This window comes from Diabrotica virgifera, chromosome 8 (assembly GCF_917563875.1).
Source record: "Diabrotica virgifera virgifera chromosome 8, PGI_DIABVI_V3a".
Taxonomy (NCBI): Eukaryota; Metazoa; Arthropoda; class Insecta; order Coleoptera; family Chrysomelidae; genus Diabrotica; species Diabrotica virgifera.
The window spans coordinates 227345458-227922173 of record NC_065450.1 but is presented as its reverse complement, the minus strand read 5'-3'; the positions used below and the strand labels follow the sequence as shown (position 1 = coordinate 227922173).

General features: G+C 33.1%; 10 protein-coding genes across 15 annotated transcripts in view; 5 read left to right on the top strand and 5 right to left on the bottom strand.

The window, feature by feature from the left end:
• LOC114331814 (espin) overlaps positions 1-122260 on the top strand; it is a 142324-nt gene extending 20064 nt beyond the window's left edge. Inside the window, exons 2-7 of the mRNA XM_050659735.1 lie at positions 40945-41314; positions 101801-102030; positions 103365-103693; positions 105569-105712; positions 109937-110225; positions 121534-122260. Coding sequence (XP_050515692.1) covers positions 40967-41314; positions 101801-102030; positions 103365-103693; positions 105569-105712; positions 109937-110225; positions 121534-122209 — 2016 coding nt within the window. The 5' untranslated portion in view covers positions 40945-40966 and the 3' untranslated portion in view covers positions 122210-122260. The remainder of the gene's footprint in view (positions 1-40944; positions 41315-101800; positions 102031-103364; positions 103694-105568; positions 105713-109936; positions 110226-121533) is intronic.
• Positions 122261-126501: 4241 nt separating this feature from the next.
• Positions 126502-179503, bottom strand: LOC114331808 (guanine nucleotide-binding protein subunit gamma-e). Of its 4 annotated transcripts, none has more exons than XM_050659752.1 (3): positions 179363-179503; positions 165818-166093; positions 126502-128990 (listed from the first exon to the last, which is right to left on the bottom strand). In XM_050659752.1, exons 2-3 carry the CDS (start codon positions 165928-165930, stop codon positions 128885-128887), a joined length of 219 nt encoding a protein of 72 aa, XP_050515709.1. In that variant the 5' UTR covers positions 165931-166093; positions 179363-179503; the 3' UTR covers positions 126502-128884. The 4 variants fall into 4 exon arrangements, with proteins under 4 accessions (XP_050515709.1, XP_050515710.1, XP_050515707.1 ...); XM_050659753.1 differs by having other exon boundaries at positions 165818-166085; positions 179363-179378; XM_050659750.1 differs by lacking the exon at positions 179363-179503 and adding an exon at positions 174499-174679.
• Positions 179504-196383: 16880 nt separating this feature from the next.
• LOC114331807 (serine-rich adhesin for platelets-like) lies at positions 196384-218755 on the top strand. The gene is made up of 10 exons (XM_028281471.2): positions 196384-196602; positions 199585-199820; positions 201928-202051; positions 203240-204502; positions 207156-207441; positions 211308-211644; positions 212446-212598; positions 213411-213705; positions 213805-214126; positions 218426-218755. Exons 1-10 carry the CDS (start codon positions 196503-196505, stop codon positions 218688-218690), a joined length of 3381 nt encoding a protein of 1126 aa, XP_028137272.2. The 5' UTR covers positions 196384-196502; the 3' UTR covers positions 218691-218755.
• A 1958-nt stretch (positions 218756-220713) lies between these two features.
• On the top strand, positions 220714-228134 carry LOC114331804 (endonuclease III-like protein 1). The gene is made up of 4 exons (XM_028281467.2): positions 220714-221290; positions 223429-223599; positions 224891-225050; positions 227783-228134. The coding sequence occupies exons 1-4, from the start codon at positions 220820-220822 to the stop codon at positions 228046-228048; spliced, it is 1068 nt and encodes a 355-aa protein (XP_028137268.2). The 5' UTR covers positions 220714-220819; the 3' UTR covers positions 228049-228134.
• A 750-nt stretch (positions 228135-228884) lies between these two features.
• LOC114331809 (nucleolar protein 12) lies at positions 228885-237888 on the bottom strand. Its single transcript, XM_028281476.2, has 2 exons — positions 237737-237888; positions 228885-229566 (listed from the first exon to the last, which is right to left on the bottom strand). The coding sequence occupies exons 1-2, from the start codon at positions 237823-237825 to the stop codon at positions 228957-228959; spliced, it is 699 nt and encodes a 232-aa protein (XP_028137277.1). The 5' UTR covers positions 237826-237888; the 3' UTR covers positions 228885-228956.
• A 265-nt stretch (positions 237889-238153) lies between these two features.
• On the top strand, positions 238154-344872 carry LOC114331805 (TATA-binding protein-associated factor 172). 2 transcript variants are annotated; one of them, XM_050659725.1, is made up of 26 exons: positions 238154-238289; positions 242098-242149; positions 276863-277104; positions 277806-277949; positions 278218-278369; positions 279563-279755; positions 279810-279985; positions 282083-282327; positions 286857-287245; positions 288752-289096; positions 290526-290698; positions 291713-292136; positions 294544-294754; positions 299153-299319; positions 300527-300801; positions 306333-306559; positions 308410-308615; positions 310601-310757; positions 311650-311819; positions 312310-312528; positions 316687-317087; positions 321857-322062; positions 323714-323932; positions 325056-325277; positions 327903-328163; positions 340234-344872. In XM_050659725.1, exons 2-25 carry the CDS (start codon positions 242136-242138, stop codon positions 328156-328158), a joined length of 5433 nt encoding a protein of 1810 aa, XP_050515682.1. In that variant the 5' UTR covers positions 238154-238289; positions 242098-242135; the 3' UTR covers positions 328159-328163; positions 340234-344872. The 2 variants fall into 2 exon arrangements, with proteins under 2 accessions (XP_050515682.1, XP_050515683.1); XM_050659726.1 differs by lacking the exons at positions 238154-238289; positions 242098-242149 and adding an exon at positions 268357-268673.
• Positions 344873-346992: 2120 nt separating this feature from the next.
• Positions 346993-431312, bottom strand: LOC114331810 (DNA fragmentation factor subunit beta). 2 transcript variants are annotated; one of them, XM_028281478.2, is made up of 5 exons: positions 431147-431312; positions 391939-392130; positions 390341-390587; positions 380018-380285; positions 346993-362736 (listed from the first exon to the last, which is right to left on the bottom strand). In XM_028281478.2, exons 2-5 carry the CDS (start codon positions 392122-392124, stop codon positions 362373-362375), a joined length of 1065 nt encoding a protein of 354 aa, XP_028137279.1. In that variant the 5' UTR covers positions 392125-392130; positions 431147-431312; the 3' UTR covers positions 346993-362372. The 2 variants fall into 2 exon arrangements, with proteins under 2 accessions (XP_028137279.1, XP_028137278.1); XM_028281477.2 differs by lacking the exon at positions 431147-431312 and adding an exon at positions 409131-409289.
• A 3594-nt stretch (positions 431313-434906) lies between these two features.
• Positions 434907-439434, top strand: LOC114331812 (thymidylate kinase). Its single transcript, XM_028281479.2, has 2 exons — positions 434907-435395; positions 438966-439434. Exons 1-2 carry the CDS (start codon positions 435062-435064, stop codon positions 439280-439282), a joined length of 651 nt encoding a protein of 216 aa, XP_028137280.1. The 5' UTR covers positions 434907-435061; the 3' UTR covers positions 439283-439434.
• Positions 439435-441445: 2011 nt separating this feature from the next.
• LOC114331813 (probable tRNA (guanine(26)-N(2))-dimethyltransferase) lies at positions 441446-460506 on the bottom strand. Its single transcript, XM_050659729.1, has 8 exons — positions 460204-460506; positions 456519-456830; positions 452668-453042; positions 449471-449627; positions 446908-447119; positions 444911-444992; positions 443599-443822; positions 441446-441595 (listed from the first exon to the last, which is right to left on the bottom strand). The coding sequence occupies exons 1-8, from the start codon at positions 460422-460424 to the stop codon at positions 441493-441495; spliced, it is 1686 nt and encodes a 561-aa protein (XP_050515686.1). The 5' UTR covers positions 460425-460506; the 3' UTR covers positions 441446-441492.
• A 34071-nt stretch (positions 460507-494577) lies between these two features.
• The window catches only part of LOC114331806 (roundabout homolog 1-like), a 776276-nt gene continuing 694137 nt past the window's right edge, over positions 494578-576716 (bottom strand). Inside the window, exons 4-13 of the mRNA XM_050659727.1 lie at positions 517276-517554; positions 514025-514232; positions 513687-513966; positions 510824-511289; positions 510147-510770; positions 505422-505746; positions 504793-505125; positions 503665-503953; positions 500392-500578; positions 494578-498916 (exon numbers count right to left, since the gene is read on the bottom strand). Coding sequence (XP_050515684.1) covers positions 498783-498916; positions 500392-500578; positions 503665-503953; positions 504793-505125; positions 505422-505746; positions 510147-510770; positions 510824-511289; positions 513687-513966; positions 514025-514232; positions 517276-517554 — 3125 coding nt within the window. The 3' untranslated portion in view covers positions 494578-498782. The remainder of the gene's footprint in view (positions 498917-500391; positions 500579-503664; positions 503954-504792; positions 505126-505421; positions 505747-510146; positions 510771-510823; positions 511290-513686; positions 513967-514024; positions 514233-517275; positions 517555-576716) is intronic.

Here is a 576716-nt window from a genome sequence, read left to right as displayed (position 1 = left end):
AATTAAAAACGGTTTTTATGTACCAGTAGTTTTCGCTTTTTTGTCTAATAAAAATACTGACACTTATTTCAATTCTTTTCGCATAATCGAGGAAAAATGTAGGTCGTTAAATTTAAAATGAATACAAAAAATATCATAATAGATTTTGAAAAGGGATTCACAATGCTGTGAAAGCATTGTGGCCTGAATAAAAAATAACTGGTTGTCGATTGTAATGTGTCAAGCTTGGTATCGCAAAATCGAAAGCTTAGGTTCAGTTTCTGAATATAATGACAAAAATTCCGATACTGGGAAATTTTTAAAATTATTTTTTGGATTAATTTTTTACAATCAACGAAAGTTGGAAGTTGAATTATTTGTGAAAATCCCGGATGAAAAACGTGTAAAGAATTTTACTGATTTCATAGTTGAAAACTATTTGGAAGAATCTAGGTTTTCCCCAGAAAGGGCCAGTAGTACAAATAGTATGTGCCGCACTTGAAATGCATGCGCATCGTTTCAGTGTGTTTTAAATTCTAGTTTTTACTACCCACATCCGAATATTTTCAACTTTTTAAATGTCATAATGGGTATTCAATCCAAAAATATGAGAAAATAAAAAGTGCGAATAACTCGTGTTACGAGAGCAATGTAGTTTAAATAAAATTAAAGAACTGCAAGATAACAAATTACAGAATTAAGCGTTTATAACTCCCCATTATGTTTATTTATTATGTTATAGTATTAAGTCTATAAATAGGTATGGTAAATATGTACGTATTTACTAAAAAGTATGTTTTAGTTAGTTTATAAAAAAAGTTAATTATATTAAATAATGATTAAATAGAGTACAAAATATTTGATTTTTGTGTTCTCTTAAAAAAATTTAATTTATGTTCTTAAATTTGACCCTCGTTGGATAAATACTACAGTGTTCGAGTGAAAGGAGCAGATCATTATCTGTTAACAACTATAAACCGTTTATCCCTTTTCGTAAAATCCGTGAATTGAAGGTTCCCGACCATTTGTGGCACCTTTAAGAAGCTCTTTTTCTTTAACATTTTATTAAAATACAGGGGCAATAAACAATAATCCAGACTCAAGACGTGGTCTGAAGGCAGGCGGCAGGTATCGACAGCATGCAAAACACAACGTGACACAACCGAAGGCCGGCAATTGCAACAAGGGTTGTAAATGCAGGTTTTTCCTACTGATAAACATTACCATTATAAAAATATACTCTAATCTCTTTATATAGAGAGAAATAATTAGGTCATTAGGTGAATGTATAATGTTAAAATTGGTATCCATTTGAAACTACATTCTACATTCTGTTAAAATTTTAAAGCAACAAATATAGTTTCATTCTTCACATCTTTATTTATTTCAATGTACATTTTATTCAAAATTGTTTGGTTAAAATTATTACTACCAAAAAAGCAAGACCAGCAAGACTCTTGCAGCAAGACCAAGACCAAGAACAAGACCGGCTAGTGCAAGACCAAGACCAAGACCAAGACTGCCTTTTAGCTGCAAGACCAAGACCAAGACCAAGCTTGCAAGAACAAGACCAAGACCAAGACTAGCCTGGTCTTGGTCTTGTTCTTGTTTTGCTCATCACTAATTCATTTTAATCCAGTCGAACTTTTTGAACATAGAAATACCACTAAAATAAAAGTATTGTAGAAGGAAAACGATGTATGTACTTAAAATAAGGAGCGTTATTTGAAATTTTGTTTGGGGGGCAAGCACTATATATACATTATACATATACAATACATTATATATGATGTTATGATGAATATTGATGTATTTTCTGTAAATTTCAGTCATTTTCAGTGACAGGGGGGGCGCATTTGCAAATGCCCCCCTGGCATAGGCGTAACCAGGGGGGGTTTTGGGGGTTGTAACCCCCCCCATTGGGATGTACTTTCAGCTCTATACGCTTAACATCATATCCCTCAGATATTTCCAGTAGTTGTAACCCCCCCCCCTTTCAGGTAGATGTAACCCCCCCTTAGGATCATCCTGGTTACGCCTATGCCCCCTGGACGCCCAGATGACGAACCTGACTTAAATTCTGATGGATGAGGGGTTATACTTCTCATTTCTTCTTAAAATACATTAGTGTTAGGCTGCCCAAGCAACCTTTGTTCCGAAATGAATGAAACTGCTGACTAGTGGACTGTATTACATATTTTTATTACTAACATAGGTGTAACCAGGGGGGTTTTGGGGGTTATAACCCCCCCCCCCCATTGGGATGTACTTTGAGCTCTATACGCTTAACACCATACCCTTCAGAGACATTCCAGTAGTTGTAACCCCCCTTTCAGGTAGTTGTAACCCCCCCTTAGGATCATCCTGGTTACGCCTATGATTACTAAGACATGTGAACTCTTTGAAGACAACAAACGGACTAACAAAAAAATGAACCTGTCGCTAATAAGCCATAGTTGCACGCAGGTAGGGCCGTCTCATTAAATATTCCAGCGAACAATTAGTCATCAACTTTTTTTCAGAATATCCCGCTTAGTTTGAATGTAATCGACATTTAGTATTGGTCATTTTAAAGGTATTTTCAAGCATTACAAAAGTTATAATTATCATTATACACCTAAAATCGACAGTTTCTGTTATTTCAAGTTGAATACATAGATTTCAGCATGCAGCAAAAAAACAAACTCTTCTTATCTACCTTATCCCTCTTTGTATTTTAACTAGAAGATTTATGAACGAACCAATGTCTTTGTTTTTTTATAACCTACAGAAATATTTAATATATAGCTTTTTTATTAGATGCATAGTTTTTAAAGTATTCGCAAAAATCCGTCCAAAAAGGTGTCATTTTTCAATGAAAATGGCCTATTTTCAATCACGAATAACTCAAAAAGTATTGAGTTTTCAAAAAATAATTATAGAACAGTTTTTGCTTAAAATTAGGTTCTCTAGCCTTCTCCGTGGTTATTTTAACCAAAACATTGTTCACTCCCGACAAGGGGTGGGAACCACCCCCAAGATAAAAGCGCACATCGGTATAGGGTAGACTTTGTTTGTTGATCTATTACATACCTACTTACTGTCAAAATATTAAGTAAGTCGATGTAGTAGGATGGAATTCGGATCCAAACACCCTCATCGACTGTCCTATACGTTTATCAAAACGCTACGTCTGATCGACTCTTATCTACATATGCACTTGAGACGTGGACCCTTAAAACATCAACCGTAAATAAATTGGAGGCCTTTGAAATGTGGATTTACCGGAGAATCCTCAGAATTTGTGCTGCATAGAAAAGGCAAGGAAAGAGAACTTTTCAACACGGTGAAAGAAAAACATCATACCTAATGGTAGGGGAGCAAAGTATGCTAAATGTGCAGTCACTCGAGCGCTTTGGAGACCTATTGGGTTGTGAAGAATAGGTCCTAAAACCAAAAAAAGTTGAGTAAAATTTTCCATTTTAGTGGGCGCTTGCCATTTTTTAATTTAATTTTCAATTTCCAACAATCGTTTTTTCCGATTATAACGCCATCTATCCATAATTCGAAAAAATGTTTCGAATAAAAGTTACTTATTTTTACGTAAGGAATCCAAATCTGCAATAAAAATGGGGGCTCCTTTTTAAGATTTTAAAGTAACCCCCCACCCCACCTCCATGGGGGGTCGTGTTTGGTGCCGTTCGATAGATTTTTCAAAAATATTAAGTAAGTGTATTTTACAGTTTTTCGATCTGATGTTTATTTCGCGAAATATCGCGGGATTCGTATTTAAAATATTAAATTTACCCCCCACCCCTCTCCGTGGAAAGTCGTGTTTGGTATCATTCGATGGATTTTTAAAAAATATTGAGCACATATTTTTTAGTTTTTCGATCTGTCATTCATTTCGCGAAATATTCGCACTTTTCTTGTGAAACTTTGGGACTCATCCATTTCCTTACGCCCGGCTCAAATCGTCAGATTTTCGAAATATACACTCTTTTGCATGTACTTAACTTACCTTATCTTAATCTGACAATTTCGAGTTGCTTTAAGGACAGATTTTTTTTTCGGGCCCCCTTCACGAACTCCCCTGTCTTAAGAGCCAATATATGGTAGAGGTACATCTGCAGGGTACCAAGTTTCTCCCCATATGCTAATCTGACGCGCTCGAGTAACTGCAAAAATCCCCGCTTGGGCTCCCCTACCATAAGCCACATAATGAAAAATAATAAGTATACCAATACGCTCAACTAATAGTGAAGGGAAAGAGCGGACTAGAAAAGAAAAGACTATCGTGGCTAAGCAATATTCGACAATGGACAGGACTAAATTTTGAACAGCTAATAAGAACAGCTGAAGACAGAGAAAAATTTACAATTGTAGTAGGCAAATTCCATTGAGGAGAGGGTATTTTAAGAAGAACAAGATTAAATACCTCTTGTGACTATATGCTATAGTGCTTATCATCATCATCAATTGCCTTACATGTTTGTCGGTCCTGTGCCACTATTTCCCATTGTCTCACTCCCATTTTTTTTCTATTAGATGTGCTATAATACTTATAGCACATTTTAATTGACAACTTGTATTCTCTTTCAAAAATCTCTCTAGTTTTATGTTTACTTTAACGATGAAATGTGTAAAATTGTGTTGTTTTCTAATCGTTTGTTTTCGCCGACTTAGATACAAGTTTCTACTTCCATTAAAGGCTTATTATTAATGCCAATCATTTTGTATTTGCCATTAAGTAAACGATCGTGACCGAAGAGTTTTTTTCTGAAGGTCGTACAGAAAATTCCACTTTTTGTTGAATATACCTCAGTCACAGTATAAAGAGTCACATCTTTATACTGTGGAACCTCTTTATACTGTGCCGCAGTCATGGTCAAATCTCTAAGTATTTCATATGAATAAAATCGGTTTCAAATAAATGTCGAAAGAAATATAAATCAAAGCAGATTTTATATATTCTAATGTTGGCAAGGTCTACAAAGAACATAGATAATCAAAAATTTTTCTGGAATACATATTATCAAAAAATATTTAATAACCGTAATCGTATTAAGAAAAAAGGAAATGAGTTAATTAAAACTTTTACGCCTTACGCGATGCCAACTGACTGATCCAGCAATATTAAAATCAGAAGTGAGAAATATTATGGTCTTGAGTGTTAAAAATAGTAAGGTTACCAGATTCTTCTTCTTATTCTTTTTGTGATCAACTATTTAGATGGGAAATAAGCCACAATTAAATTGAAAAAATAATTTTATTAACGTTTCGACGCCCAAATCGGGTGTCGTTGTCAAAATACAAAATACTACTAAATTAAACAAAAATGTTGTTGCTAAGTAAAAAAAATTCTTCTAATAATTTATTTAATCTGACTCATTTATATTGGCCATTCAGACGTATATTTTTACTCGAATTTTTCCTTAATTTTTGAAGTTATACTTCTTTCCGCGCGATATGAGGGTGAATTTTTATATGTTAAAACGTATGATCCGGGCGCATGCGCATTATAACTTTGTTCTGATTGGATGTTCAAATGACATGTCAAAAATTATCCAATATGGCAGCTGTAGCACAGCTGTGGTGTGGACGGTTGACGGTTTGGTTATGTAATGGTTGTTGCGTGTTAAAATTTGTGGGAAGAGAAACAACAAAGGTTAGTTAATAGTTATACTGCCTTTTTGAAGTTATACTTCTTTAGGCGCGATTTCATTGAGGGTGAAATTTTAGTAATCTGCGCACACAGGCAGTATGGAGTTCGTTACTAAATGTTTTAATTTATGTATTTATCAGTGCAGAAAAGGTGTGGAAAGAATATATTACTGTTTTTAAATATATTTTTCTATAAACGTGTTAAAAATGCAATTTATAGCACTCCATAGGAGCGTTAAAAATGCTACTTTAAAGCACCGGTGCTTTAAAAATTTTAAGGCACTGCAGTTAAAAGTGAATTGTCAAATTGTGAAACGTCAAAATATTTATATTTCATTTAGTAACATTAATAGATACTAATAACACCTATTTACGAATGTTTCTTCTAAAATTTAGGAATATATTAATTTTATAATACATTTAAGTACGTAGTAATTTTCTTTACAATTTTACTTACCAATTTGTTTTGTTTATACCTAATATCGCCGTTGTCTAACAAGTGTCTGCGTAGATTAGCGGTATGTGTATTTAGCTACGGACCCGTTAGTATTTGGTTCGATTCCCACATAAGGAAATTTTTTTTGTTTATTATTAATGGTTATTGACATCTTAGACCATTATTATATGGACTTATAAATGATTAAAAATAATTAAAAATAATTAAAATAATTAATCGGGATATTGCCCAACTATTTACCGGGTTGCAAATTTATAATAATTGCCTATTTCAAAATGCACTTTTGAAATGAATTTTTCTTATGCGCAAATGCAATTTCAGATTTCTTATTCATTACAATAGTTCACAAAATTTCCTGACATTCTCACGAATCCAACGCACCAAACTGCATTAAAATCCGTCTTACTGCGCCAAAAATCGAGAGTAAGGCCTTCTTTTGTGCTTCAATGCCTCGGCTAATTCGGCCAGAGATCGAGAGGTCGTGAGTTCGAATCCAGTGCAATCCTATACTTTTTTTATTTTTTTGAAAGCGGTAAGCACAAAATAATTTGGTGTTTAAAAACAATTAAAACAAACTGTTTAAAGTATATTTATTTTTAAGAAATCATATAATAGAAGTATAACTTCTTACGTGCGTACAAAGTACACACACATTCTTTTTTGACATTTTGATTATAAACAATGTTCCGGACCATTTTGAGTGGGAGAATAACTCAAATATTATTATATGAGTTATTTTCAAGCAATTTCTGCAAAAACATATGTCACCTGTCAACATCCAAATGTACTAATTAATATTTTTACAGATGCGCCCTGGTCTATATGGCTTGCAAATTTTAGAAGCCTCGGAGGTGTAACCAGAGAAGGTTCCCATTGTTTTTAATCTGGTGGGATGTAGAGTAATATTTTTAATATTGTTTTATGTGCTATTAGATTGAAAACTTAGTCTTTTGCTAGCAGTTGCCGCTAAGGCATCTATGCCGTTCGTTGCAATCCGTGACTGCACGCCGGGGTTTGTCCTAGTTGGGTCAGAGAGAGCAGCATATGTGCCTCCTGATGCGAGACTAATAAGTTTCGAAACCGGTAGAGGTGCTTGCTGTACTCTCTGATTGAACTAGAATATAATGCGTCTGTAGTTTCGTGTTACAACGAAATAGTGAAAGCGGTTATTCATTTTTGATTTACATGTTCACTCTGATTGGAGTACGAAGGGAACCATTCTAGTTGGAACTTTACCGCGCTGAGCAGATGGGACGTGAATTATAAATTGTAAAATTCCCTCATCTTCTTTAGTCTCAGCATCCGTTATGGCTTGCAAGTTTTAGAAGTTGCAGGTGTAACCAGAGAAGGTTCCCATTGTTTTCAATGTAGAGTAATATTTTCAATATTGTCTTATGTGCTATTAGATTGAAAACTTAGTCTTTTAAATATATATTATGTTTTTTGTAGAAACCTTCAACTGGTAGCAATTTATTGTGATGTAAATGTTTTTCGAAAGCATTGCACAACGTGCTGAAACGTTTCACGGTTCAGCCGAAAAGATAAATCGGTTTCTAATATTCGTACACATGTAGGTTAAATTTTTAATTGTCGATTTCTGCCTCTGTCTCAACAGTTGTTAGTCATGTCCTGGAAATACCGGGACTTCGTCCTATTTTTAGCCACAAAACGCGCCACTAAAAAATGATTTAGCATGACATTGTTGTGCATTAACTTTTAGGAAATATATTGGTGTTGCTCTGGATGTTCTTGCTCCGACATTTTTATTGGTATGCTTCATCGGCTTGTAGAAGGTTCGTGTCGGTAATTTGGATTTAATAGCGCCACACCATAACAACATAACATTTAAGTAAATATGCAATTTCAGTTTACCGTAAACATTGCTAAGTAGTTCACTTTACATTTTTCTTATTTATTTATTATACGAGATGTTCCACATACAGATACACTCATCGTCACAAAATTCCGCCACCAAAAATTTTTGATTAAGTTTGACAATTTATAACTTTATTATTTGTACTCCGATTTTCAAGATTCTTCTTCAGTTTGTTAGTGGCGTAACAAACTCCGTCGGGGCCCCCCGCAGAATTTGAAATGGGGCCCCTTTTAACCCGGGAGCAGTCGCGCCGTTAGAAAAAATCCAACTTTTTATCATTTTCCGTGATAACTTAATGAAAAATTTTGCAACATAACTTTCCACTTGTAAGTGCCTCGAAGAAGATTGTAGTAATGAGTAGGATTTTTTTTAAATTTTAATTTCATTTTTATTTTTTTTTTGTGGAATTTATGGCTTTGGTGGGAACCAATTATTTCTAAATTGTTAGAAATAGATGATATTTTTAACATAACAAGCAAACAAAAATATTATAAAATTGAACTTTGTTTTAAATTCGTATTGTTAGATTTTGTTCTACGCGCAACTGCTTACGTGACAGAAGTGAGCGCGACTGCTCCCGCGTTAAACAATTACTAAATACGACTTATTTAACAAAAACTTTTTTGTGTTAGCGTTATCATTCACTGTTCATAACAACTTATATTTCTCATCTTTATTGGTATACAGACCCATTCCAAATAAACAACTTCTTTTGTTGTTTTCTGTACAACTTACCTACAATACATTTAATAACCAGCTTTAAAAATAGTAAATGTTAAAACAATTCTTTCTTGATTTCTTATACAGTGTGTTTGCGTAGCTTGGAACCTATGGGAAACTTTTTTATTACATATCTATATTACGAAAAAAGTTATTCTTCATAAAATGCTCTGCATGGTATAAAACTTAAGTTGCAATAATCAGATATTAAATTTTATTGATTTTATACAAGATATATCAAAAAATATTAATTTCGCTCAATAGTTCCTATACCACCTTTATATTTTACAATATTGAAACATTTTATTATAAAAAGTTGTTCGCAATTAAAAACTATGTTTAAATATGCAATTATATCATTCCAGTTGAAATATTGTGAACTATAAAGGTACTTAACTCTTAGAGAGAAATTCATATTTTTCGACATACCTCGTATAAAGTTGGTAAAATGTGATATATTACGATTGAATCTTCGTTTAAGATAATGCAGAGCTTTTTATAAAGAATCTGATAAGAATTTTATAAAAAAAATTTTCGTAAAATTAAAAAATTAATAATAAAATAGTTATTATAATTGTAATAAAATGATGTTGGTTATCGGTAATTTGAGAAATATTTGGAAAAATTAATTTTTTATTTACAAGGATGTAATTACATATTAAAATTAAAATCGTATATTGTTAAATATAAAAGTACTTTATCCTTGAGTTAAATTCCTATTTTTTGACTTACCTCGTATAAAATTGATAAGCTTTGATATCTGATGGTTTATCTGGCTTATTTTGTATCTCAGATTTAAGACCATTCAGAGCATTTCATGAAGAATATATTTTTTCGTAAAATTGATAATAAAAATGTTTCCCATATGGTTCGAAGCCACGCAGACAAACTGTACAAGTGCTCAAAAAAATTTATTTTGAATTTTCAAATTGTAATGTCTGACAGGGCCGTAACTACCATTGGGGCAACCGGGGCAGTGCCTCGGGCCCCCCGGCGAAGGGGGCCCCGCGATTGTAATCGCGTTATACTGCCTATAGGCAATATAACGCGATTAAAAACCTACATTATAGCCGAAGAATGTAGGTAACATTATATGTAGTATATTTTTTATTAAAACAGAAAAGATGTTATATTGGTGGTAAATATTTAGCTTAAAATAATGTGATTTCAAATTTTTTTTGTGTTGGTCAACTAAAATAGCAATATTTAGGTAGGTAAAGGAAACTTCAGTCATGGAGTACATTAAAATGCGTTTTCAAGTGGTTAAATATCAATTTTCCCGGACTCCTTCTGCTGGGTGATTAAACCCAGACCCCCCGGTAGGGGGCCCCCAGATCACGTTTGCCCCGGGGCCCCCAACATCGTACTTATGGCCCTGATTTAATGACATATTCGAATTCAGCATAATCAAAAAGCAAATAGAAACATTTTTGAACAAAGTAAAATGATGAATTCACGGATATCTTTTAAAAATTATTTAATATAAAACAGTTTTATTGTTTAAATAATTAATAAACAATTAGAGGTATCTGTGAGTAGAACATTTTACTTTAAGATAAGATATATAAACTAACAAAAAATGTTTTAGAAAAATATAAGCTTGTTTGATTTTTCCCGAAACCGAAACAATGCAAGTTTTTCTACATTGACTTCCATAAAGCGTAAGTGTTCTAATTTCCTTATCTTACCGTTTATCTGTTGAGAGATTGTCCAATGATTACACAAGAAAAGTAGTCAATAATTGTTAAATAAATGCGTACCAAATTGATGCAACTATAACCGTAAAACAACACAAACATAAATAACATTCAATGCAAACAACCAATATGAAATTACTGGCGATAATATTGTATCGAAATACTGAAAGTAGGTAAAGAACAGAGAGAAAGAAAACCCATTTTTAGATTTAAAAATATTGTTCTTAAATTCGGCAAATTGCAATTCTAATATCTTTCAATAGTCACGTACAAAGCATTATATAGTTTATTGTCGCTGCCATAAAATTTCGGTAGGCCGGAAGGGATAAGTTTCTAGATATTATGAGATGATTTGGCAAATACGTCTAGTTAGAAATTTTTACGTTTTTAAATTTAAACAGACAACGTAAAAATAATATAACAATAACAGATTTTTACATAATATCAGATGACAAGATGGGACCCTTAAGCGATTGGGGCCCCCCGCAAGCTTCATGCTGCGGGGCCCTCTGTTACGCCCCTGAGTTTGTAGGTACATGTATTGATGTCGTTTGTTATTATTCCGGTAAAAAAAAATTGCTTGAGTGGCATTATACGGGGGTGAATGGAAGCGTTGTATTTTCTCCTAACTTTAAAAAATTCTGTGGAAAAATTGGAGGGCTGATTTTGTATCACGGTTAAAAATTTGGTAGTAATTTGTTGAGTTTTGGTTATTTAGTCTATTGGTCTTACTGAAGAGAGCAAGCAGTACACGGCGTTTACTGTGCCAGGGCGTAGACTTTTCTAATAGTATTGTCGTATGCCTTTCGGATTGCACAACGCTCCAGCTACGTTTCAATGGTTAGTAGATAATCTATTAGGTCCTGAACTCTCTGAGTATCTTTTTGTGTACATACTTAGATGATATATTATGTCTTGCTATACGTCAACTTACAATAAACATGTCGAAGTTTTGACAGGAATTTTTGACAGGTTCAAAAAAGCCAATTTGACCCTTAAGAGGAAACAGTAGCGATCAACAGGTAGCGAAAACGCGTTCCAAGATTGCGGCTGTAATTTTGAATATTTTGTCGTCGAGATATTTGGCACACGTATTCGTAATATAATAAAGAATGGCGGTACAAAGCCCAATTTGAAAAATACATTAATATGTGGAAATTACTCTGTAATTTAATACAATATTAAAAAAACGAGCCTGTACCGCCATTAAGAAGAACAAAAAAATACACTTTCTTCAAATAAACTTTTTTATCCGATGCCTAGATTTTGTGTCATTTTGGAACTACTAAATTTTTTTATTTTATTAGTAGTTTCAAAATGACACAAAATTTAGGCATCGGATAAAAAAGTTTATTTGAAGAAAGTGTATTTTTTTGTTCTTCTTAATGGCGGCACAGGCTCGTTTTATTAATATTGTATTTAATTACAGAGTAATTTCCACATATTAATATATTTTTCAAATTGGGCCATTCTTTATTATATTACGAATACGTGTGCCAAATATCTCAAAAAAATATTCAAAATTACAGCCGCAATCTTGGAACGCGTTTTTGCTACCTGTTGATCGCTACTGTTTCCTCTTAATAAAGAAAAATGTTCGTTCTGTGTTTCAGAACTTAAATACTTGGGTTATGTTGTTAACTCTAGTGGTTCATCTGTAGATCCGGCAAAAGTAGAGGTCATTGCGAATCTTCCACGACCTACCAATGTCACTGAAGTCAGAAGAGTTCTTGGAGTTATAGGATGGTATCGTAAGTTTGTAAATAGTTATTCAGATCTTATTTCACCTTTGTGTAGATTGTTACAAAAGAATAAAAAGTTCGTTTGGGACAAAGCTTATGAAGAAGTTTTTCAGAGTATTAAAGACGCTTTTGTCTCAGCACCTATTTGTCTAGTCCTAATTTTGACAAACCTTTTTACGTACAAACTGATGCGTCAGCGTATGGTCTTGGAGCTGTCCTTACTCAAAAGTATGATGAAACTGAACATGTAATTTGTTATATGTCTAAGAACTCTAAATCAAACCAACTAATTAAAAAAAATTCTAATTGAGAAATAGCTGTGGTATTTGTTACATACTCCTTTTATATTATCCTGTAGATTTCCCTAAGATTTTGATTTTGAATTATCCAAGTATCTCTTTTCTTGTAAGAGCTGTACAATTTTTTGTAAATAAAAACACTGATTGACTCATAAACATAAATATTTTAGAGGATGGATTGATAAGATTAGAATGGCCCGCATGAAGCCCAGATCTCAATCCTATCGAGCATTTATGGGATTAATTGAAAATAGCTATTTGCTGTCATCATAGGTATCCAGAAAATTTGGTACAGTTATGGCCCTGGTAGAGGAATATCGGGCTCTTCTCCAGGCAAGGATAACACCTTATTTATTCGATGCCAAACAGATTGCGAGTAGACGTAGCTGTGAGAGGTGGACATATCCGCTATTGAATTGTTATGTTTTGTTGGTAATTTTGTTCTGTGTTATTAATTTTAGTGCGTTTGATATTTTTTATTAAATAAACCTTCAAAGCAGTGTTTTTATTTACAGCTTTTACAAATAAAGAGATATTCGGATAATTCAAAAAACAAAATTTTAGGGATAACTCAAGGATAATACAAAAGGAGCATGTATCAAAATCAGCCCTCCAATTTTTCCACAGAAATTTTTAACGTTAGGAGACAAAACAACGCTTCCATTCACCCCGTATAATGCCATCTAAGCAAAAAATTTTTGTTATCGGAATAATAAACGACATCAATACATGTACCTACAAACTGGTGCAAGAATCTTGAAAATCGGAGTACAAATAATAAAGTTGTAAATTTTCAAACTTAATTAAAAATTTTGGGTGGCGGAATTTTGTGCCGGTGAGTGTCTTCCATCTTCCAATCTTTGGCACATGGAAAATCTTCCATGTCTTTTGGCACATATATTTAAGGATATTACTATATTTAATAGGAATTAACCATAATTTTAATTGAAATTTTGAAACATTGAAATACAAATTTTGAGAACCCTTTCAGAAATGGTAGTCACATGTCAAAATAAACGTATCTATTTTAAATTAAAACTGGTTAATTTCCATTTGTAAATTTATGTAAATTGCATATTTTATCGAAATCGTCGAACGATGGAAGGAATATTTCCGAAATTTACTAAATATTGAAAGTGAGATGGATGAAGCAGATACTACATTCCATTCTGTAGATGTGAAAATACCAGCATCAACACTTCAAGAAGTAAAGAGTGCGACAGTATTTCACAAAGCACCAGGATCACAAAGCACACCAGATCAATAAGCACCAAGAAATGATGGTATAAATGGAGAATTGCTAAAAAGAGGAGGAAACGTTTTATAAGAAAAATTGCACATGGTACATAATGGCACAAAAATACATATGCACAGTTAAAGATAGGAAACAGGACATCGATGCCATTTAGTATAACATCAGAAATTAGACAAGGAGACCTCTTACCAACTTTATTATACTTTCTTTGTTCCACTTACATACATTCTTCTTTTGTATCAATTAATTTAATTAAAAAAAAATTTTGGACACCGTATAAATAATTATGTTAATAAAAAGACTCAGTTTTCAATTGAAAATGGTTATTCATTTTTGAATTATGTTAATGTTTATATTACTGAATAGAGAACTAAATATTCTTTCACATGAGTTATCAAACGACTCCTATTCTCATTTGAAAAAAATCATGGACTACGTCATCACGCTCAGTTGGATGTATATATATATATATATATATATATATATATATATATATATATATATATATATATATGCAAAAAAATCGTAATTTAAAAATAAAAATCGAGCTGTTTCGGGATTTTTGTCCAAAATTGTCCATTCTCGAGAAAATGAATTTATTCCAACCTAAACGTCCTCACTGTAAAATAAAAAATACCTAATTTAAATAACAGTTTTATCATTCTCGTTTGATTGTTACTATATTAAAAGCCTACTTGTGATGTCTAGTGAAAGTAGCACTCATTTTCCGCTACATAGCGGAATAGTTTTATTATTATTGTTTTTTTTTGTTTATGAATGTTTATTACAAGGTCATAACGGCATTCATTGTTTAACAGGTTTGAAAAATTTCTTTTGCTATGGTTACCTATATTTAAAAGAACATGAAGAGGTTCACTGTTCTAGTTTCAGTCAAGTCAGTCAATAGGGCTTTTCATCGATTGTCATTTGTTTCGAGCTTGTCATGTGTCACATAATATTAATATATCTACGCCATACGTCTTTGGTTTGTATCATTGGTATATACCAATAACGTATGACGTAGATATATTAATATTATGTGACACATGACAGAAGCTCGAAACAAATGACTGTGAATAAAAAGCCCTATACGTTAAGGAGGATACAAAAGAAAGAATCGCTAGAATAAGGGAAGGAGTATAAATTGTAAACTTCGAAACCGGTCGCAAAGACATACCGTCAATTGGTACTTACCTAATAAACTTAAAGATTATCTATGAATAGGAAACTTTTCTTTCCACATCATTCAGATGAATTCACACCAGCAACCATTTTATCACTTGAAGAATGTCTATTTTGAAGTCAACGTCAGAATTATTTAAATATTTTTCTAGGTACTTTTTAAGGCGCAGAGTAGTGGGGTGGAAGACCAAGAATATATCAAGAACAAAATGTTACACTGTCAAATGTTGGGAAATTGCACAATTATATCAGCGTTGTTATTTCATTATTTGGATAAATTTCTTTTCTACCTTTCTACTTTCATAAAACCTACCGATTAACTGTCCCGAGTAAATTCCCCAGAAATCCCGGGTAGGTATATTGCATTCAAAAGATGTTTTTAACTATTGAAAACTTATACCTATAAAATCCCTGGTAGCAAATATTCAAAAGTTGTGGCTTAACCTACTTATAGAAATTTCGAAGTTGTTTCCCGCTTTTCCCTTGGACTTAGCTACTAGGCATTATAATTTTAAGTAGTCAATATCCACTTGCAAGCCGTCATAGCTGGACGCCTCTTGTTTTAGTCCAGGGTAATAAGGTTTTTTCCATGACACTTGAACAGCCAGGGCACTGAAGCGTTTTTTCGGCAGGTAATACCCTAAGAGCAAATTGTAACTATTTCCTGCGTAGGATCTGGCGGCCATTTTTATTTATAAACAATTAAGTGTCAAAAAATGGCATTTTTCACTTTTTTTTCAAATCACTGGAAAACAGGGAAACTTATGGTCTTTTTAGTACAAATATCTTCGAGATTATGGAAAAAGCTTTAAAATGACGTATTACAAAGTTTGATATACTCATTTATTGTTAATATAATTGCGAAAAAAGTCGGAACTGCAAAAAAAAATATTTTCGCAATAACTGTTGTAAAAATTAGCGTACAGCTTTAAAATTTTTGTCAAATAAGGGTTCTTTGGTGCTTAATATGTGATAAAAATTTCAAAGCGATTCATTCAATTGTTTATATATAATTCAAATTGTTTATCCCAGAGAGCATTTTTTTTGCAATAACATAAGTCAGAAGAAAATGACGTTAGAACCATTCCACAGGTGTCAAATGAAAGAGCATGAGATATATTTTCAATTTGGTTTAAAAAAAGTGAATAAAAAATGCATTTATTAGTAATAAATAATTATGCAAAAGTATCGTAAATCTTTCCTTATAAACTTTTTATTTTGTTGTATAAGAAATTATACATATTTATTACAATTTTTTATCAATTATGATATAGATAACATTACTTGGTAGTTGTGCACTTAAAACAGGGTAAAAAAGTTAATTTTTTTGGAAAAAGTTATTCAAAAAGTTTATAAAGAAAAATTGACGATACTTTTGCATAATTATTTATTAATAATAAATGCATTTTTTATTCACTTTCTTAAACCATGTTGAAAATGTAGCTCATGCTCTTTCATTTGACACCTGTGGAATGGTTCTAAGGTCATTTTTTCTGACTTATGTTATTGCAAAAAAAATGCTCTCTGGGATAAACAATTTGAATAAAATTTAAACAATTGAATGAATCGCTTTGAAATTTTTATCACATATTAAGCACCAAAGAACAGACAAATATTTCAAAGCTGTACACTAATTTTTACAATTCCGACCTTTTTTTCGCAATTATATTAACAATAAATGAGTATATCAAACTTTGTAATACGTCATTTTAAAGCATTTTCCATAATCTCGAAGATATTTGTACTAAAAAAATCATAAATTTCATTGTTTTCCGTTGATTTGAAAAAAAGGGGGAAATGTCATTTTTTGACAGTTAATTGTTTATAAATAAAAATGGCCGCCGGATCCTACGCAGGAAATAGTTATAATTTGTTCCTATATGTATTACTTGTCGAAAAAACGCTTCAGTACCCTGGCCGCTGAAGTGTCACGAACAGGGTATATTTTTGTCTTATTACCCTGGCCTATTTAGAGTTACTCGCGTATTTGTAGTGAAAAAGAATCTTTCAACTCTCGTGTATTTTGTATAGTTATTGTGTGTCTAGTTTATAGTTCAAAAGCTAGAAAAGTTTATTAATAGCAACCTGAAAATTTGTTATTAGATTAAAGCTATCTAGTCCGACAAACTTTAATGTATGGGAACAGACCGGTTGGGAACAGTGGAACAGGGGAAGTTTTAATTGTGGAACATAATTTTAATTATTGTGCAACTTGTCATCCTGACAAGTTTATGATCGTGAAAACTAGCAGGTTGTTTTTAAGTTTATTCAATAGCAAACTTTATATAATATATGAAAAAATGTTTGTCCGACAAATATGTTGAATATGTCCAACAAATATGTAGAACATGTCAAATGACAGGAATTATGTTGGTGGTAAGTAGCAGTCTGATTTTTGCATGACAGTTTAATGAAAGGATAACAAATCAATTAGAGGTTCTGTCCCACAAAATACATGGGACGTTTTTGTAGTCTGACGTTCGAAACCTGTAACCTGTTCCACAATTAAAACTTCCCCTGTTTTAGTGTTCCCGTACATCAAAGTTTGTCCGACTAGACACCGTTAAGGGGTTACATAGGTCTTGCAGGTAAAAAAAGTGACTTTTAAAAGAAATTATATCTCGAAAACTAAAAATTATTTTTATTTATAATTGGAACATGTAAAAGTATAGTACTTAAGGTACTCTCAAAAAAATGTTCAGCCAAATATATTCATTTTTGTAGAGTTGACTGCAATTTTTCGACAACAGCCCTTTTTTTACGGTGGGCAGCATATCTAAGTCCAGTCTCATCTGAAATCTAAAAAATCAAAAATTTCTTGTAGTTTATACCTCTGGCTAGTGAATGAACGAAGGAATTTTTATTAGGTGAAGTTGTTTTTGTTTTATAAAAAAAACTACTTTAAAAAATGAGAAAAATTGGGGTCGAAAATGTGTTTAAACTAAAATCTTCAAATTTGTGAATTACAAAATACCTCCAGAGTGACTATTTGGGCAATTACAATAATTGATTAAATAATCGCTTTACGAGATAAATAAATTGAATTACTTATAAACAGTTTGGTCGATCTGTTTGAAATATAGCACACTTTATAAACTCATTAACTGCCACAATTTTGGGTTATTATGTTACATATCATGCAAATAACAAAGTTATTAAAATTGATAAATTACTGCAAAAATGAGGGTTTTTTTGCAATTATCTCGGTCAATTGTTTATATATTTTAATTTTGCAGCTCTCAGCATTACATAATTTTTTATGATCTACAATCTACAACTTTTATTTGAACCATTTTTCTCTAGAACCTATAAGAAGCGTTTTATAGGCAAAAAATATGTTTTTCTTGGTAAGGTTGTTAAAAAAAGCAATATCGGCTGTGCGTCTTCACGGATTTTTCATCAGCTACCCCTTTTATACGCTTTAGATCTTTTTACTTACGTTTTAGATTTTTACGTAAAATCAATAATTTTTGTCCAGATAGACTGGTGTAGTAGTCACCACCCCACCCTGTTATCTATGGTAGTAGTCTATTTTCTATATATCTTCGAGCCTTAATCTATCGCATTTTTGGACATGGGCCTCCCCTTCTCTTTTTCACTGGTTTCTATCCACTGGTGGTCATCCATCTGGATCCTGGATGCTTTTTGAGGTCGTCGCTCCATGTCATATGAGGCCTTTCTCTTCCTCTCTTATGTTCCCATGGTCGCCAGTAGATTATTTGCTTGTTCCATTTTTCATCTGCTTGTCGGATGGTGTGAACTGCAAATTTCCATTTCAGTTTTGCCACCTATTCCTTAACGTCTTTCACTTTGGTTACTCCTCTGATCGAGATGTTTCTTTTGCGATCTTTAAGTTTTATATGCAGCATCTGTCTTTCCATCGATCTTTGCACTTTTGTCACTTTATCGATATTCTCCTTTGTAAGTGTCCAAACTACTCCAAACTTGGGAGCCATATGTGAAAACTGGAAGTATACACTGGTTAAAAATGCGTTTTCTAAGATATTGCAGGTATTTTTTGTTTTTCAAAATGTATCTTAATTTAATGAATGCTACCCAGGCTAGTCTGATTCGTCTTTTTATTTCTACCGTTTGGGTTTGCTTGTTGAGCGTTAAGATTTGTCCTAAATATATATTCCTTAACTTGTCCTATTAGATTTTGACCTCTAATCTTTGTTTTATTGTAATTCATCCTCAGTCCTATTTTTTTAGCTTCATTGTTTAATTCTTGTAGCATGGTTTTTGAGGCTACTTTTGTATCACCGATTAAGATTATATCGTCCGCATATCGTAGGTGGTTAAGACATTGTCCATGGATTTTACTACCTCGTTTCTCCCAGTAAACTTTTTTGAAGACATTTGCCAGCGCTTGATTAAATAGTTTTGGAGAGATTGTATCTCCCTGTCGAACTCCTCGTTTTAGTTGAACTGGTTATGTTCTTTCATATACTTTTATTCCATATGTTCTCTATCAGGTCTGTATATATGTAATCAATTCGGCTGTTTTGTCAGGTTTAAGGTTTTTGGAGTTTATTATGGCCCAATGTTCTACACAATCAAACGCTTTTACACAATCAATAATGGCATGCGATGTTCGTTGGCTTTCTCTAAGGTTTCCATCGTTAGTATCTGGTATCCATCAAACTTGGTTGTGAGTCTGGTTGTCAGTATTTTAGTGAATAATTTGTACAAGACATTTAGAAGTGTTCATCATCATCATCATCATCATCATCATTCAACCTCTTCTGTCCACTGCTGGACATAGGTCTCTCCCATTTTTCGTCACTTTCCACGGTTCTGTGCGTCTTGTTGACATTTCTTGGATATTCGTTTAATGTCGTCCATCCAGCGTGTTGGTGATGGTCCTCTGCTGCGTTTGTCTTCTCTTGGGCACTTGGGCACCAGTCAATTAGTTTTCTGGTCCATCTTGAGTCTTTTAGTCTCGCTAAGTGACCTGCCCAATTCCATTTCAGCTTGGCTATACGTTCGACGGCATCAGTGATACCTATTCTTTTACTTAGGTCCTGGTTCTTTATTTTATCTTTTTTTTTTATCAAATCAAAGAGAGATTAGAAGTGATTGGACGATAATTTTTCATGTCTGATCTATTGCCTTTTTTATGTAGGATAATTGTTATAATTCATTCCAGTTGTACGGGATTTTCTTTTCCTGCATTATTAATTTGATTCATAAGAGTATGAAGGATATTGATGATGATCTTTCCTCCGTTCTTCAGAATTTCTGCGGTCATGTCGTCCTGTCCAAGTGCCTTATTCTTTTTTCATTTCCTTCAACGCTCTTCTTATTTCTGGTTTACTAATCTCTGGCTGGATCTCTGAGTGTAGTAGTGCTTCAATACAAAAGTGAATTGCTTCGGTATACAATAAACACGTACAGTAGTAACTTCAGATTGCTTCTAACATCATATTTGTTTATGATAATAGAAGTGAAAGTAAAAAAATATTTGGAATGTGTGATCGTATTCATATTTCTTAGAGTGAAAACTGTCGTATTACCTACTTACATATTTAAACCAATCGGAAAAATATTGCCATATTATCTCCAATGAGTGTCTACGGTTGCTACATTTTTAATGGTTTGCAATAAAATTGATCCGGCAGATGTCGGCCTGTTATAAAGGCAAAACTAATAGCGTGAAAGTTTTTTATTAGTTTGTAGAAACATAAAAAAATCTTATTGTACATATATATCAACGGTGTCTAGATTTCGCCGACACTAATAGTGCGAAAGAAAGTAGCGGAAAAGCACACGAACAGGTGTAATTAAAAATGGGCGTGAATTAATATTGTTATTCAATGACAAACAAATTTAAAGAGCTGCAATAAAAAATGTTTCATTAGGGACCAGATCACATATTATATGCTTTCTCAAGATCAATGAATACCATACCATATGAGCGATTGTTGTTTATTCCTTAATTTTACATTAGCTGCCTTATAAAGCTAGAATATGATATGGATCATACCCAATTTGGGTTCCACAAAGGACTTGGAACAAGAGAGGCATTGTTTACGTTTAATGTCCTCTTTTAAAGATGCTTAGATATGAACCTGGATATTTATTCCTATTTCATCGACTTCGAAAAAGCGTTCGACAGGGTCCGACGTGAAAAACTAATAGAATTATTGAAAAACAGATATAGACAGACGAGATTTACGAATTGTTATCAATCTGTATTGGTATCAAAAGGCCAATATAAAGATAGAACAACAAGAATCTGAGAATATTGATATAAAGAGAGGAGAAAGACAGGGTTGTGTTCTGTCGCCGCTACTGTTTAACCTGTACAGTGAAGCCATATTTCAGGAAGCGATAGCGGAGCTATGTGATGGAATCTCTATAAACGGAAGAATAGTAAATAACATAAGATTCGCTTATGACACCGTTATAATGGCAGACACCCTGGAATCGCTACAAGAATTGCTAAATAGAATTAACGATTATTGCATTCGATACAGACTAAAAATAAACAAGAAAAAAAACTAGATTTATGATTGTCTGAAAAACAGAACATGGAAATGAAAGGTTAATGATAGAGCAAACCAAAATAGAAAAAAATAGGATATACAAATATCTGGGAACCTGGGTTAATGACAAAAATGACCAAAGCAAAGAAATTAAAGTCCGAATTGAAACTGCAAGGCAAGTATTTATAAAAATGAAGACACGGCTTACAAACAAAGACCTTCAGTTGCCTCTCAGATTGAGGGCTCTAAGATGCTACATATTTTCTATATTGCTAGACGAAATTAAAGCTTGGACATTGAAGAGACAATACATAAGAAGAATAGAAGCATTCGAAATTTGGTGTTACAGAAGAATACTGAAAATTCAGTGGGTCCAAAGAATTACCAATGTTGAAGTGCTACGACGTTTAATAAGGAGTTAGAAATTATGAAGAGTATAAAAACTACAAAATTGGAATATATGGGTCACATTACCAGAAGAGAAAAATATGAGTTGCTGAGAATTATTATGCAAGGAAGGATCCAAGGAAGAAGAAGCATAGGAAGAAGAAGCATCTTCTGCCTGAGGAACCTTAGAGAATGGTTTAACTGTAGTTCATTACAAAAAGAAATCATTAAAATGCAACAAACCGACATATTTATGTCTCGTGGACCTTAAGAAAGCATTTGACAGGGTCACATTAAAGGACGTTATCCACTTGTTATACTCGCGAGAGTTACCTCTGGGAATAATTAAAACGATAGAAAACATCTACCAGAACAACACAATAAAAGTAAAAGTGGAAGATGAACTAAATGACTCAATTGAAGCCGGCAATGGGATAAGACAGGGGGATTCCTTGAGTCCTTTATTGTTCAACCTGATCATGGACGAAATAATAAAAAAAGTAAGAACTAAAAAAGGATACCAAATGGGAGAAAAACAACTTAAAACAATCTGCTATGCGGACGATGCAATACTAATCTCTCAAAGTGAAGATGATTTACAACGTATGCTGCACCAATTCAATATAATCGCCAGAAAATTTAACATGTTAATTTCCTCAAAAAAGACAAAATGCATGGTTATAACAGCAGATCCAATACGATGTAAATTGGAGCTGGAAGGTCAGATAATAGAACAAGTGATGGAGTTTAAATATCTAGGCATCACACTATCTAGCTACGGAAGGCTCGAAACAGAAGTGGAAGATCAAGTGAATAGAGCAAACAGAGCCGCAGGTTGCCTGAATGACACAATATGGAAAAATAAAAATATCGGAAAAGAAATGAAAGACAGAATTTACAAAACAGTCATCAGACCAATAATGACATACGCGGCAGAAACACGACCCGACACAGAGAGGACAAAAAGATTGCTAGAAACAGCGGAGATGAAAACCCTTCGAAAAATCGATGGTAAGACTCTATGGAACAGAGCTAGAAGTACAGATATACGACGGAGATGCAAGGTGGATAACATTAATAACTGGGTAAGAAACAGAAGAATAGAATGGAATGACCACATAAGCTGAATCACAACAAATATGGTAGTCAGGACAGCGAGAGACGGTTCCCCAATAGGAAGACGATCAGTGGGAAGACCACGAAAACGATGGAACGACAACTTACTAGAGGCACATTGAAAAAACAGACAGAGTCATGTCTATACAAAAAGAAGAAGAAGAGAAGAAGATGAATAAAATATTCTACTTTTATTTATTATGTACTTTTAATGAGTGCCGTAAGTATTCTCTATCTATGTGAGTACGCTTACGATATTTTCATCAATCTCCGATAGCTCCATACTTCAAAATGTGTTGATTTCTAGGTATACAAGAGAACAAAGAACAGAGAATTGCATGTGTTGATAAACCTGGTTTTTATGAAATCAATTTGCTCGTACTTATAATCAAGCATCTATTAACCGAAGCTGTTATTCATCCACGTCTACACCACTGGCATTCTTTGGCAAATCGTACAAATGTACTCAACTGCGGAAGGATAAGTCAAAACACTTTACAGTTCTACGAAATTTTTGTTTATTTTCAAGAAATAAACACGATCTTTTTGTATATTTGAAGTTACTTTTCAATATCCGAACAATTATTCATTTGAGTGCGAGAGTGTGAAAGAATTCCACAACAACTAGAAATAACTAGATGTCTGAAAATAAACGGGAAATGTCACTATTGAATTACTCGTGCTGTGTTAATAGTGTTTTGGTTTTAAGTTAATAAAGACTTAGATACATGTTAATTCCAAATGTGTGTCTTAATGCTTACTATCAACTTGCCTAGTAACAATAAACTACTGTATGACAACGGCGGATCCAGCAACCTTGCAAGGAGGGGGCAATGAAATAAAAATTTTCTCGTCACTCGCGTAAACAGGATTCTTTTTCGGTATGGGCTGTTACTTTATTTTTTTTCATGGACCATGTCCGTTCAGAACGTTGGTTACTATCATAGCTATCTTAATTTTATTCACTGCCACCCTAAATCAACCACGAAGTGCTTTTTCGTCCTGGACTGCGTTTGCCTTCTATTTTCACTTGCATAATATTTTGTAGCAACCTATATTTGAAACTTCTCATTACATGTCCAAAATACTCCACTTTTCTCTTCTTGATGCCTTCTATAATCTCAGTAGTCTTGCTGAGACGTTCTAGTATTGTGGAGTTTCGAATCTTCTTCACCTAAGATACTTTTCAAATTCTTCTATAGAACCACCTTTCGAAAGCCTCAAGGCGATTTAGGTAAGTAGATCGATTTTATTCACAGTCCAAGACTCGACACCATACAGTAAGACCGAGAATACGTAATTTGGAGAAGGAATCCTGTTTTATGTTTCTTTCCGGTATTCAGTTGTCAACAGGACACAAAACTCACTATGTATTTATTTTCAATCGCAATTATCTCTTTCTTAAAAAAAGGCGACACCAGGCGAAGTCTCAAGGAGGGGCCAATTGACCCCATTGACCCCCCCTTGGATCCGCGCCTGCTGTATGAACAGAGGTTCCTTATCACTATAATCGGAGAATACAGTAAGCAAATGGGATTAGAGATTAATACGAAAAAGAGCAAATTCGTGATCATCTCCAGGAACTAGGATTCACTTGAAAACTCCACCATAGCACTAAATACAAGGGCGGATACAGGGCCGATTTTCGGGAGGGGCCATGAATTTTTTTTGGAGGAGGGTACCGGGGATCTTGGGACAATTTTTAAACATTAGGGTCACAACGGTGAGTTTTAAGGCCCTTTTCACACACTATTGGGTGCCATAAATACATTCAAAGCTAATCGTTATTAAAGTATCTATGTATTATTATAAACTATGTCTATTAAGCTAGAAAGACCATTTCATAAGGGAGCCATGAAACACACCCCATATTTTTTTGCTATTTTATTGCTAATTTATTACGCAAATTAAAAATTTATTGCTTCATCCCCTTCAGAGAAACAGGTGGCCATTCCAGCTTAATATTAAGCTAGAAAGGCCAACATTCATATATCCGGAACGAAAGTAGATAGAGAGTTGCTTCCGGTGGCCTATTTTTTTGCTAATTAATTGCTAATTTATTACGCAAAACAAAAATTTATTGCTTCATCCCCTTCAGAGAAACAGGTGGCCATTCCAGCTTAATATTAAGCTAGAAAGGCCAACATACATATATCCGGAACGAAAGTAGATAGAGAGTTGCTTCCAGTGGCCTATTTTATTGCTAATTAATTGCTGAAAGATTGAGTTTACAAGAATTTACAAACTCACCCCCTTCAACCCCTACCGATATCATCATTCCCCGGAATCCACAAAAAGTGAAAATAACCAGTTTAAAGAGCTAAAACCAAGTACGTATTTTTTGCTTATTAATTGCTACAGGTCTAAGCCAAAAATGAATTTTTTGCTTCCTCCCCTAACGAGCCACAATGGCTACTGCGGTTTAATACTTAAGGCTACAATACTCAACACTCCTATTTCAGGAAAGAAAGCAGATAGAGGGTCGTTTCTGGCGGCATATTTAATTTTTAATTAATTGCTGAAAGATGGGGTATACCAGAATTTACAAACTCACCCCCTCCAACCCCTACCGTTATCATCGTTCCACGGATTTCACAAAGAGTGAAAATAATCAGTTTAAAAACTTAAAACCAAGTGGGTATTTTTTTCTAATTAACAGCTGCAGGTCTACGCCAAAAACCAATTTTTTGCTTCATCCCCTAACGAGAAACAATGGCTACTGCGGTTTGATCCTTATGCTACAATACCCAACACTCCTATTTCAGGAACGAAAACAGATAGAGGGTCGTTTCCAGCGGCATATTTTATTGCTAATTAATTGCTGAAAGATATGGTATACCACAATTTGCAAACACACCCCCTCCAACCCCCACCGTTGTTCTCATTCCCCGGATTTCACAGAAAGTCAAAATTACTAGTTTAAAAACCTATGACCAAGTGGGTATTTTTTTCCTAAGCAACTGCTGCAGGTCTACACCAAAAACGATTTTATTGCATCATCCCCTAACGAGCAACAATGGCTAATGCGGTTGAATACTACAACACTCAATTCTCCCGTTTCAGTAACGAAAACAGATAGAGCGTCGCTTCTGGCGGCCTATTTTATTATTAATTAATTGCTTATTTATTACGCAAATTACAAATTTATAGCTTCAACCCCTTCAGAGAAACAGGTGGCAATTCTAGCTTAATATTAAGTTAGAAGAGCTAACATTCATATTTCTGGAAAGAAAGTAGATCGAGAGTAGCTTCCGGCGGTATATTTTATTGCTAATTAATTGCTGAAAGATTGGATATACCAGAATTTACAAACTCATCCCGTCCAACCCCTACCATTATCATCGCTCAACGGATTTCACAGAAAGTGAAAATTACCAGTTTAAAAATCTAAGACCAAGTGGGTATTTTTTTCCTAAGCAACTGCTGCAGGTCTACGCCAAATTTGATTTTATCGCTTCATCCCCTAACCAGTAAAAATGGCTACTGCGGTTGAATACTTAAGCTACAACACTCAATTCTCCTATTTCAGTAACGAAAGCAGATAGAGGGTAGCTCTATCTGCTTTCGTTCTTGAAATAGGAGTGTTGGGTATTGTAGCTTAAGAATTAAACCGCAGTAGCCATTGTTTCTCGTTAGGGGATGAAGCAAAAAATTGGTTTTTGGCGTAGACCTGCAGCCGTTAATTAGAAAAAAATACCCACTTGGTTTTAAGTTTTTAAACTGATTATTTTCACGCTTTGTGAAATCCGTGGAACGATGATAACGGCAGGGGTTAGAGGGGGTGAGTTTGTAAATACTGGTATAACCCATCTTTCAGCAATTAATTAAAAATTAAATATGCCGCCAGAAGCGACCCTCTATCTGCTTTCTTTCCTGAAATAGGAGTGTTGAGTATTGCAGCCTTAAGTATTAAACCGCTGCAGCCATTGTGGCTCGTTAGGGGAGGAAGCAAAACATGCATTTTTGGCTTAGACATGTAGTAATTAATGAGCAAAAAATACGTACTTGGTTTTAGCTCTTTAAACTGGTTATTTTCACTTTTTGCGGATTCCGGGGAATGATGATAACGGTAGGGGTTGAAGGGGGTGAGTTTGTAAATTCTTGTAAACTCAATCTTTCAGCAATTAATTAGCAATAAAATATGCCGCCGGAAGCTACCCTATATCTACTTTCGTTCCGGAAATATGAATGTTGGCTATTCTAGCTTAATATTAAGCTGAAATGGCCACCTGTTTCTCTGAAGGGGATGAAGCAATAAATTTTTGTTTTGCGTAATAAATTAGCAATTAATTAGCAATGAAATAGGCCACCCGAAGCAACACTCTATCTACTTTCGTTCCGGATATATGAATGTTGGCCTTTCTAGCTTAATATTAAGCTGGAATGGCCACCGCTGAAGGGGATGAAGCAATAAATTTTTGATTTGCGTAATAAATTAGCAATTAATTAGCAATAAAGTAGGCCGCCGGAAGCAACTCTCTATCTACTTTCGTTCCGGATATATGAATGTTGGCCTTTCTAGCTTAATATTAAGCTGGAATGGCCACCAGTTTCTCTGAAGGGGATGAAGCAATAAATTTTTGTTTTGCGTAATAAATTAGCAATTAATTAGCAATAAAATAGACCACCGGAAGCAACTCTCTATCTACTTTCGTTTCGGATATATGAATGTTGGCCTTTCTAGCTTAATATTAAGCTGGAATGGCCACCTGTTTCTCTGAAGGGGATGAAGCAATAAATTTTTAATTTGCGTAATAAATTAGCAATAAAATAGCAAAAAAATATGGGGTGTGTCTCATGGCTCCCTTATGAAATGGTCTTTCTAGCTTAATAGACATTATTAAACTCAGTACCGATTCCTACACATTTGTCGGATCCAAGTGCAGTTCTTTCAACAAGTTTAATACTATTTTTCCCAATGCTCCTCCTGTCAGAACTTGTTCCTCCCCTCTCTCTTAATTTTCACTAATTATTTTTATGTTCTCATAAGCGCCAATGAATTTGACAAAATCTTTACGAATGTTGTTATTCTGTATCCATGTACCTCAAATTTAGGTAAAGCTGTTCCACCTGGGGTACGTCGGGCATTTCGTCAAATATGATACAGTAATAGTAATAATTTACACTCTGAACCTCATTTATTATATGTTCAATTATTTCTTCACCACTACATGGTATCAATTGATTTTAACTGGTGCTACTAATGTATGTTGTTCGGGAAGATGCTGTGGATAGGTGTTGTTTAAGAGTCTCATCTCCTGATGCGATTTTAAACCTTAACACTTCCCCTCATTGCTAGGTCCAGCATCTTCGTCCAGAAGAAGAAGTCCATCATCATGGTGGCCTCTCAGAGGAATATTTTGTCGACCTAAGAACACTAGACTCTACTATACGTCGTAGTCTTTCTCTATTTTCTTGTATATGTTTAGACCTTTGAGAGTCTATCTGGTTAATGACTGACTTTTGTGGGTTGCGATAACTTTGTAGAAAATTCAGCCCAACTTGAACGCACTCCTTGTGGTATTATGTTTTTTCATGGGTTTGTATGGCTCCGTCTTTGCCCATCAGTTTGGCGAAAGATGTTAAAGGTTTCAGGACAAAGCTTTGGGCTGTCATCCCTTTATTTTGATCATATTTTTCATTAGAAAAATAAAACGCAATACTTGTAAAACAATCCCTTTTGACGGTGTGAAAGTACCCACCAAATCCTTTGTTCTAAATGCTAGTGATCCAAGTAACGCTTTATTTCTTTTTTATTCTTTGTGTGTACAGAATATGGAAATTGATACAATTTTGATGGCTGCCAAGGTTGTTCTAACAATTAGCACTTTGTAAAATTATCAACATTTTGATTTATAAAATATCCTATGTCAATCTTGAAGCTTCCGTTACTGCTTTTGTTGATTTCTAGTCCAGAAAACATATTTTTCCCCTGTTTTGTACATATATATGTGTTTAATACTAAAAACATTTAAACGGCAAATATTTAAATTTATATTTTTTTAAATTCTCGGGAGGGGCCATGGCCCCCATAGCCCCCTCCCTGGATCCGCCCTTGACTAAATACCAAGTCCCTCGAAAGAGTGAGCAAAAATGCCTGGGCACGTGGCTTTTTGAAGACTGGGCTGGGCATCGAACAGAGAAGTAAAATGTCGCATTGAGCAAGCTCGACAAGCTTTCGTAAAACTCAGGAAGGTATTGAAGATCAAAAAACGGAAAACTTTCGCTTTTTTCGTCTATTACTAAAAAGTTAAGCATTCTAAACAAATTTGAGAATAAGAAACTCATAAATCATATAAAAAAATTCAATATGGCTTTCGCTCAATATGTCTATCATTATTTGTTGCTTAGAAAATTGCAAAATAAGTAATAAATTTTGAGATTTTATAAATGTTCATAACTTATGTAAAAATTAAGTTAGAACCTTCTTATTACACGGAATGCTGACACTTCTTGTGCTTAAATTATATTTTAAATTTTGAAGCAATTGGTCAAATAGTTTAAAAAATATTTAATTAGTTTATCCCAAATTCATTTTTTTTGCAACACTATAAGTCAGAAAATTATGAGGTTACAGTAACACTTCGGACAGTTTGTGAAAGAAGAACATTTTAACTATTAACTTAATTAAAAAAAATAACAAGTAATTTTAAACAGTCTAAAATTATTTTGCAAAGACATGTCGATTTTTTGTTTACTTATAAACAATAAGAATAACTTCTTAACCGTTACCCGTAGAAAAATTATTTTTTCATATTTAGAAAGACTGAATTTTTATACACATTTAGAAAGAAAAACAGTTGTCCTAGGACAATTAGGGACGAATTTAGCCCCCTCTTTTTTAATTCACATGTTCTTGCAAAATAATTTTGCAATATGTAGAATTATTTATTGTCATTCTTTTTAATTAAATTAATAGTGTAAATCTTCTTCTTTCATAAACTATCCAAAGTATTACTGTAACATCATTTTCTGACTTATAGTGTTGCAAAAAAATTAATTTGGGATAAACAAATTAAATAACTTTTAAACTATTTGGCCGATTGCTGTGAAATTTAGTGTATGATTTAAGCACCAGAAGTCTCAGCATTCTGTTTAATAACAATGTTCTAAATTAATTTTTAAAAACTCAAAATTTGTAATTTATTTTGCAATTTTCTAAGCAACCAATAAGGATAGACATATTCAGTAAACGCCATATTGAAGTTTTTTATACTATTTATAAGTTTCTTACTCTTAAATTTGTTTAAAATGCTCAACTTTTTGGTAATAGACTAAAAAAGCGAAAATTTACCGTTTTTTGATCTTTATTTTTTTTATAACTATGTATATCATCAACATCGGCTGCAGGAAACATATTACAGTGGAACCTCGATTATCCGTCTCTCCATTAACCGTCACCTCTGTTAACCGTCAGAGAACATACAGAAGTTGTATTAACTACATAAGCAAAAATTTTAATGTAAAAAAATAAATAAAAAGTTAATTTGATTTGTGATGAGGATACAAACGGCTATCTATTGCTGACAGATAAAGAAATCGTTGAAATGGCAACAAAGGCGGACCAAACAGATTCAGAAGCTGACACAGACTTGGAATTTGACTGTAGCTATGTTGATGAACCTATTGTAACTGACAAAGATGTGCGTAAATAATCTAGAGAAGCTGCATCGCATATGCAATGATTCATCGAGTGGAATTCTCAACAAGAAGAAGCCAATAAAGTAGATTGCATGATCTTATGCCGATTAAGAAATTCAGCCGTCGCAAAATGTGAAGCAACAGTAAAACAAACAAAGATTTCAGAATATTTTAAATTGATTCAAATGTACGAACACAAATCCCTCTTATATTGTCAAACAAACCATACAAATAAAATTTGAGCGTTGTACTATGAATTTTTAATTTTTTTAAATGTTCTGTTAACCGTCTTTTAGATTATCCGTCATACCCTTGGTCCGGTGCCCTGACGGATAATCGAGGTTCTACTGTATATAGGTTATTATTATAGATGTCCATACTACTTAAAAAATTTGATTTCGGCCTGGAGGGGGTTGTGTCACCAACAGGATATTTTTTTCCTCATTAACCTGAACTATAAGGTCATTTCGATAATCCGAATAATTTTATAATCCGGATGGGGTCCGGTCCCAATTAATCCGGATTATTAACGTTCTATTTTTTCTACTGACGGTTTGTATTTATCCTTATTATTATTATCCCTACCGCTACATATTGTCTATATTTACAATTTAGTTTCAGTTGAATTACCTAAAAGTACAGGCTGAAGGATGAGGAAACTATGTACACGATTATCGAGCATTGAACCTATTGTATTGGGATTATTTTTATGACCCACCGTATAAAACTTGCATTGACCAGTTTCCGAATTTCTGCAACTTTGTAGTTTACCTACAACTTATTAAACTTATTACTTATTCATTGATCGTGCTAATATAAAAAATACAAGTGTTTAAGTTAGCACGTGTAGGCAGGCACCGGCGCGCGGCGGTTAGTCTTTAAACAAGTGTTGAAACAAGGTCTTCGGTAATCAGGTAAAACGAATAAGGAACCTAACAAAAGTGTTCCCTGTGTTTATTAATAAATTTTGTTTTCTTTTTTTATGAATATTTATTCTTCGTTTTTATTTATAAGTACCTACAAAGAATTAAAATTTATTAAGCAGTTACATTTCCTAGTGTGTTCTTGTGTAGTTCAAAATGTCTCCATCAAATTAGAAATAAAAGAACCAAAAAGTGCGCTAGAACGGGCCCTGCGGGGCTCGGGCCCTGGTTCCACGGAAGCCGCGGAACCATGCTCAGTACGCCACTGGTTTAATAACGATCCGTCTTACTTTAAAAAATTTAAAGGATCAGGCGATTTCAGTGTTTTATTTCGTTGCCTATTAGTGAAAACAAAAAAAAAACATTTCAGTGTAAGATGTAGTTATTATATTATAGTAGAGTTCATTGAGTTGAAAAAATGTCTGAGCATGTCAGAAACGAAAGGAATGTTAACAGGAAAAAAATTAATTAAAACCATAACAGAGAACTGCAACATATTCTAAAAATTCTTCAGAATCTTGTCCAACCAGAAAATTAAATTTTACAACTAAAAAAAAAGAGGAATATAAACACTTACTTCACTACGGCTTCCTATAAAAATATTCGCTAGATCAAAGATCTCTGTTCTAGTGACAACACTATCAATCAATCATTTTAGACATTTTTATAGACCGGTAAATTTTTGAAAATTCTTTGACTATGCATGTTTCGATTGCGTAATTTGTAGTTTTAGGCCTGGATCCTGCGTACCAAAAAAAGTTGATTAATAACAAGCTGAAAATTTGTTAGTAGCTTAACGGTGTCTAGTCGGACAAACTTTGATGTACGGGAACACTGGAACAGGGGAAGTTTTAATTGTAGAACAGGTTACAGGTTTCGAACAGCAGACTAGGAAAACTTGCTATTAATAAACATTTTTTTGGTACGCGGGATCCAGGGGTATTCGTAAAGGAGAACCCACTTTCCTTTTACCAATCTTTGATTTTTTTCATCGGCTATCAAACAAAAATATCGTCAGGGACCAGAATCATAATCAAAATAAAAAAGTGTGTGTGTGTACTTTCGAACTATTAAGGAATATAATGCAGGGCAAAATCAAAGGCAGAAGAAGCGTAGGAAGACGTAAAATCTCGTGGCTACGCAATCTCCGTGAATGGTTTGGATGCAGTTCAATTGAACTGTTCCGGCGCGTAACCGACAAAATTATAATTGCCAGAATGATTTCCAATCTCCGATAGGAGCGGAACTTTAAGAAGAAGAAGAAGTGTGTACTTTGTACGCACATAAGAAGTTATACTTCCATTATTGTAATTTCAACGAAATAAATATATTTTAAACAAAAAGAAAAAAAAAAGATGGTTCAGACTTGATTACAGTACAGAGCCTCTACTATGTGCTAATACGTAGATATGTATTTCGGAATAACCGTTCCCTCATCGGAGCACCAGGGTATTTCCTGACTTATTGACTTTTGATTCATAGATTGTGCTAGTAGCATCTTTGGTAATTATTTTGATTATTTCATTGATAGAAGATTCTGACCAATAGAAAGCTACAGAAATAAAAATCAAACTGATTATTTTTTAATGATTTTAACTTCCAATCGCATAGTAAGATATTTGATCACGTGTTTAATTCTGTCCAATCAGATTAAAATTATATTGAGAATTATCTACTGTAGAATATTACCGATAGAATTTTTTTAAGTAGATTGTTTGTGTTTAATGGCAACCAGTTTCCTAGTTTTGACAACTGTCACATTTAAAATATCCATAATATACGTATTAAAAAATAATCTTACGAATATCACAGAATAAATAAGAAAATAATGCTTCATTTTTACTCAAATTTGTTGTCGTTGGGCAATAGCCACTCGAGCACTGCGGGCTCTCGTGTCTATTGCCAGACAACAAATTTTCGAAAAACTGTCGCATTATTTTCAATTTATTCTCACTCTCTTGTGATATTATACCGGATAATTTTTGATAATTTCCCGTCGTCAAGTATATTACGTCAGATGCCCTTCGTTGCTATGAAAAAATACATTCAGTGACATTAATGACAATTAATGTTTTAAAAATTATAAAAGTGATGACTTTCAACCGTCAAATATTTATAACAACTGTGTGTTTAATTGTACTAATTTGTACTTACATAAATAAATTACAATAAAATTTTGGTTTTAAACAGTTTTATTCATGAAATAATCGCAACAAATTGCACTCGATCTCTAAAATTAATACAGAATTTTAGAGCTCTTGTGCAATTACTACTGATTATTTCATTCATAGGAGATTCTGACCAATAGAAAGCTACAGAAATAAAAATTAAACTGATTATTTTTTAATGATTTTAACTTCCAATCGTATAGTAAGATATTTGATCACGTGTTTAATTCTGTCCAATCAGATTAAAATTATACTGAGAATTATCATCATTCTCTTTGCCTTATCCCTATGCGGGGTCGGCTTCCCTAATTGTATTTCTCCACACAATTCTATCTTGGGTCATATCAATGTTAATCCCCTTTACCAACATGTCCTGCCTTATCGTCTCCCCCCAGGTCTTCTTTGGTCTTCCTCTCCTACTCCTTCCAGGAATCTGCACTTCAGCTATTCTTCGTATTGGGTGATTAACGTCTCGACGCTGAACATGACCAAACCATCTTAACCTATGCTCTCTCATTTTGGCATCAATTGGTGCCACACCTAGACTTCCCCTAATATACTCATTTCTAATTTTATCCTTCTTTGTCACTCTACTCATCCATCTAAGTATTTTCAATTCCGCCACATGCATTCGTTGTTCCTCTTTCTTTTTCACTGCCCAACATTCAGTTCCGTACATCATAGCCGGTCTTATGGCTGTTTTATAGAATTTTCCCTTCAGCTTCATTGGAATTTTTCTGTCACACAACACACCACTCGCTTCTTTCCACTTCATCCATCCAGCCCTAATTCTACTGCATGCATCTCCATCTATTTCTCCATTACTCTGTAATACCGATCCTAGATACTTAAAACTATTGCTTTTCACAATCATTTCACCATCCAAAGATACCATTTTATTTGTAGTAACTCTATCTTTAAATGAGAATTATACTGAGAATTATCTACTGTAGAAAATTACCGATAGAATTTTTTTAAGTAGATTGTTTCTGTTTAATGGCAACCAGTTTCCTAGTTTTGACAACTGTCACATTTAAGAAAATATCCATAATATACGTATTAAAAAATAATCTTACGAATATCACACGACAGTAAGAATAAATAAGAAAATAAGAAAATAATGCTTCATTTTTACTCAAATTTGTTGTCATTGGGCAATAGCCACTCGAGCCCTGCGGGCTCTCGTGTCTATTGGCAGACAACAAATTTTCGAAAAACTTTCCCATTATTTTCAATTTATTCTCACTCTCTTTTGATATATTATACCCGATAATTTTTGATAATTTCCCGTCGTCATGTATATTACGTCAGATGCCCTTCGTTGCTATGAAAAAATACATTCAGTGACATTAATGACAATTAATGTTTTAAAAATTATAAAAGTGATGACTTTCAACCGTCAAATATTTATAACAACTGTGTGTTTAATTGTACTAATTTGTACTTACATAAATAAATTACTATAAAATTTTGGTTTTGAACAGTTTTATTCATGAAATAATCGCAACAAATTGCACTCGATCTCTAAAATTAATATAGAATTTTAGAGCTCTTGTGTAATTACTACTAATAATTACCCGGAAAGGATGAAAGGATTTGATTTCAGTTCAGTGTCTCTACCCAGGTGGTCCGATGAGGAAACGGTTATTCCGAAATACGTAAAGGCACATAGTAGAGGCTCTGTACTGTAATCAAGTCTGAACCATTTTTTCTTTTCTTTTAGTTTATACTTTATTCACCTTTGGTGGATATTAAAGGAAATAGTTCGCTAAAATTATTATCACGGTGAATGACAGGACGTGAAATGCAATTTAGATTTCCCTTGTCGAGTATTTCACCACTCTGTTATGCTTTATTTTTCCAACTTAAAAAGCTCAGAGAATAAATAATTTCGAATTTTATTTCCTGACTTATTAGACTTTTGATATTTTAAACAGTTTAATTGTATTTTTATTTAAATATTACACTAATGTTATTACTTAAAATAATACCAAAAACTAAAAAAATGTAAGACTTAAGGTTTTCCCAAGCGGTCGGTCACCCCTTTTTAAAATTATCATGATCCCCAAAAACGTACATATTATGCATCGGTACATGTAGAGAAACCTACAACAAAAATTGGCAACCTCGCACCACTCGCACAGCCACTGTCATGTCGATCCAAATTTCGTAAAAATGTTGTTTTTGTTTAATTTAATAGTGTTTTGTATTTTGACAACGACACCCGATTTGGGCGTCGAAACGTTAATAAAATATTTTTTTTCAATTTAATTGTGGCTTATTTCCCATCTAAATAGCTAATTATAAAAATGCCACAAGGAAATAGCTTCCGAACAACATTAAAAAACCGGTGTGGGCCTATCGTGTGTCAAAATTTTAGGAGATTGGAAACCTTGTACGAGAAACTGGCACACTGTCAAAATTCAATCAAATTTTTAAGACGATGTTGGAATAACAACTTAATACCAAAGGGCTTGAGGTTGCGGCCAGCATACTCAAGCAGAAGACTCCAAAATATACTACATATAGCCAGTTTGTCAATGATACGGGAAAGGTTACAATTTCACAGGTTAAATTTATTTTTTATCGAACAAGACATCGTAAGTATTGAAGATTTACTAAACTACATTTTTGTTTAATTTAGTAGTATTTTGTATCTTGACAACGACACCCGATTTGGGCGTCGAAACGTTGATTAAATTATTTTTTTCGATTTAATTGTGGCTCATTTCCCATCAAAATAGCTGATTATTCATGTTGTTGACTCCTGCACTACTTTTCTGTAAGTACTTGTTTTAGGCAACCACTTGGCTAGACTCTGATCAGTTAGTCGATCAGTCGGTGTTTCTTTTTGTACATCCTTCTATATGCCATTTCTTGCGAGGATGTCCCTGGTCTTAAGGAGTCCTCTTGTGGCTTAGTGGAAGAAGTACTTTGTCTTGTTCTTAGCCAACTCCCTTAGTGGTATGTACTGGAACCTTTCTCTGATGGTTGTATTTGATACTCTGTTATTCCATGTCGACCCATCGTTTGGCCTGTAACATAACGTCCCTGTTCTTTCTAAATTCTTCAAGTTGATTCATTTCTTGTCATTTTGACTGTGTCAGATATTAATTTCTGAAAAATCGTATTTCTATCGTTTCAGAAATGGTTCTTGTGTTCAAGAGCTCGTGTTCAAGAGGCATTTTATGAGTTGTTTTACGAGGCTTTCATAAAATTTCCCAGTACAATCTAATAGACATATAGGATTGTATGAACTAACCTTGTCCAGTGGTGTCCCAGGTTTTAAATATACTAAATTTGCAATCTTCAGTTGACCTGGGAATTCTTTGTTGTTGTGGGAGCTTTTAATACCTTTCTGGTAACGTCAGACTTTTCATGAATCTGTATGGCTTCTGGTAGTACACTATCTGATGGCACCTTATGGTGGCACAACCTTAAAAGCGGCGACTTGACAGAAATAATAGAAATAGGGGCAAATCTTGGCAGGAAACGAAACGAATGGTAGAGAACAGAAAAGAATGGAGAAAATTTATCAAAAATTATATCCATACTCCTCTAACTTTCGATTCCTAATGTTATAAGAAGAATGATTATGTACATATATAGGTTTGTTTATCGTCTTCGTAAAATTTGACTTTAATATGTTCCATGTATAAATTCTTAGAACTTTGACAAGTTGACTGTCCCATTGTTTGTACACGACATTGATGTTGACTCATTAAAACGCATAATACGGGATTTCCTACATCCTGTCTGACGATTCAACATCTTAAAAAATAATGTATGAGATCAATTAAATCTAGAAATGAAACATTTGCTTCCTGATCTATCACCGGGCTATTATTTGGTGTATATTAAATTAGTGTGAAACGACGAAAAATCTCTCAACAACTGCTCTGAAACAATGGTTTCAATGGCAAACGTAATAAACTGTTAATACATCTAGAATCTAGACGATTGGAACCTCAACCAAATATTCTATTTCTGTCACTTTTGGTTTTAAATTATATAAATAAATATAAATCATGCGAAAAAATAGATCGTTAGTTGTTCAAATACACTTACTGTACGTGCTAAATATTAGAAATATTTTCATTTTATATTAGGATTCGGAATTCCCTATTGTTATGCCAAATATTTTTGTGCTGTAATTAATATACACAGTCATTATTTAAAAAAAGGTAAATATATGGAAAAATCTTAAAAAAACATTTAATCCAAAATGGTATGAAACACCGGCGCCCATACAAAAATTTTCAGGGGGGACCAGACGTGAAAATGTTGCACATTATATTTTGTATACTTTGGATAACCATATATAGTTTAAAGCACCCCAAAAGCTAGAGGGGGCACCCCCCCTACCCATGGGTATGGGCGCCCATGGTATGAAAGGGTATTTATCTTAGCAGTTGATATAGCCTACTAGTATTTTAACTATATATTTCTAAACAGAAATAATTAGGCTTGGACGTAGAGGCGTTCATAATGATAAAGTCTCTTTTCATAAGCCACGATTTACCTCTTGCTACCAAAATCTCTATCATCTGATGCTATGTATTTTCTACGTTATTATACGGAGTAGAGGCCTGGACACTTTCCGAGGTTTCTTTGAGAAAACTCGAGGCATTCGAGATGTGGTGTTCAGTGGCGGCTCGTATAACTTTAGGAAGGTAGTGCCAGAATCCGGGCAGCTGCCTAAATTTTTTGTGGCGGTTTTACGATATGGTCAAAAAGGATATAAAATATAAATAAAAAAAAATATCGATTCTTATCTACCTGTTCATTATGTTTAATTAGAGTATCACGATAAGCTGAATTTAATTGGGTTTTTATATTTAACTTACCAAGCATTGAAAAGCTAAAAACGTTATTCATGTGCACTTTAGATTTTTCATGGGATTTCAATTTCTCCCATATATGTACAAGATCATCGGTGCCTTTGTTTGACCAAGTCTCGTCACCTCCAAAAAAACGCATACAAAACAGAAGAGTTTATTAGTTTGTTCGCAACCACACAACCAGCTATTTTTATCATAAATAATTTTATTAAACTTACGACAGCGAAGTTTTTGTCCATTTCCACTTTGTTTTTCAATTTTTAAATCGGGTAAAGGCCGACCGAGTTCTTTAATTTGTAGTTTTTTTTCTAACGAAAAACCACCAAAAGAGTTTTTTAATATACTAATTTGATTCATTGTCAATAAATAAATTAAACGTAGAAAATAATCAAAATATTATTTTTATACCTACGACACCACGATCACAACGCACTAACTAATAATTACAAATTAAAAAATATAGTAGAGTATAAACACAAATATACAATACAGTAGTAGACAATAAACACAATAGCGTCAAGCGAACGCGTAAAGAAACTAGAAATATGTAGATCTAAAACATTGTATCTTAAGATCCACTAACTTCCTTTTCGAGATTTCGAGCCTGGCACGGAGACTCCAATTTAAACGTATGTATGTTAAAAGTGCAATACCGCTCTCTCTCTCTGTCACTTACACAGGATGCTCATACAATCTTTCTCTTTTCTCACGAGCCACTATGCCGTTCGGCACTGGGATTTTTATGATTTTCATCCTTTATCCGGTCAGCTGTGGGTGGCCAGAGTCGGTAGATTTGCATTGCGCTACACAGTTGCCAGATTTGATATAATTTATAAAAATAAAGAGCAATATTCACAAAAAAATAAACAGGCATTAAAATGTTTTTAAGATAAAAAAATATGTTTCTGCATAGTTAGCAAGGTAGTGCCATGGCTCTATGGCACTACCTCACGGGCCGCCACTGGTGGTGTTACAGGCACATTTTGAGAATTTCGTGGGTGGATCGTGTGAGTAATGTTGAGGTTCTACGTAGAATAGGCAAGGAATGCGAGATTATTAACACAATCAAAAAGCGCAAACTAGAATATCTTGGCCATGTTATGAGGAATGAACAGAGATATGGCTTGTTGCAACTCATTCTTCAAGGCAAGGTATTTGGAAAGAGAGGACCTGGAGAAGAAGAATATCTTGGCTTCAGAACCTGAGAAAGTGGTTTAATACATCGACAACCGGACTATTCAGAATAGCAGCAAGCAAAGTTAGAATAGCCATGCTGATCGCCAACATCCGGAACGGATAGGCACCTTAAGAAGAAGAAAGATTCAATGCTCTGGGTAGCAATGGAAAAACAAGGAATAAGCAAAAAAATATATACAAGCAGTACAACAGCTTTACAAAAATATGACGGTAAACATTAAAACCTGAAACAAATTAACGAGAAATTCCTATTAGTAAGGGTCTAAAGCAAAGCTGCTGCATAGCACCTACACTCTTTAAAATATATTTAAATGAGGCACTCTCACTGTGGAGAAGAAAGTGCTACAATATGGGCATCCCAATCGATGACGATAGATTGTACACAATACACTTCGCTGACGACCAAGCCATTCTAGCTGAAGACGAGAGTGATATAGACTATATGCTGAGAAGACTGGAAGAGGAGTACACTAAGTGTAGGTAAGAGGAGTACTTAGTTGTAGGAGAAACACCAGAAAGCCTAGAAATTGCTAGACAGCTACACGGACTATTGTGGAATAATAAAATAACAAAAGAAAATAAAAGAAGAATGTATAAAACAATAATAGAAAGTATTGGGTTGTACGGCGCCGAACTCTGGAAAATAAACCAAAGAAACCAATCAAAAATTAAGGCCATGGAAATGAACTAGGGATGAGGAACGAATATATTAAGAGAGAAATGGTAATTGATCTAGATATGATGTCTCATGACACAATCGAAGCCAAAAGACTCAACTGGTATGGACACCTTCAGAGAATGGCCGAAAAAAATTGAAAAATGGACTCCACTCACTAGAAGAAAACGAGGTAGACCAGACGATCCTGGAGAGAAGATGTCGCAGATGGAGTGACCGAAAGAGACCTAAAAACTGGAGACTGCTTCGACAGAAAATGCTGGAAATTAGGATGCGAGAAGCGGTGACAGCTTTAGAAGACTCGCTTGTTATATATTATATATAGAAATAATTATACTAAGATTTCTGCACTTAGAGCAAATTCGAGCAGGAGCGCAAGAGAAAGATAGGTCTTGTCCCCAAACCAGCCACACCAGAAGTGTCTGTCGTTCCTTCAGAAAATTGGACATATGGACAGTTTCTCAAATTCTATTGATTAATAAAAGGGTACTAAAATTTATTCGAGGAGGCAAGATGTGTCTAATTGCAGACGCTTTCGAATCTAACTCCCACAGGAGGAGTGCATAAAAGGGGCAGACCCAATTTTTTAGGTCATATAGAAATCCATATGATGTTCTTGAAGACGTGTATATTTATTTAATTTCCTTTTTGTTCCAGGTGATATGTCGGATGGCCCTGAATGATCCACAGCGGTGCCGTAGGCGGCGCAACTCCACCAACTTTGGGGGCGGAGCTCCGGGCAGCGGCCGCTCGCGGTGATGTGGCAGCATGCAGAAGACATTTGGGGGCGGCACGGTTGGTGCGGTTCTCGCGTGATGAACACGGTCGTACCGCGCTGCACTTGGCGGCGGCAAATGGCCACCGAGAAGTGGTACGGCTGCTACTATCGGTGGCCGCCCCCCGCGAAGTCGACGGACCGGACGGAGCTGGTTGTTCGGCGTTGCAGAGGGCGGCCGCCAGCGGGCACGAGGAGGTGATAACACTGGTACTGGCGAGAGGGGCGGAGGTTAACGGACAAGATAGTGTAGTGAGTATACAATTATTTTACACCTAATGTTTTGAATTTGTCTATTTAACTACTATTTTAAAACGTTTTTATACTTGGCGCTGATTTAAAATGCGTTTATTTCGAAAACGGTTGAGTTTAGCGAGATGAATGTATGTAGTATATCTTTTTTAAGTAAAAATATTAAGAGAATAAAAATTTGGATTCAAAAAGTATGTAGAGTGGGGGATAAAAAAAATTGAACGTATTAAATGAGCGCTGAAAGACGTATGTGGCGCCCTCGGGGTAATTCATAATTTTTGGTGGCGATTTTAGATTTCTTGTCCCAAAAAACCCGCGCTTACCAATTTTCAGCTCATGCCTGTCAGGAAATATTCAAGAATAAATAAAATAGAAGTTTAACTTTGACACTCTGTATTTCAGTTATTATCAACTTTCTTAATTAGGTAAAGTTAGCTTAAATCGACCTATCTTAACCTCAGGAATCTAAGGTTAAGCCATTGTATAACTAGACCATGTATCTGTGTAGATAAACAATGGTTAAGCTATGGCTCATTCTTTACCAAACACCCTGTATATCATTGATACAATATGACCATGTTTAACCACTGAATTCAAGTGAGAATCCTCTAATTATGTCCAATTCAGGTAGATTTTTTAGATGGTACATATTTTGAAAATTATCTTAGTTCATGTTTGATAACTTTACTTTTTTGTAAGTTGGATATATCGTGCGATATCAACATGACTGATGGTGTAAAAGTGTTGATATAAATAAGTCGTTATAAATCGTTTATTTTCCCAATAGATTATTCGACTCTACCAATTCCTACAAGCGGATTTTTATTACCTACATCTAGTAATGTATCATTGAACGGTAACGGTTTCTCTCCTCTCCTGTGGGATACCTCATTCATGTTCATGTTGTAGGTAGATCCGTAAATAAGTACATGCTTCGATGTTACTGGAACAACGAACTTTTGTGTGCTATTGCTATGATCAGCCACCACTACCACTACCACTACCACCGTGCGGAGTTATGAAAATAGACCTTATCCGACCCAAATCTGCCTTTGTTTTTGTTTCATACATTAGCGTTAAGTGCCACATACACGAGTATGGGTTGGAGTAGACCAGGGCGCATCTGTAAAAATATTAGTACATTTGGATGTTGAGAGGTGACTCCTATTTTTTTGCAGAAATTGCTTGAAAATAACGCATATAATTATTATTTGAGTTATCTCCCCACTCAAAAATGTCCGGAACATTGTTTAAATAATCAAAATGCCAAAAAATTAAAAAAAATTCGATGTTTTTCTTCGTTTTTTGATTATACCTTTAAAACTATTCATTTCCGAGAAAATTTGCACTAACATAAAAGTTGCGTAGGCAATTAAATTCCCAACAAGATAGCATTGGTTAAAAATGTTAAAAATTGTCACCCTTGTTGCAAAATAGCAATAATTGCGAAAAAAAAAACCTTAAAAAACAAGTATTCGCATCTTATTTTTTTCAACCATTTATGCTACACTTAGGACCTTCATATTTCACCCAGAAAAACTTTATGATATAATAAAACAATACTGTAAATTTCATTAAGATCGGTTCAATAGATTTTGCAATCCAACTTTTGCAAAAAAATACATTTTTTTGAAAATGTTGCAGTACTGAAAATAAAACAAATAGCAAGTTTAAAGTTTTTTTACACATAGAAGAACAATGTACCTTTCATTGGCAATTTGAAAAATTAAAATCGGTTAAATAGCACGACGTCAGGATTTTTTTAAATAAACATGAATTTTTCTGCTTATAAACAAATAAAATGCCTTTTAAACAAAGTTGAGTGCCATTTACAACAAAAGTATAAACAATATGTGAATTTTTCTTGCGCTAAAATGTTTGTCATTTGAAGATTTTTCTATGTACAAACTTTCATAATGTTTGAAAATCACAAACATCTTAAAAAAATTAATAAACATATTCCAGACCAGTAAAAATACTAATTATTGAGCTGAGAAAAAAAATGAAATCTTACTCTCAAAATGGAAACATAAAAAAAATGTATTATCTTGGGTTCTAGCGAAGCGATTTTTATCATTTTTTTTTAACTGATGTAAGTCGAAGCGAAAATCACAAATAACGTATTGATAAATTTTAGTTTTTAGTACATTTCGATACAAATAAATTTGTTTATTGCAAAATAAAAACACATCCTCTGTCCTTTGAAATAATACTTTTTTAAGCAAAAACTTTCTTTGTTCATATATTTTAACTTTTACCTATTGCTTTTAAAAACTATTTAAGATGATTACAGCTGGAGAACAAATTACTTTGGAGGCAGTTAAAATACTGATGAACAATTGCCTTTTGGGCGGTGCTCTTCCAACCTCTTGGCAAAATGTGCAGGTACTTTTACTACACAAGAAAGCAGACAAACACAAACTCGAAAATTACAGACCAATAAGCCTGTTACCACATCCATACAAACTGCTTACCAAGATAGTTATCAACAGACTATCAAATAAATTCGATATTTACCAACCTGTTGAACAAGCGGGATTCCGCAAAGCTCATAGTACCATAGGAATATAGAACACCTACAGACAATAAGGACACTTATCGAAAAGTGTAACGAATACAATGAACCTGTTTATTTGGCATTTGTGGATTACAATAGGCATTCGATTCCACAGAACTCTGGGCCGTATTAGAGGGAATGAATAACGCAAGGATTTATTCCAGATATAGAATACTCCTAAAATACATATACGACAATGCAACTATGCAAATAAATGTAGCAGACGGCCTAACAACAAGCAAAATAAGAACGGAAAGAGGTGTTAGACAGGGAGACACCATATCTCCAAAGTTATTTACTCTTACATTAGAAGATGTGTTCGAGAAGTTAAATTGGGAACAACGTGGAATTAAAATCGATGGCAGATTTTTCAGTTACCTGAGATTTGCCTATCACATAGTACTCATAAGCAACAATACAGAGGCACTGATCTTCATGCTGAAATAACTTAAACGAGAATCTGAGAAAATCGGTTTAAAGATGAATTTAAATAAAACAAAAGTGATGACAAATCAAAATATCACAATCGACATAGATGGAAGTGAAATCGAAAGTGTCGAAGAGTATATATACCTAGGTCACACGATTAAACTAGGCAAACAGAATCAAACGGCAGAGATAACTACGAGAATACGAACGACTTGGGCAGCAGTAGGAAGCCTCAGTGATGTGTTAAAAAACAAAAAGATAGTTACCAATAAATCTAAAGAAAAGGGATAATCCGCAATATTCAACAGTTGTATTCTACCAGTTACGACTTATGGAATGGAGACCGTGACACTTTAGAGTTGTCAGTCAATAGATTAAGAACAACACAGAGGGCAATCGAACGAACTTTGTTGTAGTCTGGGCAGATTATCGGAGAATAGGCCATTTTTGGGAAAAGTTATTTACCAGCAATTTTATTGCTGGAATCGAATCTTATGATTGTATATATTAAAAATATAGGTATGCAAAGTCGGCAGATAGTGTGCTACTTTTTTTATAAACAAAATGGCGCCCGAAAATCGTATTTTTTCCAATTTTTGCTCTATATCTCCAAAGATTTTAAATTTACACCAAAAACACCAAAATAAAAATTCACCGTAATTAAATTCTGCATACAGACGTGTTTTTTTCGATTTACTTCGACGAAAATTTTCCCCGGAAAACGCGGGTTTTTCCAACAAAATCTTTAATTTTGAACTAGAATTTTAGATAAGTAATTGTTTATCAATAAATAAATAACTTGGTAATATAAAAGCTCTTTTCGTTTAAATTATAATTCCAGAAGCCGATGAAAATTAAATGAATAGTTTAGCAACAATTGAATTATCAATTAAAAATTCAAGGTCGCTATAATAACCACAATAATTATGATAAATAAGAATAACTGTGATTTTTATATAAAAAGACACTGTACCTATCTAATGTACTTTACATTTAAGCGTCCTCAAGAATATTTTAAAATTATAAACAATTTCTTGGCTTATAAATAAATACCGGGTGTCCACTTACATTTTAGTAAAAGTTTTGTCTGAATAGATGGAATTTTTTAAATCGCTTTCAAATACGAAATAAAAAATGGCGGATTTTTGAAAAGAACTTTGTTGACTTTTTTTTAGTGGAACACCCAGTATATTCTTTTGTAAATTGAAAGAAAGGTCATTCACCTATCTAGCGATATAAAGTTTTTCAAAATCGGTTGTCAAATCACTGAGTAATTAATTTTTAAAATGAGAGGTGCAACGTGGATATCACATACCTAAATAACATAACTAAGCAAGTTATGTGATTTCCACATTGCATCTCTCATTTTAAAAATTAACTGCTCAGTCATTTGACAACCGATTTTAAAAAAATTTATATCGCTGGATAGATAAATGACCGTTTTTTCAAGTTTTTAGGTAAATGACCATTTTTTATATCGCTTTTAAATAAAAAATGGCAGATTTTTGAAAAAAAAACGTTGTTGACTTTTTTTATTAAAACACTCAGTATATTTGTTTGTGTCTTGAAAAAACGGTCATTTATCTATCCAGGGATATAAATTTTTTTAAAATCGGTTGCCAAATGACTGAGCAATTAATTTTTAAAATGAGAGATGCAATGTGGAAATCACATAACATAATTATATTAAATATCATTTTGCTCATTTATGTTATTTAGGTATGTAATATCCACGTTGCACCCCCCATTTTAAAAATTAATTATCCAGTGATTTGACTACCGATTTTTTAAAACTTTATATCGCTGGATAGGTGAATGACCTTTCTTTGAATTTACAAAAAAATATACTGGGTGTTCCATTAAAAAAAAGTCAACAAAGTTTTTTTTTAAAATCCGCCATTTTTTATTTCGTATTTGAAAGCGATATAAAAAATTCAATCCATTCAGACAAAACTTTTGCTAAAATAAAACATTTCAGCGAAAACCGCATATTTCTATCTTGAACCGAAAATATAAGTGGACACCCGGTATAATATCTCGGGAAATATTAAATTAAATTAAACCATGAAAACGGTATTAGAAGAAAAGCGGCAGAACGCTTCTTTTAAGTTTAATTATGATGAGTGGTTCCTGAGATACAACCGGTCAAAGTTGACCGGCATTTACGGCAAAGATATAAACAATAGGATCATAATTTTCGAACCATCACCTTTTTATTTTTGTCCTCTTTCTCCACAAGAATTTTAATATATTTAAAATACTCATAACATATATTATTATAATAAAAACTATCGACATTACCAGTGAAAATTGCCAAAAAAAGCAAAATTACAATCAAATATTAGGTTGGTGAAAATGTAATCTCAAAGCTCAAAATCGGTGTACCGTAAAAAATGCATTTTCTTGGCTTTCCATGGAGCAATGGCTTCATTCTTCTTTTGTTCCCAAGTAACTCGAGTAGAGCCATCTAACTAACGCATTATTAAATGTCAAACTTGCTTTTGTTTTGTTATAATAAATTAATTTATTCATTATATCAAAAAATTTTAATTTGTTTAAATAAAGATTTTTTAAATAATTATACAGCTTTCAAATGAGAATATTTGTGTTTTTAACGTTAAAAGGTACACTTAGTGTTTATCTAAAAAAAGTCTAAAACTGGAAAAAATATGTAGTTTTCTTTTCATATAAATACATTAATCTATTATAACAAAACAAAAGCAAGTTTGACAATTAATAATGCATTAGTTAGATGGCTCTACTCGAGTTACTTGGGAACAAAAAAAGAATGAAGCCATTGCTCCATGGAAAGCCAAGAAAATGCATTTTTTTAACGTACACCGATTTTGAGCTTTGAGATTACATTTTCACCAACCTAATATTTGATTGTAATTTTGCTTTTTTTGGCAATTTTTACTGGTAATGTCGATAGTTTTTATTATAATAATATATTATGTTATGAGTTTTTTAAATATATTAAAATTGGTGTGGAGAAAGAGGACCGAAATTAAAAGGTGATGGTTTGAAAATTATGATCCTATTGTTTATATCTTTGCCGTAAATGCCGGTCAACTTTGACCGGTTGTATCTCAGGAACCACTGATCACAATTAAACGTCTTTTTCTTTTAAAAGAAGCTTCCTGCCGCTTTTTTTTCCAATACCGTTTTCATGATTTAATTTAATTTAATATTTCCCGAGATATTCTATTTGTTTATAAGCCAAAAAATTGTTTCTAATTTTAAAATATTTCTGAGGCCGCTTAAATAGTCCAATTTCAATTCTGTAAAGTACATTAGATAGATTCAGTGTCTTTTTATACAAAATCATAGTTATTATTATTTATCTTAATTATTGGGGTTATTATAGCGACCGTAAATTTTTAATTAATAATTCAATTGTTACTAAACTGTTCATTAAATTTCCATCGGTTTCTGGAATTATAATCTATACGAAAAGAGCTTTTATATTACCAAGTTATTTAATTATTGATAAACAATTACTTATCTAAAATATTAGTTGAAAATTAAAGATTTTGTTGAAAAAACCCGCGTTTTCCGGGGAAAATTTTCGTCGAAGTAAATCGGGTAAACACGTTTTTATGAAGAATTTAATTGCAGTGAATTTTTATTTAGGTGTTTTTGGTGTAAAGTTAAAATCTTTGGAGTTATAGAGCAAAAGTTGAAAAAACACGATTTTCGGGCGCCATTTTGTTTATAAGAAAAGTAGCACACTATCTGCGGACTTTGCATACCTATATTATTAATATATACAATCATAAGATTCGATTCCAGCAATAAAATTGCTGGTAAATAACTTTTTCTTGTATTTTGCTAATTAGCCCAGAGTATTGGGAGTATCTCTGAGAGAACATTATACGAAACGAGGACGTGCGAAGCAGGACGAAGGTGGAAGATGTAATTGGAAGAATTGCGCAAATGAAATGAAACTGGGTAGGACACGAGCCACGGCAAAACAACGACAGGTGGACGAGAAACGTTGTACATTGGAGACCTCGCAAACACAGTCGTAGTAGAGAAAGACCACAAAAACGATGGCTAGACGACATCAAAGCTACAGTGGGGAGAAACTGGCACTAAATAGCACAAAATAGAGAAGAGTGGAGAGCTCATGGGGAGGCCTTTGTCTAGGAGTGGATGCAAACGGGCTGAAGAAGAAGAATAATCTTATAATTTTTGTATTAGAATCTCATGTCGTGTAGACCGGCCTTTAGGACGCAGTGACCGCCACTCGCACAAAAAATTAATGTGAACGTGTAAACGGTACTCGAAATACACAACACACACGAGTTGAAAATAACCAGAGATTAGATGTATAGCTTAGAGGAACCTTGAATTCGGTAATAAGTTATTCTTACAAATTGTTTCTGAACCAACGAACGGGATCGGGAATCGGGATAGTCGGGAACTGTTAATTCCGAAATCGTTGCGCAAACTTGCTGAAGAATAATAGGTCGGGATTCGGGTCTGGGTTAATGTTAATAGAACTTTTAATGTAGAACATCAGCATCAGCCCACTACATTTTTATATATTGTTTATTTCTTTTGCTTTTTCTCTGTGTTATTTGATTAATTCATTATCAAAGGTTCATTGCTAGTCATAAAATGCTTTTATTTATTCAACAAACATCTTCTAGAAGAGATTTGACCCAGAAAATTGCATATATATTCTGCATTTTAATGAATTTAATGATTTAGTGATTTATGATTTAATTTAATAATGGTATAGGGGAGCAAAGTATGCTAAATTTGCAGTCACTCGACCGTTATGGGGACCTATTTGGTTGTGAAGAGTAGGTCCTAAAACCAAAAAAGGTTAAGTAAAATTTTATTGGGGACTTGTCCATTTTTAATTTAATTTTCCATTTCCAACAATCGTTTTTTCCGATTATAGCGCCATCTATCCATAATTCGAAAAAATGCCTCGAATAAAAATTGCTTATTTTTACGTAAAGAATCCAAATCTGCAATAAAAATTTGAGGGACTCATTTAAGATTTTAAAGTAACCTCCCACCACACCTCCGTGGGGTGTCGTGTTTGGTACCATTCGATAGATTTTTCAAAAACATTTTGAAAGTGTATTTTACAGTTTTTCGATGTGATGTTCGTTTTGCGAAATATCGCGGGGTTTGTATTTAAAATTTTAAATTTACCCCCACCCTCTCCGTCGGGGGTCATGTTTAGTACCATTCGATAGACTTTTGAAAAATATTGAGTATCTATTTTTTAGTTTTTCGATCTGTTATTCATTTCGCGAAATATTCGCTTTTTTCTTGTGAAACTTTGGGACTCACCCATTTCGTTACGCCCCGCTCAAATCGTCAGATTTTTGAAATATACAGTCTTCTGCATGTGTTTAACTTACCTTATCTTAATCTGACAATTTCGAGTATTTTTAAGGATAGATTTTTTTCTGGCCCCCTTAACGAACTTCCCTGTGTTAAGAGCCAATATATGGTAGAGGTACATCTGTAGGGCACCAAGTTTTTCCCCATATAATAATCCGACGCGCTCGAGTAACAGCAAAAATCCCCGCTTGTGCTCCCCTACCACAATCTAATGATTTAATGAATTTGTTGATATGAGTCAATTTGGACAGTTCTCAATCTGCCTAAAGATATTTTTTTATTAAGAGTAAACAGTAGCGATCAGATCAACAGGTAATAGCAACAAAATATAACTTCGGGAGATAGTATCATAAACTTTGGCAACAGTGGTAATCTTTGACATTATCTAAGATTAATATTTTGACAATATCATAGTCGCGCTAAATGGAAGTGATAGAAAAAGATTTTATTATTAATTAATAAATAGATATTTATAAAAATAAACCAAAATGGGTGAAAATTTTATGTTAAGATAGGTATTTAGAAAGGTATTTGCATGAAATATCTAATAATAAAACAATACTAAATATTCATTTTTTGTTGTGAAGCGAAACAAATTTCGATTTTCGCATAATTTTGGCACGATTTTTAATGGGTTTCACTTTATTTTTCGTTTGATTTACTTTTTCAATTTTGTTAAACTATTGATAATATTTTTAGAATAAAAAATCCTTCTAAAGCTTTATATACTCGCATTAAAATTCGAAATATTTTTACGTAAAATATACTTACCTACCTACATAAGTATAACTAAAACTCACAATTAACAACAATCTATTCATTCAAAGAGGCCAACAACTTATACAACAACAACAAATATATAATAAATTAACTATCAATAAACACTACTTTCCTATGAAACAACAAAAACGAATTCTTAAATTAACACACTACTGCACTGAACAGATATCGATAAAGATGACAGAACAGTTTAGAGAAAATCTGACGCAGGTTTGTCAAAATGATAGTGATAATTTCTCTATGTTGCCTAATTAGTTATAATATGTCCGATTTTTTGTTAGAAATAAAAAAATTTATTAGTTCCAAGATTACACAAAATCTAGGCATGGGATAAAAAAGTTTATTTGAAGTAAGTTTATTTTTTTCTTCTTAATGGCGGTACAGGCTCCTTTTTTCAATATTTTATTTAGTTATAGAGTAATTTCCACGTACTAACATATTTCTGAAATTGGGCTCTGTACCGCCATTCTTTATTACCTACGAATATGTGTGTCAAATATCTCGACAAAATATTCAAAATTAGAGCCGCAATCTTGGAACGCGTTTGTTGCTACCTGTTGATCGCTACTGTAGCCTCTTAATAACAATGTAAATTAATGTAATATTGTTCAATTCGTATTCGTATTCGATTCGATTCAATAGCTAAAAATCCCCTAAAGCACCCACCCGTATGTATTGATTGAAGAATTTAACAGACATGTAATCTCTTTGCATAAATATGTTAAACAGCACATCTATTAAATTGAAATGGGATAGATGTTGAATGATGAATTGTTTTCAAAAAAAGTTTTGTAAAAATGATTCATTAGATTATTTGTACGAAAGTCGCAATTTATGAATATAAATTTCAGGCAAGAGTTTGGTATATTTTCGCTGAGAAATTTTTGGCTTTTGGAGGATTTTATTTAAATCAAATTTTTGTAATATGTTACGCTACTGCTTGAATATAGGTAATAAACTATGGAAAATATGAAATAAAATTTATTCTGACAAAAATTTAAAAATTTACTAAGAAAAAACATAAATTCAACATTTTATTGAATGTTTAGAAATGCATGACGAATCTATACGAAAATATATTTTTGATAGAATTTTAAGTTATTCGAAATTTCCGACAAGTCGGTACGAAGGAAATGGGTGGGCGAAGACAAAATGTAATTTGGGTAATATTTTTTGGTTATATTTGCGAGTATTAAATCTGTCGCTATTTGTGTCCAGCGGATACACATTTCTTGACTCAGTGTGTTTGACTCATTCAGCTAAATAATGACCCAATTAAACGAATGCTGTTAAAACCATGAGTTTTATGAATAAACAGGTGCAATTGTCTCTGCCAAATTATATAGACACTAATTGCCATTATATAGGCTAGAAGAAAGACTAATGAGACATGAGACTAATTTTTGGTAGTTAAAACACTACAACAAATGATAGATATTATGTTTCTGTTTTTAATTCAATAATTTGCATCATCTGAGCAATACCTTTGTAGAAAACTCCTAGTACAGTGCCACGCAAACGCATTGTAACAAAAAACGACTAAAATCCTTTAAAAAAGGTATATTTGTTAAAATCCCCAAAAAGGCCTACTTCACAGAACTAGTTTTCGATTGGATGACCGATCATCATCAGTGCTAACCTAAAATGCGTATAACCTGATAAGATAATGCAAAGTTTTTAAATTTTGACTACGGTTTTAAAAACTTTGCATTATCTTATCAGGTTTTACGCATTTTAGGTAAGCACTGATGATGATCGGTCATCCGAACGAAAACTAGTTCTGTGATGTAGCCTTTTTTAGGGATTTTAACAAATATACCTTTTATAAAGGATTTTAGTCGTTTTTTGTAATATAAGGTATACAGCCAACTACAGGAAATCTTTTTCCTCGTGAATATTGTAATGGAAAACGTGGAAACACGTCAAAAGTCTGATATTTTACACCTTATCCAAAACTTATTTTATTAAATTTTAGAACACCCCGTATATGATTTTAACTTCTTTCTCATGAAATAATTTAGACCAAAATACTTGATAACAAAAATAAAAAACCTCCAATAAAACTTTTTTAAAAAGTTACCGATGTTTGAACCTTGTTGTTCCCTTGTGTGGTTGTTTACCTAAACGCTTTTTTGACTAATGTTGTCGATAGTTGATTTGTTTGCAAATATAGAAGATAATCCCTCAAGAGGAAGCATCGAAAGATTGTCCTGTTAGATGGAGTCTACGTTAGACCACACAACAAGTCAACGGTATTTGGTATTTGGGTATTTTCCTATAAATAGGTGTATTCTTGCTCTTCTATGAATTTTCCCGTTAGAAAGAAAATGAGTTGTGCAGATACGTCCCCCTCGCTGACTTGCGTAACAAGCCAATTTCTTCTAAAATTAAGACCCGTACTCCTCGCTACTCCAACTTTCATCATAAGAAAGTTGACTACACAGCAGGTCAGTGGTCAGTAGATTCGATCTACAGCTCAGTCTGACGTAATGTGAGTAAATACGTACATATCCCTTTTTAACCAGGGGATTTAAGTGAAGTTTTTTCTTAAGAAACTTACAAATAGAACAAGAGACTACACGTAATCGAAGTTAATACTCAAAATCTCATATAGAAATGGTACATATTTCTCTCAATCTCTCTCAACAGTCCTCTCTCATAATCTCTCATATTGAAACAAATAGCAGGCCCAAGATGAATTAGTATAATAGTAAACATAGAAGAATGGACGAATGAGGCTGAAATAGTGATATGGAGAAATAGCATCTTGATATAATGATTTTAATATTTTTGAGACTGACACCGAGCGTAGTCAAAAATTGGAGAGTGATAAGAAAGAATGCAATAACGAACATTGATGCTTTTGTTTTGTACGTCTGAAAGAATATGTTTTAAAGTGTTAATCTAATATTAAGTATCCAGCAATCCTACAAATGCACAAGTGGCACAAGAAAATCAAGATCTAAAATTAAGTACTCTGAATATTGAATATTTTGGAATAAACATCAAATATGTCAAGATTAAATAGCTTTATTATTGATTTTTAAATTTAGATTTATAGCTTTTTAATGTAAGACGTCACCTCTTTTTAATTAAAAGTCTTTCAAGAAAACGAATAAATGGTTTCCTTTGTTTCTAAATTTAAAAAGTTAATATTGGGAAAATCCATTAAACATTTTATCTTGTTGACCACCGTGATGGCTCCATTTTTCTTTTCATAATATATAGGTACATAAATTAATTAATAGTTAAGATAACAACAGGAGAGTTAAGCGAGGCCCTCAAAAGATCGAAAAACGGTAAAGCAGCAGGACCTCTAGACATCCCAATTGAGTTGGTAAAGTACGGACCAAAAATATTACATGAGATGTTGATTCAACTATTTAATAAATGCTCAAAAGGACAAAATATTCCTGATTCTTGGAATGTTGGATACATCAGCTCAATATACAAGAAAGGGGATAAACGCATATGCTCTAATTATAGGGGAATAACTGCTACCAGCTCAGGAGAGAGGTTGTACGGTCGAATAATAAAAGAAAGAATACAATCCGAATACGAAGACATGGAAGAACAAAGTGGATTTCGTGCAGGAAGATCGTGCACTGATAATATATTCGTTCTGCAACAGATAATAGAAAAACGGAAGGAATCTATCTACCCACCTATTGTTTGTAGATATAGAGAAGACATACGATACGGTATGTTTGAAATTGTTTAAATTATCGCACCATCTTTTTCTTGGTCTGCCAATACTTCTTCGTCCATTTGGTGACTTATCTCGTGCTATTCGTACTATCATATCCTCTGCCATTCTACTACTCTTCGTTCCACTCCTGTTTCCGTTTTGTCATCCATCCATTTATGTCTTCTAGATTGCATGCTCTTCTTAAGTTTTCGCTTCTCGCCCTATCCAACAGACTTTTCCCTGATATTCGACGAAGTATTTTCATCTCTGTTGTTTCTAGTAGTCGTCTCGTTTTAGATTTGTCAGGTCTTGTCTCCGCCGTGTATGTCAATATATGTAGGTCTAATTGCTGCTTTTTAGATTCTTGCTTTTGTGTCTTGTCTTAGGTGTTTTTTCTTCCAGATTGTGTCATTAAGAAGTCCCTCCGCTTTACTTGCTTTTAAGCTTTGTTGTCGTACTTCCTCTTCAACATCTCCGTAACTAGTTATATCTATTCCCAGATACCTAAACCTAAACCTTGCTTCCTGCTTTATTATTTTCCCATCAATTTCGATTTTACATCGTAGTGGGTATTTAGATGTTTTCGTACAGTTTGTTTTTTCTGCTGATATTATCATATTAGGGGAGTGCATATAGATTTTCACTTCGGAAAAAATCAAACAAGATAGAAGTTTTTGTAATTTCATTAAGAAATGTTTAATAAACAATATATCAAAAAGTTCACTCGAGTATTCGAGTATTCGAGAAATGGGTGCTTCATTTTTTATTAAACAAATTAACTACGAAATTAGATGTTTTTTTAAATAACTCCGAAAATATAAATTTTAGAAAAAAACTGACTTGACCATTGAAAAATTCAGAAAATTTTACAAAAAAAAACCTTTTATAAAGAATTTTCTAAAATTAAATCTGTATCTTCTATAATTTTTTATTTATAACGCTAAAGTCACCCTTCTCATAAACATTGACGCACTGTAAACTAACGTACGGCGAAGTACACGGTTGAGTTATTTTAATGTAATTCTTTAACTAATTGATCAAATAAAATTTTACAAATTGAACATGAAAGAAGAATAATTAAGCTATCTCATGGTTATAATAGAAAGAAATAAAATTTATGGGCATAAGTACAGTGTGGGCGGAAAGTGAGCCTTACATGAATTTTGTTTAAAAATGATTTAAAAATGTGTAACTAATACAATTTTTCTTATAAAACTCTCAATTTTGCACAAATTACCTTTCAAGCATCTTACTAAATGATGTTTCATTCAAAAAAATCTCAAAAATTTAATTCAAATGATCTAACGTCTCAAAAATTGTAATTTTTGTAATCTTCGTAGTTTTATAGAATTACCACCACTTTATGACGGTATTACTCAAGTTTGAACAGATTTATTACAGTTTTATAGGTGCTTTTTTAAAGATTAGGATGTAATCTTTAAAATGCACTGAATTATTTTACTTTAGAAATGAAATAAACAATTTATTTTTAAGAAAATTAAGAAAGATAACAAAAATGTAATAAAAAACCGAAAATTACCAGCTAAAAAAATGTTTATACAAAGTGATCAAAACTTTTTTCTATAAAACTTACCTAAAATACATTTAATAATAAGCTTCAACAATAATAAATGTTCAGCAAAAAAAATTTTTAGCTTTTATACAGTATGTCTGCGTAACTTGGAACCTATTGATAACTTTTTTATTATCAGTTTTACGAAAAAAAGTTATTCTTTATAAAATACTCTGCATTGTATATAATAACCCGGTCTATGTAGACATTTCAAATAACAAAAATTGCCGGAGAGCCAAATTTTGGTGGAGAGCTAGGGTATACCATAACAAATAAAGTTTAAAAAGTCCCCATCGATCCCATGTGTGCGTCAAAAGTTATTCGGGGTCAAAGGTCAAAATTTGAGATTTTTTGGATTTTTTTCGAAAACGGTAAGTTTTATCAAAAAAAACCTTAAACCAAAGTTGTAGATCTTAAAATTCTCTACAAAAATAGTCCTTACCATTTTTTTCCTAAGCGTTGCCATTCCTGAGATATCGCGATTCAAAGAGTCACATTATACATGATATGCATATGCACACGTTTCCACACCACGCCTGTGAGGTAGTGTACTCGGCGCGTTTTTTTTACCGTGGTTTCCCCTGTAGGCCTGCTCCACTAACTGTTTTGACAATTTTAGGATAATTTAAGGAAACAATACCTGTCAAGTTCTAGATATTACCTTATTATTGACATTGATTATTGATATTGCTGTTGATTATTAGGTTAACTATTGTTTTGATTTCTTTAGATATTTTAATCAGATTCATATTCTTGAAACTCTACTTCAACAATCAAGTCTTCTTCGATTTCATCTTCTTCCTCTTCCTCTTGCTGGATGTTCAAAAATTGTTCAAATGTAACTTAGTCATTGGTCTCTTCATTAAAATCACAGGAGTCTTCCTCTGTTGTACTAAACTGGACATTTGAGCAAGACTGACCTTGGCAGTTGGTACACACTAGAGAACACAGCAACCCGACTTTTTTACATCCACATTTGACACTACAACCTTTTTTGCAATTGCAAAAAATAGTGTTAAGGAGTTTTTCTGGAGCAGGTGGGAGTAAGGTTTTAATCGGTTCCAGAGTATTATCTATTAATTTCCAACCCCAGTCTTGTGGATTCAGTTCATTGCCTAGCCATGTTTGAACTTGATAATATACTCGATATAAATGTTGAAAAGCAGATGCTGATGTTGGAGGAAGACATGATAGTTGTACTTGTTTCTTGTTTCGCGTATTTTTTACAAAAGTTAAGTATCGGTATTTATCAAGACAAATAATTTTTTTTGGAGCTCCATAAACCGCAAGAAGAAAGCTGAAAGAAAGCTGAAATGTTAACTGACAAATTAACAGCTGCGAATATTGAAGTGAAACAAGCTAAAAATGACGCAGATGTCCTTATAATAATTGAGACAGCAGTTGAAAAATTTAAGGCAACAAACACAAAAATTGTAGTTGGTGAAGGTGTTGATTTGTTGGTACTGATTACTGCAAGGACTCCAGTAGATAAAGTTATTTATTTTCTGAAACCTGCAAGGGCTCAACAGCGAACAGAGATATATTCTTCGAATAGTTTATCGGCTTATCCCAAATGCCAAAAGTACATTTTATTTTTACATGCGATAACCGGCTGCGACACTACGTCCGCAATGTACAGAAGGGGCAAAACGTCAGTACTTAAATTATTCGAAAAAAAAAAAAGATTTGACTGACTGCTATAAAGTTTTTACAAAACTTGATTCTACACCGCAAACAATAATTACGGAAGGAATTCGCTTTCTTCTTGCGGTTTATGGAGCTCCAAAAAACATTATTTGTCTTGATAAATACCGATACTTAACTTTTGTAAAAAATACGCAAAACAAGAAACAAGTACAACTATCATGTCTTCCTCAAACATCAGCATCTGCTTTTCAACATTTGTATCGAGTATATTATCAAGTTCAAACATGGCTAGGCAATGAACTGAATCCAGAAGACTGGGGTTGGAAATTAACTGAATCCAGAAGACTGGGGTTGGAAATTAATATATTATACTCTGGAACCGATTAAAACCTTACTCCCACCTGCTCCAGAAAAACTCAACACTATTTTTTGCAATTGCAAAAAAGGTTGTAGTGCCAAATGTGGATGTAAAAAAGTCGGGTTGTTGTGTTCTCCAGTGTGTACCAACTGCCAAGGTCAGTCTTGCTCAAATGTCCAGTTTAGTACAACAGAGGAAGACTCCTGTGATTTTAATGAAGAGACCAATGACTCAGTCACATTTGAACAATTTTTGAACATCCAGCAAGAGGAAGAGGAAGAAGATGAAATCGAAGAAGACTTGACTGTTGAAGTAGACTTTCAAGAATATGAATCTGATTAAAATATCTAAAGAAATCAAAACAATAGTTAACCTAATAATCAATAGCAATATCAATAATCAATATCAATAATAAGGTAATATCTAGAACTTGACCGGTATTGTTTCCTTAAATTATCCTAAAATTGTCAAAACCGTTAGTGGAGCAGGCCTACAGGGGAAACCACGGTAAAAAAAAAACGCGCCGAGTACACTACCTCACAGGCGTGGTGTGGAAACGTGTGCATATGCATATCATGTATAATGTGACTCTTTGAATCGCGATATCTCAGGAATGGCAACTCTTAGGAAAAAAATAGTAAGGACTATTTTTGTAGAGAATTTTAAGATCTACAACTTTGGTTTAAGATTTTTTTTGATAAAACTTACCGTTTTCGAAAAAAATCCAAAAAATCTCAAATTTTGACCTTTGACCCCGAATAACTTTTGACGCACACATGGGATCGATGGGGACTTTTTAAACTTTATTTGTTATGGTATACCCTAGCTCTCCACCAAAATTTGGCTCTACGGCAATTTTTGTTATTTGCCAAGCATTTTGATGTCTAAGTTGACCGGATTATAATCTAAGATGCAATCATCAAATATCAAATTTAATTAATGTTATACGAGGTATGTCAAAAATATGAATTTCACTCAAGAGTAAAGTAATACCTTTACATTTCACAATATCGAAAATTGTTATTAAGAAAAGTTGTTTGGAATTAAAAAATTTGTTTTAGTGTTCAATTACATCCTTCTAATTAAAATATTGTGAATAATAAAGGTACTTAACTCTTAGAAAAATTCATATTTTTTACATACCTCGTATAAAATTAAAAAAGTTTGATATTTGATGATTGTATCTTAGATTTTAGACCAGCGAGAGCATTTTATAAAGAATAACTTTTTTTCGTAAAAGTGATAATAAAATAGTTATCATAATTGTAATAAAATGATTATGAATAATTATCCGTAATTTGAGAAAAAATTGAAATTTTTTTTTCGATTAGAATGATGTAATTGTATATTTAGACATAGTTTTTAATTTCAAACAACTTTTCATAATAGCATTTTTTGATATTCTGGAATATAAAGGTACTTTACTCTTTAACGAAATTCATATTTTTGACACAACTCGTATAAAACTGATAAAATTTGATATCTGTTGGTTGAGTTTTAGATTTATGACTATCCAGAGCATTTTATGAAGAATAACTTTTTTTCGTAAAATTGATAATAAAAATGTTTTCCATGTAGTTCCTAGCTACGCAGACACACTGTATAAGAGCTTCTGTATAAGAATTTTCAAATTGCAATGCATATTCGGATTCAGCATAATCAAAAACAAAATAGAAACATATTTGATCAAAGTAAGATAATGAATTTAACGATATATTTAAAATTATTTATACAAAACAATTGTTATTGTTTAAACAATTAAGAAACAGTTAGCGGCCAAATCTGCGAGTAGATCTTTTTAAACTAACAAAAAAGTTTTAGAAAAATATAAGCTTGTTTGAAGTTTTCCGAAACAATGCATGTTTTCGTTCTAATTGCACTCCCCTATATTGTATATCTTGGCTGTTGTATCTGTATATTTAGTCTACCCTCAAAATTTTCTGCCAATCTTTCCATTATCTCGTCCTGATCACCAATGATTTCTCCTGTTTTGTTTCTAAAACAAACAGGATTAACACCTATATCATAAAAAATAGAGGACCAAACATTACAATGTTAGAAAAACATGGTTTCTAAAGATAAAACTTCCCATCTAAAATCTAAATAAAAATTTCTTGACACATATGTATCATTTCCCGACATGTGACAAACCCTTCACTATTTAGATAAATACGCCCAAGTGATAATTTAAAGCCAGAGATGCCCGCCCCACAGTGTACCTTGTAAAATTAATTGGAACATAATTTTTCTCTTTCAACGCCTTGTTGATGAATTATTATTTATTTATTAGATAAATTCTGACACAGCCGAAGTTTTTCTCAACCTCGTGTAAGATTTAAATCAAGTTGTTCCCCAAATTTCGTAAAGGTCACGTCGAAAATAATTATATTAATTGGATACAGATAGCACAGGTACAGGAATAATGGAAACTGACAAAAATAGCAGCGTAGGTGTAAGAATAGATTTTGTTATTGTCACAGCAAGCCAGTGGTGTAGTCCATTCTTTCCTTGGTTTTTGCTCAGATTTTTAAAGAACCTCTTCGATTGACATGAAATTTTAAACACGCATTGGAAACATAAATCATTGGAATCAGTGTGAACGGTCAACAAATAGAAATAGTAAAGACATACACCTACCTTGAACGTCACAAACGTCAATGAAAATTGGGACCATTCCATAGAAATCAAATGTAGGATAAAGAAAGCAAGATCTGCATTTCAAAAAATGGCAAAGTTATTCAAATGTCATGACTTGTCGATACCCATAAAAATCAGGCTACTACTCAGTTGAGTCGTGAACTCTCACAGACGCTACTGCAAGAAAATTAAGGCGTTTGAAATGTGGCTTTATCGTTGAATTCTGAAGATATCTTTAACCGACCACATTACTAATCAGGGTGTTTTGCTGAGAATGCAAAAAGAAAAAGAGCTGTTAATCACAATAAAAACAGCCAAAATCGAATACCTCGGTCACATCATGAGGAACAGTGAAATATATGGACTGCTGCAACTAATCTTCGTCGAATGAATGAATTGAAATTCGTCGAGGTGTGCGTCAGAGTTGTGTGCTTTCTCCACTACTATTCAATATATATATATATATATATATATATATATATATATATATATATATATATATATATATATATATATATATATATAGCGAAAAAATATGCCAGGAAGCGCTCCTAGAGCAAAACATTGGTGTGAACATTGACGGAGAGCTAATTAACAATATACGATACGCTGATGACACGCTAATAGTAACAGATAACCTAGCAAATTAACAGTATTTGATGGAAAACATAAATACCAATAAGTATGATCTAAAACAGAACATCAAAAAGATTAAATTCATGATTGTAACGAAGAAGCTATACACTAATGTGAATTTAACCATAAATAATCAGTCAGTTGACAGAGTTACTTCCTACAAATATTTAGGGGTTTGCTTCACTGATACTAATGACCCGACAAGAGAAATCAAGAGGCGAATAGAGATAGCGAGACAATTGTTTGTCAAAATGAAAAAGTTCCTATGCAGCCGGGACATAAATATAAACTTAAGAACAAGAAGGTTAAGTTGCTATGTTTTCTCCGTTCTGCTGTACGGCATGGAAGCTTAAACACTGAAAAAGATAAACATCAAAAACATTGAGGCATTCGAGATGTGGTGTTACAGGAGAATGTGGAAAATACCATGGACAGAAAGAGTAACAAATCAAGATGTTTTGTTGAAGATGGGGAAGGAATGCGAAGTCATAAAAACCATACAAACGAAAAAACTGGAATATCTAGGCCACATAATGAGAGGAGAAAAGTACTCTCTGCTAAGACTCATAATCCAAGGAAAAATCTCGGGAAAGAGAAATGTGGGACGTAGGAGGATTTCCTGGTTGCGAAATTTAAGGGAGTGGTATGGGTGCAGTTCAATACAGTTGTTCAGAGCTGTAGCCAACAAAGTTAAGATTGCTGTGATGGTAGCCAACCTCCGATAAGAGACGGTACTGCAAGAAGAAGAGCAACTAATCTTGCAAGGAAAAGTGGAAGGAAAGCGAGGACCAGGAAGGCGAAGGATTTCCTTGCTGAAAAATCTACGTACGTGGAGAACACAACAACCACAAATCTTTTTAGAGCAGGAGTGTGCAAAGTACAAATTGCCATGATGGTCGCCAACATCCGAAACGGATAGGCACTGCAAGAAGAAGAAGAAGAAGGAAACATAAAGAAAAAAGCTATGTAGTGTTTCCCAGAAGGTGGATTGGATGGCGTGGATTTATCGAATGACCCCCGCGATCACCCGACATGAATCCTCTAGACTATTTCCTCTGGGCCACTTAAAAACACTGTATATGTAATACTCTTTATAAAACAAAACCTGCCAAATTCACGAAATAAAAGATATGATTACCACAGAAAAAAAAAAGAATTGAGCAATCAGGGATGTTGTAGAATGTATTGCAAAGTTTGAAAAATCGCATGGTTTTTGAGAAAATTTTGAGAATCTGTTGTAATCGCCTTTACTGGTTTTCTAAAATGACTAATTGTTCTATGTGTAGTATGCCTTGTCTATCATTATTATGTCTATGATTGCAGCTCGTCTTGCTCTAAGCAATGCTGCAACACTAAAAAACCTAAAAAAACTGAAGTTTCATTGTTTTAATCATTAAATTTGTCATGACAATAGTATATTGTGCAGAAAGGTACTAATTTCTCACAAGTTTGAAAAGTGAGAAATTACCTTTCTGTACGTGTTACACACTATACTTTTTCTACAACCACAGTTTTTACTAAAAATAAAAATCACAATTTCCAAACGAAGATTTATTATAATAATAAATTATAAATTTTAAACTGTATTTAATTACACTAATTAATTTAAATTCCTTATACCTAAACAAATTACACAGAAATCAGTTAAAAAATTAATGCACTGCCTTAATTTGTTTGAATTTAAACTATTTTAAATAAATTATTACAAAATAATGTCATATTTGACGTTATATTTATGCAGTCATGAATTTCCACCAGACCTACCTACTTCATTCGACGTATCTTGCTGAGGTTGCTAAAATCTTATTGGTTAAAATTGATACTTATAAAGTGTTTATTAAGAATAAAATTGTAAAATAAAACAGTTGTAACATGCATAATTTCATTTCTATTCGATAATTAAGTATAATAATTGTCTTACAGGTTGTATATTTGTTTACGTTTTAACCACAGATGGAAACAGAATATATACTTAACGTTACTCAGAATGAGGTAGTCATTTGTAAAATACTAACTGTAAAGTTCAAAAATAATGTGTTAAAGTAGCAAATTTTGCAGATTTCTCGGACATGAGCACTATCAAATCTAATATCTTAAATAAAACCATTTCATCTAAACATGTTACATATAATTATTATATTTATGATTTTATTGTGGAATGTAATGGTACTGTGCAGAAAAGAACTTTCCGGCACAGACACGTCACTTTCCGGCACAGAAACGTCACTTTTCTGCGCACTAATGTCATAAATCTTATACTGTGAGAAAATATCAACTTTGTTAACATAAAACTGTGCAGAAAAGTGCACTTTGAATAGTGGTTGTAGAAAAAAAAAATGTTTTTTGACGGCGACATTAAAGTACCAACATTATTTTCTAAACTTTCCAGACATTTTTTTGAAACGTCAATTAAAATAATTTATTTTTATACCAATGGCCGTAGTCATCGAGGCATTTCAGCTAAATAAAAAAATATTTATTTTATATATTTTTACTTACATAAACACATAAAATAATTAGCATTTTGCAACCGTGTAACACAAATAGTCAATTATAGTAAATATACAAATAAATGACTACAGATCTTCAATAACTATCATTTTAATGAATATTCAAGAAACGGCAGAGCAGTCTGAGGGAGAGTATGCAGTGAACAGCATGTGATAATCTTCTTGTCTTCTCATGAAATGTTTTAGTTAATGGTCAATGTCAATAGTAGCAAGCACCGTTTAGATACAGAGATAAGATTCCTGTAATTGTGTTATATTACTGGTTCTACTTTACATTTTAAAACTGACGAATCATTTCTATGCTTAAAATGTGGACTTACTGGATGGAAATCAAATTTATATGCAACATTTGAACACGTCTTCGACTTAACACATGTTACAACCTTGTAACATATCGATAATATATTTCTAGTTATATGATATTAATATAATTTATCGCATCTTCTAATATTTTATATACGTATTCGGACATCTGCCCTTTGCAGGTTCCAATTAACTCGAATATGATAAAAGTAATTAAATCACTAATCCATTGGTTTTCTCCGTATTTCCGTTGACTGTTGCAAACCAGACCGCCTAAAGGGTTTATTTACTCTAAAATTTAAATTAGACCCGTACAAAAGTTAATTATTGATTTCCCTCTTGTTGTAAAAGTCTAAAGAAGCCCATTTCTTATGCTGCTTCCTGTAAAGGAAACCCAAGTTGTATTTACTATTATCAAAAACGTAATAACAATATTATTAAAATACAAGAAGCGATCACGCTGTACGGAATCAATATATAAACACAGACTCGTAGCCCCCATTGTACATATTCTCACAATCAAAATATCGACACACAGCTACCCATACAACAACTCCGGATCGGAGATGGCAGTAACCACTCACTGCGGTTACATAGTTACCGGCGAAGCATCTCTTCAATACAGAGTTTCTTCGCTCCAACAGAGTTCTTTCGCCTCGTGCCACACTCTATCAAATGATTGCTATATATCTAGGAATGCTGATATACAAAATTGTTTCTCTTCTAGGCTCTCTTTTATTTTGTTGACAAATATATGGCACTGTTGTATGGTTGAGTGATATGAGCGAAAATCTAACTAGTGATCTGTGATCAGGAACTATTAAAATAAGCATATTTTTTGGTGGTGCAAAACTTTTAAGGTTTTTTTTTTGGTTTTTGGCACTTAAGTTTAGTTCAAAAAATTCTTGTTTTGTATAAACTCACAACATCTTTGTGTAGTTTTATGTCCGCGCGTGATTTAAAGTGAGTTTTATGTGTGATCACACAGGCATAGAGTATTATTTATGTAGTTAGTATAACTAATAAAAATGCAATAATTTAGTAGTTTGAGAAAATATATTATACTATTTATTTCTGTTTTATTTGGTTGTCACCATTTATATGAAATAACAATAAATAGACTTGTAACATTGTTGCCCGGAGATATTAATTCCAGTTTACAAGGCACGGGTGTATCCTGTTTATTCTTAATACCTAATTTATTTTTAGACATTGTAAATTATTGTTTTTAGTGCTATTTACTGTCATTTTAATTATTTCACTACATTTTGGGTAAACTAAGCCCAAATTCAAGAGCTTAGAAATTCCCATTGACTTTCCAATCATTTATCCATCATTTATGCCTAGTTGCACCAACAGATTTTAAGCTTAAGACGTGGCTTAAGCTCAGCTTACGAAACATGCGCATTGCACCATTGAGTCTTAGATCAATTTTCAGCTTGTCACAATGGATTGCCACGTGGATTGCATAGATAAGAATCGAAAATTATGGTGCAACGTTAAAGCTGAGCTGGGATAAGCTGGAGTTTAAGATTTGTTGGTCAACCAGACATTAGTATTCATAATGTGAATAAAGTGCATTACTTATGACATTGAACATTTCCTACAATCTTGTCGTCAGTTTGCAATTAGAAATAAATATTTGAAGTATGTTTTTGCGCACGCACGCACGTAACGAGTCCTATACATCGCATTAGGGGTCGACAAGACAAGAAATCTTGTCTTGATAACCACTTCTTATTTTGTCTTGAGAAAAATTCAAGAAATTTTAAAAAATTTTACCTTGACGCTTTCTTAACATCTTATAGTTGGTCTGTGCCCATTGAATTGGCAAGTACCTAGTATCTTCGAGCAGGGAACCATGGCACCCTTTTAGCATGTGTTCCACTTTATCCATTAACATCGACTTGTAGTCATAACATTTTAACATATTACATTATGTAAACCATATATGATGATGTTAACACTATTTACGGTGTGCTAGTTTCAAAATACTCGGCAGGATGCACTGAAGATGTTCTGTTTAGAACGAAAACGTTCTGCAATCGATGACATTTTATAGTTTTTAAATAAACGATTTTATACCAGAATACATCTCGAAGTTTTTACTTCTGTATTGGTTTTTTAAACTATGGTATACAGCCAACTATTGGGATTTTCCCATTGATTTCTTATATTTTGTCTTGACTCAAGAAATTTCAAGATCTTGAAATGTCTTGAATACCCGGTCCGGTGATTCTTTGGCGACCTTTTTATTGTGTTGCACGCTAACATGGCTTTCACTGCCACTGGCTTCCGACCCCGGGAGTCCCTGATCTGCATTTGTTTCCTGACTACCGCAAAATTGGTGTGCAGTTGCATGTTGCATGCTTTATCTCGTTTAGCTAAGTAAGGTTAATATTACGAAGTGGTAGTATGTATCGGTTTCGTTATATTTTTAATGCGAGCTTGTGAATATTGGTGATAAATAGTACATTATATTAAAATTATCTCTTATTTTACCGTGAGTGACATCGACTCTTCAATAAACTGTATGTCTGCTGAGTCATTCGGCTCTGATTCTGGCTCAGAATATTTACCAAAAAGCGATAGAAAGAAACGTAAAGGCTACGGTTTCAGTCAATATGAAATAATCAATAAGACTAACGCGACTCCTAGTGCTAGTATGAATACTGAGAATGACAAAACTGAAACCAGTGACCAGTGAGACTGTAGCACACTGTAGTGTCTGCGATAGTGGGGGCAAAAGGAAAAAGCAGTAGCATTTACTAATGCAGGATAAAAATAGTAGTAGAGTAGGACTAGAGGAAAAAAATCTTTTTTCTGCCTGTTTTTCAAGTTTTCAATTAGTCAAGATATTTCAAGATTTCTTGTTTTCTTGACAAAAAATCTTGATATTGACTGTAATTTCTTGTAATTTCTTGTCTTGTCTTGAAATCTGAAATTACTTCTACTCTTGAAATCAAGACAAGATCTTGAAATTTTCAAGAACTTGGCGACCCCTACATCGCATAATGGCTCAAAAAGTACTTCACGCACAGTTTCATACAATATTTTATCTCCGATAAACAAATAAAAAAACTGCAACGCCTCGTCACTGGAATTCATTTCTATTCTACAATTTTTAGAACTTTTGACATTTAATAATTCAAACTTCTTTCAAACCACAAAACTGTCAAAACTGTTGTAATTTATTGCTCACATATGTCATCACCATGACAACGCGAAAGTTAAGAATATTTGATTATATGAAAGTGTGCTAAAAACAGTGCGAAAAAGTAAATCCCATTTAAAATACATTGTTACTTCACGCACGCTTTAAACCCTTCACATATTGCTATCTATAATAACAGTTTTCACAAACTAAAAACTTAATATATCTCATAAAAGTATTTATCTACTCTATGTCATATTATGTATAGGTTTTTAGTTTGTGTAACTAAATCATTATAGATAGCAGTGCGTGAAGGGTTTAAAGTGTGCGTGAAGTAACAATGTATTTTAAGTGGGATTTACTTTTTCGCACTGTTTTTGGCACACTTTCATATAATCAAATATCCTTAACTTTCGCGTTGTCATGGTGATGACATATGAGCAATAAATGACTAACAAAAGTTTTGGCAGTTTTGTGGTTTGAAAGAAGTTAGAATTTTTAAATGTCAAAGTTCTAAAAATTGTAAAATAGAACGAATTCCAGTGACGAAGAGTTACAGTTTTTTTATTTGTTTATCGTAGATAAAATATTGTATGAAACTGTGCGTAAAGTACTTTTTGCGAACTTACGCGATATATAGCACTCGCCCCGCTGTCGCTCGTACTCTAAACATCGCGTGCGTTCGCAAAAAGCATACTTCACGAACTGTTTCATAAATAACTATTTTGTACCTACAGAGGGTTACAAACTTTGGGCATCTTGGATATTAGTGCACCCTATGTAACGCACAGCTGAATCTTATGTTTGTGCGTCACAGTGTTGCCATGCCATTTCTTTCATAATTTCAATCAATGTTAAATGTATTGTACCCTCGGAGATCCGTGGAAAAAATTTACACCCAAAATAACAAAATTCAGCTTGGCAACACTGTGCGAATGTTGATAGTAACATATCCTTTTTAAGATAAGCACAACTGTAATTTAGTCCAAACAAATTAATATATTTTTTTGCCAACAAAAATGAGATTTTTCAACCAAATAATGTTTCAAATATGATGTGCAAAATAATTTTTAATTGGGTTCTGCTAATGGGCTTGCTTTTTTTGTCATTAAAGTAAAAAAAACTAAATTTTACTCATTAAATCAATGTTATCCGGTTATCGTCTTAATTATTTTAACTGTACTAATATCCGTTGAGTAATTCTGAATGATGAATAGGTCGTTAAAACATTTTATCTGTAGCGGCTTCTGGAATATCTTAAAAATATCGAATTTCATTGATAAAATGCGCATATTCCACCGATCTTCGCTTCGACAATACCTACAAGAATAATAGAATAAGAACGTTTACTTCTCCGTCATTATACTAGGTAGAATGACAAATGAGGTGTCAAATGAAAGCTTATAATGCAAGGATAGTTACTAAAGGTGAGAAATTAGACCTATGTAGATTGTCTGTCCCTCAAAAAATAAGCGGTACATTGGGGATTTCTAATGTCGACATTAAAAGTTGCACTATATTTTTTCTATAAAACATTTTGATCTAAAACTTACCAGAAAACTTCTTTGTACTCTCTACTTTCAAATAAACGTGATTAAGAAGCTAAATTTTAAACTTCGTCACACAACTTTTGCGATTAAACTTTGCAATGCACAAATCCGCACCTTTTTCTTTGAAAAATTCATAACCTTTATGATGATAACAATAAAAACTTGGAGCAGGTACCTTTGTCTTCAGAAATGTTAGAGCTATATACTGTAAAAATTTCAAAAAAAAAATATTAAAATGGAACAGAGTTGTAGCGAGGTAAACACAAAAAACGTGATTTCATTTTTTTTATTTTTAGGTTAAAATTGCGATTTTGACAATGTTCCCCCACATAAAATTCAAAATAAACCTCATTTTCGTTTTCAGCACCCTCGAAAATATAAAGTATGAATAAAATTAGCCATTCATCCCTCCGTGGTCAGTATCTCGAAAACTAAGCGCTTTTTTGAGGGTGTCCCGCTCAAGTATAATATCACAAATAATTGTAACGTGATAGTATGAAAAATTAGAGGATACGGCAACGGTGTTACAAGTGATGGTCGGATCTACAGACATATTAGGGTGCACTAATAGCCAAGATGTCCCAAACTTTTTACATCATACTATGCATACTAACGATACTATTCAATAACTGATCGTACTATTTTTTAACTTCGATGTAGTTTCTCACCGTACATCGCATAAGAGCCCGTTCACATGACAGGCGGTTAACGCGCGTTTTAATAACGCGCGATTACAACTACATACCTTTTACTTGAGACTTGAGACCGTTCACATGCCAACGTTTTAATGACAAAATGCACGTTAGCATGTGAACGTTCTTTAGTAAAATGTATGTAGTTGAAATCCCGCGTTAAGCGCCTGCTGTGAACGGGCTCTAACGCAGTTTTTTGTTTCATACGTTCAAACGAGTTAACTAACGAAACCCATGGATCTATTTGATGACTTTCGGAAATGCTAATTATTGTACCAAACCGTTCACGGTGCATCTATTTTTAATAAAGCGACATTATTGTCATACCTTTTGACCCAAACGAGTTTTCATCACATTCGGTGAAAAATGTGACGGTAACACGTGTTTGAGAAAAACTCATTTGACGGAGATCTATCAGAGCTATGGAATTTCCGCCCATTTTCACATTTTTAACGACGCATTAAGTGTTCGGAGATTAATATGCAGTTAAAAGAATTATTATTGCAGGCGTCAGATATGGATATGGGGTGATTAATAAGACTGTTATTGTTATTAATGTGTTCAGTATGTGGGTATGGGTAAAATCATAGACTGTCTGTATTCCGCACTACAGTGGAACCTCGATTATCCGTCTCTCTATTAACCGTCACCTCTGTTAACCGTCAGGGTCCATACATAAGTTATATCATTGTTTAACTAGACAATGTCTAGGTCTAGATATACTTACAATGGTTATATTTTGTTCTTATTTGGGGCTCTGGATTAAATTTGAGTTTAAATAGGTAATGATAAAAAATGATACCGTGCTTTTAGAGTTATATTTTTAGAATCGCAAGCCGAAAATAAAAACGCACAGCACAATAATTATTAGTCAATATCTGTGTGTCACCATAATAGTATGAATTTTTATTTTTTTTAATGTTCTGTTAACCGTATTTTCGATTATCCGTCATACCTTTGGTCCGGTGCCCTGACGGATAATCGAGGTTCCACTGTATTTGCAAAACTTTTTATTGATTTAGAACAGGGATGGGCAAAATTTTTCTAGAAAGGGCCACAAAATGTTTTTCGTCTATTACCGAGGGCCGCAATATTTGTTACCTTAATATGTTCGAATTTTGAACTTTTTACTAATTTTGTTTAAGTGGGGTATGGCTTGAAATCAATATTTCATGTATCATTTTTTAAATTTTGTTTTTAAATTAAATAAACTTTTATTAAGTACAATTCAAAGAATAATAAAAAAAATTCAAGACTAAATATTGAAAAATAACCCAACGGCAAATTTTTACAGACAACTCAAAAGAAAAAGATTTTGCAGTAAACATCAGGACTTGTAATGCGATCATATGAAACAAAAAATTCAAAAATATTTTATTAGCATGAGTTTTTTCTTGAGGTAACGCTCCCGAGTTCTTTAGTTTTAACGATTTTTGAGTTATTTATATTACCCAGAAGTCAAAATAACGAATTTTTTTGTAAAAGGGGTGAAAATCAACGTATTTATCATCGTTAAACAAAAAATAAGCCTAAAACAAAAAATATCTAGCGGAGTTACCTTACGAAATGTCTAAAGAAAATCTATGGAAAATTTCAGGTGGATCTGTCAAGTAGCTTTTGAGTTACAATGTCCACCGCCTTTGAAAAAAGCAGTTTTGAGAAAAACGCGTTTAAAGTTTTGACAACTTTTATTTTCAATTTCTTTTTTGTGTGTCAAATCGTAAATTGATGCAAATCGGAATATGTTTTTGAATCGCGGAGTAATTTACAAAAGAGAAGGGAAATCTGTTGAACCTTTCTCACTAAGCTCAAGCTGCTGCAAAACGAGTCGAAGGTTTTACTTCGGTAACTAAAATTTTCAGAGACTGTTCCTGAACTTATGTACCTTCATTTAAAATAATAAAAAAAATCGAAATTTTCAAAATTTTCAAACCATATCTCTCCCCCTATAAATAACATTCGCCCTTATTTAAGCATGCTATTTTCCTCAAAATATGATAGGTATGTATACAATTTTTATTTATTTTTAGTTTATCTAGGAACCTATTTCTTTTTTCGCTAATATGGTTCTCAAGCTATTTCCTTGGGATATTTTATGCAATTTACTATTTTATTTGGGAATATGCCACAATTTAAGCCAAGTGTGAAATTAAATTTATTTGACGTTTCGATTTCCCTTCGATTGATCTTGATTATCTTCATTGTTTTTAGTTTCTGTGAAAGAATTAAATACTTAATAAAAAAAATTATGAAACACATTATTTCTTATTTACAAATTTAAATAAATAATATTTATTAAGATATGAAAAACCAACCTTAATGGCTTTTATAAAATTTTAGTTTAGTTTTATGTCCTCGTTCATGATTCTCTCTATTTCGGGTGTAACTTTGTGTTACCAATTCCGGTATTCAATGAATTTTTATTTATGTTCATTATTCAAAATGTTTTTTTTTGGCAAAAAATGTCGAACTATAAATTTAGCTACAGTCGGAAAAATGAAAGAATACCCATGAACGATCACATCAATCACTTATTTTGTATTTGCTATCTTTTTCTATAACACACGTTTGTTATTTATAGAAAAAGACAGCAAATACAAAATAAGTGATTGATGTGATCGTTCATGGGTATTCTTTCATTTTGCTGACTGTATGTACATATAGTCTAAGAGCTAGTGAACCCTCCGACTAACGATCGTCCTTTAAGGCTAGAAATTTGTCTAGTGATAATTCATAGCACACCAAGGCTAAAAACCATGACCTGGCAGGCATCAGCGGTGCACGTGTATCTACCAGGTGAATCGAAAAGTGCAAATTTAGGGGGTAAAATAAACTTTCTCCTGTAAGGTTTAAATTTAAGTATGTGTTTGAGTAAGTCATTTAGAAGAAATGTGTACAATGACAGGCGATTCTGAAGAGCATAAGACCTTGATTTTTTATAGGTTTTTTGAATCATTCCAAACAAAAAAGTTCTTTAGTGATTTTCCTCTTAAGTTAATAGTTTTTGTTATATAAGCGATTGAAAATTTTAAAAATTGCGAAATCGGCCATTTTTAACCCTAAATCGGACATTTATCTAAAAATTTCAATGTTGCCAAGATACGTAGATATTCTTTAAACATTGATTGATGAAATTCCAAAGAGTTTTTGCAATAAAATATCGAAAACCCCTTTGTTTCTTTAATTGCTAATCAAGCGGGCGCGACACTATAGTATAAGTGAGGACGTTTGAGTTTGCATAAATTCATTATCTCGAGGATGGGCAAATTTCAAGAGAAATCCTCAGACAGATCGATTTTTATTTTTGAATTAGGACTTTTTGGCATATATATAATACTAGTGACTTCATCCATCTGGGCGTGATGACGTAATCGATTATTTTTTTTAAATAAGAGTAGGGGTTGTGTGATAGCTCATTTGAAAGGTTATTTAATTCTCTATTCAGTAATATAAACATTAACATAATTATTTATACAGGGTGTACAAAAAAATGTTTTCTTCTATTTGTCAAATTTAATCAAAGTTAATTTAATAAAAAAAGTTTTTTGTACACCCTGTATAAATAATTTAAGTTAATGTTTATATTAATGAATAGAGAACTAAATAACCTTTCAAATAAGCTATTACACAATCCCTACTCTCATTTAAAAAAGTCATCGATTACGTCATCACGCTCAGATGGATGACGTCACTAGTATTATATATATGCCAAAAAGTCCTAATTTAAAAATAAAAATCGACCTTTCTGAGGATTTCTCTTGAAATTTGCCCATTCTCGAGATAATGAATTTATTCCAACTAAAACGTCCTCACTTATACTACAGTGTCGCGCCCGCTTGATTACCAATTAAAAAACAAAGCGGTTTCCGATATCGTATTGCAAAAAACTCTTTGGGATTTCATCAATCAATGTTTAAAGAATATCTACCTACCTTAGCAACTTTGAAATTTTTAGATAAATATCCGATTTAGGTTTAAAAATGGCCGATTTCGCAATTTTCAAAATTTTCAATCGCTTATATAACAAAAACTATTAACTAAGAGAAAAATCACTAAATACTTTTTTTGTTTGGAATGATTAAAAAAACTTAAAAAAAATTGTTCGATGCAAATAAAATAATTTTAGGAAAAAGCCCTAATCTTTCCACTCGCCTGGCAAGGTCTTATGCTCTTCAGAATCGCCTGTCATTGTACACATTTCTTCTAAATGACTTACTTAAACACATACTTAAATTTAAACTTTACAGAAGAAAGTTTATTTTACCCCCGAAATTTGCACTTTTCGATTCACCTGGTAGATACACGTGCACCGCTGATGCCTGCCCCTGCCAGGTCATGGTTTTTAGCCTTGGTGTGCTATGAATTATCACTAGAAAAATTTCTAGCCTTACATGACGACCGTTAGTCGGAGGGTTCACTAGCTCTTAGACTAATAGGTATGTACTTTCGGTCATTGACAAAGATTTGTAAAATGCAAAAATATTGCAAAATATGCAAATTTACCTATAATTTCCAGTTGAATATAAACTGGTACGCAATCAATTTGAACTGAAAATTATTTATTAGAAGTGATAAGGAAAATTATACGATTTTCAAATTCCGTCAACAAATTACAACTTTTTTCTTCATAACCTCCTTTTAAGGACCTTTTCTAAACTTAACCAACGAAGATGATTGTGGTATAAATAAGACATCAGGATGTTCTGTTTCTAACTCTACCAAGAATGCTATGAATGCACGATAATCATCCTCTTAAACGAATAAAATTAACAATATTAGTTATAATTGAAATGACGTTGTCTACTTTAAATTTTTTGTAACATTACAATATCTGCCCCTCTTAAATTTGGTGCTCCGTCAGTTGTTACACTTGCTAGGTGGTTACGGGATAATTTAAAATTTTCCAAACAGTTCCTGATTACTTCTAGGTCTGGATCCCGCGTATGAAAAAAAAGTTGATTAATAGCAAGCTGAAAATTGGTTAATAGCTTAAGGGTGTCTAGTCGGATAAACTTTGATATATGGGAACACTGGAACAGGGACAGTTTTAATTGTGGAACAGGTTAAAAATTTGGAACGGTCACACCACGAAAACGGCACATGTATTTTGTCCGACAGAACAGACTTAAACTCTCCGAACAGAGATTAAACTCTCATGCAAAAATCAGACTGCTATTTATCACCAGATGGGCGTTTTAATGAGTGGAACATGTAGAATATGTCAAATGACAGGAATTATGACAGGTGATAAATAGCAGTCTGATTTTTGCATGAGAGTTTAATCTCTGTTCGGAGAGTTTAAGTCTGTTCTGTCGGACAAAATAAATGTGCCGTTTTCGTGGTGTGACCGTTCCAAATTTTTAACCTGTTCCACAATTAAAACTGCCACTGTTTCAGTGTTCCCATATATCAAAGTTTATCCGACTAGACACCCTTAAGCTATTAACAAATTTTCAGCTTGCTATTAATCAACTTTTTTTCATACGCGGGATCCAGACCTATTCAAAAATTGCGTTTCCATTTGTTGAAATTTCATGGATCTGATTGAGGGAGCCGACAAAATACTGTGCCGGAAACCCAAATAATTGCCTGCGTTATATTGAAAATTTGCCGAAAAATTACCCTCTGCGAAATTGTTAATTAATAGCTGCATTATCTATATTGGTTTATTAATATTAGCAATAATTTTAAAAAATCTTTAAATGAAAATAATTTACTTTTTTCCGCGGGCCACAAAATAATGTATAAAGGGCCGCATGCGGCCCGTGGGCCGCGCTTTGCCCACCCCTGGTTTATAATGTAGAATAAAACAATCGTAGATAAAACGAATTTCTAAAATTGAAACAATTTCTAACTCACCGAGATTTTGATCTGAGTTTATGAATGATATCGTCTTCTTCTATCGATTGTTCAACCAACATTCACTTTTATTTTGTGCGTTTCTTCTCCAGTTCCTCTCCTTCACGTGTTTAAGGGTTTTTTCCACTTTATTGATTCACCTCTTTCTGGACCTCAACTTTCTCAATTCTGATGTTTCAGTATCCTCTTGCTTTCTGCTGTGTCACATCTTGTTTCTATCGCGTACGTCATGATCGGTCTTACACATGATTTGTATATGTGTACTTTTCCTTCCAACTTCGTATCTTTATTTCTCCAGATGACATCCCTTAGACATCCTGACACGTAATTGGCTATATTTGCTTGCTTTCGGACGCCCTCTTTAACATCTCCATAACTACATAGTTCGACTCCCAGATATTAAAATCTCGAGACTTGTTCAATAAGTTCGTTGTTAAGTACTATTTTGCATCTTATGGGTTTCCTTGACACTACCAGGGATTTGGTCTTAGCTGTTGATATTTTCATGCTGTAGTTCTTCGCCACTGTATTGAAAGTTTGTGCCATTCGCTGTAAGTTATCCTCGTTATCGGAGATTAAGTATTAGTATAATATAATATTTATGAATTACCGTCGTAGGCCGATATGATCAACCAAAAACGAAGATGTATTTTGAGATTTTTCTAGTGATTTTCTTGGGTGTGAATCTGTCTTTTTAGTTTACTCCTCTTCGTTTAAAAACAAACCTTAGTAAGGCAATACCTCTATAGTTGTTGTCACACTTCAGTTTGTCTTATTTTTTATGCAGCAGATATATGAGGGTCTCATACCAGTCCTTTGGCATTATTTCATTTTCCCAATGAAAAAACCTTAATCCAAATGATTAATATTTATATTTATTTTCAAAGTATAAATATTAATTATAATAAATCGCATAACTCGTAGTGTTACAAACGAAAAATGATTGAGAGGAAATAAATATTTTCATCGGTATATTTTGCAAAAATAAGTTATTGCAGGTAGATCCTCTTTATTTCTAATATTTGTGTAATTAATTAAACGTATACTATAATTTTCATCTACGCCATGACTAATAATTTACGTATGTTTGACAAGCTTATATAAATTTTTTGTTTTATTTTTTGCACTTACTTTAAATATTATATTAACGACTACAAACAGAAATGCAAGGTTGGGAATCTTGTTTATGTTATGAAAATGCTCTCTGTACGATTTGTCGAAAATAAACTGGTGGGAATTATTGGAGTTTTTATTATAATGGAAACTGAATTACCTAAGATGATATATCAAGATTTATGACTAGATTTTTTTGATAAGCAATATTTAAAAAATCTAAGATTTTGTAACGTTATAAACGTCGCATGTTTAATAATTTATATATTTAAATAATTATTTTATTAAAATTTCTATTAATTTTATGCATTTCTTAATTTTCTGTTTTTTTTTATTATTTTTCTTTCAAAAATAGTTGGTGCTTTCTCTCTATCCTTATCTTCTTAATTTAGTCCAGAGTAATAAGGATTTTCTCGGGACACTCAAAGATCCAGGTAGCTGAGTACCTTTTTAGTTATTGTAGACCTATAGGAAGAAAATCTACCTGTTTCCTGTCTAGAGTTCGCGTCCGTTTTTTAATTATTAACAATTTAGTGCAAAAATCGCGATTTTTTCGATTTTTTGCACCCCACCTCCCCTTTTTTCAAAAGCTAAATAATTAACATAGAATTACAAAATTTAATTTTTTAGAATATTAAAAAACCTTCAAAATGCCGATTTTTGAAAGTTAAAAAGTTAATTTGTTGCTACGCAAACTGCAAAATAAGTGAAAATCGTTATTTGTTAATAACTTTTACTAAAACTACCTTAGAACTTTAGTGTTTCACCCAAAGTTGGGTATTGGGGTACTTAACAAACCTTCAATATTTTGAGACCGATCCATTAATTAGTTTAAGAGTTATTCTATTTGTTTATCCCAGAGACTTTTATTTTGCAATAAGATAAGACAGAAAATAATGAAGATAGGGCAGTTCTGAGTATGCCAAATGAAAGTAGAAGAGTGATAGTATCAAAATGTATTAAAAAAGATAAAAAAATAATTAATATAGTCAAAAATCCTAATGCCAAATTTTTGAAATTTTGTAGTTTATAAACATTTAGAATAACTTTAAAAATGCTGTCCGTAGAAACAATCTTTTTATATATTCAAAAAGATAGTATTTTATCAGAATAAAAATTTTTAGCCTGGGTTCATTTGGGACAAAGTTAGCCATATGTTTTTTTAATTCACAGCTAATTTGTTTATAATAATTAAGGAATTTCATTAATGCCATTTTCAAGAATGGGATTTGTATTTTTTCTTAAAAAAATTGCACAAACATTGTACCTTCACAGCACCCTCTACGATTTTTCAAAAATGTAGTTCAAACGATTACTAGGGGGAACCTACAAATCCACCGAGTTAAAATACCGAAAAAGCAATTTCAAACGAATATAATTTTCTGTATCTCCGGAGCAACTCAATAGATTTTGATCTTTCTTTTTTTAATTTATATGTAATTTCTACTTACATTACAAATATGCAATTTGTTTATAAATTTATTAATTAATAAACAGTCTAATTTGTTTAAACAATTCTTGAAAAAATATTTTTTTTTACAAAAATCTATTTTTTTAATCATAGTATCATTAATGATCATAGAAAAAGTTAAAGTACACTTAAATAAATAAATGATTTTTATTAGATAATTATTTATTGAAGATAATTTATTTATTAAAGTATACGTTAACTTTTTCTATTATTAATATCGATAGTATGATTAAAATAATGGATTTTTGGGAAAAATTATTTTTTCAAAAATTGTTTAAACAAATTAGACTGTTTATTAATTCATAAATGTCTAGACAAATTGCATATTTGTAATGTACAGAAAAATTACATACAAATTAAAAAAGAACGATCAAAATATATTCATTAGATTCCGAGATATAGAAAATGATAGTAGTTTTAAGTTGCCTTTTTTAGTTTTTGAACTCGTGCATTTGTCGGCTCCCAACCCCCCCTTTACTTACCACAACTAGTCACCAATTGAACTACATTTTTAAAAATTCGTGTAAAATACCAGTTTTTCTAATATGTAAAATGATTTTTTCTATGGACAATATTTTTAAAGTTATTCTATATGTTTATAAACTACAAAATTTCACAAAATTGCCATTAGGATTTTTGACTATTCGCGATGTGCAAGTACTTGAAAGGGATACGTTAAACGATCGTGCGCGAATAGCGGAGAAATGTTGCAACTTTCTTAAATAATTCATATTGTCAATTGAAATTGTCAAATTGACGTACATTTCATATCTACTGTCATTGAAGGAGAAAAATTATATGTTGCTCCACAATATTGATATGATATGCAATTATTATATAAAGGTAAATTTAATTAATTGTATTTTGCTTGCAGTACTGCATTTTAATAACTAATTTTATTTACTACATACAATTGTTTACGTTTTAATAACATAACCTGAATCTTATTTTTTCTTCTTATTATTTTTTTGGGCTATGGCCTTGACAATTATCCAGTAACCAGGACTAATATAATTGGCCAATATAATTAAAAGTGCGAATAAAGTTGCAGAGCGTACAAATAGGTGTCGCTTTGCCGAACTTGCCCGGTCCTAATATTAGATATTTTTTTATCTTTTTTTAGTACATTTTTTTTGGCATCAGTTTTCTACTTTCATTTGGCATACGATATTGTCCTATCTTCATTATTTTCTGTCTTATGTTATTGCAAAATAAAGGTCTCTGGGATAAACAATCAGAATAACTCTTAAACTAATTAATGGTTCGGTCTCAAAATTTTGAAAGTTTGTTAAGTACGCCAATACCCAACTTTGGGTGAAACACTAAAGTTCTAAGGTAGCTTTAGTAAAAGTTATTAACAAATAACGATTTTCACTTATTTTGCAGTTTCCGTAGTAGACCAGGGCGCATCTGTAAAAATATTAGTACATTTGGACGTTGAGAGGTGACTCAAATTTTTTTGCAGAAATTGCTTGAAAATAATTCAAATATTAATATTTGAGTTATCCTCCCTCTCAAAAAGCTCCGGAACATTTTTTAAATAATCAAAATGTCAAAAAATCAAGGAGAAATTCGATTTTTTTCTTGGTTTGTTGATTATAACTTTAAAAGTATTCATTTCCAAGAAAAGTTGTATTGACATAAAAGTTGCGTAAATAAATTTCCTACAATATAGAATTGGTGAAATATTTAAAAAATAGTCACCCTTGTTGCAAAATAGCAATAATTGCCAAAAAACTATACAAAAACAAGTATTCGAATTTTACGTTTTTCAACCATTTATGCTACACTTAGGACCGTCATATTTCACCCAGAAAAACTATATAATACAGTAAAACAATACTGTAAATTTCATTAAGATCGGTTTAATAGATTTTGCAAAATAAATTTTGCAATCCAGCTTTCGCAAAAAAGATTCATTTTTTCAAAATGGTACAGGACTGAAAATAAAGCAGATAGCAAGTTGAAATTTTTTTTGCGTATAGAACTGTACTGTAACTTTCATTTGCAATTTGTAAAATTAAAATCAATTAACTACCACGGCGTCAGGATTTTTTTTAAATTAACATTAATTATTGGTGCTGTGCGCAGGACAGCGGATAGTTTGCTCTGATTGGGCATTCCAGTGACCTTTGATAATGATTGATACATTTTAATTTTTATTACATTTCGATATAAATAAATAAATTTGTTTATTGCAAAATAATAGTACATTGTTTACCGGGTAGGAAAAGCTTAACATTCCTGGACGACTGTGAAGATTGCTAAGTCGAGGCGCAAGCCGAGACTTAGCAACACAGAGTCCAGGAATGTGGCTTTTCCTACGAGGTAAACATACTATTTTTCCGCAAATCGTTTAAAATTCGACAGATATTGATTGATTAAAAAAAAACGCGATAATTTTATTCCCAAATAAATGGTGCTTTGAAATTCCTAATAAAATTACTTGGGTTACTATGGAAACGTATTGAGGTTGAATTGTCAAACTAACAACTGTACGGAAATATCATTTCCTTACAGTAAGGAAATGACATTTCCTTACAGTAAGGAAGTCCTGACTTTTTCTTCAAGAAATTTTGACAGGAATGTCAAAATTTCCTGGCGATTTGCGGAAAAAACACATACTCTATCCTTTGAAATAACACTTTTTTTAGCAAAAACTTTCTTTTCCGCAAATCGCCAGGAAATTTTGACATTCCTGTCAAAATTTCTTGAAGAAAAAGTCAGAACTTCCTTACTGTAAGGAAATGTCATTTCCTTACTGTAAGGAAATGATATTTCCGTACAGTTGTTAGTGTTCTACATAAATGATAGAAAATGACAATTCAACCTCAATACGTTTCCATAGTAACCCAAGTAATTTTATTAGGAATTTCAAAGCACCATTTATTTGGGAATAAAATTATCGCGTTTTTTTTAAATCAATCAATATCTGTCGAATTTTAAACGATTTGCGGAAAAATAGTATGTTTACCTCGTAGGAAAAGCCACATTCCTGGACTCTGTGTTGCTAAGTCTCGGCTTGCGCCTCGACTTAGCAATCTTCACAGTCGTCCAGGAATGTTAAGCTTTTCCTACCCGGTAAACAATGTACTATTGTTCATATATTTTAACTTAGAGAATAAAAGTTTATTATTTTTATACATATGCAATTGTTTAAACAATATTTCACAAACAATAATAAAATTAGTTTGATTTTTGTGGAATTAAAATATTAAAATACAACAAAATATAGAGTAAGAAAATAATATATTAGATAAAGATTGAAATAAATTTTGGTGGAAATCAACTTGTGTGAATCCAACACCGCTGTCCTGCGCGTAGCACCAATAATTAATGTTTATTTAAAAAAATTCCTGACGCCGTTGTAGTTAATCAATTTTAATTTTACAAATTGCAAATGAAAGGTACAGTACACTTCTATAAGCAAAAAAAAATTCAACTTGCTATCTACTTTATTTTCAGTCCTGTAACATTTTGAAAAATTGAATTTTTTTGCGAAAGCTGGATTTCAAAATTTATTTTGCAAAATCTATTGAACCGATCTTAATAAAATTTACAGTATTACTTTACTGTATCATAAAGTTTTTCTGGGTGAAATATGAATTTCCTAAGTGTAGCATAAATGGTTGAAAAACGTAAAATGCGAATACTTGTTTTTGTATGGTTTTTTCGCAATTATTGCTATTTTGCAACAAGGGTGACTATTTTTTAAATTTTTAACTAATTCTATATTATAGCAAATTTAGTTACGCAACTTTTATGTTAGTACATATTTTCTCGGAAATGAATACTTTTAAAGTTATAATCAAAAAACGAAGAAAAAAATCGAATTTTTTCTTCATTTTTTGACATTTTATTTATTTAAACAATGTTCCGGACCTTTTTGAGAGGGAGGATAACTCAAATATTATTATTTGAGTTATTTTTAAGCAATTTCTGCAAAAAAAATTGAGTCACCTCTCAACGTCCATCTCAAAACAGATGGGCCCTTGACTATAGCAACAAATTAACTTTTTAACTTTCAAAAATCGGCATTTTGAAGTTTTAATGTTCTACAGTCTACAGAATTAAGTTTTGTAATTTTATGTAAACTATTTAGCTTTTGAATGGGGTGCAAAAACTAAATTGTTAATAATTAAAAAACGGACGCGAACCCTAGGCAGGAAACAGGTAGGTTTTCTTCCTATAGGTCTACAATAACTAAAAAAGTAGTCAGCTACCTGGATCTTTGAGTGTCCCGAACATGGTCTATTTACAGCTTATTACCCTGGAGTAATTATCTTTTATCGTCATATTTTCTCCGCATTGAAACGCAATGCCTAATTTAATCACAGACATAAAATTTCGATTGTTCTGTGCCACACATCACACATTTGTTAGTTGTCAACTCACCTTCCCTTTTGTTAAGTCAGTCTTTTCTTAAGATGGAACTGGTAGATGTTTTTATAATAATATCTTGTCTCTACTTAAGACAGCGTTTCTCTGCAAAATTGAGAGCTCTGCAAAAGAGCTATTGAGGTACTTATGATAAATGTCAGCTTAAGAGTTCACATGAGAAACGAAGAGATAAGAAGAACCAACGTAAAAAATGTAATCGAAGCTATCGCAAAATCTAAATGGAAATAAGTAGAATATCTGGCAAGAGAAAGCGAAGAGAAGTGGGCAAAGATATACAATGGAGACCAAGAGCATATAAACGAGGCATAGGAAGACCGTAAAAAGATGAATCGACGACACCAAAGAAAAGGTAGGAAGAAACTGACACCAGATAGCTCAAGACAGGCGAATATTGAAACACAAGGGGAGGCCTATGTCCAGGCCTGGACCAGAAGAGGCTACTAAAGAAAACTACTGTGATCACAATTTTATTCTTCTTCTTCTTCTTCTTCTTTTTCTTTTATATAGGCTAGTGGTGTAAGAAGAGAATATTCTCAACAAAATATTCTCGAGAATGAGAATATTCTCGAGAATATTCTAGGCCATAAAATTCTCGGCGAAAATGTTCTATATTTACAAAATTCGAAATAAAAATAAAAACTAGATATGGGTCAAATTATTAAAATTTAAAAAATATGTATATTGTTTTTGCCAATTCACGTAGTATATTTTTGCATCCCAAACATTATTATTCTTGAAGCCCAAACTGAAATGCTTTTTTCCCCGATTTTCGGGGAAAAATCCCCGAAAATCGAAGTAGCCGGGCCTGGGGAATCCCATGAACCGCTAGCTAGGGTGTTTACAGTGTCAGTATGTCGGTCTTGGATGTTTCCCCAACACGACTCTACCTTATCGGCACGGTCTACGAGAAGTGTACGGTAAATTGAAGCTGTAATTACAAAAAAAAAAAAGAAATATGCATGTCTTTGTACTCACTTTATAACGCTCAAAAAATTACGGGATCTGGATTTCAATGCATATTTTTTTTTTATAATTCTCGTATCAAATATACGAGTGAAGTTAGTCGTATTCAGTGGCGTAGCTAGCATGGGTGACACCCGGGGCGGTAATCGATGGTGTCACCCCAAATCCTAAAAATAAAAATTGTTAAAATCAACGAAAATCCGATAAACGTATGTTTTGAATAATGAAAAAATTAAGAATTAAAATATCTTTTTTCTAGCTTTACTAGCGGAAAACTCGGAAATCACATTTTCTATATTTATGTTTTGTGTTGCTTCATGTTCAATAGCTAATAAACCGAGGTTATTTTAGCCTTGTTTGCGTCGTTGTTGCTCGCAAGTAATTCTTGATTAATGTTATCTTACTAAAACTTCTCTCGCATGAAGCAACCTATACACAAATGGTCATAAACAATTTTAATACGACCATTATATTTGGGAGGGATTCCATGAAATCCCATTCCACATTGAGTTTTAAAAAGTCTACAGCTAAATACTTAGAGGCTGTAATATTCACGCTTTAGGGGCTTGTAAATGTCTTCTGACCCTTGGTATTTCTAGCAGGAGATCTGCTTCTGATACCTCTTCATGGTAAAAGTCACAAAATGTTGAAACAGCTAATTTAAACTGTTCACTGTTCGCGAAAAGCAAGGTGTGTGTCTGCACAACCTCGAACAATGAAGCCACATCATGAATGAACTTTGATCTGGTTTCAAGTTAAACATTGAATAGGTCAAAACATTTCAACGTATCCTTTTGAAGTTCGTCTCGAAGAGTGAGTCCTATATCTGTAGCTGACTCAACATCCACTAGTTTTTGACGTCGAATTAGTTTTTTGGGTGGGAATGTCGTCATCCTCATGTATTTTCGTGGCCATATCTATTGCTTTATCTACATATAATATGACCACCGTTTTTCTTCAATATAAAGACGAAGTGCCCCTATTTCTCTTAGTACACCATTCCAAAATAAACAATAACAAAGAAAAAATATAAAATTACAGACAGCGGGAATAAGGCTATGATGTACAAATTGGTTATGGTGTCTAAATTTTCTTGTTGATGATATAATTCCTCAATTAAAGCAACAACACTATCTATGTTTTGCCAATACTTTAACTGCAGCTTAGTGAGAACTCCAACGCGTTGTGAAAATTCGTTTAATAGATGCTTTGCTGTGTTTAATAAGCACTTCCCAGCAGCTAGTGGAAGCAGAAAAAAAAATAAAAATTGCACTCGACAGTTCTGAAAAATGTTACATAAGCGGTATTTTGAGCAAAAGAGTGCTGGCCACATAAATGAATTAAATGATCAATACATCTAACGAAAATAGCCTTTTTGTTTTTTGATTTTAATCAAAATGATTTGATTTAATAATTGCTTGTATTACTCCATGTAAGCCGCTCATACCAGCTGCATTATCGTATCCCTGTGAACGGCACTTCATAATATCTAAACCATCAATTTCAAGCTTCTTGAGAATTTCGTTACGTAGATCCCAATACAAACTGCTTTTTTCATTTTAACGGAAAAATCCAAGAGATGCCTTTTTGACCTCGACTTTTCTCAGTTTCGTGTGTTCACAAAATAATATCGAATTGTATTTTGATTATAAAATAAGTAAAGTTACTAATTATCAATTCATTCTTTTGTGATGGAGTCTCCCGGGTGTCACCCCCGAAAGGGTGACACCCGGGGCGGACCGCCCCCTCCGCCCCACCCTAGCTACGCCGCTGGTCGTATTGATGACAGTTGGGGAAAGATCCGCGACCCTCAGTATGTATTGTTTTAGTGCTATTTTAACGTGCAAATATTTAAACGGGCTCCACACTCTCGGCGAAGTTACTTCGCCAAAGTTCACCGAAGTCCGAAGTGCCTCTCTACACACTCGTTCTACTTCGCGAGGAACACATTCAAGCGGTGCGATACAGACAAAGATCCCTTTGACTCGGACGCGCCAGACCGACAGATTTAGGAAGTAGAACGAAGTTAGGCAAAGTTACACAAGGTGGCCGTCAGGTAGGGATAAATGTTACAACCCATTCCGCGATGTTGCCAAATTTTTAATCAGGATCGGAATCCTAAACGCGGCAGATTTAAAAATATGTCATTACACGTTCTAAAAATATTTTGTCTATAATGTCCATATTTATTGAATAATCCACTGAATTACTACATCCTAACACTTTTTTAATATCTTCTTCCTAAAAGTGGATCAAATGTATTTTTTCTAACTCGATAATTAATTACATTAGAAATAGAGGTATAAAATAATATAAGTTCACATACAGAGAGGATCTAAATTATGGAATAAATTCATTTTCTCTAAAATGGACGACTTTAGAGAAAAATCCCGAAATAGGTCGATTTTTATTTTCAAATTACAATTTTTTGCCATCTATTTCATACTAGTGACGTCATCCATCTGAGCGTGGTGACGTAATCGATGATTTTTTTAAATGGGAATAGGTGTCGTGTGGCACCTCATTTGAAAGGGTGTTCAATTCTCTATACAGTAATATAAACATGAATATCATTATTTATACAGGGTGGCCAAAATAATAATTTTTGAATTAAATTAATTGACAAAAAAGAAGAATGTATGCAATTTATTTAACTCAAAATACATTCTATCGCCGTCAGAAAATAGAAAAAAATGTTTATTTGGCAAATAAACATTGCTTTTCGCTTAAATTAAATGTTCAAACTGCCAAGAGGTATGTGGGAGGCTGTTTGTGATTTAATTTAAGCAAAAAGAAATGTTTATTTGTGAAATAAACATTTTTTTCTATTTACTGACAGCCGTACAATGTATTTTGGCTTAAATAAATTACATACATTCACATTGTTCTTTTTGCGTCAATTAATTTAATTCAAAAATTATTTTTTTCTAGTATAGTACTAGCAAAAAGGTAGTACCTGGTAAGTGTATACATACCAGGAATAAGCTAAATTATTGAATTTACTGAAATTAAGATGTTTGATAACTTATAAATTTTTTTGTGTTAAGCTTGTCATGCACGGGGAGCTATACTATAATATATCTCATATCACTCACTAGAGCAATGAGTGAGGCTGCATACACGGAACTATAATGTATTATATGGTTCCGTTTATGCAGGCTCACTCATTACTAGAGTGAGCGATATGAGATATAATATATATCTATTATAGTATACCTTCTGGTCAGTAACAAGCTTTATGAGGAAATAGAAAGATCATTAATATACATGTATCATTTTTTAATTAATTGTCCTTTGTATAATTTAATTTTTAAATTTAATAAATCAATGAATTTTGTGTCTCTCTTCTGCCCTTTCATTTTCTCTGGCACGCTTGGGTTGTACCCTTTCTCCTCTTTTTCTATCTGAAGCAGTTGAGCTATGTTGAGTATTAGCGTTGTTCTTTCTTGTAATACATTCTCTAGTTTATTATTGGTAGCTTACTTCTGGAACTAGCTTTTTTTCTTTTAAGAACGCTAGATTCCATCTTCTAGCTAGATGTTTGTCATATCTGTAACTAATTTTTTTATTTAGAAAAGTGAAAGGTATCTATTAACAAATCAATGCCTCAGAAGCCAATCAGTATAAGTCAATAAGTGCTTAAAATGAGATACTAAGATGTTTCTGACAATAGTTGCTGACAAATACAGTCGGAAAAATGAAAGAATACCCATGAACGGTCACATCAATCAGTCAATCACATATTTTGTATTTGCTGTTTTTTTTTTCATAAATAACAAACGAGAGAGATAGATTATTAGTAATCTGAATAATATGTGATTGATGTGATCGTTCATGGGTCTTCTTTAATTTCTCCGACTGTAAACTGTCTTTATTTATAGGATAACATATTCATAAATACAAACAAGGAAATAATAATATTTCTATATATAATAATAAGTGTTATATCCCATAAGTCATTTTTAGGGAGAATGTGACTTACACCGTTTGACTTCTGAGGCATCCAAATATTAAAATTAGGTTTTATTCCTGTTATTGGGATTCTTCAATTTACCATGTAAATTATCCAATCTTTAAAAATATTGTGCTTTGATATACATAGTTGGTTTTTAGCCATAGTTTACTATTCAGTATACCAGTTGGATGGATTATAAATCTGGAGAGTTTTGACAATGATTGATATGTCCATCTAGCCTAATTTTTCAGGAGAGAATTTGGAAAGTTTGAATCATGTTTTGCCAACTCAAAAACGAAAAATAATCAACATAAGAAATCAAGTAATATATCAAGTTCTGCACTACCTAATACAGTAGAGCCCCGATTATCTGTCCTCCTCGGGACCGAAGGTGTATTGAAAAGCAGGGATAATCCGAACATGTATATCTTATGTATAATACATATGTACATATACACATACATATGTACCTACCATAAAAATATAACAGAAAAAAATAAATCTTTCATTATGAGTCTCTCTTTCGTCATATAGAGTTTCCGTCAAGTGATTTACGATGACGCTATTTTGATAAAACCTCAAAAATGCAACTTAGGTATGTAATAGTAATAATGTTCTACTGTAAGTTAAAAGGGGACATATCTTTTATACAAAAGATATGTGGGACAAAGGGGGTTTTACCTTCATCATACACATACCAAACTCTACCAACTTGAAGAAATGTTACTAAATAGCATATCAAGCAAATAATCTCATTCTGGCTAAAATCAGACACAACATCAAGTTTTGCCATACCACTAAAGAAATATAGTATTGAATTTAAATAAAAGTTTTCCCCACATTAACAAATTTTTACATCATTTAACAGTTAATATTAATAATCATATAATATGTACATATAATTATGTAAACAAAATTACCACTGCATCTGTTTCATTAGCTAACTTGTCTTTGTCTTCTATTTTACATACAAATCAACAGTTTTCCACTAACTTAAAATGGATTTACCTCTTGTTCAACCTCTCCAGTAAATTTTTCAGCATAATCAATGTTTTCTTTTTAAAACAATATTGTTGTCTGATTAAAATATGGAAATGTATTTCTAAACCTTATGACTTCGTATACTTATTTTTTTAAGTTGTAATTCTTTGATTTACTTACATTTCCTTCATTCCTTCTTCCAAAATGGAAATAAAAACGATAAAATCATCTTTGAATCTGATTATGTTAGGTTAGGTTAAAGCTGAAATTATAAAAATAAACACAAAAATCAGGTGTGTTCCTAATCCAAACTTTTAAAGCTTATCTACCGGATAACAAACGAAATATATATTTTTTACGTACCATCTAGGTATTTTTTATACAAGCAATTATCAAATTAGAAAAAATAGACTTGATTCACTTTTAGAACGTGTAAAGTAAAACAAGAACAACATATTTTGACATGTTTTTAAATCTGCCGCGTTTCGATACTGATTACAAATTTGGCAACACAGCGGAATGGGTTGTAACATCTATCCCATAGAGTGGCCGTCTACACTCTCGTACTCGTTGAACCTCGATCGACTTCGTGTGGACGGCGCTTAAGAATGGTGTGCATTTAAGTAGAGAAGAACAAGTTGAGGGAACTGAGTTTATAGATAATTTAGCAACTTTAAAATATGGTGATGACACGGATGAAAGAATGGCAGATTTGGCACTTTATCGGTCTAAGAAGGGATTTTTTGGAAAACCACACGTTGTAAAATCAATTGAAAACTAGACCCAATCATATTTCGGAACAAAATTAACTCAAATAGCAGTTCATATAAATTAAGCATGCCTTCATCGAGTGCAGCGACTTAAAGAAGTTTCAGTCTTACTGCTGAACGGGCTGGTAAAGTAACTTTTATTGCTCACAATTTAAAATTGTTTGACATAGACCAGTCCTTGACTGAAAAACAAAATCCCACAACTCAGTACATTGAAATGCAGAATGTAGAAGACCAGGATGAGCTAATGATAGAAATATATTTTGAATCTGAAACCTGATAAAAAATGAACATTTCATTTTTTATGAAAAAATTTTTGTGTTTTCTGCTATTTTTGTATTTTTTATATTTAAAGAACACTGTTGTTTCGTCTCATAATTTTGTATATAATTTCATGATTCTTAATACCCTACTTCATCTTTAACAATCTCCCTAAGCGCATCCTAGGTTTCATTCTCAGAAAATTCACCATATCGAGAATATTTTCGAGAATATTCTCCGATTTTTCATTCTCGAGAATTTTCCAACACTAATATAGGCAATAATGCCTGTTTTTCTTCAAAGGTGCCTTTCATTCTGTCCCTAAATTGTCATTCCATCTTTTCCTTGGGCGTCCTATACTTCTTCTGCCTAACGGTGACTTGTCCCTGGCTATTCTTACTATCCTTGATTATGTTCCTGGCTATTCTTACTATCCTATTATCCTGCTTATGTGTTGATTCCACTTTTCTTTTCTGTTCTTTACCCAGTTATTTATATTGTCTACCCCACATATACGTCTGATTTTCTCACTTCTTACCCTGTCTTGTAGTCCTTTTCCAGCAATCCTTCTTAAGATCATCATTTCGTTGGTCTTCAGATGTCTTTGTGTTTTGCTTGTATCTGGTCTGGTTTCGGCTGTTTAAGTCATAGCTGGCCTAATAACTATCTTATATATTCGGGCCTTTGTTTCCACACAAGGTGTTTGGTTTTTCCAAATTGTGTTGTTTGTCTTCTATCTCTTCTTCGATATTGTTGTCGACTGATAAATTAATTTCCAGGTATTTGAAAGTCATGACTTGTATAATTTGATTGTCTAACTCCAATTTGCATCTTATTAGTTCTTTGGCTATTACTAACCTTTTTGTTTTTTTGGGCTGATATTTTCATATTCATTTTGCGTTAATGTTGAATTCGTGCAGTAATCTTTGTAGGTCGTCTTCGCACTCTGCTACTAACACGGGCGGAGTCATCAGCGTAACAGCATTTTTATCTCTCTATCGCCCATTTTGCACCCTCTTTTTTTCTTCACTTGTTTTATTATTGTTTACAATTTATTTGATATCGCAGAGTGTGATATCGTAAAATTTAGTACAATGAGTGGTATAATATAATATGTAGGTGCCTAATTAGTCCCCTTGTTGACGTACGTCTCTGGTCTCAATTAGACAAGTGGGATTTCAAAAAGAAAACATATAATTTTCATTGTCATCGCGACATCTCCGCTTTTTTGCTGCTTGATGTTGATTCTGTTTGAAACGTGTGCCAAAAATTAATATTCTTTGAAACGGCTGCCATCAAAACTAATGCAAATACATCAGCTTTATGACTTTATTATAACTCCGATATGTTTTATTTTTATTGTTATGATTTTAACGCTAATTTTTGGAAACCTAAATATTTACTCAAAAGTTAGGTTGATATGAGTTTTGACATGAATTGGCCTTCAGCAACGACAATTTTGAAAATTTACATGTGCTATAAAAAGTAATGCCAAAAGTTTAATTCTAATTTTGTTTTCACGTTCTTCTTTTTTACAAAAATGATCTAATACCTGTTATAATCAATAATATTGTAAGTCCGTATCAAATATTTCTTAGTATAATATGAGAAGATTGGGAAGAACTCTTCATTGTCATCATAATTCAGTTTCTCTCTATGTGCTTCCCTGAAAGCGTTGTCTTCCAGTCCTACTAAGCGTTTCCGACTAATTCTTGTTTAGTTTTCTTCTCCTACTATGTACTTGCAGGAACTTTCAATTCTTCGTATTATGTGATTTACATCTCGGCGTTAACCATGCCCTAACAATCTTAACCTATGCTCTCTTCTTTTGACATCAATTGGTCCTCTAGGCCACTTCTTCTTCTTAAGCTGCTGAGACCGCTTGTCGATCGTTATCTCATGTTGCCCAGCATATTAACAACCATTGACCCGTGTTGAGCTGGCCCCCCCCCACTTGCAAAAATTAAAAAACAAATAGCCCTGATTTATGAGCTATTTATGAGCTCTCATATTCCGCAAACTAAAAATTTTGAGCTCGTTCCACTGAGCAGGAATTTAATACCCTAGTGGGAACTTAAAAATAGGAATATTGAATCGGTTTTTGCGGCAGAATTACGAGCTATTTATGAGCTCTTAAAATTATATAGTTTCGATTTTTGAGCTCATCCCCTTCACCCCCAAACAACCCTTTAATTGATTTAACTTAAGAGAAAGATGCTGAGAAAACTTAAAATATATCGTATTGCGAATATAATTCCTATAGCTTATATACTCTAAGAATAAACTATTAAATCAAGAGCATTTCGATTATTGAGCTACAACCCCTTCGCCAGAAAACCACCCTATCTTCCCGGCTTAAGAGAAAGTTGTATTAAAAATGCGTTAAACTAATTATTTGGTGACTACATATCATTTAATAATTTATAAGCTTCCAAATTACGCGCATTTAGATCAGTAAATTGCAATTTATTTTGTATAGTGCAGTCACTGAAGGTAAAAATCAACGATTACCTTCAATTTCGGTGAACCTTCATCGATTTTCACGAAAATTGGTCAGTAGTTAGAGGATACGTCAAGAAACAAAGGTGACATGGTACCACCTTGCGCCTTTACCCTGAGGGTGGATACCGCCCCTTCTCGGGGGTGAAAATTATTTTATAAAAAATAAATGCACAAATCAATAAAAGAACAAATTAAAAGCAAAATTTATTATATAAAGTTAATAAAATAAGTCAATACTTTTTAAGTTATTAAAGATCAAAGATTTTAATTATTTGTGAAAAAATGCATGTTTTGAAAAGGTTTTTTGTAAATCACTGAAAAACTTTAAATTTTTACAAAAAAGTTAATAGTAGTTTAATTCGTATAGCTTATATTATAAGAATAAACTCTTAAATCACGCGTCTTTCGATTATAGAGCTACAACCCCTTCGCAAGAAAACGACCCCATATTCCCGGCTTAAGAGAGAGTTGTTCTTAAAATAATTTAAATTAATTATTTGGCGACTACATATCGTTTAATAATTTATGAGCTTGCAAAATATACGCATCTCAATTATTGAATTGCCATTTTCTTTCTATAGTGCAGTCACTGAAGGTAAAAATCAACTAGTACTTTCGATTTCGGTAAATCTCCATTCATTTTCACGAAAATTGGTGAGCGGATTTTGATACTATCAACTTTTTCTGCATCTTATTTTTCATAGTTATTTCTAAGTACTTTGACAAGTATTTAGAACCTAAGTGTTATAAAATGCATCTCTTTCCCGTTATTTAAGCTTGAACCCTTAGATTTTAACAGTCGCGGAAAAAATATACATTTAATTACCAATAACTTATTTTAAATTAACATTAAAGGGTTTTTCAAGTAAGCAAGTTATTATATTTTTTATTAGCTTCAATTTTAGTGATGAAAACTTTTTAGTCATTTATGAAAAATCGCTCTAAAGCATGCATTTTCTTTCCAAAAATTAAAATATTTGATCTTTAATAACTCAAAAAGTATTGATTTATTTTAATCACATTATATAACAAATTTTGCTTACAATTTGTCCCTCTCTCGATTTGTGGGGTTATTTTTAATAAAGTAATTTTCACTCCCGAGAAGGGGTGACATATACCCCAGGCTAAAACCCCAAGTTGTTATTGTCAATTCGTGAAAATAAATGGAGATTTACCGAAATCGAAGGTACTAGTTGATTTTTACCTTCAGTGACTGCACTATAGAAAGAAAATGGCAATTCAATAATTGAGATGCGTATATTTTGCAAGCTCATAAATTATTAAACGATATGTAGTCGCCAAATAATTAATTTAAATTATTTTAAGAACAACTCTCTCTTAAGCCGGGAATATGGGGTCGTTTTCTTGCGAAGGGGTTGTAGCTCTATAATCGAAAGACGCGTGATTTAAGAGTTTATTCTTAGAATATAAGCTATACGAATTAAACTACTATTAACTTTTTTGTAAAAATTTAAAATTTTTCAGTGATTTACAAAAAACCTTTTCAAAACATGCATTTTTTCACAAATAATTAAAATCTTTGATCTTTAATCACTTAAAAAGTATTGACTTATTTTATTAACTTTATATAATAAATTTTGCTTTTAATTTGTTCTTTTATTGATTTGTGCATTTATTTTTTATAAAATAATTTTCACCCCCGAGAAGGGGCGGTATCCACCCTCAGGGTAAAGGCGCAAGGTGGTACCATGTCACCTTTGTTTCTTGACGTATCCTCTAACTACTGACCAATTTTCGTGAAAATCGATGAAGGTTCACCGAAATTGAAGGTAATCGTTGATTTTTACCTTCAGTGACTGCACTATACAAAATAAATTGCAATTTACTGATCTAAATGCGCGTAATTTGGAACCTTATAAATTATTAAATGATATGTAGTCGCCAAATAATTAGTTTAACGCATTTTAAGTACAACTTTCTCTTAAGCCGGGAAGATAGGGTGGTTTTCTTGCGAAGGGGTTGTAGCTCAATAATCGAAATGCTCTTGATTTAATAGTTTATTCTTAGAGTATATAAGCTATATGAATTATATCCGCAATACGATATATTTTAAGTTTTCCCAGCATCTTTCTCTTAAGTTAAATCAATTAAAGGGTTGTTTGGGGGTGAAGGGGATGAGCTCAAAAATCGAAACTATATAATTTCAAGAGCTCATAAATAGCTCGTAATTCTGCCGCAAAAACCGATTCAATATTCCTATTTTTAAGTAGTGGGGGGGGCTGACTCAGCCCCCCCACTAGGGTATTAAATTCCTGCTCAGTGGAACGAGCTCAAAATTTTTAGTTTGCGGAATATGAGAGCTCATAAATAGCTCATAAATCAGGGCTATTTGTTTTTTAATTTTTGCAAGTGGGGGGGGGGGGCCAGCTCAACACGGGTCAACCATTGTCTTGTTTACAGCCGTACGAAATAGTTCAGTTCTAGTTTTACCAAACCATTGGCGCAGGTTTTTAAGCCAAGAAGTTGTACGGATACCCACACTTCTTTTTTCCATTATTTTGTCTTGCATGAAAAGGTGCAGTATGTCAAATTTACGGCTTTTAATCGTGTTCACTACTTTTATTCAAACGTTGCAAAACCTTTTCGTTTGGGACTCTTTCTACCCAACTGATCTTCAGAATACGGCGGTAGACCCACATCTCAAATGCTTCTAGGTTCTTCAAAAGCGATTCTGTCAGGGTCCATGCTTCAACCCCATAAAGTATTATTGGAAATATATAACATTAAACCATTCTTATGCGAAGTTCCAAATTGAGATCGTTACTTGTTCTTGCTTTGGCAATTCTACTTTTTATTTCTGTACCTACTAGGGTTCCAGTTTTCATTAATATGAGTACCCATATATACAAGATAACTTACGCGTTCAATTGTCATTACCAATTGTTACGTTATAGTTATTATTAAATATGTATATACGGTTGCTTGTTTTCTAATAACTATAAACTTTGTTTTTCTTGCGTTGAGTTTGAGTCCATATATCGCACAGATCGACACCATTCGGTTCAATAACGCTTGAAGATGTTCAATTGATCCTGTCACTAACAAGGTGTCATCTGCGTATCTGCTATTGTTCATAAGCACGCCATTAATGATTTACCCTCTTTTGCGTTTTCCAACCCTTCATTTAAGATTGTTTCAGTGTAAAAATTAAACAACAGTGGTGAAAATGAAGCCTTGTCGAACTCCACGCTTGATTTTTACTTCTACAGAGCACTGATTCTCAACCCTAACACATGCAGCCTGGCTCCAGTACTTTCCTAGGTCCCTAGACTTCCCCTAATATATCCATTCATAATTTTATCTTTTTAGTCACTCCGCTCATTTATCTATTCTTACTTCGGCCACATGCATTCATTGTTCCTCTTTCTATTTGACTTCCTAACATTCAAGTCGGTACTTTTCTCTCTTTCCCACATTTTTTATATTCCTCGATTAATTTCCTTGTCATATATTCAACACCTTCATACTCTTGAGCTATTACTGTTGTAGTTAATCATCTGCAAATAATAAGGCTATATAGCATTGTTGTTTAATAGCAATGCTCTTAAGCTGGCCACTAACGATCAGGGCCGGATTTAAGGGGGCAGGCTGGGCAGCTGCCCGGGGCCCCCACATTCCGGAGGCCCCCACAAAGCGCTAAACTTAAAAAAATCAGCACATCATTCACATAGAATAATTTTTGTCAATCAATAATAAACTGTGATATTTCGTTAAACATGGAAGGTTTCTCTCCTGTTGAAAATGTATTTTTGCCAAATCATTGTCATAAAGCAGAAGATATAGGTATGTATTTAATTCTCTAATCACATGCTTACAAGAAGATGATCTCGATTTGAAAAACTGCAGACTGCAACGAACAGTCCTGCATGCGATAACACCTAAGTTATGTATGAGTGAAAAGTACAATGGTGTTCACTGTGTTCAGGCTAAAATTAAATATATAGTATAATATCTTGGCGTTGTGGATTCAGTGTACCGCCCACTCTCTAAATTTAGTTAAAAAAGCTGCAACTGAGTGTTGTCCTGCTGCTATAGCGTTCTTTGATTTATTATGTATTTTTCACTTCCTCTACATATAGGTACAAATTGTTAATTTTGTGTTAAAAGGTCTCATTTTCTCCATTGTTCATATAGTTTTATATTCAATATCTCTTTTATTACTACCTCAAAGCCAAACTTCAGTGTAGTAAAGCTAGCAGGAATCCTCACTTGAGATTTTGTCTCTCTGGACGTTTAAATTTGTTCCTCTGAGCTAAGCCACTCTTCAATAACTTCTCTCCCAGCTTTTCTTTAATTTGTAAGTTCTTACTCTTTCTAAATCACAATACCCAGAGTATTGTGTTACAAATTGGCAAAAAGCAAAAAAGCAAGAGCGTCTTTAAGCGAGAGCAACGCTGACCGTGGCAGAAATATGATTGTTCCTAAAAGAGAAAATGCTACTAGATGGTCATCTAGAAGTGACGCCTCAAAAGAACTTGTTACAGATTATAATCAGATTCATCATCCAGCCTCAAAAGTCCACTGCTGAACATAGGCCTCCTCCCCTCGTTTCCAACCCCATCTATCCTGCGCCGCCCTCATCCAGTTTTTATTTACCTTTCTTAAGTCGTCAGTCCATCTTGTAGGCGGTCGACCGACGCTTCTCTTGTCTTCTCTTGGCCTCCATTCCAATAACCTCTTCGTCCATCGCCCATCTGTCATTATGGCTACGTGTCCTGCCCATCTCCACTTCAACCTGGCTATCCTCTCGATGACGTCAGTCACCTTTGTTCTTCTCCTGATTTCTTCGTTTCTGATTTTGTCTCGCAGAGTTATTCCTAACATTGACCGCTCCATTCTTCTCTGCGTGCCTCTTAGTTTGGTAGCCGAGGCTTTAGTTAAGGTAAGTGTTTCTGATCCGTACGCCAAGACTGGGAGGACGCACTGATCGAATACCTTTCTCTTTAGACATGTGGGTAACTCACTTTTAAAAGTTTCTCTCAGTTTTCCAAATGCTGCCCACCCAAGACCGATTCTTCTCTTCAGCTCATGAGTCTGGTTATCCCTGCCAATCGTAATTTCATGTCCCAGGTATTTATATCTATCTACGAGTTCTATTTCCTTCCCACCAATACTGATGTTCTGGTTGGGTACCAAATTTGTCATTATTTTTGTTTTTGAGATGTTTATATTTAAACCAACATTTTCTGTAGCTACAACGAGTTCTTGTACCATCTCTCTTGCCATACCTAGATCCTCAGCTACTATGACTATATCATCGGCGAAACGTAAGTTGTTTAGGTATTCTCCATCTATTTTTATTCCCTTTGTCATCCAATCCAAACTCTTGAAAGCATGTTCTAAGACCGTATTAAAAAGTTTAGGTGACATTGGGTCTCCTTGTCTAACCCCCCGTTCTATTTTTATGCGATTACTGTTAGTATGTAATTTGACAGTGGTTGTTGCCTGTAAGTATATTTTGTGTAATAATTTTGTATACCTATAATCTAGCCTGCATTCTTTAAGCGCCTGTAATATTTTGCTAAGTTCAACTGTATCAAAGGCTTTATGAAAATCGATAAAAACTAGAACTAGGGGTTTATTGTATTCCACTACTTTCTCTATCAGGGTTTTTATACTTTGTAGATGGTCATTTGTTCCGTAATTTTTTCGGAATCCTGCCTGTTCTCTTGGTTGATAAGTCTCTAACTTTCTTTCCATTCTCTTAATATAATCAGATTAAAGGAGCATTATCCAAAATTTCAGAAGACGATGAGCAACAACTACATAGACATAAAACAACTACATAGACATGTCCGACATAATTAAGGAATTTTCAATTAAAAAATCTCGAAAAGTAGGTACCTGAACTTTATCCATACATTTCACTATGTTTATTTTGAATATTTCGCTGTAACAAGATGCAGCTCTTGTATTTTTTATTATTTAAAAAAGGTATATTTATATAAAAGTAGATCAACGTTTTTTTAATTTCTAAAAGTTAAAAGCCTGTAGTTGGCTGTATACCATAGTTATAACAACAATTTTCTTAATGGTAGGGGGTAGGGCCCCAAACCAATTCTGCCCAGGGGCCCCCCATTGTCTTAAATCCGGCTCTGCTCACGATACTGCGTTGTCGTTCGACAGACCAGTCTCTCTGTAGTTATATTGTAACGATTTTGTTGGATGCACGGTCACACACGATCAAAATTTTTGTCAATTAGTTGAATTCGACAAAATTGAGCGACGCCGCAGTATATCGTGAGTGGCCGGCTTTTTAGTTTAATCCGTGTACAATAAATGAATGTATGTGCACTAGTTTCTTCTGTCAATTAGTGGTACATTAGGTATATGAAAAATCCAATACATTTATTAATCACGATTTCTTGAATTTTTAAATGAGACACTGTTTAAAATAGAAGAAAAACAAACTATAATGTTGATTCTTGGTTTTCTAGTCGTAAATTGATTCACCATCCAATTAATTACCAGGTAAATAAAATTAAAGTAACTCTGAACAAAAAAAACTACATTATAAAAAGTTGTTACACCAACATAGAATGTAAGCTTATATCTCCTCAAGTGGATCTGTTCCGGATACCTAAGATAAAGATATCGACAGTCTTCATTGGATGTTACAGATTCCAAATTATGAAACTAATTATCACATTTATTAACACTTTTTGTTGTAAAGTAGGCCGGAGATGTGCTTATTCTCCTTCTTTAAAATTAATTCTGTTGACCGTCTTCTCCTTCTTCACGTGCCACTCCTATCGGAGATTGGAAATCATCATGGCCACTGTAACTTTGTTAGCAGCGCGCCTAAAATGTTTAATCGAACTACACCCGAACCATTCACGTATATTCCGAATCCACAATATTTTTTTTCTTCCCACACTTCTTTTTCCCTTAATTTCGTTCTGCATGATATTTCTGAAAAGTTCGTACTTTTCACCCGTCATATCCCAGGCAACCAAACGGCGTTTTTATAACGTAGATAACACGTCATAAAAATGACCAATTGACGTGTTTCTATGACGTAGTATCGACGTTGAAAATCACGTGAATTTGTCTCATTGATTTGACGTCATAATTGTGACTATTTTAAAACGTCTAAAAGGTGACGTCTTTTATACGTCGGTAATATTCACGTCTTTAATACTTTCAAAAAGTGACCTCTTTCAGATGTTTCAAAATAGGTAGTATAAAAAATAGGTAACATGAAACCTATAGGTCTACGTCTCATGTGTCGATGAAGATATACTACTGTTTGTTTAAGATCGCTTGTGCATTAGAAGTAATCTAACATTGATTCTGCATGATTGTACCAGCCCTCGCATTATAGAATTTTCACTATTTATATAAGTATACCTACTTACTCTGTCAAAACTGAAAAAACATACAAACTAATAAATAATTTATTAACAAATTACTCGATAAAAGTCGATAACACATAATTAGTTCATTAACAGAAAATAAACATAACCTCAAACAGTTGTCAAGAAGAATACTGCATTAAACTAACTCACTGAGCAAAAACGAATACAAATCTCTTAATTAACACGTTTCTTCAACTAAATATCTAAACGAAAAGTCTTATTTTATCACACAAGACACAAACCACGTAAACAATAAATGAGAAATTTCTTATGAAAATTATTTAACGAAATCGTTTGGAGTAATACAAACAAGCTCCTCCCAATTTTGTGACGTCAGACTTAAACTGTCTGAAAAGAAAACGTTTTTTAAACGTTACTTTAACGTCAATAATCTTACGTATTTAAAGTCACCTACAAAAGACGTCTATATGACGTAATTTTCAAATACGTGTATATATTCAACCAAAACTGACGTTTCCTCGACGTTATATGACGTCAGTTGGTTGCCTGGGATATAATGTGTCCCAAGCATTCCATCTTTCTAGTTTTTATCTACTTTATAATTTCGCATCTTTTGTCTAAAGTTTGGAGTACTTGCGTGTTAGTGACGCGGTATATCTATGGTATTTTGAGAATGCGCTTATAGCACCACATCTCGAATGCTTCGATGTTTTTTATGGTCGACTATTTTAGTGTCCAAGCCTCAATTCCATATAACAGGGTGGAAAAGATATAACACCGCATCATTCGTATTCGTAACTTTATGTTGATATCACGATTGCAAAAGAATTTGCACATTATATCAAAGACTGATCTAGCAATTTCTATTCTGCATTTAATCTCTTTTGTTTGATCGGTATCGTCTGTGATCCAAGCACCTAGATATTTATAACAGAACACACGCTCAATCGCTGTATTGTCTATTACAAGATTAGCTCTGATGTTCTTTGATTTCGCGATTACCATAAATTTAGTTTTTTTCAAATTAATTTTCAAGCCGTAACTGTTACAGTATATATTGAGACTTTGAACGAGATGTTGTAGTTCTACTAGCGTTCCCGATAGGAGAACCGTATCGTCAGCACACCTTATATTGTTGATCGTCTCACCATTTATTCTCAGACCAACATCTTCTTCCGCGAGTGCTTGTTGACAGATGGCTTCACTATTCGCAAAATTAAATTCCAACAGAGGGCGCTCAAAATTTCAAAGATGGACGACAACGTTAGGAAAACAATTCATTTCGTCATTTGAATTCACAGTTCTAAAACGTTAAATTAAAATCATTTATACGAGTGTTTTGCCAAAGTAACCACTAAGTTTTGCAACTAAGACATCTTATAAGTTAAAGACGACTCAAAATTATGTTTAATCTGTATGCATTCATTAAAATTTGATGCTAACTACTGATTTGTTTTTACCTTTTTTTCATAAAAAAATCTGGCCCCCGATAATCACACAGCGTTCTAAAAATTATTAATCTATCTTAGGATTTCTAATTTTGTTTTTAATTTAATTAATAGGTGCACTACAGTTTATTTTACACCGACAGATAACAATTTTTAATTAAATAAAAACTGGAAACTTGGAAACTAAGTAGGTGAATTTATTTTATAATAATTGTGTTCTGAAAATTACGAAGTGGTCGGGATATTTTTCATAACAATGTACATTCAATGTACAGAATATATATACTACATTTTATTCATTTATTTAATTTTGCAGTCGCTTAAACATTAAAAAATACTACGTTTAATACAAACGTTAAATTAACAAAATGTGTGATTTGGCATTGGTTAATTTAGGTCATTACGTAGAGTATAATAGGAATGAATACTGAGGAACACTGCAATAGTTTTTTAAGTCGAAATTATTGTTAATTACAACATAAACTGACCGCAAATATGTACACAAGTTAATGGCAAAGTCAATGTTTTCCTTGAGTTGATGCTTTTCAATTTCGCCACCAGGCGTCGCCCACTTTGCGGTTCCTCGCCAATACAGATTAAATAAAAGTGGCGATAAGATACATCCCTATCGGACTTCTCGACGGATTTGAATTTCTTATGTTAGCCTACCCTCAACCTTCACATTTTGGGTTGCTTGTTCTGACGTTATATTAGGTACTCATTTTTCGTAAGAACGCACCTCCTCATTGAAAACTCAAGCAGACATAGTGCGCATATCAAATTCTCGAACAAAAATGTCCAAAATAAATATTCTCTTTTAACAACATTTTGTCTACTGTTTTTTTCTGCAAAAACACCCTTCAACTTGAAATGTTATGGGTTTTTAGACATCTAAAGAAGACTATATACGAGTATTATAAGATTCTGCTAAAAACTAAAAGGTATTTTTAAACTTTTTTCTGTTTCAAAAATTATGCGATTCTTTTAGCGATTAGTCTATCGTCGGCCTAATCTGTAAATTGCGTAACTCCGTTTATCCAAATTTTACAGGAGACACAAAACCCATCTCTCTAAATATGACTAATACGAATACTACGTATCTCCCATTTTAAAAGATAGGATGGTAAAACGAAATATTTTATAGATACACATATCACAACATTTGAATATTTTTTAATAAGTATTTAATATTACTTACCACCAACTTTTTCTTGAAAATATCACTTTCTAAACAGTGATAGGTCAGTCGTGTGGTATGACAAACTAGGGAGTTACGTATTTGTCGTACTAAATTTTACGGCAAGGGAGATACGGTGTATACGAAGAGGTCTCTATTTACTCATCTGGTAAAAATATGCACGTACGTCCTTTTTTAAACGATAAGTAGGGACTTTTTCAAAGAGATGGTAGTAATAACTCATTTTAGGAGAATTGTGGAGTTACGCAGTTTACAGAATAGGACGACGCTATGTTAATTATGGCAGGTTATGTTCAAGTCATATTAAAAACGTTGCAATATTTATCTAAAATTTCTTTTCCAGCACGGCAACACAGCACTTCACGAAGCTTCCTGGAAAGGACATAGCAAAAGCGTTCGGCTACTGGCATCTGCTGGCGCTGATCTCAATCGTTGCAACGGTGGGGGATTCACAGCCCTTCACCTCAGCTGTCAAAACGGTCACAACCAATCGTGTAGGGAGTTACTGCTAGCTGGGTGCAATCCAGACATCCAGAATAATTATGGTGATACTGCTTTACATACTGCTGCAAGGTAAGTGCAATTTTGCTGTAACATTTCCTGTAGTTGATCTATTTGGTCTTAATTCATATTGATCGTCATCATCCTCACACAGCTAAATTTGTCCACTGTCAGACATAGGCCTCTTCATGATGTCTCCACCTTTCTCAACTCTTCTTCTTCTACTTCTTCTTCTTCTTCTTCTTCCCCTTATTCCTCTTTTTCTTCTTCTTCTTCTTCTTCTTTTCTTCTTCTTTTTCGTCTTCTTACTTTTTATTCCTTTTTGTATAGAGGCTTTAATGCCTGTTTCTTCTTCAATATTAGCCGTCTAAATTGTTTACTTGTTCTTCTGTTGTTTACTTGGGTGTTTGTTCTTCCAGATGGTGTTATTAAGAAATCCCGCCGCTTTACTTGCTTTTAAGCTTTGTTCTCGTACTTCCTCTTCAACATCTCCATAACTGGTTATATCTAATCCCAGATATCTAAACCTTGCTTCCTGCTTTATTATTTTCCCATCAATTTCGATTTTACATCGTAGTATTTAAATGTTGTCATACATTTGGTTTTTTTCTGCTGATATTATCATATTGTATTTCTTCGCTGTTGTATTGAAGATGTGTGTTATCTTTGGAGATCGTCTTCTGTCTCAGCGAATAATGCGGCGTCGTCGTCTGCATAACATAATATTTGGATTTCTTTGTTCCCCATTCTGTAACCATGACCTTTACGTACTGTTTTTATTATTTCGTCCATTATTATATTAAAGAGCAGTGGGCTTAACGAGTCACCTTGTCTGACTCCGCTTTGTACTGGTATAAACTGTGCCTGTATTCGATTATGGAAGTAGATGTTTTCGATCGTTTGTATAATATTGATTAGTATGTTTCATCTATACAGTAAGTGTAAGACGTCTTCGACTTGGATACGATCGAAAGCCTTTGTCAGGTCAATAAAACACAGATATGCTGGTTTATTGTGATTTGTCTAAGTACAAATGCGGCGTCTATGCAGGAATGAACTCAGATAATATAATAGTTAAAAGACTACATCGAACAGAAGAGATTAAACTGGTATGGACATGTCAGAAGAGCAGACAAAATCGTTAGAAAAATAGAATAAGAGAGTGGAGCGTGAAAGGAAGAAGGGAGAGAGGCAGACCCCGAAGATCTTTCAGAGATGAAGTGGATGAAGCAATGGAACGAAGGAATCTGCAAGAAGGAGTCTGACAAATCAGAAAAAACTGGAGAGAACAATTGAGTGAAGGAATACAGTGAAAACTGTGGAAATCCTTAGATACGGGGGATAGTACACATTCTTGTCGTACTCCTTGACTAATCTTTAATTTTTTTAATTACTCTTTGTTTTAGGTATGGTCACGCTGGCGTCACACGCATTCTGATCTCAGCTCAATGCCGCGTTTCCGAACAAAACAAAAACGGAGACACGGCTTTGCACATATCTTCTGCCATGGGACGCAGGAAACTGACGAGGATTCTTCTGGAAGCTGGCTGTGAGAAGAGCGTGCGCAACAAACAAGGAGAGACTGCTCGAGACATTGCCATGAGGAAAGATCTGTTCGAGATTCTGGATATATTGGATGAAGGTGGAGTCGGTAGGGAGGGAAGAAAGGGGATACGAGGTACCAAGAAGAGATCGAAGAGCAAAGTTAAGTTTGAAGACGCCGTTGATAGTAAAGGTCAGTTAAACATTTTTTTAAAATACTTAATTTACTTTTTTCGGTTCATTGTCTGATTTGATGTATTTAAGTATAGTTAGAAACCAGCCACTAGTTTGCTATATTTCTCCGTATTTTAAAGCAAAACCTTTAAATTGACTGTAAAACCTAAATCCTCAATTAATCTGGGCCTGCTCTAAAATATTGGTTCATTCCAATCACTTTGTTGGCTATATTTACAATCCTCAGGTCTTGTTGTTTTCACCAATTTTGAAAAAATGTGAAAATGTTAAATTATCTACGTCCGTCTGTCCGCCCGTCTGTCTGTCTGTAAACACAACTCCTCCGTCATTATACTAGGTAGAATGACAAATGAGGTGTCAAATGAAAGCTTATAATCCAAGGATGGTACTAAAGGTGAGATGGATACACGTCCCATCTGCTCAGGTAGGGTTCCAAGTTGGATGATGATGATAACATTTTTAATGTTATTTTATGTGCTATTAGATTGAAAACTTAGTCTTTTGCTAGCAGTTGCCGCTAGGGCATCCCTGCCATTTCGTTCGTGGCAATCCGTAACTGCACGCCGAGGTTTATCCTGGTTGGGTCAGCGAGAGCAGCATATGTGCCCTCTGATGAGAGACTAATAAGTTTCGAAACCGGTAGAGGTACTTGCTGCACTCTCTGATCAATTGAACTAGAACATAATGCGGCTGTAGTTTGCTTTTGCAACGAAATTGAAAATAATAATTCATTTTTGAGAGCTTTCTACATTCAAATGATCACTTATTCTTCTTTGGATATATGCGCGATATAAAGTAGATATGTGTCTGCTTTTGAAAATAAGATGTTACATTAGTAACTTACTTTTCTATAATTGCTTAAATAATAAAATATATCCTCTTCCTCCTAAATATCGCGATAATGTCAATCTTCCTACTGCACTGCGAGGATAATGTTTATGTACCTTTGTGAGAAGTTTTGTTATTTTCACTTAATATTTTTGTATTTTTTTTCAGATATAGCCATACGGCTCACACTCCCTCTAAGGGGAAAATTGAGTCATACCAGATACCTACGGTATTAACAGGATTGAGCTCTGGTGCGACTCTTTCCGTGTTATCGAGTCCTAGGTGACTTGGTAGGCTGGACTGGAGTATCCCCCAAAAATTTTCGTGCACATCTGGCCATCACGAGTAGTACAGCCTTCACAGGTCTTATAACGATGTTCATTTAGACCCAGCCTTTTTATGCTTTCGAGGAGGTTCTTCGGAATGACTCCAGTAGTAGACACAATAATAGGTATCGTCTGGGTATTTTGCATTCTTCATTGTCTTCGTATTTGAATTTCCAGATCTCTGTACTTGGCGATCTTTTCAGTAAATTTAGTACGTAGATTATTTTTGTTAGGTATCGCCACATCAATTAGTGTTGTTTGTCTTGTTAATTTATTAACTGGTACGAGATCTGGTCTGTTATGTACCACTGTTTGATCTGTGAGTACAGTGCGGTCCCATTATAGCTTGTAGTTGCCATCCTCAAGCATATTCTCAGGGACGTATTGATAATATGGGAGATGGTCCGTTTGGAGAAGTCCCAGTTTTATAGCTATCTCTTGATGAAGGATCTTTCCTACTGAGTCATGCCGGTTATTATCGGTTATTATATTCAGTTGCAGCATATGCCTGGCAGCCCCGGTAATATGTTGGATGGTTTCTTGGACTTGACATCCATATCGGCATCTGTCGTTTTGGACCCGAGGGTCTCTGACGATTTATTTCACGTAATTTTTGGTTGTTATAACCTGATCCTGAATGGCCAGCAATGAGCCTTCTATTTCAGGTTTTTTTTTATTATTACTTAGTATTTTCTCTATTTTGTTTTGTTATGTTTTAGAGGTGCCACATGAACAACCCAAACCCTGGTCTCCATATGGATGCCATTATTTTCCAGATCCGAAAAATTTTCCATCTCCTAGGTTGGATTCTCTTCCACAAGAACCTTTGAAAAAGGGCGAACAGTATTATTTAGATCTAGCAGGTAAGTTATTTCCATTATAAAGTAAGGCAAGTTATTATAAAGTAGCTAATAATAGTCTTCCTCATAATAGTCATAATGTGACCAAAATATTTTAGCTTGTGGACTATTATTTTATTGACCAGGTGTGTTGTATTGTTCACTCGTCGAAGAACTTTTCCATTTCTATGTCTGTCGACTCAATTTATCTTTAGTAGTCGTTTTATACCCATATCTCAAAGATTTCCAAGTGTTAAACATGGCTTCGCTTAGATTGCACGATCTACTTCCATGACTCCAAACTTCACTATAGTCTAGTCCAGCGATCCTCAACCTTTTTATTTCCTTGGCCACATAGTAGCTATTGCCACAGCTTGCGAGCCGTAATCAAGATGAAGTAGTATACAGGGTGTTTCATTGGGAAACGGAAATACTTGAATGGTGAATAGAGGTAAATGAGGCGGTGCTAGACATACTAAATTTATTGCTCCACCGACTTTATATCCGAGTTACATGGTGTTTTATCGATTTTGCCCATTTCTTTCTGGACCCATAACTTTAGAACCACCTTGTATATTTTTTTGATATTTGGTACACATATGTCACATTCAGAACCCAAACCACCCAACTACGAATCACAAGAAAAATCCAGGTTCGGATTAAACAAAATTATAAATCCATTGTGACCTTGAAACAACATCCTGTATATTGAAATTTTCAAAACCCGTTTGCACATTTGAAAAGAGCTTTAATGGAGCTTTCATTTTTTGCGCAGACAATTCAATGACTTTAATTTTGCAATTTTATCGAAATTTTTAAGAACTCGAACTTTCAAAACAAAAATTTCGATATAATATCAAAATTAATGTCATTAAATTGTCTGCGCAAAAAATTTAAGCGAGCAATTAAACTTAGTTCTTGTGCTCTTTTCAAACGTGCAGACGAATTTTGAAAATTTTAATATACAGGGTGTTGTTTCAAGGTCACAATTATTTTAAATTTTGTTTTGTTAATCCGGCCCTGAATTTTTCTTGTGATTACTAAATGGGTTGTTGCAATGTAGTAAATAAGTATCTATTGATTATTTTTAAAATGAGTATTTGTTCATTAACTTTAATAATTTATTATTCAAAGTTAATAATACCTTGCTTTTTAATCAGAGTTCTTAAAAATTTCAATATAATTTAAAATTAATGTCATTAAATTGTCTGCCTCACTACCAAACACATCGGCACACTATCAAATAATTTGAAAAAACACATGAAATTTGACAAATAATTTGATCACAGTGCCCTTTAGTTAGCCTTCGGGCCGCATACAAAACGCTAGAGAGCCGCACGCGGCCCGTGGGCCGCAAGTTGAGTATCACTGTTCTAATTCATATAGTCATCATCCTTGGCTGTACAACCCATGGAGGGTCCAGGCCTGTTCTAGAATCAGCTTCCCTTTCTTGCTGTTACAAGGGTGTTAGTAAATAAGTATGACAAACTTTAAGGAGTAATTTTGCATGAAAAAATAATGAGAGTTTGCTCTATAAACGTATGTCCGCAAATGCTTCGTTTCCGAGATACGGGGTGTTGAAATTTTTATTTCAAACTGCAAATTTATTTATTGCTCTAAAACCGGTTGAGATATGCAAAAGGAATTTGGTGGATTTTAAGAGGTAGTTATTGTGCATTTTTTGACATACAATTAAGAATTTTGTATTCATCATTGGCGCGCCTACGGGCAATGGTCTGAATTTTTTTAAAGAAAAAAATAGTACGCTACTGAGATATTTCGAATTAAAACTTATTTTTAAATTCCACATCTAGTTTATGATAAAAGACCATTCTTGCCTTTTTTCATATGGTGCACCGTTTTTATGCAGAAAAATAAAACATCTTGACGCGTATTTTTTATTTTTTAATACATTATCAATAGTAATACCACTAGTGATTCAATTTTCGCGATAAGTCTGTCGATTTACTTCTAAACGAAACTGAGTTGCTTGAAAACACCACGAGTCCGTAGGACGAGTGGTGTTTTCTTTAAGCAACTCAGTTGAGTTTAGAAATAAAAGACAGACTTATAAGATAAATTAAATTACGAGTGGTATTTTATTAGACTATTTCACGAACAAAGTGATAGGTCAAAAATTCAGTAGAATGAGAGGAAGGAATTTAATAATAATACATTTGATCTAGGTAACCCAAAATTTTGCCGTAGTGTTCCATATGGTTTTAATAACACTCTCCTTGTAATCACTACCATCAATTTTTCGCATGTTGAAGGCCCAGTCTTTTAGAATGAATGCTAGTCTTTCGTTGTTATTTTCTGCATCTAATTTGTAGTTGCGATCCACACAGAACATCATAAATTGTCTCCATATATAAGATTTAGATTTTCTTGTGTTACTCGGTATATTTTCTTCAATGTTTTGGTTTATAACTTCGTTTGAAGTACCACCGAAACGACTCATTTTGACGTATACAGCTACAATAATTTTTTTGGCAAACGTCAAACTTTGCTTTGCGATCGGTATCCATGGTTATGTCGTTGAAAACACGAAGCTGATAGACCAATCAGAATTGAAAGATAGTTGGTGTTTTCGCGATAACACAAGCTGTCTTTGGTTTGTGATTGATCAGATTATGTGAAAATTTTAAGATGAGTGAAATAGTCAAGAAATATCCAATATAATAATACTAAACTGGAACAATAACAGAAAATATTACTAATAAGATTTTAACTAGATGCAGAGCTACAACAAATGTTAAAAATTACCTCCTTTAGAGGTTACAGAAGAATTTTATATTCATCATTGGCGCGGGTACGGGTAATGGTCTGAATTTTTTTTAAGAGAAAAATAGTACGCAGTTTTTATGCAAAAAAATAAAACATCTTAACGTTTACAAAGTATTTGAACTAAGTTTCTATGCACATGAAAACTATCTCAAATACTTTGTAAGCGTTAAGATGTTTTTTTTTTGTATAGAAACGGCGGCTCGTATGAAAAAAGGCAAGAAATATTTTTTGTCGTAAATTGAGCGAGGAATTCAAAAATGATTTTTAGTTTGACATATCTCAGAGGCGTACTATTTTTTCTTAAAAAAATTCAGACCATTACCCGTAGCCGCGCCAATGATGAATACAAAATTCTTAATTGTATGTCAAAAAATGCGCAATAACTACCTCCTAAAACTCACCAATTTCATTTTCATAGCTTAACCGAGCAATAAATAAATTGGCAGTTTGAAATAAAAATTTCAACACCCCGTATCTCGGAAACGAAGGATTTGCGGATATATCAGCGGATATATAAGATAAGATGCGGATATATAAGAGCAAACCGGCATTATTTTTTCATGTAGAATTAGCTCTTAAAGTTTTTCATACTTACTAACACCCTGTATATTCTCTTCTTTGTATTTCTGGTAATCTATCTATCCCACAGTACCCCGTTCATTTGTTTAATACATGTTCTTGTTTGTGCTAATCTGCTGGTTATCTCTTGCTCGGTGGTTCAATTATTAGAGAGTATGAATCCTAAGTACAGTCGAACCCGCTTATTAGGATAAGGGTTATAGGAATATCCCAGTTTAAGGAATAGAAATTTGAGGTCTCGAAACTTTTCTACCAGGTATAAATGATCGGTTATTAAAATATCCTGTGTGCCGTTAATTTCCCAATCATCGTCCATTTACAAGTTTATCACTGGTTCTTGTTCTGATGTTAAGTATTCGGTCTTTTCTAGATTTATTTCCAGTCCATTTTTTATGTATTCCTCGTCTAATTTTAGGAGCATATAGGACAGATCTTCTTCATCTTGGGCCGTTACCACTTGGTCATCTGCAAAACTCAATGTGTACAAGAAGTTGACCCGGATTGCTATTCCTATCGCTTCACCTATCCTTTCCCATGGTTTTAATATTTGTTCTGGAAATATCTTTAACAGTGTCGGAGATGTAGAGCATTCCTGCAATAAGCCTTTTGTGGTTTTAAATTCGTTTATTTAAATTTATTTAAATTCGAGTATTTATTGTCGGTTATAACTCTTACCCTGTTTTTGTTCTAAAGGTTTTTTACGGCTTCCATTAACCTCTGAGTCATTCCGATTTCCTTAATCGTGTTCCTTAGTTGTTTTCTGGGAACCGTGTCATATGCCTTTTTTAAATCGACGAATGCCATGTGTACTGGTCTATTTTTTGCCATTTTTTCTCAATTAATTGTTGGAGTTAAAACTAAAATATTAAATATATTTTGTAGGTAACATTTGCAAAGGTCCCATAGGTGTAGGCTACACTTGTTATTGCGCACCGTTATTCAAGCACCTTGAAGCACGCATCGAGAGGGACAAGAAGGAACTGCAGAGGGCGCACTTCAGGCTTCGACAGAGGGTCATCGGCTTGGAGCAGAAACTCAAGCGAGGACAGCAAGGCAGAAGATCCGAGAGGGTGCTGGCGTCTAGTAGTAGAGAAAAAGAGGTTTCCTTGCCTAGATCTAAGAGTTTGGAGATGTTGTACGAGGCTGAAAAGCCTCAGTTGCAAGCTACGAGGTATGTTTTTGATTATTGTTCGAGCCATTTTAAATATCATATTAATTGTTGCTTGTTTTGTGTGCACCCTGTATGCAAAACCTTTAGTTTATTGAGAAGCATTAAAAGCGCTGGGTAGTGAACATTTTTTTAATATGGGCACAGCAACCTTCTTCCACTTATTTGTTTGTTTTGATAATAATTACGTCAGATACATATCAGTTCATTGTTTCGTTGAATCGGCGGAAACCTTCGAATCGCTGGGAAGAATTTAACCTTGGTGCAGGAAAAGATAATTTCGGCCAGATAGCGAAATAGTTTTGTATTCAGAATATTACTGAATATACTGAGTGAGATATCGGTTGGATGTGTCTGGTTCTCGCGTCGCCGGTAAAAAGGAACCTTTGAAGATACCGTGTAATGGTAATATTTTCACAAGAGATACTGTAATGCACGTTTGACCATTCCGGTTTACAGTAAAACATTATATTTATAAAGATTTTAATTATACGCGGTTTGTTATAATTATCCATTTTAAAGAAACACTGTTTATTTTTCGCCATTTAATAATTTTGCAAGGTGTTAACTCTTTAATTGAAGCTGGTTATATAAAATAGAAGTACAAAGTCTTTTATTTAATTTCGAATCTCGGGGGTTTGTTAAGATCGGGTAGATTTTTAGAGGCCCCCACAATTATCTTAGATTAGGAATAATATAGCAATAGACAACTATACTATTGAACGTGTGAATGCCCTCATATCTGGGCACAGAAATCAATCAGAAGAATTCCGTAAGTAGCGAAATGTATGCATGTATTTCCAGTGGAAATCGTACATACTATGCTAATAAAAGATTGATGACATCGAAATTATTAGACAAAAGAACCAAAATCTACAGAACCTTGGTTAGATCCGTAGTAACCTATGGTTGTGAAACCTGGGTAACGTCGAAAAAAGATGAAGCCTGTAATATATTGAGACTTACCTGTGTAAAATAGTTTATTCTATAAACGTTTTCCTTACATGATTGTACAATGAGGTTAAGTTAACCCTTAATTAGGCAATCCAAACCACGTGATTTTTAATGACAGGATGTATGGCAGGCAATTAAGCGTTGTCAGAGTTGTTACAATTGTACCAGTTTGATACAATTAACAACCAAACTTTTGATACTAAAGTCTCCTAAAGTAAAAACCTAAAATTTTGTGACATAAGAAATTTGCTTCAAATAATATTAAACGACGTTTTTTTAAGTTTTTGTACAAAATGTGTTGGTTTAGTACTTTGTGTCACTATTCCAGTCATTCCGGTGCATTTACAAAAATTTCTCTGGCAACACTGCACACAAGCGATTTTATTAGATACTTTATTTAAATTAAAATTTCAAATTTAAGATACAATGTGGTATTACTAGGTACCTAAAATAATAAAAAAAATTAAAGGCACTCGTGGGAGTGCCGACAGAAGTGAAAACTTCTTATAGTATATAAATTACGAGCTCAATGCTTTTACCCCATCCTAAAAGAAGTGCTATGCCTATATCATATACGATATACGCGATGCGTACGCCCTATGCTATTTATGTATACATACACAAAATTTATATATGTACAAAATTTATTTCAGCGAAGTGATGACGGTCGCAAATTCAATACTTGTTCCACATCCAAGAAGTGCACAACGTCCCTAAAGAAATTTTCAATTCAAAAATGTATTTCGTCGAAGCGATAACGGTCGCTAATTTACTACTTTTTTCCCATCCAAAAAGTGCACAACGTCCCTCAAGAAGTTTTCACTTCAAATATTTATTTCGTCGAAGCGATGATGGTCGCTAATTTAATACTTTTTTACATCTAAAAAGTGCACAACGTCTCTAAATAAGTTTCACTTAAAATATTTATTTCGTCGAAGCGATTACGGCTCTAATTCAATACTTTTCCTCCATACAAAAAGTGCACAACGTCCCTATAAAAGTTTTCACTTAAAAAATTGATTTCATCGAAGCGATGACGGTCGCTAATTTAATACTTTTTTACATCGAAAAAGTGCACAACGTCCATAAATAAGTTTCACTTCAAATATTTATTTCGTCGAAGCGATGACGGTCCCTAATTCAATACTTTTCCCCCATCCAAAAAGTGCACAACGTTCCTAAAGAAGTTTTCACTTCAAAAATGTATTTCGTCGAAGCGATGACGGTCGCTAATTTATATTTTTCCCCATCCAAAAAGTGCACAACGTCCCTCAAGAAGTTTCAACTTCAAAAATTGATTTCATCGAAGCGATGACGGTCGCTAATTTAATGCTTTTTCTATCGAAAAAGTGTACAATGTCCCTAAAGAAGTTTCACTTCAAATATTTATTTCGTCGAAGCGATGACGGTCCATAATTCAATACTATTCCCCCATCCAAAAGTGCACAACGTCCCTCAAGAAGTTTTCACTTCACGAATTTATTTCATCGAAGCGATGACGCTCGATAATTTAATACTTTTTTCCATCCAAAAAAAGCACAACGTCCCAAAGAAGTTTTTACTTCAAATGTTTTTTTCGTCGAAGCGATGACGGTCGCTTATTTATTACTTTCTCCCCATCCAAATTTAATAATTTTTCCCCATCCAAAAAGTGCACAACATCCCTAAAGAAGTTTTCACTTCAAAAATGTATTTCGCCGAGGCGATGACGGTCGCTAATTCAATACTTCTTCCCCATCTAAAAAGTGCACAACGTCCCCAAAAGAAGTTTTCAGTTTAAAAATTTATTTTGCCGAAGCGATGACGTTCGCTAATTAAATATTTTTCCCTATCTAAAAAGTGCACAACGTCCCTAAGAAATTTTCACTTCAAAAATTTATTTCGTCGAAACGATGAAGGTCGCTAATTTAATACTTTTTCCCCAACCAAAAAGTGCACAACGACCCTCAAGAAGGTTTCACTTCAAAAATTTATTTCTTCGAAGCGATGACGGTCGCCAATTTAATACTTTTTCCCATTCAAAAAGTGCACAACGTCCCTAAAGAAGTTTTCACTTCAATACATATACGTACAAAATTTATTTAGCCGAAGACATGACGGTCGCGATGACGGTCGCGAAATAAATCCTTTTTCCCTATCGAAAAATAGGTTTTACATTTATTTTAAATTTAAATACTTCTATACAATTTATGTATAGATACACATAATGTAGATACGTACAAAATTTATTTGGTCGAAGAGATGACGGTCGCGAAATAAATATTTTTTCCCATCCTAAAATAGGTTTTACATTTATTTTAAATTTAAATACTTCTATACAATTTATATATACATACAAATAATATATAGCATAAGCGATGACGGTCGCGATGACGGTCGCAATGACGGTCGCGAATTCAATGATTTTTCCCCTACCCAAAAATCGCACAGCGTCCCTAAAGAAGTTTTCATTTCAAAAATCTATTTTAGGGATGCTCAATATTATTTTTTATTGAACTTATAAAACATAAAATTTGTTAACCTAGCTTTCTTCAATCTTCCAAATTACTTATTTAAAACTTTTTAACTACTTATTAAAGTTTATTGACGTAAGCAATATTTTTTACTATGTCACAGAAGTATTTAGCAATACTTACACGGACATAAAATACGAAAATTACTTTAAAATACTAAAATAACACTATACTATCATATGCCTTCAATGCCAGCATGCCAGCCGCCAGACATATTGGAATAGTTTGACAGATCGTTGGATTCCCTAATTCTATATGACAGGGCTGACAGGTGACATAGAATATATTGTCTGCCCAACGACTGCCTTAACCTACAAGGGTTACCAGCCCACTAGTTACCACTATATTACAAAGCCCAACTCTGGACATTCGAGGGAAAGATACTGAGAGTCAGGAGAAACGACGAAGTTAATGAACTGAATGAAGGGTATGATGTTGTAAGATTTGTGAAAAGTCAAAGACTGTCATGGCTGGGACATGTTCAGCAACAAGAAGATACAAAACGACAAAGAGGATATTACAGTGGAAGCCGCTAGGAAGCCGAAAAAAGGAAGGCCCAGGACGAGATGGTTGGATGACGTGGAAGACGACATGAAAACCATGAACATAAGACAATGGAGAAAAAGTACACAAGAGAAATCCGAATGGAAGGACATAGCCAGACAGGCAAAGCCCCATCCACGGTTATGATGCCAAAACAAGAAGAATAAGATTATGACTTTAATTTAACAGTACTCTTCTAAACATGCTTTATTGATTTCAAAAAATCATTTTACAATGTACATCATCACAAACTGATTAAAATAATCAAAAATGAATAGCCATTTTCAATTTCGTTGCAACACGAACCTTCTTCTTCTTCTACGACACTACAGCCCAAATTGAGCCTTGGCCTCCTTTATTTTTTGCCTCCACCCTTGCCTGTCTGTGGCTGCTCTTCTCCATACTCGGACTCCTAAAAAGGATTGTGCGTCGCTGTTTACTGTGTCTTCCCAGCGCTTTCGTGGCTTCCCAACCGGTCTCTTTCCTTGCATTCTCGCATTCAGTGCTCGTTTTGGTAGCCTATCCTCTCCCATTCTTATCACATGTCCGGCCCATTGCAATCTTTGTACAGGACAACACGAAACTACAGCCGCATAATTATTCCAGTTAAATCAGAGAGTGCAGCAAGCACCTATACCGGTTTCGAAACTTATTAGTCTCTCATCAGGAGGCACATATGCTGCTCTCTCTGACAAACCCCGGCGTGCAGTCACGGATTGCAACGAACGAAATGGCAGGGATGCCCTAGCGGCAACTGCTAACAAAAAAAACTAAGTTTTCAATCTAATAGCACATAAAACAACATACAAAAATGTTACTCTATATCCTACCAGACTGAAAACAATGGGAACCTTCCCTGGTAACACCTCCGAGGTTTCTACAATTTGCAAGCCATAACGGATGCTGAGACTAAGGATGATGAGGGAATTTTACAATTTATAATTCACGTCCCATCTGCTCAGCGCGGTAGTTTTTTCAGTTTTTTTTTTATTAAAATAAGTATTTAAGGAATCTGGTATCGACGACAGATTTAGCCCTAATCAGAAACTTATCGTAATTCATTCTTGAAACATGTCCAACCCATCTCAATTTTTTCCTTGTAATACGTTCGATAATATCTTCCAGACCGATCCGTCTATGAAATTCATTGTTTCTTAGTCTATTTCTTAAGAGTGTTACAAGCATTGCATAAGCTTCTTCGCGGTTTTACTGGCCTCTTTTTTATCGCCGAAAGTATGGCCTCTAATAGAAAGGGCCTCTATGTTTCATAATTTCAAAGCATCAAGCATCAAAAATAAATAATTCCAGACTGAGATGATAAGTTCCGAAAAGACTGGAAACAAGGCACACGTCTTAACAGCGGGAAATTGTTATAACTCGTGTAAATTCTTTGTGTAACTAATATACGGAAAGGAATATTACCACCTATAGGACAGTCAATGAGGTTATTTGGCTCCGAATTCCATCCTACTACATCAATTAAATTGATATTTTCATGGTAAGTAGGGAATAGCTCAAGAAACAAAGTCTATCCTATGCCGATGTGCCGGGTGTAGCTAGAGAACCCAATTCTAAGCAAAAACTGTTCTATAATTTTTTTTCGAAAACTCAATACTTTTTGAGTTATTCGTGGTTGAAAATTGGCCGTTTTCATTGAAAAATGACACTTTTTCGGACGGTTTTTTACGAATACCTTAAAAACTATGCATCTAACGAAAAAAACTGTATAAAATATTTTTTAGCTTATTAAAAAATAAAGAGATTCGTTCCTTCATAAATCTTCTAGTTATAACACAAAAAAGAGATATGGTAGGTGAGAAGAGTTTGTTTTTTGGTGCATGCTCAAATCGGTGTATTCAACTTGAAATAAAAGAGAAACGGTCGATTTTAGGTGTATACTGCTACCAATACCTTTTGTAGTACTTGAAAAGGCCTTTAAAATGAGCAATATTAAATGTCAATTACATTTAAACTAAGCGAGATATGCTGCAAAAACTATTGATGACTATTGTATTTTAAGAAGAAATGAGAAATATATTTAACCCCTCATCCATCAGAATTTAAATGCATCGTTTTCCTTCTACAATACTTTTTATTATGGTGTTATTTCTATGTTCAAAAAGTTGGACGGGTTTAAAATGAATGATTTTTGAAAAACATAAGATCAAATTAAAGAGCGCATTTTTAAATTTTCTTAAGAATATTCCTTGTTCTCCATGTAACTCAAAAATGATAAGAGATACGAAAAAAATATATATAAAAATGTAGGGTTTTGTTAGATAAACATTTTGTTTTTGTTTTTCATTATTGTATCTCCTATCATTTTCAAGTTTCATGTAAAAAAGGGAAGAGTTTTAAGAAAATTTAAAAATGCGCTCTATAAATATTGGTAATTGTAGAAGTAAAATGATGCATTAAAACTCATTAATGAAATATCCTTCCCATTTTTTCTTAAAATACATTAGTCATAAATTTTTTTTGCAGCATAATAGGTATCTCGCTTAGTCTGAATGTAATCGACCTTATTCCTCATCTTAAAGGTATTTTCAAGCACTACAAAAGGTATTGGTAGCATTATACACCTAAAATCGACCGTTTGTTTGTTATTTCAAGTTGAATACACCGATTTGAGCATGCACCAAAAAAACAAACTTTTTTTACCTACCATATCTCTTTTTGTATTATAACTAGAAGATTTATGAAGGAACTAATCTCTTTGTTTTTTTATAACCTACAAAAATGTTTTAAATAGTTTGTTTAGTTAGATGCATATTTTTAAGCACGAACAACTCAAAAAGTATTGAGTTTTCAAAAAAAATATATAGAACACATTTTGCTCAGAATTAGGTGCTCCAGCCACATCCGTGGTTATTTTAACCAAGAAATTTTCCACCCCCGAGAAGGGGTGGGAACCAATACCAAGATAAAAGCGCACACCGGCATAGGATAGACTTTGAATAAGGAGATAAGTAGAGGCTAGGCCCAAAATTTCATTAAAATCCATGCAGTAGGATAGAATTCGGAGGTAGTATCCTATTCTTGCTCCCATTGACTGGCGCACTCTTCTAACCCGCTATTCTGTGGCAAGTGTTTCGCTGTTTTTAGCTCTTCAGACAGAACTTGCTTGAATGAGAATGTTTTCTTTTCGTATATCGTTGGTTAAAAGGGCTTTTAATTCACAGTAATTTATTTCGAGCTTCTGTCATGTGTCACATAATATTAATATATCTACGTCATACGTTATTAGTGGAGTCAATGAAGGTTTTCACCTCCGATTTCGTTGAACCTCTATCGATTTTCATGAAAATTGGTAAGTATGTAGAGGATACCTCAAGAAACAAAGGTGACATGGTGCCAACTTGCGCTTTTACCCTGGGGGGGGGGATGCCACCCCTTCTCGGGGGTGGCAATTATTTTATTAAAAATAATACCACTAATCGATAGAGGGACAAATTATAAGTAAAATTTGTTATATAAAGTTATTTCAATAAATCAATAGTTTTTGAGTTATTAAAGATCAAAAGTTTTGATTTTTCCTGAAAAAAATCCATGTTCTAAAGCAGTTTTTCATAAATAACTCAAAAACCATAAGTTTCTTCAAAAAAGTTGTTATTACCAAAATCGAAGATAATATAAAAATAAATAAGCTCCTTATTCGAAAAATCCTTTATTACATATACAAAGTGAGTTATATGCAATTGAATGTATATTTTTTTTCCGCGAGTACTCAAATCTTAGTATTCAAGCTTAAATAACAGGAAAACGATGCACTTTGTTAAATATAGATATTAAACATTTTAATAAACTACTTAAAGGTAACTATCAAAAAGCTATATAAGTAGTCGATAGCATCAAAATTAAGCAAGTTATGATCGAAATAAGAGGACCCTTTCAGATTTTTTAGGGAAGAATAAAAAATGAAACATACGTCATTTCCACAAAAATTAAAATTTATAGTAACCCATTTAAAACTTTATTTATTTTAACATGAGTAATAACTTCAACAATTTTGACCGGGTTAGAACGCATATTTTTTAAAAAAAAATACGATTAAAAAAAATTAGAATTTTTCAAATTTTCGTGAATTTCAGTTTTTTTTGATAATAACTCCAAAAATTCTCGATATACTTAAAAAATGGTAGAGAATAAAATTTTAGTTTTAACTTTATTTAAGCTTTTTCTTTTTTTAATATTTTTTTACAACAAAAAATAACCGAGATAAAAACATTTAAAACCTAAATTTTACTGCGAGAACCATGTAACCGGGGCCCTTTCACCTTGTATTTAAAAAAAAATAAAGGATTTAGAAAATTATGTTTAATACAGTGTTATAGAACTTTTACTTAGCTTTGTAATGGTTTTTGGATAAATCTCATATTTCAAAATTTAACGGAGTTATTTAAAAAAAACCAATAACATTTTCTTTGAAAAAATTTTATAGCGGAGATTTTGTATGTATACAGGTTGTGGGAAGTCCAATTAGTCGTTTGTTGTAGGAGATACGAAAAAAGTTTATTTAGGTGAGATTGGGGCATAGATAATATCAGAATTTAAATACATTTCCAAATATACAGGGCCACCCATATTGACAGGGTGAAACAAAATTATCTTTTGTTTAATGGAACACCCTGTATATTTTTACATTTTTGGATTCTCCTCTATGTTTTATTTCTTAAAATATCAGGTTTTGTGATGTTATACGAAGTAGTTTAAAAGATAATTACGTTTTTATTTTCAAATTTCATAGCAATATTCACCCCCTGTATAATTGTAGTGATTTGACATCAGAAAATCAATTTATGTTCAAGTGATTTTTAATATAATCTATTATTGTTAAAAATTATTAATCTAGCAAAACGTTTAATTTTAGCTAATACAGGGTTGGTCGAAACTGAATGAGTGTTTTCTCAAAGTTTGAGAGTATGAGTTTTCTCAAACGGAGCAGCCTGTAATGCCTATAATGAGCATTGTAATGAAATGCTATTGTATGGCACTTTATTATTTCCCACCCTGCCAGTGAGAACTGAATTTATTTTTGAAATCCCTAACTTTATTTAATTATTAATTATTTTAAATATTGTAAACGATTAAAAAACAATCAAATTAAATTGAAATGAATAACCAGTGTATATCTTCCACATTTACTTCATATTTAACGTAGCCTGTACCATAACATTGCACAGATTATTATCCCTGTATAGCAACGATATACCATGAATGTGAATTCATACTTGAGAAATGTCCTACATCCAGTCTCACAAAAAAAGGGATTCCTCAAACATAATATATATGCAGACAAAATCAGCCAAAGTGATTTGCGATATCTAATTAAAGGCCCTACCAAGTTGGTTTTGTTGGATATAGCATGGAAGCACGACGATACTTTAGTGATAAGCGTATTTTTCGTAGTAGCTATAGTATGTTGTTTTATATTATGTATTACCTATATTAAATTAGTTTTAGTATGTTTCGTTTATCTAAAAAAATGTAAAACAAACAAAAATTCTGTTTTTCTTGTAGTTGTTTTTTCGTATAGATATTGTTTTATATTGTAGTAAATTGAATTTAGTTTTAGTATGTTCCGTTTGTTTGTAGAATTATATTTAATTAGATTTGCTTTAATTACTAAAATAAATAAATTTTCAATTATATTTTATGTATTTGTGGAAAAGGAAACCTAGCATTAGCGGCCACATTTCTATAACGGCCAATTGTTTTCTATTTTTAGTGGCCGTTATTGTCAGGTTTTACTGTACCAATAATATTTTATTAAATTATGAAATATTATTTAAATAAAAAATTTATAAACTTGATAAAAGAAAGTTTGCTTAGAATGTACTCCTCTATCTAATTATGGGATTATTTTTAATAAAATAGTATTCACCAATGAGAAGGGGTAACATCCACCCCCAGGATAAAAGCGCAAGTTGGTACCACATAATTTTTGTTTGTTGAGGTATCCTCTAACTACTTACCAATTTTCATGAAAATTGATGGAGGTTCAACGAAATCAGGGGTGAAAACCTTCAGTGACTGCCTTTTTGGAAATATAAAAGATTAATTTTTTTCGTGATTGTCGATTTGTTAATTTTCTGATTTTTGGTTGCTATAAGGTTTAAAAAATTAATAAAAATTATAAATCATGCACATAAATGTAAAAAAATATTTATTTTACTTAATTAAACAAGATTGCTTGAGCCAGAATGCTGAAATCTGCATTTTTATCATTAAAAAAAAAGGTGGATTTCACCCCTAAAATGCAGAAAGCGCAACTTGGTGCCATATCACTTTTGTTTTTTGAAGTATCCTCTAACTCAGCGGTTCTCAATCTCTGGTACATGTACCACTGGTGGTACATTTCATTATTTGAGGTGGTACGCAAAACTCAAAACAGCCAAAATCAGCACCACCATTGGCACAATTATAGTTAATTAGATCACCTAGCTAGACAGGTATTTTAGTTAGGTGGTACCAAAAATAATAAAAAGTATTTGGTGGTACCTGACTCAAAAAGATTAAGAACCTCTGTTCTAACTAATCAACAAATTTCATGATAATCGATGAAGGTTCAAAGAAATCGTGGGTGAAAACATTCAGTGACTACACTTTCAGAAATATAGAAGAATAAGGTTTTCGTGATTTTCGACTTGTTAATTTTCGGATTTTTGGTTGCTGTAAGGTTTGAAAAATTAAAAAAAATGTAATTCATGCACATATATATAAAAAAATATTTATTTTTCTTAATTAAACGAGATTACTTGCGCCATAATGCGGAAATCTGCATTTTTTACAATTTAAAAAGTAGGGGTGTATTACATCCCTAAAATGCAAAAGCGCAAGTTGGCACTATGTCACCTTTGTTCCTTGAGGTATCCTTTAATCACTCACCAATTTTTATAAAAATCGATGGAGGTTCAACGAAATCTGAGGTAATAACTCATATCCACCTTCATTGACTCCACTATATTGGCATATACCAATGATACAAACCAAAGACGTATGACGTAGATATATTAATATTATGTGACACATGTCAGAAGCTCGAAACAAATGACAATCGATGAAAAGCCGTATACACAACCATGCAGTTATGTTTATTATTATTTATTATGTTTATTATTATTATTTACATTATTCACAGACTAGTGAATCTAAATTTTATAGGAGCAACCTACTAGCTTGACATTCATCTGCCCATTTTCTTTGAGGGCACTTTAGACGACACCTGATATTTATTATAAAATATCTAATTCTCTTTGTACTAATGTAAACATTAATATTTTATTTTGTAATATTTGCAGGAGTATGGATGAATTAGATCCCCCCGACGAAGATAATCCAGACAACGCCCGACCTTCAGTCAAAGAACTAGTAGCCAGAATCCAACAACTGAACTGTCAAACAAACAACGGCAACGACAGCGAAAGCAGCGACGAAGAAGAGCTTCCAGTACGCAAAAAACCACCAGCCGAACCCTCCGTTGTAGGTCCGTCCTCTCTGGACTTCCCCGGTGATGCCCCTCCGCGAAGCAGGACAGGCGTGTACAGTCCCACGATAGTGAATAGTGTCATGGTGAACCAGAACCCGCGCTATATCGAACCCATAGTTGAAATTCGAGAAGGTACAAAACAATATAGTGATAGTTACGGGGTTTACCCCCCACAGCTTCCTGTGAAAAGACCCCAAATGTACCAGACCGACCTAGGATTCGTCGAGCCATACAAGATTCAGTATTACGACAATGCTGTAGCAGAAAGACGCGTTTTGAACAGTGCTAAAGTGTACGAAAATGACCCCGCGAAGCCCCCCAGGTTAGAAATGAACTATGCCGGTACGAATGTCCCTGATAATGTCGACAGGGACACAAATAATGATTCAGGTTATTCCACTAAAGTATATGGAAGCTCCAAGGGGAATTCCCCCAGTTTGTGTGGGAAGATAGACGGGGATGGCCTTGGAGCTTCTAGTTTAGTTTAATATATTTTTTTGTTTCTCACTAAAGGAACTTTAAATAAACGTTGATATATTTGTTTGAGTTTCATTACTTCTGTGGATCGTAGAGACTCCTATACTAATATCCTCACTAATACCCTCACCGAAAAACTAATATTAACACCGAAGAGAAAACCAATGAAGACGCTATCCAGACCCCCATATCAAAATACATCCAAGTACCACCGAAATGCATCAAAATTCTGTCTTTCCTTGGACGCCTTGTGGAGGATTTCGACAGACTAAGTCGAAGGGACCTCTTATTATATCCATATATTTACAAATGAAATGAATTTCAACTCGATTCAAGTTCTCTGTGTAACCCAGGTATGACAATACCAAAAGGCACCGTTAGGAAAATATTCCAATTTACAGTTCAGAGAACCTGTATGAAACGAGTCTGTGTATAATACAGAGTATGGCATTAGTAAAATAAGAAAATCTACGGTTTCGTTTTGATTCAAATCTGTCTCCCTCCATCCTCCGATGGAGCTGTCTTCCTCAGAGCCTCCTTGACAACAGGTAGACCTAGAAATAGTACTATCAGAGGATGGAGGGAGACAGATTTAAATCAAAACGAAACCGTAGATTTTCTTATTTTACTAATGCCATACTCTGTATTAGAGTGCACAGACTCGTTTCATACAGGTTCTCTGAACTGTAAATTGGAATATTTTCCTAACGGTGCCTTTTGGTATTGTCATACCTGGGTTAAACAGAGAACTTGAATCGAGTCGAAATTCATTTCACTTATTCCTCGTTAGAGGGCGTTCTAACCATACTGTGATATAAATAGTTTTAATTTATATCGAGAACTCTCTTTACGTAAAATTTAAGTCTATTGTGAACGCTGCATAAAATTATGTACAAATTACGGTTTACGAAATGATAACGGTTTACGTTCATCTTATGGTTACGTCCATTGTGAACAAGCGCTTAGATATGTACCTACCCACATAACAGTGATGTTTGCATCATGTTCTTTGCATATACTACCAACATTCGACAGAGTATATTCTTTTTAGTACATGCGTAGTACAAGCGTAGCATGTACCATAAAAACATTCTAAATTTCATGTTCTTTGCATATACTTTAAAGAATATTCGTAAAAGTAAATTCTTGAAATATACCTTCATCGAATATACTTTAAAAGTATGTGCTTAACACATACTTGTACGTATGTACTTTTAAAATATCTTAAAAAAATATGTATGTATAGGAAGAATAATGTTAGCCTTATAGATTATCAACTTATTATTTTTATAATAATTAATAAAATTTATGTATGTACGTAGGTATCCCAGACGAATTCATTTCTCAACATTGGTTTAATTGTAGGTATGGTAAAAAAGTTTAAAAATTAATTTGTATTAAAGAAAAAAAAATCGTTTTCGTTTTGATTTTACCATGAGTATTTTTACATAGTTGGAATTTTAAGTTTGGAAAGAATACACCATCACCAGATCGTAAAAGATCGGAATAATGCAAACGGAAATGACCCTTCTAATTCTACCTGCGTAGGAATTAACAAAGGTTTTATGAAAATGAAAACACAAACATTAAACAGGCACAGGGCAGAGTGCATAGGCATTATTTGTATTTGTATGTAATCTATGCTTGATGCTGTTGGGGGGAAGACTAACGACAAAGTATACTAGGAACTAGGACTAGGAACATACATAATATCTTTATTTTGTTTGTGGTGCTTGAAAATATTAAATTCATTTTGGTAACTCAATATTACTTAAATAGGAGGTATACCCTATTCCACGAACATACGCCTGTTTTGGATTACTTCGACAACGAATATTTTACTGTAAAAAATAAGAAGAACGAAAGTAAATTGCAAATTACATTGTTGTTTATTGGAATAATTATTAGCGCCAATTACTTTCGTACTTCTTATGTTGCACAGTAAAATATTCGTTGTCGAAGTAATCCAAAACAGGCGTATGTTCGTGGAATGGCCCATAAGTACAAAATAGATAAATTTTAATTATAGTTTAGTTTCACTAAATATTATATAATATTTATATTTAGGTATTATATTTATAAATTCAGCAGGTTTATTTTGATATGCACATACTACCTAAATATAATTTAAGTAAGTATATATTATATACTTACCTATATAATAATATTTATACAAATAACTAAAATTTATATGTACCTATGCTTTTTCTCATGAGGATCTTTCAGTGCGTCACAGTTTTTCGATTTCTTTCTAACGCATTAAATTGCATGTGACAGAAAAAACGCACGTCGGTGATTACATTTCGTCGGTGACATTTATAACATTTATTCTAGTTGTCAATAGATGGCGCTATAATCGAAAAAAAATTATTTCCGAATTACACCGGGTGTCCACTTATATTTTCCCCCATTTTAACTGCTTATAACTTCTAAACGGCTCAAGATAGAAATATGCGGTTTTCGCTGAAATGTTTTATTTTAGTAAAAGTTGTGTCTGAATGGATTGAATTTTTTATATCGCATTCAAATACGAAAATAAAAATTGCGGATTTTTGAAAAAAACGTTGTTGACTTTTTTTTAATGGAACACCCAGTATATTTTTTTGTAAGCTGAAAGAAATGTCATTCACCTATCCAGTGATATAAAGTTTTTTAAAATCGGTTGTCAAATCACTGAGTAATTAATTTTTAAATTGAGAGGTGCAACGTGGATATCACATACCTAAATACCATAACGAAGCAAATTGATAATATGTTCCACATTGCATCTCTCATTTTAAAAATTAATTGCTCAGTTTGACAACCGATTTTAAAATTTTTTATATCGAAATGATCGTTTTTTTCAAGTTACAAAAAAGTATACTGGGTGTTTTAATAAAAAAAGTTAACAACGTTTGTTTTTTTTAATCCGCCATTTTTTATTTAAAGGCGATATAAAAAATGGTCATTTGCCTAAAAACGTGAAAAAACGATCATTTACCTATCCAGCGATATAAAAATTTTTAAAATCGGTTGTCAAATGACTGAGCAATCAATTTTTAAAATGAGAGATGCAATGTGGAAATCACATCAATTCGCTTAGTTATGTTATTTAGGTATGTGATATCCACGTTGCACCTCTCATTTTAAAAATTAATTACTCAGTGATTTGACAACCGATTTTGAAAAAGTTTATATCGCTAGATAGGTGAATGACCTTTTTTTCAATTTACAAAAAATCATACTGGGTGTTCCATTAAAAAAAAGTCAACAGCGTTTTTTTCAAAAATCGGCCATTTTTATTTTCGTATTTAAAAGCGATATAAAAAATTCAATCCATTCAGACAAAACTTTTACTAAAATAAAACATTTCAGCAAAAACCGCATATTTCTTGAGCCGTTTAGAAGTTATAGGCAGTTAAAATGGGGGAAAATATAATTGGACACCCGGTATAATATATGTACGAATATAATCTGTACCATTTATAAGACTATACAAATCAAAGAAAATACCATTTTATAAATGCAATAAACACAATTTATTTTTTATTTTTTTTTTATTTAGCTAATGCTTCGACAACTAATGGCCATTGGCATGGTAGGTACGGTAATTTTGAACAGTTAGTTACCTAGTGTCTTGTGTAGTGTGTGTGTTAAGTAAGTGTTATGCCAAATTGAAAATAAAATGTAACAACCGTCAGATTTAATTAACTAAAATGTCACGTCACTAAAATGTATATTATCACGGACTTACCTTTTTTTCTATCATTTGTGACGCACTGAAAAATGCTCATGAAAAGAAGCATACTTACTTTTTAAGTAATATTGTAAAATGTACTAATTACATTCTCGTATGCAATTTGAATATGTAAATATGATAGTTGGTAGAACCTAGGATGCGATTAGGTGATGCTGAAAACATACTTCTGAGCAATATAGCACTTGCTTTGAATAATCTTAAAAGTATATTCTTCCCACATACTAAAAATATGTGCAGTAGTATATTCTAAGTATATAAATAGAAGGTTTATAGCACTCCCTTGGAATATTCTAAAAAGTATATTCTTGGTATATACTGAAAAGAAGTGCGGTAGTACATTCTAAGTATATAAATAGAACGTTTAAGTACTGTACTGTAGTATATACTCAGCATCTGCTCTGCACATTCGTAATGGTAATTAATTACGCATATTCTCAGCATATACTTTTTCTGAAAAGTATGTTCTATGAATCTACTAAGAACATGAAATTGTTATGTGGGTAAGTGCTGTTAGGTTTAGTACGAGAAAATAGATGAAAAAACACAGGTAAGAAAAAGACTATGTATGATCAAGAAGGTATAATATAATTTTATTATCAACTGGTACATTTTTCAGCTTATAGGTATAGTATATTTTAATTGAATACTCATATTGTTTACAGCTAGTAATAAATATCTGGTCACCCTTCAAAAGCCGTGGAAAATATCCTCAAAATAAAAAGAAAATTGTCTTTATCGGTAAGGTATAATCGATTATATCGATTATAATCGATATGATCGGTATAATCGTTATATATCGATTGCCGTTGAATTGTTTGTCGTCATAGTCTGGTGCTTGGTACATACATGTTATGTTCAACTTACTTCTAGTCTAAAGAACACTTAACCTACTGCAAAAACTTGAATTATAATAAGTTATTGTTAAAATCAAAGCATGCATTGACTAACGCTACTATAACTTTACAATGCCTTAAAAACTAGTAAAAAGCTTTAGGCTGTCAAGCCCAATCAAATATCAATGTCTCAGCGTTTGCTGTCAAGATGACAAGTGGACGACACCTTATTCCTTAAGATAGCGCCCACCAACCAGTGGACAGCCGGTCGAGGTAGTCTTCCTCTGGAGTTACGCTGTTTTCGGCGGAAGTGTCAATTGGTACATACGATTTTTTGAAAGTAATTTGCACAGCTTTTGAAATTTGACTTGTGACTAGGCTAAAGCTTAATGTCTGTTTAGAATTCTACCATGTATATAAAAACCTGTAATGGCCTCGATTGGGAGGCAAATGTACCGTCATTTAAAAAAGGTACTAAAGTATTTGGTAGGGCTTAAATATTACCCTGCTTCAGGCGCTACTGTAAAGTACAGGATGCTTTCCGAACCAACAAGCGGACGATGGTGGAGAATACTGTTCAAAAGGCATCCTCGTTCGAATTTTATAAAAATTAAAGCTTTTTCAGAAGCAGGGTACGACATTAAACGAGAAATCAATGAATCTTACCAAGTTTTGTAACATTCACTGATCGAAAAAAACAAATTTTATCATATATAAAAACATTCCGATAATGAATGAGTAGTTTAATATTATAATGCAACACATACAGAAATGTAGAGAAATAACAAATACACGTTTAAATTATCTCACTTATACTGATAAAAATAAAAATTTCGCAGTTTCTTAAAAGGTACTCATGATGGTAAAATTTAGATGCAGTTTGTTTGGAGTATCTTTTAAAAAAATAAGAAATTTTTGTTTCCGGTCCCTTTAACAATACTTTTCCCACTCACTACTAGATGGCGCTAGTTAAAATAAAGTTACAACAATGTCTTCTTATTTTACCAACCAAAATCATATATAACTATAATCTTATTATTAATTATTTTATTTTGACTAGATTCACTCATAGTGATATAACATAGAAATTAATGTTTGACATTTGTTAAGACAGTAGGACTATTCATCGCTGGATGACGTATGACAATGACGTATGACGTATATATTATTGTACGTCATATGTCGAGTGTACCTGAAAAATACCTGCGATGAATAGCTCTATTGAGCGCCATCTATCAATGAGCTGAAAAACTAAGAAATAGCTGGTAGTATTAACAGTTTAGGAGTATAAGCAATAACAGTGTTAATGTAAATTGTCATTTTGTCATAATGAACTAACTATTCGTCTTGTATTTCAAAAGGGATAAATAAGATACTTTTGCAATATCATACAATAAATATTTCTACAGCTATGATAGTAATAAAAGTACACAAACAAGCATTATTTAAAATATGTTATATTTTAGAGCGGAATCTTTACTTGTTTAGGTATAAAACGACCAAAAGAAAGGATTTTTGCTTGTTTCGTTGGGGGAGGAACAAAATCTTGAATAACTACCCTACAAATACACACATAGCATATATATAAGTGAGTATCTTAAAAGTAATAAAATTTTTAATAATTGCTGGGTTACAGCTGGGTCACCTTAGATTACACTTGCCAACAAAGCTAATATCAAGCTAGATACACTCAGTATATAATATATTTAATTTGTTGTTTGTTCCTCCCCAGCAAAGCTCCTGGGCGTATTGGATAGAAGATGAGGTGAGTAATCTATCCTCCACGAGGTTTTTGACCGGCTTATACGACTGGAAATAAAAATTCCACTCCTTAGACTACGTGTAATAAAAAATAGTTAAAAATTTCAAACTGGTTATAGTTAAACTACATAACAATGGCATTCTTGGAAAATCTTTTAGGGTTTTTGTTTTGGATGCACTGTCAGAATGGACTGCTACGCCGCTGGAGCATATTCTTCTAGGATTCGGATTCGGATCCGGATTCGAAACTAATAAAGGACTATCGGATTAAGCAACAAACTGTTAATGTTGGGCAAAATCATTATCAGAAAGGGGAAAATAATAACTAGGAAGCCGAAGATCAGCTGTTGATTCTACATGATGACGCACTTTCCTTTCTCCGCCCAAGGGTTATTCTTTTTGTCGGGGGCGTGGATGAGAGGGTCGTTCTTTTCGTTTTCTTCGACATACTCCCGCATTCTACAACAAAAAAAAACTATTAGTACTTTGCTATTATTTTATATACATGCTTAAAAATACTACAAATTATCTAAGAACTATTGTATCCAAAGAGTTAATTTGGAACGACCTCAAATAACTGTTCCAACTCGGCATAGTATAGAAAGTTCCGCCAACGAACAGCCGAAGTACGAGAAGTAGCCAGACCATGCGACGACCAGAGATGAGCGGATCATTCCCGATTTTTCTAGAAATAACCTATTTATGTACGTATACCGTATGGAGTATGGTGCAAATGAAAGGAATATATTCGTTACTTCGTTTTCCGGCGACTTTAAGGAAAAATTCCAAAACAGTTCGATTTTTATTCTTAAATTTTGATTTTTGGCATACATAGAAATCATATTAATGACATCATCCATCTGAGCGTGATGACGTAATCGATTATTTTTTAAATGAGAATAGGGGTCGTGTGCTAGCTCATTTAAAAGTTAATTCAGTAATATAAACATTAACATAATTGGTCAAAGTTTTCAACTTAATAAAATATAAAATAATATTAAATTAAAACTTTATTGGGACCATTTTCTGTTACTTAAAAGAATTATAAGCGACCCAGAATTTCAAAATTGGATCCCAGAACACCAATTTGGATTCCGACAAGCTCATTCTACAGTGCAATAATGCCATCGCATATCAAATGTAATTAATAGAGCCTTGGACAATAAATAATATAGCACAGCAGCCTTTCTGGACATCAGCCAGGCATTTGATAAGGTATGGCACCCAGGATTACTTTATAAAATCAAAAAATCTCTACCCAACAAATATTTTGACTTATTAAAATCATATCTAAATCAAAGAGAATTTGAAATTAAAGTGGACGATAAACTATCAAACCGTAACCAAATTCAGACAGGAGTCCCACAATAAGGTAGTATACTGGGTCCACTTCTTTATGTAGGTACTGTACACATCTGATTTACCAACCTCTCTATAAACCACCATTGGAACTTTTGCTGATGACACAGCAATATTTGCAACTGAAGAGGATCTAACAGCTGCAGTATTAAAACTTCAGGAACACCTAGATCAAATCGGACAGTGTTTAAAGAAATGGAAGATAAAAGCTAATGAAACTAAGTCAACACATATAACTTTCACACTGAGGAAAGTCCAATGCCCAAATATTAGCCTTAATCAAATCAACATAGCCCAACAGAATATCATCAAATACCTGGGGCTTCATCTGGATTTAAATTAAACTGGAAACAACACATTTGGCTTATAGGTCGAAAATCTCGACTCTCAATTGAGATCAAACTGCTCATTTATAAAGCAGTCATCAGACCTATATGGACGTACGGAATCGAACTATGGAGTTGTGCCAGCAAATCAAATACAAAAATAATCCAAAGAACCAATCAAAAATTCTGCGCACCATCGCAAATTCCCCGTGGTACATTTCCAACCAAACACTTCATAGAGACTAGTGATGTTGAAAAAGTAACTATTCGTTACAAAGTACTCGTTACTTACGAATACCGAAAGTAACGATTACTATACAGGGAGGTAAATCGTTACTTTGATCACTTTGATTTCTATGATTACTTCTTTACTTCTTTACTTCGTACCAATCGTATATCGGTATTCCACGAGTGTTCGGTATCAGGTACAGTTAACTAAAATTTTATCTATGAAGGGCGAAGGCTATGAAGAGTTTTACAGGATTACAGGGCGCTGAGAAGTAGCTGAAACAGAGGGAGGTATATCATTAAACAAAGCATGCATCCAGAAACAGATGTCTATACGATTTGTCGAGGTAGATAATTCACAGAATTTTACAGATGTTAGTTCTTTTGAAAATAAAAATGCAAAACATTATATTTTAATAATAAATACACACTATTCTTATCAGGCCTAGAAAAAAATTGCTTAGATTGACTGGAAAATATGTAGAAATGATAATATTTCTAGACTATGATCATCAACGTTAATTTTACATGTAGATATGGCATTGTTTTTATTAGACCAGAGGGCATTTAACACTAAAAACACATAAATAAATCTATTTCTAAATATAGTAGGTACATAGAGACTTGCAACTTTTTGCATTGAATTTAGGACTAGGATGACGTCTGGAAAAAAATCTACAATAAAAAAATAGGTGGAAATGCATTATTACTTTTTAAAGTGTATAAAACGCATTGGAAAATGCATAAACATGTTAAAATCAGTATATTAAGGCCAGATTTTCTTATTTCGGGGTATTTGGGGTTACTGAACACGAATTTGCAATCAGAACCGACCTCCGAAGCACCTGGGTGCCCAGGGTTACTGATAAGGTACGTCATCTATAATTTCGAGGGTTTGTTTTTGGCACTTAATTTATGCAAACAGATTACTCGAGATTACTGATATTGTGGAGCAGCAATGACAGAACAATTACATATAATTTAATTTCTATCCATTAAATAGATCGGCGAAGGTCGTTATATCGGATCTTATACTTATACGAAATACTGAGAAATGCGATTCTCGATATGATTACCGGTACTCAAATACAAGAGTAATCATAGTAATTAAAAAATTAACGAGAGATATATAAATCAATTATATTACAATTTACGACAAACACAAGTTCATTTTCCAATTAGTATAGAATATCTACTAAGCTGTCATAAAATGGAAATATTTCAATTACTCATAAACTACTTGAAAGAAACAAATATAATCATTTAAGTGAAATACGTATAAATATAACAAAACTAATAAATTGAGGTAAAAATAAAATAAAAATCTGTGGCTAACGGACTCGCATCCAAGCCATTTTTTCACACACACACACACATAGTAATTAAAGTATCCTACTAATACTAATACAAAATATGTACTGAGAAATGCTATTCTCGATATGATTACCGGTACTCAAATACAAAAGTAACAAAAGTAATCAAAGTAACGAATACTTTAAATGATTACTTTATACAGAGGTAACGATTTGTAATGAACTCTCGAAAGTAACTATAATCAACATCACTAATAGAGACCTAAACATCCCGTTAGTCAGCACAGTGATTCAAGATGGAGCCAACAGACACCATGAGAAATTGAAAGGCCAATCCAACCAATTAATATTACCACTACTGCAGCCACTAAACAACAGAAGATTGCGAAGATTATGGCCCATAGATCTTCGCTGAAACTGAGGTGAAACTGCTGGGTGATGTACCTCATAACGCCATATTAGGCTACAATATTATAGTATATAATATTGTACCTGTAAAGTTATTGTGCTTGTTATCAAAGTAACTTTAGTTCAGAGAAATATGGAAAAAAATATCCTGTTGGTGACACAAACCCCTCCAGGCCGAAACCAAATTTCTTGAGTAGTATGGACATCTATATTAATAACCTATATGTTTCCTGCATCCGATTTTGATGATATACATAGTTATAAACAAATGAGGATCAAAAAACGGTAAATTTTCGCTTTTTCGTCTATTACCAAAATGTTAAGCATTTTAAACAAATTTGAGAGTAAGAAACTCATAAATTGTATAAAAAACTTCAATATGGCGTTCGCTGAATATGTCTATCCTTATTGGTTGCTTAGAAAATTGCAAAATAAGTCATAAATTTTGAGTTTTTATAAATTTTCATAACTTATGTAAAAATTAACTTAGAACCTGCTTATTACACGGAATTCTGAGACTTCTGGTGCTTAAATCATACCCTAAATTTTAAATCAATTGGTAAAAGAGTTTAAAAGTTATTTAATTTGTTTATCCCAAATTCATTTTTTTTGCAACACTGTAAGTCAGAAAATGATGAAGTTACAGTAATACTTTGGATAGTTTATGAAAGAAGAAGATTTACACTATTAATTTAATAAAAAAAATGACAAACAATAATTCTAAATATTGCAAAATTATTTTGTAAGAACATGTGAATTAAATAAAAAAATATGAAAAAAATTTTTTAAGAAACGCTTTTCTTTATTTACGAGTGACTAAAATTAAAAATATTATAAAAAATCAACTAAAAAGCAAAAAATAAAAAAAATGAAAAAATCTAACACATTCGTTAAAGAAAAGTGTGGGGAGCGTCTTCATCGAATAAACGGTTTTCGCCCAACGCTTTTCTTTAACGAATGTGTTAGATTTTTTCAATTTTTTTTATTTTTTGCTTTTTAGTTGATTTTTTATAATATTTTTAATTTTGGTCACTCGTAACTAAAGAAAAGCGTTTCTTAAAAAAATTTTTTTCATATTTTTTTAATTTTTACTTTTTAGTCTTACACCTTTCAAATATTAAATGTTTATTAAAATATGTATCTATATAAATAAAAATGAATGTTTGTATGTATGTATGTATGTTCCGTATAGACTCGCAAACTATGCATTTGATCGTATGATGACCTTAATCAAATTGTTGTGCATAAACCCGGGATGGTTTCTGAAGTGGTACGGTCTACCTAAGTGAAAAGGGGGCTTGCCCCCCCGAAATTTTTTAAAATTTTTTTGGCCAAATTTTTTTTTCTTAATTTTATACGATGTAGAACCAAAATATACATACAATCCTAAATTTTCACTTTTTTATCTTCAACCGTTATTTTTTAATAGCCATTTAAATATTTAACATCTATATATATAAAATTCTCTTTCTCAGTGTTTGTTGCCATACTCCTCCGAAACTACTTGACCGATTTTTATGAAATTTGGCAGTTGGACTCCCTTCGCTATCCAACGGTATATAAATCGTCTCTCTAGCTCAATTAGTTTCCGAGATAACAAAACGAACCCGTAGGACAACACGAGAGACGACATTAAGCACACGAGAAGAACGAGCGAAAATTGTACTAACATCCGTGAAATTATGAAGTTTTTAATTTTTTTTTACTATTTTTAATGTACAAAAAATATTTCAAAATTTTGCCGAAGGACCATGTCTCTGGTATAATAATCAAAATTTTGACAGATGCTTTTGATGGAGGCGCATCTCTGGACAATAATCAAAATTTTGGCGAAGGTGTGTATCTCTGCTACAATAATAATTTTTTCCCCAAAAAACTAGCGCAAGAACACTTCGCTCTTTGTCTCAACAGGTCCGTCCGTCAGTTTACTCTTTTTAATGCTTTTAAAATTTTACCAAAATACAGAAGCATAAAATCAAAGGATATTGTTGATCAAAAAATTTTTCTATAAAATATTTTGTAGAACACCTACATTTTTTAGAGTTTATACAATTATTACAGAGAAAAGCAACTGCCAAAAGGCCACATTTACTCAAAGTCAATTGCTCGAATAACAAAGAAAATTGTATATCTAAAATATTTATTCACAATAGTACAAAATATAGACATAGGAAAGATAGTATAATAGAACAAATTATATGATATTCCACGTATATAATCGTATATTAATTTATGCTGAAAACATCTTTATTATAAATCTTAAATATGTTTGAGCTTTGGAAATATAAGAAAAATAACGGCAGAAATTTATTTCCGCTCTAGAACAAGAACAAAGTTTAAATGAACTAAAAATTGAACAGTGTGGTCCTTCTCAGAGGCATTTTTCAGTATGTCACAAGTGACCGCAAAAAAGGTAAGTCCGTGGTAATACACATTTATAACATTTATTATAATCTGACATTTAAGTTAATTGTGACAGTTGTCAGAATCGTAATCAGCCAAATATGAAAAGGGTATTGCAGTTTAACCCTTTAATTTGCAATTTGGTATAAAAACAAATCAATTGTGTTTATTGCATTTATAAAATGGTATTTTCTTTGATTTGTATAGTCTTATAAATTGTACAGATTATAGTCGTATATATAATTCGTAAATCATTTTTTGTTCGATTATAGCGCCATCTATCAACAATTAGAATAAATGTTATAATAAACTGTGATCACGGACGTACCATTTTTTCTGTCACTTCCAACTTAATGCGTTAGAAAGAAATCGAAAAGCTGTGATGCACTGAAAGATGCCTCTAAGAACGAGTATCCATAAGTGGCAAACAACCTCAAAATGGTCATAGAAGATATAGAGATAGTGTTGATAGGTTATTGCGTTTAATAAACAATTACATATTATGAACCACAAATTAATATCTGTGATTATATACGTGGAATATCACATAATTTGTCCTATTAAATGTACATCTCTTATATACCTACAAATTTTGCATTATTGTGGATAAATATTTGGACATATAATTTTCTTTTTTATTCGAGCAATTTGTATTTCGATCAATTTTTATATCGAGCAGTTGATTTTGAGTTATTGATCTCTAGCAATTGCGTTCGACCAATTGATCTAGAATTAAAATTATGACACATTATCTAATTATGACACATTATCTAAGGTGCAACGAAGTTCACCTGGTCAGCTAGTAAAACATAAATATGATGTACAAACATGAAAAGTAGTCGGAATCGGCAAAAAATTTGAAACTTTATTGTTTATCTATGAAGCATAACGTAAAAAATTAACGTAGAAAGTGAAATTATGTATAGTTCATATAATTAGCTACAATCTGTAAAAGTTTCAAGTTTCTTCATTGTACAAAAACATTTTCCGTTTCCGGAATTTAAGCATTTTCCGTTAAAATCGTTTTTTATTTTAACAATTAATAAACATAAATGTTTTTATTGACTATTCGTATATTGTTCCCGCGAATGCATATGTCTGCAAATGTTTATTTACTTGCATTGAAGAAAAGTTAACCGTCCAAAACGTATAAAGTTGCAGTTAAATTAACGTCCAAAGATTTGACCCAAATGATTAAACTAAAGAAAAGCATTTAATTAATACGCCAAAACGAGTTTTAATGTTAATTGTAGCACAAAACGTCTCTATCGGTTGTTTTTCTAAGACTACGATAAAAATACGAATTTTTTGAATTAGAATTTTGGTTGAAGTTTTGTTTCGTATCGTATTGAAATTTGACACGAATAAACGCCGATTTATGTATAAACAAATATACATATGAGCGTTCAAAATTTTAAATCTTATTGTTTATTTATGAAATATAACGTAAACAATTAACGTAAAAAGTGAAATTATGTATAGATCATATCATTAGCTACAATCAGTAAAAGTTTCAAGTTTCTACATTGTAAAAAACAAGAGAATTTAAGCATTTTCGATTAAAATCGTTTTTTTTTATATGTAAACAATAAATAAATATAAAAAAATATTTTTTATTGGCTATTCGTGTATTGTTCCCGCGAATACATATGTCTGCACATTTTCATTCATTTGCATTGAAGAAAAGGCAGTCAAATTAACGTCTAGAGATTTGATGCAAACTATTGAACTAAAGAAAAGCGTTTAAAAAAGGGGGCTAACTTCGTCCCTAATTGTCCTAGGGCAATTGTTTTTCTTTCTAAATGTGTATAAAAATTCAGTCTTTTTAAATATTATGAAAAAATAATTTTTTCTACGGGTAACGGTTAAAAAGTTATTCTAATTGTTTATAAGTAAGCAAAAAATCGACATGCTTTTGTAAAATAATTTTACACCGTTTAAAATTACTTTTTGTTATTTTTTTTATTAAGTTAATAGTATAAATGTTCTTCTTTCATAAACTGTCCCAAGTACTACTGTAACCTCATAATTTTCTGACTTACAGTGTTGCAAAAAAAATTATAAACAAATTAAATAACTTTTAAACTATTTTACCAATTGCTTTGAAATTTAGGGTATGATTTAAGCACCAGAAGTTTCAGCATTCCGTGTAATAAGAAGGTTCTAAGTTAATTTTTACATAAGTTATGAATATTTATACAAACTCAAAATGTATTACTTATTTTGCAATTTTCTAAGCAACAAATAAGGATAGATATATCCAGCGAACGCTATATTGGAGTTTTTTTATAGGATGTATGAGTTTCTTACTCTAAAATTTGTTTAAAATGCTTAACATTTTGGTAATAGACGAAAAAGCTAAAATTTACCGTTTTTTGATCCTCATTTGTTTAGAACTATGTATATCATCAAAATCGGATGCAGGAAACATATAGATTATTAATATAGATGTCCATACTAATACTACTCAAAAAATTTGGTTTCAGCCTGGAGGGGGATGTGTCACGAGAAAAATCTTATTTCTCTGGACTACTTATAGAATGTGTAATTCTGATTGTTAATAAATGTTTATATAAAAAAAACTTCATAAACTATAATATTTAATTAAAAACCTCGAGGTTACACCTCGGTGGCTTCTAAAAATGCAAGCCAAGCGGATGCTTGGTCCTAGCTCCACGGATAGGCGCATTAAGAAGAAGAAGAATTAGATGGTTTACGTCCCATATATATTGAAAAGAATCTCAAAACATTCAGACAAAATATTTTGCACACATATAACTCGGTATACACAACCCTATCTATAAAACTAATGGCCTATATTGTGTCTTTAATGTTATTTTCCCCACGGAAAACATGTTCATGTCGTCCTAGTTACGTACAATTTCCACCAACCCCGATTTTCAACGTCTCGCCCCGCTTTTCCCTGCAATTTTAATCTCCCTAATGCAGTATAATGTTTCTTTGACGTCTCGGCTGGGATGTGGTTCGAGTTTCAATAGCCATAGCCAGAACATATCCCTCCTATGGCTATGGCTATATATCAAATAGACAGGACTGGACTTCGCTGATTCGATTCAATCGGAGTGTTGTGATTGACGAAGTCGAACTTTAAAGGCAGAGGATGAAAAATGTGGAAAACTTGAAGTGAATGAAACTCTTCTTTGCTGATAGTTTAAGCTTTTGGATTTATATCAATCAAAGTTCGTTATAAATATTAGAAAAAGACATTATTTTCTTAGAAATGGTGTGTGGAAAATTAAAACAACTTTACTTAACATTAACATGTACTTAACATAAAAAATAATTTTTCTAGATATTGGTTAGAAGCGTCATTTATGTAGGTATCTAGGCCTGGGTACTGAAGCGTTTTTCAACAGATAATACATATATTATCAGGGGCGGATCCAGAAAATCGATTAGGGGGGGGGGCACATAGGGTACAAACTCAAGGAGTCTGGAATGAACCCCGATAAAATCTATTCTATCTAGTGTATTTTTGATCCGTCTGGGGGGGGGGGGCACGTGCCCCACCCCTGGATCCGCTACTGTATATTATAAGAACAAATTGTAACTATTTCCTGCGTAGCATCTAGCGGCCGTTTTTATTTATAAAGAATTTAGTTTAGTGTCAAAAAACCGCCTTTTTTCCTGTTTTTTTTTTCAAATCAATGGAAAACAGTGAAACTTATGGTTTTTTAGTACAAAAATCTTTGAGAGCATGGAAAAATATTTAAAATGGCATATTATAAAGGTTGGTATACTCATTTATTGTTAATATAATTGCTAGGTCTGGATCCCGCGTATGAAAAAGAAGTTGATTAATAGCAAGCTGAAAATTTGTTAATACCTTAAGGGTGTCTAGTCGAATAAACTTTGATATATGGGAACACTGGAACAGGGGCAGTTTTATTTGTGGAACAGGTTAAAAATTTGGAACGGTCAGACCACGAAAACGACACATTTATTTTGTCCGACATAATAGACTTAAACTCTCCGAACAGAGATTAAACTCTCATGCAAAAATCAGACTGCTATTTATCACCTGTCATAATTCCTGTCATTTGACATATTCTACATGTTCCACTCATTAGAACTCCCATTTGGTAATAAATACCAGTCTGATTTTTGAAAGACAGTTTAGTCTCTGTTCGGAGAATTTAAGTCTGTTCTGTCGAACAAAATACATGTGCTGTTTTCGTGGTCTGACCGTTCCAAATTTTTAACCTCTTCCAGAATTAAAACTTCCCCTGTTCCAGTGTTCCCATATATCAAATCTAAATTGCAAAAAAATTAATTTCGCAATAACTATTGTACAAATTAGTGTACAGCTTTGAAATTATTGCCAAATGAGGGTTCTTTGGTGCTTAATATGTGACAAAAATTTTAAAGTGATTCATTCAATTGCTTAAATTTCATTAAAATTGTTTATACCAGAGAGCTTTTTCTGCAGTAGGTAACATGTCAGAAAAAAAAAGATGTTATAACCATTCTACAGGTGTCAAATAAAAGAGCATGAGCTAAACTTTCTCAAATTGGTTTAAAAAAGTGAATAAAAATGCATTTATTAGTAATAAATAATTATGCAAAATTATCGTCAATTTTTCCTTATAAACTTTTTGAATAACTTTCTTGATATTATTCGTATAAAAATTTTTTTACATATTTTTACACGAATTAAAAAAATGTTTTGTTAAACAATTAATTACAAGATTCAAATTACTGCCACTCCAAGCAAATTTATAGAGTAAAAGTCGCAGTTTTATTGAAATTTTTCTTTTTTTTTTTATAAACAAATTATATATATTTATTACAATTTTTTATTAATTAATATATGAATAACATTACTTGGTATTTGTGCACCTAAAACACGGTAAAAAAATAGATTTTTTTGACTTTTTTTTTTGTTTAAACAAATTAAATTGTTTATTAAATAATTTATGAATCAACTAACTCCATACTTGTAAAGTACGCTAAAAGTACATACAAATTAAAAAAACATTAAAATCTATTGGTTGGTTCCCAAGATACAAAAAACTGTAGGGTTTTGAAGTTGATATTTCAATTTGGGGTCGCACGGATTTTATGCTTCTTCGTCGGTTGCAAGCGGGCCGCGTTTGTACTTCATTTTTGAAGCTTTAATGACGACTCCCTTGAAACAGGGCCGGATTTAAGGGGGGGCAGGCTGGGCAGCTGCCCGGGGCCCCCACATTCCGGGGGCCCCCACAAAGCCCCAAACTTAATAAAATCAGCACATTATTCATATAGAATAGTTTTTGTCAATAAATTAACTTTGATATTTCGTTACATGGAAGGTTTCACTCATGTTGAAAAGTTTGTCATATTTTGCCAAATCACGGTCATAAAGTAGAAGATAATACCTATTTATTTCTCTAATGACATTCTTGCAAGAAGATGGTGTGATTTGAAAAACTGCAGGAGATAGTCCTAGGACAGCGTGTCAGTTATGAGTGAAAAATAAAATGGTGTTCAGGCTAAAATTAGATAACATAATAATTTGGTCTTCTGGTTGTGGATTCCATGTGCTGCCCACTCTCTAAATTTAGTTGCAAAAGCTGAAGCTGAATGTTCTTTGATTTCTTGGAAGGACTATATGAACGATATGTATTTTTCACTTCCTCTACATAGAGATACAACTTGTTAATCTAATGTTTAAAAGCTGCGTTTTTAAGCGAGAGCAACGCCGACCGTAGCAGAAATATTATGGTTCCTAAAAGAGTAAATACTACTAGATGGTCATCTAGAAGTGACGCCACAAAAGCACTAGTTAAAGGTTATAATCAGGTTAAAGGAGCATTATCCAAAATTTCAGAAGATGATAGGCAACAATTTGAAACTCGTAGCGACGCAAATGGTTTGTATTATAATCGAATGTGTTTACTGGAAACAGGAATATTTGCAATATTTTGGAATGAAATCTTTTTAGAGAGGACAACAGCACAAGTCGAATTCTCCAAGATCCAATTATTGACCTTAACTCTGGAGTGGCAGCACTTAGATCACTTAAAGAATTTATATTCTTTTAAGGAATATTTCAGAGACTAAAATGACAACATCTGAGAAATTTAGGGCACAATAATTTTATCGCTATTATAGATCACTTCATTTCCTCTTTAAGTCAGAAGTTTTTGCATATGAATCCATTCATTCCAATTTTAAATTTTTACATTATTTGGAAAATTTAACTCCCAATGAAATTGAAGCTCACTTACTGAAGTTTAGCTACATTTAGAGTTTATAGCAATGATTTAGATGAGAACCTAGGTGTTGAACTGGTACAATTTGTAGAATTTTTCAATTCATTTCGGAAATCAGCTCATCAAATATAAAGTAAAGACCTTCAAAAATGTATCGACTGCTAAAAGAAAAGAATGTGAATGAGGCGTTTCCAAACATTGTGGTGACACTTCGATTATATATTTAGTTCTGATGCTAATTAATTGCAGTGGAGAGAGATCATTCTCAAAATTTAAGTTAATTAAAAATCAACTTCGGTCTATGAAGGGCCAAGAGCATTTAAAATGTCTTAAAGCAACTATGACCGACTTAACTATAACCGACAAGGAATTTTCAATTAAAAAATTTCGATACATTTTAGTACCTATGTTTTTTTTTTAATATTCTACTGTAACAAGATACAGCTCTTGTATCTTTTATTACATATTTAAAAATATATATTTCTGAAAGGGAAAACCCTGTAGTTGGAGGTAGGGCCCCCCACCAATTCTGCCCAGGGGCTCCCACTGCCTTAAATCCGGCTCTGCCTTGAAATGCAAATGACTCAATATTTTTTTATGAATACTTCATGTCATTGAAAGCGAAAAGGCGCTATTTTTGATCCTTAATTATTATAAACAAATTAGCCGTGAATTAAAAAAAATGTTGCTAACTTTGGCCCTAATTGATCCAGGCTAACTTTTTTTACTTTGAAATTCGTGTAAAAATGCCTGATTTTAGAATATGTAAATTTTTTTTTGTACGCACAATAACAATAAAGTTATTCAAAAAGTTTATAAGGAAAAGTTGATGATACTTTTACATAATTATTTATTACTAATAAATGCATCTTATATTCACTTTTTTTAAACCAATTTGAAAGTTTAGCTCATACTCTTTCATTTGACACCTGTAAAATGGTTTTAGTACCATTTTTTCTGATTTATGTTATTGCAAAAATACAGCTCTCTGCGATAAACAATTTGAATAAAAAAAAAATAAAATAAAAATTTTATTTTTAATTCAGTTGCAATGCGAAGGTAAAACAATCCTACTTTTCAATTAGAATACGGAGCGCAGTCCAGTCCCTTGAATCGCGATTTTCGGCTCTTATTGGAGCCTCATCGGAAAGAACGTAGGCTTGTTCTCCATGATTGAAAAGTAGGATTGTTTTGCCTTCGCATTGCAACTGAATTAAAAATAAAATTTTTATTTTATTTTTATATTGGTCTTTACTCCTTCGAGTAACTAGGTCCATTTTCTGTTGGAATTTACCAGCTGAACAGACGGGGTCGTGAATTGTAAGTTTTTTGAATTCCCTCTTGTCTTCTTCGCTTCAGCATCCATTTGGCTTGCAAATTTTAGAAGCCTTGGAGGTGTTACCAAGGAAATGGACCAATAAGTTTTCGATTTAAAAATCTTTTAGTATTATTTTAATATTTTCTAAATATTATTAATAATGCTATTAGGAGCGAAAACTTCATCTTTTAATTTAAATAAAATTTAAAAAACTGAATAAATCGCTTTGAAATTTTTGTCACATATTAAGCACCAAAGAACCCTCATTTGAGAAAAATTTCAAAGCTGTACACTAATTTTTACAATAGTTATTGCAAAATTAATTTGTTTGCAATTATATTAACAATAAATTAGTTTATCAATTTTTATAATACGTCATTTTAAAGTTTTTTTCAAGCTCTCGAAGATTTCTGTACTAGAAAACCATAAGTTTCATTGTTTTCCATTGATTTGAAGAAAAAAAAGGAAAAAATGCCGTTTTTGCCACTAAATTGTTTGTAAATAAAAATGGCCGCCAGATCCTACGCAGGAAATAGTTACAATTTGTTCTTATATTACCTTGGACTAATCTTTTAGAAATACAAACTTCTTGCATATGTAGTATAATATAATATACATTGGTTTGTTATGAAAATCGTTATAAAACTTTCTTTTGAAAATCTTGATCAAAACACCCATTCAATTTTCCAATTTCATAGCACTTCCCGCTATTCTAACGTCCCTACAGAATAATATTTCTATACCCAAATATCTTGACCCGCTTATTTCCCCTTGGAAAATCTCAAGAGGCTCCGCTTTCCAATTCTGATCTGCCTAGGGAACAAATATATAAACGGCAACGAACGGCTGACATTATTTCCCATCCTGTTAACGACAATTATGTGGAACAAATGAAAATCGCGGAAAATCCTCGCGAGTTTCCACGGACGAGTACACTGTAAATGGTGCATTCAAATGCATAATATGAGTGATGATATGATATTGAGTGCACTTTATATAAATAGCAACATGCCCACTAGTTTATATTAAGCGTATAAGATGTGGTTTAGTCAGAATAACTCTGAATAGCCCACGAAATCATGTAATATGGAAAGGATTTATCATCGGATGAATTTGAAGTGAACAGAGGTCTTAGACAAAGAGATCCGTTATCCACGGTGATTTTTAACGTAGTATTGGAAACAATAATCATAAATAGCCGAGTTAAAACGACCGGGGCCACCTACAACAATGAACATCAATGTCGGGCCTTTGCTGATGATCTCACTATTCTAACGAAAACAGAAGAATTAAAAAATGTTATATAAAAAGATTGGAAAGAAAGGTGAAAGTTGGCAATTCGTCCACAGAGAGCATTGACATCAGAAAAGGTGTGCGACAGGGATGTGTTCTCTCGCCTCTTCTTTTTAATATGTACTCCGAACAAATTTTTAAAAAAGCACTGGATGAAGCAAACGAAGGCATACAAATCAATGGAGAATTGCCAAATAATATCCAATATGCGGAAGATTCAGTCGTACTTGCCAATAGTATCGATGAACTTCAGCATCTTATGGACAAGATACAAAGAGCTAGTGAAGAAAGAGGACTTAATTTCAACATAAATAAAACAAAATGGATGCTGGTCAGCAAAATTCAAAAGCATGCCAAACAATTGAAAATAAAAAATCAATCAATTCAGGAACAGGAATTCTTGGAACAGTAGTTAACTCAAAATGGGATCAAACGACAGAAATACGATCTAGAATTGAAAAGGCCAGAGCAACACCCATTGCGACATATCTCTCCCACTAAAAATACCGTTGTTAAAATGCTATGTATTTCCAATCTTACTGTATGACGCAGCCGTAGGCTGGAGGCATTCGAAATGTGGGTGTACCGACGTATCCTCAAAATATCCTGGACGACTCACACCACCAACGTAGAGGTATTGCGCCGAATGGGAAAACAAAAAGAAATCTCTTTCACAATTAAGAAACGGAAACTTGAATACCTCGGTCATATTATGAGATATGATAAATACAGGGTGTAACGAAAATACAGGTCATAAATTTAATCACATATTCTGGGACCAAAAATAGTTCGATTGAACCTAACTTACCTTTGTACAAATTTGCACATAAAAAAAGTTACAGCCCTTTGAAGTTACAAAATGAAAATCGATTTTTTCGAATATATCGAAAACTGTTAGAGATTTTTTATTGAAAATGGACATGGGGCATTTTTATGGCATTAGTATCTTAAGAAAAAATTATAGTGAAATTTAGACACCCCATAAAAACTTTATGGGGGTTTTGTTCCTTTAATCCCCCCCCAAACTTTTGTGTACGTTCCAATTTAATTATTATTGTAGTACCATTAGTTAAACACACTGTTTTAAAAACTTTTTTGCCTCTTAGTACTTTTTCGAAAAGTCAGTTTTTATCGAGATATTTTGAATATTTGTCAAATCCACCACATATTTGTATATGGTTAAGTACGATTATGGAGACTTAGTAATAATAGGAAAATTAATTTATGATTTACATTTTTAGGTATATTTTGAACCATATTAAAAAAGAAGCCACATCTCGATAAAAGGTGGCTTGTCGAAAAAATACAAAGAAGCAAAAAAGTTTTAAAAACACTGTGTTTAACTAATGGTATCGCAGTAATAGTTTAATTGGAACGGACACAACCATTTGGGGGATTTAAAGGAACAACACCCCCATAAAATCTTTATGTAAACATATTAAAAAAGTGGCTGCAACTCGATAAAAACTGCCCTATCGAAATAATACCAAGAGCCAAAAAAGTTTTAAAAATATTGAATTTAACTAATGGTATCACAATAATAATTTAATTGGAACGTACACAAAAGTTTGGGGGTTTTAAGGGAACAAAACCCCTTTAAAATTTTTATGGGGTGCACAAATTTTACTATAATTTTTCTTTAAGATACTCCTGCCATAAGAATGCCAAATGTCTATTTTCAATAAAAAATCTCGAGTTTTTGATATATTCGAAAAAATCGATTTTCATTTTGTAACTTCAAAGGGCTGTAACTTTTTTATGTGCATATTTGTACTAAGGTAAGTTAGGTTTGTTCGAACTATTTTTGGTCCCAGAATACGTGGTTTAATTTATGACCTGTATTTTTGTTACACCCTGTGTATACGCACATAAATAAATATATACGAATAATAAATATATACGATATAAATATATACGAATCAGCGGGAAACGACAAAATTACTGGTACTTGAAAGAAAGATACTGCCTATGGGCCTTGCAGAGAAGAGACAACAGGAAAATGGAGAAGAAGACACAATGATGAACTCCAGACAATATCTGGAGATGAAGAAAAGGTCAGTTGGTTTCCCAAGAAAGAGATGGAAGGACGCAGTAACCAGTGATCTACGCAAAATGGGAGTACAGCAATGCGAAATAGCTGCTCAGAACCGACAACAATGGAGGGAAATAGTAAACGCGGCCAAGACTCACATAGAGTTGTAGAGCCAAATGATGATGCTGATGTTAAATATATACTCCAACTGATAATACAAGGTAAAATAGAGAGCAAACGGGGACCCGGAAAAAGAAGACACTCATGGCTTCAAAACTTACGCCAATGGTTTGGACTAACATCTATCGTGTTATTCAGAAACGCCGCAAACAAAATTAAAATTGCTATGGTGATAGCCATCGTCCGCAACGAACAAGGCACATGAAGAAGAAGAATAAAACGATTGGAAAAGGAGGTAAAATATTTTATCTTAGAAATAAACCAGAAAAAGTCAAAGTACATGATACTCGGAAATACAGAGCAAAAAGAAGAAGCACAGTTTACTTTCATATCTAACGAATCAAGGGAATATTATTTCGATAGAGTGGTCCATTTCACGTATCTGGGTGTTATTATTGAACAGAAAGGCCATGAAGAATGGGAACTGAATGCCAGATTGGCAAAGGGAAATAAAAAGATATGAATCATATTATATGACCACTGATGAAATCCAAATATGTATCGAGAAAAACAAAGTTAACGATATACAGGTGTCCCGAAAAGATTGGTCATAAATTATACCACACATTCTGGGGTCAAAAATAGTTCGATTGAACCTAACTTACCTTAGTATAAATGTGCTCATAAAAAAAGTTTCAGCCCTTTAAAGTTACAAAATGAAAATCGATTTTTTTCCGAAAACTATTAGAGATTTTTTATTGAAAATGGACATATATTATTCTTGTGGCAGGAACATCTTAAAACAAAATTATAGTGAAGTTTGTCCACCCCATAAAAAATTTATGGGGGTTTTGTTCCCTTAAACCCCCCAAACTTTTGTGTACGTTCCAATTAATTCATTTTTGTGATACCATTAGTTAAACACAACGTTTTTAAAACTTTTTTGCCTCGTAGTATTTTTTCGATAAGCGAGTTTTTATCGAGATGCGGCTTCTTTTTTAATATATTTACATAAAAATTTGATACGGGTTTTCTTCCTTTAAACCCCCCAAATGTTTGTGTGCGTTCCAATTAAACTATTATTGTGGTACCATTAGTTAAACACAATATTTTTAAAACTTTTTTGCCTCTTAGTATTTTTTTGACAAGTCACCTTTTATCGAGATGTGGCTTCTTTTTCAAAATATACCTAAATATGCAAATTATAAATAAATTTTCAGATTATATTATTAACAGGGCTCTATCTATAATCGTACTTAACCATATACAAATATGTGGTGGATTCGACAAATATTCAAAATATGTCGATAAACACTGGCTTATCGAAAAAGTACTAGGAAGCAAAAAAGTTTTAAAAACATTGTGTTTAACTAATGGTGCCACAATAATAATTTAATTGGAACGTACACAAAAGTTTGAGGGGGTTTAAAAGAACAAAACCCCCATAAAATTTTTATGAGGTGCACAAATTTCACTTTAATTTTTTTATAAGATGTTGCTGCCATAAGAATGCAACATGTCCATTTTCAATAAAAAATCTCTAAGAGTTTTCGATATATGAAAAAAAATCGATTTTCATGTTGTAACTTCAAAGGGCTGTAACTTTTTTTGTGTGCACTATTGTGTATAGGTAAGTGAGGTTCAATCAACTTATTTTGACCCCAGAATCTGTGGTATAATTTATGACCAATCTTTTCGGGACACCCTGTATAAAACTATAGGTCTTATAGGTCCACAGTGACGTATGGTAGCGAAGTATGATCAATTCTTCTTCTGGTGCCTATTCGTTACGAATGTTGACAATCATTCTGGTAATGATAATCCTATTAGCTGCTGCCTTGAAAAGCCCTGTAGTGGATATCGCAAACCAGGTTCTCAAGTTCCTGAGCCAAGATATTCTTCTTCTTTCGACGCCTCTTTTACCGTTCACCTTTCCCTACAAAATGCATTTTAACAGGCTATATTTTGTTTTATTTCTTGTAATGTGGCCGAAATATTCTAATTTTCTTCTTTTCATCGTGCACATTATTTCCTTCTCTTTGTTAAGTTTTTGGACTATTTTGGCATTTGATATTTTGTCCCTCCATGATATCTTAAGAATTCTTCTATATGTCCACATTTCGAACGTTTCCAGTCTCGTCGTTGTTCCTTCCGTTAGAGTCCAAGACTCTACTCCATATAATAAGATGGAGAATATACAACATCGGAGGAGTCTGAGTTTCAGTTCTAAATTGAAATTGTGTGAAAAAAAAAATTTTTGATTTACATTTACTCTGTGTGGAGTATGAAGGGAACCATTCTCGTTGGAACTTTACCGCGCTGAGCAGATGGGACGTGAATTGTAAATTGTAGAATTCCCTCATCTTCCTTAGTCTCAGCATCCGTATGGCTTGCAAATTGTAGAAGCCTCGGAGGTGTAACCAGAGAAGGTTCCCATTGTTTTCATTCTGGTGGGGTGTAGAATAGCATTATGTTGTTTTATATGCCATTAAAGTGAAAACTTAGTATTTTTGCTAGCAGTTGCCGCTAGGGCATCTATGCCATTTCGTTCGTTGCAATCCGGGACTGCACGCTGGGGTTTGTTTTGGTTGGATCAGGGAGAGCAGCATATGTGCCTCCTGATGAGAGACTAATAAGTTTCGAAACCGGTAGGGGTGCTTGCAGCACTCTCTGATTGGACTAGAATATGGTTCGGCTGTGTTTTCGTTTTGCAACGAAATTGAAAATGGTTATTCATTTTTGATTTACATTTACTCTGTGTGAAGTATGAAGGGAACCATTCTCGTTGGAACTTTACCGCGCTGAGCAGATGGGACGTGAATTGTAAATTGTAAAATTCCCTCATCTTCCTTAGTCTCAGCATCCGTATGGCTTGCAAATTGTAGAAGCCTCGGAGGTGTAACCAGAGAAGGTTTCCATTGTTTTCATTCTGGTGGGGTGTAGAATAGCATTATGTTGTTTTATATGCCATTAGAGTGAAAACTTAGTATTTTTGAAATTGTGTGATTTGAACAGCTTGGACATTTGGATGAAAGCTGCCCTTGCTTTTCTATTCTAGCTTTTATTCTTGGGAGTAGTCCCACTGCTCATTTAATGTAGTGCCAAGGTAGGTGTATTTTGGCACACGTTCTACTACTTTTTGGTTGATGGTAAACTGTACCCTCTCAATTGTTTCTTTGCTGATTATCATGACTTTAGTTTTAGAAGCGTTAATTTTTAGTCACTATTTGCTACTAACCTCTGCTACTTTGTTCATTAAAAGTTGTAACCCTTGTGCAGTGTCGGCAAAGATAACTAACGGTACCGTAAAATGGGGTTACTTTGACCGCTGGGGTGAATTTGACCGAAAACATAGAAAAATATCTATTGTGATATACTTAAGCCACACTGTATATTTCTTAAAATTATTTTTAACGATCCAAATTTATAAATATCTAAGAACTCCTTTTTAAATAAAAACAAAGAATTAATATTCCAAGGGTTGTTAAATCCACCGATATAACGAATTAAGAAAAAATGGTTTAAAAAACGGTCAAATTAACCCCACCTAAAAGAAAAATAAGTTTAACAGGCAAATAGCATATACGGTCAACTTCCCCCCAGATGGGGTGAACTTGACCAAAAGCATTTTTTATTTTTTTTTTTCTAAGTCATGATTATTTTCTTATAATTATAATCTAAGCTACTGAAAGTAGACGCCTAAACCCATAACATATTTGTATATACAAAAATGTAGCAAAATTTAAAATATGATTTTTATAGGATTAAAGTACCAAATCGGTCAGTCACCCCATTTTACGGTATCATCGGCATATCTAAAATTTTTTAATAGTTCGCCGTTTAACAGAATTCCTGCTTCTATATCTTCTAGGGTTCTTGGAAAATTGCCTCTGAATATAAATTGAATGTAAGGGGTGACTCCTTGTCGGACTCCTCGAAGTATTTTTATATAATGAACAATGGAAAAAGCAAATACGAATAACTGGCAACCTGTTATTAATGCATTCTCCTATTATTTAATTTATATAAAAATATGATTACACAAAATTTGTGATATACATATTATATGTATATCATATCAATATATTTGTGATATATAAAATATATCTTCATATGAAGATAGTGATTCTCCAGTGGGATATCGTACTATTACACCAGTTATATTTTTTAATACAACTGCTATTTTATTATGTTAACCCCGAACAGTAACTACCGAAAAACACATAAAAAAATATAGTAGTTGGCTTTGAAAAAATCATCATCAAAATTATTTATAGCCTAGCGGTCGTAAAAAAAGAATCAATGATATTTAAATGGCTTTTAATAGAATTTTTTTATTTAAAATTATCACAGATGAAGAGAATCGGTCTAGAAATGTTGCGGTATAAAAGCATGTCTTACAAAGTTGTTTATATTAATAAAAATATCCCTTCAAAGCAATAAATCTACAAAAAATTTAAAAGGAAATAAAATTTCTTAGCCAAAAGTGAAAGATGGTTGATTGACTGAATTAGTGCATCTTCTTCTGCTTTATTCCTTCGAATTTCCTCTTTTCCCTTCTTTTCCATTACTTTCTATTTCTCGCTCTCTGTTTAATCTCTCTCCATCTCAGGCCAATTCTTTCATGCTCTTTAGTTACAGTTCTCCAGCTATTATCCGGTCTTCCTCTTCTCCTTCTTCAGTCTGGTTGGTCAGGTTATATTATTTTGGTCTTTCTTTAATATTTAATGTATGTCTATTCCATTTCCTTCTTTTAATCGTGACTGTTACTTTTTCTTGTTTTGTTCTTCTCTATAGTTCTGCGCTTATTATTTTATCAGGTCAGTACATTTTTAGAATGTTTCTCGATGCTTTATTTATAAAGGTTTGTAACTTTTTGACAGTCTGTCTTCAACATTCTGTGTCATACAAGAATGTACTCTTAATATAGCTAGCAAATATTTTGATCTTGGTTAATTCTGATATATCGCGTGTGTTCCAGATTTTATTTATGGTTCCAGACATTAAGACATACAGTATCATCATCATCAATGATGCCCTATAAAAGAGCCTCGACCTTCCCAAGTCTATTACGCCAGTCAGCTCTATCCATTGCCAACTGTTGCCAGTTTGCTGCGCCTATTTTATTACCACGCTCATCTACACAATCCTTCCATCTGAGTTTTGTCCTACCCCTCTTTCTACTTCCCACTGGTTGTGACAAAAGGATTCTTCTAGGAGGGTTGTTCTGCTGTGATCTTGCTAGATGTTCTGCTCATCTTAGTCTTCCTATTTTTATAAGAGATACTACGTCTTCGCCACCAAATATATGTTTATATTTGTGGTTTATCTCGTGGTTTTACCTCCTCCTCCAAACACCATTTTCACAGATGCCACCGAATATTTCTCTCAGGATCCTTCGTTCAAATATAAGCAGAAAGTTTTCATCTGCCTTGGAGATGGTCCATGTCTCCGATCCATATGTCAACACTGGTTGTATAAGTGTTTTGTATATGTTTATTTTTGTTTTTTTTTGCTTAAGTTTCTGCTTCTCATATGTCTACTCAGTCCAGTCCAAAATAGCATTTGTTTGCTAGGATATCCTTTGCTTGATTTCTTCCGTCATGACGTTCTCCTTGGTGATCAGGGAGCCTAAGTATGTGAATTTGTCCACCACTTTAAAGGTAGAGTTATCAACCGTGGATTGGTGACCGATGTTTCTGGCTCTAGTGTTGCGTGTTGATGCCATCATCTTAGTTTCTCCTCCTTTACTTGCAGGCCCATATTTCTTGAGGCATTTGGGAAGGTGGTATACATTTCGTCTAGCTTGCGTGTTGTACGGGCAACTAGGTTCACATCATCTTCATATGCCAAAATTTGAGATGATTTATTAAAAATATTTCCTCTGTTGTCTATTCGGGCATCTCTGACCGCCTTTTCCAGAGCTATGTTGAAAAGGAGACACGCCAGCGCATCTCCCTGTCGCAGACCAACATGCTTTTCAAACACCTGTGATTGTTCGCCCTGTATTTCGACTTTGCCAACAACTTTACGCATTGTAGCCTTAACTTATTTCTTAGGACACTATCATAGGCCGATATAAAATCTACGAAAAGATGGTATGTGTCGATATTGAATTCATTGGTTTTTCCAGTATTTGCCTTACCTAGCACAAAGATCTGGTCTGTTGTTGATCGACCAGGCCTAAAACTACTTTGATATTCGCCAATAATCTCCTCTGAATATGCACTTAAGCGACCATATAAGATACTCGAAAATATTTTGTATGCTGTGTTAAGAAGGGTTAAGAAAACATACATTATAAAAAACGTAAACACATTATGTATCAGTTTTTGCACGTGTTTTTCTCTTCACTATCTTCACTATTGATATTTTCCCGTGGCTCATAAAAAGTAAAATACATCAAGCAATTACGAATTACGTACTAGTTGAAGAACTTCGTCAAAAGTTAGTGGTAGGTATTTAAAGTAAGCAATTATAAGCTTCGTAATGAATTTCTACAGATAACGATTTTATGTCTATTAAACATTTTAATTACACGGAAAATATGTTTTATGTTAGAATAATTTATTATACACATTATTCTCCATTTAAATGCAAACTTACAAAAACTCTAATGTAAAACGTAAAAGTAATAGTCTAAGAGCTAGTGAACCCTTCGACTAACGGTCGTCCTGTAAGGCTAGAAATTTTTCTAGTGGTAATTCATAGCACACCAAGGCTAAAAACCATGACCTGGCAGGCCTCAGCGGTGCACGTGTATCTACCAGGTGAATCGAAAAGTGCAAATTTAGGGGGTAAAATAAACTTTCTCCTGTAAGTATGTGTTTGAGTAAGTCATTTAAAAGAAATGTGTACAATGACAGGCGATTCTGAAGAGCATAAGACCTTGCCAGGCGAGGGGAAAGATTCGGGAGTTTTTCCTAAATTAATTTTTTTTGCATTGAACAAATTTTTTTTTAAGTTTTTTTAATCATTCCAAACAGAAAAGGTCTTTAGTGGTTTTTCTCTTAGTTAATAGTTTTTGTTATATGTATAAGCGATTGAAAATTTTGAAAATTGCGAAATCGACCATTTTTAACCCTAAATCGGACATTTATCTAAAAATTTCAAAGTTGCCAAGGTAGGTAGATATTCTTTAAACATTGATTGATGAAATCCCAAAGAGTTTTTTGCAATACAATATCGAAAACCCCTTTGTTTTTTAATTGCTAATCAAGCGGACGCGACACTGTAGTATAAGTGAGGACGTTTGAGTTGGCATAAATTCATTATCTCGAGAATGGGCAAATTTCAAGAGCAATCCTCAGACAGGTCGATTTTTATTTTTAAATTAGGACATTTTGGCATATATATAATACTAGTGACGTCATCCATCTAGCTCATTTGAAAGGTTATTTAATTCTCTATTCACTAATATAAACATTAACATAATTATTTATACAGCGTGTACAAAAATTTTTTTTTATTAAATTAACTTTGATTAAATTTGACAAATAGAAAAAAAAAATTTTTTTGTACACCCTGTATAAACAATTATGTTAATGTTTATATAACTGAATAGAGAATTAAATAACCTTTCAAATGAGCTATCACACAACCCCTACTCTTATTTAAAAAAAGCATCGATTACGTCATCACGCCCAGGTGGATGATGTCACTAGTATTATATATATATATATATATATATATATATATATATATATATATATATATATATATATATATATATATATATATATATATATATATATATATACCAAAAAGTCCTAATTCAAAAATAAAAATCGACCTGTCTGAGGATTTTTCTTGAAATTTGCCCATTCTCGAGATAATGAATTTATGCAAACTCAAACGTCCTCACTTATACTACAGTGTAGCGCCCGCTTGATTAGCAATTAAAAAAACAAAGGGGTTTTCGATATTTTATTGCAAAAAACTCTTCGGGATTTCATTAATCAATGTTTAAGGAATATCTACGTACCTTGGCAATATTGAAATTTTTAGATAAATCCGATTTAGGGTTAAAAATGGCCGATTTCGCAATTTTAAAAATTTTCAATCGCTTATATAACAAAAACTAATAACTTAAGAGAAAAATCACTAAGGACCTTTTCTGTTTGGAATGATTAAAAAAATCTAAAAAAAATTTGTTCGATGCAAAAAGAATAATTTTAGGAAAAACCCCTAATCTTTCCCCTCGCCTGGCAAGGTCTTATGCTCTTCAGAATCGCCTGTCATTGTACACATTTCTTCTAAATGACTTACTCAAACACATACTTAAATTTAAACCTTACAGGAGAAAGTTTATTTTACCCCCTAAATTTGCACTTTTCAATTCACCTGGTAGATACACGTGCACGGCTGATGCCTGCCAGGTCATGGTTTTTAGCCTTGGTGTGCTATGAATTATCACTATACAAATTTCTAGCCTTACAGGACGACCGTTAGTCGGAGGGTTCACTAGCTCTTAGACTATAAGTACCATTGTAATTTCATTAGCATTCATAACTGTTTAACTGGCGCCACAATAAAATTATACAATTAAAACAGAAATACAGAGTCTTCTTCTTGTACAAGTTGTAACAAAAACGTGGGTCATACCTAATGTAAAATTTAAAATTTAATTTTAATTCATGATAATGGACCTCTACATACCATTAGAGTGACTAGAAATATCATTGAAGCAGAAGGTATCCCTTGTTTAGAGTGGCCTGCTTGCTCATCCGAGCTTAACCCTATAGACATAGAGTATGTATTTGTGGTATAAGCTTAAAAGAAAAATTAGGGCTCGCCGGGATAATAGTACAAGCTGCTCTTGAAGGATGGAACAACCTACCACAACAAAATGTTAATAATTTGATTAGGAGCGTGCGCACGCAAACTGATGCTTGCATAAGGACCAGAGGTGATAACACTGACTACAAAAAATAAAAAAAAATAAAAGCAATTTAAACCATATTCGTTGTACATTGAAATTTTTTATGCTATTGACTTTAAACAACTAATCGCGGTGTGCAAGTACTTGGAAGGGATACGCGAAACGTTCGTGCGCGAATAGCGGAGAAATATTGCAACTTTCTTAAATAATTCATATTGTCAATTGAAATTGTCAAATTGACGTACATTTCATACCTATTGTCATTTAAGAAGAAAAATTATATATTGCTCCACAATATTGATATGATATACAATTATTATATAAAGGTAAATTTAATTAATTGTATTTTGCTTGCAGTACTGCATTTTAATAACTAATTTTATTTACTACATACAATTATTTACGTTTTAATAACATAACCTAAATCTTATTTTTTTTTCTTATTATTTTTTTTTTGGACTATGGCCTTGACAATTATCCAGTAACCAGGACTAACGTAATTGGCCAATATAATTAAAAGTGCGAATAAAAGTGCAGAGCGTAGAAATCAGGTGTCGCTTTTCCGAACTTGCACGGTCCCAATAGTTCGTGTGTTCGTTGTTTTTAAATTCGCACGAAATAATAAGAAATAAGATGATTCCATATAAGTTCGGCTGTGTGTAGTTCGACTGAACCTAACTTACCTTAGTACAAATGTCCACATGAAAAAAGTTACAGCCCTTTGAAATTACATAATGAAAATCGATTTTTTTCAATATATCAAAAACTGTTAGATATTTTGTATTGACGATGGACATGTTGCTTAACAGTGAAATTTGTGCACTCCACGGGTGTTTTGTTCCCTTAAACCTCTCCCCCCTCCACCCATTGTACGTTCCAATTTAATTATTATTGTGATACCATTAGTTACATAATGTTTTTAAAACTTTTTTGCCTCTTAGTACTTTTTCGATAAGCCAGTTTTTATCGGGATATTTTAAATATTTGTAAAATCCACCATATACACAACCAAACTTATATGGAATCATCTGATATTTTTTATTATTTTAAGCGAATTAAAGCTAAATTTAATTTTCTTCCGCGTTTTTTTCTTTCACGCCACGTTAACGTGGAAGGGAGAACTTTCCAAAATTTGTTTAACTTTGAGTTGTATTCTTAAAAAAAAACAAATACAGGGATTATAACGATATGCGTTCAGCCTGGCGTTAGGCAGATCAACAGCAGAGAACCGCACGCGTTCCAATACCAGCGCAACCCCACTACGTGCCACCTATCCAATGGAATCAAGGAGTGATGGTACCGAGAGTGTACACAACGTAAGAAGAGAAAGGAGAATCATGAAAGCAGGGCCCGGATTACGTACACTCGATACGCATCGTATCCGCCATGTTTTCCCATAAGGCGCTACAGTAAAACATGGCGGATACGATGCGTATCGAGTGTACGTAATCCGGGCCCAGGTCCAATCAATCCAATTGAAAGGAACTCAACCAGCGCCTGCCAGCAGGAGGCCAACCAGCGGCAGTTATGCGATGAAAAGAATCGGAACTCTGCCGCGGTGAAAGTGCACCGTAGTGAAGAGATGTTTCGCCAGAACTGTAACCGCAGTGAGCGGTAGCTGTCATCTCCGACCCGGAGCTGGCGGATGGATAGCTGTGTGTCGATGTTTGATTGTGATTACACTGAATTGAAGTGTAATGGGCTACGAGTCTGTTTGTAATTATGTATATGTATTCCGTACTTTACTGACATTGTTTTTACGCTATTGCTAATAGTAAATACAATTAAAATTTTTTTACAGACGTCCGCCAAGGGAACTTTTTCCGAAACGGGGCAAAGATAGAATACTATTTTATTTTGTTATTTTAATTTTAAACTGTATATAAATATCCTCAATACATTTATTTTGTTTTAACCTGTGTTTTACTGAGTCTATTGTCCTGAAAGAAGTACCAGTCACAGGATCATTACAAAACCTGACACCATAATATACAGAACGAATGTTATACATTTTCCCAAATTAAAAATAAGAACAGGAAATCTTTAGATCCATGAACTAAACCAACATTTTGATATTTCAGCACGAAAAATAAACTAAGGAAAACAATGGATTCAAATTTGCATATAATCTTAATAAAACGTTATAAACATTCTAACCATTTGTCTTAAAAAAATGGTTCCCACGACTGTTGGTTACCATGATTAATAAGTTTGAACTAATGGTAGGGCCCACTACATTACTTTGTTCTTTTGTTTAAACACGTAATAAATATGTACAATGATTTTTAATTGCCATTATAATCTAGATATAGTAAATTATAAAACAAAACCCGAGTAATCCTTGAAGAAAACAAAGAAAAATTTAATAATATTGAATATCTTATTTGAAGTTTGAAGCAATAAGAGATTCAATACATAAAATTCTTGTCAAATTTAAGATGCTCCTATACTAAAATCACAATAAAGATGCACTAGAAATCAGGGCTGCTTTATCCATTAGGCAATATAGGCAGCTGCCTAGGGCGGCAAATTATGAGAGGGCGGCAAAAATACTGTACAAAAAATATTTGTATATAAAAATTAAAATCGAATAACACTTAAGTACATTGTACATCCATCAATGGAATATAAGTGGACATTCATTTCTAGAAAACAAATTGCATTTTCTTAACACTATTCATTCAAAAAGGACAGAAGTAAATTTAGGCATTATTGAGCCGTCGGCAGCACCGCAAAGGCGGCGGGCGCACTGTTCTATAATTTTCTTTAAACTGAATCCTTTTGGGTTATTCGTGGTTGAAAATTTGCCATTTTCATTGAAAAATGTCGCCTTTTCGGACGGTTTTTGCGAATACCTTAAAAATTATGCATCTAACGAAAAAACTATATAAAACATGTTTATAGCTTATGAAAAATCAAAGAGATTCGTTCCTTCATAAGTCTTCTAGTGATAACATAAAAAGAGATACTGTAAGTGAAAATACATTTTTTTTGTGCATGCTCAAATGGGTGTGTTCAACTTAATAACAGACAAATGGTCGATTTTAAGGGTATAATGCTATCAATATCTTTTGTAAGTACTGCCTGAAAAGACCTTTAAAACGACCGCACTGTTAAATTTCGATTACATTCAAACTAAGCGAGATATGGTGCAACAAAAAAGGATGACTAATTCATTCTAAGATAAAATGCGAAGTATGTATATTTTAACCCCTCATCCGCCAGATTTAAATGCATCGTTTTGCTTCTACAATACCTTTTACTATAGTGTTATTTCTATGTTCAACAAGTTCGACGGGTTTAAAATGTATGGTTTTTGAAAAAAATAAGATCAAATTATAGAGAGCATTTTTAATTTTTTTTAATCTTCCTTTTTTTCCATGTAACTCGAAAATGTAATGAGATACAGTAATGAAAGAAAAATAAAATTGTTATCTAAAAGAAAACCTACATTTTTGTAAGGTATTTTTTTACGTAGTAAAACTCTTTTACGTAGGTACTCTTATCATTTTCGAATTACATGGAGAAAAAGGAAGATTTTTAAGAAAATTTAAAAATGCGCTCTATAATTTGATCTTATTCTTTTCAAAAACCATTCATTTTAAACTCATCCAACTTTTTGAATATAGAAATAACACTATAGTAGCAGGTATTCTAGAAGAAAAACGATGCATTTATATTCTAGTGGATGAGTGGTTAAACATACTTCTCATTTTTCATTAAAATACATTAGTCACAAGTATTTTTGCACCATATCTCGCTTAGTTTGAATGTAACCGACACTTAACAGTTCTCGTTTTAAAAGCCTTTTCAAGCACTACAAAAGGTATTCGTACCTCTAAAATCTACAATTTCTGTGTTATTTTAAGTTGAATGCACCGATTTGAGCATGCACAAAAAAAATCTTTTTTCACCTACCATCTCATTTTTTATTAAAACTAGAAAATTTATGAAAAAATTAATCTCTCTGATTTTTCATAAACTACAAAAATGTTTTATATAGTATTTTTCGTTAGATGCACAATTTTTATGGTATTCCCAAAAAACAGTCTCCGAAAAGTGTCATTTTTCAATGAAAATGGCAAATTTTTAAACACGAATAACACAAAAAGTATTTAGTTTTCAAAAAAATTTATAAATCAGTTATTGCTTAGAATTAGGTTCTCTGGCCACTTCCGGTGTTACCTCCATCATTCATACATGAATGCATTCACTTATGCTGGGGCCACAGTAACGTCTCATCATCATCAGTAGCTCGACAACCCTTTTTGGGTCCTGGCTTGTTTTCCCGCCATTCTGTTCTGTTCCTTGCTTTGTCCTTCCAGTGGGTAATCTCAAGTGTTTTCAGATCTTGTTCCACTTGTTCCATGTATCTAAGTTTGGGTCTTCCCTTTGACCTTCTCCCTACTGGTGTTTGTTTCATTACATGTTTTGGTGTTTCGGTCTCCAACATTCGTTCAACATGGCCCATCCAGTAACGTCTAATGTCGTTAATTAACGCATTATTTTAATTACAGAGATGGAGAGATGGAAAATAATGCGTTAATTAACGGCATTAGAAGTTACTGTGGCCCCAGCATTAAAGATTCATTTGGATACCACAATAAAATCACCAATCACCAATAATTGACATATCTAAATATTTAAAGAAGAATGGAATGAAAGATATTTTCCCTAATTTTGATATTGCTTTGCGCATTTATTTGTGCCTCCCAGTTGCCAACCAACGTGTCCGCTGAAAGGTCATTTTCGAAAATGTCTAGAATTTAAAATAGTCATGAAAATAATTTCTGATCAAGTATGAAGTATGACGCAAGAACGTCTTAACAATTTGTCGATTTTGTCCATAGAAAGTGACGTAACAAAGGCGATAAATTATGACGACAATATAGATGATTTTTCCAAAGAAAAATCAAGAAAGAAATCTGATGTGATCGAACTGAAATAACATTTTTTATGTATTCTTATTTAAATAAAAAAATCTGCTCGCAATTTTTTTTTTCGCAACAATGGTACATGCTTGAAGGGCGGCTACTAGAGAATTGCCTAGGGCGTCAATTGACCTAAACGCGGCCCTGCTAGAAATAAACAAACCAAGACAAGTTGAATTGAAAAATAAATACAATACCAAGACCACTTGTCATTGGAAGAGTTAATATTTGCAAAATCTAATTCAAATTGTTTACAAGCAAACAAATAAAAAAAATACATTGGGATTGCCATATCCAAAAACAAAGCATATATGGCCTTCGTAGACCTGCAAAAGGCATTCGAGAAGGTGAAACGACAAACTCTATGGGAAAATTTGATAAGAAGAGAGGTTGAGGAAAAACTAGTTGAAATCATCAAAAGTTTATACAAAACAAATACGAACTACATAATACATAAAAACATGAAATCAGCAGATTTCGAAACAACTGAAGGACTAAGGCAAGGAGGTGTCATGAGGCCAACCCTCTTCAACATCTGTATGGATATAATCATGAAAGATTGCACTCCAAAACTAAAGAAATCACATGTAGGGTACAGCAACCTTTAAAGTGTTCATTTCGAAATGTGTATTCACAGATGACGAAGTTGTTATGTTACAAAAAGAAGAAGACTTGTAAAATGACCTGCAGACGTGGAATAACACGTTGTGTAAACATGGTATGAAGTTCAATATAAACCAAAGACTATGGTAACCTCGCAAGGACTCGTAATAAATATACAAATTGATGGAAAGTAAATAGAGCAAGTGAACCATTTCCAATACTTAAGCGTTGCAACTGAAAATAATGGAAGGCAGGTCAAAGATATTGCAGAAGGGATAAGTAAAACGTCAAAACTGTTCCATGCAATAATAAATAACTTCTTAAACAAGAAAGAAATTACAAGGACAACCAAATTAACTGCGTTTAAAACCATATATTATATGTATATAGACTACCCAAGTAGCAATTTTTCGACGCATTGGTTGTCAGTACAAACAAATGCACTGTCTACAACGTTGCCCGAGAGCATTTTCAGTTGTTTCGGCCAACGTCCCCTACCCCGACTGACATTACGATGTTACAACCTGTAGTTATACGGGCAACTAATTTATTACCATTTTGACAACTACATATCACACTTCAGTTTTTTCAACAATCGCAACGACTTAAAAATGTTATAATGCTAAACTAATTATTATATATTTTATTTTGATAGAAATTTTCGATTTATTTAACAACCTGTTTATTTGTTTTTTTAATAGCTGGTTTCCATTCCATTGTTTTATCAGTAGATTTGAGATTTGATAACCATCTTTGTATCTGCTTTGGTAGACAGGGTTGCCAGGTCAGTTTTAACTCTTTCAGTAGTTTTGTTTTCACAAAATCAGTGGATTCTTTTTAGGCCATGTAAATATACAGTAATACAGTGATATGCACATCCGTCCTAAATGTCCCAAGAGCAATTCCGCAAAATTGGAAACCTAATTATTCCAAACCACCAACTGGTAATTATAATTTTTTAGCTAAAATCTACTAAATCAAAAACTAAAATATACTTAAGTATTTTTGGGATATATTTGGGATTTTTTATAATAAAAACAACAGCTAACTTAAGGGGATAGGCGCAAAATGTCGTCTGTTAAAATGTTCAATGTATTTTAAATGTTTTCGTTTTTTGCGAATCCTTAGAAAACTAATAAGTATTTTTGAAAAATTTAAACGCACAAAGAAAGATTACGTCATTACCGAGGACCGAAAGTCCCTGAAAACTTCTATAATGTTTATTTTAATACGTTACAGGGGTGAAAAAAAGAAAAAATTTAGTGACTTTGAATTCCAAATATCTCGTTCAAAAGAAACGTTTTGGTTTTTCTAAATAATGCAGTCTTTCATTCTGCGTTTAAATTTTTCAAAAAGACTTATTATAGTTTCCTCATGATTCGAAAAAAATGGATCAAATTCTGTTGAAATATACCAAAAATCTACTAAAAATATTGCCTACTATAATTTTTTAAAAAATATCAAAAATCTACCAAAAAAGTAGAAATCTACTAAATGTGGCAACGCTGTTAATGAGAATGATACACTTTTGACACTGGTCACATGACCTCTGTCACCCAATAAGAGGGTGCGTTCTAAAATGGTTTTGATAGTCGGCGCGGCCGGGTTTGGTTGGCGATTGGACTTCTAAGTTGTCTTATCCGTCTAAGGTTGGTAATTAGGTATTTTTTTAGTAATATTGGTAATATTGTTTAAAGCGCCATTTTGGTTTTACTTGAGATTTTTGGGATGTAAAGAAAATGAAAACACAGAATATAAAAAATGCAGGCATTTTCTGATAACTTTAAAAGCACCATCAATACATTAAATTTATACAGAACATCTTTAACATAAATTTTGACTTTTATACTTATTAAAATTTGATTTTTTAAATTTGCATATTTTTTGTCAAAAATGTCATAAAAAAAAGCAGCGCGTGTGTTTTTTAAAGGTGAAATATCCATATTTGATGGTAATCTGAGATGCGTTTATAAATTTCACATCAGGTAATAAGTCCTTTATGTATTTATATCATATAAATTTAAATACCCAATACGATGTCAAAACAGTTTACTTTTTGGTTTTCGCATTCACCATACAGGTGTTAAAAATATAGGTAAGAAAACATAACTAGTCTGACTCCTTGAGCAACCATTGCACGCGCAGGTGCTTTTTATAGTCGCTTCAGTTGTCTTATGCAACGGTTACGAAACGATGTTGCTTAAACAGGAGGTTGCCTAGGCAACGTCAAGACAACTCAAAAATCGTCCACCAAATCAGTGCAGAATAGGGTCGTCTTTTAGGCAATAACAACGTTGTAAGAAAACGGTGCCACGCGGTAGACAACGTTGTCGCGTCGACAAATTGCTAGTTGGGTAGTACTTACATACGGCTGCGAGTCATGGATATTAACAAGAAAAACTAAAGATTAAAGTACAAGCCATAGAGATGAAATATTTACAGTTAGAGGAGTGACAATGAGAGACAGAATAAGAAATACAGATACAGTGGAACCTCGGTTATCCGTCAGGGCACCGGACCAAGGATATGACGGATAATCGAAAAGACGGTTAACAGAACATTAACAAAACTTAATTGATCAAATGACTAAGTGACACAATCGATGTTCGAATTTGAATCAAATTTAATTATGGTGACACACAGATATTGACTGTAATAATTATTGTGCTGTGCATTTTTATTTTCGGCTTGCGATTCTAAAAATATAACTCTAAAAGCAGGGTATCATTATTTATCACTTATTTAAATTGAAATTAAATCCAGAGCCCTGAATAAGAACAAAAATTATTTACATAAGAAAATGCGATGGTGGCATAACTGCACGTGTACATTTTAACGAATATCGTTTGGCTTATCGCAATGCACAAACAAAATGAATTGATGACTACATTTTTACTTATGTAGTCAATATAACTTATGTAGGTATGGACCCTGACGGTTAACAGAGGTGACGGTTAATAGAGAGACGGATAATCGAGGTTCCACTGTATACGGACATACCTTAAGACGAAATCCGTACTTGAGTATATTGAAGAAAAACAACATTCCTTGGCAACATTCAAATTTTCAGTTTTTCACATAGTTTTTGACGGTTAAAAATGGCCGATTTCGCAATTTTTCAATTTTTCAATTTTTAATCGCTTATATGTCAAAAACTATCATTTTTAGAGAAAAGTCACTAAAGACCTTTTCTGTTTGGAATCATCCAAAAAACCTAAAAAAACTTTTTTCCATGCAAAAATAATAATTTTAGGAAAAAAACAAAAAAAAAACGTTTAAAAAATTTTTGACCACCTTTTGGTCCTGGCAACATGCAAATTTGTTAAAAGGAGTCCTTTTTGAGTAAGATTGTGCATAAAATCCGAATTAGAATATTTTTCCTAGCGGATGCGCAGTGGCTTTCTGGACTAATTACTATTAATAAATTTACTTTTTAAGTGCTCGTTTGTCATCTGTCATGAAAATGTAAAAATATTACTACTACTTCTCTTCTGATTCTGTTAGAAAATTTATTTTTCAAACAATTCAATGTTAGCGGTAACTGATTTCAATTTATCATTCTAAACTACTTAAAGAACGAGGTGAAGTCTCCAAGTGATTCATACCCACAATCACGTACGAAGCATTGTTTTCCTTCCTGAGAAGTGTTTTTGCAAAAATCAATAGCATTCAGCTCTTACAGTTCAACCGGACAAATCAAAAAAGATCCCACACAAAAGATTTTATGTCAAAAAAGATTTACACACCAGATTTTTCTTTTGGGGTTTTCCGATATTGATTTTTCGACAAGATTTGTTGTCAAAAGTTGAATTTTCGCCGGTGCATCACAACTATTTGTCAACACACTTATTATTATTGATTTTGGGGTCTTTCTAAAAGAAGTGTCACAACAAAATTCTCAAATATTGACTTAACACTACTAGATACCTCAAACGAACCATAATATAGGCTTGGGCTTGCCATGTCTAAAAACAAAGCATATATGGCAATTATACACCTGGAAAAGGCATTCGACAGGGTGAAACGACAAGCTATGTGGGACAGCTTGATAAGAAAAGGGGTTGAGGAAAAACTAGTTGAAATCATCAAAAGTTTATACAAGACAAATACAAACTACATGATACATAAAAACATGAAATCAACAGAATTCGAAACAACTGAAGGACTAAGGATAGGAGGTGTCATGAATACAGGTATACAAATTAATGGAGAGGAACTAGAGCAAGTCAACCATTTCCAATACTTAGGCGTTACAATTCGAGATAATAAAAGGCAGGACAAAGATATTGAAGAAATAATTAGTAAAACAGCAAAACTATTCCATGAAACAAAAAATAACTTCTTAAATAAGAAAGATATTACAAGGGAAACCAAATTAACTGTGTTTAAAACCGTATATAGACCAGTAGTTAATACTGTTGCGAATTATGGATATTAACAAGAAAACTAAGGAGTAATACACAAGCCATAAAAATGAAATATTTACGAAGAAATAAAGGAGTGACAATGATAGACAAAATAAGAAACACAGATATACGGACAGACCTTAAGACGGAATCAGTACTTGAGTATTTTGAAGAAAACCAACTAAGTTGGTAGGGACACATGAAAAGAATGAAAAACAACATACCGATGAAGAAAGTATGAAGGCAGAAAACAAAAGAAAGAAATAAAGGAAGATCTAGAGAAGATTGAAGATGAAGTACTGAGAAGAATAGGTAAAGAAAAGGAAGTTGAACTTACAATTAAAGAAAAGAAGCTACAGTATCTCGGACATGTGATGCGGGGCGAGAAGTATGGTATCCTACGACTCATAATGCAGGGAAAGATAGATGGCAGAAGAAGCATCGGAAGAAGACGAATTTCATGGTTGAAGAACCTGAGAGAGTGGTTTGGATGCAGCTCGAAACAACTATTTAAAGCTACTGCCTCAAAAATTAAAATAGCTATGATGATTGCCAACCTCCGTAGCGGAGATGGCACCTGAAGAAGAAGAAGAGAAGATTGGGATACAGCAGTCGCGAAAATCATTAAAAGGATGGGAAAAACAATAGCAGAAGCAAGCAGGTTAGCACATAATAAGAAACAATAGTCAACATTTGTACTACACACGTGAAAAGACGTGTCAGTCCCGACACTGAAAAGTAAAAGGGACTCGAAAGACTATACAAGCAAACAACTAGAAACATTATTACTTATTACTATTAAAAAAATTACTTTTTAAGTGCTCATTTGTCATCTGTCATGCAAATTTAAAAATATTACTACTACTTCTCTTCTGATTCTGCTAGAAAATTTATTTCTCAAACAATTCAATGTTAGCGATAACTGATTTCAATTCATCATTCTAAACTAAACAAAGAGGTGAAGTTTCCAAGTGATTCATACCCACCATCTCGTACGAAGCATTGTTTTCCTTCCAACGAAGTGTTTTTGCAAAAATCAATAGCATCAACTCTTACAATTCAACCGGACAAATCAAAAAAGATTCCACACAAAAGATTTTATGTCAAAAAAGATTTACACACCAGTTTTTTCTTTTGGGGTTTTCCGATATTGATTTTTCAAAGAGATTTGTTGTCAAAAGTTGTATTTTCGCCGGTGCATCACAACTATTTGTCAACACACTTATTTATATCGATTTTGGGGTCTTTCTAAAAGAGGTTTCACAACAATATTGACTTAACACTACTAAATACTTCAAACGAACCATCATATGGGTTTGGGCTTGCCATATTGCCATCCCCAGTTTGTTTTCCATGAAGATTTTAAGTAAAAGTGACACTTTTTCTCGTAAAATAGCAAATATTCGGTTCTAGCAACTTATGTTAACGATAAAAGAATGTAAAAACTTACGCTGCAATAGATTTTGACAGAGGCCACCGCTCCATAGCCGCCTGGTATTTCATATTCTCGATCTGCTTCTTCAAAGCATCCTTGTCCATAGTTGCGAGAGTACTGGCGTCCATCTGGGCTGGCGCTTTCGACGCCTGGCGTCGCGCACGCGTCCGATTTTAGATGGAAATGAGGTAGGTAGATGGCGCTGGTGGGGAGAGCGTCGCTACGGTCAGTGAAACGTGGGTGGCGTGCTCGATATACCGGGGGAGATTGGAAAGTTGTTTACCTAAAATACTAATAAATGAAGAATGAGTATTTTCTGAGTTTTCTGAAATGGAACACACTGTAACGAAATGCTATTTTATGGTAGGTACTTTATTATTTCTTAACCTTCCGATGACCAACCCTTTTTTTGTTACACGGATGACCAACGGGGGTAAAAAATGACCCCAAGTCAAAAATGACAATTGACAAAAAATTGAAGTTGTTTTAAGAAATGTAATAATGTATTCGTAATTTTAATGTTACTATTGTATCAATAAATTATAAATAAACATTAGTAAAACATATTTTTAATTACAACAGAACAAAAACAGGAATCATCATTCTGAACTTAGAACTAAAGAAATTTTAAAATATACACTAATTACGTCGTCACAGGTTTAACAAACATTTTTTTTTCAATATTGAAATGTTTCTTACATACAATTCCACATAATAGACGGTATTTACTTAATATAAAATCGGAATATGGAAGGCCAAGGGAGTTCGTCTTTGACCCCAAATTCAGAAAATATTTTTTTTTCGTAAAATATAGGGAATTTTACGAAAAAAAAATGAGGGTATCTAGAACGATATTAAAGTCAAATAAAAAAATAATGAGTTTAAAATTGAAAATATTTCTGAATTTATTAAATAAAAACATGCACTGGGGTCCAAATCTACCCCCTTGGTCATCAGAAAGTTAAGCAGTCTCTATATTATGTAATTTGTGAGTAACTCGTGATGATTTAAGCCAAACATTAATTGCAACAAAATTAACTAAAAATGTATTAGGTTGGCCGTGAAAATATTCAATCAAAAATAATTTTTTGAAAATAAATACATATTAATCTAGACTGATCCTTAATTTATTAGTATCGGATGAGATATCAAAATACCTAGGTACGTAGTTAAGATTGTTGGTTTGTTAAATATTAATAAAACCACACAATATTCTACCTAATTGGCTGTGACTTTGACACTAAACTTGCTTAAACATTTGGCATTAGGTATACTATTTTTATAGTTCCAGTTGCTCTGTTACTATTATCAATATGGATTTTTCTAATGAGGAACTGATTAATATTGGTTTTGTGCTAGGAAAGTATAACAGCAGAGAAGAACAACAAGGATTCAGAAAAGACAGGTCGACGCAATATCTGTTATGAAACAACTGAAAGAGCAGTCGATAGAACATAGCAAATCCGCATATGTTTGCTTCATAGACCATTTGACAGAGTTAGACTTAGCGATATATTACAGAAAATGAAGCAAAAAAGGATATCGGTAAACATTGTGGAAGTCATAAAACAAATGAACAATAACAACACGACAAAAAATTAAATCGGGGCTCATCTATACAGGGCCCCCGTAACCGGGCGTGCAACGCGTGCGGCGCACGCGGGCGTAACCCCAAAGGAGCGCCAAACCGAAGGTTTGATAAATAACAAATATATATTTATTTTAAACGAGATAATCATTTTTTATATACAATTTTAATTATTTCATGAACAGCTAGAGAAATCTCAAAAATCAAATATTGTGTTATTCCTGAAAAAATAATTATTTCCGTCCTGAAATGTTGAACTTACTCTGTCAAAAATATAAATATTACATTTTGTTATTCCTTCCTAATTTTTTTCTTTAAAGTAGATTGAATTACGCTTGGCATACCATCCAGTCGATTTTATGTTGTAAACTAAAGCGACACTCAAAATAGTCAAATAAACATCAAATCACACTCCTTGACGAGTAGAAACATAAATTAACACCCATAAACGCAACTTAGCAGTTTTACTCCAACAAAAACACAACTTGCTGGATCAAGCAGTTTTACTCATATAAAGTGAATCTTTTACTCGAATTTATGATAATTACCCTTAAATAAACAAATACTCTATGAATTATGATTATGTATTTGACTTAAGTATCTTTTCCCTTCTCGTCTATGCGTTTATTGGGAACAAACATTATTTACTGTAACTGGTGAACGGGTGGTTCCTGCAGTGAAAGGTTTAAAATTTTTATTTTATATTGGCGTTAACAATTATTACCTACGACTAGGAATTATTGTAATATCCGTTGAGTTTATTCTGCCCTAATTTTAAACTTTTGTTTTCGTTTAAAAAAATATTGAAAAATCTTTTTTATTTGTTGTTATTTTAAGTGGTGTGGAAATTAAATTAATTTTGAAAATGGTAAGTATCATAATCATTGCATAGAATAATAATAATTTATTTTAAATAGTTATAATCGGGTTTCCTCTAATAAAATCCACAATTTAAAATTTATTTTGAAAAAAAAAATAAAATAATTAAGACATTGTGTATGGGAAACTTTTTTATTATTAATTTTACGGAAAAATTTATTCTTCATAAAATGCTTTGTATATAGTCTAAAAACTAAAATGGAACCAAATATAAAATTGTGTCAATTTTATGAGTACCTATCAAAAATATGAATTTCGATCAAGAGTATCAAGTTTCACAATATCGAAAATTATTATTATGAAAAGTTGTTTGGAATTAATTAAAAACTATGTTTTAATATGCAATTACATCCTTTTAATTGAATTTTTTTCTCAAATTAGAGATACCCAACGCCTTTTTCATTTAGTACGAATAATGCGATAACTCTTTTATTGTTATTGATTAATTAATTAATAATAATATTATTTCTAATAAATGAAAAGGGCTTTGTTGAAAAGTACAATTAATGTACGATAAAAAGTTCTTTCTAAAAAACTTTGCCTGGTCTAAAATTTAAGATACAACCATCAAATCCCATCAAATTTTTTCAATTTTATATGAGATATATGTAAAAAATATGAGTTTCGATCCAAAGTAAAGTACCTTTCTAGATCACAATATTTGAGGCCTTTAGAACACAAAGGGTATAAGTGACAAGTTTTGAGAAAACAATGTTCAAGGTTCTAGACAAATTTAAAAAATCTAGCTATAGTCGGTTCGCTAAACTCAGACACAACTGGCTAGTGATTTTAGTAGGTAATTTTTTTGTTTACTGCCATGGCAAAATTACTAACTATTTAGTAATTATTAACTATTTAGTAATTATTTTGCCAATTTTACCAAATTGGCAAAATTACTTACTAAAATCACTAGTCAGTTGTGTCTGAGTTTAGCGAACCGACTATAGGAACTACTTAGCATGTTTTCAATGACATGTCATTTTTGATTGTTAGTTTATGTAGAAAGTTTGAAACCACTATGTTTTATAAGTGTTTGGGAGTCCATTTTTGTATTTACAATCTGATTTTCTAAAATTGTCAATTATACCCCTTGTGTTCTAAGGGCCTCATTTCAATTAGAAGGATGTAATTGCATATAGAAACATAGTTTTTAATGCTGAACAACTTTTCATAATAACTTTTCAATATAGTGAAAACTAAACGTACTTTGCTCTTGACCGAAATTCATATTTTTTGACGTACCTCGTATAAGATTCATAAAATTTGATATTTGATGGTTGCATTCTGAGTTCTAGATAATGCAGATTTTTTTATGAAGAATAACTTTTTCTCGTAAAAGTAATAATAAAACAGTTTCCCATATGGTTCCTAGTTATGTAGACCCTGTATAAAATTTGTTTGAAAACTTTGAAATGACAAAATATTCTTATTTATTTACTTAAATGTATATTTTTAATTTAATATGCAGGGTGCTTCATTAATGTTGCAAAAAAATATAAGGGGAAAGGCGCAAAATGTCGCCTGTCAAAATTTTCAATGTGTTTTAAATGTAGGTACATATTCATTTTTTTCGAATCCTGAGAAATAGTCCTGTCGCCAGGGGGGGTACAACGGCCTCGTTAATTCAGATGGACTTACCCAAGTTTTTTTTATGTATTTTGACCCGTAGAACACGAATTTTTTGGGTAACAGTTGATCCGGATGTCGATAAGATTGTTATAGACCAAGAACTTGAGGAATCAAATAACAGCGATTTTTGGCAAAACAAAACAATATTTTGTATTTTTTGGGTCATTTTAAGCAAAAAATATTTCTACAAGTTTTTTAGTAGGATGCACAGTTTTCGAGATAAACGCGGTTGAACTTTCAAAAAATCGAAAAACTGCAATTTTTAAACCCGAATAACTTTTGATTAAAAAATAAAATAGCAATTCTGCTTAGCGCCTTTGAAAGTTCAAGTCAAATTATGTCGGTTTTGATTATTTGCATTGCTAAAAATTTATTGTGTTATTGTTAAACAAAGCTACAAACAACTAGTGCGTGAGTGATGTTTCTATGATTTCTCATTTAAAATCGAACGAGTAGGTAGAATAGGTACTAGTGCAATCAAGACTATTTCTACGTTACATGCGGTAAAACGCATGTAAAAGCACGGGAAACCCTACGTGTTTATAGCTTTGTTAAACAATAAAAAAATAAATTTTTACCAATGCAAATAATCAAAACCGATATAATTTGACTTAAACTTTCAAATGCGGTAAGCAGACTTGCTATTTTATTTTTTAATCAAAAGTTATTCGGGTTCAGAAATTGCAATTTTTCGATTTTTTTAAAGTTCAACCGCGTTTATCTCGAAAACTGTGCATCCTACGAAAAAACTTGTAGAAATATTTTTTACTTAAAATGGCCCAAAAAATACAAAATATTGTTTTGTTTTGCCAAAAATCGCTGTTATTTGATTCCTCAAGTTCTTGGTCTATAACAATCTTATCGACATCCGGATCAACTGTTACCCAAAAAATTCGTGTTCTACGGGTCAAAATACATAAAAAAAACTTGAGTAAGTCCATCTGAATTAACGAGGCCGTTGTACCCCCCCTGGCGACAGGACTAAAAACTAACAGTATTTTTAAAAAATTTAAACGCAGAATCAAAGATAACGGTATTGCCGAGGGCTGACAGTCCCTTAAAATAAATAAAAAGTTTCTTTTGTATTAAATATTTGCAATTATTAAAAATCACACTAAATTTTCTCTTTTATTTTCATCCCTGTAACTTATTAAAATAAACATTATAGAAGTTTTCAGGGACTTTCGGCCTCAGCAATAATGTAGTCTTTCATTCTGCGTTTAAATTTTTCAAAAATATTTATTAGTTTTATATAGTAGATGTAAAGGGCGCTAAAATATGTCCCGCACGCGGGCGCCAATCAGCCTTGCGGGGGCTCTGCATCTATACATTAATGGAACGCAGATAGACAGCGTAAAACGATATCACTATCTGGCAACTATTAAGACCGCTTTACAGCTTGCAAGAAAACTTGCTGCAATTTCTTGCATGCAAGACTTTCATGCAAGTCTATTGCATGGTCTTTTATAGCTTGCAACCCGGCTTGCATGCAATTTGAAAGTTTTACCCTTAACCTAACTTATAAACTTTTGTTTTTTTTTAATTACTTTATTGCTGTTTATTTAACTTGGTAAATTTCGAAATGCCAAGACTATCAGAAATAACCAAATATAAAAGGAAAAAGGCGATAGCAGCAACTTTAAGTATTATTATTGCTGCAGCCAGCCTTTTAGTCACTAATTTAGAACGCCGAGATCGCGCGGAGATGGTGAGTAAGATCTTAGTTGAACAAGAAGAGGGGTAATAATGTATCTCCAACAGAAGAATTTATCCAAGTAGATGATGAAAATGACTAATTTTCTAGGAATGAATGTACATTTTAATAAACTCTTGGGAAAAATTGAACAATTACAAAGAAATCTATATTTCGAAATACTATTTCTGCGAAACACAAATTAATTATTATCCTAAGGTACTTAGCTAGAGGAGAGAGGGCTTCCGTAGCTTAATATACAATTTACAATAATTATGGAATCTCAGAAAGTGCCATTTCATTATTCATTCATTTCCATCGTTGATATATTTCACAAACAGAAAACAGCTGATCGGCATGTCGGCATGTATTCGTGAATTCGTGTCGTCAATGACATTTGATATTGTGGAAAAATCAAATTCCCCTAGACTTGCATAAAAACTTGCAGAAAAAATGGCACCAAACCGATTATCGCGCAATTGCAAGAAGTTGCATGCAATAATCAACTGACGACATACTGCGCATGCCTTTAGGCAACTTTCTTGCGTCTTGCAGGTAGAATTGCAAGCTGTAAAGCGCCCTTTATAAATGAGCAGTGGAGCAATGTACAGGAAATAAAGTGCCGCATAGGAAAGGCAAGAACGGTTTTTAAAAAAAGGAGTGTGCCATCTTCAAAAGCCACAACATACCTATCCCTAGATACAAAAATGAGATATTTGAGATGTTATGTTTCCTCTATATTATTGTACGGAGCGGAGGCATGGACTTTTACAGACACCACTATTAAAATACTGGAAGCGTTTGAGATGTGGCTTTATAGAAGAATGCTGAGAATATCCTGGACAGCAAGGATCACGAACAAGAAAGTTATAGAACGAATAAAGAAGGAATCGGATATTGTGTTTACCATCAAACGCATAAAACTGCACTATCTGGGACACGTTATGAGAAATCAGCACCGTTACTCTCTGCTGCAGTCCGTATTGCAAGGTAAAGTCAAAGGTAAGCGGGAACCCGGTAGAAGGAGAATATCAAGGCTGCGGAATTTGAGAACATGGTTTAAGAAAATTTCAACGAAGAATTTGACAGACAGCCTGTGGAGTTAGCGGAGACAGTAACAGCAATGGTTACCAGAATAACAAACGAGGAAGTGGCTCAAGCGTTTCAAAAAAAAAGAAAGGAAAAGCTGTCGGACCAGATGATATTCCTGGGGAAGTATGGACAGCATTGGGAGATACAGGAATAAGTTGGCTAGCAGGTCTATTTAATAGAATTATGGAAGTTGGACAAATGCCAGACGAATACAGAAGCAGTATATTAGTACCTGTCTACACAAACAACGGAGCATACAACAACTAACAAACTACAGGGCTATAAAACTACTTAGCCACACCATGAAAATATGGGAGAGAGTAATTGATAGACGGATACGTGAAGAAACCGAAATATCCGATAATCAATTTGGCTTTATGCAGGGCAGATCAACAATAGATGTAATTTTCATTGTAAGGCAACTGACGGAAAAATACAGGAATAAAGAGACCAACGCTCATATGGTATTCATTGATTTCGAGAAAGCATATGATAGAGTTCCTTGAGAGATTCTGTGGTGGGCACTCAATAAGAAAGGAGTCCCTGGCGAATATGTAAAGATTGTGAGAGATATGTATGAGGGAGTAACGACTAGTGTTAGGACAGATGTGGGAGAGACTGATAAATTTCTGGTGAAAGTAGGATTGCACCAAGGCTCGGTGCTTAGTCCTTATTTATTCTCTTTAGTTTTGGACCAGATAACAGCGAAACTACAGGGTAGCATTCCATGGTGCCTAATGTATGCTGATGATGTAGTGTTAGTAGGAAATAGTGAAAGAGACTTAGAATAAAAACTGGAACAGTGGAGACAAGCTCTGGAGGAAAAAGGTTTAAAACTTAGTAGGACAAAAACAGAGTATTTGGAATGTTCATTTAAAGATGGAGTTACTACAAATAAAATGGTATCTTTGGATGGTGAAATGATTGTGAAAAGCAATAGTTTTAAGTACCTAGGATCGGTATTACAGAGTAATGGAGCAATAGATGGAGATGCATGCAGTAGAATTAGGGCTGGATGGATGAAGTGGAAAGATGCGAGTGGTGTGTTGTGTGACAGAAAAATTCCAATGAAGCTGAAGGGAAAATTTTATAAAACAGACCGACTATGATGTACGGAACTGAATGTTGGGCAGTGAAAAAGAAAGAGGAACAACGAATGCATGAGGCGGAAATGAGAATGCTTAGATGGATGAGTGGAGTGACAAAGAAGGATAAAATTAGAAATAAGTATATTAGAGGAAGTCTAGGTGTGGCACTAATTGATGCCAAAATGAGAGAGCATAGGTTAAGATGGTTTGGTCATGTTCAACGTCGAGACGTTAATCACCCAATACGAAGAATAGCTGAAGTGCAGATTCCTGGAAGGAATAGGAGAGGAAGACCAAAGAAGACCTGGGGGGAGACGATAAGGCAGGACATATTGGTAAAGAGGATTAACATTGATATGGCCCAAGATAGAATTGTGTGGAGAAATGCAATTAGGGAAGCCGACCCCGCATAGGGATAAGGCAAAGAGAATGATGATGATTTAAGAAAACTTTAACGGAACTGATAGGAACCAGAAGAAAACTAAGAGAAAACACTGAGAACACCAAAATTAATAGCAAGAGTTTGATAAGCAGAATTGACCGGTATTCTAGGTGTTAGGTGCTATTCTAGGTGCTACGAAAATACATAGATATTATATTAATAGGGAGAAAGAATATAAAATCAAAAGTATCAATGAATTACTTTTGAGTGTTTATATATAAAATGAATTTCTGGTGAATTTATTTATCTCTTCATTTAAATAAATTATTTAAAATGGTTACTTACGTGGTTCAATAATTAACGAAACTATGCTAATAGCTGTAAAAAGTTGTTTGGCTACCGCTAAAATCCCTTGATTGTGTTTTAATTTGAGTCAAAAGAATCCAAACAAGTATGGTAAATACACGAAACTAAGCCAATGACTATTCCATAGGTATGGAGAACTTACCGACTAGAAGGTAATATTGATAAAAAAAGATAACGACGAGTATACCTAATGAGGTAAAAATCAATTCCACCTAGTTACGAGTATGAGAAAGTTTCAGCAAATTATAATATTTTGTGGTATGTAAAAGTGTATATGTTAGCGAAAGTTGTAGGCCAATATAAAAATATAATTAATATCGTTAAATGATATAAACATCGTTATAAACACAGGAATCCGTTTCATATTTAATTTAATAATGGACAAAAGAATAAAAAACCTTTCCAGAACAGCTGAATTTAAGATGGGTAACACATTCTTTAGAGTCGTTTGCTACGCTGATGATACTGACCTTATTGTGATTCTGAAGACAATCTCCAAAGGCTGCTGCATGCATTTAATACTAAAGCTAAAAAACTAAATGCGCTCATCAACACCGAGAAGACTAAGTGCCTAGTAGTTTCCAAAGAAGCGATAAGATGCAAATTGGTAATTGACTCCAAAACTGTGGAACTGGTGAATCACTTCAAATATCTTGGTGTGGAAATAATAAGCTATGGAAATCTCTCAAAAGAGGTTAGAAAACAAACAATGAAAGCAGCTAGAATCTCGGGATGCCTGAAATAAATCGTATGGAAGAACAAATATCTAAATACTGAAGGCAAAATCAAAATATATAAAACAACAATAAGACCTATTAAAACATATCCGGCAGAAACAAGACCAGACACAAATAGAACGTTACAAATGACGAGAACAGTTGAAAGGAGAACACTAAGAAGTATACAAGGCAAAATTATACGTGTAAGAATAAGAAGTGAAGACATCAGACAAAACTGTGGAATACAGGACATAGGAAGGTGAGTCAGACAGAGCGGCGTTATCTAACTGCCCCACGAACTACCTGGGCCCATTAATCCCAAGTACCTGCTGCCCCATCGCCGAGAAACTTGGAAATTAAGTTTAATGACCGGAAATTCCAAATTTGATTATGGTTGAAAGTAAGAATATAAATATTTTCAGTTATTCACTTCAGTTGCAAGTATGTATTACGGAGTATTACGGTATAGTGTCCGGTTTTGTCCGTTAGTGTTAGTAAATTGCGAATCCAACGACTATGTTTAGTCAAAGGGGAGAACTTTTATTAATAATTAATGAACATAAATATTCAAAGACCCATGTCTCCAAAGATGGAAAAGTTAGATGGCGATGCATAAAAAAAGGCTGTCAACAAAAGTGTACACAAAGGAAGGTGATGAAAATTACGTTATTCTTGAAAAAGCATCGGTGGAGCATAATCATGCTCCAGAGATCCACGTTGACCGGCAAATTTTTAGTAATTTTACAAAGAGGAAAGCTGTAGAAGATATATGTGAAAGATCTTTAAAGATTGTCCACAAGGAATTGAGGAAGGAAAATTTCAGCAATTTACCGCTGACGACGAAAGGCATTTCTTGCGTTCGAAGAAATATCTATGCTGCAAAACGAAAATTCACACCATCATTGCCCAAGTCACAGGAAGAAGTTTTAAAAGTGTTAGTGAACTTAAATTAAAAAACATGTACAGGTGAAAACTTTTTATTATCTACGAAAAATAATTCCACAATTTTTAGTTGTTTCACAAATCTTTACTTTTTGTGTAATGTAGATTCTTTGTATGTAGATGGAACTTTTTAATACTGTTCTAAATATTTTTGTCAGATGTTTACTAGACATGGCTACAAAAATGGTTTTTATGTTCCTGTAGTATTTTGTTTGTTACCAAATAAATCACAGCAATCGGACAAAAGTACTTTTGATACATTAGTAACAATATGTACAGATTTGAATTTAAATTTCAAACCGAAGCGAATAATTTCTGATTTTGAAATAACAATTCAAAATGCAGCCAAGTTAGTGTGGCCCGACATTATTATTTTTTGTTGCAAATTTCATTTAACACAAAATTGGTACCGAAAAATTCAAAATTTAGGTTTGTCCTCGGAATATAAAAATCAAACTGTTATTGGAAAATATTTAAAATTATTTTTCGGCATTCCTTATTTAGATCCAAATTATGTTGGTGACTTTTTTTCTGATGAACTTTTTAATATTATGCCAGAAGATGACAGAGTTTTGCAATTTTGTGATTACCTAGTTGATAATTATTTAACGGAAGATTCAACATTTCCACCTTACATGTGGGCTTCAAATTTATCATCTCTTATATTTACTACAAACGCATGTGAATCATTTCACTTGAAATTTAACGAATGTTTTTATAAATTACATCCTGACATATTTAAATTTACAGACATTTGTTAAATTTTCAAACAGAAGTATATGTGAAAATTAGAACTGCACATATATTCGAAAAAAAAACTTCATAAAACGACAAAAAGAAAAGTTGATTTTATTGAAAATAGGCTAAATGAATAAACATTACTAAATTAGACTTCACTTAAGTATTAATTAGTACTTAAGTCAGTTTGCAATAATTATTATGCAGCTAACTTTTAAAACCTAAAATCTTACTTATTTTAATCACTAATCAGACATTAGAATTAAGCATTGTTATTGTTTAACTGTAGTTTTTTTTATTGTATATAAGTTAATGTAGATTTATAAATAAACTTTACCTAAATATTACCTAAGTACCTAGGTAGCGTGGGGCTGTTCGTAGTCGCTTTTAATCCTACTAAAAAACTGAACCCATTAAAATCTAGGTAGAGTGGGGGATTTCGTAGTCGCCCAGACAGAGACGACTATATTGGAACAAAAACAAAAGAGAATGGAGGAGATCAGACTCGTTAAAAGTGCAAAAACAAGAAATCCAGTAGGTAAAAGACCACAGGGTAGACCACCAAAACGATGGCGAGATTGCTGGACCTCAACGTCCTGGAAAGACTTGATAGCAATGAACAAGCAGTAGCCTACTAGCATGATCGGTTATGCTAGAAAGAAGAAGAAGGAGAAATTATTTGATAGTGGGATTCTATTGTGAACACAGTAACTGAAAACCAAAAATGGAGCAGAAACAACGAGGGTGATTATAAAAAGAAAAAAATGATAAGGAAAACGAAGTAAACTGTGATATTAATCAAGTAAGATTCTTCTTATTTGCATATCCGTCTTCTTCTTCATGTACAATATCCTTTCAGAACGTTAGTTACCATCATAGCTATCTTAATTTTATTCACTGCCGCCCTAAATAGCATGCTTGTATCAACACCATACCAATCCCGCAAGTTCTTCAACCATGAGGTTCTTCTTAGTCCTGGACTGCGTTTGCCTGCTATTTATCCTTGCATGATATTTTGTAGCAACCTATATTTGACATTTCTCATTACATGTTCGATATACTCCAGAATTTTCTTATAAAACGGAATATCTTAGAATAAAGTACGAAGAAAGAGACTCACAACTCTCGATTAGAGTTATAAAAAATGCGAAGAATTTAAATACCTAGGGATAGTCATAGCGAAGAAAGGAACATCGAAACGGGACATTTAGTAAAAAAAGAACAGTGCCAAAATGAGGAAACACTCAGTTGTTCAACACACATCATCAATACAACAGCCAAGAAATACAATATGATATAATATCAGCAGAAAAAACCAAATGTATGACAACACCTAAATACCCACTATGATGTAAAATCGAAATTGATGGGAAAATAATAAAACAGGAAACAAGGTTTAGATATCTGGGAATAGCTATAACTAGTTACGGAGATGTTGAAGAAAACGCTTAAACAAAGCTTAAAAGCAAGTAAAGCGGCGGGATCTCTAATGACACAATCTGGAAGAACAAACACCTAAGACAAGACACAAAAGCAAGAATCTATAAAGCAGTAATTCGACTATAAAAATACTTCGACGAATATCAGGGAAAAGTCTGTTGGATAGGGAGAGAAGCGAAAACATAAGAAGAGCGTGCAATGTAGAAGACATACATGGATGGGTGAAAAAACGGAAACACGAGTGAAAGGAACACATTAGTAGAATGGCAGAGGATAGGATAGTACGAATAGCACGAGATAAGTCACCAAATTGACGAAGAAGTATTGACAGACCAAGAAAAAGATAGTGCGATAATTTAAACAATGTAGGAGGTTAATGTTGAAGAAAAAACAGGCTTTAAATCCTACATACAAAGAAGAAGAAGAAAATTCAAAGGTAAAAGAATTCAATTACACAAGTTTACAGAAAACTAAAATATAAATAAATAATGAATGGGTTGCATGTGTGAGTCCATACTATTGTAGTAAAGAAAAAAGAGACGTTCTCACAAACAATTTATTTTACAACTGACGACCGGTTTCGCTGTCTACAATATTCACAGCATCTTCAGGTCACGGTAAAAGTAAAATTAAATGCTACAAATAACAAAAAACCAGAGTTAGTTAAGTGGTCTGGTTGAAATCAAAGGGTAAAGATCAAGCCAATATTAAAGTATATATATTCATGCATACATATTTACGTACATTTTAGCATTTATAGGTATGCATGAATATATATACTTTAATATTGGCTTGATCTTTACCCTTTGATTTCAACCAGACCACTTAACTAACTCTGGTTTTTTGTTATTTGTAGCATTTACTTTTACTTTTACCGTGACCTGAAGATGCTGTGAATATTGTAGACAGCGAAACCGGTCGTCAGTTGTAAAATAAATTGTTTGTGAGAACGTCTCTTTTTTCTTTACTACAATAAAATATAAATATTTGTAAGCATAACTTACCCAGAGAGATGCACTGTTTCTTATAAATAATAAAAATATGTTTGTTTATTAACTCAATACAGATTGTTTATTAACTCAAACTACAAACTCAACTACAAGTGTTGTAAAAATCTATATAATCATTTGGGTCTAAACACAAAACATGTAGGTAAATCCAACATCCAACCTAATTATAAACAATATCTAATCAATTGTTTCCGTTGACAATTTTATTTCGAATACATTATCAACTATTCAAATTATTATTTGGTTTAGTTCTATTACCGAAATTTTTGTGTTCTTAACTGTTATAGTAAAAATACACGAAGCTGTTTCAATGTAGCATGAAAACAATATAAAGTGAGTACTTAAAAGGAGGAATAAATTATTTTTTCGTAAATAGGCCATTCTGAAAATAAATCCTGAAACAGGTCAATTTTTATTTTTAAATGTTTAAATAATTGTGTTAATGTTTATATTATTAAATAGAGAATTGAACAACCTTTCAAATGAGCTATCACACGATCCCTATTCCTGTTTTAAAAAATCATTGATTACGTCATCGCGCCCATATGGATGACGTCACTAGTATAATATATATTATGCCAAAAAATTTATTTCCAAAATCACCCATTTACGAAAAATAAATTGATTCCAACGTTTACGTGCTCACTGTATAAAAAAATGGTAGGACCTAAAAGCAAATTTTCTATTTTGTTTAAACAGATGTCGCTAATGCGTCCAGCAGCAAATAATTATTGTTTATTATTTTGGTTAATAGACAGCCAGATTTAGTTCGCTTCAAGGTACACCACAGGCAGTCCTGATGACTCTAAAAAGAAGAAACATATGTCAACTGATGGCAGTGGCCCCTGAATCGAATTAAATGTAAAGTTGTCTTTACTTTTTGCATTTTACTCATATTTGAATACCAGTGGCGTAACAAACTCCGTCGGGACCCCCTGCAGAATTGGATACCGGAGCCCCTTTAAAAAATTACTAAAAGCGACATGTGTTACAAATACCTATATACAGCCCAGTAAATTAACGTAAAATATAGCAATACCGTGTAATTTTTCAGTGTCACCACCGAAGTGGTCAACTCAAGACTTTTAGAGTTATTTATTAGTAAAAATGTTTATTGTTCAACAAACAAAACACGTTTTTAGGCGATTTTTCGCAAGTAGTTCAAAGAGTAAGTATTTGATCTAAAAGAATATTGTTAGCAAAAATGTAGCTTATGAAAAAATGAAACAGAAATTTATCGACCCAGTAAAAGAAAAGTTGTAGCTAATGAAAAGTTTTTCTTATACGTCAAATTCCAAATTTAATATTTTAACGTGAAATAACCAAAAAATGAAATACTTTTCGTGGAAAACTCATTAAAACTTTTTTAAAGTGTTTAAAAAAAACTTTATTTTTTTTTACAAAAGTTTCTAGCATCAAACATAAGCAAGTTACCCTCAAAATACTGTTAATCCCATTTTTTGGTAAAAGAATTGTGAAAATCTCACCCTATTTAGCACCCCAAATGAAACTAATCATAATCATTATCGCTTTACAAATTACTTAACTTTTTTATATGACCTGTAAGTTTCACAGGTTCAAAGTGGTTATTTTTGAAAGGGTTCTAGTTGAAAGGGCTTGAACGAGTCACTAATCACGAGTATATGCACATTTTAAACAGCCATATCTTAACCAATTTTTGTCCTAAAGAATAAAGCAAACATTTTTATAAAAGGAAAATCCACATTTCTTTATTCTTTGAGATTTTTCGTACCACTAATACTTTTTAAGTCATTTGGAAAAAAAGCATTTTTCCAAAATAAAAAAACTTTTTTTAATATAAAATTTTTTCAAAAATAAGAACTTTGAAACGGCCAAACTTACAGTTCATATAAACAATAAATATTTAAAGTAAATGGTAAAGCGCTAACGATAAATTTTATTTAGGGTGCGAAATAGGGTATAGTTTTGGTGCTAGAAACTTTTATAAAAAATAATAATAAAGCCTTTTGTAACATTTAAAAAAGTTTTAATGAGTTTTTCGCGAAAAGTGTTTTTTTGGTTATTTCAGGTTGAAATATTCGATTTGGAATTGGAAGATTAAGAATCATTTTTCATGAGCTTCAACTGTGCTTTTACGGTGTCGATAGACTTTATAAATAAGCACACAATTTTTTGTATCTTATATGCTACATTTTTGCTACAAATATTTTTCGATATCTAATATTTAATTCGATAAAATACTTATTTTTGAGTTATTTGTGAAAAACCCGTCCGAAAACGTGTTTTTTTTTTGTTGAAAAATAAACATTTTTCACTCGTAAATTGTCTTTTATTCGTTGATTTTTGATGTTTTTTGTACATGATTTTTACTTTAACTATTTTTTTGGACTCGTTTGTAAATGGTTCTACCGTTGAAATAAATAAATAAATAAAATAAATAAATAAAAAGTATTAACATAGATAAAGAAACTCCATAGAACAAAAGTTGCTTATAATTAGTCAATTTATACATTTCCGGGCTTATTTTAAACGTATGTTTTTGACCCCAAGAAGTGGAGTCACCCCCCGAAGTAAAAGCAACCAACGGCATAAGACCAACTTCTAAGTGGAGTGTAACTAGAACCTAAATCCAAATCCAAAGGAAAGAAGGAAATCCAAATTGTCAAGCAATTTGGATTTCCTAAATCCAAATTGTCAAGCAATTTGGATTTAGGTACTACTCCATTGCCTTAGGCAATACTCCAAAACTGTGATTTACTGAACTATTGGTATATTCATGCATTGTTTATGACGACTTACATTTTTCATATTTATTGGTATAGAATAAAATAGAACAAAAATTACTAAATGATTACATTAGTATATATAGTATTATTTTATGAGAACAACTTTCTTCGTGCACTACTATCATCTAATATATCTACAATTTTATTAATTCGGATGGGCAACTTTATTCTCAATACTGAACTGCTTAAAAAACGTATGTATGCGAATAATATAACAACACATTTTTACATAATATATTAGACGAAAGATGGGGCCCCTGACATATTGTATGTATCTCTGAATAATTGTATGTATCGAAATACTAAACGTAGGTAGAGATTAAAGAGGAAACCCATTTCTAGATTTAGAAATATTGTTCTAAAATTCGGAAAATTGTAATTCTCAAATCTTTCAATAGTCACGTACAAAGCATTACAGTTTATTGTCGTCACCAAAAAAGTTCGAGAGACCAGAAAGGATATATACACACGTAAAATAATATATAACAGATTTTTACATAATATCAGACGACAAGATGGGGCCCCTGATCGATTGAGGCCCCCCCGCAAGATTCATGCAGCGGGGGCCTCTGTTACGGCCTTGTTAAATACTAAGGAGGTAGAGATTCTGTTCTATTTTTATCTAGATAAGCGGACAGGTAATGAATGCAAATTGTAGAATTTCCCATGTCCGATATTTATCGGTCTGTTTGCTTTATAAATTTTAAAAACCTCAGATTATAGATAGTTACCATGTTACTACGAACCCTGTATTTCGACCTAAAAGGGAATTAATTTTCTCTTTTCTATTTTGTAAAAATAATGTATTTTATACAAATTTTAGCATCAAATTATTAATTTAATAAGTAAGATTAAGAATAAAGTTTTGTTTTATCAATAATCTTACATGGTCAATATCGAAAATTGCAAATAAAAAATGTTAAGCTCAAAACAAAAAACTTACCTAAATAAACAATCTTCAAGAAATAATCATGTGTATCATTTATGCTCGATATTTTCAATCACATTAAGGAAACTGAACAGTTACGTTATACTCTTTTTATACTAACTGTTATTGGCGATTTTATAGCAATATTTACATTAAGTTTATTATTACAGGTTAATAGTACCAAAGGATAGATAGATGATAGATTTGTATAATTAAAAGTGAATAACGTTACCTATATGGGGCTGGTCGAAAATCTCAATGAAATGATAATTATTGACTGTTTTAAATTTAATTATTTAAATCGTATCTGCCAATTAAAGTTAGCAGGTATGATTTAAATTTAAATGATCTTAAACTTTCTCCAGAGAAATTCAACGAAAATGCTGCAAAGATAAACAAAAAATCAACGAAAATGTTTTTAACATCCGACAGGAAATAAGAAATCCAGAACATCACAATAAAACTCTTTTTTAAAACTAGGTCGTCGAATTTCAATCCTAAGTTTATTCCTTATGCCTTTTTGTGTACTGATAATTTCATATGAGATAAGCAAGAAGAAAAAGAAATTTAGAGTTGAGCTCGGTTCATTTTTCTGAAAATCGAATTTTCCTTATTTTCCGCAACTTTTTCAAGATACAACTTTTCGTTTTCACAGTAAAATGGCACAGGGGAAAAATCGTTGCAGCACATGCGATTTTCATTACAAAAGAAAAAAACAATTTTCCTAGGAGCCCCCACAATGTTCACATATTTTACTCTGCTTGATTTCATCTTTCATTAAATGTTTAGGAGTATTTTCTAAAGCTCCGACTGCATCGTGATATGCTATGGAGTTTTGCTGCTCTATTGGCAACAATGAGGATGTCTCCTTAAAATCCATGCCATAAATTGTGAGCCTTGGTCTGTTAATATTTTTCTGAGCACTCCCGACCTCAAAATAAAGTTTCTACAAATGATTTGGCTACTGTTTCGGCTTCTTTATTCTTTCTAACATATCCTCTATGTATTTATTTAACCCACATTGTAGTATATAGTATATACATCTTATAAGTAAGCCAAAACACTTTGTCGCTAATGATTTCTCTCATCTGTTTGGTTATTCTGCAATATCAGAACTCAACGCTAAATTTCAAGCTTTTAAGCAAGCCTTAAGGTGATCGAGAACCAAAGTTATGGTAGTTTTAATTTTAACTTTAATCTGACGTATCCAATTCGTGCATTCGTTATTTATCTGGATTCATTTCGCACAATGTGTCCGAAGTACTCTAGCTTTGGAGATTTGATGGTGGTCAGTAGGTCTCGGTTCTTCTTCATTCTTATGAGGATCTTAAGTATTTTCCGATATTCTTCTTCTTCAGGTGCCATCTCCGTTACGGAGGTTGGTAATCATCATAGCTATTTTAATTTTTGAGGCAGTAGCTCTAAATAGTTGTTTTGAGCTGCATCCAAACCATTCTCTCAGGTTCTTCAGCCATGAAATTCGTCTTCTTCCGATGCTTCTTATGCCATCTCTCTTTCCTTGCATTATGAGTCGCAGGATGCCATACTTCTCGCCCCGTATGGTACGGGCCGTATCACATGTCCGAGATACTGTAGTTTTCTTTCTTTAGTTCTAGGTTCAACTTCCTTCTCTTTACCTATTCTTCTCAGTACTTCATTGTTCGTAACTCTATCTACCCAGGAAACTCTCATAATTCTTCTATAGTAGACCAGGGCATTTAGCACAAAGTAAATAATTTTTTAAATACAGCACCTAGAGACTTGCAGTTTTTTGCATTATGTTCAGGATGACGTCAGGAAAAAAGTCTACTATTCAAAAATGGGTGAAAATGCATAACTGCACTGTAAAGTGCATAAAATGCATCAAAAATTGCATAAATATAAAAATAAAGTGAAAATCAGTATACTAAGGAACAAAATTTATTATTAGGGGGGTTTTTGGGGTCACTGAATACGATTATGCCATCAGAACTGACCTCCGGATCACCTGGTGCCCAAGGTCACGGCAAGAGACGTCATCTTCTGGAGTTTCGATGGTTTTCGGCATTAAATCAATGCAAACGGATTACTCGCGAGTTTTAGGGGTCCCTAAATACGAATATGCCATCAGAATTGACCTCCGCAGTACCTGGTGCCCAGGGTCGTTACTAAGGCACATCATCTTCTGGAGTTTCGAGGGAATTCGGCACTAAATTGATGCAACTGGACTATTCGGGGGGTTTTTGAGGTCGTTAAACACGAATACGAATATGCCATCAGAAGAGACTTCTGGATTACCTGGTGCACAAGGTCACTGCAAGAGACGTCATCTTTTGGAGTTTCGAGGGATTTCGGTATCAAATTGATGCAAACGGATTACTTACGGGTTTTTGAGGTCGCTAAACACGAATATGCCATTAGAATTGGCCTCCGGGGTACCTGGTGCCCAGGGTCGCTAATAATTCACGTCATCTTCTGGGGTTTCGAGGGTTTTCGGCATTTAATTGATGCAAATGGATTACTCATGGGTTTTTGGTGTCGCTAAACACGAATATGTCATCATAATTGACCTTCGTAGTACCTGGTACACAGGGTCGCTACAAAGGCACGTCATCTTCTAGAGTATCGAGGGCTTTCGGTATCAAATTGATGCATACGGATTACTTACGGGATTTTGAGGTCACTAAACACAAATATGCTATCGAAACCGACTCCCTGTGCACCTGGAGCCCAAGCTCACAGCAAGGGGCGTCCTGTTCTGGAGTTTGAGAAATTTCGTCATTAAATTGATAAAAGTGGATTACTCGGGGGTTTTTAAGTCGTTAAACACGAATTTGCCATCAGAATAGACCACCGGATCACCTGCTGCCCAAGGTCACTGCAAGGGACGTCATCTTCTGGAGTTTCTAGGGCTTTCGGTATTAAATTGATGCAAACGGATTACGGTGCAAAGGTCTGTCATGATAGCATCTTCGTGTTTAACCACCTCAAAAACCTCCCGAGTAGTCCAGTTACATCAATTTAGTGCCGAAATCCCTCGAAACTCCAGAAGATGACGTGCCTTTGTAGCGACCCTGGCACCAGGTACTACGAAGGTCAATTCTGATTACATATTCGTGTTTAGCGACACCAAAAACCCGTGAGTAATCCATTTGCATCAATTAAATGCCGAAAACCCTCGAAACCCCAGAAGATGACGTGACTTATTAGCGACCCTGGGCACCAGGTACCCCGGAGGCCAATTCTGATGGCATATTCGTGTTTAGCGACCTCAAAAACCCGTAAGTAATCCGTTTGCATCAATTTGATACTGAAATCTCTCGAAACCCCAGAAGATGACGTCTCTTGCAGTGACCTTGGGCACCAGGTTATCCAGAGGTCTGTTCTTATGGCATATTCGTGTTTAACCACCTCAAAAACCCCCCGAATAGTCCAGTTGCATCAATTTAGTGCCAAAATCCCTCGAAGCTCCAGAAGATGATGTGCCTTAGTAACGACCCTGGGCACCAGGTACTGAGGAGGTCAATTCTGATGGCATATTTGTATTTAGGGACCCCTTAGTCCCGCGAGTAATCCATTTGCATCGATTTAATGCCGAAAACCATCGAAACTCCAGAAGATGACGTCTCTTGCCGTGACCTTGGGCACCAGGTGATCCGGAGGTCAGTTCTGATGGCGTAATCGTATTCAGTGACCCCAAAAACCTCCAAACAATAAATTTTGTTCCTTAGTATACTGATTTGGACTTTATTTTTATATTTATGCAATTTTGGATGCATTTTATGCACTTTACAGTGCAATTATGCATTTCCACCCATTTTTGAATAGTAGACTTTTTTCCTGGCGTCATCTTGAACATAATGCAAAAAACTGCAAGTCTCTAGGTGCTGTATTCAAAAAATTATTTATTCGGGTGTTTTTAGTGCTAAATGCCCTGGTCTATAGGTCCACATTTCAAAGGCGTTAAGTCGTCTCATTGTCTCTACATTTAACGTCCATGATTCCACTCCTTAGTATAGTACACTGTATACGTAACATTTTGTTGGGCGTACTTTGAGAGCTTATGTTAAATCTTTGCTACATACGACCTTTTTCATTTTCATAAAATTAGAATGTGCTTTTTCGATTCTGACATTGATTTCTGCAGTGTAGTCATTATTTTCTGTTATAAGTGTTCCTAGGTAAGTGTACTTTTTTACTCTTTTGATCTGCTGGCCCTCTACTATCAAGATTTCGTTAGTATTATGTTGTTTTTACTGATTTTCATAAACTTCGTCTAAACTTTCCTTTTTCATAAACTACTTTCGTTGTTTTTACTAATTTTCATAAACTTCGTATTTTTGATATTGAGAGAGAGTCCGTACTCCCTACTACACCTTACTATTTTACTCATGGATCTTTGCAGGTCTTGTAAACTATCGGCTATTATTACTGTATCATCTGCATATCTGATGTTGTTAACTAAGACTCCATTTACTCTTATGCCGACTGTTTCATCTTCCAGAGTTTCTCGCATTACCTCTTTAGAATAAGCGTTAAATAATAGAGGTGATAGTATGCAGCCTTGCCGGACTCCTCTCTTTATTTTCATTTCTTCAGATGTTTCTTTTTCAATTCTTACTATTGCTCGCTGATTGTAATAGAGGTGTGTTATTAGTCTTAAATCTCTTTCATCTAGGTTTTTAGTTTTCAGAATTTCCATGAGTCGATCATGTTTTACTTTATCAAACGCTTTATTGTAGTCTATAAAACAGACGTAAAGATGACGAAGATATCCAAACATCTCTGTGTCAGCACGTTGAAGGAGAATAATGCCTCTCTGGTACCCATACCATTGCGGAAGCCATATTGAGTGTCACTAATATCCAGCTCCAGTTTAGAGTGTATTCTGGCGTGGATAATTTTCAGAAGAATTTTTAAGGTATGTGACATTAAACTTATGGTTCGGTAGTCACTGCATTCTTTGTCACTCACTTTCTTTGGCAAACACACAAATGCTGATGTCAACATTTCTCTAGGGATAATTCCCGTAGTATAGATAGCGTTGCACAGTTCTACTATTATGTCCAGGTTTTTCTCGTTGACCAACTTTATCAGATCGCTAGGTACCTAATTCATCTGGACCAGCAGATTTATTGGTTTTCATAGAGTGTATTGCCTGACTAACCTCTGATTTGGTTATCTCTGGGCCCACATCTCGGGTTTGGCTATCTACGGATGTGCTAGCTTCTCTCTGGTCATGCAATAGTTCCTCGATGTACTCTTTCCATCGTCGTAGTTTTCGTTCTGTTTCCATTATAATATTTCCATTTTTGTCGAGCAATATATTTGAGGTTCTTCTATTTCCTATTCCGGCTAGTTCTTTGACTTTTTTTTGTAGGTTGAAGTCGTCATATCTGTTTTCTCCGATATATCCACATCTAAAATGTTTCCAATTTTCTGCACATATCTTCGTTCAAGGTATACAATTCAACACCATAAAAAAGGACAGAGAAGACGTAACATCGTAGCATTCTTACTTTTATGCCAAGAGAGAGATTGTGGCTCTTGAAGAAAAGCCTCATTTGGTTGAAGGTGGATCTAGTTTTTCTGATGTGCGCTCTTATCTCTTTGTTGTTGGCCCATTATTCATTTATTATAGTGCCGAGGTAGTTGTAGTGCGTAAATATTTCTGTTGGGGTTTGACCTTCTGTTATACTATTCTTGTTAATTTTAAAGATAGATGAAGATATTTTAACAAATTGGTGTCTAAAGGGAAGATGAAATCGTAATAAACTGATGATGCCTGAAAAAGTGGGAAGCAAAATAGCTTGACTGGGAAAGCTACAAACGTCAAGAATACATAAAACCTAATGACAATAATAATTATATTATTGTTTTTCATGTTAAAATTATAAGCCTATAAAAATTTTTTTTGGCACACAAATTTTACTAAAACCTAACCACATTTCAAAAATAATTATTTATACAATAAAATAAAAATGTGTGTACCATTTTTATATATTCGGCTGCAATACGAAGGAAAAACAATCTTACTTTTTAATTAGAATAAGGAGTGCAGCCAGTCCCTTTAACTGCAATTTTCTGCTCTTATTGGAGCTTCATCAGAAGGAACGTAGGCACTGTTCTCCTTAATCCAATCAAATCGCATCGAAATGTTTTTCCAAATATTGCAGCCAAAATGATGGTATTGGGTGGCTAGCGCCATCTGGCCGTAAAAATACGAAGCAAGCTTTCAATCCTAATAGCAAATAATTAATATTGAAAAATATCAAAAATTACTAAAAGATTTTTAAATTGAAAACTTACTGGTACATCCCCATGTATACACCTCCAAGACTTCTACAATTTGCAAGTCATATGGATGCTGCAGTAAAGACGATAGGGAAGGAATTCTAAACTTTGCAATTCAAATCCCCCGTCTGCAGCCGGTTAGGAACTGAAAGATGCACCATAGTTACTCTACTGAGTAATAAGAAAATAAAATAAAAATGTGTGTACCATTTTTATATATTCGGCTGCAATACGAAGGAAAAACAATCTTACTTTTTAATTAGAATAAGGAGTGCAGCCAGTCCCTTTAACTGCAATTTTCTGCTCTTATTGGAGCTTCATCAGAAGGAACGTAGGCACTGTTCTCCTTAATCCAATCAAATCGCATCGAAATGTTTTTCCAAATATTGCAGCCAAAATGATGGTATTGGGTGGCTAGCGCCATCTGGCCGTAAAAATACGAAGCAAGCTTTCAATCCTAATAGCAAATAATTAATATTGAAAAATATCAAAAATTACTAAAAGATTTTTAAATTGAAAACTTACTGGTACATCCCCATGTATACACCTCCAAGACTTCTACAATTTGCAAGTCATATGGATGCTGCAGTAAAGACGATAGGGAAGGAATTCTAAACTTTGCAATTCAAATCCCCCGTCTGCAGCCGGTTAGGAACTGAAAGATGCACCATAGTTACTCTACTGAGTAATAAGAAAATAAAATAAAAATGTGTGTACCATTTTTATATATTCGGCTGCAATACGAAGGAAAAACAATCTTACTTTTTAATTAGAATAAGGAGTGCAGCCAGTCCCTTTAACTGCAATTTTCTGCTCTTATTGGAGCTTCATCAGAAGGAACGTAGGCACTGTTCTCCTTAATCCAATCAAATCGCATCGAAATGTTTTTCCAAATATTGCAGCCAAAATGATGGTATTGGGTGGCTAGCGCCATCTGGCCGTAAAAATACGAAGCAAGCTTTCAATCCTAATAGCAAATAATTAATAATTAATATTTAATATAATTATTTATAATAATTAATAATTAATATAATTATTTATACTTATGTAGGTATTCGCATTCTTATACGAGTATTAGGTCCAATTGAGCATCTTCCGATTTCGCTTGTACTAATTTACCTGTCTATTTATCTAATATTTGTATTGTAAGTCTTATCATGAGATAGCAGTGTACGGCTCGATTGTTATGGCAAAAAAGGCCACTGATATGTGTCTAGGTGTCAATACATCACCTTATACGATTTGAAATACTGCCGGTAAAGGTAAAAAAATAAGTAAACTCTTTTTGATTCTAAAAATAAATATATTCCATAATAGTCACTTCTTATCTTTGATTATACTCTTTAATACAATGAATTAAATTAGATCAGATAAGTTTACATTAGAATTTAGATAGATGTCAACAAGAGATGGAAAAATTACTTTGAGTTTATTAAATGAAGAATTTGACAGGAAAGAAGTTGACTTAACGGAGGCAGTAACAGCAATGGTCACCAAAATATCAAACTAGGATGAGGTTCAAGCACTTCAAAATATAAAGAAGGGAAAAACAGTTGGACCAGATGATATTCCTGAGGAAATGTGAAGAGCATTAGAAGAGACAGGAACAAATTGGCTAACAGGTTTATTTAATAGAATTATGGAAGTTGGACAAATGCCAGACGAATGAAGACATACAACAGTAAAAACGGTATAATGTACAAACTACAGGGCCATAAAGCTACTTAGTCACACCATGAAAATGTAGGAGAGAGTAACTGATAGACGGATAAGTGAAGAAACCGAAATAACTGATAATCAGTTTGTCTTTATGCAAGGCATACCCACAACAGATGCAATTTTCATTATGAGGCAATTAATGAAAAAATACAGAAATAAACAAACAAACACTCATTTGGTATTCATTGCTCCTAAGAAAGCATATGATAGAGTTCCTCGAGAGATTTTGTGGTGGGCACTCAATAAGAAAGAAAGGAGTCCCTGGTGAATAGGTAAAGATTGTGAGGGATATGTATGAGGGAGTAACAACTAGTGTTAGGACAGCTGTGGGAGAGGCTGATAAATTTCATGTGAAAGTAGGATTGCACAAAGGCTCGATGCTTAGTACTTATTTATTCTTTTTAATTTTGGATCAGATAACAGCGAAACTACAAGGTAACATTCCATGATGCTTAATGTATACTAATGATATGATACAGAGTTAGTAGGAAATAGTAAAAGCGATTTAGAACAAAAGCCATAACAGTGGAGACAAGCTCTCGAAGAAAAAGGGTTAAAACTGAATAGGACAAAGACAGAGTACCTATTTGGAATTTTCATTCAAACATGGAGTTACTATTAATAAAATGATGTCTATCCAATGAATCTGAAGGGAAATATTCTATAAAACAGCCATAAGACCAGTTATAATGTACGGAACTGAATGTTGGCCAGTTAAAAAGAAAGAGTAACAACGAATGCATATGGCGGAAATGGGAATGATTATACTAAATTTACATTCAAATGCAGTAGAAATAAACAAATCAAGACACGTTAAATGCTACTAGGAGCACTCCCGAATCATAATTTACAATGTATAAACTTTGGAAATCATGATTTGGGATTTACAATGTATATAGTTACGGTAAAATTGATAATTGGTAATTGTATACAATTACCGGTAATTGTATGCAATTACCAGAACCGATGGTAAATGTAGAAAATTATTTTCAATTATCTACTTTTACCGGTAATTGTATACAACTACCAAGGACCAGTGGTAAAAGTAAGATGATGAATAAAAAGAATAAATTTCAACAGCTACTCCAGAAGTGTACCTAATTTTTACTAAGTTGATTTTTACTTGATACTACTACTTTACTTACTTACGATTTGTTGTGACATGGCAAACCCTCATGGAACTTGGAATTATACAACTTTCCATTTTTTACATTTACATTTATCTGTTTTACATTTACTTTTGCAAGCACATCGCTGATAGCCTTGCCCACCCGACAAAGACGTTTTTTAACATACCTGCTCTCGCAATGATAAATGTTTAGTTTTGAAACTATGTCTAAAGAAATGAATGATTAACAAAATGTCGAAACCCAAAAGACTCCATTTTCAAACAAATAAATGTTTAAAAATAATAAAATCTTTTGGATTTCTTAGTTCGGAAACAGATTCTCTCTTATACCTATTCCCATCCTTCTAAAAATTGCAAGGAAAAGGGTGATGAATGTATAGACATGGGGAGTCTACATAGTTGCACTCCACAACATATCAATTCACCGAGGTAAAGATCAACAAATCTGCTTCCTAGTACTCGATACGTGAGTAAAACCGTGGGTAGATAAAAGGCATTATATTTAATTTCGATTCAGAGATCATTACCATCTTTCTATGGACCATTTCGAACTCTTTTGTTCTCATCAGAGAGCATCATTACAGTTGCTTTCCTGATGAGAACAAAATAGTTCGAAATGGTCCATAGAAAGATGGTAATGATCTCTGAATCGAAATTAAATATAATGCCTTTTAAATGAATGATTCTTTGCAGAAGGTAAATTTATTTCTGCTATTTCTGCTATACAACTGTAGCAGTCGCCCTTCTTTAGGACCCAATTTGCATAATTCATTTTAAACCCTCATAAAAACTAACAGCCAAACGTATTTAATGTTTTAAGCATTTTCTTCGCTTGCTATTCAAAGGCCTTCCTTTGCACGTGTCCGTTTAACTGCAACAGAATCTCGCCTCTCTGAAACTTGATTAGAAAATCGTTCTTCTTGAATCGCATTAGATTCATTCACTGATGGTTGTTCAGGTTTTTATGGTTCTTGTTCTATTAGAAGCTCGTTTGGTCCATCCACGTCTGCTTCTTCACGTTCTTTAGAATCAGGACCTGACTGGGTTTCTTCTACTTATTCTTCTATTTCCAAATCTTCTTCAGTCGAAATATTTTCTAAAGGATCTATCTCCTGGCAGTGATGAAGTTTTGAAACCAATTTTGGCAGGAACTCCAAACGTTGCTTCATACGGACTGCACTTGATGCGATAAGGGTAAGATCGGTACTTGGCGAATTGTACAGATCGAAGACGCTCTAACAACTTGTTTCTTTGCTTTCCAACTAGTATATTTTCAGTGTCTTGATTCGCAACAGATATTTGTGACTGACTATGTCTTGGCTTACCGTGCACTATCTCTAAATCTTTCAACGTGGATTACAGTTCTTCTATAATTATGTTGGAGAATTCTCGTTCATTTTAATTTTGAAGAATGCTAGGAGCTCTAAATGCACAAAATATGTCAAGAAGAACTAAAACTTCTTCTGCACGTTTAGTTTTCAACGGCTGTAATTGTACAAATTTTGTTAAGTGATCTTGGTAGACAACAATGAACTTGAATTCATTATCTGCTTGGGCTTGTATATCTATCAAATCTATTTGACCTCTACTATCATTTCTTTTTGACAGTATAGGTTTCGCTACTAAACCTGTTTTGGGAACTTTAGATTTTTTCGACAGTTTCACACAGATCCAAATATATTGTTATAATTTCTACAGTTATGTATTGTGGCTTTCCGCTTGTGTCTCTATCGTTGAAATTTGATCTTCTTACTTTTACCAAGATCCTCTGAAAAATGTATACAATTACCGGTAATTGTGTACAATTACCAAATTATCTACTCTTACCGAAACATATACATTGTAAATTATGATTCGGGAGTACTCCTAGTAGCATTTAACGTGTCTTGGTTTGTTTATTTCTACTGCATCTTAATTGTAAATTTAGTGTAGATTAATGAGTTACAAAAATAATATAAGTAATTAAAAATGAATATATTAGAGGAAGTCTAGGTGTTTCACCAATTGATGCCAAAATGAGTGAACGTATTAAGATGGTTTGGTCAACGTCAAGACGTTAATCACCCAGTATGAAGAATTGCTGATCTGAGAGTTCGTGAAAGGAGTAGAAAAGAGTAGAAGACCAAAGAAGACCTTGGAAGAGATACTTGGTCAGGTCATGTCGGTAAAAGGGATTGATATTGGCATTGCCCAAGATAAAACAACTTATGAAGACATGTGATTAGGGAAGCTGGCCCCGAATAAGGATAAAGACAAAGATAATGGCGTTTATTATGTTTCTTTGTAGACGTAGATATAATTAATACTGTTTTGATTTGAATTATAGTGAAAAATGAAACTCTACTTCACTGTATTACTGTCGTAGATTCGTGTCATTAAGAAATAGGAAGAAGACGTATTAGTACGAAAGCTCAAAAGTTACTTCCTTAATCCTATTACCTCAAAACACAGTCTGAAATAGCATACAATTGTATTGTAAATCGTGTGATACATATGTTTTGGTATTCAGGAATCTGATCGTTTATTATTATATGAATAAAAGTCAAATTATTCGTATTTCTTATATTTATTAGACAAATAACGACAATTATTATTAATAAATTAAATATGGATAAATTAGAATACTCATGTTTTTTCTTCTTTTTGTGATGTATTTCTTTAGCTATCTATTATCCAAATTTAGCCATATGGTTCACACTCCCTCTAAGGGGAAAATTGACTCATCCCAGATACCTACGGTATCAAAAGGATTGAACTCTGGTGGGACTCTTTCCGTGTTATCGAGCTCTATAGGTGACTTGGTACGCAGGTGTATCTCCCAAAAATTTTCGTACACATCTGGCCGTTGCGGGCGTTGCGAGTAGTACAGCTTTCTGCATTGTCTTGTAAAGGTGTTCATTTAGACCCAGCTTTTTTATGCTTTCGAGGAGGTTCTTCGGTATGACTCCAGTAGTAGACATAATAATAGGTATCGTCTGGGTACTTTGCATTCTCCATTGTCTTCGTATTTGAATTTCCAGATCTCTGTACTTCGCGATCTTTTCAGTAAATTTACTACGTAGATTATTTTTGTTAGGTATCGCCACATCAATTATTAGTGTTGTTTGTCTTGTTAATTTATTAACTAGTACGAGATCTGGTCTATTATGTGCCACTGTTTGGTTTGTGAGCACAGTGCGGTCCCAGTATAGCTTGTAGTTGCCATCCTCAAGCATACCTTCAGGGACGCATTGATAATACGGGAGATGGTCCGTTTGGAGAAGTCCCAGCTTGATCGCTATCTCTTGATGAAGAATTTTTCCCACTACGTCATGCCGTTCCTTGTATTCAGTTGCAGCAAATGCCTGGCAGCCCCCTGTAATATATTGGATGGTTTCTTGGGTTTTACATCCATACCGGAATTTGTCATTTTGGACCTGAGGGTATTTGATGATATATTTCAGGTAACTTTTGGTTGGTATAACCTGATTCTAAATGGCGAGTAATGAACCTTCCGTTTCAGGAAACATCTTTCCTGATGTCAACCAATAGTTCGACGCTGTATTTTCGGCATAGACTTGGCTGACCCCATTGGGATATCGCACGTGCATAGGTTTACCCATCGAGGTGCGCATTTTCCGTCCTTTGTAAGGTGGTTTATGCGCATTTCTGGTTCCCTCAGTTTGATCGGTGTTGTGTCATCTACTGCGCAGATAGCGCGATGTAGAGTAGATGTCTCAGCCTGCATCTGAAAATAAGTTCTTAAATTAGCAATTTGTTTATCTAATTGCTCACCTATATCCATAAGTCCTCTTCCTGATAAATTCCGTGGTAATGTCGTTCTTTCTACTGCACTTCGAGGATGGTGTTTTTGTGCCTTTGTGAGAAATGTTCTTACTTTCCTCCGAAGACCTTCTATATTCGTTGGCTATCTATTATCATTAGTAGGTACTCCTTTCTTTGTCTCACTTCTTCTATTTCTATAATTAGTGCGTTTTTTGTTAATTTGTTGCTATTTCTGAAACAAGTTCAGAAAAAAAGAAAATAAACGGTAATAATTGTTTTTGTGAGAAAAGTAAGGTAAAATGCACAAGAAAAAAACCACTTTCACAGGGTTACTATAACATAACGAGACCATTAAAACGAAGAAGAAAACAGAACGAATATTTGATAAATATTATTAACATCACTCAAAGTGACATATAATATCATGAAATAATAAACAAATATACACAAAAATCAAATATTATAAAATACTATTATAACAAAAAATTTTAGTTACCAGATGTGGCACATATAACAAGAAACAAATTTTCGAACGATTTTTTTGTATCTGTCATGAGCACAAAAAGACATAAACCAAGATCTCTTGATAGAGATCCTTCCAGAGACCATAATGTTGTACAAAATAGCAGGTCTAGATCAGAACCGCAAAGAAGTAAGTCATCATCTTCATCAGTCTTCTAAAATGACTGATTAAATGGATGGTAAAATACCGACATGTGCTTATCTTTAAAGCGGCTACTCGAATTTCTTAAACATTTGTACCAAACATTGATACCGCCACGTTGTTGCGCATTCTGACCGATTTCCGTTTCTACTGTACTTATATAGAAAACATGTCTAATGTATTTCTATTGGAATGACCAAAGACCAAAATAATATACTAACTTTAACAGAATATGTACAAACTGAAGTGTCCTTACTAAATTTGTGTATTAACTTTACTTTGTTCGTCTTTATTTACTTGATTATGTAAAAAATTTTATTCTAAACATAACAATTATTATGTACAATTTATTTTTCGACGATACAAGAAACGCACTACTTCATGCCAAAATAATTAATACCTAAGCATTTCAAGTTATGATATATGTATATGTTTTTAATTTTTTTCTGGAATCGTCGAGGCTGGCCCTCGGAGAGATCAGCTTTTTCCGATCTTCCATCCTGACCTCTAGTAATGGGACTGGTTTTTGGCGGCTGAACAAAACTAACCTTAAATATTATACACTGCTTTCTAAAGTATTTTTAAACGTTTTTATATACTTGGCTTCGTCTTTGTCACTGTCTCCGCAAATTTTGTAATCCATTTTAAACAGAGTTCTAGGCTACCTAGGCACCTGAAATTTTCAGAATAGCTCAGAACTTGCTAACAATGCAATATTTAACTGCTATTATATGGATAAATCTTCTTCTTCTTCTTCTTCTTCTTCTTCGTGCGACTAGGATTACTCCTCTTTGTCTACCTCTTATTCTGTTTCAGTTGTTATTGACTGTACATTGTCTTTCCACCTTTTCGGCGCCCTTCCAACGGGTCTTCTTGTATACGGCTTGTTATTTTTACAGATGTTCGCTAATCTATATGGTTCCATTCGGTTTACATGTTCGTTCCAGTTTTTCATTATGGATAAATCAATTTTTTTTTAATTTCAAACTATGTATTTTAAAAATGTGACTAATGCAATGGCATTTAGATTCCATTTTAAAGTACGTCAACAAATCGATAATTAAAAATTGATGGTGGATCAGTGGTAGAGCATTAGACTGCAGATCGAGAGATCCCGAGTTCGAAACCCGGCTGTTGCGTATCTTTTTTTAATTTTTTAAATAAATAATTAAAAGTTATATACTTAAAGTTCATATTTTATAAGTTAATTATTATACTGGGTTGGGATAAAGTATGGAACCAAGCAAATATCTTTGAAACGAAAAGAACAATATTTATGAAACTTTGCATGTAAGTACAGTAACGCAAAAGGCATCTGTTGCCATATTTCTTGTTACTACTCCACTTCCGGTTTCACCGGAAATACCCTTAACCTATGTACCTAATTTAAATGGGACACCCTGTATATTTTTGCGGATTTTAAAAGAACTTGTTATTTTTAATTCATACATACCTTCGCACACATCTTATGGAAAATATAATGTCACTCAAATTCAATAAAATTTATATGAATAGATTCGTTTCAAATTAACGCTCAATTCTTATCATTGCGCCAACTCTTAATTTTCAATAATAGGAGCAGAAATTGATATAAATCAATCTGAAATCAAATGGGTAGGTACATAAGTTAGAGAGAGAAAAAATATTTTAAAATACCCAGATTATCGGTAACTTCATAAATCTTCTCGGGCTATTAAGCATCTTACTATAATAGTTTCACTAATCCGCTTAGGCCCAGCGGGGTTTAAGCTGTTTTGAATAGCACCCAGAGCAATAGTGATTATAACTGACACGTTTATGAACTCCAAAAATGTGATTTCGATAAATTTTAATTGCAATTTGCGCCGTAATTAATCATAATTAAGAGTTGGCACAATGATAAGAATTGACAATGATTATTTTCCATAAGATGTGTGCGATGTCCTTTGGTAGAAAAAAATTGTTAAAAAGTGTCTGTAGATAATTTTTTGTATTAATACAACGTACTAGGAAATAAACGAGTACCATCTATACTGTAGACTAAAATTGTTGTTTACATGCACTGCATGAGTTATTTGAATTTAGTATAGTAGGTAAAACTTTTACTGAACTAATTAACAGAAATGAGTTGTATTAAAAATTGTTCATTTAAGTGAAAAAGATCGTATTGAAATATTAATGATAATCGGTTATGGTGAATTTTCATTTTTTGGAAGTGAATTTTCCAAATCGATGGATTGGACGTAGAGGATTCATAGAGTGACCCGCACGTTCTCCGGACCTCAACCCGTTAGATTTTTTTTCTTTGGGGTTATCTAAAATCACGTGTTTACGTTAGACGACCAAAATGCTTGCAGGATTTGAGACAAAGAATAATAATTGATGAATGTGAACTAATACGTGGAGAAATCTTGCAAAAAGTGACTCACGAATTTATTTATAGGCTTGCACGTTGTCAGGAGGTAAACAGCAAACATTTGCAACATTTGAAATTGTTTATTTTTAATTTTTAATATCATTGGTCTAACGTAAATAAATTAACCTATTTTTTAACTGTAAAGAGATTTATTTCTTGTTTTAATAGTTTTTTTAATAGTTTTTTCTTCCAAACTTGGTATGTATGAATTAAAAATAACAAGTTCTTTTAAAATCTGCAAAAATATACAGAGTAGAGTGTCCCATTTAAAGTAAATAAGTTAAGGATATTTCCGGTGAAACCGGAAGTGGAGTAGTAACAAAAATATGGCATCAGATACCTTTTGCGTCACTGTACTTGCATGAAAAGTTTCATAAATATTGTTCTTTTTGTTTCAAAGATATTTGCTTGGTTCCATACTTTATCCCAACTCGGTATATAAATTGAAACAACAAAATAGTTTATAATTTTATATTGGGTCCTATAAATAATGAAAACGTTTTATTATAAAAAGTTCTTTTTTATAAAAGTGTAATTATTTAAAACATAGTTTTCTATTTATGTATTTTTTGCAGGTGTCAGAAGTAGTTATCCTCCTACAGAAACATACACGACAGCTGTGGAACCATCTACAAATCGACGAATTTTTTCAAGAGGAATATGCGGTCTACCAGATTTTTATTCCAAACTTCTCGGTCCTACAGCGGAAGAAACATTGTTAGTAGGATTCAAAACCTTCCTCAAAATAGGTTTAGCTTGCAATTCGGATAGCGAACTAGGAGATTATACAATGTCAACATCTATAATAAGTGTAGGTCTAATCATGATCACTATTTAGTTATATATATTAAGAATTTCAACAGTATTCACGGTATTCCTTCACTCAACAGTTTTCTCCAATTCTTTCTGTTTTGCCAGTTCACTTCCTGCACATTTCTTTTTTCCATTGCTTCGTTCACTTCATCTCTTAAAGATCTTCGGGGTCTGCCTCTCCTCCTTCTTCCTACTCTTCCCACTCTGTTATTCTGTTTATACAACGTTTTTTGTCTGCTCTTCTGACCTGTCTGTACCAGGTTAATCTTTTCTTTTCTATGTAGTCTATTATATCTGAGTTCTTTTCCATTGTTTTCTTAATCTCTATATTATTTATTCTATTTCTTCTTGTTACTCTGCAGCTTCTCCTTAGGAATTCCATCTCTGCTGCTCTTATTTTGCTTCTGGTTTTCTTATTTATTATCCAATTTTCACACCCATAAGCGAGGATACTTTTGGTATGGTGTTATATATTCTTCTTTTTGTTTTTATACTGACGTTCTTATCCCAAAGTACCGGGTTTAAATTTGGTACACAGTCTCTTGTTTGTCCTAGTCTATTTTGTATATCTTCTTGGGTTGTTCCTTGTTTGACATTATGAAACCTATATACATACTTCTATTTGACTATTCCCTTGATTTGTTTACCTTCGTCTATTTCCAGCTGTTTTATTTCTGTATTCTTCGTTGTTAAGTATTCAGTTTTCTTTAAGTTTATTTCCATCACGTTCTTTGTATATTCCTGTTCCAGTTTTCTCATCAAAAAATTGAGGTCATCTTCGTCTTGTGCTATTACTATTTGGTCGTCAGCAAAACTTAGGGTATATAGGTGTGCGCTTCAGGGCCGCCGCTAAAGTGTTGGCCGCCCGTGTGCAACTTAATATTTGCCGCCCCCTTCCAACACTTTAGTCGTTTGAACATAGGTACTATATAGTAAATGTGCAGGAGACCGTAACGCGTATATGAATAATAATAATTGCTCTGATCTTGACGTTACTTTTAGACCTGGATCCCGCGTATCAAAAAAGTTATTATTATTATGTCAATAATAATATACAGAAATGCAATCTTGCACCAATACCTATATGTGTAAGTTTTGTTTACAAGACTACTTACAACATTCGGCATGCTTAATTGTTTACTAATACATATATTTAAATACATATTTGAAATACAGTAGTGTGCAAAAGAAACGGGCACACTACTATTATATTACAAACAAAATAGTTTATCAAAAGCGTGTCTAAAATCATCAAATTCTCAACTTAGACTGAACTATAACCCGTCTATTATAACCATACATAAGCATAAAGGAACAATATTATAATAGAGCAACCATCGAGTAATAAAAAATATTTTTTCAAACCATCGAGTAATAAAAAAAAGACTTTTTTATTACTTAATGAGAGCAAGTTAACAAGCACTTATCTAAATTCTCGGAAAGTATCCTATTGTTGTAACTCTCTTAACAAATCATAAATGTTCAGAATTTTAAAAAAGCGCATATTGACCACGTAGATACAAAAAAGTCCGAAAGTCGCCATCCGTCCGATCTGCCAGCCACTTTGAATTAAAAAGCATTCTTGGAACTACTTTATGACTACAGCTGCAAAAGGGCAGTTCATATATAATAAATAACATTTTCTGGCATTTTTGTTTAGATTGTTTGGAATATTAGAGTTTATAGAAATATCTGAATCATTACTATTTAATTTTTTAAATTTATTTTCGTTTTAAAAAAAGTATTATCATCAGTGGCCTGCTTTTGGCCGCACCTATAATCGGCCGCCCGTGTGCGATGCACACTTTGCACACATGGTAGCGGCGGCCCTGGTGCGCTTCTTACTGGCATACCCATTTCTTCGCAATTTATTTTCCATGATTTCAGGGTTTTTCCAGGTATATTTTAAACAAGGTAAACCAATTAAAAAATTGATTTCGTTTTGCGGCAAATTCTTTTATTTACTTATAACTAACCACTTTATTTCACTCTGGGTTGCTTTTAATGTATATTGCTATCCCTCTGTATTGCGATGTATCTCTTTGATTAGATATTACGTATACTTGTACTTGAACTAGCTGTAATAAATATATTCATTATCATAGGAAGGATCTGGAATATTTACGGAGAGCGAACAAGACAATTTAGGACCAAATGACGAAAATAGTCCAAAACAGATCGATATCTCCACAGGAGCTTCTACTTCTGATCGACATAAAACAGAACTTGGTAATTATTTGTTATGATATTAAAAAAACGCGGTCAAACTTAAAGTTAGATATTTACTTACTTATACCGTGGCTCTACACAGCATATTATGTTTGCCACCCATCCCAATAGTGACATCCCAGTCACCATTTCTTCTTATCATATTATATCTTCTTCAGTAACATCTCTTTTTTCGACTTTTTTATGCTGATCGCAATATGTATATACTTACCTATCTCCTTTTACCGCTAGGCCCAGAAACAACAACTTTCTTGTCCATCGTATTTCTATCTATCTATAAGCGAGGTTCCTACAGTCTCTGTCTCTTCTCGTATTTCGATCGCCATTGTTTTCTGTCCACCCATTCGTCTTCTTTGATGGCTCTATTTCTCATGATGTGCATTTTCCTCACAGGCAGCTGAAGGCCTTCCCTTCTTCTTCTTTGTTGTGGTATGTAATTTAAAGCTTTCTTTGACCATATATCGTCATTCATTCGTTTCACGTGACCATACCACACTAGTTGTCTCATTTCAATTCTATCTACACTGGAATATACAGTATTTGCCCGCCTTTAATATCTTCATTCCGGATGTGATCTTTTTTGGATATACCACACTCTCTCTTTAGATAATCCTTTTCTACTACTTCTATTATTTTTTTATCTTTTTTCGTGATCTGCCAAACTTCTGCCCAATAAGTCATAATAGGCTCTACCAAGGTACTATAGATTATCAATTTCGTTTTTGTCTTATATCTTTAGACTTAGACCATAGTAGAGAGCCTAGAATGTTTACCGCTTTTTTGCCGTGCTGCGTTCTGCTTTCGATGTCTCTTTTGGTAGTGCCTTCTTTAGATATTATAGATCCGAGATATTTATATCCTTTACATGTTTTTGTGGTTCTAATTTCTAACTATGGATCTTCTTCATCATCCACCATTTTAAGATAGTCTGTCTTTGACATATTCATATTGAGGCCCCATTTTTCATACTCTTTCTTTCGTTTTCTAAACATGTAGTCCATGTCTTCCTCATCATTCGCTACGATTACCTGATCACCTGCGAAAAACAAAGTTTTTAGACTTCTACCACCACCTGTGTCTATTCTCATTCCGGATACTTGTTTCCTCTACTGCTCTAACGATGATTTAATCATTGTTTTTACCATTTTGCTCATCCATCTTATTTACCATTTCATTTTTTATTCTCAGATTACGATGAAACGTTAATAAACAAACGAAGAAAGCCATCCAAACAATCCAATGACTTTGAAAACGATCAAGAAGAAACCATTATTTCACATCCAACAAAATATATTAAAGAAGAATTAGACCCTACAAGCGTTGAACAAAAAGAAGCACCACAGACATCAGAAAAAAAATCTGATAGCAAAAATGGATCTCAACTTTCACAAACCTTCGATCAAATCAATGATAAATTAGATGAAAAAGTATCGAAAATAGAAGATAGCACCGAGAAAGAAGATGAAAAAACTAGCACAAAAATCATATCAACTGATAGTGTACCTATGTCGTCTTTTCACTCAACATCTTCAAATCCTCAACAACCATCGGCAGAAGTTAGTATAACTATATCAATAGAAAAACCAGAATCGAAGACGAAAAAATCGTCAATAATTAGTAAGGAAGAGGCAAAAGATGTAAAATTGGAGGAGATAAAAGAAGAAGCTGACGAAAATGTTAAGGAAGATAAAGGTATTAAACAAGAACCTGTTGATGAAACAAGTGATAGAAAATCAAAATTATCTTCCATAAAATCATCTGAATACAAACCAACTGAGCCCAAAGAGAAAGAAGAAATCCAGTCAATAAAATCAGCTACTTCTGACTTAAGCCACAAAAGATCAAAATCAGCTTCAATAGAGCATGAAACAAATGATAGAAAATCAGATGCGTCTAAAGAGAAAGAAGAAATTCAATCAATGAAATCAGCTACCTCTGATTTGAGCCACAAAAGATCAAAATCAGCTTCAATGGAGCTTGAAACCAGTGAGAGAATGTCCAGTCAAAGAAAGAAACCCAGAGAAACCCAGTCAATGAAATCAGCTACTTCTAATTTGAGCTACAAGAAATCAAAATCGGTTTCGATAGAGCTGTATGAAGTCCAACCAGCAACACCAGAAGAGGTAAGTGTAGGTCAGTCAAAGAAAGAAGTTACTGAAGAACCTGGACAGGACAGAGCAACTGCATCAAAAGATCTGGTCAAACAAGAGCTTAGTGAACTCGTGTCTAAACCAACCAATGACATTCCCAGTAAAGTATCTACAAAATATATTTTGGAACCATCTCCTGGTAAAATAAGTAGTCAATCAAACAATATTTCAAAGTCAGCTCTAACTGATGCTTTAAAGAAGCTGTGTAGTTGTCATTCACAACAAGTAAACAACAGATGTGCACAGATTTATCCAGAATGTCGTCCACAGAATGTAAAACAATCTTTGAAAATTCAACATAGTAAGTAACTTTTATAAATAAATAATTTAAACTAACATAAATACACTGCGCGTCACAGAAAATTTAAGAACATTTTCAACGAAAACATTTCGTTTAGAAATTCGCAAAAGTGTGTGTGTTATTGCGTTGCCGCTCCTGCAATACTCAGATCAGATTTATCGATGGATTCTTATGTAGTTTTTCTTCTGAATCCAAATCTGAAAACGGCATTTCGATATTTCTAACCGTCTTCGAGATACTCGACCTCAAAGTCTAAAATGTGACGTCACAATCGTTTTATTTTCTGCCGACACACTACACGTCCAGCTGAAATCGTTGCTATTAAGTAGGCTAGTTTTCAACGAAAACATTTCGTTTATAAATTAGCAAAAGTGTGTGTGTTATTGCGTTGCTGCTCCTGGAATACTCAGATCAGATTTAGGGGAAGGGGGGGTATGATGGGGTAGCTAAAGAAAATAACAAAAATACAACATAATTACTACGTTTATTACTATTACTAATTGATGGCGCGTTACGTCATTAATCTAATTATGATTTGGTACAATCTTTGGAAATTCAACCTATCACATTTTTCAACAATTAGCCATTAAAAAGAACATTATAAAAAACCATCTTGCCCCATACTATGGGGTATGATGGGGTAATGGAATTGGAGCATGATGGTGATGCTAATTAATTCTCACAAAACAAACAAAAATGTGTATTTGCTCCAGATCTTCATTGTCCACCCTAGCACAAGCATTGTGAGCTCAACATCCACAGATCTGGCAGCCTACCCAGGGTTCTGACGATATCACTTTATCTATGGCTGTTTTCATAGCATCTCTCGACCACTCTCCTCTTTTTGTTTTTTCTTGTAAGTACGTACCATGGTATTATCTAAAACAATAATCCAATGTTATTTATTAAGAAATTTAAATTAACCCAGACTTACCACCAATGTCCCATCATACCCCGCACCCAATACCCCATCTTGCCTCAAAAGGTAACTTTGAACAAAAAAAAAATTCACTAATTAAATGTTTAACGTATCCACACAAACAATATGCCATTATCAAAATAAGAATACTAGTAAACAACGATAAAAAAGACATTAATGAGGTGATCATAATTAGCTTAAAATAACGATGGTTGTCCTTGCACAAAATTAGATCAACGGAGCGCTAAAACAGTTTTCCGTTTGTAAACAAAAAACGCGTGCACTTTCATTCACGGTTTCTCTTGCAGTGACCGTTAATCGAATAACTCTTCTTATTGAGTTACTGCATGCTATTCACCAACGTGTAGTTTCTTGTTTGTGTGCGGTACCCCGTCTTACCTCGCGACCCCGTCATGCCCCCCATTCCCCTATCGATGGATACTTATGTAGTTTTTCTTCTGAATCCAAATCTGAAAACGGCATTTCGATATTTCTAACCGTCTTCGAGATAATCGACCTCAAAGTCTAAAATGTGACGTCACAATCGTTTTATTTTCTGATGACACACTACACGTCCAGCTGAAATCGTTGCTATTAAGTAGGCTAGTTTTTTAATCTCGATTTGTTAAGCAAAGCATAGGTTATTTACATTTGAGTTTGACACTTCGTGAATGTCAAACTAAATTTTAAATGAAGTATTAATAAAACATCAATGACATTTGATAGTGAATTTAATTATTATATAAAATAAATAAGATGTTAAAAAATACAATTTGAGTATATTTTAAAAGCAATAATTTATTAACAGCTTTAAAAAGGTTTATACGAGTATACGGCCTCCCCTTTATGATAAATGGACTGTTCCAAAACTTGACACAACTGGCTAGTAATTTTAGTAGGTAATTTTTTTGTTTCTTGCGAATTTTGCCAAAATTGGCAAAATTACTAATTATTTAGTAATTATTAACTAATTAGTAATCATTTTTTTTGCCCAATTGGCAAAATTATTAACTAAAATCACTAGCCAGTTGTGTCTTAGTTTAGCAAACCGACAGTATATGAAATAATATTGTTTGGTATAAAAAATTATGGTCTGAAATGTGCAATTACATCCTTCTAATGGAAAAAAATATTTGAAGATTTTTCTCAAATTATGGATACCAACAACATTTTCATTTATAACTCTTTTATTTTTAATTTGACGAAGAAAAGTTATTCTTCATAAAAAGCTCTTCATGTTCTAAGATTTATGATGCAACTATCAAATATAAAATATTATTAATTTTATACGAGGTATATAAAAAATATTAATTTCGATCAAGAGTAAACTACCTTTATAGTTCATAACATTTAAATTAGAATGATATAATTGCATGTTAAAACATAATTATTAATTCTAAACTACTTTTCATAATAGCAATTATCCATATTATGAATTAAAATACGTAAATAAACAAAGTTTTCGTTATGATAATGCTCGCATTTTCGGCTTGTTATCTTTTTATTTAAAAAAAAATAAAAATCTTATCTTGTAAAAGTTATATTTAAAATCCCTAAAAAGGGTTATATCACAACAGAACTTTTCGGAATCAATATTCCATCATCAGTGTTATCACAGGTCCATTACATGTTTTAAGCCACGAAGTTATAGGGGTAAAAACCCTTAAGTTGTTTTAAATTGTGAAGTTTATGGTGTTTTTTTTTAACCCAAAAATGTGTTTTTCTATTATTTAGTTAAATCGAGAACATTTCCTCCATCTTTAAGTTCACTAAAAGTTGAGGTTAGTAAAAAGTCGACAGTTTGTTCGCAAAAGTCAATCAAAAGTCAAAATGTTTCGAAAATGTCACATGAGTTGACTCCCAATATTCCAGAAGAAGATGAGGCACAAGAAGAAATATCTGAAACCTATGATCAATCGAACCAATCTGACGAATCATTGGAAGATGTACAGGTTAAAGCATCATCAGTAGCTCATAGACGAGCAGCGATTTCAGGAGAATCACTTAGTTGTTCTTCAAGGTCAGTACGCAAAATGATATATTGGCAATGAACTGTCAATACGGATGGAATGGCCCTGTCCCATTCAAATAGTGAAGCGAGATTACCACCAACATACAAGAAAGAGGTTCTAGAGAGAAACGGACAAGGTGCTGGAGAATTTGACAGGCCGTGTAATTTGAGTTGCCTATATAAATGGACCCGATTAAATCAGTATTGACAGTTCGTTGAATGGACCTCATATTTTAATTTTCAGGGCTGATTGGCAGTACATATTTCAAAATTTAAATACTTTTTGTATTTACAGAGTAAATAGAGTACAGATTACCATATTTGGTGTTTAAATCAGTTTAAATACTTTTCAGAATTGTTATTTGTATTTATCAAAACAAATACCTACTTTCCTAAAATATTTGGGAGTTAAATAATTTTAAAACTATTTAAATACTAAATTACTGACTGTTTTATATAAAGTGAAGAAGTCCTTGATTATGTTTTTATGTTACTTTTTTTTATATTTAGAATTTTACTTTTATATTTCCCCGTTTAAGTTGATATAGGCAACTCAAATTACACGGGCTGTCAAAGTCTCCAGCACCTTGCCTGTCTCTCTCTAGGACCTCTCTCTTGTATCGTGGCTGCATTAATTGTCTTCCTGCCTATTCCATCCGTATTGACAGTTCATTGTATATTGGATACTTTTTATTCTTCTTCTTCCTCGTTATAAGCAAGTCTGCTTGTTTGTTTATTGGCGGATTTATATCTAGATGGAATGCTGTCACTTTATCTTTTACGTGGTCGGACGATATGTCTTTTACCGATTGGCGATCTATCTCTTGCTATTCTGACTACACGGGTCTCCCCCATTCTTTTTTCTATTTAGTGTCCATTGGTTTATACACTGTATGTTACATTTTCTCCTAATGGCTTCACTCTTCTTTCGATCTCTCAGAGTATTTCATGTAATTCTTCTCGTTTCTGCCGTTTCCAGTAATATTTGTGTTGTGGCTGTATCGGATCTTGTTTCTGATACATTCTGATTCTCTTTCATTCTGATTGCTCTTACATTGGCTTTACAAATTCTTGACTTCATCTCAGTGTATTTGGTTTTTGTGTTTTCTAACTTCTTTGTCCAGGTCAATATTTCATTTCTATTACTTGTTCAATAGAAGAGAGTGGGACAGTACCAATGTGGATTCACAGAAGGAAGATCAACAATAGATGCTATACACACAATAAAACAAATAATGGAAAAAGCAAATGAATACAAACTGCAATTAGAAATGCTATTCATCGATTTCAAACAGGCATTTGATTCGATTAAGAGAAAACAACTAATGATTGCCCTGGAAAAATTAAAAATACCACATAAACTCAGAAAATTAATAAATATGACAATGAGAACTACCAAAATTAGCATAAAGACGCAAAGAGGCGAGACAGATGAATTCATTATAAATAAAGGAGTGAAACAAGGGGATGCCTTATCCACGACACTGTTTAATCTAGCTTTAGAATATGTACTACGAAATATAAACAAAGGAAACCTAAGAACAAGAGGTGGACAAATAATTGCATATGCAGACGACATTGTTATTATTGCAAAAAATAGAAACATAATGAAAGAAATGCTAGAAGAAATAAAAGAGAAAGGGGAGACAATGGGACTCACATTAAATGAAGAAAAGACGAAAATATTAAGACTAGGGAAACCAGCAATAAAAGGAAAAACCAAAATAGGAAATTCAGAGTTTGAAGATGTAGAACATTTCAAATACCTAGGAGTGACAATAAGCAAAACGGGTGAAAGAATACCAGAAATAAAAGAAAAAATATTGGCAGCAAATAAAGCTTATTTTGCAAATAAAACACTACTTAAAAGCAAAATACTGTCTATTAAAACCAAGATGAGAATGTATAACACCATAATTAGACCAATATTATTATACGCAGCAGAAACAATGACGATGACTAAAAAAGATGAAGAAAACTTAAGAATAGTGGAGAGAAAGATCATGAGAACCATACTGGGACCAATCAGAACAGAGCAAAATGAATATCGAAGCCGAACAAATGCAGAGATTAAGAAAGTACTAAAAGAAGATATCGTGACCAAAATAAAGCAATGCAGAGTTAGATGGTTAGGTCACATCTGGCGGGCAGGAGATGAAGCAGTGACATATGCTATGATAGAATGGAATCCAGAAGGAAGAAAGAAAAGAGGAAGACCAAGATCAAAGTGGTTGCAAGAAGTTGAAGAAGACTTAAAAAACGCAGGAGTCAGAGAATGGCGGGGAAAAACTAGAGATAGGAAAAAATGGAGAGAAATCGTTAAGAAGATAACATAAGCAAAAGGGACTGATCCTCCCTAAGAAATAGGATCTAGAAAGCTTACGCGACTTAGCCCCATATCGGGGTGTACAGTCACTATATATATATATATATATATATATATATATATATATATATATATATATATATATATATATATATATATATATATAAATGGGGTTGAAGTTTATTGGGTATCCAGCTGAATAAAACCAAGTGGTATTCTGTTTAACAAAACGTTATATTTCGCTGATTTTCATCAGCATATATATATATATATATATATATATATATATATATATATATATATATATATATATATATATATATATATATATATTACTTGTTCAATACTTATGCTATCAATTTCTATTTTACATCTGATTGGTTCTTTACTGGTTACTATATTGTTTTAGTTTTCTGAGATGAAATTGTCATATTGAATTCTTTTGCTCTTATAGAATAGAATAGAAATATGCTTTATTGTCACTGAAAATTTTTACAATTTTATGGACAAAGCTTACATACAATCAAAAGAAAAAATAATATCAACAAGAAATAACAAATAACAACTACAATTCAATAAAATTAGATAAGGACCTCTTAGGTTAAATCTATGGACCAATCTTTGCAGACTATCTTTATGTTGGTCTATCAATATTGCGTCGTCTGCGCAAAAGAGTATTTTTACTTCTTTGTTTCCCATTCTGCATCGTTTTCCTTTTTGACTCTTTTTTATTAGTCTGGTGAATCATATTGTTCAACGTCATATCTAGATCTCCTCTCTCAGCATTTAATCTGAAGCTACGACTAACAAAATTCTTGAAATTTCTGCTCTTCTGTTTAAAGTCTTTCGATTTGATGATACCATTTATCGCTTTAATATTTCTTGGAAAGTGAACTGCTAAACATTCCTTTTTAGCTGGTTTCCTTGTAGCGCAGTTTTCAGTTTTAATCATCTCATGTTATTATACCTACCACCAACTCACCAACATCGTCTTTATCTTCTCCATTTTAATACATCCTGTATCCAAAATTGTGCTCATATCTCTTATAGCTTTGTCTGCTATGTTCTTTTATCTTCTATGATCAGCAAACCTTGTATAGTTCGTCTCAACTTAACTATACACTTTACAGTATAAGGAACATAGTAATTGCAATTCTTACGAGAGTTTTTAGTGCGGTGATGCCGATTTTATCAAAAAGAATTTGTAATTGAACATTACAGAGATTAAATTAAAACTGTTTTAGAAAGGCAGTCTACAATTTTAAGATTCATATAGTTATTACGCATATGAATCCTAAAATTGTAGATTGCCTTTCTAAAACAGTTTTAATTTAATCTCTCTAATGCTCGATTACAAATTCTTTTTGATAAAATCGGCATCGCCGCGCTAAAAACTCTCATAAGGACTGCATTGCCTATGTTTCTTATACTGTGAAGTCAAGGTGAGACGGACTCTTGATATCTTTAATACATTTCAATTTTTGCGGAATCATTCGAAGGTATTCAAATTATTATTTTCATGGATAAAACGTGATCTAATTTCATATAGGTGCCAAGCGGAAAGATTTTTAGAAGGACCAATAGGTTCAAGAGAAAGAAAGATGTATTCAAGCACTCAATCAGCAAGTGAAAATCCAGAACCATCATTAACAGATTCTAAGAAAAGTAGTGTTAGCTGGAGCAGTCAACAATCTCAAAGTTTTGGTTCCGGCAAAATATCGCCTAAACTGCATACGTCGTTTGAATCCAAAAGATCAGAAGACTCAGATATAATAGAACCATCCAGGTATTCCTCAAAGAGATCACATGATGAAAGGTCCAGTGTTGTATCACAAGAATCTAAATGTTCGGGTTGTTCAAATTCCAAAAGAGTATTCAATGACGGTGTGAGTATAATTTTGTATCTTCCTCTTTTTTTATGTAGACATGACTGTCTGTTTTTCAATGTGCCTCCAATAAGTTTCCGTCTTTTGCGTGGTCTTTCCACTGATCGTCTTCCTAATGGGGAACCAGTGTGCACATTTGTACTAAGGTGAGTTAAGTTAAATCGAACTCTTTTTGGTCCCAGAATATGTGATTAAATTTATGACCTGTATTTTTGTTACACCCTGTATATAGATATTATCATATATATACGAAAAAGAATATTCACACCTTCGTCTGTCCCGCCATCTCGAGACCGGTTCCGCCATTTATGGCTCATCAGTCGAGCTTTGCCGAACAGACGAAAGCAGAGAATATTCTTTCCGTATATCCGAAGCCTTTATACAGCCATGCAGTTATTCACAGACTGGTGCACTCTGAATTATTTAGAAGCAACCTACCTTGCTTGTTTAGGTAAGGAACCTATTTGTCCCTCTACTTTGAGGACACCATATGGCGCCTGGTATTTATTAGAAAATACCTAGGACGTCAAAAAAGAAGGAAATAATTGCAACTTTCTACTTTTAAAATGTATGAAAATAATATGTAAATAATATAAGAAAAGGAATATTCACACCCTCGTCTGTCCCGCCATCTAGAGACCGGACATTTATGGCTCATCAGTCGAGCTTTGTCGAACATTATTCTGTTTATAAATAATTCAGATATTATCATCTACATACGGTTTTAAATTGGTCATGTATATGTACATATATAGAAATTATCATATATATAAGTACGATTTTAAATTTGTTATATTTCAGCTGAAAATTAAAGTTTCACAAGAGACCATCGAAGAGGTCTCAGAAAAATCAGAAAAGTCTGACGACAAGTCTGAATCTGAAATAATGTACAAAACTGAGAGAAGCTTTGGACCTGAATCTGGGAAAAAGGACCAATCTAAATCATTTATTTCGGTAAGTGTTTAGATTATTTCTTTTGACAGTTGATCATACTACTATGTCAACTTTTTTTTCGTTAGCATCGCTTCTTGTAATCCTGAGTGATCTCCTGATTGCATACATTTTAACATCCACTAATCTTTCCATAATTGAAATATGACATTGCTATTTTCTAGTATTTTTCTCAAATGGAAATTTATACAATCAGAAAAAGAAAATTGGAATACCACTGACATATTATACGTGGAGACCAAGAGAAGACAGAAAAAGTAGAGGTAGACCACCTACACGATGGACAGACGACCATTGCAGTCAAAACAGATGGTCAAAAGGATTGCTGGGAATTTTTTTGCAGAAAGCCTAAGATCGACAAAACTGGAAGAAATTAGGGGAGGCCTATGTTCAACTTTGAATGCAGAAGGTTGGATGATGATGTTGATGATTATACGTGGAGAGAGATACAATTTGCTCCAACTGCTTATGCAGGGAAATATTTAAGAAAAAAAGCATAGGGAGACATAGAATATCATGGCTGCGCAACCTGAGAAAATAATACGGATGTACATCAAATGAACTTTTCAGAGCAGCCTTCTCTTAAGTCCTGATAGCTATAATGATTGCCGACCTCCGTCGCAAAGATAGCACTTGAAGAAAAAGATTATTTTTCTATTTCTAACGTTCCAATAGATAGTTTTCTATCGCCTTTTTTAAGTATTCTGTAAAGCCTTTTATTCTCTTGGGAAAACGTCAATACTATCAGCATTAAGGCTTCACAAAATATTTGGGTTTTGAATAAGAACATGTCTTTAATTTTTAAACATTTCAAGGTAAAGATTTCCGAAGAAACGGAATCAGAAGAATCCGAAGAAACGGATAAGTCGGACAAATCCATCCAATATGAAAAGCCAAAAGATCTCCAGAAATCTGCGGTTCCTGAATATAAAGAAAAACATTCAAAAAAGAGTACCAGTGGTGTTAGACAATCCAAAAAGATTAAATCAGATGTATCCGACTCGAAAAAGAAAAGAAAACGAGAAATTTTGGTGGAAGTTACGGAAGAATCTGATGGGTCTATTACTTCGGTTAAATCTGATCCAAGTAAACGATCTAAAGGTAGATTAGGTAGGTAGTAATCAGATCAATCCTACTTCAGAAAGACGTAAACTGATTATTAGCACTAAGCACTTTAATCGTAGCAACTACATTAATTTTATTTTCTAGATAAAAAGTCATCACCTGTGCTTCAACTTACAAAACCAGACCGCGATAAGAGCTCTTCGACAAGTTCCATTTTAAAAACGTCCTCTAGCTCTTCTAAATCAGACAAGTCAGATGCTTACACATGTACCAGTAATCTAGAAACAGGCATCAGCGTGTGTCAATGTGGAGATGCCAGAATCCAGACTGACTGTAATTGTCTTGGCCAGATTAAAACAAAGCAACTGGAAAAAGTAATTCCAATACAGTGTCCATATTTGAAACCTTGTATTAAAACTGACGCACAAGGAGCAACGGGAGTATGTTCTCGTTGCAAACCTGAAGAGTAAGTTCATTGACCAACTTCTTCTTCTTTTTCCTCAGCTTTTTTCTTTTCGGGGGTCACTGTTTCATACTCTTCTTCGCCAATCTTCGTACTCTCACCAAGTACATGATACTCGGAAATACAGAGCAAAAAGAAGGACAGTTTACTTTCAAATTTAATGAAGCACAGGAATATAATTTCGAGAGAGTGGTCCATTTTATGTATCTGGGGGTTATAATAGACGAGAAAGGTCAGGAAGAATGGGGACTGAATGCATATTGGCAAAGGGTGATAGAAAGATGGGAATCCTACGACTAATGATGAAATCCAAATATCTATCTAGAAAAACAAAGTTAAGGATATATCATACGGTAATAAGTGTTGATACAAGCATGCTCATGCTATTTAGAGTGGCAGTGAACAAAGTTAAGATAGCTATGATGATAACCAACGTTCTGAAAGGACATGGTACATAAAGAAGAAGAACGTATGAAAGCGAAGTATGAACAATTAAAAAAGCAGATACGGCGAAATTGGAAAGATGGGAAAGGAAAATACTCAGAAGCTAGGGGAACTGTATGACGAATCAAACATCAGTCACTTCATAAAGGCACGGAAAGTGAGATGAATGGGACACGTAATGAGAATGGATTACACGAAATTCGAACTACCTGGTATAATTATATAAATGAACTGTATAATGATGATAGACCCGAAGAACTGGAGACTTTAGATGAAGGTGAAGGACCAGAAATACTAAAATCAGAAATACTACATGCTATAAAATTGGCAAAAAACAAGAAAGCCGTTGATCCTGACAACATATCTACAGAAATGTTAAAGCTTATAAATGAGGAAAACATTGGAATACTAGTCAAACTTTTCAATGTTTATTCGACTGGTGATATCCCTGAAGATTGGTTAAAGTCAGAATTCATAACCCTACCAAAAAAACAACGTCCGAAAAACTGTAGCGATTATAGAATGGTAAGCCTTATGAGCCACACTTTGAAAATCTTTCTACGTATCATCCACAGTAAAATCAGAGATAAATGTGAAGAAGACCAGAATGAAACACAATTTCGCTTCAGAAATGGACTGGGAACCCGGGACGCACTCGTTGCACTAAATGTATTATTGCAGAAATGCCGAGATCAAAGGAAAGACGTCTTTGCTGTATTTATTGACTATGAGAAGGCCTTTGATCGAGTACAACATCACAAATTAATTAAAATATTAAAGGATAAAGGAGTTGATAGTCAAGATGTACGAATCATAGAAAAATTATACTGGCGTCAAACAGCGACAGCTTGCGTAAATGGAAAATCAACAGAAATATGCAAAATACAAAGAGGTGTCAGACAGGGTTGTATACTGTCCCCACTGTTATTCAATTTATATTCAGATAGAATATTTAAGGAAGCGCTGCATAATTTGGAATGGGGTGTGAAAGTTAATGGAATTCTGATAAATACAATCAGATATGCAGACGATACAGTTATTTTAAGTGATGATATGAATGGATTACAACACCTTTTAAATGCCATTGACACAGTGGGAAGAGAGTTCGGTCTAAACATAAACTGTTCAAAAACAAAATACATGGTATTTATCCGTTTGGCCGATCAAGATTCACGGTTATATTTTGATGGTCATATAATTCAAAGAGTACCCATTAAGAGAGCAAATGCTGCCCGCGAGCTGCTTGATAACATCAAGTATAGAAAGATGGCCTATTTTGGACAAGTAGTAAAGGGAGACTGGTATAATATTCTTCAACTTATTATGATGGGTAAAATCGAAGGACGCAGAGGAATTGGTAGAAAGCAGGCCCCTTGGTTGAAGAATAGTGGAAGTGGACAGGAATAAAGAAAGCAGAACAACTATTTAGAATAGCTCGAGACAGAGACAGTTTCTCCATGTTAATCGCCAACGTCAAGGGGACCTGATAGGGTACGTTAAGAAGAAGAATGAGAATGGATAGGAAGAGGATACCAAAGATGATCATAAAACGGTGCCCAATTACGAAAAGAAGGACAAACGACACAGACAAAGATGGTTTGACAGCGTACAGAAAGATATCAGAAATGAGGGAATTATTGGTTGGGAAGAAAGAGCAACAAAGGGGGGTGAACGGAGGAGAATTGTTAGGCAATTTAGTAGGCAAGGAGCATGATTGAACAAGAAGCCACCCCACTTAATAGAAGTGTTGTAATATACAGCGTGTCTACTTGAGTTGGAAACATATGGGAAACTTTTTTATTATTAATTTTACGAAAAAAAGTTATTCGTTATAAAAAGTTCTGCATGCCCCAAAACCTAAGATTCAATCATCAGATATCAAATTTTCTGAATATTATACGAGGTATGTCAAAAAATATGAATTTCGGTCAAGGGTAAAGTACCTTTATTTCTCTCAATATCGAAAATTCTTATGATAAAAAGTTGTTTGGAATTAAAAACTAAGATCAAATATGCAATTACATGCTTCTTATTGAAAAAAAAATTTTTTCTCAAATTTAAGGATACCCAACATTGTTTTTAATTATTACAAATATGATAACTCGTTTATTATTCATTTTACGAAAAAAAGTTATTCTTCGTAAAAAGCTTTGCATGGTCTAAAATCTAAGACACAACCATGATATATCAACTTTTATTAATTTTATACGAGGTGTGTCAAAAAATATGAAATTCGCTCAATATTATAGCACCTTTATATTTCACAGTATTTCAATTAGAAGGATGTAATTGCATATTGACACATAGTTTTTAGTTCTAAACAACTTTTTTAATAACTGTTTTCAATATTGTGAAAAATAAAGGTACTTTACTCTTGAGTGAAATTCATATTTTTTGACATAACTCGTATAAAATTAATAAAATGTGATATCTGTTGGTTGCATCTTCGGACTTATGACCTACAGAGCTTTTTATAAAGAATACCTTTTTTTCGTAAAAGTAATAATAAAAGAGTTATCGTATGTGTAATGAATCAAAACGAAGTTAGTATCAATAATTTGAGAAAAATTTGGAAAATATTTTTTTCCAATTAGAAGCATGTAATTGCATATTTGAGCTTAGTTTTTATTTCCAAACAACTTTTCAGAATAAGCATTTTCGATATTGAGAGAAATAAAGGTACTTTACTCTTGAACGAAGTTCATATTTTTTGACATACCTCGTATAATATTCAGAAAATTTGATATCTGATGATTGAATCTTAGGTTTTGGGGCATGCAGAACTTTTTATAAAGAATAATTTTTTTTCATAAAATTAATAATAAAAAAGTTTCCCATATGTTTCCAACTCAAGTAGACACGCTGTATAAGTATATTATATTATTGTATTACCAACATACCAACATCAGTGGGAATCAGGCAGGGAGACAGCCTCAGTCCATTTCTATTCAATATGCTAATGGATGAAATAATAGAAGATGTGGAATCGCTACAACTAGGATACAGACTCGGTCACAGTAGAATCAGTATAGTGTGCTATGCGGATGATACAGCCCTGATTGCAGAGGATGAGGATGACCTACAAAGACAACTTTATCGATTCTACCAAGCATGTCGACGACTCAACATCAACATATCCACGCAGAAAACAAAATGCATTACCATTGCGAAAGATCAAATTAAATGCAAGCTCGTGGTAGAGGGTAAACCCATAGAAAAGCTAAACCAGTTCAAATATCTAGGTGTAGACTTATGAAGTTATCATGACCCAGCCAGAGACCAAAGAGGACAAATTAATGTTTGAGAGATGTTGTCTGGAATAACCCATATATGAGAATGGACAGCAAAGTTAGAATTTATAAAACTTGCATCAGACCTGTTATGACCTATGACCTTATGACCATTGAATCAAGAGAAGACACCAATAAAACCAAAAGCATGCTACCAACATCCGAAATGAAGACACTAAGAGCAGTAGCAGGAAAGACAAGAAGGGATAGAATACGAAACAACATCATCAGGGAACCACGTGGCGTGCAAGATGTAGTAAGATGGGGCAGGCAAAGACGAAGAGAATGGTTCAGTCATGTAAAAAAAATGGAGGAGCATAGACTACCAAACATTGCGTTAGAAGGAAAACTAGCAGGCAAGCGTCCACCGGGGAGACCACCAAAAAGATGGAGAGATAGCTGACAGTCTACCTCTCAAGAAATACTTCAACGTCGGAACTAACAGATCTACAACAAGTATACGAAGAAGATATTATTGTATTATGTTAATAGTATTTTTAGCCCTAAGACTTCAAGGTCTATTGAGATTTCTAAATAAATAAAAATACAATGTTTCTTTATGTTTTAGAAGCGCCGTTGAAGAACATAAGCAGAAAAAACTTTGTTTTGATTGTTATACCAGCACTTCGTCTAGCACGGTCTCTGATTCAAATTCTAAATGGAGGAAAAATATGTGTAAAGCTTATACCAAGGGACAAGTGAGATATGCCATCACGAAGATTACTGAATACGGACAATTTACAACCTTCGAAATAATGAAAAGCACGAGAAAAGTTCCGAAGTTTATACCAACAACTTTGGAAGGGGTTTTTGTACTCAAACGTAAAGTGTGATCTGAATAAGTGTCCTAGAAATTATTACCGTATTCATGATTTTATTAAATTTATGAATTTAAAAATGCATTATTTATCATTCCTCCAACAGTAAGGAGTCTATTGGTGGGAAACAACCAACCCTACACTAAATAACGTATACAGAATATTCTTCTTCCTTCTTGTATGGCTTTAGAGCCTGTTTTTTCTTAAATATTAGCCTCCCAAATTGTTTAAACTATTGCACCATCTTTTTCTTGGTCTGCCAATACTTCTTCGTCCATTTGGTGACTTATCCCGTTCTATTCGTACTATCCTATCCGCTGCCATTCTACTAATGTGTTCGTTCCACTCCTGTTTCCGTTTTGTCACCCCTCCATTTATGTCTTCTACATTGCATGATCTTCTTATGTTTTAGCTTCTCTCCGTATCCAACAGACTTTTCCCTGATATTCGTCGGAGTATTTTCATCTCTATTATTTCTAGTATATAGTCGTCTCGTTTTCGATGTATCAGGTCTTGTCTCCACCGTGTAGTATATCAATATAGGTCTAATTGATGCTTTATAGATTATTGCTTTTGTGTCTTGTCTTAGATGTTTGTTCTTCCAGATTGTGTCATGAAGAGATCACGCCGCTTTACTTGCTTTTAAGCTTTGTTGTCGTACTTCCTTTTCAACATTTCCGTAACTGGTTATATCTATTTCCAGACATCTAAACCTTGCTTCCTTCTTTATTATTCTCCCATCAATTTGAATTTAACATCGTAGTGGGTATTTAGATGTTGTCATACATTTAGTTTTTTCTGCTGATATTATATCATATTGTATTTCTTGGCTGTTGTATTGAAGATGTGTGTTAATCTTTGAAGATCGTCTTCTGTCTCGGCGATTGCCTAATGGGGCGTCGTCTGCATAACATAATATTTGGATTTCTTTGTTCCCCATTCTGTAACCATAATCTTTACGTACTGCTTCTATTATTTCGTCCATTATTATATTAAAGAGCAGTGGGCTTAACGAGTCACCTTGTCTGACTCCGTTTTGTACTGGTATAAACTATGCGTTAGTTTTCCATTTATCTTTGCCTTTATTCGATTATGAAAGTAGATGTTTTCAATGGTTTGTATAATATTGATTGGTATGTTTCTTCTATACAGTAAATGTAAGACATCTTCGACTTGGATGCGATCGAAAGCCTTTGTCCGGTCTATAAAACATAGATATGCTGGTTTATTGTAATCAATGGCCTTTTCTGTGATTTGTCTCAGTGCAAATACGGCGTCTACGAAGTAGACGCCGGATATGCCAGATAGAATTCTATTTTGCTGACGTCACAAAATAGAATTTTATAATGGGAAAATATCGACGGTTGCTAGGCAACGTGACGTCACTAAAATAGAATTCTATTTGGCGTGCTCCCGCACTTGAATCCTTGTTGCATAAAGAATATTAAGAATACGTTATATTTAACTAGAAGTTTCTTATCTTGCCCATCAATACTGATGTTCTGGTTGGGTATCTACCAAATTCAGCTCAGCGGGGTACTATTGCTGGAAATGTGTACCTACTTAAATAAACAAGGGATCATTCCATAAAACAGGTAGATCCCTTGTTGATAGAATTTCACACCTCTAATGGCCGCGGTTTCACCAACGACAAATATAGCAGTTTATTCTATGAATAAACTTATTCAACCAATAAACTGACATTTCTCCATTTTACTAACGTCAAATAAGACTTATTTTATTAATTTATCAAATACATAATATAATAAGAAAGTAAATTCGTCAGTTTAACTTTAAATTATCAAAATTATATTGAAACAAAATAAAAAGATAAACGTCTAATAAATTTTATTCGACGAATAACTATTTATTGCTTTATTTGTTGTTGGTGAAACCGGACCTAAGAATAGCATCAGCTGAGCTGAATAAATTCCTCTCTTAGTTCGCTTGCAGCACTATATTTAAAATTTAAAATCCTTGTTAGTGGCCTCTTGCCATTTAGCAAAAATATCCTCTTACCAAAACAAAAAGAAGAATTGATACAACCTAACCTTCAAAAATCACAGTAAACAAAATATTTAAAAGTTGAAAAAGCCGCTTTTACTTTAAGTTGTAATGTGTGCTATTTGTTATTATTTTACTGTATGAAAGCTAATCGTATACATATACTCAACAACTTTGTAAATTCTATAATAATGAAACGAACCAAAACTACAAGAGCTAGTAGTAAAATCCTTAAACAAGAGGAAACTGAATCAGAAATTAAAACGATCCCCAAAGTAGATTTATCAGCATTTAAAAAGGTGCCTAAATCCAAATTAATGAATAATGTAAAACTAGAAGAAGTTGGAGAAAATTCAGAACAATGTAAAGAGGAAGAAACTCTTGAAAGAGATATTAAAGCAGACCCCGACAAAGAACTAAGTCCTAAAAGAGAGCACATTAAAATAGAGTACGATGAAGTAGGCAATGGATCTGGAGTAAAAAAGAACAAAAGGATGCCTGAGAACTGGGAACAAGTTCTGGCAAATTTGAAAGAAATGAGGAAACATTCAGATGCCCCTGTAGATTCCATGGGATGTGATAAGTGTCATGACGAAAATGCACCACCAAACGTAATATAGTTTTTCTCAAAATCATACAGAAAAAAAGATACATTTTAAAATAGTCACTTTATTATTAGGTTTTTGGTTATAGTTCAGAAGCTGTTCATAAGTGATATTATTTTTTAAGTGCTGTCTCCCTTCCAATAGGAGTTGGTTACCTTCATCACTATCTTCATTCTTTAATTTTTTTGTGTATACATATATTCTATCATGTCTACTGGTATTATATTGCTGCATACAGTAGGAAAAATGAAAGAATACCCATGAACGAACATATAAAACACGCTGCATTTTCCTGTCACTGTGTCACCTAAAAAATTGGCCAGCGCAAGTACATGTAATAATTATTGTTACATGTACAGTGGAACCTCGATAACTCGGATTAATCGGGACCGCGGCCGATCCGGGTTATCGAAAATCCGGGTTAGCCGGAGAATATGGTAAAAATTAATAAAATACGGTATACTTACAGGTAAACTCCGTTAGAATTGAAATAACATGAAATATATATAAATATGCACAGTACCTACACATCTAAATTAATAAAAACACGCAAACACAAACCTAAACAAACGGAAGCGAACAATACAATACTGTATTCATACAGTCACAATCGGAACGATGTTTTTTTATTATGTATTAAGAACAGTGAAAACTAAGGACTAAGACCTTTGATTAAAAAAGAATTTTTTAAATAGACTTTCTTAAACAATGCTAACACAGTTTGAAATAAAAAATAAATAAATACTACAGACAGGTGCCTGTTGTTTTTGCCGGCTTGTGCCATGAGTCATTTTTAATATCGTATACCAAATTACACAAATACACATTATCTCTCAAATATTATTACATACATACATTTTTATTGTTGAAATGTTTATCTGATAATTAACTATTTTGATAGGAAATAAGCCACAATTAAATTGAAAAAATAATTTTATTAACATTTCGACGCCCAGAACGGGTGTCATTGTCAAAATACAAAGTATGTACTGAAAATCAAAATGTTTATCTGATGAAAATCGGTCCGGGTTAGCCGGACTTCCGGGTTATCGGGGGCCGACTTATCGGGGTTCCACTGTACTTGCACTGGACAATTTTCTTTGCAACACAGTGACAGGAAAATACAGCGTGTTTTATATGTTCGTTTATGGGTATTCTTTCATTTTTCTGACTGTATTGTTCTTTTAACCATTCTTCTATTCTGGTATTTTATTTTTGATTATCCACTTTTTTGTACATCTCATTATCTTTGTTTTCATCTGTTCTTTGTATCATTCTTCCATTGAATCTAAAATTTTCTCCGTCGTCCATTGTTTCCTTTCGTACGATCAAGCAGTCAGACAAAAATGTGATAAGGCTAGGCATAAATTATTTGTATACAGTGATGAGCGCACTAATAACCGGCAAAATAACACAAAAGATGGAAAACATAATACATTGTGAGGTAAAAAGAGATGAAACTAGTAGAGGTGGAAATTATGGATATACAGTCGAACCTCGATAAGTCGGATTAATCGGGACCGCGGCCGATCCGGGTTATCGAAAATCCGGGTTAGCCGGAGAATATGGTAAAAATTAATAAAATACGGTATACTTACAGATAAAATCCATTATAAATGCAAAAACATGAAATACATATATGCACATCTAGTACATCTAAAATACGTACAGTTGTATCCAGTATTGTTTATTTCTTGGTAAAAGTTTATTTTATTTTGTTTAAAGCTGTTTATTTCTCAGTCAAAGTGAAAAAATGTTTGTTTTGTCTGATGAAAATCGGTCCGGGTTAACCGGACTTCCGGGTTATCAGAGGCCGACTTATCGGGGTTCCACTGTATACATATAAAGTAACATTAGGTACATTACATAGTTTCCCACCTTTAGATGAATCAGAGGAGTATGACAACTGTCACTGTGACAAAAGAATTTTTTTAAAATACTCCTGTCAGAGACCTCTAAAGGTGGGAAACTATGTAATGTTAATCGATACGTTTATATCGATAATTTCTATCTCTATTAATTTCACTATTTTTATTTCACAATGTATTATGTTTTCCATCTTTTGTGATACTTTGCTGGATATTAGCATGCTCATCACTGTATATTAAAAATGGAAACCAAAATCTGATATTAAATTGTTTTAGGTCATGAGGTATCAACAACTTCTTGCACTGATGTTAAGTAGTCAAACGAAAGATCAAATCACCCATGCTGCTATGAAGAGACTGATAGATCATGGTTGTACTGTTGAAAACATATTAGGTACAGCAGACGAGAAATTGGGAGAACTAATCTATCCAGTCAGCTTTTGGAGAGTAAGTATAGTATAATAGGCTGTTGATTATGTTCAAAATAAGGGAGCTAAAAGGAACTACAACGTTAACGGGTTTTTATTGTTTCATATGGTCATTGGACCTCTAGTTATGGAAACAATGCTGTGAGCGGCAAAATTTGCAAAAATGTATTTTGGAAACTGTAACTCCTAGAGACTTCTGCCAAACATCATTTTAGAGAGGAAGAATGGAAGTTTTTTTTCTGTGAAGCAATACCTATACCTATATCCCAGTGGAAAAAAGTTTTAGGGCAAAAAAACAAAATTGCTTTCTTTCATGTTTATTTTTAATATATTTTGAAAAAAAAATATTTTTGACTTAAAAGGTGATATTTGAATAGTAAATTTAATCTGGAACAATTTTTCTGTAGATGTGTTTGTACCAAACCAAAAGTGCATATAACTCACCCTAGTGCACCCTGTGTCTAGGCACTAATTCACTCCATTCTCAAAAACGCACCCCTTCAAATGGTAGCACTCCGCGTTTTTTTCATATTTCATATTAAACAATAAAACCCTGTTAACGTTGGTTCCTTCCTAAAGTACATAATCAATAGTCTAGAGTCCTTTTCATGAGCATTTTTCAGTGCGTCACAAATGATAGAAAAAAAGGTAAGTCCGTGATAATACACATTTTTGACATTTATTCTAACATGACATTCTAGTTAAATCTGACAGTTGTTACATTTTATTTGCAATTTGGCATAAAAACAAATCAATTGTGTTTATTGCATTTATAAAATGGTATTTTCTTTGATTTGTATAGTCTTATAAATTGTACAGATTATATTCGTAGATATATTATATAATTCATAAATAATTTTTTTTCGATGATCTCGCCATCTATTCACAACTAGAATAACTAGAATAAATGTTATAAATGTCTGTAATCACAGACGTGCGTTTTTTTCTGTCACATACAATCTAATGTGTTAGAAAGAAATCGAAAAACTGTGACGCACTGAAAAATGCTCATGAAAAGGACTTTATAAGAAGATTATGAAATTTTATGGAAAGTCTTCTGAATACAAATAATATTTTTAATATTATAATTCATCATCATCAAGGCTTTTCCTGATGGAATGTATGCTGCTCTTACTTAGAGCTCTCTGATTCACTTATTGCGGTGAAACACTCTGCATTCTTCTTGTGTATTGTCAAAGTTATATGACTTACATAACTTTCATTAGAATTTTGTTTCGATTCATTTCAATCTATGCATAGCTCCCTTTAGTTCCTTACTTTCAAATATTTGTAATTATTTTTCATTCTAGAATAAAGTGAAATATATCAAAAAAACCAGTGATATACTACAGAAAGAATATGATTGCGACATTCCAGATACAGTAGAAAAATTGTGCAAGTTACCAGGAGTAGGACCTAAAATGGCACATATTTGTATGGAAACAGCTTGGGATAAAGTGACAGGAATAGGTAAGTTATTCAATAAGTTTATTAAGAGACCAGTGATTTTACCTTTGACCATGCGATGGGGGATGCAATCAACTGCCCTGTACAGCCACTGCACTCAATTTTTTTTACTTCCTCCTGTTTTATCGTATCTCCCTCCAATTTTTTTTGGCTTCCTCTGATTTTTTCTGACCCCTCTTTTTTTTTCAGATTCCTTCCAATTTTTCTGGCACCCTCCAATTTCTTCTGATCCCCTTCAATTGTTTCTGACTCCCTCAAATTGGACATTTCTCTATTTGCTGTTCTTTTTAAAGGTTCTCCTTCTTATCCAATAAAAACTTGTAGGCAGTTCTGTATCTGTAGAGTTAGGGAGAGTGAGACAAGTCCCACAGTACTTATGCCACAATCGACCCATTGTGCATCAGTTTCTTTAGTTCATTGTCCATCCTGCCATTTCAAGGAAGGTGAACAAGTCACCAAGGGGCCTCTACCTTAAGTGGGCAGTTTAAATGAAGGTTTGTTTTTCACATATAACTCAAAAACTATAAGCTTTTACAAAAAAAGTTATGATTACCAGAATTGAAGATAATGAAAAGCTGAATACACTCCTCACTTAAAGAACTAAACTAATTTTAAATCAAAGTGAGTTATGGGTAATTGAATGTATGTATATGTTTTTCGACGAGTACCTACTCAAATCTAAGTATTCAAGCTTAAATAACAGGAAAATGATGTATTTTATAAAATATACCTGTTAAGCACTTGTCAAAGTACTTCGGAGTACCTATCAAATGAGCTCCAGTAGAAGTTAATAGCATCACAATTAAGCAAGTTATGATGAAAATAAGAGCACCCTTTAGAACTTTTTAGGAAAAAGTGAAAACATACGATATTTCCACAGAAATTAAAATTTATAGTAATCCTTGGAATAATTTCTTTATATTAGCATAAGTACTGATTTCAACAATTTTGACCGTTTTAGAATGCATATTTTTGAAAAAAAAAATATAATTTAAAAAAGTCAGAATTTTTAAAATTATCGTAATTTTCATTTTCTTTTGATAATAACTCCAAAAATACTCAATATACGTAAAAAGTGATATATGTATAACCAAATTTTAGTTTTTTCTGTATAAAATATTTTACCTTTTTACTATTTCTGGAGGGTAAAAAATAACCGAGATAGAAACGTTTAAAGCTTAAATTTTGCTGCAGAACCATGTAACCGGGGCCATTTACCCTTTTATTTAAAAAAAAAGTAAAGTGTTTAAAAGGATTAAATTCAACGAGGTTTAATAGCCTTTAAAATTAACTTTCAAATGGTTTATAGACAAACCTTATATCATAAAAATTCATGTTATGAGTTATTAAAAAAAAAACAATAACTTTTTTGGAAAAAATTTTAAAAGATAAATTTTGAAAAATATTTGGTGCATACATTTCAATGCTATTAACTTGTTCGGGGGCTCATTTGATAGATATTTCTAAGTACTTTGACAAATGTTTAATAAGGTTATGTTATAAAATGCATCATTTTCCCGTTATTTAAGCTTAACTACTTAGGTTTTTCCAGTAAGGGGTTTATTTCATTTTTTATTAGCTTCAATTTTGGTAATAATAACTTTTTTGTAAAATCTTATAATTTTTGAGTTATTTATGAAAAATCGGTTAAAAACATGTATTTTTCTCACGAAAAATTAAAATTTTTGATCTTTAATAACTCAAAAGTTTTGATTTATTTTAATAACTTTATGTAACAAATTTTGCTTAGAATTTGTCCCTCTATCGAATTCTGGGGATATTTTTAATAAAATAATTTTCACCCCCGAGAAGGGGTGGCATCCACCCCCAGGAAAAAGCGCAAGTTGACACCATGTCACCTTTGTTTCTTGACATATCCTCTAACCACTCACCAATTTTCATGCAAATCGATGGAGGTTCAACGAAATCGGAGGTAATAACTCATATCCACCTTCAGTGACTTCTTTAAATATTAAGATATTATGTCAATTGGTGATTTTATTATGGTATCCAAATGACCCTTTAAGTCAATGTTAATTCATGTATGAATGATGTATCTTGGTCGTATTTATTTTGTATCAGATTTTCAGCTTCTTTAATAAATTTCTTCATTGCTTAATTTTGGCAAATCTGTTAATAACACGAAAACGTTGATAAATAAGTTGATAAGATTCCAGACGTCCATTCAGAGTCAGAGTGTCGATTATAACATAGAATGTGTGAATTTTCATCTCATCACTAGCTGAAAAGTTTAGTAACTAAACTTTTCAGCTAGTGATGAGATGAGCCAAAAAATTGTGCCCAAATAAAACATATAAAAAATAAGAAAGAGAAAAAGAAAAATTCAATTTGACAAGGAGGGCGATGATGAACTGTTCATCATCGGCCTCCTCGTCAAATTGAGTTTTTCTTTTTCCCTTTCTTATTTCTTTATATGTTTTATTTGGGTACAATTTTTTGGCTTCCTTGCGGTAAAGTAATTTGATAGAGATACTTTTTAATGACAGAACCCAGATCCATAATTTTTATATACAAATATTTCTTGTACAGTATTTTTGCCGCCCTAGGCAACTGCCTATAATGCTTAATGAATAAAGCGGCACTGTATTCAAGGTTAGTGGTGCTTGTCTGCTGGTGCTGGTCCGTGCAGATTATCGTGGTACTTGTTGAAAGTTATTTATTGATAAAGAAAACAAATATTTACTGTTTTATGTTGAAAACAACTTTGTTTTTAGGTGTTGACACCCACGTTCACAGGATATCAAATCGTCTAAGATGGGTGAATACCAATACTCCCGAAGATACGAGGAAGGCTTTAGAAGATTGGCTACCGCAGGAATTATGGAGCGAGGTAAATCTCCTACTCGTTGGTTTTGGGCAGCAGATTTGCGGAGCTGTGAAGCCCCAGTGTTCGACTTGTTTAAATAAGGAACTTTGTCCTTTTGGTAAGAAGTATATCAAAGGAGAAGCAAAAACTAAGAAGACCAAAAGTAAAAAATGAATAGATTAAGCTGAACCCCCCGTTCTTTATGTTTATATGTTTGATCGATCTGTTTTTATATTTTTTTAAATAAACAATGTTTCTATTTTCTGTATTTTAATTAAACGCTTCCTATTTTTATACATTGTTAAATAATTTTATGGGGAGAATTTAAAAAATTAATTTTATGTCAAAGACCACGAGACCGTAAATTTTTATGACCTTGTATATGGTCAAATTTTGTAAATCCAATAATTTAGCCGTGAAAATTTTATTGGTAAAGTTTCTACGAACAATTTATACATTTCAACAGAACGGACTACAAACGCTTGTTTAGGAAGATGGTGGATATCGCGTTGATTGAACAATAGACAGTGCTTCCTCAATGGTTTCCTAGAAAGAAACGATGGTAAACAATTTTGTTTAGTTTAGAATAGAGGGTTTTTCTAGATTGTAAGTAAAATTAATTTTAATATCTCCTGGAAATTGCCAAGAAATAAAATTTGTATACAATACTATTTGTTCCTAAGAAATAAAGTAGGGATATGATGTGTGGAGAATGCTTGTGATTGGCTAGGAGACCGATGGAAGGAGAATGGAGTGGTGAGTTTCAAATTAATGAATTAATGAGAGAAAGACGAATTCATTGTGTAATTACCATCGAAAGCAATCAGTCGAGTTTGAAAGTAGTATTTTTGTGTAAAGTGTGTTAATTTGGTGGCCGTGGAAGCAGATTCGTGTGAGACGAAATCGTGATCAAGTCGAGAAGTACAAACTCCTTGTGTCCGAATTGATTCCAGTTTCTGTCTGGAACAAAGAACTTAATGCTAATATTGAACGGAAAATTAAAAACAAAAAATATTAAATCTTTTAATTAACTTTAATATCTACACATTTGTAAAATAATAAACATTAAATACACTTTTTTATTAGTCTTTATCTGTACCCCGCCTTCCTTTGCCTTTCCTCCCTTTTCCCTTTTTTTCCCGAACTTTTAACCTTTCTTTTTTTAATTGCATTGACTTCTTCTTCTGCTTTTGCCTCTCCATTCTATTCTTCATTTGAAACACTTTGCTTTTCTTAACATTCTTCGTTGCCTGCTTTTTCAACAGTTTTCTAACATCCTTTTCAGATTCAAACTTTTTGAGAACTTCTTGTTTCTTTTTACTGAGTACTGGTTTTCTCTTTAATTCCATTCCTGGAATTTCATTGTCTGATTTTGTTTCATCTTCAGAGTCATTAACATCTTCATCTGATTCTGTGTACTTGGGCTGGTTGGCACCTATCCAGTTATTCTGTTTGGCTATGTCGTTTGTTGAGAGCTCTAATACTTTTACTGTGACGTCATCATCTTCGTATTTTTCACTCAGTAGATCTTCTAATTCTGGAATTGGTTTATGTGATTGAACTAGCTTTTTGTATGATTCTTTTGCCTCTGATTTGATTCGTTTTCTTTCTTCTTTAAGGTCTTTTTCAAATTTCTCTTTAGCTTCCTTTTTACGCTGTAACTTTCTTTTGTGGAAACCAGTTAGAAATTCCCTAAAATAAAAAAGAACAATATGTAATGTTTTGTGTTGGTGTAAAAATGTTAATAAAACTAAAATAGAAAGCATTAGGGATCTAAATGGACAAATCTCAGAGGCTTTAGAGTAAAATCCAAGTAGTTGTACAAAAGAGATACAAAAAATACAAATTACCCAAACAATCATACCTAAGGACATTATAACCTCTTAACTGCTAACCTTACTTGATCTAAGGAAGAATTGAAAATATTTACATTACACCTTGTTAGTAAGCTGTTAGTGTTCCTAAGCAATCTGACAAAGCCAATACCAGATCTATAATTGGTTCGGTGTGCTTGTAAAGCAAAAGTGGAATTAGCTCTAAGAGATCTATAGGTCTGGATCCCGCGTATGAAAAAAAAGTTGATTAATAGCAAGCTGAAAATTTGTTAATAGCTTAAGGGTGTCTAGTCGGACAAACCTTGATATATGGGAACACTGTAACAGGGGAAGTTTTAATTGTGGAACAGGTTAAAAATTTGGAACGGTCAGACCACGAAAACGGCACATGTATTTTGTCCGACAGAACAGACTTAAACTCTCATGCAAAAATCAGACTGCTATTTATCACCAAATGGGCGTTTTAATGAGTGGAACATGTAGAATATGTCAAATGACAGGAATTATGACAGGTGATAAAAAGCAGTCTGATTTTTGCATGAGAGTTTAATCTCTGTTCGGAGAGTTTAAGTCTGTTCTGTCGGACAAAATAAATGTGCCGTTTTCGTGGTCTGACCGTTCCAAATTTTTAACCTGTTCCACAATTAAAACTGCCCCTGTTCCAGTGTTCCCATATATCAAAGTTTATCCGACTAGACACCCTTAAGCTATTAACAAATTTTCAGCTTGCTATTAATCAACTTTTTTTTCATACGCGGGATCCAGACCTACTAGGTGGAACATAAATTGTTAAATCTTGAAGGAGTTCACAACAATCCATTAAGTTTCTAAAAAGTTTAAATATAAACAGAAAATCTAATATCTCTCTACGAGAAGACTTCTTCTTCTTGTATGTAGGCTTTAAAGCCTGTTTCGTCTTCAATATTAGCCTCCTAAATTGTTTAAATTATCACACCATCTTTGTCTTGGTCTGAAAATACTTCTTCATTCATTTGATGGTGTATTTCGTGCTTTTCGTACTATCCTATCCTCTGCTGTTCTACTAATGTATTCGCTCCACGCCTGTTTGTCACCCATCCATTTATATCTTCCACATTGCATGATCTTCTTATGTTTTCGCTTCTCTCCCTATCAAACAGACGTTTCCCTGATATTCTTCGAAGTATTTTCATCTCTGTTGTTTCTAGTTTTAGATGTGTCAGGTCTTGTCTCCTGTGTCAAATGTCAATAAAGGTCTAATTGCTGCTTTATAGATTCTTGCTTTTGAGTCTTGTCCTAGGTGTTTGTTCTTCCAGATGGTGTCATTAAGAGATCCCGCCGCTTTACTCGCTTTTAAGCATTGTTGTCATACTCCCTCTTCAACATCTCCGTAACTAGTTATATGTATTTCCAGATATCTCAACCTTGCTTCCTGCTTTATTATTTTCCCTTCAATTTTGATTTTACATCGTAGCAGGTATTTAGATGTTGTCATACATTTGGTCTTTTCTGCTGATTTTATCATATTGTATTTCTTGGCTGTTGTATTGAAGATGTGTGTTAATCTTTGGAGAATAACTCACATCACACGAGAAGACAAAGAATAGTAATCAGTTAACAAAAGCATACCTGTGTAAGAATATGGAATAGAAAGTTTGAAAGAACAAAAAATGCTGATATGAATGTCAAACCCAAGAAACCACCCAACATCTTACCGGAGGCTCCAGCCATTTGCTGCAACTGAATATAGGGAATGACATGACTCAGTACAAAAGATCGTTCATCAAGAGATATCTCTCAAACCGGGACTTCTCCAAACAAACCATCACTCATATGGTCAATATTTTGCTGAGAGTATGCTTGAGAATGGTAAAGGCATCATGTGGCTCACATGTATGTCACCTGCACTGAATGTGTTAAAGTGTGAACTGTACCAGAATTTATTGAGAGACTATCATTTAAGTAAATACGAAATAGTATTGGACCAATTACAGAACCTTGTGGAACATCCCTAGGAATGTAAATGTTATCAGATTTGCAAATATTTACAGACTGTTGAGATACTTTAAGGAGACATAATGACAACATTCTGATAGATAGGACTCTATCCATTTTAGTGGATGATCTTTTATCCAATGTTAGCTAATCTATTAACCCTCCAGCGGACAGGAGAGACCAGTCAGACCTCAACCATATAGAAATATAATGTAATTTTATTTTGCCCCTCTGCTGGATGGTTAATTAGTAAGTTATTATCAACACAGTCAAATGATTCATGGACATATTACGCATTAATGACCCACTTAGATTATTTGAATCATATGTGATTAATTGGACAGTAAAGTTGTTAAATTCCTTATAGACTGAGTCACTAGAGAATGCTTCAAGAATTGATAACTATGCTTCGAATAATAATTCCTTGTCTCCCATATCATTCACAAACTTCTTTGTGTTTTCACTATATTCATTTCTACAGGTTATATACATACATAAAATTATTGTAGATTTTTGGCTTTAGGATTGGTCCATGAAGTCAGAAACGAAGTAAGTATTAAGTAGCTTTTTTGTTTTTAATTTTTAGTGTATAATTATATGGGCTATTCCACGAATATACGACTGTCTTGGATTATCGCTACAATGCATATTTTAGTGTGCAACATAAGAAGTGCGAAAGTAAATGGCTCTAATAATTGTTCCAATAAACAACAATGTATTTTGCAATTTACTTTCATTCTTCATAATTTGCACAGTAAAATATTTGTTGTCGAGATAATCCACAACAGACATATGTTCGTGAAATAGGGTATAACAAACAATTTTTTTCCAAAATATCTTTTTGGAAAATTAATCATAAGCATTTTGGGATTAGGACAAGGGTCACACTTTTCTCATCCTGGTGTCGTTCTGAGCATTTTTTTGAAAGAAATACTGGTTTGACCATGGTAAGGTCAGTATCAGGGCCGGCGATAACGGGCCTGCAAGGGATGCACTGCAGGCGGGCGCCCCTGTTTGGGGGGCGCCAAAATGAGCTTGTTTCTACTGATGTTATGTAAAATACTAAGATAAAAAAATTCATTTTTTAAATGTGGTTTAAATTCGTCATAATACCCTAATTTGTGTTTGTTAATTTTGCATATCACACGACATGTAAAATATACAAAAATATGCAATGCGGCAAAGAATTCTTTCCATGTACATAGTAATATAATTTATTGGTCAAAGATATTATATCTCAACCAAACAACCTTGCTCTTAATGGGAATGCTTTGTTTATTTTCTCCAAATTTCTTGCAAGTTGTAATTTTGTCAGCAGTTATGAGAGGAAGTGAATCATTTCTAGTAAAATAAACAAGATTGTGATACTGCTTTCTTGCAGCTTGTCTAATTTAAGTATTATGTATTTTACCTCTTAATTTAAGTATCAAGTTAAGGATTAATTCCATAAAAACATATGTATTTAAAATAAACATTTTAGTATTATTTCATGTGATTATAATACAGAATAGTTTGTCAGTTGTATACTCTTCATCTGCAGTTGAATCCAGTGTTGTATTCAATTAATATAAAATTATATTTGTTAAATACTCAGTAATATTATTAAATTACACTTTCACATTATTACAGAAGCATAATCTTGAGGTTTTAAAGTTATTATTTTTATGTAGGTAAATAAAAATGCATTCAAAAAAAATTAGCAGAAAAGCCGAAAAAGAAGAAATGACAAAAAACAATCTTAGTTCTTTTAGCTAATTTCTTAAAAGAGTTAAAGTGAAGTTGTTTTGTCAGATGATGGGTTCAATAAATCTGTACCGAACTTTATTTACCGGGAACATTTGCGGATAGTCGGTGCCCGGAACACACATTTTTAGGACACAATCCAAAATCAAGCATTAATAGAGAGAAAAGCTCTTCTAGCTACCCCTGAAATCAGGTGGTTTAACCATATAAAGTAAACCGAGGTAAACAAGGGCATCCAACGTAACGTTTAGTACAAAGCCTCCTCATTCGTTATATACTGCGACGGGGGGAAGGGGGGATAGTGGTATAGCTTGGGGGTCAGATAGGTTACAACTCTAGGTTACGCAGTGTGACCAGTTTGATTTTCGTACATGTGGGTCTCACTGTTCCATTAGAACCCACATACCCACATAATGTCCCCGAGGCTGGGGTTGTATGAGTATCTGTGTGTATGTGGGGGGGGGGCGCCTTTGCTAGTTTTGCAGGCGGGCTTATACCCTAGCGCCGGCACTGGTCAGTATAAAGACATGAGAATAGACATGGTTACAATCCTTTAATATGTATTCCACAACTTAATTTTTGAGTGGAATATGAAGAATAAAATAAAACACATTTATCATTCAATGTCAAAAAATTCATCATTGTAAGGACCATTATCATTTATACTTCTTAGACTTATTCTAACTTTCTTTTCTAGCTATTCAAATGTCATGATTTATGATTTATTAATACCCATAAAAATCAAGTTACTACAGTATTATATCTTTCCTATACTGTTGTACTGAGTTGAGTAATGAACTCTTACAGATGCCACCTGCAAGAAAATTGATTCTTTCGATATGAGTCTTTATTATCGAATTCTAAAGTTATCTTATAGTGATCACGTTACTAATCAGGATGTTTTGTTGGGAATTCAAAAAGAAGAACTGTAATACAGTGGATATCGGATTTCCGATAGTAGGTAATTCAGGACAGTTAACAAAGCCGTTAATTAGTTTATAGATAAAAAGCATTTCTAGTTTTATTCGTCTATTTACAAGAAGTGACAAATTCAAATGCTGACGAACATCATTGTTGTTAAACTTATTGAGAAACTGCAATTTGAATCTAGCGTATCGAGCAAAACGTACTTGAATATTCTCAATGAAGACTTTGTCAACCTCATAATAAGGAGACCAAATAATGGAAGCATACTCTAGGGATGATCGAACTATTGAACAATATAAAACTTGAAGAACGGATACAGAAAAAACTTTTGTATTCCTTTTTACCAAAACCTAGAGATCTGTTAGCATTAGATGATAGAACACGCAGGTGAGATTTAAAATTTAATTGTTTATCAAAAATTACTCCTAGATATCTCATCTCATCAACTCTAGATAACACATTTATACCAATATTATATTCATACAGATCTGTAGTGTTAGTTTTTGAGAAATTAATATGCCATTTGTCGATATTTAATAAATACATTGTTTGAAATAGACCATTCATATACTTTATCCAAGTCATTTTGTAGAATTTTACTATCCAATAAGTTCTCTACAATGTGAAATAATTTTAAGTCATCAGCAAAGAGTAGACAGTTAACATTTTCAATTACAGATGATAGATCATTGATAAAGAGGTTAAATAATAATGGTCCACAATGTGAGCCTTGTGGATAATTGTGGATTCATTTGAGCAATGCGATAAGCCAAACGAAATTCGCTGAAATGTACAGTGCAGTAACAAATTAAGTTATGGCTGAATCCACTGTTTTGTTTTCATTGGCTAAAGATGACATAAACGAATCGTTAATTTGTGATAAAGATGCAAACAGCTATCGATTGCTGACAGATGATGAAATCATTGAAATGGTAAAAGAGGCAGACGAAACAGATTCAGCTGCTGACACAGACTCGGAATTTGATGGTGGCATTGTCGATGATGTTATTGCAATTGACAAAAATTTGCATAAAGAAGCTAGAGAAGCTGCATCACACATGCAACAATTCATCGAGTGGTCTTCTTGACAAGAAAAAGCCAATAAAGTAGATTGCATGATCTTACGCGGATTAAGAAAAATGTGAAGCATCAGTAAAACAAACAAATGGATAGGCACTACCAGAAGAAGATTTTTTCTAAGGATGTCTGATTGATGTATGATATACTTGTTACAATTAAAAAATATACGATCCAAATCTGCCGTTTCTTTTTATGTCATTATATTACCCTTTTGTAAAATGTACATAAAAAGATTCTTTTCTTTTTTAGTGGAGTCACTGAAGGTGGATATGAGCTATTACCTCCGATTTCGTTGAACCTCCATCGATTTGCATGAAAATTGGTGAGTGGTTAGAGGATATCTCAAGGAACAAAGGTGACATGGTGCCAACTTGCGCTTTTACCCTGGGGGTGGATACCACCCCTTATCGGGGGTGAAAATTATTTAATTAAAAATAACCCCATAATTCGATAGAGTGACAAATTTCAAGCAAAATTTGTTATATTAAAATAAATCAAAACTTTTTGAGTTATTAAAAATCAAAGATTTTAATTTTTCTTGAGAAAAATGCATGTTTTTAACCAATTTTTCATCAATAACTCAAAAAGTGTAAGTTTTTATGAAGCTAATAAAAAATGAAATAAACCCCTTACTACAAAGACCTTTTAATGTTAATTAAAAGTGAGTTATTATAGGTAATTGAATGTATATTTTTTTCAGCGCGTAAAAAACTCGTAAGTATTCAAGCTGAAATAACGGAAAATTGATGCATTTTATAACATAAACTTATTAAATATTTGTCAAAGTACTTAAAAATATCTATTAAATGAGCTCCCGAACATCTTGATAGCGTTAAAATTTATGCACCAAAATTTTTTCAAAATTTATCTTTAAAAAATTTTTCCAAAAAATGTTATTGTTTTTTTTAAGACCTCCGTTCGTGTTTACGATATCAGGTTCATCTAAAAACTGTTTGAAAGTTAATTCCAAGTGCTATTTAAACACGTTAAACCTAATCTTTTAAACCCCTTACTCTTTTAAAAATAAAAGGTTAAATGACCCCGGTTGAATGGTTCCCACAGCAAAATTTAAGATTTAAACGTTTCTATCTCGGTTATTTTTTACCCTATAGAAATACTAAAACATAAAGTATTTGGCACAGAAAAAACTAAAATTTGGTTATATATAATTTTTTACGTATATTGAGTATTTTTGGAGTTATTATCAAAGGAATATGAGAATTACAATAATTTTAAAAATTATGATTTTTTTAAATTATATTTTTTTTCAAAAATATGCATTTTAAACCGGTCAAAATTATCGAACACATTACTTATGCTAATATAAAGAAGTTCTTGTAAGGATTACTATAAATTTTAATTTTTGTGGAAATGGCGTATGTTTTATTTTTCACTTTTTCCTAAAAAATTCGAAACGGTTCTTTTATTTTCATTATAACTTGCTTAACTTTGACGCTATTACCTTGTTCTGAAGCTCATTTGATAGGTATTCCGAAGTACTTTGGCAAATATTTAGCATGAATATTTTATACATTGTATCGTTTTCCCGTTATGTAAGCTTGAATACTTATGATTTGAGTACTCGTCGAAAAAAATACACATTCAATTGCCAATAACTCACTTTGAACTAACATTAGTTTAGTTCTTTATGTGAGGAATGTATTCAATTTTTTATTATCTTCAATTTCAGTAATAATAACTTTTTTGTAAAAGCTTATAGTTTTTGATTTATACGTGAAAAACCGATTTAAAACATGCATTTTTTTACGAAAAAATAAAATCTTTGGTCTTTAATAACTCAAAAAGTGTCGATTTAATTTAATAACTTTATATAACAAATTTTGCTTATAATTTGTCCCTCTATCGACTTATGGTATTATTTTTAATAAAATAATTTTCACGCCCGAGAAGGGGTGGTATCCACCCCCAGGGTAAAAGCGCATGTTGGCATCATGTCACCTTTGTTCCTTGAGGTATCCTCTAATTACTCACCAATTTTCATGAAAATCGATGGAGGTCCAACGAAATCGGAGGTGAAAACCTTCAGTGACTGCACTATTTAAAATAATTTGAGATAAGCTGGAATTTTAGTTTTAAACATGTAGGAAAAACCAAAGTTAATATTAAGCGTTATAACCTTCATCTACATATATTGTGGCTATGTTTAATTATTATTATTCAGTGATTTGAATATTTTGTAAATATGTAATTTCTAAAAAACTGGGTTACAAGTAGATGAATGACAACGTGCAAAAGTAAGGTTATAATTTTATGACATATGCAATAAAACTGTTTTAACTTACTTCCTTTTACTTTCATCGAAAACTAAATGGATTTTATTTTGACGATTTTTGGGTTTTCTTGAAGTATTTTTCGAATTTTTTGATCTCATGTTTACTTTTATGTTTGACGACTACTCTAAAATTGACATATGTCAAATTCATGACAACAAATATTTTATAGACAACTTAAAGTTTGTAAATCATTTTAAAGTAATATATAAAAATGTAAAATTATTTATATACAACCGAAATTGATTTGAATTAATTTTTGTTGTATCAATTTATTGTAGGAATGTTATTTCGATTTTTTAACAAATAAGAATTTTGAAAATGGGATTGAGCTTGACTAGAAGTGTGAATATTTCGACCAATCAGAAACAACTAGTGGAGTTAAGTCGCGCTCATCGACATCATGGCTGTCAGTATAAATTTGTTCGCTGAACGATGAACTATCCCTCTGTAAAATCTGCATATGAAAACATATTTTTGTTATTTTTTTCATTAAAAAGAGAGTTAATTTGTGCTAAAAAGTATGCTATGATGTCCAAAATTAAGTGACCTTTTAGTGTAGGCGGTAAGTTTCGAAATTTATAGCTATTAATGAGAATTTATGGCAAAAATTACGTGAAAAAATGAGCTTATATTTGTATCATGAAAGGAACTGGAAATAGAAATAAACTGTTTAATAATTTCATCCGGTGATTACATTTTGTGTAATGCAATATGGGAAGTAGTACATCTATTTTTGGGTTTCAAAGGGCTTCTGGTTTTTTTTGCTGGGGATTTCAACAAAAATACTAAAACCAGCTGATTGCCAAAGCCATGAATGTAGATTATAAAAAAAATAGGCCAAATCTGTTCTGCTGTTTTTAATATATTGTAACGTATTTACCATATGGATATTAATATTCGTAATATTATTGTTCTGAAGCTATTTTCTTGTGGCTCTTATGCGATTTACTATTTTATTTGGGAATAAACCACAATTTTAATTTGAAATTAAGTTTTATTTGACGTTTCGATTTCCTCGTCGAAAATTGTTATCAAGATTAATAATGTTGTTCTGAAGCTATTTCCTTGTGGCATTTTTATAATTACGTATTTTTTATGGGAAATAAGCCACAATTTTACTAAAAAATGAATTTATTAACGTTTCGAAGCCCAAATCGGGTTGCATTGTCAAAATACAAAATACTATTAATAAATTAAACAAATTTTGTTTATGTTACTGGGAAAAAAGTTCTTCTAATAATTTAATATTATCTGACCCATTCATATTGACAATTATTAAGACATAATAAGTATTCTTATTCTTAAAGTGCCCTCTTCTCAACAGTGGCGGCTCATACCACTTTAAGAAGGTAGTGCCACAACTCGGGCAGCCGCCAAAATTTTTAGTGACGGATTCACGATATTGTCAAAAAAAGGTATACTGACAACAAAAACTAAAAAAAATATGCGCGGATACTTTTATCTTATGTACATATCTTAAGTTTATTGATCTGAGGTGCCAAGCAATTGTCGAACATTGATCAAAACAGTTCCGTAAATTAATTAATAATAAAAACCTCTTAACCTACCACCAGCATTTACTGCTGATAGTGCTTGAAAATTGTTATTACGATTTAGTCTCTATTTATCAATTTATAAAAATAATACTATTTCATTATTCACACACATGCACAAATTTTTGTAATGTCACTTTTAAAGTTTACGATATATGAAGTTCATTCTTCTATCTTTTGGTTGCAAAGTTTTCAATGACTTTATAATTAAAATTATCAATACAATTTACAAAATTCTTTTCTGCAGATAGCATACCTAAGGCACTAGGTTTCGATGTAAACATCGAAAAACAGCGTTCTGCTTCAGATGTTGATATAGGAATGGTAACTAAAATTCTTAAAAGTTTAATAGTTTCTTCAAATGTGCTCTTTAAACCTTCCCTCTACAATAAAACCGATAGCGAACAGCCCCAGAGGTAGTACTTAATTTGTCTCGCTAATACAGTACCTACTTCTAATTCAGTTTTAAACCGAGTTTTGCTTAAAAATTAAAATTGTCTCCATTGTTTCATTAAGAAATGATTCGGAGAACTGATGCTTATAAGCAGAAAACTTCTCCGACATAAATAAATTAGAAGCAACTAAATGTCCGGAGAAGGTAGACCTTTGAAAGATCTGGTACTTTGAATAATATGAACCTTTAAGTCGTTGTCTAATTCGGCGCTAAAATTGACCAGCTCCTTAAATATGCCTCTATTTTCTGAATTTTCTTTTTCGTCGTGACCTCTTAAAGCTAACTCGAAAGCTCCACAACACCTTATAACATTTGTAGTTTTTTTTCTAGCGAAAAACCACCAAAAAAATTTTTAAAATACTAATCTTTATTGTCAATTAATAAATTAAACTTAAGAAATAATCAAAATATTATCAAAATACCCACGATCATGATGCACTAAAAGTTTAATTATAAATACAAAAACTTTTTAACAGAAAATATACATAATAAAAGCGACAAACCAGCACGTAAAGAAACTCAAAATAAATTGACCTGGCTTCATACCCTCGTGCCTGGCACAGAGATTCTAATGTTAAGGTATACTAATAGTCCAATATAGCTCTTTCTCTGTCACTTACATAGAATGCTCGTAAAATCTTTCTCTCTTTACTCGTGCCAGTACTGACTTCGGCGCGAAGGAGATTCTCCTGTCGAATACTCTCCGCTGTCGGCAGAGATTGTATTGCGCCCATAGTTGCCATATTTTATATAATTTATGAAGATCAAAAGAAATACACGCAAAAAAATTAACAAGAATTAAAAAGTTTTGAAGATAAAAAATATGTTTATGGATAGTTAGCAAGGTAGTGCCATGGCTCTATGGCACTACCTCACGGGCCGCCACTGCTTCTCAATGTAGATTGGCTACTACAATTGCAAATTCTGGTCTGTCTTCAGCTGTTCAAAATTTCTCTTTCTAGTCCTCTCTTTCCCTTGATCTTTACTTTCACTATTAGGTATTTATATATATATATATATATATATATATATATATATATATATATATATATATATATAATCAAACAGATGAAATAGAGAATGTGGAAAAATCCCCTTACGAACAATTCACACATCCACCATTTCGGGTTGGGAAAAATTTTTCGAATAGAATCAAAGATCCAAACACCAGTTCTTAGAAATGTGTTTCGCCCTCTTCAAGGGTGAAAATTATATATATTATATTCATATATATATATATATATATATATATATATATATATATATATATATATATATTCATATATATATATCTTCAATATATATATATATATATATATATATATATATATATATATATATATCCAATCCTGTTCTCTATTCCCCTCTATTTCTGGCCATGATTGCTATTTCTCCCCAGGTTTTCTTCATACTTTTGTAGTCTTCTTCAATGGTACTACTCCACGTTTTGTTCGGGCGTCCTCTGCTTCTTCGTCCTACTGTACTCCATTTGAGTGCTTGTTTTGTTATGTCTGCATTTTCTTTCCTCAGGGTGTGTCCCAGCCAGTTTCATCTTTTCCTCTTTATTGTTGTTCTGATGGGTTCTTGTTTGGTTTTCCTCCATAGTGCTACATTTGTTATGGTATTGGGCCAATATACCTTTCGAATTTTATGTCAGTTATTACCCATGTTTCACTCCCATAAAGTAGCACAGTTTTCACTTTACTATTAAATAGCCTTATTTTAGTATTTTGGCTGATCTGTGTTGATTTCCATATATTTGCGAGGGTTCCAAAGGCAAGTTGTGCTTTTCGTATTCTCTGTTTAACCTTCGGATGACCAAGCGGGGGAAATTGTGACCCCAGCGTATGTTTTTCTTTAATAAATTCAAAAGTATTTTCAATTTTTAACTCATTATTTTTTTATTTGACTTAAATATCATTCTAGATATCCTCATATTTTGAAATAAAAAAAAATCCCTACATTTTATGAATAAAAAATATATTCTGAAGTTGATGTTTAGTAAAATAGCGTCTATTATGTGTAATTTTCCAAGTAGCTTTACGCTAATGACCAAAAAATTGAGTTTCATCGTTTTCCCTCTGACCTTTCATAAATATGCCAGAATTGTCAATATGAGAAATGAGTGAGATAAAAATTTAATTATTAGAAGAATTTTTTACCAAGCAACAGAAACAAAAATTGTTTAATTTATTAATGTTTTGTATTTTGATAATGAGTACCAAATTGGAAATCGAAATGTTAAATAAAGTTAATTTCAAACTAAAATTGTGGCTTATTCTCAAATAAAATATTAAATCTCGTAATATTTGTATAGTATAGATTAAATAATGAAAATTAATAGACAAATTGTTTCGTTTCAGAATTTAAGGATTTTGTACAAAGATTTGAATTATAAACAATGACTTCTAGTAGGTAAGTGAATTGCAGTACATAGATTATTTCTTATGATAATTTAAAAGGAAATTTATACAGAAGTAAAAACTTCAAATTGCATACTGGTATAAAATCGTTTATTAAAAACTATCTAAAATGTCATCCAAATAGATTGCAAAACGTTTTCGTTCTAATTTAGAACATGTTCAGTGCCCAGAATGAAATATTTCCACGTTAGGTTAAAGCAAAAAGGTTAAAATTGTGACTGTTAAAAAGAAAAAAACATGTGGGAATACTTACATTCTGCTGAGTAGTTGGAACTAGCACACTATTTAAAGTGGTAACCCCATAATATATGGTTTATATATTATATTATAATAAAATATGGTGGTATTAAAATATATGTAAACCATATATTATGGGGTTACCACTTTAAATAGTGTGCTAGTTCCAACTACTCAGCAGAATGTAAGTATTCCCACATGTTTTTTCTTTTTAACAGTCATAATTTTAACCTTTTTGTTTTAATCTAGCGTGGAAATACTTCATGCTAGGCACTGAAGATGTTCTGAATTAGAACGAAAACGTTTTGCAATCCATTTGGATGACATTTTAGATAGTTTTTAATAAACGATTTTATACCAGTATACAATTTGAAGTTTTTACTTCTGTATGAGTTTTTTAAACTATGATATACAGCCAACTATTGGGATTTTCCTGTTGATTTTAAAAGGAAATGTTCATACTTCAGTGCAATACATCCCTGAAAAATGAAGGTGATAGTAATTTATGAATGAAACACTGCACTTCATAATATGTTCTAAATAAAATTTTAAATTCTAAAAAAACATCGTTAATAAAAAATTCTGAATAAAAAAACCTTAAATCTTTCAGGCTGCTTTTCAGTTTTATAGAACATCAGAAATACTTTTTTGTCCCATGTATTTACTAGACTATGTACTTATCTAATAGACTAGGTACCTACTTAGCTAAGACCAGTGTAACATCAGGCTCTTTATGTGTATCAGATGCCATTACAATTTAAAATAAAAACTATCGATATGGAAAGATCCATGGAATCTTTAGGTACTGCTTAACAAACCATACAAGATACATCACTTTACAACCAGTTATTAGAGTAAGCTGCCGAAAAAATGTGACCCTTTTTATAAATAATTGACCTGTCTCTGGTTTTTTCAAAAATTTTGTGGCATTCCTGATAATGCCTATTTCGTTTTCGTCTGCCCACGCTGTATATCGCTTGTAGAAGGTTATTTCGTCACAGAAAATTTTCAAATTTGCATGAACAAATTTTTGTGCTAATAGGCCTGGATCCCGCTTACCAAAAAAGAGTTGATTAATAACAAGCTGAAAATTTGTTAATAGCTTAACGGTGTATAGTCGGACAAACTTTGATGTATGGGAACACTGGAATAGGGGAAGTTTTAATTGTTGAACGTGTCAACCTGACAGGTTTATGATTGTGGAAACTAGCAGGTTGTTTTTTTTTGTTTAACAAATTTTGCTATTAACAAATTTTCAGCTTGCTATTAATAAACTTTTTTTTGGTACACGTGATCCAGGCCTACAATTATTGGAACTCCCAAACTCAACTCGCACGAAGTGCTACTGATTATCCTATCAAAACAATATTTAAAATCCACAAGGAAAAGAAAATGTTTTTTCCACCTACCTCTACCGAAAGTATACTTTTCCGGACATGATTGTAGGGAGCAAAGTTGTACTTTTCCTCCCTAGGGAGGAAAATATTTTTACTCCCTAGGGAGGAAAAGTAAAAGTGACGTCATGGTATTTCATTCATGAAATACAACTTATTGACGCCCTGTACAATATCTATTTTCTAGTACGTAAGTATCTATACATTTTAACGTTTATTTATAAAACACCCTATATTTTGCAGAATGGTAAAAAACAGTAAATTGTTATTTTGATTTAACAATGTTTACATTAATAATTTGACTTATATTTGACAGTTGACAGTTATATTGTACCTACTTGTTAGTTTTAGTTTTAATAAATTTTGTTGGTTAGTTGCATAAATAAAGTAAAAATGAAAAAATGACTTGTTATTAATTTGAGGAAGGTGGAAAAACCATATGTATAACATGGGAGTAAAGTGCCTTTTCCTCCCTTGAATGATTACTGCCCTCCGCTACGCGTCGGGCAGTAAACTTCATTCTCGGGAGGAAAAGTAGCACTTTCCTTCATTGTTATACAAATAGCTATTTCCACCTACCTCTACCCAAAGTATTCTTTTCCGGATCTGATTGTAGGGAGGAAAGTTGTACTTTTCCTCCCTAGGGAGGAAAATATTTTTCCTCCCTAGGGAATTAAAGTAAAAGTGACGTCATGGTATTTCAATCATGAAATATAACTTATTGACGCCCTGTACAATATCTATTTTCTATTACGGAAGTATCTATACATTTTAACGTTTATTTAAAAACACTCTGTATTTTGCAGAATGGTAAAAAACAGTAAATTGTTATTCTGATTTAACAATGTTTACATTAATAATTTGACTAATATTTGACAGTTGACAGTTATATTGTACCTACTTGTTAGTTTTAGTTCTAATAAATTTTGTTGGTTAGTTACATAAATAAATTAAGTAAAAATGAAAAAATGACTTATTATCTGAGGAAGGTGGAAAAACCATATGTATAACATGGGAGTAAAGTGCCCTTTCCTCCCTTGAATGATTACTGCCCTCCGCTACGCGTCGGGCAGTAAACTTCATTCTCGGGAGGAAAAGCAGCACTTTCCTCCCTTGTTATACAAATAGCTATTCCTGTAGTTGAGTGCAGGGCCGCCGCTACCATGTGTGCAAAGTGTGCATCGCACAGGTGCGGCCGATTATAGGGGCGGCCAAAAGCAGGCCACTGATAATAATATTTTTTTAAACGAAAATAAATTCAAAAAATTAAATACATAGTAATGATTTAGATATTTCTATAAACTCGTAATATTTCAAACAATTTAAACAAAAATGCCAGAAAATGTTATTTATTATATGAACTACCCTTTTGCATTTGTAGTCATAAAGTAGTTCCAGGAATGCTTTTTAATTCAAAGTGACTGGCGGCTTTCGAACTGATTGTGGCTAAGGCTAAGTCCACACGAGCGATAATTTACGGCGCCGTCAGAACAGTAAACCTTAAACCTGACGAGGCATTGGTTGACTAACTCCTATTTCATCTACAATTGGTGGAGTTAGTCAACCAATGTGTTTACTGCTCTTACGGCGCCGTAAATTATCGCCTGTGTGGCCTAGGGGTCCATATGCGATTTTTTCAAATTCTGAACATTTATGATTTGTTTAAGATCAAGAGAGTACGATACGACAATAGGATACTTTCCGAGAATTTAGATAATTGCTTGTTAAGTTGCTCTCATTGAGTAATAAAAAAGTCTTTTTTATTACTCGATGGTTTAAAAAAATATTTTTTATTACTCGATGGTTGCTCTGTTATAATATTGTTCCTTTATGCTTATGTATGGTTATAGATGGGTTATAGTTCAGTCAAGTTGAAAATTTGATGATTTTAGACACGCTTTTGATAAACGATTTTGTTTGTAATTATTAGTGGTGTGCCCGTTTCTTTTGCACACTACTTTATTTCAAATAGGCCTGGATCGCGCGTACCAAAAAAAAGTAGATTAATAGCAAGTTGAAAATTTGTTAATAGCTTAACGAAGTCTAGTCGACAAACGTTGATGTACGGGAATACTACAACAGGGGAAGTTTTAATTGTGGAACAGTTTAAATATTGGAACGTTAGATTAGGAAAACGTCCCATGTATTTTGTCGGACAGAACATCCAATTGATTTGTTATCCTCTCATTAAACTCTCATGGAAAAATCAGACTGCTATTACTAGCCAACATGATTCCTGTCATTTGACATGTTCTTGGTGTTCCACTCATTAAAAAATACCAGTCCGATTGTTGCATGAGAGTTTAATGAAATGGTAACAAATCAATTGGAAGTGATGTCCGACAAAATACATGGATCGTTTTCGTAGTCTGACCTTCCAAATTTTTAACCTGTTCCACAATTAAAACTTCCCCTGTTTCAGTGTTCCCATACATCAAAGTTTGTCAGACTAGACACCGTTAAGCTATTAACAAATTTTGAACTTGCTATTAATCTACTTTTTTTGGTAAGCGGGATCCAGGTCTAAAAGTAACGTCGAGATCAGAGCAATTTTTATTCATATACGCGTTACGGTTACAATGTATCTCCTGCACATTTCTTTAAATACTAGTACCTATGTTGAAACAACTAAAGTGTTAAAAGGGGGGCGGCAAATATTAAGATGCACACGGGCGGCCAACACTTTAGCGGCGGCCCCGGTTGAGTGTATACCATCAATCACAAAAATTGGAAAAAATCCTTTGTAAAAGGTATACAATTTTATTAAAATCCCTTTAAAGGGCTACATCACAACAAAACGTTTTCGATTTTATAAAAAAGAAAATCATCATCAGTGTTAGATAAACTGGATGCTAGCTGAGCCACCAAAGATACCCGAACATTTTTATTTGGTGGCTCAGCTAGCATCCAGTTTATCTAGCACTGATGATGATATGATTTTTTTTTATAAAATCGAAAACGTTTTGTTGTGATGTAGCCTTTTAAAGGGATTTTAATAAAATTTTGTACCTTTGACAAAGGATTTTTTCCAATTTTTTTAATATTTAAAACATGTATTTTCATCAAATGCTTTAATCCTTTGCTCGTGCCATACCCTGTATAATGGATATTTATATATCTTACTTTCTCTTGAAAAGTAAATATAATATTGAAGTGGTGATATTTTATGACTATTAATTTGTACAAAAGGAATTCATTTTGTAGGCACAGAAATATTTATTACATGATCATTCAAACTTTTACCTTATGCTTGCTTTTATTTCGTTTTTATTGCTAATGGCTAATTTGATAGTATTTATAGTCATATGTGATTTATTTGACATTATTGGAATTGTCCAGACAGGTAATATAGTATGATGGGTACTAATTAATCACATAAGTACTATAATCATAAAATCAAATGAAATAATAATTAAATATACATATTTTTTTAATGTTCTAATACTAAATTATATAATAATAATAATCAGAGCATAAACCTGTAAGTAATTTTTTTGCAGTAGGTATACCATAGACTAATACACTATAACAGTAGGTACTAATAGACCAGGACTAATCTGTAAAAAACGTGTATTTTTGGATGTGAGAGGTGGCATTCGGATTTTTGCAGATAAAGTTAGGTGACACCTTCAGTAATAATAATTGACTTATGCTTCTTCTCAAATATGCCCGTAACATTAATAAAAAAATTAAAATATTTAAACATTTCGAAAAACATCGATTTTTTTCTTTCTTTGCTTATAACTTTAAAACAGTTCGTTTTGGAACGAAGTCGAAGAAATAAAATAAAGATAATTAAATTTTGTATGATATTCGACTGGTCAAAACTGTCTTAAGGTATTACCTTTTCTGCAATATAGCAATGAATACAAAATAAGGGGGCAAAATACTCCTGTTGTTATTCAATGTTTCTTAACCACTTTGGTGCCAATTAGAACCTTAGTAATTCGCTTAGAAAATTCTTATAACTTACTTAAATGGTCTACCAAATTTCATTAAAATCGACCTAATAGATTTTGCATAATAAATTTGCAATGTAAATGTTTTTAAAACAGTTCAAATTTTTTAAAATCTTTCTGAACAAAAAGTAGACCATTTAGAAGTTGGCTAATTTTTTTACATATAAAGAGATGCTCTACCTATCTAATACACTTTACAGAATTAAAATCGGATTATTTAAGTGGCCTCAGCAATGTTTTAAAATTATAAACAATTTTTTGGCTTATAAACAAATAGCTTTGTTTAATAATAAAAAAAATTAATTTTTAGCAATGCAAATAATTAAAACCGGTATAATTTGACTTAAACTTTCAAATGCTGTCAGCAGAATTGCTATTTTATTTTTTAATCAAAAGTTATTCTCGTTCAAAAATTACAATCTTTCGATTTTTGAAGTTATACTTCTTTAGGCGCGATTGAGATTGAGGGTGAATTTATATTGATCTGCGCGCATGCGCACACCGACAGTTTGGTATTAGTCTTTATACGGGCTCTGATTGGGTGTTGAAATGATCTGTCAATAATTGTTCAATATGGAGGTTATCGGTAAACAAAAATGTTGTATAATATATTAGTTTTTATTATTGTGAGGACAGAAATAAAATCAAATTTATAATTATAGTGACTTTTTAAATAGTTTTGAAAAGCCACAGGTACGTAATTCTAAATGTTTCAGTTGTATTCCAATAAAAAATTATCTTCATACCTATTTGGAAAATGTAAAAAAAATAATGTACTTACCTAGTACTTGCCTAGTAGGCAATGCTTTAATTTACATAATCTGATTACGAACAAACTTTCTACAAATTTTCATCTAATGTATCGTTTTCTTACTCTATATATTGTTGTATTTTAATTCGACAAAAATCAAACTAATAAAAATTCATATAAACAAAATGTCAAAAAGTTGTTCAGTTTGTGTATATTCCCACATGACGTATACGCGAAGGTGGTGCAGTTTGAAATCGCTTCGACTCTCGTACGGCGGGATACACGGGAAGTAGGTTCAAGCCGAGGTTCAAGCCCAATGCAAGTTATATCATTTTTTTATTTTTTTTATAGATTTTATGATTGTAAGTATATTATTATATAATTTTTTTCAGAAAATACATATTTAATTAAAATTTTTGGCAACAATTATTATTCAGAAATCATTTGTGGCATTTTTCAATGTGTTTGTGTGTGTTTTATTCTTTTATTTTTTGGTATTGTTTTAATAAAATTTTTTGGAAAGTAGTACAGAAACTGTTTAAAGTATATTGATTTCGTTGAAATAGAAGTATAACTTCTTACGTGCCTACAAAGTACACACATTCTTTTTTTGAATGTTCCACTGCGTTTATCTCGAAAACTATGCATCCTACGAAAAAACTTGTAACAACATTTTTTGCTTAGAATTACCCAACAAATACAAAAAAATGTTTTATTTTGCGAAAAATCGATGTTATATAATTCCTTTAGTAAGTTCTTTGTTTATAACAATCTTATCGACATCCGTATCAACTGTTACCCAAAAAATTCGTGTTCTACGGGTCAAAATACATAAAAAAACTTGGGTAAGTCCATCTAAATAAAGGAGCCCGTAGCACCCCCTCCTGGACACAGCACTAATTTGTTTATAAGCCAAAAAATTGTTTATAACTTTAAAACATTGCTGAAGCTGCTTAAATAATCCGATTTCAATTATGTAAAGTGCATTAGATAGGTGGAGTGCTTCTTTATATCTAAAAAAATTGACAAATCTTTGTATGTTCTAGTTTTTGTTGTGAAAGATTTTAAAAAATTTAAATTTTAAAAAAAGTTTAGATTGCAAAATTATTATGCAAAATCTAGTTAGTCAGTTTTAATGAAATTTGGTGGACGGTTTTAGTACATTACAAAAATTTTCTAAGCGAATTAGGAAGGTTCCAAGTGTAACCTAAGTGATGGAAAAACATTGAATAAGTACAGGCTTGTTTTGCCCCCTTATTTTATATTTACTGCTATTTTGCAGTAAGGGTGTTAAATTAAGACATTTTTAACCAATCGTATCTGATAGAAAATTTAATTATCTTTGTTTTATTCCTTTACGACTTTGTTCCAAAATGAATCGTTTTAAAGTTATAAGCAAAGAAAGTAGAAAAAAAAAAACGAAATTTTTTGAAATTTTTAAATATTTTATTTTTTTATTAATTTTCCGGGCATATTTGATAAGGAGCATAAGTCAATTATTATTTTTGAAGTTGTCACCAAACTTTATCCGCAAAAATCCGAATGCCACCTCTCACATCCACCTAAAAACAGATCCTTCATCATCATCATCATCATCATCACGTAGCGCTACAACCCTGGGTGGGTCCTGGCTGACTGTACAACTTTCTTCCAATTTCTTCGGTCTTCCATCAATCTAGGGTCAAATGGGATGTTCATTTTCCAGAGATCTGCTTGGATGTTATCTCTCCATCGCATTCTGGGACGTCCGAGTGGTCTTTTGCCTGTAGGAATCTCCTCCCTAGAAATCCTGGAAAAAAACACATCCTTCCTGGTCTATAACTCTTGGGCTGTGATTTGGTCTACAGGGTGATTGATTAGTAGGGTAAAGCTCAATAGCTCCGCTATAGTAATAGATAGCAATAAAAGTTAATAACAAAAATTTTAGCCACCTTTGAGCTTCACATTACAAAATTAGTTAGAATGTTTCAGGGTGTTCGATAACACAGTGGCAGACCTAACTTATGTTTTTTTTTAAATGGAACACCCTATATTTTATTTTAAATTCGAAATCCTGTTAACTTCTCCATCACAAAAATATAAAGGTTTGTTATGTTATACAGCGTATTTACAAAGTTATAACCAATTTTGTATGAAAATCGTAACAAGTTCAACTCCCTGTATAAATACAAATAAGCAAAACAACAATGGTTTATTAATGCCATATTTTTTAACGTATTGTCAAAATTTTCAAGAATGGTCGATATTGCTAATTTTCTTTATATCAAATACAGGGTGAGTCAAAACGCAAGTACATTATTTTCTCAGTAATTTTAAATGGAACACCCTGTATTTTATATCACTATTGAAAAGTACCATTACCGTACTTTAATTTTTAGATAACATTCCCTATGTCTAAATTTATTAGTTTTCGAGATATTTTCATTTTTCAATGGACCAGTAGCGTGGTCACCCAAATCACCAGAATTTAATAAACTGGACTGATTTTTTGGGGTTACGTTAATAATGAAGTTTATAAAATATCTCCAACAACAAGAGATGAGATGAAAACTAGAATACAAAGTGTATTTCGATGTGTTAATTTACAAATGCTCCGTAGAGTAAATAGCTCATTCAATGATCGTTTTTAGGCGTACATAAATGTGTTAGGAGATAATTTTGAACACCCCATGTAATTAAATATTAAAAATATTTTATTAAAAGTAGCTTCTAATTTTTTCAAACATGTTTTTTTGCAAAATGTATTACTGATAAATTATGTTTCATTCTTTATTTGTTACATTGTTGCATTTGTTTTATTTTCTGTTTTCTTTGTTTATTTGTTGCATTTACATAAAAAGATAGTTTTTAATTGTTTCAAAAATGTTGCATGTAGTGGTTGTGTTTTTGTTTGTAAAATGTATTACTACAGTTACATTGATTTATTTGCTACAGTGTTACATTGATTACCGGATTGATAATCGGTAATCTTCAATTGTCAATTCAGTCATGGCTTACTTAAAATTTAGATAAATTTAAACACCTAAAATAATTTGCTCTGAAAAATGAAAATATCTCGAAAACTAATAAATTTGGGCATAGGGAATGCTATATAAAAATTAAAGTACGTTAATGTTACTTTTCAATAATGATATAAAATACAGGGTGTTCCATTTAACATTACTGAGAAAATAATGTACTTGCGTTTTGACTCACTCTGTATTTGATATAAAGAAAATTAGCAATATCAATAATTCTTAAAAATTTGAACGAGTTGAACTTGTTACGATTTTCATACAAAATTGATTATAACTTTGTAAATACCCTGTATAACATTACAAACCTTTATATTTTTGTGATGGAGAAGTTAACAGAATTTCGAATATAAAATAAAATATAGGGTGTTCTATTTAAAAAAACAAAAGTTAGGTCTGTCACTGTGTTATCGAACGCCCTGTAACATTCTAACTAATTTTGTAATGTGAAGCTCAAAGGTGGCTAAAATTTTTGTAATTAACTTTTATTGCTATCTATTACTATAGCGGAGCTATTGAGCTTTACCCTACTAATCAATCACCCTGTATACACACTGAGCAGCAAAATTAACGCACCACCTTAAAAATGGGACATTTTTGATGTCTCGAATTTCCTAAACATGTTATCCGATTTGAGTGATTTTTTTAGTATGTTATAGTCTTATTCTTTAAGAATATCGATGTAATAATACTGTTACTAAACGTAAATTTTCATTGTATACCGGGTGTACGAATCAAACTGTGTATTTTTCTCAAAGTTCACATCAGCCTGTGGGATATGCCGCATATTCTAGTATTTGTAAAATACTGAAATTAAAACCCAACTATAGCCTCAGGTTTTCTTAACATTCTGTTTTTTGATTCATTCGGTTATGCTGGATAATAAAAAAGTTAGGTACTTTAACAACTAGCCATGTTTTTTATCAATACAAAGTGTTTAAATAAGTATGGCAAACTTTAATTGGTAATTCTGCATGAAAAAATAATGACAGTTTGCTCTATAATCATATATCCGCAAATGCTTCGTTTCCGAGATACGGGATGTTGTATTTTTTCTTACAAACTGACGCTTTATTTATTGCTTTAAAACCGGTTGAGATCTGCAAATGAAATTTGAGGGGTTTCAAGACGTAGTTATTGGACATTTTTTGAGATACAATTAAGAATTTTATATTCATCATTCTCGTACCAAAGAGTCAACATCTAGCCAAACAGTGTCAAGACATTGAAGAACTTGAAAACAAATATGACACGTTTAACATGTATAAAAAAGTGAAAGAAGCGACTGGTATCTTCGATAAGAAACAAACTGCATTGCTACAAGATGAACATGGTAAAGCAATATTTGAGGTAGAGAACAAACTTAAAGAATGGGAAAATTACGTTACGAACCTATTCGAAGACGATAGGAGTAGTTCACCACCCAAAATTACTAACTGCGACGGACCCCTAATAACACTCTCTGAGGTAATAAAAGCCATACAATCATCAAAAGATGGCAGAGCGACTGGTCCTGATGAAATTCCAATTGAAATATACAAGCTTATAAATGATAGCAATGTTTTAGAGGCTATAACTTCGTTTTTCAATACCGTTTATACCAGCGGACAACTTCCTAATGGCTGGTCTAATTCACTGTTTATAGCTCTACCCAAGAAGACAACAGCAAAAACCTGTGCTGATTATAGAACCATCAGTTTGTTAAACCATTTATTGAAATTTTTTCTGAAGGTAATACATGGTCGTATCTACAATAAATGCGAGGAATACCTGGATGACACACAGTTTGGTTTCCGTAACGGGTTTGGAACGAGAGAGGCATTGTTTGGAATGAACGTACTTGCTCAAAGATGTCGAGATATATCTGTAGACATATACTGTTGTTTTATTGACTTCCAAAAGGCATTTGATCGTGTTAAGCACTCTATATTGATCGAAACTCTAAAAGACATAGGCTTGGACGGCAGAGATGTTCGAATAATTGCAAATTTATATTGGAATCAAACAACATCAGTTTTAGTAGATGGTGTGGAATCACAGGCTCTTAATATTAAAAGAGGAGTACGGCAGGGATGCCTCTTGTCACCACTGCTTTTCAACGTTTACTCCGAAAGAATATTCAGAAAAGCTCTTTCTGAAAAACAAGAAGGAATACTTGTGAACGGTGAAGTCATCAATAATTTGCGATATGCGGACGATACAGTACTCCTAGCTTCTAGTCAAGAAGATCTGCAAACACTACTTGATAGTGTCGTTGAGAGTTGTAGGGAGGCAGGTTGGTCTGGATCTGAACATACGGAAAACCAAAATGCTCGTAATAAGTAAACAGCAGCATATAAATCCGTCTATATATGTAAATAATACCAAACTTGAGCAAGTTGATAAAATCGTTTACCTTGGACAGCAACTAAATTGCAACGCAGAAAGTCACGGCGAAATTAGATCTAGGATAGAGCAGGCTAGAGCCGCTTTTAGAAGGATGTCCAAGGTGTTATGTAACAGAGACCTAAAATTGGCATTGAGGGTCCGCCTACTTCGCTGCTACGTGTTCTCGGTCTTACTTTATGGTGTCGAGTCCTGGACTGTGAATAAAATCGATCTAAATCGTCTTGAGGCTTTCGAAATGTGGTGCTATAGAAGAATTTTAAAAGTTTCCTGGGTGGAGAAGATTCGAAACTCCACAATACTAGAACGTCTCAGCAAGACTACTGAGATCATAAAAAGCATCAAGCAGAGAAAGCTGGAGTACTTCGAACATGTAATGAGAGGTCCCAAATATAGGTTGCTACAAAATATCATGCAAGGAAAAATAGCAGGCAAACCCAGTCCAGGACGAAGAACCTCATGGTTGAAGAACTTGCGAGATTGGTATGGTGTTGATACAAGCATGCTGTTTAGGGTGGCAGTGAATAAAATTAAGATAGCTATGATGGTAACCAACGTTCTGAAATGGTACATGAAGAAGAATTCTCGTACATACGACTGATACGATCGGTCATAAACAATTTTCAGACCGCGGTACCTCCTGGCATCCTGTGGATTTGTTATAAAGACCTCTTTTTGAGTAAGTTTGTGCAAAAAAATCGAATCGGTATAATTTATCTAACGGGGACGAGCATACAGCTTGGACTAATAGGCGAGTGCACACCCCTAATTGAGTCTTAGAAATCGAAAAAGCGACCATGATAGGTGAATGGAAAATTTTGGTAATTCTTTATATTTTTGAGGTCGCTGAATCCGAATATGAAGTTTATTTTTATCTAGAATTGGTGGAACATGTTCAAAAATCAAATTTTATGCAAAAATGCGAAAAATCAATTTTGCCGATTTTTCATATTTACCTCGCTGTATCTTTGGTCGCTGAAAATATTTCTTTTTGAAAATTTTACTGTGTCATCCTTGAAGTATTCAGATAGCAACGAGCTTTGTCCAAAATGTTTAAACACATTAAAAGAGGAGTTGTTAATTTTTAAACATTTTGTCGTCAGGTTTCGTTAGTTTTATGTTGACTTAAAAAAATTGAGTGACAAACATTTTAGTTTATAATTTTTGTGGAAAATTTCAAATCAAAATATGTATCAGGGAAAAGATTATGTGACTTTATAGACTAGTGGCACTCCCTCAAGAAAACGCTTATTTCTCGAGATACTGACCATGGTGTGGTGAATGGCTAATTTTGGTCTTACTTTATATTTTTGATGGTGGTGAAAACGAAAATGAGGTTTATTTTGAATTTTACATAGGGGAACATTGTCAAAATCGCAGTTTTACCCTAAAAATAAAAAAAAATTAAATCACGTTTTTCTTAAAACTAAAAGTTGCACCATCTTTTTTCTATAAAACATTTTATTCTCTGTACCCTATATTTTAACATAAACTTGATTAAAAATATAAATTTCAAATTTTCTAGCTCAACTTTTGCTATTAACTTTGCAATTCAGGAATCTGCACCTTTTACTTTACACAATTCAAAACTTTTATTATAATAAGACCGAAAGATTGAAACAGGTATCATTGTCTTCAAAAATGTAAGAAATATACAGTATAAAAATTTCAGAAAAATTATTAAAATGGAACAGAGTTGTAGGGAGTTAAACGTAAAAAAAATGTGATTTCATTTTTTTTTTCAATTTTTATGGTAAAATTGCGATTCTGCCAATGTTCCCCCACGTAAAATTCAAAATAAACCTAATTTTCGTTTTAATCACCATCAACAGCATACAGTATGACCACAATTAACCATTCACCACACCGTGGTCATCACACCACACAGTATCTCGAGAAATAAGCAGTTTTTGGAGTGTGCCGCTTGTCTATAAAGTCACATACCTAACTTTTTTCTTGTTGCATATTTTGACTTGACATTTTTCATAAAACTTCCTTATGAATTACATTTTATTGTAGTGTTGCTTAAAATTATAAACTAAAATGTTTGTCACTCAACTTTTTTAAGTAAACATGAAACCAACGAAATCTGACGACAAAATGTTTAAAAATTAACAACTCCTCTTTTAATTTGTTTAAACATTTTGGACAAAACTCGTTGTTATCTAAATACTTCAAGGATGACACAGTAAAATTTTCAAAAGGAAATATTTTCAGCAACCAAAGATACAGCGAGGTAAATTTGAAAAATCATCAAAATTTATTTTTTGAATTTTTGCATAAAATTTGATTTTTGAACATGGTCCACCGATTCTAGATAAAAATAAACTTCATATTCAGATTTAGCGACCTCGAAAACATAAAGGATCACGAAAATTGGTCATTCACCTTAAAGTTGATTTTCGTGGTCGGTGTAACGTAATTTTAGGGGTTGCTGCCGCTAAGGCAGCAGCAATAATGAGAGTAAATACAAATAGTTTTCGCTAATCTTGTCGAGCGTTTATCGCTAAGAGCAAAAAGTTTCCTGCCATGTCCGAAACCTATCTGTAAATTGTAAACTAAATTGCTGGAATACGGAGATAAGCAAAAATGTGTAGGTAGGTAGCTTTTGTTTTTCTATATAAATGTAGTGCATTTCCGTGTTCTTCTCTATTAAATAGAAAATATCTACCAGTTAAATTTTATCGCGACATGCCTTTCCTTAAAATGGTTATGTAGTCTTATCTAGACTTATCAAAGACCTAATTTTTCTAATTTTTACTGCGCAATTTGATAATTAGAATGGACTTTTCATGCTATTGGGACCGTGCAAGTTCGGCAAAGCGACACCTATTTCTACGCTCTGCAACTTTATTCGCACTTTTAATTATATTGGCCAATTATATTAGTCCTGGTTACTGGATAATTGTCAAGGCCATAGCCCGAAAAAATAAAGCAGAAAAAATAAGATTCAGGTTATTTTATTAAAACGTAAACAATTGTATGTAGTAAATAAAATTAGTTATTAAAATGCAGTACTGCAAGCAAAATACAATTAATTAAATTTACCTTTATACAGGGTGTCCCGAAAAGATTGGTCATAAATTATACCACAGATTCTAGGGTCAAAAATAAGTTGATTTAACCTCACTTACCTATATACAATAGTGCATACAAAAAAAAGTTACAGCCCTTTGAAGTTATAAAATTAAAATCGATTTTTTTTCATATATCGAAAACTATCCGACATTTTTTATTGGAAATGAACATGTGGCATTATTATGGCAGCATCATCTTAAAAAAAATTAAAACGAAATTTGTGCACCCCATTAAAATTTAATGGGGGTTTTGTTCACTTAAACCCCCCCAAACTTTTGTGTACGTTCCAATTAAATTATTATTGTGGCACCATTAGTTAAACACAATGTTTTTAAAACTTTTTTGCCTCTTAGTCATTTTTCGATAAGCCAGTGTTTATTGAGATATTTTGAATATTTGTCGAATCCACCACATATTTGTATATGGTTAAGTACGATTATACAGTCCTGTTAATAATATGAAAATTTATTTATAATTTACATTTTTAAGTATATTTTGAAGAAGAAGCCACATCTCGATAAAAGATGACTTATCAAAAAAAGACTAGGAGGCAAAAAAGTTTTAAAAACACTGTGTTTAACTAATGGTACCACAATAATAGCTTAATTGTAACGTGCACAAACATTTGGGGAGTTTAAAGGAACAAAACCCCCATAAAATTTTTATGTAAACATATTATAAAAGAAGCCGCATCTCGATAAAAACTGTCTTATCGAAAAAATACCAGGAGGCAAAAAAGTTTTAAAAACGTTGTGTTTAACTAATGGTACTACAATAATGAATTATTTGAAACGTACACAAAAGTTTGGGGGGGTTAAAGGGAACAAAACCCCCATAAAATTTTTATGGGGTGGACAAATTTCACTATAATTTTGTTTTAAGAGGTTCCTGTCATAAGAGTGATACACGTCCATTTTCAATAAAAAATCTGTAATAGTTTTCGATATATTGAAAAAAATCGATTTTCATTTTGTAACTTCAAAGGGCTGTAACTTTTTTTATGAACACATTTGTACTAAAGTAAGTTAGAATCAATCGAACTATTTTTGGCCCCAAAATGTGTGGTATAATTTATGACCAATCTTTTCGGGACACCCTGTATAATAATTGTATATCATATCAATATTGTGGAGAAACATATAATTTTTCTTTTTCAATGACAGTAGATATGAAATGTACGTCAATTTGACAATTTCAATTGACAATATGAATTATTTAAGAAAGTTACAATATTTCTCCGCTATTCGCGCACGATCGTTTAACGTATCCCTTCCAAGTACTTGCACACCGCGAATAATTGCTTCAAGCGATATGAAAATTCGTTTAACTACTCTCCAGAAGTAAATACACTGCTCGTCAGAGAAAACGGACCACTCACAAAATGGGTCATTTTTGATGTCTCGAATTTCCTAAACCTGTTGTCCGATTTAAGTGATTTTTTTAATATGTTATAGCCTTATTCTTTATCAATATCGCTGTAATAATAAGTTTGTTCTAGCATCCATTTCAAACGGTTTGAAACCATCAGCGAATAGTGGACCAGCGCGAGTAGAGGGGATAGCACTGGTGACTGTATTATGTTCTCTCACTGACCAACTGTTTGCTGACGGTTTCTAACTAGTTTGACTGTTTGCTAGAACAAACCTAATATTATTACCAGACATGTAAATTGTCATTGTATACCGGGTAGGGTTGCTTTATCCTTTAGGCAATATAGGCAGTTGCCTAGGGCGGCAAATTGTGAGAGGGCGGCAAAAATACTGTACAAAAAATATTTGTATATAAAAATTAAAATCGAATAACAAGTATGTATGTTCATCCATCAGTGAAATAGAAGTGGGCACAACTTAGCTTACAAACATCTTACTAAAATCTTACTAAACTACGCTTTATTAAAAAAAACTCAAAAATTTAATTCAAATTATATTATGTCTCAAAAAAATGTAACTTTTGAAAACTTCGTAGTTTTACAGAATTACTACCACTTTAAGAGGATATTACTCAAGCTTAAAAGGATATATTACAATTTTAAAGGTCTTTTTTTAATCTTAAGATTCTAAAATCTTAAGATTCTTTGGTGCATCTAAAGCACCAAATTATTTTACTTTAGAAATGAAATAAACAACTTCTTTTTGAGAAAATTACGAGAGATGAGAAAATGTTATACAAAAAACGAAAAATATCAGTTAAAAAATGTTTGTATAAAGTCATCAAACCAACTTTTTTCTGTACAACTTAGCAAAATATATTTAATAACAGGCTTAAAAAATATTAAATGTTAAAAAAAAATCTTTTGAACTCTTACGAGTATACAGTATGTCTGGGTAACTTGGAACCCATTGAAAACTTTTTTATTATCAACTTTACGAAAAAAACCTATTCTTTATTAGATGCTCTGCATCGTATAGAATCTAAGATGCTAAGATGATTATAATTCACAATATCGAAAATTGTTATTGAAAAGTTATTTGTATGTTTCTTCAATATCCAATTGCATTTCATCCTGTCGCCGGGGGTATAACGGCCTACTTTATTAAAATGGACTTATCCAAGTTTTTTTTGAAGTTATACTTCTTTACGCGCGATATGAGGGTGAATTTTAATAGGATTAAAACCTTTGATCCCGGCGCAGTCGCATTAAAACTTTGTTCTGATTGGATGTTCAAATGACATAACAAAAATTATCCAATATGGCAGCTGTGGCACAGCTGTGGGACTGTGGTTTGGTTATGTATGGTTGTTGCGTTTTAAAATTTGTAGGAAGAGAAAAAACAAACAAAAAGTTAGTTAATGGTTATACTGCCTTTTTAAATAGTTTTCATATTATATTTTTGAACTTATTAACATAGAAGAGATGATTGTTGCATGCCAATGTGAAAGCCCATCAAACTATGACTAGTATAAGTGCCGCAAAATTACTGATAAAAAACCTATTAGCTCGAAGGCATAGAGAACTGTGGATAACAACAATCAACCGGGACGATCTTCGATCTCGCTTATTCAAAGCTAAAGAATCTTACACTGGTAAGTGTTTTAAAAATAGTTGATCAAATTTTGTTATGATATTTGAACATACCTAGCCACTTTGCACGATGCAAGTGATTGCGAAATTTATTAGTCGTTATACGGGCTCTGATTGGGTGTTGAAATGATCTGTCAATAATAAATGATTGTTCAATATGAAGGTAAACAAATGTATAATATATTAGTTTTATTGTTGTGAGGACAGAAACAAAAAAGTTTATAATTGTAGTGATTTTTAAATAGTTTTTAAAGCAACGGGTACGTAATAATTGTAAATGTATCATAGGTACCTACCTATTTGAACCTACCAAAATACATAGTATGTAATACTTTTATTTACATAATTTGATTACCATCAGAATTTCTATCAATATTCACCTAATATATTGTTTTCTTACTCTATGTTTTGTTGTATTTTTTCAATTCTAAATCATTTCAATTCAAAATCAAAATAATTTGATTTGCATAATTCAAAAATGTCAAAAGTTTAATCCGTTTAGTTAGTCGATCTTCGCACATAATGACACACTTTCTCCGTGGCGAATCGTTTAATGCGAGTGAACCCCAATACAACGCCAATACCAGCCGCGCTGGTAAGTTGGTTCGAATCCCAATAGAAACTTTTATTTTTACATTTTATGATTGTAAGTATATTTATTATATAATTTTATTTTCAGAAAATACGTATTTAGTTAAAAACATTTCCGACAATTAATGTTCAAAAATCATTTCTGGCATTTTTAATGTGTGTGTGTGTGTGTGTTTTATTCTTTTATTATTTTAATTTTTGGCACTGTTTTAATAAAAATGTTTGAGAAGTAGTAAGTATAAATTAGTTTAATATTTAAATAAAATATGAATAAAAAGTATATTAATTTCGTCTATAATCATATAATCATATAATAGAAGTATAACTTCTTACGTGCGTACAAAGTACACACACATTCTTTTTTTATGTATTTTGTCCCGTAGAACACGAATTTTTTGGGTAACAGTTGATCCGGATGTCGATAAGATTGTTATAAACAAAGAACTTGAGGAATTACATAACAGCCAAAACAAACCTACAAACCTTTTTTTTTTATTTTTTTGGGTCATTCTAAGCAAAAAATGTTGTTACAAGTTTTTTCGTAGGACGCATAGTTTTCGAGATAAACGCGGTTGAACTTTCAAAATATTGCAAAATTGCAATTTTGAACCCGAATAACTTTTGATTAAAAAATAAAATAGCAATTCTGCTTACAGCATTTGAAAGTTCATGTCAAATTATACCTGTTTTGTTAAACAAAGCTATAAACACATAGTGCTGGAGTAAGGTTTTCAATGCATCTCTCATTTAAAATCGAACGAGTAGGCGCGCCTACAAACAGGCAATTTCTACGTATCATGCGTTAAAGCGCATGGATCATGGACACAGGTCAAAACGCTTATACATACTTATAATAGTAATATGTAACATTACGCCTGATGTACAATAAAGAATATTTTTAATACATTTCCAAACATTTTTTGAAGAACTTTACATTCTTATTTAAATAAAAAATTCTGCTTGCATTTTTTTTCGCAAAAATAGTACATGTTTGTAGGGCGGCTACTAGAGAATTGCCTAGGGCGTCATTTGACGTAAACGCGGCCCTGAACCGGGTGTACCAATCAAACTGTGTTTTTTTCTCAAAGTCCACCACACCCTGTGGAATATTCTAGCATTTATAAAATACTGAATTTAAAACCAAACTATAGCCTCAGGTTTTGTTAACATCATGTTTTTATATTGATTCGCTTATGTTGGATAATAAAAAGTTAGGTACTTTAACAACTAGCCATGTTTTTCATCAATACAGAGTGTTTCTAAATAAGTGCGACAAACTTATAAGGGGTAATTCTGCATGAAAAATAATGACCGTTTGTTTTATAAACATAATGTCCGCAAATCCTTCGTTTCCGAGATACGAGATGTTGAATTCTATCTTACAAACTGACGATTTATTTATTACTCTAAAACCGGTTGAGATATGCAAATGAAATTTGGTAGGTTTTAAGAGGTAGTTATTGCGCATCTTTTGACATACAATTAAGAACTTTATATTCACCATTGGCGTGCATACAGGTAATATGACCACGCAGTGTATTTTCTTCTTGTCATCTTGCTGTCTTTCTTCGAAGATTGGTTGTGTCCTTATTATTTGACATTGTTCTGAAGCTATTTCTTTGTGGCATTTATGTAATTTATTCATCTAATTGGGAAATAAGCCACAATTTAACTTAAAACATGATTTTATTAACGTTTCGATTTCCACTTCGGACGTCGTTGTCAAAATTATTTGACTACTAATAGTGTTCAGATAAATAAGAATGAGTAAATTTAACAAATGAACTCATTAGTGCTATTTATTTATTGCTGTAACAAGTTAAAAAATAAGGTAGAAAACAATTTTTATCACTAACAATTATTATATACGTTACAGTAAACAACTATAAACAACAATAGAATAGAATAAAAAATACCTACCAATAAGAAAAGAAAATATACGTTATCAAATCCAACAAACGCAATAATTTAATATTATATTTTTGTTGTTATAAGTACCTAATGAGTTAAAAACATAATGCACCGTCATCCATCGAAACTATCGAAATAGGCGAGGCGACGAAGCATTAAACCTAGGAATTTTTAGTCCAGAGTAATAAGGATTTTCTCGGGACACTCAAAGATCGAGGTAGCTGACTACTTTTTTAGTTATTGTAGACCTATAGGAAGAAAACCTACCTGTTTCCTGCCTAAAGTTCGCGTCCGTTTTTTAATTATTAACAATTTAGTGTAAAAATCGCGATTTTTTCGATTTTTTGCACTCCATTCAAAAGCTAAATAATTGACATAAAATTACAAAATTCAGTTTTTTAGAACATTGAAAACCCTTCAAAATGCCGATTTTTGAAAGTTAAAAAGTTAATTTGTTGCCACGCAAACTGCAAAATAAGTGAAAATCGTTATTTGTTAATAACTTTTACTAAAACTACTTTAGAACTTTAGTGTTTCACCCAAAGTTGGGCATTGGCCTAGTTAACAAACCTTCAAAATTTGAGACCGATCCATTAATTAGTTTAAGAGTTATTCTATTTCTGTATCCCAGAGACCTTTATTTTGCAATAAGATAAGACAGAAAATAATGAACATGGGGCAATTCTGAGTATGCCAAATGAAAGTAGAAGAGTGATAGTATTAAAATGTATTAAAAAAAGATAAAAAAATAATTAATATAATCAAAAATCATAATGCCAAATTTTTGAAATTTTGTAGTTTATAAACATTTATTAAAAATGTTTAAAAAATTATAAACTTTAAAAATGTTGTCCGTAGAAACAATATTTTTATATATTCGAAAAGATAGTATTTTAACACGAATTTTCAAATAAAAAAATTTAGCCTGGTTCATTTGGGACAAAGTTAGCCATAGGTTTTTTTTTAATTCACAGCTAATTTGTTTATAATAATTAAGGAATCTCATTAATGCCATTTTAATGAATGCACAAACATCGACAATAACTTTTAAACTATTTGACCAATTGCTTTGAAATGTAGGGTATGATTTAAACACCAGAAGTCTCAGCATTCCGTGTAATAACAATGTTCTAAGTTAATTTTTACCTAAGTTATGAATATTTATAAAAACTCAAAATTTATGATTTATTTTGCAATTTTCTAAGTAACATAAATGTAAGGATAGACATATTGAAGTTTTTTATACGATTTATGGATTTCTTACTCTCAAATTTGTTTAAAATGCTTAATTTTTTGGTAATAGACGAAAAAAGCGAAAATTTATCGCTTTTTGATCTTCATTTGTTTATAACTATGTATATGATGGAATTAGGCTGCAGGAAACATATATGTTATTATTATAGATGTCCATACTACTCAAAAAATTTGGTTTCGGCCTGGAGGGGGTTATGTCACCAACAGGATATTTTTTTCCTTATTTCTCTGAACTATTAATACACCTATTTTGTTTATGCACTTTTGAATGCATATTTATGCACTTTAAAATGCAACTATGCATTTTCACCCATTTTTCAATAGTAGAGTTTTTGAAGTTATACTTCTTTAGGCGCGATTGGAAAAAATGTTGAGAGTGAATTTTTATAAAAACCCACGCGCATGCGCACACTGACAGTATGGACTTAAAGTGATATGGACAGTGGTATGGACAGTATTAACTTAAAGTATTGTGGATTTTTAATTATTAAAACATTTTTATAAATATTTATATTCACTTGGTCTTTGTTGCTATGGCCGACAAATCTTGTAATCATTTAAAAACAAAGCGATTATAGCTCTGTGGTACAGCATTCGACTGGGGATCGATAAGTCCCAGGTTCAAATCCGGATGTTCCGTATTTTTTTTTATTTTTGGAATTGTTTTAATAAAAATTTTCGGAAAGTATTAAGTATTAAAATTAGTTTAGTATTTAAATAAGTACACACAAATTTTTTTTTCTGACATCATCCTAAACACAGTGCAAAAAGTTGCAAGTTTCTAGGTGCTTTATTTAAAAATCGATTTATTTAATGCTAAATGGCCTGGTCTCTGGTCTGGTCTACTTAGATCTCTTAATTCCTCCTCTATTTCCCGATCTCTATTATTTAGATATATTGTTCTGAAGCTATTTCCTTGTGGCATTTTTATGATTAACTTATTTAGATGGGAAATAAGCCACAATTAAATTGAAAAAATAATTTTATTAACATTTCGACGCCCAAATCGGGTGTTGTTGTCAAAATACAAAATAATATTAAATTAAACAAAAATGTTGTTGCTAAGTAAAAAAATTCTTCCAATAATTTATTTAATCTGACTCGTTTATATTTATTGGTAATTCAGACGTATATTATACATTTTAAAGTAGAAGACTTTAAAATGATATCGCCAATATTTATGAGTTGCGTTTCTGGGACGACTTTATTAAAAGATAGTTCATTCGTGTGTCAAAATTTTGGGAAATTGGAAACCTTGTACGAGAAACAGGCACAATGTCAAAATTCAATAAAATTTTTAAGACGATGTAGAAATAACAACATAATACCAAAGGGCTTGAGGTTACGGCCAGCATACTCAAGCAGAAGACTCCAAAATATATTACATAGAGCCAGTTTGTCGATGATCCGGGAAAGGTTACAATTTCACAGGTCAAATTTATTTTTTATCGAACAAGACATCGTAAGTATTGAAGATTTACTTTTCGGAATGATATCAAATTCTGATTTTGATCGAATTAAGGATAAAATATCCCAGTGTCTACCAACTCATGAAAAAGAACAATATAGGGTACTATGTAAACTTGAATTGGAAAAGTCCAATCAAATTAAACAGAACATCAGCAAAAAGGAAATGAAAGCTTTAAAAACTGTAAGAAATGATGACTCCATAACAATCCTACCAGCGGATAAAGGCAATGCAACTGTAATAATTAATAAAATACAATATGAGGACAAAATTACAGATCTAATTACAAATGGACCTTATACCAAATTGACGAAGGATCCAACGAAGACACTGGAAAACAAAATATATAGAACTTTATTCAAATTTAAAAATGATCTAACATACTATCAAAGAAAATTAATGACACCTCACACAGTAAGACACCACATTTTTATGGAGTGCCGAAAATTCATAAAGCGAACATACTTATCGAACTTAGACCCATTTGTAGTACCATCAATTCTCCTTGTAGTGAACTATCAAAATTTTTATTAAACATTATAAAACCATTTGCTAATAATGATGACACATTTATAAAAAATACAAAACACTTTTTAAACAAATTATCAACTATTGAATTTAATCCAAATAATATTTTAGTAAATTTTGACATAAACAGTTTATTTACAAATGTACCATTAGATAAAACTTTAAACATAATCAAAACGAAATTAGAGAATGATAATACATTGACAACTAGGACAAGACTAAATGTATCAGCTATAATGAAATTATTGACATTATGTACTAATAATACCTATTTTCAACTAAATAATGACTTCCATAAACAAAATTTTGGTCTATCAATGGGCTTTTCTTTATCTCCATTATATCTCCATTATTGGCTAATATATTTATGGAGGATTTCGAAACTAATATCATTTCTAAACAAAATTTAAAACCCACTGTATGGTGGAGATATGTAGGTGATGTGTTTTCAATATGGCCTCATAAATCAGAATTGTTGGATACATTCCTGAATATTATAAACGATCAAGAAGAGACAATAAAATTTACAGTGGAAAAGGAATACAATAACACTTTGCCTTTCCTCGATGTTTTAGTCTCAAAGAAGGATACTGGATATGAGACTCAAGCGTATAGAAAACCAACACACACCAACTATCTCAATTACAAATCAAATCACAACATCAACGTTAAAAAGGGAATCATTAAATCCTTATATGCTAGAGCCAAAATTACTTGTTCTAACGAAAATTCATTTTTAGAAGAAAAACAATTGTTAACATCTGTTTTATTAAAAAATGATTATCCTTTATAAATAAGGAATTGTCAAGATTGGATCGAATGGAACAGAACAACTTAGAACGGGATCCTACAACATTCACAAGAAATAATACGAGGAAAATATCAATACCATATATAAAAGGACTATCCGAGAAACTTAAAACAATAGGAAATACAATCAACATTTCAACAACATTCAAAACAACAAACACATTGAGATATTCTATCTAAAACTAAACCTAACAATGAACAAGAAAGAACAAAGAATTGCATCTATAAAATACCTTGTGAATGCGAACAATTTTATTTAGGTGAAACATCAAAACCATTAAACGTTAGAATAAGTGAACATCAGTCTTATATTAAAAATAGAGAATTTAATAGATCTCAAATATGTCAACACGCACGGGATAATGAACATCGAGTTCAGTGGAGAGATTCAAGTATAGTCCTGAAAGAATCAGATAGTAAAAAGAGAAAAATCAAAGAAGCGGCTCTAATTATGCTAAATGAAACCAATTGTGTCGCAAATTCCTCGGTAGAATGCAGTAGGATGTGGTTACCCATACTGAAAGAGGAAGTCAATAGAAAGAAAATACCACGATTAGTAAGCAATAACATATCGAGTTAGTACATATTTTATATTTTAGTATTACTTATTGTATATCTATGTATTATTAATATTATTTATAATTTAAACATATTAAAGTCAGAATTTGGTATTAGTTTTTTGAGAGTAAATTAAATGTAAGACCAAATACTTACGATGTCGGGATAGTATCACGAGGTTTTTTCCTTGTTTTCCCTTGTGATTTACTATGGAATCTCTAACGCGAGAATTTTACTGTCATCGTTGCATTTGGTTGTCTTTTTAAAGACAGATCACATGCTATGATTTTTTTTGTGACGGATATTCTTAAGTTGGGATTGATTTCATGTAATCGAATGAACTATCTTTTAATAAAGTCGTCCCAGAAACGCAACTCATAAATATTGGCGATATCGTTTTAAAGTCTTCTACTTTAAAATGTGTAATATACGTCTGAAATACCAATATAAATGAGTCAGATTAAATAAATTATTAGAATAAGTTTTTTTACTTAGCAACAACATTTTTGTTTAATTTAATAGTAAGTATTTTGTATTTTGACAAAGACACCCGATTTGGGCGTCGAAACGTTAATAAAATTACGTAGAATGAAGTAAACGTTAATAATGTTTTGTTAATAAAATTATTTTTTCAATTTAATTGTGACTTATTTCCCATCTAAATAGTTAATCATTTAGACATATTATATACAAAGCCCCGTTCAGTCCAACGAAGGTTTTTCTTCTTCTTCCACTTTTTAAGCAATTGTTCTTGTTCTTTGGCAGATTGTCTATGGAACAATGGAAGGTTGTCACTCCATATTTTGCGCGGACGGCCGATATTTCTTCTACTGATTGGTGGTTTATTTCTTGATATTTTGGACCACCTAACTTTCGCAGCCTATTTTAATTAAGATTTTCTGGATGGCTCGAGATTATTTCATAATAAATAATAAAATCAATGTCTAGACTTTGTTCTCTCTAGATTGAATTTCATATTTTGTTATAAATGAATGAAACAATTTATTTATTTTTATTATTTATTAATTTTTATGCGTCAATTTAACAGCAGAATGGCAAATAAAATATTCTTAATTAAATACATCCATATCGATAAATATAAATGGGCAATAAGATGATTTATTGCTGATTGTGTGCGACATTGAATTCAATGTAGATTTAATTAAATGATAAATACGTACAATTTGCAAAAAAGATATTAAAAGTCTATATTGTTGGTGGAAAATACAGTGAGCCATTAAATTATACTGGGGCGGCCTATAAGTACCTACTTAGTCTACAAAAAAAAAACGAAAATTTTGGAAAGTGGGGATTTATTTCTCAAGGTAGTCGTTTTAGTTCCTTACACTTGACCCAACGATGCTCCAACTTCTTTTACCCCTCTGAAAAATACGTTTTCCACCTACCTCTACCGAAAGTATACTTTTCCGGACCTGATTGCAGGGAGCAAAGTCGTACTTTTCCTCCCTAGGGAGGAAAAGTAAAAGTGACGTCATGGTATTTCATTCATGAAATATAACTTATTGACGCCCTGTACAATATCTATTTTCTATTACGTAAGTATCTATACATTTTAACGTTTATTTAAAAACACCCTGTATTTTACAGAATGGTAAAAAACAGTAAATTGTTATTCTGATTTAACAATGTTTACATTAATAATTTGACTTATATTTGACAGTTGACAGTTATATTGTACCTACTTGTTAGTTTTAGTTCTAATAAATTTTGTTGGTTAGTTACATAATGGTAGGGGAGCCCAAGCGGGGATTTTTGCAGTTACTCGAGCGCGTCAGATTATCATATGGGGAGAAACCTGGTACCCTGTAGATGTACCTCTACCATATATTGGCTCTTAACACAGGAGAGTTCGTTAAGGGGGGCCCGAAAAAAAATATATCCTTAAAAAAACTCGAAATTGTCAGATTAAGATAAGGTAAGTTAAGTACATGCAAAAGAGTGTATATTTCAAAAATCTACGATTTGAGCCGGGCGTAAGGAAATGGGCGAGTCCCAAAGTTTCACAAGAAAAAAGCGAATATTTCGCGAAATGATTGACAGATCGAAAAACTAAAAAATATGTGCTCAATATTTTTTTTAAATCTATCGAATGATTCCAAACACGACTTCCCACGGAGAGGGGTGGGGGGTAAATTTAATATTTTAAATACGAATCCCACAATATTTCGCGAAATGAACATCAGATCGAAAAACTGTAAAATACACTTATTCAATATTTTTGAAAAATCTATCGAATGGCACCAAACACGACCCCCCACGGAGGTGGGGTGGGGGATTACTTTAAAATCTTAAATGGGAACCCTCATTTTTATTGCAGATTTGGATTCCTTACGTAAAAATAAGTAACTTTTATTCGAAACATTTTTTCGAATTATGGATAGATGGCGTTATAATCGGAAAAAACGATTGTTGGAAATGGAAAATTAAATTAAAAAATGGTAAGCGCCCACTAAAATGGAAAACTTTACTTAACTTTTTTTGGTTTTAGGACCTACTCTTTACATCCCAATAGGTCCCCAAAGCGCTCGAGTGACTGCACATTTAGCATACTTTGCTCCCCTACCATAAATAAATTAGGTAAACCTGAAAAAATTACTTGTTATTTGAGGAAGGTGGAAAAACCATATGTATAACATGGGAGTAAAGTGCCTTTTCCTCCCTTGAATGATTACTGCCCTCCGCTACGCGTCGGGCAGTAAACTTCATTCTCGGGAGGAAAAGTAGCACTTTCCTCCCTTGTTATACAAATAGCTATTTCTTGAGGTCTGCAGTAAGGTTTTCGCGGCGGCGATGAACTCCTCATTCGACTTAAATTTCTGCCCAGCGAAAGAATTTTTTAAGTTTGGAAACAAATATAAGTCATGCAGGGCCAAATCTGGAGAACACGATGGATGGAACTGCTTCTAGGTACCAATTTGGCCATGGCAACGGTGGAGGTGAGAGGCCTATCCGTTGTCATGATGCGATAGGTAGACTAGGAAGGTTAATTAGACCAGGGCGGATCTGTGAAAAATCGTCTATTTTTGGATGTGCGAGGTGGCATTCGAATTTTTGCAGATAAAGTTAGGTGACACCTTCAACAATAATAATTGACTTATGATCCCTCTCAAATATGCCCCAAAAAATTAATAATAAAAATTAAAACATAAAAATTTCGAAAAACATCGATTTTTTTCTATTCTTTTTCTCATGATCATTTTTCAGTGCGTCACAGTTTTTCGATTTCTTTCTAACGCATTAAATTGTATATGACAGAAAAAAGGCACGTCGGTGATTACTTTGGTAATTATTCTAGTTCGGTGATTATTCTAGTTGTCGATAGATGACGCCATAATAAAAAAAATATTTTTTTTAATTAGATAATAATATTACAAATATAATCTGTATAATTTATAAGACTATACAAATCAAAGAAAATACCATTTTATAAACATATTGAAAATAAAATGTGACAACTGTCAGATTTAACTAAAATGTCATGTTAGAATAAATGTCATAAATGTGTATTATCACGGACTTACCCTTTTTCCTATCATTTGTTACGCACTTTACGCACTGAAAAATGCTCCTAAAAAGGACAATACTTTCTTTGCTTATAACTTTAAAACGATTCATTTTGGAAAAAAGTCGTAGGGAAGTAAAATAAAGATAATTGAATTTTGTATCATATATTATTCGTCCGGTTAAAAATGTCTTTAATTATTAACCTTTCTGCAAAATAGCAATAAATACAAAATAAGGGGGCAAAATAAGCCTATTCTTATTCAATGTTTTTCAACCACTTTCGTTGCACTTATAACCTTCGTAATTAGCTTAGAAAATTCTTACAACATACTTAAATCGTCCACCAAATTTCATTAAAATCGACTTGATAGATTTTGCATAATAATTTTGCAATCTAAGTTTTTTAAAAACGTTAAAATTTTTTAAAAACTTTTTGAAGAAAAAGTAGACCATTTAGAAGTTTGCTAATTTTTTTACATCTAAAGAGGTTCTCTACCTATTTAATATACTTTACAGAATTAAAATCGGATTATTTAAGCGGCCTCAGCACTGTTTTAAAGTTATAAACAATTTTTTGGTTTATAAACAAATACAGTGAGGACGTTTGAGTTGGAATAAATTCATTTTTCAGTTATTTATCAATTAAACATTTTTTTCTGTTTTAGGACAACAGTAAAATGTATTTCGAATTAAATACATTATATACTTTCTTCTTTTTGTCTCAATTAATTTAAAAAAGAAATTTTTGGGCTTCCTGTATAAATAATTATGTTAATGTCTATATTAATGAATAGAGAATTGAACAACCTTTCGAATAAGCTAGCACACGACCCCTATTCTCATTTAAAAACAAGTAATTGGACTTTGTAAGTCCTAGGTTTTCACCCAAAGTAATCGAAAGTAGAACTGGAAGACGATATTTGAATTTTACGTGTAACTTTGCGTGGATTGATATACGAATTTATTAATTTTGAGTCATTTTTACTAAACTTTGACATTTGTCACCCCGTTTGTAATTCTACCCGGTATAATGGCGGAGGAGTTATATTGGCGGTCGTACGGACCGACAGAAAGATTGCCTAGGTCAATCCTTGGATTATAAGCTTTCATTTGACACCTCATTTATCATTCTAGCTGGTATAATGATGGAGGAGTTATATTCGCGGTCGGACGGACCGACGGACAGACCGCCTAGGTCAAATATCTCACCTTTAGTACCATCCTTGGATTATCAGCTTTCATTTGACACCTCATTTGTCATTCTACCTGGTATAATGACGAAGAAGTTATATTCGCGGTCGTACGGACCGACGGAAAGACAGCCTAGGTCAAATATCTCACCTTTAGTACCATCCTTGGACCATAAGCTTTCATTTGACACCTCATTTATCATTCAAGCTGGTATAATGATGGAGGAGTTATAGTCGCTGTCGTACGGACCGACGGAAAGACAGCCTAGGTCAAATATCTCACCTTTAGGACCATCCTTGGATTATAAGCTTTCATTTGACACCTCGTTTGTCATTCTACCTGGTATAATGATGGAGGAGTTATATTCGCGGTCGGACAGACCGACGGACAGACCGCCAAGGTCAAATATCTCACCTTTAGTACCATCCTTGGATTATCAGCTTTCATTTGACACCTCATTTGTCATTCTACCTGGTATAATGACGGAGGAGTTATATTCCCGGTCGTACGGACCGACGGAAAGACAGCCTGGGTCAAATATCTCACCTTTAGTACCATCCTTGGATTATCAGCTTTCATTTGACACCTCATTTGTCATTCTACCTGGTATAATGACGGAGAAGTTATATTCGCGGTTGTACGGACCGACGGAAAGACAGCCTAGGTCAAATATCTCACCTTTAGTACCATCCTTGGATTATAAGCTTTTATTTGGCACCTCATTTATCATTCAAGCTGGTATAATAATGGAGGAGTTATATTCGCGGTCGGAGGGACCGACGCACAGACCGCCTAAGTCAAATATGTCACCTTTAGTACCATCCTTGGATTATAAGCTTTCATTTGACACCTCATTTGTCATTCTACCTGGTACAATGACGGAGGAGTTATATTCGCGGTCGTACGGACCGACGGAAAGACATCCTAGGTCAAATATCTCACCTTTAGTACCATCCTTGGATTATAAGCTTTCATTTGACACCTCATTTGTCATTCTACCTGGTATAATGATGGAGGAGTTATATTCGCGGTCGGAGAGACCGACGGACAGACCGCCAAGGTCAAATATCTCACCTTTAGTACCATCCTTGGATTCTCAGCTTTCAGTTGACAGCTCATTTGTCATTCTAGCCGATATATTGACGGAGGAGTTGTGATTACAGACAGACGGACGGACAGACGGACGTGGATAATACAAAGTTTTCACATTTTTTCAAAATTGGGTGAAAACAAAAAATCATTGATTACGTCATCATACCCAGATGGATGACGTCACTAGTATGATATATATCACTAGTATGATATATGAAATGAATTTATTCCAACTCAAACGTCCTCACTATATTTGTTTATAAGCCAAAAAATTGTTTATAACTTTAAAACAGTGCCGAGGCCGCTTAAAGAATATAATTTTATTTCTTTAAAGTACATTAGATATGTAGAGTGCCTATTGATATGTAAAAAAATTAGCAAACTTCTAAATGGTCTACTTTTTGTTCAGAAAGCTTTTAAAACATTTTAACTTTTTAAAAAAAATTAGATTGCAAAATTATTATGCAAAATCTATTATATCGATTTTAATGAAATTCGGTGGACGGATTAAGTATGTTGAAAAAATTTTCTAAGTGAATTACGAAGGTTCTAAGTGCAACCAAAGTGGTTGAAAAACATTGAATAAAAACAGGCTTATTTTGCCCCCTTATTTTGTATTTATTGCTATTTTGCAGAAAGGATAATAATTTAAGACATTTTAAACTAGTCGTATATCATACAAAATTCAATTATCTTTATTTTACTTCACTACGACTTTGTTCCAAAATGAATCGTTTTAAGTTATAAGCAATGAAAGTTAAAAAAAATCGATGTTTTTCGAAATTTTTAAATATTTTAATTTTTTTATTAATTTTCCGGGCATATTTGAGAAGGAGCATAAGTCAATTATAATTACTGAAGTTGTCACTTAATTTTATCTGCAAAAATCCAAATGCCACCTCTCACATTCACCTCAAAACAGATCCGCCCTGGCCTAAATAGAATAAAATTGAAATTTAGCCTTATAATTTGCAAGATTATTGAATATGATATACCCTTTGTTTACTGTTTTACTTGCAGTTTATTTAAAAAAAATAAATAAAACTAATTAAAAGTAGTCTGCAATAAGTAGTTGAGTCGTAATAAATGATATAGTTAATAACCTTGGCTTTTTGCATGTTTTCTAACTAAACTTGGCCATTACTGATAAAATAAATGAGACTGGAAATATAATAAACTTAATAATATTTAAGTAATATAATATATGTTACTGTTCTAAAGGTAGCTATCTGTTTCACCAGGTATTGGAAAAATATCAGTTGGCCCAATGATATGAAATGATTATAATTTCGAGACGAATCTATTCATGTAAATATTCGGTGCCCTTTATGAACTTTTCTGAATATTTTATTTTTGTAATCAGATTTTGTAGAATAATATATTATTATTGTAGAATATATGCAGCAAATATGCAATTTTCATAAAGTCCGGTCTCCATTTCTAACCAATTGGTAGATCTTAACTTAAACTAAACTAAAGGGCCTAGCCGGGTAAGATTTTGAAAACTGCCCCCCACTCGATTCGAATTCCATATAGGTCACCGTATAGCATATATAGTGAAACTCACTTTCTGAAATTTTTAGCCCCCTAGGTGGTCATGTGACCCACCTAGAGCCTAATTAGGGTTTTTATTTTTTATCTCAGCCGCATCGAGAACTAGCGAAAAACTTTAAATAAAAAAGTTGTAAGCTTTAAAAAGTTCTGTCCAAAAATTTTTTTTTTAATTTTTGGCGAGAAATTTATATTTTAGAACGATTTTAAAATTTTAAATGAGTAAAAAAATAACTAAGACATTCGTTTTCACGAAAAAAAAAAATATAACGTTATTTTTGCATAATGTTTCACCCTGAATTTTTTCAGATTTTTAAAATTGGTTTAAAACGCACCTTTAAAAATAAAAAACCGCATTTTTTCGTTTTTTTTTTCGTTTTTTGATACAATTTTATACATGTTTTTCAAAAAAGGTAACACCGTCACTAGAATAGGTAAAAAACTGAAAAATAATTGGGGTTTGCTTAATAAAAATTTTTTGTTATGCCATCCATTTTCAAGATACAGGGCGTTGAAGAAAACAAAATTTTACACATTTTTTACGATTTTGCCGAAACTTCTGGCAACATTGTAATAAAATTTGGCGAGTTTTAAGAGGTAGTTGTGCATTTTTTGACATACAATTCAAAATTTTATATTTATCATTGGCGCACATAGGGGTAATCGTCTGAACTTTTTAAAGAAAAAGATAGTACGCCACTGACATATTTCAAATTAACAATCTTTTTGAATTCCTTGTAATAATCTATCTTCCTATTTGTTCATACGACGCGCCATTTTTATTCAAAAAATAAAACATCTTAACCCTTACAAAGTATTCGAACTTCTATTACTAGTTTCTACTTCTATTAGTAGTTTATCTACATCTACATAAACTCGTACATCCATTATAAAAACTAATTCGAATACTTTGGAAGCGTTAAGATATTTTATTTTTTGCACCAAAACGGCGCATCGTATGAAAAAATATAAAGCTAGTTTTTTTATCGCAAATTGAACGAGGAATTCAAAAATGATTGTTAATTTGAAATATGTCAGTGGCGTACTATCTTTTTTTCTTTGAAAATTGTATGTCAAAACATTCACAATAATTACCTCTTAAAACCCGCTAAGTTTTATTACAATGTTGCCAGAAGTTTCGGCAAAATCGTAAAAAATGTGTAAAATTTTCTTTTCTTCAACGCCCTGTATCTTGAAAATGGATGGCGATACAAAAAAATTTTATTAAGCAAACCCCAATTATTTTTTAGTTTTTTACCTATTCTAGTGACGGTGGTACCTTTTTTGAAAAATATGTATAAAATTGTATCAAAAAACGAAAGAAAAAAAAACCAAAAAAATGCGGTTTTTTATTTTTAAAGGTGCGTTTCAACAATTTTAAAAATTTGAAAAAATTCAGGGTAAAACGTTATGCAAAAATACACGTTATATATTTTTTCGTGGAAACGAATGTCTTAGTTATTTTTTTATACTCATTTAAAATTTTAAAATCGTTCTAAAATTTAAATTTTTCGCCAAAAATAAAAAAAAAATTTTCGGACAGAACTTTTAAAGCTTACAACTTTTTTATTTAAAGTTTTTCGCTAGTTATCGATGCGGCTGAGATAAAAAATAAAAACATAAAAACCCTAATTATTCTCTAGGTGGGTCACATGACCACCTAGGGGGCTAAAAACTTCAGAAAGTGAGTTTCACTATATATGCTAAACGGTGACCTATATGGAATTCGAATCGAGTTGGGGGCAGTTTTCATCATCTTACGCGGCTAGGCCCTTTATGACTAATCTGACTAATCTAATAAGCTGTCCTAGCGGTCAGCTGATTATACGTGAACAAGAAGTAGAACTAGTGGAAAAGTACTTATATGAAATCAGAATTGGCAGAGATAACCAAACGTGCGAAATAAAAAGACGATTAACTCTTGCTTGGGCAGCCTACGGAGCGCTGAGAGACAGGAGTAGTATACCGATCAGCTTAAAAAGACAAGTGTTTGATCAATGTGTGCTACCGGTAATGACATATGGAGCAGCGACACTGACTCTAACCAAAGCAACAGCGTCGAAAATGACGGTTGCTCACAGATGTTATAGAATATAGAACGTATCACCAAGCTCAAATGGAACTGGACAGGGCATGTCGCCAGGCTGAAGGACTAAGATGGACACGAAAACTAGTGGAATGGAGACCGAGAGAAGATAAACGCATTAGAGGAATGTCGTCTACACGATGGACAGATGATATCAGGCGAATTAGTAAAAATTAGCAACAACCAATCAGCACAAAACCGTGAAGTCTGGGAACAATTGGAGGAGACCTATGTCCAGCAGTGGACGTAAATTGGTTGGATGATGATGGTAGATCTTAACGTTATCTTTTTTTATTTTAGGTTAGATCGCCTCTTCGTGCTGCTGGAGACCGGTAGTTCATCGGTTACTCGTTCTGCAGCTGCAAAACAGCTAGGAGAAGTGCAGCGACTGCATCCGCACGAATTGAAGACGCTACTGTCCAGAACTGCCACCTATTTGAGATCAACTTCCTGGGAAACTCGAATAGCTGCCTCAGAAGCGATTAGACACATCGTAGCCAATGTACCACAATGGAATCCACAAGGAGTCGATATAAAAGAAGGTAGGACAATACAATGCCACTTATACATATATATGAAACTTCAAGCTAAAATCAATATCAATAAAAGAATTAATATTAAAAATAAACTCAACAGGGTTCCGGGTTGAACCGCGTTGTTGATTTCTAGACCGAGCTTTCGACGTCCTCTTCGGGGCTTCCGGGGTCTCAGTATCCTGAGGCGCCAGACACTACACACTACTCACTATAGTACTGTCGTGCTCGATGTGGGAACGCTCATTTATACCGTTCGCTGACGTGGCCTTAGAGTGAGAGTTGGTGCGAAGATTATTCAGGGCGGGATTTGGATTGGCGCTAAAGTGGGAGTTGGCGCGAAGATTTTTGACGGCAGGAATTGGATTGGTAGATGGAGCGGTAGATGTTTTTTTTAGGAGGGGTCTCCAAATCGAAGGCATACAGATGCCGTCATTTGTATCGTATCCACGGTATTGTAAATCCTTTAAAGCGATAAGGGAGATTGCGGAGATTTTAACTTGGAGTACGTTTGGTGCCAGCCAGATAGTGCTACACCTCATTACGGACGAAACGTTCGATCGGCACACCAGACAGGTCACCAGATTTAACTCTACTTGTTTTTTAGTTTTTGGATTGGATGTAAATTTCGCGAAATATTTGCCCTTCCCGCTTGATTTTAACACATCTTATATGTTTAACTTACCTTTAATTTTGCAAAACTATTGTAGAGGAAGATGGACAGTCTCCGTCGCTATCTACCATTGGAAGACTACGATTTAGTCAGTTTAGTATGCCAACTGTACTAGCGAATAGTACTCATCTGATGGCGTCAGAGGGAAAAGAATTCGACTTGAATGACGATCCAACAATGGGTAAGTATCGTTTTTACCAACTCTGCATAATATACTTGATTATATGTATTGGTCATTATTGGGTATGGTAGTACCATCAATCTAAGAGACTTATTATTCAGCTCAGCTGGCTGATATTGTTCGAGGTGTGAAAGTATATAAACAAGGGAACATTTCATAAAACAGGTAGATCCCATGTGTATGGGAATTTTCACCTAAAACAATAGAAATATTAAATGGGTCTCTTAGGTAGCTGGTACTATATATATTTTTACTTATTTCTTTGTAGATTCCAAAGAAAGAATGGCGAAACAACGGCAACAGCTGAACGCTAGATTAGGACTGAATCTGGCCGCACAAATGGGGTTTGATACGTCAAATCTGTTTACCAATGAAGATCTGATCAATAATTCTGATAAAATGAGTAGTGTTAGTGTTAGGGTAAGCATTGTTGGTTTCCTCGACAGTCTCTTTGCTGTCATCTGTAGTAGTTGTTAAAGGTGAAAAACATTCATGAAACAAACTGGAATGGTTTCTGACCCCGACTAATTCAGGGCCTGAAACAATCCCAGAGCACTTTCTGCTTTCAATTGTAACGTAATTGTAACAATGAGCTCGCTGAAGAGTCGATTTGAACCATGACGTACAAACTGAATAATGCTTCTCTGGTTCCAAGGTTGTTTCTAAAACCAAACTGTGTTCCGCTTAGTTGCATTTCTGTTTTGTTGTAAATTCTCTTCTTCTTTCTTGTATGTAGGCTGTAAAGCCTGTTTCTTCTTCAATATTAGCCTCCTAAATTGTTTAAATTATTGCACCATCTTTTTCTTGGTCTGCCAATACTTCTTCGTCAATTTTGTGACTTATCTCGTGCTATTCGTACTATCCTATCCTCTGCCATTCTACTAATGTGTTCGTTCCACTCCTTTTTTGTTTTGTCACCAATCCATTTATGTCTTCTACATTGCATGCTCTTCTTATGTTTTCGCTTCTCTCCCTATCCAACATACTTTTCCCTGATATTCGTCGAAGTATTTTCATCCCTGTTGTTTCTAGTAGTCGTCTCGTTTTAGATAGGTCTTGTCTCTGCTGTTTATGTCAAAATAGGTCTAATTGCTGCTTTATAGATTCTTGCTTTTGTGTCTTGTCTCAGGTGTTTGTTCTTCCAGATTATGTCATTAAGAGATCCCGCCGCGTAACTTGCTTTTAAGCTTTGTTGTCGTACTTCTTCTTCAACATCTCCGTAACTTGTTATATCTATTCCCAGATATCTAAACCTTGCTTCCTGCTGTATTATTTTCCCATCAATTTCGATTTTACATCGTTGGAACAATGCTAATCTATACTTAACCCTTCCTCTGGCTTTTTATGTCTTCCTTTCTCTTAGTCTTTGAAATTAGATTATACGTGAGCAACGCTTCGTATTCGCAAGGTTACCCAAACAAACTACATCAATTAGTTACATTATCAACCTTCGCTTTGTTTGTTATTATAGAACCAACACCTCTTTAACGACCTACTTATGCCTAAATTATATACATTTTAGGATACATATCATATTATAAAGAAAGAGTATTTTCCCTTACTGTACTTTTGAAACTTGCTTTGGAATTTGTTTTAATTGTACTCTTTCGCAGAAAAATGTTCAAGAAGTGATTTGTCCGACAAACAAAGAACTGAGCCTGAGAGAAATAAATAGAGCTAAGCGGAAAGCCAGACAGGCTGTGAGTAAACAAAGATCTAGAGATAACTTAGACGATAATAGCTCCGAAGAACCCGAAAAGAAGAAACCCAAGACTGAATTGAAAGAGGAATATACCAGTCAGTTCGGTAAGACTTTGTACGTATGTATCCATTTTTAGTATTAATGCATTGTGATTTTAGATGTTGAGCTAGGAGATGCTGGCGACTGGCCGCTGGAATGGTTCTGTGATCAATTAAGTCAAGACTTATTTAGTTGTAGTTGGGAAACTCGTCATGGGGCAGCTACGGCTCTGCGAGAGGTCCTGTCTGTTCACGGATCTGGAGCAGGAAAGGCAACCTATTTGTCATCGAATCAGGTAAGGCCACTCTTTTTTATAGGTTTGTAAGTAAGTATTTAAGTAAAAATCACTTTTGACATATGACGAGATAATCTTCGACGTTAGTCGACAGGTGGACATGTAACAGATGATATACAGATTTCTTCTTGACAAATGACACTTTATACATAGATAGAATGCAACATTATATTATATCTATCTATCTATTGCCCTTCATTTGTTTAAAGTTGAACGTAGGCCTCCCCGTATTTTTCCTTTCTTCCAGGTTCAGTACTAATCCTGTTTATCTGGTTGCAGTGGTCCCAAGGTCTCCAGTGGGTTATCGCTTCATTCCATCTTTCGTCTCTTTGTCTGCTGCTGTGTCCTGCAAATTTCCATTTGAGAGTAGCTGCATGTTTGTTTACGTCTTTCACTTTGGTTTTATTTCTGATCCATTTATTTTTCTTTTTATCACTTATCCTTTGAGTCTTGGCCATCTTTTCCATATTTTCCTTTGTAGAACACATTGATCATATACTTTGTGCGGAGGTATTGGGTATATTTCTGGTTTTTCAGGATATAGCTCATTTATCCGAATGTCACCCATGCGAGTCTTATTTTCCTTTTTATTTCTGCTATTTGATTTTCTTTACTCAGTTTATTATTTGCCATAGGTATATGTACTCCTTGACTTTCTGTATTGTACTTGCTCGTATTTACTTGGTTTCGTTGTCTTCTTCTGCTTTTGTCATTATACATATTTAGTTTTTGTGTACTTCATTTTTAGACCTATCTCGTTTGCTTCCTTATCCAATTGTGTCATCATTTCCTTAAGATCTTTCATATTGAATGATATCACCGCTATGTCATCCGCATATCGCAGGTTATTCAGCCGTTATCCATTGATGTTGATTCCTTTGTTGTGCCATTCAAGTTTTTTGAATATATCTTCTAGTGCTTGTGTAAATAATTTTGATGATATTGTGTCCCCTTGTCTAATTCTTCTATTTATTTTTATTGGTTTGGTGTTTTGGTGTGGATGTTTTATTGTGATTGTTGCTTTTTCGTAGATGTTTTTCAACATTTCTGTGTATCGATAGTCGATCCTTCCATTTATTAACGACGATTGTATGGCCCAGTGTTCAATACTGTCAAAGGCCTTTTCTAAATCCACAAAAGCAATTTATAGCGGTATTTTGTACTCATTAGCGCATTCAATGAGTATGTTTATTGATAGCAAATGGTCTGTTGTGCTGTATCCCATTCCGAATCCAGCTTGATCTCGACATTTATTACATTTGTCTGCTCTTAATATTATGTTTATGTTTGGTCTACTTCATCTTTTCTTGATTTATTTTTAATTTTATGATTATCTTGTTGATTCCAGTTTTTTAATCGCCCTGTCCAGTGCTATGTTAAAATTTTACTAGACAGGCTGTCACTTTTGTTGAATTGGTACTTCTATATTAATAGTTTCTGTATTTCCCTTGCCTGTTATAGCTTTTGTTTCTCCAGCCATTCCATGTTGTTTTGGATATTCTTTATTTGTTGACGAAGTTGTTGTCTTTCTTTTTGTACTCTTTCGTAGTTTTTCTATAGTATTAGGATTTCTTTTTTTTGCGCATTGTCTTCTTAGATTTCCTTTTGTTCCTTTCGAATTTCTTCCCTATCATTTTTTCATATCGTTCATCTCTATTTTTATGTCCTATATCAGTTCTAATGTTTTATCTAATTTTCCTCTTGTAGACTCTGTTTGTGGTGTTCTCTTCTTTATCATCGTCATCAGTTGAGCCGCTCTACATCTTTTTCTCTATTTGCCCTGTTTTTTATTTTTGTTATTCACGGTTAAGTTTATCACCGCGGAAAAAGAACTCAGTTTTTATCGGTGTTATTAACAGATTTTTTTAGTACTGTTTGAAGTTTTCTATGATTAGTTGATAATTATTGTATAAGTATTTAATTTGGTTTCCTGGTTTTTAAAACTTTTTTAAACAACTGGCAACATCGCAATCTGTTTGGCCAAGGCTTCTTTTTTATCCGTTGAAGAGAACCGGAAGCGCATGTGTATATTTGTTAACACTCTCAAATCTTACTTACGTAATTTTTATTAGTAATTATTAGTATCAATATTTTTAGATGGACCTGTGCCACCAAATTTGGCTAGAAGATATGGCAATAAGACTGTTATGCGTTTTGGCTCTAGACAGATTCGGCGATTTCGTATCTGACGCTGTGATCGCTCCGGTTAGAGAAACGTGTGCGCAATCGTTATGCGCAGTCATGAAACTCATGACGTCACAATCGTGTTACGAGGTTTTAAAGATACTTCTGCAGCTAATGGACCATGCGGAATGGGAAGCTAGGCACGGAGGTCTCTTGGGGTAAGTAGTTCTTATAGTTACATTTGTTCCATTGGATCTTTGCGCAAACGTAATGATTGATTTGCAAACAAGTTAAATCAAAACATTAAGTGAAACGTATGTCGGCATGTACTGTCAATGTAATCATTAGGAAATGGCTAGTACCCCGGTAGACTTATTTTATAAAGTTATTTTATTGAAGTATTTGATCTTTTTGCATTATTAAGGATATTGATGGACTCGGCATTAAACGGCTTGAACATCATACCGACTATTCTTTTTCTCATGATCATCTTTCAGTGCGTCACAGTTTTTCTATTTCTCTCTAACGCATTAAATTGTATGTGACAGAAAAAAAAGCACGTCTGTGAATATTTTGGTAATTATTCTAGTTTGGTGATTATTCTAGTTGTCGATAGATGGCGCCATAATCAAAAAAGAATTATTTATTAAATAAAATAATACTATTATCAATATAATCTGTACAATTTATAAGACTATACAAATGAAAGAAAATACCATTTTATAAATGCAATAGACACAATTGATTTGGTTTTATTCCAAATTGAAAATAAAATTTGACAACTGTCAGATTTAACTAAAATGTCACGTTAGAATAAATGTCATAAATGTGTATTATCACGGACTTACCTTTTTTTCTATAATTTGTGACGCACTGAAAAATGTTCATGAAACGGAGAATATTACGAATATTAAGATAAATGTAGAACGGTAATAAATAAATAAATTAAAAAAAAACAAAAAGATAAACAGTAAGCTGGAAAATAAACAAATAAGTTTTGTGTAAGAAAATAAACAAATAAATGCGCCCATGTCACTAAAAATAAGAAACGTCTAAATTATTAGTAAATAATGTATCAAATTAAAAAAATATTAATAAAGAACTTGTGTTTTTAAACTAGCATAATGGTGGTGGACACACATACCTCTTACTAAGTACTATACGTTTCTATTTATACAGAGTGAGTTTTATATAAATACGGAACTCCTCAATTATCTCGGAAACGGCTTGCACGATTTTTATAGGTGTGAGTGAGTAAGGGTCTTGTGATGTGGCCGATATTTTGGCGGTATTTACATTGTTGCCAGATCTTCAATTTTCTGGAGATCTAATAAACTTTCTTATTTCAAATGTAACACCCTGTATATTTTTTGCATTTTGAAGACCTTAAGAATTGATTGCTGAATTTATTTAAACAATTTTTTTAAACAAATTATAAAAATCAATTTTTTCTGTCCAGGTAGATATTATTTTAGGCTTTTTGGATCACTTAGAACAAAAAGCTCTCTTGGAATTTTTCTCCAAAGTTGATCTTTTTCGAGTTAAAAATAAATTAAAACTAAAAGCAAAAGAAAACCGACTATTTTCAAGGCCCAAAAACACAAGTACACAATATTATTTTTGGAATTACGAAGTGCCTAAATTCAATTTTTGAAAAAAACTAAATTTATGGTAATCGCGAAATCAAAGAATATCAGAGCTAATCTTATAATAGACAATACAGCGATTTAGCGTGTGTTCTGTTATAAATATCTAGGTGATTGGATCACAGACGATACTTATCAAACAAAAGAGATTAAATGCAGAATAGAAATGGCTAGATCAGTCTTTAATAGAATACTCAAACTCTTTTGCAATCGTGATATCAACATAAAGTTACGAATACGAGTGCTGCGGTGTTATGTCTTTTCCACCCTGTTATATGGGCTTGGACACTAAAACAGTCGACCATAAAAAACAATCGAAGCATTCGAGATGTGGTGCATTCTCAAAATATCATGGATGGACCGCGTCACTAACACGCAAGTACTCCAAACTTTAGACAGAAGATGCGAAATTATAAATGAGATAAAAACTAGAAAGATGGAATACTTGGAGCACACTATGAGGAGTTAAAAGTACGAACGTATGAACTTAGAAGAAATATCATACAGGGCAAAATTAAGGGCAAAAGAGGTGTGGGAAGAAGAAAAATATCGTGACTTCGCAATCTACGTGGATGGTTCGGGTGTAGTTCGATTTAACTTTTTAGAAGCGTTGCTAACAAAGTCGCAGTGGCCATGATGATTTTCAATCTTCGCTAGGAGTGACACATGAAGAAGAAGAATAAAGCGCTCCTGAGAGGACGGGCGACTGGGCTGCATTAACAACTAAAAATCAATGCTTTAAAATGAAATAAGCCCAATATACTTATCGGAAGCTGATAGGAGAAGGTTTGAACTTGAATTTAGGCACTTGATGATTTCAAAAATGATATTTTTTACTTGTGTTTTTGAGCCTTGAAGATCGTCTACTTTTCGTTTTTATTTTCAGTTTTAAATTGTTTATAATTCGAAAACTATCGAATTTAGAAAAAGAAATAAAAAAAGCCTTTTTTATTCCGAATGATCCAAAAAACCTAAATAGTATGGTATAGTTAGACCCAAACCCAGACATCCAAAGTGTCATCCAGACATTCAGAAAAAAGTCACACCATTTTGAGCGTCGGGTTTGGGGGGGGGAGAGGGGGGAGAAATCTGTAAATTCGTAGTTTTTTTAAGTTTTTCGTCAATATTTCTAAAACTATGCAGTTTAGCATGAACAACCCTCTATACAAAATTGTTCTACATTAAATTTGAAATAAAAAAGGACCTATGCATAACCCTTCTAAAATTAACGGTTCCAAAGTTACGGAGGTAGTATAGTATAACTGGTCCAAAAAAAGGCCTAAGCCAGACATCCAAAGTAAAAGTTTTCCTTCAACACCAAATTGTTCTATATGGTCCACATATTGTTTAGTAAAAAGTTACACCATTTTGAGCGTCCGGTTTGGGGGGGAAGTGGCGGAGAAGTCGGGTAAATTAGTAGTTTCTTTATGTTTTTCGTCAATATTTCTAAAACTATGCTTTAGCGTAAAGAATGTTCTATAGAAAAATGTTCTACATAAAATTTAAAACAAAAAAGGTTCTATAGATAATTGTTATAAAATCAGCGGTTCCAGAGTTACGGAGGGTGAAAAGTGGAGGTTTTCGATACTTTTTATATTTACCGATTTCTCCCCCCTCTCTCCCCCAAACCCGACGCTCAAAATGGTGTGACTTTTTTCTGAACATTATGTGGACCATATAGAACAATTTGGTGTTGGAGGATAACTTTCACTTTGGATGTCTGGGTTTTTGGTATAGTTATACCATACATTGCCCAAAAAATATAAAAAGTATCGAAAACCTCGACTTTTCACCCTACGTAACTCTGGAACCGTTGATGTTATGTTATAACAATTATGTATACAAGATTTTTTGTTTTAAATTTCATGTAGAACATTTTTGTATATAGCATTGTTTACACTAAAGCATAGTTTTGGAAATATTGACGAAAAACGTAAAAAACTACGAATTTGCAGATTTCTCCCCCTCTCCCCCCCAAACCCGACTCTCAAAATGGTGTGACTTTTTTCTGAACATTATGTGGACCATATAGAACAATTTGGTGTTGGAGGATAACTTTCACTTTGGATGTCTGGGTTTTTGGTATAGTTATACCATACATTGCCCAAAAAATATAAAAAGTATCGAAAACCTCGACTTTTCACCCTACGTAACTCTGGAACCGTTGATGTTATGTTATAACAATTATGTATACAAGATTTTTTGTTTTAAATTTCATGTAGAACATTTTTGTATATAGCATTGTTTACACTAAAGCATAGTTTTGGAAATATTGACGAAAAACGTAAAAAAACTACTAATTTACCGATTTCTCCCCCATCTGCCCTCCAAACCGGACGCTCAAAATGGTGTAACTTTTTACTGAACAATATGTGGACCATACAGAACAATTTGGTGTTGGAGGAAAACTTTTACTTTGGATGTTTGGGTTAGGCATTTTTTTGGACCAGTTATACTATACTACTTCCGTAACTTTGGAACCATGCAGTTTAGAAAGATTATGCATAGTGCCTTTTTTATTTCAAATTTAATGTAGAACAATTTTTTATAGAGGGTTATTCATTCTAAACCGCATAGTTTTAGAACTATTGACGAAAAACGTAAAAAACTACGAATTTACCGATTCCTCCCCCTCTCCCCCCAAACCCGACGCTCAAAATGGTGTGACTTTTTTCTGGACATTGTGTGGACCATATAGAACAATTTGGTGTTGAAGGATAACTTTCAGTTTGGATGTCTGGGTTATGCCCTCTTTTGGATCAACTATACTATACTAAAAATAATATCTGCCCTTGTCGAAAAAGTCGATTTTAAACCTACATTGCATAAAGAGTAAACAGTATCTCAAGGGCTTCAAAACGCAAAAAATATACCGCGCGTTCCATTTGAAATAAGAAAGTTCATTAGATTTCCAGAAAAATATAAGATCTGACAACAATGTAAATACCACTATAATATCGGCCGCATCACAAGACTGACTCACTGGGACCTATAAAAATCGTGCAAGTCGCTTACGAGAAAATTAAGGCGTTCCATATATAAACCTCACCCTGTATAAGAACAATTGTATTTTTCTCTTGTATATGAATTGATATTTCCAGATTAAAATATCTACTTGCCGTGAGAGAAGACATGATAGACAGTTTTCTCCCAGAAAGCTTCCCGTTTATCCTACTAGGACTCTCCGATCCAGTCGATGACGTGAGCGCAGTTGCCGCTTCTGCATTAATACCCGTGGCAGAAAAACTGACTGACCTTGTACCTGAACGTATCCCAGAAGTCGTCACGAAGCTTTGGGACTTGTTGTCCGAGCAAGACGAACTGGCAGCTGCTTGTAATAGTTTCATGGGGTTGCTGGCTGCGGTATTAAATCTGCCGAAGATGCAGGCGTTGTTGCCAGCGCAACCTTTGAATGAAGTTGTTCCCAGGTTGTGGCCGTTTTTGAGCCACGGAACAAGTTCCGTCAGGAAGGCAACACTGCAAACTTTAAGTAAGTACATACTTGTATTTTTAAAAACTCAAGCTTAAAACTTACCTTTTTCAATAGAGTTTCAATCGTACATATGTACAGTGAACTTTTTTAAGATAACTATTACTTTATATGACCCAACTGAAGAAGCTAGAACAGTTTAGGAACATTTTTCCGATTATTGAATTTGAAATCAATTACTTTTAATGGGAAATAAGCGACAATTTTTCAAAAAAAAATGATTTTATTAACGTTTCGAAGCCCAAATCGGGTTTCGTTGTCAAAATACTACTAAAATAAACAAAAATGTTGTTGCTAAGTAAAAAAATTCTTCTAATAATTTATTTAATCTGACTCATTTATATTGGCAATTTAGACGTATATTATACATTTTAAAGTAGAAGACTTTAAAATGATATTGCCAATATTTATGAGTTGCGTTCCTGGGACGACTTTACTAAAAGATAGTTCATTCGATTACATGAAAACAATCCCAACTCAAGAATATCCGTCACAAAAAAATCATAGCATGTGATATGTCTTAAAAAGACAACAAAATGCAACGATGACAGTAAAATTCTCGCGTTAGCGATTCCACAGTAAATCACGAGGGAAACATCGTAAGTATTTGGTCTTACATTTAATTTACTTTCAAAAAACTAATACCAAATTCTGACTTTAGTATGTTTAAATTATAAATAATATTAATAATACATACATAGATATACAATGAGTAATACTAAAATATAAAATTTGTATTAACTCGATATGTTATTGACTTACTAATCGTGGTATTTTCTTTCTATAGAAATATCTTGGCGATATATTTCTACAGAAATATATCTTGGCGATATCATTTTAAAGTCTTCTACTTTAAAATGTATAATATACGTCTGAATTGCCAATATAAATGAGTCAGATTAAATAAATATTAGAAGAATTTTTTTACTTATGGTTTTTCTCATGAGCATCTTTCAGTGCGTCACAGTTTTTCGATTTCATTCTAACGCATTAAATTGTATGTGACAGAAAAAAACGCACGTCGGTGATTACATTTCATCGGTGACATTTATAACATTTATTCTAGTTGTCAATAGATGGCGCTATAATCGAAAAAAATTATTTAGGAATTATATAATATATCTACGAATATATTCTGTACAATTTATAAGACTATACAAATCAAAGAAAATACAAGTGATTTGTTTTTATGCCAAATTGCAAATAAAATGTGACAACTGTCAGATTTAACTAAAATGTCATGTCACTAAAATGACTTACCTTTTTTTCTATCATTTGTGACGCACTGAAAAATGATCATGAAAAGAAGCATAGCAACAACATTTTTGTTTATTTTAGTAGTATTTTGTATTTTGACAACGAAACCCGATTTGGGCTTCGAAACGTTAATAAAATCATTTTTTTGGTAAAATTGTGGCTTATTTTCCATTAAAAGTAATTGATTATAAAAATGCCACTAGAAAATAGCTTCAGAACAATATTGAATTTGAATTAAATTTTTTGTAGGTACATTAACTGAAAAACCAAAAAGTGGTACTGCGATCCTTTGGGATGCTCAACTACTCCAAGACGCTCTTCGGCACATCTACCAAAGAGTTCTGGTCGAGCCCAATCCTGACGTACGCCTCGTGGCCGAAAAAGTGTGGTACAATTTAATAGAGAATTCCAGACTGGTCGAATTGTTGCATGCCGCTTGTCCGTTCATAACCGTTTGGTTGTACCTTTGTATGCAACCCGTACGACTGCCTTTCGATACGAACTTCCTCATTCACGCCAAGTCGCATAAGAAAAAATCGGATGCGTTGAACAGTTTCGATCACACGGTTGTGCCACCCAAGATGTACATAGGAGGTAAGAATACTATAATAACGCGTTTCGCAGTGACGTTCTGCAGTAGAAGCATATTCAATGTAAATCTTTGGAACCTTGAAGCTCAGTGTTGCCGGTTTTATTATTTTTAAGTAATTCATAGATACTATGAAAGGAATTTATGCGATATTAACGATACAGCATTTGAATATTATAATTATTAGCCTGTGATATTTAACTAAATATCCATTTTCTAATTTGTGACAGTGAAAGTGAACTGTTAAAAAACATTTTAATTGACTGCAGCATATGAGTAATTTAAATTATTGTAACATAAACGAGCGTTCGGGTATTTATTTACGACTTTATTGATTTATTTATACAAGTTTACTTTACAAATTTTAGCTTAAAACTAAACTCTATTTACAAATATGTCCGTATTTATAGCCCAGTTCTTATTCTGGAACAATCGACGCCCATCTCTAGCTATCAGCTTGTTCCGCCTACGTGACGTACGTTCGAGAACTCTCTCCTCCTCTCCGCCGACGCCTCGAACATTCGATTACGTCATTCTCGAGGTGTTTACTGTTATACGGGGGTCGGCCAAGAGTTCTCTTTCGTTACATTATATTTAACTTAATAATATAATTTAGTTTTGACGAACTAACGTTATTCTTAAGAGTGTAGGCGCAAATATTTTACTGGTATCCCTACTTTTTCTGTCTTTACATGGCAAATTACGTGTAGTAAGAATCTCACTGGTATGGATATGTAAACATTATTTGACAATGACATTGTCATCAATAACTTAGAGATGGCTTTTGAATGTTCTTGTATAACTGTTACTTGTATAGGTAATCGCTTAAATTATTAATTCAGTCAATGAATTCACTATGTATTCAGTGATAATAATACTGTACAACAAAAACTAATATTCAATCGAGAAAAGAGGAAAAGTGATAAAGTGATTTTCTTAATAATATTATGAAACGCTTACAATTTTGAACATCTTTAACAACATAATACTTGGATCACAGAATATATCCTGGTGTATTCTCTGCTTAGGATCTTCCATAAATAATAAACAATAAATAACTTTTTATTAATTTCAAGTCTTAAATAAATTATTTATCAAAATACACTATCAATGTTATTTAATAAACAACTCAAAATATTCCTGAAGCCGTATGAAATATCTAAAATTGTCACTGTCTTGTCAGCACATTCTGCTCGACTGAGTGCGTTGTATGACAAAGATAGCGAATGTTCGATTTGGAAAATATCACCACGGACATGGTGTCCATTTTTTTCGAATCCTGAAAAAACTAATAAATATTTTTAAACAATTTAAACGTAGAATGAAAGACTAAATTATTGTCGAGGGCCAAAAGTCCCTTAGAATAAATAAAAAGTTTCTTTTGAATGTTGAAAAGTTCTGTTTCTAATGTTTCCTACCTTTTAATTTTTTTAGGTATCGAAACCACTTCAACTCTGGTTAGGGAGCAAAACGCTATACCAGTTCGTTGCGCTGCCTCAAGAATGTTAGGTTCCCTTTCCCGATATATTACAAAGCCAGCACCAGGTGTAGATTATGCCACTAATGGTCTGGAAAATCCCATAGACTCTTACGTAAAAGTTCTAATGGTAAGTATACGATTTAAAAATAATGAAATTTCCACCATCATGCAATATTCGCTTGTCCAATGCTGGACATAGATCTCCCTCATAATTTTCCATTCGATATTGTGCTTCTGGCATCCAATTCATATGGCAACGTTTTATATCGTCAGTCCAACCACATCTGCTTCGATAGGCATCATTCTTTGGTCTTCATTTTGTAACGATACGAAAACACTTCAATTCTTTTTTTAAATTTTATCTTTTGCGGGAAACACTATCTTTCATTTTACCCTGTATATCATACAAGTCTTATTTAATATTCATTAAAAAACTATGTACTTGAGAATATTTTCTACGCATTTTAGAAGACTCCGATGAAAAATATTTAATCTGTTTGTTTTTTTTATCCTGAAGAACATTTATTGATTCAAGCCTGTATTTATTTCTCGATTGAAATATTAAGAATTGTTAATGGTTTCCGTTAAGAAATGATAAGTCTCTTTATAATATTGAAAAGCACTTATGAGTATGTGTTTGTTTTTCTTTTAATTAAGTGGGTCGCATTTGGAATGAATAATTACCTATCTTTTATTAAGCCGAAATGGAATTGAATCATCTAATTGCGACGGATAAACACCAAAAATTTTCCAGATCTTATCGTATATTTTTCTAACTAATGATTATAATTTATTGGCATCTTTTGGCATTTATTGGCATCTGGCAAAAGTTTTAAATATTTAAATTTTTTTATTAATTAATGTTCCGGGCATATTTGAGAAGGAGCATAAGTCAATTATTATATTATTAACGAAGTTATCACCTAACTTTATCTGCAAAAATCCGAATGCCACCTCTCACATCCACCTTAAAACAGATCCGCCCTGGTCTAAAAGGAGACTAGATGAGTATTATAACATTCTGCTAAAAATTAAAAATTATTTTTAAACTTTTTTTCTGTTTCGAAAGTTATGGGATACTTTTTATTGTGATTGGTGTATTTAAGACTGAAAAAACTGTTTATTCAACTTTTGTTTGTAGGTCCATTTGAATTCAAAATCAGCCCTCCAACGTATGGTAACAGGTCTAGTCATAGCCGAATGGGCTAAAGCCGATAAAGACGTAGAAACATGTCCCCTTAACCTGAAGACTCGCTTGCTCGAATGCCTCAACGAGTTCCTCTACTTCGATGAAATTGCTCATAGTTTTACGCGTCTAGCTCAGGAAACTAAAGACTTTTTGGCTACTTTACGTCATTATAAAGTGCCTATACCGGGCAATAACGAAAATGTCCTCACGCTCGACCAAATCGAGCAAGTTACTGGCCCGGAGACTCAATCGATTCTAGTCAATATTAAGATGAAACCCAAGGTATTGGAAAGTTTGGAGGAGAGGAGGAGAAATATCCACAACTCCGTGTCGCAGACCAATAAAGATCAGACAAGGCTTAGTACTAGCACGATGGGTAAGTACAAGTATATACTACATATACAGGGTGTTTCATTAATAATTTTAAATATTTTCACTGTAGATTCCTGGGTTCAAAATATTAAAGTTTGACCCAAATCACCTAGTCCGAAAATGCTTCCTAGGGGAGCTAGAACTCTTTGAAGATGGCGTCTTGTAATTAGTTTTTTGTAAATGCCTCCAAAATGCTGCTATTTAGAAAAATGAAAACTATCTACATAATTACACATACAGACTCGTAGTCCCCATTCAAACATCGACACACAGTTACCCATCAGCCAGCTTTGAGCGGAGGTGGCGGCTACCGCTCACTGCGGTTACAGCTCCGACGGAACTCCTCCTCACTACAGAGCGCGTCCACCTCGGCAGGTTCCAATTCACTCCATTGCATATTTGCCATTTGAGTTCTTCCCGATTCAGTACACCGCTAAGAACGAATTTCATTATTAGACCAGGACGCATCTGTAAAAATATTAATACATTTGGATGTTGAGAGGTGACTCATATTTTTTTGCAGCAAATTCTGGGACATAACTCACATAATAATATTTGAGTTATCCTCCCACTCAAAAAGGTCCGGAACATTGTTCAATGAATCAAAATGTCAAAAAATGAAGGAAACTTCTATTTTTTCTTGTTTTTTTTTGTTATAACTTTAAAAGTATTCATTTTTGAGAAAAGTTGTACCAACATAAAAGTTGCGTAATTCAATTTCCTTCAATATAGGATTAGCTAAAAATTTTAAAAATTGTCACCCTTGTTGCCAAATAGCAATAATTGCGAAGAAAAAAAAACCATAAAAAAACAAGTATTCCCATTTTACGTTTTTCAACCATTTTTGCTACACTTAGGACCTTCATATTTTACCCAGAAAAACTTTATGATATAATAAAACAACACTGTAAATTTCATTAGGATTGGTTTAACAGATTTTGCACAATAAATTTTGCAATCCAGCTTTCGCAAAAAAATGAATTTTTTCAAAATGTTGCAGGACTGAAAATAAAGTAGACAGCAATTTGATTTTTTTTTACATATAGAATGTACCTTTCATTTGAAATTTTTAAAAATTAAAATCGGTTAACTACTACAGTTTCAGGAATTTTTTTTTAAATAAACATTAATTTTTGGTGCTACGCGCAGGACAGCGGATACGTTTGCTCTGATTGGGCATTCCAATGACCTTTGATAATGATTGATAAATTTTAATTTTTAGTACATTTCGATATAAATAAATGAATTTGTTTATTGCAAAATAAAAACACATACATTGTCCTTTGAAATTACACTTTTTTAGCAAAAACTTTCTTTGTTCATATAATTTAACTTAGACAAAAAAGTTTATTATTTTTAAACATATGCAATTGTTTAAACAATATTTCACAGACAATAATCAAATTAGTTTGATTGTTGTGGAATTAAAATATTAAAATACAACAAAATATAGAGTTAGAAAATAACATATTATATAAAGATTTAAAGAAATTTTGGTGGAAATCAACTTGTGTGAATCGAACACCGCTGTCCTGCGCGTAGCACCAAAAATTAATGTTTATTTAAAAACATTTCTGACGCCGTGGTAGTTAACCGATTTTAATTTTACAAATTGCAAATGAAAGGTACAGTATTCTTCTATACGCAAAAAAAATTCAACTTGCTATCTGCTTTATTTTCAGTCCTGCAACATTTTGAAAAAATGATTTTTTTGCGAAAAATGGATTTCAAAATTTATTTTGCAAAATCTGTTGAACCAATCTTAATGAAATTTACAGTATTGTTTTATTATGCCATACAGTTTTTTTGGGTAAAATATGAAAGTCCTAAGTTTAGCATAAATGGTTGAAAACCGTAAAATGCAAATACTTGTTTTTTTATGGTTTTTTCGCAATTATTGGTATTTTTCAATAAGGGTGACAACTTTTATAATTTTTAACCAATCCTATATTGTAGGAAATTTAATTACGCAACTTTTATGTTAGTACAACTTTTCTCAAAAATGAATACTTTTAAAGTTATAAAAAAAACCAAGAAAAAAATCAAATTTTTCCTTAATTTTTTGACATTTTGATTATTTAAACAATGTTCCGGACTTTTTTGAGAGGGAGGATCACTCAAATATTATTATTTGATTTATTTTCAAGCAATTTCTGCAAAAAAATATGAGTCACCTCTCAACGTCGATCTCAAAACAGATCCGCCCTGGACTAGATTCACTTTGCTCGTCTTAAATACAATCTCGGTATCCATCACTCCGTGGTTTCGCCGGAGAGTTGGTACGTGGGGGTTGCGCCGATATGGAAACGCGTTCGATCCTCTGTTGTTGATCTGCCGAACGCCGGGCTGCAGGCATCGTATCATTACATTCTTCTTTTTTATCTACTATAAACATAAAATTTTTATTTTAGCCGCAATAGCGGGCGCAGCCGTTATGTTTAGAGTGATCCCTGAAAAGTTTGTATCAATGGTAAAGCCCTTAATGAAGTCGCTGAACAATGAAAGTAACGAGGAATTGCAGAAGATAGCAGCGGAACATTTATCGATATTAATAGATCAGACTAGAGACAGGCAAAATAATCCCAACGAAAGAATCATTCAACATGTCAGTAATTATTTAAAGTAAGTATATTTGCTTTTCTAGTTATATGAGTATTTTTTGTGAATTTTAAATGACCCATATTATTTTCGTTTATAAAAAAAGTTAATATTTAAAATTAGCAATTTAGACGAAGCAATGAAGCACTAAAAAGCCCAAAACCTTGGAATTTTGTGCAGTAAGATGAATCGTCATGCAACTTTTTGCATTCGATTAGAGAGTGTCAGGCAACTTTGTGAACTAAATTCATCTAGGGCAAAAATTTTTGTGCATAAGAAAATGCATTTTAAAAGTGCATCTCGAAGAGGTGAAAATGAAAAATTTAGTACTTGGGAAATATTGACGTAAATGAGTTGAATTTTTATACTCGGGGGTTTTGGGGATCGCTGAGCACGAATTTCATATCGGCGATGGTCTCCAAGGTACCTGGTGCCCACGGTGGAACTCGTCGCCTAGAGTTTTGTTTTAATCATTAAAAATCAGTCAATATCCATTAGTCGGGGGGTTTTGGAGTCGCAGGCCACGAATTTAATGTTGGCGATGGCATCCAAGATACCTGGTGCCCAGGGTGGATCTCGCCGTCTAGAGTTTTTAGTTATAATTATCAAAAATCAGCCAAAAACTATTACCCTGGGGGTTTTGGAGGTCGCTGAGTACGATTATCATGTCGGCGATGGTCTCCAAGGTACCTGGTGCCCAGTGTGGAACTCGTCGCCTGGAGTTTTATGTTATAACCATTCAAAAACAGTCAATAACCATTACTCGGGGGGTTTTTGGAGTCGCTAAACACAATTTAATGTTGGCGGTGGTCTCCAAGGTACCTGGTTCCCAGGGTGCAACTCGTCGCCTGGAGTTTTATGTCGTAATTATTCAAAATCAGTGAAAACCCATTAATCTGAGAGTTTTGGGGGTCGCTTAGTACGAATTTCATGTCGGCGATGGTCTCTAAGTTACCTGGTGCCCAGGATGAAACTCGTCGCCTGGAGTTTTATGTTGTAACCATTCAAAACCAGTCAATAACCATTACTCGGGGGTTTTTGGGGTCTTTGAGTACGAATTTCATGTCGGCGATGGTCTCCAAAGTACCTGGTGCCTAGGGTGGAACTCGTCGCCTGCAGTTTTATGTTATATTCATTCAAAATCAGTCAGTATCCATTACTTCGGTGTTTTGGGGTTCGCTAAATATATTTCTCATTAATAATTTTTTTTAACACTTTTACATTATATCCTAAAAAATTACCTATTTAAAAATTATTTGAAAATTTTGTCGCTTTTAAAGCAGTTGTCGTTAAATTTTGACACTAATGACATATATGAAATTTTGATATAATTGGCATTTCAAGGGTAATTAAGTTATATCAGCGATTTTTTGTGTTTTCTGCGGTATTATTTTAAAGTTTAAATTTGTAGTCTGCTTTTATATAAAAACACAGTGGTTTTTAGAACTCTTTAGCGACGTATTAGTATAATATAATGTTGATGGATTACCGTCGAAGGCCGATATGATCAACCAAAAAAGATGTATATGGTGATTTTTCTATTGACTTTCTTGGGTGTGAATCTGTCTTTTTATTTTACTGCTCCTGGTTTAAAAACAAAGCATAGTATATATGTGAATACATCCAAGCTACACTTTTATGTAGTTCTGTTCTTTTAAAAATTTTTAATTATAAAAAAATATCTAAAAAGTGATACCGTATTTAAAGCTTAAGTTTTTAATATTGGTGTTTTGAAAAATCATATATTTTATACTTGTTAGTTTTGTTAATTACAGAATAAATAATAATATTATATCAAGCTGTTTAAGATTGGTATTAAAGGAATTTTCATTGTCTACAGTCTATAGCTGCGCTGTTTTATAATTTTGGTTTTCGAAATTGCGGAAGAGAGAAATTTGTGTAACTTCAAGTAAGTAAATATATTTTTTATTTTATTTTACTTTTTTATTAATTTTTTCATTATATTATACAAATAAATTGATTTTGAAGACGTGCACTAATATTTAATTTACTACGTATTTTTTAGATTATTTTATACCTACTTTGAAGACCATCGCCAACATGAAATTGATGCCCAACGACCCCTAAAACCTTCATAGTAATGGTTATTGACTGATTTTGTATGATTTTACCATAAAACTTTAGGCGACGAGTTTCACCCTTGGCGCCAGGTACCTTGGAGACCATCACCGTCATGAAATTCATGTTCAGCGACCCTAAAACTCCCCGAGTAATGGCTTTAAATGATTTGTAATAATTATAACATGAAACTCTAGACGACGAGTTCCACTTTGGACACCAGGTACCTTGGAGAACATCGAACACATGAAATTATTGTTCAGCGACTCCCAAAATTCTCAGAGTAATGGTTATTGACTGATTTTGAATGATTATAACATAACACTCCAGGCAACGAGTTCCACACTGGGCACCAGGTACACAGGAGACCATCGCCGTCATGAAATTAGTGCTCAGCGACCCCCATAAACCCCCCGCGTAATGGTTTTAAATGATTTGGAATAATTATAACATAATACTCCAGACGACGAGCTCCACCCTAGGCACCAGGTATCTTGGAGACCATCGACTACATGAAACTCTTGTTCGGCGACCCCCATAACCCTCAGAGTAATGGTTATTGACTGATTTTGAATGATTATAACATAAAACTCCAGGCGACGAGTTCCACCCTAGGCACCAGGTATCTTGGAGACCATCGCCAACACTAAATTCGTGGCCGACGACCCCAAAAACCCCCCGAGTAATGGATATTGACTGATTTTTAATGATTATAACGTAAAACTCTAGGCGAAGAGTTCCACCGTGGGCACCAGGTACCTTGGAGACCATCGCCGATATGAAATTCGTACTCAGCGATCCCCAAAACCCCCATTTTAAAAATTCAACTCATTTCCATCAATATTGCCCGAGTTTTAAATTTTTCATTTTCACCTCTTCGACATGCACTTTTAAAATGCATTTTCTTCTGCACAAAAATTTTTGCCCTAGATGAATTTAGTTCACAAAGTTGCCTGACACTCTCTCTAATCGAATGCAAAAAGTTCCATGACGATTCATCTTACTGCACAAAATTCCTAGGTTTAATGCTTGGTTGCTTCGTATAATTAAAAAAAATAATAAATGAAGCCTGTCGCCATAGTACATAGTATCGAATACTCGTAACATCTCAGAACTCAAGCTCTCAGTTCTAATGTAAAGTATTTATTTCAGTGAATTGTTTTCATTTTTACAAACGCTTTTCTTGCTATTTCTATTCTGGTCCTTATTTCTGTTGTTTGATCATTATTTTCGGAAGTCTAGGTTACCAGGTGTTTATATTTATCAACTCTTTCTGTCGGTAGTACCTCTTCCAAATGTATGTTGTTTGTAGCACGTACCATAATCAAGGTGTCATCTACATATTTTATGTTGTTAGTAGTTCTTTCGACAATTATTATTCGTTCACTGAGATAGTAATTCTTGGTTCGTTATTTTGATTGACTGGGTTCGTTATCTATTACAATTTGTGCTCATTGATTCCAGTAAAGGTTTGTTATTATTCTTAAGTCCCTATTGTCTATGTTTTCTGTCTTTGGAATTTGGACTAATTTTTCGTGTCCTACTTTGCCAAATGCTTTTTCAAAATCAACGTAACGAACATGCACATCCACATTCGTGTTCATGAATCTTTAGCTATTACATTAAAAGCAAATAACGTCTTTCAGGGTCCTAGTCGGTTTTGGAACCCAAACTGGATATCATCTATTCCAAAATCCAGTTTTTTATTTAACCCGGGAGCAGTCGCGCTCACTTCTCTCACGTAAGTAGTCGCGCGATGAGAAAAAAATTTAACAATACAAATTTAAATACGAATTTAAAACAACTTTCCATTTTATAATGTTTTTATTTACTTGTTATGTTAAAGATATCTATTTCTAACAATTTTAAAGTTAATTGGTTCTCGTCAAAGCCATAAATTCCACAAAAAAAATTTTAAAATTAAAAAAAATCCCACGCATTACTACAATCTTCCTCGAGGTAATTACGAGTGGAAAATTTGGTGCAAGAATTTTCATCAGCACGTTATCACGGAAAAGGATAAAATGTTAGAGATTTTTTTAACGGCACGACTGCTTCCGGGTTAAACCACCATGAATTATTTGCAAAAATAATTTGAGAACATGACTTATTAATGATATTGTTCTGTATTCACTACAGTTTTTAGCGTATGTATTTTTAGAGCAGCGCAAAAGGTGGAGAGTAACCATTGTTTCAGTATGTGTCCTGTTTTGTATATTGTGTTAAATAAGTCTAAGGTTTCATCATTTATGCATTTTAAGCTTTCTACTGTTCTATCGTTTTCTGTAATGATGTAATTCAATGTGAGATTTTAGTAAACTCAATGCTACATTTATATTTCAGGAGCGATCCTGAGTATACTCCTGTAATTTATAAACACCAAGAGGAAGAAAGTTCTTCCCAGAAGGATTTTCTTAAACCGGGAAACTATAATGGTATAGTTACACTAAATAACCAACAAAGAACGGCCGAAAGAGCGGCTTTAAAGAGATGTAACAGCACGGGACGAGGTAAGTGATTTTATTGCAATTTAAAGTTCTTTCTAAATTGAAGAGTCAATGGAGCACAGTCTGTTGATATGTGCTAACTTTGCCATTATTCTATATTAACACACTGACTGCCACAATAGTGAAAAAAGTTCCTTCCAGCCACAAATATTTTATCCTCTATATACACATACAAGTGATAATCTCCTCATGACAGTCAACCTGTTAACTATAACAATGTACCCAGATAACATGTTTAACCCAGATATTTTTAGTGACTCAACCATGTACAGGGTTATTCACTATATTTTGAACCCCCTGCAAACTGCTTTATTTACAGAATTAGAAAAAAAATGTAAAATATAAAAGTTATTCGATTTTTAAATTATGATTTTTGACATATATATCATACTAGTGACGTCATCCATTTGGGCGTGATGACGTAATCGACTATTTTTAAATGGGAAAAGGGGTCGAGTGATAGCTCATTTGAAAGGTTATTTAATTCCCTATTCAGTAATATAAACATTAACATGATTAATTACACACGGTATCCAAAAAAAATTTTTAATCAAATTAATTGACACAAGAAGAAGAATTTATGTAATTTATTTAATTTAAAAACATTTTACTGCTGTTAGAGAACAGAAATAAAAGTTTATTGCACAAATAAACATTGATTTTTGCTTAAATTCAATGTTCAAACTGACAAGAGGTAGATGGGTGGCTGCTTGAACATTGAATTTAAGTGAAAAGTAATGTTTATTTATTAAATAAACATTTATTTCTGTTTTCTGACAGCAGTAGAATGTATTTTGAATTAAATAAATTACATACATTCTTCATTTTGTGTCAATTAATTTAATTTAAAATTTGTTTTTTGGACACCCTGTAAAATTATCATGTTAATGTTTATATTACTCAATAGGGAATTAAATAACCTTTCAAATAAGCTAGCACTCGATCCCTATTCCTATAAAAAAATAGTTGATTACGTCATCACGCCCAAATGGATGACGTCACTAGTACGATATATAATGTCAAAAAACCATAATTTAAAAATCGAATAAATTTTGTATTTTACATTTTTTTCTGATTCTGTAAATAAAGCAGTTTATAAGGGGGTCAAAATATAGTGAATAACCCTGTACATCTCGTAATTAGTACCTACTGATGATGGCCATTCCGATAACTTTCTGTGCTGTATAATATAAATATTTTTTAATTTCAGGCCCTGGTAGACCCCCAGCGACTGATATTCCAATGGACGAACTATTTAAAGAAGAAGATGAAGCTCAGAAAACCAATGCAATTCTGAGACGAGGTGGTACCCAAGCTCTCGTGGCCCTTGTCAAACATTTTGGAGAACACGTACCAACAGCTGTACCTAAACTGTGGGAATTAATGATCGGTCGATTGACCGAGTCCATAGATCCGTTTAATTTCATTGCTCAAGATTTTTATGGCAAGGACGAGCAAGCGGAAACAATTTTGTGGTCCTTACAGGTAAAGATAGGCACTATTCTTTTTCTCATAGACATCTTTCAGTGCGTCACAGTTTTTCGATTTCTTTCTAACGCATTAAATTGTATGTGACAGAAAAAAGGCACGTCTGTGATTACAGACATTTATAACATTTATTCTAGTTGTCGATAGGTGGCTATAATCGAAAAAAAATTATTTGCGAATTATACAGGGTGTAACAAAAATACAGGTCATAAATTTAGTCACATATTCTGGTACCAAGAATAATTCGATTGAATCTAACTTACCTTAGTACAAATGTGCACATAAAAAAGTTACAGTCCTTTAAAGTTATAAAATGAAAATTGATTTTTTTCAATATATCGAAAACTATTAGAGATTTTTTATTGAAAATGGACATGTGGCATTCTTATGGCAGTAGCATCTTAAGAAAAAATTATAGTGAAATTTGGACACCCCATAAAAATTTTATGGGGGTTTTGTTCCTTTAAACCTCCCAAACTTTTGAGCACGTTCCAACTAAATTATTATTGAAGTACCATTAGTTAAACACAATATTTATAAGACTTTTTGCCTCATCGTACTTTTTCGAAAAGTCAGTTTTTATCGAGATATTTCGAATATTTGTCAAATCCACCACATATTTGTATATGATTAAGTATGATTATGGAAACTTGGTAATATGAAAATTTATTTATGATTTACATTTTTAGGGATATTTTGAACCATATTAAAAAAGAAGCCACATCTCGATAAAAGGTGCCTTTTCGAAAAAATACAGAGAGGCAAAAAAGTTTTAAAAACACTCTGTTTAACTAATGGTACCGCATTAATATTTTAATTGAAACGTACACAACATTTGGGGGGTTTAAAAGAACAAAACCCCCATAAAATTTTTATGTAAACATATTGAAAAATAAGCCTCAACTCGATAAAAACTGCCTTATCGAAAAAATACTGAGGCAAAAAAGTTTTAGTAACATTGAATTTAACTGATGGTACCAAAATAATAATTTAATTGAGACGTACACAGTTTGGGGGGGGGGGGGGTTTAAGGGAACAAAATCCCCATAAAATTTTTATGGGGTGCACAAATTTCACTATAATTTTTCTTTAAGATGTTCCTGCGATAAGAATGCCACATGTCCATTTTCAATAACAAATCTCGAATAGTTTTCGATATATTCGAAAAAATCGATTTTTATTTTGTAACTTCAAAGGGCTGTAACTTTTTTTATGTGCATATTTGTACTAAGGTAAGTTAGGTTAATTCGAACTATTTTTGGTCCCAGAATATGTGATTTTTATGTGCATATTTGTACTAAGGTAAGTTAGGTTAATTCGAACTATTTTTGGTCCCAGAATATGTGATTTAATTTATGACCTGTATTTTTGTTACACCCTGTATAATATATCTACGAATATAATCTGTACAATTTATAAGACTATACAAATCAAAGAAAATACCATTTTATAAATGCAGTAAACACAATTGATTTGTTTTTATGCCAAATTGCGAATAAAATGTGACAACTGTCAGATTTAACTAAAATGTCATCTTAGAATAAATGTTATACGCTGTGAGCTCGTACGTAGAGGGGATATTTACAAATTCGCGAACGCCAGTAGTGACAAGTCTGTAAACCTTTACCGGAAATTTGACATAAATGTCAAAGTGATTAATTTAAAATTAAAATTAAAAACATTAATTATAAAAAATATTAGTTGGTCAAAGCTGTGGTATATATTTTTACCTTAAATATGCTTACGTTTTAAATACTGAATTTAAGTTTTTTTAATGTTCTATTAATCTATTAATCCATTAATCTTAGCGCCATCTACACGATGATTGTGAAAGTATCCGAAGTAAGAAATTCATATTTTGTCAATAGAACGTCAAAATGATTAGCAATATCTTAAAAAAATCCATTACAATTTAATTACTTTTTTGCGTTGTAAATATTAAGCGATAACAATTAAATAATAAATTTAAAAATTACCGGTGAAAGTTGAATAGTAGTCCGCTAGGAGCGACACCAGCGAAGCTCACAGCGTATAAATGTATGTTATCACGGACTTACCTTTTTTCTATCATTTGTGACGCATTGAAAAATGCTCATGAAAATAAGCATACTATTTTATTGGGAAATAAGCCAGAATTTAAGTTCTTCTTCTTTTTGTGTATTCAGCATTAAAGTTAAAAATGAAATTGGTTGACGTTTCGACTTTCACTTCGGAAGCCGTTATCGAAATACCAGATATTAATAAATTAAACAACTTTTGTTTAAAAATATCTTCTAATAATTTAATTTAATTTGACTTATTCATTCATATCGGCAATTCAGACATATATTATACATTTTAAAGTAGAAGACTTTAAAATGATATTGACAATATTGATGAGTTGCGTTCCTGGGACGACTTTATTGAAAGATAGTTCAGTCGATTACATGAAATCAGTGGCGTAACAAACTCCGTCGGGGCCCCCCCGCAAAATAGGAAATGGGGCCCCTTTAAAAAATTACTAAAGGTGACTTGTGTAACAAAAACGTATACGGGTTAGGTTATTGTATTTATGCACTGTTTATAAAAACTTATATTTTTGATTTTTATTGGTATAGAATAAAATAGAACAAAAATTGAGAGCGTAGGCGCAAAATTTCGTGACACTGCTTTTTAAATTCATTTTTTTGAATCCTGAGAAAACTAGTAAGTATTTTTGAAAAATTTAAACGCAAAATGAAAGATTACATATGAACCCTGAAAACTTCTATAATGTTTAATTTAATAAGTTACAGCGGTGAAAAAAAAAGAGAATGTTTAGTATCATTTTTAATTTCAAATATCCCATTCAAAAGGGACTTTTTGTTTATTCTAAGTAACTTTCAGCCCTCGGTAATAATGTAATCTTTGTTTCTGCGTTTAAGCTTTTCAAAAATTTTATGAGTTTTCTTAGAATTAAAAAAAATGAATGCATTTAAAAAGCATTAATCCGAAATTTTGCTCCTACACTCTTTAAATTATTACATTATTACATAGTATTATTATATGAGATGAACAAGTTTCTTTGTGCACTACTATCAGTGAATATATCTACAATTATTTTTATTTGATTAATATCTATCTGATGGGCAACTTCGTTTATACTTATAGGCGCTAGAGAAGATAATCGTGCTTATGACATTGTACTACGAAGATATGGTTTTATTAATTTAAGTTTAGAAATATATCTCTCTGAACTAGCGGTCATAACAAGTAAACTTGAAAACACGGTGTACGCAATGTACACATGACACACTTCTGGTACGCAAGATGCAAGCACTAGTGCAATGAAAATCTATAAGAATAATTTTGGCTGCATCATAAATTGAGTTCGTTGATTCCAACTGTGTCTTTAATGATTTTCTAACAAATTGTAGTTGTTCCAAAAACGTATTACCTACTTAAATCTGACGGGTACGCAGCAACTAATTTACTGGCTCCTGCAAAAACTTCTGAATCCGATTTGAAAAGATATCCACTTCTAAGATGTAAGACTTTAAAATCGTTGTTCACTTTGTACATACTAATAAATCCAGCTTGAGTTTGTTCAATGACTACATTCGAGATTTCCGAAAAACACGCCTACTCTATAATATTATATTCTTCAGGGTTTGAGATGCGTTGATTATGTAATAATTCATCAAAATATTTCTTAACTCTGCCAAACTTTTTGATTTTAAAAGTACAGGGAAAGGCACAATTAGTAGCAAAATTTTTGGATTCTTGCAAAATGACGTATCGTTTTGCCTAAAGATTTGACAAAAATTCTTTAGAGTTATGTAAAAGTACTACTATTTAACTATATATTTTACTTTTTTAATTATTAGTTGTCATTCTCTACTCACCATCTGTGGTAGTTAATATTATTTTAGACAGTGTTTTTAAAATTTTCATGTAGTTCTGCTTTACACCTGAAATCTGGATGCCCACCTAGTCAACGATAACGTTTTTAGAGTAAGCAATTTTGGTTGGACGTTTTTCTGCATCCTTTGGTAAATCGAATCGAGGAAAGTTTTTGAAGATTTCCACGCATTGCTTAAAAACGTTGCGTATGCATGCATAAAATAATATATCAAAACACATTTTTACATATATTAGACGACAAGATGGGGCCCCTGATATATTGGGCCCCCCGCAAGCTTCATGCTGCGGGGGCCTCTGTTACGCCCCTGCATGAAATCAACTTTAACTTAAGAATATCCGTCCCAAAAATCATAGCATGTGATTTGTCTTCAAATAGACAACCACATGCAATGGTGACAGTAAAATTCTTCCTTTCATTTGCACCATACTGTGTAGACTAGAGGAGAAAAAGGAAAGTAAAAGATGGTTTTGCTTGTTTTCGATTCAGAGGGATGCACAATCTCTGGACAGCTATTTCCACCATTGCAGGCTTCCTCAACAGCGCTAGCGTGCACACCTCTAAATCGAAAAACAGCTCGACAGCACTGTAAGCTCGAAAAATAGATGGTCGAGCTGTTTTTCGATTTAGAGGTGTGCACGCTAGCGCTATTGAGGAAGCCTGCAATGGTGGAAACAGCTGTCCAGCGATTGTGCATCCCTCTGAATCGAAAGCAAGCAAAACCATATTTTACTTTTCTATCTCTACTCAGATTTGAGTACTAGGAAGTTTCTTTGTGTCCTTTCCTAGACGAATGAAAACGGAATGTGATTGCATATAGTGGAGTCCTTTTTGTTTTCTATATCGTCGTCTGCGGTCTTATAAATTGTAAAAGTCGCAGATTAAGGATGTACCAGAAAGAAATGAATTTCGACTCGATTCAAGTTCCCTGTTTAACCCAGGTATCACAATACCAAAAGGTACCGTTAGGAAAATATTCCAATTTACAGTTCAGAGAACCTGTATGAAACGAGTCTGTGTACTCTAATACAGAGTAGGGAATTAGTAAAATAAGAAAATCTACGGTTTCGTTTTGATGCAAATATGTCTCCCTCCATCCTCCGATAGTAAGGAATTGGAATTATTTTCCTAAATTGGAATATTTTCCTAACGGTGCCTTTTGGTATTGTCATACTTGGGTTAAACAGAGAACTTGAATCGAGTCGAAATTCATTTCACTTATTCCCCGTTAGAGGGCGTTCTAACCATATTGCGATATAAATAGTTTTAATTTATATCGAGAAACTACGGTCGTGTTGGTGTAAATTTGTCTTCCTCAGATCCTCCTTGACAACAGGTAGACCTAGAAATAGTACTATCGGATGGATGGAGGGAGACAGATTTAAATCAAAACGAAACCGTAGATTTTCTTATTTTACCAGAAAGATCTTTCAACAAGAAAAGTTTCAGATTTAAATAACTATTTAAGTACATACCATTTTAATTTGATTATAATGGTGAATTATGCATCTGAGACTTTTCAATTTATTTGAGAAAAAAGGAAGTTTACTTCCAATAAGTGATCAGAAAGACATTTTGCTGAAGATCCATATTAAATGATCGGTTTTATTGGAAATTTGATATTTTAGGTTTAATTTTTTTTTTCTAGGTTTTGGAGGTGACCGTTACTAGTCTACACAAATCGTTGCTACCGGAAATAATGCAAAAGGCTCTAATAAGACTCTGTGTTTTGCTTTCGCATCCTTATCGAGCTGTAAGACACTTAGCATCACGTTGCTTAGCCACATTTGCCAAACTCGATTCTGTAAGAGTCATGGAAATGGTGGTTAGTATAGTATTACCAAAGCTAGGAGCTACAGACTGCGATATAGATAGGTAAGGTTTTGAGAAGACAGCACATCTTCTTTCAATATCGTGCCCAAATTTTAGGCGTGAGATATTGTTCTCCATCTGTTGATAAGCCAGTCCATTGACAAAGGTTTTGATCCATGAATATTTCTTAATACCAGTTTCTCTTTTTGCCTTAGTTAAGTATTGACTGCAGTATCTAGTATCAGCTACCTCTAATTATATGCTCCAGATATTCATGTTTTCTGTTTTTATCAGCTTTGGCAAGTGATCTTCGCTTTAACCTATTCTGTTTAAGACTTCTATGCTTGAAATCCGTTGAACCCTTGATATTTTGAGCATTCTACGATGTGACCGAATCTCGAAGACTTCCAATTTTTTCATCATATTAACCTTCAGGATTCAGGTTTCACATCCATATAGTAATACAGGATACACATAACATTTTAGGAACGTGATTCTTAGTTGTAAGTTCAGCTAAGCATTGCACAGTATATATCTAAGTTTCATAAATGCTCCTCTTGCAATTTCTATACGAGTTTTAATTTCTTCATCCGGATTTATTGTTTCGTTTATCCAACATCCTATGTATTTAAAATGGTTAACTTTTGTAATCTGTTCATTGTTGACAATTTAGTTGCTGTTCAATTTTCACATGTCAAAAATATTATATTTTTTACTGTGTTTAATCTCTTATTAAAACCCTTAACTTTAAATAAATCTCAAGCCAGCCCCGTTCAATAGTACAATTTTATCCCTCTTATTTCTTACCCTCTCTCCTCACCCTTACAGATAGACAATATTTGGACAATTTGCGATTGGGAATTTCTCTATTCTCCTACACCCCCCAAATGGTGAGCTTCGCTCTCGTACCTCTCGCCACAGTGAGGGTGCAACCTCTCTTCGCCACGATCTTTCGACGGATCAAGTCTGTACCGCTCATCTCTTGACGGCACATCTCATTAATCTCTTTGTTACTCTCAACCGTTAACCGAAACGAACAATAGCAATACGTGCACAAACATAATTCGCGAGCGACGGCATACATCAGCGCGGCAATCAAAACACAATTCGTGTGTGACCACGGCTCTATAGTGATCTACAACGTTTCACAACTTGGTAAGACTTTATTATACATATGAATATTGTCTGTATAAAACCTTATATTTTATATTCCCATTTGAACCTAGCAATCCTAAATACAGTCCAACCCTAAGATTGTATTTACAATCTCACCTATGTACAAGTTATCGTACATTTGCATAGGGCCAACGTCTTGTTTACTAACCACGAGTAACTTTGTCTTTGATGTATTTATGCCAAGTTCGTTTACTTACCTAATTACTTAATCCAGAACTCCTGTGGAGTTGGGTTCTCCGTCTCCGTTTCTTCCACATTTCCTTCCATTTCCTTCTATCCATGGCCAGTGCTTTTGTTTCCTCCCATTTTATTCCGCTTTTGTCGGCCGCTTCCCTCACTTCTTCTATCCACGTCTTTCTTTGGTCTTCTTCTCTTTTTTCTTCCCATATCTTTCGCTTCATGTATCTGTCTTACTATTTTTTCTTCTCCTCTTCTCAGTACATGTCCGAGCCATCTAAGTTGTCCTGACACCTATTTGTAACAAAATTTTGTCTGTTTCTTTGCCGTCTACCAGAATAGAAGCTTCTTGATTTCAATATAGATGTTGTAAAAGTCTCCGATCTTTATCATATATTCCAATCATTTCTAGATACTCAAACAGCCTATCGTGATAGACCTTATCGAACGCCTTTTCAAAATCTATCAAGCAGACGTAAATTGGTTTCTGTACTTCCCATGATCTTTGAAATAATGTTAGCATTGATAACAAACCACTAAATAAAAGTTCTTGTTTCTAGACAAGGTGCTGTCGAAGCCATCACCTGCATAGTAGAAGAGTTAAAATTCGACATAATTCCTTACGTAGTACTGTTGGTTGTACCGTTACTCGGTCGAATGTCGGACCAAAATATGTGCGTTAGGCTCATGGGCACCCATAGCTTTGCCACGTTGGTACAGTTGATGCCGTTGGACGGGGGCGTACCGGAACCACCTGCACTAAAAGGTAATGATATACAATTGTGCAGAAATATCTGAAATCGCCAAGGTCAGACCGATCGAAAACTTTGGTTACGCGACGTTGTCAGATCAATCGGGTTCAAAGGTTTTTTGGTTTTTTATTTGTTACCTGTTTCACAGTAAAATTTCCTTCTCCTCCGTCCTCCGAAATTTTAAAATATTGTGTACAATTGTGTATAATGTGTATTGTGTATAATTTCACGGAAAAAAAATATTAAATGTATTCTAAATCAACATGTATTCGACGATTTTATCTGACAATGTCGCAAAACCACCGATTTATTGCACAATTCATTTTAAATAGATGTTTACCCTTTGCACCAACGCGTTCAATTGAAGTCCCCTCTCCTCGATTTGCTACCTGAATGACCTTCGCGATTTCAGATAAATCTGTACAAGTGTACTATATTATTATGCTTTTTTTATAACAATATAAATAACACTAACAATGAATATAACAAGCCATTAGTCCTGGTATTTGTTGACTAGGAAAAAACTTTTGACACCATAAGTCATCAAAAAATGTTACAAGCCTTAACAGAGTGCCATATAGATCATCCCTGTATAAACAGGATCAAATACATCTATCAAAATGTGACAGCAAGCGTGAAACTGGCAGATAAAAAGACCAACACATTTAAAATAAAACGGGGAGTGCGACAGGGAGACACAATTTCGCCAAAATTGTTTACAACATTATTAGAACATAATATGTTTAAAAACGCAAATCTGAGTGAAAAAGGAATTAATGTCAACGGAGAAATACTTAGTCATTTGAGATTCGCTGACGATATTGTTCTTTTTGCTGATAGCATCGATGATGTAGTATCGCAACTGGAGAAACTATACCTAGCCTCCTTACAAATTTAATTAAAAATCAACCATACAAAAACACAAATCATGACAAATCTTGTGTTAAGCGAAAATATTTCAGTAAATGGCATGCCTATTGAAGAAACCACCTCTTATAAGTACCTAGGGCATGAGATATCCATAGGAAGAGATAATCAAACGTGCGAACTAAGCCGCCGCATAGGACTCACTTGGGTGGCATTCGGCAAGCTGAGCTATGTCCTATGATCCTAATGTATTAAATAGTGTGTTGTTAATGTCTTTTTGGTCCCAATTAATTAAAACTCTGTTGTTTGGATAACTTTATATTTACATCGTATAAACGGTGATTCAACCATAGTTGTTTACAAATACAAATCATTACCTATACCACACATTTGTACATATCAAGTATCTAATTATAACAACTCTTGAATTTACCTATGCTGCATTTTTATACACTACCTAATATGTAAACCTCACGTATTAATTCACGGTCAGGAGTCATTGTCTTCGAGCATGGCTAATACACTACATTATATTTTGATAAAGATATTTACAACTTAATTTATATAGGTTGTCCCAACTATATTACACTAAGTCAGAACTGCCTATGTGTCTCAAAAGAAAAGTCTTTGATCAGTGTGTGTTGCCAGTACTTACCTATGGTGCAGAAACTTTAACAATAACCAAGAAAGTAAGAAATAAAATTTGTGTTACCCAAAGAGCCATAGAACGCTGAATGTTTAGCATTTCTCGTCGGGATCGAATTACGAACAGGGAGATAAGACGGAGAACAGGAGTGACGGATGCCATAGAAAGAATTATGACCCTAAAGTGGAACTGGGCTGGACACATAGCTAGAATGTCGGATAACAGATGGACACAGCGAATAATACACTGGAGACCAAGACAAGAAGCATATGGAAGTAGAGGTCGTCCGCCAATAAGATGGTCTGATGACACAAAACGGATCAAAAAAAATTGGATTGGATCAAACTGTTTTGTGCTGGAAACAGCACAAAATAGAAATACATGGAAAATACTGAGGGAGATCTATATCCAGTAGTGGATAGATCCGGGTTGAATGATGATGTACTATATTATTTCGCAACCATTTAATGTATTGTTTGATTGCAGGAAGTATTTTGAACGTGCGAAGAGACAAAGAAAGGGAATTTCTGCACCAGCTTCTTACTCCCTCTTCGATACCGGATTATCACGTTCCTATTCCAATTGAGGCAGAGCTGAGAAGTTACCAACAGGCCGGTGTTAACTGGTTGGCATTTCTTAACAAGTAAGTTTCATTTCATTTTTGGTTGGAAGTCCAATAAATAAACATAGATCTTGCAAGGTTTAAATGTTGAATGCGTAATATCGAATGCTTAGCTAAGGCTGTATTGTTTAATTTATTGGTCAGTACACTATTTTTTCTGTGCAACAACCCTTCTATGTACATATTGGTGTGTTTGTCCAATATATGTATAACCATATACAAATATGTGGTGGATTCGACAAATATTCAAAATATCTCGATAAACACTGGCTTATCGAAAAAGTACTAAGAGGCAAAAAAGTTTTAAAAATAATGTGTTTAACTAACGGTGCCACAATAATAATTTAATTGGAACGTACACAAAAGTTTGGGGGGGTTTAAAGGAACAAAACCCCCATAAAATTTTTATGGGGTGCACAAATTTTACTTAAATTTTTTTTTAAATGCTGCTGCCATAAAAATGCCACATGTCCATTTTCAATAAAAAATCTCTGAGAGTTTTCGATATATGAAAAAAAATCTATTTTCATTTTGTAACTTCAAAGGACTGTAACTTTTTTTGTGTGCACTATTGTATATAGGTAAGTGAGGTTCAATCAACTTATTTTTGACCCCAGAATCTGTGGTATAATTTATGACCAATCTTTTCGGGACACCCTGTATATTGAATTGCAGTCTCTCTCTGTTAGTAGAACAACCTCGTGCTGTTCTTTTCGCACGAATTATGCGTGCTATATGCAGTTTTCAGATTACCACCTCTGTATACAGTCCACAAAATAGTTATTCTATTTACAATTCGGAGCACAGCTGTCCAGACGGCGCATTCAAAGATCAAACAAGCTTTTAACTGCATTTTGAAAATAATTATTTGGAATAATTAGCGCTTCTTTTTATTGTCCTGTTTAATTTTCAGATACAAGTTGCATGGCATTCTGTGTGACGATATGGGTTTGGGAAAGACATTGCAGAGTATTTGTATTCTCGCCGGAGATCAATATGACAGAGAACAACGGTACAAAGAAACCAAATCTCCTGATTGTGCTTCACTACCATCTATGGTTATTTGTCCGCCTACTCTCACTGGTAAGTTTTATCATCTTATTTATCACACTATAAATCAAAGGCTGTAACGAGATAAGATGGTCAAGTCTGCACTCGGCTGAATTCTTATTTGGGATTGGGCACTCGAGTGCCCAACATCATTTTCATTTATCATAACTCTGTTATTATTAATTTTACGAAGAAAAGTTATTCTTCATAAAAAGCTCTGCATGATCTAAAAGCTATGATGCAACCATCAGATATCAAAATTTATGAATATTATACGAGGTATGTAAAACATATGAAATTCGCTCAAGAGTAAAGTACCTTTATAATTCACAATATTTGAATTAGAAAGATATAATTGCACATTAGAACAGAGTTTTTAATTCTGAACAACTCTTCATAATAGCAATTTTCCATATTTTGGATTTAATTACGTAAATAAACAAAGCTTTCGTTATGATAATGCTCGCATTTTATTTAGCTTGTATATAATGTTAGTATTACACGTAAAATTCTTGTTTTCTAGGCCATTGGGTTTACGAAGTGGAAAAATTCCTCAAACACAAGTATCTACGTCCTCTACAGTACAACGGATCACCCACCGAGAGAGAGAAACTGAGACACAAATTTCGAAAATTTAATCTGATAGTTGCCTCGTATGATATCGTTCGTAAGGACATATCATTCTTCTCTGGTATTAAATGGAATTACATAATCCTCGATGAAGGACACGTCATCAAAAACGGTAAGTGTTTCTACTAAAAGACAAAATAGTCAACTAAGTTTTGCAAAGTTTTGGAAGATCTTTGAAATATGTGTTACTTCTCCTTCTTGTTCATTAGCGGATTAATATCTCTATGGAAGGTTGTCACTCCATCTTTTGCGCGGTCGACCGATACTTCTTCTTCTCTTGCTATTTTGACCACACGGGTCTCCCCCATTCTACCTATCTGGTTATTCCATTTTTTTCTATTTAGTGTCCATTCGTTTATACACTGTACCGGGTGTCCCAATAAGAATGGCTCTCTGCCATATCTCAGGAACCGTTTATAGTACAGCTTTGAGAAAAAAATAGTTATAACAAAAGTTGCCCCGGGTAAAGCCTGGAGGGCTAGAGGGCGTAATTGAATATCAAAAATTAAATAATCAAAATTTTACAAAATTTACCTAATGAAAGGGCACTGGAAATCCAATCATCGCATTCTTCATAAAATTCTGCGCATATTTGATTTCACAAGTTTAAATCTACCTTTGCAAATAAGAGCTGGAGGTGAGTGGGAACCTTCTTATGAAAAAATGGCTTTAAGTCCGGTTCTGCTAAATCGAATTTTGCATACTTGGTCTTGTTGAAAGCAGCTCTTTTTCGTCAATGTAAGAGTCTTATTTTCGAAATAGCCTAATAAATAATATGCCAGCTAGTAGGCGTTATTTAATTATTTTCGGAAATTTAGTTTTCTTTGGAGAATATTAAATACAAGTATGCATTTTTAATCCTTTATTACAAAATTAGACCAAATTAGCAACATAATACCGAAAACCGCATGTCGATACCTTTTTTCTATCTCGAGATATCTTAAGAACCGTGTAAATTTTAAACAACTGTTAATGTCACCGGTAAACGAAGTTAAGGAAAAGTAGTGTGCTATGGAAAAAACAAAGAAACATTTTCCAGATGTAAACGTATATAATTAATTAAAACAACAATAAGACAAACAACACTATAAAATATAACAAAGAAATAAAAGCAACTAGGTACCTACTTAGTTACGACCTAAATGTTCAAATCGTTGCCCATCATTTTCGATGCAAGCATTTACTGCTTTCGCAATGCTTTGAATGGCGTTTCGTATTCTCTAGATTCTAGATCATGTTTTCTCGAGTAGTGGGCCTAGCGGCAAAAATAAGGTCTTTAATCCGTCCCCACAAATAAAAGTCTAAAACAATTAAATTTGTTGCTATTCAATCTACTCTTGAAAGAGTAAATGGTTGCATTGAAAATGATGGGCAACAATTTGAACATTTAGGCAGTCACTAAGACTAAGTAAGTAGTTGCTTTTATTTCTTACAGCAGCTGCCGTTATATTTTATAGTGTTGTTTGTCTTATTGTTGTTTTAGATAATTATATAAGTTTACATCTGGAAAATGTTTATTTGTTTTTTTCATAGCACACTACTTTTCCTTAACCTCGTTTATCGGTGACAGTAATAGTTATGTTTAACATTTACACATTTCTTAAGATATCTCGAGATAAAAAAGGTATCGACATGCGAATTTCGGTATTATGTTGCTAATTTGGTCTAATTTTGTAATACAGGATTAAAAATGCATAATTGTATTTAATATTTTCCAAAGAAACCTAGATTTCTGAAAATAATTAAATAACGCCTCCTGCGTAGAATTTTATGAAGAATACGATGATTGGATTTCCAGTGCCCTTTCATTCGGTAAATTTTGTAAAATTTTGATTTTTTAATTTTTGATATTCAATTACGCTCTCTAGCGGTGGACCTACAAATATGAAAATAATTTCCAGACTTTTCCCGAGGCAACTTTGCTCATAAATATTTTTTTTTCAAAGCTGTACTATAAACGGTTCCTGAAATTTGGCCGAGAGCCATTCTTATTGGGACACCCGGTACATTACATTTTCTTCTAATGTCTTCACTCCTCTTTCCACCTCTCAGCGTATTTTCTGTAATTCTTCCCAGTACTCTCATCTCTGCTTTTTCCAGTAGTCTCTGTATTGTGGCTGTATCGGGTCTTTTCTATTTTCTTTTTCAACGAAAACTTTTCGTTTATAAATTCGCAAAGTCTGTGTGTTATTGCGTTGCCGCTCCTGCAATACTTAGAGCAGATTTATCGATGGATTCTTATGTAGTTTTGTCTTCTGAATCCAATTCTGAAAACAGCATTTCGATATCTCTAACCGTCTTCGAGATAATCGACCTCAAAGTCTAAAATGGGACGTCACAATCCTTTTATTTTCTGCCGACACACTAAACGTCAGCTGAAATCGTTGCTAGTAAGTAGGCTAGTTTTTTAATCTAAATTGGTTAATAAACGCATAGGTTATTTACATTTGACGGACAAAGTAGTTTTCAATCCTAATAGTAAATTAATAATATTGAAAAATATTAAAAACATTACTAAAAGATTTTTAAATTGAAAACTTATTGGTACACTTTCCTGGTGACACCTCCAAGACTTCTACAATTTGCAAGTCAAATGGATGCTGCAGTGAAGACGAAAGGGAAGGAATTCTACACTATGCAATTCACATCCCCCGTCTGCAGCTTGGTAAAGTTCCAACGGAAAAATGCACCTGATGTGAATTGCATAGTGTAGAATTCCTTCCCTTTCGTCTTCACTGCAGCATCCATTTGACTTGCAAATTGTACAAGTCTTGGAGGTGTCACCAGGAAAGTGTACCAATAAGTTTTCAATTTAAAAATCTTTTAGTAATGTTTTTAATATTTTTCAATATTATTAATTTACTATTAGGATTGAAAACTACTTCGTCTTTCAATGCCAGATGGCGCTAGCCACCTACTACCATCACTTCGGTTGCAATGGGTGGGAAAAACTCTCGATGCGAATCAGTTAGAATATGGAGAACAGTGCCTACGTTCTTTCTGACGAGGCTCCAATAAGAGCCGAAAATCGCGATTCAAGGGACTGGACTGCACTCCGTATTCTAATTGAAAAGTAAGATTGTTTTGCCTTCGCATAGTTATTATTATTTTATTTACATTTGAGTTTGACACTTCGTGAATGTCAAACTAAAGTTTAAATTAAGTATTAATAAAATATCAATGACATTTGATAGTATACGGCCTCCCCTTTAATGGGAGTACCTAATGATAAATGGACTGGTCCATTTGTTATGAAATGAAAATTGTTATTATAGTCGGTTCGCTAAACTCAGACACAACTGGCTAGTGATTTTAGTAGGTAATTTTTTTGTTTTTTGCCAAAATTGGCAAAATTACTAATTATTTAGTAATTATTAACTATTTAGTAATTATTTTTTGTGCCAAATTGGTAAAATTACTGACTAAAAGCACTAGCCAGTTGTGTCTGAGTTTAGCGAACCGACTTTATGAAATGTTTGAAATAAAAAAATATGGTCTGATAAGTGCTGTTATATCCTTCTAACGGAAAAAATATTTGAAGATTTTTCTCAAATTATGAATACCAACAACCTTTTCATTTATAACTCTTTTATTTTTAATTTGACGAAGAAAAGTTATTCTTCATAAAAAGCTCTTCATGGTCTGAGATTTATGATGCAACCATCATATATCAAATTTTATTAATTTTATACGAGGTAGGTATATAAAAAATATGAATTTCGATCAAGAGTAAAGTAGCTCTATATTTCACAACCTTTAAATTAGAATGATATAATTGCACATTAAAATATAATTATTAATTCTAAACTACTTTTCATAATAGCAATTTTCCATATTTTGAATTAAAATACGTAAATAAACAAAGTTTTCGTTACGATAATGCTCGCATTTTAGCTTGTTTTTTAATGTTTCCTTCACTTCTGTACAAAACCATGGAGTTCTTCGCCTTAGGAGCGATTTATGTCTATTGTTTCTTTCACCAAGAACGTCATTGACTGAGGCTAAGATATTAGACTTAATTTTTGCCCAGCTTTCTTCGACTCCATCACTTTCTGTGATATATATTTTCCGACTTCTTTCTGTTATTCTTTTGTAGAATAGGTATCTTATGGAGTCATCCTGTAAGCTTTCGACTTTTATCTTGGTGGTGTATTCTGGTGTTTTGTGATCACATATATGCGATTTCATTCTGATTTTGCACAGTACCTACCAATTTATGACTTCCTATTTCTGCTGATGATATACAACAACAAATATCTGTTTGTTTTAGGTAAAACGAGAACAAGTGTAGCGATAAAGGCGCTGGTAGCCAACCACAGACTGATCCTGAGCGGCACTCCCATCCAAAACAACGTCCTGGAACTTTGGAGTCTTTTCGATTTCCTAATGCCAGGCTTCCTTGGAACGGAAAAGCAATTCACAGCCAGATATTCCCGACCTATTTTAGCCAGTCGGGATCCGAAGTGTTCTCCCAAGGAACAGGAAGCTGGAGTATTAGCCATGGAGGCGTTACACAGACAAGTATTGCCGTTTTTGTTGCGAAGAATGAAGGAGGACGTTTTGGACGATTTACCACCGAAGATCACGCAGGATTATTACTGCGAATTAAGTCCTTTGCAAGAGCAACTGTACGAAGACTTTTCCAAAAGTCAGGCTCATCAAACCCTACAGGTAGAACACTATTTATTAAAATATTTTATTTCAAAAATTAGTTAGATTTGAGATTATATTTTGTGAAGTCATTAAGGTCATGAAGCCTCTCCGCACTTCGACATATAGAGGTCTTTTATACGTACCTTCATCATCGTCAATGGTGCTACAGCCCTATGAAAGAGCCTCGACCTTACCAAGTCTATTACGCCAGTCAGTTTTATCCATTGCCAACTGTTACCAGATTGCTGCGCCATTTTTCTACCATCCTCATCTACACCATCCTTCATGCCACCTACATGCCACCGAATATTCCTCTCAGGATCCTTCGTTCAAATATAAGCAGAAGGTTTTCATCTGCCTTGGAATGGTCCATGCCTCTGATTCATATGCCAGCACTGGTTGTATAAGGGTTTTGTATATGGTTATTTTTGTTTTTTGGCTTAAGTTTCTGCTTCTCATGTGTCTACTCAGTCCAAAATAGCATTTGTTTGCTAGGATTATCCTTCGCTTGATTTCTTCGGTCATGACGTTCTCCTTGATGATCAGGGAGCCTAAGTATGTGAGCCTTTATACATACCTTATTCTAGTTAAATTATAGAATGCCAATACTTCTGATGAAGTGGATTAGCTTCCTAATAGACCAGACCTAATCTGTAAAAAACGTGTATTTTTGGATGTGAAAGGTGGCATTCGGATTTTTGCAGATAAAGTTAGGTGACACCTTCAGTAATAATAATTGACTTATGCTCCTTCTCAAATATGCCCGGAACATTAATAAAAAAATTATAATATTTAAAAATTTCGAAAAACATCGATTTTTTCTGCTTTCTTTGCTTATAACTTTAAAACGGTTCGTTTTGGAACAAAGTTGTAGAGAAATAGAATAAAAATAATTGAATTTTGTATGATATACGACTGGTCAAATATGTCTTAAGGTATTGCCTTTTCTGCAATATAGCAATAAATACAAAATAAGGGGGCAAAATACGCCTGTTGTTATTCAATGTTTCTTAACCACTTTGATGGCACTTAGAACCTTAGTAATTCGCTAGAAAATTCTTATAACTTCCTTAAATGGTCTACCAAAATAGATTTTGCATAATAAATTTGCAATGTAAATGTTTTTAAAAAAGTTCAAATTTTTTAAAATCTTTCTGAACAAAGAGTAGACCATTTAGAAGTTGGCTAATTTTTTTACATATAAAGAGGTGCTCTACCTATCTACACTTTACAGAATTAAAATCGGATTATTTAAGGGGCCTCAGCAATGTTTTAAAATTATAAACAATGTTTTAGCTTATAAACAAATAGCTTTGTTTAATAATAAAAAACTTAATTTTTAACAATGCAAATAATTAAAACCGGTATAATTAGACTTAAACTTTCAAATGCTGTCAGCAGAATTGCTATTTTATTTTTTAATCAAAAGTTGTTTAAAAGTCGTTTAAAAATTGCAATTTTTCGATTTTTTGAAATTATTTTACGAAAAATCGATGTTATGTAATTCCTCAAGTTCTTTGTTTATAACAATCTTATCGACATCCGGAACAACTGTTACCCAAAAAATTCGTGTTCTACGGGTCAAAATACATAAAAAAAACTTGCCCAAAAAATTGTTTATAACTTTAAAACATTTCTGAGGTTACTTAAATAATCCGATTTCAATTCTGTAAAGTGCATTAGATAGGTAGAGTACTTCTTTATATGCAAAAAAATTGACAAATCTTTGTATGTTCTAGTTTTTGTTGTGCAAGATTTTAAAAAAATTTATTTTAAAAAAAAACGTTTGTGGTGTTAAATTAAGACATTTTTGTGAATTTTAAGTGAATTTTTTTTAAAAAAAGGTGTTAAATTAAGACATTTTTAACCAATCGTATCTGATAGAAAATTTAATTATCTTTGTTCTATTCCTATACGACTTTTTTCCAAAATGTATCGTTTTAAAGTTATAAGCAAAGAAAGTAGAAAAAAAACGAAATTTTTTGAAATTTTTAAATATTTAATTTTTTTATTAATGTTCCGGGCATATTGCAGAAGGACATAACTCAATTGATGAACACATGATGAACAAATTAGAAGCCTTTGAGATGTGGTCGTATCGTAGAATGCTCAGAATATCTTGGGTTCAACGCATTTCAAACAGAGAAGTCTTAAACAGAGTAGGTCAAGGCGAAGGTGATTTAATGAAGATGATAAAAAAGAGAAAACTTGAATATCTGGGGCATATAATGAGAGGTATCAGATACAGGATGCTGCAGTTAATACTCAATGGAAAGATCGACGGAAAAAGCGGAATTGGTCGAAAGAAATATTCATGGCTCCGAAACCTTCGTCAATGGACTGGCTTATCAGCAGATCAATTGTTACATGCCGCACAAGATCGAGAACGATATCGGCAAATTGTTATGGAAGCTACCCACGCCTAAAAAAAATTTGGGCACGGTACTTAAAGAAGAAGAAGAATAACTCAATTATTATTAACAAATTTATGGCCTAACTTTATCCGCAGAAATCCGAATGCCACCTCTCACATCCACCTAAAAACAGATCCTTACTGGTCTATAAGTGACTTGTATCTTATGTCAGAGGACGCTAGACTGACCTCTTCTAAGAGTTTTAGTCGTTTGCAGAACAGTGTTACGCAGTTGCATAGTATATGTTCTGCAATTTCTTTTCCGTTGTCACAGAAATGACAGTTCTCACTATATGATTTTCCCATTTTTTGAGTTGATATCTCAGAGGGAAGTGACCAGTGAGAAAAATTACCATTTTTCACCCAGTTGCAGTAAGTGACACTTTTATGAGCCTTTTTTGCTTGCCTTTGTCCTGGTGTGTTAGACCAATGTAGTGGTGGTAGATTGAGTTCCCAGATTCGGAGTTCCTCTCTATCTTTCGATAGTCCACAGAAGGTTCTGGACCTTGGAATGGTGTATTAGCCGGCTGTCAGCTTCATTTCCTGCAATTCCCTTGTGACCTGGTACCCACATCAGAGTTACTTTGTTACGTTTCGCCAGCTTCTTGATGGATTTGTTACATTCCCAAACCAACTTTGACTCACAAATAAATGACTTTAGAGTTTTTCAGGCGGCTTTGTTGTCTGAATAAAGAATTTCGCTCTACGAGTGTTTTAGCTGAGATATTTTTGGCACTAATGTCTATAGCATGTATTTCTGCTTGAAAGCGTTTCCAAAAGATTTGGGTACCCCGAAATTGGGCCCAGTAACTCTCTCTCCTGCCCTTTCATCTATCATAGATCCATCCGTATACCATGCAAGTGAACTTTCTTCCAGTTTCGTTTCAACTTCTTCACCCATTTAGTGTTTTTTTATGACCACTTTAAAGGGTGTTTCGAAGTAGAATTTGACAGGCATGGCATCTTTAGACCTGTCCTTAGAATCCAGTGAAAGGACCCCGCAGAAACCTTATGGGGAATGGCTCTCTGTCAAATGCTCTGAAACTTTGGATTCTGGTAATCCTTGATGTGTAGAACAAAAGACTCAATGGGCGCGTAGCTCCAAAAAATCATGGTTTTAAGATATAAGCCTCTGAAGTTATAGATACAGTGAGGACGTTTGAGTTAGAATAAATTCATTTTCTCGAGAATGGGCGACTCTGGAGATAAATTACGAATCAGATCGATTTTTAGTTTTAAATTATAATTTTTTGGCAAATATATCATACTAGTGACGTCATCCATCTGGGCGTGATGACGCAATCGATGATTTTTTTAAATAAGAGTAGGGGTCGTGTGATAGCTCATTTGAAAGGTTATTCAATTATCCATTCACTAATATAAACATTAATATAATTATTTATACAAGGTGCCCAAAATCTTTTTAATTAAATTAATTGAGACACAAAGAAGAATGTATAGAATTTATTTAATTCGAAATACATTTTACTATTGTCCAAAAACAGGAAAAAATGTTTATTTCATAAATAAATATTGTTGTTTGCTTAAATTCAATATTAAAGCTGCCGCCCACCTGCCTCTTGGCAGTTTGAACATTTAATTTAAGCGAAAGCAATGTTTATTTTTCAAATTAACATTTTTTTTTGTTTTCTGACAGCAGTAAAATGTATTTCGAATTAAGTAAATTATATACATTCTTCTTTTTGTCTTAATTAATTTAATTAAAAAAAATTTTGGGCACCCTGTATAAATAATTATGTTAATGTTTATATTGAATAGAGAATTATATAACCTTTCAAATGAGCTATCACACGATCCCTATTCTTATTTAAAAAATCATCGATTGCGTCATCACGCCCAGATGGATGACGTCACTAGTATGATATATATGCCAAAAAATTATAATTGAAAAATAAAAATCGACTTGATTCGTAATTTATCTCCAGAGTCGCCCATGCTCGAGAAACTGAATTTATTCCAACTCAAACGTCCTCACTGTACTTATAACTTCAGAGGCTTATATCTTAAAACCATGATTTTTTGGAGCTACGCGCCCAGTGAGTCTTTTGTTCTACACACCAAGGACTACCAGAACCCAAAGTTTCAGAGCATTTGACAGAGAGCCATTTCCCATAAGGTTTCGCGGGGTCCTTTATTTCAAGATTTTTAGGTGGCCAGGTTTCTCCAGGTTTCATTATTTGTGTCACTGTGTTGTGTGGTTACTACCTTTTTCCGTATGCAGAACTGTAAGGGAGAAGGGTTCAGCGTCGCCTCTAGAGTTGCAGTGGGCATTGACATTCTGTCCCTGTGATTCCCAGGCAAGCAAGTAAAAGATTAGTTACATTCGTTACTATTAATCCCTTATTGCTTACAGGAATCTATTTCTGCCAGCGGTTCATCAGGATCTATTCACAATACACACATATTCCAAGCACTCAGATACCTACAGAACGTCTGTAATCACCCGAAGTTGGTACTAAATGCTACACATCCGCACTATCAACAAATCAACGCCAAACTACAAGAAAAAAATTCAAGATTGGAAGATATTAGTCATTCAGCAAAGTTACCAGCTCTTAAGTAAGTCATTTTTGTGTATATTTTTTTGTTTAGTACTTAATTATATGTGAACCGAAATAAGAATTGACCTAAATATACTGTGCGCACTAGCGAATTTAAAATTACGGCAGAGGGCGCTCAGTTGATCGACAACTGCTTAGCTATTTATATGGATAGTATTACTAGATGACCGATTCGCGATGTTGACAAGTTTTGTGTAAAATCTAAATATTTAATAATAGTGATATTGAACTTTCTAATTGTTCATTTAATTTAAAAATGGATCACAGTATAAAGTGAAGCGAAATTTTTTTTAATAAACCTATATTCCGTAGTAAATATATAATTAAATATTATATTTTAATAAGTCAATAAACTTTAAAATACTCCAAGAGCATGTGGCTAGTATGACAGCTAATTTGATAAATATAATAATAAAAAGAATAGTAAATAATCTTAGATTTGTGGGTTGCATTTTCAGGAGTTTCTGTGTGTAAAAATAAGAAGGCCGTGGAATGCAATAGGAAGTATATCAGGTTTTGTCACTATTATAATATAAAATATATTATTTATAATATTATAAATAAAATATAAAATATGTACTATCCTCGATATGTTATTGACTTACTAATCGTGGTATTTTCTTTCTATTGACTTCCTCTTTTAGTGTGGGTAGTAACCACATCCTACTGCATTCTACCGAGGAATTTGCGACACAATTGGTTTCATTTAACATAATTAGAGCCGCTTTTTTGATTTTTCTCTTTTTACTATCTGATTCTTTCAGGACTATACCTAATCTCTTCACTGAACTCTATGTTCATTATCCCAAGCGTGTTGACTTATTTAAGATCTATCAAATTCTCTATTTTTAATAAAAGACTGATGTTCACTTATTTTAACGTTTAATGGTCTTGATGTCACACCTAATGTTTCTACTTAAAATATATAATATATGTTCGAATTGTCGATATAAATGAGTCAGATTAAATTAAATCATTAGAAGAATTTTTTACTAAGCAACAACATTTTTGTTTAATTTATTAATAATTTGTATTTTGATAACGACATCCGATGTGGGCGTCGAAACGTTAATAAAATCTAAAAAATCCACAAGGAAAAAGTTTTCCTGTAGTTGGCTGTATACCATGTAATACAAAAAACAGTAAAATGCTGTATAAAAGCTTTATTTAAAATCCCTCAAAAGGGCCACATCAAAATCACATAACCAGTTTTCAACTGGTTTACCAGTCATCATCAGCGCTTACGTGCAATGTACTTGCTAACCATGTACAACTTTTTGTTAAATACTATCTTGGTGGTTAGCATGTACATTGCACGTAATCACTGATGATGACTGGTAAACCAGTTGAAAACTAGTTATGTGATTTTGATGTGGCCCTTTTGAGGGATTTTAAATATACCTTTTATGCAACATTTTACTGTTTGTTAATAAAAGTATTTTTTTAGTTAAATTGTGGCTTATTTCCCATTTAGAATAGTTGATTATTTCTGTAATTCAAGCACCAAATGATTTCTGCATCCCTTCTCCGGTTCGCGTTCAACTTACGTCTATTCCTATACTGGCCGGAGTGTAGATCATTTAGGTTATCCTTGTCTACATAAAATGGTTTTATACTTCGTAGTTTTTAATTTTATGTATCTTCCACAGGCAACTTCTTCAAGACTGCGGTATAGGCGTCAACGACAATCCTGATAAAGAATCAACTGACATTGTCATCAACCAACACAGAGCTTTAGTATTCTGCCAACTGAAGGCTATGTTGGACATCATAGAAGAGGATCTATTCAAGAAAAATATGCCTGGCGTTTCTTATTTGCGACTGGATGGTTCCATACCCCCAATACATAGACATTCAGTGGTTACAAGGTATTTATTTGTTTTTTTATGTATTTATCAGATCAGCTATGACACTATCGACACAAAATTAAAAAATAGCCGTTTATTACGCCGTATTCTCTCTCTCTCTCTCTCTCTCTCTCTCTCTCTCTCTCTCTCTCTCTCACACACACACACACACTCTTTCTCTCTACTCTATATACTCCGTTTTCGTTAATAGGTCCTAAGAGTAAACAGTAGCGCGCGTGTCATCAATATTTTTGTTTTTCGAAAGTTCTGCGAACTTTCAACAGTGAAGCAACAGTGCGTCGGTAATTAGACACTGACAGTGACATTTATCCAGAGACATGTTAAGGATAGACCAGGCTAGTCATATGCCACTCAATGCATCGGGGTGTAACGCCAATATCAAGGACGTCATTGGTCAATATTCATTTTGAGTGGTCTAGCCATCTTTGTCCGTCATATGAGCGGTATCGCTTAGTAAAAAGAGATAGATAGACCACCGATCGACTGCCCGCGCGTTACGCTTTTTTGCTCACTATGCCTTGTCTACGGTTAACATGTCTCTGCATTTATACTATCACAAACAATAATTTTTATACTCATTGGCGCGAAATGTGGCCAAGTCAGTCACGTTCGATTTCTTGTTATAGAAAATCGATTTTTAGTAGATCCAATGTGACACAAAATCTAGGCATAGGATAAAAAAGTTTATTTGCAGAAAGTGTATTTTTTGTCTTTTTTAATGTCGATACAGGCTCCTTTTTGCAATATTTTATTTAGTTGTAGAGTAATTTCCACATACTAACATATTTCCGGACCGCGTTTATTGCTACCTGTTGATCGCTGCTGTATGCTCTTAATATCTTCCTTAGGACTTTCCTTTCAAAGATTTATGTATTAAACCACTTTTTGGTTTTGAAGCCAAGATATTCTTCTTCTCCGTGGTCCTCTCTTTCCAAATTATGTACCTTGCCTTGAAGAATGAGTTGTAACAAGCCATATATCTGTTCATTCCTCATAACATGGCCAAGATATTCTAGTTTGTGCTCTTTGATGATGTTAATAATCTCGGATATGTTATCATAGTGTTTATAATCATCTGTAATAAATGCCTTATGTTAAATTTTTGTCCTCTCTTTATCATCAGGTTTAACAATGATCCCTCCATCGACGTCCTGTTATTAACGACGCAAGTTGGAGGACTGGGCTTGAATCTGACAGGCGCCGATACGGTGATTTTCGTCGAACACGATTGGAATCCTATGAAGGATCTACAAGCCATGGATAGAGCTCACAGGATCGGCCAGAGGAAGGTTGTGAATGTCTACAGGCTGATCACAAGAGGAACCTTGGAAGAGAAGATTATGGGGTGAGTTTGGTTTACTTTATATAAAAACTTGTCTATTCATTGCATAGTCCATATATCTTAACAATCATACAAACAAGCTGAGAATGACAATCTTGGTACTGTGGCATTATTTTTAATATGCTGCTCACAACCTGACCTATTTCTGATGGAACAATCTAGTCATCACGAGAGAATACGAGTCCTTTACCACGGCATTCCAGAAAACCGCTGCCGAAGTATAAAAGATGGGAGATTCCGTCTGCCAGGCCAGTCATTGATCGGGTGGAACTACAATGATATTATGCTAAAAATGATGGTGTATCGCAGATTTAAAATGCGTTTATCTCGAAAACGGTTGAGTTTAGGGATATGGAAAAAGTATACATTTTTTAAGTAAAACTAATAGGAGAATAAAAATTTTAATGTCAAAATTACACAGAGGGATAAAAAAAATTGAACGTTGAAAGGCGTTTGTGGCTCTCTGGGCAATACATCATTTTTGGTAGGGAATTTAGTTTTCTCGACCCAAAAAACACCCACATACCAAATTTCATGTTGTTATCTCATACCTGTCAGGAAATATTCAATAATAAATAAAAAAAAGTTTAACTTTGACACCCTGTATCTCGGTTATTATAAACTTTGTACTAAGGTAAGTTAGCCTAAATCGGCCTATTTTAACCTCAGGAACCTGAGGTTAAGCTATGGCCCATTCTTTACCAAACACCCTGTATAATACAAAATGTTAAAACACAAACTCTCCAGGATTTTCGTCATAGAAAGACATGTTATTGATTGCTCCCTTGTAGCAGTTAAACAAGACAACAAAATAGATAACAACAAAAATAGCCAGATACATAAAAAAGACAGGAATTACACCAGCTTTCAGAACTAACAACAACTTAGCAAATATACAGGGTGTCCCAAAAAGATTGGTCATAAATTATACCAAACATTTTGAGGTCAAAAATAGTTCGATTGAACCTAACTTACCTTAGTACAAATTTGCTCATAAAAAAAGTTACAGCCCTTTGAAGTTACAAAATGAAAATCGATTTTTTTCAATATATCGAAAACTATTAGAGATTTTTTATTGAAAATGGGCATGTATCATTTTTATAGTAGGATAATCTTAAAACAAAATTATAATGAAGTAGGTCCACCCCATAAAAAATTTATTTGGATTTTGTTCCCTTAAACCCCCCCGAACTTTTGTGTACGTTCCAATTAATTCATTATTGTGGTACCATTAGTTAAACACAACGTTTTTAAACCTTTTTTTGTCTCTTATTATTTTTTCGATAAGCCACTTTTTATCGAGATGCGGCTTCTTTTTCAATATATTTACGTAAAAATTTTATGGGGGTTTTGTTCCTTTAAACCCCCCAAATATTTGTGTACGTTCCAATTAAACTATTATTGTGGTACCATTAGTTAAACACAGTGTTTTTAAAACTTTTGCCTCTTAGTCTTTTTTTCATGTCACCTTTTATTGAGATATAACTTCTTTTTCAAAATATACCTAAAAATGTAAATTATAAATAAATTTTCAGATTATTAACAGGTCTCTATAATCGTACTTAACCATATACAAATATGTAGTGGATTCGACAAATATTCAAAATATCTCGATAAACACTGGCTTATCGAAAAAGTATTAAGAGGCAAAAAAGTTTTAGAAACATTGTGTTTAACTAATGGTGCCACAATAATAATTTAATTGGAACGTACACAAAAGTTTGGGGGGGTTTAAAGGAACAAAACCCCCATAAAATTTTTATGGGGTGCACAAATTTCACTTTAATTTTTTTTTAAGATGTTGCTGCCATAAAAATGCCACATGTCCATTTTCAAGAAAAAATCTTTGAGAGTTTTCGATATATGAAAAAAAATCGATTTTCATTTTGTAACTTTAAAGGGCTGTAACTTTTTTTGTGTGCACTATTGGATATAGGTAAGTGAGGTTCAATCGACCTATTTTTGACCCCAGAATCTGTGGTATAATTTATGAACAATCTTTTAGGGACACCCTGTATTACGAACAATAAGAGCCGAAAGAGAAAACAACTACAGAGTGGTGTTTACAAACTAACTTGTGGTGACTGTCCGAAAACTTACATCGGTTAAACTGGCAGAACCTTTGACAAACGGATAGCAGAACACAAAAGGGTTTTCCACGATAGAAAAACAGACACTTCTACATACCTACGCACTTCACCTTCTAGATCATAATCATTCTTTTAATGAACAGTTTCAAATTCTGCATATTCAAAATAAAGGCCTTAAGCTATCTTTATTAGAATCTATAGAAATTAATAAATTGAAAAATAAAGATATAATTCTGAATGACCAACTCGAGACAAACAGCTCCCCACTCCTCAACCTCTTCAGTTAAAGACATTAAAAAGGCAAACACATAGTAAACTAAATCATTGAAGAAAGGCACTTTGCCGAAACAGCTGTAGTCAGATAGTTGTAATAAATTTTGTGGAAGTACAGAAAACAAACGTTCTCAGTGATTTATTGTTAGAAACAGTTTATTTTCATTTTGATTTAAAAAAATGTTACAATGCTACTCTTCAAGTGTTAATCTTTTTTTGTTTATTTTCCGAAATATATTATTATTTGAATCGACTTTTGTTACAGATTGCAGAAGTTCAAGCTCCAGACTGCCAACACCGTGATCAGTGGCGAAAACAGCCAGATGGAGACCATGGGTACCGACCAATTACTCGACTTGTTCTCACACAAATCAACATCAAACGGAGATTTGGCTTCTGGTAGTGGGAAGTCCGGTGTAGGCGGAATGAAGGCCGTTTTGGATTCGTTGCCGGAACTTTGGGACAGTAGACAGTACGACGATGAGTACGATTTGTCTCAATTTATGTCCAAATTGAAGTAGATGAGGTGAGCACTTTACTATTTGTAATTCATAGTCCTTTATTGAATTTGTCAAGAACAAAAAGAGTCTTATAAGTTATTGTGAAAATATTCCAGTACATGAAACAGAAATACAGAAAATATTATTAAGTTGGAAAAAAGATATGCACTAGGTACCAACATACAGTTGAATCCACGATTCTAGCGAGATAAAACACATACTTTTTATCTAGCATCATTCTCTTCCACGCATGAAACTAAAGACAAACCAGCTACCGCCTGTTATTAAGCAATAACACACGTTATTTTTAGGAACATTCTAGACTCAGTACATTGAAAAGAGATAGGTACAAAAGAGGAATGTTTTCAAATTTTAAGTACAATTTGTGACGTTTCTGGTTTGTTTACTTTTGTGGCTGTCAGTCTGTTGAACTTTTTGCTGCTTTTTGCATAGAGGTATATATTAACATAGAGTGAGCCTACTTTCCGCGCTTCCTGACGACAAGATCTCATGGACTGGTTTGCGGCATCTCTTTCTAACACATTGTATCGAGAATCTGTGATGACATTCAGTGTGAGTATAGGCACGGAAGGGGAGGACAACTGCAGCAGCTTTACTATGCGTAAGAGTGAAACAGCACTAATCCAAATAAAAAAGATGGTGTCGTCACTTCGCTCTGAATGACACTCTCTCTATGCTAATAATAATATATAACTCTATGGCTTTTTGTCGAATTTTTGCATTTTGAAGTTTTTTATATCACACAAACAGTTGTTTTCACAACTAATTTTATATTGGGAGTTTGAAATTTTATGGTAAGTGTATTTTATTTTGTTAAGGAAGTTTTGTTAAGTGACAGTTAAGGAATGGTTGTGTTAAGTTTCCGCCAAAGCGAATGAATTGACAAAAAGAAAATATGTTATTGAATTTTTTTATAAATTGTTTATTGATTTATTAATCACTATTATTAGTATATTATTCAACGAGCATGTAAGTAGGCGAGTGTCGTAATTCATCAGAGTGAGTAATAGCCATTACATGCAAGTAGAATACTGTACTTTTTCTACGACTTTTTTTATTTTGATTAGTAGAAAAATATAATTATCAACTACTAATATTATTTCAAATCGAAAGATTTTATTTTTCATAAGGAAACATTTTATATAACTATGGCAACACTGCTAGAATTACCCTCCTTGAGCTTATGAAACGATGAAACAGTTGTCATTACTGTCATGGAATGGCGGTGGCTTTTAAAGACATATTTTAAGGCAATTACTTGAAAGAAAACGTGTGATCTCAATAAAAATCTATTGTACAATCAACAGTAAGTAAAACAGAATTCATTGATATACATTTCATATCCGTAAGCCCTTTTACGGAATTAATACCGATTGTTTATGTTAGTTTACCTTTTAATAACGTCAATCTTAAAATGTCAAATGTTGAAATTTAAACGTAAAAAATATACTAACCCATTGTAACAGTTAAAAATCCTTTAAACATTTTTCGAATAAAATTTTTGATATAAATTACAATGAATATTTTATTAAATAAACAAGTTTAAGTAATTTTATTTTCTAATAGGTATATTAAAAGTGCCATGCACCACTTGAATCTAACTTCAACCCGTGAGTAACTTCAGCCCGTGAGTAATAAACCATTACTCACGGGTAAAGTAATGGGTGTTATTACCTGTTCAAAAATAGCGAATAATGAGCATATTATTAAAAGGTCGTAGAAAATAGTATATTGTGTAAAAAGTGCAGAAAGGTACTAATTTCTCACGAGTTTGAAAAGTTGCGGTACGAGCGCAAGCGAGTGCCAGTGCGAGTCAACCAGAACCCTTGACTCAATTTGGACAAGTGAGAAATTACCTTTCTGTACGTGTTGCACACTATACTTTTTCTACAACCACATATTTTGCCAAAACTAAAAATCACAATTTCCAATCGAAGATTTATTATAACAATAAATTATAAATTCTAAACTGTGTTTAGTTAATACTAATCAATTTAAATTCCTTATACCGAAACAAATTACACAGAAATCAGTTAAAAAATTAATGCACTACATTAATTTGTTTGAATTTAAACTATTTTAAATAATTATTACAAAATATTGTAACATTTGACGTTATATTTACGCAGTCACGGATTTACACCAAACCTACTTCATTCGACGTATATTGCTAAGGTTGCTAAATCCTTATTGGTTAATTGATAATTATAAAATATTTATTCAGAATAAAATTGTAAAATAAAACAGTTGTAACATCCATAATTTAATTTCTATTCGATAATTGAGTATAATAATTGTCTTACAAGTTATATTTGTCTACACTTTAACCACATATGTAAACAGAGTATATATCGTTACTCAGAATGAGGTAGTCTACTGTGCAGAAAAGAACTTTCCAGCACAGAAACGTCACTTTTCTGCACACTAATGTCATATATCATATACGGTGAGAAAATGTCAAGTTTCTTAACATAAAACTGTGCAGAAAATGCATTTTGAATAGTGGTTGTAGAAAAAGAATTTATTAAGCTACTTCAAATGTAGCTGTAATTCTGCACCAAAATTTTAAAGCAAAACTTACATTTGACATTCTATTTATTTGATAACGTCAAATTTTATAATATAACCCGTGATCGGAGCAGTAGCTACTTTCTGTCACTTGCTGTTGCGTTTAGTAAATTTCTGACTTATTTCGTATGCTTTAAATGATGACGCACGGGTAAAGAACCCTTGACTCAACTGTATGGAATGTATTATTCACATATTGTGAAATGTATAATTTTATAAAAATATAAAATCAGACTTTGGTGTCAGTTTTGAGAGTAAACTGAATGTAAGACAAAATACTTACCATTTCGGGATAGTATCATAAGGTTTTTTCTGATTTTTGATCGTGATTTACTATGGAATCACTAGCACGAGAATTTTACTGTCACCATTTCATGTGATCGTCTATTTAAAGACAAATCACATGTTATGATTTTTGTGACGGATATTCTTAAGTTAAAGTTGATTTCACGGAATCGAATGAACTATCTTTCAATAAAGTTGTCAAAGGAACGCAACTCATAAATATTGGCAATATCATTTTAAAGACTTCTACTTTAAAACATACTATACGTCCCCGAAAATAGTGCATTCCTTTAAGGTATGGATATAATACACAATATAGAATAAAAAAGTCCTATAACATTTTTTCCTAAAGTTAACCATTTCAAAAAAAAATTACATTGTTCTCCATATAAGCGAACTTTTATTTTCATAAAATTACATAATTTGGCATCACTGTACAAGAACTGTTGTTGACACCAAAAAGTAGGTCAGAAAGGTAGACACCTGCAAAATAATTATACCACCCCATGTTTGACAATCAAACAACCCAAGAATTTGTTTGTTTGTTGAGGAGGAAGACAGGGTTTAATGTAAATACTAAAGGCCCATGCTGCAACTATTTTTGAATTCTGATTGTCTGTCTTCAGATTTTTGTATACATAGTTGTCAGATTTCAATTTGCATACCAAAATGTATTTTGATTTTTTGGCTAAACGGTTGAATTTAGAAAAAAATGTTATAAGACTTTTTTGCTCTACATGGCGCATTCTACCTATACCTTTAAGGAACGCACTATTTTCGGGGACACCCTGTATATGTCTGAATTGCCGATATGAATGAGTCAGATTAAATAAAATTCTTAGAAGAATTTTTTTACTAAGCAACACAATTTGTTTAAGTTACTAATACTTTGTATTTCAATAACGACCTCCGAAGTAGAAGTTAAAACGTCAATAAAAAATATTCAAGTTAAATTGTGGCTTATTTTCCAATTAGAATAGTAAATTACATAAATGCCACAAAGAAATAGCTTCAGAATAATATTAAGAAACCATGTTTTGATTGGAGAATTTAAATCGTATTTCCTAAAACGATTAAATCTTATTACAAACAACCTTAACCTGAATGGCCCACACCCCCTTCCCATCCCGGCAAAATCCGTCATAAACTTGATCTTTTCCCGAAATCGAGAGCAGGTCTTTCCGGGACTCTCTCGCCCTACTTGCGTACGAAATTTTGGGAAAAATGGGTCAGTGTGTCAGCGGCACGCCTCCCGATGCAGTTGGGAATTCGGGAAGTAGGTCAGGGTCGCGGCCTTGGCACATATATCCTCTTCAAGCGGCTCTTTCAGTACAATTTGTCGATTTCGAGAAGTTACATTACGAAATGCAGCTTCAAAGGAGGTTTGGGATGAATTTTGTGTCATTTGGATGATCCAGTTTAATTGAAATATTGTGCGCGGTTTATGCCTAAAAAGATGCTTAGAAACGGAATATACCGACTACATTTTTTTTATTTCTACTGCACCAAACCTTTTACCTTTTTTATTCGATTCTATATATTTTTCGAAGTTCAAATGTATTTTTTTTAATTTTTCTAACTTTGTTATTAAAAAATATCTTATAACAAAATAACAACTTCCCGAATAGCTTCAAATAAATTGAGACGTTATGGCATCGAAGTATAGTATATTGTACAAGTGAGAAAAAAGACATATTTCTCACGAGCGCAGAAGTTTGTTGGCACGAGGCGAGTGCCACAAATTAAGCGAGGGAGAACTCGTGTTGTACACTGTACTTTTTCTATGGATGCAGTTTTGCCAAGAGTTCAAACTTCAAAATTAAATAATTTAGGTGCTTTTAGGTATATAGTCCGTTCTTTAACGGTAAAATATTGCAAAACCTCTAAATTTTAAAGAACCGCTTGGATTGACATGAAATTTGGCATACACATAGCTAACAAGTCAAAGAAAAACGTGATATTGTGCCGATATGTGCTTTTGCCCTGGGGGTGGTTTTCACCCCCTCTTGAGGGTGAAAAAATTTTCGTCCAAAGAAAGTAAGGAAATGGATAAACTGGCTAATTTTAAGTAACTTTTGTTCTATAGAGTTTTTTCACTAAGTCAATACTTTTCGAGTTATTTGGCAGTGAATATGTTCATTTTTTCAACAAAATAACCACGCTTTTAGACGGTTTTTCGCAAATAACTCAAATAGTAAGTATTTTGTCGAAAAAACATTCTTAGCAAAAATATAGCCTGTAAAAAATTTAAAAAAATGGTGTATATATCACGTCTCTACACCTAGTAGAAGCAGAGTTATAGCTAATGAAAAATAAGTTCATATACGTCAAATTCCAAATGGAATACTTTAACGTGAAATAACCAAAAATGAAGCACATTTCGGGGAAAACTCATTACAACTTATTTAAAGTGTTTATAAAAAGCTTCATTTTTGTTTTATAAAAAAAAATTCTAGCATCAAAATTAAACAAGCTACGCTCAAAATAAAGTTAGTCCTTTCTGGCTTTGGTAAAAAAATCGAGAAAATCACCCCCTAATTAGTATCTTAAATGAACTTAATCGTTACAACTTCACAAGTTTCTTGACTCGTGTATATATTGTTTATATGATCTGTAAGTTTCATCGGTTCAAAGTCCTTATTATTGAAAGGGCTGTAGTTAAAAAGGTTGAACGAGTCACTGATCACGAATGTATGCAAATTTAGAAACACCAAATCTTAATAAATTTTTGTCTAACAGAAAAACAAAAAAATACATGATATTCAAAAAAGCAAATCTGACTATTTTTGTTTTTCGAGATTGTTGGTATCTCTAACAATTTTTAAGTTATTGTGAAAAATAGCATATTTTTCAAAATTTAAATTTTTAAAAATTTTACTTTGAAACCAATTTTTTTCAAAAATAAGCACTTGGAATCGATGAAACTTACAGATCATATAAACACAACATAAGTAAGATAATTTGTGGAGCGGTAACGATTAATTTCATTTAAGTTGCTAATTAGGGAGTGGCCTTCCCGATTTTCTTTTGCAAAAACAAAGGGGACCAACTTTATTTTGAGCGTAACTTGCTTAAATTTAATGTTAGAGACTTTTTGTAAAAACAGAAATAAAGCTTTTTTTAAACACTTTAAAAAAGTTATAATGGGTTTTCCCCAAAAAGTGCTTAATTTTTTGGATATTTCTCGTCGAAATATTCTATTTGAAATTTGGTGAATATGAATCTATATTTCATTGGCTATAACTCTGGTTCTACGAGATCCAGAGACCTAACGCGTACACCATTTTTTTTTTACTTTTTTATAGGTTATATTTTTGCTAAGAACGTTTTTTTCGACAAAATACTTACTTTTTGAGTTATTTGCGAAAATCCGTCTAAAAATGTGGTTATTTTGTTGAAAAATGAACATATTCACTCGCAAATAACTCGAAAAATGTTGACTTGGTGAAAATGCTCTATAGAACAAAAGTTACTTAGAATTAGTCAGTTTACCCATTTCCGGACTTATTTTGAACATATATTTTTTCACCCCAAAGAAGGGGTGAAAGTCACCCCCAGGGCAAAAGCACACATCGGCACAATATCACTTTTTTTCTTTGACATGTAAGCTATACGTATGCCAAATTTCATGTCAATCCAAGCGGTTCTTTAAAATTTAGAGCAAAAACCGTGAAATAATGGACTAATATTATATGCATAAATTGAAATAAAATACATATCTTCTTCTTCTTTAAGTACCGTGCCCAAATTTTTATGCGTGGGTAGCTTCCATAACAATTTGCCGATATCGTTCTCGATCTTGTGCGGCATGTAACAATTGATCTGCTGATAAGCCAGTCCATTGACGAAGGTTTCGGAGCCATGAATATTTCTTTCGACCAATTCCTCTTTTTCCGTCGATCTTTCCATTGACTATTAACTGCAGCATCCTGTATCTGCTACCTCTCATTATATGCCCCAGATATTCAAGTTTTCTCTTTTTTATCATCTTCATTAAGTCACCTTCACCTTGACCTACTCTGTTTAAGACTTCTCTGTTTGAATACATATACATGTAGGTAATTAATATTCTTAAAATTGTATACGTTATTTATTTAAAATTCAAATTAAGAGTTATTTTTGAACACTTTTGAAAGGTAATTCCTGGTAAGTTTTGCTTCAACACATTTTTTTTGACAGTATTAATTGTGTTTGTATTGTGCATGTTACCATGAAAACGACGATCATATATGGAAAAACGTAGGACAACCCGTGAGAATAAATCTTTCTCACTGCAATGGCCGACTTTTTTCACTGCATGAGAAATTTTTCGTTTTGAATGTATGTAAGTACTGAGAGAAGTTGCACATTGTATAGCATCCATAGAAAATAGTATATTGTACAACAAGTAAGAAAAAAGACAAATTTCTCACGAGCGCAGAAGTTTGTTGGCACGACCTGAGACACGAGGCGAGGGCAAATCAAGCGAGGGAGAAATATGTCATTTTTTCACGTGTTGTACACTGTACTTTTTCTATGGATGCGTTTTTGTCAAGAGTTCAAACTTCAAAATTAAATAATTTAGGTGCTTTTAGGTATATTATATGCCTAAATTGAAATAAAATACATATACAATATACACATGTAGATATTTAATATTCTTAATATTTATAGGTATACTATATTTATTTAAAATTATAATTAACAGTTATATTTAAACAGTTTTGAAACGTAATTCACGGTAAGTTTTGCTTCAACACATTTTGTTTAATAACAATAATTGTGTTTGTATTGTGCATGTTACCATGGAAACGACGATCATATGTATCAAAAACCGGCGGAGAACCCGCGAGAAAAAATATTTCTCACCGAAATTTTGCGCCTACTCTCTCAAAAACGCTCTTCTCTTACCTGAAGAGGGATCGCGTAAAGTTCGAAACATTGATGCTATAATATACTATGATTATTTTAAAAATCGACCTGTCCGAGCGTTTTTATGTGCTAAAAATAACTAAGTTAATAAGGGGGGGGGGGTAACACTTATTCCAGCGCACTGTATATGTATATGTATTTTATTTCAATATAAAATATAATATACCTAAAGCAGCTAAATTATTTAATTTTGAAGATACCATACTTACGATAAAATGATCTTGACATACATGAAGACCTTGTGTATTAACTGAAATATCTTAAACGTTTTTTCGGCATGCAACGGTAATCCAATAAATATTTTATTGTGGATTTTAATAGTTGTATTTTTACAAAATGGCACTAAACAACACCCAAGTGTTTTCTTCTATTTTCCATAGTAAACCTTCTTTCCTTTTCTTTAAAAACTGTATCAAACTCCAATCTCAACAAACTGGTATATACATATTATTACAATGACATAAGATAAATGTCATTAAAATATAAGTATAACCATAAACATAAATAAAGTATAATTATGTGACATCACGGTCATTTGAACTATTTTAAATACATAGAAGAGTTTAAATTTGTACTTCAAAGTTATTATGAGTTTTTAAAGCGTGAAATTTTGGAAATCTCATTTTTAAACAAAACTGAACATTATTATGTAATAAAACAAATGTGCAAGTTCCCTATTGATGATATTCAACCTTAGTTAGCAGCTGGATAATAACGAAAATTTAAATTCACCTCAACTTTTTCCTGTACACAAAGTGAAGTCACGTGTTCTATTGTGGAGAAATCGTAATGTTAACGAAACCCTTTCAAATTCGGATAAATTAATGTAATTCTGAAAATAGGTCACAGCCTGTATCCTTGACATACAAACTAGTTCGTATAGTTGTATATTTGACCCGTATTCTCTGCTCTGCGAATAAAATGTAATGCAGTTTTCTTTGGTTTTGGAATAACTGCAAAAACCTAAATAGAATTGTGGATAGAGCAACGTAAATCACTAATTACAAAAAATAAAATTAAAAGTATGGTTCAAATTGGTTTTAGAATAACAATACCTCTGTAACTTAACAAAACAGTATTATGTTTTATTCAACAAAAACAACATCAAGTCAACTCATAAAAATATATAAATTGCAGAAATTATTCTCTCTACACAGGGGAAAAATAAAAAACAAAAATGTAACAAAGTAGATAATATGAAGCTTTGGAAATCTAGGATATTGCAATTGTAGAAGTTATTTTAGTGAAGTGTTTAATCTGTTTCCACTATTGAGGACATTGATGGACTCAACATTAAACATAAAGATAACACCTATGAAGCTAAATATAGAACGGTAATAAATAAATTAAAAAACAGTTACAACAAAAAAGGTAATATTGTTAAGAAGATTTAATATTACCTAAGATTGAGATAATACAAAACTATCGAGGGAAGGTCAATAATTCCGTGACTTTTTGAATTTCCCGCCTCTTAATTGAAATGTCAACACTGCTGCTGTCAACAGGCAACTCTTACTTGACTTCTGCTGGCTTTTTTTACTGGCTGTTACATTGTGTGAAGGTTGTAAACCCTGCAGTAGCTGGTCCAGTTGATTTGATAATAAAATTTAATGGTTTCACCAAGTATTATATTAACTTATTTATAGTAACAAATACAATAACTAAATAATTGTCTTATTGGTACATCATATTTATATATTACTAGTTATCAAAGATAACGTAGATAGATACGTAGAGGGGTACGACAGGGTTGTATATTGTCACCGCTCTTGTTTAATATCTACAGCGAACAAATATGCCAAGAAGCTCTCTCATATGCAAACGAAGGGATAATAGTCAATGGAGAAGTTATCAATAACATTCGATATGCTGACGATACTGTGATAATGGCAAGAACAGCGGAAGATCTACAACATCTAGTTGAAAGTATGAATGAGATATGTAATAACTACGGCATAAGGATGAACGTCAAAAAAACCAAATATATGACCTTCAGTAAGAATCCAATAAATGACACTAGTATCACAATAAACGGTACCCAACTTGAAAAAGTAAACGAATACAAATACTTGGGAACCCTTATCAATGAAACAGGTGACCAAAATCACGAGATAAAAAGACGTATTGAAATTGCCAGGTCTACTTTTATAAAAATGAAAAAATTATTTTGTAATCGTGATATTAGTATTCATCTACGAATTAGAATGTTAAAATGCTATGTATTCAGTACTTTGCTCTACGGTGTTGAGTCATGGACTCTTAAACAGAGGAATATTAAAAATCTTGAAAGCTTTGAGATGTGGTGCTACCGCCGTATACTAAGAATAAGTTGGGTGGATAAAATTACAAATGAAGAAGTAATACGCAGAATAAATAACAAGCCAGAAGTTCTACTGAATATAAAAAAGAGAAAACTTGAATACTTAGGCCACCTGATGAGGGGACAAAAGTACACATTCCTACAAAACATAATGCAAGGAAAAATCCAAGGACGAAGAAATCCAGGCCGTAGAAGAATGTCCTGGATGAGAAATTTGAGAGAGTGGTTTGGCTGTACCACTAACGAATTGTTCAAAACAGCAGTAAATAAAATTAGAATCGCCCTAATGATATCCAATCTCCGATAGGAGAGGCACTCAAAGAAGAAGAAGTTATCAAAGTAACCGTGTCTTTTGCAATGTTATCGGGTCGCTTAATGCGTGTGTTTATGTAACGTTGCTCAGCGTATTTTTATTTACTTTTGAAGATCAAGAAACTAATCTAATTTCAGATTATGATTTCACATGAGAAAATCATTTGGATTATTTTCGAGAATTTCTGAGATGTATCATTATTTCGCGTTTTTTTTTTTTTGGTTGATCGATAAAACCTGTTATGGGTTAATTATCTTGGCACATTCTCATCATCTTGTACTATAGTTCATTCGCTTTCAAGATGAGCTAATAAGCCAGTCTCAGATGCCTGATTCGTGGGTTTTTTACGGTTTGTGTCGTCTCAGCTTGTCTTGAGAAAAACCCACGAATCAGGCGTCTGAAACTGGCGTCTTAGTTCATCTTGAAAGCGAATGAACTACACTCAGGTGCAAAAAAATCGATCCACTGAAAATTTGGTCATTTTTGGTGTCTCGAATTTCCTAAACGTGTTGTCCGATTTAAGTGACTTTTTTAATATTATAAAACCTTATTCATTAACAATATCGCTGTAATAATATATAGTCTCAGGTTTTCAAAACATTCTGGTTTTAGATTCATTCGCTTATGTTGGATAATAAAAAATTTAGGTACTTTAACAACTGGCCGTGCTCGTCATCAGTACAGGGTGTTTCTAAATAAGTGCGGCAAACTTTAAGGGGTACTGTTATATGAGAAAATAATGACAGTTTGGTTTATAATCATATGTCCGCAAAGGCTTCGTTTCCGAGATACGGGATGTTCAATTTTTTTTTCAAACTGACGATTTATTTATTGCTTTAAAACCAGTTAATATATGCAAATCAAATTTGGTGGGTTTTAAGACGTAGTTATTGCACATTTTTTGACGTACAATTAAGAATTTTATGTTCACCATTGGCGTGCATACGGGTAATATGATCGGTCATAATACCCGTATGCACGCTAATGGTGAGTATTAAATTCTTAATTGTATGTCAAAAAATGTGCAATATCTTCGTCTTACAACCCACCAAATTTGATTTGCATATCTCAACTGGTTTTAAAGCAATAAATAAATCGTCAGTTTGGAAAAAAAAATGAACATCCCGTATCTCGGAAACGAAGCCTTTGAGGACATATGATTATAAAGCAAACTGTCACTATTTTCATGTTTAAAATTACCCCTTAAAGTTTACCGCACTTATTTCAAAACACCCTGTACTGATGACGAACATGGCCAGTTGTTAAAGTACTTAACTTTTTTATCATCCAACATAAGCAAATGAATCTTAAAATAGAATGTTAAGAAAACCTGAGGCTATAGTTGGCTTTTAATTTCAGCATTTTATAAACGCTAGAATAGTCCACAGGGTGATGCGAACTTTGAGAAAAAAACAGTTTGATTCGTACACCCGGTATACAATGACAGTTTACCTATCTAGCAACAATATTATTACAGCGATATTGTTAATAAATAAGGCTATAACATGGTAAAAAATCACTTAAATCGGACAACAGGTTTAGGAAATTCGAGACATCAAAAATGACCATATTTTCAGTGAATCGATTTTTTTGACCCGAGTGTATATTGTGTTTATTGAAATCATCGTATAACGTGTTCTCTTCAACCTTTCTTTATTTTATTTTTTTTTGTTTGCAGGTAATTGTTGCTGTGAATATTGAAGCAATAACTAAACTATTAGGAGTGTAACCGTTGGGTCTGTAGGATATATTACCAAAGAATTATTTATTTTCACATTAAACCTTTCACATGTTGAAAACCATCATTCATCTTTAAGCTACTGTAGGATAGAAATAAGTAGGATCACATATCTAGAATACTTTTTTTTTGTTTATTTAACATAAATATGTTTGTCAAAAAAATTCGAATTCTTTTTGTACTGTTTAGGGTTTCCAAGTTCTACTCTTATAATATGTATTTAACAGCATGTTTTTTTTTAAATACATATAAGGTTTGTGTTTACGTGATATGCTTACCGGACCTCCAATAAAAGGAATATATGCACAAAAATATAACAAAATTGTGAATATATATTATATTATAAATGGAATATAATAACAAAATTGAGGATAACACATAACCTTGTCTGACCCCTCTTTGAATGACAATTTTGTCTGTTTCTTTGCCGTCTACCAGAATGGAAGCGTCTTGATTCTAATATAGGAACCAATTAAAAGTTTCGAGATCTTTATCATCTATTCCAATCATTTATAGATACTCAAACAGCCTATCATGTTGGATCCTATCAAACGCCTTTTCAAAATCTATAAAGCAGGCGTAAATTGGTTTCTGTACTTCCCATGATCTTTGAAGTAATGTTAGCATTGAGAACAAAGCTTTCCTTGTTCCCAATCCTTCTCTGAAACCGAATTGTTTGTTTCCCATCGTTTCTTCACATTTCTGCTTAATTCTGTTAAGAATTATCTTGAGAAGCAATTTGAGAGAGTCAGTCATGAGACTGAAAATCTTTAGGCGATGAGGTATTTTGAGCTTTTCTTCACTTCATACATTTCAATAAAAAATATTTTGGACATTTGTCCAACTGGTTAAGTCGTAAACGAAAAGTGCTCAAATCGTCTTTTTGCAAACAATTGGCGGTTTGCGCCGCACCCATCCAATGCGCTCCTTTGTTGTTGACTTTTGCGCATATATTCTTTGTTGTAATACTTTATTTATTTTGTTGGGAAGTAGTTTGATGGACTTTTTGTTAACGTATAAATTTTATTTTTTTAATTTGTATTAATTATCATCCTCATTAGCATCGATAATTTATATACCATGGGAAAAATACCAATCACATTTAACTCATATCGATTTATTTTTAGTATCAATAAATATTATTATTTACAATAAGGGATTTACTTGTGTATTTCTACATTTGTTTATTTATATCTACCAGTTGTAGATGTATGCTGAAGGAATAGTTTAAAAAATATGGCTTACGAAATAAAATTTTCGAACCCAATATACTTTTTTTAATTTGGCATTTGGTTATTTACTATTTTTGTTAATGCATTTTATACCTGAGCAAACTTATTAAACAGATATGTTTAGTGTTTATTGGAGAATATTTTACATGTTTGGATTTTTCTTGAAAAAATTAAAGTTTTCTATTGTATGGTTATAGTAGGGGAGGACAGTATGCTAAATTTGCAGTTACTCGAGCGTTATGGGGACCTATTGGGATGTGAAGAGTAGGGCCTAAAACCATAAAAATTTAAGTTAGGTTTTCCATAAAGTGGGGACTTTCCATTTTTTAATTTAATTTTTCCATTTCCAACAATCGTTTTTTCCGATTATAACGCCATCTATCCATAATTCAAAAAAATGTCTCGAATAAAAGTTGCTTATTTTCACGTAAAGAAGTCAAATCTGCAATAAAAATTGGGGCATCCTACTTAAGATTTTAAAAGAACCCCCCACCCCACCTCCGTGGAGGTCGTGTTTGGTGTCACTAGATACATTTTTCAAAAATATTGAATACGTTTATTTTTTTGTTTTTCGATCTGATGTTCATTTCGCGAAATATAGCGGGGTTAGTATTTAAAATTTTTAAATTTACCCCCACCCCTCTCCGTTTGGGGGGTCGTGTCTGGTATCATTCGATAGATTTTTGAAAAATATTGAACACGTATTTTTAAGTTTTTCGGAATGTCATTCATTTCGCGAAATATTCGCTTTTTTCTTGTGAAACTTTGTGACTCACCCTTTTTCCTTACGCCCCGCTCAAATCGATATTTGAAATGTACACTGTTTTGCATGTACTTAACTTACCTTATCTTAAACTGACGATTTTGAGTTTTTCTAAGGATATTTTTTTTTTCGCCCCCCCTCCCCCCTGCATTAAGAGCCAATATATGGCAGAGGTACATTTACAGGGTACAAGGTTTCTCCCCATCTGATAATCTGACGCGCTCGAGTAACTGCAAAAATCCCCGCTTGGGCTCCCCTACCATTATAATTCACAATTTTTTAACCCTTTTTTGTCGTTAGAATTTTTTAGAGATTTTTTAACGAATGTAAATTAGTCCATGTGGTGAGACCGCTCCCGTCTGGAAAAATTTCTGATTCGGTTTCTTTTTAGTGGATTCCTATTCAAAAATGTTCTCTTTAACAAATCTGAAGGGTGCCGGCCGGAATTTTTGGGCAGAAATTGTTAAAACAATTTTTTTTAAACAAATACAAAAGATTACGTTTTTTGCTCCGGAACATATATTTTTAAGTTTTGTGGGTCATTCTATACAAAACAGGTATCTTGTAAATTTTCTCAAAAATTGATAGTTTTCGAGCTATAGGCGATTTAAAATCTGAAAAATGCGAAAATACGCATTTTCGAGGCTTAAAAACTCATATTTAAATTAATATTTTTGAGTTTGCCAGATACTTAAATTGAAGTTTAAACATTCAGCTTCAAGATTCTGAAGTGTGATCGCGCCTAACCTTAATTTAAACCGTTGGTTTGTAATGGACAGCCTAAGTCTGACGTCACAAATGTCACAAAATCGGGAGGAGCTTATATTGACTCCAAACAATTTTGTTTGTAACGTTAAATTGTCATAAGGAATTTTTCATTTATGTGCTTTGTGTGGCAAAATAAAACTTCATTTAGGTATTTCGTTTTGGTTAATTAAGAGCTTTTTATTCGTTTTTGCTCAGGTGGTTTTTATTCCTTAGTGGTTGAAAATAAACATAACCTCAAAACTGTTTACGTTCTTATCATTGCATTAAATTAACTCACCTGGACAAAAACGAATAAAAATCTCTTAACTGACACGTTTCTTTAACTAAATACCTAAATGAAAAGTCTTATTTTGTCACACAAACCACGTAAACAATAAATGAAAAATTCCTTATGAGTGTTTAACCTTATAAACAAAATTGTTTGGAGTCAAATATAAGCTCCTCCCAATTTTGTGAGGTCAAGACTTGGATGTCCATTGTTAAATTATGCACGTCCATCCGATTTTTTCTACTACTAATCTCCTATTTTTCTACGAAAAATATTTTTTCTAGATTCTTTGGGACATTGTAAATAAAATAAGTTTCTTGACTTTTTCTAAAAAGTTGATAGTTTTAAAGTTATAAGCGATTTAAAATCCGAAAATGCGTTTTTTTGGCACTTTTTGGATTTTAAATCGCTTATAACTTTAAAACTATTAACTTTTCAAAAAAATTTTAAGAAACTTGTTTTATTTAGAATATCCCAAAGAATCTAGAAAAAATATTTTTCGGAGGAAAATAGGAGATTTTTGAAATGGAGCGCGCCGCACCGGCAAAAAAATCGGATAAACACGTATGTTTAACAATTAAAAAACAACAGTACAAGTTAAGGTTAGTTTAATCTTCAATGTAAGTATGTGGCACCCTCAAAAATACTAATTTAAATATGAGTTTTTAAGCCTCGAAAATACGTATTTTCGCATTTTTCAGATTTTAAATCACCTATAAATCGAAAACTATCAATTTTTGAGAAAAATTACAAGATACCTTTTTGGTTTAGAATGATCCAAAAAACCTAAAAATATACGTTCCAGACCAAAAAAACGTGATCTTTTGTATATGTTTAAAAAAATTGTTTAAACAATTTCTGCCCAAAAATACCGCCCGACATTTTTGAATAGGAATCCACAAAGAAACCGAATCAGAAATTTTCTCAGACGGGAGCGGTCTCACCACATTGACTAAATGTTTTCTTCCTAGAATGAAAACCCGAATAACCAGCTTTTTAACTCTATTGAGGTCTCACTAAAGGACTTTCTATACGTATTTTCAGGAAATTTTTCTCACCATTCTGAGAGTGAATATCGAAATTATAACAGAATTTTGAAAATATTTCCAGTTTTTAATGATACCGGATTTTCCATGGTATCATGGTTTCCGAACTTATTATCCATCCTCTGGAATTGCTTTGTCTTTATAGTATACGTTCTTTGTAACCATCTTCTGAGACTTTGGATTTTGCCGGTTCTCAATAGTTTCTATGGCGAGCTTTGGATTAATGGATAATGTTTACCAAATCATATCAATAAGAGCAAATAAAAATAGGTCACAAAATTCAAAAAAAAAAAAAATTCGTAGCCCTGGTTTCTTTTTTAGGCGTATTATTCAATATAATTCACTTCAGAAGCATAATTTATATATTATGCAGTAATACTGTAGTTTAAAGTGGAATTAATTTGACTTTTATTGTGTGTGTTGATGTACTAAAATGTAATATGCAAGTAAAATACATTTTTGTAACTGATTGAAGCTGTATAGCAATAAATATTTGTAAGAATTGTGTTATCATTACATTTTCCTCAATTCTCGCTTGGGTCGTAGTGTTATTTGGTATTTAGTATTTTTTAACGGTCTCTATCAGGATTTACTAGTGTCAATATTTTCACTTACCAAAATTGTAATCATAGAGTCGTAATTTTCTTGAACATTTAAGGGTCAATCCAAGCCAAGTAGTCCAAAGGTGGTTACTTGACTATTTTTAATATTTTTTATTTTTCTACCTTTTAAACTTCAGTCTATAGAAAGTACAAAATTGCATTCATTTTATTTTTAAAAAATTTAGTTTGCCGATGACGGCCATTTTTGTTAAAGCGTGTCGATCATTTTCACGGAAAACATGGCTTCGCTCTTTAGCCAATATTTTTACTGAGGTTTGTCCTAGAACAATAAATCAAAAATCAAACGTTTTAGAAAAGTATGCTCTAAAAAACGGCCCCTAGCATTATTTAATTTCAAACTACCCTTAAGGCCTTAAATGAACCTCAAAGTTTGAAAAGGTAAACTGATAAAATTCAATTTTCAGCATTTTTTTTAACAGCATAAGGCAAGCCGATAATGGTTTGTAATTTTTTTTTGGAAAATACATATGTACATACTTTAAATGAAAAAAGTTTGAGCTTTGAGACTTAAGTAAATTTTTTCAAAAAAAAAACTCAAAAATGTAATTTTTTGAAAAATCTCAAAGTTTGACCCCTTATATCCCTGATGGGCACGGATGAAAAAATTTGAAATTTGACTAAATGTTAGCCACTAGCAAGTAGAATAAGAAGTAAAAATTTGGAGTTGCAGACTTACGTCATATAGGAGTTACAGGCCTGAAAAAATGGCCAAAAATCAAAATAGTCAAAATTTGAACGTTTGCGGGCAGGGGAATTAAAATTCAAATAAACTGTCTAATGAAATAAAAATTAATGTATTTTCACCAGATATCACAATGAATACAAATTTATACAGGGTGGGCCAAAAAAAGAGTCCACCTCGATATTTGGCAATAGTTAGCTATTAGATTTTAAGGAAATGCCGAAATAGGTCCATTTTTATTTTTATTGTCATCCAGATGGATGACGTCACTGACGATGACACGTCATGGAGACGTATGAAATATATATAAAAAAATTGTAATTTAAAAATAAAAATTGACCTGTTTCGGCATTCCCTTAAAATCCAATAACTGCAAATATCAAGGTGAACTATTTTCTTTGGCCCACCCTGTATAAATTTGTATTCGTTGTGAAATCTGGTGAAAATACATTAATTTTTAATTCCATTAGACAGTTTATTTGAATTTTAATTACCCTGCCCGCAAACGCTCAAATTTTGACCATTTTGATTTTTGAACATTTTTTCAGGCACTATATGAGGTAAGTCTGCACCAAATTTTTTCTCCTTATTCTACTTGCTAGTGGCTAACATTCAGCCGAATTTCAAATTTTTTCATCCGTGTCCATCAGAGATATAAGGGGTCAAACTTTGAGATTTTTCAAAAAATTACATTTTTGAGATTGTTTTTGAAAAAATTTACTCATGTCTCAAGGCTGAAACTTTTTTTATTTAAAGTATGTACGTATGTCTTTTGCAGAAAAAAAATTAAAAACCATTATCGGCTTGCCTTATTCTGTTAAAAAAATGCTGAAAATGGAATTTTATCAGTTTACCTTTTCAAACTTTGGGGTTCATTTAAGGCCTTAAGGATAGTTTGAAATTAAATAATGCTATGGGCCGTTTTGTAGAGCATACTTTTCTAAAAAGTTTGGTTTTTGATTTATTGTTCTAGGACAAACCTCTGTGAAAATATTGGCTAAAGAGCGAAGCCATGTTTTCCGTGAAAATGATCGATACGCTTTAACAAAAATGGCCGTCATCGGCAAACTAAATTTTAAAAAAATAAAATAAATGGAATTCTGTAGTCTCTATAGACTGAAGTTTAAAAGGTAGAAAAATAGAAAATATTAAAAATAGTCAAGCAACCAACTCAATTTATATTGGACCACTTGGCATGCAATGGATTGACCCTTAATGAAGTACGTAATTGTGGTAGAAGAATTCATGGGCTGTATACTAAGGTAACGAGCAATGATATGGAGATTTGGATACAAGTAAGTGAAAGAAAACAAAAAATATCTCATAGTCAACTTTTATTTCGTAATAATAAATAGTAAGTACATCAAAAAGGTATATATTTGATTCAGTCAGTAGATAAAATACTGTATATTGCATAGCCTACAAAGATTCTATAATGTACAGTTTTTTACTGATATGAACAAGGTTATTTTTTTACTGCCTACAGGGTGTACATAGCGATATATTACGTGCACTTCCAGTATACTAATAAATATGTGAGGTTAATCATCAAAATGTCATAAAACTGATGCATATCGATGGCATAGTATGAAAACCTATGTCGCACGACTGTGGGACAAAGAAAAATGTTTGTATTTAAGGTAGGCGTCTCTTTTTAATCGGCGGGGTTTATCCAGTGACGTTGAGTTTATCGTCCACGTGACTTTCCCACTGCCACCGATTTGATAAATCCCGCCGATTAGAAAGAGATGCCTACCCTAACTACGAACATTTTTCTCTGTCGCACAGTTTTAGATTGCAGCGCGCAGTCTACGTGTTATATGTATACCCCATTCCACGAATATACGACCCTCTTGGATTATCGCGACAACGAATATTTTACTGTGTAAAATATGAAGAACGAAAGTATGGTCTTTTCCATGAGCATTTTTCAGTGCGTCACAAATGATAGAAAAAAAAGGAAGTCCGTGATAATACACATTTATAACATTTATTCTAACATGACATTTTAGTTAAATCTGACAGATGTGACATTTTATTTGTAATCTGGCATAAAAACAAATCAATTGTGTTTATTGCATTTATAAAATGGTATTTTCTTTGATTTGTATAGTCTTATAAATTGTACAGATTATATTCGTAGATATATAATTCGTAAATAACTTTTTTTCGATTATAGCGCAATCTATCGACAACTAGAATAAATGTTATAAATGTCTGTAATCACCGACGTGCCTTTTTTCTGTCACATACAATTTAATTCGTTAAAAAGAAATCGAAAAACTGTGACGCACTGAAAGATGCTGATGAGAAAAAGAATAAATTCCAAATTATATTGTTGTTTATTGGAGTAATTATTAGAGCAAAATACTTTCTTACTTCTTATGCTACACACTAAAATATTCGTTATCGCGATAATCCAAAACAGACGTATATTCGTGGAATACACCATACATGCCTTCGTCTCGAAATTATAGTAATTTCATATCATTACGCCAACTCTGAATTTTGCTTAATTAGGGCGTAAATTGATATAAATAAATCTAAAATTAAATGGGAGTGTACGTGAGTCAAAGAGAGAAAAAATATGTTGTAAATTAAAAGTTCGTAATTTTTTTTTCAAGAGGCTTAATCCTATCTTATCTATAATAAAGTAGGTATAATTTGATCAGTCGCACAAAAGTATATTGTTCGTCTAACTGGCTTAGTTAACACCAGGAAACTATTTTCAATAGCCATTAGACTAATAGTAGTTATGAATGACAGTTTTATGAACTTCAATAATTTATGCTCTTGTTAATTAAAATTCAGAGTTGGCGCAATGATACAAAATCATTGTAATTTTAAGACGAATTATTAATGTAAATTTTATTGTACTCGAGGGACATTCTTTTTCCATAAGATGTGTACGGTGTCCTTTTTCACATATACTTTAGGCACAGTATAAAGAGGGACAGTAGAACCACTCTCCGAAAAATTGGAAGTAAAATCTGTAGTCGCGCATGGCGACCGCGCAATGTTCTTAGTCGCTTTTTCCCCACTCTCGCATTGCTATTCGCATATAAACGTACGGCTTTTAACAGGGAAAACCCGCATCCACCACTGGTGAATTACCAATTGCGTACTGCCGGTATTACTTCCTGAGATCAAAGCGCCGACAGAAGAGTGATTTTACTGTGGAACCTCTATATACTGTGCTTTAGCAGAAATTCAGTTTAAAGTCTTTCCTCTAAAAATGCCTCTAATATTTCTATTAGCATACTGGATCAGTTTCTACAATTAAACTATAAAAGAATCGTTATTTTTGTTTAAAATGGTATAAAATAAAAGAGCTTTTAATATTTCAGCTGAGGTTTTTAATGTAAAGAAATCTACTGTATAAAAGTATATACAATTAGTAACTTTTCATGTGTGTGATATATTCGAAACCAATATTATATTTGCCATCTACCATTGAAGAGGTTGCTCAAGCCATTAAAAAGTTTAAAAATAGTAAATCACCACATTTAAGATTGCCTTGGAAAAGGCACTCCGAGACACAAGGGAAGAGAAAAGAAAGTTGGAATACTTGGGTCACGTATGAGGCACAATAAATCAACGGAGTAACGAGGATGATCCTAAGGGAGGGGTTACAACTACTGGAGGGTGTCTGGGGGCATGGAATAGTAATGTTAAGCGTATAGAGCTCGAAGTACATCCCAATGGGGGGAGGGGGGTTATAACCCCCAAAACCCCCCTGGCTACGCCACTGCAATAAATATATAGTACTACAGTGAATTATCGAAGGAAAAATAGACAGCAGAAGAGGTCCAGACAGAAGGAGACATTCGTGGCTACAAAAATTGCACCTGCCGAACTAAACTTACGTGCATAGAAATCGGTCCACTTAAAAATTTGGTCATTTTTGATGTCTCATATTTCCTAAATCTATTGGCCGATTTAAGTGATTTTTTGAACATCTTATAGCCTGATTCTTTAACAATACTACTGTAATAATATTGTTGCTAAACAGGTAAATTTTCATTGTATACCGGGTCTACCAATTAAACTGTGTTTTTTCTCAAAGTTCGCATCACCCTGTGGAATATTATAGCATTTATAAAATACTGAAATTAAAACCCAACTATAGCCTCAGGTTTTCTTAACATTCTGTTTTTTGATTCATTCGTTTATGTTGGATAATAAAAAAGTTAGGTACTTTAACAACTAGACATGTTCTTCATCAATACACGGTGTTTCTAAATAAGTGCGACAAACTTTAAGGGGTAATTCTGCATGAAAAAATAATGGCAGTTGGCTTTATAAACGTATGTCCGCAAATGTTTCGTTTCCGAGATACGGGATGTTGAATTTTTTTTCAAATTGACGATTTACTTTATTGCTTTAAAGCAATAAAATAGATCGCCAGTTTGTAAGAAAAAATTCAACATCCCATATCTCGGAAACGAAGCATTCGCGGACATACCATTAAAAAGCAAACGGTCATTATTTTTTCATGCAGAATTACCCCTTAAAGTTTGTAGCACTTATTTAAAAATACCGTGTATTGATGAATAACATGTCTAGTTGTTAAAGTACCTAACTTTTTTATTATCCAACATAAACGAATGAATCAAACAACAGAATTAAAAAAAATCCTTTGTAAAAGGTATAAAATTTTATTAAAATCCCTTTAAAAGGCTACATCACAACAAAAGTTTTCGATTTTTATAGAAAATCATCATCAGTGTTAGATAAACTGGATGCTAGCTGAGCCACAAAAGAAAAATATCCGGGTAAAAACCCTTTAAATATAATATAGATGCGTTAAAAGTGCATACTTTAATAAAAAGCCTAATGATGGTCACATGGCAACTAGGATAATGCCCTAAGGTAATGTATTGAAATTTCCCAACACGTGGGATCCAAATTGAGTTATTTACATTTCAATGACTTAATGGCAACTGCAAATAACTCAATTTGGATCCCACGTGTTGGGAAATTTCAATACATTACCTTAGGGCATTATCCTAGTTGCCATGTGACCATCATTAGGCTTTTTATTAAAGTAGGCCTTTTTAACGCATCTATATTATATTTAAAGGGTTTTTACCCGGATATTTTTCTTTTGTGGCTCAGCTAGCATCCAGTTTATCTAACACTGATGATGATTTTTTATAAAAATCGAAAACGTTTTGTTGTGATGTAGCCCTTTAAAGGGATTTTAATAAAATTTTATACCTTTTACAAAATAATTTTTTCCAATTTTGTGACTGATGGTTTGATTGGTTCCAACAGTTTGATTGGTACACCCGGTATACAATGAAAATTTACCTGTTTAGCAACAATATTATTACAGTGGTATTGTTAAAGAATCAGGCTATAACATGTTAAAAAAATCACTTAAATTGGCCAACAGGTTTAGGAAATATGAAACATCAAAAATGACCAAATTTTTAACTGGCCCGATTTCTATGCACGTTCTATGCAAGTTTATTTAGATCTGCCGTAAAAGTCAGAATAACTATGTTAATGAAAAAATTTATTATTCTAAATGGGAAATTAGCCACAATTTAACTTAAAAAATGATTTTAGTGACGTTTCGACTTCCAACTGGGACGTCGTTATCAAAATACAAAATATGGGTGAAGTCGAGTTCGCTCCGCTTCGTTCAGGTATATTTTAGAAGGATACGAATTGGCTCCCGCATGAATGCGGGTAGGCTCTCATATAATCGCGGAAACATTAGACATTGTTGCCAAATCGTGTAATATTTATACTGCTTAGGAAATTTACATAGTGATATAGACTTTTTATAGGAAAATTATACTTTTAGACAAATACTTTTAGAGTTTGTTTTAGTTCAACATTGGCATATGTGGCAATTTTAACACAAATTATCGGTGTCGGCCGGTATGCGCTCGACCGTTTTGCGCTCTTACCTGAAATCGGCCGGTTTGCGCTCTACACTCTAATACCCGAAAGTTAAGTTAGGACCGAAGGGTTAGGTCTTCCTCCTTTCCCATAGATATTTCTAGGAAGGTACCAGTTTCTAACAAAAAGAGAAAATTTGAAAGAAGTGACAACGCTGGGTGATATGTTTAGGTAAAATAAATTTTGTCTATGGGAGCCAATTCGGACTCAACCTTTTTTAGTTCAGGTAAAATTCTTACCATTGGGAGCGAACTCGACCCCGTCCCAAAATATTAATCAGTAATATTGATTCGATAATTTTTATACCTAATATACCTATGTATTTTGGCTTTTTTCTCTCATAAAGATCTGATTTAAAGTACTTTCAAAAACAGCACATACATGAAAAGTCCGATCCAACATTTGGTGGAAATACGAAAAAATATAGTCCATAGTCAACAAATGTGTATAAAATAGTTGAAAATGTAAAGATACAGATTCCCACAATACAGTACAGAATTTACTTATCCGTATCTACACATTTTGATTCACCCTGTATCGTTCCTGCACAACCTAGAGTGGCTACTGTTTGACTATTTCTTTACTATGAGTTCATACAATTCAGCCCTACGATATTCTAACTAACTATGGAAGCCGTTACCTTATGTATATTACGGATAAATTTCCATTCGAAGGTCGTCAAAATATCGATTTATTAATCACAGCTCTTTGGTATGTAGAAAACTTTTAGAATGCGGAATATTTAGACGGTGGTGCACCTTATTTTTTCTTTCATAGTTTAGAATTTGTCCTTATAAATATTTTTGTGCTATTCTATTATAGTATTACTATTTAATAAAATGTTTTGGTAATTTTTTAATACTTACCGCGTTTACATTTTCAGAAAAAACAAGTATACACTATAGGAAGGAATTTAATGTAGGCATTGGTTTGGTTCGTCCACACCATTATGAATAACGATTTTTATTAAACTTTTATTTAGTTCAATAGTTTGCGTCAAATCTTTAGACGTTAATTTGAGTGCCTTTTCTCCAATTCAAATGAATGAAAATTTGCAGACATATGCATTCGCGGGAACAATACACGAATAATCAATAAATTTTTTTATGTTTATTAATTATTTAAATAAAAAAAAACGATTTTAATGGAAAATGCTCAAATTCTCTTGTTTTTTACAATGTAAAAACTTAAAACTTTTGCGGATTGTAGCTAATGATATGAACTATACATAATTTCACTTTTTACGTTAATTGTTTACGTTTAGCTTCATAAATAAACAATAAAGTTTCAAATTTTTTGCCGATTCCGACTGCTTTTCTTGTAAGTAGGTACATCATATGTTTTATACATATTTTAAGAAACATGATGATATAATTTAATATTTAAAAAGTGTAAGACTAAAAAGTAAAAAATAAAAAAATATGAAAAAAATAAGAAACGCTTTTCTTTAGTTACGAGTGACTAAAATTAAAAATATAAAAAAAATCAACTAAAAAGCAAAAAATAAAAGAAATTGAAAAAATCTAACACATTCGTTTAAGAAAAGCGTGGGGCGAAAACCTTTTATTCGATGAAGACGCGCCACGCTTTTCTTATACGAATGTGTTAGATTTTTTCAATTTTTTTTTTATTTTTTGCTTTTTAGTTGATTTTTTTTATATTTGTAATTTTAGTCACTCGTAACTAAAGAAAAGCGTTTCTTAAAAAAATTTTTTTTCATATTTTTTTTCTTATTTTTGTAGAGAATATTTGAATTTATTTTTCAATATTATAATTATTTATCAGTTTTTGGAACACTCCGTATATACGAGTAGGCAAATTTTTCAGTGAGTTAAACTATTCATTTTTATCTTTTTTCAAGAAAAAACCTTTTTTGTTTTATAATTGCATACCTACTCTTATTATTTGAGAAAGACACATTCGCCAACCAACTCTCTTAGTAAAACAGTCACCTACAACTCCGAAAAGTTTGTAGAAAATATAGTCCTCGCGAGTGACTTCTCCAACTCAGCAATAGCAGTACGAAGAATAGCAGGCCTGCTCAAGATTGTTCACCGAGAATTGACAAGGTAGGAAATCTTTCTATTACAAGTTACTTTAAGGTCTGTTTGTTTTTACTGTTATTTTTTTATTTTAAATTCACCCTATGGTATAATACCTACAGTCCACTTATACAGCTCACTGAGTTAGTAGTCTCCTACAAGAAATATTTAGGTATTGATTTTAAACGCTAGGAAGAGAGAAACATAGACATATTAGGTCCCCGAGATACCTTGTCGAAAGTTAAATAGTGGAAGTAACTTAAGAGGAGAGGTTCAACATTGTTGCCAAACTTATTGTTTTTACTTGACTTGTCTTTTTTAGCATTTGAAAAATGTGCAAAGACAATCAAATTTTGACGAATTGATTAAAATGATAGCGTACATGTCAGGTCGTGTTTTTGCTGCGTATGTTATTATTGGTCTGATGACTGTTTTCTAAATTATGCCTTTTATTTCTTTCCTGATATTTTTATTTCTCCATATTGTTTCATTCAGACAACCTGCGTCTATGTTTGCTCTATTCACTTGATCTTCCATTTCTGTTCCGAGTTTTCCGTAGCTAGATAGTGTGATCCCTCCAGCTCTAATTTACATCTTGGTATTTGCTGTTATAACCAAGCATTTTGTCTTTTTTGCGAAAATGAACATGTTAAATTTTAGGTGGTTATATTAAATCGGTGCAGCATACGCTGTAAATCATCTTCACTTTGAGAGATTAGTATTGCGTCGTCTGCATAGCAGATTATATTAAATTGTTTTTCTCTCATTTGGTATCCTTTTTAGTTTTTATTTATTTTTATTATTTCATCTATAATCAGGGTGAACAATAGAGCACTCAGGGAATCCCCCTTAACTGGTCTTAACCAATTCGTGGGATAAGAGTGTGAACTAAGTACAAAGTTCGTGTGACTACATTGAAAGGACAACATTTTTCTTTCCATTAAAGCTGTAAAAGAAAAAACGCCATGCGTTCAAAATGAACTGATATAATAAGACTTTAAACCTGTTTAAAACAACAAAAGATTCAAAACAAAGAAATAATGAAGAGTTCTAGTAGTAGAAAATAGATGTACGTGATAGTGTTATGATAAGTAACATCTATAGCCACATCTCGTTATTTAATAGCCACACCTCTTATATGAAGTGAAGAAGTTTTGGAGGTGAAGGAAGGATGTAGCATAGTGGAAGTATCTGTTGCTTTCTCTAAAACTGTCTTATTGTGGATGATATTAAGATGAAATCTTATACAAAAACTGAATATATGTTATAATAGCTACTTTTAATTTCGAGTCATTTACAGTAGACTCCCTCTATAACGAGAACTGAAGTGGCGGACTAATTACCTCGTTATAAGCGGATCTCATTATATCAGACAATAATAATATTGTGCATACCACATCCACTGAAATATTTTGATGACTCTTAGATAGTTTATTAGCTGTGGATGGTCAACCTCAACAATGAAACTTGGCCATCGTAAATTGTAAATTTCCTACAATATTCAATATCGGTCGATAGATAAACAGAAAGGAAGAAGTTTATTACAGGCGGTGGAGTTTAATACAGCACTGGTCTCGATAAACACACAGATGTTGGGAATTCCTGTATACAGGCACTTGGGGTATTTATTTATAGCATTACTGCGCTAAAAACAGGTAAAGAAACATATTCTTCGATTTCATTTTTCCTCGTTATAACCAAATATGCCTCGTTATGTAGGTGTTCAGTTCAATAGGAATTTCATGGGACAACTAGTGTACCTAGTTGCAATATCGTTCTAAATAAACCGCAAAGAACATTTTTGACAACTTTCAAATTCCAAAATATCCTTTTACAAGCTAACTACATATTATATGTATATACTAATTATTGCATGAAGCTAACAACTGATTGCATAAAAGCTGTTTCCTTTTCTATGTTTAATCACATCATTTGATAAGCATTTCGTATATACTTATTTTGAGGTTATGTATAGGTTACAATTAGATGACACCCGGAAAAACCGTCTAAAATATACTCCTCTAGAATTTCTCCGGGTATCTTAACAATACGTATGTTAACAATATTGATATACCATAATTAATTAACTTATTTCACCCGCAAGCATACGAGGTGAAGGTGAACAGTATGTTTTTAGAGTAGACACTGAAAGTTTTCATCTCCGATTTCGTTAAACCTTCATTGATTTTCATGAAAATTGGTGAGTAGTTAGAGGATACCTCAAGAAACAAAAGCGACATGGCGCTAACTTGCCCCAAAATCGATGGGAGTTCAACGAAATCGGAGGTCAAAACCTTTAGTGACTGCACTATATGTTTTTGTCGGGTTTTTAAGCGCATGATGGAAAATACTTTTATGGTGAGAAATTGTTAGACAAGCAGCTCAGAAACTTTTATAACTTATACTTTTATAAAAATATTACTATTAATAAACAGCTATTGTTTCTTAAGAGACCTGTTTCTCTTAACAACCTCAATAAGAGGTCATGAAAAGGTCATATTCTCACAAAATTGTTTAAGTATCTGACCTAGTGCTTAACAATTTCATTAAAATATAGATTTAGTCAACATTTGATATAAGTAAATTAAATTGTGTTATAAATATAGATCTTTTCTAATTAATATTTTTATCACAATATTAAACTGTACTGATACTGAATTAAAAATTTGATGAAATAGATTATCAATTAGCATTTCTTTGTTTACATTTTTCAAAGAGATACCAGCAATGGCAAAATATTCTTCATATCCTATTTATCTAAAGCCCTTTACTCCCACAATACTGGACATACTCTTCCTCATGCTTTTATTTCCCTCTTTCCTAATAGTCTAAAGTCTAAGAGGTCAACGTTTTCGAGAAAGAATTTTAAGATATATGATTCTTTAACCTTTGGATGACCAAGGGGGTAAATTTGGACCCCAGCGTATGTTTTTCTTAATAAATTAAAAAGTATTTTCAATTTTTAACTCATTATTTTTTTATTTGGCTTTAATATCATTCTAGATATCCTTATATTTTGAAATAAAAAAAATTCCCTATATTTTACGAATAAAAAATATATTCTGAAGTTGATGTTTAGTAAAATACCATCTATTATGTGGAATTCCAAGTAGTTTTACACTGCGCGTTATCAGAATCTATTTTTAGACTGTGGTGCCTGTTATGTACGAATCATGACATTCCTGTCTGCTACAGTTAGTCATTATTATTATTTCCTGGCGTATATTATTATAGTTTCTTAGTATTTTGTGTACATATAAGATATGGCCCGCAAATATCTTACTGAGGCTGAGTTACAGGAAATTGTTACTGCTAGCGACTTTTATGATGATATAGAAGATGAAATAGTATCAGTACCCACCATACTATATCTTGTATGTTACAGAGATCTCTTATTCTGTCTCTCAGTGTTTTCCCAGTTATTAACCTCAACGCTCTCATTTCTGATGTTCTCAGTATCCTCTTGGTTTCTGCTGTGTCACATCTTGTTTCTATCGCGTACGTCATGATCGGTCTTACACATGATTTGTATATGCGTACTTTCCCTTCCAGCCTCATCTCTTTGTTTCTCCAAATGACATCCCTCAGACATCCTGACTCGTAATTGGCTTTATTTGCTTTCTTTCGGACGCTCTCTTTAACATCTCCATAACTACATACTTCGATTCCCAGATATTGGAATCTCGAGACTTGTTCAATTAGTTCGTTGTTAATTAGTAATTTGCATCTTATGGGTTCCCTTAACACTACCAAGGATTTTGTCTTGGCTGTTGATATTTTCATGTTGTAGTTCTTTGCCACTGTACTGAAAGTTTGTGCCATTCGCTGTAGGTTATCCTCGTTATCGTAGATTAAGATTGCGTCGTCAGCATAACAGAGGATTTTTATTTGTTTTTCCGCCATCTTATATCCTTTTCCAGTACTTTTAATGTTTTCTATGATTTTGTCCATGACTAAATTAAAAAGTAATGGGCTCAAGCTATCCCCTTGTCTGATTCCCGAGTTGATTTCTACTTCCGATGTTAGTTCATTCTCGACTTTTATTCTGGTTTTGTTCTTCGTATTAATGTCTTTAATTATCTTTATCTCTTGGACTGATTTTTCTACTTTAGCAATCTTAGCACATCTTCCAATCTTACACAATCGAAGGCCTTAGTCAGATCTATAAAGCATTTAAATGCAGGTTTATTATATTCCAGTGCTTTCTCAGCAATTTGTCTGGCTATGAATATGACGTCTATTGTGGACCTATTTTTCCGAACACCTTGTTGTTTCTCACTAATTGTGTATTCTTCATTTATTTTATTTGCAAGTATTTTTGTTAAGAGTTGTGCTCAGCAAGGTGATGGTACGGTAGTTGGTAAGGTCTTTGCTGTTTCCTCTCTTGTGTATAGGTATTGTTATACTCGTCCTCCACTGGTCTAGTACACGCTGGCTACATATTATTTCTTGAAAGAGGATCTCTTTGTTTTCGATTAAGGTTTCTCCTCCGTATTTCAGGAGTTCATTTGGTATCCCATCGGGTCCTGGTGCTTTTCTGTTTTTTAATTTACGTATGTTATTCCTCATTTCTTCTTTTGTGATTTCTAGTTCTGTGTCTATGTTGGATTCGTCTTCATTTCCTGTTTCTTCCTCTTCTTCAGGCATTATAATATCTTCCTTATATAGTTCTTCTATATAGGCGGTCCATTGTTCTGCTTCTATTTTATTTAAACTTCTATATTCGTTAATGGGTTTTTTCCTATTTTTTAGTATTTTCCAAACTTTTCTTTGCGCCCCATACAAATCGTGTTCCATTTCTTTGGTAAAGCGTGTCCAATATTCCCTTTTTATATTTCTTATCTTAGAATTGATGTAATTTCTTGTATCTCTGTATTGTTGGTAATTGTTTTGTGTTTTGTTAGTGCAATATTGTAGGTATGATTTCCTCTTTTCATACGCTAGATCTCTTATTTCAGTATTGAACTAGGGCTTTGATATTTTTGTTGCATTCAGGTTAATTTTTCTGACTTCTATGCTTTCCTTTTGCGGCTTGTAATATATTATATTCTATTTTTGCCCATGTCTCATTTACTCTTTCACCTGTTGTTACTGGGTTTATCTCAAATCTTTGTTCTAAACGTCTTTTATACAGCCATTTTGTGTTTTGGTTCTCTAGAGACTCGATGTTTAGTTTTTCGAAGTACTTGGGTGGTTTTTTCTTATATAATATTGTTGCTTTATATATTTTGACTTTGCTTTCAGTATTTAGGTATTTGTTCTTCCATACGATTTCTTTCAGGCATCCCGAGATTCTAGCTGCTTTCATTGTTTGTTCTCTGACCTCTTTTGAGAAACTTCCATGGCTTGTTATTTCCGCCAAGATATTTTAAGTGATTCACCTGTTCCACAGTTTTGGAGTCAATTTCCAATTTGCATCTTATCGGTTCTTTGGAAATTACTAGGCACTTTGTCTTCTCGGTGTTGATGAGCATATTTAGTTCTTTAGCTTTAGTATTAAATGCATGCAGTAGCCTTTGGAGATTGCCTTCAGAATCGGCGATAAGGACAGCGTCGTCAGCGTAGCAAACGACTCTAAAGAATGTGTTACCCATCTTAAATCCAGCTGTTGCAAAAAGTCTGTTGATATTTCAACAATACTTATATAAAGTTGTGAGACTGTAACAAGAAGATTAAAAATTTAGAAGAAAAGATCTATACTTTGATCCAACAGTGATAAAATACATCTATTATAATTTCCTAGTACATTTCTGTAAAAATAAAAGGAAAAATGTAGTAAAATACTTTCTCTGAGTCCAGCTCATTTAAAAAAATCAGTCAAATAAACTATAAAAGTAGGTATTTGGTAAAATTTCATATATAAAAATAGACGTAACGAAATTTTTGAACACCAAACCTGAAACGAAATCTACGAAAGTCTTTCTAGTGCCCTATTTCGTATAGAATTAACACTGAGGTAGGTTGATACCAGATTTTGTTTCTTTTAGGTATAGAAGAGATCGAAGCTAAAGAAAATTTTGATTGTTTTTGAGCAAATAAATAATTACGTCTAAAAATGGCACAAAATTGGGCAAAATGTATAATATAGTAAAATAATAATATGATTCGACTAACTTTGACACGATAATGGCAGTTCTACTAGATATTAACAGTTTATATTTACTTCAAGAAATACTAAATTAACTGGGCTAAAATTATGCAAAATGTATGTAAAATAATAATATGACTCGACTAACTTTGACACGATAATGGCAGTTCTACTAGATATTAACATTTTATATTTACTTCAAGAAATACTAAATTAACTGATTATCAACTACATTCCTGGTCAAAAAAATCCGGACATTTTCATTTTGCTTGCTTTTTTAAATTTTTTTCCGTGTATAGTGGTTTTATTGGGGAGGAAGTAAAAATTAATAATAAAAAACGTTCATTCATAACAATAATAACGGTTCTCTTATATGTAGTAATTAAGGTACCAAGGGTATTATCTATAATACCCGTGGTGCCTTCAACGTTTAATGTCTGACTAAATATTCTTTATATGCAAAAAGTTTTAATGAATTTTGAATTAATTAGTCTTCAAATAAGTACAACAGATACTTTCTTTTTTATTTTGAGAGATATCTCTAAAGAAGATATCTCTGACATATATCATCTCTTTTACTAGTAAATATAAACCGTTAACATATTATTATAAAATATATGGTAAATACTCTCATGCAAAAATTATTCTATCTTCATAATTTTACAAGTTATTCAGATTTCTACAGCTCTAAAACAAGGAATGTTAGAAACAACGCTTATGATTAGAAATGTGGTTTATTTTTTAATGTTTTTTCGGACTTGATATACCCCTATTGAAAAAGATAGCAGAAACATTCTAGAGTCTGTTATAATTATTACACTATAAAGTTGTCTTTTGTCGTTTCTAACATTTAATGTTTATTTTCTGACATCAAGCATATATACTTATTGTTATCACTACTAAAATGCCTTACTTATCGAATTTTTTATCACATAAATAGTAACTTGTCAGCACAGATCACAGATTTACAGGAAAATACTGAATCAATGAACATAATACAAAATAAACTGTAGAAATAGAATAGAAAAATATACTCGTTGAGCACATCTGTTATAGGTTTTTTCAAAATAACTTAAAACTAGGCCTAGTTTTATAGAAAACATAAATATAAATATGTTCAATCAAAGTCCACATCCATCCCTTAAAGTTTTATTTCTTTATCATATTTAAAGACTAATCAGTGACATATTTAATATGTACTGTGTTCTTCTATCTATCTATCTTCGAGCCTTAATCTATGGTCCCATAATCTACTGGCGACCATGGGAATACTCTGTTAACAGAAGATATTTGCTAATTTGCTAAGATATTGGGTACTGTACGGGAAGCGGTATCCCAGAGAGATTGCTTAGCACGTATGTTGCCTTCAAGAGGAGAAAGTAAAGAAATTTACGGTATTTTCGTCACGCGGTAACTAGTGGTTATCTCTGACAGAAGATAGAACAAATTCGTCTGTTCTATTTGACGGTGAAAACCAGAGAGAGTATCTTCACACTTCTGTTTCCTGTGGTGGTCAATAGTCAAGACGGAGAATCTTCCGTTTGCAGTTCAAAAATGTCTGTATATCTAACGGAGTGGGGAACAGGATAGAGAGTAGGAATTATTATTCGGGGTTGCCTTAAATAATTATTTAAAATTGAAGGTCGAAATTATTGAAACATACGGAATAATCGGTTGTAGTATCTAGGATCACGCCTTAATGATAATTAATTGTCCAAACCCTTCAATGCCGATATCTTGTAGTACTTCCAGTATTAAATATATGACATCTCCGGAAAATATTCAATACTCATCTATATAGTCTGTTCTGTTTTCCTAGTAACATCCGTAAAGGCGTATCTTCAGTATAACCAACTAATACTAATAGTTCAACTACTTTGTAGAATATACATCTATATAATGATTTTAATCTTTAGGCCATTTTGTGTTCATATTATCTTAACATAGCATCAGAATGTTTACAATAATTAAAAATCCACAAGGAAATTAAATTCATGTAGCTGGATTCCAAAAATCCTTTATAAAGGTATATTTTATTAAAATCCCTTAAAGGCCTACATCACAGAACGTTTTGGGAACAACCTTCTCATCATCAGTGCTTTTTACAGGTTAATGACATGCCTGAGCCAACAAGATATGTGGGTGGCTCAAGTATCAAGTATTTAAAATATTTCTGGATTTAACATCAGGCACCACAGAACCACCCACGACACGTGGGTTTTTCTCCGGAAGATTGATCCTTAACTATCCGCAACTAGGGTTGCTAATTACTGTCCGTAATGTGAGGATCCTTCCTCCGAACAAAAGCAACCCACGTGTCGTGTGGAGTCCTGTGGTGTCTGATGTTATACCCAGGAATATTTTAAACACCACTTTAATTTTAAAACACGATAATGTTATAACTATATAGGGTTTAAAGGGATTTCACCCACATATCTTGGCATTTCAAGCATGTCATTAACCCGTAAAAAGCACTGGTGATGGAATTGTTATTCCGAAACCGTTCTGTGATGTACCCCTTCAAGGGATTTTAATAAAATATACCTTTTATAAAGGATTTTTGAAAAAATTTACAATAATTAAAACAAATTACTAATAAGCTCGCTCTGCGCTGCATCTGTGATCTGCGCTAGTCTGACTCTAAAATCAGAACATCATTGCAACAGGTAAGGGCCAGCCTTCGCTGAGACATGAGCTCCTTTATCATGACAAACAATATGTACAAATTTCAAGTTATTCAAAGTGAATAGGTCGTTATAAATACCCTTAATGTCGAGGCATACGTTCCTATACTTTCCTTTTTTGGTTAGGTCTAGGTCTACGTGGATGCGTCTAATCTCAGCGTGCGCAGCAGCAGGATGAGAAGTCCGCAAAGCTGCGCACACAGCTGGGATGACTGAACGCGAGCGTTCCTTGTTGTGATCGAGATTCCAAGTCTGAAAAATGATGCGTGACTCCCGGCTGAGGTACGGATTAATGCTGTGAGTCGGAGAGTATAGACATTGCTCCTTATCCCATCTAAAAATAGATAAAAAACCAAACAAGCACCAAATATTACACATGATACATTAAAATTGCATAGAAATTGGTAAAATGGCGCCCAACGTGGGGGCTCGTCTTGTGTAATGAAGCTAAGGATTTTAAGTCTACACCTACTGATATGGAAGAATAAATCTTAAACGTGTAGAAAATGTTATTGTAGATTTGTGTAGTGTGATGGATGACCGAAGTTATCTTTAACGTAAAGTTATCCTGTAGTTAAGTTATAATCCTCGAATTGGTGTGATGTATCATATTTAACTTAACTACTTGCGTTATTTCTTAACAGTTCTTGAGTTATCTGATATATCAACTGTCACTTTATAACGCGACGTTAAACCTCAAGTTATGAGACAACTCTGTAGTTATGTAAAGTTGGGTTCATCTTTTGACTTATTTTTAGACAGAAATCAAGTAAATTTAGAAGCCAATAATTTAATAATTAAAAATAGAAGGGTAATACGATTTTAAAAATTATACAAAAATCAGATCGAGAGATATAAGTTGAAATTTTATTTTAAGTACCTACTGAGCTTTCTATCCAGAGTTGCCAGATGATATTTTATAAATCCCCCACTTAGAAACTGAAATTCCCTCAAATTGAAGCTCAAATACCCCAAATTTAAAATTTTGCCGCATTTTAATTAATTGGTAGTCAAATGAAGCGAACAGTAAAACAAAATTATACTACTTTATCAACGAGGGCCCTGGAAATAATGCATAGTTCCTATCGTCTTCGATTATATGGGAGTATAATATACAGTTCTATGTACATTCGCAAATTTAATTTACCATGACTCCTTAAAATCCTCCATAATTTTCCGCCCCCAAAAAATCCCACTACAATTTCTGCTTAATTACCCAAAAATTGTGGGAAAATACACCAATCTGGCAACTATGTTTCTATCTACCGTTTGAAACACCACCGAACCCGAACAGCTGTTTGCTGTTCGGCACTGTTCGGTCATCGGGGTGGCCGACGATGGGTATTTACTTTTACGGTCATCTACCCATCCTGTAGCATGTTCCGAACAATCTCTCACGCTCACTCCAACTTGTACTATTTCTACATAAGGTTCTCTTTGTTACTTCAAACTTTTTTCCTCAAATGTTATTTCTAATAAAACGTTGAAGAAATAACTATCTCATAACTGTGAAGAATACATCACACCGAATTTTACCTAAATAGTTATAGTGGAGTCACTGAAGGTGGATATGAGCTATTACCTCCGATTTTGTTGAACCTCGATTTGCATGAAAATTGGTGAGTGGTTAGAGGATATCTCAAGGAACAAAGGTGACATGGTGCCAACTTGCGCTTTTACCCTGGGGGTGGATGCCACCCCTTCTCGGGGGTGAAAATTATTTTATTAAAAGTAACCCCATAATTCGATAGGGGGACAAATTTCAAGCAAAATTTGTTATATAAAGTTATTAAAATAAATCAAAACTTTTTGAGTTATTAAAGATCAAAGATTTTAATTTTTCTTGAGAAAAATGCATGTTTTTAACCAATTTTTCATCAATAACTCAAAAAGTGTAAGTTTTAAAAAAAAAGTTGCAATTATCAAAATTGAAGCTAATAAAAAATGAAATAAACCCCTTACTAGAAAAACCTTTTAATGTTAACTAAAAGTGAGTTGTTATAGGTAATTGAATATATATTTTTTCGGCGAGTAAAAAACTCGCCGAAAAACTCGCTAAAAAAAAACTAAAAAAGTATTCAAGCTGAAATAACGGGAAATTGATGCATTTTATAACATAAACTTATTAAACATTTGTCAAAGTAATTAAAAATATATATTAAATGAGCCCCCGAACATGTTGATGGCGCTAAAATTTATGCTCCAAAATTTTTTCAAAATTTACCTTTTAAAAGTTTTTCCAAAAAATGTTATTTTTTTTAATAACTCCGTTCGTGTTTAAGATATCAGGTTTATCTAAAAACTGTTTGAAAGCTAATTTCAAGTGCTATTTAAGCACGTTGAAACTACTCTTTTAAACACCTTACTTTTTTAAAAATAAAAGGTTAAATGACCCTGGTTGCATGGTTCCCACAGCAAAATTTAAGATTTAAACGTTTCTATCTCGGTTATGTTTTACTCTATAAAAATAGTAAAACAGGTAAAATATTTGGCACAGAAAAAGCTAAAATTTGGTTATATATAATTTTTTACGTATATTGAGTATTTTTGGAGTTATTATCAAAAGAATATGAGAATTACAATAATTTTAAAAATTATGATTTTTTAAATTATATCTTTTTTTTAAATAGGCATTCTAAACCGGTCAAAATGATCAAAAACATTACTTATGCTAATATAAAGAAGTTCTTGTGAGGATTACTATAAATTTTAATTTTTGTGGAAATGGCGTATGTTTTATTTTTCACTTTTTCCTAAAAAATTCGAAACGGTTCTTTTAGTTTCATTATAACTTGCTTAATTGTGACGCTATTACCTTGTTCTGATGCTCATTTGATGGGTATTCCGAAGTACTTTGACAAATGTTTAGCAGAAATATTTTATGCATTGCATCGTTTTCCCGTTATTTAAGCTTGAATACTTAGATTTGAGTACTCGTCGAAAAAAATACACATTCAATTGCCAATAACTCACTTTGAACTAATATTAGTTTAGTTCTTTATGTGAGGAATGTATTCAATTCTTTATTATCTTCAATTTCAGTAACAATAACTTTTTTTGTAAAAGCTTATAGTTTTTGATTTACAGTAGGAAAAATGAAAGAATACCCACGAACGAACATATAGAACACGCTGTATTGTCCTGTCACCGTGTTATACAAAAAATTGGCCAGCGCAAGTACATGTAATAATTATTATTACATGTACTTGCGCTGGGCAATTTTCTTTGTGACACGGTGACAGGAAAACACAGCGTGTTTTATATGTTCGTTCATGGGTATTCTTTCACTTTTCCGACTGTATACGTGAAAAACCGATTTAAAACATGCATTTTTTTATGAAAAAATAAAATCTTTGGTATTTAATAACTCAAAAAGTGTTGATTTATTTTAATAATTTTATATAACAAATTTTGCTTATAATTTGTCCATCTATCGACTTATGGTATTATTTTTAATAAAATAATTTTCGCCCCCGAGAAGGGGTGGCATCCACCCCCAGGGTAAAAGCGCAAGTTAGCATCATGTCACCTTTGTTCCTTGAGGTATCCTCTAATTACTCACCAATTTTCATGAACATCGATGGAGGTTCAACGAAATCGGAGGTGAAAACCTTCAATGACTGCACTATTATGGGCATCGTTATACCTGAGAGTAATCTTAACTTTAACTCAAACGTTAAAGATAACTTCGCTCATCCATCACACGGCTGAATACCAATGTTTCGAAGAAACTTTTTACAAGTAATTTAAATGTCGAATCGTGTTACTTTTGATTTTCATTTCATGTTGTAAAAGTTATTCTTCTTGTAGTGCTGTCTCCTTTAGTGGAGGTTAGCGAATACACTGGCAAATCTGTCTCGGTCCAATGCGGCTCTAAACAAAGATGTTGAATCAAGGCCGGTCCAGTCTCTGATATTTCTAAGCGGTGAATTCTGGCGCCTACCGGGACCCCGTTTTGCTTCAATGTTACTCTGGGCCCTGATTCTAAATCAAATTTCGACCAAAAACAAGTCGCTTTCAATATGGCGACGGTTGAAATGCGATTGTGCGAGCCTTGTGGATTTTAGTTGAACTAAGGAAGTGACGTCATGAAATAGCGACTATCGAAATTAATTGCGACTTTAAAAAGGGTGTTGATATTATAATTTCGACTGTCGAAATTATTTGACACGGTGATGAATGAATGGCCAAAAGCGAGGTTAGGTTTAGTTTAGATGTGTTTTGTTTATTTCTTGCAAGGAAAACTAAAGCAAAAGGTATTATAATATAGCTGGGTTTAATTGAAATTTGCTTGTTTTGAGGAATTAGATAGAATAGTATTAAATTAGAAATATAATAATTGAGAATGTCCACAACATGAATCATCAACTCAATGAAAGATGTAAGGTAATAATCTGGGAAAATTAGTAAAAAACAAGGAAAATTAATTATCAGCTATTTTATTGCTGGACATGCTGAAATCAAATCTTAAGATTTCCTATATTAGTAATATAGCTATGCAAAGTCCACAGAAAGTGTGCTATTTTGTTTATAAACAAATTAGCGCTCCGAAATCTTTTTTTTTTATTATTGCTCTATAACTCCGAAAATTTTAACTTTAAACCAAAACACTCACATAAAAATTGACAGTAATTTAATTTTGCACATTGATAATTTATTCCAATTTCCTTCGACGAAAATTTTCCTCGGAAAATTCGGGTTTTCCAAACAAACTCTTTAATTTTCAACTAAAATTTGAGGGAAGTAATTATTCATCAATAATTAAATAATTTGGTGACAGTGACATAAATCTTTTTTGTTATGAGTGTCTTGAAGATATGAAAATTTGTATGTACAAAGAGGACCGGAATTAAAAGGTATCTAATGGTTCAAAGATTAAAATCCTGTTGTTTATAACTCTGTCGCAAATGCCGGTCAAATTTGACCGGTTATACCTGGAATCACTCCTCGCAATTCAATTTGTTTTTCTTCGAAAAGGACACAGAAGCCGTGCCCTTTTCAACAGCGTTAACTTAATTTAATTTAATCTAATATTTTCTGAGGGGTTCTGTTTGTTTATAAGCCAAAAAATTGTTTCTTTATAACATTCCTGAGACCGCTCAAATGGTCCAATTTCAATCCTGTAAGGTACGTTGAATAGGTATAGTGCTTTTTTATACGAAAATCATAGTTATTCTGGTGTATCATAATCTTTCTGGTTATTATTTTGACCGAAATTTTTTAATTAACATTTTAATTATTGCTAAACTATTGGTTAGATTGTCGCCGGTCTCCTGATATACAGAGAGGGGCTAAATTATGGAATAAATTCATTTTCTCTAAAATGGACGATTTTAGAGAAAAATTCCGAAACAGGTCGATTTTTATTTTTAAATTAAATTTCTTGGCATATATTTCAAACTAGTGACGTCATCCAGCCGAGCGTGATGACGTAATCGATTATTTTTTTAAATAGGAATAGGGGTTCGTGTTGTAGCTCATTTACAAAGGCGTTCAATTCTCTATTTAGTATTATAAACATTAATATCATTATTTATACAGGGAGGCCAAAAAATTTTTTGAATTAAATTAATTGACGCAAGAAGAAGAATGCATGTAATTTATTTAACTCAAAATACATTCTATTGCTGTCAGAAAATAGAAAAAATGTTTATTTTGCAAACAAACATTGCTTTTAGCTTAAATTAAATGTTCAAACTGCCAATAGGTAGGAGGGAGGCTGTTTGTCATTTAATTTAAGCGAAAAGAAATGTTTATTTGTGAAATAAACCTTTTTTTCTATTTTCTGACAGCAGTACAATGTATTTTGAGTTAAATAAATTACATACATTCTTCTTTTTGCGCCAATTAATTTAATTCAAAAACATTTTTTGGCAACCCTGTATAAATACCTTATGATATTAATGTTTATATTACTGAATAGAGAATTGAACGCCCTTTCAAATGACCTACCACACGACCCCTATTCCCATTACCAAAATTATCGATTACGTCATCACGCTCAGATGGATGACGTCACTAGTATGAAATATATGCCAAAAAATTGTAATTTAAAAATAAAAATCTACCTCTTTCGGGATTTTGCTCCAAAATCGTCCGTTTTAAAGAAATGAATTTATTCCATAATTTAGCCCCTCTGTATAATCTACTATAATAAATCTTTCATGTCATCAATTATTTAATTATTGATAAATAATTAGGTACTTCCCTAAAATTTTAATTGAAAATTTCAGATTTTTTGGGAAAACTCGGATTTTCTGAGTAAAATTTTTTTGAAGGAAATCGGGAAAAAAAAACTTTGTGCAGAACTAAATTAGGGTGAATTTTTATTTGAGTGTTTTTGGCTCAAAGGAAAAATTTTAGGAGTTACAGACCACTAATTAAAAAAAAAAAGAAGATTTAGGAGTGCTAATTTGTTTATAAATAAAATAACACACTTTCTGCGGACTTGTCATACCCCATATTACTAATATATGCAATCTTAAGATTCGATTTTAGCAATAAAATAGCTGGTAAATAATTTTTCCCAAAAATGGCATTTTTTCGATAATTTTCCCAGACTATTCTCGTCAACAAATTCCAATAAACCGGAGCGCCAACCCAAATTCTGAGCAGTCTCAACATGATAAGGTTAATATCCCCAGTTGGAACTAATATCGAAATGAATAAGAATCGCTATGCTCTGCGGCTGTCATGGCGGTGTCGAAATGAAATTGCGACTGTCGAAATGAATTAGAATCAGGCCCCTGGATGATCAGTTGCGCGAGGCGGTACTTTTCGTTTCTGATTATGTGTTACAGGTAGCTAACTTTGATGATCTTTAGCAGGTCATTCATTATCTGTACCTATTCTCCTCAGAACATTTTGGTGGTTTGGATTGTCCAAGGTGTTTTCATGATTCGTCTATAAGCCAGAGTTCAAAGACTTCTAACTTATTCATCGGCATTATGTTGAGTGTCCAGGCCTCCGTTCCATACAAAATTATTGACCATAAATAGCAATGCAGAAAACGACATCTAAGGCTGATATTAATGCTACTGCTACAAAAAAAGCTTTTCATTTTGATAAAGCCTTGCCGGGTAGTATCAAATACACTTATTTCATTTTGCAGTACGGTGTTGTCACCTCCTCCCGAGCGCGTCAAATAGAACGAAACGAAAACGATGCGATAGATATCCAACATTTCGATTTCGGGTAATTATGATTCGACTTGGTCATTTCTATTCGATTTGTTAAAATTTACAGATAGACCAGTGACCAGATTCCGTGCACTGTAGATATCTACACGTCGCTTTCTATCGATGTTAATTTTCGTAAAAATATTTGAATTTTTAGCTTTAATTGAATTATTTTCTAGTTTTGCTAGGTTATACTCTAATTGATGCTGAAGTGACACTTAGTAAAACAAGAAAATATTTGAATTAAAACTAAAAATTCAAATATATTGACATTGATAGAAAGCGATCGGCGCGATGTCAATATATTTGAATTTTTAGTTTTAATTCAAATATTTTCTTGTTTTACTAAGTGTCACTTCATCAATTAGAGTATAACCTAGCAAAACTAGAAAATAATTCAATTAAAGCTAAAAATTCAAATATTTTTACGACAATTGACATCGATAGAAAGCGACGTGTAGATATCTACAGTGCACGGAATCTAGGCCCAGGGCGCATCTGTAAAAATATTAGTACATTTAGACGTTGAGAAGTGACTCAAAATTTTTTGCAGAAATTGCGTGAAAATAACTCAAATAAGAATATTTGAGTTATCCTCCCTCTCAAAAAGGTCCGGAACATTGTTTAAATAATCAAAATGTCAAAAAATGAAGGAAAAATTCGATTTTTTTCTTCGTTTTTTTGATTATAACTTAAAAGTATTCATTTCCGAGAAAAGTTTTACTGACATAAAAGTTGCGTAATTAAATTTCCTACAATATAGAATTGGTTATAAATTTAAAAAATAGTCACCCTGGTTGCTACATAGCAATAATTGCGAAAAAAACATACAAAAATAATTATTCGCATTTTACGTTTTTCAACCATTTATGCTACACTTAGGACCTTCTAGGCTATTGATTATATTCAAAATAAGATAGCTAAAAGGAACTACAACGTTAACGGGGTTTTATTATTTCATATGGTCGACGGACATCTATATATGGAAAAACCGCGGAGTGCTACAAAGGGGTGCGTTTTTGAGAAATGGGTGAATTAGTCCCTGGGCGCAGGTTACATTAGGGTGAGTTCTATGTACGTTTGGTACAAATGTATCTGCATAAAAATTGTTCCTGGATAAATTTACTATCTAACTATCCCTTTTTAAAGTCAGTGATACTTTTTTTTACAAAAATATATTCAAAAGAAAAAGCACAAAGAAACACAAAAGAAAGAAATTTTATTTTTTGTCCCATAACTTTTGTCCACGAGGGTATAGGTATAGACATTGCTTTACAGAAAAAAAACCTACATATTTCTTCTTTAAAATATTGTTTAGTAGAGGTAATTAGGATATAGAGTTTTCGAAATATGATTTTTCAAATTTCTTTACTTATAGCAACTTTGGGCAATTTTCCTTGTTATTTCGCAAATATTGTTCTGTAACTTTTTTCTACGTAACTTTAGGTATATACAATGGTACACGTAATATGAATAGAAATCAATTACCTTTAAAATGGTCTACTGTATTATTTAAAATTATTTCTTTTACAAAAATTACATAGACATTAGTCTTAGAAAACATCACTTTAGTTAAAATTATTTAAACGTTGACATTTAAAAAATTTTCAAAATCAAAGTCCATCTCTTCGTTAGCATTAGCTTCAATATCTTCCTCTGACACCTCAGTTATCTTAGAGTTCCCACAATTAGTACCCATGCATATGTACCCTTTGCAGAATATTGAACAACTAATTCCTATCTTCCTACAACCGCAGTTTTTTGTACATCCTTTGGTACATTTACATGCTATTTTTTCAAGAAAAGCTTGTGGTACAGGAGCTTGGACATTAAATTTTGGAATTAATCCATATTTTGAAGTTTGCCCGGCCGAGTCCAGTGAATTCAAAATATTACCTATAAAAAATAAGATTCACTCATAACACACAATCACATAAAAAAGTTATAATGAGAAATTTAAAAAATAATCCTAAAATCAAAAATCGTTGCAAGTACCTACTTATTACATTATGAAAAAGCATATCTTATTCAAAAATAATCCTAGAATTTTTTATAATACACCATTTTAAAGTAAACAAAATAACATTTCTTTTTTATTATATTATAATATATACTTAAGTGTAAAAAAAAGTTATAATGGGAAATTTAAAAAATAATCGTAAAAAATATATAAACTCGTTTAAAGTATAAAATCTTGAAAAAGATAACCTCTTTAAAAGAATTCGTACAACATTATACAGTAGAACACTTTAAAGGTAATTGATTTCTATTCCTCCTAAATGTACCATTGCATATGCCTAACGTTACATAGAAAAAATTACAGAACAATATTTGCGAAATAACAAGGAAATCTGCCCAAAATTGATGTGAGTGGCGAAATTTGAAAAATCATATTTCGAAAACTGTAAATCCTAATGACCTCTACCAAACATCATTTTAAAGAGAATATATGTAAGTTGTTTTTCTGTGAAGCAATGTCTATACCTATATCCCCGTGGACAAAAGTTATTGGACAACAAACAAAATTTCTTTCTTTTGTGTTTATTTGTGCTTTTTCTTTTGCATATATTTTTGTAAAAAAAAATATCTTTGACTTTAAAAAGTTATATTTAGTTAGGAAATTTAACTAGGAACAATTTTTATGTAGACGTGTTTGTACCAAAAGTGCATAGAACTAACCCTAATGTAACCTGTGCCCAGGGACTAATTCACCCATTTCTCAAAAACGCACCCCTTTAAATGGTAGCACTCCGCGGTTTTTTCATATATAGAGATTCATTAACCATATGAAATAATAAAACCCCGTTAACGTTGTAGTTCCTTTCTATAGTACATAATCAATAGCCTATTCGTATTTCACCCAGAAAAACTTTATGATACAGTAAAACAACACTGTAAATTTCATTAAGATCGGTTCAATAGATTTTGCAATCCAGCTTTTGCAACAAAATTCATTTTTTCAAAATGTTTTTTTTTTTTTTTTTTTTTTTTTATTTTTTTTTTTTATTTAATGGCATAGACATTAGTCATTCAGCCAGTTGCAATAAACAAAATACAATCCTAATCCTAATACAAAATTAAACAGAAACAATATAGTAACACAATAAATAATACAATACAATAATAATACAATAAAAACAATAATGGAACTCTGATAAAGTGATAAAATATTTATGACAAAAAAAAAAGATGCAAATCTGAACTTAAATCATAAAAAATCTCATGCCCGCGTACAAATCTTATAGGACCGTGCGTGTATCTGACAAGAAATCTATAATGATATTGTATATTTGTTGTGAGCCTGTAGCCAGCAAAGACTGTATATTGAATGGTGCATGCATATCAAGTTTAATTAAATTTTTATAGAGAGAGTTTGAATGCTGTTGAAACTTAGTACATTCAAAAAAGATATGATCAAGATCACCCTGCTTTCCGCAATGTTGGCAATTATTGTCTTCAATCACATTTATTTTATATAAATGACTTGGATAGCAAGCATGCCCAAAACGTAATCGATTTATAGTTGTTATATATTTACGTGGAGCTTTAAAACTCTTAAACCATGTACTTTGTGGAATCACTGGTTGTAAAGTGGTGTATCTTGTGGGGTTTGTTAAGCAGTAAAGATTCCATTGATCTTTCCATATCGATAGTTGGTTTCTTTTAAAAATAGTAATAACATCTGATACACATAAAGAATATGACAATAAAGTGCCTGATGTTATACTGGATTTGGCTAAGTAGTCTACATACTCATTATCTTTGAGTCCAATATGTGCCTTAACCCAAATAAATTTTATATTGAAGCCAGAGTCTTCTAACTGCTTTAACATATCCTTTATTAAAAATATGTAAGGATTACTAAATGTTTTGGGCAAAAAAGTATTTTTGATATTCTGTAAAACTGATAGGCAGTCTGAAAGAATTAACGTTTTTTTAGTATAAGAGTTTTTAATATATTTCAACGCTTCGAGTATGGCCAATGATTCCGCAGAGAAAATTGAAAACTCATTGGGAAGTTTGTACTTGAATTCGAAACCTCCTGAGGGTAAAAAATACGCACAGCCAGACCCTTCTCCTGATTTAGATGCATCTGTGTATATAACTGTTGCATCACTGTAACAGTTCAAAATAGATTTCAGGATATTGTTGCTGATTATGTTGTTTTCGTTGTATGTGGGTATTATTACATCAGTTTTATGGAAGAGAGCAAAGTAGTCTAAGTTTTTGTCTACTGTGTTTAATTCCTTTGAAAAAATAGGATTGTTCTGTAATGCAGTACATAAAGGCGGAGATGGTTTTTTAATCCAATACTTGTGAGTAAGATCTGATTCGTTAAGATGACTTATACTGGAAAATAATTCGAAATTTGTAGTGTGTGCTTTAAGTACCCATTTTTCGCTTAGTAAATTTCTTCTAATCTGTAAAGGAGGCTCAGAAGCTTCAACATGTATTGGTTGTATAGGAGTAGATCTCATAGCACCTAAACAGATTCTCAAGGCAGAGTTTTGGAAAACGTCAATTTTTCTTAAAAGGTTTTTGGAAGCAGAACCGTAGAGAGTAGCACCATAATCTATAATGGATCGTATATAAGCTCTATAAAACAATAAAGATGTTTCAACATCGCAGCCCCACCACACTCTAGTTGTCATTCTAAGGAAATTAATACCTTTGCTACATCTATCCAGCATATATTGTATGTGTGGTTTCCAAGTTAGTTTTTTGTCCAGAATGAGTCCCAGATATTTGACATTATTTTTAAATGTAAAAGATTGATCACTAAGTAATACATCTTGGTTTATAGGAAGATTGTGTCTTGTAAAGACAGATACTGCTGATTTTTTAATTGATAAATTTAAGCCGTTCTCTAAGAACCATGGAAAGAGGGAACTACAAACTGTACTTAGGTTTTGCATACCGTTTTCATATTTCTTGCTTTCCATATAGACACAAAAATCGTCTGCATATTGTATGATTTTGAATGGGATGTTGTTTATTTGCATCTTATGTATGTCAGAGGTGTACAGATTAAATAAAATTGGTGATAATACTGAGCCTTGTGGTATACCGTAATAATTATGTCGAGGTCCTATTAGTTTATTATTATGATCTCTGATGTAAATTACCCTATCTGTATAGAAACCGATTATTGTGTTAACGAAAGCAATTGGCATATGAAAAAAATTTACCATTTTATGTTTTAAGGTTGATAAACAAACTGAGTCATATGCTCCTTCAATATCTAAGAATAGTGCTGCTAAGTAGTTATTTTTAGTTAAGTTATTCTGTACATCTACAACAAGTGTTGTTAAAGCGTCTAGAGTTCCAAAACCTCTTTTGTAACCAAACTGGTTTACTGGAAGTAAATTCTCTTTTTGTAACCACCAATCTAATCTAAATTTTATAAGCCTTTCTAAAGTTTTAAAAATACAAGACAGTAAGGATATTGGTCTATATGAACTTACGATGTTTGGGTCTTTTCCGGGTTTAAGGATAGGAACAACTAAGATGTTTTTGAAAGAATCGATAACTATATTTTTTTGGATGATATCATTGAAGACATTTAAAAGAAGTTTTTTAGCAACATCTGGTAGGTTGGTTAACATGGGGTATTTTATATGATCGATACCAGGAGAAGTATTTATGCGGTTTTTAAGGGCAAAATCTAATTCAGTTTCAGTAAATGGTTTTAACAGGAAGTGATTATTTGAATAATGACTTTGTGTAGATCGTGTAGGTGAATTTCGAGCAAAAGGAGGACATACTTTATTAAAAAAGTCGTCTAATAGATTATCATTGAAGGGTTTTATACTAATAGATGCTTTTCGATTCATTTTGTTGGCCTGTGACCATATCTCCTTGGAGGAGGTATTTTTGCTTAAATTAGAACACCATTTAATCCAACTAGCTTTGGCTTTTTGTTTCAACTGCTTTTTAGTATGAGCAGTAACTTTCTGACAATTTAGATAATTATCAAGGCTTGGTGAACGTTTATACAATGCTAATGCTTCTTTTCTGTCATTGATTATCAGATCGCATTCTGGGTCCCACCATGGTGGAGGCGATCGATTTTTAGATTTAAAAATTTTGTATTGAGGAATAGATCTAATTGCAGCATCATTAATGCAATCTAATAGAAAACTATAATTTTGATAAGTATTGAAAGAGCTATTGTAGTTGGAAAACATGTTTTCAATTAAGGATGTATACAGGGACCAATTTGCTTTCTTGATATTCCATTTGCTTTTTGGATAAATTATTTCTTGTGAGGTGTTGGTTATTGAAAAATTCATAGATATAGCAAAATGATTCGAGCCTAAGGTGTCAGATAAAACTGACCAAGTAAATTTACTGGCTATATTAGCTGTGCAGAGTGAAATGTCAATCATAGATTTTTGAGTACCATATCTAGGAAGATATGTAGGTTCTCCATTATTCAAAATTACAAGATCTAGGTCTTCGATACTGCTAACAATTTGGTTACCAACTGGATCATTACGCAGTGAGCCCCATAGTGAGTGATGAGCATTCATATCTCCGCCAATTAAAAAAGGTGATTTGATTTGTGAGAAGATATTTATCCAATCGTTTTTGGATGTACTAATATTTGGAGGTCTATATATAGATAAAAAACTTAATTCTATTGTGTTACATTTAACGATAGCACCGCAAACTAAAATTCCCTCATTAAAATTGTTTCTAATATTTATTTCACGAAATGGTATAGTTGTTTTAATTAAAATTGCAACACCTGCATACCCGTCATATCTATCTTGGCGAATTACATTATAACCTTTAAATGTATAATTTTGATTTGGTTTGAACCAGGTTTCACTTAATAATACAATATCAATATTTTCAGTTAATAAAAAATGAATTAAACTATTTTTATTCGAAACAACGGATCTACCGTTCCATTGCAAAATTTTTAATGATTTAAGTTCTGGGAACATGTTATTTATGAGTGATATCCTCTAAAATCGTTTTTATACCATGGTAAATACTATCTTGACTCATAGTTTTTATATCATCTACAGTTTGAATATTTGTAATCAAATTAAAAATATAATTGGAAATGAGTGTTTCCAATACTCGTTGATCTGATTTGTTTTGACAAATTGGGGGTTTTAAATTAGCAGGAAGGGGTTTGGAGGGCCCAAAATTAAAAGGGAACATGGGTGAATTGTTTTGTGTTTGGTTTGGTGATATTTTTCGTTTTTTAGCTATATTATAGTGGCTTGAGGAGGGTTGGGATTGGGATGTATTATTTGAAATGTTTTGATTTTTATGTGTGGTAGTAGAAGGGGATGATTTTTTTGAAGATGTTGGGAGGGGAGGAAAACTGTCTTCGATATTGTCTAGTGTGGAATATCTATTCTGAATAAACAATCCCGAGAAGGACGATTCACAGTAATTTTTTGCCTCGATAAAGGAAATTTTTTGCTCAATCATCACGTTCTTTATCTTCTTTTGATGTTCGTATTTTGGACACTTCTTGGATATGGAAACATGATCTTTACTATCACAATGTATGCATTGAACATCATTATCTTGACATGTATGATCTTCATTTTTGATTTTTCCACATTTTATGCAATGTGCTTGTGGACTGCGACACTGCTTGGAAATATGTCCAAATCTTAAGCAATTGTAACACTGTGTTACTTTGCCAATGTAGGTTTCAACAGGAAAAAATACACTATTTATTGAAATGTAGCTAGGAAGAATATTTCCTTCGAAGGTGACTATCATTGTCCTTTTGGGTACATAGTTAGTTTTTCCATCGGTGTCAACTTTTCTGTAAGTTCTTTTAAAGGCTATTATGGGGGAGGGAGATTTACTATTATCTAACAAATACTTTTCATCGTATTGAGTATCAATATCTCTTATTAGGCCTCTTATTTCTAGTAAATGGTTAGGGACATATGCTACTAAGTTTTGGTCTTTTAATTTTATATTTTTAACTAAATTATTTGCATCTACGATTGACCTTAACAAAACTTTAATTCTGTTTTTTCCAATGGCTTTTATTTCAATAATATTAGGAATGTTCAATTTTTTATGCAAAATGTCCGCAACAGTAAGTGGATGTAAACGGCCAATATCCTGATTGTTTGATTTTTCTATATATACATAAACATTATCAAAATTGTACTTATCTGATGCAACGTTGAACAATTTTTTCTCTACAACTTTTTGCGGAGGTGGAATTTGTTGTGTCGGCACTTTAATAACATCTCTGGTTTTAGTTGTAATTTTCGCAGTAGAATCATCCAAATTTTCTATTAAACTTGATTCAATAATATCCATTTCACTATTCTCACTAGCACCTGAAAAGTTTTCACCTAATGGTGTCCCTGGGGAAAAAGCTTCCCCCATTGGGGGTCGCTTATAGCACTGTTTATCGCACTCAATCAATATCAGTTTTTAAATCACACCAAGTGTCCTTTTTTCTACTAATTAACTCGCTAAATAGTTAATTTTATTAAGAGCAGATTTTAATGGGCACTGTTTCAAAATGTTACAGGACTGAAAATAAAGCAGATAGCAAGTTGATTTTTTTGCTTATACACTCTGAGCTTCGCTGGTGTCGCTCCTAGCGGTTACTAATTCAACTTTTACCGGTAATTTTTAAATTTATTATTTAATTGTTATCGCTTAATATTTACAACGCAAAAAAGTAATTAAATTGTAATCGATTTTTTTTAAGATTTTTCTAATCATTTTGACGTTCTATTGATAAAATATCAATTTCTTACTTCGGATACTTTGACAATAATCGTGTAGATGGCGCTAAGATTATAACATATTATTTATAATTAGATATTACGGAACATTAAAAAAACTTAAATTCAGTATTTAAAACGTAAGTATATTTTTAAGGTAAAAATATATACCACAGCTTTGACCAACTAATATTGTTTATAATTAATGTTTTTAATTTTAATTTTAAATTAATCACTTTGACATTTATGTCAAATTTCCAGTAAACGTTTACAAACTTGTCACTACTGGCGTTCGCGAATTTGTAATATCCCCTCTACGTACGAGCTCACAGCGTATAGAAGTGTACTGTACCTTTCATTTGTAATTTGCAAAACTAAAATAGATTAACTACCACGGCGTCAGGAATTTTTTTAAATAAACATTTATTATTGGTGCTACGCTCAGGACAGCGGATAGTTTGCTCTGATTGGGCATTCCAATGACCTTTGATAATGATTGATATATTTTAATTTTTATTACATTTCGATATAAATAAATAAATTTGTTTATTGCAAAATAAAAACACATACTCTATCCTTTGAAATAACACTTTTTTAGCAAAAACTTTATTTGTTCATATATTTTAACTAAAAGAATAAAAGTTTATTATTTTTAAACATATGCAATTGTTTAAACAATATTTTACAAACAATAATAAAATTAGTTTGATTTTTGTGGAATTAAAATATTAAAATTCAACAAAATATATAGTAAGAAAATAATTTATTAGATAAAGATTGGAAGAAATTTTGGTGGAAATCAACTTGTGTGAATCGAACACCGCTGTCCTGCGCGTAGCACCAAAAATTAATGTTTATTTAAAAAACTCCTGACGCCGTGATAATTAATCCATTTTAATTTTGCAAATTGCAAATGAAAGCTACAGTACACTTCTATAAGCAAAAAAAATTCAACTTGCTATCTGCTTTATTTTCAGTCCTGCAACATTTAAAAAAAAATGAATTCTTTTTGCGAAAGCTGGATGGCAAAATTTTTCTTTGCAAAATCTATTAAACCGATCTTAATGAAATTTACAGTGTTGTTTTACTATATCATAAAGTTTTTCTGGGTAAAATATGAAGGTCCTAAGTGTAACATAAATGGTTGAAAAACGTAAAATGCGAGTACTTTTTTTTGTATGGTTTTTTTTTCGCAATTATTGCTATTTTGCAACAAGGGTGACAATTTTTTAAATTTCTAACCAATTCTATATTGTAGGAAATTTAATTACGCAACTTTTATGTCAGTACAACTTTTCTCAGAAATGAATAGTTTTAAAGTTATAATCAAAAAACCAATAAAAAATCGAATTTTTCCTTCATATTTTGACATTTTGATTATTTAAACAATGTTCTGGACCATTTTGAGTGGGAGGATAACTCAAATATTATTATTTGAGTTATTTTCAAGCAATTTCTGCAAAAAAATTTGAGTCACCTCTCAACGTCCATCTCAAAACAGATGCGCCATGGACTAAGAATAGAGCTGAATATCGCATGGTATTTTTGCCGGGGAGATTCTTTCGGACAGGTTCCAACTGCATTTTTAACTGTGTCTCATGTAGCTAGTATCGATGCACACTAGCCCAGGGGGACCCATGGCTTCACGTGCCCTCCGAAGCACGGTAGAATAAAAAAAACATACAAAAGGAATAATTAAAGAATTGCTTACCTGCCTTGACATCGGAACATCCCTTGCCTGTCGCAGATGCTTTTCATGTCGTCGTTGTTTCCGCTGTTCGCCCTGTTGAAATAATACCCGTGATATTTATTCAATTTTAACCTGGCCTCTAGCTCTAGAAACAGGTCACGTACCGCCGATTGCGGTACGTCCTTCCTGTTTCCTAGTTCGTCTTTGGTGCGGTAGTAATAGGATCTTATGCGATCTTGGGCTCTCCTAAACATATAGTCCTCTTTTGTTTTCGCGGTGGTGCTGAGGCCTGTGTGTAATGCTTGTGTGTTTAGGTACATGTAAACAATAAGTGTCGAGGGATTACCGATCAAGCTGAGGAACTAGTTAACAAGTACATATATGATTTATGCAATTTCCCCATGGAAAATGCTCGAAAATAATCAAATGAACATTAAAGTTTTAAATGTTTTTAAAGGATATACTCCATATATTATATAACCAATAGGGCTAAGCGACTCTTCTGGAACTGCAGACGAGTTGTAGGTAAAACCTGGGGATTGAAACCAAAGGTGATTTGTTGGTTATACACATCAGTGATACGACCGAGACTCATTTATGGGTCAGTACTCTGGTGTAGAAAGACGGCTTTGCAATCTTGTGTGACCACTCTCACCACCCTACACAGACAAGCGCTTCTAAATATAACAGGAGCCTTGAATAGTACAGGAACGGCTTCATTAGAGGCTATCACAGGTCTACCTCCGCTGGAATTATATATTTCGGCGGTAGCCTTTATGACCATCCTGAGACTCAAAGCAAACAATACTTGGAGGCCGAATTATGTATTGAATAGCCACACACATTACTGGGACTATACTTGAGGAATCCATCTTGATGAACTCAGATATGATGACACCAGAGCTAATCTTCACTGAGAAGATTAACACAATTATACCATCTAGAGGACAAAAAGTCCCAAATATTAATGGGGACTTAATATGGTTCACTGATGGATCTAAAACTGCCTATGGTACTGGATCAGGAAGGAGTCTTTGGGCAAACATGTAACTGTAATAAATCTTACAGCCTAGGTCAACACACAACGGTGTTAAAGGCTGAAGTTTTTGCTTTGGTATTAATTAAGGCCCTAAAGCTAAGAGAATCAACATTTACACAGATAGCCAATCGTCTATTCTGGCTGTAAAGAACCCTCTCACCAAATCAAAACTGGTGAGAAACTGCAAAGATCTCCTCAACAACCTGGCAAAAGACAATAAAGTGTCTTTAATACGGGTGCCGGTTTATGAAGGGGTGTATGAGAACGAACGAGCAGATATGTTAGCGAAGCAAGGCTCGAGAGAAACTTTTGAAGGCCCAGAACCTTTCTGTGTCATCACTAAAGATGCTACGAAAAACGAGGTTCAGAAATGGCTGATAAAGAATCATCAAAATAAATGGAGACCCACTCAAGGGCAAATCGAGACTAAAAAAATAATCAAGAATATTGATAAAAAAGTCTCGAACAGTTTGATGAACCTCAATAAACGAGATATCAAAACGGTCACTGAAATGGTGACTGGACATTGCCATTTAAGAAATCACCTATACAAACTAGGTAAGGTGAATGAACCATGGTGCAGAAAGTGCGAAATGGGAGAAGAGACTGTCATACACATACTATGCATTGCAGTGTACTAGGTGATGTAAGGCAGGACTTCACTGGTCAAATGAGGTTTGAACCAGAAGAGATCCTAAAACTACCAATAAGAAAACTGTTGGGCCTTAGTTGAGGCCACAGGACTTAAAATTAAATTAAAGTTTAAGGAGAAGAACAGGGTTTGGTACAAAGGTCTTATGACCAAGTGCCAGAGACTAACGAGTCTCGCCTGAGTTATGAAGAAGAAGACTCCATATATTTTGGAAAAATTGGAAAACCGCAAAATTTGTGAGAATATAGTGGGTGATCCGATAAGTATTTAGCTTCTTCGCCCGATGGCGCCGCTAATGCAAGAGAAATCTACTATCGTGTCATACATTCTGGTAGACGGCCAATGTCAAAATCTCGTAGTTTTGTTTTGACAGCATGTGGAAGCGGGTGTGTCTGGGGATTTTAGAAAAATGAAATTAGAGCAATATCGGTCGGTGATTCGATTCTTGTTTGTGGAAGGGAAATCGCGCAGCGAAATCAATGAGCGCTTGAATGATGTGAAGGATAACTCTTCTCCTTCGATGACGACCATCAAAAATTGGTTTAAAGAATTTCAACGTGGCCGCACGTCACTTTTTGATAAGTCACGCCCAGGTGCCCCGAAAACGGGATGGCATTTTGCATGTCGACGAAACATGGATCCACTGGTACACACCAGAGACCAAGAAGCAGGTCTGTCTGACTAAGACTTTCCTATCGGCCACGGTTTTCTGGGATTCACAAGATGTGATCTATATCAACTTCATGTAAAAGTGAAAAACGGATCCAACGCCAAGTTGCAGAAAAGCAGCACCAATTGGGGAAGGAAAATTTGCTCTTCCACCGGGTCGCACCTCTGTCGTCGCCATGGCCGAAATGGGCTACTAACTACTAACTTCTGTTCCATCCACTGTATTCTCCAGATTTCGTCCTGTACGACTTTTTTTTTGTTTCCAAAGTTGAAAAAGTCACTCATGGAAAGAAATTTAAGTCGAATGCTTACTTTTCAGACCTCCAGAAAACGTATTTTTCAGACTGGATAAAGAAGTTGGAGCACAGCTGGGTCAAGTATATCGAGCTAAAAGGAGACTATGTTCAGAAATAAATCACCACTTTTCATAAAATTTTCGTGTGATATTCAATTATATTGCCCTCGCAACCCAATATAGCAACATGAACGCACTTGGACAAAGTCTGACTTAATACCTGTCATTTATGGTAGAATACCTAAGACAATTGCAACTTACCCATTCTTCTTCAAGTTCAAAAATAATTATGACTGTTGGAGTAAGGCATGGAGAAGAGTTCCCAGAGACAGGGGTGAATGGAGGATTGTTCTGAAGAAGGCTTTGGCTCAAAACGAGCTGTCATGCCACTGACGATGATTCACGATACTGAGTTCAATGAAAAAAAGTCCAGAATTCCAGTAGAGCGGTGGAATGCCACTGGAATAATGTGAAGCTGCACTGGAATGAACCATTTAAGTGATCAATCCAGTCCAGTTGACTGGATTGACGGTCTATTTTTCATTATAGCTCGCCTATTCTAGCGCCACTGGAATGGTGTGAACAACCAATCCAGTGCTTGATTATGGCATCAAAATATGGCTGTACAGCTTTTGAATAACTGGAATAAAGTGGACGATATGATCCAGTCCAACACTGTACTGGATTAACTGGACTAGAATAATGTGAACCAAGCTTGGGTTTCAAGGTTTGTGTACGTGCTAGTAGAGAATCATATCAAGGTCGATAATAGCGGTGTTCAATATCAAATATTCATAATTCATATCCGATATTAAACAGTATATTTTTATCACCCCGTAGATCACATGAAATAATTTGTTATCATATTTAAACATATGCTGGCTATTTAATTTGTTTAATTGTTGCAATTCATAAACAATATTTTGGCAATGGACATTAATTTTGCTAACTAAGTAAAAACCTTTGTTCTTTTGGTCGTGTGGGCTATGACCCAATTCATGTTGCCAACAAGAGAGAACATACATTTAAATTCATTCACTAGAGTCAAGTCAACCAGGCAAGATGTGCCTTTAAATTCATTCCTTCGAGTAATATCAACGAGTCAATATGTAGTTTCATCAAGAGAGTCTCACGTTAATTCGCATACGAGTCACATATCGGTACAGCTACGTTCTCTCGAGGACTTTTAGGTACCCTAGTGTCAGTCTCTATCAATAAATTATAAAAGTGCTTTTGGTGTTTCAATAACAGACGATATATCTCCACTGAGCCCAAAGATTAGACAAGCGGTAACAACTAATACTTTTTCAATTAGAAAAAAATGGAGGAAATATCTTCTAGAAATAGTAAATCTAAAGATAACTAACGAAGAAGGGAAACTAAAACTACATAAATGAAAAAATATACAGAGAGAATACAACAGAGAAATGCACCTAATATTCGTAGATTTCAAAAGCGCTTTTGACACAACCAATTGGACGAAAATGATGGAGGAGCTACAGAATCTTGGAATTCCAGAAAAATTAAGACATGCTAACACTGAGCCTAAAGAACACCACAGCAAAGATCAGTTTCAACGGAACAACTTCTTAGGAGACCAATGTAAACACTGTGTCTGAGTACCATAAAATATTTTAAGATTATAAGATACATTCTGGATTCTGGAAGCAGTGTATGAGAGTAACATGCTCTTGAAATATATTGTAATAAAAAATCAGATGGAATATGTCATTCGTACTTAACTAGTTCTTTCATGATCGGTAATGACTCGACTAGAGATATCCCATAAATAAATAATATATTTCATAGATTTAATTATTCAAATTCAATTATGAATTATTATAATATTAGATATTAACAAAATATAATATTAGATATTAACAAAATATAATATTACGGATCTAATATTGTTCTGAAGGTATTTCTTTGCGGGATTTATGTAACTTATTATTCTAAATGGGAAATAAGTCACAATTTAACTTAAAAAAATGATTTTATTGACATTTCGACTTCCAACCCGGACGTCGTTATCAAAATACAAAATATTACTAAATTAAATAAAAATGTTGTTGCTTAGCAAAAAAATTCTTCTAATAATTTAATTTAATCTGACTCATTAATATCCGCAATTCAGACATAACATTATACATTTTAAAGTAGAAGACTTTAAAATGATATTCCCAATATTTATTATTTCCCATTTAGAATAATACACACCCAAACTTATATGGAATCATCTGATATTTCTTACTATTTCGTGGGTATTTAAAAAAACGAACACACGAAGTCAAACAATATTTATGTTAAAGCAATTTAATAACAAATATATAACAATTAAATTAAACAATAAAGTATTTAACAAACAAATTGAAAGTAGTTGTTTTAAAGTCAATAGAATACAAAATTTCAATGTAAAATGAAAAATGCTTAAATTGTTTTTATTTTTTTTTTTGTATTTTGTGGTAGTCAGTTTTATCACACCTCTAGTCCTTATGCAAGCTTCAGTTTGCGTGGGCACGCTCCTAATCAAATTATCAACATTTTGTTGTGGTAGGTTGCGCCATTCTTCAAGAACAGCTTGTACTAGCCGTGCGGTGTTTTGTTGATTATCCCGGCGAGCTCTAATTTTTCTTTTAAGCATATACCACAAATACTCTGTAGTGTTAAGCTCGGGTGAGCAAGCAGGACACTCCAAACAAGGGTTTAAAATACATTTTAACAAATACACTCCAAATACATTTTAACACTTCTGCTTCAATGAGGTCTTTAGTCACTCTAATGGTATGTGGGTGGAAGTCCATTATCATGCAATAAAATTAAATTTTCTCCTGTTGCACCTCTCCAGAGCCTGACTACAGGTTATCAACAAACCTGTGAGCAGTTAAAGTTGATTGGATGAAAATTAAAGGAGTTTTTTACGGATCACAATTCCTTTCCAGAACATTACACTTCCCCTTGTATATTTGTGATCAGATCTGACAGTTTTCGGTCTTGCTTGTCTTCCTCGACCTCTAAATACACGATTTCGTGGGTCATCTGATTTTACACAAATCCTGACTTTTTTGAAAATAGCACATTTTGTTAATTTCCAATGTTCCAATTTTGGTGGTGAAGACACCAATTTAGGCGATCAAGCTTGTGCTGCCTGGATAACTCGGGAACCCATAACTGTCTCCTGCTGTTACGAACTTAGTCTTCTTGGTACGAACTCTTCTTCTTATCGTTTCAACTGAAACAGTTACACCTGTAGCTTCCAAAAGCTGCCTTTGGAGCTGCAGGTGAGAAATGGTTGGGTGTCTTCCAGCTGATTGGACAATTAAACGATCGTGGAGATCTGTTAATACTTTTGGCGACTTTCCCTTGCTTTATTTTTGAGCTTTCCTAGTTCCTGTTACCTAGGATAGGTTTTTGGACAGAACGCCCTGTATTACGCCTAGCTCTACAGCTATGTCTCTCTGAGAACTTTCTCCACAAGACCAATAATCTTTCCTCGTTGTAAGTTCTATAACCCCACATGAGGCATATTTTCGTTTTTGGACGCAAAAGTTATTTTATTTATTTTCGTTCAATTTGCAACTCAAGCAATACCGTACCGAGCTGTACTATCCGATTGTCTTATATATTTGTTTATTTTCAATAAAAACCTTTATTCTTCGCAACAATAACAAGTTTTTTTAAATGAAATAAATATTACTTTGAAATACATGGTGATTCCATTATAAGTTTGGGTGTGTGTAAATTACGGATTATTTTTCTGTGCGAATGTATTCAACACCAAAATTGTTTCCTCTGCCAATTATACACATATAATTTATTCCTTAACCTATTAAAACAACATTTTTTACGGATAAAATAAAACTAGTATTTTTCTTGTTCTGGTTCCGATTTGCAGCTCAAGAAAACGTTTAAAATTGTTCTAGGATTTTAGACTGACCTCATTTCTTTGTTCCTGATCTCACTTTCCTTTAACCTGACTTGTTTAATGAATTATTTTTATTAACAGGATATCTCTGAATTGTTTAGATGTATTTTTACAAGCTATTTGTTAAAATAAAATGTGTGATGATAAAAGTGAAATAGTTTTTAAAAATTTGCTGGAAAAATATTTACAGTCGAAGAAATACGCCAAAGACAATTGTTGACAATTAGATCCAGATAAAGAAATAAAATTTATAATAGAGATGACCCGTGCATTTTTTTAAACGATTGTCACTTTTGTGTGTTATGTATGGTCAGTCGTCTTATATACTCATGGACAAAAATATTGCATATTTTATCTTCAATCTTTATTATTTGTTTATTTGTTATCTTTGAAATGTTAAGTATTTTTTTATTTATTTATTTATCTATTTATTTTATTTATTTATTTATTTGGTGTATTTTAATTTATTAGAGATAAATAAATGGTTAAAATAGTCTTTATAACTGAATATTATGCAATAATGTAACAAATTAACAAACATTGCATAGTATGGAAAGTGTGCTTTGTCGACTTGACAATTCTTGTTTTGTTGAATTGTCAGTTAGAATATTTGGAGAGTTTTATTTTTCGATTCTGCAGTTTTCTTACTGATATGACACATTTCAGTGAGGTAGTGTGTGCTAGAATTGTTACTTTAACCCTTAAACGCCCAACCTTTTTTTAGGTTCCATGTACGCCCAAGGGTGGGCAAAAAATGTCCACCTCGAAAATAGCTAATACATATATTTATTGAGAGTTGTTGGAAATGGATTAAACTTAAGAATCTTATGCTTAATAAACACAGCATCTTCTAAAATATTAATATAAACAATTTACAAACCTTACAACAAAATTCAAATGTACATCAAGATTAACATACCAGTAAAAGCCAGTAATTCAGATTTGTCGATTTTCTCCACACTCTTCCTTTCAGCCTCCTCATTCGCGGATAATTATGTAGATTATGTAATTATACGTCGATAATTATATGGATTATCTTCCTACCAACGAGAAATTATATAGAAACCTTTAGGAACTAGTTTTACCAAGGGTGTACTTTTTATGCCCACCCATATTTAACTCAAGATGCTACTTTTATATTCAAAAATATCGGTAGAACCAAATTAACATTCGATAAAGGGCTGTCTTTTTAACAATAAATAATTTTTTTAAAATTTTTAAACACGTAATAAATATGTTACAAGGGAATACGCATTAGGTGGACATTTTTTACCCACCCTTATGCGTTTAAGGGTTAATAAATGAGGGTTATAGACAAGAATATATTGCGTGGAGAGCGAATATCCATCAATCGACTGTTTCTCGTATAGTAAAGCGATGCAATGAGACTGGGGAATACAAAAGACGACCTGGTCAAGGACGAAAAAGATGTGCAACGCCAAGAGATGACCAATATTTAAGTCTTAAATCTTTGAAAAATCGTACACTTACAGCTTCTTATCTCAAAAATGAGTTACTGATCACAAGACAAGTTAATGTAACTGCCAAAACTATGACTCGAAGACTTAAAGAGATTGGTTTGAATCCAAAACGGCCTGCCAGAGTTCCACTTCTTCTACCACGGCATAAAACTCAAAGGTTACACTTTGCAAGAGCCCACGTTAACTGGAACGAACATCAATGGAGAAGAGTTATTTTCACAGATGAAACGAGGATGGTACCCCGTCAAAATAGCCCCGTCAAAAAAGCTCCGACAAAATAGCCCCGACATAATATCCCGCACACAAAATAGCTCCGACAAAATAGCCTGCAGACAAAATCGCCGCGGAATAATAGCCCGCCGACAAAATAGCCCCGACAAAATAGCCCCGACAAAATAGCCCCGAAAAAAAAGCTCCCTTCAGAATTCATCATGAAATAATACCTTAAAAATACATTTTTTCGGAAATGGTAATTATCCTCTATTCAGATGTTTATCTTAACCACATTAAATAAAAATTGTCTTTTCAGAGAACTCGAGTCCTGTGTTTCCTGCCTCTTGGAAGTTTGAACAATAAAGTTAAGCAAAAATCAATGTTAATTTATGATATAAACATTTTTTTCTGTTTTCAGGCAACAGTAAAATGCATTTTAAATTAAATAAATTAAATACATTCTTCCTTTTAGTCAAATAATTTAAATTAAAAAAAAGTTTTTGGACACCTTGTATAAATAATTATGTAATTGTTTATACGAGGCTGTTTTAGCCGGGGCTATTTTAGCCGGGGCTGTTTTGACCGGGGCTATTTTGTGTGCGGGCTATTTTGTCGGGGCTATTTTGTGTGCGGGCTATTTTGTCGAGGCTATTTTGTGTTGAGGCTATTTTGACGGGGCTTTTTTGACGGGGCTGTTTTGACCGGGCTATTTTGACGGGTCACGAACGAGGATACAATTATGGAAGCCAGATGGACGTGATCGAGTATACAGAAGGTCTGGGGAACGTTTCGCAGAATGTAATCTTGTAAAACATGTTAGTTTTGGTGGCGGTTCCATAATGCTATGGGGTGGCATTAGTTGGGAGAGTCGTACGGAGCTTATTGAGGTGAATATTCGAATAAATGCTGACTGGTACATACGGAACATCCTTGAAGACCATGTTTTTCCTTATGCCGGCTTCACTGGGTACGATAACTTTGTGCTAATACATGATAATGCCCGTGGACATACCGCAGGAATAGTCATACAATATCTTGAGGATGTCGGAGTTGAGACTCTAGACTGGCCACCAATGAGCCCTGATGCAAATCCCATAGAACATATGTGGGACATCCTAAAAAGACGTATATGAGCAAGATATCCAGCTCGGAACTCAATTGCAAAATTAAGAATTGCTGCACAGGGAGAATGGAATCGACTTCCGCAAGAAACCATCCAAGATATTCTGCGGAGCATGCCTAGAAGGATGCAGGCAATCATTAGAGCTAGAGGAGGAAATACTAGGTACTAAATTGTTACAATGTTGCCGTAAAAAATTGTTCTATTGTCGTTATTGTTTCTTTTTCTAATTAAATGTTATAAGCAAACTCAGACTATTTCATTAATTTCTCTACAAACTAGTTGTGACTCTTCAATATGCAAGTTACTTGACAATAAATATACGTAGGATAGTCCAGCTCAACTTATTTAGCAATAAAAAGTACAAATTTTTTTAAAAGGAAAAAGATATACTTCAAAAATAAAATATGCACTATTTTTGTCTGTGAGTGTATGTTGCCGAAGCATGGACCTTGAAAATATCGACTATTAACTGCTTAGAGGCTTTTGAAATGTGGTTGTATAGACAACCTTTTGAACACACACATAGCTAAGCAGAGACATGAAGCAGTTCTCAATAGAAGAGAAGCTACTAGTCAGCTGATTGATAGTGTCAAATCCAGGAAAACATCATATCTTTGGGAATCAGTAAAATATTCTTCTACTAATTATGATGGGTACAATCGAAGGACGCAGGGGGATTGGTAGAAAACAAGCCTCGTGGTTGAAGCATCTTGAACTGTTTAGAATAGCTCAAGATAAAGATAGTCTTTCTGTGTTAACCGTCACCATCAAGAGGACTTAAGGGGACAAGGCACGTTAAGCAGAAGAATTTGTTTCTTCCAAAGAATGTACGTCTAAAATACAACTTAATTTTTCTGGCCCATTATAATGGGTAATAGTAAATAATTATTTACTATTTTCATCTTTGGCGTATTTCTAAGATTTTACAAAAAAATATATCAAAAGCTTACCCTCGAACCATTCGGGATGTTCGGACCTGTTACTCAACTTGGCCTTATCTGCATCGAGGCCCTTCAGAACCTCGGCCAGTTTCAACACTTTGCTTTTCATTTTCTCGGTGAAAAATTCTTGCACCTTTTCTCCAGCTGTTAAATACTCATCGTTCACTTCTCTGATGGTCTTGTATAAGATCTCAGCGTCTGTGGCTGCCTTTTCGCCAGCTTTCACCCATATTAGCAACGTCTGAGGAGGAAGGGTCTGTAAAAAAATATTGTAACGAATAAGGTTATTTCGGACCTCCCCGTAATAACGGTTCCAACTCGAACGTATTCTAGAACGTGTTTTAGAATGACCGTGGCGGGGTGGGCGGGGATAGGTGTTCCATAACTTACTGGTGAAATAGAGATGGACTTTTCTAGAATTCATGTATTTGTATACATATTTCATGGATTTGTATTCATGTAAATAACATAAGATTCGCTGATGATACCGTTATAATGGCAGACACCCTGGAATCGCTACAAGAATTGCTAAATAGAATTACTAAACTAAAAAAACTAAATTTATAATCGTCTCAAAAACAGAACATGGAAATGAAAAGTTAATGATAGAGCAAACCCAAATAGAAAAAGTAAAGACATACAAATATCTGGGAACCTGGGTAGATGACAAAAATGACCAAAGCAAAGAAATTAAAGTCCGAATTGAAACTGCAAGGCAAGCATTTATAAAAATGAAGACACTGCTTACAAACAAAGACCTTCAGTTGCCTCTCAGATTGAGGGCTCTAAGATGCTACATATTTTCTATATTGCTATACGGAATGGAAGCTTTTACATTGAAGAGACAACACATAAGAAGAATAGAAGCGTTCGAAATGTGGTGTTACAGAAGAATATTGAAAATTCGGTGGGTTCAAAGGATTACCAATGTTGAAGTGCTACAAACGTTTAAATAAGGAGTTAGAAATTATGAAGAGTATAAAAACTAGAAAACTGGAATATTTGGATCACATTACCCGAGGAGAAAAATATGAGTTGCTGAGAATTATTATGCAAAGAAAGATCCAAGGAAGAAGACGCATCTCCTGGCTGAGGAACCTTAGATAATGGTTTAACTGTAGCTCATTACAACTGTTCAGAGCAGCAGCCAACAAAGTGACCATAGCCATTATGATATCCAACCTCCGTTAGGAGAGGGAACTTTAAGAAGAAGAAGTATACATAACACGCGCTTTTGTTAAATTAGTTATAAGCTAAATTCCGCGTTAGTTGCAAGATAGTTTTATTTATAAAACTTGCTAAAATATTATTGAGAAATCTAATCGGTAACGAGTATTTGCGCTTTTTCCCTAAATATCCTATTACAAAAATGCCGTGATCAAAGAAAATATGTATTTGCCTGCTTCGTGGACTTCGAAAGGGCATCCGATAAAGTAAAGTATGCTAAATTATATATTAAATAAAGGAATAGATGACCTTCGTGCCATTAAAAATTTGTTTTTATTACAATTATTAAATGTTGCAGAAAATCGAGAAGCCTTCGCAATGGTGATCACCAATGCCGATAATTCGGATTAGGCACGTGAAGAAGAAGAACAAGTATTTACCTGAAAGTATTCTTCATTTTCTATGATAGTGCCGTCGGTGGTCTGGAAGTCTATCTCTCCAGGTGAGAATTTAAGTTTAAACTTGTCTATGGTTTTTTTCTTCAATTCTTCCAAATTTTTCACGGCAATTCCAACTCTGGTCTTTCGATCCGCATCTGTGACCTTAAAGCCCTTGGTAGTTGTCATGGTTTACTGTAAAAAATAGAAATGAGAAATATTACAAGTTTTTACAAATTTAAATTCGTAGAAAAGTTATTAAATACATTAAAATTATTTAAAATTCTAAATTAAATTTGTTTTTACCAGGAGCTTTTCCATTTTTTTTTCTATAAATATATGACTGTACTGGCATACCTATGACATGTTCGTCTTCATCTATTATTACTATTCCCTCTTATTCAGATTTAAGTCATCTGGCGCTTACTGCCAGGGTCGTGAGTGCGAACATTCCTCGACAATAATGAAATTGAGGCTTTATCATGGCCTGCACAATCGCCAGATTTAAACCTAAGGAAGCTCGCATACCAAAAGCGATATCCGATCGATATATGTAACACGCAACATCCCATATAGTCCAGACTGTATCGTCGCCCCCGTTAGGTAAATTATTTCGATCCGTCTTTTTTTGCACAAACGTTTTTACTTAAATAAAGGTCCTTATAAGAAATACACGGTGCCGGGAGGTGCCGCGGTCGGATAATTGTTTAAACAATTTTTTTAAACAAATTTAAAAAATCAATTTTTTCACTTCGTACCAATTTTTTTAGATTCTTTGGGACATTATGAGCAAAAAAATCTCTTATGATTTTTCTCTAGAATTAATTGTTGTCGAGTTATACGCGATTTAAAATTTGAAAAACGCGAAAATAGTTATTTTCAAGGCTTTAACTCTGTTAAAAATTATTATTATGAAAGTCAGAAAGTGACTAAATCAAAGTTTAAAGCTCCCTTACATGATCCTGAAGAAATTTGTGACATTAATGTATTAAAAAGCTGTTATTTTTAATTATTAACAATGAGAGCTAACAGCGTATTGAGGCGGCCATCAATGTGGGTGCGAGTAAGATGCACCATTGGACTGCCGGAATGGTGCATCTCTTTTGCACTCACATTGACAGCCGCCTAAATACGCTTTCAGCGCTCATTATTAATAATTAAAAATAACAACTTAGTAATAAATTAATGACACAAATTTTTTCAGGATCATGTAGGGGGACTTTAAACTTTTATTTTTTCACTTTCTAACTTTCATAGTAATAATTTTTTCCGAAAATCGGTCAGAAATTTAGATATTTTTGAAAGAAACGTTCGATATTTCCTTATACTTAGCCATTGCCTGGAAATGAAAAATAACTGTACGGAAATGTTATTTTCCACCCACCTCTACCGAAAGTATACTTTTCCGGACCTGATTGTAGGGAGCAAAGTTGTACTTTTCCTCCCTAGGGAGGAAAAGTAAAAGTGACGTCATAGTATTTCATTAATGAAATATAACTTATTGACGCCCTGTGCAATATCTTTTTTTATTACTTAAGTATCTATACATTTTAACGTTTATTTATAAAACACCCAGTAGTTTGCAGAATGGTAAAAAACAGTAAATTGTTATTTTGATTTAACATTGTTTACACTAATAATTTGACTTATATTTGACAGTTGACAGTTATATTGTACCTACTTATTAGTTTTAGTTTTAATAAATTTTGTTGGTTAGTTACATAAATAAATTAAGTAAAAATGAAAAAATGACTTGTACTTTGAGGAAGGTGGAAAAACCATATGTATAACATGGGAGTAAAGTGCCTTTTCCTCCCTTGAATGATTATTGCCCTCCGCTACGCGTCGGGCAGTAAACTTCATTCTCGGGAGGAAAAGTAGCACTTTCCTTCCTTGTTATACAAATAGCTATTCCTTACTATACATAAGGAATAATATATTGTACAACAGGGAGAAATATGTCATTTTCTCATGTGTTGTATACTGTACTTTTTCTATGGATGCGGTTGTGTCATGACGTCATGAGTTTAAACTTCAAAATTGAATAATTTAGGTGCTTTTACGTATATTATATACATAAATTGAAATAAAATACATATACATGTAGTTATTTAATATTCTTAAAATTTATATACTTACCTTATTTATTTAAAATTCTAATTAACAGTTATTTTCGAACAGTTTTGAAAGGTAATTCCTGGTAAGTTTTGCTCCAACACATTTTATTTGACAATATTAAATTGTGCTTGTATTGTGCATGTTACCATGGAAACGGCGATCATATATCGTCGCCTTAGTACTATAACTTAATAACTCCAAAATTGATGTTTTTGAGATAACTAGTTCACAAGATGTATTTTATTTGCCTCCATATTGTGTAAAAACTTGATAGCTCGCTCCAAACGGGTTAAGTATTTATTTATGATTGACGAAAGTTGATAAAACTCAAATGCCCCTAACATTCAGTGCTAAAAGTTGACAAAGATAAGTTATCAAGCTATTATTTAATCGAAATAATCGTGAATACGACATACACTGAATGCTATAACTTGATAACTCGAGTTATCTAGTTGTAGCACATGTTTTTTCTGAAACCATTGAGCTTACCACATAATTGCCATCTGTTTATTCGGTTCATTTTAATGCAAGAATTGTTAGCAGATCTGGTAACCCCCATGGCAGGGGGCTAATTTTCAACAAAATAATGTATAAAATATTAGTTGTGTTAAAAAGTTCACTTATATGCAACTTGACACAACATGCGACATTACCAAATGTTAACATTATGGTAGTGCTAAAAGTTCATAACTTTAATTTTTCATGTTTTTTTCCATATTGGAAAACAAATTTGCACCGTATTCCTAAATAGATCAGTTGCCAAAAAGTTAAGGAACAGTATTTGAGAGCCGCAGAGGGAATTCCGTATTTACCAACATCATGGTAGCAGCACAAATATCTTTAAAATCTTTAAACTCGTTTATCTCAAAACTACTAATTTCGTGTTATCAAGTTATAGTATTAAGACGACGATATGGAAAACCGTACGAGAACCCGTGAGAAAAAATATTTCCCACTGCAATGGCCGACTTTTCTCACTGCATGAGAAATTGTTCGTTTTGAATGTATGTAAGTAGTGAGAGAAGTTGCACATTGTATAACATCCATAGAAAAACATTTTTTCCTTAGAGCAGATTCAGAACAAATTTATTATAAGTACTGTCAAAAATAAGCAAATACGTCAAATTTGACAATTCAATATTTTTGTTTCTATAGTTACAAAACATGTACTTGGTGGCATCACGAATATTTGAGTCAGAATATGTCTATTTGAAAATTTTAACATATTTATTTTAATATAATTTAAATGTTAGATTTTCGAAAAAATAGTATGTATACCTTGCAGGAAAAGCAACATTCCCGGACTCTGTATTCCCTTGTCTCGGCTTGCGCCTCGACAACCATCTTTACATCGTTCGGGAATGTTAAGCTTTTCCTACTAGGTACACAATGTACTATTAACCGAGTTATTAAGCCTTAAAAATGGCCATTTTCTCTCGTTTTTTAACTTTTAAATCGCGTATAACTCGACAACAATCAATTTTAGAGAAAAATACAACCGACCTTTTTTGCTTATAATGACCCAGAGTCTAAAAAAATTATACCTACGAAGTGAAAAAATTGATTTTTTGAATTTGTTTTAAAAAATTATTTAAACAATTTTCCGACCGCGCCACTTCCCGCCACCCTGTGGGTTTGTTATAAGGACCTGTTTTTGAGTAGGTTTGTACAAAAAAACGAATCGGAATAATTTACCTCACGGGGACGATTACACAGTCTGGTCTAATATGTTTCAACGGTTAACAGGCATCCCTTGAACGCACTTAAACTAAAATTCCTAGAATTCCGATGCAACGGCTATCGGATTCTCAAGAAAAGGGCAGTAAAGAGTGCCCAGATGTGCAAATGTGTGTGTTTGGAATTAGGGCGTAGAATATAATTAGGGATAATAGGATAAATTTATTTAAGTTTTGAGATAATAATACGTTTATTTAATTCAATTTTTTACAATGATTTGTTTACTTACAAAATAAACGTAAAAAAGTCTTAAAAGGATAAACGTGCTTGTTGACTTATCTATCTAATGTTTACAGATTAATACCTATTTACAGTTTTTTGACAAATCATTTTTTTAGAGATTCTAACTATGTTCGACCGCAGACGTTCGGATACAATTAGCGTCTCTTTGCAAAGACAATGGCGTGGACTTTGCAAAGTAACAAGACACTTACTCAACACACACACTACACATTACATCTGAGTTAGTGATAAATTATCCAATTACGTGGCTAAAGGTTCTAGTTCTAAATCAAGGCCAGAATCAGAGAAAAAAAAACATGTTATTTTCTAGTATAATTTAAATTTATTAAATTGTTACACAGATCCCATTTTTCTTTAGTCCAAGTAGTAAATAATTTTATATGTTCATAATAACATAATCTAAATCTTTCTACTTAACGGTGCAAGGTGTTTAAAAAATACATTTCATGTATCTATATCATATACAAATCGTCTCCACTCTTGTTTATTCTTAGCCCTTCGCTTCGCTTCAGTCCCAGTTGTGTTCTTCTCTTACAATGCTGTTTCTTATTCTATCGCGTCTTGTAATTCCTTTTACTTTTCTTGGGTACTTCATGTCCATTGAGTTTATTCTACTTTTCGATGATTGTGTTAGCACCCAGCTGTCATTACCATAGGTAAGGATTGGCCTGAAGATCGTTTTATATACCTCTATCATTGTCCTCATCTTGCCTCATCCTTGCCTCATCCTGCTGCTTACTCCTTTTTTCCAATGAATGCTCTGTTTAAGCTGTAGTAGATTCTGAACGGCATGGTTATCCTTTTGTTGACTTCTTCTTCTTCTGATCTTCCTCCATTTTATATTTTCACACCCAGGTATTTATATGTTGTTACTTGTTCTAATTTCTGGTTATTTATCTCTATATTTACTTGTTTATCCTCATTTCCCATGACCATTATCTTTGTTTTCTCCATGTTTATGTTCATATTTCTTTCTTTAATAATATAAAAAAAAAACAATTTTTATATAAATAAAAATTTGTGATATTTTTAAAGTTAATGCTGACGGTAAAATATTGCAAAACCTATAAATTTGTAAAGAACCCTTTAAAATAACATGAAAATCTGGCATAGCCATATGTAAGTAGGTAGCATGTGGGGCGAGTTTCATCCCTTCCCGAGGGTGAAAATTATACGTTCAAAATAAGGCCGGAAATGGATAAACTACGTAATTTTAAGCAATTTTTGTTCTATAGCATTTTTTCACTAAGTTAAAACTTTTCGAGTTTTTGAGAGTAAATATGTTCATTAAAAAAAAACACATTTTTATACGGTTTCTTGCAAATAACTCAAAAAGTAAGTAATTTTATCAAAAAAAAACACTCCTAGCAAAAATGTTCATGTCTGTTCATGTAAAACAATTGCTGGACTATGAATAATGTTAAATGCATTCAGTGGGTGCGTCATCGACGCATTTTTCTTTCTTTTCTCAGACATCTTCTTAAAAATTGCCAAGCTACAATAACATCTTTTTCGCTTGAAGACATTTTTCAAATACTGATTGATATTCGGAAGTTCCAAAATTGGCACGCTCCTGTATTCTACATAATGATAAAATGTGTTATGGGACGTTATCTCTGTTGAGTATAAACAGATGTACGCTATTATGAACTGTGCAACATTTTACGTATGAATTTTATTGTATGTGTTGCATTTGGTCTGAGAGCTTCCTAATTGAGCATGTATGGGATATATTGGGCAGACGCATTTTACAACAAAATATTGCGTTCAATACAAGACAGCAACTGTTTGAGGGCCTTTCAATGGAGTGGAACAGAATACCGCAGTAATCAACAACTGTAGAGGTCATACACTATACTAACTTAACTTAAAGACTACTCTGTTGGGAAATGAGGAAAACTGTAGGAAATATGAAAAACTAACTTATTAAAAAGATTGACTTTAAAATAATATGGTTCCACAAGCTTTGCACAAATCGCTTACCTTAAAAATTGGTGTTCTTTAGGATTTTATGCAGACCCAAGTGTGACTACTCAATTCATCACTGCTCCTTTTTAATGGATTCCTTCTATGAAATTCACGATGCACGCGCGACGGTACCGTCAGATCACGAAAGGTTCGTAATTCGGAAGTTCTTTCACCGTTGAAGGCTGAAAGTGAAGTCGTACCTTCTGTCCTAAAGGTACTCAACGGAGCATGTCCATTTGTATACGATGCGTAAAGCGATTTTTGTGCGTGTGGATGAGTAAAATTGATATCGCGCTATTGTATGAAATAAATGAGTACATAAGGTTATTCTGTATCATTTTAAAGAGGGCTGAGAAAAGCAACTAAATATAGATAATTATTAAATTATCTAAAAACTTATTCTACCCGAAATAAATTAAATATTAGAATGATATTCAATATAAAATAAAGAAATAAGGATTCCCGAACACATTTTTTGTATTTTTAATCTCTAAATGTTGTATACCAGAAGAAATGACAAAAGATGTCGCGACTACACACTACGAGGTTTGTAAATTTGCAAGCGCAGAAAATTTGTTTCTTAAATAAAATTAATTAATTATAAATCAAATTAAAATAAAATTATATTGTTACGGCAGTTCCTACATAGAAAAAGTCCCTTGACGTGAAAGAAGAAGTAGTCACGTACGAGAGTGTACTAGACGTCAACAACCCAGAAGTGTCTAGTGACGACTAGAACGTTAAAAAACCTATATAAACATAATATGTGTTTGACATTTTGAATATACAGAGTGTCCAGAAACTCTACCGACAAACGAAGACAGGAGATTCCTCAGATAATTTTAAGATAATTTAACCCAATTCACCTAGTGGGAGCTAGAGCTATTTGAAGATGCGTCTGGTAATAAGTTTTTCTTAAATACCTCTAGAACGCTTCTATTTAGAAAAACAAAAATTGGTATACGTATTTATTTTCAAGAGATAAATCTATTCCATCCATTTCGAATTTCTAGTACCGGTCATATGCGTCCGTTTTGGGTCGAGCAAATCGCATAACTTTTTGTCTTTAATTTTTAAGCATTTTTGACTCTGGATTATTAACTTGTGGGGTATTCTAGTACTAAAAGGTACTCTTGTTTTAAGTCGATAGGATACACCGTTTTCTAGAAAAATCAATTTGAAATTTTTTCGTTTTTTGAATAAAAAAAAAACTATTTAGAAAAACGAAAACTTGTACATTTAATTATATTCCAGAGACGAATCGATTTCATTAATTGCGACTTTCTAGTACCGGTCATATATGCGTAGGTTTTGGGTAGATCAACGGGTATTTTATCGCATTACTTGTTTGTCTTTAATTTTTAAGATTTTTGACCCTAGATTATTAAATTACGAGGTATTCTAGTACTCAAAGTTACTCTTGCTTTAAGTTGGTAAAATACACCGTTCTTTTTTTAATTTTTTTTTCATTTTTTTTTCAAATTCAAGATACAAAAAATTTTCAAATCGGTTTTTCTAGAAAACAGTGTGTCCTACCGACTTAAAGCAAGAGTACCTTTAGTACTAGAATATCTTACAATTTAATATTCCAGAGACAAAAATGCTTAAATTTTAAAGAAAAAAAAGTTATGCGATAAAATAACCGTTGCCCTACCCAAAACGAACGCCTACGAACGGTACTAGAAATTCGCAATGAATTTGATGAATAATGAATACCAATTTTCGTTTTTCTAACTAAAAGCGTTCTGGAGGTATTTAAGAAAAACTAATTACAAGACGCCATCTTCAAAGAGCTCCAGCTCCCTTAGGAAGCATTTTTGGACTACGTGAATTAACGTGTTGGTTAAATTGTCTTAAAATTATCTGAAGAATCTCCTGTCTTTGTTTGTCGGTAGAGTTTCTCAACACCTTGTATATAGGGTGAGGCAGATAAAGGACCTATTAGAAATATCTCGAGAACTAAAGGTAACTGAATTATGAAAATTGGAATACTGGGGTTTTGAAGACTGATCTATTTAATGAAAATATTTTCATCTACTTGGTACTTCCGGTTATACCGAAAGTTGCTTATAACTTCGTTTTTTTAAATGGGACACCCTGTATATTTTGACATTTTTGGATTCTCCTCGATTTCTTCTTTCTTAAAATATATAGCTTTGTAACATTATACAGGGTAGGTTAACAGATAATTACGTTTTCTTATTAATTTCGTAGCAATATTCACACCCTGTAGGATTGTAGTAGTTTGACATAATAAACTATTTATGTTCAAATGATTTTTAATATAGTCTACTATTGTTAACAATTATTAGTATAGCTAAATTTTTAATTTTAGTATACAGGGTGGGTCTAAAGTCGGACTGAGTATTTTCTGAGTTTTCTTAAATGGAACACCCTATATTTTAGTATTGTAATGAAATGATATTTCATGGAACTTTTTTATTTCTTAAGCATTCCCTATACCTAACTGCTTTAATTTGTGCTTAATTGTTAATCGCACCAACAATCTTAACTTCGATGTTATTTTGACAGTTCAACCATTATTGGCAATTTTAAGTATCAGTTTAGATTAATATGTATTTATTTCCAAAAAATTATTTGTGATTGAATATCTTCACGGCCAGCCTAATACAATTTCACATATTTTGTGTTGCAATTAATGTTTTGCTTGAATCACCAATAACTCACAAATTAAAGCAGTTAGGTATAGGGAGTGCTTAAGTAATTAAAATGTACCATAAAACAACATTTCATTACAATACTAAAATACAGGGTGTTCTATTTAAGAAAACTCAGAAAATACTCATTCCGAGTTTCGACCAACTCTGTATACTAAAACGAAAAATTTAACTATACCAATAATTCCTAACAATAGTAGACTATATTGAAAATCATTTGAACATAAATATAGTTTATTATGTCAAACTACTACAAGCCTGCAGGGTGTGAACATTGCTACGAAATTAATAAGAAAACGTAATTATCTTTTAACCTACCCTGTATAATATCACAAAACCTTATATTTAAAGAAAGAAGAAATCGAGGAGAATTTAAAAATGTAAAAATATATAGGGTGTCCTATTTAAAAAAACGAAGTTACAATCAACTTCCGGTATAACCGGAAGTGGCAAAGAGACCAAAATATTTTCATTAAATAGTTCACACCTCAAAACCCCTGTATATCAATTTTCATGATTTTCTAACCTTTAGTTCTCGAGATATTTCTAATAGGCCCTTTATCTGCCTCACCCTGTATAGTTGTAATTCAGATTTTGAAGTTTATGTTTGTCATTGTGTTGTAGTTGTAATAATAAGTATTGTAATATTATTGGTGTTCAATAAATTGATTTAGAAGAAGTGTAACAATATATACAATAATCGCTCTGTGTGTGGATGATAAGAAAGCTGTTTCCTCCCTCGATACCTCTGGAGTGCCACATCCCTTTTTTAAATAAAATACGAGAGAAATACGAATTCAACTATATCATGGTAAAGATTATTTATCTACGTCAGCAAAATGTGACGTCAATCGCTTTTGATTCGTGTATAACGTGCTCACCCTTTTGTGCTTCAGACTGTGGTCGTGAAATGATGTATAAAAGGTCACTAGCACGACCTAGGCAATGCCCGCAAGTCATAATCGCAGATTCGACAAACAGCCCAGAGAAAATCGATACCCGTTTCAACTGAGCGTTTAATTTCGCTGTGGAAAGAAACTTTGAAAACGGCTCTTATTCTACAGAACGAACTTTACACGCTAAATAAATAATAAAGCACTTCTAAACTCCAATATCTACCGTAATATACGCCTTTCTGGCTGTAGAGATAAACTTTTATCGAAAATTTAAGCAAAACTACTACACAACAAGGCAGAACGACTTTTTTGGAACGAAAAGAACTTCATAAAAGAAGTATAATGTATATATGAATATTATCTTAAGTAAAAAAGAAGCGTGTGTTTGGCAGAATGATAATAAACAGCGTCCTTTTTCGTTTAGTCCATTGAAATGTTACATTTCTTAGAGGAGTCAATTTTTATTTTTTTTAATGTGTAGGGGGGTTCAGTAGAAGCTTATGTTCAAGTTTTTGAGGTCGCCACTCTTGTCCCCCGACCGCCATATTGGAAAAAGGGGTGCAAAGGGCTTTCGCGCTGTATCTCCTAAACTAGCAATCCTACAGAAAATTTAATTACACATAAAATGTAGCAAATTAAATTTTCTACAATTTTATATCTATTACTTTTTAGAGTCAAATGACCAACAAAAAAGTTATAAACAAAAATAAGAGAAAATTTTGTAAGAAGTTTCCTTTTGGAAGATATAACTTTTTTTCCGTTTATTTCACAATAAAATAACATCATAGCGATTTTGTAGAGGATTTTTCAATGAACAATTTTCACTATAAAGTTGTTTAATTTTATTTATTATCTAGGTTTTACAGCGCTCCAAACTTGACCAAATTCTCGAATTCTCATAGGAATACAATAAAAACAATATTTTTCTATCCATATATTAGGCGAGCGGCATCAACCGTTATGCCGACCACGAAAATCAGATTTAAGGTGAATGACCATTTTTTGTCTATTTTTATGTTTTCGAGGTCGCTGAATCCGAATATGAAGTTTATTTTTATCTAGAGTTGGTGGAACATGTTCAAAAATCAAATTTTATACAAAAATGCCAAAAATCAATTTTGATGATTTTTCAAATTGACCTCGCTGTATCTTTAGTCGCTGTAAATATTTCCTTTTGAAAATTTTACTGTGTCATCTCTGAAGTATGTAGATAACAATGAAATTTGTCCAAAATGTTTAAACACATTAAAAAAGGAGTTTTTTTTAAACATTTTGTCATCATATTTCGTTAGTTTCATGTTTACTTAAAAAAGTTGAGTGACAAACTTTTTAGTTTATAATTTTAATCAACACAACAATAAAATATAATTCATGAAGATGTTTTTTGGAAAATTTAAGTCAAAATATACAATAGGAAAAAAGTTATGTTACTTCATAGACAAGCGACACAACCCAAAAAACGCTTAAATCTCGAGATCCTGACCACGGTGTGGTGAATGGCTAATTTTGATCATACGTTATGATTTTGATATCAAAAATCGTTTTTTTCCTCTTCTTAAGAATTTTGCATTTTGCGGTTGCGTCATTTTTCTTCTGAACCGGCGAATTTGTCCTCAAACAACTTCTTGGGCCTTTTCTATAAATATATGCTTAGGGTTATAAGTTTTATAGTGGGGAGGGTCAAAAACAGATTAATAATAGCATAGGAATGTTAAAATCATAATAAATTGTATGAATAAAAAATATATATAGATAGAAAAGTAAGCCTAGCTTTTGTTTTTATTGTATCCCTATGAGCATTCGAGAATCTGGTCAAGTTTGGAGCGCTGTAAAACCTATATAAATAAAAAGAATTAAACAACTTTATAGTGGAAATTTTTCGCTGAAAACCCCTCTACAAAATTGCTATGTTATTTTATTTTAAAATGAACTTAAAAAAGTTATAACCTCCAAAACGAAACTTGTTAAAAATTTTTTACATATTTTTGTATATCTTTCTTGTTGGTCACTTGACGATAAAAAGTAATATAAACAAAATTGTAGAAAATTTAATTTGCTACATTTTATCTTTAATTAGATTTTCCGCAGGGTTGGTAGTTTACGAGAATAGCGCGAAACCTCTTTGCACCCCATTTCCAAGATGGCGGCCGGGGGACAAGGGTGGCGACCCCAAAAACTTGAACTTAAGCTTCTACTGATCCCCTCTACACAATAAAGAAATAAAATTGACTCCTCTAACAAATGCAAGGTATGGCTTAAAAAATGTAACATTTTAATGGACTAGTTTGCTTTTTTATATACTTACAAATTTTTAAAAACAAATTCCCATAAACATTAACCATTTTAGTATGATACTGAATCCAATATAAAGTATTAAAAACAACCTGTTAACAGTTATTTATGTACCAAGTTAGTAAAGTTACTCTTTATCGAACGAGTCTGATATTATGAGCAGAGCGAACATAGTGAGCGAGGCGAATAACAGATGAGTTCGATAAAGAATCTTTACTGACGTGGTGCATACAAAATTTTATCGCCAACATAATTTGATATTGGTTTTATTTAACACTTACTTATAATTTACAATTTCACTCGCAAATCGATACATTTTTGGCAAAGTAACGTAAGTGACATTTTTGGCAATCATGTTTTTCCATTAAACTAACGCAATTATTGTTTAGAAGGTACTGCCAAAGTGTAGTAAGCCTATACATATTATGTTTAAAACGTAATTCTAGGCTTACTATACTTTGACAGTACCTTCTAAACAAAAATTGCGTTAGTTTAATGGAAAAACAAGATTTTCGCCAAAAATGTCACTAACTCGAAAAGTATTAACTTAGTTAAAAAACTCTATAGAACAAAAGTTACTTAGGATTAGTCAATTTATCCATTTTCGGACTTATGTTGAAGGTGTGTTTGTTCACCCCCGAGAAGGAGTGACTTTCACCCCCCAAGTAAAAGCAACCAACAACGGTACAAGTTCAACTTTGAACTGGAGGGTAAGTAGAACCTAAAACCAAATGTTCATGCAATTCGGAGTTCACCCTGAAAATTACACTCCAAAACGGTCACTTATTGGGCTAACAGTGTACTGAAAGAAGAAGAAGAATTGATATTATTATCAAATTACAGCCAAACACTGCAACTAGTATGATCAATTGACCTTCAAACAAATCAATCTAGATTGAAATCTAACTGAAATCCGAAATAGCCTCATAAAGAACGTTCACAAACAGTTACGAAAATCGGGGAGAGCCGAATGTGCAGAGAAAAGCTTTCAGCTTTTTGATATAAAGGGAGTAGGACTATACTAAAACAATAAAGCCTTTTGTATTCGTGTGGGAGCTGTTAAAACAACGAAATGAAAATCGGTAAAATTATTGTGATATAACCGAATAGCGGTCGGAGATAAAAAAGACAACAAACTTGAGAGTCGCTGATGGTTCTGCCATGCTGAGAAGCACTCAAAAGCCATTAGAACAAATAAAAAAAAAGCTGAATGTCTCGAAGGGGTGTTTACAAAATTGTGCTGGACATAACGCTGGTTGAAAAGGCTTTAATATACACTCACCGGCACAAAATTCCGCCATCCAAAATTTTTGATTAAGTTTGACAATTTATAACTTTATTATTTGTGATCCGATTTTCAAGATTCTTGCATTAGTTTGTAGTCTTTGGTATTATTCCGGTAATACAAAAATTTTGCTTGCATGGCATTATACATGGGTGAATGGAAGCGTTGTATTTTCCCCTAACTTTAAAAAATTCTGTGAAAAAATTGAAGAGCTGATTTTGTTTCATAGTCCTGTCATATTATCCCGGAGGCATCACTAAAATTTTATTTTTAAAATTAATCGAATATCTCTTTTCTTGTAAGAGCTGTACCATTTTATTGAAAATAAAAACACTGATTGACTCATAAAATAGAGGTTGGATTGATAAGATTAGAATGGCCCGCATGCAGCCCTGATCTCAATCCTATTGAGTATTTATGGGATGAATTAAAAAAGCTATTCGCCGTCATCCTAGGCCTCCAGAAAATTTGGTACAGTTATGGCCCTGGTAGAGGAATATCGGGCTATTCCCCAAGCAAGGATAACACATCTTTATTCGATGCCAAACAGATTGCCAGCAGTCGTTGCTGCAATAGGTCGCTATTGAATTATTTTGTTTTGTTGTTCATTTTGTTTTGTTTTGTTAATTTTAGTGCGTTTGTTATTTTTAATTAAAAAATCTTTCCAAGTAGTGTTTTTACTTACAGCTCTTACAAGAGAAGAGATATTCGGATAATTCAAAAAACAAACCCTTAGTGATACCTCCAGGATAATACAAAAGGAGTATGAAACAAAATCAGCCCTCCAATTTTTCCACAGAATTTTTTAATGTTAGGAGAAAATACAACGCTTCCATTCACCTCCATATAATGCCATCTACGCAAAAAAACTTTATTACCAGAATAATAATAAACGACATCAATACATGTACCTACAAACTGATACAAGAATCTTGAAAATCGGAGTACAAATAAGAAAGTTATAGATTATCAAACTTAATCAAAAATTTTGGGTGGCGGAATTTTGTGCCGGTGAGTGTAATTTAACTCTTACCATCGAAGTAAAAATTTCTTAGTAGTTATAGTTTTAATCAAAAATTAAAATCTTAAAAAATCTAAATGGATTACATAAAGTTGAAATTTTCAAAACGTTTTCGGACCTATCAGTCCATCCTCAGTGAACTCTTACACTTGCTAAATAGCCCAAAAACTAAACAGTGGTTGGATATAAAATGCAATTTACATTGTTAAATTGTAAAATTGAAACGGCTTAAAGCCGATGTTAAAACATAACTTCTGGGAACATGAAGAATCCTTACACGAAAATTTCAAACACCTACATGTTGGTCATGATTTCGCGATTGAGACTGAGAGTAAATTTATATTAACATGCGCGCATACGCACACCGACAGTATGGTATTAGTCGTTATACGGGCTCTGATTGGGTGTTGAAATGATCTGTCAATAATAAATAATTGTTCAATATGAAGGTAAACAAATGTATAATATATTAGTTTTATTGTTGTGAGGACAGAAACAAAAAAGTTTATAATAGTAGTGACTTTTAAATAGTTTTTAAAGCAACAGGTACGTAATAATTGTAAATGTATCATAGGTACCTACCTATTTGAACCTACCAAAAAACATAGTATGTAATACTTTTATTTACATAATTTGATTACCATCAAGATTTCTATCAATATTCACCTAATATATTGTTTTCTTACTCTATGTTTTGTTGTATTTTTTCAATTCTAAATCATTTCAATTCAAAATCAAAATAATTTAATTTAATTCAAAAATGTCAATAGTTTAATACGTTTAGTTAGTCGATCTTCGCACATAATGACACATTGTCTCCGTGGCGAAGCGTTTAAGGCGAATGAACCCCAATACAACGCCAATACCGACCGCGCTGATAAGCTGGCTCGAATCCTAATAGAAACTTTTATTATTTTATTTTTTTATACATTTTATGATTGTAAGTATATTTATTATATAATTTTATTTTCAGAAAATACGTATTTAGTTAAAAAAATTTCCGACAATTAATGTTCAGAAATCATTTGTGGCATTTTTAATGTGTTTGTGTGTGTTTTATTCTTTTGTTATTTTAATTTTTGGCACTGTTTTAATAAAAATGTTTGAGAAGTAGTAAGTATAAATTAGTTTAATATTTAAACAAAATATAAATAAAAAGTATATTAATTTCGTTTAAATCATATAATAGAAGTATAACTTCTTACGTGCGTACAAAGTACACACACATTCTTTTTTACTTGTGTTTTTGATTCCTGAAAATCATAATTTTTCGTTTTTTTTTCAGTTTTAAATTGTTTACAACTCAAAATAGTATATTGAATCACGGTTCTTGTTCCAAATTTTTAAAGAACCGCTTGAATTGACATGAAATTTGGCTTACACATAGGTAACATATCAAAGAGGAAAGGTGATATTGTGCCGATATGTCCTTTTGCCCTGAGGGTGAGTTTCACCCCTTCTCGGTGGTGAAAAAATATACGTTCAAAAAAAGTCCGGAAATGGATAAACTCACTAATTCTAAGCAGCTTTTGTTCTATAGCATTTTTTCACTAAGTTAATACTCTTCGAGTTATTTGCGACTAAATAATAATATGTTCATTTTTCAAGAAAAAAAAAGACATTTTTAACACGGTTTTTTGCAAATAACTCAAAAAGTAATTATTTTATCGAAAAAGCATAGCTCATAAATAAATGAAAAAACCATGTATGTGCGAACTCTCTCGACCCAGTAAAAGCAAAGTTGTAGCTAATGAAAGATAGGTTCATATTCGTCAAATTTCAAAGCGAATATTTCAACGTGAAATAACCAAAAAACGATGCACTTTTTGGGGAAAACGCATTATAACTTTTTTAAAGTGTTTAAAAAATCTTTATTTTTGTTTTTTAAAAAAGTTTTTAACATTATGGTAGGGGAGCCCAAGCAGGGATTTTTGCAGCTACTCGAGCGCGTCAGATTGTACCCTGCAAATGTACCTCTACCATATATTGGCTCTTAATACAGGGGAGTTCGTTAAGGGGGTCCGAAAAAAAAGTATATCCTTTGAAAAACTCGAAATCGTTAGATTAAGATAAGGTAAGTTAAGTACATGCAAAACAGTGTATATTTCAAAAATCTGACGATTTGAGCGGGGCGTAAGGAAATGGGTGAGTCACAAAGTTTCACAAAAAAAAGCGAATATTTCGCGAAATTAACGTCAGATCGAAAAACTAAAAAATACGTGTTCAATATTTTTCAAAAATTTATTGAATAATATCAAACACGATCCCCCACGGAGAGGGGTGGGGGATAAATTAAAAATTTTAAATACCTACGAAACCCGCGATATTCCTACAGTTCATAAAACATTACCTACTAACATTTTTAATTTTTGGTATTATTTTAAGTATTAAAATTAGTTTAATACTTAAACAAAAATAAAATTATTAAACTGTTTAAAATATATGTATTTCATTGAAATCATAATAATAGAAGTATAACTTCTTACGTGCGTACGAACTACAAACACATCTTTTTTTTTTTTTTTGTAAAATCAATATCTCTCGAGTTATAGACGAAAAACGGCACAAAAAGCAAAAATTTTAGATTTTTTTCATATTTTGTTAAATGAAAAAATATAAGCACAAGATTTGCGACTATCTTGTTGTATATTGATATAAGGCACATACTGAAGTGTTTCCAGCAAAAAAAAATAGACCCCTATAGAAAATTTCCACTATGGTCTCTCCTGGACCAATTTGGCAAGGTCAATGCCCTTAGCCAAAAAAAAGAAATACAGCTAATATAGCTAATTATCAAAAAATATATGCAGAAACTATAAATACTGATACAGTGTTCATAAAAATTTGATAGAATTTCATATTTTGATAGATAGTATCTATATTACCAAGTAAAAACTAAATGCCGGTAGGACCTATCCAGAGAAGGGAAGACCTTGAAAATATCTATGAGTACTCACCGTCTACAACCAGACAAAGACACGTTCCAGTAACTACTGATTGGTGCACACTATTCGCGATGGCAAGTGCAAACTGAACTGGGCTCGTAGTTTGTTGCGCCGTGCAGTTAAATGCAACTCGGCTTCGCAAAAGAGCCAAAACAATTAGGCCAATGTCATTGTCAGCTGGATTTCCCTTTCTCTGTCCCTTGTTCCTGTTCCGGGATGGTGGTGGCTGCGCGTGCGCCGTGAGTGAAAGCGGAAAATCCATAAATCCGGTTTTGGGGGTGAGATGGGGCGGTTTCTATAGCGGCGGGAGGAAATGTTCCGTGTTGTGAAGCCGCTCCAGTATGAAACATTTTCTGATTCGGTTTTTTTACGGATTCCTGTTAAAAAATGTCTTCTTCTTGTTCAAAAATGTTCTTCGAATAAAACACGAGATTCGACTTCTTCTTCTTCTTTAGCCTTAAGTAATTCAATCCAGTGTTTTCTATACTGCGCCACTTGTTTCCAGTTGTGTCCTCCAATCTTCTTAATGTCATCAGTCCATCTCATTTGTGACCTTTCTCTGTTGCTTCTTCCTAATAAACCGGGAGATATTAACAGAACTTCAACCACGATTTTCTAATTCCTGCCCTTTGCAATACTGGAAGGTTAGAAAAAATACTTACAATTTATGGAAAAATCCACGGGTTTCCTGTGACATTTTCCTGTGAAAATTAGATTTTTCATGAGGAAAAAAATGGGGAGTTGCGATGAATTTCTGAGTCCTGCCATATCCATAGAATGACAGGATACTATCAATTTTGTGAAGAAAATTTTTTGGGCAGGAGGGTTGCAAAAGGACTAAGGGAGTATATAGATATACAAACATGTAATGAAAATAATAAAATTTTCATAATTTTCTGAGTCCTGCCAACTTAATCAATTAAACATAATTATTTGAAAATGATCGAAAAAAATGTTGGCATGACGTCTCCTAATGTTTAACTGCACTTGTCCCTTTTAAAATTCTGTGGAAAATTTTCACCCTGCTTCCGTAATTTTCGGAGTCATAAAATAAATTTTATTATAAAATAAATAATTTAAGTAGACATTATTTAAAATGGCAGGATGTTTAGTTACACCTTTTTTCCTATCCACAGTTAAAAAATGTGTAAGAAAATTCGTGGAAAGTTACACGATTTTCTGAGTCATGCCATTTTGCACATATCTCAAGAATGTTAATATAAAGCTCTTTACAAAGAGGCAGGATGGTTGTGTAGTTTTTTCTTATATAAAAATAAAATTTTAAGTCTGTAAAATTATTGCTGGTTGTTATACAAACATATTCATATCACCACAATTTTCTGAGTCATGGTATGTCAAGTATGCTTAAAAAACACTAATCTAAAACCGTTTACAACGTGGCAGGATAACCGCAAACATATTTAATACATAAAAATTAATTTTTATATCGTTAAAACAATCGTACGGTATTAAATATTATTTTCCTGAGTAATGTCTCGGATTTTTACACACCTTTCAAATCTAATACCAAACTGTAAGATCTTTATTTTAAGCGATTAGATAAGTAAGTAATAGGAAGAAAACCAATAATTTTACAATTAATTGGTTATAGTAGGGATTGTACCTATTATACAGGGTGTCCAGAAACTCTTCTAACAAACGAAGCCCGGAGATTCCTCAGATAATTTTAAGAAAATTTAACTCAATTCTCCTAGTCCGAAAATGCTTCCTAAGGAAGCTAAAGCTCTTTAAAGATGGCGTATTGTAATTAGTTTTTATAAAATAGCTCCAGAACACTTCTATTTAGAAAAACGAAAATTGGTACACCTATTTATCTTTCAGAGATAAATCGATTCCATCAATTGTCAATTTTTAGTACCGGTCATAGGCGTCCGTTTAGGGTAGGGAGACGGATATTTTATCGCATAACTTTTCTGTGTTTAACTTTTAAGCATTTTTGACACTGGATTATTAAACTATGGGGTATTCTTGTACTAAAAGGTACTCTTGCTTTAATTCGGTAGGATACGCCAGGTTCTAGAAAAATCGATTTGAAAAATTTTGTGGTTTTTGAATTTGAAAAAAAAATAAATAAAAAAAAAACTATTTAGAAAAACGAAAACTGGTACTTGATGGATTCGACCGTTACTTGATGGAAGTTCATTTTATCTCACAATAAAACACTGAAAACTTTTGTTTTCTATACTTTCTATACTATACTTTCTGTTTTCTAATTGGAAATTTTGTGGAAGTATAGAAAACAAAAGTTTTCAGTGTTTTATTGTGAGAAAACTGGTACGTTTATTTCTCTTCCAGAGATGAATCTATTTTATCAGTTGTGAATTTCTAATATCGGTCATAGGCGTCCGTCTTGGGTAGATCAACGAAATCTCATAACTTGCTTTAATTTTTAAGCATTTTTGACAGTAGAGGATTAAATTATGAGGTATTCTAGTACTAAAAGTTACTCTTGCTTTAAGTCGATAAATACACCGTTTTTTAAATTTTTTTATTCAAATTTTTCTTAAATTTAAAATACGAAAAATTTTAAAATTGATTTTTCTAGAAAACGGTGCATCATACCGACTTAAAGCAAGAGTACCTTTTAGTACTAGAATACCTCACAATTTCATAATATAGTGTCAAAAATTCTTAAAAGTTAAAGACAAAAAAGTTATGCGATAAAATAACCGTTCTCCTACCCAAAACGGACTCCTATGACAGGTACTAGAGATTCGCAATTGATGGAATCGATTTATCTCTGGAAGATAAAAAGGCGGACCAGTTTTTGTGTATCGAAATGGAAGCGTTCTGGAGATATAAAAAAACTAATTACAAGGCGCCATCTTCAAAGAGCTCTAGCTCCCTTAGGAAACATTTTTGGATTAGGTGAATTGTGTTAAATTGTCTTAAAATGATCTTAGGAATCTTAAAATTATATACAGGGTGTTCCATTAAAAAAAAAACATAATTTTGTGTCGCCCTGTCAATACGGGTAGCGCTGTATATTAGAAAATATTTTTAAATTATGATCCTATCTTTGCCCCACGTTTTACCTAAATAACGTTTTTTCATATCTCTTACGACAAACGAGTAATTGGACTTTGTCACACTAATGCCCCACCCTGTATACTAAATAACTATAAAATCATCCTGCCTCTTTGTAAATAGACTTATATTAAGATTCTTGAAACATATGCAAAATGGCATGACTCAGAACATCGTGGAATTTTTCACGAATTTTCTTACAAATCTAGGACTCCTGCCGTCTTACTAGAATCGTTTAACCTTCCTGCCGAGTACCGAAAAAGTATTGATTGCATTTGACTATTAAAACTTTTTAAAGGCAGGACTCAGAAAATCACGGAATCAGGGTGAAAATTTTCCGCAGAATTTTCCAAGCAACAAGTATACTTAAACATTAGGAAACGTCATGCCAATATTTTTTTTTTGATCATTTTGAAATAAATATGTTTAATTTATTTAGTTGGCAGGACCCACAAAATCATGAAAATTTCATTATTTTCCTTACATGTTTGTATACATATACACTCCGTTAGCAACCCTCCTGTCCAAAAAATTTTCTTCATAAAATCGATAGTATCCTGTCATTCTACCGATATGGCAGGACTCAGAAATTCATCGCAAAACCCCATTTTTATTTTTTGGGAAAATCTAGTTTTTACAGGAAAATGTCACAGGAAATTTGTGAATGTTTCCACAGATTTACTTCTACTACTTCCAGTATTGCAAAAGGCAGGACTGATAAAATCGTGGCTGAACTTCTGTATAATATCTCCCGGTCTATAACCACGGTCTCCATTGTTGTATTTCGTGGTTTCATCTCTTATCCTTCAGTCGGGCATTGTGTGCTGCGAAGCATTATTTTAATTTGGCAGCATGTTCTCCTGCGTCTTTTACTTTGGTTTTGCTTCTAATCCATTTATTTGTTTTTCTTCTGTCTATAAGCCTCACCCCGAGCACTGATCTTTCCATCGCTCTTTGAGCCTTTACTATTTTATCCATATTGGCCCTGATGAGTGTCCACGTCTGTGAACCATACGTAAGTCTAGGGAGGATACACTGATCGTAAACTCTGGTTCTCAAATTTTGTTCTATTTTAGTGTTTTTCAAGATCCAACTCAGTTTTACAAATCCTGCCCACGCTAATCTTATTCTTCTAGTAATTTCGGCAGTTTGATTTTCTTTGTTAACTTTCATTATCTGTCCCAGGTAGATGTATTCGCTCACTGTTTCTAAATTTATGTCATTCAACGTTATTTGTCTAATGTTCGTCGTATGTTTGGTGTATCCCTCATTTTTTCTTTCAAGTCCATCTTAAGACCTACTTTTTCCGAAGCTTGAAATAGTTGTGCCATCATGGTCTGTAATCATGGTACAATAAATTTCCATGGTACGGCACGTAATGTTCCAAAATCGGTCGCTTTCGCGCATGACGTAGTAAAGATCCTTCTTCACGCAATATTTGAAAATAGTTTTGCAAGGAAGACTTTTTTATTTTAAATTTTTAATATAATTTGGCTAATTTAATTATAGTAATTATAAAGAAATGATAAATAATACATTTACTAAGAACACTAATATATCCTTTTATATGATATAATATGACTTATTTGCGCTGACAGCGCTGATACATACATATATTAAAATATTAGCAACGAAATACATACTGTCTGTGTGCGCATGCGCCCGGCATTATAAAATTTCACTCTCGATCGTAAAGAAGTATAACTTCAAAAATATTTTGTAGCTAATTTAATTTTGTTGATTTTCGGGTAGTTATTTTAGCAAAGTTTTGAAGCTAATATTTTAGAAACTTGTTATTTTGTCAACACAGATAACCATTATAAAGCATTATTATACAGGTTGACCAAGTGGTACTCCAGAGTTCGATATTTCAGTTGTTTAAAGATACAAAAACAGTAATATCCACAAAAAATGGGTCGCTACAAATTTTAAAATTATTTTCAAATATACAGGTTATCCCACTTCTTAATTTGTTGATGATCACTTTGTAATTTAGGTACTCAAAATTTGTAGCTACAGCTACACTTGAGTACAAACACAAAAACAAACAAATACACGAAAGCAAATAAAACTATATAGACACTAACGAGTAAATGTTCTTAAATTAGTCTATACAAGCTATAACACATAATATATACTATCCAAAAAAACTGAAAAAAAAATCGCTAAAAACGAGTTAATTATAAGAATTTTGCAAAATAATCCACTAATAGTAACGGTGGGAGTGTGCTGTGATAGTAACTACCATTACAAATAATGGCTCACAGGGAGACAGGGATCTTTGCTACGTCACACGCTTGACATCAGCTGTCAAATGTCATGCGCAAAATTGTACCATGGTCTGTAATTCTTCGAAATTCGACTACGTTTATCAAAATGGTCTGGTCGACTCTTCTCTGTGCAGTTGAAACGTAAACGTAAACAGGCAATAATTGATGGATTCGACCTTTACTTGATGGAAGTTCATTTTATCTCACAATAAAACACTGAAAAACGTTTGTTTTTCTATACTTCCACAAAATTTATTACAACTATGTTATTACTACAGCTGTTTCGGCAAAGTGCCTTTCTCAAGTGATATATTTAACAATGTGTTTGCCTTTTTAAGTCTTTAACTGAAGAGGTTGAGGAGTGGGGAGCTGTTTGTCTCGAGTTGGTCATTCAGAATTATATCTGTATTTTTCAATTTATTAATTTCCATTGATTCTAAAAGTGATAGCTTAAGGCCTTTATTTTGAATATGTAGAATTTGAAACGCTTCATTGAAAGAATGAATTTAGAATCAATGGAAATTAATAAATTGAAAAATACAGATATAATTCTGAATGACCAACTCGAGACAAACAGCTCCCCACTCCTCAACCTCTTCAGTTAAAGACTTAAAAAGGCAAACACATTGTAAACTATATCACTTGAGAAAGGCACTTTGCCGAAACAGCTGTAGTAATAACATAGTTGTAATAAATTTTGTGGAAGTATAGAAAAACAAACGTTTTTCAGTGTTTTATTGTGAGGTAAACAGGCAAAGAACGAGAACTTTTCAACACAGTGAAAGTTAGAAAACCATGATACCTAAGCCACATATTGAGAAATAATAAGTACCAATATGCTCAATTAATAGTGAAAGGAGTGATCGAAGAAAAGATGTGACTAGGAAGGAACAGACCATTGTGGCTAAGAAACATCCGACGATGGACAGGGCTAAATGTTGAACAGCTAATGACAGCTGAAGACAGACAAGAATTTGCAATTGTAGTAGCCAACCTCCATTGAGGGGAGGGCACTTTAAGAAGAATAAGAAACTAAATGTTTAAAAATAATAATAATAATAATAATAAATGATGGTTTTGCTTGTTTTAATCAAGCCTTAATTAAGAATTTTGCTTTAATTAAGATCCCAATTTTGCCTTAATTAAGAAATAATAATCCTAGGAGACCTCAACAGCAGAGTCGGGAAAAAGAACAACGACAAAGTAGTTGGCAGTATGGGGAAGATAACACAAACAATAACGGAGAAAGGTTAATAGATATCTGCGACCAGAATGGACTTAGAATAATGAATGGATATTTCCAGCATAGAAATATTCATAAATATACGTGGACTCAGGAAACACGCAACTTAAAATCAATTATAGACTATGTCATTCTTAAACAAAAAAGTCGACTGAAAACAACAGATGTGAGAGCATGTAGAGGACCAATTTGCGGCAGTGACCACTATCTCCTACGTTCAGATATTTCATTTCCACCGAAAATAGAAAAAGAAACGCAGCAAGGTAATAATTCAAATGAACAGCTCCAAGAAGTACGATACAATTTGAATAGTTTACACCAAGAAAGTGTTAAAAACCTATATAAACGTAGACTGGAAGAAAAACTAATTGAAACGGAAGATAATACCAGAAATGTGAATCAGTCATACGAAAACATCAAAGAATGTATACACGCCGCTGCCTTAGAAGCACTAGGGCGATATGAAAAAACCGTACATCGAAAACCGTATTGGTGGGATCAAGATATTTCGCAGGAAATAACAAAGAAAAGAGAATCGTATCAAAAATATCTGAACACAAAAAACGTGGAAGACAGAATACATTATAAAAGAATACAAGCGAGGGTCAGGAGAAAAATATGTCAAAAGAAAAACGAACTCTGGACAAAAAAGTGTACCATGCTAAATACATACATAGGTGGAAGCCAAAGTTCAGAAAGTTGGAAACTATTAAAAAATTTAAGAAACGACAGAAAAAAAGACATTATTCAGTCCATATCACCACAAACTTGGGAAAGATACTTTGAAGATTTACTAACAGAGACAAGAGAGCCCTTCAAACAGATACAATCCAACGATATACAAAGCGTCAGGTTGATAGGATCACCAATCAGAGTAAATGAGAGAGAAGTCGAAACCATATGTAAACAGTTGAAGAATGGTAAATCACCGGGCCCAGGAAATATAGCTCCGGAACTAATCAAATATGGACCTAAAGTTTTAATTAAGCGGCTAAGACAACTTTTCCAGCAATGCTTGAATAACCATGAAATACCTAAAGAATGGAAAGAGTCACATCTGAGCACTATCCACAAAAAGGGAGATAAATCAAAACCTGAAAACTATAGAGGAATTGCAGTCACTAGTAGTATCAGCAGAATATATGGAAAACTTATTAAAAATCGAATAGAAGAAGAATACCAAAATATGGAAGCCGAAGAACAGGCTGGTTTTCGCGCAGGTCGATCTACAATAGATCATGTTTTCTCCATTACTCAGATAATTGAAAAGAAAGTTGCTCGTGGCCAAGAAGTCCATCTGATGTTTGTAGACCTTAGAAAAGCGTATGATAGTGTCCCGCTGGTTAAATTATGGGAGGCACTGGAGAAAACAAATGTAAATATAGAATTGGTTGAAGCCGTAAAAACGTTGTACTACCAACAAACAACAAGAATTAAAACGGGAAATCTCATAACACCTGGATTCACAGTAATTAAAGGACTAAGGCAAGGATGCTGTATCTCACCAACACTATTCAAAATATACCTCGAAGCAGCACTCAACAAATGGAAGAAAAAATGTACGAATATGGGCATACCACTAACGGACTCAACTTTGTACACGCTGTGCTTTGCGGATGACCAGGTGATCATCGCACAGGACTCTGAAGATCTTAGTTACATGATGCGAAAACTATTAGAAGAGTTTACAGAGTGGGGCCTAGAAGTGAATATGGAAAAAACTGAATACATGAGTATCGGAGGAGACCAACATAGCCTCCGAGTAGAGGAAAATCAGGAAATAAAATTATGTGAAGACTACAAATACCTGGGAGTAAAGATCACTCAAGACGGAAAATTAGATGCAGCTATTAAGGAACGAAATATACAGGGTAGGAAAGGCATATCCTTACTAAACAGCGTACTGTGGGATAAAAATATTTCTAAGGAGAATAAAAAAAGAATATATAACACTATAATAAAAAGCATCACAACATATGGATGCGAAGTGTGGCCCATAAAAGACAGAACAGAGAAAATGCTTAGAGCAACAGAAATGGACTTCTGGCGCCGTTCAGCGGGAATATCTAGACGCGACAGAATAACAAACGAGAGAGTCCGAGAAATCATGGGGGTTACACATACTATTGTTGACGACATCAGGACGAAACAACTCAGCTGGTACGGACACGTAAGGAGAATGCCGGAGAATAGAATACCAAGACAAATCCTCGAATGGCAACCAAGAGGAAGGCGCAGACCAGGAAGACCTAGAAGAAGTTGGAGAGAAGGAGTTGATAGAGAAATCAGGGACAGAGAACTCGAGGACGATCTATGGAATGACAGAACGAGATGGAGATTGGAAATCGGAAGACGTCGAAGAACGTTGTAAACCGATATTATATATATATATATATATGTATATATATATATATATATATATATATATATATATATATATATAATAAATGATGGTTTTGCTTGTTTTCGATTCAGAGGGTTGCACACCAGCTAGACGGGCTGTTTCTACCATTTCAGGCGTCCTCAGTAGCTTTCGTTAGTGTGCCTACCTCTGGACCGAAAAACAGCTCTACCATCATTTTAAAGGGAATCTGAAAAATAATTCAAATTTCCCATCAGACGCGATACAGCGACATCTACTAACAAATTGAAGAATCTCAGATGCAGAATCCACCAATTTAATAAGAATTAAAAATGGTAAATAGTATTTTAAAACTGAGATTTTTCGTGTTGAAAGTTCTTACTGGTACATCCTTAATCTGCGACTTTTTCAATTAATAAGACAGCAGACGACGAATATAGAAAACGAAAGGGAAACGATCACATTTCGCTTTCATTCGTCTAGGAAAAACGGACAGCAGAGGAACTTTCAGTACTCAAATCCGAGTAAAGGAAATAAAAATAATAAATGATAGTTTTGCTTGTTTTCGATTCAGAGGTATTCGATTCAGAGGTTTAAAATGATGGTAGAGCTGTTTTTCGGTCCAGAGGTAGGCACACTAACGAAAGCTACTGAGGACGCCTGAAATGGTAGAAACAGCCTGTCTATCTGGTGTGCAACCCTCTGAATCGAAAACAAGCAAAACCATCATTTATTATTTTTATTTCCTTTACTCGGATTTGAGTACTGAAAGTTCCTCTGCTGTCAGTTTTTCCTAGACGAATGAAAGCGAAATGTGATCGTTGCCCTTTCGTTTTCTATATTCGTCGTCTGCTGTCTTATTAATTGAAAAAGTCGCAGATTAAGGATGTACCAGTAAGAACTTTCAACACGAAAAATCTCAGTTTTAAAATACTATTTACCATTTTTAATTCTTATTAAATTGGTGGATTCTGCATCTGAGATTCTTCAATTTGTTAAATGTTTTAAGTTTAATTTAGGCACTTAACAACCTCAAAAATTTCGCTTAGCACCCTTCAGAAATGTTTAAGGGACATTTTTGAATAGGAATCCGCAAAGAAACCGAATCAGAAAATTCTTCATTTGGGAGCGGCGTCACAACATGGACTAAAAGTTAGAGCTTGGTGACAGACGGAACGAGGAAATCATTCCATATATACGACGCAAATAATTTATGTCACGGCCGGCCCCAGTTAACGATAAGACATATTTCTTGGACGTTTGAGTAGTTACTCGTTTTTGAAATGAGCGTCCATAAATAAAAAACGGTGAATATGGTTGAACAAATATAAAATCTCTCCAGTAACAGCCTTTAGCTTACTTAGTGGATTGTAGTATTTACACTTCTCCAATAAATTAACGCACCACCTTAAAAATGAGTCATTTTTATTGTCTCGAATTTCCGAAACCTGTTGTCTGATTTAAGTGATTTTTTAATTCGTTATAGCCTTATGTTTTAACAATAATATCATTAAATTGTCATTGTATACCGGGTGTACCAATCAAACTGTGATTTTTTCTCGAAAGTTCGAGTCACCCTGTGGAACATTCTACCATTTATAAAATACTGAAATTAAAACCCAACTATAGCCTCATGTTTTCTTAACATTCTGTTTTTTTATTCATTCGCTTATGTTGGATAATAAAAAAGTTAGGTACTTTAACAACTAGCCTTCATTTTTGTCTCGAATTTCCTAAACCTGTTGTCCAATTTAAGTGATTTTTTTAACATGTTATAGCCTTATTCTTTAACAATATCGCTGTAATAATATTGTTGCTAGACAGGTAAATTGTCATTGTAGGTATAACAGGTGTACCCATCAAACTGTGATTTTTCTCGAAAGTTCGCGTCACCCTGTGGAACATTCTAGCATTTATAAATCACTGAAATTAAAACCCAACTATAGCCTCATGTTTTCTTAACATTCTGTTTTTTTATTCATTCGCTTATGTTGGATAATAAAACAAGTTAAATACTTTAACAACTAGCCTTGTTTTTCGTCAATACAGGGCATTTTTAAATAAGTATGGCAAACTTTAAAGGGTAATTCTGCATGAAAAAATAATGACAGTTTGCTTTATAAACGTATGTCCGCAAATGCTTCGTTTCCGAGATAGAGGGTGTTGAAATTTTTCTGACAAACTGGCGATTTAATTATTGCTATAAAACCGGTTAAGTTATGCAAATGAAATTTGGTGGGCTTTAAGAAGTACTTATTGCGCCTTTTTTGAAATAGGTACAACTAGGAATTTAATACTTATTCACCATTGGCGCGCATACGGGTAGTGTGACTTTTATGTGCGCAAATGGTGAACATAAAATTCTTAATTTTATGTCAAAAAATGCACAATAACTACCTCTTAAAACCCATTAAATTTCATTTGCATATCTCAACCGGTTTTAGAACAATAAATAAATCATCAGTTTGTAAGAAAAATTTCAACACCCCCTATCTCGGAAACGAAGTATTTGTGGACATACATTTATAAAGCAAACTGTCATTATTTTTTCGTGCCGAATTACCGCTTAAAGTTTGCCATACTTATATAAAAACACCCTGTATTGATGAAAAACAAGACTAGTTGTTTAAATACCTAAGTTTTTGAAGATATTCTTCTTTAGCGGCGATTCGATTGAGGGTAAAATTGTACATAAATCTGCGCGCCTGCGCACGCAGACAGCATGTAGTTCATTGCTAATCTTTCAAGATAGGTATGTATGTATCTGTAACCGTGCAAATAAGTCATTAAAAGAATATATTAGTGTTTTTAGTAAATGTATTATTTATTATAATTCTTGTGTTTTTGGATTTGTGTTTCTCTGTAGTATAATAATAAAATATTATGTAGGCATAATATTTTTACACTATTTGTCGCCGTGTTGTGTTACCATTTGATCCGAAACTTACACGTCAATTACAAGGACCTCGCTGGAGTAGTTGGTAGGGCGTTACCTCCGAGATGAAAGGACGCGGGTTCGAATCCTGGGCGATTCATATTTTTTTTAATTTTTGGTTGTTTTAATAAAAATTTTTTGAAAGTGGTAGTTAAGAAAGTTAGTTTAATTTTTAAATAAAATACAAATAACCTTTTAAGTATATTTACTTCGTTTAAATTACCTATTATATAATAGAAGAATATCTTCTTACGTGCGTACAAAGTACACACACATTCTTTATTTATTATCCAACATAAGTGAATGAATTAAAAAGCAGAATATTACAACTATCGATGAGTTGCCAATGACCGTTCAAGATATGAGATAGCTGAACCTCTGAACGTGTTCAACTCAAGTGAGAGTCAAATGGTGCCCGGGGCCTAATCATGTAATATTTAAAACATCCATATGTTACTTACAACATTCTAGTCAAAACAGTACAACATGTGCGGTCAAAATAGCACGAGATAAATCACCAATCGGTAGAAGAAGTATCGGCCGACCGCGCAAAGGATGGAGTGCCAACCTTCCATAGAGGTATCAATCCGCCAATGAACAAGCAGAATTGCTTATAAAGAGAAAGAAGAAGAATAATTCTAGTCAATGTTTCTATGACTGTATAATTCTGTTCAGCACTGATGATGATCTGTAATTAGATCGAAAACGTTCTGCAATGTGATGTAGCCCTTTTTAAGGAATTTTAATAAATTTTATAGGGGAGTGCATTTAGATTTTCACTTCGGAAAAAATCAAACAAGATAAAACTTCTTGTAATTTCATTAAGAAATGTTTAATACACAACATATACAAAAAGTTCTACTCGAGAAGTGGGTGCTTCATTTTTTATTAAACAAATGAACAGCGAAGTTAGATGTTTTTTTAAATAACTCCGAAAACATAATTTTTAGAAAAAAACTGACTTGACCATTGAAAGTTCAGAAAATTTTACAAAAAAACCTTATATAAAGATTTTTCTAAAATTAAATCTCTAGCTTCTGTAATTTTTTATTTATGACGCTAAAGTCACCCTTCTCACACACATTGGCGCACTGTAAACTAGCGTTGGAAGAAGTGCACAGTTGAGTTTTTTAAATGTAATTCTTTAACTAATGGATCAAAAGAAATTTTACAAATTGAACATGAAAGAAGATGAAATAAGCTATCTTATGGTTGTAATAAAAAGAAATAAAATGTATGGACATAAGTACGGTGTGGGCGGAAAATGAGCCTTACATGAATTTTGTTTAAAAATGATTTAAAAATGTGTAACTAATACAATTTTACTTATAAAACTCTCAAATTTGCACAACTTGCCTCTCAATCATCTTACTAAACGATGTTTTGTTCAAAAAAAATCTCAAAAATTTAATTCAAATAATACGATGTCTCAAAAAATGTAATTTTTGAAAACTTCGTAGTTTTACAGTATTCCCACCATTTTAAGAATAAATTAGAAGGTATTATTCATTTAGAAGGTATTATACATTTAGAAGGTATTATTCAAGTTTGAATAAATCTAATACAATTTTTTTGATATTTTTTTAAAGCTTGGGATATAATCATTACAAACACTAAATTATTTTAGTTTAAAAATAAAATAAACAATTTCTTTTTGAGAAAACTAAGAAAGGTAACAAAAATGTAATACAAAAACCGAAAATTACCAGCTGAAAAAATGTATATACAGAGTGATCAAAACTTTTTTCTGTAAAACTTACCTAAAATACATTTAAGAATAAGCTTCAACAATAATAAATGTTCAACAAATTTTTTTTTCAGCTCCTATACAGTATGTCTGCGTAACTTGGAACCTATTGATAACTTTTTTAATATCAGTTTTACGAAAAAAAGTTATTCTTTATAAAATACTCTGCATCGTATATAACATAAGATGCAACCATCAAATATCAAATTTTGTTAATTTTGTACGAGGTATCTCAAAAAATATGAATTTCACTCAAGAGTAAAGTACCTTTATATTTCACAATATCGAAAATTTTTATGAAGAAAAGTTGTTTGTAATTAAAAACTATATTCCAATATGTAACTATATCCTTCTAATCGAAAATTTGTTTTTTTTAATATTGTTTCAAATTAATAATACCCAACATCATTAAATTTTCACTTATTATTTAAGATAACTGTTTTATTATTAATTTTATGAAGAAAGTTATTCATCATAAATTGCTGTGCATGGTCTAACAGTTAATATGCAAATATAAAATATTATATTTTACCAATATTATATGAGGTCCCCATGGACGTATAAACACAGATGGACTCAGCAATACCATACCTTGAATACACACTGTTTTGAAGCTTCGGTACTCCTGGGCCAGAGGGTAAAGGGGAGTAAAACGGGTATCGATAGAATGTGACGCTTCCTCAATGAGCATAAGCGTGCTTGAATTATTACTCGTGGGGATAATAATTCAGGCGTTAATAATAATTGGAAGTAGTAATAATTTATAAAAACACGTTCAAAGAATTTAATTAAAAAAAACAGAGTATAAATATTAACAATCACGTTTTTATAGAAAAAATAAAAACAATTTTATTTGTTATTAAAATTAATATAATGTCAATATAGTTAAGCCCAAGTTAATTTTTTAATACGTATCAAATAATACTATGATAAAACAAATCAATTAAAAAACATACATTGGTCAAATTAAAGTACCTACCTACATTTATTGTAGTCCAGTCGGGTTAGACGAATAACAAGCCTAACCTTGCATTAGGAACTGCCTCAAATTTTATTTTTCTAATCTTTAGGGGGGTCAACAGTAGTGTAAATTTTAAATCTCGACTAAATTCCGCCGTTGCGTTAGCCGCCATCTTGATTTTAAACGAGAACCGTTTTGGCTCAATATCTCCGTCATTTTCAAATTTTCGATAAAAAGTATGAGAACCAAAATTGTTAAAAATGTGATTTTCTATCATTTCTATTATCTCGAATTATCTCGTTTATTATTAGTTTTACGACAAAAATGTACCTATACAAAAATGGAGAGAATTAAATTCTAAACAATTTTGATTTCTTTCATTTTTTTTGCTAAAATTAACATTTAAGGTAGTACGTATGCGGTAATCTCGCGAGCGTAAGACCTGATTGATTTAAAAGCAATTGTTTTTGTTCAATATCTACGCCATTTTCAACTAAAATTTTCCAAATATGATTTCCTACAATTTCTCTTTAACATTTTTTTATGCGGTTGATATTTTCCGAGTTAAGTGGGAAAATAGTAAAAAGTGGTGGGGGGAGCATAATTACTGAATTGAATCTTGCTTCCGAGATGCACCAAATTTTATAATTCTCTCCTTTAGGGGAGATTAATATTAGTGTAAATTTAAAATCTCGACTGAATTCCGCGGTTGCATTAGCCGCCATATTGATTTTAAAGGAGAGCCGTTGTTGCTGAGTATCTCCGCCATTTTCAACTTTGCGACAAAAAGGTAGGAACTAAAATTGTTGGAAAATGCAATTTCCTACAATTTCTTTTTCACAATTTTTTTATGCGATCAATATTTTCCGAGTTAAAGGGAAAAATAGTGGAAGCGGAGGGGAAGTATAATTATTGAATTGTCTCATTTATTATGAACTTTACGACATCACTGTATATAAACAAAAATAAAGAGAATTATATTTTATAAAGTTTTTGAAATTCCCAATGAAACACCAACCAAAGTAAGTACATAAGAGACATACATAATAACAATAACTTATATGCATTAATGTCACTTAATTTTATTAACTAGCCGGTTTTATGGGTTGAAGTTGCCTGTCGATATTTTAAGTTTCATGTCAGCTAATATACAGTAGAACCCCGCAAATCCGAACTAATTGGGGGGACAGCCTGTTCGGATTCCGAAAAGTTCGGATTATCCGAAAGTTAGCCTTAACTAGTAGTTCAAAGCGTTCATTGTGATTTTGAGTAGCCAAACGTTCTCGCAAGAGTGTGGACAATATTTTTGGACTCAAGTTGACTACGAGAGAACCAAAGTAAGTTTGTGTTTAAAACACTTTATAAACCTATATATTAAAGTATAATATTTATTTTTAAGAAATTTTAAATGTCAAAGTCCTAGTAATCCTACATTGTCCAATATTCTGGCTTTACTCTGTATAATAAACATGTTTTTAAGTTTTTGTCTTGAATTTTTAAATTTTTTCACTTTCCGTTGGTTCGGATTTGCCGAAAGTTCGGATTCGCGGGGTTCGGATTTACGGGGTTCTACTGTATTTTTATATTTCAACATTTTTTTTTTAAATTTTGGGCTCTGTTGGGGGAATTTCCTCATTTCCCCCCACGTAGACCCGCCACTGGTTCTCTCGAAAAGTTGTAGTAAATCGTAATTGCAACAATTTCAGCCCTTACACTTTTTGTCGAAATGTTGAAAATGGCGGAGATATTGAACAAAAACAATTGCTATAAAATCAATCAGGTCTTACGCTCGCACCTTTACCGGATACGTACTACCTTAAATATTGATTTTATCAAAAAAATAAAAAAAATAAAAATCGTACAAAATATAATTCTCCTCATTTTTGTATAGGTACTTATTTGTTGTAAAACGATAATAAACGAGATAATCCAATAATTCATTAATTATGCTCAAACTGTCACTATTTTCCCCCCATAACTCGGAAAATATCGACCGCACGAAAAAAATTATAATAAACGAAATTATAGAAAATCGCATTTTCGACAATTTCAGTTTCTACACTTTTTGTCGAAAAGTTGAAAATGGCGGAGATATTGAGCAAAAGCGGTTCTCGTTTAAAATCAAGATGGCGGCGAACGCAACGGCGGAATTTAGTCGAGATTTTAAATTTACACTACTATTGACACCCACTAACAATTAGAGAAATAAAATTTGGGGCAGCTCGTAATGCAAGGTCAAATGCTATCCGGACTGGGCTATTTGATAATGTATTAAAACATACTTTTCAAATTTTTCACCAAATAAGTATCATATAGACCTTTCAGACTCTCTTTACAGACAACAAATCCTAGAAATCCAGTTTTTCTTCTGGTTTCTAAAATATTAACTAACCTATAGGATAGATTGATTATATATTCTTTAAGAACATCTAAATAACTGAAAAACTGTTCTTTTGTTTTAGGGGATAATGGTTTTTTGTATAAATATTTAGGAAATATTTTGAAATCTTTATGTTTTCTCCTAAATTTGCTACCCAAATAGTTCGATCGTCAATATTATTTGGAAACCTACATAGAAAAATAAATAATTTTTTATTCATTTCACTAATTGATTTGAATGCATGAGAAATATCAAATTAAAAAGCTACTAAACAGATCTTTTTAAATCAGATGATGTCTACTTACAATTTAAAAATATATAATTTAATGAACTAATATCTTGTTCAATACATTAATATGAAGGACCCAATGGTACGCCTATGAAAGACATATTTCAAAATGTAAACAGACTTCCTCATCCTTCTATAAAGTAAATAAACAGTACTTACAAATGAAATGAAAGATCCGGATATAAATGTTAAGTTTTTTTTGCAAATGCAACACTGTAGCACCATTATTATGTATGTTTATTTCACTTTTCACAAAATATCACTCAGAATATAGCCAAAATAGCGAAAAACAACTTTTCCTCAATTACCTTAAAAAGTAAACAAACATGGAATATTTGACATGGACGTTTGTAGACAGAAATGCAAACACCGTTGCCATTTATTTATAGTTTCAATGCTTCTACATATACAATAATTGGTTGATATCTATTATTCAATGATATGAACACTTGATATTTTAATTACCATTCAATATGTAAATTAATATAACTGAACAATTATTATTTTAGTTTGATAGCATCTGTAGACACGACATAAAAGAGTAACATTTTCAGCGATACGCGAATAAGAAATTTTAATAAAAATACGTGACAACATGTGAAGGTACTTAGATTGTGACCTATTCAAATAATTTTGGCTTCACAATTTTATGTAAATAGCTGAGTCCATCTGTGTTTGGACTCTGTGTAGGTCCATGGAGGTCCCTATGTAAAAACATTATATTTTGCGCAATAAATATTTACCTTTATAGTTCACAATATTTCGATTACAAGAGTGTAATTGCATATTGACACATCGTTTTTAATTCTGAACAACTTTCCATAATAACAATTTTCAGTATTATGAAAAATATAGGTATTTTACTCCTAACTGAAATATTTATTTATTGACATATCTTGTACAAAATTGATAAAAATTGATATTTTATGATTGCATTTAAAGTTTTGAGAATATGCAGAGCTTTTTGCTAAGAATAACTTTTTTATTTATGTAAACAAACACGTTTTATAAAAAAAAAATCGGATTTTACAACTACTTTTTAAGGATTTTTAGGAAAAATCCGCCATTTTGAATCCGCCATTTTGAATTTGCAAATTGTAATGTCAGATTCGGGTTCAGCATAATCAAAACTAAAATAAAAACATTTTTTATCAAAATAAAATGTTGAATTCACCCATATTCTTAACATTATTTATACAAAACCATTGTTATTGTTTAAACAATTAATAAACAATTAGCGGCGAAATTTGTGAGTAGAACTTTTTACTTTAACATGTATATAAACTAACAAAAACAGTTTTAGAAAAATATAACCTTGTTTGATTTTTTCCGAAACATTGTATCTTTTCGTTCTAATTGCACTCCCCTAATATACCTTTTATAAAGGATCTTACTTATTTTTTTTTAAGAAAATTAGTACTTGCCAGTAACTATTAATATGGCTTGAGAACACAGATGGCCTCAAAACTACCCAGAAAAAATTAAAATGACTTTCTATAAAACACTAATAAGACCAGTGCTAACAAACGGGGCAGAAACGTGGTCACTTAGACAGAACGACCAAGAACAGCTTAAATGTTTTGAGCAGAAAATTCCAAGAAGAATATTTGGAGGAATAAAAGAGCAACAGTTGTGGTGCAGGCGTTGCAACTTTAAGTTCTATGAAAGTTTCTGGGAACCAGACATTGTAAACCTCATTAAGGTAGCAGGCCTTAGATGAATAGGACATGTAATCAGATGAGAGAAAAGTGCAACAGTCTGAAAAGTTTTTGGCTGAAGAAGGACAATTAAACTACGAACTAGAAAAAGAGCGAGACTTTAGATATCAGGACAGCTGAAAGGTATGATTTAAAATCTATTCAAGCAACAGCATTGAAAAGAGTTGCCAGAGACAGGGGTGAATGGAGGAATATTCTGAAGAAGGCTTTGGCTCATAATGAGCTGTGATGCCAATAATGATGATAAACCTAATCCAAGAGTTTTCATTTTAAAAAACAAATGTTGATACTATGATCTGTTTTTAAACCTGGAGGAGTAGTTCAAATTTACCACGCTGTAATGCTTGTTTGTAATTGGTCCAACCTCAGACAAGTTTACTCCACTGTTATGAAATTTTGACACTAATGACATTTATAAAATTTTGACACTACTAGCATTTCATAGGTTAATTAAGTTATATCAGCGATTTTTTGTGTTTTCTGCGTTATTCCTTTAATTTTAGATTTTTAGTTTACTTTTATATAAAAATCAGTTGTTTTTAGAACTCTTTAGTCACATATTATTATATGTATGGATTACCGTCGAAGGCTGATATGATCAACCAAAAAATATGTATTTGGTGATATTTCTAGTGACTTTCTTGGTGTAAATCTGTCTTTTCAGTTTACTCGTCATGGTTTCAAAACAAACATTAGTACAATATAATAGGATGCATCTTGTTCCTGAATATACACTCACCGGCACAAAATTCCACCACCCAAAATTTTTGATTAAGTTTGATAATTTAAGTATAACTTTATTATTTGTACTCTGATTTTCAAGATTCTTGCACCAGTTTGTAGGTACATGTATTGATATAGTTCGATATTATTCCAGTAACACAAAAATTTTGCTTGCATTGCATTATACGGGGGTGAATGGAAGTGTTGTATTCCTCCTAACTTTAAAACATTCTGTGGAAAAATGGAAGGGCTGGTTTTGTTTCATAGTCCTGTCATATTATCCCTAAGGCATTACTAAAATTTTGTTTTCTGAATTATCCGAATATCTCTTTTCTTGTAAGAGCTGTACCATTTTTTGTAAATAAAAACACTGACTGACTCATAAAATAGAGGTTGGATTGATAAGATTAGAATGGGCAGCATGCAGTCCTGATCTCAATCCTATTGAGTATTTATGGGATGAATTAAAAAAAGCTATTCGCCGTCATTGGAGGCCTCCAGAAAATTTGGTACAGTTATGGCCCTGGTAGAGGAATATCGGGTTATTCCCCAGGCAAGGATAACACATCTTTATTCGATGCCAAACAGATTGCGAGCAGTCGTTGCTGCAAGAGGTGGACATACCCGCTGCCCGCTATTGAATTGTTTGGTTTTGTTGTTAATTTTGTTTTGTTTTGTTAATTTTAGTGAGTTTGATATTTTTAATTAAAAAAACCTTCAAAGCATTGTTTTTATTTAAAGCTCTTACAAAAAAAGAAATATTTAGATAATTCAAAAAACAAAACCTTAGTGATACTTCCAGGATAATACAAACAGAGTATGAAACAAAAACAGCCCTCAATATTTTTCCACAGAATTTTTTAAAGTTAAGAAAAAATACAAGGCTTCGATTCACCCCTGCATAATGCCATCTAAGCAAAAAAAATTGTTACCGGAATAATAAAAAACGACATCAATACATGTACCTACAAACTGATGAAATAATTTGAAAATCGGAGTACAAATAATAAAGTTAATTGTTGTTAAATGATGTTAATTCTTCTGCATTATCTATTTTAAAAAGGTACTCTATTAATGGCCAGTTTTAGATTACTATTTTGTCCTATCACATTATTATACATTTATTGAGTTTTCTTTACTAAAGACACACAAGTGCTTGGACAAGATAGATAGTGCTTTAGGCTCATCTCTTTTCCCTGAAATGTTAGAATTAATTTCTACTAAATTTTATTTTATACGAATTTTATGAGTTATACCAATATTACAACTTTCTATAGCAAATTATGCAAAAATACAAAGATTGTGCTTGGCAGGTCACCTTATAAGAATGGATAATCGCAGAACACCTAGTAGAACGCTTAGCGAAATTATGGTGGGAAGTCTGCCAGTAAGAAGACCAAGGAAAAGGTGAATAGACGAAGTGATTCGTCTATTCAGAGACAGAGATACTTGGAGGCAGATGCTGGCAGAGACCAGGGCTCTATTTGGGCTGTAGTGTCATAGGAAAGAAAGAGAAATATTATTTTAGAGAGCCCTATGGCTTAAATCTAGATGGTAAAATATCAAACAGAAACTTTAGGCAGTTTCTATTTGATATTTTACTATTTATATTGAAAAGCTTTCAAAATACAGATTCTTTTTGGGCAATAAATTACACATTTTTGTTGTGTCGTTACTAATTTATTTATTTATTTACAGCTATATTTTTTATATACATTGTTATTTGTCCACGAGGAAAATAAAATTCCTGTAGCTGGCTGTATACCATAAATCACAAAAAATACAAGATCCTTTGTAAAAGGTATATTTAAAAGGCCCCAATAAGGGTTACATCACAAAACAAAACGTTTTCGGATTAATAGGTAATCCGTCATCAGTGTTAAGCCCTAAAATAATGGTGGCTTTTTGGTGGCTCACGCATGCATGCTATTGTAAGTATGGCCTCCGTCAATTCTTAACCCTAGTCAACTTTTATAACATTGTCTATTATTAATTAGGTTATACTTACTATTTTAGGGCTTAACACTGATGATGGATTACCTATTAATCCGAAAACGTTTTGTTTTGTGATGTAACCCTTATTGGGGTCTTTTAAATATACCTTTTACAAAGGATCATATCATGTATTTTTTATTTATTGTTATTTTGGTCTACAAAATCTTGAACCCCTTTCTAAGATTGTCCATGTTTTTTGCCTAGTGAGTAATGACTAACTGTAAGTAATAACTAATAATCACACTAATTTACCCCTTTCATTCTCTAAGCACCAATTTTTTAAACTGTATATGGGAACAATAGACGTTTACTGTATATTGTGTATCTTCTAAATAAAATAAATATGTGTATACTTACTCTATTAAAATAGTTTAAACTACATCTAACTTTTGTTTATGCTTTTGTTTCAGCTTTTTGTGTATGTGAAATTTGAAACTGACCCCACAAATTTTTTGTTCAAAACAAATAACAATCACAATCCTTTGTCCTTTGTTATTTTTGTTTTTTTTTGTCCACGTAAATATTGAGTTGACATTTGCTTTTCTATGATTTGAATCTGTTTGATCTGTAGCCAATCGTTGAGCCCGATTAGCTATGATTAAAACTTGATTGGTTAGTTCAAACCGTTGAAACGTCAATTTCGAATCGTTTAACCTTGAAAATGTTTTCATGCATTTTTGCGCCACATAATTACAATTTTGTCGATAACGTTTAAATGAAATCCAAGTAATAAACCAAAGAAATCAACAAACTCAAAACCTCTTTAAATAAAACTGTTTTAAAATAAATATGAGCATCGAACCAAAGAATACTCCATCCAATAAGAAGCGAAAGTATCGACTATTTCACGATCCAAATTTCTTTGCGCATGTACGATCCGCCATGTTTCATGTATTATTTCTTATTTCTCAACCTAACCCCTAACAGCTGTTTGTTGTAAAATTATTGTGTTGTTTAATCTTTTCTAATTGTAGAAAAAATGATAATACTATTAAACATATCTATTGTTAAAATAAACTCTCATTGTGATGGCTCCACGCAAAGGTGGATTTTCTTGTGTGGTTCGTACTGGGACGCCCCACTAGATCGTGAACAAATAATTCTCTTTTCAGTACCGAGAAATCGTAGCAGGTAAACGATCGTAGGGGTAGGGCAATGAGAGAAAGTTCTTTTTAAACATTTATGTGATTCCATATACGTACATATCTGTTAAAATTATTTATTCCCAGATTTTTAATTAAGCTTTTTAATAAAAAACAATTTAAACATAGCTATTTAGTGTTTAATTTAATTTGCAATAGTATAAATTTAGTGTACGGTTCTAGAAATAAAGGTCATTTTAAATTTATGCAAGGCAGGTCCACAACATCAATTTTTATTTTATGACAGCTGAGGGAAAAACTTATGAGTGGAAGAGAAAGACTTGCACATTGTGTTTATTAATCTTGGGAAGGCATATAGCAAAGTTACCAGAAACCTAATGGTACTAAGTAGGAAAGGAGTGCCGGCTGAATATGTGAGAGTGGTATAAAAAATGTATCAGAAGGTAACAATTAGAGAGAGCGAATGCAGCTGAAACTGGAAAATTTTGTGTGAAAGCAGAGCTTCATTAGGGTTAGGTTAAGTTCCGTATTGAATCCGCAGTTATTAATAACTAGAACTAGCGAATAACTAGAAAAGATAATGTTAGGAATCAGTATATACGAAAAAATTGGGTGTGGATCCTATTGATCCTATTGGAAACAAAATAAGAAACAGGTTAAGGTGGCTAGATGCTAGATCTGATGTCTTCTTTCTTTTATATAGGCAGTACTGCCTGTTTTTCTTCAACGGTGCATTTTATTCTGTCCCTAAATTGTCATTACAGCTTTTCCTTGGGCGTCCTATACTTCTTCTGCCTAACGGTGACTTGTCCCTTACTATCCTTGATTTAAACATCCTGCTTATATGTTTAATCCACTCTTATTTACCCAGGTATTTATATTGTCCACCCCACATATGCGGCTGATTTCCTCACTTCTTACCCTGTCCTGTAGTACTTTTCCAGCAATCCTTCTTAAGATCTTCATTTGGTTGGTCTCCAGATGTTTTTGTGTTTTGCTTGTATCTGGTCTTGTTTCGGCCTTATAAGTCATAACTGGCCTAATAACTGACTTATATATTTGGGCCTTTGTTTTGCACTCTTACGTGTTTGTTTTTCCAAATTGTGCCGTTTGGGCATCGGCCGTTCTACTGGCCTTAATTATTTGTTCTTTTACCTCTTCGTCGATATTGTTTCCAGCTGATAGATTAATTCCCAAGTATTAGATGCTAGATGTGATGATATATCCAGGAGAGTTGAATTTGGTACAGTACAACCAGAGTTTCCAGAAACCTCAGATGTACAGAAAGAAATCGAAGGTGAATAAAGTCATTCTAGCCTCCGCCGCAGAGTTTCCTCGTGCAGCGAGAATATGGTGGTGTTGGAGGTCAATAGACATTCAAAGAAATTTCTCAAAAGGAAACAAAAAAAAATGATCAATCTAAGACAAAGTGAATAGAAAATTTGAAAGTATAATTATGTCCTAAGTAAAAAGGTCTTGGGTCAAAAATATCTATTTTTCAAATTTTTAGTACGAAAAAAAGTAATACAAATCGATAGAAATTTTAATCTCTATTTTGAAATTAACTATTAAATTAAACTAAGCATCAAAAATCCATCACGTTTACATAAGTTTACAAAACTTAGTCAAAATCGATATTTTTAACTTAAAACCTTTTTACTTATCAGTACAAAAGTTATATATGGGTTATATTAAATTTTACAGAAAAAAATACAATTCATATTAATAGATCAACTTAAGAGGATCGGTACGTATTTTCGGCTGCAATGCTATTCAAATGGGGATTCATTTTTTTCGAATCCTGAGAAAACTAATAAGTATTTTTGAAAAATTTAAACGCAGAATAAAAGATTACCTTGTTAGCGAGGGCCGAAAGTCCCTGAGAACTTCAATAATGTTTATTTTAATAAGTTACAGGGGTGAAAAACTAAGAGAAAATTTAGTGTGATTTTTAATTTCAAATATCTCATTCAAAATAAACTTTTTATTTATTCTAAGGGACTTTCGGCCCTCGGTAATAATTTAATCTTTCATTCTGCGTTTAAATTTTTCAAAAATATTTATTGGTTTTTTCAGGATTTGAAAAAAATGAACACAATGCCGTGGTAATATTTTCCAAATCTATCTTTGTCTTACAACGCACTCAACCGAATATAATATTGTCAGCATATATTGTCAGTCAGACACTGACAATCACTGACAATTTTAAATATTTGACATTGCATCGGGAATATTTTGAGTTATTGATTAAATATTATTGATATATAGTGTATTTGATAAATAATTGATTTAAGACGTGAACTTAATAAAAAGTTATTTATTGTGTATATTTTGTGGAAGATCCAAGCAAAGAATACATCAGGATAATCTGCGATCCAAGTATTTTGTTGTTAAAGATGTTCAAAATTTTAAGCGTTCCATAACAATATATTATTAAAAAATCACTTTAACACTTTTCCTCTATTCTCGATTGAGTATTAGTTTTTGTTGTACAAATAAAATTATTACAATCACTGAATACATAGTTAGTGAAAAAATTATCACATTTATTAACTGAATTAATAATTTGAAATTATAAAAATAACAGTTATATAAGAACATTCAAAAGCCATCTCTTTAAATTAAAGATGACATTTTCAAGTAGAATGACATTCTAGTAATATTTACATATCCATACCAGTGTGAATTTTACTACACGTAATTTGCCGGGTAAAGACAGAAAAAGTAGGGATACACGTAAAATATTTGCGAATTATGTACCCATAGCCTTAAAAACACTATAGTTTTAATTATTACTTTGTTTCTGTGTAACTCAAATTTCCTACAGTTTTGAACGAATTCCTCATTACTTTTCTTAGTGTAGTGTGAAGTATTACCCCTACCATTCTCCGACCGATATTTCTGTCCCCTGAATATCAAAGGAGCCGACAGATGCTTTCGCTTCTTATTGGATGGAGTATTCTTTGATCGAACCATCATAGAAATTCAAACATGACATGGAACAAAATGTCCTCCCCTATGTCAAAAAAGTGAGGGAAACCGTTTAAACATAACCCCAAATGATGCTACAAAAGTAGATGAACTGGTAATATTCGTAATATTTAATTATTGCAGTGTATAATCTGACTTGTTGTCTTGTTGGCGTAAATTTAAATTAACTACAGGTAAAATGAGTATGAAACGAGGAGCACTAATCGTAATAGAAGGTGTAGATCGCTCAGGAAAATCAACCCAATGTAAAAAGTTGATCCACGCTCTAGAGAAAAAGAAAATTGAATCCAAGTTGATCGCTTTTCCAGACCGTAGTACCTTAACGGGAAAACTTATTGACGAGTACTTAAAGAATAAAGACTGTAAACTCAATGATCAAGCCATACACCTCTTGTTTTCCGCTAATCGATGGGAAAATGTGGAGAAAATTAAGAATCTGTTATTTGATGGGGTTACCCTAATTATCGATAGGTATTCTTATTCTGGGATAGTCTTTTCATCGGTGAAAAAAAGTAAGTTATATTATTTTATAGAAATAGCTACATTATCTAAAAAGTTGAAAACAAAAGTATTGAACTATATTTAGTCGAACCCGCTTATTGGAATATCCGTCGTGTCGAGCAAAAGGTTTTCCCTATAACAGGGATATTCTAATAACCGATCACATAAATCTGGTAAAAACGTTTTGGGACCTCAAATTTACATTCCTTAAACCGGTATTCTAATAAGCGGGTTTGACTGTATGAAACATGGTTTTATGACAGAAGGCTTTTTTAGCTTTCTATCATTCATTTTTGGACATAGGCCTCTACCAACTCATTTCATCGATTGTTATCCTGTGCAACATAGTTCCAATTTATTGTTTTTATGTCATCTACCCATCACATATTATGTGGTCTTTCTCTTGGTCGTCTACCTTTGTAAGATCTCCATTGTTGTATTGCGGAGTTCCAACATGAGTCTTTTATCTAAAAGTGTGACCTACAAAGTACCATTTGAGTTTGGCAATTTTTGGTGTGATATCCTGGACTTTCGTTTTCGATCTTATCCAGTCGTTCCTCTTTTTATCTAACAGTGGTATATCTAACATTGCCCTTTCTGTTGTGAGGCTAGGTTATTCATATTGGCCTTGGTTATGGTCATAGATATATAATACTCTAGATTGCGCCCTGCCATCTTAAAATGGGTGAAGGTTGTGACAGAAAAATGAGCCTATTAGGTCGGTAGTCTCTTTTTAATTCAAGGGGACTATCGACAACGTGACTATCCCACTTTATCGAGTATTACACCTTGACAGTTCGAGCGGGTGGTGACGAGAAATGGTCTTTGGTTCAGGACATGGATAATCGTGGTTTGAATCCCATACCAACTTTACTTTTTTTATTTTTAATTTAATCAATATTGCGTTTATTAGATATTTTTACATCTGGAAAATGGACCTAAGTAAATCTAGCATATAATAAATATATGTATAGTAAGTTAATATTGGAATACATACTATAAATTAATATAGGTATTGTTAAATTATACTCGTAGTATAATAATAATTACCAATCAATATTAGCATTTTGTGGTTTCGATTTAGTATAATCCTCACAATTATAATTATTAAAAACTTTCTACTGTAAACAAAATACGTTAACAGTAATTGTACTTTTATTTCTTTTGTAATAAAAATAATACAAAAAAATTTTAAGTAGGTACTTATTCATCCTTTGAGACATATTATTATACAATGTATAGGACAAGTCATTCTTTCTACGGACAAATAAAATTAAAACACAAAAATTATATAAACATTACAACATTTATATATTTCTCACTGAAAAAAATAAATTCCACTTCACTATAAGTCCACTTATCCTTACAATATTAATTTTTGTAACTGCATATTAAAATAAAAGTCGTTCGCTATTAATTGTATAAATTCGGCCTTATTCGAATGATGTGAATGATGTTTGTTTGGCTTCTACCTTTTCAAAAAATTGTAACAATAGTTTCATAAATAAAAATGTCTAATTATAATTAATAAATTGATGGTACATTATGTTAATATTAATTATTGGTAATTTGTACAAATATTTAACAATTACTTTATACTATTCTAACATTAACTTATTAAAAAAATAGCATTGGCTTTTATATTTTTAAAAATCTATAGGTACCTACACAGTTTTTCTTGTGTGTTATATATTTCTTTGCATAGATTTACTTTAGAGATGTAATAATATCTAATAAACGCCATATTGATTAAATTAAAAATAAAAAAAGTAAAGATTGGTAAGGGATTCGAACCCAGATTATCCACGTCCAAAGACCAAAGACCAGTTCTCGTCGCCACTCACTCGAACTGTCAAAACATTTAGATAATACTCGATAGAGTAGGATAATGACGTCGTCGATACTCCCCTTGAATTAGAAAGACTACCGACCTAATAGGCTCATTTTTCTCTGTCTCAACCTTCATCCATTTTAAGAGGGCAGGGCGCAATCTAGAGTATTATATATCTATGGTTATGGTTCAGATGTGACATCTAAATATAATGATAGGTAGGATACACTGGATGAACACCTTGCTCCTCAAGTATTGATCTATTTTGCACATCTTAAGTATCCAACTTAGATTTCAAAATCCTGGCCATGCCATTCTTGTTCTAGGGATTTCCACTTTTGGTTTTCTTTGTCAAGTTTTAGAATTTGGCCTTTAATTGGAATTTATAGTTATATGCCTGCGGTCATCTGTATTTGTCTTATTGATTTCTGGGCCGACATATTGGGAGCTGTCTGTGAGTTTCTCTACGTATTTTACTTATTTCATCGTCATCCCAGCAAAACTCACTAATTCCACTTTTGCTAGAATTGAGTTAAGTGTCCTGATCGATTCACAATATCAATTTTGATAGTCTGGCAGAAATAACGAAGTCATACAAAGTACGTAGAGTTGATTGTCTAAGTCAGTGGTCAGCAAAGTGCGGCTCTGGAGCCGCATGTGGCTCCTTAAGTGAGGCTCTGGTACAGATATCCACGGAAAGCACAATGATATTTTTATTAACAAAAAACTTGGTAGGAAAAAATTACATTTTATTTTGATAAATTAGCATCTGAAATCTTTACCAATAGTAAAAAATCCTCTTGATACTACGATAACAGAGTTGAAATTTTCTCCTTTTGAAATTGACACTGGTAGATTTAAAATACAATTGCTGGATTTAAAAATCAAGGAAGTAGTACAAGTGGCGCTCTAAATTCGAACATATAATTTGTGTTGAATTAGAAATATTGAAGAAGAAAAAATTTGATCTTGGAGATGGAAAACATGATCATTTTCAACTCTTGGAATAGCATTTCTGAGTCTAACGATCAGCGGAAAAAGCTTGCGTTTGATGTTCTTTCCCTTTTCTGTTCTACATATCGATATATCAAAAAAATTCAATTTTGGGCCAAAAATTAAAAAAAAAATACAATGTTGTAGGAAATAAAAGCCCTACAAAATGAAAGAAAATAGAAGTTTCTATGGAGATTCGAAACAAAAATATTGCCAAAAAATGAAATAACACGTTTTAATTTTTTGGGGGGTATGAGTATGGCTAGGGGTCTAAAAATTGAATACCTTTTGATGTAAAACAACATGATATTTTTATTTTTGGAATATTGCTGGGGCAATTTTTCACTATCTTAACTGGTTAAACCCTATAGTTTTATTTAGTGTACTACTTATTTAGTATAATAAAAGTTCACTGAACAAGCAGATTTGGCTCCCAATTTTTTTTAATTGTTATAATGTTCATATTTGGCTCTTTGGCTAATAAGTTTGCCAACCAGTGGTCTAAGTCACTGAATATGCATAGGTCCAAAATTACCATTTTGTTCTCAGGCAGAAGTCACTAAATGTTTGTTTCCTCGGATCTAATATTTTGGACTTAGTGACTTTTGCCGGGACGACAAAAATTTGTTCTATTGCTGTTATAAAATATTGTAAAAATTAAATGGATAAGAACAAAATTTTACAGACCAAACAAGTAGGTATTAGTAATCAATGAGTTCAATCTAAAATATTTTTAATAACCAAAATTCTCTTTTAGATATGTCTATGGAATGGTGTCAGCATCCTGAGAACGGCCTTCCTAAACCAGATCTAGTGCTTTTGCTAACTTTAAGTCTAGAAGAAATGCAATCAAGGCCGGGTTTTGGGAATGAAAGGTACGAAAATATGGAATTTCAGAGAAACGTGGCAAACATGTACAACCAGCTCTACGATGAAGATGACAATTGGGTTAGAATTGATGCTGCTGGGTCTATAAATAAAGTCCATAATAAAATTTTAGAAACTTGTTTAAGGAAAATAGACGAAGTTGGGACAAAACAGCTAAAAACTTTAAATTTTAATAAAGGCAGTTAAAATAATAGATCTACTAGGTGAATTTATAAATATATTTAAATTATATTAATTATTTTTTATATATTGTATTAGTATTTAGTAATTGCACATATGAGGAGTAATTGTATATATACGGATGTTAATTATTAACATGATGTCAACTATAAACAGAATCAAGTGTTTTATTTTTTTGGTACCTCCTTATCCTATAATTCTTATCAAAGAGTAAATAAATAGAAATTGCAAAATATTGCGCAAAGAATGCATTAACGTTGCAATAAAGGAAGTGTCACCAGAATGAAAACTTTTATAGATAGACCTGGGAGACATCTATGATATTGACAAACATTTATTATATTGATTAATTTCAATAAATTTCAAAATACCTTAATGATAGACATACATTAAGCGGTAAAATTAAACCACCTTAAAAATGGGACATGTTAAATTTTTCGAATGACCTGTTGTCTGATTTGAATGATTTTTTAATGTTATAGCCTTATTCTTTAACAATATCACTGTAATATTTTTGCTAGACGGGTAAAGTTCATTTTATACCGGGTGTAACAATCATACTGTGTTTTTCCTTAAAGTTCGGAACACCCTGTGGAATATTGTAGCACATATAAAATATCGAAATTAAAATTCAATTGTAGTCCTAGGCTTTATTACCATTTTCTTTTTCCATTCATTTGTTTATGTTGAATAATCAAAAAAATAAATATGTTAACAACTACCCATGTTTTTCATCAATAAATCCTCATTTTCTGCTTAGTTTAATAGACAAGCCTAAAGTAGGCTATGAGAATTACCAGTTTAATAGATGTCAAATTGTTAACAGTCAAAAAGTGTCTGGTTTGTTGTGAAAATTAGTAGATTTATTATTTAACATTTCAATTAAGTCTGTATTTTTTTTGTTGTTTGGTGGAAATGGAATGTGCTACAAGGAATTTGACCCGCGATGACTGTGTTCAAGCAGTGATCTTACATAGCGAAGGACTTAGCTACCATGCTATTGGCGCCTTAAATTGGTAACAATTTTTTGCTAATGCACGATAATGAAAGACCTCACGTTCACAAACTAATCGAATATTTACAACAGGGTAAATCTTCGGACTTTGAATTGGCTATCGCAAAGTCTAGATCTTAACCCAATTGAACATTTGTGTGACATAATTGGCAGAAGACTACGCCAGCGTTTGCCACCTAGAACCTTACAAGAGGTAGAAACAGTAGCCCTTGAAATTTGGAATGACATTAATCAAGACCAAATAGCATACCTCATTTGTAATATAAAAGTATTGAATGAATTAACAAACAAAATGTTAAGAAAGCGTAAGGCTACAGTTGAGTTTTAATTTCAATATTTTATATATGCTAGAATATTTCACAGGGTGCTCCAAACTTTAAGGAAAAAACACAGTATGATTGTTACACCCGGTATAAATTTAAATGGCACTTACCTGTCTAGCAACAATATCATTACATCGATTTTCTTAAAGAATAATAAGGCTATAACATACTAGAAAAAATAACAAATGGGACAACAGGTTTAGGAAATTCGAGACATCTAACATGTCAAATTTTTAAAGTGTTCCGTTAATTTTGCTGCTGTGTGTAGTTCCGCAGACAATCTTCCTTAGCATTAGCTTCTGCTAGCGTTGCTATATTGTAGAGTCCTTTTCATGAGCATTTTTCAGTGCATCACAAATGATAGAAAAAAAGGTAAGTCCGTGATAATACACATTTATGACATTTATTCTAACATGACATTTTAGTTAAATCTGACAGTTGTCACATTTTATATGTAATTTGGCATAAAAACAAATCAATTGTGTTTATTGCATTTATAAAATGGTATTTTCTTATAAATGGTACAGATTATATTCGTAGATATATTATATAATTCGTAAATAATTTTTTTTTGGATTATAGCGCCATCTATGGACAACTAGAATAAATGTTATAAATGTCTGTAATCACAGACGTGCCTTTTTTTCTGTCACATACAATTTAATGCGTTAGAAAGAAATCGAAAAACTGTGACGCACTGAAAAATGCTCATGAAAAGGACTCTATGTATCCTTATCTTCCCTCTTTTAGACCTCTCTCTATTTCATGTAAAAATATTACATGAAAATTAAGACACAGAAATAAGAACAAAGACAAGAAATAAAAATCTACTCCAATTAAAATATATTATTTATTTAAAAACAAAAAAATTAAATATCCTATTTTTCCGAGACACCCTCAGTTTTTTCTTCAGTTGGGGAATCTTCTCTTTTCCGTTTTCCTTGATTTCTTTTGCTTTTTTGAATCTTTTGGTCACCAACCCTAAAAATTATTCAAATAATATATAATTAGATAACTGTTCGAGCCATTTAAATATCGTAGTAATTGTTGTTTGTTATGTGTGCACCCTATATGCAAAACCGTTAGTTATTGAGAAGTGTTAAAAGTAACGCACATTTTCATAACATAAACACACAAATTCTTCCCACGTGTGGACAACAATTTAATTATCTACTTCGAAGAAATCATGTCATGCAGGTCTGCAAATTTTTGACGAGTATGTTCCCGGCAGAATTTAACCGTCGATAGTGTTGTAAGAGAATGTGAATTGACAAGACAAGATACGGGTAATCGGATTTTCCGAGCCGCGTAATAAAAAACGGTTTACTGGAAAGAGACCGAAATCATTAGACCGAAAGCAGTAGACCGAACTCATTAGACCGAACAGCAGAAGACCGAAAAGCAGTTCTTTTTACTTGTCGCAGTAAAAGAGATAAGACTAATGTAATTACAATTAAATGTTATTTGGATGGTTATTATAAACAGTTAAAATGGTGTTAACGTTACTCTACCCTTAATTTATTTTTACCTTCACTAATTTGTTTAAATCAGAAATTTGTTTATCAGACTGTACAGAGTAACAATTTACACAGTCTATATATCAAATAATACAAAACAACTACAATAAACAAAAAGACAGATATACAAAATCTTAGCATAATTTACTGCAATATTTTTTAATTTATGTACCATTTCGGTCTAATGCTGTTCGGTCTAGTGAGGTTCCGGTAAAGTGCTTTTCGGTCTAATGAGTTCGGTCTACTGCTTTCGGTCTAATGATTTCGGTCTAATTGTCGTGTACCATAAAAAACACATATTTTTAAGAGAATCAGAATTACTGAGATATCGGTTGGATGAGCGTGGTTTTTCGCGTCGCCGGTAAAATATAAGTTCCAAAGATACTGTAATGCACGTTTGACATTTCCGGATTACGGTATAAACACTTTAATTGTACGCGGTGTGTTATATTAGAGATATACTGTTTATTTTTCGCCTTTAATATTTTGCAAGCTGTTAACTCTTTTGACTTAAAGCTGATTATAGAAAATAGAAGTACAAAGTTTTTATTTAATTTCGAATCTCGGGGTTTGTTAAGATCGGATAGATTTTTAGAGGCCCCCACAATAACTATACAATCGAATAAATCGTTACGATAAAAAAATGTCATCATAAAGAAAGCGCTTAAAAAACATGTATTTGATAAATTATAACAATTATTGCCTACTATATTTTAATATATTTTAATGAGAATTAACCAGAATTAAGATTTGACAACAAATTATTTTGCGTTTCGATTTCCACTAAGGACCAAGGGCGGATACAGAGAGGAAGCCATGCCCCCCCCCCCTTGAATGGCACTCACCTTAAATGAATGTCTTTAAGGCGACCTTTACACAGTCAATATTATTGAAGCAATATTATTGGCGAATAAATGGTAAAAAAACGGTAGCGCTCACACGACTCAATAATATTCATCAATAAAAATAAAATGCGGTAGCCAACACGACTCCAAGCTTCTTATCTAGCTTAATTTTATCTATTCAGCATCGTCCCACAGGTTGCTGGACTAAAGTTAACGAAACTTTTTTGACGTAACTATACCTTCGTACCCACAACTTTTTCTTACGTTTGTTGCTTGTGTGCCCCTCTTCGTCCAACACTGATGCAATTAATTGCTAATTTCCTTTTGCTTAATTTGCTCATCGCTTAACTTTTTGTTGTAATTGAAAGACGTGACAAACCTTGATGAACGTTACTGCACCACTGCCCGACGCACGTATAATGTGAATAAGCGACAGTTTTAACGTAACGTTGACAGTACGTTGACGTTAAATGCGAATTAATCTTAACTGGGTAAATAATAATTGACATAAAATTTTGACAGTATACTTTTGAAGGCGAGGACTACTGAAAAATTTATTTGAGTCGCCATCTCATGGTTAAGCCCGGGACTTATTGACCGATGTATTACATAAAAATCTTACATGGCTGTGTTCCTACATCCGGGGCCCCAATGCGGTGTTGGGTTTTCTTGAAACCGAACTAGTCCCATCTTTTTGGACGCAGGATTGGCATCTGGATGCAATTTAAAAGAATACTCTTTCTCTGGCTTTTGAGATAATATACGGAAGGCGGGAGTATCTTCTGTGAGCCTCTTTTTACCGGCAGGATGAAGTTGTTCCCAACATCTCATTATGTCCCATACAACCTAAAACAGATAAAAACTTGTTTCGTACAATATTTTATAAACATTTTACAAATGGTATACTGGTAGGAGTGCTAGAAGTCTAGGCGTAGCTTTTTTTAGAATAAGACAGGAATTTTGTTGACTGACTATTTTAAAAAAGGTAAAACCGTAACTGCTCCTAACTTATAATGACACTGGGTACAAGCATCTGTTCAAGCACACTGGGATTTAAAAAGAAACAATCCTTTTCACCAAAGTAATACATGTGTCAATGAAAGTGTACGATAATGGGGAAATCTGCACTATATACTGCTAAAAAATCCAGCCTATTTCCTACATTTGGCCCCCATAGAGTTCCATCTATTCTCCAAGCTGAGAACTGACTGATAAATGTCCTTATAGAATAGAATAGAAATATGCTTTATTGTCACTGAAAATTATACAAATTTTATGGACAAAGCTTAATATAAAGTCAGAAAAAATAAATAAATAATATCTAACAATAACAATAACAAATACAATTTTCTGAAATTTGATAAATCGTCAATATAAAAAAAATACAAAAATACAAAATATAAGTTAATAAAGTAAAGAAAAAAAAAAACAAAATCGATATATTGCAACAATTTATAGAAATTGCAAAGTGAACATACAACAAAGTAAACTATAGACATAGGAACTAATAAGTTTAAGCTGCTGCATGTGACACCCAAATATACATAAGTTTGGTTACTTGTACATTACTGTACTTTCTTAGTTAGTCATTAAGAAACTCTTCTACTGAATAATATGGTCTTTTAGATAGATGAGCTTTTGTCATTTTACGGAACTTGGGGAAAGATGTTGCAGATTTGAGTTGTAAAGGAAGATGGTTGTATAGTTTTTTTGCAAAATATAATATAGATTTCTTTACTAACTCAGAGGACGGGATCGGTAATCAATTCAAGAAGCTATAGTATCGTGTAGATGAGTATCTGACAGCATTTCCAGAGGAATACAAATGAAAAGGAAATTTATTATGCTGGAAAATAAAAATTCTTTGAAGGTCTAAATTGTATTCACCAACAGACCAAGAACTTTTCAGACCAACCTCTTAGTATAACACTTACCTTGGTAGGCGCATCTGTTTTTATAGAAGTTTTGTTCATATGGGTAAACGATACTCGATATCCAGCATTAAGAATGGCAGATCTACAAGAATATTTATAAAAATAATTATGTTTTATAACCAAAATTTTTAACAAATACAGTAATATTACCACAACTTCCTTGATACCGCAGTGGTAAAAGACATTAGGTATAGGCCACCCCACACCCCGAATTTGAGGCTTAGATATCGAAAAAGCGACCATGGTAGGTGAATGGCAAATTTTGGTCATTCTTTATATTTTCGAGGTCGCTGAATCCGAATATGAAGATTATTTTTATCTAGAATTGGTGGAACATGTTCAAAAATCAAATTTTATGCAAAAATGCGAAAAATCAATTTTGATGATTTTTCATATTTACCTCGCTGTATCTTTGGTCGCTGTAAATATTTCCTTTTGAAAATTTTACTTTGTTATCTTTGTAATATTTAGATAACAACGAGCTTTGTCCAAAATGTTTAAACAAAGTAAAAGAGGAGTTGTTAATTTTTAAACATTTTGTCGTCAGATTTCGTTAGTTTCATGTTTACTTAAAAAATTTGAGTGACAAACTCTTTAGTTTATAATTTTAACCAATACAGCAATAAAACATAATTCATGAAGAAGTTTTATGGAAAATTTCAAGTCAAAATATGCAAAAGGAAAAAAGTTATGTGACCTTATAGACGAGTGGCACTCCCCCAAAAAATCGCTTATTTCTCGAGATACTGACCACGGTGTAGTGAATGGCTAATTTTGGTCTTACTTTATGTTTTTGATGGTACTGAAAACGAAAATGAGGTTTATTTTAAATTTTAGACGGTGCCATTTTCAAAATCGCTATTTTACCCTAAAAATAAAAAAAAAATGAAATCACGTTTTTCTTAAAATTAAAGGTTACACAATTTTTTTTTCTATAAAACATTTTATTCTATGTACCCTATATTTTGACACAAACTTGATTAAAAAGCTAAATTTCAAATTTTGTTACTCAACTTTTGCGATTAAACTTTGCAATTCTGGAATCCGCAGGAATTCATAACTTTTATTATAATAAGACAGAAAGATTGAAACACGTACCATTGTCTAGGTCTAGAGAAAGGTAAGAAATATATACTGTAAAAATTTCAGAAAAAAAATATTAAAATGGAACAGAGTTGTAGCGAGTTAATCGTAAAAAATGTGGTTTCATTAGTTTCATTTATTTTTAGGGTAAAATTGCGATTTTGCCAACGCTCCCCCACGTAAAATTCAAAATAAACCTAATTTTCGTTTTCAGCGTTTCAACCCTATCTAATTTCGCTAAATGGGTCTTTACTACGCACGAGGACTAAAGTCATCATAACAAAGATCCAGATAAAAATGAAGATATTGAACAAGTGGAAAGAATGAAAAACGTAGGAGTCTGGATTACTAAAGATCTAAATCCGAAATCAGAAATTCGATCAAGAATAGAGCAATTAAGAGCAGCCTTTTTGAAGATAAGGAAATTTCTGAGTAACCAAAGACTCAAATTCAAAACCGATATCGGATGGGAAAATGTTATATCCACTCTATTCTTCTTTACGGTGCCGAAGCTTGGACTGTTAATGTTGACTGAATGAGAAAACTCAAAGCTTTTGAGATGTGGCTTTTTAGGAGAATTTTGTAAAACCATGGACCGATCATATTACAAATCAAATGCTGTTGCACATAATGGGAAGAGATAGGAAACTTTTGACCTCCATTAAAATGAGAAAATATTTGGGAAATATTTGATAAGTACAAGTTTTTGCAGCTGATTATGAAGGAAAATCGAAGGAAAAATAGGGCCTGGTAGACGACAAATATCCTGGCACAAAAACATTCGCGACTGGACCATGTTAAACACAGAGACGCTTTTAAGAAAAGCAGAATACAGAGACGAATGTGCAATGGTTATAGCTATAGTCAACCTTCACTAGTGGAGTCGGTACTAGAAGAAGAAAAAGATAACTTACCTTATCACCATCATTGGTGGTTGTTCCACGTGTATAGTACTACAAAGTTTCTCAAACGTATAATACAAAGGTACATCTACTAATTCTTCAGATATAACGTTCAAAACACCATGAATTCGACGTATGGTACCTAATTTTTCCGGTGCGATCTCTAGGACTTCTTTCACAAACTCCGCAGAGTGTAAAGGAGCAGACCAGATAGGACCACCAATCTATGACAACAACAAAAACATGATTAATTAAAATAATTAATTAATTATTAAAAGAGATTGCACAAAAAATGGCGAATCAGGCAAATGTATTAAGATAAAAGATAATGATAACGAAGAGACAGAAAAAAGCGAAATATTATGCTTCAACAAGAAACAAAACAGACAGCAAAGAAAACTATACAATATTATGCCGAGAAATTAGAAAACTAATTAGAAAGAGAAAAAGAAGAAATACGAACAATAGCAATATGAAGACATGGAAAGGAATTGACAACAGTGAAATAGTCGAGCATTTTCAAACGAAACGAGAGCTTTCAGTCCTAACTGCGTGTCTGTACTAAAAAAAAAAAATGAATTAAAAATTACAAAACGGCTCTCGACCAGAAATCCTTGGTGGTGGGGAAAACAAAAATGTCTATCTGTCCTACAAAATTTCACTTTGGAAAAAACGTAATTACAAAACCGTTGAAAACCGTTTATCACTGTCCTTCTCAGAAGGGGGCAATAACCGCTTGACTCGCCTAACTTTCCAAATACCTACTTTCTAAAGAGGATTATGATACAAATGACAAATGTTACCCAGAAATATAGGTAAGAATTAATGTATGGTCTGATAGGAATTTAATCGTAAAAAACTAAACTATAAGGAGACGGAACAATACATCAAGAAGAAGATGGAGAAGATATATACCTTGGGGTGGACCTACCGGTAGAGGACCAAAACATAGACGAAACATTGTAAGACATTTTAACAAATTGAAGAACGCAAAAGCTTCGCGAAACAACACATTTTGCAAAACGCAAAATAACACATATATGGAACATGGAACGATGAGAAAATACCAACAAAATGGCACGAAAGTGCAATAACCCATCCATAAAAAGGGAGACAAAACCAAGTGCTCTAATTATAGAGACATCTCCCTAATTAATACGGCGCACAAAATTCTATCGAACATCCTTTTGTAAAAAATGTCACAGGGGCATATTCTTCTTCTTTTGGCATCATAACCCTGGATGGGTCTTTGCCTGTCTGGCTATGTCCTTTTGTAGAATAATTTTGGTTCTTTCGTCTAATAATTTCGATGTCATCAATCTTTTATTAGCATAGTATGTACAATTTCCACTGGCAATACGAGCATTAATTTCGCTACGTACGGAATTCTTTTGATTGATTTCTGTGCCCAGATATGTGAAGGCATCCACACGTTCAATAGCATAGTTGTCTAATGTTATATTATTTTCACTCTCGGGTGTTCTGTTGATGGTCATTTCAGCCCTCTTTTTTGTGCTTCAGGATCAATTTCCTTGAACGTTTCCATTAGTCGTGTCCATTGATATAAAAACACCAAGGATAGAACCTATGAGCAAAATTCTGGCGTCCAAAGTAGCTGATAGAAGTAGTTATAACTTGACATAACAATGGCCGACTCTTGGTTTCCGGAATAATTTCTTGATTTACCAACAGGAATGCATTAAATTATTGACTTAATATTTCCTTAATACATAATGTTACCTGTTTTACAATGTATTTTACATTAAAATATGTCACCAAATAAAATATTTATTATGTATTAACCACAAAAACACCTGTCAACGCCAACTTCACGTCAGAAATTGTAAACAGTATGTGACGTCAGTTCCGTCGCAGATCAGTTGCATGTAAAATTATACACAGTTAGACCGCTTGGTCGTGTCTTGCTTCTACTAATAATGGCGACATCGTCTGCATATGCAGTAATTTGTACTGTTTTGGTATTTATATGGCCGGTTACACTGGTTTTTCTGATAACTGCCTCAAGAACTAGGTTGAACAGCATGGTTGCGTCTCCCTGTCTCACCCCCATGTTGATGTCAAACAGAGGAGACAGTTCTCCATCTACTCTAACTGCGGCTTTTAAACCCTGCAACGTCATTTTTATGAGGCTGACATAGGGACATAGCTCAGAATAGCCATATATCAGATTTTTTACTCTAAGGCAGCTGCTTGAAAAAGGATGGGAATTCAATAGAAATGGCCGTTCAAGTATTACGTAACGCAGGTTGGGAGGGGGGGTTAAAAATCTTCAAAAATTGCGTTACGTAGGGGGGAGGGGGGGTCAAAAATCTTCAAAAACCGCGTTACGTAATACTTGAACGCTCCCGAAGTATCTATAATCTCTTCATAGATTTCCGACAAGCGAACGACAGCATTAAAAGGGATCAAAAATGTTGTGCTGTCAGCTAAGAGCCACCCCAGGTTGTAGTGCTACGAGAACAAGAGACAGCTGTGTTTATCTTAAGCTTGTATTAACAATGAAAATAGGTACTATAGCAATTTTTTAGCACTTGAATTATATATAGGTACTCACATGATGTGTATTTCCACAATGTTCACAGTTAAGCGAAACTGGAGGACCTGTTGGAATTTTAAACTTAACATTTCCTTTTTCGCCGGTCTTTGTTATACCTAGTGGTTGAAGAGTAAAACTATCACATCCTGTACAATGATAAACGTGAGATAATTTACTGTAACAGAAAAAAATTTAGTAAGTTCACTAAATTTATGTCGATTTTTTATTAATTCAAGGTTAATTGTTTCAAAACCTCTAAAGAATTTAATTTATTTCTACTTTTCATCTTAAGGGGATAGGCGCAAACTTTCGGCTCCAATGATATTTAAATGCATTAATTTTTTTTAGAATTCTGAGAAAACTAAGAAGTATTTTTAAAAAATTTAAACTTAGAATCAAAGATTACATTATTGCCGAGGGCCTGAAAAATGTTTATTTTAATAAGTTATAGGGGTGAAAAAGAAGAGAAAATTGAGTGTAACTTTTAATTTCAAATATCTCGTTCAAAAGAAACTTTTTGTTTATTCTAAGGGACTTTTCAAGTTCCGTTCAAATTTTACCAAAATATTTAGTAGTTTTTCCAGGATTCGAAAAAAAAAATGAACACCATGTCCGTGGTGATATTTTCCAAAACGAACATTTGCTATCTTTGTCATACACATACAACGCACTCAGTCGAACAGAATGTGCTGACAAGACAGTGACAAACAAGGCTATTAAATATTTGACACGGGTTCAGGAATATTTTGAGTTGTTTATTAAATAATATAGATAGTGTATTTGATAGACAATTGTTTTAAGACGCGAAATTAATAAAAAGGTATTTGTTTATTATCTATGGAAGATCCAAGCAGAAAATACACCAGAATATATTCTACGATCAAGTATTTTGTTGTTAAAGATGTTCAAAATGTATCTAAGCGTTTCACAGTAACAATATATTATTAAAAAAATCACTTTATCACTTTTCTTCTTTTATCGATGAAGTATTAATTTTTATTGTATAGTATATAAATTATTGTAATCACTGAATACATAGTTAGTCAAAAAAGAATCATTAATTAACTCAATTAATAATTTAAGCGATTATACAAGTAACAGTTATCCAAGAACATTGAAAAGACATCTCTAAATTAATGATGATAGTGTCATTGTCAAATAATTTTTACATCTCCATAAAAAGAGAAAGTAGGGATAGCGGTAAAATATTTGCGCCTACTGTTTGCCCTTTGAGGGGACTTTTACTTTCTAAATTGAAAAAAAAGACAGTCTTTAAATATTTTTCAAGAAAAAACTATTACATTTATGGTACTTTTAGTCTTTTTGCACCACTGCAGAGGGTGAAAGGTATTAGAACCCAAATGTCGAGTTGCAGCTGCACAGGTCAGCCATCGCGCATGTAGGTATCGTTATAAATGCAGCTATAACTTCGTTCTTTTTTCAAATTTCTTAATAAAATTTTAGCACATTTTTTTATTCTCTATGATACTAAGGAATGTTTTTACCCAAAAAAAAACAAATATTGATTTTTGAAGTTCTACCTCTTTACGATCAAGAGTGAAATTTTATAATGCCGGGCGCATGCGCACACAGACAGTATGTAGTTTTTTTGCTAATATTCTAAGATTTGTATGTATCAGCGCTGTCAGCGCAAATAAGTCATTAAAAGGATATATTAGTGTTTTTAGTAAATGTATTATTTATTATAATTTTTGTGTCTTTGGATTTGTCTTCCTCGGGAATAAGATATTTTATAATAATAGTAAGTATATTTAAAGTATTTTTGTACACTTCACTTGGTCTATTAAATTTGTCAGTATGTATGAGAAATCTTGTAACCTGTCGAAGCAAAAGGTATATAGCTCAGTGGTAGAGCGTGTGGCCGGAGATCGAGAGGTCCCGGGTTCAAATCCCGGACGATTCATATTCTTTTTTTTTTTTGAAGTTATACTTCTTTACCGGCGATAGAGGGTGAATTTTTATATGGTAAAACCTAGCGACCGGGCGCATGCGCATTATAACTTTGTTCTGATTGGATGTTCAAATGACATGTCAAAAATTATTCAATATGGCGGCTGTGACACAGCTGTAGTTAAATTATTTATGGTTGTTGCGTTTTAAAATTTGTGTGAAAAGAAACAACAAACAAAAGTTAGTTAATAGTTATACTGCCTTTTTAAATAGTTTTCATATACCTATATTTTTGGGCTTTTCGACTATTTTGGACAAGGAAAACTCATTCTAATTTGGTAAGTAGTTTTTATTATAATCATATTGTAATTATACATTTGGATTAGGTTGAAATACATACATTTATTTTCTCAAGAATGCGGATTTTAGAGAGAAATCCCAAATTAGGTTCGATTTTTATTTTTAAATTATGATTTTTTGGCGTAGATTTATTTATCTAGTAGGTATGTAATGCTTTGATTTACATACTTAATTTGATTACCAACAAAAGTTCTACCAATCTTCATCGTAATATATTGTTTTCTTACTGTTTTGTTATATTTTTATATTTTCTTCCACAAAATTTAAACTACATAATTTAATTTTCAAAACAACTGTCAAACAGTAAAACGTTAAGTTACCGTATTTTTCCACATGATAAATAATGTGGGATTGGTTGAGTTAGTCTACGCTTCGATTACGAATCAAAGCGCCACGAAATTCACGGGTTCAATTCCCGATGCAAGTTTTATTTTTGTATGCATGTTATGATTGTAAGTATATTTGTTATATAATTTTTTTTTTCAGAAAATGCGTATTTAAAATTTTTGCCAACAATTATTATTGTTCAGAAATCATTTTTTCTTTGTGGCATTTTTCAATGTGTTTGTGTGCGTTTTATTCTTTTATTTTTTTTTAAATTTTTGGTATTGTCTTAAAAATCACATACTATGTAGTAGAAGTATAACTTCTTACGTGCGTACAAAGTACACACACATTCTTTTTTTTAATTTTTGGTATCGTTTTAATAAAAATTTTTTTAAAAGTGGTAGGTAAGAAAGTTAGTTTAATATTTAAATAAAATACAAATAACCTGTTAAGTATATTAATTTCGTTGAAATCATAATAATAGAAGTATAACTTCTTACGTGCGTACAAAGTACACACACATTTTTTTTTAATTTAGAAGTTTAAAAATCTCCTTAAAACATTGAATTTCGATATAAAGTATTCTTATCATAATTAATAAGAAAAAACGGACTAACCTGGTTGAAAATTTGCATTTGTGAGCTCCTGAATATACTCTCACAAACACTCGAATATAGAAATCAGCTGACAGTGACATCAGAGGTTCAATATATCTCCCATATCGAGTAGCATGCGACTCTATAGACTGCAACAAAATCCTCAAAGCCATCTCATGACAATTCCTGCTCCTGATAGAAATCGCGCCATATTTAGTGTAGCAGGTCTCTGGGCTGTTCCCTGCCAGCACGGCCATATCTGTAGCAGTTACAAGTAACAAGCCTCCATCTTTAATTGCTTGTACCGCCGAATCTAGAAACATTGAAGGACAGCCGTAAGGGTCTAAGTCAATCACATCGAACTGGTTTTGTTTCTTGTGTTGATACATTAATGCTCTAAAATTACAAATAAAACGATGACGTAAGATGGCTGTATTCAATCTCAATTTACAAAAAACTTTATGCTTCATTAAGAATTAGAACTGAAGAATGGAGTGGATGATACAACAATTCATAGTTTAATTAAATCATTTTAGATATGATTTTTTAGATAGGATTTTTTAGATATGATTTTTTGAGTAGTCTTACAGGTAAGAGTCTGGAGTTTAGTGGATGCGCTCAAACGAAGAAGAGTTCAAATTGCTTGTATTCAAGAAACTAGGTGGAAAGGACAAAGGGCGAAAGAACTAGGTGAAGGATACAAATTGTGGTATGTAGGGAGTAGTAACACTAGAAATGGAGTTGGTATACTTGCTGGTAGTGAAATGAAAGATAACGTAGTAGAAGTTGTAAGAACGAGTGATAGAATGATGTCAGTGAAATTTGTAATTGATAAAGAGGTATTGAATGTTGTGTGTGTGTGTGTGTATGCTCCCCAAACAGGTCTGGGTGAGAATGAAAGAAGAGCTTTCTATGATCAATTAGGAGACGTACTGAGTGATATTCCAGCAGAGGAGAAAGTTATAATAGGAGGTGATTTCAATGCACATGTGGGCCAAACCAAGACAGGATATGAAACAATACATGGGGGATTAGGCTTTGGAACTAGAAATGAAGCTGGAGATGATATGCTTGAATTAGCAACAGCATTGGATATGGCGATTGTTAACACATTCTTTAAAAAGAGAGAAACTCAACTTATTACCTACAAAAGTGGACAACATCGATCCCAAATAGACTACTTCATGATAAGGAAAGAAGACATACGTGAATGCAAGGACTGCAAGGTAATAGTTAGTGAGACAGTAAGCCAACAACATAAGCTGCTTGTTCTGGACATCGAAGTAAAAAGCGAAACTAAACAAAAATATCGGAGAGGACCACAAAAAATCAAGTGGTGGCTGCTGAAAGATGAGAAAGAAGTTCTATTCAGGAGAAGAATAGTAGAGAAAATATGTTGGAACATGAAAGGAAGTCCTAATACAATTTGGAGAAAAATGGCCAGTAGTATTAGAGAGACTGCTATTGAAATACTTGGGAAAACGTCAGGAAAAAAGTTTGAGGATAAAGAAACTTGGTGGTGGTCAAACGAAGTACAAGGAAAAATAAAAGAGAAGAGAAAATTATATAAAAAGTGGCAAGAAACCAGATCCGACACAGATCTTCAAAACTATATGGTGGCGAAAAAGGAAGCGAAAGTAGCAGTAGCAAAAGCCAAAGCAGAAGCGTATTCAAACTTATACGATCAACTTGATACCAGGGAAGGCGAAACGAAGATATATAAAATAGCCAAACAGAGAGCAAAGAAAGCAAAAGATTTTAATCAGATTAGATGTATCCGAGATGAAAATAATAAAATACTAGTTCACGAAAGGGATGTCAAAAAGAGATGGAGAAAGTACTTTGACAGCTTATTAAATGAAGAATTTGACAGACAGCCGGTAGAGTCAACGGAGACAGTAGCAGCAATGGTCACCAAAATAACCAACGAGGAAGTGGCTCAAGCGCTTCAAAAAATAAAGAAAGGAAAAGCGGTAGGACCAGATGATATTCCTGGGGAAGTATGGAGAGCCTTGGGAGAGACAGGAACAAGGTGGCTAGCAGGTCTATTTAATAGAATTATGGAAGTCGGACAAATGCCAGACGAATGGAGAAGCAGTATACTGGTACCTGTTTACAAAAACAAGGGAGATATACAACAATGTACAAACTACAGGGCTATAAAACTGCTTAGCCACACCATGAAAATATGGGAAAGAGTAATTGATAGACGGATACGTGAAGAGACCGAAATATCCGAGAATCAATTTGGCTTTATGCAGGGTAGATCAACAACAGATGCAATTTTCATTATAAGGCAGTTGATGGAAAAATACAGGAGTAAAGAAACAAACGCTCATATGGTATTCATTGATCTTGAGAAAGCATATGATAGAGTTTCTCGAGAGATTCTGTGGTGGGCACTCAATAAGAAAGGAGTCCCTGGTGAATATGTAAAGATTGTGAGGGATATGTATGAGGGAGTAACGACTAGTGTCAGGACAGGTGTGGGAGAGACTGATAAATTTCATGTGAAAGTAGGATTGCACCAAGGCTCTGTGCTTAGTCCGTATTTATTCTCATTAGTTTTGGACCAGATAACGGCGAAACTACAGGGTAACATTCCATGGTGCTTAATGTATGCTGATGATGTAGTGTTAGTAGGAAATAGTGAAAGAGACTTAGAACAAAAACTGGAACAGTGGAGACAAGCTCTGGAGGAAAAAGGTTTAAAACTTAGTAGGACAAAAACAGAGTATTTGGAATGTTCATTTAAAGATACTACAAATAAAATGGTATCTTTGGATGGTGAAATGATTGTGAAAAGCAATAGTTTTAAGCACCTAGGATCGGTATTACGGAGTAATGGAGAAATAGATGGAGATGCATGCAGTAGAATTAGGGCTGGATGGATGAAGTGGAAAGAAGCGAGGGGTGTGTTGTGTGACAGAAAAATTCCAATGAAGCTGAAGGGAAAATTCTATAAAACAGCCATAAGACCGGCTATGATGTACGGAACTGAATGTTGGGCAGTGAAAAAGAAAGAGGAACAACGAATGCATGTGGCGGAAATGAGAATGCTTAGATGGATGAGTGGAGTGACAAAGAAGGATAAAATTAGAAATGAGTATATTAGGGGAAGTCTAGGTGTGGCACCAATTGATGCCAAAATGAGAGAGCATAGGTTAAGATGGTTTGGTCATGTTCAACGTCGAGACGTTAATCACCCAATACGAAGAATAGCTGAAGTGCAGATTCCTGGAAGGAGTAGGAGAGGAAGACCAAAGAAGACCTGGGGGGAGGCGATAAGGCAGGACATGTTGGTAAAGGGGATTAACATTGATATGACCCAAGATAGAATTGTGTGGAGAAATGCAATTAGGGAAGCCGACCCCGCATAGGGATAAGGCAAAGAGAATGATGATGATGATATGATTTTTTGAGCTGTACAAGATAAAATCTGCCTTTCTTAAGAAACTGATTTTTTTTCATGAGAAAAACATCTTTTCTCATGAATTTCTACATACAGTTGGTTCAAAAGGAACTGATAGATATATATATAATCTGAGTTTACTATTTTACCAGTTAGTTACTGATTAATCCACAATAAAAATCAATATAAAATTATATTAACAATTAAAAAACATTTATTATTTGATTTGTTTCATCTAAAAATAAACTCCATAAAACCTAAAAAAAAACACCAGCAATTTTAAAAAATCTGGCCTAAAATGACAAATTTATGTAATCACATTAAATTACATACTACGAGATGGCTCATAGTTGGCGTCCAACAAAAGAAAGCAATCTATGAGTTAACTCGTAGTTGGCAGTCAATGTGTTAATTGTTGGGGTTTTCCAAGTTAATCAATCTACAAATATTTCATACTTACACAGCGTCATCATGATTTGGTTTTACCAAATGTTCAACATTATTCAGTATTACATTATTCTTGATATCATCTACGGCTTGCAAGGAAAAATCGTTAGCTACAATTTCTTTCACACCTGGAATTTCTTTGGCATATCTTATAGATCTTAATCCAGTGGCTGAGAGGGCTTCTAGGATACTAATACCATCTTCGTACTTGGTACCAGCTTGCCAAAGTTCCAGCTGGGTGTTTACTTCATTCTTCTCTTTTTTGGCTCTAAGTTCTTCATTTTCTTTACGAAAGCGTCTTGCAAAGGCACTTATTACTGAAATGCTATAAATAAGATATATCATGAGAAAAACAGTGGAAAATGAGAACCTTTAACCTTTTAGTCCAAGAGGCAGCGTTGAAAAATCTCTTTGAATTTACTAAAGCTAGATTTTTCACAGTTGATTTCTGTGATTGTGTAGAGAAACATACTGCGGTCGGTCAAGCGAAACGTAGAACAGGGGTTACTGAGAGGGTATCAAAGTTGCTTTCCTACGAAGGTAATTAAATCCATTTACTAAGGCTGAAAATCAGCACACACATTCTAAATTAAATATAAATAAAAGTTATTATAGTTGGTCAGCTGTATGACGGGACAGAGCCGGTCGGTCGGCCTCAATGAATGTACAGGGTTATTCACTATATTTTGACTCCCTTGTAAACTGCTTTATTTACAGAATTAGAAAAAAATGTAAAATACAAAAGTTATTCGATTTTTAAATTATGATTTTTTGACATATATATCATACTAGTGACGTCAGAATATCTACAAGCACACGTTTGGTGGAAAAGATATCATGGAAAAGATATCACTATAATTAAGCGAAACCGCCTGCAGTGGGCAGGACATGTAGCCCCCCTGAATCGAACATGATAAAAAAGATTCTAATAGCGCAACCCGTGGGAATGAAAAGACGGGGTAGACCAAAGCTGAGGTGGATGGGCGGTGTAACACAGGATGCCGAGAAGATCGGAGTCGGCAACTGGAAAATGCAAGCAAGGGACAGAACAGAATGGCGTAGAAAGCTTGAGAAGGTCGAGGCCCTCTAAGGGCTGTAGCACCAAGATGATGATGACTAGTGACGTCATCCATTTGGGCGTGATGACGTAATCAACTATTTTTTTTTAATGGGAATAGGGGTGAGTGCTTGCTCATTTGAAAGGTTATTCAATTCCCTATTCAGTAATATAAACATTAACATGATTAATTATACAGGGTGTTCAACAATTTTTTTTTAAATAAATTAATTGTTTAATAATTCAAAAATTTTTTTGGACACCCTGTATAAATAATGATCTTAATGTTTATAGTACTGTATAGAGAATTGAATAACCTTTCAAATGAGCTAGCACACGACCCCTATTCTCATTTTAAAAAATACTCGATTACGTCATCACGCCCAGACGGATGACGTCACTAGTACGATATATATTAAAAATAGATATAAAAAGAGATATATTAAAAAACATTAATAACTTTTGTATTTTACATTTTTTTTTCTAATTATAAAGCAGTTTACAAGGGGGTCAAAATATAGTGAATATCCCTGTACATTCATTGGGGCCGACCGACTGGCTCTGTCCCATCATACAGCTGACCGACTATAATAACTTTTATTTATATTCAATTTAGAATGTGTGTACTGATTTTCAGCCTTAGTAAATGGATTTAATTACCTTCGTAGGAAAGCATCTTTGATACCCTCTCAGTAACACCTGTGATATGTTTCTCTTGACCGACCGCAGTATGTTTCTCTACACAATCACAGTAATCAACTGTGAAAAATTTAGCTTTAGTAAATTCAAAGAGATTTTTCAGCGCTGTCTCTCCGTCTATTTATAAATTGGTAAAATAATCTTTAATATTAGAATGGATTGAAAAATTCTCAAATAAAATCAAACGAAATTACAGATAAATGTTAGCAATATGCCCAAAGAATCAAAATATATCAGTAATACATAAAATATATAAATATATGTATATTTATATATTCTCTCTTCTCATTATGTGTCCATACTATATAATTCTCTGTGCTTTTACTGCTTTAACTATGTTCTCTTGACCCATCCATTCTTGTCTTTTGTGATTCATCTATTGTCTTCCATCCTCATTTTCCGTCTTTGGTCCCAGTATATTTCTCATATTCGTCCTTTCAAAAACTGTCAGTTGTTCTCCTTCTCTTGTTGTTAATGTGAAGCATATACCACTATTGGTGTTATGGTCATTTTGTAGATTTTCATTTTTGTGTTTTGACTTATCTTTTTATCTCTAAACTTTTTTGATTTCTTTAGAATGCTTTATTTCCTGTCTGATTACTTCTTTTCATATTGACACTTATTTCTTCTGTTGACTAATACATACTCCCAAATATTTGAATCTTTCAACCTCCTTGAAGCTGTGCATGTGTGTGTCTATTGTCAGTAATTACCATTTGTCTTCTTTTTCTTGTTTATGCTCATGTATTTTGTTTATTTTCATTTATTTTCAGTCCTCTAAGTTTAGCTTCATTTTCTATTTCTTGAAAGATTTTCTTTAATGCCCTTTTATCTGTTGCTACTCTAGTATCTCGCATTATCATGTCTATCATTTTTCTTCTGTTTAGCTTGTAAAAAGCCTATTTAAAGACTAGGTTTTTTCTATCTTTTTGTTGTTTTAGTGTATTGATAGCATCTATCGTGGATCTTTCTTTTCTGAAACCATACTGGTAATGGTAATGTCCTATGTGAAGAAATTAAAAGAAAAATAGCTATCATCATCACGTAGTGCTACAACCCTGAGTGGTTTCTAGCTGACTGTACAACTTTCTTCCAATTTGTTCAGTCATCCATCAACCTAGGGTCAAATGGAATGTTCATTTTTCTGAGATCTGCTTGGATGTTATCTCTCCATTGCATTCTGGGGCGTCCGAGTGGTTTTTTGCCTGTAGGAATCTGCTCCCATATCAGTCTTACAAGTCACAAAAGAAGAGTAGTACTGGCCAATAAGTGTTACTACGGCTTAAGAAGACAGATGGCCTCAAAAATACCTAGAAAAATTAAATTGACTGTCTACAAAACACTAATAAGACCAGTGCTAATATATGGTTCAGAAACTTGGTCACTTATGCAGAGTGACCAAGAACTGCTCAAACATTTTGAGCAAAAAATCCTAAGACGAATATATGAAGGCATAAAAGTCCAAGGTTTGTGGCGCAGGCGTTACAACTGATGTTGTAAAATTCATTAAGGTAATACGCCTTAGATGGTCATGTAATCAGATGAGAGGAAGATGCCATAGTCAGAAAAGTTTTTGACTGAAGAGGGCTGATAGGACAACGAGCAAGAGAAAGACCGAGACTTAGGTAGGTACCAAGACAACATAGAAAATGACTTAAAATCTATTGGAATTAGAGCATGGAGTAGAGTTGTCAGAGACACGGGCGAATGGAGGATTGTTCTGAATTGGCTCATAAAGATCTGTAGCGCCACTGATGATGATGACTGGTAATGCCTTATGCTACATAAAGAGTGTAAAAATGGCAAATAATGTGGAAAAAGAACAACATACGAGGTAGTACAACAAGAGCATGGATATTAGTAAACACAATAAAGAAAATACTAGTCATTACAAGGACCATATTACAATAAAGCATAGTAAGTTACATATTGACTTTCTTACCTTACATCTCTATTAAATTCTTGAACAGGATTGTAAAATACTTTTCCTCCCGTGCGAATATTTGCCAAACCTTCACAAATTTCTTGAAATTCCGTTGTCCTGCTTTGTTCCGTCATATTTTGTAAATAATTACCTACAGAAATAGTTCTTATTGATTCATAAGACAATTTTAACTTAACTTTAACTTTATTTTTTTGTATTATTCGAAAACAAAAATACATTTGAAATGTATTATTTGTTTTTTATTTTTAAACCTTCCCAAACTTGACATGTGGATCCATGACAACTAAAATGAGGTTATGATTGTTATGTCATTTGTCATTCATTCTAGCAAAAAAAGAAGATTAGCTAACGGGTAGTGTCTACGACCCCGCTTTACGGAGATTATAATATGTGTAACCTCTACTTTTTGTCCCGATTAAAGCCCGGTTAGAGGAATTTTATCGTGCAAAATTCTTCTTACCGGAATTTAATCGGGACAGAAAGTACCGGTCCTTACAGTGTTTATGTTAACTGATGTTAACTTTAACGTAATATAATAAATAAGTCTATAAACATAGTTTATAATATGATATTTGTTTCCTGATGTTGTTACTGGAAATGGTCCCAGAATGTCTACAGAACTCGTTCCCATGGAGTTCCAGTAATATATTGTTAGAGTTTTCCCTGTCTCGTTTTTGGGTCCCTTCTTGGATGCACACAGGTCACATCGTTGGCACCATTCTTCCACATCTTGCCGACAATGAACCCAATAATACCTCTCACGGACTCTAGCCATTCTCCTATTGATTCCAAAATGCCCCCCGGAGCGACTATCGTGTAGTTCTGCAAGCACGTCCTTAACACATGACCTTGGGAGAACAATTTGGAGGCACTGTTCTTGTTCTATCTGGATTCTCCCATTTACGAGTGATGGTTCATCTCGCAGATACAAGAAGTCCCACTGAAGTCAATAGCCCTTCACTGCTTGCCCATATTTTGCAATCTCCTGCCACTGTGGTCTAGCTCCGTTGTCCATGATACTGTAGCGGAAGAGAAATCTTGGCCGATCCCCGTATAACAGTAAACACCTCGAGAATGACGTAATCGGATGTGCTAGGCCTCGCCGGAGAATTCTGGAAGGTACGTCACGTAGGCGGAACAAGCCGATAGCTCGAGATGGGAGTCGATTGTTCCAGAATATCAACTGGGTATAAATACGGGCATATTTTGAAAATAAGTTTAGTGTATAAGATAAATTCGTCTGTAACTTATATAAATAAAGTCGTATATAAATTACGAACCGCTAGTTTTATTGTAATTAGAAGTAATTACACTAATCACGCTACAGTTGGTGTCGGTGTTCGGTAAACTTAGTGCGATATAAATAAGTGAATTACAGAGAGACTTTAAAAGACTTTTGAACTTTATTCGTCGGGAATAACCGGAGTGCGTTAATTGTTCGGTATTCGGGAAGACTTTAAAAGACTTTTGGACTTTATTCGTCGGGAATAGTTAAAGTGCGTTGATTGTTCGGTATTCGGAAAGACTTTTAAAAGACATTTTGGAAAGTACGTGTGTGCCGACCAAAGATGTTGCTACGAGAACTTACAGTAAAACAGCTCCGTGAACAGCTAGAGGAACGGGATCTGGACAGCAGTGGGCTCAAGATAGTCCTACAAGCACGACTCGAGGAAGTCCTAACGAAGAACGGAGATGATCCAGAGACGTTCCACTTCCAGTCAGCAGAACAAGCAATCTTATCGAAATTAAAAACTGTTTCTGAAACGATTGATGATACTTCTAAGATAAGCAACGAGAAATTTGAAAGTGTTTCTCAAAAGATCGATGAAACTTCTAGACAGAACAACGAGAAATTTGAAAGTGTTTCTCAAAAGATCGATGAAACTTCTAGACAGAACAACGAGAAATTTGAAAGTGTTTCTCAAAAGATCGATGAAACTTCTAGAAAAAGCGATGAGAAATTTGAAAGTGTTTCTCAAGTAATAAAAGACGTTTGTAGACAGACCGACGAGAAATTTGAAGAAGTTTCCAGAACATTCGATAAGATACAGAAAAGTGTAGACGACAATAAAGAAATGCTAGAAGAGAAGATCAAACAACTAGAGAGCATGATAACTGATACAAAAGTACAACCATCAGTTAATGCAGTAGCTTTAGATCTTGTAGTGAAGGATGAAACACCGAGAGACGAAACATCGCATCATATGAGATTTAAATTACCACCATTCGATGGGAAGTCCTCTTGGTCCATATACCTTAGACAATTCGAAGCTATTGCGACCGCCAACCATTGGACCGAACAAGAAAAGGCTGTTTCCTTGACTGCTGCTTTGCGAGGTGATGCTGCAGATATATTAAGATCAATTCCTAAGGGTCAAGAAAAATGTTACCAGACCTTGTTCACTCGTCTAGAAAAACGCTATGGAGATGCCCATCTACAACAAGTATACAAAGCACAACTGCGAAGTAGAAGTCAACGAGCAAGTGAGAATCTGCAAGAATTTGAAGCAGATGTGGCTCGTGTGGTGCGGTTGGCTTATCCAGAGGTGCCAGACAGCGTTTTAGAAGAAATTGCGGTAGACACCTTCGTCAATGGGCTGAAAGATAGTGAAATACAGAAAGCTTTACGACTAGCAAGACCGAAAGTTTTAGATGAAGCACTTGCTATTGCCTTGGAACACGAAGCAGCTAGCCAAGCTTCACGAAACAATGGAGTAATAGCCATGGAAAAAGGCGATAAGAGAAAAGATGAACGTTTGGTGGAAATGGTACGGAGGGTGATTCGTGACACGATGCCGAAGAGACGCGTGAAGAGGGCTGGAAGAGTTCGTTCAAATATAGATGCTTCCTCGATACGGCCATGCGGTGAAAGTTGTAATCACCGGCTTAGAGTAGAGGAACAGCGTTGCCCTGTGAGACGAACTACCGTAGTTAATGAGCAATGGCAGCCCCAACAGTTACAAGACGCCCAAGAAGATGATCCATGTATAAAAAGAGTATTGGATTGGATGCGGCAAGGTGAGAGACCTAGTTGGCAGAACATTAGTGCATGTAGTCCAGAAGTCAAGGCCTACTGGAGCCAATGGAATTGCCTGGTACTAAAAGATGATCTTCTGTACAGAACCTTTGAGAACGATGATGGTACAGAATCTAAGCTTCAGTTAATTGTACCTAAAAGTAAAGTGTCAGAAGTATTGCGTCAGTTGCATGACGGTACATCAGGTGGACACTTTGGTATTACGAAGACTCTGCAAAAGGTTCGAGAACGGTTCTATTGGGTGAACTGTAAAGATGATGTAAGAAGATGGTGCCGAAAATGTGAACTGTGTGCATCCGGTAATGGTCCGGTTGGTAAAAAGAGAGCACCCATGAGACAGTACAATGTTGGAAGTCCTATGGAAAGAGTAGCTATCGACATTGCAGGTCCATTTCCAGAAACCGATGCTGGAAATAAATACATCCTGGTAGCCATGGATTATTTTACAAAATGGACTGAGGCCTATGCATTACCAAATCAAGAAGCTGCTACCGTTGCAGAGGTACTTGTTAAAGAATTCTTTAGCCGATTTGGTGTTCCCTTGGAGATCCACTCCGACCAAGGGCGAAACTTTGAGTCAGCTCTTTTCCAAAACGTTTGTAAATTGATTGGTGCCAATAAGACCAGAACAACACCCCTGCATCCTCAATCAGATGGGATGGTCGAGAGGATGAACCGAACGATGGGTAAACACTTGTCCAAAGTTGTATCTGAACATCAGCGAGATTGGGACCAACACATTCATTTATTCCTGATGGCCTACCGCTCGGCCGTAAATGAAACTACAGGTCAAACACCAACCTGCCTGATGTTGGGTCGTGAAGTTCGGTTGCCCTGCGACCTAGAGTTTGGCTGCGGACCTTCCGAGGAACATGTTGCAGGCGAAGACTACGTTGACCGCCTGAAATTACGAATGAACAACATTCATGAACTTGCCCGACAACACATCCAGCTAGCCAGTGACAGAATGAAAGATCAATATGATTCTCGATGCAAGAATGAAAGCTTCGAAGTAGGTGATCTTGTCTGGCTTTATAATCCGCAACGTCGTCGAGGCTTATGTCCTAAACTGCAAAGACAATGGGAAGGTCCATATGAAGTTAAGAAGAAAATAAATGACGTAATATATAGAATTAAGAAGTTGCCAAACGGTAAACCAAAAGTTATTCACATAAATCGTCTTGCACCATATGCTGGCTCAAATGAAACAGAAGAAGCACGAGTCCTCCAACAGGAGATGAAAGATGTCGCACAGCCAAGTTTTAATCAATTTATGTCACATTACGCAGCGAGAAAGAGTGCTAGATTCGGCGTGACCACAGAAGTTCAGCAAGATCTGTTTGGTGTTCCAGAAAACGTCTCTCTGGCCCACTGTGTTGCCCAAGACCTCGAGATGACTAAAGGAATATCGTTCGTATTCAATAGAAAGTTCGGCCGCCTGGACGAGTTAAGAAATCAGCAGCCTAAAATTGGAAGAGTACTGCGATTGGAAGATGGTCCTCGATCTTTGCTGTATATGGTGACCAGAAAGTCTTATACGGACACGCCAAGCTACGAGAACATATGGCGTGCTCTAACTAATTTGAAGAAAATCGTGTGTAATTATGACATCAAAAATTTGGCTTTACCAAAAATAGGCCATGCAGTAGAAAATCTGGATTGGAAGATTGTGAGAAGCATGCTTGAAGTGGTCTTCAGAGGAACTGGTGTACAAATCACTGTGTGTTGCATGAACCCGAAGATGTCGTACCCTTCAAAGACAGTAGACTGTTATTTCTTCTTGAAGGGTGTATGCAGAGCTGGAGAGTCGTGTAGATTCCGCCATCCTGGGCCTTCATTTAGAGTTGCTGATCGAGACGCTCAGATCTTAAGAGGGGAGCAGTGTAGCGGAAGAGAAATCTTGGCCGATCCCCGTATAACAGTAAACACCTCGAGAATGACGTAATCGGATGTGCTAGGCCTCGCCGGAGAATTCTGGAAGGTACGTCACGTAGGCGGAACAAGCCGATAGCTCGAGATGGGAGTCGATTGTTCCAGAATAACAACTGGGTATAAATACGGGCATATTTTGAAAATAAGTTTAGTGTATAAGATAAATTCGTCTGTAACTTATATAAATAAAGTCGTATATAAATTACGAACCGCTAGTTTTATTGTAATTAGAAGTAATTACACTAATCACGCTACAATACTATAAATAACAATGCCGTTGTCCAGCCATTTCTGGACTATTTTTAGATTTTTAACTCACTTCTGACACCAATTGTTCTAATTTTCGATGGGTTTAGGGATTAAATGAACTATTACGTGGTTGTAACAACTTTTATTGAATTCTTAATAAGTAAAATACAAAATTCAATCGCAAAAACGTTTCTTATGATAAAACTTCTACTTAACAAATATATAAACCTATTACTAGTCCGACTACTTTTGAATTTATAGACTTTGCGCCTACGCTAAGGCGATTCATAACAATATGCTTGATCTTCTTCATGTGCCTTGTCCGTTCTGAACGTTGGCAATTAACATGGCTATTCTGATTTTGTTTACGACAGATTTGAATAGTTCGGCAGATCACAATCCGAACCATTTCCGCAAGTTTTGGATCCACGAGTGTATCCTCCCTGGACCCCTTCTGCTGTCTATATTCCCTTGGATGATTATCTGTAGTACTCTATATTTATTGTGCCTCACATTTCAAAGGCATCTACATTTTTCATTAATGTTGCGGTCATTGTCCACGCCTCCATTCCATATAACAAAACCGGGTATACATAACACTTCAGAAGTCGGATTTTGAGAGGTAGGGTGAGGCTGCTTAGAGGTGAAAATTTACTTCATGCTAGTGAACGACGCTCTTGCTTTTTCTATTCTTATACGTATTTCCTTTGCTTGATCCCAACTTGAATTAACTGTTGTTCCTGTGTAGACGTAGGTAGGAATCTGCGTGTTCAATTCTTTGATTGTCTAATATCAGTTGTCTTTGTCGTTGTTGGGTTTTGCTTACTAACATCCATTTGGTTTTTGTCGTATTATGCACTTGTTTTTTGTATCTTACTCATTAGGCAACTCAGTTCCTCCATGCTACTCGCTATAATCACAGTGTCATCAGCATCCCTTATGTTATTAATTATTTCTTCATTTATCTTTATGCCTTCTGTGTTTTCCTCCAGCGCTGTCTTAAATAATTCTTCTGAGTATATATTGAAGAGAATAAGAGATAGGAGGAGGGAAAATAGAAGGAAAATAAACATTTTTTTCTGTTTTCTCACAGCAGTAGAATGTATTTTAAATTAAATAAATTACATAAATTCTTCTTTTTGTTTCAATTAATTTAATTCAAAATAATTTTTCTTGAACGAACACCTTGTATAAATAATTATGTTAATGTCTATACCTATTGTTGAATTAGTCCATGTGGTGAGACCGCTCCCGTCTGGAAAAATTTCTGATTCGGTTTCTTTGTGGATTCCTATTCAAAAATGTCCCCTTTAAACAAATCTGAAGGGCGCCGGGCGGAATTTTTGGGCAGAAATTGTTTAAACAATTTTTTTAAACAAATACAAAAGATCACGTTTTTTTGCCCTGGTACATATATTTTTAGGTTTTTGGGTCATTCTAAACAAGAAAGGTATCTTGTAATTTTTCTTAAAAATTGATAGTTTTCGAGTTATAGGCGATCTAAAATCTAAAAAATGCGAAAATACGCATTTTCGAAGCTTAAAAACTCACATTTAAATTACTATTTTTGAGGCTGCCAGATAATTAAATTAAAGTTTAAACATTCAGCTTCAAGATTCTGAAGAGTGATTGCGTCTAACCTTAATTTAAACCGTCTTTTTTTAATTGTTAAATATGCATGTCCATCCGATTTTTTTGCCGGTGCGGCTCGCTCTATTTCAAAAATCTCCAATTGTCTTCCGAAATATATTTTTTCTAGATTCTTTGGGATATTCTAAATAAAATAAGTTTCTTGACATTTTTCTTAAAAGTTAACAGTTTTAAAGTTATAACCGATTTAAAATCCGAAAATACGTTTTTTTGGCATTTTTCGGATTTTAAACCGCTTATAACTTTAAAACTATTAACTTTTAAGAAAAATGTCAAGAAACTTATTTTATTTAGAATATACCAAAGAATCTAGAAAAAATATTTTTCGGAGGAAAATAGGAGATTTTTAAAATAGAGCGCGCCGCACCGGCAAAAAGATCGGATAAACACGCATATTTAACAATTAAAAAACGGCGGTATAAATTAAGGTTAGACGCGATCACTCTTCAGAATCTTGAAGCTGAATGTTTAATCTTTAATTTAAGTATCCGGCAACCTCAAAAATACTAATTTAAATATGAGTTTTTAAGTTTCGAAAATGTGTATTTTCGCATTTTTCAGATTTTAAATCGCCTATAACTCGAAAACTATCAATTTTTAAGAAAAATTACAAGATACCTTTCTTGTTTAGAATGACCCAAAAAGCCTAAAAATATATGTTCCAGGGCAAAAAATGTGATCTTTTGTATCTGTTTAAAAAAATTGTTTAAACAATTTCTGCCCAATAATTCCGCCCGGCACCCTTCAGATTTGTTTAAATGGGACTTTTTTGAATAGGAATCCACAAAGAAACCGAATCAGAAATTTTTTCAGACGGGAGCGGTCTCACCACATGGACTAAATAGAGAATTGAATAACCTTTCAAATGAGCTAGCACAAAACCCCTACTCTCATTTACAAAAATCATCGATTACGTCATCACGACCAGATGGATGACTTCACTAGTATGATATATATGTCAAAAAATCATACTTCAAAAATAAAAATCGACCTGTTTCAGAATTTTTAAGTCGCTAAATTACAAAATAAGGAGTTTATTCCAAACATTTGCACCATAGTGTGTGTTTCGTGATTTACAGATAGATATTGCTGGCAGATAATGCTCAGGGGCTCCAAATGATGATGGATAATGTTGTAGAAACACGTAATGAATACGACCTAAAACTAAATTGTAAGAAAACAAAGATAATGATCATTAGTAAGAACACTTATGGAAATTGCTAGAGAAATATGGAATGCCTCCCAAGTATATCAGAATTATAAAACTGTTTTACGAAGGGTCCACAGCACGCATAGTCCACGAAGGCAAGTTAACAGAACAAATAGATATTGGTACATGAGTAAGGCAAGCTGTGTGCTCTCTCCAACCTTATTCCTGATAGTAATCCACTGGATCATGTCTAAGGCTACTAGTAATAAGACTGGAATAAGATGGAATGTTTTTAACCAACTTGAGGACTTGGAATTTGCAGATGACATATGCCTTTTAACAGAAAAAAGACAACACATGCAACGTAAAACTGAAAAAGTAGCAGAGGCAGGGAAGAAGGTCGGACTTAACATAAACGTCATAAAAACTAAGATAATGAAAATAAATACACCAAGAGAAATGGGAATATCACTGGGAGGCACGGAATTAGAAACGGTAGAGAAATTTAACTACTTGGGCAGTATTTTGAACAACAAAGGAGGGACGGAGGAGGACGTAAAACGGAGAATAGGAATAGCTCAAAACGCATTCAATATGTTAAGGAAAATGTGGTCTTCACGTCGGATGACAAGTAAAACCAAGATAAGATTATTCAACAGCAACGTGAAGACTGTGTTATTATACCGAGCAGAAACTTGGAAAGTGTCAAGAAAATGTACCGGACAGATGCAAGTGTTTATAAATAAATGCCTAAGGAAGATTCTTAACATTTACTGGCCAAACCGCATATCAAACCAAGAATTATGGACAAGAACTAACCGCAGGTACCTATATCTAAGACAATATGCAAAAGGAAATGGAGTTGAATGGGGCACACACTAAGAAGATCTGATACAGACATAGCGAGGCAAGCCCTAGAATACACACCACATGGCAAGAGAACACCAGGTAGACCCGTAGAAACGTGGAAAAGAAGTGTGGACAAAGAAATTAATGCTATTGGGAAAACCTGGACAGAAATAAAGATTAGTGCAAAGGATAGGACAGAATGGAGGCAGACAGTTGACGCCCTATGCTCCGCATGGAGTGAAGAGGAATAAGTAAGTAAGTAAGTAAGAACACCAACATAAATGCCCAATTTACAATACAAGATACACCGTTAGAAAGAGTGGAGAATAGTTTGCTATTGGGCATATTATATTCTTTGGGCTGCAATATTAAGGATCCTACTTGAGATCTACTCGAGACTATATTAGGAGATTCATTTTTTACCTCGTTATTTCATTACGAAACATGTTCTATTTTTTAGTACCTAACCGTCATTTCCGCTTTAAAATTGTCTATTGTTATTCTATCACCGTTTGAATTAAAATATCTGTACTTACCTCTTTTTTCCTTTACGTTAATTAACATACTCTTCGTGGTCGTCCAAAATATGATAAGCTGATGATAAGCTCCCATGATAAGCTGATAAGAACACCCTTTCTGACTTGAGCCACACGAACAAATTGCTCATAAAAATTCAAATTTATTCGCACGGAGCAAGTTAGCCAGATGTGATTTTGGGTAAATGTACGGTTATCACCAGGTCTTTGACACATTTAATGTTATGACGTCCATTATCTAAATAAATTGAATATAACAGTTTGTTCATAATTACCACCAATTAAAAAATCCACAAGGAAAAGAAAGAATTTTCCCGTAGATGGCTGTATACCATCAATCACAAGAACAGAACGTTTTCTTACAAAATCATCATCAGTGTTAAAATAAACAGGTTGAATGCTAGCTGAGTCACCAACCAAAGAAATACCAGGGTGAAAACCCTTTAAATGGTATATAGTTATTTTATAAATGCATATTTGTTTGAAATTCCATAGGCTGGATATAATTTATAAGAAATTAGGTATGCCCTGAGGTAAAGTATGAACCTTCTCATCACGTGGGATGTGGGAGTTGTTTTGTCTCTATATTACGACAGATACAGTTGAGTCCGGGAATCTTTACCCGTGCGTCATCATTTAAAGCATACGAAATAAGTCGATGATAAGTCGGAAATTGAAATTTACTAAATACCCCGATCAAAGAACAATCTGACCCAAAAAAAATAAAGGAAGGATGAGAATTTGAGAGTAGGTAGTTGAAATTGTCTATTATTATATAGGAAAAAGTTAACAATTCTACATCCCCTCCATTTTACAAAAATGGAGGAGAATACCCCCTCTCAAAGGTGAAAAGTATATATTCAAAATAAGACCGGAATTTTATAATATGACTAATTCTAAACAACTTTTGTTCTATAGAGTTTTTTTGCTAAGTCAATACTTTTCGAGTTATTTGCGAGTGAATATGTTCATTTTTAACAGAAAAAAAAACATGTTTTTGAACGGTTATTCGGAGATAACTCAAAAAGTAAGTATTTTATTGAAAAAAATATTCTTAGCAAAAATATAGCCTTTAAAAAATTTTAAAAAATGGTGTATGTATGAGGTCTCTAGACCCAGTAGAAGCAGAGTTGTAGCTAATGAAAAGTAGGTTGTTCTTCGTCAATTTCCAAATCGAATATTTCAATGTGAAATAACCCAAAAACGGAGCACTCTTCGGGGAAAATTTATTTAAACTTTTTTAAAGTGTTTAAAAAAAGGTTTATTTTTGTTTTTTAAAAAACTTCTAACATTAAAAGTAAGTGAGTTACGATCAAAATATTGTTGGTCCCTTTTATTTTTTGGTAAAAAAAATCGCGAAAATCATCCTCTAATTAGCATCACAAATAAATTTTATCATTACCACTTGACAACTTACTTTGCTTATGTATTATTTATATGATCTGTAAGTTTCATCGGTTCAAAGTGCTTATTTTTCAAAAAGCTGTAGTTAAAATGGCTTGAACGAGTAACTAATCACGAGTTTAGGCAAATTTTGAACGGTCATAGCATAACCAATTTTTGTCTAACAAGAAAACAAAACCAAAAATATCCAGAAAAGCAAAACGAACATTTTATTACTCTTTGTGATTTTTGGTACCTATTACTAATAATTTTTCAGTTAATTCCATAAAAATTCCATTTTTTTCAAAATTAAAAAAAAATGTTTTTTTAAACCCATTTTTTTCAAAAATGAGCACTTTGAACCAATGAAACTTATAGATAATATAAACAATACATAAGTAAAGTAACTGGTGAAGCGGTAACGATTAATTTTATTTTGGAAGTCAATTAGGGGGTGATTTTCGCGATTTTTTTAGCAAAAAATAAAAAAGACCAGCAATATTTTGAGCGCAACTCACATACTTTTAATGTTAGAAGGTTTTTAGAAAACAAAAATAAACCTTTTTTAAACACTTTAAAGAAGTTGTAATGAATTTTCTCTGAAAAGAGCTCCGTTTTTGGGTTATTTCAAATTGAAATATTCGATTTCGAATTTGACGAAGAAGAATCTACTTTTCATTAGCTACAACTCTGCTTCTTCCGGGTCTACAGACCTCATGCATATACCATTTTTTTCAGTTTTTTATAAGATATATTTTTGCCAAGAATATTTTTTTCGCTAAAATACTTACTTTTTGAGATATCTGCGAAAAACCGTCCAATAACATGTTTTTTTTTTGTTACAAAATGAACATATTCATTCGCAAATAACTCGAAAAGTATTAGGTAACTTAGTGAAAAAACTCTATAGAACAATAGTTACTTAGCATTAGTCATATTATACAATTTCGGAATTATCTTGAACGTATATTTTTTCACCCCCGAGAAAACATTTTTCACCCCGTATTTCCCAATTTTAGTAAAATGGAGGGGATGTAGAATTGTAAACTTTTTCTTATATAATAATAGACAATTTCAACTACCTATTCCCAAATTTTCATCCTTCCTTTATTTTTTTGGAGGTTTTCGTAAAATTTTGTGATCGGGCTAAAACGCAATAGCAAGTGACAGTAAATGAGTTGCTGTTGCGTTTAGTAAATTTCAATTTCCGACTTATCATCGACTTATTTCGTATGCTTTAAATAATGACGCACGGGTAAAGATTCCCGGACTCAACTGTATCTGTCGTAATATAGAGACAAAACAACTCACACATCCCACTTACATTCCACGTGATGTTCATATACTTTACCTAAGAGCATAATTCCTTATCAATTATATCCATCCTATGGAATTTCAAACAAATATGCATTTATAAAACAACTATACAGGGTGTCTAGAAACTCTACCTACAAACGAAGACAGGAGATTCCTCAGATAAATTTAAGATATTTTAACTCAATTCTTCTAGTCCGAAAATGCTTCCTAAGGGAGCTGGAGCTCTTTGAAGATGGCGTCTTGTAATTAGTTTTTCTTAAATAACTCCAGAACGCTTTTATTTAGAAAAATAAAAATTGGTACGCATATTTATCTTCCAGAGATAAATCGATTACATTTATTGTGAATTTGTAGTACCGTTCATAGGCGTCTGTTTTGGGTAGGGCAACGGTTATTTTATCGCATAACTTTTATGTCTTTAACTTTCAAGCATTTTTGACACTGGATTATTAAATTATGAGGTATGCTAGTACTAAAAGGTACTCTTGCTTTAAGTTGGTAGAACACACCCTTTTCTAGAAAAATAGATTTGAAAATGATTCGTTGATTGAATTTCCAAAAAAAATTAAAAAAAACCATTTAGAAAAACAAAAACCGGTACGTTTATTTATATTCCAGATATGAATCGATTTCATTAATTGCGAATTTCTAGTACTGGTCATATGCGTCCGTTTTGGGTAGGTCAAGGGTTATTTTATCGCATAACTTCTTTGTCTTTAATTTTTAAGAATTTTTGACTTTAGATTATTAAATTATGAGTGATTCTAGTACTAAAAGTTACTCTGGCTATAAGTTGGTAAAATACACCGTTTTATTTGAAAAAATTTTTCAGTTTTTTTTTCAAATTCAAAGAACGAAAAATTTTCAAGTCGATTTTTCTAGAAAACGGTGTGTCAAACCGACTTAAATCAAGAGTTCCTTTTAGTACTAGAATATCTCATAATATAATAATCCAGTATCAAAAATGCTGAAAAGTTAAAGACAAAAAAGTTATGCAATAAAATAACCGTTGCCCTACCCAAAACGGACGCCTATGACCGGTACTGCAAATTCATAATAAATGTAATCGATTTACCTCTGGACGATAAATATGTGTACCAATTTTCATTTTTCTAAATAAAAGCGTTGTGGAGTTATTTAAGAAAAACTAATTACAAGACGCCATCTTCAAAGAGCTCTAGCTCCCTTAAGAAGCATTTTCGGACTAGATGAATTGGGTTAAAATGTATTAAAATTATATGAGGAATCTCCTGTCTTCGTTTGTCGGTAGAGTTTCTGGACACCCTGTATACCATTTAAAGGGTTCTTACCCTGGTATTCATAAAAAACATTGAGGTACTCGAGATGTGGTGGTACAGGAGAATGTGGAAAATACCATGGACAGAGAGAGTAATAAATCAAGATGTTTTGCCGAAGATGGGGAAGGAATGCGAAGTCATAAAAACCATACAAACGAGAAAACTGGAATATCTAGGCCACATAATGAGAGAGGAAAAGTATTCCCTGCTAAGACTCGTAGTCCAAGGTAAAATCTCGGGAAAGAGAAATGTGGGACGTAGGAGGATTTCCTGGTTGCTAAATTTAAGGGAGTGGTATGGGTGCAGTTCAATACAGTTGTTCAGAGCTGCAGCCAACAAAGTTAAGATTGCTGTGATGGTAGCCAACCTCCGATAGGAGACGGTACTGCAAGAAGCAGAAGACCCTGGTATTTCTTTGGTGGCTCAGCTAGGATTCAACCTGTTGATGATGGTTGATCAACTGATGATGATTTTGTAAGAAAATCGAAAACGTTCTGTTGTGATGTAGCCCTTATATTAAAGGGATTTTAATAAAAATTTTTATAGCTTTTACAAAGGATTTTTCAATAAAATTAATCAAACGATAAAATTATTCCATACAAAAGGGACAATTGAAAGCAGGGAAGAATTGGTTTGATGAAGAATGCTTTAAAATAGCAGAAGAAAAGAAAAAATTAAGACAATAATTGGCATTAACAAATATTAATGATGGTATGAACCAGAGTTACAAAGATCCAGTGATATGGAAGAGAGAGAGTGATACAGGTATCACTGCAAAGATAAAAAAGAACAATGAGAATGGTATGTAGACGAAAGAAAAAAGAATACAACGAAAAAATAATACAAGAAATGGAGGAAAAATTTCAGAAAAAAGAAATACGGTCGTTTTATCAAGAACTGAAAAAATGGAAATTTCCTTATAGAGGATGATGGCATAATAATAGAACTGCCTAGGAATGGAGAGATTATAAGTATAATCAATGGGCTCAAAAATAACAAAAGACCAAGAGAAAACGAAATAGTTGCGGAAATAATAAAAAATGGAGGGGAAGAACTACAAAAAAGGATGTATAGCCTTATCAAGAGGATATGGGAAGAGGGAAATCTGCCCAAACATTGGACCAAAGCTCTATTATGCCCCATATATAAAAAGGGAGATAGATTGGTATGTGAAAATTAGAGAGGTGTTGCTCTATTGGCCATTTGTTACAAGGTATTAGCCAGGATGCTAAGAGAGAGACTCAACAGATTTGCTAAAGATAAACTAGGTGAATATCAGGCCGGTTTTCGAGTTAATGGATCAGTCACAGATTAGATTTTTACACTAAAAGAAATCCAGACTACGTGCTATGAACATAAAGTATCCCTTCATGTATTGTTCCTAGATTTTAAACACGCGTATGATACGATACGCGTATGATCCATAAGATACACTGCCAAAAGACATCACATAACAAAAGAATAAGCCCATAAACACAAGCATTAATGGAAGAGCGGAGAAAAATGCAAAGTAATAGAAGTAAAGAACACCATGAACTTAGAGAGATAAGTAAAAGAATACAAAAATCTATTCGGTCGGACAACCGAAAATATAAAAACGAACAAATCCAACAAACAATTGAAGATAACAAGAGCCTCAAAGTTCTAAAAAGACAATTAACACTTGGCAAAAAAGAAATAACGAAATTAAAGGATAGAGATGGAAATATCATCATCAACAGAGATGAATTATTAAGGGTAGTAGAAGACTTCTATACAGAACTATACAACAGCCAACAAAACCATGATGACCCACTAGAAGATTCAGGAAAAAGGTTAGTCAACCAAGGATCGGAATTGATGCCTGATATATATCAACAGACGAAATCAGGAACGCATTGAGAAAAATGAAAAGAAATAAAGCTCCGGGAGAAGACAATATCGTTATAGAAGCCGTAAAGATTGGAGGAGACAGACTTTTAAACAACATAAAGGAATTGTTCAACTTATGTCTGCACCAAAGTGAAACACCTACAAGATGGCACAGTGACTTACCATCTTATTACACAAAAAGGGCGATCCAACAGACCTCGAGAATTACCGGCCCATAAGCCTATTAGACCACCTCTACAAGTTATTCACAAGAATAATAACAAATAGACTGGAAACGAAATTGAATTTTTACCAAGCTAGAGAACAGGCGGGTTTTAGGAAAAACATTGGCACTAACGACCACCTGCACTACATAAAAGGAATTATAGAAAAAGCTATCGAATACAACCGACCATTGGTCCTGGCTTTCGTAGACTTTCGCAAAGCCAAATAGAAAAAGTTAAGACACACAAATATCTGGGAACCTGGGTTGATGACAAAAATGACCAAATTAAAGTCCGAATTGAAACTTTAAAGCAAGAATTTATAAAAATGAAGACACTGCTTACAAACAAAGAAGCATAGGAAGAAGACGCATCTCCTGGCTGAGGAACCTTAGAGAATGGTTTAACTGTAGTTCATTACAACTATTCAGAGCAGCAGCCAACAAAGTGACCATAGCCATTATGATATCCAACCTCCGATAGGAGAGGGAACTTTAAAAAGAAGGAGTGAAGACTAAAAGTATCGACCATGAACAGAATTGAGGCATTGAACATGTGGATTCATAGACGGATGCTGAAGATATCTCGGACAGCAAGGAAAACTAATGAGAAAGTACTAAGGAGGATCAACAAAGATAGGGAACTACTAAAGACTGTTAATCACTGGAAAATGTCTTATCTACATATAGTGAGAGGAAATCGATATATAATACTACAACTGATCGTTAAAGCCAAAATAGTGGGCCGTAAAAGTAAAGGAAGAAAAAAAGTTACCTACTTGGTTAAAAACATTCGTGAATGGACTCAGATATCAAATGAAGGACAATAATTATTCCAAGGTGCAGAAGATCGAGAAGCCTTCGCAATGGTGACCTCCAACGTCGGATAATTCTGATAAGGCACGTGAAGAAGAAGAAGAAGAAATAATCCAGGAAAAGGATAAAAACTTATTGACGTCACTTAAATTCTCTATGAAAATAACGTGCGCAAAACATCCGTTCATAGGTCACATTCGCTGAATCATTTAATGGATGCCATTAAAATTTACTACAGTGTATATGGAGATACAGATATGAGGATATCTAAATGGAGAAAAAAACAAAATATTTCTCAAGTATCTTTATATCAACTCTTCGTATGGATTTACTGACATGGAAGAAAAAGCTTTCCTGCCAACAAGTCATGCAGAATTCTAAGATTTCTGGATTCTATATGTACAATTAATAAGATTCACATAAGGAATTTAGCAAAAAAAGAACAAATAGCAGATCCAATAGCTTCCCTACCTATTTAAATATACGAAGAATTATTGAGATATAAGCTTCTCCTGACAAAATATAAGAAACAATTTAAAAGAGATTAATAATTTGATATATAAAGCCTAAAGAAAACCTACAGAATTAAGTCTTATCCAATGTGATCTGTTCTTAATCAGTATATTAAGTATCAAACCACTGAAATTAAAAAAATAGCCATAATTCTAACAAAAATTTAGAACAATACACATTCTAAGATGACAGTTACAAATACCAAACTATAAGATATTGAAAAAGCTATTTTGAAAGCTTTTTAAAGATCCCAATAAAAAACCAAAAATTTTTTTGACTTACCAAACGCACACTTTTGCAGTCGATGTAGAAATGACACGTAGTACAGGTTGATAATCGCCTCAAGAAATATAGAACACTTTTCAACATTTTTAAATATACCGGAAAGTATCTCGTTCTCCCTCCCACACTTGTCCTTAAAGGGAAGCTAAAGAGAGAGGGGAACGGTGATGTACAGGCATTTTTTTGCATAAATGGTATGACCCTTTAGCTGATAGCTTATCGTTTCGCCTTAATGATAAAATGCAAATTATTGTAGGTATGTCCTATAAGTACAATGCAATACGTGTAATACTTTCATGTTTTTACCTAGTTTCAGGCTTGGTTTTATGGAAATAATGATCTACTAGAAAATGAGTATATTATGGTTATCTTTTCCTATCATTTTATATATTAATTAGACCGTTTTTTAATTCGAGGTATATTTAAGCGACTTTTATGACAAGAAGAGGAGATAAAACGGGGAAACACTAGCAAACCATGACGGTTATTGATAATTTGATCCTGATTGTCAAACGTTTAAAACATTTTAGTTCTATATGGTTATTTCTAATATCAAATAAAACTAGTGATATTTTTATTAAAGTTTGTATCGTTATGGTAATTATCATGATGATCATCATACGTGTTCAACAAATCTTATGGTATTACATTTACCGCAGTAAATCTTATTAACTTCTTCTTCTTCTTCGTCTTCTTCTTCTTCTTCTTCTTCATGTACCACGTCCTTTCAGAACATTGGTTACCATCGTAGCTATTTTAATTTTATTCACTGCCACCATAAATAGCATTCTTTTATCAATACCATACCAATCTCGCAAGTTATTTAACCATGAAGTATTTCTTCGTCCTGGACCGCGTTTGTTTGCTATTTTTCCTTGCATAATATTTTGTAACAGCCTTATTAAATGGTTGTAACTCGTATTAAATGTCTGAAGTACTCCAGCATTCTCCTCTTGATGCTTTTTGCATCGTTCTCGTATACTTCTGTTGCTTTGTCTGTCTCTTAATGATATGCCCGCTATTGATCTTAATACTTTCATTTCGATATTGCTGATTTGTTGTTTCGTGTCTTTCTTGTATCGGTTCTTGTCTCCACTGCATATGCTAGGATAGGTCTTACTGTTGTCTTGTATACTTTTATTTTGCTTTCCGTGGTCAGATATTTGTTTCTCCATATGGTTTCTCGGAGGCAACCACTTACTCTTGCCGCTTTTGTTGCTTGTGTTGTGGTCTCTGTCGACTAGTGATCTCTACTCCTAGGTAATTGAATTTCATTACTTGTTCTACAATTTTGCCGTCTATTTCTAACTTGCATCTACGCGGCTCTTTACTTATCACTATACATTTAGTTTTTTCTATTGATACTCTCATATTAAGTTTATTTGCTGTAATATTGCAAGTGTAGAGATACCTTTGTAGGTCATCCTCATTATCAGCAATCAGTACTGCATCATCGGCGTAGCATCGTAATTTTATGCGCTCCCATGTGGTATCCATGTCGTTTTCTTACTTCGTGAATTATTTGATTCATCACCATAGAATAACAATGGGCTGAGCGAGTCTCCTTGGCGGATTCCTCCTTTTAGTTCTATGCGTTCTGTTTCTGCTGTTGACACTATAACTCTGGTCGTGTTGTTCTTGTTAATTTCATTAATTAGCTTTATTATCTGGTGGTCTATTTGTTCAGCTTGTAATTTTAAGATGCCATTTCGCCTCACCCTGTCAAAAGCACTTTTTAAATCTACAAAGCACATGTATGCTGGTTTTCCATATTCAATAGACTTTTCTACTATTTGCCTGATAATAAAACTTGCGTCTGTTGTGCTGCGGTTCTTCCGGAAGCCTTGTTGTTCATCTGCGATGTTCGCTTTTTCCTCGATTTTATCTTTATGACTGCCGTCAACAATTTTAATGTGCTATTCATCAGACTAATGCCTCTATAATTTTCAGGATTTTTCGAGTCTCCCTTTTTGAGTATCGGTAGCAGGAGACTTTCCTTCCATTCCGTTGGTACTACTCCGATATTTATTATATCGACAAATAATTTTAGGAGCCATTTGAGTAGTGTTGCTCCTCCATATTTTAGCAGTTCATTATTTATCTTATCAGGATCTGGTGCTTTTCTATTTTTTAACTTTTTTTTATTCGTTCTTGTAGCTCTTTTACTATTAGTTCTCTATCGTGAGTTTCATTAATGTTTCTTTCTCTGTTCTCTTCTTCTCCTTCTCCATATAATTTCGTGAAATGCTCAGTCCATTGTTTCTCCGTAAAATTATCTATCCGTACAAATTCATTCATTTCTGTTTTTTGTCTCCTTATCATCTTCAACACCTTTTTCTGGGATCCATAGAGGTTGTATTCCATATCTTTGGTCAATTTCTCCCAGTCTTCTTTTTTGATGTTATCTATATAGGCAATCTTGATCACTTTTATTCACAGTTCAGGATTCGACATCATAAAGTAAGACCGGCTCTGACCGGCAATTTTAGGGCTCTGTTACATAATACAGTCAAACCCGCTTATTAGAATACCGTTTATAAGAATATCCCGGTTTAAAGAATAGAAATTTGAGACCCCAGAAAGTTTTTACTGGCCACCAATGATCGGTTATTAGAATATCCTGGTTATAGGAATACTTTTGTTGGAACGAAGGCTATTCCAATAAGCGGGTTCTATTGTACCTTAGACGTGATTCTAAAAGCGAGTCTGGCCTGCTCTATCCTAGATCTAATTTCGACGTGACTCTCTGCGTTACAATTTAACTGATATCTAAGGTAAACAACATATTTACATTCTCTTGTTTACTTATTATGAGTATTTTGGTTTTCCATATGTTCAGATCCAGACCTGCTTTCTTGCAGCTTTAAACAACACTGTAAAGGAATGTTTGCAGACTTTCTTGAGTAGACGCTAGGATATGTCGTCCGCATATCTTATTAATAATAAAACATATTCCTCCTTTGGTGATATAATTTTCCTAATTTGTACTACTTCCATTCCTTTTACTATATTTTCTTCTTTATGAAGTTTCATGCCTCGTTGGAGTTTGGAGATTAATATATCAATATTATTCTTCTTCTCCGCCAAGAACCTATTAACCAAATCTTTGACGAGGTAGAAGAAGAACCTGATATACTTGAAAATGAAGTAAGACTCGCGATCATTAAGCTCAAATATAATAAAGCACCAGGTCCAGATATGATAACAGTAAAAATGCTCAAAGCCACAGAAGAAACTGGCGTAAAATTACTTCATCTACTCTGTAACCAAATATGGCATTCTAAACAATGGCCTGAAGACTGGACAGAATCTACAATAACAACATTTCCTAAAAAAGGCAGCTTTCATAAATGCGACAATTATAGAACTATTTCTCTTATATCACATGCCAGTAAAAGAATGCTACATATAATCAATGAGAGACTAAAAACATTCGTTCAAAGAGAAATTCCACAAGAGCAAACTGGATTAACCAAAGCTAGAGCTACTCGAGAACACCTGTTGAATATAAGACAGATAATCGAAAAATCTAGGGAATTCAATATTCCACTGTACATATGCTTTATAGATTATCGTAAGGCGTTCGACAGGGTCAAGTGGAGACACTCATGGCGAATACTAAAAGAAGTAGGCGCCCCCCAACACCTTATTTCGCTTATAACTGAACTATACGGTTCACACTACTGGATCAGTTAAAGTGCTTGACACACTTTCAAACAAATTTCATCCAGAACGGGGTGTCAGACAGGGATGTATACTATCTCCCCAATTATTCAATACAGAGTGTCCCAGACTAATTTAGCCACGAAATATTTCTTAAACGAATAGAGATTTTCGAATGGGACAAAAAGTAGTCTAGTCTACTTGTAATACACTTTAATATGGCGTAGAAAAAAATCACCCCATAAATATTCATCCCTTAGTTACAACCCCTAACTTTAATTTTTTTAATAGCACCCTGTATATTTTACAGGGTGTGGGTTGCTAGAGAGATATGTCGCATTGGATGAATATATTTGAAATGTTTAATGTAGTAAATAAAACACAAAGATAAATGTATACAATATTTATTGATTACTGTACATGTAGTCACTGCTTAACATATTTAGGTACACTTAATTAAGATGGCACATGATTTTTATAAAAATATCATGGGAGGAATAACCATAATATACAGAAGTACAGAAGTTACATAAAAGTTCAACCATTAAACCCTTCAATTTTACTTTTCATCAATGAAAATTACGTCATCAGTGATGGACATTAAGTCATTAGTGATGGTATGATGACGTAATCGATGATTATCGAAAAAATATTATTTGGTCTTTTTGTCTACATTTTCATTATTACATTTTGTTTATATTTTCAGGTGAATATTGCATAGCTCTATGTTTTAGAGAAGTTACACTAATACTGCTAACATTATTGTTATTTTTCCTATTGGTTTTTCCCGTTTTGATTCGTTTTTCTGTATTTTTTCTTTCAATTAAGGTTTGCAGAAATTGGTATCTTTCGTTTCTAATTAGGTGCCTAAGGTATGCCGTTTTTCTCTGTTTAATTGTGCACAGCAGTTGTTCTGTACCAATTCTTCTCAGGATTTCTTCATTTGTTATTCGTGCGGTCCAGGGAACTTTATGGATTCGTCGGTAAATCCACATATTAAATGCCTCTAGCTTATTCATTGTGTTTATTTTTAAAGTTCATCTTTCTATGCCATAACACCACCGACCATATACCGGGTGGTGAATCGTAAAACGGGCCATAGAAAACTCAATGTAAAATTCTAAACTGTTGAATTCCTGCTTTCCTAATTATTTTACATCAAAAGTCATGAGAGGATTGAAATCTGTATTAAAATCAAAAGTTAAAATTATTCTACGATTTAAATGCATTCAAAAATTTTGAAAAATATAATACACTTGCCACAGTAGGTATGCGTGTAAAAGTAAGGCCACACGTTACTATTTAACTGACAGTGCTCACACCATTGACTGAATACAAAATCTTTATTATTAATACTTTCTCCGCAACTGAGGGTATCTTATCAACTGTATTGTTTTTAAACAATAAAGGATAAAATAAAAATATTGACAGTTCAAAAATGTGAAAATAATAACTTCATTGTGACACATTATTGCACTGTGTGTGGCCTAATTTTGGGCTGAAAAACTGAAAAATGTATTACATTTTTACAAAATGTTGGAATATGTTTAATTCGTAGAACAATTTTAACAGTTGTTTTCAATACAGATTTCAATCCTCCACAAATATTTTCTAATGTCTTTTGATGTAAAATAATTAGGGAAGCAGGAATTCAACAGTTTAGAATTTTATATTGAGTTTTCTATGGCCCGTTTTCCAATTTACCACCCGGTATAGCATTTCGCGAATCTTAGTCCTAGGTTCAGGTCAAACTCAGAGCTCGTAAAGACGTTTCTATATGAATGCGCTTCTGGCCCTTTCTATCCGACATTTAATTTCCATATCCGACATCCAGTCTTCATATAGCCAGGTTGACTTCAGCATCAACTTTTTTAAGTTGATGCTGAAGTCCAACATTCTTGTTATGTTTTCCAATTTTATTAAGAAGGTTTTTAAGGTCTTCTATATTGTCCGCTATTAAGACCGAGTCATCCGCATGTCGTATATTATTGACCTAGGTACCATTTACTTTGACGCCGCTTTCCCACTCCTCAAGAGCTTCCTGGAAGATACTTTCTGAATATAAATTGAACAGCAGTGGTGAGTGAATGCATCCCTGTCTTACACCTCTGAGAATTTTTTGAGCTTGCATTGTTTCGTTATCCACCTTGACGACATCTGAAGAATACAAGATTTTTTAAGATTTTAAATTCTTCGCGAAGTAAAATGAAACGGTTTGGTTGAACTTTAAAACAGAGGAAGACCGAAATATGAAATTTACAAATGTTATCTATGCTCCTATTTATTTTACATTTATACATGCTTGTTAAACTTATTAAAATGGCGAAAAAAACGAGACTAGTTACAGTTTTAATGAGGCTGTTTAATAATTACAAAGTACAAATTAAAACAGCTCATGGAATTTTATATAACGCGTACGGTTTGTATAGATATGACAATCGTGTCGGTAATTTTGAAGGTTTTTCTTACAGGAAGTATTCATTATTTTTAAATATTAAGAACATTTATTAAAGGAAAAATATAAAGTTTGCTGTGTTATTTTGATTTTTAAAATCATATTTCTATAATATTTCAATTTTTTTAATATTTACTTATGATGCCACATTTTAATACATAATATTTAGATACTATTGATAGAAAATAATCAATATATACCATTTGGGACCAGAGTTGGACCAGCAGCTCTTTACCGAAAAAGTATGACAACGTTGGAACACATAGTAATAACAAATGAATAAAATGAGTGTCGACAACGAATCAAGTAATCTGTTAACCCATGTACTAAAATACCCAACGGCGACGCGTATCGTCATCATTTTTGTACTCTAATACTGAGTACTCTAACATAAAGTAAATAGCAAAGAAGATCAAGTACCAGAAATATTAACAAGGAAAAAGAGCATTGTCAACCAAAGATTAAAACTGCTACCGGAAATCACAATAGAAGAAATAAAACTAGCCCAAAAAAAGCTAAGAATAACAAATCTCCAGGCGAAGATTGTGTAGTTACTGATGCAATCAAAATCGGAGGCACTCGCCTACTTAAGAAAATAAAAAACCTTTTTAACATGTGCCTTTTAGATAGTAATATACAGCGGCGGCTCGTGGGTCAATCTTCAGGGGGGTCATTTTGGTTTGAAAACTTCAAACTGTTGATTTTTTAAAGTATTTAAAAGATCTTTTAGCATTTATATTTTAGATAAAAAATACAGACTTAGATAAAACTCAATACTATTTACCCTAGTTTTCCGAAAATTAAATTTGTCTTTTTTTAGAGTAAATCTTTTAAAAAATATAGGAAAAATGGTATGAACAGGTTATTGACTGATATATAGATAGGAATATTTATAGTATAATAAATTGTAAATTTATTAAAACGAAACTTACTTTAAATATTTTTATATTTTAAGTCAATTCTTCTATCCTTTAGTTCTGCAAAATAGTCTATGACCTTCTCATTGAACAAGCAGACGGTAACTAACTAAACGTGAGGCCGTCGACTCTACTACAGGTATACGACGGAAAGGTCACTCCCACTCTCGCCCACGAAATTGCTATCTGCCGTCTCTTTTCTATTTTACATGCATTTGTCCATAAGCCATAAGAACTGTATGTAGACAATTTAAAATACGGCCCAGCCACGGGCTTGTGTATAGCGCGAGGCGCGACGTCTATTATATTTGTTTTGCCAATGCAGACTGCTGAGAGTATTTCAGAGTGAAGTTTTAGATAAAAGATATTTTTAATAAAATTGGTATTTTTATGAGATTATTTTAGGGGGGTCATTGACCAATTGACCCTAAGGAGGAGCCGCGCTTGGTAATATACCCGACAAATGGCATAATGCTGAAGTAATTCTATTGTATAAAAAAAGAGATCCCATGAATTAGAAAATTACAGACCTATAAGCCTTCTTAGTCACTTATACAAACTCCTTACAAGAATAGTAACGAATCGTCTTAAGAAAAATCTCGATTTCTACCAGCCAATGGAGCAAGCGGGATTTCGTACCGGATTTGGAACAAATGATCACCTACAGAGCATTAAAACGGCAATAGAAAAGACTATCGAATACAATCGACCACTCGTTTTGGTTTTTGTAGATTTCCATAAAGCCTTTGACACGGTAGAATTTGACAAAATCCTGGAATCACTACAAGCATGCCGCAATGACTACCGATACATACAAGAACGCAACTATGTCGGTGAAGCTACGTAACAACACGGACCATATCCCAATCGGCAGAGGAGTCCCACAGGGCGATTCCTGATAACCTAAACTGTTTACCGCAGTACTAGAATATGCTTGGAAAAAACTTAACTAGGAAGAGCGAGGCCTGAATATTGACGGTAGAAGATTAACAAATTTGAAATTCGCAGACGACATAGTTTTATTCTCTGACAACCTCAAGGAGATATGTACAATGCTACATGAACTTCAGTTAGTGTGTGCCAGTGTAGGTCTTAAAATAAACACCTCCAAAACAAAATTCATGACAAACCTAGTAGATACCTAGCGGAAATATTAATATTGGAGACAACGAAGTAGAGCTAGTGGAAAAATACATATACCTTGGACACGAAATAAAGATCACAAGAGACAACCAAACATGCGAACTACGAAGAAGAATACACATGGGCAGCCTATGGAAAACTCGCTTCGTGATCGAGTTAGAAATGAAGACTTAAGACGAAGAACAAGAGTTCATCATCATGCAACCTCTTCTGTCCACTGCTGGACATAGGTCTCTCCAATTCTTCTCCACTCTTCACGATTATGTGCTTCTTGTTGCCATTTCTTGGATATTTGGTTAATGTAGTCCATCCAGCGTATTGGTGGTCGTCCTCTGCTGCGTTTGTCTTCTGTTGGGCGCCAGTCAATTAGTTTTCTGGTCCATCTTGTGTCTTTCAGTCTCGCTATGTAACCTGCCCAATTCCATTTCAGCTTGGCTGAAATGGAAGAGAGAACACAAGAACAAGAGTGACCGATGTAATTTCCCGAATTGCGACCCTGAAATGGAACTGGACCGGACATGTCGCCCGAATCAGTGATGGGAGGTGCACAAAGAGAGTACTTGAGTGGAGGCCGAGATTAAACAAAAGAAGTAGAAGAAGACCAACTATTCGTTGGACTGACGATCTCAAGAAAATGTCAAAAAATTGGATTCAAAGTGCTCAAAATAGAGCACAATGGAAAAAAATGAGGGAGGCCTATGTCCAGCAGTGGACGGAAAGGGCTGAATGATGATGACAGAGTATGGTATAAAACGACATCCAACGACAGTAGGTTTGTAGGTTTACCCGTTATCAAGAAAGCTTTGCAAAAAGACCGATCTGAATCAAAGCGCCCGTTCTCCTCGGTATAAATACAGTCAAACCCGCTTATTGGAATAGCCTTCGTGTCAAGAAAAAATATTCCTATAACCGGGATATTCTAATAACCGATCATTGGTAACTTGTAGAAACGTTGAGGAACCTCAAAATTTTATTCCCTAAACCGGGATATTTCTTTAACCGGTATTCTAATAAGCGAGTTCTACTGTAATAAAACATTTATATCGGAGTATAGTTAGAACGACCTCTCACGGAAAACGATTAAATGAGTAAAATGAAACTTTGAATTTACATTTAAAATGGCATTTAACAAAAATAACTGACAAGAGTTTTCAATGAAAGAACAATTTTTACTGATTGTATATCTGACAAACCATACACCTTATGTAGTATTTAACTTTATCAAGATATATTTATCATTTAAAATAAAATTCGTTGCAATTTTTAAGCCTTATGAATCGGTAGGCCACATCAAATTTTCTAACACCCTAAACCAAAAATCCAATCCCAAAAATAATAATCCTATTTTAGCAATTTTTTATACAACATATGTTTCTGAGAACCTAGGACATATAATCCCTGGACAAATAATGCCGGACAAAAATCTCCACAAATTATTTCTGGACAAAAATCCCCAGACAAAAAATCCCCACAAAAAATCCACCAAATAATCCCCACAAAAAATCCCCAGACAAATAATACCCGGACAAAAAATCCCCACAAAAAATATTGGTCAAATAATCCCTACATTTTTTTTTTGAACAAAATATCCCCACAAAAAATCCCCAAGGAATATTTGGTGTCAAATAGTTCTCAAAAGTTTTCTTTGGTGACTTTATTCTGATAATATGTTCGTCAATATTTTTAGTTGGTCTTCTGTTTCCGCTAATACTACGGTGTCATCGGCATATCTTACATTGTTAATGATGACTCTGGCACCTTCAGTGCGATCTTCAAGGGAAGCTCTGATGACATGTTCGGCATAGACACTAAATAATAGAGGGGACAGAATGCACCCTTGAAGCACTCGTTGTTCTATGTTTATGTAATTGGGGTTTCCGTAGTCTGTTCGAACGGAGCCTGTGTGGTTCCAGTATGTGTTGCTTATGATAGCCATGTCGTGTCCGCCCAATCCTACTTCTTTAAGCACCTCGATCAATTTTTCGTGTCTGATGCAATCGAAGGCCTTTATATAATCGACAAAGCACACATAAAGCCGTTTTTGAACCTCAAGATACCTTTCTGCCAACAGTGTCAATCCCATAATTGCTTCTCTGGTTCCTGTACCTTTTCTAAAAAGCGCTGAATTTACATTTACACGACGCCGACGCTTGCGTCGATTGTATTCATGGGAAAACTTGAGAACTATTCGACAGCAAATATTTCTTGGGGATTTTTTGTCCGGGATTTTTTGTGGGGATATTTTGACCCAAAAAAATGTATAGGGATTATTTTATCGGAATATTTTGTGGGGATTTTTTGTCCGGGGATTATTTGTCTGGGGATTATTTGTGGGGATTTTTATGGGGATTTTTTGTCTGGGGATTTTTTGTCCGGGATTATTTGCCCGTACACGTTTTCTGAACGTTATCAACCTACTTATAATATATTTTTTACAATCACATTAATACCTAGAGTTGATATGTTATTTGTACACCATATAAAAACTAGAAATGAGTTTTTGTATAACAGATCGAGGAGGAAAATTGACGAATATTCTACGCAGGTTCTCAATTTGGAACCTAAACATCGTTCACTACATTCATTTAGGCGCTTAAAAAAATCATTTGTTTTTACAACAGTTAGGTTAAATATCTACATGATTTCTTATAAAACGTTGTCTTTCTTTTACCAATTTAAATTTTAGTTACCTAGATTTTTTTTAGTGTTTATTTATGGTTTTTTACCATTGGCGTGCATACGGATAATATGATACGTATGCGCGCCAATGAAGAATATAAAATTATTAATTCTATGAAAAAAAAATGCGCAATAACGACGTTTTAAAACCTACTAAATTCCATTTGCATGTCTCATCCGGTTTTAGAGCAATAAATAAATCGTCAGTCTGTAAAATAGAATTCAACATCTCGTATCTCGGAAACAAAGCATTTGCAGACATACGTTTATAAAGCAAGCTGTTATTATTTTTTCATACAGAATTAACCCTTAAAGTTTGTCGCACTAATTTAGAAACCCCTTGTATTGATGAAGAACATGGCTAGTTGTTAAAGTATGTACTTAACTTTTTTATTATCCAACATAAGCGAATGAATCACAAAAATATTATGGTAAGAAAATCTGAGGCTATAGTTGGGTTTTAATTTCAGTATTTTATAAATGCTAGAATATTTCACAGGGTGCGATGAACTTGGACAAAAAAAACACAGTTTGATTGACACACCCCGTATACAATGAGAGTTTAGCTGTCTAGCAATAATATTATTACAGTGATATCGCACAATAAGGCATTGTACAGCGACATTGTAAATAATACATATTAAAAATAACTTAACAGTGATTGAAATATTTGGAAAGCAGATATCCTAGGGGAAATTCTAGCTCCAATACGTCATCATTATCAATGGGGTTATAACTCTTCGTGGGTCTTTGCTACGTTTACTCAGCAGAGAAGCCTCTTTATTCTTGTAAATGTGCTTCTGGCCTGTTCGGTTCTGATTAGTATTTTTTGAGAGCTGTCATTATTTTCATTAATGGTTGTACCTAGGTTTTTTGAATTCTCAACTCTTTTAATAGGCTTATTCTGTACAGGGTGTCCCAAATTGGTATGTTTTGCAGTGTATACCGAAAACTAGAGGAGATAGAAAAAAAGTAGTTGAGATGTCATGACTTCTTTTTTTGTTAAAGTAACGATTGCCTGATCAAATCATCAATAGCTCCTCACATTATCGAGATACTGGGCGATTATTGAAAAATGTCGAAAACGACAGGGTTACATATCTTCTTTATTAAGAAAAATTTCAAAAAACTTTATAGGAAGTTTTGGTAGATATATTATGGAGGGATTCAATATATACCATACTTATGTTTTTTTAAATGGGACACCCTGTATATTTTGACATTTTTCGTTTACCCTTTTAATTCTCTTTCATCTGATATCACATATTATATATCTCTTTTCAGTTGTTGGAGCTACCGTGCAATAAATTGTTTATAGTTGACGTCAGGTTAAAGGCACTTAAAAATAAAACACTCGGTAACGTATTTTAACATTTTAATAATAGGGACATATAATAATATGTTATTTTAGACAGAAAGTATAAAAGACAATAATAATATATTGGGTAAAGTAATTATAAATTGAAACGAAAAAGGTAATAAAATACAGTGTATTCTATTTCATGATAATTTTATTTATATAAAATTAACATGAAGTAAAACTCCCTAGTGTAGTTGGTATATTTAATACAAATTCTAAAAATTTTTAAAAATCCAAACGGATTACGTTCAAAACGTTTTCGGACTTATCAGTCCATCATCAGTGAACTCTCTGTCCTTGCTAAATAGCCACAATACCAAACACTGGTCAAGATGTATGTTCTAACTACATGGTGAAATTTGTTAAATAATTTGGCTTACATTGGATTCCAACGGATTATTACTAGGTACATGATGCTCTCCTCCATTAATTAAGAGATTTTTTATGAATAGGTCTACATTGAACTAGGTTTAGTCTGTCAATGACTGTCATTTCACCATGTAGTTAGAAAATACATCTTGACCATTGTTTGGCATTGTGGCTATTTAGCAAGGACAGAGAGTTCACTGATGATGGACTGATAAGTCCGAAAACGTTTTGAACGTAATCCGTTTGGATTTTTAAAAATTTTTAGAATTTTTATTAAATATACCAACTACACTAGGGAGTTTTACTTCATGTTAATTTTATTTAACTAGATGGTATACAGCCAATCGTCGGGTATTATCCCGTTTTATTTATTTTTTTAATTTTATTTGTAAAATATGGACTCAACAATTTAAAAATAAAAATTCACTTTGAACCAATAATACGCAGTTAAAAAGTATTTACTTTATTTTCAAGTTAGGTAGGTACTGATTTTATTTTAATAAATAAATTTAATAAAACTGTCAAGGATTGGTACCCTAATATTAAAATGCGTTACCGAGTGTTTTATTTTTAAGTGCCTTTAACCTAACGTCAACTATAAACAATTTATTTGCACGGTAGCTCCAACAACTGAAAATAGATATATGATATGCCATATCAGATGAAAGATAATTAAAAAGGTAAACGAAAAATGTCAAAATATACAGGGTGTCCTATTTAAAAAAACACAAGTATGGTTTATATTTCCTTAGCGAGAACCCCTAAAAAAGTTTTTTGTACGCCACTGAATCCGTCCATAATATATCTATCAAAAGTTCCTATAAAGTTTTTTAAAATTTTTCTTAATGAAGAAGATCTGTAATCCTGTCGTTTTCGACATTTTTCAATAATCGCCCAGTATCTCGATAATGTGAGGAGCTATTGAGGATTTGATTGGGCAATCGTTACTTTAACGAAAAAAAAGTCATGACATCTTAACTACTTTTTTTCTATCTCCTCTAGTTTTCGGTATACTCTGCAAAACATACCAATTTGGGTCACCCTGTACATATATCTGACGAATGTCCTGAGTTGTCTTTTTTATTATCGTATATTTCGTCTTGTTTATATTGAGCGATAGTCCATATTCTTCACTTACTGCTGTCACTTTAGTAGTATCGCAGTATCTGTAGGTCTTTAATGAAAAGAACTGTATCATCAGCGTATCTCAGGTTGTTTATGACCATGCCATTAATTCTAATGCCTGCGTTTTGTTCATCCATTGCCTTACTTAGTATGTCTTCCGAGCATCTATATCTTAAATAATTTTGGTGAAAGTATATACAGAAAAAAAGAAAACATTTAAATTGCTACTTTGCATTGTTTTATGTTTTGATGCCTCTTTAATTAGACGATAAGTATTAAAAAAAATCATTTGGTAAAAGAAAAACATTTGATAATAACCTACTAGAAATACTAATATTAGGATGTGTGTATGGACGAACAGTTTTTACAGTATCAATGTTTAATAACAAGAACGTGACTAGATTTTAATGAATAGTTGACCAGATTACTCAGACTAACAAATAACAAAAATAAAAATAATCATTTAATGATTGATGATTGGTATCTTCGAATAAACCTACCAAATATGCTTCACTCGCTTCCTGTAAAGCCATAACTGCCGAACTCTGAAAACGTAAGTCTGTCTTAAAATCTTGAGCTATTTCACGGACAAGACGTTGGAAAGGTAGTTTTCTGATAAGTAGCTCAGTACTTTTCTGGTAATGGTAACGTCTAATTTCACGAAGAGCTACGGTACCTGGCCTGTAACGATGGGGTTTTTTTAACTCCCCCAGTGGTTTTAATTTAGTACTTTAGTTCTAATATGTGTTGCCCTCCCAGGCAAGTAACTTGGTGGAATAAGGAGCTGTCTGATCTCAAAAGAGAAACAAGACGGCTCTTCAATAGGGCGAAGAAATCAGGTGATTGGGAAGCATATAAGGCTAAACTGAAAACCTATAATAAGAAAATCCAATCCGTTAAGGAAAGATCCTGGAGAGAATTCTGTGAAAACATTGAAAGTGTACCTGAAAGCGCCAGGGTTAACAGAATCCTCAAAAGACATAACATTAACAAACCCAAGTCAATGAAATTGCCCAATGGGAAGTATACGGACACAGAGAAGGAGGCTGTAGAGCATCTTTTAAGTGTTCACTTTCCAGGGTCGACGCAACTGACTGCTAATAACAATCATCAAGCAAACAATAGCCCAACCAAAAGGGACTGGCTGACCTCTGACGAGATCTTTGGTTCTCACAAGGTCAGATGGGCTATTGAAACTTTTGAACCTTATAAAACTGCGGGACCGGATGGTATATTTCCTAAGCTTCTCCAGGAGGGTCTGGAAATAATCATGGGTCCCCTGATCACAATATTTAGAGCTAGCCATGCTCTGGGATACATTCCCAAAGCTTGGAGAAGGGCAAGGGTGGCGTTTATTCCCAAACCAGGAAAAACAGATTACACCTTAGCAAAATCCTACAGGCCTATAAGTCTGACCTCATTCATGTTAAAAACCATGGAAAAAATCTTGAACGAACACATCAAGAAAAACAATTTAAATGAAAATCCACTGCACCAACGGCAATGGGCGTATCAGGCAGGGAAATCAGGTGAAGCCGCCCTGCACAATCTAGTGTCGGAACTCGAAAGGAGTCTGCATCAGAAAGAAGTCGCCCTTGCTGCATTTTTAGATATAGAAGGTGCATTTGATAATACCTCAATCGAGTCTATACAAAGCGCACTGGTGAGGAAGAAAATCAACAACACAACATGCAAGTGGATTATTCAGATGCTTCAGAGCAGAATAATATCCACAGATACGCATGAAGATACCATAAATCTGAGGGCAACTAAGGGATGCCCTCAAGGCGGTGTATTGTCACCGTCATTATGGAACATAGTTGTCGATGATCTGATTCATGGGCTAAGCGCCCAAGGAATCTGGGTCCAGGGTTTCGCAGATGATATCGTGATAGTAACTAGGGGAAAATTTCCCAGCACTGTTGCGTATCAGATGCGATATGCCCTTCACTACATAGAGAACTGGTGTCTGAAAGAGAACCTCTCCGTGAACCCTTCTAAAACTAAACTGGTAGCCTTTACAAATAAGAGGAAGCTTACTGGACTGAGTGAGCTGAAATTATTTGGAGAGGTACTGGAAAGAACCAATGAGGTTAAGTATCTAGGGGTAACCCTGGATTCGAAACTCAATTGGAATACTCATATTACCAATATAACCAATAGGGCTAAGCGACTCTTCTGGAACTGCAGACGAGTTGTAGGTAAAACCTGGGGATTGAAACCAAAGGTGATATGTTGGTTGTACACATCAGTGATACGACCGACAGTTACTTATGGGTCAGTACTCTGGTGGAGAAAGACGGCTTTGCAATCTTGTGTGACCACTCTCACCACCCTACAAAGACAAGCGCTTCTAAATATAACAGGAGCCTTGAATAGTACAGGAACGGCTTCATTAGAGGCTATCACAGGTCTCCCTCCGCTGGAATTGTATATTTCGGCGGTAGCCTTTATGACCATCCTGAGGCTCAAAGCAAACAATACTTGGAGGCCAAATTATGTATTGAATAGCCACACAAACATTACTGGGACTATACTTGAGGAATACATCTTTATGATGAACTTAGATATGATGACACCAGAACTAATCTTCACTGAGAAGATTAACACAATTATACCATCTAGAGAACAAAAAGTCCCAAACATTAATGGAGACTTAATATGGTTCACTGATGGATCTAAAACTGCCCATGGTACTGGATCAGGAGTCTTTGGGCAAACATGTAACTATAATAAATCTTACAGCCTAGGTCAACATACAACGGTGTTCCAGGCTGAAGTTTTTGCTTTGGTGGCCTGCATTGATGAAATAATTGATGAGGACCCTAAAGCTAAGAGAATCAACATTTACACAGATAGCCAATCGGCTATTCTGGCTGTAAAGAACCCTCTCACCAAATCAAAACTGGTGAGAAACTGCAAAGCTCTCCTCAATAACCTGGCAAAAGACAACAAAGTGGCTTTAATATGGGTGCCGGGTCATGAAGGGGTGCATGGGAACGAACGAGCAGATATGTTAGCGAAACAAGGCTCGAAAAAAACTTTTGAAGGCCCAGAACCTTTCTGTGGCATCACTAAAGATGCTATGAAAAACGAGGTTCAGAAATGGCTGATAAAGAATCATCAAAATAAATGGAGAACCACTCAAGGGCAAATCCAGACTAAAAAAATAATCAAGAATATTGATAAAAAACTCTCGAACAGTTTGATGAACCTCAATAAACGAGAGATCAAAACGGTCACTGAAATGGTGACTGGACATTGTCGTTTAAGAAATCACCTATACAAACTAGGTAAGGTGAATGAACCATGGTGCAGAAAGTGCGAAATGGAAGAAGAAACTGCCATACACATACTATGCTATTGCAGTGTGCTAGATGATGTAAGGCAGAACTTCACTGGTCAAATGAGGTTTGAACCAGAAGAGATCTTAAAACTACCAATAAGAAAACTGTTGGCCTTCGTTGAGGCCACAGGACTTATTAAAGTTTAAGGAGAAGAACAGGGTTTGGTACAAAGGTCTTATGACCAAGTGCCAGAGACTAACGAGTCTCGCCTGAGTTAAGAAGAAGAAGAAGAAGATGTGTTAAAGAGAAATAAATTAATATTAAAAAAAGAGCTTTCCTAGTGTTCATTGTACAAGGGCCCAAAGATAGCCTTGTCGTTATACAAATCCCTGGGTAGTACCTAGAGTTTTCTACAAAAATATACACAATTAAGAGACTTGAAAAATAAATCTCTTATTTGCTCTGTCAAATTTCGTCTATTGGTGTCTTAAATAATTTGAATAGAGATCACACATATGTCCTTTCACGTATTTCATATTGAGAGTCAAACTTTCCTTACATGTTTATTTTATACACTACAAATGTTGTAAATTTCATTATTATCTCTTTAAAGTGTTTCATAGCTTTATTATAAGGACCCAACGAAAGCCAGGTGATAGGTTCACAGTTACTTTGATAAAGAAAGAGCCATTGTATTCCTAGAAACGCACTTCTCGCGAAGACAATGGATTCCTGGAATATACGAAGTGGAGTACATTCCGAAAAAATGCAACCAAAGGGTCTCCAGCAATAGTCAAGATAATATGCAGAAGCAAACGACTGGAGTGGACTTACCAACTGGAAAATCCAATCATGGGACAAAGCAAAATGGCGCAGAAACCTTGAGAAGTTAAATTGACTAATATTATCAATGCTGTACTTAACATAAATTTAGATTTGTTCAAAATTTATTGAAAACAGCTGAGGTTATAATGATACCAAAACCAGGGATATTACCAAATGGAGTATCTTTATATAGTATCACTTTTACTAGTGACGTCGAAATATTTTGAGAAAATCCTGCTAAAACGAATAAAGAAAACCAAGAATAGAGAAAACTCGAATGAATAAAACCATTTGAGTTAGTATAAAGTGATAACTAGTGTAATAGCACATTACTATGCTGTGTGTTTGACAAAATAAGATGACATCATAGGGTTGAACTCTTAGAATTTAAGTATCATTTAATACTTCGAGTTAAAGAAGGATAGATAATAATTGGTCAACTGTGGCCATATTTCAGTGGTATAAACACGTATTAGGTGTTTAATGATAATAAAAACCATATATCTGAATAATCTGGTCAAACAGAAATAATAAAAATGTTTTAAATAGTTCAGTCTTTCTTTAATATACAATTTTGTCACATTTAGAAACCATATTTTTCGATTTATAATAAATATATGGATGCTAAATTATAAAAAATGAAATTTCTTATTCATTTTTACAACTTTTAAAAGTATTTTCAAAACCTAAACCAAATATTTTATAAAAATGTGATTTATTATGGCATATCGATTAATCTATTTGTTGTTTCTGTTGTTTCAAGATAATTAAAAGAATTTTGGTCTAAACTACGGATCACATATTTACTTTTTTCCAAAAATATTCTTATTTTATTACCACCTTATTTTGGGTGTAACAAAAACGCTAGTCATAAATTAAATCACATATTCTGTGACCAAAAATAGTTGGATTGAACCTAACTTATCTTAGTACAAATGAGCACATAAAAAAAGTTACCGCCTTTTGAAGTTAAAAATGAAAATCGATTTTTTCCAATATATCGAAAACTATTAGATATTTTTGAAGATATTCTTCTTTAGGCGCGATTCGATTGAGGGTAAAATTGTACATAAATCTGCGCGCCTGCGCACACAGACAGTATGTGGTTCCTTGCTAATCTTTCAAGATAGGTGTTTATGTATCTGTATCCGTGCAAATAAGTCATTAAAAGAATATATTAGTGTTTTTAGTAAATGTATTATTTATTATAATTCTTGTGTTTTTGGATTTGTGTTTCTCTGTAGTAAAATAATAAAATATTTACACTATTTGTCGCCGTGTTGTGTAATTATATCCGAAACTTACATGTCAATTAGAAGGACCTCGCTGGTGTAGTTGGAAGGGCGTTAGCTCCGTGATTGGAATGACGCGGGTTCGAATCCTGGGCGATTCAAACTTTTTTTATTTTTGGTTGTTTTAATAAAAATATTTTGAAAGTGGTAGATAAGAAAGTTAGTTTAATTTTTAAATAAAATACAAATAACCTGTTAAGTATATTTACTATATTACCTATATAATAGAAGAATATCTTCTTACGTGCGTACAAAGTACACACACATTCTTTTTTTTATTGAAAATGAATATGCGGTATTCTTATGATAACAACATTTTAAAAAATAACAGTGAAATTTGTGCACCCAATAAAAATTTTATGGGGGTTTTGTTCCCATAAACCCACCAAATATTTGTGTATGTTCAAATTAAATTATAATTGTGGTATTATTAGTACAATGTTTTTAAAACTATTTTGCCTCTTAGTACTTCTTCGATAAGCCAGTTTTTAACGAGGTATATAATGTGGAACATTTGTAAAATCCACCAAATATTATTAAATGGTTAAGTAATATATTATAGAGACCTGGTAATAATATTATGAAAATAATATTCTATGATCCTACTTAACCATGTAAAAATGTTGGTGGATTTTACAATTCTCGATAAACTGGCTTATCGAAAAAGTACTAAAAGGCAAAAAAAACTCTTAAAAACATTGTGTTTAGCATTTCTTAAAAATCCCCATAACATTTGTCTGGGGTGCACAAATTTCACTGTTAAGAATGCTACATGTCCATTTTCAATAAAAAATCTCTAATAGTTTTCGATATATTGGAAAAAATCGATTTTCATTTGGTAAACTCAAAGGGCTGTAATTTTTTTATGTGCACATGTGTACCAAGGTAAGTTAGGTTCAATCGATCTATTTTTGGTCCCAGAATATGTGATTTAATTTATGGCCTCCCTTTTTGTTACACCCTGTATTGTTACGTTTCTAGAAAATACAAACAACAAAAACATTCCAAAGATATGGTATGTTAAACAGTAAATGGTTAAGTTCAATTAGTTACCACTATAAACAGCCCGGATTAACCGATAATAGTATAAAAGGCCCGGTTTCAGGTAAAATTTATTTTAGGCTTTATTATGGGAGTACCGTCTAGTCAGTGTTAATTGCAAAAGACCAACTCTGTCTGCCTCGGTGGTCTTAACAATGGGCAGGTCAGATAAATTTAATAATATTTACGACCGTACTAATTGAACTAAAACCATTTACTGTTGAACAAACCATACCTTCTTTACCATTTCTTATTCTATATCATATCTACAAACGATTAAGTAGTGGAATTGATTTAGTTTTTGAAAAACTCGTATTAGTCTAGGGGATATAGCTATGTCACCGTGGCCTTTTCAAATCTGATGGTCCTATCCAAGTCTTTGTATATATTTTTGGCTGCTGATTACGAATTTCGAGGGTGGATTTCGATCCCAGTGATTAAAAAAATATTTTTAATTGTTTATACGGCTCTAACTCGCAAACTAAAAAATATAAAAAGTTATTTTCAAAAAAATTTGTTCCTTGATAAAAAAAAAACAAAGAAAATGGTGTTTACTAAACATTAGTCCAATAATTTTATATTAATCGAGATATTGTAAAATTAGTGTAAAATGGTACAAAATAAGTACAGAAATCAGATATTGTAAAGACATTTACAGATATTGTAAAATTGGTGTAAAATAAGTATATTTCGAAGCTTTTTCTATCGTTATTCGGCTTCTAAGAACGCAAATGAGCTTTACAAAGTCTCATTTTAAAGCTTAATTTATTACTTTCAAACACAATTTGATAAATTACTTTATCTTTATTTGTATTAAAGCTATACCCGTTTGAAGTTGTCATTTTCTGAAAAATTTATAAATGTTGTTCTGAAGCTATTTTCTTGTGGCATTTTTTTTACAATTTTAATTTTTACAATAGGAATAAGCCACAATATTATAAAAAAAACAGTATTTTGTATTTTGACAACGGCACCCGATTTGGGCGTCGAAACGTTAATAAAAAATCATTTTTTAATAATATTGTGGCTTATTTCCCATTGTAAAAATTAAAATTTATAAATGATTTTGTTTATACGGGTTTTAAGCAAATTTGAGCAATAAACATTATACTTCAATCACCAGTAATGATAGAAGAACTCATTAGGAATATTTTGAGATTGTTTGTAGGTTTATTTTTGGCCAAGATATTGATATTTAAATAGGGCGCTCTGAGGCGCAAGATCGGCTGGCAGCGAAAAGGTACGCGCGCGAACCGCTCGATACAAAGACAAAGGTGACCTAGCTATGGCTTCTAGACTATAAGTAACGACAAAATTGCTCCCAACAAGAGAAATTACATATTTCCCGGTTCAGATCTGCTTGATCCGTGGTGGTAGACCTGCTTGTGAGGCGTAAAACTACTCATAGATGGCACCTCGCTCCTCCACGATAAACCTGGTGGTCCGACTCTGGCATATACTGGTTGACCTAAAAAATCCGTTTCGGTTAAAAAAACTTTAAGGAGAAAAGTAAGTATCAAATAAACAAGTTTATACGTAAAAATCTACTATAGTAGAATTAATACCATAGAAATAATACCATAGAAATAGTTCAATCGAATACCTCAGCTAAAGAGACTATAGGTACATTAGAAAATACATACGAGAAGAAGGGAATTTCGACACAGTTTCAACTGCAGCAGAAACTAAGGTCATGAGGTACTAGTACATTTTAGAAGACCAAAAATAATCATTTTTTTTAAGAATTTTCTTCTCAGAACCTTTATTAAAAATGAACATAAAACTGATTATATATCAATATCCAACTCTTAGAGAGTACAAAAAAATTTGTGCACGTACACTAATATTGTAGAGGGCGCAAAAGTCGAGGCCTCGAAAAATGATGGCGGACAGTTAATCTCAGGATTGGGATATCTGAAACAAAAAAATCATACTGCATTTGAAAGAGGAAGGTTTCTTACGTGACAATTTACCACAATTGGACTAAAAAATTAAAAATAAATATTTTTTAACCATGAAAAACTGAAGAAAAACGGGCGACTTTTTCACAAAAATTTTTCAAATTCCCTAAACACTTTTTTTGCAGAATTTTTCACTAACGGTGGTAAATTGTCCCGTAAGAAACCTTCCTTTTTCAAATGCCGTACGATTTTTTTGTTTCAGAGATCCCAATCCTGAGATTAACTGTCCGCGGAACTATTTTTTTTTTCGAGGCCTCGACTTTGGCGCCCTCTACAATATTAGTGTACGTTTATTAATGAAAAAGATATATTTTTTGTATTGTCTAAGAGTTAGATATTAATATGTAAAAAGTTTTATGTTCCTTTTTAATAAAGGTTCTGAGAAAATAATCTTGAAACAATGCTTATTTTTGGTTTTCTAAGGTGTACTAGTACCGAATATACAACAGGCTCTTTAAATATATGTTTTTAACAGAATTCAGCCAAATTGTTTGGTAAGTTAAAGCTGCAGGAGGTCAAGTATAAGATGGTGAACTTGTATCACAGATACTCTCTGCAATCATTATCATCAACAGATATTCCATCTCTGAACCTCCCTTAGATTTGTCCATTCATTTCTGTTTGCTGTTGCTTGCATGTAATCAGTCCACCTGGTTTGATGCCTCTCTGCATTTACTTCTTTAGGAAAAGGCCCAGGAATTTTGTTAACGATAAAATGAAGAAAAGGACATAAATACGCATTACTTCAAAATATAATGCAAGGAAAAATAGAAGGAAAACGGAATCCAGACAGTAAAATAATGTCATGGTTGCGCAATTAGAGGGAGTGGTTTGGCTGCACCACTAATGAACTCTTTAGGTCAGCTGTAAACAAGGTCAGGATAGCCTTGGTGATTTCGAATCTTCAATAGGAGTGGCACAAGAAGAAGAAGAAGAAGAAAATAATGAGATACTGACCAGTTTGTTTAAAATGCATATTTACCTGTAGAACTTGATGGCGAAACTATATCAGGCGGATTTTGCTGAGGTTTCTTATTATTACGGTTCCTCCTCAATGTCTGGATAGGTGAAAAGTACGAATCAGAATAAACTTTACGGTTGTAGTATCCTCCATTAGCCGAAGGATAAGGACATTCATCGTCTAAATCTGAGTTGAAGTTGTTCCATTGCTAAAAATACATACAATTTGTAGTTAAAAATTATATATACCTGTTGTCTACACCTTTTGCTTTTTTCAACTACTTTTTTGTAAATCATATAATAGATTACAAGAATTTATAAAGCCAGTGTAAGACCAATAATGACATATGCATCAGAAACAAGACTCGATACAGCAAAAATGAGAGTTAGTACGTTCTTTAACGGTAAAATATTGCAAAACCTCTACATTTTAAAGAACCGCTTGGATTAACATGAAATTTGGCATATACATAGCTAACAAGTCAAAGAAAAAAAATGATATTGTGCCGATATGTGCTTTTGCCCCGGGGGTGGTTTTCACCCCCTCTTGGGGGTGAAAAAATATTCGTCCACAGTAAGTCCGGAAATGGATAAACTGACTAATTTTAAGTAACTTTTGTTCTATAGAATTTTTTCACTAAGTCAATACCTTTCAATTATTTGCCACTGAATATGTTCATTTTTTCAACAAAATAACCACGCTTTTAGACGGTTTTTCGCAAATAACTCAGTATTTTGTCGAAATAACATTCGTAGTAAAAATATAGCCTGTAAAAAATAAAATTAAAAAAAAATGGTGTATATATCACGTCTCTTTACCTAGTAGAAGCAAAGTTATAGCTAATTAAAAATAGGTTCATATCCGTCAAATTCCAAATGGAATACTTTAACGTGAAATAACCAAAAATGAAGCACATTTCGGGGAAAACTCATTACAACTTATTTAAAGTGTTTAAAAAAAGCTTCATTTTTGTTTTATAAAAAAATTTCTAGCATCAAAAGTAAACATGTTACGCTCAAAATAAAGATAGTCCCTTTTTTTTGGTAAAAAAATTGGGAAAATCACACCCTAATTAGTATCTCAAATGAACTTAATCGTTACGACTTCACAAGTTTCCTGACTCGTGTATGTATTGTTTATATGATCTGTAAGTTTCATCGGTTCAAAGTCCTTATTTTTGAAAGGGCTGTAGTTGAAAGGGGTTGAACGAGTCACTGATCACGAATGTACGCAAATTTAGAAACACCAAATCTGAATCAATTTTTGTCTAACAAAAAAACAAACAAATACATGATATTCAGAAAAGCAATGCTGACTTTTTTTGTTTTTTGAGATTTTTGGTATCACTAACAATCTTTCAAGTTATTTTGAAAAAAAGCATATTTTTCAAAATTAAAATTTTTACTTTAAAACCAAATTTTTTCAAAAATAAGCACTTTGAATCGATGAAACTTACAGATCATATCACAATATAAGTAAAATATTTTATGGAACGGTAACGATTAATTGCATTTAAGTTGCTAATTAGGGGGTGGTCTTCCCAATTTTTTTTTTGCCAAAACAAAAGGGACCAACTTTATTTTGAGCGTAACTTGCTTAAATTTAATGCTAGAAACTTTTTATAAAAACAGAAATAAAGGTTTTTTTAAACACTTTAAAAAGGGTTTTCCCCAAAAAGTGCTTTTGGATATTTCACTTCGAAATAATCTATTTGAAATTTGGTGAATATGAATCTATTTTTCATTGGCTATAACTCTGGTTTTACGAAGTCCAGAGACCTAACGTGTACACCATTTTTTTACTTTTTTACAGGCTATATTTTTGCTAAGAATGTTTTTTTCGACAAAATACTTACTTTTTGAGTTATTTGCGAAAAACCGTCTAAAAATGTAGTTATTTTGTTGAAAAATGAACGAATTCACTCGCAAATAACTCGAAAAGTGTTGATTTGGCAAAAAAGCTCTACAGACAGAAAGTTAATTAAAATTATTCAGTTTTTATCCATTTCTGGACTTACTTTGGACATATATTTTTCAAGGGGGGGGGGGGTGAATGTCACCCCCAGGGCAAAAGCACACATCGGCACAATACCACTTTTTTTTTGACATGTAAGCTATGCGTATGGCAATTTTCATGTCAATCCAAGAGGTTATTTAAAATTTAGAGCAAAAACCGTGAAAGAATGTACTAAGTACTGAGAAGAAGTACAGGAAATACGCTGAGAGATCGAAAGAGGTGGGAAACTATGTAATGTAATGTAATGTAATGTAAATTTATAGGTTCCTTCCTATAGGTATCGATAATTTTACACCTCTACTAGTTTCGTCTCTTTTTTATTTCACAACCTATTATGTTTTGTCGGTTATTAGCGCACTCATCACTGTATACTTTGTACGCAGTAGCAGATTTAGGAATGTGCATTTGGAGAGGGAAGCTTGCCTTGTGGTGAGGGGGAGGGGAACTTTGAATGAAACACTAACCAAAAGACATAAAGATAAACCCAAACTACAAATAATAACTTGAAACATATAACTATAAAAGATAAACTTATATAAGTTCGGTAAGGTAAAGTTTTCAATCCTAATAGCGACATTAATAATATTGAAAAATATTAAAAATATTACTAAAAGATTTTTAAATCGAAAACTTATTGGTCCATTTCCCTGGTGACACCTCCAAGGCTTCTACAATATGCAAGCCAGATGGATGCTGCAGTGAAGACAAAAGGGAAGGAATTCTAAACTATGCAATTCACAACCCCCCCAAAATGGTATACATTTTTATTTTTATATAAGTTCCCTTAATTTTCCTAACTAGCGGATTTATTGGATTATTAACTGGACATAGTGCAATGTCCAGTTGCACCAACAAATAAACGACTGATTTTTTGATTTGGATTGCCCATTTATTTAAAAATATAATAATTGTCAAAAACTGTCAATTAAAACCAGAAATTTTAACGATTCTCTCGAAAAATATTAAATTTTTTACCATCGAATATAATATTAGAACACTTTTCTTTTCTTTCGAAAAAGGTTAAAATTTGATATTTTTTGGGAGAATCTTTAAAATTTCTGTTTTTAATTTGACAGTTTTTGGACAATTACATTTTAAAATAAACGGGCAATCCAAATTAATCGTTTATTTGTTGGTGCAACTGGACATTAGTATCATGAATTCTGGACATTATTGAGGAGGATGAAAATTTACCCTATTTCCCCCTAACCACTAGATCCGCCACTGATTGTTTGAATATTTACTTAATTATTATCAATTTAATCAATAATGTCTTACCGTCCGTTTTCCAGCAGCCACCAATGTCGTAGTAGCGTAGGGGGCAGGCGATATGGAACCCCCGTCAATATTTGGAGTTACATTGGCGTTGACTTCAGCATAATCGGCTACTTTGGATTCGATATTGGGACTGGCATACTCCTGCACCTGCATATTTAGGTAGTCTTCGAATTTGCGGCCTGAGATTGGATAACACTTTTCTGAGCTGTATTGAAGATTATCCGGACGGGTGAAATCGTTGTGGTTCAATGGGTTTGAACGAAGATTTACGCTTCCGTAAGGGTTGACCCTAAAATTGAAACAGAAAAAATAAAACATGGATTTCCTCGATCTCTCATTCACGCACAATTTTCACGCATTCTCCCACTGTCTCATTGCAGTTTTACAGTATCATTTTTAGGAATATTCTTGTTATGCATTAGGATATTCGGTGTTTCTTTGTGACATTTAGTGTATACTACGTTAACTGATTTTGCTTCGTTGATCTTTATCTTCCATTTCTTAGCCCATATTTCAACTAGATGTTTCAGCTGCCTGTATGGGATCTGGGTTTTTTACCAGAATTGCAGTGTCGTCTGCGAATGTTGCGATTGTAGATTCTTCTCCAGTTGGGAAATCAGCTGTAAAGATTGTGTAGCGAATTGGTCCCAAGACGCTGCCTTGCGGGACCCCAGCATTTATGTTGTGAATTTCAGACACACTTTCTTCGTATCTTGTGTAAAATAGCCTTTCTTCGAGATATGATTTTAGTATTGTATATAGGGGCTAAGAGATTTCTTTCTTCAGTTTGAATAACAATCCTGGATGCCAGACCTGGTCAAATGTCGCCACCTCTAATTCGAGTTTATCTTCTTGGTTGCTTCTGGGTACTCTGCCTCCCTTCAGGTCGACTTTCTTCCTGTTCCTTTATTTTCAACGTTCTCTTCACATCTTATACACAAGGTATGACTCAGTAACTGATTTATTACGATTTTGTGCCCCTGACCCCATAGGTCATCAACCTAGGGTAAAGCTTTCTGCAGACAGTTCTCAGTTTTATGTAAAGCGGGGAAAAATAAAACTGGACTTAAACTATACGGAATTCTTCACAATGATATAAATATAGATCTACATCAAAAAATCACTTACCCATTAGAAACAGAACCATTATAAACATACTCTTTCCTCTTATGACTCCCTGGAGTTAGCTTAGAATATTCAGGTAGAGTACTCGACGAGTAGTCAGGCAAATTTTCTTTATCAAGCCACAGAGGAGACTCGTGTTTAACGTCCATAGGAGTTGTCAGAACACCACCGTTAGATCTACTAGGTGTTAAGCTCTTCTTGGATAACATCTGTCTTCGTCTAACGAAAATCATAGCTCCAAAGAGTAGCACCATAACTGACACCATACTTATTAAGAGAGCCATAAACCAGGTTTCTGTAATGAAGTCACCGGATTGCATATCTGCTCCAACAGGCCTAAAATCAAGAAGAGGTAAGTATATAAAATTTAATTCAAGTAGTGGTGGTGAATGTGGTGATTTTTAAATCTCGCCGGGATTAGTGGCCGTGATTTTCGAATAACGGTGATTTTAAACCGTGACCGTGATCACCATTTTTTTATGTACAGTAACAGGTAGTCACAATAATTGGATGACTGTGAGATTGATATCTGATATATCTGGTCACTGATTACCTACGGTTATCAAAGTTAGCCATAAATCACGGTGACTGAATCACGGGTAGTGAAATCACGTCCCATTATTAATACCAACCTTTGGAAATTATTGTCTGCTATTCTGGAAGTAGGTTCCAGTCTTAATGTAGCAGCAGCATTGTAAGGTCCTAGTCCGATCCTGGTTACAGCTGCTACTCTTACAAAATAAGACACACCGGGGCTTAAACTACCTAACAAAAGACTGGATGCCTTCTTTCCTACACTGATCATCTTCGTTTGGTCTGTACCGTTCGTTTTAATCTCCACTTTGTAACCTTGAAGCTCTCCATTGAGTGTTATTGGAGGCGGCGACTTCCATTTTAAATACACTGCTGTTGAGTTCAACAGAAGAGCCTCCATATGGGATGGGGCTTCAGTAGGAACTAAAAAATATTGTCAGATTAGTACAATAATTACAGTTGAGTCCGCGAGTCTTTACCCGTGCGTCATCACTTAAAGCATACGAAATAAGTCGGAAATCTATTTCACGCAACAACAACTGACAGAAAGTGGCTACTGTTCCGATTACGGGTTTTATTATAAAATTTGACGTTATCAAATATATAGAATGTCATATGTAAGTTTTGCTTCAAAATTTTTGCGCAGAATTACAGCTACATTTGAAGTAGCTTAATAAATTCTTTTATTATTATTGAATAATAAATAAATAAACAATTTATAAAAAAATCCAATAACATATTTTATTTTTGTTATTTTATTCACTTTGACGAAAATCTAAACACAGTCATTTCTTTACTGTGTGAATGACGGTAGCTTTGTATGTTTTAAATATTAATTGCCTAAATATAATTATTTACCTTAAAATTTCAAAGCCCAATATAAAATTAGTTGTGAAAACAACTGTTTGTGTAATATAAAGAAACTTCACAACGCAAAAATTCGACAAAAACCGCAAAAAGTTCAACTGACTGACAGCCACAAAATTAAACAAATCAGAAACGTCAAACAAATTGTGCTTAAAATATGAAAACATACCGAATCGTCTTTTTTTGTCTTTTCAAGGCACTGAGTCTAGATGGTTCATAAAAATAACATGTGTTGTTACTTAATAACAAACGCCAGCTGGTTTGTCATGAGTTTCATGCATGGAAGAGAATGATGCTAGATAAGTATGTGTTTTATCTCGCCAGGTATTAATGACGCACGGGTAAAGACTCGCGGACTCAACTGTATGTAAGTGTATCTATAAATTTAAACTCTATTTTTAAGTTTATAGTAATCTCATTATACTAAACGTTTCGGCTATATAAATAGAAACGGAATTTTATTATACAGGGTGGACCAAAGAAAACAGTCGATATTTGACAGTAGCTGTTAAAGAAAATGCCGAAACAGGTCGATTTTTATTTTTGAATTACAATTTTTTGATACATGTATATTTCATACTAGTGACGTCATCCATATGGGCGTGATGACGTAATCGATGATTTTTTAAACGGGAATAGGGGTCATGTGGTAGTTCATTTGAAAGGGTGTTCAATTCTCTATTCAGTAATATGAACATTAATATCATTATTTACATAGGGTGGCCAAAAAATAATTTTTGAATTAAATTAATTCACGCAAAAAGAAGAATGATGTCACAAAATAGAAAAAAAATGTTTATTTGGCAAATAAACATTGCTTTTCGCTTAAATTAAATGTTCAAACTGCCAATAGGTAGGTGGGAGGCTGTTTGTGATTTAATTTAAGTCAAAAGAAATGTTTATTTGTGAAATAAATATTGTTTTCTATTTTCTGACAGCAATACAATGTATTTTGAGTTAAATGAATTACATACATTCTTCTTTTTGCGTCAATTAATTTAATTCAAAAACTATTTTTTTGGTCACCCTGTATAAATAATGATATTAATGTTTATATTACTGAAGAGAGAATTGAACACCCTTTCAAATGAGCTACCACACGACCCCTATTCTTATTTAAAAAAAACATCGATTACGTCATCACGCTCAGATGGATGACGTCACTAGTATGAAATATATGTCAAAAAATTGCAATATAAAAATAAATATCGACTTGTTTCGGTATTTTCTCAAAATCTAATAACTACTGCCAAATATCGAGGTGGACTGTTTTCTTTGGCCCATCCTGTATCTTAAAAAGCTTCAAGCCTGACGTTCGCTGATCATACAGCAATAATAGCGAGAAGCGAACAGGAATAAATACGGATAATTAAAGAATTAGAAGAAGGAGGCATAAAAAGGGGTATATTAATGACATAAAAACAAAATACATGGACTGCACAGACCAAGAATATGTAAGAGGAAAGTATTTACAGCACAAAAAATAATAATACATGTAGATTTGAAGAAGTTGAGAGGTTCGAATATCTAGGAACAATTATAACACGAAAACTAAATAAAGAAGAAGAAATCTAAAATAGACTAATGAAAGCGAACAAGTGTATTTATGCATTAAATAGGTTACTAAGTAATAAATGCATATGAAGAGGTGCCAAATTAAAAACATACAGAACAGCTATTAGGCCTATAAGCCTATAGGCTATGCATAAGTTACTATACATGTTCAGAGATATGGGCATTAAATAAAAAAGGACAAGACATGATGCAGATATGGGAACGAAAAGAACCAAGGAAAATATTTGGAGGGAAAATGGAGAACGGTGTTTTAGATCAGAAAGACAAATCAAGATCTGAGGGAGTTATGTTGAGAGTCCAGCATACTAGGGGTAATAAGAGCCAAAAGACAAAGATAGCTAGGACACATACAGAGGATGCCAAAGGGTAGACGACCGAAAATGCGCAAGTACAATAGGAGGACGTCAGAGAAGAGGTCGACCGAGAACAAGGTGGAATCTGAGTGTAGAAGACGATCAAAAAATACTCAACATCACAAATTGGAGGATGAAAGCAATGGACAAGAAGAGCTATATAAGAATAGCCAGTCAAGTAATGGGCCTACTAGGCTCGGCGCGCTAATTATTATTATAGTGGTAGTAGCCAAAAATACTTCAGATTCTTTGATGACTTTTCATCTACTATTCGAAACATCAAACAATCTACAGTTTCACTCACAATTTCTTTATTCTTTGCAGTCTCTGAGACAAGGCGCGACGAAATAGAAGGCAAAAATATATTCTACTTTTCTAGTCTCTTAATTCAATAAGAAGCTTCGGTAATATATTTTTTATGTAATTATGTTTATTTACAATCTACATCATTAAAAGAGTATTAAGTAAATTTTTTCCATGTTTTTGGTCATGAAGAAGAGACTTCCAATGATGTCTCATCTTATTCTATTTATGTTTAAAGTTTTAAAATAGGTCCTGAGGCCAGGTTCTATCTAGTCTCCTTGTGATAGGGCCATTATGAAATAATTCCCTTACTAATTCGTTGTCATGGTGAATGGTACGCTCGTTTTGTGATTTCGAGGCTCGATGGATTTCTTCTCTAATGAAAGGTATATTTAAGTCTTCGTGAAGTGTTTGATTAGTTACATACCAGGGTGCATCCACTATTGATCTTAGAACTTTCGACTGAAATCTTTGAATGATATTCAGTGATGTTGACTTTGCACAGCCCCAGAGGTGTAGTCCGTAGTACCAAATAGGTTTGATTATTGCTTTATACAGAAGAATTTTGTTTTGGATGTTGAGTTTTGATCTGCGTCCAAGGAGCCAATACATTTGCCGAAATTTCAAGTCTAGTTATCTTCTTTTAGTCTGTATATGTTTTTTCCAAGTAAGACGTTGGTCAAGATGGAGGTCAAAATGGAGCTTCTGTTACTGTTGGTATTCGTACATTTTCCATTCTTACAGGTGGGCATGTGTTGTGGCGGTTTGTAAACGTTATTTGAGATGATTTTGTTTTATTTACTTTAGTTCGCCATTTTGTGTACCATTCACTGAGTATGTCCAGATGGTGTTGCAGGTCTTGTGAGGCTTGTATGTGATCTTCATTTACTGCTAGTATTGCTACGTCATCAGCAAAGGAAGCGATCGTAGTATTAGGAGACTCTGGTATATCGGCTGTGTAGAGTGAGAAAAGCAGAGGTCCGAGAACACTACCTTGCGGAACTCCGGAGTTAATAGGACAGAGGCTGGATTGTTGGTCTTTGAATTTTACTGAGAAATATCTATTTGATAAGTAGGATTTGATTGAAGAGATAATTATGTAGAACTATTTTTTAAACCAGTTACACAAGTCATGTCGATATTAGGCCTGGATTCCGTGTACCAAAAAAAGTTTATTAATAGTAAGCTGAAAATTTCTTAATAGCTTAACGGTGTCTAGCCGAACAAACTTTGATGTACGGGAACACTGGAAGATGGGAAGTTTTAACTAAGGAACAGGTTACAGGTTTTGAACATCAGACTACGGAAACGTCCCATGTATTTTGTCGGACAGAACTTCCAATTGATTTGTTACCCTTTCATTAAACTCTCATGCAAAAATTAGACTGCTATTTATCACCAACATAATTCCTGCCATTTGATATATTCTACTTGTCGGACTTATTAAAATGCCCAATATATTTGTCGGACAAACATTTTTTGATATATTATATAAAGTTTGCTATTGAATAAATTTAAAAACAACCTGCTAGTTTTCACAATCATAAACTTGTCAGGATGACACGTTCCATAATTAAAATCATGTTCCACAATTAAAACTTCCCCTGTTCCAGTGTTCCCATACATTTTCAGCTTGTTATTAATAAACTTTTATTTTGGTACGCGGGATCCAGGCCTATATGATTTCCATTACGTCACTAATCTAAACGTCTGTAAAATACTTACCATCCTCTAAGGTTCTAACGGATTTGGAATTAGAAGGATGACCTTCAACAGTCTTGAAAAAAGGCACCAAGAAAAACTCATACTTCGACCATTTTTCTAAATTATTAATTGTAAAACTCGATGTACCTCCTGTATGTAACACAGTCAACATACTATAAGTCTTAGGCTTCTCTTCTTCGTTATCTAACACTACAAAATAAATATACAAGCCTTCCACATAGGTAGAATCGCTGACTGACCAAACTAGCTTTATGGAAGTAGAAGAAAGAGGTATAGCTTCAGTGAGCGATGCTATACTGGATGCTACGAGGTTGGCTCTAGCTTCACTAAGTTCCGTTACTTCAGGATTGCCCCAATTCTGTGCTGAATCTGGTCCTACGACTATTGGTTCCGATAATTGCGATGGAGGACCCATTCCATGAGCGTTCTCGGCTCTAATGAGGAATGTGTACGGAATACCAGCTGACAGAAGATGCTGGGTGAAGGTAGGGCCTGGTATTCTGCGGCCGACGATAGTCCATGTTGGAGTTATTCCTTCTTCCTTACCGAACAATTCTACTTGATAACCTAGTAGACTGGAAGAGCCGATTTTGTTGTTTTGTCCCCAAGTAATAGTAACGCTTCCTGTAAAAAATATGATTTAATATAATGCTAACAATATCATTTTGGTAAGTTACCTTCTGACTGGTTAAGAGCATGAGGTCTACTTGGTGGTCCCGGTAACATAACTGCTTCTGGAGCTTTGAAGAAATTAATATTTGGATTTTTAGGATTTTCTACTAGAAGATGACCAGTCCATGTAGCCTTGCCCCCTCTTGATGAAGCTACACACGTATAGGGACCAGAGTCTTCCTTTTGTAGGCTATATATTTCCAAATGGTTAGGATTAGTCATATTTATTCTATGGGACTGTGCTACAGGTACTCCTTCTTTATACCAAGAGATTACAGGCTTTGGATTTCCTTCGGCTTCACAAGACATGTAAGCTACTGAGTCTATTGGAAGAGTTTGATTTACAGGACCGTTGGTGATTATTGGAGGCGGTCTATCTTCTTTTGAAGTCACTGTCAGTCTTGTTCTGGAAGATATAGACCCTGCAGCGTTGATAGCGGAGCATATGACAACAGTACCAGAATCCTGAACCTAAACATACAAAATAATATTTTAAATAAGTGAAAAACTTTATTTATAAACAATTTTACTTATAGATTTTAATGGTTTAATCGGAAAAAGAAATGATAAGATAGTGATCATGAACAGAATCGAAGCATTGGAAATGTGGATTCATAGACGGATGCTGAAGATACCTTGGACAGCAAGAAAAAGTAATAAAAAAGTACTAAGGAAGGTGTCAACGGGTGCAGAGAGCTGATTATTCACTCACCTTAAACTCTAAAATCAATGAAACTGAAGCGAAGCAAAACAAACCCCATAATACCTTTTATCTCAAAAAAAGTTACAGAATTGGAGCTTGGAAGGTCCGAACCGTGTATGAGGCGTTAAGACTAGCGCAAGTAGTAAAAGAAATGGTAGAATTAAGGATACAAATTATGGGGCTATCTGAAATAAGATGACCTGGGTAATGAGACAACAACATCAAACGGAGGAGTGCTGTTACACTCAGGAAACGATATTAAAGAAGACAGGAGAAAGAGTTGGGATCCTCTTAAGTAAAGAGGTAAAAAGAGGGCTAATAAAATGGCATCCTTTATCAGATAGACTAATATTAGCACAACTCAATTCTCAAGTAAGAAAGATAACTATTATTCAATGTTACGCACCTACAAAGGTAAGCGCAGATGATGAGAAAGAAAATTTCTACCAACAATTAAGATATACTATCGGAAAGGTGAACAAAGGAGATAAACTCGTAGTCACGGGAGATCTGAACGTGAAAGTTGGCAAAGACAACAAGGGAGTGGAAACATGCATGGGAACACATGGACTAGGGAATAGAAACAACAATGGAGAGAAACTTATAGAACTTAGCCTAGAAAACAATCTTGTCATTGGAGGAACGATTTTTCCACACAAAGACTGCCACAAAATAACCTGGATATCACTAGATAATAAAAGGCAAAATCAAATAGACCACATCTTGATTAATAAAAAATGAAGAAGTAGCCTTCTAGATGTACGAAATAAAAGATCAGCAGATGTAGGAAGTGATCACCACCTACTAATAGCAGAAATAAAAATAAAAATCAAGACAAAAAGCGGGAGTAAACAATATAGCAAACGAAGAAGATACAATATACAACGACTGAAAGACAGTGAAACCCACAAAATGTGGAGTAACAAAATAAAGTTGAACACAGAAACTGTGAACAAGACACAGACAAATATAGCAAACAAATGGGAGATGATCAAAGAGGCTGTACACCAGACTGCACAAGAAGTGTTGGGCTACAACAAAGAAGAGAAATCAGAGTGGCTAAGTGGTAACACATGGCAACTGATAAAAAAGAGGAAGGATTTAAAAGCCGAACTAAATAGAATACAAAAATTAGACGACAAAATTAGAATAACCTAAGAGTATGCAGATGTAAGGGAGCGTTCAAGTATTACGTAACGCTTTTTAACGATTTTTGAAGATTTTTGACCCTCCCCCCAACCTGCGTTACGTAATACTTGAACGCTCCCTAAATAAACAGGTAAAGAAGAGTGCTAGGAGTGACAAAAGAAGGGACAGCCGAAACAAATAATCAGAGAGAGCTATACAGAACCACTAAACGTCTTGCAAATAAGAACTTCAACAGCCGCACACATCTTATGGAAAATATAATGTCACTCAAATTAAATAAAATTTACATGAATAGATGCGTCCTGAAATTTCAATAATTTGATACCATTGCGTCAACTCTGAATTTTGCTTAATAAGGCGTTAATTGTAATTAAAGTTTATCGAAATCGCAATTTAAGTCCATTAAACTGGCATTCATAAATAATAATAGTCTAGAGGCTATTGAAAACAGTCTATTCACCACTAGCTTAAGCCGATTAGAGGCGGTACTTCTTCTTCTTCTTCAAGTGCCGTCTCCTAATCGGAGGTTGGATATCATCATCACTATCTTTACTCTATCCACCGCTGCTCTAAAGAGTTCTATAGAACTGCATCTAAACTAGTCCCTTAAATTCTTTAACCATGACACTCTCCTTCCTATACTCCTTCCGCCTCTTATCTTTCCCTGTATTATCAGTCTTAAGAGGCGGTACAACTAACCAACTTATATCTACCTACTTTATTATCAATAATAATAGGAAAAGATAAGTGTAAGCCATTGCCTTAATCTCTCAGAAAGATTTATGGAGTAAGCGAATCACAAGATCTTTTTTCTCTTTGACACAGGTACATTCCTATTCGATTTTAGATTTATTTTTATCAATTTACGCTCTTATTAACCAAAATACAGAGTTGGCGCAATGGTATCAAATTATTGAAATTTCATGACGCATCTATTCATGTAAATTTTATTTCATTTGAGTTGTTACACTATATTTTCCATAAGATGTGTACGGTCTCCTTTAGTAAGTAAATACCTGTGCTTCCTTTAGTTGCAAACTAGAAAATCCTTCGGTGGTGGTAAAGGCTTCATAATTTCCAAAGCTATTACCAGAGTACACTAATGCTCTATCTCCTTCAAATGACCAAAACACAAAAGGTGGTGGATTGCCCTTAACATTGCAGTGGAAAGTAACATCTCTACCAACTTCTACTGCTTGTGCTTGAGGCCTCGTAGTAAAAGTTGGAGGGGCATGAACTATCAAAAGAGCCGATGCAGTAATGGCACCAGCAAAGTTATCAGCATCACAGAAGTATCTAAAAGTATCAAAAATAAGACAATAAACAGCTCAAGTCGATTGTTCAAATTTCTTACCGTCCTTGGTCTAGTAATGTAATTTGCTCCAATCGAAGGGTTCTATCTTCCAGTACTCTTACTCTACCTAGTGGCATGGTTCCTCCAGGAGCTGTTCTTCTCCAAAGAACATCGGGAATTGGATCTCCACCAGTTGCACAAGATAATTCTACTGTGGATCCGACTATTGCGGTGATGTCTTCTGGTGGTCGTATCATAAATGGTTTCACTAAAATAAAAGATGTTTTTTCACTTAATTAGTTTTCTTTAATAATAGGCTATAACAGAATATCTGTGACCTTTTGGAGATGGACAACAGAACATGTGGATATAAAAAAAATGTATAAATGAGCCTTTCTCAGGCTCTTTCGATTCATTAAGTTTTTTAGTTATATAATTGCTTGTGTAACTTGGCGTCTTCTACAATCTTTTTCCATTTTTCCTTTTTGGAATATGTATAGCTTTCCAGTCTCTAACTCCAATCTTCGTAAGGTCCTCAATTCTCAATTTCTATAATCTCATTTTGGGTATTCCTCTTGGTTTACATGTTACTGATTTCCATTTAGTTATTTTCTTGATAACTGCTTTTGGACCTTTTCTTCCTAGATACTTAGATTTATTATCCATCTGAGTCTTATGCGACAGATCTGACGACATCTTTCTCTATCAAAAGTTTTCACATGATCCAGATGCTATAAAAGATTATCCAGGACCAACTATCTCCAGGATCTTTAATTTTTCCTCTGGCCTATGTCAAAGACATGCTTTCAGAACCAGTTTTGTGTGTTGGAGTAATTGAGTCTACTTATTTTTGACAAACAGTCCAGGGACCAAAGCTTTTCACCTCACAATTTTTACAGAATGGATCAATTTGCTTGAAAATTTGAGAATAAGTAGTGAATAGTCCATTGATCAAAATCTATATGATGCTGATAGGCGCTTTTGTCATGGGGGCGGTTGCCGCCCCATCTCGGGGGTGGAAATTTTTTATTATATTTTAACCACAAAAGTTAATAAAAACATTCATTCTAAGCAAAAAATGTTTTATACATTTTTTTGATAAAATTGATAGTTTTTGATTTATTCGCTATCGAAAGTGTTAGTTTTATATCTAAAAAATCAATGTTTTTCGATGGTATACTCATTTACGATTCACTCAATTTTTGCCGTAGAACAAATTTTATCAAACCAAGTACTTGGGAATTATATTACCTACAATTTCATATTTAAACATTTTTTCGTATCTCTTATGCTAATCTTTCGATTCTGAAGAAAATGGCATTTTTTACCAAATTGCAAACATTCGTTATTCGCTTTAAACTTCAGTTTTTTAAAAACTAATCATTCTAAGCCAGTCAAACTTCTAGAATCTATTAATAATACATAAATAAAGAAGAATAAATAAGGCCAACGACTAAAAACACCTCTAACTTACATTATTATTCTTCCAATTGGATTTCTTTTTTTTTTTCAAAAAAATATATTGATTTTTTAACCGTAACTTTTTTTATTTTTTATCTTAGAAACTTCGTTAAAAAAGAATTTTGTAGGTTTTTACAAGACCTATAAGGCTATTAATATTATATCCTTTTAAAATTCTCAGTCACAAAAAGAGGTGGCATTGAAAGGGTTGGTAAAGGTGGTTTTTGCATGATATTACAAGTTTTAATTGTCAATAGCTCACTCAGTTTTTGCCGTAAAAAAAATTTTTTGCAAACCACTTTCTTGGGAATTTAATAAGCTACAATTTCATATTTAAATATTTTTTTGTATCTCTGATGCTAATCTTTCTATTCTGAAGAAAAGAGCATTTTTACCAAACTACAAAAACTTGTTATTCGCTTTTAACTCCATTTTTTTAAAAACTAATCATTCTAAGCCGATCAAACTTCTAGAACCTATTAACAATACATAAATCAAGCAAAACAAATCAGGTCAATGACAAATTTTAATTACGGTGGTGATTAGGGGGTTGATTACGATCACTTTTTTGCTGAAAAAAATAGGGACTGACATTCCTTTCATTATAAGTCACTTAATTTTTTAGCCAGAGATTTTTTTTTATTTCTGGAGATACATATTTTTAAATACTTTACTTTAGTACTTTTAATACTTTAATTTTAATACTTTACTTTAATTTTTCATTCTGGTGGGATGTAGAATAGCATTGTGTTGTTTTATATGGCATTAGAGTGAAAACTTAGTCTCACTGTAATTTAGCTTTAACAAGTTATCCTCGAAAAATGCATAGTTTTCCGTCCTTTGACTTTGAAACTACAATATTGAGAATTTGACGAAGAATAGCCAACATATTATAATAAAGTATAGCTCGATTACTATTGGTCTTAAGAAAATAAAAAAAAACGATTTTGTTTATTTTTTCAAAAGGTACATTTTTGTTCAGTAAAGTTGTTTTGATAAAATGAAAACTTTTGGAGTTATTAGCAGAAAACTGATTAAAAACATTGATTTTTCGATATAAAACTAACACTTTCGATAGCGAATAAATCGAAAACTATTAATTTTATCAGAAAAATGTATAGTACGTTTTTTACTTATAATGAATGTTTTTACCAACTCTTGTGGTCAAAATAGAATAAAAATTTTCATCCGCGAGATAGGGTGGCAACCACCCCCGTGGTAAAAGAGTCGGAATCATATAGATTTTGATCCTTGGACTATTCACTACTTATTCTCAAATTTTCAAGCAAATCGATCCATTCTGTAAAAATTGCGAGCTTTTGTCCTATTTTAAGCTTCATTCCTTGGACTAAAAGTTGTTATAATTCCAGTAAGTTCCATTCCTTCCCCCAGAATGCGTTTATTAATGCCTATGCTTCTATCATAAATTCCATTCACTAAAATATCTAGGCACTTTCTTCCATTACATGAATCCTTTCTACAGTAATAAAAGATCAAATATACTCAACTCTTTTTAAAGTTAGGTATATATTATTTACCAAGATTTATTGATAGATAGGGAACTGTTAAATATTATCAAAGTTAGAAAAGTTAGCTTTCTAGGACACATAATGAGAAACGAACAGTACCACTTCGCGCAACTGATCATCTAGGGGAGGATTATTTCATGGCTTAAAAATATCAGAGACTAAATCTGCCTTGATTTAACATCCCTATTGTAGAGCCGCATTGGACAGAGACATATTTTCAAGTGTAGTAGCTAATATCCACTAAAGGAGATTGCATCACAAGAAGAAGTCACAGTAAAACAAACGAGAAGGGAAAGAAGTAACACCATACTAGATACTCACCATAAACTTTTAAAATAGCTGCAGCTGATTCTCGCACTCCAGCAGTATTCTTAGCCACGCACTGGTACTTGCCATCATCAGAGGTTTTAGTATCCGTAATAGCTAGATTGTAGCCGTCTACTAACTTCAGCCTACCATCCACGCTCAACGTCTGCCCGTCTTTTCTCCAAAACACCTGTGGTTCTGGTACCCCTTTCGGAGGTGAACATTCTAGAACGATGTCTTCACCAGCAGCTACTCTAGAACTTTGTGGCTCGAAACGGAACTCATCTCTTAGAACTGAAACAAAATATATTCTAATTAATAAACTTTTTCACAATTAAGGTTAAAATAGAAAATAGTCTAGTAAATTTAATGATTTTTTTTTATAAAAGGTAAGCATTGACGAACAACGCTTTTATTCTTTTATTACCAAATTACAGTGGCGTAACAAAAACCGTCGGGGCCCCCCGCAAAATTTTTAATTGGGACCCCCTTTAAAAAATTATTAAATGCGGCATGTGTAACAAAAACTTATATATGTGTTGTAGCCCAGTAAATGAACGTGAAATACGGCGATACCGTGTAATTTTCAATGTCACCACCGAAGTGGTCCAGTCAATACTTTCCGAGTTATTTATGAGTGAAGATGTTCAACATTGGTCAACAAAAAACCACCTTTTCAGGCGGTTTTTCGCAAATAACTCAAAGAGTAAGTATCCGTAAGTAAGTAGCAAAAATGTAGCTTATACAAAAATGAAGTCTATCGACCAAGTAACTGCAAATTTGTAGCTTATGAAAAATTGTTCCAAGTCGTCAAATTCCAAATCGAGAATTTCAACGTGAAATAACCAAAAAATGAAGCACTTTTCAGGGAAAACCCATTAAAACTTTTTTAAAGAGTTTCATTAAAACTAAGCGAGTTACGCTCAAAATACCGTTAAAGCCTTCTTTGGTAAAAAAATTGTGAAAATCTCCCCCTAATTAGCATCCCAAATGAAATTAACCATTACCGCTGTACAAATTACCTAACTTTTATTATATGACCTGTAATTTTAACAGCCATATCTTAACCAATTTTTGTCTTACAGAGACACAAAATAAAATCAAAATATTTTATAAAAGCCAAACCTACATTTCTTTACTCTTTCATAGTCAAGAGAGAGATTTTTCATAGTCAAGGGCGGATTCAAGACCGATTTTGGGGGTGGGGAGGGCTTTTTTATGATACATGCATAGCATGGTTACCTCACACTTTACTACCGTTCAGCACAAAGCTAAAAACATTTTTCTCGAGCAAGCGGGATATGAAACTAAAAACATTTGAACTGCAAAATATAGAAATGTATATTATTTTAAATTCTCAAGCGGGGCTCTCTGGACCCGCCCTTGCTAATACTTTTCAAGTTATTTTGAAAAAAGGGCATTTTTCTAAAATAAAGAACCTTTTTTACTATAAAACCAATTTTTTTTCAAAAATAAGAACTTTGAACCGATCCAACTTAGGGGTAGATTTTCACGGTTTTTTTAGCAAAAAAACGAGCCACTTTATTTTGAGCGTAACTCGCTTAGTTTTGATGCTAAAAGCTTGCTATAAAATGCAATAAAAAATAAAAATAAAGCTCGTTTTTAAACATTAAAAAAAGATTCAATGAGTTTTTCCCGAAAAGTGCTTCGTTTGTTGGTTATTTCATGTTGAACTATTCGAATTGAAATTGAACGAATAAGACCAATTTTTCATGAGCTACAACTTCCCTTTTACTGTGTCGATAGACTTCATGAATAGGTACACCATTTTTTGGTTTTTTATAAATGCTAAATTGCTACATTTTTGCTAAAAATATTTTTTCGATAATATTTAATTCGATAAAAACCGCCTGAATACCTGGTTTTTTGTTGAAAAATAAATATTTTCACTCGCAAGTCACTTGAAAAGTATTGACTTAGATAAAGAAGCTCTATAGAACACAAGTTGCTTATAATTAGTCAATTTATCCATTTCCGGACTTATTTTAAACGTATATTTTTCACCTCCGAGAAAGGGCGACTTTCACCCCCAACTAAAAGCAACCGACGGCACAACTCCAACTTTGAAGTGGAGGATAAGTAGAATCTAAATCCAAATTGCCAAGCAAATACGTCGTGACGCTGATAATTAAATTCCAAAACGGTAATTTACTGTTCTATTAGTGTATTCATGCACTATTTATGACAACTTACATTTTTCATCTTTATTGGTATATAATAAAATAGAAAGAAAATGAATAAACGGCTACATTATTAGATAATATTGTTGTATGAGATGAACAACTTTCTTCGTGTACTACTATCAGCGAATACAATATCTACAAATCTACAATTTTATTAATACATACATTATAACTTTACATACGACACATTGTATCTATCTGATGGGCAACTTTATTTTCAATACTGCATTGCTTAAAAAACGTTGCGTATGTATGCGCAAAATAATATAACAATGACACATTTTTAGAAATATTAGACGGCAAGATGGGGCCCCTGACATATTGGGCCCCCCCGCAAGCTTCATGCTGCGGGGGCCTCTGTTAAGCCCCTGCTAAATTAGTGGGTGGTCCTTCGATTTAAAATTTACTACATTACTTACTACGCTCTAAACGGTAGTAAGATCGTCATCCTAATTTTTTGTTCATCTTCTACCAATTTCAATCTATATTTTCCTAGATTGAAAATTTAAAATGTTACATAAGAACAGTGTCCATACGTTTTATCATACTAATACGGTTGTAGTAGAATACGGACTATCAAAATAGGATTTTAATGAATTTTGAGTAAAAAACCGTCTCATCGGCGGCGATAACCGGCGGACAATCAAGATTTGAGAGCTCAGCAAGGCGTTAATTAAACCGTTCCCTTAATGAGGACGGAAATCGAATTTCTATAAAATATTCCGGCAGCCGGTTAATAAGGTAAAGCGAATTACGCGACCGACGAGCGGGACACGAGCCATGATTATCAATTAACCGTCGAGGAATTTAATACAATTTTATTCTTCATTATCTTGCAAATTTATTTCCGGCACACACGCATCCGCTATCCGCCGACTATAATACCTACCCTTCCCTTCAAACCTCTTTTCTCTTCTGCTCTTCCCTGTGACGGCGACAATCTTGTATTAATTTTCGAACGGGTTTACTTCCAAATTGGTTTTGTGTCCTTGAATCCTTGTCTTGGGGGAATACGCCGGGATATTCGGTGATACGAAGTATTTCATGCCGAGCCAACAACTATCCAGTAAAAAGTTTTGTTTCCTCAATCGTCTCGGTTGGATTGAGCACCTGTTAGAAACTTGTTTTCTTATACACCTAGATTAGACTATGGATTATGAACTTATAAACTACTTACAACTTTAAAAGTGTTTTATTATTTTATATAGTTAATGGACCCCCCAAATATGAAAACACTATTTAATGGGCGGCGTTTTTGAGAAATTGGTTAATTAGTCCCTATGCACCCGGATGCATTAGAATGTATTCCATACACTTTTCGTACAAATACATTGTTCCAAATTAAATTTCCTATCGGAATGTCATTTTAACGTCAGAAATAATTTTTCTTGACACATATATAGGTCGGGGATACAATTGCACAATCCACCAGATAGTCCGTTCTTTAACGGTAAAATATTGCAAAACTTCTAAATTTTAAAGAACCGCTTGGATTGACATGAAATTTGGCGTACACATAGCTAACAAGTCAAAGAAAAAAAGTGATATAGTGCCGATATGTGCTTTTGCCCTGGGGGTGGTTTTCACTCCCTCTTTGGGGTGAAAAAATATTCGTCCAAAGAAAGTCGGGAAAGGGATAAACTGGCTAATTTTAAGTAACTTTTGTTCTATAGAGTTTTTTCACTAAGTCAATACTTTTCGAGTTATTTGTCAGTGAATATGTTCATTTTTTCAACAAAATAACCACGCTTTTAGACGGTTTTTCGCAGATAACTCAAATAGTAAGTATTTTGTCGAAAAAACATTCTTAGCAAAAATATAGCCTGTAAAAAATTTAAAAAAATGGTGTATACATCACGTCTCTACACCAAGTAGAAGCAGAGATGCTAATGAAAAATAGGTTCATATTCGTCAAATTCCAAATGGAATACTTTAACGTGTAATAACCAAAAATGAAGCACATTTCGGGGAAAACTCATTACAACTAAAGTGTTTAAAAAAAGCTTCATTTTTGTTTTATAAACAAAATTTCTAGCATCAAAATTAAACAAGTTACGCTCAAAATAAAGTTAGTCCCTTTTGGTTTTGGTAAAAAAATCGAGAAAATCACCCCCTAATTAGTATCTTAAATGAACTTAATCGTTACGACTTCACAAGTTTCTTGACTCGTGTATATATTGTTTATATGATCTGTAAGTTTCATCGGTTCAAAGTCCTTATTATTGAAAGGGCTGTAGTTAAAAGGGGTTGAACGAGTCACTTATCACGAATGTATGCAGATTTAGAAACACCAAATTTTAATCAATTTTTGTCTAACAGAAAAACAAAAAAATACATGATATTTAGAAAAGCAAATCTGACTTTTTTGTTTTTCGAGATTTTTGGTATCTCTAACAATTTTTAAGTTATTTTGAAAAAAAGCATATTTTTCAAAATTTAAATTTTTAAAAATTTTACTTTGAAACCAATTTTTTTCAAAAATAAGCACTTTGAATCGATGAAACTTACAGATCATATAAACACAACATAAGTAAAATAATTTGTGGAGCTGTAACGAATAATTTCATTTAAGTTGCTAATTAGGGGTTGGTCTTCCCGATTTTTTTTTTGCAAAAACAGGGAACAACTTTATTTTGAGCGTAACTTGCTTAAATTTAATGCTATAGTCGGTTCGCTAAACTCAGACACAACTGGCTAGATATTTTGGTCGATATTTTTATTGTTCTTTGCCAATTTTGCAAAAATTTGCAAAATTACTAACTATTTAGTGATTATTAACTATTTAGTAATTATTTTTCGCCAATTTTACTAAAATTGGCAAAATTACCGACTAAAATATCTAGAAAGTTGCGTCTGAGTTTAGCGAACAGACTATATAAACTTTTTGTAAAAACAGAAATAAAGCTTTTTTTAAACACTTTAAAAAAGTTATAATGGGTTTTCCCCAAAAAGTGCTTAATTTTTTGGATATTTCACGTCGAAATATTCTATTTGAAATTTGGTGAATATGAATATATTTTTCATTGGCTATAACTCTGGTTTTACGAGATCCATTAACCTAACGCGTATACCATGTTTTTTACTTTTTTATAAGCTATATTTTTGCTAAAAACTTTTTTTTTTGACAAAATACTTACTTTTTGAGTTATTTGTGAAAAATCGTCTAAAAATGTGGTTATTTTGTTGAAAAATGAACATATTCACTCGCAAATAACTCGAAAGGTGTTGACTTGGCGAAAAAGCTCTATAGAACAAAAGTAACTTAAAATTAGTCAGTTTACCCATTTCCAGTTTTCCCATATATTTTTTCACCCCCAAGTGGGGGTGAAAGTCACCCCCAGGGCAAAAGCACACATCGGCACAATATCACTTTTTTTCTTTGACATGTAAGCTATACGCATGCCAAATTTCATGTCAATCCAAGCGGTTCTTTAAAATTTAGAGCAAAAACCGTGAAAGAATGGACTAAGAGATGCAAAAGAAGTTTTCCCCTATTCGAAAACGGAGCCACGGAAGTTGGTCTTAAAGTCAACGAGGACAAGACCAAATACATGATGGTTACGAAGAACCCAAGACCAAGGGTTAGACAAAACGTAACAATTAATGAATACAACTTTGAAGTCGTCAAATAATTCAAGTACCTGAGAGCGATGATAACATATGAAAATAAATATGAAAAGGACGTGGCAGCCAGGATCATTGCAGCAAACAGGGCACATTACTCATTAATGACCGTACTTAAATAAAAAATACTCTCAAGACCAGCAAAAGTAAGAGTATGACAATAATTCGTCCCACGATAACATATGGAAGCGAGACATGGACTCTGAACCAGCGGGAAAAGACAAAATTACTGGTACTTGAAAGAAAGATACTGCGGACTATCTATGGGCCTTGCAGAGAAGAGACAATAGGAGAATGGAGAAGAAGACTTAATGATGAACTCCAGACAGTACATGGAGATGAAAACATAGTACGCCACATTAAAGCAAACCGAATAAGATGGACACACTACGTGCTAAGATCGAGTGACGAAAGACTTCTGAACGCCACCTTCTGGGAAAGGCCCGATGGAAAAGGTCAGTTGGTCGCCCAAGAAAGAGATGGAAGGACGCAGTAGCCAGTGATCTACGCAAAATGGGAGTACAGCAATGGGAAATAGCTGCTCAGGACCGACAACAATGCTGCACAGAAAAAATTTCTATCCTGTCTTTTTAAAACGACGTTCAGTAAGTCTTTTATCTAAGTACTCTCTAGACTACCTCTATCTAACTTCCACTCTAGCTAGAAGATCTCTTTTAAGTACTAATAAGGCGGGGTACTGGGACACTTTGGTAACCTGTCCATCAGGCTCTCTGAATTGGAAGGTGTAGATGTGTTGGTTTGACCCTGGGAGTGTACAAGAAGTACAAGAAGTGATCAACAATGACCAGAGGGTTGTAAGAAGCGTCCACTTATCGCTAGATCTCTTTTTCTTTCCCGAAGAAGTGATCAACAATGACCGGAGTGTTGTGAGAATTGGTCGCATATCTCTAGATCTCTTCTTCTTTTAGAGCTGTTACCTGTTGTCACCTGTTTACCTGTATGACGTAATAATTTCATGAAGAAGTGATCAACAATGACCGGAGGTCATAAAAGTTGTAAGAAGTGGTCGCTTATCGCTAGATCACTTCTTCTTTTCAGTTGAATTGTACAGCCTGACTGTGTTTGTAATTTTTTGTCTTTCGAGCCCGGCCTAGCTTAGCCTCATCTGTACTCTTTTCAATACGTGATTAAAAATTTTATTGGTGGATAAATAAAAAGCAAAAAGGAAAGTTCGAAAAAAAAAAGGATAGACCATATCAGGTATAGGCAGAGAAAAAGGAAAACTGTGACTCCAACAGTCCAACATTTCTTAAGGGTCTAAGGAGTTTTGAGTAAGAAGAAGTATGATATTAAAATTCAAGTCTGATATCAACTCAAGTATGATATTAAAACATACAGCAAATAGAGACTTTTAATATAGATTGGTTGTTATACAATCCGTCAAATCTTTTAGATATGAAAAATTTCACATGAATAGTTTACAATATTTGTTTCTCCTTCTTCTTCTTCGTACAAGTAGAAGTACATACTTGTATTTGTCTGCCTCATATTCTGTTTCAGTTATTGTTGAATGTACATTGTCTTTCCATCTTTTCGACGGCCTTCCAACGGGTCTTCTGCTATACGACTTGTTGTTTTTACAGATGTTTGCTAATCTATCTGGTCCCATTCGGTTTACATGCTCGTTCCAGTTTTTTTTTCTTGTTTTTATTCACCTGTTAATAATTTGAATTTGGCATTGTTCGCGTATACAGTCGGAAAAATGAAAGAATATCCGTGAACGAACATATAAACCACGCTGTATTTTCCTGTCACCGTGTCATACAAAAAATTAGCCAGCGCAAGTACATGTAATAATGTTTATTACATGTACCTGCGCTGGGCAATTTTCCTTGTGACACGGTGACAGGAAAATACAGCGTGTTTTATAATGTTGGTTCATGGGTATTCTTTGATTTTTCCGACTGTAAGTACTTCTGTTGCTTTGTCTGTCTCTTAATGATTTGCCCGCTATTTGAATCGGTCCTTGTCTCCGCTGCATATGTGTGGACTTACTGTTTGTTGTCTTGTATACTTTTATTTTGCTTTCCGTGGTCAGATATTTGTTTCTTCATATGGTTTCTCCGAGGCAACCACTTACTCTTGCTGCTTTTGCTGCTTGCCTTTTGGTCTCTGTTCTTATATTTCTGCCACTAGTGATCTCTACTCCTTGGTAATTGAATTTCATTACTTGTTCTACAATTTTGCCGTCTATTTCTAACTTGCATCTACGTGGCTCTTTACTTATCACTATAATACATTTAGTTTTTTCCACTGATATTTTCATATTAAATTTGTTTGCTGTGATATTGAAGGTGTGGAGCTGCCGTTGTACGTCATCCTCGTTATCAGCAATTAGTACTGCATCATCGGCATAGCATATCGTGATTTTATGCGCTCCCATGTATTATCCATGTCGTTTTCTTACTTCGTGAATTATTTGATTCATCACCATATTGAATAACAATGGGCTGATCGTTCATTCCTCCTTTTCGTTCTATGCATTCTGTTTCTCCTTTTGACATTATAACTCTGGTATTTTTGTTCTTGTTAATTTCATTATTTATCCTTATCATCTGATGGTCTATTTGTACAGCTTTTAATAAATTTAAGATGCCATTTCGCCTCACCCTGTCAAAAGCACTTTTTAAATCTGCAAAGCAAATATATGCTGGTTTTCCACATTCAATAGACTTTTCTATTATTTGTCTGATAATAAAAATTGCGTCTATTGTGCTGCGGTTCTTCCGGAAGCCTTGTTGTTTATCTGCCATATTCGCTTTTCCTCAATTTTATCTTTTATGACAGCCGTCCACAATTTTAATGTACTATTCATAAGGCTAATGCCTCTATAATTTTTAGAATTTTTCGAGTCTCCCTTTTTAAGTATCGGTAGCAGGAGACTTTCCTTTCATTCCGCTGATACTACTTTATTATATCGGCGAACAATTTTATGAGCAGTTCATTGTTTATCTTATCAGGACCAGGTGCTTTTTTTTTAATTTTTTTATTCGTTATTGTAGCTCATCTTCTGATGTTAGTACAATATTTTCAACGAACCCTCTATTTTTCTTCAGCCTTTTGGATCGCTTTAACAGGAACAACATCTCTAATTCTTTCAACCTCTTAACAACGTCTCATAACAACCACTAATATATTCCGACCCTGTCGTTATCTATCATTGCCAAAATCCCAATTACGAAGACTCGAGAACATCAAACGGACACATTTCTTTCATCGCTAAATATCTCTCGTAACTCCCTCAGGATAGAAAACAAAACGGTAGACACTCCTGAATAAGCACAACTCCCAAAGGAGCCCACGACACAACTCCGGGCTACTTCCTGGATATTGTTTAATCATGGGCGGGTCCACAGAATTAAGGAGTGATAATATTATTAGTAAAAGGAAAAGTTAATTTCAAATATAAAACGGACTAAATAAACTGCGAGGCATAAGTTAGGGATATAGAAAATTATGCTCATTTTCGTTGATTTTGTTGTGAAAAGTTGATTTTTTCGTGAACAGATTAACGGGTTCAGCTAATTTTTTTATTACTTTAGATTTTTTTCTTTCTGCTTCGCCGACGATGCCCTAATATCAGCCGAAAATGAAGATGACCTACAAAGATTAATTAAAGAATTCGAAGACATGGTGATCTCAACAGAGAAAACTACATCGATAGTAATATCAGCGGAACCGAGACGATGTAAACCGGTCGTAGTCGTAAATAATAACAAAATAATAGAACAAGTGATGGAAACGGAATATACTCCGGTCAACTTACGCATCCGAGGCTACAAAAATTACCATCAAGCTGAAAATTGGCAGGATTGTTCAAAATACCATCATAAATGAAATCTAAAAAGTCCTCATAAATCCGACCCGTGCTAAAAATTTTACGCGGGGTCAAAGGTCACCAAATATGGTTTTTAGCGATTTTCAGCGAAACGGTAAGTTTTATCGTAAAATTAGTTATAACAAAAAATGTAGATTAGATAGTTATCTATAAAAAATGACTTATTACTTTTTTTCCTGAGAGCCACCGTTTTTGAGATATAACGATTCAAAAAGTGGTAATCGTCATAATATGCGCACACGTTTCCACACCACCTTTGAGGTAGTGTACTTAGCGCGTTTTTTTAACGTGTTTCCCCAGTATGCTTATTCCACGGATCTTTCAGTACTTGCATTGATTAATGTTTTTATACCACGTTCAACGGTAAGAATTTCAACTTCAGTTAAAATTTTAGCGCAAATAAAACAATATTCTGACATTTTTGTTATAACAATGAAAATAACACGAAATAGGTTAAAAAATATAGGTTTAACACGAATTTTCACTCCGGAGTAGTACTCAAGACTAATTAATACCTCAAGGGTGTCATCTACCTGAAGGATTTCGCCACCCAGGAAGATTACGGTGTAATTTGCATAAGTATTTATTACTACTTAGCAAAAAACATTTTGCCTAGAAAGTTGTCTTTCATTATTATGTTCAAACCCTTCTGAGAAAAGAATAGGTAGGGTGATTAGATTAGCCGACGAACGTGTTTATTCCGACAAAACCCATCTTTACAAATTGAACTAAGGCGCACAAATAAAAAGAATTATTATAAGTTAATACTTTGTCATATCAATTTACTATTTTTGTTGGGATTAAGCCGTAAAATTCAAATAATTCTTATTATTTTCGCGTTACATTCACTTTGTAAAGATTTTTTTTTGTTGGCACTGTAATATTATAATACAGCTTATACATTGCATCCCTCGGTAGACCGCAAGCTGTATAGTAGAAACATTATCATATTTATAATCTTATATTATTATGTGTAATATAAGTTAAGTTGACCGATAGAATTATGTTTACTTGTATTACAGCTTCAGTGATGTATATACCTGGTATACTAATACATATATTATGACGATTAGAAGTCTTTCAACTCTTTGAATCGTTGTATCTCAAAAACAGTGGCTCTTAGAAAAAAAAAACTATTAAGATATTTTTTATAGATAATTATCTAACCTATATTTTTTGTTAGAACTAATTTTACGATAAAACTTACCGTTTCGCTGAAAATCGCTAAAAACCATATTTGGTGACCTTTGACCCCGCGTAAATTTTTTAGCACGGGTCGGATTTATGAGCCTGCCAATTTTCAGCTTGATGGTAATTATTGTAGCCTCACTCCTATTTTTGAGTCTAACTAGACCGGTCTATACTCGGAAATAAAACTGTCAAGCTACGGAAAAGTGGAAGAAAAAGTACAAAAACAAGTGAACTGGGCGAACAGAGCAGCAGGATGTCTCAACAACACAATCTGGAGAAACAAATACCTCACAGTGGAAACGAAAACCAGGATATATAAATCAGCAATAAGACCGATAATGACGTACACAGCGGAAACAAGAGCAGATACGGCGAAAACACAAAGATTGCTGGAAACAGCAGAAATGAAAGTCTTACGAAAAATAACCAACCAAACTTTAAGAGACAGTAAAAAGCGAGGAAATACGAGCGAGATGTGGTATAGAAGAGATAAACATGTGGACCAAAAGAAGAAAAATAGAATGGAATCAACACATAGACATAATGACAGAAAATAGAATAGTACGAACAGCAAGAGGCAAATCGCCAAATGGAAGAAGATCAATGGGACGACCGAGGAAAAGAGGGTCAGACAATGTCAATTGAGGCTAAAAACCGAAGTAAAACAGACATTGAGCCTATTTATAAAGTAGAAAGAAGAAGATTTTTCTTTAGTATTTACACAGTTGGGCAAACTTTTACTCAAACTCCTTTTTTGTACTTATATTGGGTGTAAGAATAGTACATTTTTTACCGGGTAGGAAAAGCTTAACATTCCTGGACGACTGTGAAGATTGCTAAGTCGAGGCGCAAGCCGAGACTTAGCAACACAGAGTCCAGGAATGTGGCTTTTCCTACGAGGTAAACATACTATTTTTCCGCAAATCGTTTAAAATTCGACAGATATTGATTGATTTAAAAAAAACGCGATAATTTTATTCCCAAATAAATGGTGCTTTGAAATTCCTAATAAAATTACTTGGGTTACTATGGAAACGTATTGAGGTTGAATTGTCAAACTTGACGATTATAAATTTAATTGCTGGTGTTCTCGAAAGTAAAATGATAAGTGATGATGAAATTTCCATTCCTGGGACTCCTCCAGAGCTGGTTGAGGCAGTGAATACTGCTTCATTAGAATTATTGCCAAAGAAATCAAGAGAAAAGTACGAAAATGCATACAGACGTTTTATGGATTATCGCATGAGTAAAAATACGAGTTCTTTCTCAGAAAATGTTGTAATGGCATACTTCCTAGACCTTTGTTTAAAGATGAAATCTTCAACATTATGGGCCAATTATTCAATGCTGAAGTCAACCCTTGCACTTAAACACAATGTAGATATATCTACATACTCAAAACTTCGTTCTTTATTGAAACGGCAAGCTCAAGGTTATAGGGCAAAGAAATCTAAGATTTTAACGAAGGAAGAAATTGAAAAATTTATCCAGGAAGCTCCAGATAAAGAAAATTTAATGATTAAGGTAATTTACAAGGTTTTAATAGCAATGTGTTTTCTATCATTTATGTAGAACACTAACAACTGTACGGAAATATCATTTCCTTACAGTAAGGAAATGACTTTTCCTTACAGTAAGGAAGTCCTGACTTTTTCTTCAAGAAATTTTGACAGGAATGTCAAAATTTCCTGGCGATTTGCGGAAAAAGAATGTTTTTCTTATGTTACGTTTGAGACACCCTGTAGAGAGGACGAGGTACAAATGTGAGTAGGTATACATCAGAATCGTATTGTAAAATTTTTTTTAGTCTTATGTTTTGTGAACATTTTGTTTTTTGAATGTCCCTGATATTTTTCGAAGATAGAAATCAGAAAAGAAGTAGAAATCGCATGAAAAAGATTTATAAAATACAAGTCAATGTTTACAAATAAGAAATTGAGTATGGCTATCAGATTGAGGTTTGTTAAATGTTATGTTTGGTCGCAGCTTCTATATGGGATAGAAGCTTGGACTCTGAAAGCTCAAAGTTGTTCTGAAGCTATTTTCTTGTGGCATTTTTACAATTTTAACTATTTAGAATGGGAAATAAGCCAATAAACAAACAACGGCACCCGATTTGGGCGTCGAAACGTTAATAAAAATCATTTTTTAATAATATTGTGGCTTATTTCCCATTCTAAATAGTTAAAATCTGAAAGCTCAATCCGTAAAAAAAATTAAAAGCATTCGAAATGTGGCTATATAGGCGTATTCTAAAAATTCCTTGGACTGCAAAAGTCTCAGACGAAGAAGTGTTTCTTCGAAGACGAATTGGACGTGCCAGAAAGCTTATGAACACAATTAAAATAAGAAAAACATCGTATCTGGCCACATACTTCAAAACGATAAATACTCTCTGCTACACGTCATTATGCAAGAAAGAGTAGAGGGAAGAAAAGAAAAGAAGTAGTTTGGAAGAAAGAAGAAGTCTTAGCTGAAGAATATCAGAGATTGGACTAACCTCAGTGTTGAACAGATATTTCATGTTGCTAGAGATAGGGAAGCGCTTAATGAAGTGATCACCAACTTTCGTTAGAAGACGGCATAATAAGAAAAAGAAGAAATGCCATGACAAATAATGTTATTTAAGTATATCATGTAACGTTACAAACGTCATATCTTGGCTATTTTATTTTTTAATAATTATTTTATTTTATTTTTTTTTAATATTTCATTAAAACGGTCAAAAATACAAAGGTCCCCCAAAGGTCACCCCAAAGGTCACCCAAAACCTTTTAAAAATAGACTAAAAGTCTTATATAAGTGTAAACATAGTAAAATCCAAATAATAAGTCATATTTTATTATATATCACAAGGAAAAAAAAAAAGGAAAAAAACTAAAAGAACTTGTAGATCACTAGCTTCTCGTTCCCTAAAACACACCAAAAGAGAGAACAGTTCCCCTTTATCACAACATCTTAAACAACAAAAACACACTCTCAACATCCCAGAAGACGTCTACTTGTTACACAACATTCCTCAGAAAGACTACCTAAAATTGGACCTGTATGAGGACCTAGAAATAGTCAACGAGAAAAAAAATAGCCCTAATTGCGTCAACCGTCATGTATCGTTTAATCGAGACTTCATTCTATTACATCGCCAACTTTTCTCATAGTCATGATATCCACTATTCATCTATTCCTCTTTACATATCCATCTTCATTTACACTTCGACTCTAAACCACATTTTCGATAAGTTATACCTATGACTTATCACACTCATTTAAACCTAATTCACAGTCTAATTTTCTGTAACAGACCAACTCACTAATATCAACTTACATCCTTTCTTTCATCACTACTTCTTTTTCCTTTCTTACACACCAATAACCTTAAATCCTTCCTGTGCCATCATTGCTAAAATTTTTCATCTCCAGATACTTTGATGTCGGGTCTCTGAATTTCTCAGTCTCCTCATTACTACTTTTCTTATTTATATTCACATCTAGTATTATATATTTCTTCAGCCAAACTAAATATATATCATCTTTTATCTATTTTGTTGGATCCTTCTATTAATAAATTACACCAAATACTAAGCTCATAACATCAGCTTACCTAATAACATAATTTTTCATCTCATGTAATGATAATTGCCTACCCTAAAGAAAGTATTAATATTAGTATTAATAACGATCTAACGCAAGAAGAGATGAAAATACAACAAGAAATACGGAGAATTGCAAAATTTCAAAAAGAAAACGGTAAGAACACTAGAGTAGGTTATCAAAAATTAATTATTGACGGGACTGAATGGAAATGGAACAAAGAGAAGAATGAACTGGAAAGGGCAAAGCAGGACACGCCAAAAAACTGATAAAAAAACAAATATTGGATACAACACAAAAAACGGACACGAAAATGGCAAAGGAAAAGGACCTGAACAGATTAGATAAAATAAAACATACGAACACAAAAAAATATAATAAAAAACCGAAAAAATGTGATCAACTAAAAATAAGTACGTGGAACATCAGAACAATGCTTGAACCAGGAAAAATGCAGGATATCGTCTCAGAACTAGAAAGATACCAAATTGATATTGCAGTGATTCAAGAAATCAGATGGGCAGGTCAAGGAGAAATAAATAGAAAAAACTACACACTACAGTACTCGGGACATGAAAAACAAGGTCAATATGGAGTTGCTTTCATAATTATGGGAAAAATAAAAAATAACATTATGCAATTTAAACCAATAAATGAACGTATGGCTTACCTGAGAATTAACGCCAAACCATTTAATATATCAATCATAAACGTATATGCCCCAACTGAAAGTGCTACTGCGGAGGAAAAAGACAAATTGTATGAGGAACTCGAACGAGAAATGGAGAAGTTACCTAGAGAAGACACAATACTGGTAATGGGAGATTTTAATGCCCAAATAGGTAAGGAAGACTACATTAACCAAGTAGCAGGTAAGCACACAATACACGAAAAAACTAACGACAATGGCCAACGATTATGTAATCTAGCATCTAGTACCAATATGATTATCGTTAGTACAAAATTCGAACATCCCAAATACCATAAAGTGACGTGGATTTCCCCAGACCAAAAAACATGGTCACAAATAGACCATATTCTGATTACAAGAAGGAAGCAAACATCGGTAACAGACGTGAGGTCCTACAGAGGTGCACATGCAGACACAGACCATTTTATGGTGACTGCAAAAGTAAGACAAAAAGTCAAAAGAACACTAAAAAACACGACAACAAAAAATAAATGGCACGTAGAAAAACTGAATACTCCAGACATAAGGATTAAATATGCTGATGACATGAACAAAAAACTGAAGGAACAATCTAAACCTACAAAGGATATAGAAACAGAATGGAGAAATATAAAAAAATGTATAAATGAAACAGCGGAAGTACACGTAGGGATAAAAAGAAACAAAAAAAGACAAGAATGGTATAATGAAGAATGCCATAAAATGTTAAAAAAGAAGGTAGAAATGAGACAAATGTGGATAAGAACAAATAGACAGGATTATAGGGAAGAATACAATATAATAAGGCATGCATGTAAGAAAAAAATAAGGAAAATTAGACGTGAGTGGTTGGATGATAAGATAAAAGAAATAGAAAAAGAGAGTAAGAACAGAAACACAAAAGAATTCTATAAGAAAATTAGTGAGCAGAACAAAACGTTTAAAGGAAAGATAAAAAGCATAAAAGATAAAAATGGAAAAGTATCAGAAAACGATGAAGAGTATAAAGAAATTTGGACTAACTATTTTAAAGAATTATTAACAGAACAACAAGATCAAGACCTAAATGAAAACAGAGGAGAAGAGACAATGATGTTAGGAAACCAGCTACAAATACCAACAAAAGAGGAAGTTGAGGAAATTATTAATAGCAGCCGTAATGGTAAAGCCTCAGGATCGGACTGTATCAATATGGAGCTTATAAAATATGGTGGTGAAGAATTAAAAGATAGATTATACAATTTAATAAAAGACATATGGGACGAAGAAAAAATGCCGGAAGAATGGTACAAAGGACAAATTATCACGATTCATAAAAAAGGAGATCAACAGATGTGTAAAAACTACAGAGGACTGACGCTATTAAACACAGCATATAAAATCATGTCCGCCTTAATACAACGAAGACTGACCGAAGCTACCACGAATATCATAGGACACTATCAATGCGGATTTGTTAAGGGAAAGTCTACAACAGATGCCATACATACAGTTAAACAAATTATGGAAAAAGCTCATGGATATAAAATAGAAATTGAACTGCTTTTTATAGATTTTCGACAAGCATTTGATACAATAAATAGATCAAAACTAATGGTAGCTCTGAAAGAAATGGGAATACAACATAAATTAAGAAGATTAATACAAATGACAATGAGTAGAACTGTAGTTAGTATAAAAACTCAAGTAGGCGACACAGAAGAATTTGTCATCAATAAAGGGGTGAGACAAGGAGATTCATTATCAGCAACTCTGTTTAATCTTGCCCTAGAATACGTCGTCAGGAAGATCAACAAAGGCACCCTCCGAACGAGAGAAGGACAAATAATAGCATACGCTGATGATATTGTGCTAATAACAAAAAATAGAAAAACAATGGAACGAATGTTAAACGAAATGGTAACAGAAGGAAAAGTAATGGGATTAAAAATAAACCAAGAGAAAACCAAAATAATGAGATTTAACAAAAACTTTGAAAACAGAAAGGTTAGAGTAGGAGAATACACTTTTGAAGAAGTCGAAAAATTTAAATATTTAGGAATATTAATAACAAACAATGGAGAAAGAGAAACCGAAATCAAAGAAAGGATTATTACAGCAAATAAGAGCTTCCATGCAAATAAAAAATTACTTAAAAATAAGTTATTGAGTAAGAAATCAAAAATGAAAGTATACAAAACAATAATTCGACCGACGATGATGTATGCAGCCGAAACTCTTAGCATGACAAAAAAACAAGAGGAAAACCTTAGAATACAAGAAAGAAAAATACTAAGAGCAATATTAGGACCAATAAAAATAAATGACAATGAAATTAGACAAAGAACGAACCTTGAGTTACTGGAAGAAATTGAGGAGGATATAGTATGTAAAATAAAACAGCAAAGAGCAAAATGGCTAGGACACATATGGAGATCCGGATCAACTACGACGATATACTCAATATTGGAATGGACACCAGCTGGCAAAAGAAGACGTGGAAGACCAAGATCTACATGGTTACAAGAAGTAGTAAGTGATCTCAACAATGCGGGCATACGACATTGGAAAGGGAAAACCAGAGACAGGAAAGAGTGGAGAAAAATAACAGAGAAAATTAAATAACGAACATGAGGACTGATCTACCTCAAAACATAGATCTAGAGAGCGTAAGCGGCGTAACCCCTAAAGGGGTGTTTAGCCACTATATATATAAGGAAGTCCTGACTTTTTCTTCAAGAAATTTTGACAGGAATGTCAAAATTTCCTGGCGATTTGCGGAAAAAGAATGTTTTTCTTATGTTACGTTTGAGACACCCTGTAGAGAGGACGAGGTACAAATGTGAGTAGGTATACATCAGAATCGTATTGTAAAATTTTTTTTAGTCTTATGTTTTGTGAACATTTTGTTTTTTGAATGTCCCTGATATTTTTCGAAGATAGAAATCAGAAAAGAAGTAGAAATCGCATGAAAAAGATTTATAAAATACAAGTCAATGTTTACAAATAAGAAATTGAGTATGGCTATCAGATTGAGGTTTGTTAAATGTTATGTTTGGTCGCAGCTTCTATATGGGATAGAAGCTTGGACTCTGAAAGCTCAAAGTTGTTCTGAAGCTATTTTCTTGTGGCATTATGGAAATAAGCCAATAAACAAACAACGGCACCCGATTTGGGCGTCGAAACGTTAATAAAAATCATTTTTTAATAATATTGTGGCTTATTTCCCATTCTAAATAGTTAAAATCTGAAAGCTCAATCCGTAAAAAAAATTAAAAGCATTCGAAATGTGGCTATATAGGCGTATTCTAAAAATTCCTTGGACTGCAAAAGTCTCAGACGAAGAAGTGTTTCTTCGAAGACGAATTGGACGTGCCAGAAAGCTTATGAACACAATTAAAATAAGAAAAACATCGTATCTGGCCACATACTTCAAAACGATAAATACTCTCTGCTACACGTCATTATGCAAGAAAGAGTAGAGGGAAGAAAAGAAAAGAAGTAGTTTGGAAGAAAGAAGAAGTCTTAGCTGAAGAATATCAGAGATTGGACTAACCTCAGTGTTGAACAGATATTTCATGTTGCTAGAGATAGGGAAGCGCTTAATGAAGTGATCACCAACTTTCGTTAGAAGACGGCATAATAAGAAAAAGAAGAAATGCCATGACAAATAATGTTATTTAAGTATATCATGTAACGTTACAAACGTCATATCTTGGCTATTTTATTTTTTAATAATTATTTTATTTTATTTTTTTTTAATATTTCATTAAAACGGTCAAAAATACAAAGGTCCCCCAAAGGTCACCCCAAAGGTCACCCAAAACCTTTTAAAAATAGACTAAAAGTCTTATATAAGTGTAAACATAGTAAAATCCAAATAATAAGTCATATTTTATTACATATCACAAGGAAAAAAAAAAAGGAAAAAAACTAAAAGAACTTGTAGATCACTAGCTTCTCGTTCCCTAAAACACACCAAAAGAGAGAACAGTTCCCCTTTATCACAACATCTTAAACAACAAAAACACACTCTCAACATCCCAGAAGACGTCTACTTGTTACACAACATTCCTCAGAAAGACTACCTAAAATTGGACCTGTATGAGGACCTAGAAATAGTCAACGAGAAAAAAAATAGCCCTAATTGCGTCAACCGTCATGTATCGTTTAATCGAGACTTCATTCTATTACATCGCCAACTTTTCTCATAGTCATGATATCCACTATTCATCTATTCCTCTTTACATATCCATCTTCATTTACACTTCGACTCTAAACCACATTTTCGATAAGTTATACCTATGACTTATCACACTCATTTAAACCTAATTCACAGTCTAATTTTCTGTAACAGACCAACTCACTAATATCAAATTACATCCTTTCTTTCATCACTACTTCTTTTTCCTTTCTTACACACCAATAACCTTAAATCCTTCCTGTGCCATCATTGCTAAAATTTTTCATCTCCAGATACTTTGATGTCGGGTCTCTGAATTTCTCAGTCTCCTCATTACTACTTTTCTTATTTATATTCACATCTAGTATTATATATTTCTTCAGCCAAACTAAATATATATCATCTTTTATCTATTTTGTTGGATCCTTCTATTAATAAATTACACCAAATACTAAGCTCATAACATCAGCTTACCTAATAACATAATTTTTCATCTCATGTAATGATAATTGCCTACCCTAAAGAAAGTATTAATTCACTTCTGTTTGATTCTATAATTTTTAACTTTCATCCATCACACTTATTTAGGGTAAATTATTTTTAATCCCAATAAATATTTTTCACTACTGTTATTATTTAAATATTAACATAAAATTTATATTCTTTTGGCTGAATTAACTACACATATTAGATTCTGTCAAGGTGCGGTTTCAGTATGGTAATGACATTCTTCCGGGGGTCATTCCGATCAGTTGTCACCTAAACTCTGCCATGTAAGGTTCTACCTACAATTTTCCAACCAATATGGTTGATGTCATGTGATGCCAGGGGTTAATCTGGAAATATTTTTAACATCCTTTAAAATCGAATAATATAATGTAACCCCAACTGTTTAAAATCAATTTAAGGGTTTTTACCCGTACATTTTGGTGGCTTAAAGCATGTAAACCTGTAAGTATAACTATCTATTCACTTTTTTACCTTTGTCAAAATTTAACCTCACGTTTGTTTTACTTATAGAGTTATACTTATTTTAGGTGATAACACTGATGATGGAATATTGATTCCGAAAACGTTTTGTTGTGATACAGCTCTTTTTAGGGATTTTAAATATACCTTTTACAAGATAGTTTATTTTTTGGTTATGACTACTTACTCAAATACTTGCTAAATAGCCCCAGAACCAAACAATGGTTGAAATTATAATTCAATCTACATTATCTTCTAGTAATATTGAACAGGCTAAACGCCGATGCCTTAAACAGGCCTTAAAAGATATAACCTCCGGGAACATGGTGAAACTCTACCAAGAAACTCAAAAGTTTGTAAAACTTTTGACACTTGGTAGTGAACGTTGGTCTAAGATGGTTGATTGAGTTTCTTGGTAGAGTTTCACCATGTTCCCGGAGGTTATATCTTTTAACATCGACGTTTAGCCTGTTCAATATTACTACAACATAATGTAGATTGAATTATAATGTCAACCATTGTTTGGTTCTGGGGCTATTTAGCAAGTATTTGAGTAAGTAATCATAACCACATTTTTCTAACTTTCAAAATTTCAACCATCTTCCAATTTTAATAGTGGGATTACTTATTATATTTTAGATTTACTGATGATGGACCGATAGGTCCGAAAACGTTCTGAATTGGACACATTTTATTTAATCCATTGGGATTTTTAAAATTTTTAATAAATATATCAATTACATAGAAGTGGTTTTTACTTCATGTTAGAGTTTTTCAATTATCTTTATTTTTATTTCTGTACGACTTTGTTCCAAAATGAATCGTTTTAAAGTAATAAGCAAAGAAAGTAGAAAAAAATCGATGTTTTTCTAAATTTTTTAAATATTTTAATTTTTTTTATTAATGTTCCGGGCATATTTGAGAAGGAGCATAAGTCAATTATTATTGTTGAAGTTGTCACCTAACTTTATCTGCAAAAATCAGAATGCCACCTCGCACATCCAAAAATAGACGTTTTTTCACAGATCCGCCCTGGTCTACTTGGGAATGTGAGCTAGCCTAGGATGAACGATAACTCTCTGTATATCTGTCGAATATTTCAATTATCTGGGGTAGTTTATCGCTGCAACCAGTTGGCGCTATTATATTTCACTAGCTTCCTGATTTCACTGTCCTTTTTCTTATCTCTGTTAGTGCCGCCTATGCGTTGAACTTTAGACGTTCTCGTTGCGATTAGCATATTTAGTGTGCACCGGAACAGATATTGTTTTTAGTACAGAGCAGAAATTCTGCCCCACCGCCACCGTGTCTAGCCCACCGGTTAATGGCATACTGCAAAAACACTATTTCGCCGGGATATTTGACGTGTTTAGACAATATTTTCGACTGTTTTGTTGTTACAGCTTGTGAAATTGTTTTCGGAAAATATTGCAAATTGGATGGGATCATGAGAGGTTTCGATGTTGTATGGTAATGCCCGAGGGTTGGGGTATTTTTTAAAATATGATGGTAAACGGCCGAGGGGTGCAAAAATGTGGCGGTTTACCGCAGAATGAAACCAAAAACAACGGTTAACAGATACTTAAATCGGAAATTTAAATCATTTGTACAATGTCATTTAATACGTATTGGGTTACATATTGTAACGTACGGGGTTACATAGGTGTTGCGGGTAAAAAAAGTGACTTTTTAAAAAAATTATATCTCGAAAACTAAAAATTATTTTTATTTACATTGGAACATGTAAAAGTATAGTACTAAAGGTACTCTCAAAAAAATTTTCAGCCAAAAATATTCATTTTTGTAGAGTTGACTGCAATTTTTCGACAACGGCCTTTTTTGCGGTGGGCAGCATAACTAAGTCCAGTCTCATCTGAAATCAAAAAATCAAAAAGTTTCTTGTAGTTTATACCTCTGGCTAGTGAATGAACGAAGGAATTTTTATTAGGTGAAATTGTTTTCGTTTTATAAAAAAAACTCCTTTAAAAATGGTCATTTTGGAAAAATGAGAAAAATTGGGGTCGAAAATGTGTTTAAAATTATGTAAAATCTTCAAATTTCATTTTTTTTTAATTCCTTTATTCATTCACTAGTTAGAGGTATAGACTACAAGAAACTTTTTGATTTTTTGATTTCAGATGAGACTGGACTTAGTTATGCTGCCCACCGCAAAAAAGGCTGTTGTCGAAAAATTGCAGTCAACTCTACAAAAATGAATATTTTTGGCTGAAAATTTTTTTGAAAGTACCTTAAGTACTATACTTTTACATGTTCCAATTATAAATAAAAATAATTTTTAGTTTTCAAGATATAATTTTTTTAAAAAGTCACTTTTTTTTAGCCGGAAGACCTATGTAACCCCTTTTATTCTTCAACTATTTACAAAGATGGAATTACAAATATTTACTTAACACTGGAGTTCCGCAAGGATATGTATGAGGAGCAACGTTATGAAATATTTTGTATAATTAGTTACTTCATCTTCTTCTATCAGTGCCAATTAGTAACGAATATTGGCGAGTATTATGGCTATTCATACTTTATTGGTGCCGGCGCAGATAAACGATATAGTATTTGGTTGAAATTGTTTTCTCAGGTTCTTAAACCAAGATTAAAAAAAAACCTTATTCTTTTTCTTACGTATAGTATTGCAGTGAGTAGTGTAGGGTGTTTTGTTTGGAGCCTCAGAAGACTGAGACCCCAGAAGCCATAAAGATGACGTCAGAGACTTACAAAATTTCGCACGATTGACTTACATCTACGATTGTACCCTTTTCTAAAGCCAACAACGCTAAGAAATACCAATAACGACTTTCGATTGACAAGTCACATGTTCCATATATTAAAGTTATTTCTGAAAATGATTAATAACAAAATTTACAAAAAGTGTGAAGAGAAGATGGGCCTAGACTAGAACAATTTGGCTTCAGGAGCGGTATGCGAACTTAAGAAGCATTGTTTAGATTCAGATATTTCAAATGGCGCTCAAATCAACAGAGAGATGCATATTTGTGAGGCCAGATACCAGCTCGAATCCTGTGGGCAATTTCTTAAGGGCGCCACTGGCCACTGTGGTTCCAAATGCCGAAAAGATGGTCATGAATCTTTAACCCTCAAACCACACGGACCACGCTGCAGCGCTACGCTGTGGATCCACAAAAGTAGTTTACCGTGGGTTCTTATGCGAGCGACTGTGGCCGGCTACAAACGCTCGTGTGGGGTGCGCCGGCCACGCTACATAAGAGCCCACGGTAAATCATCGTCAGCCACTCTGTGGATCCACAGAGTAGCGCTGCAGCGTGGTCCGTGTGGTTTGGCTCTAAAAGCGTAGATTGTTTATACACTTCGCAATTACTTCCGTACTTAAGGGTTTTTGGCATATCTGATTACGAATCTGACATAATTATTCTTGGAAAAACAAAATGGAGGATCCAACGTGGCGGAAAGAAATTGAAAATATCAATCAAATCGCAAAATTGTTTGTCAAATTTTGTAGTTTAAGGTGACTGATTAAAAATCTAACATTATTTTTTTAAAAAACAAAATGGCGGATCCAATATTGCCGAACGAAATTCTAAAACTTTATTTTAAACGCATATTTTTTGAAATTTTATATAATAAGGGACTTTTGAAATTGCTGATTACCAATATTAGTTGAGTGTATATAGATTTTCACTTCGGAAAAAATCAAACAAGATAGCACTTTTTGTAATTTCATTAAGAAATGTTTAATAAACAACATATCAAAAAGTTCTACTCGAGAAGTGGGTGCTTCATTTTTTATTAAACAAATGAACTACGAAGTTTGATGTTTTTTTTAAATAACTCCGAAAATATAAATTCTAGAACAAAACTGACTTGACCATTGAAAAATTCAGAAAATTTTACAAAAAAAACCTTATATAAAGAATTTTCTAAAATTAAATCTGTATCTTCTATAATTTTTTATTTATAACGCTAAAGTCACCCTTCTCACAAACATTGGCGCACTGTAAACTAGCGTACGGCGAAGTGCACGATTGAGTTATTTTAATGTAATTCTTTAACTAATGAATCAGTTGAAATTTTACAAATTGAGCCTAAAAGAAGAATAATTAAGCCATCTTATGGTTATAATAAAAAGAAATAAAATGTATGGACATAAGTACGGTGGGGGCGGAATGTGAGCCTTACATGAATTTTGTTTAAAAATGATTAAAAAATGTGTAAATAATACAATTTTTCTCATAAAACCCTCAATTTTGCACAACTTACCATTCAAGCATCGTACTAAATGATGTTTCAAAAAAAAATCTCAAAAATTTAATTCAAATGATATGACGTCTTAAAAAATGTAATTTTTGAAATCTTCGTAGTTTTATACAATTACCACCACTTTAAGACGGTATTACTCAAGTTTAAACAGATCTATTACAGTTTTATAAGTGATTTTTAAAGCTTAGGATGTAATCTTTAAAATGTACTAAATTATTTTACTTTAGAGATGAAATAGACTATTTCTTTTTGAGAAAATTAGAAAGATAACAAAAATGTGATACAAAAAGCGAAAATTACCAGCTAAAAAATGTTTATATAAAGTGATCAAAACTTTTTTCTGTAAAAATTACCTAAAATACATTTAATAATAAACTTTAACAATAATAAATGTTCAGCAAAAAAATTTTCTTTTAGCTCTTATACAGTATGTCTGCGTAACTTGGAACCTATTGATAACTTTTTTATTATCAGTTTTACGAAAAAAAGTTATTCTTTATAAAATACGCTGCATCGTATATAATCTAAGATGCAATCATCAAATATAAAATGTAATGAATTTTATACGAGGTATGTCAAAAAATATGAATTTCACTCAAGAGTAAAGTATCGTTAAAGAATAACTTTTTTTCGTAAAATTGATAATAAAAAAGTTTTCCATGTGGTTCCTAGCTACGCAGACATACTGTATAAGAGCTTGTGTATAAGAATTTTCAAATTGCAATGCCATATTCGGATTCAGTATAATCAAAAACAAAATAGAAACATATTTGATCAAAGTAAAATAATGAATTTAACGATATTTTTAAAATTATTAATACAAAGCAATTGTTATTGTTTAAACAATTAATAAACAATTAGCGGCCAAATCCGCGAGTAGAACTTTTTACTTTAACATGTATATAAACTAACAAAAAAAGTTTTAGAAAAATATAAGCTTGTTTAAATTTTTCCGAAACAATGCATGTTTTCGTTCTAATTGCACTCCCCTAGTAGCTAATCCTTGTTTTTGTAGATTTATTTTTTAATTCGAATTTTTTTAACAGTCCCCTGAGATTCGAATTATCCAAGTTTCACTGTATCTCATTCAAAAGAAACTTTCTGGTTAGTCTAAGGGACTTTCGACCCTCGGTAATAATGTAATCTTTCATTCTGCGTATAAATTTTCCAAAAATACTTAATAATTTTCTCAGGATTCGAAAAAAATGAATTCGTCGTTAGCTCATAATGACTGTAAATAAATGATCTTTCTCAAAACCGATTAAACACCAACAAAATCATAAGAAAATCTCTTTTGTTTAATTTAATAAAGCGTACACAAAAACAGAACGAAATCGAGAAGATAACAAATGAAAGTTTGTAGGCAAGACGAAACAAAAGCCTTCTAATGAGCCCTTTCCTTCAACTTTTTCATCATTAGCCACACGCATTATTGATTAAATCTCTTTTCTCTCCGATGATACAAGAACAACAAGAGAGAGGCAAAAAATGCTCTAATTCATCAATTACATGTACGAAAAATCATGCCGTCTGTCAGACGACGCCCGAAATTAATGGCGATTGTCTAGATGATACTGCGTCGGCTGGTGCCTTATGAAAACAGAGCCGAACTCAGCAATATCAAGGAATATCTAATATAATAGCAAAATATTGCATGTATATAATTTACAGCGCCTGTACATGATCTAGATATAATCATTGTTGTCATTCTGCTAATATTTTAAAAGTGTTTGTTTTATTATCAATTTGGTGGTAAATTTTTAGAAATATATTTCGAAGGTTAAAACTTAGACAATTGGCCCTCAGTCAGTTTAGGAACACGAGAGGTGTTCATGCAGTTCATCATCAATCATCATCATCAATGGTGCTACAGCCCTATGAAAGAGCCTCGACCTTCCCAAGTCTATTACACCAGTCAGTCCCATCCATTGCCAACCGTTGCCAGTTTGCTGCGCCTATTTTTCTCCCATTCTCATCTAAACCTCCCTTCCAATTGAGTTTTGGCCTACCCCTATTTCTACTTCCCACATGTTGTGACATAATAATTCTTCTAGGAGGGTTGTTCTGCTGTGATCTTGCTAGATGTCCTGCCCATCTTAGTCTTCCTATTCTTATAAGAGATACTACGTCTTTACCACCAAATATATGTTTATATCTGTGGTATATACCTCGTAGTTGTACCTCCTCCTTCAAACACCATTTTCGCAGATGCTAGCGAATATTCCTCTCAGGATCCTTCGTTCAAATATAAGCAGGTTTTCATCTGCCTTGGAGATGGTCCATGTCTCCGATTCATGTCCTTTCATGAAATTATTTTTGCAAAAATGCTACGACTTTATTGGGATATCTTTATGTGCTTTATCCATTACCAAAAATATTTTGACAATGTAAGACATATGTTAAAAAAGGAATTAAGGGAGATTGGTCTCGATGGAGTAGATATAAAGATGATTTATCAGCTGTACTGGAATAAAAAAGCAGAATTAAGGATCTTCAACAGTCTTATACGCAACAAGTAGAAAGAAGTAAGTACCTATCAAAATGAATGGAATTTCCATAAATAATATGCGATATGCCGAAGATTCAGCTATCATAGAAGACATAAAAGAGATAGTTAGATAATAATATTAATACAGTGGGAGAGTGAGAGAGTGTGTGTACTTTGTAGGCACGTAAGAAGTTATACTTCTATTATATGATTTTTTTTAAATAAATATACCTACTTTAAACAGTTTGTTTTAATTTTTTTTTAAACACCAAACAAATTTTGTGCTTACCGCTTTCAAAAAAATTGAAAAAAGTATAGGATTGCTCCGGATTCGAACTCAAGACCTCTCGATCTCTAGCCGAATGCTATACCAAATACGCTACGAGGACTGTGTCTGTATCGGTTCGGACGTACCCAATGACAATTCACGGTAACAAACAGACAAGGTGAAGTATAATAAATATACAATAAAATGTCTTAATAATACTCATCTTACTCCTGAGGAAGACAAATCCAAAGACACAAAAATTATAATAAATATATTTACTAAAAACACTAATACTTATATTCTTTTCACACATTTTCTTGCCCTGATATATTTATATACTTCGTCTAATTTAATAACCGTTGCACGTCATCCGCGTCATAGTATGTGACGTCGCATGATACCAACACGAAATATTTGGCGGTAGGTGTGTTCTTTTTTAGAATCATTTTGCCGAGTACACTGGAATTACAGCCACTAGACATACTTTATTATATACGCGTAGAAATAATATTTGAAGATTTTTATTAATGTTAACCTAAAGAAATACACAATAATATGTTTCATTTAATTTGGATAAATGTATTATAAAGCGTTTTTATGAAGCACATTTGTTCGGAACACACTGTAACTGTAATCGAACGAAGGTGACATTTTAGAATAAATTGGTAACATTTATTTGACAGTTGCGGTGATGACACTTCATATTTGTTTATCCACAGAGAACGGCAGTTCTCACCAGTGGCGCACAATACCCCTACATGCGACACTATATATACACGAAATTTTCGATTTTCTAAACCTGACTGAATTACCTGAAAGAAATACACAATAATATGTTTCATTTAATTTGGATAAATGTATTATAAAGCGTTTTTATGAAGCACATTTGTTCGGAACACACTGTAACTGTAATCGAACGAAGGTGACATTTTAGAATAAATTGGTAACATTTATTTGACAGTTGCGGTGATGACACTTCATATTTGTTTATCCACAGAGAACGGCAGTTCTCACCAGTGGCGCACAATACCCCTACATGCGACACTATATATACACGAAATTTTCGATTTTCTAAACCTGACTGAATTGAAAATTGGGCCAAATCCCATCTTAAAGTTTAGGAAAAGACTCGTCCATCCATATGTTACTTCTCCATTTTGGTCCAAGGGTGTGGATTTTACGGCCCTTCCCATTTAAAGCCTGTTTTTCGTTCTCGTCCCCAAAACTCCCAAAAATTTCAAAAATTTAAGCCCGACCTTTACGGCTTCTGATAGAATAGATCATTACCTTTCCAACGCATGTTTAATTTTGAAAATCGGTTATACCATTCAAAAGTTATCGAGCTCAGAAATATGACTCAATTTTTATTTAAAAAATGGAAAATGTTTGTGGATATGTATGTATGTATGTATGTATGTATGTAAGTGTGTGGAAAAGTTAAACCGATCTGAATTTTTTTTTTCTGTGTTTCAAGAGGGTGTGAAGGCCGATTCAGAACCGGTCTAATTTTTGACTTCTGACTACCCGTAAGTTAGCTAGAGGACTAGGTAAATACAAAATAGCATATTTTTTGGGCGTATATATCTTAGGTTCAATAAGAGACAGGAAAACCGCAAATACACCAAATCAATAGGGTTGAGTTAAGCTTTCAAATGGTGCTTAAGCGATCAACCTGAGACATACACACTGCTCACCATAGCCGAAAAACTGAAAAATTAAACTTTGAAAATTTTGGTTTTTCGACAATTACTCAAAATTTCAACCTACGAATTGCGCCAATAATTGAGCGTTTGTAGAAGGACTCAGGACGCGTCTAACGGTGTATACCTTATATCTGGGAAAATTCGAATTATTAAGTTCTAGGCTTCATAAGTATGATCAAATCTATTTCTTATGGGAAAAAACGGTTTTTCAAGCTCAATAATTCCTGTAATACGTTCAGTTATCATACTCGATCTTGGTTGCATCAGATACTACTTGTCCATACGTTTCAAATTCGTGTTTAGTGATCAACATCAGGTAAGCCGTTCAGAAGTTATAGAGCTCCAAAAGTTTAATTAGTCCAGGAACTGAAATTTTTCACTTCGCAATTTTTACAGAATGGATAGATTTGCTTAAAAATTTGTCAATAAGTAGTAGATAGTCCAAGGATCAAAATCTATATGATGCCGAACGACGCTTTTACCATGGGGTGGTTGCCACCTCATCTCGAGGGTGGAATTTTTTTTTTATATTTTGACCGCAAATGCTGGAAAAAATATTAATTATAAGCAAAAAATGTTCATTATACATTTTTTTGATAAAATTAATAGTTTTCGATTTATTAGTTATCGAAGCTGTTAGTTTTATATCGGAAAGATTACCAGATAACGGCAGTTCTCGCCAGTGGCGCAGAAATAAACCCCCCTACACGCGACACTATTATATACACGAAATTTTCAATTTTCTAAATCTGACTGAATTGAAAATTTTGCCAACTCCCATCTTCAAGTTCAGAAAAAGATTCACCCATTCATATGTCAACCATCCATTTTGGTCCAAGGGTGTCGATTTTAAGGCCCTTCCTATTTAGGGTCTGTTTTTCGTTCTGGTCCCCAAAACTCCCAAAAACTTCGAAAATTTAAGTCCAACCTTTGCGGCTTCTAACAGTACTGATCGTTACCTTTCCAACGCATGTCTAATTTTGAACATTACCAGAGAACGGCAGTTCTCGCCAGTGGCGCACACCCACACCACCCTACACGCGACACTATATATACACAAAATTTTCGATTTTCTAAATCTGACTGAATTGAAAATTGGGCCAACTCCCATCTTAAAGTTCAGAAAAGACTCACCCATTTATATGTCAACCATCGATTTTGGTCCAAGGGTGTAGATTTTACGGCCCTTCCTATTTAGGATCTGTTTTTCGTTCTCGTCACCAAAACTCTCAAAAAGTTTAAAAATTTGTCCAACCTTTGCGGCTTCTAATAGAACTGATCATTACCTTTCCAACGCATGTCTAATTTTGAAAATCGGTTATACCATTCAAAAGTTATAGAGCTTAGAAATGTGACTCAATTTTTATTTAAAAAAGGGAAAATGTTTGTGGATATGTATGTATATGTGTTTGAAAGTTAAACCGATTTGATATTTTTTCTCTGTATTTAAAGAGGGGGTCAGGGCCGATTTAGAACCGGTGTAGTTTGTGACTTTTGACCATCCATAAGCCAGCTATAGGACTTGGTAGGTACAAAACAGCATATTTTTTGGGGGTATATATATTCGGATCAAGAAGAGGCAGGAGAACCGCAAATGCATCAAATCAATAGTCTTGACTTTCAAATGGTGTCTAAGCCGTCAGGATTAGACATACATACGGCTCAGTATAGCCGAAAAACTGAAAAACTAAACTTTGAAAATTTTGGTTTTTCGACAATTACTCAACATTTCAACGTACGAATTGCGCCAATAACTTAGCGTTTGTAGAAGGACTCAAGACGAATCTAACGATGTATACCTCATATCCGGGAAAATTCGAATTTTTAGGTTATAGGCTTCATAAATATGATAAAATCTATTTCCTCTGGGAAAAACGGTTTCGAAAGCTTAATAATTCCTGTAATAGCTTCAGTTATCATACTTGACCTTAGATCCATTAGATACTACTGGTCAATACGTTTCAAACTCATGTTTACTGATCAAAATCGGTTAAGCCGTTTAGAAGTTATTAAGATACAAAAGTATAATCCAATTAACGATTATTCCCCAAATGGTTTATGTTTATGTAGTTGTAGTGGTTACGACGCTAAATTTGATCTGGCAACGGGCAATCCGACTTCATTTACCGGCCATCTCAATATAGTTTTTTTTCAATATATTTCGAATAGAAAAAAATCTAGTGTACATTCGATGGACACTAGATCATTTGGGAGATAATGCAACAAAGGTGACAATTTATAAAGCTTGACGTGTAATAGAGGAACATTGCATTTAACTTCATACATTTAATTTATAAATAACTTTGAAAAACTCCTGATACAAGAATAAAAAACCGCTAAACGCCGTAAAAATGAGTGGCGCATAAAATATTCCAGCTACAAAAGATCTGATATGAATGTTACGTGGCGCAAAAATGGATTTTCATTTGATGCAAAACAAAATTTTTGTTTTATTTTAAAATATTTTTTCCATAATATTTGCTAAATTTGAAGTAAACGCGCCACAAAAGAGTTTCAAAATTCAAACTGTATCAAAGTTACTCTTTTGTGGCGCGTTTACTTCAAATTTAGCAAATATTATGGAAAAATATTTTAAAATAAAACTAAAAGTTTGTTTTGCATCAAATGAAAATCCATTTTTGCGCCACGTAACATTCATATCAGATCTTTTGTAGCTGGAATATTTTATGCGCCACTCATTTTTACGGCGTTTAGCGGTTTTTTATTCTTGTATTCTTTACTATAAGTATCTGTTTCATTATATTTACAGTTTTTATAATTTACTTTACTATAAAAAGATCCTCTACTATAAAAATATAAAATTTATATACTACTACTATCGGTTTACAGCGTTTTCCGACGCCTTCCGACTCCTAACCGCCATTCTTCTCTGTTTAACCATAGACCTGGAGAGATTTCTCTTTCCTCTAGTTCTTTTTCAATTCCCTCCCTCCAGCTTCTTCTCGGCCTTCCTCCTTTTCTTCTCCCTTGTGTTGTCCATGCCAAAATCCGTTTAGGGATCCTGTCATCTCGCATTCTCTGTACATGGCCGTACCATACCAGTTGTTTTGTTTTTATGTCATCAATTATTGTAAGTGTTACTCCCATCATTTCTCGTATTCTCTCGTTCGGTATCCGATCTCTTCTTGATTTGCCTGCTGCTCTTCTCCAAAAGTCCATTTCTGTTACTAGTAACATTTTCTCTGATTTTTGTTTCAGTTGCCAAACTTCACTGCCATATGTGATTATACTTTTAAGTATGCTATTGTATATGAGCTGTTTGTTCGCTTTAGATATTGTCTGGTCCCACAGAATGCCGTTCATCATGGATATGGCTTTTCTACCCTGTTTGTTTCTGTCTTTTATAGCAGCATCGAGTGTTCCATCTTGAGTTATCTTCATGCCCAGGTACTTGTATTCATCGCAGTGTTTAATTTCTACCCCATCCTCTAATGTAATGGACTGCTTTGTTCCTCCAATACACATGGCTTCAGTTTTCTTAATGGTTTTCTATATTCAAAATCAAAATTAGGTGAAATTTAATTTCACCTAATTTTATCACGACTTGGAATAATCGAGGTATCTGACAACTTTTTTAGTTGTTATTGTAGACATATACAAAGAAACCTATCGGCTGCTCCCAAGAGTTCGGAGCCGTTTTTTAATAATTATTAACAATGCAGTGCAAAAACGCTTGCACTGCAAATCTTAAATGATTATAACTTAATTCTTGTTCTCTATTTTTTAAGTTTTTATTTATTTACATTGAATATTAATTTGTTTTGTTGTATAATCCACGTTTACAATAATTATGTGATCTATTTGATTTAAAATGGATTCAGGATTTTTTTATAGTTTGGCAACTATGTCAACTTAGATCTCTGGCGTAGATAATGACGTGCAACGGTAAGTAAATCAGATGGACTGTACATAACTTGAAAGATTTAGGAACTAAACGCCATACTGTCTGTGTGCGCATGTGCGCAGTATTATGAAATTTTACTCTCAATCGCGTCTAAAGAAGTATAACTTCAAAAAGTTCCACAGAACTCTGCAAAGCAGAGGTAGATAAAGTAAAGATGGTGATGATGATATCCAACCTCCGATTGGATATCATCATAACTATGATGATGATATCAAAGAAGAAGTGCCAGAGGAATATGGTCTCAACATTAATATCACAAAAATGAATTTAATGATAATCAGCAGACAATCCCATATGCAGCACAATTGAAAATAAGCAATCAACTTACAACAGAGTTGAAAAATTTTAAATATCGTGGAGTTACCTTAAACAGTAAATGTGAATGTAAAACAGATAGTATGATACGAACCTAATACGGAACTAATATCCAAAAATATCTTCTAAATATCGTTAAATGGGGAAAGGTTTCATATCTCGGCCATATTTTAAGAGACAACATACATAATTAAAAAAGGATCGTTTAAATGGGCAAAATTAAAGGCCAGAATGGACCAGATTGCAAACGACTGTCATGGATCATATAGGTACAGAAGAAATTGGTGCGACATACGAATAAGAAGAGAAAAAGAAGTATCCTTACGCATAATCCAACCAGCATGAACACCTACACACTGCATAGCGTAAGGCACCCTATCCTTTTTAATATGTATTCAGAAGAGATGTTTAAAGACGCACAAGAAGACATCAATGAAGGCATATCAATTAACAGAACACTAGTGAATAAAACAAAAAAAAAAGAGAAAACAAATTGTTGGTATGGATAAACTATATATTGTCCTTTTCATGAGCATTTTTCAGTGCGTAACAAATGATAGAAAAAAGGGTAAGTCCGTGATAATACACATTTATGACATTTATTCTAACATGACATTTTAGTTAAATCTGACAGTTGTCACATTTTATTTTCAATTTGGAATAAAAACAAATCAAATGTGTTTCTTGCATTTATAAAATGGTATTTTCTTTGATTTGTATAGTCTTATAAATTATACAGATTATATTTGTAATATTATTATCTAATTAAAAAAAAAATTATTATTTTTATTATGGCGCCATCTATCGACAACTAGAATAACTAGAATAAATGTTATAAATGTCACCGACGAAATGTAATCACCGACGTGCGTTTTTTTCTGTCACATACAATTTAATGCGTTAGAAAGAAATCGAAAAACTGTGACGCACTGAAAGATGATCATGAGAAAAAGTATAGAACAGCTGTTTAACGACAACCGAGGCACAATAGATAACGAATATTTCGTTGAAGAGACTGGACCAGAAGTAACAGAAAGTGAAGTAAAACACACCATTAAAGAACTGAAAACTGGGAAAGCTGTAGGACCGGACGAAATACCGACAGAAATATTGCAACTTATAGCCGACTGCAATATACGTGTAATTGTCGAATTATTTAATATAATATACAGAACAGGTATATTACCTAAATAATGGCTTCTATCGACATTCGTGACTATACCGAAGAAGAGAAACGCCAGACAATGTTGCGAACACCGTACCATCAGTTTAATGTGCCACATATTCAAAGTATTTCTAAAGATTATTCATCGTAGAATATACAAAAAGTTAGAACAAGACATTGGACAAACTCAGTTCTGATTTAGAAATGCTCAAGGAACCAGTGAAGCATTATTTGCAGTAAATGTGCTAATACAGAGATGTTTAGATGTAAACCAGGACATCTATGTCTGCTTCCTAGATTATAACAAGGCATTCGATACGGTGAAACATAATCCGTTAATAAAACTGCTGAGAACAAAGGACATCGACACACGGGATATAAGAATAATAAATAATCTTTATTATGAACAAGAAGCTATCATAAGAATAAATAATTTAAACACCAATAAAATAAAAATCAAAGAGGCGTTAGACAGGGCTGTGTCTTGTCGCCATCACTGTTTAATGCATACTCAGAAGAAATATTCAAAAAAGCAAGATGAAGTAGCACGAATAAAAATAAATGGCCTACCCATATGTGAAATTAGATACGCCGGTGACACAATACTAATAGCAGAAACTATTACAGATCTACAAAGAATTTTAAATAAGGTTGTTGCAACAAGTGAAGAATTTGGTCTGTCACTAAACATAAAGAAAACGAAATTCATGGTTATATCAAAGAAAAATATTAGAAACATCAATCTACACGTAAATAATAAGACGATAGAACGAGTTCGGAATTATAACTATTTAGTTACGAACATTAATGAAAAAAACGATTATACCAAAGAAATCCGAATTAGAATAGAAAAGGCTAGAAGTGCATTCACTAATATGAAACAAATATTGTGTAGTAGAGACCTCAGCCTAAATCTTAGAAAGCGAGTACTAAAATGTTATGTATTTTCTGTTCTTCTGTATGGTGTGGAGATATGGACGCTCAATAAACCATGCCTCAATAGATTGAAAGCATTTGAGATGTGGACGTATCGAAGAATGCTGAGAATCTCCTGGACAGACAGAATAACCAATGAGGAAGTACTAAGGAAAATACAGAACAGCAGGGAGATACTGGATTCCATCAAAATAAGAAAACTTCAATACTTGGGTCATATAACACGTGGTGACAGATATGAACTCCTAAAATTATTTATGCAGGGAAAGATTCAAGGAAGGCGCAGCATAGGTAGGAGAAAAACGTCCTGGCTGAGAAATCTCAGAGAATGGTTTGGATGCAGCTCAACTGAACTCTTTCGGGCTGTAGTGTCGAAAGTGAGAATAGCAATGATGATTGCCAACCTTCGTCGCGGAGATGGCACGTAAAGAAGAAGTGAATAATCTCAGATATGCAGACGATACAATACTCCATGCGGCAGCAGAGAAAGGTTGCCTGTACTGCCTGTACTGCCTGTTTTTCTTCAACGGTACCTTTCATTCTGTCCCTAAATTGTTATTCCACCTTTTCTTTGGGCGTCCTATACTTCTTCTGCCTAATGATGACTTGTCCCTGGCTATTAATCTATCCGTGATTCAGACATCCTGCTTATGTGTTGATTCCACCTTTCTTTTCTGTTTCTCTTCTTTTCTTAAATAAGTCTGAGAGCTTAAAATAGATTAAACAACCTTGCGAAAATTGGTCTATAACTCAGGAACATAATTGATTTTAAATTTTCAACCATACTTTTAGTAATCGAATTCCCAACGGCTTTCCCACTACAGTCCTGCATTTTCCTAAAGAAATATTTTCACGGCGGTAAGTGATGACGAGGTATTTAGAAACACCTGGGGGATACTCCATCAAGTGTTGGGGTTCTCACAACACGGCCAAGGAACTCTGCTATACACTGCTCCCGATACGCGCTTACTAGTAGAAGAGAAAATGGGAAAAATTTCATTTGGGAAATGAAAGAAAATTAACGATTAAGTGAGTAACGGTCTGTTCTTTTTACGGGCGGTGAAAAGAAACCATTTGTTATCTTTGACAAAAAATCAAATTCCGAGGCGATAATACGGTTTTGGGGCGAGGGGTGGAAATATGCTGACGTCATTAAAGGGAATTTGGTCACGCGGCGTATGTGTGCTAGGGATGGGTGATTTTAGGGATTTGGGTCATTCAATGGATCTTTTGCTCTACATGTTGACCGTTTAATGCAACATGGGATTTTACCGAAGGCAGATTTATAACGACACGAGTAAAGATTACTATTATCCTTTTATGGTAAACTTGAGCAGGGGTTGCAACATATCGCATATCCCGTTCTAAACCGTAGCAACTCAAAATATTAATATTTTATAGGAGAGCGAAAACAAAATATTTGCTATGATTCTTTCCCAATATACAGGGTGTAACAAAAAGGCAGGTCATAAATTGAAACACATGTTCTGGGACCAAAACTAGTTCAATTCAACCTAACTTACTAAGTACAAGTGTACACATAAAAAAAGTTACAGCCCTTTGAAGTTACAAAATGAAAATCGATTTTTTCCAATATATCGAAAACTGTTAGATTTTTTATTGAAACTTGACATGTGGCATTCTTATCGCAGGAACAGCTTTAAAAAAAATAACAGTGAAATTTGTCTACCCCATAAACATGTTATGGGGGTTTTACGTTCCAATTAAATAATTATTGTGTTACCATTAGTTAAACACAGTGTTTTAAAAACGTTTTTGCCTCTTAGTATATTTTTTCGATAAGCCAGTTTTTATCGAGATGCGGCTAGAAATGTTAGATCGAGAGAAATGTTATGGGGGTATTGCTCCCTTAAACCACCCTAAACTTTTGTACGTACCAATTAAATTATTAAGCCAGTTTTTATCGACATATTTTGAATATTTTTTTTAAATCCACCACATATTTCTAAATGGTTAAGTAAGATTATAGAGACCTGGTAGTAATACGAAAATTTATTTATAATAATGTATATTTTGAAACATATTAAAAAAAGCATCATCATCATTCTCTTTGCCTTATCCCTATGCGGGGTCGGCTTCCCTAATTGCATTTCTCCACACAATTCTATCCTGGGTCATATCAATATTAATCCCCTTTGCCAACATGTCCTGCCTTATCGTCTCCCTCCACGTCTTCTTTGGTCTTCCTCTCCTATTCCTTCCAGGAATCTGCACTTCAGCTACTCTTCGTATTGGATGATTAACGTCTCGACGTTGAACATGACCAAACCATCTCAACCTATGCTCTCTCATTTTGGCATCAATTGGTGCCACATATAAAAAAAAGCATCATCACAAAAAATCTCGGTAAAAACAGGCTTATCCAAAAAAAATACTAAGAGGCAAAAAAGTTTTAAAAACATTGTGTTTAACTACTGGTATCACAATAATAATTTAATTGGGACGTACACAAACATTCGGGGGGTTTAATAGAACAAAACCCCCATAAGATTTTTATGGGATATATAAATTTCACTGTTACTCTTAAGATGTTAAATCTGGTCAGTGTAACGTTAAACTTTTACTCTGTTAAATTTTTACTCTAGAGTAAAATGGTAACGTTATAATTTTAGTCTAGAGTAAAATTTTAACGTCAAATTTTTACACTCTGTGTTAACATTTTACTTTTTGATTCGGAGTAAGTACCACATTGGAAAAGTGGATGTATCCTATGTTAAAGAAAGACATTTAGGTGCTTGTTTAGTTGCTCCTCTGATTTGTGGAAGTGACCAATAGTGGAACAATCAGAGAACAATATTTTGGAGCTTTACGGCACCTCCAGCTATCTTCTTTATCAATAAGACTCAAAACCATATCTCTGTATAATACATAGATTACTGTGGGAGGGGAGTGAAAGTTGAAAAACATAATCTTCAACAAACATAACGTACTAACAACTAACATTCACCTGTGCCTTAATCCCATATAAATATAAAATTTAAATTAAACATGCCACAAGAAAGAAGTTTCAAAAAAATGTCAATATCAAAAACCTTTTTTACAAACCTATCCAAAACCTTGACTGAATAATATTAACTCTCGTATTTTTGTAACTTCTGTTTTGAATGCTCTTGAAAAGTAGGTACTGATTAAATTAAGTAAAAAAATGAACGAAAATAATTCTACTCTGAGTTCCTTATTATACTTTAAACAAAAATAAAAGTAAAAATAAGTCCTTTTCCAGAAGTCCTTTCTTGTGAATATATATTCGGAGCATTCTTATTTTTCCGTTTGTTCAATTTAAACAAACTGGGTTTAGAGATATATGTTTAAATTAAACGGCAGAATACACGTTTTCACTCACTTTGCCCGAAGTTTTGTGAAAACTCACTGAATTGATGTTATTCGAGAGTTCTTTACCGAAACTCTGGAAATTAAATAGCTGCCGGCGTTTTCTTAAAAAAAAACAAATATACGTATAACCTTTTGTACTCTCTGTTAACTAAATAAGGGAAATTTTGGAAAACAATGGAAATTGAAAAACATTGGCGTTCATATAATCTCTAATTATTTAGTGCTCGTAAACCTAGGAAACTAAGTATTTATGTATATCTTAAAACCTCTTATCGTAACCTAATTATTTTTAACTCTGACCTACTTATTATTTATTTATTTATTCACGGGATGTCCTCATTTTTACAAATATGTTAGACAAGGTTGTCATTTGTCCCTAACTTTGTTTATCGTGTACTCGCAAATAATATTCAATGAAGTCATATTTAAGGGCAATGTGGAGTTCGAATTGGGGGAGAAACTATTAACAACATCAGATATGCAGATGACATACCGATCATGGTTGCAAATGTAGAAGATGTTCAATTCCTTATATATCGAGTCACTAGAGCATACTCTAATAACGGACTTGGCATAAATACTCATAGACAAAGTTACTTGTGGTTAGTAAACAAGACGTTGGCCCTATGCGACTAATTGTCAACAATAATCCAATTATAAGAGTTAACCATTTTAAATACCTAGGACGTTGGATATACGGTACACTAAATCCTGATGAAAAAATTAAAATTTGTATAGAAATTGCAAAAGGAGCATTTATGATACTTAGATCTATACTGTGCAATGATCAGCTGAACTTACAACTAAGAATCAAGTTCCTAAAATATTATGTGTATCGTTAATTACTATATGGATGTGAAACTTCGATCATTGAGGTTATTATGATGAACAAATTAGAAGCCTTCGAGATGTGGTCATATCGTAGAATGCTCAAAATATCACAGGTTCATCGCATTATAAATATATAAGTCTTAAACAGAATAGGTCAAGGCGAAAGTGACTTGACGAAGAAGATAAAAAAGAGAAAACTTGAATATCTGGGGCATATAATGAGATGTAGCAGATACTGGATACTGTAGTTAACACTCAACGGAAAGATCGAGGGAAAAAGAGGAATTGGTAGAGAGAAATATTCATGGCTCCGAAATCTTCGTCAGTGAATTGGCTTATGAGGAGATGAATTGTTATTTGCCCGCAAGATCAAGAACACTAACGACAAATTGTCAAGGAAGCTACTCACGTTTAAAATTTGGGCACGGTACTCAAAGAAGAAGTAACTAAAATAGAATATCCTAACCATTACAACAATACTAAAACCTAAATACTAAATAATCATTAATAGTTATTTAACCAACAAGTGTATTAATAAGGGCGATTAACAATTGAGATATTTTCGAGATGTTCGAGATTGTTAATCGCCATTTTAATTCACGAGTTCGTTACAAAACTTTTCCGTCTACCGTACTTTTCAGAAATAAAGATATATCCATCTTTTGATTTTTCAAATACACAGAATTTTAAACAATAAAGTAAATAATGACATAAAAATGACAGATAGTACCAACAGCGGCTACTTGATTTTAAATTTTTTAGTGGGAATATAAATAGGTATATGTTTGGTTGCCTACACCACAGGTTACTGTCAATCACAGAGCGTTTAATTAATTTATGCAAGCAATGTATGTTGTGTTGCCTATAATGAAATCGTTCATTAATAGAAAATCATTCATTATTAGGGATCATTAATCAATGATTTTGAGGGTGTTAAAATTGATCATAAATGGACGGTCGACGGAAAAAAGTTTTTTTTTTCTTTCCTTATTGGCTTTGGATTACTGATCCATTCAGCCACGAAAAGGAAAAAAAAAGTTATTATAATGTTAAACACATGATCAAATTAATAAGAATAATGGAAAATTTTAAGATATTTTGCTAGAATTTTGCAAATAGTTCTTATACAGTGCGGTGGAATAAGTGTTACCCCCATATTAACATTTTAAGAATATAAGCAAAACGCTCGAACAGGTCGATTTTTAAACTAACCACAGTATATTATAGCATCAACGTTTCGAACTTTACACGAACACTCTTCAGGTGACAGCCATAACTTTGATTTTTTCAAATAGGAAAGTACATCATGTGAGACCTCATTTAAAAGCTCTTAAAATACTGATTTCAAAAATGTATAATACCTCAATCCTGTTTGAGAGCGTAGGCGCAAAATTTCGGTCAAATTCTTTCTAAATGCAATAATTTTTGTTCGAATCCTGAAAAAACAAATAAATATTTTTAAAAAATTTAAACGCAGAATGAAATATTACAGTATTCTCGATGATCAAAAGTCCCTGAGAATTCCTATAATGTTTATTTTAATAAGTCACAGTGGTGAAAGAAAGATAAAATTTAGTGTGATTTTTAATTTCAAATATATCATTCAAAAGAAACTTTTTCTTTATTCTAAGGGACTGTCAGCCCTCGGTAATAATCTAATCTTTCATTCTGCGTTTAAATTTTTCAAAAATACTTATTAGTTTTCTCAGGATTCGAAAAAAATAAATGCGTTTAAAAAGAGTTCGACCGAAATTTTGCGCCCACGCTCTCAAAAAGAATTAAAGTATTATACATTTTTGTAATCAGTATTTCAAAAGCTGTTAAATGAGGTGTCACATTATGTACTTTCCTATTTTAAAAAATCAAAGTTATGCCTGTCACCTGAAGAGATATCGCGTAAAGTTCGAAACGTTTATGCTATAATATACTATGATTAGTTTAAAAATCGACATGTTCGAGCGTTTTGCTTATATTCTTAAAATAAACAAGTTAACAGGGGGGGAGCAACACTTATTCCACCGCACTGTATATTGATTTACTGTTTTTTTACATATGTTGTGCTTAGTATCGAAAGATATTAATCTCTGTAATGGAAGTGATGTAGAGCAAACAGAGCCGCTGGTTGCCTGAATGAAACGATATTGAGAAATAAAAATACCAGGAAAGAAATGAAAGACAAAATTTACAAAATGGCTATCAGACGAATAATGACATACGAGGCAGAAAAACGACCTGATACAGAGAGAAGGAAAATAATGTTAGAAACAGCAGAGATGAAAACTCTTTGAAAAATCGATAGTAAGACACTATGGGACAGAGCTAGTACATGTATACGACGGAGATGCAAGGTGGAGATCATTAATAACTAGATAATAAACAGAAGAGTAGACTGGAATGATCACATAAGCTGAATGACAACAAATAGAATAGTAAGGACGGCGAGAGACGGTTGCCCGATAGAATGACGATCAGTGAGAAGACCACGAAAACGATGGAACAACAACTTACTGGAGTCACATTGAAAAACACGTCATATCTACACAAAAAGAAGAAGAATAAGTGTAACGAAAGCTATCCATGCACTTTAATACTTGAAATTTTAGTTATATCGTAGGTGTGAAAGCATGTATTTAATGTACTAATGACAACTTAAAACACTAAAATATCTGAAAATTTTTCTCTGCCTAAACTGACACCGAAGACATCCCGTGTTTAAACTGTTTGGACGCCCTGTATAGAGATAATAGAAGTTCAAATATTTTTAATTTGCTTTAATGTACGATATTTATGCAAGGAAAATATCTTTAAAGCACATCAAAGTTGGAATATATACATATACATCTTTGGCACGGAGAATAACCTTCTTGAAGTAAAGGGGAAGACATCTTCATCGGAGGCGGTTATTTGCGTAGAACTGTTGACACAGACACCGCTGCCGTCGCGCCTTGGCTGGAAAAGGCATCACAAACTGAGACCAAACTGGTTTCGGCAGAAGGAAGGCTACATCCGCAAACATTTGCACCTTACTTACTGCTCCCAGACAGCCAGCCAACGAAGAGACTTCCAAGGATAGGGGATTTATCTCTTATCTCAACGAGTTACCGCAGAAGCTCGAGAAATTCCTTCGTGTTTGTTTATTTTAAAATATAAAGTGTGATGGGAATATGAAGGGCATCTTATAAGATATTGGAGGTAACAAGAAGCTTAAACTGATAGGCCTGGATCCCGCGTACCAAAAAAAGTTAATAATAGCAAGCTGAAAATTTGTTAATAGCTTAACGGTATCTAGTCGGACAAACTTTGATGTATGAGAACACTGGAACAGGGGAAGTTTTAATTGTGGAACAGGTTACAGGTTTCGAACGTCAGACTACGAAAACGTCCCATGTATTTTGTCGGGCAGAACTTCCAGTTGATTTGTTACCCTTTCATAAAGTTCTGATGCAAAAATCAGACTGCTATTTATCACCAACATAACTCCTGTCATTTGACATGTTTTACGTGTCGGACTGATTAAATTGCCCAACATATTGGTCGGACAAAAATAAATTTTTTCAATATTATATAAAGTTTGCTATTGAATAAACTTAAAAACAAACTGCTAGTTTTCACAATGATAAACTTGTCAGGATGACAAGTTCCACAATTAAAATCACGTTCCACAAATATAACTTCCTCTGTTCCAGTGTTCCCATACATCAAAGTTTGTCTGACTAGACACTGTTAACCTATTAACAAATTTTCAGCTTGCTGTTAATATCTAACCTTTTTTGGTACGCGGGATCCAGTCCTATAAGAGATGTTTGGGACAATATGTTTGCAGAGTAAGAATGTTAGCATTATTGATTGGAATCCTTATAAATACCAGGTATAGTAAAAATTAGCGTGCTTAAACTGTAAACGCAGTATGTAACAACTTTAACAATAAAACACTGACAACTATTGTTTTCAACACTTCCACAAAATTTATTATTAATGAGTTGGTAATTCAGAATCGTATCTGTATTTTTTAATTTATTGGTTTTCATGGATTCTAATAAAGATAGCTTAATCAGGGCCCCCGTAAGGGCTGCTAGCGCATGTGTGCAAAAAAGGATTTTGGCGCCCCTTAGGCATTTGGGTTCATGTTTATTTATTTATATATAAGAAGGTAGGTCGATAGATAGGTGCTTGAAATAAAGCACAAAACTGAAGTTTAGAAGTCATAATAAGTTTTAATGAGTTTTTCCCGAAAAGTGCTTAATTTTTTAAAATTATTTCACGTTGAAATATTCGATTTGGAATTTGACGAATAAGAACGATTTTCTCATGAGCTCCAATTTTGCTTTTACTAGGTCTATAGACTTCATGAATAGGTAGATTATTCTTTTCGTTTTTTATAAGCTACATTTTTGATAACAATATTTTTCGATAAATTACTTAGTTTTTGAGTTATTTACGAAAAACCGTCTAAAAACATGTTTTTTTCCAAAAATAAACATTTTTACTCTCAAATAACTCAAAAAGTATTGATTCAGCTACAAAACTCTATAGAACAAAAGTTGCTTAGAATTAGTCAGTTTATCCATTTCTTGACTTATTTTAAACCTACATTTTTTCACCTCCGAGAAGGGGTAATATTCATTCCCCAAGTAAAAGCAACCAACGACACAAGTCCAACTTTGAAGTGGAGGGTAAAGGTAGAACCTACATCCAAATTTTCGTGCAATTCGTTGGCCACCCTGAAAAATACACGGTTTCGCCGTATATCACGTCCATTTACTGGGCTATAAATTCATCAATTACATCTCTAACATTTATACCATCAAAAATTTCTTGTTCAATTGCTAATATTGCTAGCCCAGGCAATCGTTCTTGAAGCATTGTCCTAATGATTTTTAACTTTGAAAAAGATCGCTAGTCAGCGGCTGCTGCTAAAGATACAGGTAATGTCAAAATATTTCTTAGTGAAATGCTTACGTTTGGAAGGTTGAAGATTAAATTGTTTTCAAATATATATTGTAAAATACTTAAGGGGGTCGGTATCATCAAGTAATGAAAATCTTCCTAATTTCATTAAACAAATCATTGGAGTCTATACCTATCCGTATGATCCTGATCTGTCATTCTTCAAGAACAAAACAACGTTTTAAATGATCGCTGTCACTTAATTTAAATATGTTTCGTGTGTATTTATACCTAATCCTATTTAATTTCTCAACTTTTGTTTTAAAATTTATTTTTATTTTTTTTGCAAATTATTTTTCAATTTTTGACCCTGGGTTTTTTCGCCCCTAAAGGATGGCGCCCGTGTGCATTGCACACTTTGCACATATGGTATACTACATTCGCTCTCGCGAGATTTTTTTTGACACTGACGTTAGTAATTTCTTTTTTGAAAAATTCAGTTGTCAGAAGTGACTGGAAATTACTACAAAACCAACGCACCTGCTCATATCCAATATTATTAATAGTAAACAGACATAAAAATAACATAAACCTTACGCCAATCAATATTTATTTATTTAAACCATTATAATGTATTGATAGCAAATGAGAAAATTATTTATTGTACAAAATAAAAATATTTTGTAGAAATAAACTTCACAAAATTTTATGAGATTAGTAGACACTCCCACTATTTCTAATAATTCTTCTTTTTTTAATGAAAGATTAAGTTGATTTGAGTTGATTTTAGCAGTTAATAGTGTGAGGTAGGAATTTTTGTGTTGTACGTTTCCTATTCCGAATGTCTCAAAAAAAATCTCGCGAAAGCGAATGTAGTATAGCGGGGGCCCTGAGCTTAAGGGCTTTATTTTGAATATGGAGAATTTGAAACTGCTCATTAAAAGAATGATTAAGATCTAGAAGGTGAAGTAGGTACCTACGTAGAATCTGATTTTCTATTATTGAAAGCCCTTTTGTGTTGTGCTATACGTTTGTCAGGTTCTGCCAGTCTGACCGATGTAAGTTTTTAGACAGCCACCACGTGTCAGTTTGTATACATCAGTTTGTGATTTTTTTTACCCTTATGGTAGGGGAGCAAAGTATGCTGAATTTGCAGTCACTCGAGCGTTATGGGAACCTATTGGGTTGTGATTTTTAGCTCGTAAAACCAAAAAAAGTTAAGTAAAATTTTTTATTTTAGTGGGGACTTTCCACTTTTTAATTAAATTTTCCATTTCCAACAATCGTTTTTTCCGATTATAGCGCCATTTATCCATAATTCGAAAAAATGTCTAGAATAAAAGTTGCTTATTTTTACGTAAAGAATCCAAATCTGCAATAAAAATTTGGGGGTCCCATTTAAGATTTTAAAGTAACGCCCCACCCCACCCCCGTGGGGGTCGTGCTTGGTACGATTCGATAGATTTTTCAATAATATTTTGAAAGTGTATTTTGCAGTTTTTCGATCTGATGTTCATTTTGCGAAATATCACGGGGATATTTAAAATTTTAAATTTACTCACCACTCCTCTCCGTGGGGGGGGGGTCATGTTTTTAGTACCATTCCATTAATTTTTTGAAAAATATTGAAGAGGTATTTTTTAGTTTTTCGGTGTGACGTTCATTTCGCAGAATATTCGCTTTTTTTGTGAAACTTTTTGACTCACTCATTTCCTTACGCCCCGCTCAAATCATCAGATTTTTGAAATATACACTCCGAACTTACCTGTGTTAAGAGCCAATATCTGGTAGAGGTACATCTGAATCTGCAGGGTACCAGGTTTTTCCCCATATGATAATCTGACGCGCTCGAGTAACTGCAAAAATCCCCGCTTGGGCTTCCCTACCAGTACCCTTTACTCTATCACATATACAGGCCAGATATCAACAAAAATAGCCAAACACATAAATAAGAAAGGAATAACACCAGATTTTAGAAGAAACAACAACTTAGGCTAATACATTAAGAACAATAATAAGAACCAACAGAAAAATCAATTACAGAGTGGTGTATACAAACTAACATGTAGTGACTGTCCGAAAAACTTACATCGGTCAGACTGATAGAACGTTTGACAAACGTATAGCAGAACACAAAAGAGTTTCAATTAAAAAAAAACACATTCTACGTACGTACTTCACTTGAAGATCAAAATCATTCTTTTAATGAACAGTTTTAAATTCTTCATATTCAAAATGCTTTCTTATAGCTTATACAGTGTGACATAGCAAAATTGAATAAATTCATTATTTCGTAAACCGACGACTTTAGGGGAAAATCCCGAAACAGGTAGATTTTTATTTTCAAATTATGATTTTTTTTGCATATACAGGGTGTTTCATTAATAATTGTCCGTATCGTAGCTGGAGAAACCTTAGCACGAAAATACGAAGATTGAACCCAAAACACTTAAATAAAATATTCTTCCTCACCGAGATACAAAGTGTTTTATTAAAAATATTCTAAAATTATTTTAGCCCATTGTTTCAACACCTTCCAATATTTTTTGTTCAAACTTGACAAACAGTTTACACATGTTAGAATACTCTAACTAGTGTTAAAAGATAGTTTTCCGCTGTTACCAGAGGCGTGCTGTAGGGACATATACTTCATTTTCGCCACTTTTCCCCCTCACAATCTACGCCACTGTCGTAATAATCATTTTAGGATGATTTTTTGTTTCCTTGGTACTTTTTACATAAATATCATCCTTTTGTCTCATTGCGATGGAGTAAGTAGTTTTCAAGTTATATGCGTTTAAAGATAATGGATTCCATAAGACTATGTATTTTAACATACATTCAATAAGATTATGTGTTTAAAATACATGACATAATCTTATTGAATTCATGACATTAAAATGCAAATAACTTGAAAACTACTTACTCTATCGCATTGAGACAAAAGAATGATATTTACGTAAAAAGAAACGAAGAATCAAAAAAACATGCTGAAATGATCATTACGACAGTGGCGTAGATTGTCAAGGTGGAAAAGGGGAGAAAAGGAAGTATGTATCCCTACAGCACGCCTCTGGTAACAGCGGAAAACTATCTTTTAAAACTAGTTAAAGTATCCTAACATGTGTAAACTGTGTGTACAGTTTGAACAAAAAATATTAAAAGGTGCTTGAACAATGGGCTAAAATCATTTGAGAACATTTGTAATAAAACACTCTGTATCTCGGTAAGAAAAAATATTTTATATAATTGTTTTGGGTTAAATCTTCGTATTTTGTGCTAAGGTTTCTCCAGTTACGATATGAACAATTCTCAATGAAACACCATGTATATCATACTAGTGACGTCATCTAGACGTTATGACGTAATCGATGATTTTTTTAAAATGAGAATAGCGGTCGTGTTCTTACTCATTTGAAAGTTTATTCAATTCTTTATTCAGTAATATAAACATTAACATAATTATTTATACACGATGTCAAAAAAAAAATGTTGTAAATTATATTAATTTACACAAAAAGAAGAATGTATGTAATTTATTTAATTCAAAATACTTTTTACTGTTCTCAAAAAACAGAAAAATATGATTATTTGGGAAATAAACATTGCTTTTCGCTTAAATTCAAAGTTCAAGCTGCCATCCACCTGCCTCTTGGCAGTTTGAACATTTAATTTATGCGAAAAGCACAATTCCTTTGGTGTCAATTAATTTAATTAAAAAAATATTTTTGTACACCCTGTATAAATAATTATATTAATGTTTATATTCCTAAATAGAGAACTGAATAACCTTTTAAATGAGCTAACACACGACCCCTATTCTCATTTACGAGAAGAAATCATTGAGTACGTCGTCACGCCGAGGTGGAAGACGTCACTAGTATTACATACACTAAGCACCAAAATTAACGCACCACCTTAAAAATGGGACATTTTTGATGTCTTGTATTTCCTAAACCTGTTGTCCAATTTTAGTGATTTTTTTAATATGTTATAGCTTTATTCTTCAAGAATATCGATTCTAAACGGGTAAGTGTCATTGTATACCGGGTGTAACAATGATAGTGTGTTTTTTCCTCAAAGTTTGGAACACCCTGTGGAATATTCTAGCGTATATAAAATATTGAAATTAAAACTCAACTGTAGCCTTAGGCTGTCTTAACATTATGCTTTTTCGTTCATTCGCTTATGTTGGATAATAAAAAAGTTAGGTACTTTAACAACTAGCAACGTTCTTCATCAATACAGGGTGTTTCTAAAAAAGTGCGAAAAACTTTAAGGAGTAATTCTGCATGAAAAAATAATGACCGTTTGCTTTATAAACATATGTCCACACAATCTTCGTTTCCGAGATACGGGATGTGGAATTTTTTCTTACAAACTGACGATTTATTTATTGCTCTAAATCCGGTTGCGATATGCAAATGAAATTTAGTAGGTTTTAAGAGATAGTCCTCAGAAAGGGCCTCAGAAAAGGGACCTCAGAATCATTTTCAATATTTACTATAACCAGAAGGCGAATATTAGAGTAGAACGGGAAACAACCGAGGAACTCGAGATCAAAAAAGGCGTAAGGCAGGGATGCATACTTTCACCAACCTTGTTTAACTTATATTCAAAAGATATTATAAACAGAGCCCTTGCTGACCAAGATATAGGAGTTAAAATAAATGGCACTTTAATAAACAATTTGAGATACGCTGATGACACAGTATTAATAGCAGAAACCCCGGAAGATCTCCAAACACTGATAAACAGAATAGTAGAGTGCAGCGAAAAGTTCGGTTTATCACTTAACATCAAAAAAACAAAAATAATGATGGTGTCGAAATCTCCACAAAATTTTTCTGACATAACCGTACATGATCAAAGAATTGAGCGTGTTAGAAAATATAATTACCTGGGAACTGTGATTAATGAAAACAACGACAACTCTGAAGAAATCAAGATCAGAATAGAAAAAGCTAGAGCTACTTTTACCAAAATAAAAACAGTTTTATGCAGAAGAGAGCTAAGTTTAAATCTTAAAATTCGCCTGATGAGATGTTACGTGCTGTCAGTTCTTTTCTATGGAATGGAAGCTTGGACACTGAAAAAGATCGATACAAGGAAAATAGAAGCATTCGAGATGTGGATGTACCGCAGGATACTGAGAATATCGTGCACAGAGACAGTGACAAACATGGAAGTGTTGCGAAGGATGCAGAAAGAAAAAGAACTTGCGCTTACTATTAAAAAGCGCAAACTGCAATACTTGGGACATATAATGAGGGGACAAAAGTACCAGCTACTACAATTAATTATTCAGGGAAAAATAATAGGTAAAAGATCCATTGGCAGAAGAAAACATTCATGGTTGAAGAATTTAAGAGATTGGTACAAGTGCAGCAGCTGAAAACTTGAATATCTGGGGCATATAATGAGAGGTAGCAGATACAGGATGCTACCAGGCCTGGCTACAATGGGGGGGGGGACCGGGGTGTTTCCTCCCGGGCCCGGAGTTTTCAAAGGGGCCCGGTTTTTTAAATCCATTAAGTTTGATATCTTAAGTGCTAGCAATAATGCCATTCAAATACTATGCGCGGGCGAGCGGACAGGCGAGAGCGGTAGAGAGAGAAAGAGACACCTAATGCCTGCCTTGCCTGCCGGTCGCTTGCTTTCTTTCTTTCTTTCTTCGATCATACTCTCGCACGAATAGACGTACCTGTAAGTGTTCCTTTCCACTGTTGCACGCAGGAGCGGCATAATAATTTTCTTCTTGGCGTAGAGCTCATTAATTCGGTAAGTTCATAATATGTATTATTATTTTTGTGTGTATGTGGTTAGCCCAATATTTCGTATATATCTTAATGAGTGCAAGCAATAAATAAAAGAATCCGAAAGCTCGTTTCTATATATTGCGATACATGTCTACTAGTACTAGTCGAAATAAAAATAGGTATACGGGAAAGATTAAGATGTACCATTAAAAGTATAGTTACAGTTGAAATTTAATGCCGTGTAATTCTTTCAAAAAGTGATAATGAACAAGACTTTTGTAATAATTAATCTCGAAGATTAGTTAATGTTGGCGTTAGATGCCATTTTGTTATTTTACGACGAGATATCTTTATGTAATCTTGTGCAATGTTTATAATAGGAGCTTAGTTCAGAAATATCAATTCTAGAGCGATTCTATTGAGCGACTCCTATTCATTAAGTTCATAACTGTGATAAATTAATCATTTGATATAATCGGTATTTTTGGGCAAGACGAAAATTCAATAATTATAGTTACACACTAACTACACTTGGCCATAGAAGTAGATGTTGAGCAGATCGGCTATTGCCGAAGAGCGTCGATTGCAACAACTCTTTATTTGGTACCTAAATTCATCTATATCACTGAAGATAGGTAACCTATTCGTTCTTCACATTTTTTTTGTTTGTTTTTAGATTAACAATGTATCATCATAAATCTGGTGCACAAATATGGAGCAACGTCTTCAATATGGTCAAAGATCTTGAGTTCGATTAATGAAGTAAACCTTAAACTCGAATCCATCAATTATTTGAAGTAAACCTTGTTGTTCAGTACAGAGATGCTACAATTGATGTCGAAGTAGACAATCTATCGAGTTTGCTCACCGATTTGCAGTTCTTACGCGATCGATGGAGTATAATTTTAGAAGAATGCAAGCTAGTTGCAGACGGATTAGAGAACACTTCGTCAACATTGCCGTTAGGTAGACACAAGAAAAGTTTAAGAAGATTGACAGACGACGAATCACAAGGAATTTTTCAAACTGACGAAGAAACAGAATTCAAAATAAATACATTTTACGTTATCCTAGATTCTGTAATAGCGGGCATCAACAATCGATTTATAGCTGTGAAAAAGTTGAACGAGACTTTCTCTTTCTTGTGGAAATTTCCACTGTTAGATGAAGACCACATACGAAAAAGTGCAAAAAATTTTTTGCAGCAATATCCGACTGACGTAGCTGACGAGTTGTCAAATGAATTGATTCATCTGTCTCACATTCATGGAGCGAATTTCAAAGGTCATACCATGCCTTTCGTTTTGTTAAATGAAATTTATGTTAAGAATCTGGATGTACTCTTTCCTAACATTTGCGTCGCGTTGCGAATTTTTTGTACTTTGCCAGTATCCGTCGCCAGTGCTGAGCGTTCTTTCAGCGTTCTTTCAAGAGTAAAACATTTTCATCGCTCTTGTTCTTCACAAATGCGTGTTGCAGGACTCGCAATGCTTTGCCTAGAATCTGAATTAGCGAGAAAGTTAATTTCAGTGAAATCATAAATTCGTTCGCTTTAGTAAAAGCACGCAGAGCGTTACTAGAATAAGGTTATAAAATAATGTATATACTTTACTTTACATTGTAATAAAGAATTAATACACGACAAACTGTTTTATCAATTCATTTGGCTCCATTTTATTCGATATCCCACTGTGACAATATGGTTTCATAATTTTAATGGTACATACAGTAAGTTAATAAAATAAATGTCAATGTTTAAGTTATGTAGTAGAACTAAGTGATTGAGAAAGTAGGGCCATTTTTACTCAATACAGGCAGGGGCCCTCGAGTCACTTCCCCCGGGCCCGATTTTTCTGTCCACGGCCCTGGATGCTGCAGTTAATACTCAATGGAAAGATCGACGGAAAAAGAGGAATTGGTCGAAAGAAATATTCATGGCTCCGAAACCTTCGTCAATGGACTGGCTTATCGGCAGATCAATTGTTACATGCCGCACAAAATCGAGAAAGATATCGGCAAATTGTTATGGAAGCTACCCACGCCTAAAAATTTGGGCACGGTACTTAAAGAAGAAGAAGCAGCAGCTGCCAATTATTTAGATCTACGGTATCAAAAATACGCATAGCCTTGATGATAGCCAAACTTCGGAACGAGGACGGCACCTGAAGAAGAAGAAGAAGAAGAGATAGTCATTGCGCATTTTTTTGGCATACAATTAAGAATTTTATATTCACCATTGGCGTGCATACGGGTAATATGACCGGGTAATATGACCCGTATGCACGCCAATGGTAAATATAAAATTCTTAATTGTATGTCAAAAAATGCGCAATAACTGCCTCTTAAAACCTGCCAAATTTTATTTGCATATTTTAACCGGTTTTAGAGCAATAAATAAATTGTCTGTTTGTAAGAAAAAAGACAACATCCTGCATCTCGGAAACGAAGCATTTGCGGACATATGTTTATAAAGCAAATGGTCATTATTTTTTCATGTAGGATTACCCCTTAAAGTTTTTCGCACTTATTTAGAAACACCCTGTATTGATGAATAACATGGCTAGTTGTTAAGGTACCTAACTTTTTTATTATCCCACATAAGCGAATGAATCGAAAAGCAAAATATTAAGAAAGCCTAAGGCTACAGTTGAGTTTTAATTTCAATATTTTATAGATGCTAGAATATTCCACAGGGTGTTCCAAACTTTGAGGAAAAAACACACTATCATTGTTACACCCGGTATACAATGACACTTACCTGTTTAGCAATAATATTATTACACCGATATTCTAAAAGAATAAAGCTATAATATACTAAAAGAATCGGACAACAGGTTTAGGAAATACGAGATATAAAAAATGTCCCATTTTTAAGGTGGTGCGTGAATTTTGATGCTTAGGTATTTTGATGCCAAAAAATCATAATTTAAAAATTAAAATCGATTTGTTTCTGGATTTTTCCTGAAAGTCGCCGGTTTACGAAATAATGAGTATATTTCACTCTGCCGAAACAGCTGTAGTGACATTATTTGTAATAAATTTGTAATACCTATGTATATTAAAAGTATTGAAAAGAAAAGTTTTTCAGTGTTTTATTGTTAGATAAAATGAATTTCCATTAAGTAACGGTCGAATCCATCAAATATTTCTTTTCTTTTAAGCTATCTTCCTCCTAATTTTCTAATTTTCTCCACTAGGTCTCCATTATACTAATAGTTAGTTCATTATCGTGTTGATTTAACCCAGCCGCCCCAACCCTTAACAAGACTTCCGTAAATTTTATGCAAAAAAACTCTCGCAACACAAACAAGGCTGCCGAGTGGGGGCAAACTCCCGAAATCCTTTCGTAGGTACTTTTGGTCGAAGGACGAAGGTCCAGTAACAACATCAATCGCCGGATATTTTTCGGCAAATATTGTAATTTTACGTAAAACGGATTCGACCCAGCTTAGGCAAACATAATAAATTCAAAAGCGGCGACAAATCAAAAAGGGCGAAAGGGTAGGGCGAAAAAGTGAATCTCACAGGATCGGAGTGGCTAATGGTATTATTGGTAATATCAGCAGATTGGAAATACAGTTTGTGTTAGGACTTTTATGAATATTTCGTACAGCTCTAATTTTTTGCATTCATTGTTTTTGGCTATTCTTATTTGTAAATTTATACCCCTAAATACACTACGCGTCAGAGAAAACGGGCCATCCACAAAATGGATCATTTGTGGTGTCTCGAATGTCCTAAACCTGTTATCCGATTTAGATTATAAGTGATTTTTTTAATATGTTATAGCCTTATTGTTTAACAATATCGCTGTAATAATATTGTTGCTAAACAGGTAAATCGTCATTGTATACCGGGTGTACCAATCAAACTGTGGTTTTCTCAAAGTTCACCACATACTATGGAATTTTCTAGTATTTATAAAATACCAAAATTAAAACCCAACTATAGCCTCAGGTTTTCTTAACATTATATGTTAAGAAATAATGTGACACTCAATGTGGGTTTCGCAGTACCACAGAGGCATTATTCTCCTTCAACTTGCTGACACAGAGATGTTTGGATGTTAACCGTCCTGTTTACGTCTGTTTTATAGACTACAATAAAGCGTTTGATAAAGTAAAACATGATCGACTCATGGAAATTCTGAAAACTAAAAACCTAGATGAAAGAGATTTAAGACTAATAACACACCTCTATTACAATCAGCGAGCAATAGTAAGAATTGAAAAAGAAACATCTGAAGAAATGGAAATAAAGAGAGGAGTCCGGCAAGGCTGCATACTATTACCTCTATTATTTAATGCTTATTCTGAAGAGGTAATGCGAGAAACTCTGGAAGATGAAACAGTCGGCATAAGAGTAAATGGAGTGTTAGTTAACAACATCAGATATGCAGCCGATAGTTTACAAGACCTGCAAAGACTCATGAGTAAAATAGTAAGGTGTAGTAGGGAGTACTGACTCTCTCTCAATATCAAAAAGACGAAGTTTATGAAAATTAGTAAAAACAACCACAATACTTACGAAATCTTGAAAAAAGTACACTTACCTAGGAACCTTTATAACAGAAAATAATGACTACACTGCAGAAACCAAAGTTATAATCGAAAAAACACGTTCTAATTTTATGAAAATGAAAAAGGTCCTATGTAGTAAAGATTTAACATTAGCTCTTAAAGTACGCCTAACAAAATTTTACGTATACAGTGTATTATACTATGGAGTGAAGTCATGGACGTTAAATGTAGAGACAATGAGACGACTTAACGCCTTTGAAATGTGGACCTATAGAAGAATTATGAGGATTTTCTGGATAGATACTTACGAACAACGAAGTACTAAGAAGAATAGGTAAAGAGAAGGAAGTTGAACTTACCATTAAAGAAAGAAAACTACAGTATCTCGGACATGTGATGCGGGGCGAGAAATATGGCATCCTGCGACTCATAATGCAAGGAAAGATAGATGGCGGAAGAAGCATCGGAAGAAGACGAATTTCATGGCTGAAAAACCTGCGAGAATGGTTTGGATGCAGCTCAAAACAACTATTTAGAGCTACTGCCTGAAATACTAAAATAGCTTTGATGATTGCCAACCTTCGTAGCAGAGATGGCACCTGAAGAGGAAGATGACTTGAATGTACGCCAATGGTGAATATAAAATTCTTAATTGTATATCAAGAACTGCGCAATAACTATCTCTTACAACCTACCCAATTTCATTTGCATATCTCAACCAGTTTTAGAGCAATAAATAAATCGTCATTTTGTAAGAAAAAATTCAACATCCCGTATCTCGGAAACGAAGCATTTGCGGATATATGTTTATAAAGCCAACGGTCATTATATTTTCATGCAAAATTACCCCTTAAAGTTTGTCGCACTTATTTAGAAACACCCTGTATTGATGAAGAACATGGCTAGTTGTTAAAGTACCTAACTTTTTTATTACCTAACATAAGCGAATTAATAAAAACAGAATATTAAGAAAAACACAGTTTGATGTGAATGAAGGCCTTCATTCTGCATGCTGCATTTTTTGACCTTACCATGATCAAATATCTGTAATCTGTAATGTATTTTTTGTGTGAGTCCTTTGTGCCCGTATTTGATATTTTTTAATGTTCCAACCAACAACCGTTAACACCAGTAGACAGTTTTTTCCAAAGGTCAGACAAGGTTTTTTTCAACCAATAAAAAACTGCATAAGAAGTAGAAGTTTTTAAAAACATTTTAAATCTTACATGGGATCCCTCTCTCTTCATAGTGGTATTTTGAGATTATTGACCATAGCTCTGAAGAGTGCTTTATAAGCCGAAAGCGCTCAGCTAGTATTTATATATTTTATCGCCAACCATCACTAAAGTAATTCATTATTTTACTCAGTTGCCCTCATTTGCGGCAGTAAAGTAACACTTTATTGTACTGAAAGAAGAATTTTACTTTACCTGCCGAGATTAATCAAATTAACCGAGATTAAATGTAAGTGGTCGATGACAGTAATCGAATGGCGAGTATTTGAGTGGACTTAATAGCTATTTGTATAACAAGGGAGGAAAGTGCAACTTTTCCTCCCGAGAATGAAGTTTACTGCCCGACGCGTAGCGGAGGGCAGTAATCATTCAAGGGAGGAAAAGCCACTTTACTCCCATGTTATACATATGGTTTTTCCACCTTCCTCAAATAACAAGTAATTTTTTCATTTTTACTTTATTTATTTATGTAACTAACCAACAAAATTTATTAGAACTAAAAGTAACAAGTAGGTACAATATAACTGTCAACTGTCAAATATAAGTCAAATTATTAATGTAAACATTGTTAAATCAGAATAACAATTTACTGTTTTTTACCATTCTGCAAAATAGAGAGTGTTTTTAAATAAACGTTAAAATGTATAGATACTTACGTAATAGAAAATATATATTGTACAGGGCGTCAATAAGTTATATTTCATGAATGAAATACCATGACGTCACTTTTACTTTTCCTCCCTAGGGAGGAAAAATATTTTCCTCCCTAGGGAGGAAAAGTACAACTTTGCTCCCTACAATCAGGTCCGGAAAAGTATACTTTCGATAGAGGTAGGTGGAAAAATTTATTTACTTTAATTATTAAAAATATTGTACGCAATTTGCGATATTATCAAATAAATTTATGTCAAAAAGTGAAATTCTGTAGTATTTTGTAATTATATTCATATAAAATAAACTAAAACTTTACCGATTTAGTAATTATTCAATATTGATAACTATCGATTAAAAATCGAAAGCGGCCATCTTGTAAGTTATCTGTCATCACTGCCATGAAATTATTATGACGCCTAAAATTTAAAAAGTTCTTAAATTGTAAATTGCAAGTAAGTGTTAAAACCAAGATTAAATTATGTTACAAATATTATTTTATATCAATAAAACATATCTTAACCGATTGTCAAATATACCAGCAAACGAGAAGTAAACTCAACCTTCCCAGGGACATATGACATATCTTCTTAGAGATAATACAAATATCAACAATATCATACAGTTTTTAACGGAAACAGGAATAAAAGACATTTACTTGTATCACAAATTTTTCAGGTATACTTTTTGTTAGTACACAGGTATATGTATCTACTTAATATTATAATCTCTTTTTATTTTTAATATGTATTTTCCATTGTTGTCGTTTATAACCCCAGTGGTTCGGACGACATTAAATAAAAAAAAATATGTTGGCGATAAAATTTTGTATGTACCACGTCAGTAAAGACTACTTATCGAACTCGTCTGTTACTCGCCTCGCTAGCTACGCTCGCTCTTCTCGTAATATCAGACTCGTTCGATAAAGAGTCGCTTTACTGACTTGGTACATAAATAACTATTACACACTTCAAAAGTATGCTTCTCCCTGTCTTTCAGTATTTATAAAAATGACAAAAATGTTTGGTAATCGCGACCTTCCTCTGGACCTGAAAATAAGAGCCTTATGATGCAACGTGTTCTCGACTTCGTTGTATGGAATGGAAAGCTGGACACTAAAAGTAGACAATATAAAGAAGTTGGAAGCATTTGAGATTCGGTGCTATAGAAGGATTTTTGAAAATACCATGGATCCTACGAGTTACAAATGCAGAAGTGTTAAGAAGGCTACAAAAGTATTGCGCGGTGATAAAGAAGAAACTTGGAATATTTAGGCCACATTACCAGAGGTGCGAAATATGAGAGGCTCATAACGCAAGGTAAAATAAAGGGTAAAGGATCTATAGGTAGAAGACGAATTTCCTGGCTGAGAAACTTAAGAGAGTGGTATAGTTGCAGCTCAGTAGATCTTTTCAGAGCAGCCGTCAATAAGGTATGGATAGCTCTGATGATAGCCAACCTCCGATAGAAGTAAATACAAGAAGAAAAATATTAGGTTTGTTCTAGCATCAGTTTCAAACGGTTTGAAACCATCAGCGAATAGTCGACCAGCGCGAGTAGAGGGGATAGCACTGGTGACTGTATTATGTTCTCTCACTGACCAACTGTTTTCTGACGGTTTCTGACTAGTTTGACTGTTTGCTAGAACAAACGTTACATATGTGGTTCTCGTCTTGAATAGCTTCCCAAGCAAACTTTGACATATTCAAAATAATTATTTCCCTATTTCCAACGCGCTATAGTTTTAGTCCGATTCTGTTAAAGAGGCAAATGCAAAAAACCGGCTCGGGAGGGGTTAAAGAGGATCAAATAAATGGCGCCATTAGCGTGCGGCCTAGAAATAATGAGGAACCAGCCAAATCGGATGTGCCTTTGCGAAAACAAACCACTTTGGACTCGTAATCGATTTGTGATTTTGTTAAAACTCACTCACCGAATTTGCATAAAATGGAAAGTTTTGGTGAATTTCAAATTTTTATATTGTTCTGGCGCTGGAATAACTCTTTTTAAAAGTTTTGTGTTGTAGAGAACTTTTGACTCCTTTCAGTCATGATAATAAAGGGACACAATTAAATTTTTGGTTATTATACACAGCCTGCTATTGGAGTTTTTATTTCTTTTGTGTAGTCGAAAATATTGATACCTAAACCAATTTTTATGTAGAAGCCATTGAAACGTATAGTTTTCTCAATTGAGTATTAAATATTTTTTTATTTAATCACGTAAATGCTAAAAACATCGAAGCAAAATTAATTTTTTATTTTTTTAGATCTTCTTCTTCTTCTTCCTCTTCTTCGTCTTCTTCTTCTTCTTCTTCTTTTCTTCTTTTCGTGTATACATGACTGTCTGTTTTTTCAATGTGCCTCCACTAACCTGTCGTTCCATCGTTTTCGTGGTTTTCCCACTGATCGTCTTTAGTCCAAGTAATGAAGCTTAAAATAGGACAAAACCTCGCAATTTTTACAGAATGAATCGATTTGCTTGAAAATTTAAGAATAAGTAGTGGATAGTCCAAGGATCAAAATTTATATCATGCGGGTGGTACCACCCCATCTCGGGGATGGAAATTTTTTATTACGTTTTAATCACAAAAGTTGTTAAGAACGTTCATTCTAAGCAAAAAAACGTTCTACACATTTTTTTTTTGATAAAATTGATAGTTTTCGATTTATTCGCTATCGAAAGTGTTAATAAGTTTTCTGCTAATAACTCCAAAAGTTTTCTTTTTATCAAAACAACTTTACTTAACAAAAATGAACCTTTTGAAAAAATAAACAAAACTGTTTTTTTTAATTTTCTTTAAGACCAATAGTATTCGAGCTATACTTTATTATATGTTGGCTCTTCTTCGTCAAATGCGTCATTGTAGTTTCAAAGTCAAAAGACGGGAAAACT

What these genes read in the sequence shown, in the direction of transcription:
- LOC114331813 (XM_050659729.1), bottom strand. Translation starts at nt 460,424, where the DNA reads ATGTATTTTTGTTTTCGAATAATACAAAAAAATAAAGTTAAAGTTAAG. An exon ending in AAATGCAAATTTTCAACCAG is followed by an intron (nt 449,628 to 452,667) that starts GTTAGTCCGTTT and finishes TTTCTGTTACAG; the next exon opens with TAAATTATCTCACGTTTATC. An exon ending in AAACAGATGCGCCTACCAAG is followed by an intron (nt 443,823 to 444,910) that starts GTAAGTGTTATA and finishes TATCTGTTTTAG; the next exon opens with GTTGTATGGGACATAATGAG.
- LOC114331808 (XM_050659752.1), bottom strand. Translation starts at nt 165,930, where the DNA reads ATGGACGCCAGTACTCTCGCAACTATGGACAAGGATGCTTTGAAGAAG. An exon ending in CTGTCAAAATCTATTGCAGC is followed by an intron (nt 128,991 to 165,817) that starts GTAAGTTTTTAC and finishes TTTTTGTTGTAG; the next exon opens with AATGCGGGAGTATGTCGAAG.
- LOC114331809 (XM_028281476.2), bottom strand. Translation starts at nt 237,825, where the DNA reads ATGAGATCAAAAAATTCGAAAAATACTTCAAGAAAACCCAAAAATCGT. An exon ending in TTCGATGAAAGTAAAAGGAA is followed by an intron (nt 229,567 to 237,736) that starts GTAAGTTAAAAC and finishes TTTTTATTTTAG; the next exon opens with GGAATTTCTAACTGGTTTCC.
- LOC114331812 (XM_028281479.2), top strand. Translation starts at nt 435,062, where the DNA reads ATGAGTATGAAACGAGGAGCACTAATCGTAATAGAAGGTGTAGATCGC. An exon ending in CTTTTCATCGGTGAAAAAAA is followed by an intron (nt 435,396 to 438,965) that starts GTAAGTTATATT and finishes ATTCTCTTTTAG; the next exon opens with ATATGTCTATGGAATGGTGT.
- LOC114331804 (XM_028281467.2), top strand. Translation starts at nt 220,820, where the DNA reads ATGAAAGCTAATCGTATACATATACTCAACAACTTTGTAAATTCTATA. An exon ending in ACGAAAATGCACCACCAAAC is followed by an intron (nt 221,291 to 223,428) that starts GTAATATAGTTT and finishes AAATTGTTTTAG; the next exon opens with GTCATGAGGTATCAACAACT. An exon ending in GGATAAAGTGACAGGAATAG is followed by an intron (nt 225,051 to 227,782) that starts GTAAGTTATTCA and finishes CTTTGTTTTTAG; the next exon opens with GTGTTGACACCCACGTTCAC.
- LOC114331805 (XM_050659725.1), top strand. An exon ending in AGGCTCATCAAACCCTACAG is followed by an intron (nt 317,088 to 321,856) that starts GTAGAACACTAT and finishes TATTGCTTACAG; the next exon opens with GAATCTATTTCTGCCAGCGG. An exon ending in AGACATTCAGTGGTTACAAG is followed by an intron (nt 323,933 to 325,055) that starts GTATTTATTTGT and finishes CTTTATCATCAG; the next exon opens with GTTTAACAATGATCCCTCCA.
- LOC114331810 (XM_028281478.2), bottom strand. Translation starts at nt 392,124, where the DNA reads ATGACAACTACCAAGGGCTTTAAGGTCACAGATGCGGATCGAAAGACC. An exon ending in AAAATGAAGAATACTTTCAG is followed by an intron (nt 390,588 to 391,938) that starts GTAAATACTTGT and finishes ATTTTTTTACAG; the next exon opens with ACCCTTCCTCCTCAGACGTT. An exon ending in ACATCCCGAATGGTTCGAGG is followed by an intron (nt 380,286 to 390,340) that starts GTAAGCTTTTGA and finishes CATTACACACAG; the next exon opens with GCCTCAGCACCACCGCGAAA.
- LOC114331807 (XM_028281471.2), top strand. Translation starts at nt 196,503, where the DNA reads ATGAGCACAAAAAGACATAAACCAAGATCTCTTGATAGAGATCCTTCC. An exon ending in TCGACATAAAACAGAACTTG is followed by an intron (nt 202,052 to 203,239) that starts GTAATTATTTGT and finishes TTTTATTCTCAG; the next exon opens with ATTACGATGAAACGTTAATA. An exon ending in ACGATCTAAAGGTAGATTAG is followed by an intron (nt 213,706 to 213,804) that starts GTAGGTAGTAAT and finishes TTTATTTTCTAG; the next exon opens with ATAAAAAGTCATCACCTGTG.